This window comes from Strigops habroptila, chromosome 15, assembly GCF_004027225.2.
Source record: "Strigops habroptila isolate Jane chromosome 15, bStrHab1.2.pri, whole genome shotgun sequence".
Taxonomy (NCBI): Eukaryota; Metazoa; Chordata; class Aves; order Psittaciformes; family Psittacidae; genus Strigops; species Strigops habroptila.
This window is the reverse complement of record NC_044291.2, coordinates 6,346,727-6,783,844: the sequence shown is the minus strand read 5'-3', so window position 1 is coordinate 6,783,844 and position 437,118 is coordinate 6,346,727. Positions and strand designations below refer to the sequence as shown.

At 50.8% G+C, this 437,118-nt stretch overlaps 19 protein-coding genes, 1 long non-coding RNA gene and 1 other non-coding gene across 40 annotated transcripts in view; 13 read left to right on the top strand and 8 right to left on the bottom strand.

The window, feature by feature from the left end:
* The first annotated feature begins 61,205 nt into the window (after positions 1-61,205).
* LOC115617228 (collagen alpha-1(XXVII) chain-like) lies at positions 61,206-216,066 on the top strand. 2 transcript variants are annotated; one of them, XM_030507476.1, is made up of 61 exons: positions 61,206-61,786; positions 70,805-70,875; positions 76,117-77,549; positions 87,004-87,057; positions 95,064-95,117; positions 99,962-100,015; positions 102,021-102,074; positions 107,311-107,355; positions 108,248-108,301; positions 110,372-110,416; positions 112,804-112,857; positions 114,075-114,119; positions 126,976-127,029; positions 131,335-131,379; positions 134,712-134,765; positions 135,044-135,088; positions 141,313-141,366; positions 142,088-142,141; positions 142,290-142,343; positions 144,353-144,406; positions 144,701-144,754; positions 146,690-146,734; positions 147,688-147,741; positions 149,093-149,137; positions 156,350-156,403; positions 159,209-159,262; positions 160,034-160,087; positions 163,203-163,256; positions 171,642-171,695; positions 172,668-172,712; positions 172,867-172,911; positions 173,127-173,180; positions 173,883-173,936; positions 176,139-176,192; positions 178,043-178,096; positions 178,843-178,896; positions 180,346-180,453; positions 194,098-194,151; positions 194,286-194,393; positions 196,082-196,135; positions 196,432-196,485; positions 200,922-200,978; positions 201,121-201,174; positions 202,095-202,148; positions 203,465-203,518; positions 205,043-205,096; positions 205,172-205,279; positions 205,647-205,754; positions 207,182-207,289; positions 209,525-209,578; positions 210,413-210,475; positions 210,875-210,928; positions 211,385-211,420; positions 212,471-212,488; positions 212,850-212,885; positions 213,215-213,241; positions 213,469-213,534; positions 213,888-214,056; positions 214,223-214,332; positions 215,070-215,288; positions 215,878-216,066. In XM_030507476.1, exons 1-61 carry the CDS (start codon positions 61,731-61,733, stop codon positions 216,022-216,024), a joined length of 5,235 nt encoding a protein of 1,744 aa, XP_030363336.1. In that variant the 5' UTR covers positions 61,206-61,730; the 3' UTR covers positions 216,025-216,066. The 2 variants fall into 2 exon arrangements, 1 of the variants encoding a protein (XP_030363336.1); XR_003994535.1 differs by lacking the exons at positions 213,888-214,056; positions 214,223-214,332; positions 215,070-215,288; positions 215,878-216,066 and having other exon boundaries at positions 213,215-213,353; positions 213,469-213,520.
* LOC115617229 lies at positions 214,552-219,044 on the bottom strand. 3 transcript variants are annotated; one of them, XR_003994537.1, is made up of 3 exons: positions 218,946-219,044; positions 214,770-216,553; positions 214,552-214,676 (listed from the first exon to the last, which is right to left on the bottom strand). It is a non-coding gene; the product is annotated as an uncharacterized LOC115617229 (long non-coding RNA). The 3 variants fall into 3 exon arrangements; XR_003994538.1 differs by having other exon boundaries at positions 214,552-215,296; positions 216,412-216,553; XR_003994536.1 differs by having other exon boundaries at positions 214,552-216,553.
* Positions 219,045-220,526: 1,482 nt separating this feature from the next.
* On the top strand, positions 220,527-222,853 carry LOC115617227 (alpha-1-acid glycoprotein 1-like). The gene is made up of 6 exons (XM_030507475.1): positions 220,527-220,699; positions 221,305-221,447; positions 221,632-221,702; positions 221,986-222,087; positions 222,301-222,401; positions 222,618-222,853. Exons 1-6 carry the CDS (start codon positions 220,595-220,597, stop codon positions 222,678-222,680), a joined length of 585 nt encoding a protein of 194 aa, XP_030363335.1. The 5' UTR covers positions 220,527-220,594; the 3' UTR covers positions 222,681-222,853.
* Positions 222,854-223,684: 831 nt separating this feature from the next.
* On the top strand, positions 223,685-228,312 carry LOC115617226 (alpha-1-acid glycoprotein 1-like). Its single transcript, XM_030507474.1, has 6 exons — positions 223,685-223,837; positions 224,322-224,464; positions 224,697-224,770; positions 225,554-225,664; positions 226,401-226,504; positions 228,165-228,312. The coding sequence occupies exons 1-6, from the start codon at positions 223,733-223,735 to the stop codon at positions 228,273-228,275; spliced, it is 648 nt and encodes a 215-aa protein (XP_030363334.1). The 5' UTR covers positions 223,685-223,732; the 3' UTR covers positions 228,276-228,312.
* A 1,788-nt stretch (positions 228,313-230,100) lies between these two features.
* SLC25A25 (solute carrier family 25 member 25) lies at positions 230,101-257,059 on the bottom strand. 6 transcript variants are annotated; one of them, XM_030507468.1, is made up of 11 exons: positions 256,734-257,049; positions 237,032-237,158; positions 236,862-236,949; positions 236,398-236,433; positions 235,992-236,103; positions 235,102-235,260; positions 234,216-234,368; positions 233,994-234,101; positions 233,591-233,758; positions 233,057-233,207; positions 230,101-232,659 (listed from the first exon to the last, which is right to left on the bottom strand). In XM_030507468.1, the coding sequence occupies exons 1-11, from the start codon at positions 256,995-256,997 to the stop codon at positions 232,475-232,477; spliced, it is 1,551 nt and encodes a 516-aa protein (XP_030363328.1). In that variant the 5' UTR covers positions 256,998-257,049; the 3' UTR covers positions 230,101-232,474. The 6 variants fall into 6 exon arrangements, with proteins under 6 accessions (XP_030363328.1, XP_030363329.1, XP_030363332.1 ...); XM_030507469.1 differs by lacking the exon at positions 256,734-257,049 and adding an exon at positions 245,334-246,078 and having other exon boundaries at positions 231,014-232,659; XM_030507472.1 differs by lacking the exon at positions 256,734-257,049 and adding an exon at positions 239,542-240,310 and having other exon boundaries at positions 231,014-232,659.
* Positions 257,060-257,568: 509 nt separating this feature from the next.
* Positions 257,569-260,228, top strand: NAIF1 (nuclear apoptosis inducing factor 1). Its single transcript, XM_030507466.1, has 2 exons — positions 257,569-258,323; positions 259,305-260,228. Exons 1-2 carry the CDS (start codon positions 257,810-257,812, stop codon positions 259,766-259,768), a joined length of 978 nt encoding a protein of 325 aa, XP_030363326.1. The 5' UTR covers positions 257,569-257,809; the 3' UTR covers positions 259,769-260,228.
* Positions 260,229-267,705: 7,477 nt separating this feature from the next.
* Positions 267,706-305,482, top strand: FAM102A (family with sequence similarity 102 member A). 2 transcript variants are annotated; one of them, XM_030507461.1, is made up of 12 exons: positions 267,706-267,902; positions 269,174-269,811; positions 289,059-289,179; positions 289,489-289,518; positions 292,979-293,095; positions 293,600-293,646; positions 296,221-296,381; positions 297,487-297,594; positions 297,862-298,051; positions 298,238-298,359; positions 299,430-299,499; positions 300,348-305,482. In XM_030507461.1, exons 2-12 carry the CDS (start codon positions 269,666-269,668, stop codon positions 300,391-300,393), a joined length of 1,158 nt encoding a protein of 385 aa, XP_030363321.1. In that variant the 5' UTR covers positions 267,706-267,902; positions 269,174-269,665; the 3' UTR covers positions 300,394-305,482. The 2 variants fall into 2 exon arrangements, with proteins under 2 accessions (XP_030363321.1, XP_030363322.1); XM_030507462.1 differs by lacking the exon at positions 267,706-267,902 and having other exon boundaries at positions 268,829-269,811; positions 297,490-297,594.
* A 460-nt stretch (positions 305,483-305,942) lies between these two features.
* Positions 305,943-308,204, top strand: DPM2 (dolichyl-phosphate mannosyltransferase subunit 2, regulatory). Of its 2 annotated transcripts, XM_030507465.1 has the most exons (4): positions 305,943-305,982; positions 306,288-306,377; positions 307,412-307,514; positions 307,808-308,204. In XM_030507465.1, the coding sequence occupies exons 1-4, from the start codon at positions 305,980-305,982 to the stop codon at positions 307,864-307,866; spliced, it is 255 nt and encodes an 84-aa protein (XP_030363325.1). In that variant the 5' UTR covers positions 305,943-305,979; the 3' UTR covers positions 307,867-308,204. The 2 variants fall into 2 exon arrangements, with proteins under 2 accessions (XP_030363325.1, XP_030363324.1); XM_030507464.1 differs by lacking the exon at positions 305,943-305,982 and having other exon boundaries at positions 306,036-307,280.
* A 1,432-nt stretch (positions 308,205-309,636) lies between these two features.
* ST6GALNAC4 (ST6 N-acetylgalactosaminide alpha-2,6-sialyltransferase 4) lies at positions 309,637-312,133 on the top strand. The gene is made up of 6 exons (XM_030507463.1): positions 309,637-309,754; positions 309,905-309,978; positions 310,280-310,450; positions 310,570-310,982; positions 311,113-311,220; positions 311,297-312,133. The coding sequence occupies exons 2-6, from the start codon at positions 309,967-309,969 to the stop codon at positions 311,484-311,486; spliced, it is 894 nt and encodes a 297-aa protein (XP_030363323.1). The 5' UTR covers positions 309,637-309,754; positions 309,905-309,966; the 3' UTR covers positions 311,487-312,133.
* Positions 312,134-313,068: 935 nt separating this feature from the next.
* Positions 313,069-317,112, top strand: ST6GALNAC6 (ST6 N-acetylgalactosaminide alpha-2,6-sialyltransferase 6). 3 transcript variants are annotated; one of them, XM_030507456.2, is made up of 7 exons: positions 313,069-313,261; positions 313,672-313,815; positions 314,692-314,756; positions 314,875-315,054; positions 315,192-315,589; positions 315,770-315,877; positions 315,968-317,112. In XM_030507456.2, exons 3-7 carry the CDS (start codon positions 314,742-314,744, stop codon positions 316,155-316,157), a joined length of 891 nt encoding a protein of 296 aa, XP_030363316.1. In that variant the 5' UTR covers positions 313,069-313,261; positions 313,672-313,815; positions 314,692-314,741; the 3' UTR covers positions 316,158-317,112. The 3 variants fall into 3 exon arrangements, with proteins under 3 accessions (XP_030363316.1, XP_030363319.1, XP_030363317.1); XM_030507459.1 differs by having other exon boundaries at positions 313,123-313,302; XM_030507457.1 differs by having other exon boundaries at positions 313,123-313,324.
* Positions 317,113-317,779: 667 nt separating this feature from the next.
* AK1 (adenylate kinase 1) lies at positions 317,780-323,075 on the top strand. 2 transcript variants are annotated; one of them, XM_030507454.2, is made up of 7 exons: positions 317,780-318,002; positions 319,650-319,692; positions 320,819-320,854; positions 321,516-321,679; positions 321,870-321,986; positions 322,391-322,582; positions 322,854-323,075. In XM_030507454.2, the coding sequence occupies exons 2-7, from the start codon at positions 319,683-319,685 to the stop codon at positions 322,917-322,919; spliced, it is 585 nt and encodes a 194-aa protein (XP_030363314.1). In that variant the 5' UTR covers positions 317,780-318,002; positions 319,650-319,682; the 3' UTR covers positions 322,920-323,075. The 2 variants fall into 2 exon arrangements, with proteins under 2 accessions (XP_030363314.1, XP_030363315.1); XM_030507455.1 differs by lacking the exon at positions 317,780-318,002 and adding an exon at positions 319,224-319,423.
* Positions 323,076-325,707: 2,632 nt separating this feature from the next.
* ENG (endoglin) lies at positions 325,708-337,621 on the top strand. Its single transcript, XM_030507449.1, has 15 exons — positions 325,708-325,893; positions 329,821-329,978; positions 331,986-332,120; positions 332,652-332,802; positions 332,959-333,115; positions 333,264-333,396; positions 333,603-333,777; positions 333,866-334,008; positions 334,478-334,615; positions 334,896-334,940; positions 335,291-335,401; positions 335,496-335,741; positions 335,915-335,978; positions 336,077-336,178; positions 337,034-337,621. Exons 1-15 carry the CDS (start codon positions 325,836-325,838, stop codon positions 337,150-337,152), a joined length of 1,935 nt encoding a protein of 644 aa, XP_030363309.1. The 5' UTR covers positions 325,708-325,835; the 3' UTR covers positions 337,153-337,621.
* Positions 326,962-343,107, bottom strand: FPGS (folylpolyglutamate synthase). Of its 4 annotated transcripts, none has more exons than XR_003994534.1 (15): positions 341,000-341,287; positions 340,843-340,896; positions 340,673-340,737; positions 340,486-340,600; positions 340,307-340,384; positions 339,978-340,039; positions 339,786-339,888; positions 339,630-339,707; positions 339,413-339,557; positions 339,231-339,329; positions 338,901-339,051; positions 338,745-338,820; positions 338,425-338,491; positions 337,753-338,356; positions 326,962-326,972 (listed from the first exon to the last, which is right to left on the bottom strand). XR_003994534.1 is itself a non-coding variant. In XM_030507452.1 (15 exons), the coding sequence occupies exons 1-15, from the start codon at positions 343,041-343,043 to the stop codon at positions 337,935-337,937; spliced, it is 1,665 nt and encodes a 554-aa protein (XP_030363312.1). In that variant the 5' UTR covers positions 343,044-343,107; the 3' UTR covers positions 337,499-337,934. The 4 variants fall into 4 exon arrangements, 3 of the variants coding, with proteins under 3 accessions (XP_030363312.1, XP_030363311.1, XP_030363310.1); XM_030507452.1 differs by lacking the exon at positions 326,962-326,972 and adding an exon at positions 343,023-343,107 and having other exon boundaries at positions 337,499-338,356; positions 341,000-341,128; XM_030507451.1 differs by lacking the exon at positions 326,962-326,972 and adding an exon at positions 342,176-342,309 and having other exon boundaries at positions 337,499-338,356; positions 341,000-341,128.
* CDK9 (cyclin dependent kinase 9) lies at positions 342,854-349,571 on the bottom strand. The gene is made up of 7 exons (XM_030507453.1): positions 349,439-349,571; positions 348,884-348,965; positions 348,014-348,104; positions 346,062-346,228; positions 345,723-345,894; positions 345,500-345,648; positions 342,854-344,341 (listed from the first exon to the last, which is right to left on the bottom strand). Exons 1-7 carry the CDS (start codon positions 349,528-349,530, stop codon positions 343,976-343,978), a joined length of 1,119 nt encoding a protein of 372 aa, XP_030363313.1. The 5' UTR covers positions 349,531-349,571; the 3' UTR covers positions 342,854-343,975.
* A 1,415-nt stretch (positions 349,572-350,986) lies between these two features.
* Positions 350,987-373,243, top strand: SH2D3C (SH2 domain containing 3C). Of its 3 annotated transcripts, XM_030507144.1 has the most exons (12): positions 350,987-351,041; positions 353,201-353,822; positions 357,886-357,925; positions 366,756-366,884; positions 367,126-367,574; positions 369,253-369,377; positions 369,641-370,218; positions 370,418-370,533; positions 370,676-370,847; positions 371,564-371,675; positions 372,264-372,470; positions 372,581-373,243. In XM_030507144.1, exons 1-12 carry the CDS (start codon positions 351,002-351,004, stop codon positions 372,754-372,756), a joined length of 2,766 nt encoding a protein of 921 aa, XP_030363004.1. In that variant the 5' UTR covers positions 350,987-351,001; the 3' UTR covers positions 372,757-373,243. The 3 variants fall into 3 exon arrangements, with proteins under 3 accessions (XP_030363004.1, XP_030363005.1, XP_030363006.1); XM_030507145.1 differs by lacking the exons at positions 350,987-351,041; positions 353,201-353,822 and adding an exon at positions 354,840-354,936; XM_030507146.1 differs by lacking the exons at positions 350,987-351,041; positions 353,201-353,822; positions 357,886-357,925 and adding an exon at positions 361,070-361,262.
* Positions 373,244-373,591: 348 nt separating this feature from the next.
* TOR2A (torsin family 2 member A) lies at positions 373,592-377,834 on the top strand. Its single transcript, XM_030507147.1, has 5 exons — positions 373,592-373,653; positions 373,784-374,049; positions 375,133-375,308; positions 375,648-375,775; positions 376,319-377,834. The coding sequence occupies exons 2-5, from the start codon at positions 373,843-373,845 to the stop codon at positions 376,561-376,563; spliced, it is 756 nt and encodes a 251-aa protein (XP_030363007.1). The 5' UTR covers positions 373,592-373,653; positions 373,784-373,842; the 3' UTR covers positions 376,564-377,834.
* A 4,458-nt stretch (positions 377,835-382,292) lies between these two features.
* CERCAM (cerebral endothelial cell adhesion molecule) lies at positions 382,293-388,182 on the bottom strand. The gene is made up of 13 exons (XM_030506938.1): positions 387,954-388,182; positions 386,466-386,576; positions 386,213-386,330; positions 385,999-386,133; positions 385,710-385,914; positions 385,511-385,630; positions 385,306-385,382; positions 385,069-385,175; positions 384,830-384,962; positions 384,549-384,676; positions 384,268-384,471; positions 383,200-383,436; positions 382,293-382,660 (listed from the first exon to the last, which is right to left on the bottom strand). The coding sequence occupies exons 1-12, from the start codon at positions 388,157-388,159 to the stop codon at positions 383,202-383,204; spliced, it is 1,779 nt and encodes a 592-aa protein (XP_030362798.1). The 5' UTR covers positions 388,160-388,182; the 3' UTR covers positions 382,293-382,660; positions 383,200-383,201.
* Positions 388,183-399,985: 11,803 nt separating this feature from the next.
* On the bottom strand, positions 399,986-416,733 carry URM1 (ubiquitin related modifier 1). Its single transcript, XM_030507141.1, has 5 exons — positions 416,624-416,733; positions 413,932-414,002; positions 402,025-402,106; positions 400,967-401,015; positions 399,986-400,246 (listed from the first exon to the last, which is right to left on the bottom strand). Exons 1-5 carry the CDS (start codon positions 416,656-416,658, stop codon positions 400,178-400,180), a joined length of 306 nt encoding a protein of 101 aa, XP_030363001.1. The 5' UTR covers positions 416,659-416,733; the 3' UTR covers positions 399,986-400,177.
* Positions 416,734-423,633: 6,900 nt separating this feature from the next.
* Positions 423,634-433,580, bottom strand: SLC27A4 (solute carrier family 27 member 4). Of its 2 annotated transcripts, none has more exons than XR_003994494.1 (14): positions 433,413-433,580; positions 430,831-430,997; positions 429,787-430,181; positions 428,956-429,114; positions 428,556-428,625; positions 428,348-428,439; positions 427,717-427,826; positions 427,142-427,351; positions 426,764-426,890; positions 426,450-426,587; positions 426,121-426,285; positions 425,566-425,712; positions 425,102-425,356; positions 423,634-424,187 (listed from the first exon to the last, which is right to left on the bottom strand). XR_003994494.1 is itself a non-coding variant. In XM_030507209.1 (14 exons), exons 2-13 carry the CDS (start codon positions 430,989-430,991, stop codon positions 425,199-425,201), a joined length of 1,932 nt encoding a protein of 643 aa, XP_030363069.1. In that variant the 5' UTR covers positions 430,992-430,997; positions 433,413-433,580; the 3' UTR covers positions 423,634-424,187; positions 425,196-425,198. The 2 variants fall into 2 exon arrangements, 1 of the variants encoding a protein (XP_030363069.1); XM_030507209.1 differs by having other exon boundaries at positions 425,196-425,356.
* An 81-nt stretch (positions 433,581-433,661) lies between these two features.
* On the top strand, positions 433,662-433,754 carry TRNAR-UCU. Its single transcript has 2 exons — positions 433,662-433,698; positions 433,719-433,754. It is a non-coding gene; the product is annotated as a tRNA-Arg (tRNA).
* A 1,496-nt stretch (positions 433,755-435,250) lies between these two features.
* Positions 435,251-437,118, bottom strand: part of COQ4 (coenzyme Q4) — a 5,836-nt gene continuing 3,968 nt past the window's right edge. The window contains exons 6-7 of the mRNA XM_030506728.1: positions 436,992-437,085; positions 435,251-436,421 (exon numbers count right to left, since the gene is read on the bottom strand). Of these exons, the coding sequence (XP_030362588.1) occupies positions 436,259-436,421; positions 436,992-437,085 (257 nt within the window). The 3' untranslated portion in view covers positions 435,251-436,258. The remainder of the gene's footprint in view (positions 436,422-436,991; positions 437,086-437,118) is intronic.

Genomic DNA, 437,118 nt, shown 5'->3' with positions numbered 1-437,118 from the left:
TTCCCTCTCTCATGCATCCAGTCTCAATTCCAGAGGCAGCCCTACACACGCATTTTCCCACACCAGATACACACACTGTCCATGTTGACACCCCAACCAAATCTCTCTCCACCACAAACACCTTGTCTCACACTTGGAGGGTTTTTTTGGCCTCCAACGCAGCCTGAAACAAACCTTTGGGTATTTCCTGTCTGATACAGCCACCAGCATCACCCTGGACCCCTCTCCACAGTCCCTGACTCTGGGAATACTGCACTCAACTTAAAGGGGCATCACTCCATGGCAGGTGCTTTCTGCTTCCCTTTTATTTCTGTGAATGTGGGGCACAGACAACCCTGGCACTGGGTAGGAGCAGAGGAGCATCCCTTCAAATAAGACTTAGAAAAGCAGGGTGGGAAGGGTTCTGTACTGCACATCCACAGAACAGAGCAGCAAATCCTCCCGTTGTTCAACAGCAGATAGTGAAGGCAAGTCCTTGAGCATGAGACACTGAGCTATTAGGGATTATACAATTCCTTTGAAAAAGGGCTTTTCTTCCCGATCCCTTCAGCAAATCTCCTGCTATTACCCATCCTAAAGCACTAGTAACACTCTCAATCTCTCTTGCTTTCTGCCACAGACATACATTTGCCTTTCACTCCATGGCTTGGGGTTTTTCTCACTGAATATTGAAAGCATGTTATTGCGGGGACATGGGGTGGGTAGGAATAAGGGATTGGGGGGCCTGTCCAAATTAAACTGCTATTCCCACATTGCCTAATGCAAGGGACTGGCCACATGAGCCAGATGCTCTCCCCAGAGCCCAAGCTCTTTCCCAAAACACAAAAAAAGGCCAGTTTTGGTGTTTGCTTTAATAGTATTTGTTTTAATGAATCCCCAAGAGGCTCCAGCAAGGCTGGGGACCGATGCTGCAGCATTACACCAGGAGCGGGCATGGGGGATGCAGCTGGAGTTGGGATCAGGCTGGACCGAAGCCCAGCATTTGGGATGAGAGACGCTATCAGCATTTGACCATTTCAGCTGCCAAGCCCTGCATGCCCTGCATGACTTAGGAAAGTCTTGGTGTGAATGCAGGGCAGAAGGTCCTTGATATTCACAGAGGTGCAGGTGGGACGTTTAGTGGCCGTTTCAGCTCTAACCCTGGACAATCCATCAGTCGACAAAACAAGACCTCTTATTTCTGCTTCTCCATCCATGCTGGGGACTGAGCTTCATCACTATGAGGAGAAGCCACAACCAGGCATCACCGCAACCCAAATCCAACCATACCCAACTGCCCTCAGCCTCCAGGAGCAGGGACACAGGCGAGCGGGTGGATGGAAGGAGCCTGGGAGCAGGCAGCAGGATCGGCTGAGCCAGTGGGAACAGTGCCAGGCACAGCAGCGGGAGCGGGAGCAGAGGAAGGGGCCTTCCCATTGTCCAGAACAAAAGACCAGATGTGAGCCCAGGGTAGGGAAAATCCCACCCTCTGAAAGCCAGATCTGGTGTTTCCACTTGGAAGGGCCTCCGGGCTGTCATCATGAGTGCATTCTACCCCAGCGCAGCTAAACTCCTTCTGAACCTGACTTCATTCATTCAGGACAGCTACTCATCCACTCACAGCAGGTTATTCTGATCAGCCATACGTTAAGGTTATTCAGATGTTGGTGTCAAGGTTCCTGGTCTCTTATTTGTTATTTTTTATCTTAAAAGCCAATAGTCACAATAAAACCTCATGATGGATATTTTTCCTCTTTCTTTTCTTGACTACATACTTGCTCCCCAATCAACATTCTTCATTAGCCCTGCTCAGAAGCCTGGTGGATAAGCCCAAACAGATGTGCTAACATATCCTTTTGGATCCCATTGTAATGCTGAGTATGTCCATACAATCACTTTAACCCAGTGGTCTCTACATTAAGCCATAGCCATTACATGCTAGCTTGTGCCTTAGCTAACCCAGGTCTTTCAGAAAAGACCCCAGTTTTCATTTCGAGACACTGAGAATGAAAAACCCCACCATTTGCCTTTGGATTTGTTCCAAAATATTGGTCCTGCTGGGGCTTTTTAAACAATGATGATTAATTTCCAGTTTGACTTCATCTGGCTCTTGCTTCCAGCCATCCATTTGTGTTTCCCCCTCCCCTGCTAGATTACAGAACCTGCAATGCCCGCTCTTTTCTCCCTGTGAAGATATTTATACACTGTCATCAAGTCACCTCTCAACCTCTTTTCTTAATAATGCAAACAGATGGAGGTCTTTAAGTTCTCCCCCCATCAGGCTGTTTCTCCAGTTCTTCAATCATTTTTGTAGCTCTTTTCAACACTTCCCATCGCCCTCTCTTAAATGCAGACACCTGAACTGAATGCACAATTCCCAAATCAGTCTCCCCTGTCCCATAATAACGTAAAATCCTCTCCCAGCTCCTTCTCACTGATTCCCCTCTCACACAAGAATTTCATTCAGTCTTTTGGCTAAAACATCACACAACCCTCCTTGAATACTTATACAGAATCAAACCAGCTCAACGCAGCCTCTTTGCTAAGGCTCTTTGTTCCTTCTTCCTTCCTAGGTGTTCCTCACTGCACTGCTCAGATTCACATGTATTCAGGTCTTAATAGCATCTTTTGGTCTTTTACTGTAAGTGCATGGCTTGCTAAATGCTGGACCTATAACCTGTGAAAGGGAGTTTTCTTTTTGCATCAGATATTGCAATTTCCCTGTTGTCCCTTTTCTCCTATTCCCTGTCATCACTACTCCTGGCTTTTCACGCTCAAGGGTGGCAGACATCCATCCATCCATCCATCCATCCATCCATCCATCCATCCATCCATCCATCCCTCCATTCATCCATCCCTCCATCCATCCATCCACCCATCCATCCATGGCTGGGTTCAAGTCTGAAGACCCCAGAGCAGAGGACTGAGGCACCTGCCCACAGCCTGGCTCATATCCAGGTACCACATAAGCTGGCATTACCTTGAACAAGTGCTGGGCAGCACGGTGACAGCATAGCCCCAACTTCATGTCATTTCCTTACTTGGGTTTCAAAACAAATCAGCACTGATAAAAGGGAGAGGTTTTTGGCATGGCCTGGTGTGGCCAAGCTCTTGTAGCAATGTAGCTGACAGCATCACACCTATAGCTCCTGGGACCTGAAACATCTGCAACTCTTCTCCCTTTCATTTCCTTTCCCAGTTCAGCATTGCAGCTACAGCATATACACACACTTTTCCATCTGGGAACAACTGTCCATCAGCATCCTCTGGGCTACAAGTCACTTATAAGTGTTATTATGGAACAACTTCAAAGAAATATAAATAATATGCTGGAAAATAAATGCTTCTTGCTGGAGAGCCACTAACAAGTCCCTCTTCCTTAACCAGCAGGTGATTTCTCTGTGGCAAACACCACTTTTGTGGGAGGAAGATTACCAGGATGTTCTTTTCCACTGGGAAATAGCTAAATTCTTGAGAAGCAATGCGAGGCTTGGCCTGTGTCCATCCCCCTGATGTGGATGGCCCGCGGGTGGGCAGGGGGAGGCAGGCAGGGATGGTAGCAGCCGACCGCTGCATGTCAGTGTTGCTCCACGCAGCGCGCAGCTGTGCAACATCTGCCTCCCGCCTGCAGCCATGTGCTCTCACTGAAAGCACTGTGTTACTGGGGGAATGGGGCTCTGAGCAGGATGTGACAGCACTCCCCGGACAAAGGGACAGTCCTGTTTGTGTGGCACGACTGGGCAACGGTGCCCAGCTCCTGCTGAGGGCTCAAGGGGTGGGAACTGCATCCCCAGTTCAGGAGGTGGCTGGACAGCAGGCAGGTACCAAGGTGACCATGGCCAGCTGCAGGGACCCATCTCCCCCTCTCCTGAGCCCCATGCAAAACACAGGACCAGCAAAATCCCACCATAGAATCATAGAATCATAGAATAGTTCAGGTTGGAAAGGAGCTTAAGATCATCCAGTTCCAACCCCCCTGCCATGGGCAGGGATACCTCACACTAGACCATGTCGCACTAGGGTCTAGCTCGGCATGGCTGCAAGGATAAGGGATCACTTAACATTCCCACTGCTGTTTCCTACAGGGGCCGTGTTCAGAACTCAAAGGCAGTGGCACTCTGGGCAGGCGTGCTCCAGACATCACTCTTATTCCCAGTACTGTGCTGGTGTAACCCCACTGAACAGCGGTGCCAGGACCCATGGGTCTGCTGCTGGGCTCCCCAGTGCACAGCCTCAAGCTGATGCCCAGGGCAGAAGGGATGTCGTGCAGAGCATCCCACTGGGGCTGTGCCCTTGAAAACCATTCAGTGACACAGAAGAGACGCAAAATCCCCACATGGTGAATGATTATTGCCAAAGTTAGGCGGTGTGGGGTACACAAACCTCCACACCAGCCTCATGCAGCTCATGAATTCAATAGTAACTTCTGCTTTCGGTTCCCCCCCATCCCTTCTGAGTCCTGCTGGAGAAGAAATCTGTAATTTGGAGCCTGGTTTTTCCATTGCCTTGGTAACGTATTTCATTGTGTCCATCACCTCAAAGAAATATATACTGAAGGTATGAAAAGAAAGGTGAAAAGTGGTGTGGCCACCAGAGGAAACAAGCTGTCCTGGGAACACAACACGCTTCCCACCTGCAGGCTCAGGTCTGTGATTAACCACGCAGGTTTCATGAAAAGAGGAACAAAAGAGAACCATTTTGCTCTGATTTAGTGGAATAACAGCAGTGGTGGTGCCTCATGACAGGGTAGACAGTGGTTGGATTTGCATAGATGGAAATACAACTGTCCAGAAGCAAACAAAGCCCTTATTGATTTTGGGGGGTAAGGGGGATGTTGAATTCAAAGGCTGCAGATTTGCTGGTTGCATGCCCAAGCCCTACAGACAGCCAGGAGGGTTTGTTCAGGTGTTTCACCAGGCATGAAATGAGCTGGTTCAGGTCAGGAGATGTCCTCTCCCTTCATCCAGAACATCCAACATTGAGTTGTGAAGGAGAGGCTATCCTCTAGATCAGCAATGCTGCTCTGTGCTTTGTTTCCTCATCTCCAAAAGAGAAGGAGGTGCGAGATTTCCCAGCCTTATGAGGACATCCTGGAGGTTTATTTGCCAAATCTCTCAGTGGTAGCATTTCCCTAATGCCTGCCCCCATGAGATACCTGGTGCTTTCAGGTGGCATCAGCTCTGCTGCATCCCCAATGCAAGCTCATCAGCAGGGACACAGACATGGATTCATGGGAATGGCCAGGATCTGCCAGCTAAACAGCTTCCATGTGTAAATTCAGTTTTATTAGAGCTTGTGATACAGCATCATTTGTTGCAGAGAAAGTACAGCAGTTGGCATAGACACTGCCCTAGAAAGAAAGTGTCTTGATGCTCCGTGATGCCCCATCACGCTCTCAGGCACTCAGGCTGTGCTAGAAGAGGGTTAACCAGCTCCTTTTTTCTTCCAAACCCATTTGCTGGAGCGGTATTCACAAAATGCTGCTGTTCCCTAGGGAGATGACAGGCCAAATCCTGGCTCACTTCAGGCCTGAACCCAACAGGGAACAATTAAGCTGGAGCTGTGAAGGCAGCAGTAATTCCTGACCCTGTTCTTGTTGGCCCAAGAGGCTCCATGACCAGCTAGGGAGCATCAGCGCAGATTACTCACACTACAGCTATGAGCAAGCAGGGAAGGATGCTGTGCAGGGTTGCACGCTGAGCTAGAAGTTGAAGGCAGAGACATGGAAAGCCCATGGAGATGCTGGGAGAGCCCCTCAGCACATGCAGGGTCCTGCAAACCTTCTTCGCCTCGATCCTCAATGCGCTTGAACTGCATGAATCCCATAAGCATCAGATTTGCAGTTAGGAATAAACTTGCCTCATGGGCGATACAGAGCAACCAGGAGTCCCCAGCCTACAGGTAGTGGGGTACTGGAGTGGTTTTGAGGATCAGACCTATATTTTGGCTGCACTAAGCTGGATCTGAGCTTTCCGTCTCCAGCTTTGTGCTACATGGGTATCCCTGTGCAGCCCGATCTGCTCAGTGACTCTAACATCAACTTGGGAAATATTCCCACAGCCAGGAAGTTACATAAAGTGCATTCCCTATGATGCATGACTTCTGTGTTGGCACCATCGTGTCTATGCAAGGAATATCCATGGTGATGGTGCCCACAGTGTCTCGCCTGAACCGCCTGCAGCAGCAGAAATGAAACTGATTTAAATAGGTGCGAGAGCTCTGAAAAACCACTTCAACGGAGTCATCTTCCTGTTGGACAACGCTAATGTGTCAGAATGAGAACACCAAAACATCATGGTCATTTCACAGAAACGTCATGTCAGGGACAGAAAGAGAAACACAACATCCTTTTCGCAACCTTTTGTAATGAATTATCTTGAGTTTTTCCTTTTTGAAGCTGTTTTTAATATCTAATTTTAGAACAGAAAAGAAACCCTAATGAAAACAGAAAATGTTTTCATTTATTAAAATCTGTTTGACCAAGCACAAAGTATTTTTTCCAGCCTAACTCCTATAGAGAATGTTGAAACTTTCCAGTGTTCCTCCCAGCTGGAAGAAGAGTCCTCGCCAGCCCTCAGATACCCAACTGCTCTGTCCATAGCAGACGCAGGGAAGGTGTATGAATACAGCCAATAGAGCATTATGTTGAAATCCTCTGGCTCTGCTGCCAAGACTTCACCATGAGAAGGCTGAGATTTGATGAAATTCACCCTTGTTGTGAGAATCAGCACAGGCCACGTTATTTTGTTCTCCAGAGCTCATGGGGCACCCTCAGATGGGTGGCAGCACAAGGGTCACCATTACCTACTCACCTGAAGAGGAGATCCTGGCTCCGGAATGATTTTTATTGTCATAAAACATCTCCACTGCCTTGTGCTTGAAGCAAAACCTCCTAAAATGTGGATTCTTCCCAAATTTCCTCTGCGACTTCAGCAACTCATTTAATCTGGATGCCCAAGCACAGGAAGAGCCAGGCTGGAGCGAGAGAAGGAGATGCTATTTCCAAAGAGCAAGTGGGTGCTGTGAATGTGCATGGGGGGGTAGGATTAGCCCCCTTCTCCAGCCAAAGCTCATACCAAGATCACTAACTGCAAAACCTGCAGACATTTATGCAGTAAGATTTTTCCACTGCTATTATTAATTTTGCTATTATTATTATTGCCTTATGTCTAAGGCAAGAGCAACAGCCCTGGCTTCTACAGGGGACTTGTTATTGAACACCCTGAGTATAAGACTACTAATGATTACTACGTTCAAGTGGCTGAGGGACCCAAACCATTAAGTTCGTGATGGCTGAACCATCCCAAAGGGAAGATGTAAAGTGAGGCTTTCTCTTCTTAAAACCATGTCTTTGTCTTTCTGCCTAATGCAAACACAGGGCTCTGCCATTCCCATGCATCTGATGCTCCTCAGTGGGTCGCAAGTACACATGTTTACTGCCCAAAAACCAGCAACATCCTTCTCAAACATACTGAGCCAAAGAGAAATCCCCCCTTTCTGCAGCAACAGGCTCCTTTGAGCCCTTTGTAGTACATCTATTCATCAATTCACCCAGGGCCACTTTTTTGTGAGCAAATCCAACCTCCCCTGTTAGCAGTCAGTGTTTCCACCACTCCCTTGTCCACGTTCCTCTGCTATGGACAGGATCACATGTTGTCTCATGCTGTTTCCCAGCTCCTTTGGAGTGGTCTCCCTGTGGTCACCTTCTCCTCCTCTGCCTTCCCCATCTGCTCCCACCCCGCTGCTCCCATCCCCATTCCCTGCAGGACACAGGCACCAGCCAAACAGCTCCACAAGTTTTTCCTCAGCATCATCAGCAGAAACTTTTGTTGTTCAATCTTTTGAAAAAACAACCGAGTCTTTATAAACGCCATAGGAGGAAAAGCCCTGTTTTGAGATCTAAGCAAAGTCAGGATGAATAACACAGAGCCACAGGAGAGGGATACTGTGCCTAAAGGGCAAGTGAAGGGGGAAAGGCAGGGGAACACAAAGGGAAATGCTTCATTAACTCCTCTTGAGGTTATCTGCTCGGTTTAAAAGCTAATGCCTCCTCCAAAACAGTATAATGCATCAGCTTGCAGCCCAGTTCATTACAGAGCTATTACGTGCTACTGGGGCCTCTCTTAGGGCTGCCTTTGACCAGAGCCACTTGCCATCACGGAGCCAAGCTAATGATCTGTCCCTCTGTTATTCTTTTCGTGTTTTCTGAAATCACCCAGCTTTATGGTCCCATTCTCCATTATCAAGAAATAGATCTGAAACTAAGGGGCTGCAGTTTAGTTGAGGATACCCTTTCTCCTTGTGCTTCCATGAGTCCTTGAGCTAGGAAGCCGTATGGATGGGCATGGAGATAAGTCACAGCACTGGAGAGGAGCAGGTTTTATGGGAAGTGAGGTGCTCCAGGGAGTTATACCCCTGGATGGAGTCTCCTGGGGCTGCTGGTGGCCTCCCTCTTTGACGAGGATGCTGTGCAGCATCTCCCATTTGTCTGTATCCAGTGGGCACCAAATATCCCAGCACAGGCTTTTGTTATGGCTCCAGGCAGCTCACTCCTGCAGGGTCCTGTCTCAGCGCCCATTTCTTCCTTCTCACTCAGACGGCTGTTTACATTTCTGTTTGTGTGAATAATCTCAAATATGAAGGCTTTGCTTTGCCTTTCACCCCATTAGATAATATTAATTACTGTAGGGAGCCAAGTAGCTTGGAAAAAGAGAGGGAGAAAAAAAACCACTCTGGAGAAGTTGCAGGCCTTACTGCCTGCATCTTTTGAAGGGCCATCTGCAACTCCTCCAAAACTGTAAAGACAAGCAAGAGCAGAAGTAGCACATATTTATTCAGTAGACAGCATGGCAACAGTTCTGCTCCTGTCCCAGCCAAGAACTAGCACCAAAAATGTAAGGCTTGCTATTCCTCAAGCCCCCCTCTTCATCGGGAATGTAGCAGAGAGGTTGTTTGGATGCATGGCAGGACCCGACCTGTGGAAGGAGTCACCTGGATTTTGGGGTCAAATGCCAGCGCTGATCTCTGCCCCCTCCCTCCAGATCTGTCTCACCTTGTGGCTTCCCCTTTAGAGCTGCTGCGTGTCTTTTCCTTGTAGGTTTTCCAACAATATTATAGGTTGGCTGGTCATTGGAAAGATGCTTGACTGAAGGAAACAGGCAGTATCCTCTGGTGGGCAGGGATACATGCACAAATGAGGTTTGTAACCCTTACTGCTGCCCCGTATCCACAGATTCCCCTCTGTGCATCTCGCATGGGGGATTTAGGTACCGTCCCTTATAGAAACATCTCCTCACTTCACATCTGGACACAAATATTTGTTAGGCATAATAAGGAAAGCCTGAAATCCATTTTACCACGTGCAGGGAGACAGGCTGTTGAAGAACAATAATAAATAACAATAAGTTTATTAATAATTCATCTATTCCAAGCAAACATCTCCAGGCAGACATTCCTGCCTAGCGCCTCACTGATACTAAACAGGGCCACTAAGGCCTGGCCCTGATTTTTCGTTTGGATACCAGCCAGCAAAGCTTCCCGGTGGATGATGCTGATTTACAGCCCATCTACATTTACTGCTATATTTATATTCGGTTTTTGTTTGGGTTTTGGTTTTTTTAGTGAATTACCTTTCAGGGCACTCATCAGTTTTGAAATATAGGAAGGAAACAGCAGCAATTGGAGGAAACCTAAAGTGATATTCAGCCACAAATCTCGTATATTAATTCCTGTTCCATCCCTCTACTTCCCCAGCACTTGCCTTAGGAAGTTGCTCCTATTCCTGGCATGCTGTTCGCCAGAGAGATTGTATTGCTATAAATGTCAGACATCTGAAGAACAATACTATCTATTAGCATTTTAAAGAGTATTATTGTCTGCAAGTTACTAGGTTCAAAGGCAGCATTGTGCTTGGCAAATTACTGTCTGCAGCTCTTCTAGTACCTGGCTCTGGGAGCTGATGGCACATGGTACGGAAAGAGAGGTTCTCACCCAGCCACAAGCACAGTGCTCAACAAAAGGAGTAAATTAGGTAGGAAATGTCTTACATTACATGCTACAAATGTCTTCAATGCACTTTTGTTATTTTTTTACTTACTACTAACTGTCTCTTTGAACGTAACCTCAGTTTCTAGATCTTTCCTTCTACCCCTATACTGAAACGATACTAAAATGAGAGACCTTTCTAAATATAACCTAAACCATCTGCTATGCAGAGAGGGCTCTGCTCCTAGGAAGGGGTCAGTCTGACCCATCCAAACATCTGGCCATTGACTGAAGGGGAACGGTGCTCTCACACCCCAGATGTGCTCTGTCTGATTCCAGCTGCTTCTCCAGCAGTAACTTGTAGCTAGTTTCCATCCCCGTGTTGCTGTTATGCTACAGAGCATGGACAGGGGCTTTGCCTTTGAACTTGGGTTGAAATGGCATCTTGGCATGCTCTGCAGTGCCATGTATAAATAGTGCTCAACTCCTACAGCTCTGCTGTCACTTACTAAGCTCAAAGTATATATTACAGAAGTGTAAGTCATACTTTGTCTTGCAGAGTGGAGACTCCATTTCTCTAGCCCAGTAGCTCTCAGCTCTAGGGACATCTCTGCTTTTGGGCCACCCGACTCTCCCTGCCCCTTCCTTCACTTCCATTCCTCCCCAGCTCCCATCTACTTCTTCCCACTCAACCCATTTGACAAAGGGAGCTGTATCTGTGGGTGTTGTGCCCACACTTTACACTTGAAAATTAACTGTAGAATGTATGATTTGAAGGTAAAATCCTTGCAAAGTGTGACAGAAAGCACGCAGCATCCAGTGTTGGCAGCTGGCTGTCTTGGGTGGGAGAAATCATAGGGTTTGCTGCCAAATCAGGCCCTGCTCCTGCGGGAAACAAATAATTGTGGGAAAGGACATATAGCTAGGTACAAAACTATATATAATCACAGAATCCCAGACTGGTTTGGGTTGGAAGGGACCTTAAAGCTCATCTAGTTCCAAACCCCTGCCACAGGCAGGGACACCTTCCACTAGACCAGGTTGCTCCAACCCCATCCAACCTGGCCTTGATGCCGATACACAGTGATTTACCTCACAGAGCTGCACTGGCCCCTCTCTGCACCTCACAGCATAGCACATGAATTTGGGCAGAGCACAGTCTCAACATGGGTGATGAAGCCTATGCCCATGAACCTCTGGATTAGAGACGAACACTAACCCCAGCACCTTTGCAGCAATAGGTTCTGACACAGAAGAACTGATCCGGCTTTGAGTCAGGGACTTAAGGGAAGCCAACAGAGAGCAGGTGGTTAGAAACCACATTAACAACCCCATTAACAAGTGCTGCAGATTAGGCCAGACAACGGCTCATCAGCATGCAGTCCAAAGGCCACACGCTGCAAAGGGAAAAGAATAGAGGAACAACAAGAAGGAGGAGAGATGAAAAGAAAGCAGAGATGGGAATTGGGTTTAATAATATTGTTTCCTAATTACAGCATGGCACAGGCAGCAGATGCAGTCTGCTTTGACGTTTGCAGTTCAGCAAAGGATGTGCTGAAAACATGGGGAGCAAACTGCTAATAGGAGGGAGATGGAACACAGGGTGAGTGGGCATCTGAGCATCTGACCTGGGGCTCCTGACACCCCATGTGAGCTGTTGGTGCTGCCCAGCATCCTGGTGGTGTTTCTTTTGAGGCTATAAAATGCAATTTAAGGGCTTTCAGACCTTGGTCAGGAGGTGTGTTATTGAGGTTTGCAGGGAAGAGGTGACAGCTTCCTCAGATTAACTCACATACAGGGTTGGGGACAGCACTTGTCACCTGGAGTGGAGAGACACACTCCTCCAGCAGCTCCATGCCTTGGGAATTGAACATCTCATCATCTCAGATCCATCCTCCCAGCACAGCGGGATCCTATTGCTTTTCTCATTACATCCTGAAACACTTCTGAAGAGAATTCAGTATCGCTATCTCAATATGAGAAATCAAAACGACTTATTGCACAACCCAGCTGGGACTGTGAGGCAGATCCTTGAGCCTGCCCCTCATGCTAACCACTGCCCCACAGCAAACTGGGCAAGGATGGGCATGCATGGGGCCAGTGTGGACCCTCCCCAACATGCAGAAAGCCTGGGGCCCATGCCTCTGAGCAGTGTACGTATAGGAAGAAGACTTCAAACCCCTGAAAAGCTTCCCCCCCAGCTTGGCACGGTGTCTGGAAGCCCCCTGCACTCACTGGAGCTGTACACAGAACCCCACAGGATGAGGAACACTAATGTATGTCTTGGTCCCAGTCCAAACTAAACGCTGGCTATAATAACCCTCATGGGAAAGGCAAACAGAGGACCCCTTTGTTAGGGACAATTCGGCACGTTACACTTCATTTGGGCCAACAGCACTTCCAGCACAAGGCTCAGGCACCATCTGCTTGATGCAGGCAAGGTGGGCTGAGGCCAGAAACCAGAGAAAAAGGGGAATCTTGGGACAGGGAGCTTCAGATGATGCCTCTTGTGTCAGCCTCCAAAAAGCTTGGAAGAGGAGAGACTGGCAGGTAGGTTGGGCCCATTATGGTCCCTGCTAGAGGTAATGGTTTCTAATGGGGCAGGGAGCAGTGGTGGTGTCTCCTGTCCCACTCTTCTTTTGTGCACGTGTATGAAGAGGTCCTGCTTTGGGATCCCTGATCTCTGGGTAGTTCCTGTTTGGTTCCCTTCAAAAATAGAGATAGAGGAACACCAGCATTGGAGGAAGCCCGTGGTTTCTGCTAAACCCAGCACAAGCTCTGGCCATTTGTGGAAGCTTCTTTACTGGTATAAATGTGATGAAATGACTCTGGGGAGAGTCTACCCTGACCTGAAGGGGTTAGGACAAACTGGATCCCCTACCCATGCCCCGGTACAGACTGGTCCATGTTTCAGTATAAACTGGATCTCCTGGCCTCTTCCCAGTACAGACTGGAACCCATTTGACCCCCTCCCAGCACAGACTGGGCCCCATCCCAGTACAAAACACCAGCTATAGCCCAAAGCCCCTAAGCCTGAGAACAGCAGGCAGTGTGCTGATGTTTGGCTTAATGTTAAGTAGTCCTTCATGGAACAGGGAGTTGGACTTAGTGATCCTTACGGGTCACTTCCAACTTGAGATCTCTTATGAGCCTATGGTGCAAGCTCATGCAACAGCTCCAGCAAGAGTCAATGGATGCAAGGTGGCAACAGAGGCCTGTGCCCCATGTCCTGCACCCAGCAGACGTGCTAATGAGTGGAGTGGCTTCAGCTGGGACCTCATCAGTGTGATGGGAAAGGGCTGTGCTGGCTGGGAGGGGTTGCAGGGAGATTTCTCAGCTGCAAGTCCTGGTTGCTCTCCTTTCTGAGGTGTGTGCCAGGTAAAGGATGTCCTCCCTGTCCTGGGTCCAGGTAGGGTCTTGGAATTGGGGTGAAATGAGCTCTGTGTGCTGCAGGGAATGGTTGTGGTTGTGGTTGTGGGTGTGTGATGTAAGGGCTGCTGGGGTGGGGAAAGGCTGCTGTCTCCAGCCTAGGGGATGCAATAGTAGATTTGCTTTGCTTTGGTGGCATCATGGAGCATGGGCTGTTTAGGAGGTAACCACCAACATACAACAGATTGGCCCTGGGTGCTTTATCCCAGTGCTTAGGGGGCTTAGGCAGGGATAACCCTGGGTGCCCCAGGTACCTGCCTAGGTTAGCTGTATTTTGCTGTTTGAAACCAAACAGAGTATCGTGGGGGGGTGGGTTAATCTCCATGAAAAGGCAGAAACAGCCTTTCTGGAGCAGGATCACAAGTATTGCAGCTTACAGACTTCTGTGGAGTGATCCCTGAGCTTTGCACACCCTAAGTGTCCATAAAAAAGGGCAGAGGTCCTAGGGCCAGTTGGCCCAGGAGCAAATATTCATACCAGACACCCCATGTTGTATGCCATAACTGGCTATCTGTTGTGTGTTGGACTCAGATTTGCTGGGGAAAGCCTTGTTGACTCCAAAAGAAATAAAATGAGGGGGCACAAAGCACAGAGGGACTGGTTGTGATGGGCCTGCAGCTTGAGCTCCTGCAAAGTTAATGTTGTTCCTTCCTTCATGGGTGAGGTTTCTGGTGTTATCAAAGTGGAAACTCAGATTGAAATCCCACAGGAAAAAGCAGCAAGAGGTTTATTTTTCTGACAGCTCACTCGTGATGCACAGTCATCTGGCAAGGCAATATTTTCCCCCCTTTTTTATGAGGGCCAAGGGAGTGCAGTGCTGCAGAGGAACAGTTACTTGCAGCCAGGATGCCACTGTTGTTGCTGGCAATTGCTGCTGATGGGGGGGTCCTGCTTCTCCCCTCTGGTAGCGGAGAGAGACTTCTGCAGCAGGCAGGGAGTTCAGACTAGAGACATGCTGATGTCTCCATTGGTGTATGTGAAAACCGCATTGGCTTCTGAAGGTGTTTAGATTGCTATATCAATGTTGTTTAATGCTGAAGTTGTGGCTCAAAAAGAATGTAATGCTTACATTGGTTTGGGGGTAAGAACAAGCAGAGCAGGGAAGGGTTACTGCTATTTTCTGGTAGATATGGCTGCATGTGGGTCTGTATCAGATGAAGATGGCAGGGAAGCCATCAGGAGCCATAGGAAATCTGTCTGTAGTGCAGGGATGTGAATGGTGCATGTGAGGATCAGGGTTTAGCCTCAAAACTGCAGTGGTTTGAGCAGTGTTTCGTGTTGCACTCGGTGGCTCTGGGGAATGATGAGTTCTGCTTCCTTGATGCTTGTAAAATGCTCCGTTAGCCTGGAATGGGAGCATTAGAGATGTGCAACTAATTAATTACTAATTAGTTGGTGGATTGTTCACAGGATACAGCCAGAAGCAAAGCAGTTCCTGCAGAGAGCATGGGGAGTGCTGTAATGTGTGTGGGGTCTGCATGGTGGGTGCTGCCTGAAGCAGCAGAAGGTGCAGCAATAGGAAATACCTGTGTGTGGAGGGTGGGAAAAGAGGTGCCTTGGGAGCTGGAAGGGAGACCAGATGGTGCTGGGAATGAGGGGATGACACAGTGCCCTTGAGGAGGATGAGAGCAGTGAGAAATGGGATCAAAGCCTCTATCACGGGCATCCTGAATCCTTTGGTGAGGATCAGACTTCCCAAGGGGAGCATTAAACAGACCTGTAACAGAGGGAGGACTGAGGGCTCTTTAGGGGAGAGCCAAAGCTGTGTGTGATGATTAGAGGTGAATTGCCACCAGCTGAGTTAAGCTGGAGGTGGGGTTTAACATCTGTTTCTGAGTGAGATGGGGAGGTTGGCTCCTCTGCAGAGTAAAGCTTTCCTAGTTACCTTTATTCATAAAACCCCTGCTATTACATGGGCCATCAGATATCAGGTTAAATCGATACCCAATTGGTGGTGAAGATGCAAATTGAGGCATTCCCCAACTTCTTTCCCCTCTTCCCCACTGGCCCCTTGCCTCTGCTGGTCCTGATGGCTGCTGGGCTGCCCCATGGTGTGGGCTGAGCAATGCTTTTCCACTGGTTGTTTTTAACCCCCTGTGGCTCCTGGCCTGGTTGTTGGTAGAGGAGATGGCCATGGTCCCAGGCACCAGCTGACATGGCCCCTGTTAGAGAGCACCTTCCAGATGGGCTTTTGGCTCTGGTTTAACTACGTCAGTGCTGAAAGCATGTAGCAGTGATATGTGCCAGCTCCTGCTTTTCAAGCTGTTTGGTTGCCCTCTGGGGATAGCAGTTGTTTGGGTCTTCAGTGTTTGAAACAGCAATAAAAGGTGTTGCACCAATGCAAGAAGGGGTTAATGCTCTTGGGTTGAGGTTGAGTTGAGGCCGGGGCTGCTAATCTCAACCTAAACCAGGGGATCTTCCTGTCTGGAGCAGAGTGATGCAGCTTCTTCAGTGTCAATGTGGGAAAGCGATAAGGGGAGGCCTCTTCCCGCCCAGCTAATGATCTACAGTAATGAGAACTTGGCCTCAATCTGCTCTTTGGGCTGAGAGTGAAGGCAGGAATTAAAGCAGCCGGGCTGGGGCAGCTCTTGTGGCTGGGTGGTCCTGTCCCATGAGCAGTGTGTGCTGGTAGTGCTGAGCTTCAGGCATACCTGCTTGTGGGCTGGTTTTGCTGTGGTTTGTTTTGTAGCAGTTCAGTTTGCTGCTTTTCCAATGAGGATCTTACGCTGTGGTGTAAATCTCAGGAAGAGAGACCTGGGAGACAGGAGATATGTGTCCCTACAGTGGTGTAGGGATGTCCTGTGCATCCTGAGCATCAGCTCAGCCTGGGGGTGGTGGTGGCTGCCATGTCCCTGGTAGGGGATACAAGGAACCAGTTCATGTTGTTTGGGTTTGTATCTGCTCCTGGTCCTGGCTGATATCTTGGTGAATAATAGCTAAGGGTGTGCAGGGGTCCTGCCTGTTCCTCCTGCATATGTGGGTTAAAGTGCTGACCTGCGTGATGCCTGGGGCACGTTGAAGCCCTATTAATGTGATCAATGAGGTTTGGAGAATGAAGCTCCAGTCTAAACGTTTGTGATTGCTCACAATGTCTTGTTTGGTTGATTGATGAGTGAAGCTTGGAGAAGAGCCACCTGTGTTGTCTTGCTGAGATCTCAGTGCTGTGTGTGTAGGATTGGAGCTGCTGGGTGATCTCTATAGGTAGATCTAGATGGATGATCCTTATCTCTCTCCATAGGTAGCTGCCTGCTGCTATTCATTTTGTTATGGCATATCACATGCATTTCTTCAGGCATGTTGCCTCTCCTCCTGTATGATCTCCCCAAATCTGGGGAGAAATAAATGCCCTGAGGGGGTTGGATCAGAATCCCTGGCAATTACTGCAGGAGATGCTCTCTAGGGACATCACTTTAAGGAAATCACATCTTCTCCCTTAGCAAACTGCCGATGGGTTTCTCTAACATGCAAAATGCATGTAGCAGATGAGACACGCACAGGTTTTCTCGGTGTGCTTTTACTCTGTGCACTGGAGATGGCAGCAGAGCACTGCTCCCATGTCTCTCAGGTGTTTAAATGTGCTTTTTCTCCCTTTGTGTCTGAGCCTGTTAGAAAGTTGGAGAGTTGATGGCTTTTTAAAGTGCTTGGTGTGCTTGTGGTGTGCTGGTCAAAATATGGATTGGCTTTTATGTCTTAACCATTCATCAAACTTCATTTCTATCGATTTCCTGAGATTGTTGTTCTTCTGAAATTCCAAGTTTAAGAGCAGGTCTGAGAGCTGGAGGCATCTATTAAATCATTACCTACTGCACAACACAGGCCCTGCAGCTCCATCCTTTGGGCTCTATTCTGAGTTGGTGTTTGATTAAAGCAGGTTTCTCTTTGCCTTTGGCTGTGTTGCTTTGGGAATGGAAAGCTGTTGGGTGGCTTCCCGTGTTGGGTTTGCTTGTTTAAGTATGCCTCACTAAATGGAGGCTGTAACTGAAATGTGCAGCCTTTGTTTTTAATCCTGCGTTTCTTGGTTGGGTTGGTGGGAGCTCACAGCAGATGCTTGAGTGAAAATCTGGTCCCTAATGGTACCAGTGAAGGGCAGGAAGAAAGGGGTCAGCTATGGGATGTCCTTGGGGATGTGCAGGATCTCCCTGAAGGTTGTCCAGCTCAGTAGTGTGACTGTGCAAGTCCAAACATGTCCTGCTTCATCTGCTCGGGTCATTAGGTTTCCAGAGTGCTTATAGGTTTCCAGAGTTGGAGAGGTGCAGTGAACGACAGATAGGTGCACAGATTTACTTCAAGGCCTTGCAAACAAAGCTGTGCAGGATGTGAAGCTCTAAGGATGTGGTCTCTGTGTGATTTGCCCTACCCCAGTGAGAGTTCAGAAGTGTAAATACATGTGTTTAAGTAGCAAAATATCATGAGGAGTGCCAAGAGAGGGCTGCAAAAGTGCCTGTTCTCACAGGATTTCTCTAAACATCTGCTGGAGACAAGACACTGAATTAGAGACTTTTTTTGGTCCAGCTTTTGAGGTTATGCTGCAGTGAATGACCACTGCTTTCCCTGGAAGCACCTATACATTTGAGGTGACACATCTGATACAATGCACTGATTGCAGTGGGGTATCTTCTTTACCTAGGAAGTAAAGAACTTGGCTCAGGAGGCCCAAGACTTAATGAAGCAGTGTCTATCACCTCCTGTAGAGATGTATTTAACTTGCTTCTAGGTAATGCTGTGAATTAAACTCCTAAATGACAGATCTGAGGGAGCCTCTCTGCTAACATTATTGATCTCCCACCTTAGTGCACTCACGGGGTGAAGAGAACACTATTTCTATTTAAAAACAAACTTTAACTTAAACCAAGAGCCAGCCCAATAAAAGACGTGTCTTTGTAACTTGAAATGACAAAAGTAAATGATAAAACCAAGTAATCTTTGTGGTACAGCTTTCATTTTTGGTTTGAAAGGATCTAGTGCTTTATGGGACTTATTTGTGGAGGGACAAGAATAACTTTTTGGTTCAGCTCTTGGCTAAAGAAGAGCTTGTTTTGATTTGTGTGGTTTTAACAAATTTTTAAATAGCTTTTGGCTGGAGTTCTTATTTGGAATCCAATCCCCTTACATACAGGGGCTTTTTTAATTGTTCCTATGAAAAATAGCATTGACTAGAAGAATGTTGTTCTAAGCTGCAGAACGCGCATAGCTCAGCACAGCCATCAATCTGTGCACCGCTTCGAAGTGCTCCGACGAGGTAACTGAGGAAAATGAATTGATGCCGGTAGTTCTGAATGCTGATGTGGAGATCTGTGCTTCCAACGTGGGGGGAAAGTATTGGATGCTGCTGTAATATCTCCCTTGAGTTGCACCACAAGAGGGCAACCCGAGGCCACAAATCACTGCTCCTACCAGCTTCTCCAGGCATGAGCATCAGGAAAGGATGAGATGCTGGAAAACATAGCCATCACTTCCCTGGTGCAGAGTGAGGTGCTGTGGCAGTGTGTTTTGTGGGTGTCTGCATGACTGCATGCAGCAATGCTAATTGCAGGTGGCTTTCTCAATGGGGAGCAATTTGTTGACATCTATTAAATTCCCGCTGGGTGCTCCTCTGGTCCTGCGGGCTAAGGCAGAGGTTGCCACAATCAGTCCAGGTTAGTGCTATGGGCTTCCACCCTGTTAATTAAAGTCAGCCAACATCTAAGCAGGAAAGTGGCTGAAATTAAAGGTGTGAAATGCATTTCTGCACCATCAGAACTTACCCTGGTGCTGTTGCTGCTTGTGTTAGAGGAGGCTTGAGGTTTCTGTGCAACTGAGATGTTTTACTCTATCCCCTACAGAGTAGCTATGAAGTTTTCAGTCCATATGCAGACGGTAGAGATACAGGGCCTCTGGCTAGCCTGCAGCCCACCTTGCCCAAATAGCAATGGCAAATGCAATTAGATGTCTGGTAAAAGCCAATATTGGGGATATGATGGAGCATCCCAGGCTGTTTGATGCTGTGTGGAGCCAGATGCTGTACCCTGCTGTCCTAGTGACATCTGCTGCTTCATGGCATCATCCTCCTCTTGTGCTTGGAGGGTAGGGGATGCAATATGAGTGGAACAGGATATTGAGCTGAAATTAAGAATCAAGAAATAATTCTCAGCCCATCAATGGCAACGTGAGTGGAAATGACCCTGTGGAAACAGACAATGGTTTTAAACTCTTCTGACTTTACTTTGGAAATGGGTGGAGGAGGCTGAAAATGCCTTTAAAATGGTTGTGTTTTCAATGGGGGATTGGGTAAAAAGTCTGTGAAGGGATCAGCAATCCCTGTGCAACAGCATTAGTCCTGCTGGGAATGGGATTCTCTACTGGGAGGCTATTGCTGACTGGCAGCCCCTGGTCACACCAGGCTGAGCCATGCCAGGGCTGAGCTGTGTTCATGACCTGAGTCAGAACAAGGGCTTGTTTAAACAGTAGCAGGAGCTCAGTTAAAACAGAGACACTCTCAATTTAAAAGTACGTAACGGCAGGAAAAACAACCCGTGATGAGCTGGAGAACTGACTCAGGCCAGCAAAGGCCAGTCCTGAAATAGACTTCAAAACAGGGCTTGTTGAAAACGCTTCCATCAGAACAGTTTCCTGATGGAGAATTTGGCTTTTCTACTCAAAGAAATCTTTCAAGAAAAGCATCTGCTCCTGTGGAAAATTTCATCTTTTCAGGGTTGGAAAAAGGAGCATGTGAAAACTGAAATCTTACAGCCCAGCGATGCGGCGTGCCAGGTCTTGGGCAGACTCCACCTCTGTGTTGAGCTTCACTTCTCAGTCCTGTCATCCTCACTCATCTTCATAGGAGTAGAAGCCCCCCTTAATGATTAAATCTACCCCTCTATATCTCCATGCTTTTCTTAGTAACTGGCATGCACCCTGTTAAAGCCTCCCTTGGCTGTAAGAACTGTAAGGTCAGTTCTGGAGCAGTATGTGGCAGCTCCACTGGGACACCAAATGCTCTCCACACCCTGTCCCTTCGGACATGGGCTTCTGGGAAACCCACCTCCATCCCATGCTGATGTTTTGTGTGTCCTGGGAGGTGGCTGTGACTGGACAGCCAGGAAAGACAACTCATTCTACTGGGCTTACTTGTGACTTTACTGAATTATTTTGCAGCAAATGGTTTGTTTTCAAGGTGTTTCTGTATCTCCTCACTGCCTCCTTCCTCATTTCCCTCCCCGAACACCCAACTCCTGATGGAAATCTAACGTAACAGATGGAGAAATTGCCTGTCCAGGTCCATGCAGCAGGGTCAAAGTTAGTCCTGGGACCTGTGTTTTGAGTCCCCATCTCCCTTTCTCTTCAGAAAATACTCAGCATTGCTGAATAAGAGATCAGGGTGAGATGTGAGATCAGGTGTTGAAGTGGAGTCAGAAGAGACCTCTGTGTTATGAGTAATAACCCTTCCAGTTACAGTGTCTAGGATAAACAAGGTGAAAGGGAAGATCAGTTTGCGTTAGAAATGGAAGCAGTTTAAAGCACATAATGGTCTAAAACTTGTTAACAAAGCAACTGCCCTTCATAGCAGGCCTTGTTGCCCTGCTTTTGAAAGCTAAGGCTGCTTATAGCAGTGAGCTGTTCAGCTCCAGCAGTGCACCAGTGTTTGCCGTGTTCGGCAGTTCCTTTGTTTCCCAAGTTATCATCTACTGGTAGCTTGTGCTGCAAAACTGTAGTGTATGGTGTGTTCTTGTTTTTAAAGGCTGTTCTGCTCCTGCGTTCAACCAGACCCAAAAAGAAGAAGGAGTCTTAAAGGTATTAGAAGCCCAGAAGACAGGCTGGGTGTCACAGAAGCACTAGTTTAAGGTTTGCCCAGTGTTGCTTTGCTTTTCTGCTGTGATTCTCCACATCTATACAAAGGACCAAACTCTAAAATGGAGATGCACCTTGTCCTGGAGACCTTCAGAGGAGATAGTGGTGGTTTTGAATTCTCATTCCCATTCTCACTTGTCATTTCTGCCTGGTTTTCCCCTCCCAGTTATCAATGTGAGTAGATGATGCTCAGAGCCTTGGGTAACATGGTCTAGTGTGAGGCATCCCTGCCCATGGCAGGGGATTGGAACTGGATGATCTTAAGGTCCTTTCCAACCCAAACCGTTCTGTGATTCTACCTGATGGTGGTAGCAGGTGCCACGTGCCTAAGAAAATGCAATGTTTTGAGGTCTTTGGACTTGCAGAAACGTTGAAAGGAAATAATCCTATAGCAGGAAAGTTGTAATGCGGAACAACCCAGGTCTGAAACATTAATCTGATACAGAAGTGCTTCTACCCATTTTGTTAAACATTGCCTTCAACACTTTTTCCAAGGCTGGAAAAACCTACAGGGCACTTCCAAAAACAGACACTTCAATTCACACTTAAGTACTCACGCTTGAAAATAGTGGGGGAAAATACCTTAAATACCAGTTTTTCCTAAGACTGCATCACAGCGGCTGCAGTCAGCAGAGGGAGCGCCTCACGTTAGTGTCCCATCACCCAGAGGGCTGTGGTGAGAGAATTGCTTTAATTCCTAACAGCTCTATGCAAGCAAAACAAGCTTCATAGAAAGGGGGTTTGTGTGTGTTTGTGGTTCTATGAGGCCTGGGTATTGTCATGAGATGGGCTTGCAGCTCATGTGAACTAGAGGTTGAGCTGAAAACCTGCCTGGACCCTGGGATGGATGCGTTTTCCCCATGTGAACTTTATGAAAGGAGTTCTCAGTCCATTTAAGAAAACAAAAAAGTGTGAGGAGCAGAGGCTTGGCCAGAGCTTGGGGTCCTGCTGGAGACTGGAGGGAACAGAAAAGCCTCAGTGGAGAGCAGTTTCTACAAAAACAACCCAGGTACAGCCAGGTTTATGTTTCTGTACCAGCAAGGGTGCTATTGACCAGCCTTCCTCTTCCCACAGAGCGTTTTAAAGCGAAAATAGGAAAAAGCCCTCTGTCCTAAGAGCTGGTGGTATCCCCTTTTCTAGTGTCCTGAGCTATAAAAGCCTGTTAAAGCACAGGTACAGCGCTGCAGACTGACAGATGTATTGTTTTACATCAAGGCTTGTGAAGGAGAGCCCTGTGTCCGCCTCCCCTCTGTCCCAATGGGATGCTCCGTGCTTGTTTGTAGGAGACAAGGTCTCATGTAGGCCACTGAGGTTTTCCCTCTCTTCCCCCTGGTGTGGGTCTGGGTCTATATTATACCAAAGCCATTCAATCAGTTGTATTTGTGCTAAATTTCCCCATGGCTCTTGAAAATAGGTGTGCCATTGGTAAAAGCAGCCTGTTCTTTTCCGAGTGGCCAAAGCATCCTCTAACACCAGGGGACTATTGATTCTTCTTTCATTGCCAGGACTTCTGAGAAATGAAACTGAGACACAAGGTACCGGCTTAACAAACTGGTGATGTCCCAGTTGACTTTTATCTGCTTCCTATGGCCTTAGAGCACTGATTCCCACACTCCAAGCAAGGCAATCCTGAGGCCAGGCTCTGTCGTGCTGGGGGCCGTGCTCCCCTTGACAGCCTGCAGCATTCAAAGGGCTGATGAGAAAGGGATTCAGTCCAGTGTGTTGGCATTTGTGTGCGGTTGTTGTATTAAAAGTACTTGCTGTCAGCCTAGCCATCACTTATAATTGGCTTTTATTTTCCCTCCTGGCAACAGCAGCTCTTCCCAGGCTGCTGGTGGGGCGCTGGGTCTGGAAAGGCTGCTGTGTGCATGAGAGGTATGTGGAAATGGTCAGAATTGGCTCAGGAAGGGTAATGTGGCCCCTGTCTGTCTCTAGGTTTGCCTGAGCATCCAACCAGTAGCATTTCCCTCTGCAGACTCGCTGTCAAGCGCTGGCAAAGGTCATCTCTGTTATGGCTGGGTGGCTTTTGATGTGCTGGGGAAGCACATCAGGTTTGGGGTGGGCAAGTTTACAATCGCTTGGTTATGGTTCAATAATCAAGTCACTGTGCAATCACCTGGCTATTCTGAGGAAGGTGGAAGGAGACTGGGTTTGTTATGGTGCTGCATGGCCATGCTTACCAGAGATGAATGTTCACCATAATGTATTTAGGCCTGGAACTACCTTTTTAATTATGGTGTTTTCATGCATCACAGCTACGTAAAAAGCAGCAAAATATGTGGAGAATAGGTGAGGTCAGAGCATATTTATACCAATGATACTGTACAACGCAGATTTGTTGGAAGAACCTCTTGCAGTCGCAATCTCAAGTGCTATGAGTATAGATCCCTTTGGCTCAGGTGAGCAGCACATGGGGGTAAATTTACCTCTCAGAGGTAGCTTGGCTGGGTGAGTGCCACTGATGTGCACTGTGAGATTGACATCACTTAGGCCAGCTACACACATTCTGATTAGAGGAGATACTTCAGTTTTGGGATATCCCAAGATACAAATCTCAAGTTCTGAGTTGCTGTGGAGAACCTTTATGGTCTTTTAATCTTACCCCTAATACTGGAGCACCTAAACTTGCAAACACTTGAAAGTCAGACCAAGATTTCCTTGACGTAATCCCTATAAGTGTTTGAGATGTCGCTGTTGTCTAGTCCATGTATCCTAGACGTTACCAGTCTCATCTGATTGAGTTTCTATGTTTGCAAATAGAATAATACAATGACCTAATTTCTGAAGGAGGTCAGTTATTTATTAACTGTGATGTAAATTCTACCAGCATTAGAAGAAAGAACATTGGGCTTTCTGAATTTCTGCTATTTTTGAAGATCTGGATCTCTAGGGCAATTAATCATTTCTTCCTGACATATTGAATTCAGTCATGTGTTATAGCAACAAAACTTCAACTTCATATGGGCAGTTTATGATGCAAAATTAACTTGTCAGCAAGGAGGACAATTCATGACTGTCTGCAAGTAGCGAGTGGCAGGCATTTGGACAGCTGTCCTATAGTTTTGCAAGCACCAGCACATTTTGTTGGCAAAGCCTACGTAGGCAGAGCATAATATACGTTTTTGCTTATACATATATTAAAAAAACAACAAAGAATATAATCCCTTGCCAGGAATTTCCACTTATTTTCCATAACGAGAGCTGGAGGGTCTGTAAAAGCTGGCCTCATAAAAAGAAATTGCACTGGATGAATTTTTCCTTTACAAGGAAGGTGGAAGAAGTTGGAGTTTGTTTGGATGCACGAGTCTTCCTAAACCATAGTTTATCAGCTGTGTTACTGCAGCAAAAGAGCTCTTGCTGCCAGATAGGGTTTGCTTGAACAAAGCAATGGTGCCTGCAGTCAAAACGTACAATGATAAGGGCATGGGCAAACTGAGCACGGGAGCACCAGGAGCTATGGAACAAACTGCAATGGCCTTGGCACACCAGCAGCCTGGCTGTTTTCAGAGAGGGATTGAGATATCAGAGGAAAGAGGTGCAAAAGCTTTAAGAGATGAGAGGGATGCACTCTGCTGTTGTTTGGGGGATCTAAAGGGTCCTTGAGAGTGCAGGGAAGTAGCTTTGCTTTGGTGCTGTAGGGAAAACTAAAAGATAAATGCAAAAGGAGGAGTTACGGGGGAAAAGCAAACAGATTAAAAGGGATCTTTATGGTGCTGTTCCAGGCAGATACACACTGAAGCAAATCTGCCTGCCAAGGCCAGAGGAGAGGCGGTTGCAGTGATCTGACTATGAGCTAATGTGTGGACCTGGATGGGGATTTTTGGCAGGGTGGAGACCGGGATTTTGGCAGGGTGGGGGAATACAACGTGCCATGTTCTTGGAGTAGTAAACCCTGTGCAGTAATTGCACTAGGATCTAGTCCGGGAGTAGGGAGCAAGCAGAGTGAGTTGAAGCAGTGGCTGGGTTGTTGGTAGGAGGGCTGGGAATGTGGCAGTTCACTGCAGTCAAAGCCATTGTGGGGAGGGAGATGAAGACTTTTAACTGGAATAAAGCTGAGTTGAAGTCTATATATATATATATATATATATATATATATATATATACTGGAGGATGTAGGTGGTAAATCGGTGGCAGGTGAAGTAACCTAAAATTCCTTGATGTGCTCCACAAAGCAGGAAGATACTAAAGATTAAATGTTAATGGATGTGATTATGAACTGCTCTTCTGCTCATAAGTGGGTTTGAACTCAGCCTTATGCAGGAGTGAGATGATGAAGTAGGGAATTTGTGGGGGTAGTGCTGACCTTCACCCAGATACATAGACCAGGTTGAAGATGCCCAGCCTCATAGTGTGCTCTTGTGATTTGGTGCACAAAAAGCAGTGCTACAGAAGCCTGTTGTCAGTGGGTAGCAGAGGCTTCAAAACACAGCTGGGAAAGAGAGCATAAAAGCAGGGATGGGAGGCTGTATGATGCGGATGCACACAGTGTCATGTGCACAGCATGGCTCCAAGGTGCTTCTCCAGTGCTCCAAAGGTACCTTTGTGGCCCAGGAGGAGGCTGTGCTCTGCAGGACCACTTATGCATGACTGGCTGCGGTTTGAAGGGGATATGTGGGCTGCATGTATGGCATGTCCTGGCTGCTCCTCCCTGACCACAGATCACACCCTTTTTCCCGCTGAGGGATGCTGGCTTCATTCTTCTAGTTGGGAGCAGAGAGACTTAAACTGCTTAGGTTTAAGCTGGATAAAAGAGGCTTCAATAGCAGCTACTTATGATGGAAAGCATAAGTGACATACCATTTAGGGATGGGAACATATGGCCCCCAGTGTCTTTACATACCTCCCAGAACATAGTAATTTTTGTCTTGTTTGTCTCAGATCAGTTGATTGCTGTAATGTGTTAAAGACTGACTTATGAAAGACACAAATTATCCTGATCAAAGGAAACAGAGGGAGCGTAATAAGAGACCGGCTCAGTTGAGTTGAGAGCTGCTCAGTGCCCTGGGACTCAAAGAGGAAAGGCACAAAAAAGTAGAACTAGATCAAACAAATAGGCATGCCTCCAAAAAATATTAGAAGGAAGAATCATTGTGAATGAGACCAAAGAGGCAGCTATGCTCTGCCCACTGCAGAGGGAAGTTAATGTTAAAAGATGCCAGAATGCTTCATGACTTCAGCATGTCCATCCAAACTTGCATGATTGCAGTTTGCTATTTCAGTTAATGCTCTACAGGCATTGATGATGGTATGGGCTCATGCTGGAGGTACTTGAATAATTGGCAGTGATAAAATTGACCCCAAAGTACCCAGAATAGTGCCAAAGAGGTTTTTGAGCACGAGTTTGTTCTTGGCTCCCTTTGAGGACTCCTGGGGATGAGTGAGGTTATATAGAACTGAAAGGGCAAACCTAGCACTTGGCTTTAAGTAGTCTAGGGGGAAAAAAGAAACCAGGAACTACAGAGCAAAGCAGCTTACCTCTGCTCTCTGGAATAAAGGAATGGCTTATGATTGCCTAAGGGATAACAAGGCTTTGTCAAGAATTATATCCGTTAAATCAAGCAAGTTTCCTTCAGAGAAAAGCAAAGGGGAAATGTTAAGTGATGGGTTTTCAGGACAGTAATAATTCTTGAGTGTTTTTCTTTGTGCACTAGTAGTTTATTGCCTTGTGAAACCTGAAATGGATTAAACTGCATTTCTTTTCCTTTTCTGAGGTCTTACCTAAACAAGGCCTGATTCAAAACAGCCCATGCTGTATTCTTAAATACACTAAGTCAGATAAGACCACTTCCCACCCACAGGTTAGTATGGTGTGTCTGTTGTTGCTAGTTAGATAGGTTCTGAGTGGTTTTGTCGCAGAGCAAGATGAAAATTTGACCTCAGAAAGCTTTGATTCCGAGAGATAGCTCCATGGGTTTTCCAGGGAAATGGTATTTCTCAATTCTGCCAGAAAGAAAATACAGTCTTCCACTGAAAGAAGATTCACGTTATGGTCACCTCCAGAGGTAACTGTTCTGATAGAACCCAGGGCCACGCTGGTGTTGTACATATCTTCTCACAGGAGGAAATATTACTGTTTTATGTCTGTTAGCGTGAGTAGAGATGCCATCCTGGCACTGCATAGTGCCATCAAAGGTCTGCTTGCAGCCAGCCTTGCGGCGATGTAGGTTCTCATGATGCTCCTGCAAATGTTTAGTGATGCTGGAGCTCCAGGAGCCTTGTGCCTTTATCTGAGATTACAGTGTTAGCTTACCTGAGGTGTGGGCTGGCTCAGTAACTGACTGTTAAACGCAAATGCTGTGCCTTATGTAGTAAAACATTGTGTGGCTCCTGTCTCTGTCTTAGCAGATGACTGCTCCCTGTGAGTATTCAGTTGGCTGCTTTAGATGGGATCAGGGGGCTCTAGATTGTTTTAATTCTTTCCCTGCTTGCCAATCTTTTGACAGAAGCCTTGTAGGCTTGAGTAGGAGGATCTCTGTCTCACGGAGCTGGTCTTTAGTTATTGAAGCCCAATTCTTTCATGATGACCTATTACTTTTCCATGGCTGGCTAATGGTGAGCAGAAGTGTTAAATCCAAGGCAGAAGAAGAGAATGTGTTTTAAAGTGACAATTGCTTCAAGCTCAAACCACTCCATTGCGCATGAGTGCTTTCCTGGTGCATGCCTTTTCTTGAACCTGCCTTTTTAATGTTTTGTCTCTGGTGGATGGGGTTGGAGCATTCCTTGGCTGTAGCATGCGAATCCCACAAAATCCCTTGATCCCCCTGTCTGGTTTCAGACTTGTTTATGGAACAGAGTCTGTGTAGGTATTAGTGGCTGAATTAGCAACGGAGGAGCAGAAATATATCGTGGTGTCAGACTGGGTTTTCAGCAACACTTGGTGTAGGTCAGAACAATTGCATCCTCATGATTGCTCAGAGGATGCTCCAGCCTGGATTGCTCTGAAGGCAGAGAGGCACTGAGCTGGGTAGCCTTAAATATGATAAGTAAAGCTTTAGCTATGGTATCTTGGCCAGTTATCCATGTTGTCTTGGGTGTGGGACCCGACAGCACAACTGTTCATTTAGTAAGTTGGCTTCTGTTGACTGACAAGACAACGGTGGATGTTTCCTCTAGCGTTGTACCCTTTCCCCTCCGTGTATCTGAAGCCAGTGGGGAAATGCGGTGTTAACTGATACATTGATGGTTATCAAAGCTGTTTTCCTTTTATTTAATCCAGACTGTTCAGCCTCCCTCTGTCTAATGGAACAGCATGTGACCACACATAGCTAGTGCCTTGTAAGAGAGATGATGCGCTTGGGAACAAATGAGTTTCTGCATCGCCTGCCATGTGCTGTTGACACAGTATTGCTCATGTATCCTGCTGATGGATCCATGCTTTTCTAGCCAGGCTGTGGTACAGCTCCACATCGCATTCAGACCTGCCAACAAAAACACTGGGAGACATTTAATGCAAGGGGAAGGGAAACCTCTTGTGTCGACAGCATGTCCAAAAGTTGGACTGCTGCTTGTGTGCCATGAAATGGAGGTGGTCCCTGAAATGTCAGGGTCTATGGCCTGCTGCAGGTGGTGTGATGGCTTGGGAGAGCTGTTTAGCTAGTTTGGCTGAATGCTCTGATGCAGCAGAGAGGTCTGAAATGTTCTCCTGTGAGCAGAGATGCCAAGTCTATTCAGGTTCTGATCAGACTTTACCAGAACTCCCTGCTGTCTTGGTTCTACTTTAATTATCCTGAATCTTGATGCCATATGTTAATTTCTGAGTTTGTGGTGTTCAAGAAAAGAGCCCAGCATTCCCCTATAGGTTTTCACTTCATTAATGTATCATCAGCCTATAACAGAGCATTCTCTGGTATTAAAGCAGCTCCAAGACCAAGACAAAACCAGTGGATGTTACAGGCGTGAGCCAAGAGCTTCAAGAGCCCATCGCCACCTTCCTGTTGAGCAAGTCTCAGATCAGAGACCTCTAAAATAACCTTTCCTTTCTGATTAAAACAAAATGATGTGACTACATTGGATAACGAAAAGTTCCTGCACACCTCACTGCTTTGTGTGATACTTTCATGCAGTTCCCTTCAGCCTGGTGTGTTTTGGGTTTCTGGGTCAGAAGCAGTAGAATATCACCACCAAAAGCTCCTGTTAGCAAGGGCTTTGTTGGCTATAATAGAAGGATGCCTTAGGTGTCTTCTCCCCCAACCTTCTTGGGCACAAACCCTCTTTTCTTCCCCAACTGAAGGAGTTGTCTAATGAGTGCTGTGGGATTACCTGGTTGTGGGCATGAGCTTGGTGATATTTTAAGCAGGGGCATGCGAGGGCTGGATGCAGCCTTGTTTGCCTGGGAGTTGTATCATGCCCATGTAGCTGTGCAAGGACCTTGCCATGTTATACAGCAGCTTTGTGGCTGAGCAAAACTAAATGAGCGGCTTATCCCACTGCCAAGGACCGTCAGTGGGAGGTCAGTGTTTGATATTTCCACACCCAAAAAAGCAGCCCTAAGCTAGAATTACAAGACAAAATCTCCATTCAGACCTCTCCAGCCTTCTGTTTTCATTGACTTCCATCCCCTGCTTGTACACACAGAGTCCCTTCCTTTCCAAAAGAAAACAGTGCTGCTGATAAGGGACACTTATCTCGGCAAGTCATTTACAGAACAAGCGAGCTTTTGTGTTTGCATCTGATTCCTGTCACAATGTTAACAAACTCCTAGTATGGAAGCTTGATTTCCACTCTAAAGATGGCCCTTAGGGTACTATATGAGGTGCATTATATGTCTCATAAATACTTCCCACAGATGTTTCTTCCTTCCTTAGAAAAGAAATAAAAAGATTCCAAACTTCTAAAGATTTCAGCCTTTCATTTGTTCTGTAAAGGACTTCTAAACACTGATCCTTGGCTGCGCTGCACAGAGATATTTACCCTTCCCGTACTCTCTGCTGGGATGTTACTGGACTTTGTTCCTTTAGTCAGTGCTGGAGTTTTCTCTCCCATCACAGTGGGTTCCCATTAAAAACTGAGCACTTATCTACAGCTGCAGTAGTTCAAATGTAATGTGTTATTTCCATTGCAAATGTTGGGGTATGGCACGTGCTGCAGGTAGGTATTGTGGTACGGTGATGCAGGGGTTCCTGGTGATGGAATCTCTGCCTCAGAAAGACTTTCTGACTTAAGCGAGGTGCTGAGCACCTTCCAAGGTAGCCCTTAACACTGAGGGTGTTATGGAAGAAAGAGGTTTTTCAGGGCAACTTCCAGACTATATCACCCTTCTGTAATTCTGTGGCCTTTCTATTGCAGAAGGTCAGACTGCTTTCCATGTGCCAAGGGAATAACTTCCTTGCCCACCTGGGCAAGTGCATCATATAAGTGTTGCTAAGAACAAAGAAGTCTCAGGGGTGGATGTGGCTTTCCTATGGACTTCTGGTGAGATGACAGCCCTGTTCAGAGGGTGCAGCATCTGCTCTTGTGGCTTGCAGCATGTGTGTGATGTAACCAGAGCAGAGCTGTCCTGCAGCTCTCCCCAGTAACTCTTCTGCAGGCACATGGTGCAAAAGCAAAGTCTGTTCAAGCTGGTTGAGGCAGTGGAATAAGTGTGGGAGATGGCTCTCCCAGCATGGTGTTGAAACAGCTTTTCTGCGCCTCCCTCCTGCAGCCAATGTCTGATGCAATTCTAACTTTGCTTATTTACACCAAACAAACGAGTTGGGCTGTAACTTGCCATATAAGCTAAAAATGAGCTTCTTGGAAAATGTTCTCCTTCCAATAGGAATTTTTTTTTTTTTTGTAGGGAAAACTCAAACCCAGAATATTCCAATTCTTCTGTGTCAATGTGTTATGTTCTTACTGTTCTTCAACAGATCTCCTTACACTGAGTGCTCCATGATGCACTTCCATTTCTCTGTGTCATGGGAGCCCCAGGCAGTTGCATTGTGCAGGATGCTTTGTGCCTGGGAGTGCTGCCTGTTGAGGAGCAGAGGGATTTTGACTGTACGATTACAATTTCCCATGAGATTTCACCTTTTGGGGTGTTTTCAGTAATTTCTGATGTTCCTTTGGAAGGAAAGGTCACACAACTCTTAATCAGAAATGTAATTTTTCCACTGAAGCTCAAATGGCTTTTTGTTTTCTATGTTGTTTTCCTTTGCTACCTTTTAATTAAAACAGTCCAGTTTAAAACAAGCTACTCTAAAGAAGTCCTGTTGACACATCCAAAACATCCCCCATCTATAATCCTTTTCAAATAAAGATTAAGTCTGTGGCCCTTTGCAGACACCTTCCCAAATAGGAGCCTTGCTGTGTACTCAAGGGTTCAATCGTTTGGATGGTTTTGGTCAAAGGAAAGTTTCTAAGGCCATCAGTAAAGCATCCCTGGGCAAAGGAAATGAGAACACTAAGTCATTTAGAGGCATAGAAGACTTGGTGCCTACGTAGGGATCTCCTCTTAAAATTGTGCTGGCTCTAGCAAGATACAAAAGAACATCTTAAAACTGCTGTGTGTTGTATAAGTGAGCACATGTGGCTGGTTAGACCTATAGATGGCTTTATATTGAGCATGTATGTAAAGGTCTGAAAGGTTTAACTCACTGCTGCTTGTACTGATCGTTTTCCCTAAGATATATTTAAAAGCATGAATAATCTTTAATGTTTAAGTAGTCTTCAGAGGGATTACTTGCATGTCATGGCATGTAGGCTGTAGCTTGCAGAGCTCGTTAAGAAGAGTTACATACATTTTGGCCTTGCATTGGAAAAGGGAAATTGAAATGTAAATGACAGAGCTGGGGCTATGTCCCAAATGACTGTTTCACTCCCTGTATGTCCATCTGTATCTTATCCAGCCTGGATGTGCCCTTGTCTGTAGCTAATTGCTGCTGCTACTCAAGATTTGATAGTGAACCTGGAAGAAGTTGGCTTTCCTTAAGAAACTAAGAAATATGACAAGATACTGGTGTGTTTCTGTTGTCCTCTGTTTTACTCCTGCCTCTGTCTCCCAGTTGTGTTCCCATTCCTTTCATCAGCAAGCACAGCTCACCCTCTGACTGCAATGGGAGCAGGTCTGGGCAGTTTCAACCAGAGATGCTGGTTGGATCTCAGTAGATGGCTTGTGTTGAGAGCCAGGGGTGCACATCTGCAGCTTGAAGAATTCAGCAAATGGGTGTTTCTTCAAACAACAAACAAACCCAAAACAAAGATCTGCGGTGGTTTTTAAACAACTCCTTTACTAACTGTAATTATTTTGGCAGAAACAGCTTTAACACCCTTCAACACACAGTTCTGCATTAGCTATAATGACTTTATACTGCTGTATAATCTAAATGCAAAACTGGGCTGAGTTCTGCCAACAGCATGAAGCCAGAGCACAGAACTCCAGAGCCCTCATCTCCCCAGCTTCATATCCTCCCCTCTTGCATCTACTTTTTTTCATCCCCAATGAATAGAAGGCTTCATCTCTTTAAATCCCAGCAGGACAACACACATGTGGATTGACTCTACCACAAACTCCTCAGTAACACTCTCACTGTTTGGGGGAAGTAAATATGTGAATTTGAAAAGTCTTTCTGTGTGGAGAATCTGTTTGGATTTGCACAGGAAGTGGGGAGCAGGCATATAGGTAGCAATATTAATGAAGTTTGTTATAAAGACTTTATTCAAGGCTCTCAAAGAAAATATAACTCTTATGGGACCCACAGTTTATCTGCCAAGTCCAAGAATCTGGTTGGAATGTAAAATACATATTTAAAGGTCTCTGAGAAGTAGGAGATTAGGAGATGGAACAGCTTGGGAAGGACACATGGGATATTGCCTCTAGAAGAGGAGACTGGTGCTCAGGGAACTAAGCTCTGCATGAGGGTGCACAAGCCATCAGAGAATCAATCCTTCTCTTGACTATAGAGCAGTACAGAGGTGACTGGTACAAATCCAATCACCCACTTAAGCTGTTGTGCCATGTTAAGGTGGTGAAGTAGATATAAAAGTCCTCCTTTAGTTGATGGACACGTGTTTCTTCAAGACCTTGAGTTCAGATCCTTTCCTTCTTTCTCCCACATAGGTGGTGGCTGTGTTGGCTCATTTGCTGCTTTAAAAATCATATTAAATAGGTTTGGTTCATATCCTTCAATTCCTTGAGGGTCCCAAGCTTGCTTGTTGTGGGACTGGGAGAAAAGAGCATGCATCAGCCAGGTAAACTGGTCAGAAAGAGCGCACTAAAGGAGGAAGAGATGTCCAGGCAAGAAGCATCCAGAGGCAGCATCTTGGCTGCTGTAATGGGCCTTTTCATCCCTAAAGCCCCTACTGTGTCTAATTCCTTACTCTGGGGAGAGGAGGATCAATCTGAGAAGCCTTTTGCTTATTTGGGGAAACTAGGTCCCCTGATGGGAGCACAGAGGTGTCCAATCACCCTGCCCAGAATTAAGTGCCATATTTAATGATCTGTGATGCATTTATTCACTATTTTGGGACAGATTTTGTTAGCTCGGAACAAAAAGCAACCAAGTGCAAGCCTGTGCAAGATCACTTTTAAACTTTGTTGTTTGCAATAGAAGGAATGCACGTGTACTATAGCCGGACGTCCGGGCAGTGCATGTGAGATGTCAGACATGGCTGTGCCAGCAGGACGATGCCTGCCCAGAAAGCTTTAACAGATGATGTGCAAATGCACTGTTTATGATGATTCTCCTCTTACCTGGCAATGATCCCCTCTGTCTATTGCCCCTGTGCTTTGGGCTCCCAGTGCAGGCAGAGTAGCCTAGTTTTGAAGTCAAACGGCAAGAGCACAAAGCTGTGCATTGACCTTAATCTTGTTTAGAGAAATCAGCAATGCTAATTTGGAGTGAAGGCAATCTCTGTCCCTGGGTCAAAGACCCTGAGAACGTAGGAGGACTTGTAGTGTAGCTCTGTCCAGCCTCATGCTCCTGCCCATAGCTAGGGAAGAGGGTAATGGCCAGTATATAGTGATAATGATTCCCCTGTGGATGTTTTCCAGTGACTTCAGAGGTTTTCTCATCTGTTGGATTTAACACCCATTGATATGTTTTTCCCAATTGCTTTCCATGATGTCCTGTAACAACGGGTGGCTTTCCCAGTTTAATTGCGTGCTGTGCTTCACTGTGGGGCTGCTTCCTACTCTGAGTGCATTCATTTCACCAGAGCTAAGCCTGACTTGCAGACCTGTGTTGATGCATCAAACTGGTTAGTCTGTATACTGGATGCGACACTTTAATGCAGTTTAATGTACAGGAAGGACCCTGTAAATGTTGCCTACATTGAGCTCACAGCATTTCTTTCACGTAGTATATCTATTCTACCTATTCTGCCCTGTTTTCACCTTTGCTGGGGCCTGGCCAGGTGTCACTGTTCAATGCAGCGGCTTTGTTGACATGTTACTGATAATCCTCTTTATTTCTACCAGCATCGAGCCTTGCTGTTAGCAGAACAAATCTGTGTTTCCACTATAGAGGGATTTGTTTAAGCTGGTGACAAAACTCTTCGGGGTTTCAGAGCAATCTCTATGCCATATTTCCATATGATCACAAGACTATTTCAGTGGCAGCAGGAATAGCTACCTGGTGAACAGGATAACACTTAAGGAATCTGACAGGCTTTAAGTAGTAACAACAAAACAGGGCTCCTGTTCTGGGTTTGGTGAGGAGACTTGAAACACAATCTGAATCGTATCTGGAGTTCCCATCCTTACCAGAACCTCTTTTCACTGAAAAGCAGCTCCTTACCCTTCAGGTCAATGCAAGACCAAATGTCAGTCTTAACAGAACAAAAATAACCCCAGGCTTTTTGCTTCAGTGTTAAATGAACAGAAACATCCAAAAAGCCATGATTTGGAAATGGATAATAAAATCAATGAGGAGACTGCTCCCAGGAGCAGGGAGAAGTTAGGATTACTTTTTACAGGCTAAAGTAAACTTTGAAAACACCCACCCTGTTGAAGAAGGGATTTTTTTGGTGACTCCAGTGGCTGAAACACCCAGAAGAGGGTGGATATTTTGGCATGTGGGACAAACAGTGGCTACCAGGAGCAGCAAACTTGTGACTCTCTATAAACTGAAGGTGATTCATCCAGGTTTTTCAGTTTAATAGCAAGGCCACTAAGCCAGCTGAAACACAGCTGAGGTGAATGCCATGGAATAAAAGGATCAGCTCAGGACAGCAGAGCAGTGACCGGATGCCGACGCCCCGTGGTGGGTACCAAGACCAGAGGCTTGTCCTACCAGTGGTTGGGTTGCCAGGCACTAAGGAAAGAACGGGCAAGTGCTGCTGCTTTGGCAGGGAGGGAGCGAAAACAAGCACTAAACACTCAGGCCCTTTGGACTTTCATCACTTCTGTGCCTGCTCTGCTAAGTTTCCATAGACCTAAAAACTGGAAACAACCTGGGGCCCTTTTCTCCCCCGCATCCCCAAACCCCGCTACTTTTATTATTTGGCTGGGGAGAAGGGAAGCTGTTTTCAGTAGGAAATGGTTATTTTAAGACAACCTAGAAAAGGCAATGGCTTTTAGCCAAATTAATAACATAATGCAACTGAAATGTTGCTTTTTGTGTAATGCTTCCAGTGCTAACACAATAACAAAGCACAGTGATTTGATGGGGCTGCTGGTCCCTAGTCTGTGTGTAACTGGACTCCCTGCTCAGCTGCTTCCCCTCTTCCTCTCGCAGCTTGGGATGTCAGGCTGGAGCAGAGCTATCGTTTCTCCATTGGCTTCAATTCCAGCCAAAAGAAAGGGAAGGGGGTGCATATTTGAAGAGGTAACTTGAGGCTTTGGACCTGCTGTAAACCAGCAGCTTTCCTCTGGAAAACTGAGTGTAACAGAGAGACGCGTGCATAGAGAATAACTTCTGATTTCTTAAATATAATGTAAAAAACCATATTAACTTCAATGGACACATCTGTGCTTCTAACTGCTAATCAACAACAGCCAGGGTGTATGTATGGCATAAGGGAGAAGCAGTTGTACCAAGGGCTATGTGCCTGGCATACAGATGAGCTCTCACAGCTACACTGATCCAAACTTCACCCGTTTTTTGAGGGATCTCTTTTCCACACAAAAGCACACAAGAAGTTTGAGGTAAAATGAATATTAAAGCCTAGAGATTGAACCTGGCTCTGCCCAGCTGTTCTGCTTGGACACGAGCTGATTTTGCATATATCTAAATAAGATTTAAGCTCGTTTCCTGGCTCTTTGTGCATGTGTGTTTTTTCTTAAGCATATATAAATGAAGGAGGTGTTTATTGCTGAAGGAAATGCAGTGGGAAGAGCACAGTTTTTTTTGGCTTTCTCTCTGGTCTCCACAACAGGCAGAGCCTGTGAAAAACACAAACAAATCTTTATTTCTGAACTAATTGCTGAAAGCCAGGAGCTTGTAACAAGCTGAGAATAATCTGATGCAAACTACATTTCTGTCACCCTGTTTTCACACTCCTCATTGCTCCACACACCTCTGTTCCCTCTTTCCTGTTAGTTCTTCCCGTAGCCCTGTCCAACCTATTGAAACCTGTAAGCTCATCCAAAACCCACTAAAAGACACAAAGCTTTCTTTTGACTTAATGAACTTTAGGTACATAAGGCCTAAACTAACACAGCCTTGCTCCCAACCCATCTGTGGAAACAAACTCGGACACAAATTCAAATGCTGGTTTGGAAACACCTTTTTTTCTACGCTTTTATAGAATACTCTGAAATCATCAGGATTTTGTTTTCATCCTTAGTGCTACAGCAAAGTCCTCAGTAATAGAGGAAGATGGTGGTTGGTTTTATTTGCTTTGGGAATCTGCTTTTTGCCTGGATTGCTGCAGCTGATGCCCTATTCCCAGTGAGTGAGATGCCTTTGAGCTGGATGCCAACCACCCCCCAGCACCCCTGCTGCTTCATTTAACTAGTTGCTCTGGGGAGAATGAAATATAAAGAGTGTTTTTCCTCTCTGTCAAAACACTGTCTGATGTATTTGGCCTCTATATTCTGGCTTGCTCCAGTGTATTAAGCCGGTCCTGCTGTCTCTCACCAAATAGTTCTGTCAAAAATGCAGCCTTTTTCCTTTAGCTTTTGCAAATGCTTCCACAGTCTGACCTCTTCCATAAGAGAGGCAGTCAATGCCCCTGTTTAACCTAGTGAGAGGGAGTGGTGTGATTTAATAATCAGTTTTCTTTTAAATGCATCTCTTACCAGTCATTTCTGTACATTAAGGATAGCAACAGTTTAATAACAGAGGTGGAGGCCTGTGTATGGTTTCAGATCTGGAACGAGGGTGAGGACAGATGAGATTTTTCCAAACAGGCCCTCTAAGTCTTCATCTCAGGATCATGGCATGGAAGGAGGATAGTCTTAATACTGGGTAGTGTTATTGGGCAAGCTTAGTGTCATCAAGGTACTGTAGAAGGTAACAGAAACATCCCCGGGTGATCGTTCCATTGCCTCTTCCTCCAGCCTCCTCCCCAACCCATGTACAAAGTCACCTCTAAAAGAGCACTGGAAGCATCGAATGGCAGTTTGGGTTTGAAATCTAGATCTATTATTTTTCACCTCTTCCTGAAGCCTGATCTGCCACCAAATATAGATCTCTTGGCTTCAGAGCCTCAAGGCTGAGAATCACTTTGGTTTAGAATCGTTCTTCTAAATGATGCTGTAAGTGACTCTTTTTTGCTTCTGCTCTATTAATTTCACGCATTAATTTGGCACAGAGGAGGTGGAGCCCATAATATCCTGTTCCTGAGGAAGGAGTGCTGGGTAACACTGTGAGCCACTGTTCCACGCATGGGCTTATTTACTTGAATTAGAAAGTGCATTTGTTAAGCCCTCAATTAATTAGGTAGAGCAGCACCTACTGAGAGCAGATGAAAGAGCTACTGTGTGAGAGGAAGAAGGGAGGGGGAGATGTGAGGGATGAAAAGAGAAAGATAATACCAGTGCTGGAAAGTAAATGGTGTTAGAAGCCAGAAGATCACAGGTAGAGCTCTGTTGGACCCGAAATTGTAGTCACTGTTCATAAACTGGCTTCAGGTATGGTTTCTGGTGCGGATGTGGGGGGATTTTATGGAGTCAATCTGCAGTTTTAAAGCAGATCATTGAGTAGGACTTAGAGATGGGTTTGCTCTGAGGTCCTGCTCTATGCCCAGCACAACACCATGTTCTAGAGGCTGTAGGTCAGGCAGGAATATCTTGACTAACTTGTAATCTTTTGTAGGGCGAAAACCCACAGCAGAATAAGCTTGAAAGAGGAAATGGTTCATTCTGGTTTAAATGCCATTTGAATGTTTACACTGTGTCATTTCCCTTTCTCTCCTTTTGCATTTTTCTTTGAATTAATAGATCCAAAATTTCAATGCAAAGGAGTTAGTCCCAGTTTTGAAAAAGAACTTTCTTGTTGTGATTCTGGAAACACAGAAACTATTAATAGCAGATGGTTATAAAAGTCATAAATGCATTTCCCAAAACTAAAGAGACTTAAATGGTACATCATGTTCTTTGCTTCTGACTTCTGAAGGTCCATAGAACTCATGTCTCAGGTTTGCAGAATGCTTACATGGAATAGAGGGCTTGGGGTTTTTAAGCAGCAATCGGATTTCTTGCACTAGATTCCAAGAGTTGGGGTTTTGAGCAATGTGCCAAACATCATGAGACTCTTGATTAAATCAGGCAGAGTTGCCAATTCTAAACCCATCTCCCCATCTAGAGGTTCACTTGAACTTCAGCCCAGAACCAGTGGAAGAATTCCATGAAGCCAGGTTGAGCTTGGGGACTAACCCTTTGCCTGGCAGCCCAATGTTTGCTATGAAACTTTGTGGTTGGCTTAAACAACACAGCTAATCAAAAACCCATTTAGTGAGTGGCTGCGATGCTCTGTGTTGAGAGATCAATACTCTGGTGCTGCAGATGGGTAATAGGGTTTCTGTGATCCTCTGTCCACATGAGGCTTTTCTAAGCATCTCCTGGAATGTTCATACAGGAATGTTTCGGAGGCTTCTGATGCAATTTAATGCTCTAGTGATGGCTACATAGCAATTTCCAGGGAATTGTAATAACAGAATAAACCAGTCTTCTCAGAGGTTGAAGGAATCTTTCCTCAACATTTCTGAGGTTCACTGTAATTCCCTGCCTTTTTTCCATGGAGGAGTGCAAGTGTGGTTCCAGGATGGATAAAGGCAGTGTTCGTAGTGGGCAGCAGGAACACTGTGAGCTGTTGTAAGCCTTTTCCCAAAACCTTGGAATATTCCTCACAAAGCTGTGTAATGGTACAGGATTAGGTAATGGCAATCTTTGGGGCTTGACTCTGCCCAATAGTCAGTTCACTCATGTTCCACTCTGCAGTGCCTCTGAAGGCAGAAGCTTGGTGCAAAGCAGAAGCTTTTGGCAACTCAGTGAAAAGAGTGCTATGAAAATATAAGGGGGAGGAATGGGGTTTGTATGTGTTAAAATATAAGGTTAATGGAAATCTTTGGAAATGTGCTTTCTGTCCCTGAGTGCAAGAGGGACTTGCTGCACTAGTCCTGCTATTCTCTTATTTCTTTCTTGGCTTTGTGAATGTTAAACCAATCTGAGCACTCACATCTGCAGAGTCCCTGCTGTCTGTCTGCTTCTGTGCTTGGTCCAGCTGTTTTCTCTCTCTTTGCTTGTTATACCCATGTGCTACTGATGCTTCAGCCCCTAATACACTGCACTCCCTTTTACTGACTTTGTTCCATCAATCTCTCCCGAAGCTTTTTCTCTCTCTTTTTCCTACTATACAGTTTAACCTTAAAAGATAATTGTGACTTTAACTATAATAACTCATGTACAACTTTGTAAATCATCCTGGGAGGGTTTGTATGACAGAGACAACTTCTGAACCATAATGACTGAGGTTTCTGAGGCAGCAGAGGCGTCTGAATACAAACCTTTCATTAATTTTAATGAGGACCAGAAATCTGTGTGTACATCTCCAAAATTGCTTCAGAATACTTCACTGTTAAAGTGTGAACAATCCTGTCACCCCTTTGATATGGCAGTCTCCTGAGCTGATGATGAGAGTAACAGCAAATGTCAAAACAAGGTTTGCTTCCTTTATGGAAGAGGAACGTGTGATGTGGACTGATCTGAGTGGCTTTGATGTTCCCACCAAACAGGAGAGAGATGCAAACAAGCATGATTTCTAGCCTAAGAGAATTTCTTGGGCTTCAGGCACCAACTTTGCCTCAGGAATTGGCTCTAAGCTGAAGCCAAAGCAACAGGGAAATGATCCTGCTGGTGGTGCAGGTCTGGTCTTGTATGTAAGTAGTAAATGTCCCCAGCACAGCCACTTCTGCCTAGCTGCAGGCCCACCTGCACTGTGAAAACTAACTTGGAAATGTAACTTTGGAATAGGCAAAGAGCTGTAGATGGATCACTTACATGCTAAAAGTTGTTCACTTCAGGTCAACCAAAGGTATTTGTGAATCTGGCCCAACTCTAAGTACTTTTCTGCTGTAGAAGGAGAAGTTGAAGCATTCCCAGGAAGTTTTCTCCAGCATTTACACACTGAAAAGTTTCTTTTTCTTCATTTCAGGTTTTTTCTGAAACAGCCTTTGTAAAGTAATCAGAAATGTCTGACTCACCATTAAATACTTGGGGCTTTATGGTACCCACAGTATTGTTTGTTCTCAGCATCATTGTTGGCTACAGCAACTGACTGTGCTATAGAACTGCTGCAAACCACTAGAGATCTTTTCCTTTGGCATTTCCATGTTTCTGAAGGGGAAGCAGTTTATCTGCTTATGGAAGCAGACATCCTAGAGGATGGTGGTGCTGGCTGATATGTGCTTGAAACTAGTTTCCCAGGACTTCTCATTGTACCTTTGGCACCGAAGCATTGATGGTGATGGTTCTGCCAAGCCTTATAGCAGCTAAGACCGTGTATACATGTAACAACTTTGGTGATGAGACAGAGAGCTAAATACACTTGAAACTCAGTATTCAGTAGACTTAATCTTTGTAAGTTACTCTGAGAACAACCTTAATATTTCTAGCAATGACTTAAAGGAAGCCTGTTTGGTTAATACTGTGAATGAATTATAAAAGCAATCTAGAATTCCCTAATATTGTTTCTGATTTGTCTGTACCAAGGGATTCAAACAGCAGGGGAATAGTTTGGGGGGTTTAGAGTGGTTTTATGGTTCTGGCGCCATCCTGAAGAGTTGCCTTCTTTGAAGTACCAAAGCTAAACCACTTGAATTGTGTAATTTGTAACATCTCAATTCAGCTTGGACTTCCAATCTCAGATGTTGAATTTGCATGCTTTCAGAGACAAGATATCCATTCATATTTTCTAAGATGAAGGAGCTGCCATGCCTTCCCCAAATGATATAAGCAGATTGAGAGGTTGGGTTTACATTGTTAGGGAGGCACTTCACATTCAGCTTTGCTCAACTTTCATGTACCAGGCTGAGCTAAGCAGATGCTAAAATGGGGTTGCATAGATTTGGCTGTAGATTATAGGGAGCAAAGCATCACAAAGGTTATCTTGTTCTTTCTGCTTGTTTTCAAAGGCCAGCGGCAATATCTGCTCTAAGGACATTTTGATCAAAAGCTAGAAAATTAAGGCCATTAAAGCATGGATTGAGGCTCAGCACTGAAGTGACTGTTGTTGGGTTTGGAGGCACAGTGTGACTCTGCCCCTTTCTGCCACGCTATTCATAGTGGAACAAATTAGAAGTGCAAGTACTGGCCCTTCTGCAGCAGAAATATCAGAGCAGACACAAATAGCCCCAGGTCATGAGCTGCCAAGTAGTGGAAATGAAGAATCCATCTTTAGTTGTACCAAAATGCCAGAGATCTTGAATGATGCTGCTGTGAGAAAGGCAGGCATTCAGCACAGCCCTTGTGTAGTCCCAGGGCAGGCTGAGGCTGGATGTGGCTCATCTTCACCCTGATGTTGTGTTACAGATGGATGCTCAACTTTTGCACATTATTATAGAGCAATAATAGGTGAAAACCAAGTAAACACATGGGTTTAGGAAGTTGAAATTTGGGAAACATACCCACAAAGGGGCATTTTGCTTTATTCTGACAATGTTTGAGTCCTTTTTAGTGCCTGGCAGGCCGTTGTCTCAGTTGGAGAGATGTCTTATGGCATCAAGTCCTTTCTGCATTACCTCAGGAGTGAAGTTTTGTGCCTTCAAACATGTGGGTTGTTTCTTGGAGACATTAGTTGTCCATGGAGGGATGAAGTGGGAGGACCAGTAACCAGCTGGCAGGCTTGGGCAGAGGGAAGGAAGCGAGTGGACAGCAGGGAAATGTGGTGGTGTAGCTGTGGGAGCTGAGGTGCCCCATGGTGGAAGGTTGCATCTGCAGCCATTTACCGGCAGCCCTCTACAGTGCTCATCCCATGAGGCAAGACCTCAGCCCAGTATCTGCTTTGAACATGACTGATCTTCAGTGAAACAGCATCCTGTGCTGGCTGTGAATACCACCAGGCATTAGTGGCTTTAGGTGGGGATTGTGTTAGGCTGGATGCATGTGATAAAGCCTGGTTTGAAGAGCTCTGCCTGTGCTGCCACTGGGACCAGCCAGGTTCTCAGGTTGCCTAAGGCGGACTTGACCAAAGGTTGCTTCAATTCATCTGCTGGAGGCAAAATCAACATTTGAGGATGTTCATAGAATCCGGCTCCTCAGCTCCCTGGCCCCAACACGTACTAAGGAATATCACAGACAGCCCTTCCTCTAAATCTGGTAGCAAAGCAATGGGTACTCAGGTTCTGCTCACTGGGAAGCACCAGTGTATTGGCTGGGGGAGTCTCAAATAAGCCCCCATCCTTTTGGGATGTGTAATGTTAGACTCCACTGGTTGTGCTTAATTACTCACCAAGTCACAAGGGGGCACCCATGGCTAAAGCTTTAATAGAGCCGCTAACACCTGAGGGCCTTCATGTCCCCCAGGGCTGTGTTTGCCTCTTTTGTGGGTGGCTGCAGGTACGAGGAAAGTCAGGAGAGTCAGAAATTGAATCTTGGCACGGTGAGGAAATTCCCAGTCCCTTTTCATAGGGAATAGAGGAGGAACCCTGAAACATTTCCCTTTGTCTGGAGGCTTAACTAAAGTCTGCTACAGACATGAAATATTAAGGTAGGACCATTAAAACAATCCTTTTGGGCGTTTTGCTTCTGTCTCCTGACAATGTTTGAATCCTTTTTAGTGCATGGTAAATTCAGCACCAACTGTTACGCTGTCAAGAGACAGTCCTTTATAATTAAAGACAGGTTTATACTTTAAGGGTGGAATTGAATTTCTGGGATAAGAGTGAAACTTTCTGGTGATTTTCTTATGATGTTTATGGAGCAATCTGGAATCTTACAGAGATTTTTACAGTTGTACAACGACTTCAAAGTACCCCAATGTAAGCTGATACTTCCCTGTGGATTGAGTTATTGTCTTAATCCTTCTGTTTGTTTGCAGATTAGCTCTCAAAATTGCCAAACACCTTTATCTCCCTGTGTCCTTCAATAAGAGATGGTGTTCTGCACTGCTAAAATGGAAAGTTGGATGAAGATTCTGGCTGCCTTTTCCAGCCTTCTCCCCTTTCTCCTCTCTGTGTTGCTTCCACACCTGCATTAGCGTGTCCTTCCAGTGGTATTATGTACCCCTTATATGTCCTTATAACTGCAGTTTTAGAAGCTCCACACACAAAAGATAAATTGTTTTGGCTAGCAATGCCAACAGCACTGGTCTTCCTTCTCTCCCCTGCGCTAAGAACGGGAAGAGCTTTTCCCACTTTGGTTCAGGAAAACCTGAGCAAACGGATGGGTTCTGCTGCATACCCCAGCGAGCAGGAGACAGGGACAGGAGGGGACTTCCATGCAGAGATCCCCAGGCTGCCGAGGGGTGTCTGCACAAGGTAGATGAGCCCAGAGAAGGTGATATGTGGAGAAGAAACCCTAGTGCTTGCCATTTACTTGCTGTAGAAGTTGGATGCATGGAGACTCCTGTAAACCCTCAACCCTACCTCTGTTCTCTCACCATGGTTCTCACCTGGCACACAAGAAGCCCAGCAGAAGCAGAGGTTCCCAGATGCCCTTTTTGTAAAGCAAATCAGTCTAAATCCTGCTGAGTGAGCAGAAATCCTCATTCATTTGGAACAGGGGGAGAGGAATGTGTGATGGGCAAGGAAGCATGGATGAACTCCATGCCTGCCTCCACAAATGAACCTGTGGTGAAGCCAAAAGCCCCATCACAAGCTCTGGAGGAAGGTGCAGTTAATATCTGCAGCTTTATGGCATGTTTGCTGTCCGCAGCACCAGAGTTTCTCCCTCTCATGTCCACAGCAGCTTTGATTTTATGGTGATGGCATGAATTCTATGCTTATATTTTAAAGCCTCTTCTTTTGTTGATGGTGGTGTTCTTTAAATGTTCTGGCTGCTGTGAATAAGGTTTTCTCAGGGACAGTGGGTCAAAGATGGAACCATCAACTTCCATCAGACACTTGCCAAAAAGAAATTGGCAAATCTGTGCTAACTCATTATCTTCAGCACATGGATGATGTGTGTAAAGCCTTGCCAGCCTTGCATGTATACAGCCTAATGATGTTAAAACAGGGAATAGACACTGTGATATGACACTCTCGAGTAGCCTGAGAAAGTTGTGATGTGTGTTTCTTACAGCTCAGTGCACTAAAAAGGAAATGTGCTGGGCAGGGCTTGCTCAGCTTGTCCAAGTCTCAGGTTGTTTCTAAGTTGGCTTCATCCATAAGGGAATTGAGGTAGGATGTGGAATCTATGGCTTATGTGATTTGGGGTTAGTGTCCCCTTGGGGCTCTTTTTCCTTCTTTTCTTAAAAATTTCAAGTGTGGTGTCTTCAGTGCTGGGATATTTTCCTTGCACTTGTCCAGCTTGAGCACAATGAGGGCCCCAGTTGGGTGTCTGGAGTTTCTATTACGTGTCAAATAATAGGAGATGGTTGGACGTGACCAGGTTTCTTTTGGTACAATACAGAGGGGGATATATTTGCTGTGTATACACACATGTCCTAAGGAAACTAATAACTTCTGTTGTTGTGTATGGTATAAGAGGATGTTAAAAATAATCTATTGCAATTCAAAGGATGTGGGAAAACAATGTATATAATAGGGTTAACGCAAGGATGTAGGACTGAAATGCAGAAAGTGGGACCAGATGGTATCTGAAGTGAACCCTGGCTCTGGTTTGAGCTGATAGTAACTGCTTCAAGGAGTGCTCTGATGCCTCAGAACCAAGCATTGAGAAACACTGTTGGTTTTACCATCATGCTGTGTTTGGTGAGGAGCAGTGCATCCTGTGGTAGCACATGTTTACCAGCATGAGTACTGTGGTAGCTACCAAAGACTGGTGGTCAAAAGGACAGAATGGACAGTTGAGCTGGATTTGCTGCTTTGTGTGAAGTCTCTCTCATTCCAGAGCCTGTGTTTGGTGGCTAAAGGGAGGACAAGAAGCCAGGAAGGAGCAGGGATGATCTAAACCCAGCCGAGGCAGTTATCAGGGCAGCTGTTGTCTTCACACACCCCCTAGTCAAACCAGGGGAGCATCCAGTTTTCTTAGGGACGCTTAGGGATTTGTAAAGAGGGGAAAGAGCAGCATCTTGGCAACAATCTTGGAAATTACAGTCATCTTGTGGCTAAGCACTGAGATTTTGTGCTTGTTGCACGTAGTATTAAAATAAGGAATCACAAATCATAAGATTGGTAAAATGATGCTCAGTGTTTGTCAGTCAATATTTTACAGTCGGAAGAAAATGATACATGATGAATAGAAAGTGTTAGGTTATCAAATGAATGTTTTGGGGAGTTGTAGGAAACCCTTTCCTATGTATAGGAGAATTTCTGGGGGCAGGTATGGAGTGCTTTTGGAAAATCAAGCTGTTGAAACAATGAGGTTTGTTCTGGAGTTACAAAAGTGGAAGCACCTTGAACCAGTCATTTTCATGATCTTTGGCGTTAGCGTGTTAGCCTCCATCTGTGTTTACAAACTGAGATTAAGAGCTTTATTTTCATTATATTAATGAAAGCTGGCTTTAAAAAGCCTTACAAATAATAGAAGACCCAAAAGCGCTTTGTCAAATGCAGCTTTGAGTCCAACTTTAGAGGGGCTGACGCTCCGCTTTCCGCTCCTGGCTTTCAGCCCAATGCATCATGGTGGTCTAGTTATCCAATGTCCTGCACGCAAGTTTTCTTTCTCATTTTCCTTGATTTTTAAAGCAGGACATGGATGTTTCCACCTCTTTAGTTTATTCAAAGCCTAATTTGCTCACATTTCCATCAAACTTAGCAGAAACTCTCCCCTTTGGAACAGGATCATGACATACCAGCCTCGGGGGTTTCAGCTCAGATTTGCTTGTTTGACTTCTGGATTCAGTGACCTGATTCCTCTCTGCTCCCTCCCCGAGAGTGAAGGACACTTGAAGGTGGAATCTTTGAACCTGGCTTGATTTTCAAAACATCCCTCCCAAACTGTTTGCATTGGGTTCTTGTTCTCCCCTCCCCTTGTTTCTTGTGGGTCCACACTGAAGAAGGACTGTGTAAATAGAAAATAATAATATCAATAAAAAAAGAAGTCTTTTTATTATGGTTGAGCTGGAAGAATTAATGGCAAATTCTTGTAGAGTAGGCACTGTAATGGCTATGGTTCCTGAGCAGCAAGCCCTGAGCTAGTTTGGCACCCTTTTGCTTGGCTGTCCTGGTTACTGTAAAAGGCTCATCCAAATCCATTCTTCATTTAGGGCAGCCTCTTGTTCTCTAGAAACACAAAAGCATTTGGGAACCTGTCTTTAAGAATTATTCCTGAACTCCCAAACTTTGAAGCATTAAATCATTGTTATAATATCTCATTTGAGAGAGGTTTTCAACTCAATGGGCACAGCAAGGGTTGGGAAAGTGTACTGAAACAATCCAGGGTTGGTTTTATGTCCCAGAATGGGAGCAGGTGGTGTCAGGATATGAGTTACTGATTCCATGGCTCTGTGTGAGCTTCTGCCAGCAGGAATGGACAGGACACGCTCCACCAGGATGTCCTGGCTGCTCTCTGCAGGTACCACAGAGCTTCCCTGAGCCTCCAACTGCTCTTTCTGCTGGGAGCCAGGGAGCTTTGACCTGGTGTCCAGTGAGGAGGCACTTGGCAATGCCAATTTCCAGATGGCTTAAGGTCATGCTCACAGTGTCATCATAAAGAGAACAGATTTGGGGCTGCTTTTCTTTGCCTTCTGGCTTGCAACTTTCGTTAGTAGTTGTCTTTTTCAAATATGAGTCTTTCATTTTTCCCTCTAGAAACACGAATTACTATCAACTATGTTTGTGTTCTTTGAATGAGAAATGGATGCTGACAGTCCCAGGGCTTTAGGAAACCTTACTACTGCACACTTCTAAGAGTTAGTAGCAGGGTGCTTTTTGATCCTTGACCACTGCTCCCTATTTGAGAAGATGAAAGGACTAAACCAATCTGTTGACACTTTGAGCATCACCCTTAGGCTGCCTCCCAAAGCTCTGCACATAGTGGCTCTGCTGGCTTGGGCACTTTAGGACAGCTAACATTGTTAAGATTCACCTTTCTCTTTCGGGTGGCTGCTCAAATTCTTTCAATCTTGTAGTGCTGAGACATTTGCAATCTTTTCACAGACACGTGGAGATATCCATGCCTGGTTCTCACCAGATTACTTATCTGGTGATCTTGTTTTGCTAGAGTCTCTTTTAGGGACTTACAGTATAGGTGACCACAGTTCTTGGCACCTTTGTCACATCTCTGTTCAGCCAGGTTGGATTTGCCCTCCCAGACTCCCTCTTCCTTGCTTTGCTCCTCTGTTTGATGCCTGGAAATCCTGTTGCTTTGCTCAGGCTGCACTGGGAAGTCTTAGATGTGGGGAAGGCAACCAAAGCTGGCAAAACTGTTTGGTTGTGGTTTGTGTAGCCCATGTTCTGCTGCCTATTGCCAACAGCATGCTCAGTGTGGTGTTCTCTGGCAGAAAGAACAAAAGCACCTTGATATGGATGGGTGAGGATTCATAGCTTTGTTATTAAAATTGGGACTTTTCCTGCTTGGACTTTTGCATTGGAAATAGCACCCAGTGATTAATCTCCTCCTTGCTTTGTTCTTTTTATGACCAAGGGATTGGCTCTTAGAGAACTTCCTGCTTTTTTTGGAGGGGCTTTGCAAGATTGATTAATGGGTTGTAATAGTGGCTGAAGTCACCAGGGTTTCTGCAGTGACCCGATGGAGATAAGGACTCACCAGTGATAGTTGCTGAAGATGCTGGATTTCAAACAGACCAGCCGAGCAGGAGAGTTCTGCGGCTCCACAGTCAGTTTGGACCTGAACGTCCTCTTTGTTTGGCTGAACAAACCCCAGATAAACAAAATACTGCAGGCAATCAGCTTGCTTTGCCTTTGTCCTCTCTTCTTCCAAATCATTGTAAAATTGGGAGTAACACCAGTGAATTCTGTAGCTATTCAGTGGACTAGAGCTGATGCACAAGAGATAAGAAATCGATAGTACTGCTGGTTTCAATACCCATTTAGTTATAGGTTTTATTCTATTTATGTTCCAGATTTAAGGAGATGTCTTTGACCACTGTTGTAGATGAGGGTACCAAGCACTGCTGTAAGCACATATCTGGGTGTTGGTACCACACTTCTCCTGGGAAGGTCTCTGCCCAAAGCTCGCAGTCTCTGTAGGAGTTTCATTGCAGCTTCTTGGTTGTGTCTGTGGTTGTAAATGTCACCTGTGGATCCAACAGTGTATCACCGAGGGGATGCAGTGGGCACTAGGCCATGCTATTCAGCGATGAATGTCCTGGATGTACATGCCATGAAATTTGCTATAAAAAAGGGTTAATTCTGGCCTCCCCCTTCTTACAAAAGCCTTTTGTCTACCCTGTTCATTGGCTGGGGAACAGCTCCTGTCAAAGCTTGTCACCTGGATATGGTGTGGAAACCCGCAGGCTGCAGGGAAGGGACTGGTGCTGATGTGACATAGGCAGCATCCCTGCTGTAGGTGCACAAGGCAATGTCCCTTGATGGGGAGAATGCAAGTGTGGGGAGTTTCTGGTTGCTGGAAGCACCGAGGCTGATGCTAAACCTGCCTGAACTTGCTTTTCCTATAGGCATGACCCTGGAGCACCACACAGCCTGAGCCTGTGGAGTGCATCCAGCCCTTGGTCTTTCTGTATGTGGTCTTTAATGGTCCCATGAGAGATGTGCAAGGTGCTGGGTGTATGAAACATTCCCACAGTCAGCTGCTTACTCCTATAGGTCCTAGAGGCTTCGTTGTTGGGTTTTGCATGAATATGCTGGGACTCCAGTCCCAATGAGGGCTTTATGGTCCAGCCTGTTATTCATGTAGAGCTCTGGGATATGCTGCATGAACATGGCTGTGTGACTGTAGTGGAAAGTGGCCAGTGTGCAGGGCCTTGGGGCAAATGCAACCCAGGTTGAACAGCAGAAAACACCTTGTGATTTGTGGGGACAAAGATGGGGATTTCCCATGCTGATGAGATGAAAATGAATGCTTGGCTGGGTTGTTTCTGGTAACACTGTGCTTTGTCTCCCCAGCTCTGTATCAGTCTTTACCTGTGTCAATGACCAAGTCCTTGCTGTGCTGCCTCTGCCACATCTCCCTGGTTAGTTGGGCTCCTTCCTGCCTTTCCACGGCTGTCACAAGGTCATGCTCACCGTTTGAGGGCACCTGTGAGCCCTGCAGCAGGACAGGCCATAAATCCCCAGTGGAGCCGCTGGTCCCTGTTAGCTGGTAATGCTGTCAGTCTGGGATCTCTCCGGAGGGACTGATGCCCAGTATCCTCTTGTGCTCCCTGGGAACACCCCAGCCTATGCTTCACCTTCTCTAACCCTTTTAGCATCACTTTAGACACACAGGCTTTGATGTGACTGCAGCTGTTGGCGGCGTGGAGTCTGCCCAGAGGGCACCGCGCTGCCCACAAGCACCATTCCTTTAGGATCTGCCAGCACAGCCTGAGAGCCAACAGGGCAGGGTTGGGGCAGGCCAGTCCAGACACTTGCTGATTCTCAGGGGTGTCACATCTCTGCCTGAAAAGCTTTCCTGCAGCTGAATGATGCTTTGCTACAGCAACTCTTATCCTGGGTACCCAGGAGGATGGGGTACACGCACGGATGCACCCTGCATTAATGGTGCAGAACACAGGTATCAAGTCTCACAGCAGAGACAGGAGCTCTTTCAGGCCTGTTCTGGGAGAAAGATGTGGAAGGGGTCACTTGTGCAACCCTATCCATGGGGGATAAAATCCCCCTAAGTAAACCATATTAATATTGCTGATGGGATGACAGTAACAACAGTCCCCCCCCATGTCTCCCCAAGTGGCAGGAGGTGAACAAGTCATGTCTTCATGCCCCAGTGCATTGATGAGCTGTCCCTAGTTGAGGTGGTTTGATGTCACTTTGCTACCTTCACTTGGTGTGGTTATTTCTGGCCAAGCCTTCAGTGGGTGTTTGGTATGTCAATAACTATAATTAAGCTTTTGTGGTTCTCTTGCAAACTCTGGAATCTATAATTTCCAGCCTAGTCCCCTCCTAGTATTGCTGAGGGGGAAGGGAGAGGGTGGTCTTTGTTGGACTGGAAAAGAAAAACAGTTAAAAATCAAAGCTATAAAAGAAAATGCTGATTGGTATCGTTTACAAATACTTTAATCCAATGTTATTTCCCCTTTAAGGAAGGAGGAAAACAGAAAGTTTGGCATTTCTTGTTATCTTCCAACTACCTTAAGGAAAGTTTTACCCAGCAACTAATTTGTTCCTGTTATTTAATGATGGCAGGTCAGGAAAAAGAGAGAAATATCTCAGGGTGAAGAGATAAAGAGAACACAGAAACTCTTTCCTCCAAGGTCCCTTTGCTGACCATGTATGTAGGACAGGCATGTTCTGCAGTGCTTGACAAGTGTTGAGGCTCTGTGGAAGTGTGGTATCATGGGGACAGATTCCTGGGTTCTCCTTGCTTTGCTACTCACTGTGACCAGGATGGGACAAGTTCCTAATCGTCTGATTTCATTTTCTGAAGTGGGATGAATTAGGGATCTCATTTAATAGTTGCAAAGTGGTTTTAGGATGCTATGATGAAAGGCATGTTAGGGGCATCAAAGTGGGTTTGTACTGATGACCTGTTCATCATGTGTGTGATGGGGGTGGCTGGTTTGGGTGTTTTCTTTGTGTTTAGAGGAAGGAAAAGGTGAGATCCATGTTACCCACATCAATTCATGCCTGAGGCTGTGCCAGCCGTTGGACAGTGAGGCTGTCATGTGCACTACATCAGCGTTAGAGTAAATACCTGCTCACTGCCCAGGGCATACCCACTGACAAGAATATTAGTCAAATGTTGTTGCTTATTCAAGACTTTGAAGATGTAAAATATTAAATGGTCTCATTCATTCCGTTCTGATGATTAACGCAAGTCTCGCAGTGAGTTTTGGTCTGGTTTGTGTGCTGAATGCGGGATTTGATGGGGAAAAGAGCCAAGGTCGGAGTTATTTGGAGAAGAGCATCTCAAGATATGCTGAGCAACGGAATGAGATTTAAAAGTCACCCTTTTGAGCTAAACAAGGAATAGTTTAATGTTAGTTCATAATGTCAGAGAAAAACAATATAACAGAAGGCAAGTACTGAAGCTGGCTGTGAAGCAAGAGGACAGTGATGAAGCATAGATTTCATTTACTTATGAAGCAACTATTGAAGCATGGTGAGTTTGCTGATGGTAACGTTCGCTGATGACACACAAATGACACATTCCATATGATAAGGGATTTGAGTGAGAAATTGGGGAGTAAACAGTGTTTCGTCCTTGGTTTCTGGAGTGTAGAACTTGACCCTCGTTTCTGTTTGCAAGCCCATACAAACCTGCTCCCAGGTCTCTATGTGGTGCAAGGGGGATGCCCAGCTGCAGTCAGTGGCACTGTATCAGCTTATAGCAAGAACAAGATTAGCATCTTAAATCCTCCTAAACCACATTAGGAAGGCTGAAACGCTACCTGCTATAGAGTAGCTGCTCCAGGGAAGAGTTTACTGGCAGCTTAGTGAAATGCATCCCAGTGACTTGCTCTGCTGTAAAAACTTCAGGTATCTTGTGCAAAAGAATTCAAAATTCTCATTTTAAAAGGATAATAATAGGAATAGTGATTTTGTTATGTAGGATTGAACAATACTTTTGGTAAGAAAAGCCTTTATTTTAGTTAGGTTTTTCATATTAATGGTGCAAAGAAGCCAATCATGCTGCACACACAATATGCTCTGGTTGGCTGTCATGGGGCAGCTCACCCTGGGAATTCAGGCGTTGCAGAGCTGTGTGGGATTTGCTCCAGGTGTCTAGTTCAGGGGATTTACCTTTGGCAGAGAGAAACTACCTTCAACAGATGTGTTGATGGCATCGGAGTCCCTGGTGCTGATTATTGCTTTAGTAAAGTGATTTTTAAATCACATGGAACAGACAAGCCCAAGAGCCTTAATGTGGGTGGAGGTAGAAGACCAGCAAAGCAGCTTGTCACAAGGGCAAAGACCCAACCTATTACTGGTAGATCTTTGCTTTTCAAAGGAACCTTGCACCAGAAAGGCTGGAGTTAGCTGTGGGTCTGCACAAGCAAGAAGTCCCAGTGAAGCCGGAGCATGTTCTGGAGGCCTGTGAAGTCAATATGAGTCTTTCCATTGGCCCTGATAGGATTTAGGCTGGATTCCCATGCTGGGAGAGCTGGAACAATGCTGATTAAATTGTTTATACTGTATCTAACTTGCTGGAACATAAACTGCTTCTCACTCTGCGTGTTTGGCCCTATCAGAGCGTGTTTAGTGGGAACGCAGATGGTCCAGACCCCAACATACCTGAACCTTTTGTCCCCTACATCAGTGATGAGTCTAACAGCATACAAGGGCTCCTGAGCTTTTGGTCCTGAATGAAAGGTACCGCTGTGAAGCTGCTTTGATGCACTCTGTACAGTACAACTGCATTTAAATTACAATAACATAAACCAATACTTCCCAAACTCTGAAAACAAATAAGCCAAGTCCCCTTCCATGAAATCCCATTTCAATCACTTCATTTTATTTCCTCTTTCTTTGGGGAGGAGGGGATTTATTTCACCAGTGGGTGTATAAATATTGACTTGATTTTTTTTTTTTTTTTTAACTGGAGGAACAGAGACACAACCACGTCTCTTATTAGTTCTTACCCAAACATCAGTAAATACAGCCTTTCTGCAGTGGCTCCAGTTTGGAGAGCTTTACCAAATACTATTGCTATTGAAGTGGAAAGAGAGTGAGAGTGTGTAGATATGAAGAAGTGTGTTTGCTGGAAGAAAAAAGAAGCCTATTAGCTTTGAAGCAGATTTGTGTACTCTCAGTTCGCATACTGAGTATGTCAGAAGAGAACTTCTCTGTGAAAATGGGCTGTGTTTCTGCTTTATGTGTTAGCAATTCAAGCGAAGTATGAAGAAATCGAGCATTGTTCTGCTCTAAGTGGCACAGATTGCATTTCAGTCAGTGCAGATAAAGTGCTAGGAATTGTCTACTGTACTCCAGAAGATGTATTTGAATTGCATGTCTAATCAGCAGGGCTTTTTTCACATGGGACTTTGCAGCCAGATAAAACTGTGCACGATCTCTAATGAACCGTGCATCTGGATGATGGCAAGTTGGAGTGAATATAAAAGCTGGTTGGGAAATAGATTTACACTTTCTCCCGCAGCAGAGGCTGCTGCCAACTGCATAGTAAAGTAATAACAGTTCACTGGCAGCGCTTTATGTCTGAAGGTCTTAAACCTCTTTACACATAAGATGATCTATATCACAAGCCTCACTCTAGAGACAAGAAAATAGTGGCACAAAAGCAATGGTTTAAGTTGCTTCAGGTCACCTTGCAGGTCAGTGAAATAGTGTAAACCAAAACCGAGCTGTGCTGAGATCTAGGTTAGCGTGTGACCCTTTGGACACCACTGCCTCCAGGCAGAGAAGAGGTGAGTGGTTCATTGTGAGGCATCAGGGGCCAAACAGCTGGTAAGAAATGAGGCGACAAGGTGACATCTCTTTCCAGCTATGTGGCTTTTCATTACAATAGTGATGAGCAACCCATTGCAGAATAGCTGAATACAGTTGTTAAAGGAAATGGTGCTCAGTAGTCCAGTATATCTTAGATTATGTTAAGCAATTCCCTGCTGGTTTGAGTCTTAAAGTTACTCTCAAACTACACAAATCAAATTGCTATCATTTTGGCATTGATACCTCAGAACTGAGCAGAGTACAAGCTTTTGCTTAAGTATAAATGTATGTATATGAAGGGGTGTCTCATCATTGCCACTGCTCAAAAAGCTTCTTTGGTGTCATTAGTGAGCCTAGTGAGGGTGACTAGACCTCAGCTCTGTCTAGTGTCAACCTTCTTTCATTTTGCCCTGGGTTTAGCATTTCCACTTCAATTTCTTCCTGCCAAAGGCAGGTATGATTTCCCTTTAGCCAATAAAGTGCTCTCACAGGCTTGACCAGCACCAGGGCACAGGGTTATGTTTCCTGCAGCTGTAGGAAAGTATCTTTCCTACAGCAAAACAAATAAACCTTGTTTTACTTGTAAAAACAAACAATCAGCTTTTTGTTTGTTTTAAATAGTGTTACCTTCAATGTTGGGCAACAAAGAGTTGTTTTGATACTTTCTAAGCTCTTCTTCCTTTCCCCTCCCGACTGAAACTACGTAGAATCTGACCCGGCCTTACTTTGCCTTGCACTAAATCTTTGTACCAGGCATTTGCATTGTAACGTGCTGTCTCCTGAAGGCCACGGTCTTGCACTGATTTCTGTCTTCCCTTTTGACCTCAGCCTTGAGGCTTGCTGGGTGTGCAAATGAGCTCCAGCTGCCACAAGCACCATGTCCTTGTGTTTAGCATATGCATCCGCAGAGCAAACAGCATCTCTTCTCTGAAAGGACTCGGTAGCTGGCATTTCCAGTGTTTGTTGTCTGAAGCTCCCCAGTGTTGTCCAGTGTATTCAGTACAAGTCAGGCTCGCTGGGTGGTTCTGTTTCATGAAGAAAAGATGTGCTCTTTCTTTAGAGAAACATCACCTAACCTGCACTCACTCAGGATAACACACGTCCATCTTAACCAGCGGAACAGGGCCCTTTGGCATGCCGGTGGGAAAATCACTTGTGCTTGCTGATGTGTTACTGCATTTAACTAGCAAACCTCTGGAATGGAAGAATTGCTGCTTCACATGCAGCAGCCCAACAGAGATTTTGATCGTAGAATCACAGACTGGTTTAGGTTGAAGGGATCTTAAACCTCCTCCAGTTCCAACCCCCTGCCACAGGCAGGGACACCTTCCACTAGAGCAGGTTGCTCCAAGCCCCTGTGTCCAACCTGGCCTTGAACACTGCCAGGGATGGGGCAGCCACAGCTTCTCTGGGCACCCTGTGCCAGCACCTCAGCACCCTCACAGGGAAGAGCTTCTGCCTCAGAGCTCATCTCAGTCTCCCCTCTGGCAGGTTAAAGCCATTCCCCTTGGCCTGTCCCTACAGGCCCTTGTCCAAAGCCCCTCTCCAGGTTTCTTGTCACTATTGTTGACTCTCTTGTATTTTCCAGTAGCACCAGTGATTGAATAGGTCCTAAACCAAGCATAGACTGAATACAGCTTAGGAACACATGGACAAATAGGGAAAACAAAGGGATGTTAGCAAAACCAGGCAGCCTTTGCCTTATATCTTAAATGGCAGGATTTAGGAGCTCTAATATCTTCCTGTCAAAGCATTCCATTACAAAGCCTTACTCAATTGTAGCTTACCTATCAGTTCAACCTGCTTGCTTGTGGTATCACCTGAACAATTTGCTTTATAGCTACCCTGTAAAGCATGTAGTTCTCTAAATATCTAAATAGAAACGTATGACAGAGTTGTAATCAGCAGACATGATTTCCTTGGGAAGGGTGGGCTTGGACTTGTGTTGCTGCATTGTGTTTCCTTTCATTCCAATGGAAAAAGGCTCCGTTTAATGATTAACAGCCATTCCTGCCTCTCTGCTGCCTGGGCAGCCTGATATGATATGGTATAGCTGGAAAGATCAGTCTTTGCCAGACGTGGCATCCCCAGAGCACTGGTCAAGAGACAAAAGCCTTTAGTGTTCCTGAAAAGAATGTAAAACATTTTACATCAAACAGCTGCAGAAGTTCAAACATGTCCCCGCTGGCGCTGTGGCACAGGCTGGGATGGGCTGTGTCAGACACACTGCAGAGAGGGGGAAACAGCACTGGGCAGTAGCTTGGTTACATGGGTTTTGAGCTTTCTGAACATCTCTTGTATAATTACTCTCCATAGCACACTGGGAACAAGCGACATAACCCATAGCAGCTTTTGCATCACATAATAGCTGTAAGACAGCAGTCCCTGAAGTCACAAGTTGCTGCGTATTCTGCTCCTCAGCTGAAATAGCCTATTCTTGGAGTGATGGTTGAAGTCAGAGAGAGAAAAGGAATAGGAGCATCAGTGATCTGGACCCTATCCGGGCCAGCTTCTGCCTTCACGTAGATCCTGACTGTGCCATGGGTGGAGAGACTGATCGGCAACCCAGCGGAGCTCATCAGCAGGTTTTTGCTCATGAGCAGGTCCCTACACGGTAAGAAAGACTTTAGTTCAGGGCTTGACCTAGTGGTAGTCATTCAAATGGAGCTCATGAGTGTGAGAATTGCCAGCATGGTCATGTTAAATACAGAAACAGTTGTGTAGAGATTAGGGAATCCTGTGCAGGGAATTACATACCTGGGAGAGCATTACAGCAAAGCGTGGAGCATGTAAGGGCAGAGGGGCTGGGCTGCTCTCTAAGGGAGCAAGAAGGGATAGAAACAGTCACTTTGGCATTAATGTTTGTGCCGCCTCAACAGCCACGGATCAGTACCAGGCCCCCTTACTACAGATCTCCAGGGGCTTCTTGCTGCCAAGGCTGCTGCTATTTGCAGTATTGGTACCAGGTCAGCCCCTCAACAAGACATCCCCAGGAGCTGGAGGCCCAGGATGGCTGGTCCCTCCAATGCCACTACCTGGATTATAGTGACTATATGGGGATGAGTCCTGTTTCTGTGGATGGGTCATCATCTGTTCCTGCTGAGGTCACGGGTGTGGATCCAGCCCTTCTCCATGTGATAAATGTTCCTGGACCACACCGCACAGCCATATAGCTGTGTCCTCCCATGACTGCAGGGACCACCACCCTCCATGGCAATGTCCCTTCCCACAGGGTGGGTTCCCTTTCCCTACAGCTCCAGCAGCTCTCAGCCAGGCACCAAGTTTAGATATTCCCAATCTGGGCTGGGTGCAGATGCTCAGCCCAGAGGGCAGTGAAAGGCTCTTTATCCCACCTTATTTACATGTTTGTTTGATCCCTCCCACAGGATTTTTCCGGTGCCTTGGGTTTCCCACTGCCTCTGCCTTCTGCCTGGCCATGCCATGGGTTTCAACCTGAATAGGGTATTTATCCAAATATATCCCTATGATTCCTTGTGAATTCTGAAGGCAGCGGGTGATGCGGGATACTGACTTGAGCAAAGGTAAAGATGATTGAACAGTGTTGTTCTTCAGGCCAAACCAAACTGGGAGGGCAAACCCAGGTTAGTGTCTGGTCTTTCTCTGGTCCTTCAAGCTGGGCACTGTGAGTGATGTAGCCCAGCTGTAATGTGTGCTCACCATGGCTCCTAGATGCCTTCACGCTTGGCTTTCCAAAGGGAGCAAAGAGGCAAAATTACATTAATAAATAGCCTTGATGCTGAACCGAGCTACAGATCCTTGGCGAGGTGGGATCTGATTCTTCTGGAAACTGGCTAAATACGGCTGGATATTTTAAACGTTGTGTTTATCCAGGCAGTAATGACAGGCTGCTTTTTTGGAGAGGTGTGTTTTGTCAAAAGTAAGTATTCTGTTCCCTGTTCCCCACCTTGGGTGGTGTGTGGCAGCATTTCCTCCTCCCCTTTTCTTATTTTGGCTAATTAAACTAGAACAGTCAATTCCAAGTCTTTCCTTCCCCCCCCCCCCCGCCCAGTTTTCTATTTCACCGCTGTGCTGATTTCCTTCAGTTTGTTTAGAGTTTTAAAATGGCTTCTATTTAAACTTGGAAGGGAAGACAAATAAATCTGCTAAATATATTTCTATTCAGATCATATGTTGTGGCTTTTCTCTTCTTGAAGAATGAGGTCTAATTTTTGAACCTGAATTCACTTGGCACAAGCCTTGGCTTCAGCAATGTTGGGTTTCCTTTTGTTTTAAACTAATTCCGTTTTTCCTACCACTGGGCTACATTTATGTCTCCGTGTTAGCAAAGCTTATATGCATGTGTTTGGTTTGAAAGTTTGAAAGCGTTCGTCTAAGTAAAATATGTGCAGAGTATTGGAGGATGGGGCGCTAAGTGTGTGTTATGGTGGTCCTTGGGCCTGAAGCATTGCCAGTCCTTCCCCAATATGCATCCCACATACATCTCTGCACAATGATGGAGCACATCCTCTCTGTCCCTCACTCTGGGAAGCCAAGGCCTTGTTCTTGTCTTTGTAGAGCAGGGTTTTGTGAGGGGAAGGAAGGTTATTACATACCTCCGGGGTTTGGAGGAGAGAAAAGATAGAGCAGAAGGATATAAGGAGCACAGGAATTCCCACACACTTCTTTGCAAAGTACTTTTTAATAGATGAAAGCTTCATCTTAAACACTTTGGCTTGGCTGGAATATGAGGAATGCGTGACGGAGAAACATGGAAAAAACAGCTGGGAAACAAAAGAGCTCAGAAATTAAGATTTTATGTGATTTCTGACAAGTTTTTGTCACTGAAGTGCTAATCCTCAAAGCTGTTCTGGATGGGTGGTCGGAGCTCCTGGCCCTGCAGAGGCTCTTGAAGCAGGGTTGTTTGGACATAGGAGTTTCTTACAAGTACCTGGATGTGCACTCATTGAGGTTTCATTGAGGACAGTGGATTCTGAGACTGTTCGTTATCTACCCCAGTCATAAAACTGCTTGTTTCAAAGTTTGTTCTTGCTTTGAAATAGCAAGGGAGCAAAATGCAGATGCTTCAGAGCAAAAGTATGAATAAAACCTTATGCCTATAGAAATTGGGAGATGCAAAACCACAACTAAGTCAAATATATATATTAAAGGAGAAAAGCCCTTAGCACGGTAAACAGAAGACATCATGTATATGAGATCTGATTTATGGTGGAAACCTCAACTTTTGGCCACATTCTTAGGTCAGTTTTTTAAGTGAAACCTGCATTGCTGAGTCAGGTCAGTTCTATACTAACATCATTCCCCTTTTGCTTCAAGTTCAGGTACTTGATGGGTCGACGTTGATTCTACTTGTGGCTGTATTTGTGTAAGTTTAGTGCCTTTATCCAGGTCCGAGATGCTTTAGTTCTGCCGAGTCCTTCTCCATGTATTGGGGATAACGTGTCAAGGTACAAGTTACCTTTGTGGAGCAAGCCCGCGGGGTGGCTCAGTATTAATGCTCAGCCCTGTGCTGGACGCTCAGCACCTCGCAGTACCTGTCCTTTGCCCTGCAGCAGCAGTGACCCGCAGCCTTCCCCTCCTTCCTCCAGCATCACCCCGGCCCCATCGCCTCCCGATGCGGTACCCGGGGGTGCCCCTGCCCCGCAGAGCCGCGGAACCTGCCCCTCGGAGGCTGGATCTCTGCTCATTAGCTGCTGTTTGCTGAAACCGGATACCTGGGGCACCCCCGCCAGGGAGCCAAGTCCCTGCCTGCAGCTATTTAAAAGGACAAGGGCAGCCTTAGAATTCCCACCTCTTTCACATCCATGTCCCTCCCAGCGCCCGGCCGCAGCGTCTCTTCACTCCTGGATCCCTGCAGTATCCATGACCCACGAGTGGAGCGACGGCCCGAGGGGTACCTGCCCGAGCCAGCCCTGGGGAAGGATTATCTGTTGAATTTGGGGGGACCTCAGCCTTGCCAGAAAGCGGGGGGGCCGTGAACCCCAGCACAGGAGACACCCTGGGACAGGAGGGAGAAAGGGGTTTGAGTGGTCGTTTTGGCTTTTTGCCTCCTTTTTGTCCTTTTTAATTATTATTATTTTAAGAAATAGAAATTGTTGTAAGCTGCTGGGACAAATGAATGCCAATGAACATGGGGCTGCGAGGGGATGCTGCCCAGCCTCTCGCCTCGCTGCAAAGTAAGTGCCCAAGGCAGGGATGCTGTGCAAGGGGAAAGGGAACAGGGCCAAGGGGGCACCCAGAGGTGCAGGGAGGAGTTGGGAGGGCTCAGTGTGATGGGTTGCCCTGAGGGTACCCCACAGAGCTGAGGAGTTTGCTGTGTCCTGGTGTGGAAAAGAGGGACCTGTTGGTCACCTCAGGGTGCGCACAGTGGCAGGGTTCCTGCTTGGATGGACTTTGCCAGAGCTGGAAGAGGAGGGAGCACAGGGATGAAGGTTTAATTCATGTGCAAAAGTCCCCTCTGCTGGCAGAGCTGGCTAAAGTGGACTTGGGATCTGATTTATACTTATGGACCTTGTACAAGAAAACTCATTCCCCTCTCCCTGTACTCCCGGCTGCTGCTTCCATAATTTGGTGCTAGGAGGAGGGAGGGTGATGCCACCACTTAAACCCCTTCCCTGTGGGACCAGGGTGAGGATGGGAGCAGGGATATGGGGGGCTTTTCTCCTGCTAGCCTAAGCCCACATTCCATATGCTTCCAACCAGTCCAAGGGAAAAGCCAAGGCAGACACCTGGTAACAGGGTCCTCTGCCAGCCCATGGTGGTTTAGGTGGAAGGCAGCGGGCTCACAGCCCCAAGCAGTGAGAGGAGAGGAGCAGCCCCCTCCACCAGCATCCTCCTCAGAGCAGGGGCCTGTGCCTTCCTCCATGGAGCCTGGGAGGGTCTTCATCGCTTCTCAGCAGCTCTTCTGGCCAAAAAGAGTTTCTTCTTTATTAATTATTTATTTACTTTGTATTACTATTTTCTTTGTAAGTGCTTCAGTGTTACAGAGGAGGGCAGCAGAGAGAGGCTGCGGAGACATCCTTAAATCATTTTCATTTCTCCAAATCTGCCTTTTCCTCTTCTCTCTAAGTCCAGAGGAGAGATCCTTTGGGGGGGGGGGGGGGGGGAGGCACATCTGCACTGCAAAATAAACAATAATTACAACCACCAACCAAACAACAAAGTAACAGCTAAGAAAAAAAAAAACAACCAACCAAACACTTTAAATCAAGGACTTTTGGAAATCAGAGATCACAGAAATTGTACCATTAATAAGGAGGGGAAAGAAAAGAGGCAAGAAATCCAGCGACCATGGGCCAGCCTGGCTTCCTAGCGTGTACTTTCTGTTCTCTCTCCTTTTTCCCAAGGTAATTGCAGTCTGCCGAGAGGGAGTTAAATGGGATTAAAAGATCTGTGTAAGCAAAAGGACCCAGAAGAGAAGGAGGAAGGAGTGAGCCGTCCGGGCCAGGGGGTGTCTTTGACACAGCTGAGCCCCTTAGAGAGGCAGAGAGCTGAGCTCCTGGGAAGGATGTACCCACAAACCGGCCTGTCCCCCTTTTTCTGATGGATTGCCGCAAAAATTGCCCGAAAGAGACAATGCACTAAACGTGATGGAGCCGGAATCAGAGCCGGTCTCCAGACTCAGAGCTACAGCAGCAGGCAGGGGGTGAGTACAAAGTCCGGCTTCTCCCGGCGCTTGGGGAAAGGGAATCCCGGGCGGGACGGGGGTGCGGGGGAGCCGGGAAGGGAAGAGAGGGTCGGGAAGCGAGCTCGGCTCCCGGGAATGGGCTGGGGGGGAGACATTCCTCTGCCAGGGAATGATGTGAAAACTCCTGGGCTGGAGAGGAGAACGAGCTGGGAGAAGGGAGGCCACGCTGCTGGAGCAGGAGAAGGGGGGGAGCGCGGCTGCGGTGTGCGGAAGGGGTGAGAGCTGGGGGCTTGGAGCCGGGAAAGGCAGGAGAACCCCCAAACACCCTTTACCCCCATTCCCATGCAGCCGGGATCGGAGCCCCCAGCCCGGGAACCGCTCCGGGGGGATGTTCTCCCCATGCGGGATGCAGGAAGCGGCGATCCCAGCGCCTGGCTCCCCCTCGCACACCTCCACCGGGCAGGGGTGAGGGTGTGCACAGCCTCTCTTGGGATATCGCTCCCCGACCCCGTTCCCTCGGCATATGGGGGCAGGAATACCTGGGATCATCCTCCGGGAAGCGGGAGAGCCGCGGGTGAGGAAGAGGGTGCTGGTGGCACGTTCCCCGCGTGTCCGCTGCACCCACGGGCGCACAATTGCTTCTTCCCATCCATATAATACGTGTGTATGTACAAAACCACCGCTCACGCACCCCTTTCTCGCACAGCTGGGACCAGCTTTTACTATTTCCATTGTTAAATCTGTTGTTGTTGTTGTTTTTCCTCCCGGCGAGCAGCAAAGGGTTAACCGCTGTTGGTTGCGTTGTCGGATGTAATGATGATTTACCGACACTCCCTTGGAAAAGGCTGGGATTCTTCTGCCTGGCAGTTGGGGAAAGTTGTGAGCAGGATCCCTCTGCTCCTGCCAGGCGGGGCTGGGAGATGGGATGAAAGGAGGGGGCAACGGGGCGATGGGATTTGGGAATACCCCCCCTCTTTGCACCCCCGGGTCACCCCGCTGCCGGCAGCCGCAGCCTGGATGTGGATGAATGTGCAGTTTCCTTTGTAGGCTGAGGCAGGCTCTCCCTGCCTGTGTCTGTGTGTGTGGAGTTATGTGGAGAGAAGCAGAACTGCTCCCAGGGGCTGCAAAGAGCTCTCCTCGAGGTTTTGTGGGGGGTTATGTTCACAAGGACCGTATTTCAGTGCTTTAGGGTGGGTTTTTTGTGCAGACGTGGCTACGGCATGCTTAGGGATGCTGGTAACTGCAGTTGCATCTTTTTGATGCTGGGCATAGTCTGGAGCGAAATGCTAGTGTAGGACTGTGTGAGGGGGTCTGTGTGTCAAAGATGAAGTGGAAAGGGGAGCACACAGATAAAGGTTGCTTTAAAAGACCAAGAGCAGCTTCACACTGCAGGGCCCTGGTTCTGGGGAGATACTTGGCACAAGGCACTGCCACTGCACAGAGCCCCGAGTTGTGAGCACGATGGAGAAGGTAACCACAGCCATGGTACAGATGAGGACGGGGACATCCTGCTTGAGTCCCAGGAGAATCAGACCCTGCTGAGGATGGGTTTAGGAAATGATGGACCATGCTGCTTGCTCGCTGCAGGTCTGCATCTGGTTTTGCATCTGTGTCCCAGGCCAGAGCTGTGCACGGGTTTTGTGTTGCAGTGCCATGGGAAATGTGTGCTTTGGTCTCTTCTGGTGACTCTGAGTGCGTGTGCCTTTTGTTCCCAGGATCTCCTCTGGTTCCAATACCCCACCAGCGTGCTGCTGATCCGTTCCCTCCTCAGCAGACGTCGCTTGCTACCCTTTGCATTATTTCCCGATGGGCTTTTTGGTGCTGGGCTTTGATTTGCTTGGCAGAGTGCTGTGCATCTTACCCTTCCCACAGCCGGATGTTCCTGTTGAGGCCGTTAGTCTTGGAGAGGGTCCTCTGAGTCAAGAGCTGGCTCCTGAGGCCACCCTTGTACCATCAAGATATCCTCTGGGTGGATGAGGGTTGTGCTGCCTGAGGGCAGCTTGTAACGGGAATGTTCTGGTGCATTCCCACATGGCATTGGGGGTCTCACTTATCCCAGTGCTCCTGCAGCATCCTCTGGAGCCAGGCTGGTGGCTGAGGAGCTGCCAGACGTGCAGGAGACCCATGGATGGGAGTGGGAAGCCTGGCTCACCAGGGAAGGAGAAGTAGTTGCAGTGCGTGCTGAAGCTTTGTCCTGGCTCGAGCAGCCAAAGCTTGTAAAACCAGAAGAACGCAAAGTTTTACAGGCTCTGCGAGCTCAAAATGTCCCTCTTGATCATTTCTGTTGGTGCATTTTTAGAATGCACAGGCTTATTAAACCACAGGAGAAGGTTCTGCATTCAGCCATGCATTGAGCACATCTCCAGACAGCAGCACTCAGCTGTGGTTGTGCCACCTTGGCCCCTTCCAGCCCTGATGCTGCATGCTGGCCATGGAGGAGGTCTGGTTGATGCTCCTGGGTGCTTGCTTGCTGTCACAGCCCTGGGCTGTTGGTGTGATGCTGCTCTGGGCTGCCTGGCCCATGTGCTGGGTGAGGAAGCTGCATGCGTAGCAGTACAGCACCCAGTGGGTCAGCCCCAGAAAGGCCTGAGCGGGCTGGAGGAAGGCACAGCTCCTGTTTTAAGAGGAACGGACCATTGCATGCAAGCCAAGCAGGTGATCTGGGCATGAATTATAGCACTGCTGGACGAATTCAGCTATGGGAGCAATAGGCAAGCAAATGATGTGTGTGTGCTGGGTGCCTTGGGATAGCAGGGAGGCAATTGCAGAGGTTCTTGGAGCTGTGTCCCAGGAGGGAAAGGCAGTGTCATAGCCAGGGTTGCAAGCTGAGGTCCAGTGTCCAGGTCTCCCCCTCCAGCTGCATCAGTGTGCCCCTCTGAGCAGGTCCCTTTAATAAAGCTCCAGTTTCATTCCCCTTCTGCGATGGGTCAGGGGGATAAAATCTGTCCTGATTGAAACCAGTGTTTATGGAGGTTTCATTATTGACCAAGAGTTGCCCAGGTCTTGTGCATAGGGGGTTGTAGGAAGTCTCTGACCAGAGACAGACACTGAGCATGTGGGTCCTTTCCCCTCCCTCTTTCTTTGCCAATTTGTTGGGGGCATAAGTAGAAATGATGGACGCTTAGTGAAGTGCAAATGGAAACAATGGGGAATTCTATACGGCTCTGCCAAACCCCATTCACAAAATGAAGGAATGCAAAGGCGCTTGTTGGAAGGACAAAAAGAGGAGTTAGATGACAGATCACGCTTAGCACTTCTGTTTGTCGAGGGCTCCAGTTACTAACTGAGAACACAAAGGCAAGGGCCAGTAGTGAGTGTTGTCACTTCACACAGCAGCAAAGTCAATAACGCAGGCAGAGAGGGGTGGGGAGCAAAGAGGAGACCGAGTAATGGGTTGTCAGGGAAGATCCCCTGTTGGGAAGCTGCTGGGAAGTGTATGGAGGGTGTTTCAGTCGTCACAGCCGTGTCAGTCCTGCATGTAGGATGTGAGGGGCTGGTTAGCTCTGGGCCAGCTCTGTCCAATGAATACCCAAGCTCTAATTCCCAATTAGGAGGACAAGGACCAGCGGTTTGAAACCTGTCCATTCCTCTGCCTGCAGATATCAGCATAAACCCACTGAAAGAATAAGGTGTGAGGTGTCTGCAGGATGGAGGGTTGGCCACGCTGATGCTTTGTCTCCCTATTCTGCATATGCAGATCTGCATTTCCCTCCTGGAGAAGGGAAAATGAAGAGGAGGTGTAAGTTCTGGGGGAGGAATACCACGTCTTTATGCATCCAGACCCTCCTGTGCCTGGCTGATGTGCAGGCTTTAGGAGAGCGAAGCTGCTTTGCAGTAGTTGAGACCTATTGCTGTACCATTGCCAGGAGCAATGTCCCTCCCCTTTGTGAACGATTGCTGCCTTTTGTCAGCCCCCGATGGGTCCCTCCTCTGATACCGGGGGCCTCCGAAGGAAGCAGCAGCTTTTTCTGGGCTGCAGTTGCAGATAGATCCTACAGGCACAGCACTGAGGGCATTTTCATCCTGAATTAAGGTTAGATTGGGCGGAAATGGTGCCAGACAAACCCTGGGAATTCCTGGCTTTGCACACATGCTCCTAGCTCTGGGGCAGGGTGGAAGAATTCAGATGTTCCCATTTAGAATCACCCCAAGGATGGGTTGGAGTCTGGTCAAGAGAGTTTCCCATACTAGCTCCATTTGGGCTACTGGAGTCTCCAGTAATAATGGTGGGACAATCTTTGTAACCCTCTTCTTTGTACTCTGGTCAGAGCACTGTCAAACTCAGGCAGCCACACTGATGTCCCACATCATCTTCTTCCCTTATGGCTTCACATGCAATTAATTTCTACTTGACATCTATAAATCAGGTTTGGTAAACATGCTTCTAGGAGGAGCGGGATGGATTCTGGGTGCTTTATGTACTTGATGCTGGATGGTATTTTGGGGGAGCTTTTTGAACATTAAAATCTTATAGAGGGGTACTGAATTTCATTCTTCCCCACTTAAAATGAACAGTTTCTACATCACCCTTAGATTCCTCAGTATTTTTTTAAATGACCATGGAAATATATGTCTCTGGACATATCTGCTTGTGTGCTTTCTTCTTTGTCTTAAAGATGGAGATGCTGAATGGGGGTTCAAAATGAATGCCATTGCAGTCATCTCCCTTACCATGCTGGGCTTTGCAACAGCGCCTGTGTACACCAGACAAAATCTGTGACTGGAGGTGTAAATGGTTTATACTGCAGAAAGGGTCCAGCAAAGGGTTATGCAGGGTTGATACAGGGACATGTATGTAACTATATATTCCCATTGCTCCCTCCAGAAACTGAGGGTGAGAGGAGAAATAGAGTTTCCAGAAGCCCTGACAAGAAAGCAGAAATCTGCTCTGCAAAGGATGATACTAGTACAAAATAAGACTTCGACCCCAAAAGCTGGCAGTGGAATCGATACCATTGTGCAGTTTGAAGCCTCACTATGTAGGTTGTGATTTTTGTTTCTCACTGACTTATTGAAACTGCTTGGGGGTCTTATATCACCTCCAGTCTTGTGCAAAGGATCTTAAGTTTTCTCTTTGTATGATACACTGTCTGATCTATAGCTAGAAATGTAGATTTGCTTTTCTTGAAAACCCATTTTCCACATCCAGCTGGCTTTCTGGTCTTTTGGACAGAAAAGAATGCACCTGAGTGGAGGAGAATGGTGGGAGAATCATTTTTCCACCCTGCAAGAATGCAATTTCAAAGACATTTCCTCGCTATAAATGAGGGAGAAAACAAAATAAAGCCCATGAAACATTTTCCTCAGCTTCAACCTATCATCTAACCAAAAAATATGTCAAAATCATTTGGACTTCTTTTTTAAGAAAGGGGCAAGTCTTTTCATTTAAAGAAGCTGAAGTTGTTCCAACCAATTCCAGAAACTGCAGTATTGGCTGATCACAGCTATTTTACAGATTGCTTCAGCTTTGTCAAACTTGCACTTTTTTGGAGGATAATTCCTGACCAAGTCTTCCCTAGAGACTATTGTTTTACTACTGACCTTAGTTCAGTGCAGTACTTTATTCCAGTGGTTGTCAGCTAAGAACCGATATGTCCAAAAGGATTTTTCCTTTACTACTGCTCTTGAGGCTGCCACCTCGACTTTACTGGGGCTGTAGCAGCAAGACAAGCTGTGCACAAGCCAGCTGAAGAGGTGATAACTCTCCTTTAGCATCCAGGTCACCACTTGCTGCTCCCAGAAGTCTGATCATTGAGTGCTTGGTAAGAAGATGGCAAGCGAGCCTGGAAGCTGAAAACCCAGGGCATGCTTTTGCAGTTCATAGAATCATAGAATAGTTAGGGTTGGAAAGGGCCTTAAGATCATCTAGTTCCAACCACACACTAGACCATGCAACCCAAGACTCCATCCAACCTGGCCTTGAACACTGCCAGGGATTGAGCAGCTGTGTTCTAGTGAGCAGCTGTGATTTCATCAGGTCTCTGTATTGGTGCAGACCACCATGTGCAGAGACCTCCTATCCTGAAGCCCTGCCAGAAGTGGTACCTCAACCTTCTGGTTGCTTTCTGTGGGAACTCCTCAGGATGCTTATTCTTGGCTCCTACCTCCTCACTGGGAAGATGCTAAAAATCACCATTAAGGTTGAGAAGTGTTATTACCAGTCTTTGTGCTGCTTTGTCACTCTCTGTTGTCGTTTGCCATGCGCGTTTGGCACTGCTTAGTTCCCATGGACTGATCACAGAAGTTCGCAAACAGAAGTGAAGCAAAATTAAGCTGCATTCAGTAGCTTCAGTTTGCTATAAAGGGAGTTTGCACTGAGAAACTTTTAGGGTTCACACGAGCTTGCATAATATGTATTTAGGGGCACTTCTTCACCTAGTGACTAGCAATGGGATCCTCATTCTGATATTCAATAAAAGAAATGCCTTTAGTGGGTACCTCTTGATAGAATCTCTGTGGAAATCATTGCTTGTGGGATGATGCTGAGATAAAGGCAAGGCGAGTTTGATTGCTCTATATAAGGAGAAGAATCTTCCTTTATTATGGCTCCTCAAGCTGCTTATGCAATCCTGTCACTGCAGAGTCGTAACAGAAAAAGAGCCTGCATTATAAAAGCCTGCCATAATTACCAGCCCCATCAGTCACAGTTCTGCCATTTGGAACCTGTTTTTGCTTTTTCCATTAAGTTGGTAAACTTTGCCAAAGTGTCTTTCTTCAGCATTCTGGCACCCGGCCCCGCTCTCTGCTCTTACGGTATTGGCTGTGTTGAGGGGTCCAGGAGCAGGGCTGAGGCCAGCTGGATCCCACGCTGAGCATTCGTCTCCTTTATAGCCCCGTCAGTGTCACTGGAATGAAATTACGTGCTGGATTTTCCCCTACGGCTTGTTCCCTTCACTGTGCTGGTCAAGGAGGGCTTTGGAAGCCGATTTGGGTTGTGAAGGTATCCCTCAGAGAAAGATCTGGACTTTGTTAGGTGTGCTGTGTGTACCAGTGTTAGTACAAATCTGATCCACACCAGATGAAAGGTGTTATTACTGCTTTTGAGGATCCTGCTGCCCTTGGTGTTCATGTTGGTCACTCTCTTTCTCTCATCTTGCTGTGCCCCCATCAGGTAGTTGAACCCAGTTGATGATACCCAGCAAGGATCTTTGCTCCACACACATGTGGAATTGTGTCCACATCTTAACACTCCATTCTTGGAGGTGAGCATAGAAATGCAGGTTTTTCTATGAAGTTGATTTTAGCTTCTTTTAAGTCATATAAAGGCTGCTAGAGGCAGCCATGAAGAATCATCTGTTCTACTTCCCCTCCTGCATCCCTGCAATGAACTGGGACAACAGCTCCCTGTGGACCCAGCAATGTCTTCAGCCTGCCAGCCATGTTCAATGGGATGAAGCAGGCAGAAAACATCCAAGTCTCTCCATTTGGAGATCTCTTGAGCACAGTGAGGGTTTCCTGGTTAGCGTATGCCTGGCTATAGGACATGGCAGAAGAATACCATGATTTGGCTGTTCCAAGCTGGTTTTCCTTCATGCATAAACTAAAGCAGCCCCAGAGCTCCTGAACTGCGCAGCCCAGCATTAGGGTAATGGAAACAGCAAAGAACGATGTGGTCCATCTCATTTGGTTCCCAGCCCATGCAGAGCTGCTCCAGTATTTTGTCCCTTCAAGCCTTAAAATATAAGTTAGCGGCTGGATTCCTGCATGAGTTTTTACATTCAAGGCCAGGTTTCTTCGCTGATGTGTAAATCACCGTGGCTTCATTTTAGCTGTGGGAAAAGGGTCTCCAGCACTGAGTGAGGATCTGGCCTAGGGTAATATGTTGACTCAGAGGATGCTTTCTTGCGCTAAAGCTTGATGGCAGGAGAAGAGTGGCTTCTAATCCCATGTGATAAATGATTTCTCTTTGTCAGTTCCAAAGAGAGGAGCAAGCTGCGCTTTGGCATTGCTCTGCATATCTCGGTGTTAGCGCTGACTTGGCTGAAATGAAGAACAACCTGTGAATGTCCCACACTGCTTTCTTCTGGCTGAGGACTTTCTGTAGTTTACATTTTTGCCCCTCCAGCAGCCCTTGCTGATCAAGCTGTTAAATATCATCTCTAGAAGATGAGGGAATTCAATCTTCAAACTTTCCACTGTCAGCTTTAAGTGAGTTGGACCAAGGAGTTTCCTATGTTCGTTATTTGGCTGCAAATCAAAGTAGTTGGTGAGGGAAGGAGGGGGACTTCAGCTACCTTTCTGGTAAAAGCTTTCCTCTCTGCTGCTGCTTTTCAATGGCAGTTCAAGGCTTAAAGCTGAGCTAACAGGTTTGTCCAATTCCTTCTCAGGCATGAAGGGGTCTGCGAGAGCACTGTGCTTGGGAGTCTGCAGCTCTACCAAGCTAGTGAGAAAATCATTAGTGGCAACAGCAAAGTGCTGAGTGGTTAGAAACTGCTCCCATCTATGTATCTGGGTGTAAAAAGAGAAATAGATCCATGGAGGATTTTGTACATTTAGAGTATTTTTAAGCATGTAGTTAAAGCATTAGGACACGGAATTTGTTTGCTGAGATGAAGGCAACGTGTCACTGCATGTCAGCCCATTTTCTACCCATACCCTCAATAGACATCACATTCACTCCTGGCACGTCTTTTGACCTCTCAGTTTTTAATTATTTCTCCATCCTCTTGCATTTAGGATGTTCTGTCTTAGATGGGGCGAGTGCCAAAGAGTAGCAGTGGTGGCTGCTGGCCTGGCACTGATATCCCTGCATTTCAAAACGCTGGTCTGGTCCTAATTCAAGGCTTGATCAATGGCCCCTAATACCAGTATGAAAACATTCCACCGAATTCAGCAGGCTTTAGATGACTTTTAAGTAGTAAAATGAGATCTCAGTCAAAAGAAAGCGCTGTTCTGCTGAGCACTCATTCTCCATATCCCAAAGACATGCAGGCACTGACTCTGCTAAACTTGTGATCAAGGAGAAGACCCTTAACAGGGGGGCTAGTTTTTGTTACTAATATTGTATAAACTCATTATTTTCTCTTCCAATTTCAGGGGATTCTGCTTTCTCTGGACTGTATTATGTTTTACCTGGTTCCTGGGATTCACACAGGGAAATTCTGAAGGTAAATTGCACTTTTCTTTCTCTTTTCAACCAAAGTAAAAGCCAAATGCTTTAGTATAAATTTAGGACCATCATTTAGTAATCTCTGATCCTAGTGCACAGAATTAGATGCATTTATTGCTGATCTTTGCAGTACTGATGCTATAGATGATGCAGTTAACAGCTGGCAAAAGAACCAGGTTTTACAGGTGATTATGTGCCTCACAGGGTTTCCAGAAGTGCCTCTCGGTCTGGTGGAACTAGCGGGGTTGAAGCACTAAAATGTCATTGGCATCTACCTGCACTTGCTGGGATGTAACTGCTTTCTGAAAGTGCCCCTTGAGGCCAGAGCTTTAAGGAATTAAGCATCTCTGGCAGACAGGTTTTACCTTGACTTGAATGCAACCCAATCCTGCCTCTGCAGGCACACAGGATGTTGTGCATACAGAAATGATGTCAGTTCTAAAAGTAAAAGCAAATTTAAGGAAGAAATATGTTACAGTGGTGGTTAATAGTAGAATGACTGGTTCTGTCTCTGTGCTGCAGTGGGGGTATTCTATAAGGCAATGATTTCACACCTTCATCCTGTCTTTACGTCCCTTCTCCAGGCATCACTTTCCTAGTGCTGCTTGGGACAGGATAAAAAGTTGGGATATAATAATCAAAGAGATGGAAAGCTTCAGAGCCAAGAAAAACAATTATCTTTTACAGTTGATAGCAGGAGCTGAGCATCTCTGCAGCTTCTGTTTGTAAAGGAGCCATCTCCTCTCAAAATAGTAACACCTCTTCCACATGGATGCTTTACACAGGTACAGGCTGGAACTGAGCAGCTTCCTCTGCAACCAGTAGACAATAATAAGTGGACTAGCAGGCTCCAGGGCTCTCCTCTTAGTCTGTAAAACATGAAGGAAAAATAGCAAGTTGGTCAATGCTCAGCTGTAAGCCAGCCCATGGAGCACTTTTTTACAGGGGAAAAAGAAAATCCATCCCTGCCATCAGCAATTCTGAAAAATGTCATATTTTCCAACTTGTGCCTCAATGCAGAAGAGGTGAACATCTGGCTGAATCACTTAGTCAAGCAGTTTTCAGAGCAAGTTTTATGTCAGCTCATAAAGAGGCAGAACAAATACTGTGTCTTGGCATCTCTCTTTTCAAGGCAATTTTTAATATGCTGTTTAGACTCATCTCTATCCATCATTTTAATCCCATGATAATTATGGGTGGTGCTATGGCTTTTGATTTTTACCATGAACCTAAAAGAAACTCTCACTTTGCTCCTATTGTGTTATCTTAGTGTGGTGGATAACTCCTCTCTGAGATGCTTTCTCTGTGATGTTTGGTTTCTCCACAATCAGACAGGCTCTTCCTTGGGGTACCAGAAAGTCAACACTTCCAAGGAAGCACAGGCTGTAAGGAAACACTGGTGGCTTGAGGCTGTATTATCACTCAGAACTTCCAAACATGAGATTTACAAAAGCAACAAGGGCTTGTTTGTAGATCTCTGTGAGGATGAAATTAAGCCAATGCCGTGGGCTTTTGAAAACACTGTAGTTGTTACTATAAGGCTTAGGGGTCTTCCCGCACACTGGAAAATCAGGGAATGCAGAGGATGGTTTTCCCAGAAGTGTTACAAATCCAAAACATCATGAGGTTAGTGAGTTCATCTGATGTGCACTGACTAAGGGTCTGGGCAGTAACTTTTGGAAACGTAGTGTTTATTCAACCCAATTTTAGCTGTGGGCATCACATCTCAGCTGCTGGAATCTAGGAAGCTCTAAGTTATTCCTCTCCTGCCTTTTGGCTGTTTCTTGTAAAGCTTTTTGCGTGGGGAAACGGGGAGGGAAAGAGAGCGATGGAGCAGTAAAACATCCCCTCTTTCACAGATGATCATGTGGTTGTTCAGGAATCTCTGTGCATCTCACTTCATGCGCAGAGTCTGTTAGAAAAGCTTTTCCCAGTTGCCCAAGTGTTGCAACAGGAATGCTTGTAACTAGCTTGAAGGCACCTGGGACCAGGCAGCTCGAAGTGAATGTGTTTTTCAATACGTGTTTTGATGGAAAAATCTACAGAGGGAAAAATCTGAAGGGGAAAAAATGCTTTGCTAAAGTTGGAGCTATTTAAGGAGGCCAAAAATTACCTTGTGTTTTATGGTAGCTGATGACATCCCGTCATCCCAGGGGACGTGCCCCACCAGCAGTCAGCATGGGATGGAGAGGCAGATGGGCTGGGTGCACTGGAGACCTGAGCTGTGTGCCTGGACCTGGTGCTGGAAAGTCCACATTCATGTCCTGTATGAGGTCTCTTTTCATCAGGTTTTGCGTAGGCATCTAGAATTTGGCTCTACCTTAGTAGGTTTTGAGGCAAAGGAGTGGTTGTGTTTTTTTTCCTTTAAGCCTCGTTGGATGCAGTTGCATTGGTATTACAAACAGCAGCATCCTCTGAGCAGTGACACATTCTTATGTCTTTGCAGAGCAGCGACCAAATGAATATCTCCTGGAGTGTAAAACATCTCTGCCAGTAGAGACAACACTGTCTGTCTCTGGGAGAGAACCTAAAAGTACATGTACAAGTCGGAGGAGTCTTCCACCTGGTTTAAGTGGTAAATGTATTTCCTTAGGGCTAAATCCTGGTGCCTTTGATGTATGTGGCAAGGGTCCCACTTACAAAAGCAAGGCTTTGGCCTTTACTATTTCATGGGCTCTGGAAATAGTAAAGATTTGGAAATACGAAGATACTGCTGTGAATCCTCCATCTAGTGCAGAGAGGGGAATGCTTTACTTTTGTTATGCTGAGGGACAGCCCCGTTGGGCAATATGGCAATAAAACAGTGGAGGACCAAGGATGTCATAGTATGGGAGAAGCACCATTATTAACACTTGCACATGCTGTGCAGTAAGTTATTTGCTTTGCACAGAGTGGGAATATTTCCCTCCCCTTTCACATCTGACACATCTTCTCCATGGCAGTGTCTGCTAGAAATGAGTTAAGCTGCCTTAAAAAAGAAAGGTGAGACTAAAGCTGAGCCCAGACAAAGTAAATATTGATTGACTTGTTCTTGCAAAAATGGTCAAGGTTTTTGCCAAAGTCAAGGAACAGAGGTTTCCTCGTTATTCTTCTCCCTTCCTGGCCAGCAACATTACAGGGCTCAGACTGGTTGAGTCTACAACCCTTCTGGACGACGCTGAGGATATCTTTTAAGTGCCAGTTCTCCAAGTATTGGGTGTTATGCTGAATATTTAATAGTTAAGAGTAAAATAAGCCGAATTCCGAGACCCCTTTAGTAAAGGAGCTTGTTTTTTCTTTAGACAAACTTTGATTTACTTCTTTTAATCAAGGAAAGCTACAGTCCCATGGTGTTAGCTGATGTGCCTACATGATGGACACTGCTGCATTTGATTGTTAAATGCTTAACTTGCAAGATCAGCATTTGGATTATACAGCCCAAGCGAGCTTCCCCAAAGAGCACTTAAACGTGAGAGTCACAGAGTAATGGGGATTTGGACAGGGAAGAGGGAAGAAAATAGTTATCCTAGATCATTTTCAACAGTCGTAGTGTAATGGTAATCACTACAGCCTTTCTTTATCATAGAATCTTTAAGGTTGGAAAAGACCTTTAAGATGACCAAGTCCAACTGTTGATGTAACGCTGCCGGGTCCATCACTGAACCATGTCCTTAAGTGCCACATTTGCATGTCTTTTAAATACCTCCAGGGATGGTGGCTCCCACTTTCCTGGGCAGCTTATTTCAGTGCTTGACATACCTTTTGGTGAAGACACTTTTCCTAATATCCAGTCTAAACCTCCCCTGGTGCAGCTTGGGGCCATTATCTCTTGTCCTATCACTTGTTACTTGAGAGAAGAGACTGACCCCACCTCGCTCCATCCTCCTTTCAGGTAGTTGTAGAGAGCGATAAGGTCCCCCCGAGCCTTCTCTTCTCCAGACTAAACCCCCCCCAGGTCCCTCACCCGTTCCTCACCACACTTGTGCTCCAGGCCCCGCACCAGCTCTGGTGCCCTTCTCTGGACCTGCTCCAACACCTCAATATCTCTCTTGTAGTGAGGGGCCCAGAACTGCCCCTCTTGTAGTGAGGGGCACAGGATTCGAGGTGCAGCCTCACCAGTGCCAAGTACAGGGGACAATCACTGTCCTCCTGGCCACACTAGTGCCGATACGCGTAAGTAACATCTTATTAGACCAAATGATTGAGCTGGAGTAAGAGAACAACCTTTTGGGTGCATCAGCACCTTTTTCAGGTTTGGGCACATTTACCTCACAGGGACCTCAACATCTTCCCCAGTTCAGTAGTTTAGCTGAGACTGCCGCCAACTGGCTCCAGTCTGAGTTGCTGCTGCCTGTTAATCTGCCTTGAACTTGGAGCTATGTGTGACTCCTGTTAGACTTTGGGGCCAGAAACCAGAGGATTCTGCACGTCTGTCCATTGTGGACTTCTCCTGGGGTTGATGGAGAAAGGACATCAATCCCTCTCATCCTGTCTTGAACAAGGCACCTATCTCCCAGGTGGCAAATGCTGGAGGCAAGTCTTACCTCTTCTGCTCGGCAGCCTCTGTAAGTCATTTCTCAGCCCTCCACAAACCAAGTCTGGTTCCTCCAACCTCTTAAAATAAGACTGTAAGATGATCTGCTGGGAAAATCTACTGCTTTGAGAACCTGAAGTGGTTCAGTGCAATCTAGGTGCAATCATTTCATGCTGGGAGGCACCTTTGCTTCCCTAAACTCCTCAGAGTCTCAGAGATCAAAAGCTCCTTCCTACTAATTTGGAGACACACAGATACAAGGCTTTTGCTCCCTTCGAAAGTTCCGTTTCTTGCCTTCTGGGGATATAAAATTTTGCAATCCCAGCTCAGTCTGTTGTTCAAATTCCTTTCCAGCTGTGTGGTCAGCACTCGGCATTAAATCCCAGAGAAGTGGACTATTGGTGCTCAGTGGGACATTTCCTTGTAGTGAGGTCAGCTCCCTCCAGAACATCTGGAGCTGGTCCCTAGTGGGACAGGATGGCTAGGCCAGGCACACACCATGGAGCTGACGCATTTTAGCAATTGCTGGTAACCAAGTAGAGCATGCACTTGCTCCTAACATGATGTGCAGAAGAGCTATGTGCTCTTCATTCTGAGTGTTTGAATGTATATGTGTGAGAGGATGGTTGAGATTGCCTTTTTGCATGGACTGGTTTAATGTTTCCCACATCCACCCAGCCCTTGGGCTGCCCAACACCTCACATTGTCTTTATGCTTCCCTTTCAGATGTGGATGTTCTTCAAAGACTGGGCCTGTCAGGGAAAAGGCCATCGAGCGGATGGTCCTCATCACGTACAGTTCCTCAAGGAGTCATTCCTTTCAAATCAGGGGTCATCTTCACTCAGAGAGCACGCGTCGAAGCGCCACTCAGCACCATCCTCCCTGCAGGCTCCAGCACTGACCTGCTCCTGGTGCTGAGCCTCTGCTCCCACCGCATCAACAATGCTTTTCTCTTTGCTGTCAAGAGCAAAAAGAGGAAACTGCAGCTGGGCATCCAGTTTGTGCCTGGGAAGATCATAGTCTATGTGGGCCACAAGCGCTCTGTATATTTTGATTACAATGTCCATGATGGCCAATGGCACAATATGGCCATCAACATCCGTGGCCAGACAGTCACTTTATTTACTTCTTGTGGGAAGCGCAGAGTACATGCGGATTTGCATTACAAAAAGGACGAGGCATTGGATCCACATGGATCTTTCCTCTTTGGGAAGATAAACCAGCACTCGGTGCAGTTTGAAGGAGCCATCTGCCAGTTTGATATTTATCCTTCCGCCAAGGCAGCTCATCATTACTGTAAATACCTGAAGAAACAGTGCAGGCAAGCAGATACCTACCGGCCAAACCTGCCTCCCCTCATTCCCCTCCTGCCCAGGGATCCCAATGCCTCCCCCAGTACCCCACAGCATATGGAGCCTTCACTGCAGGGTCTGAGAAACCTGACCACTGCTGCCTCATTGTTGGAGATTGGCAGGGTCACTGCACCCCTCAAGGCTCGGGGTTCAGGTACGACAACCATTGCATGGGTATCATCCCCACCATCACTGCCAAGACTGACAACCAAAGCCACAAAGGTCACAGTGGCCCCATCTCCTGTTCCATTGAGTACTGAATCACAGCCACCCACCAGTTCGCTCCCTCGGGGCACGGTGACAACCCTCAGGGTGTCCCGTCCCACTCCCAGCACACGCATGGAGAAAACTCCCATTCCCACTGCCAAAAAGGCCCCACCAACAAGCCAGAGCCCTGCCATGGCCAGGGGGAAGGAGTCCAAGCAAGAGACCAAAAAGAAGATCAACCAAAACCCAACCATTGAGCCCTCTAAAGCACCCAGTACCGTAAAGCCAATGAGGAGGGTGACTGATAACACAACCAGCAACATCCACTTTGTGACCCTAAGACAGAACCCAACCAGTGTGCCTGTTCCAAAGAAGCACGTGCCGTCCCCCACCAGGAAAGTGGATCCTAGTAACACCCCTCTGGTGTACACCAAACTGCCCCTGGGGTCTGCCCGTCCCATCTTGAGAGCCAGGGCACAGGCCTCCAACCTCACAACCCCAGCTGGCACTGATGGCTATCAAATCTTTGACCCGCTCGGACCCACTCCGTTTCCATTTTTACTGGGATATCCAGGAGTGAAAGGAGAGAGAGGACCTCAGGTAAGTTCAAGCTCTTGACGCTGACTGTTCTCAGTCACAGCTCAGCTGAATGGTTGGCACACCATAACCTAGAAGGATTTCTATAAAGCACGAAGAATGTGACAGCTCAAAACATCAGCCAAGCACTATTATATTCCTGATTATCACGATTTTAGCACGTATCTTGCTGTAAACTCAAGTGCTCTGTGATGGTGGATGCTCCTAAAGTTTCTGATTAAAGTTATTGTTTAATATTAGATTTGAGAAAAGGAAAAAAAGGGAAAAAATTGATTCCCACCTTCCTTCCTGCAAGTTGCTGCTTAATTTTGATGGTTAAGTTGGGGCTCTGTTCCTCACCCCTGGTTTTTCTCGGGGCCAGGAGGGCAGAACTGCTGGTCACCTTCCAAAGAAAGCTCAAGTGGCTCAAAAACATGCCACAGAGTATTTATTACTTAACACTGGTTATTAATCTGTTATGTACCCAAAATTCCCATTTCCAAAAGTGTCCCATTCCAGTAAATGCAAGTACTGAGATTGCTCCAGGATTTGCTTTTTTTAAACAAACTCTCCTCTCTTTTTCTAGTGTGAGTTAGTTTCTTTTTATTATTACTCAGAGCCTGCATTTAAAACGTGCGAAGAGCTTCCTTTATAAATTTAACTACTGCATTCCACACACAATAACCACTCTCAGGGTGTATATCTTGGCCATCATAAAAGTATACACACATTTTGTAATGCTAAAAGCAGTCAGGCCACACTAATTATCTGCTAGCTGCTTTTTCTTTAAGTGCAAGAATGCAAACAGGATCTTTAAACTGGCCAACTTTTAGGAGGATTTGGTGTTCCAGCCCGAGCCTTTCATTATATTGTGTATATGAGGGGTTGTACATGTAAAAGAAGTTTCTCCCAGACGGAGTCTTGGGTTGCCAAGTTCCAGCCTAGAGCAAATTATTACAGCTGACTTCTTAAAATAGTGAGAGAAGGGTTTACAATGGAAATACTGAGGCTGGCTGAAGGAACACAATCAACAGCACTGGTGCCTGCAGATGTGCTGCTTGTCTTGCAAGTGACACCTAAAGTGAAAACGGTTGTTTTCCCTAAGGCCCTGGTGAGTGCTTACGTTTTAGGTTTGCATTTCCTGCCTGTCCTATTTCAGAGCAATGTGGTGATTTCTCCCCTTGTAATTTGGGTGGGGAGTCACCATCGGGTGTGTTTTGTTCGAAGGTTCTCACTTTGAGAGGTGAAGATGCTGCCCTGGGCAGAGGGATGCAGAACTGCACTCCTGCCTGACTTTACAGGCACATATCCCTGACGTGGGCTTTGTGTTTGGAGAAGCTTTGCTAAATCCCTGAGTAGACAGAATGAGCTTCAGTGGTTTTTCCTTCTGTGTTTCATGGAGAGTCATTTCAGGCATATTTCCAAGAGGAGAAATGAAGCAATTCTGAGCTGCTCTTAAAACACTGCTTACCTGTAAGGACTAAATCAGGGTGGACTGCTCCAAGCCCAATGAAATCCTGACCTTTCCCACCTTATTCCCCTGCAAGTGTCATGAGGGTGACCGAGCTCCAAGCCCCTACTTCTTCCTGCAATGTAAAGAGCTTGTTATTGAACCGGAGTGGAAAAGCCCTCTCAGCTTGTGAATCACAGCAAAGAAACAGATTCAAGCTGTGGAGGGCTGAGGGAAGAGATGGCAGGATTTTTTCCATCCCGTCTGAGAATAACTAGAGTCCCGAATTGAGGGAAAGGAGAACATTTTGAGGCTCTGTCTGGCCTTTTCCTCTTTGACTGCTGGAAACGCAGTCGGCACTTTGGGAGGGAAAGGTTATGGTTTGGCTGGAGCTGGCTGCGTGCGGTGCTCTACAGCTCCTGTGACTCACTCGGAGATCTCTGTACCACACTTCATTGGATGTCTCTGACGTGGGAAGAGAAAGAGGAGAAAAGACTGGAATGGGGATGACACGTTGAGAAACTAATAGAGCACTTCCATGGCCAGACGAGCATGTTTCAGAGCGAGTGCTGATAAATGTTCCGTGCTTGAGTAATTACCTGGCGCCGGCCTCGTGCTGTTGGGCAGGCGTTTCTGATGAGGTCAGTGCAGCCCTTCCTGCTCCACTGTGTGATATCACTGCCCGGCTCTTTCCCTGGATGGGGCTGGGAATGTCATTCATGGAGTCTGGCGCACGGGTGGAAGGATAGGATGATTAAATAGGTTTCCCGCTTGTGTTGCCTGGTACAAGGTGTCACCAAGAGAAGTGTCTCTCTGGGCAGATAAATGTGCGTGGGGAAACTGTCTTCTACTTGCTCAGCAGGGATTGGGGCCACCTTGGCAATGATTAGATATAAGGAAGAAGTTCTTTACTGTGAGGGTGCTGAGGCACTGGCACAGGTTGCCCAGAGAAGTGACAAATGCTCCATCCCTGGCAGTGTTCAAGGCCAGGCTGGACTGAGTGTTGGGTGATATGGTTTAGTGTGTGGTGTCTCTGCCCATGGCAGAGGAATTGGAACTAGATGATCTTAAGGTCCTTTCCAACCCAAACCATTCTATGATTCTATATGATTCTATGACTTATGGGCAGAAGCAGGCTGCCAGCCAGCAGCCAGCACCCTGCTTGTCCACATCCACTTAGAGAGAAGGGACCATCTTTCACCCTGATCATCCCAAAATCAGGATGTGAATGACAGTCACAGTGCGAGGCAGTGATGACTCAATGTGGTCTCTGCAATTCTGGCTTTGTGAATGCTACCAAAATAACTGTGGTATAATTTTAGCTGTGCAGAAGGGCGCCATCTCTATAATTGAGGTGTCCACATGGTTAGAGGAGTGCAAGCAAGGGGCTAAAAGGATCTATTCACCTAGCAATAAAAGGCAGCACCCTTTGTGGATTAATCCTGCAAGACCACTACAGTGCTGCGCAACAGGAAATGGAGCCGCTGCATCCCACATGCAACTAGTGGCAGCACATTAATTCCTCAGGAATGTTGGGTTTTCTGAGCGGCTGGAGGAGGGGAGGGGGTGTTCTTAAAAAGGAAGAATTTCTTGGGAACCATTAATAACCACAAACATTTGGGATCTCGGCTCTGCATTTCTTTTGGAGAGGGGGGAAATAGCACAAACCACCCAAACATCATGCTCAGTCAGGAAGGCAGCACTGACTCAGCAGCTGGCAAAGCTCCCTCTGGATTATCCCCATGGCTGCCCGCAGCACCTCAGCCGAGCCTTGCTTGAGATCTCCCATCCCTGCACAGGGTCCTTAGCTCAGCTTGCAGAGTGATGTGACCCCAGCACATGGCTCAGTTTGGAGACCCACAAAAGCAAAATAGCCTTTTAGCTATAGAAAACAGTATTTTGTTGCCAACATGTCAAGCCTTCAAGGCTGTGATGCGATGGGTGTTTGAATCCTCCGGTGGATGGGCTATCATTTGCTTATCTATACCAGCAGCAGGTTTAATGGGGAGATTTAGGGGTGCTGTCACCCCCTCCCCTGCCATCAGCACTGCCTGTGGGCTGTGTGCTGTGTCATATGGTAGAGCTGCAGCAAACCCCTTGCCCTGGTACAGCTGGGTTCTAGCTGGGTTGTCCACAACTGGGTTGTCCACAGTGCACCCCAAGCTGGACCTTTCTCCTCCTATGTAGTAAAGTTGTAATTCCACACCTTTTTGTCCCTTCCAAACAAAAGAACCCAAACATATTGACTATTTGAGAAGTGTCTGAGGGTTATTTTTGGAGGAAGAAAACCTCTGGCGCTGAGTAGGCTGGGTTCACTATGAGGCTGTGGAAGCACTGAGTAACACAAGAGGAGTGGCGATGGAGGGAGCATGTATCCTAGTTGGAAAAGTCCCTGGGTGGAAGCACCAGCAACCTCCAGCTCTCCTCCACATGCTGTGATGCATAGCCAGGAGCCCTAGGTTCAAGCCCAGATGGAGATGTGGTGGTACCCTGCAGGCAGCCTTCTTCCACCAGCATGTGTGTTTCTAAGCACATCCCCAGTCTAGACTGCTCCATATTCTGCATGAGCAGTTTGTCTTGGAGCCCGGCTCCTCTCATAGAGAAGCAATCCCTGCCAGATCAATCAGTGAATAGGGGAGAGAGAGAGGTGATTGGGAACGTTGATAAAATATGAAGTGCTTATTTCCAGTCCTCCTTGTACCAGAAAAGGCTACTCAAGCTGATAGTCTGTGATAAATGGAGGAACACACAATGTGTTTGAATGTCCCTTAATGAATGAGTCATATTAATAAAAAAGAATCACATGCTTTGTATAATTCATGGGAAAAGTTTTAGTCTCGCTCACACAGTTGAATCACTGTTTTTTGCTAATTTAACCAGAACTATCCCCAAAGGGAAATCATCTTGCAGGCAAAAGACTAAGAATCTGAGAGCTCTATTCGTGTAAAACAAAGATGATTTTGAAGAGCAGTAGTTGAAAGTGTGATTGAGATAAATGTGCTGCAAAAGGATGTAGGGATGTAGTGTGGAAATACATGCAGGTATTTTTATAAGTGATAGAGTACAAGATCCCTCTATTTTTTCACAACCCTTCAGACTTCCTTCCAAGGTCTGACATTGCTCAAGTCTCAAGTGCCTCCTGCAGAGATTGTTTCTGCAATGTCTCTGTAGAAAAGCTGTGTTCATCAAGCTGGAATACTAACATTTTGTTATATATTGTGCTGCTGCTCTGTTTGGAATCAAGCTGTGGATGAGGATTTGTCTCTGATAGGTGCTGTACAGGCCCAGAACAAACATCTGTGTCTATTGCGGAACTCGTATTACAAGACTGGCTTCCCCCCAACACCTCTGCTCCTGCCAGAATTATGAGAGTTTTTTCTTTCTAGGCTGGTTGAAACCCAGATGTGTCCAAATTTAACATGATAAGCCTGCCTTGGAGAAGAAATAACCAAAGTGTTGGATTTTTTTCCCCCAGAAAGCCCTCCAGGTTTGCTTTAGGCAGTACTTCAAGCGACGTTTTAGTTTACGTCCTGTCCCCCTCTCTGTGCAGGATGGTGAGGTGAGGAAGAGTTGGTGTGTCTTTTGAAGATGAGGTCTTCTCCTCCCCTTTTCTTCCCTTGAGCAGGGGATTTTCATTCCAGTGCTGCCCCTGTAGCTGCTCAGTCCCTCCGTGCTGGTGCTTTCCAGAGGTACAAGGCTAAACAGTAGACCTGTGGCAATGGCCTTGCATATGAAATGTGCCTCGTCTTCCTCTGGGAAGAAAACAAGACAGGTTCTCTTATCTGCAGGGCTAACGTCACTGCTCAGAACTCGGTGCCAATGTAGGGAGAAGCTTTTGATGTGTTTTCTGAACTCCCTTTTAAGTTGGCTTTTACCACATGCATTAGCATCTGAGAAAGAATGTTCTCCCTTCAGTCCTTGCAGGGGTTTGCACAGTGCAGGATGCCCACCCAGAAACACAGCCTTGCCTAGGATAAAGGAGAACTGTACTACTAATGGGGTACAGAACATGGAAGGCAGATGTACATCGAAGAGACCCCAAAGTATAAATGTGTCAGTCCATCAGTTGTGCACTGGAATATGAGCTGAACTGTGTCCTGAGTAATTTGCTCCTGGGGGAACGATAACAGGAATACTTTGCTATCTGAGCAAGTTGATTCAGTAGGCACTCAAAAGGAAGCGAGTCATTTCCCACATCACTAGCACCAGTTCCTGCACCGATTATGCTTCCCTCCAAGCTCTCTCCCAGCAGGTTCAGCCTTGCTCAGGTTGTGAGATCTAAAGGCACAAGCTCCCAGGGGCAGTGCTGCAGGCAGAGGGAAGTGTGAGGAGGGTCACGATGCAGGAGAAGCAGAGATATGAACTGGCTGATCTCAGCAGCAAGAGGAAACGGTGAGATTTCTCCTGTCCTCAGGGCCCAATGCATTTCCCTTTCAGACAACTTAGCTTAATTTTCCATTTGCAATTTGAAGCTCCAAAAGCTAAGAAAAAGAGAGGTCCCTTTTGCGCCAGGAAGTTTCCCAGCAGCAGCTTAGAATAAATCCTATAATCATTTGGTGGAATCAGTCATTGTTCCTAATGCTACCGTGGGAAACTGAGAAGGGTTAAACTTTTATGTGGCTGCTATTAGGTGCTTCACAGAGCTGTTCAGGCTGGTTAACAATTCAGCTGTTTGGCTTGAGAAGAGAGAGTGAGTATCTGCTTCTGCCGTGTTTCTCCTTGATCTCTGATTTTGCTTTGTGTGATAGCAGGGTGTGTGTGTTCTCTGCCATCAGCTTTCAGAGCAGAGCAGGCAAGAGGCCAGAGAGGCAAGAACCAAAGTGCTAGGAGCAGTAGCTCGCTGCAGGAGGCTGTCAGCTTTGCTGATCTTGCGAGGTGTTCATGCAATGGGAGGGCAGGAGCAGAGAAGTGCCAGGAAAAGGAAACCTTCCTGCCTTGTGGAGCACTTCCCACTGCTCCTTATGGAATTCCCTACGGATGGTCTTGAAGGGCGTAATGGAAAGATCCACACAGGCTCTGTGTGGTCAGTTTAACTCTTCCCTGCACCTCTGCACTAAGGGTGAAGGTGGAGGTGGTCTCTGGTGAGCATAGGGACTGCACAAGCATTATATCCAGGCGGACTCCTGGCAGCTCACTGCGTGGTGCCTCGTTGATAGACATCTCTTACTCTCCATGTTTCGGAGCCTTACGATGTAAGCAGGACCGCATCCATCATCTGTAAGTAGCTGGGCCCTGATCCAGTCTCATTCTTCTCTGGCTGCCTCTCTGGATGTGCATTTTTCCCCGTGTGTGTTTCAGTATTGCTCTCCCTAGGCAAAGCCAGTTGTCTGACATGGGCCTCTTGCTCGAGAGCTTGAGCTGGATGGTAGAGGTATGTGTACAGGGCAGGAGAAATGAGTCACTGGGAAGGCGCAGTACATGTCCCATCTAATCCAGCTACCCAGAAACCATGTGAGAATGGCTAGGGTTGGAAGGGACCTTAAAGACAGAAGCTGGTCTTGCAATTCTTGTGTTTCACAGTTATTTGTGTTCATCCAGCTACCCCAGTTCTCTTTCACCTCGACTTGCTTCTGATTTATGCATGTCACACTCTTGCCTTATGTAGTTACCATAGTGGCTGGCACCTTTTAGCCATTCATCCCACAGTCACCTTATTCCTTTTGCTCTTTAGGAGAGGAATAAAAAAGGCTGAAGAAAAGGCAAATTAAACCAAAGCAAAGTGATAGGGACTCCTGAATTATGTACTGCTGAATTATGTACTACTCTTTCTGTGCTGTTCAGCCAGATGCCTTAACTCCATATTCCCACTCCAGTGCAGGTATTAACTCTCTCCTTATTTTTGCTAGCTTCAGTTTATTGTGAACAGTCCACATTTTTTGGAGAAGTATTTTACTCAAGTAGCCAAGTACAATTGCAGCTGCTGTTAGCAGGAAGGTGGAAAAGGTCACCTCAACCCTGGTACACAGGGAATGCAGTTCAGACAGTTGTATCTTCTCTTTTACTTCTTCGTCTAGGGGTAAATGGGAATGGGTTTTGATGGAGAAGACATTAAGGACTTGAATTCATCTCTGGTAAGCTCTATTGGCTGTTGCTGCATCAGTTGCATTGGATTCATGCTTTGATAGTTATCTTCCTAACTAAAGGCTAAGGGGATTTTTTTAATAAAAGCTTGGATTCTGGAGCACAATTATACACAAGGCTTAAAAACCCCTAGAAACGTGTCTATTTGCACAGATGTATAATTGTGTTATGCACGGGGCCCTGAGCTGACACAATGGCAGGTTAACGTGTTGTCTCTATTGCTGAAGTGAGGGTCAGCTGTATCAATAAGGGTTGTTCCTACAAAGACCAGTAACACCGTGTTACCAGCAATAAGCACCTTGCAGAGAGGTCAGATGAAGTGTCCCAGGCTATAGAGACTGGAAATCTCAGGGCAGGCAGCAGTGTTGGGTGGTGGCAGAGAGTGATATGGTGTTAAAGTCCATCCCTGTGTTGTCTCAGTGTGGGGCTATTCTATGCTCTTACTCTTTTAAAATAATCTTTTTCTTGTCACCCTTACTACAGGTAGAACTTACTACAGAAAAAATATGTTCATTTGATGTCCTGACAAACCAGTATTACAGACAGACATACTTGGGGCTCTGTTTATTTCTCCCTGACTTTTTCCTGTGGTACCACATTTGGCTGAATGTCTTTGAAAGATCGCTTTTATACTAATTAATTTGCTGCTTATGAGAATCATAGAATCATATGGGGTAATATGGTAACGGGAGGGTTGGTAATATTAGGGGAGTGTTTGTTCATCAGTTACCTATCTGGTTCAGGCAAGTTTTCTCTGTTCAAAATCTTATCCTGGGCATGAGATTCAGGGTAGGGATATCTAGGGGTTTTGTTACTAAATCACACACTTGATGACTCCTGAAAACTGTGTTAGAGATCATGAACTTTCTATTCCTCTTCAGGGCCAGCAACGTGCTGCAGAGCCTGAGCAGCTCTGCCTCGCAATCCTTCAGCAGCAGGCTCTGCGTGGGGTGATGGTGCATGTGAGGTCCTACAGTGATGATCCCAGTGGGAAGGGAGTGGGACCAACCCCGTGCAATGCACCTATCTTCCCCACAGAGCACTGCTCCTGCCCACCACACAGTTGGAGAGCTCAGGCTGCCTTCCAAACATCCTTCAGCCTGCTGCTCTGGATCTGTCTCTCCCCTGGATGCAATGAAAACTCCTCTTTTATAATAAGCTACTAGGATATAAATCCTCTGGAAGATGCTTAATTAACAGTTATTCTTGTTAGACATGTTTGGCTTGGGGGAAAAGAAGCTTTGAGGAGTTATTAGGAGTTGCAAATGGCTTTCTAGAAAGCTGATTTCTCCAGTCCATTGAAAAAATGGATAAATAAATGAACAAATTCAAACTCGATACATTATTATTTTTTCCTAAACTGTTTCATATCAGTGCACAGATGGGTGCCTGATATCTCCGCTTTGTTCTCACCCTCTTCCAAGAACCCCCACTACTCTGACATGTATGAGTTGACCTCTCCTGTATTCCATAGTTAAGAATATCCAACACTGACACCAATTTTATTACATTTATCACATGCCGCTTCAAAATACAAAGTGATGGAGTGCAATTATGTTGTAACTCATCTAGAAGCCTACAATATCAAGAGCTATACATCCTCAGCTGATGTATATTACAACGCATGATGTTCTTCCCTTGCCAAGGTGCTAACATGTTACTTTTGTTGTGTGCTAGCACATAGCAGGAAACCCCAAAGCTGAGAGACAGTTGTGTTACCCCTGTGTTACCCACAGGGGTCCAGGAAGGTGGAAACACAGCTGTGATTATGGGAATGTGGTCCACAGCAGAAGGATGTGAAGGCTCTGTCTCTATGGAAATACATGCTTCTGCAGATGTTACTGTGCATGGTGTTTTATCCCTTTATAGTAATAGCATAAGTTGAAGGGAAATAGGAGCACCATCCTGTTATAGAACCATCTCTAACACTTCCTTTTCTTCTTCTAGGGCCCACCAGGACTGCCAGGCTTACCAGGACCACCTGGCAAGAGAGGGTCTCGAGTAAGTGATATAAAATTCCTATCCATTTGTACTTGCTTCTGCCTGTCATGCTGTTCCAAGGGCTGTTGTATGTTCCCATGGCTGAGTTATGATTGCTTCACGCCCCACTTTTGTGGTCTGGCCTTCCTCCTTTCTCTCATTCCCTGTTCAAGGTTTTCAGGAGGCCACACTGGTGATTTGCAGCCTCCCTGAGCTAAGCTTTGGCATTGCAAAGGCTGGGGATGAATGTTTCCAAATGGCTGTCAGAAGAATGAGCTCTGTCTGTCTCATTTTGTTTCCAGTATCTTCTCCTTCTTGTGGACCCAGTGCTGAATATGAGCTTTGGCTGCTTTTTGTTCTGTACTTCACGCTCCTCAGCTTTCCAAATTGCTTGCTTTGAGGTCCTTCACAATACTATGCCTTCACTAGTGGGACCATGGTCTAGGACCAAGGACTCAACACACAGGGATGAGCTTTCACGTTGCTCAGACTGAGACCTGCTATATGACTCCTTTTCAAGTTCTAGAGCAAAATGTCTTAGCTATTCTACAAGATCCATTGCGAATTCCTCAATTTCTTCCTCCCCACATTAACTTCTGATGCAGATCTTAGAGCAGTAAGTGTTATGCTGAGGACACATCTGGTGCTGAGTGCTGTAGCTAGCTGTGAGCAAAGCTTTCTGCATTGGTCTAACTGCAAAAGTAGTCTCCCAAAGCTGGGCGACATGCCTGACTTGGATGCAGCTAATGGTTGGCATCGTTTTCATGTTAGCATGGTGCTGTCCCACAAGGTACAGTCATGGAGCCCATGGGTCAGGAATCAAAAGATGTAAGTGTCTGAGGCTGGAAGAAGGGAATATTTGGATCCATGATCCAGGCAGCATCCTGGCCTGGCAGCAGCAGCAGATTTCCTCACACATACTTGACTAAAACTCAACCCCATGTGATGTCTTTAAAGAACAACCGAGATGCTAAGAGTGAGAAGGCTGTGCATTCCCTGCGGACACTTGTTACAGTCCTGTGAGATCTTGCAGTAACCAGTAAAGATAAATGCACCTTCTCTTTACAACAATGGAAACGAAAATCACTGCAGGAGCCCCTGCAGCCTGGGCATGGTTATCAACAGCCACGAGCACTGATTTGGGCTGTGAGTATAAGGCAAGCACTAAACTCATGTGTTTTATAGACAGGACAACAGAAGTGTTCAAAGCCAGGTTGGATGGGGCCTTGAGCAGCCTGATCACTGGAAGGTGTCCCTGCCCCGTGGCAGGGGGTTGGAGCTGGGTGAGCTTTAAGGTCTTTTCCAACTCAAACCATTCTATGGTTAGATATGTCCTACAGTGAAGCACCAGCAGGACTGGTCATGCAGCTCTGATGTCTTCTGAGTTGCAACTACATCAGCAAATTGCCCAGAGCTTGCAGTTCTTAGCAAGTCCCCATTAAGGCTGAAGGTTGTTCTTGCCCTATCCATAAGACATGTTTGGTGTTACTTCTTGCAGTCCCATGGTGTGCAAACTGAGACCCCTGCTGCATCACATGTGTGAATGACCAAATTGCATCTCTACATCCAAATTCCACTACCAAAACTTGTTCTGAAGAACCTTTCTATGTTATTGCCCAGCTATGGCACGCTCCATCCTATATTTAAGATGATCCTCTGAAAGACAATAAGCAACAGTGTATTTTGGAGCTCAGTCCCTGCCAGAGGCGCTGAGAATTATCCCAGGAAAGAGTTCCCAGTTAGGAAGCGCCCAGCACAGCTGAGCCTGGCTTGGCTTTAACCTCTGTGAAAGAAGCTGTGCGAATTTTGGGAAGGGGCAAAAGGGTCAATCTGTGAATGTCTGGCCTGGAGCACTGGAGACAGAACTGCTCTGTGCATCAGTTGTTTTGACTTTGCAACGTGTTTCTTCTAGTATTTTTCTTTCCTGTGGCTCTTTGGGGTTTAAGTATTTCATTGCAGAGGAGAAAAGCTGCCAGAAACTAAGACTGGCTTAGGGGAATTCTTGCATCTTTTGCTTTTGTTGTGCATGAACCATTGAAAAATAGATGTGCATCGCTGCAGGGATTATTCTGCCTCTGCCCAACCTGATCCTCAGACAAACCAGTTGCAGAGCTCTTACACCAGCCCATGGGTAACCCATGAGGTGTCCTATGAGGCTCCAACCCAAGACAGGAGCTCCTGAGGGGAGGTGGACATTACGTGCAACTTTGCAGTGTTGGATGGCAGTGGAAAGGAAGGATTGTTTCTTGTCACCAATGCCGTGTATGATCTAAAGCATGAGGTGTAATTGCTCTTGTAGCTTGCACAATTTCTACGTTATTAATGCTTATACAATTAGTTGGCTCATGAAAATCCAGTAGCAGCGTTTGACTCCTGACCTTTTGTAGCTGTGAAGCCCATAAAATTGCTCTGTTGCTGATGTAGCGCAATATTTCCAGTCCTTTGAATTCTGTACTATCTCTGGTTTGTTTCCCTTTCTCTCCTCATACTGGTCAGGGTAAAATGAAAGCCCTGATGAGCTTCTGCTTTGAGGTTGTGGTCAGTGGCAGTTGGTAAGAAAACTGGCTGATCCCATGGTTCTGTCTCTGTGTTTCCAGCAGATAAATAGATAAACTAGCAGATACACTAGGCTTGTCTGTGCTGCCTGGGTGTTGCTCTTCCATGTAAGCAATGCCTCCTGGTTTGCAGTAACAAATGCCAGTCTTCTTACTAGCATGAAAGAGGTTGTGTCCAGGGCACATCTCACATTCAGGTGCACCCCAAGGTAGTGGATAGTGCAGTTGTCTTGAAAATGATAATTTCTCAATTTTGAAAAGCCAGTCCCCAGTTTAGAAGAATTGAATTGATTTTACACCTTATCTCTCAGCATCAAAGATCCATCGACACAGGTTCAGACTATACCGATGCTCTGCTCTCTGCAAATAGGAAGGCAGAGGTATATAACAAATGAAAACTGGATGTTTCTTCTTATTGGGTAAGGGACTCCAAGGGGAAGGAGTAAAAATGTTGCAATTCTGATGATGGGAAATGATGGCTAATGAATTTCTCAGTAGCTCTGCAAACCTGTATAGATATTGTTGTATTGGCTGTATGCTTTACAGCAAGTTTCCTCTCTGTACCCAGCTAGAATTGTTTTCAGCTTTTCTATCTGTACTAAAGAATTTGAGGCATAAGCAAGAGATCTGCCCACACCTCTTCTCCTCAGGTAAATGTACCTTGGCAAGTGTCTGTGTAAGATCTGAGATGCCTCTTGAAAGAAAGGGCGGTTTTAGCAATGAAGGGTTTCCCCATCTTTACGAATGTGGCATGTAGTGGGACAGCTTTCCCACTGCTCTGTGCATGAGCGGTGAAGCTTGGGTACAAGCACAGCAGTTCCTTGTAAAAGATGTGTGTTGCACTCCAACCTTAACTATTCTATGATTCTATGACCTTTGTATTTCTTCAAACATGAAGGTTGAATGGGGAGACAGTGACAGAGGCTGAGTTTTGCTAGCAGACCTCTGCTAACAAGCTCAACAAGGAACTGTCAGCAAAGGGCTCCCAATGGAGCAATAACTTCTGCACCATTGTGGCTTATCTCTGCCTCACCCAGGACTCGGTTAGCTTCACTCCCATGCTGTCTGCATGAGGGGCTTTTGCCAGCACATCCGTGTTGATCATAAATTGTGGCTCATTCCAGTGTAGTTAGACCAGCAAACTAGCACAAAAGTGCTGTGAACCATGATACTTGGTCTTAAATGCTGCCTTCCAGATGAGTTCTATGGCAATCCTAGTTACATGTTCCCCTTCTATGTGGAGGAGACAGTGAGCTGATACATGATAGACAGGAGTCTGGTGGTTGTCTTCACTCCCAGGACAGTAATAGTGTGAAAGGCAGACTTTCCAAAACACTTTAATTTAGGAAGCCAGGTCCCACTGGAAGTTGATCTCCATCTGTAATAAGTGAGCAAACTCAGGTACAATGGGGGTGTTTTACCCATGTTCACACAACAGGCCAGAGGCAGAATTGGGAATGAAAAGCCTGGCATGCTGCCATTGCTCTTATTTAACCTCTCTGGTACAATACAAGAGAAATCCAAATGGATGGGTGAATAGAATACGGATGCGCTCCTTAATGCTTCGGGAATCTCTTGCCATTCTCCTGTGAATCGTAGCAGCCTGAAAGATTGCAGGGTCCCGGTGTAACATGTCCTTGTTACATTTGGTCTGTGGTTGCAAAAAATCTCCCTTTCCTTCAAAATGCAGGGCTTCCCTCCTAAAACAAGCAAGAACTTAACTCAGCTGCAGAGGTTCCCCAGTACCCTCATTCCATGAGGAAGATTTTCCAATTTCTGAATAGAAGTGTTTAAAGAAACAGTTTGTTTGGCTTTACTTCAAATATTTAGCTCATTTTTTTCAGCTAGCCAGAGGTCAGAGCGAGATCTGTAGGTCAGGAGTAGAAAAAGCTGCTTTTTCTGCTCAGTGAAACCCCAAGACATAGTGAGTTTTGAATGAGCTGTCATTGCTCCCACTGAAGCTTTCCAGCATTTAGCAGGAGTTTGGAGGATTTTTTCCCCCCTCTTTGTGAGGGATGGAGGAATGGGGGTGCTGTGCACAGTTACACTTTTGTTAATATTTGAGGGCTGGGAACCATTATGCATAAAAGAGCTTCTGTGAACAGAGTCCCATCTCCAAGCACGTCACCAAGATGAACTGGGTGGCAGTGTGGTTCTCAAGTAGCATCATTCACGTAGAAGACATTCCAGGGAGATGGGAACCCCCTCCCCTCCTTTGCAGAACACATTCAGGGATTGTTCTGGTCTCCATACACTGAGCTTTGGGCTACTGCTGTCCCATGGTAAAATTTTCCATGGAATTTCTGGTGCAAAGCTTGGAAGATTTCAGATGCAAGCTTGCATTTGCAATAGATTGGATTGTTTCAGCAGTTGTAAGGGACCCAAAGCAACTATAAGGGACTAGGTAGCTGAACAGGCATACATGCAAACAGTAATACATGTTGTGGGACTTTGTTATTCAGTGGTCTCAGCATTGTCCCATCCTGTGAGTGGAAAAGAGGAGCAAAACTAATGCCTTGATGATAAATATGTTTGGAAGAATCCCAATTTCTAGATATGAATGGGAAATTGAATTAAATTCGGGATAACATGGGTGAAATATAGCAATTAAATATAGTACTACAAAGCGATTAGCTCTTCAGTTGCTTTTCCATGACAAGAAGGCTGTTTCTGGGAGCACTGGTTGGAGATGTGTAATTCTGGGTGCAGTAGAAGAGGAATGAACATTGGACTGCGTTTAATAAACCAAAGGAGGATAGCTTGGGGGCATGATGACTGTTACTGGGGCTTCCAGCTCGGTGCATGGATTAATGTGTAAGGCCTGCCTGTTCAGATTTTGCATTGCTAACAGCTCCTGAGGCGGATGCTGTCCTGTACTTTTTGTTACTCAGCCCATCTAACTGTACCGCACCGCATCCTTCTCCTCTGCCAAGAATGTGGGTGTAATCATGGGTTCAGGACTAACCGTGTTGGAACACATCAAGATCAGTTCTTTTTTCCCTTCTTTAGGACTGCTGCCAGACTACACCCTTTTCTCTCCACGTTATGAGAGCAGTTTAAAACGTCTAGCACAAGCCCCACAGCGGGTTACAGCAGTTTCTTGTGTGCCAGACTGAACTCTTCCCACTGTCACTTCATCAGCAGGATGTGGCCACTTCTCACTAGGATAAGACCACATTGGTCTTTAGGAACAGGATGGATGTCTGACCTTCCTTTGCTGGGGTTACACGCTATGAGTCTCAATGTATTCAGTGGTAAAGGCTCCATCTCTTGTCAAGAGCCTGTGTTTCTCATAATCATGTTTTGTCACTGGATACTAGGATTAGGTTCTCCCTATTCCCTCCTTTTGGTTAAAGCTCTTTATGATTTTCTTGCTGTGCTTTGGTTTATCTCTGGAAGAACCTGCACCATATTTTGCTGGAGGTGTGATTAGTCTCTTATCCAGGAGAACTGGCAGCTGAGCTTCCTATATTCCAGGTTTTCCTCCTGGAAACTCTCATTTTCAGCTAGGAATCACACCAAACCATGTTGCTCTCTCCAGTCTGACACTGTTTTAAGCCTGCCCCAGGCTATGGCGGAGTGTGGATTTCAACTAACTGCACTGAAATGGGCTTAAAGCCAAACTGCCTGACTCCAAAGTCGAATAACAGCCCTCCTCAAATCCAGCAGCAATCTGGATTTATGAACCCTGTTCAGAGCCACCTAGATTATTGCTTACGTGTAAGAGCTTTTTAGGAACTCATCTTTTATAGAGACTTTACTGTTCTGATTTCTGCTACTTAATATTAATCTTCATACATATTTGAGACTTAGAAGACTTGCGTTGAAGCACTTTTGCTACCACAGACTCATTGCACTACCTTAAGCAGCACGTTAAATCTGCGTTTCAATGTCCCACCCAATGGGGTGAACAGATGATGCCATAGTTTGCTGGGAATATGGATTTACGGAATATGGCTACAGTAGGTCTATGGGTTTTCAAATGACAAGTTGATACTCAAACACCTTTACTTTAAAGTTGTCTCAGTTTCATTGGAAATTCACAGCCAGGCTAAAGTATCCGAGAATATCAGGCTGAAAATGTGGAAGGGAATTAAGAATGGGCCAATAAGTGTATTTGGTTTCAGGCTGAAAATTTGAAGGAATTTAAGAATGGGACATTATATTTATTTGGGTTAAAAAATGCTATTTGCAAAGTTCAGCCTTGTCCTTTTAATTGCTCTTACAGCAGAGCAGCATGTGTTGGGAAATAGCTCTGAGCACTCAACAACTGTCCATACCACAAGATACAATAGCTAAATAAGAAAAACCCATGCTTTTCTATTACAGTGCAGTAAAAATAAAACTGAATAGACATCAGCACCCTGATGTTCTCCCAAAACAGAGCAAGGGCACTGAACTTGGATGGCAGTCACATGCAGTGATTTTCCTTGGAAATTGGACCCTGAAGATTCTGGCCCCATATATGCTGAAATGCTCATAGGAAATATTACAGCTTAGAGTCAGAGTGGCTTTTTATTCCCCAGCCTGTACTCCTTGTAACTAGAGGGTACATTAAAGTGCTCCTCGTGGTGGTGTAAAGCTCACACACAGTCTTGGCAGCACAGTAGCCCTTGGAATTGAATATTAAGGTTGTTTCATCTCCCAGGAACGTGTTCAAGAGGACTTGAAATTGTTATTGCTTCTGCCTGAAAGGTTAACATATCTTCCATGTTGTATACAATCCTGGGATAAACTATCCTTAGCTGCTTATACCAGATAACTCCTTAAATAGTCTCTGGAAAATACACAGGGTGGTTTTAAAATATGATGTGAAAGGAGATACTGCTGTATGTGACCTGAGGTAGATACTCTGATAGTGTTATTAGCTTGTGAGACCTGTGCAAAAGTACTGATTTAAATGATTTAAACAGGGTCTGACTTCTGCTCTCCATGTTTTACTGTCCAGCAATCCATTCTCTTTCTAACCTCTAAAGGCAAAAGCCTGGTTAACTTGGAGTGGAAATGAGTTCATCCCAAATCGCTGAATAGTTTCCCTGTAGTAATTCCTTCTGTTCTCTTCCATCTTGGCCAAAAAATTAACGCCCCAGCACACTTCTGCTCCCTTCTGCCTCCCTCCATCTCCTTCTGCTGGGGCTCCTTGCAGAGCTTTGACTTCCCTCACCCCACGGTAATTTCTGTTCATGGTTGTGGAATATTTGGTTTACCCAAATCATGTCGTTTGTCATGACACATCTTGTGGTGATAGACACACATCCCCTTCCATAGAGGTAGCTGGGACCTGGCAGCCAAGTCTCACCACTCCAGAGACATCAGTGAGGGTCCCACTGTCTCTGGGCTGGGGCATGTACAGTGTGTGCTCTGCTCTCCGGTCTGGCCACGGCACAACCTGGGACTTCGACACTCCCAGGACTAACACAGATGCCTATCGACTCCTTCTGACTCTGTTTTTTTGTCTGTTGTGTTTTTTAGGGTCCCCCAGGTCCTCATGGAAACCCTGGCTCACCTGGTCCCCCTGGCCTGAAAGTAAGTATTGGTTGGCATGAGGAGCTTTTGCCTTCCTGTTTCAGTGGAGGAACTGCGGCTTTTCTTTATCACACTCGGTACAAAACAAGGAGCTGAAGCCGTTTTCCCCTTGCTCACACACAGGCCCCCCAGCAGCGCAGCCAAAGCCTTTTCCTGTGCTTTTGAGACCCTGCTGTGTGCCTCCGTTCTTGGTTCTCCCTAAATTCCACGTCTGCCTAATTAGGATCTTGCTTAAGCTATGTGCGAGGGAGCAAACTATGTTGAGATGAGGGCAGTGGAGTTCTCGCACTCCAAAGCCTCACCAGGTCTGGATTTCTTTGCTGTTTTATTCCTCTCCTCTGGATTTTGCACCCTACTCCTCCACCTTTGGGTCTGGACAGCAATGAGGTGACTGGCAGCACCCAGCTTCTTCCTCTGCCTTCCTTCTCCTGAAACTCCCTTATCTCTCCTTCCTTCTCCAGTTTCTGGGATCCCTGACCTCCACCAAACCGATCCCAGTGCTTCCTTCTAGATACTCTCTTTGGTCCTTTCCTCCTGTATACACACTCCCTCCAGGGTGCTAAGGCTTCCTCCTCCCTTTGCATGAGACTTTAGCACAGATGTGGCTCCAGAGGGGAGCTAAGCAAGTGTGCTGCAAAACTGTGCAGAGAAAGATGCTTTAATTCCCAGCTCATTCCTGTGCATGAGGCTTTGTGTTACCTAAAGACTGAGAAGCTCCTGGGACACTGGCTTGGATTGTTTTGGTGTTCTTGTTTGCTCAGAAACAGCTTTATAACATCTATCTGGGTCTAAAGAACAGTTGAGTTTTGAAAGGCGATGATTACTAGAGGTTTTCATTACCAAGGAAAGCTGTAGGATGTCTCAGCCAAACATAAAGGTACAAGCAAGAGTCCTGTGCATGAAAAGATGGTCTTTTCATGATCTCACCAGTAGGCAGAGATGTTATGAACACTATTGATGCTCTGGGAAAAAGATTCTGGAAACTTGGCAGGCTGCCTCTACGTGATTAAAAATTAGGCACTGGAGACACGCTGGTGAACAGCAGCTGGTTTAAATTCTACACTGTAGTTATATGGCCTGAAAAGTGAGGCTGTAAAAGCTCTACATTTTAGTGTTCTGCATTTATTCTGCATTTATTCTCCAGCAATGACTTCCAGATCACACTTGTTGAGTTTTATAACTCAAATCAAAGTTCTTCTGTCTAACTTCCAGTCCTGCAAATTCAGCCTGGTCCAATCTATAGAGTCAAATGATGTTTCTATGCCATAGGACTACTTTTAAAACACTTTGAGCCTAATGCCTGGTCAGAAATCATCTTTTGGCTGTAAAGCGGTTTTCAGTTGGTCTCCTACTAGAAATAAAAACTTCCCATAATCATTTTCCCTCCATCTCGATGCGTGCTCTGGCAGCAGGAAGCCCTCAGAGGATGGATGTATGTAACAGTCTGCAGCAGAGATCTGGTGTCATCAGTCTGTGTGATATGTTGTAGTTTGGCCAGACACCACTTGCAGGATCATGCTGTTCTATATGATGGTTTGTCAAAAGAAGTATTAAGTTTGCAATGGGAGATGAGAGCTGCAGCTCAACCCAGGCCTGGGCATAACTTCACCTCTAGAAGGAAGAGCCTGGTAAGCCATGGTCGCAAGATCTTTGCGTAAGAAGCACTTTTTGGAAGGTGTGCATCAGACCCCAGAGTTTTGGCTTCCCTCCTTCCCTTCATTTCTCTGACACCAGTCCCAGAATATGGATTTTGCACAAAAAACATTTTATTTCACCCTCTTACATTTTAAATGCCTCAACCCTTCACCAGGCTTGACAAGCCTGGACCTGGGACTTGCTACCTTCTCAACAGACCCAGCCCATGGCTGAAATGATGGACTTGTGAAAGCACAACCTGGACAACAAAACAGAGCAGCTCCAACTAGAGCTTCTCTTGCTGAGAGCCTTCAAGTGGCTTTTGGACTAGGTCTTCCCTAGATAGATAATACCACGGAAAAAACAAGTAATCCAAGAAAGGAAACCGAAGTTTTCCAGATAGATACAGCTTGGAAACAATGACTAACACCAAGGCATTGTCACTTAGGAAGTAACCCAGAAGCATAATTTTTATCAGATGAATTAACAGAGCACTCATAAGGTCAGGCAGTACAAGGGATGTGATGTGGCATGGCAGAGATGTGTGTGTTTGTGCACATCACTTGTCCAGTTGTGTTGGTGAGCATCAGTGTTGTGTTATTGGGCTGCTGTGTTTCTGAGTCTACCCTGTGCAGGGTCCACCTTATTATTGATCTCTTGCACAGATTGTAGCTGATGAGTCGAATTCCTGCTTGGAGCTTGAGCTCCAAGTTTCACTGACTTCAGTGGCATTACACCCACTTGTGCCACCTGAGAATTTAGCCCGTGGTGCTTTTCTCAGCCATTTATAATGTGCAACTGCTTAAAAAGGGGCTTCTTGCCACTATTTGCATTCTCTTTGTTGTCCTTGGCAGCTGCAAAATTGCTGTTACATCTAGTTAGCAAAGACTGATTACAGTAGATAACCTCTTAAATGGCTGTAGACATATGTGGGCTAGGGTTGTGGCTGGCTGTGTGACTCGTAAGCTACTGGAGGGGGGGACAGGAGGGGTGTTGTTAACAAGTAGGTGTAACACTGAGGATGCCCTAATAGAGTTTGGGATTGGGAGGAGGGTTAGCTGTCAAGCAGGGTGTGTTTTGAAAAGCCGTTACAAGAGTTGGGTTTGCATCTCTCATCTGGAGGCTTTTGGCATCAGACATGAATATGGTTTGCTTAGTTAGCTGCTCTGGATGAACCTCTCTTGTTATAGCACTAGGAAAATCTGAATTTTCTTTTTAGTGAATGGTTTGGCTCCAAGATAGCTCATCAGTTTGGCTCACTGCTGTTTGAAATACTATTAGTGGAATTGCAAAGCTGAGATGTTTAAGTTGTACAGCTCCAGACTTCTCCCACGTAGGGAAAAACCAGAAGAACACAATTTCTTCCTTTACAAGAAGAAGTAGTTTGCTCAGTCAGTTGGGATGGGAAAGAAAGAAGCTTGTGGGCAAGGTGCTGTGGCTTAGTGATGGACAAGGCTTGGGCTAATTCCCGTGCTGTGGCTGCTGCACAAGAAGAGTTGGGCAATTAACCCACAATTCCAGCCCTCACATCCAGGCACCCATTCCCTCTGGCCCTGATGCCATCTTGCTGCTGAATCCTAGGGACATGTGGTCCTGCTTGTGGCTACAGTTCTGTGTGATGGTCTCAGCAGCATTGAACACAGAACCGTGACGCAAAGCACAGCCTTTGCGCTAATGTGATCTGCAGCTGCCATGGTACAATGTAAGAGGCTTGTATTCCTTTACATGGCTCAATGTCATTGCACTGAGCTTATGTCAGGATTTAGGCAGGGTGGTGGCTGTCTACCTGCTGCAGTAAACGAATACTCTGTGATCCTGAGGGCTGTTCTAATCTGTTCCAAGTGGTTGTAGCACCCACTGAGTGCTCTGAAGCTCAAAGAGTGCAAGAATTGCCCTGATAACAGCTGCACGCAAAGCAGGATTATCTGCATGACTTCATTTAGTGTTTGGAAACCAGGCAGCCTTCATTCAGAACTTGTGCAGATGCATCTGCCTTGAATCAGCACTGCTCCCTACAGTCCGTAGCCGAGTAGTCTCACTCCCTGTGAGCCTTGCAGCTTGTGGTGGATAGTGGAGTAGGAGAAAGGGAGATTTACATTCTGTGCAAGGTGGGAACAACATGTTGAATGTAGTCTCAGTGAGGCTCAGCTGGCTATAACTAGACCTTTGTGCTGCTAATGAGACATGCAAGATAATAAATACGATTATTCCTTTGTAGGGTCTCACCTTCCCTCCAATCACTTCACTTGACAGCCTTTAATTAACCCTCCTAATTATCCTGTGCTGGGCAGTTAGTTTTAAATCCCATACTGCTGATGTGGCACAGAGAGGTTACAACTTGTTTATGATCCCAGAGGTGTTAAATAGCCAGTGGCTGATACCTGTGCCCTAGCTGTGCAAGAAGAGATGTTAGACAGACTTAAGCTGCTTTGTGTGGCAAGCCTTACCTCTCCTCTGCCAAAAGAATTTGGCAGACTTCAGATCTCTTCTAGTTTTTCTCTGCTTCTACCTCTCATCCCACTAGGTGCACACATTACCTCTCCTTTTAAGAGTTTGAACTGGGATTTTCAAAGGAATAGATGTTCAAACACTGCTGGAATTCCAGTCTCTGTTCATGGGAAGATCACAGCCTTAAGCTGTGATTTCTCTCATCACGGTTGTTAAAAAGGAAAATCAAGAATACTGCCACTTAGGACAAAGCGTGCCTCTTGCTTCTGCCAGCCTGGAAGCCTCACAATTGCTCTGGCTGTTCACAGTGTCTAATTAGTGTAACTTTCTCTGCAGTTTCATCTGTTCCCCACAGTTAAAAAAGCAACAGCATCTCGCAAGTTGTTAAGAAGGATGGTTTAGCCACTGTAATAGGCTTGATAATTATTTTTGTGATGGTAGTTGTAGACAAGGAAGAAATCACAGCTGTCTAGCCTAATGAGCACCAAAAGTCCTGACATTGCCTTCTTCCAGTTATCCTTTTTTTAGTCAATTTAATACTGTCAAATATTATTTAAAACTCAATGCTTTAGCAGCAGCAGTAACTCGCCAAAACCCCCTCGAGCAAAACAGATATACCCGGGGACTTAATATACTTGGGATGTCAGAGCAAGACCGAGATAAAACAAGATGTTTTTCTAATTTGGAGGCTTGGAGGAGCAGAAACACATCCATGGGCTGGGTCCTGGAATTATGTCATTAATGTAAGTTTATCATTTCAGGGTCAGAAAGGTGATCCTGGGCTGTCGCCTGGAAAAGCTCGCAATGGACAGAAGGTAAGATGTTGCCCAGGCACATGCAGTAAGAGCATGTTGTGCTTTAAGTCCTGTTGCATACACATGGAGGGGTCCATACTGCAGCCACAAGCATCACAGCTGCTCAGGTAGACTTAGGACTGAAAATGAAGGCTTAGACCCTGGATTCAGGACTAAAGAGAGTTAGCTGAGGTACTGACCACAGTGCACTGAAGTGCCCTCTTCCACAGCTTCTTGTTGTCCAAGTGTTTATCCATTTTATCCACAACCTGCAGCCCAAACCAAAGTCCCTGCTGTTGCAGGAAAGTGGCCACTGAAGTATTTAAACCAGCCCATATGAGACAGAGCCAGCTCTGGGCATGCGGCTGCAGGAAGAGGCAATCCCAGTGTAATAAATGCCTTGAAGGCAAAGGAAAGGATGCTCATGCCAAGGAGCTGAGAGAACCGTGGTTTGCCTCAGGTCATATACATGGCCCACAGCAGATCACCATTGGGAGAACAGCCTTGCTGTCCCGCTGGTAGAGAATGGGAGGCTTCCCAGACCATTGCATTGCCAACGAATGGTCCCTTCTTTATGATAACCAAGGGCCTTTCCACCAAGGTCTACTCAAATCAATGCAGAGCACACAACTGGAAGCGTAACTGGTTGCTGGATTTAGCAATTGCTAAGGATCAGAGTTCTGCTAATTCTTCTCAATAAGTTACAGCTCCCATCTTTGCTCTTTCAAGGCTGAGCAAGTTTTACTGAGGCAACAAGGCCTCAAAGATGCCTAGAAATGAAGAGTAGAGTGATCATGGCTCCACAGCATCTACCTCAATTAGTTCCTTCAGTGGTGTGCCTGCACAATATTTCATAACTCACGTCCAGGGCTAGAAGCCTGGTTCTCTTCCTTTCATCATAAGCCTTGCTATAAATGCACAGCTAATAGAAAGCATCAGCCATGAAGAACTTAAGCCCTTCATTTGAAACCAGATGCCTCTGTGAAGCACAGCAAGCCACAGAGATGCAAGACGGAGGGTGACGCTAGAAAACACTTGGAAGGCTCAGTCTGAAACGATGCTTTTAACTTAACAGCACGAGATGCCTTTTGAAATTCCCATTACAGTACATGGGAATGGCATCGCATGGAAATCATCCACCCGCAGTCTGGAACTGTTTTCTCGCAAGCATGCTCAGTGTAAGAAAGGGAGAGATCCAGACCACTTTTAGCTCATGTTAACAAGGCTTTTATTCCTGTTAGCAGTAATAGAAACAAGGAGTTTCCAGCAGGAGTTTGGAGTGATGCCTAATTTTCGAGCTAGATACTCCAAATGCTTATTTAGTAAGCAGGCACAGCAGAGTGTTAGACACTCTGAAGGGGGTTTTGATCCTAGTCAGAGGAGGTCAAAATGGGCTCGTGCAAATGGATTGGATGTTAGAGAGGTCTCACAGCAATGCACTTACCCGTTCCTATGATGATTTGGGTATACCAGCTGGGATGTGATGCAATCCCTTTCCAAAAGCACAGGCCACTGAAGAAACCTCCCCACCAGCACCCTGCGAAGGTTCAATCCATGTCATATAGGCAGGTTAAATAGTTACCCCATCACCTGTATTGGAGCCGTGCGCTGAGATAGTGCAGTAGCAGAGTGTGAGCAAATCACAGGGTTTGGCAGGAGGTACCTGTTGTTCTTATTGCATTTAAAATATAACATTTTCTTGCTTTGGTGATTTAAATGTCTACCAAAAGGCGAATGGAGCATGTGACTGAATGAGATCATTGGGGGGAAAAGCATCGTTCATTCTGCTGGCAAAAAGCTGGAGTCCAGCAGCAGCTGCCATTAGTTAACTGGGGTTATGATTTATATGAGCCAGTTAATAGAGTTGTTGTTTAAATCTGAGCTTCTTATCCAGTCAGGTTTTGAAGTATTGCAATTAGAATCAGAAATATCAATACTGGGTGCTACTGTGAGCAGATAATTTCAGTTACCATATGATAGGCATAGAGAATCATGCTGAAAAATTAATTCAACTTGCTTCTTACAGGGAGACGTGGGCTTACCTGGTTTGGCTGGGTTCCCTGGACCACCTGGTAGAAAGGTAAGAGTATTCTTTACTAGTGAATTAGAGCAGTATCTTTATGTTTAATTTTTCTTCTCTAACTCTGCCTAAAGGATGTAGTTAAGTCCTAGAACCCAGCAAAAAGGTCTCACACCTGTTCCACAGGTGTATAAACTGGAACATAGCCTAAAGGTTGTATCAGCAAGACTATGAAACGGAATTCTGGATCCAGATATCTGTTCCTTCTTTGTATTCCATGTTCCACTGCACCGCATCATCCCTCTGCACCCTGACACTGGGTCTTCATCAGCAAGCTGAATTTGGGTCTGGTTCAGCCAACATGATATCTAAATGGGTCTACAGATAAGACCAGTGCTCAGAGGTTGGATTCAGAACAGGTTTAGCCGTCCCTCAGAAACCTTGACTGTCTTTCCTGGTAAAGTTCATTTCAAACAAAAGACCTGTATTCCTTCCCTCTGTTTTGCTTGGAGACTGACAGCACTAGCCAGGTTTTACTTTATTTACTTCCATCGAACACCATTAACATCACCAACAACAACATGTTGCAGCAGTATGTGTGCTTGTATTCAAATGTTCAAGTCTGCACAGCAATACCTTTAGCAATCCATACCCTGAGCTCACGTCTTTTACATATCAAGGATATTTCAATTGTCCTTCCAGTTCCAGGCTGTGTTGGTAGGTTGGTTTTTGGAAGCTGGTTCTGTTGCAGGGAGCTGTTTGATAGTTGGGCTCAGTGGACGTGACTTTCCAATAAGCCAACATTGGCATAGCTAACCTGAACACTTGAAATTAGCATCTTGTTTCAATCACTTCATCAGTCAATGGGCCATTGAAGGTACACTGATCCTCAGGCCAATGAGCTGCACACAAACACCTACTCGGGTATGCTTTAAGCCTCTGGGAAGAGAAAGAAGGTGTGGAGGAGGCTGAAAGAAACCCTCCCTCTCCTTGATTGTTTGTTGTATGCTTTCTATTGAAATCACATTGCAAACAGTAGGGGCTGGGTTCGTTTTTCTGCTCCCAAGGCTGGTCATTCTTGGGGTGCTCGGTGGAACCAGGAGCAGCAGAGTGATTAATTACTGATCTTTTGCTGTCACAAAGAGTTCTAACAAATAGAGTGCAAAGAATGCCATTTTCCTGCTATGACAGCTCATAAACCAAAACCTTGCGGTTATGATCAGCAAAATGCAACATCAGGAGTGCAAGGACCCATATTGGAAAAAGCGGAGAAGGAACAGGAGATTGAACAAACATTCCCGAGTCCAGCACATGGCTTTTACATCTGATCTCAGCTCCCCCAAGACAGGGCAAAGGAAGGGGTATGCTTCTGTTTCCTCAAGTAATGAGCAAGTTGGATGCTGAATCTTTTCCTTTGGTGCAGCTTAAAGAAAACCCCACCTCCCAGTAGCACTGTTCTGGCAGCAGCTTTGGTGTAACCTGGCTTTTATTAGAATCCTGCATTAAGAAAAACTTTACAGCTGTTGGAGAAATGTTTGGAAAAATATCCTTTTTTTTTTTTTTTTTTTTTAAATCTGGATTCCCTTCTGGCATTGTCCCAGTGAAAATATGCTGGTGTTTGGCTGATGGTGGGCAACGCATCTTGGCTACCAGAAACCAGCAACGCCTTGGAAATGGACATCCCTCCTGCTCACACCATGTGAAAAGAGCTCGAAGGGCTTTGATCTGAAAACGCCATGTAGGAACTTTGAAACAGGCAAAATATTTCACAAGGGGGGATAAAATACTTTTCCCACTAAATGAAACAACTGGCTCAGCAGCATGAGTTGGAACCACAAACAAGCAGCAGATGGTTTTGGATAGCGCAGCTCACAGCACAGGGTGAACGCGGACCTTTGCTCTGTGTAGGATCGGAGACTCTGATCTTGGAGCACTCATTTTGCCTGCACCCATCTTATGATATATGGAACTGCATTCAAGCAGCAGATGTAATTCTCGTCCTCTCCACACAAAGAGTTGCTTTTGCATTTTGGGAATGATGATGGGACTTGGCTGTCCCCTTTGGTGCCTATGAGGTGTCTGTGAGCTTTGAGTTTTGATTGGGGGCTGCAGACCGCTATGCCTTGCACATACATCTCAGCAGAGCACTGTCATTGCTCCTAGCATCAAACGCTCTGGAGGAGAAAAATGGTTGTAGCAAAGCAGAGAATCATAGAAGACAGCAGCAGTAAGGAAGAAAAAGACTTGTTTAAGTCACTCAGAGAGTAAAGACAGCTGGGAATTGGTCAGTGCTCCAAAACGCATCCTGTCATGCAGATTTCAGTCGCTGGCCTCTTTACTCTTCACATTTCCTATCGAAGTGCAGGATAATCCTTTTTAGCTAGGAGAGAGTAGATTATAAATATCACCACAGATGAGTAAATCCTTCACTGGAGTGCAATTTCCTTTCTGAATCACAGCCTTTTGTGTTGAGCACCCTGTAATCATCAGGAAGTGTTTGGATAAAAGAGAAAATGCAGTTGTTTTCATACCCTTTGCCCTGTCATTTTAGTGCTATTTGAAGAGGATTTTAGCAGGTAAATACTTCCATGTTGCAGCCAGCTTTAGCATTCACAAGCTTTTTAGTTTTCTCCTTGCTATAATTAACCTGAGACAGAAATAATGGCAGGATACTACGAAGAAACACACATTCAAAGCTTCCCAGAGCTCATGATGCATAGTTCAGAGGATCATTGAATCCTAGAATGTTTTGGGTGGAAGGGACCTTAAAGATCATCCAGTTCCAACCCCCTGCCACAGGCAGGGACACCTTCCACTAGAGCAGGTTGCTCCAAACCACATCCAATCTGGCCTTGAACACTGCCAGGGATGGGGCATCTCTGGGCTGCTCTCAATCCATCTTCCACCCAGCCTGTATTTGTGCTTGGGATATTTAATAGGATGCAACACTAGTAGAGCGTCTCCATGTTTAACTTAAGTGCCATTTACTTACTATTATAAAGATAGCAATGCAGTATTTGGTGCAGACTTTAGCTCAGGACATGCTGTGAGCATCTCCAGAGGCTATCATCTAACGCCTTTGCTGCAGGATCCCAGTCAGAACAGAAGGATTTGGAGCAGCCAAGCTAGGCACCTCTTTCTTATCAGTGGAGGGAGCAGACATCTCTAAGTGTTTGTATCCATGGAAATAGGTGCTCCAGCTGCCCGGACACAAAGGCAGTTCTTGCTCCAGGCTGTGGCTGGAAGAGCTGGACAGAGGAAACCCCATGGGCTCTGTGTAAGTCCCAGGGCATGTCTGGAGATGCTGAACCTAGGGCTGTTTCTGTTGGCAGCTCTCTCTAGAAGAGGTGAGCAGAGGGCCAGAACAGATGCTCTCTGTCTGCACAACACCCTGCTGGTCCATGCTTCAGAGATGGCTAATACCAGTACCGGGTGGGTCTGGACCTTCACAACATGCCTTCACCTTCAGGCCAGACACCCAACCAGGGTGGAGCATCCTTCCTCCTTTCTGATGCTGAGCCCCTGTCAAGGAGCCAGGGAGAGAAAGGATCTCATGGAGCAGATTCCTGAAGAGGGGCAGGGAGTCCTGTCAGCTGGTCCTGCTCCAAGAACTGCTGAGGCGCTTCCAGTTAGGAGCCAGTGGCTGAAATAGGGAGAAAGGACCTTCAAGGTGGTTCACATAAGAGCCAGCCAGTAGCCAAATGGTCTTTCAGGTCAGCCACCACCTCCTTAAGAGGTGCAGCTCAGTCAAAAGAGCAGACCATGATACATTAGCGAAGTCAAGCAGGAGAGAACTGGTGAAAAGGGAATCAACATTTTTCCAGGCTAAAATGTCTGAATTATGAGCAAGGAGGTATGCAAAGGGGAGTGGGTAGCAGCCGGGATGGCTGAGAGCATCACATCCCTCTGCCAGCAGAGGCTTAGGCTGTGGGTCTACACTAGCTCATGGGAAGGATAAAAAAGCCATTAAGCAGAGGTGTGGACCTGGGAGCAGAAACAGGCCTGGGTTCATCTGGTGAGAGAAGCAAAAGGCCAAGCCCTCAGCCAAACCAGGGGTTGGTTATGGCTTCCAGAGCAGGGAGATGCTCCCCTGAGGGTCTCACAGACAGGCAACGTGGCTGGACGCCCTGGCTGAGTACAGTGAGTAGCAGAGACGGAGTTACGACAAGCAGTTGTAACTCACTCTGGAAGCACCCTGTTATTTCTGCAAGGATTGTTTCTTGTTTATTTTCTCTCACCATTTGTTTCAAGTTAAATTTTCTGCCCTTTTTTTTTTAATAAATCCTCCTAGTAACCCAGCGAAATTGTAACCAAATTTCATCTTCTCATCTGCTCTGACTCCACTTGATAGAAATGACTTTGTTTTAAACAGCTGAAGCAAGATAATAAAGGAGAGGGGGGCAAAAAAATGTACCCGAAGTGCCTGTCACCTGCAGGATTTACACAGTGTTTGAAAAGAGCTCTAGGTAAATCCTGGAGAAAACAAACTCTTCAAATACATAGTGATCAGTCTGCAGCTGAACAGGCTGCCTTTGTCCTGAAGCAGGTTTATGGAAGACTTGTGAGAATGATTTGAAGCCTGCAGTGCTTGCCAGCAAGCAAGCTGGACTAAGAAACTCCTTCTCATTAACTCAGCAGAGAGAGCAGGTCAAGAGACAGATGCTCACCATTTTAGGTAGCTTCGTAATGAAGGACTCTGGATTGTGTCGTACCTTGTAATAATTAGATTAGAAAAGCTGGAAGCTAGACAAATCTAAGCTGGAAAAACAACTTGAAGTTTTCCATGATAGTAAATGGTTATTTTGGTGCTTTCTATGGCATTTCAAGTCCTAAAGCAAAAGTGAGTGCTCAGCAATGGGAGCGACTCATTTTGTGTAGTCCCCCAACTTGCCCAAAGCCCAACCTACAAGCCTGTGGTTTCCTAATGGCTTTGCTGAAGGTGTAGATTACAAACAGACTGATCTGAGTGTAGATACTACTTTTAAGTCTGCTCATGGAGCAAGGCCTTGAGTGACCAGGCCAGACCCCAGTGAGTGCAGGTTGTTACTGTCACCACACTTTGTTGCAGCACAGTCTGGGAACGCTGGCAGGGTTTGGGTGATGCGAGCACAAAGCAGCGCTGTAAAAGTGTGTGTGATTGTGTAGCGTTATCCTATATCTAAAAGCCTGCTTCTCCTTAGAACTGCAAAAGAAACCTCAAACCAAACCCTGCAGAAATTCAAACCAAAACCAGATTATTTTATTATTATTCTGATTTTTTTTCTTTTTCTTCATTTCTTCCATCCTATTTCAACAGGGATATAAAGGCTACCCTGGACCGCCAGGTCACCCTGGAGACCAGGTGAGTCTTCCCACTTTCCAACACTAAACTTTTAGAGAGAGGGAGGGATTTGCTGACTCTGATGCTAGTTTGGATGCTGTACAGCCTGCTCGGTGTGGCCAGCCAGCTCCTTCCCAGGGCAGCCTAATACAGAGATATGCAGTGAACTCTAGCTGTGTGCATATACTGACCAAGCACCAGCAGGTTGGGAGGAGACTACCTTGGAGTTTCTATTTGATTTCTCATTTTCATTCCTCAACCAATGCTAAGCGCATGTGGTGGTGGAAGAAACACCAGCTCCCTACTCCCCCTTTATTTTTCCTTTTACATTAACTTCACCTGAAGTTTACTAACCACATCGTATGAAGTACTAACATGTAATTCCCCTCCCAAAGCCCATTCCTGTTCTCCCCTTTTCTCCCCCCTCTCTATTTGGTTAAGTCTGATGTTTGCAGTTCAGGAAGGAAAAAAAAGGCAATGAATAGCAGGCCCTGTTAGCAGTGATGTTAAAGGATATTATACATGAATTCATTTAGTTCTGAAGAATTTTGGCAGTGCTTCCCCACCAGTAAAACGGTTCCATATGCCAGATATAGATGCAGCCTTACACCTTCTCTTAGCCTCCTTGTTTCAAACTATCTGCTGCTTTCAGTGGAGATGGAGGGAGAAGGAGGAATAGCAACACTTGCTTAATGCCTGGACCCTATTGACTTGGCTTCTGTGTGCTTCCCCCTCCTCATTAATTTACCCCACTGTTTACCCTTACTATTTTCTTCCTCTCTACAAATTTGCACCGTTTAATCCATTCCATCCTCCTTTCCCCCCTTTCCTTCAGAGAACGAAGCAGCTAAAAAGGCTTCCCAAGTGTGACTCCCACCTTACCTGATGTGCCTTTTCTTTTCTCTTCCCAAAGGGCGAACGAGGACCAGATGGAAGTCCAGGAGCCAAAGGTTATCCTGGCAGGCAGGTGCAGTAAATCTCATCGTGCTGTGCACAGACTAGGGATTTGGGTGTGCAGGTAGCTAAATGTATGCCCTGTTAAATACATGCCACACTGTAGACAATGCAGACCTCTGGAATATGCCTGAGTATTAGGCACATTTTGCGTCTGATGTTGCACAGGTTAGAAATCTGAGACAGAAAAAGGTATATCATAGGAAGAAATTATTTAGATGAACTCTCACTAGTACAATTCACTGGCATAATCATATATACATATATAGATATATATAAGAAATGTAGGGACCATAAATAAATATAAAGATCATACCTCCAGCTGCAAAAAAAAAATAATGAAAGAAAACCAAACCTTTGTTTTCAAAGGAAAATGGATCAAGATTGGACACGTTATTTCTTACTGATGTAAGATGCTGAGTAGTAGGAAGAAAACTGAGAGGAAAGAATCATAAGACCCTAAATGGAATCTGTTGGAGGGCAGAAGACTTGGCCCTGTAACACTGTACAGTGAAAAGAGTTTGTCCTGGTTTTCTAAAATGGACATATTAATGTTGGATTTTGCCACATTAAGTCTATGTTAAGATGTTAGGCAGGTGTCAGAGACCACAGGCAGTCTGTCATGAGTCTATCAGGCTTGTCACGAGTTTGTATGTGTGCAGGTTATCTGACTAAACATGATGTAGATGCACAGAATGTGCCTGCATCCCCCTGTCTTAGACTATCAAGAACGAATGATCCATTTTAAATTGAAAATCAAATGGATACCTTGCTAAGCACACTGTAGAGTGCAGATGGTAAAACTGGATAAAGAGCTTTATGCACCTAAGTGCTCCATTCATACTCTGAAAGGCTCTTAGAGATTTGCATGCCAAAGAAGCTCCTAGGTGTGAAGGTGTGTTAGATGGCTAATAAGAAGAGGTCCAAGTTATTTTGGACACACAAGGTTAATGAATGCAATTCACAGCAGCCTTCTGCCCATCTGATAAGCAGGGTGAAATCTTTGCCATTGATATACGAAGAACAAAAGTGCTTTCTTAAGATGTGCTTTGGGTCAGGAAAGTGCCTTTTTCTTAAGGCAGCTTTTTAAGACTATCTGAAATGTGTACCCAGCATCTGAGCTGTTTACTTTACTGAGGTTTTACTACTTGTTACTCCTGTCAGCTCTGCTGGCTCTGTAGCAGTGTGGGAAACAGAGCTTGGCTCTGCTTTGATTTGCACATCGTAGGCCGGACTGTGAACCTCATCCCCATGGCTGAAATCTCTGGCAACCATACAAGAGCCAGCAAAGAGCACAACCTGACTTTCACATCCCAGGCTGTGTGTGCACTGCTGCCAGCTACAGAAAATATGGACTAAGCCTCTCCTTTTTCTATTTTCCCTTCCAAAAAAGCCCAATAACATTTGGAACTAGAAAAAAATTGACATGGAAACTTGTTAGAAGACAATAAACATGAAAATCCATTATGCATTTTTACAGGATTTATTTCCGTAGCACTTTAAATGAACAGCAATAGGCATAGAAGTAGAACGGGGAATGTATTTTCAACTCTTTCCACAGCTGTTGATGCTGCAAAAGGTTAGAGATATTGTGGTACCCGCACTGCTAAGTGACTTTCTAGGCTGTAGGAGTTAGAGATGCTTTCTCAGTGTACCAGGGCCTGCCTGTGTTCCCTAAACAGGTATTGAAATACATTTGTAATTCGCTATGCATGTGTTCATTTAGGCAGGAAAATGAATTGAGGGCTGTTGGGTACAGAGCATCACTGTCCATCGCATCTCAAGTGTAACACAAGCTCTGTGCACCCTGCTGCATTAGCCTTTTTGATCAGAAATCTCTACTTCAGCCCCGGGGAAGGCTCACTATGTGCAGCAGTCTCAGGTTCTGCAGAGTCCCAGCTCCTCAACAATGGGAGATCTGTTATTTGTATATTTTGTCCTTATTTTCTCCTTTGTTGCTATGCCTTGGACTCGGCACTGAAAGCAGAACCACGCAGGGACGGTGCTGGGGATTTGGCACTGCTCGACGGGTTAAGTTAAAGCCTGTCCACATTTGTCTTTGTTTTCTCCCCTTCTGTTCTAGGGTTTACCTGGCCCCATAGGGGAAGCTGGCCCAAAAGGCAGTCGGGTAAGCAGCCTTTCATTGTCTTTACTTGTTTTTACCAAAGGCTTCTCAAGAAACCTTATGCTTAATTTTGCAATCCTGAAACTATTTGTTTTTATTTGTTGGATTCTGAGGGTTTGAACCATGCGTGGCTTGTTTATTGAACCACTGCTCCATTTTTTATATTAAACATGGAATGCACCAAGATCAAAGTTCACTAATAATGCTGATGATACAAAGTCAGAGCTCACGTTGCAGGAGAGGAAAGAATGGCATACAAATTCCTACCAAAGACCAAAGTCTGGCCTTTCTGCAAGCCCCATCTCCCAAAGGCCTCTTTAGTTTCAATAAGTGTGGTTCAGTGGTCTTTGACCACGCTGAATATGGGCTCTTTTGGGTATAGTCCTGGATTTGGGAGTGATTTATATCATGCTGAATAGCAAGCCAGCATCTTGAAGCCATGTGCAAATATGAACAATATCCCTGTTCTGCCTGGTTTTGCTCATCAAATTGAATTGCTGAAGGTTCATTCTCACTGCAAAGGATTACTTTTATTTGTTTTTTTCCCACTGAAGGTTCACATTAATCACATTTGTTCTTTTTCTGCAATTATCAATTCATAATGAGATTCAGACCCAATAAAATCCCCCATTTCTCTAACGTAATGCTTTCTCTGTATGCAGTAAATTCAAGCAGCTGGCTTCCATCACTAGGAAAACTGCAAGGAATAAACAAGTGCTGACCCTGTAGCTATTTGTGAGCTGGGAAGGGAGGTGACATGTGCAGTGTCCTGCAGGAGAGAGGAAGATCTCAGATAGGGTTGGAACTAGGTAATCCTAAGGTCCTTTCCAACCTTAACTATTCTATTATTCTGTGATAGCACAGCTTGCTCACCTCACTTCTGTGATGAAGTTCTATATCACTAGCCTAACCAGCACCCTGTTGAATTATCACATGGTGGATGTGCAGAATGTGAGGCTTGAAAACTATTTTCCACTTTGCACCCCTGAGTGCTGAGAACTGAAATATTCATAGCTACTCAAGAAAGCTATTTCTCAGTTGAGTTGCAGTCAATCACAACTTGGTACTAAATGGGATATCAGCATTTGTGGATTCAGGGAACCAAGTGTGGGCTCCTCTCCATCCCCTACCTCCCTTTTTTATCTCCTGCAGAAAGTAGTTCAGGAGTTACGTGTTTTTCCCTGGCACTCAGGAGGCAAAGGCAGACAGCACAATGTTAATGTAGCCGTATTTCCCAGCTAGGTATTATCCCTGAAGGAAACACTACCTAGAGGGAGTGGTGAAAAGGTTTGGTGGGGTTGACGGTAAGAGAAGTAGTGATGATGGAGAAAGAAAGATGAGAGAAAATCAGTGTTAACACTTGGCTCCTGTAACAGAAAGGTGCCACTGAGAGGGCTCCCTGCTGACATTCGCTTCCTTTTGATTCTGCATGTTTGGCAGAAATTAGTCCTTTGCAAAGGACCAGCACACAAGGCAACTTTGTACTAACAGCTGAGCAAAGAGGATTAAACACAAGGCTTCAATTGTTGAAGGGAAGGGAAATGTGGCATTTGATGCAGCGTGTCTTGTCTGAGCAGGATCCCAAGGCCACATACTTCAAAACAATGAGTGTGAAAGGAGCAGATTTTGTGTGAAACACGCTGATGCAAAGGAGGCTTCATTACAGTTGGGTGTCAAAGGGTCCGTATGTACACGTTGAGCCTTGTATGCTGATCCAAAGAGCCTGAAGTGGCATGTTCAGCCTCTTTCTGCCTAGACCCAGCCTTGGTGCTTGGGTTGACAGAGTATTTGCAGCAGGTTTTGGTGGTGCAACAGAGCTTGCATGGAAAGGCTTTAGGCAGAGCTATTACTGATTTGCTCTCCTGTCAGCAACAGGGTGGTCAACAGCATTGAATGCCAGGAAGTGGTGGTGCTTGCATGAGAAAGGGCTGCAGTGTGTGACTACCATGTGGTAGAAGACAAGCAGAAAGGGCTTGGTACAACAGGACATTTCCACAACACAGTTGGGAATGAGTTCCCAAGGCAGGGAAAGAGCCCTTGGAGACACGCAAGGAGGTGTAGGCATGTGGATTACTTCTGCTATCGCCCATGCTAACCTTGATCCAAGCTCCATTTCCCCCAGGTACACTTAGTGCCAGCCCAGGTAAGGTTTCTTCTTGCTGGCCTCTCCCTGCCTGGAGTCCTCATGATCCCTGGTGTGAGGGTATGTGCCCTTGGACTACATCGTGGAAGCCAGCACCATGCAGTCCATGGGCATATACACTTGCCTCAAGGTTTATTTCATCACGGCTGCCATTGACCAACGCTGGAGGATGCTCTGCTGTTCAGGAAAGACAGACTGGTTGCTAAGGGAGAAATGTATTTGACTACTTGTTTCCTATTTTCTTTAGGGCTACATTGGTCTCCCAGGATTATTTGGGCTACCAGGGGCTGATGGAGAACGAGTGAGTATTTTGTGAAGAAAAACTTGCTTGAATACAGTTCTTCAGATCCTGTTGTGACCTTCTCTATCCCTTGTTCTGAAGGAAAAAGGCGAGCATCCCTAATGTTTTACCATGCCTTCTTTAGCCTGTGTCTACCCTTGCATGAATACCTGTGTCTCTGTATAATATTGACATTCAGCTCAGGAAAAAATATGCTTCAGACAGGGTCATCACATCTCACTGTTGAGTAGAGCAAAGAGTTTTTCCTTCACTTAAAAACCTGCCTTCCTCTTCCTCCTTACTGGTTCATCTTAGTGGGATGGGGCGGGGGTAAGAATGTACGTGCAAATTCCCTGCTTCCACAGGAGTAACATCCCAGCCACAGCATACCAGCATTTTGTCTGTCCAACTCGAGATGTCTGGAAGGAGCCTGGCTCTTGAAAGGGGCAGTGCTTGGGGCTTTTTGTCAATGCCTTTCCTTCAGTTGCATCAAGTTGGGCAGTCAAGACTGGGGCCTGGACAGCTGTGGCTGCTGTTCCCATGCGTCCTCCCTTCCCTCCATCCTTTTCATCATGTGTTCTCCAAACCCATTCAGAGCTTTGCAGGATCTCTCTTGCTTTTTTGCTCTTCTCTCCCACATCCCCCTACTTGCCTGACCTCAACCCATCCAAGGACCCCCTCTTCCCCCTGCAAGAGCTCCTAAGGAAGGTCACTGTACTATGAAGACTGTTTTATTCCAGCTCTTTCTCCCTCCAATGGAAGCTCCACAAACAAGCGAGGTCCCGGGAGCATGTAGGAGTGAGCATGTGTGTGTGTGCCTGCCTGGGAGGGGACTACCCTGTGCTCTAGAGTCACTGATTTAATGCTTGTATAACTAAATAAGAAACATAAACACAAGTTCTCTGGCAAGTGCCTTCGCGGTGGCCTTCAGTTGCTTCCAGACCAGTAGCTTAATGACTGCTCCTGCTAAGCACAGCTCCAGCCTCTTGCCCTGGGTGTGGATGCTGCCTGTGTGTGTCCTCAGGGAGGGCTATAGCTAATGGGTGAAGGTTAATTGTCTTCTGCTCTCGCAGCTGACTGCAAGTAGCTGACATTTTGATTCCTGAACAATGCCGCAGTCATTAGCCTGGTTTGCATTCCCCTTTCTCTTCTAGTTTTGGTTTGTATTGGTGGTTGCCTGTTTGCTTTCTCAACGAGACCTATTATTTTTCTTCTTTCTCTGTGTGTTTTCCTTGCAGGGGATCCCTGGAGTTCCTGGGAAGAGGGGCAAGATGGGTAGGCCGGTAAAGTTTTTCCTCGTCTATTATGCAGACCTTGGTGAATGAAACTGGAAACAAAACATCCGGCTTTTGGCTGGAGCCCTTTATATCTTCTGATGGGAACTGAATGGGGAGATCAAACAAACCTTTCCATATCTGTTTTCTCAAGCAGGAAGAAAACTGAAGATACAAATAGTGTTCTCTTCTTTTCTTCTATGCTCTGCTCATTTTTGTTCTTTCTTGCACTGTCTCCATGTCTCCATGCTGCCTTGGATCTTATATTTCCAAGATTCTCTTCTGCAACATTTTCCCCTCTGTCCTTTCTATGACCAGCCCCTACCCTGACTGCACTTTTTAATGCCTACCATGATTGTAGCATCTCAGGTGTCTGTGCTTGCTCTGTGCTCCATTGCTCCCATCACCTCTTTTTTGCTGTGACTCTCCCCAGCCCTTGTACCATCCTGGTTTGTATAATGCATATGCACTTCTGTATAGAAACCTTTTTGTCCTTGGTGGTGGTACAGAGGTAATGCAGCTACAGAACAGATGAAGATATGTTTTCACAGCAAGGAGACCAGGTAGATTTGAGAACTTGGCCAGGAGGAAGAGGTGTTTGCAGGTAGAGCTGAATACAAGGGGAAAACTGAAAGCTGCACAGAAGAAGAAGGGGGTTTGTGCTGATAGTAGCAAAAAGCAAATTGAAAGCAGGTGGGAAAAGTACTGAAATGAGTAAAGGCAACAGGGAAAGGACAGAAAAGAAAGGCTTTCCCACAACAGCCTTCCTCCAAGCAATCTGTGTGCTTCCTTGAGCAGAATGGTTTTGCTCCGAGTCAGTGACCAGGCGCGTCTCATTGCCTTTGCACCTTGTCCTTCATGTTAGCCTGAGTTTCTCTTGATCCCCTGACATTGCTGCACTCACCCACACAGGGAAAAACTCATGGCTTTCCCCTTGTCACCCTCGCATGCAAATGCCTGCTTTCCACAGTCTCACACTCACTGGTGTTCTCACAGTCAAAGCCATGCAAACATCCCGACAGTGCCACGTTCATCACTCCTGGCTGTTCCTCTTTCCTTGGCATGGGGAGGGAAGTTGAGCAGATTCTTTTGGGGGTGGCTAGTGGAAATCTGTACCAGATCTGACAGCTCTGTAAAGCCCCTGGTTGCACCAGAAATCTCTGTGATGAATAATTGCAGAAAGCCCATCGATGGGACGGTGACTCATTGACCAGTGTAAAACAAACAAAGCAACTGTCGTTAGGTACAGGGTTTCTGCTCTCTGCCTTGTTTCTGCACAGAACACACTGGAGGCTCAAAGCATTCCAGCTGTTGTTTGGCTAACGTTTGGAATCTTCCAGGCAAGAGGTTTTTGTTTGGAGGTCACTGTTACAAACAAGGGGCTCCCCTGAGATCAGCAGGGAATCTCTCAACCATGGAGGCATTTAGGCTGAGATCTAGAGAAGGGATTAAACGACTGCGCGTGAGCACCTTTGTTCTATTCGGTTCCTTCAGAGAGTTTTGGCTCCATCCCTGTTTCACGATATCAGGCTTAATAAGAAATCTTGAATGGGCTGATGCTGATGATTTGTACTCTGAGTGTGAACGAAAAGATTAAGTGACAATCCAGAGTTATTCAGGAAGTCACTGGGGAGAGTGGAGAGTAGGAACCGTTCCCTGGTTCCTTTCCCAACACTTATCTCCTGGCCTGTGCTGTCTCCCAGCTGGTTTGCAGCGTTAGTGAGCCTGCCGTGACTTGTTTCTGGTCTCTCTCATCCCCACGCCACTCGGTTTGCTGGGGTGGCTACTGTTCCTGTTCTATTTCAGTGTTGTCATTGCAAAGGAGGGCTCCTGGAAGCTGCCATCCAAAGCTGGTAAATGCTCTGGAGAGTAGGGAAGGAGTTGGTGTCAAAGATATGTCTGTACGTAGTTTTGTTTGGGATGAGAGATGGCAGTGGATTAAGTGCTCAGCAGAGGAGGAGCAAGGGGTTGGGGGAGTTTGCATGTGACACAGTGGGCCTCCGAGAATGATGTAAGAGGGAATGACTAAAATAGAAGAACTGGACATGAGTCAGATCTTGAAACCCTTCCAGGGAAGTTAAGTTTTGCAGAGCTAGGAGGGACATGGTGAATGTGTCGTGGAACCAGCTAACTCCACCTCCCGCTCTGCTCTCCCTGCAGTGCATCAGCAGTGCGGGAGGCGAGTGCATTTCTAACATATGGGCCCTGGTGAACTCTGGTAGGCTACGTGGAGAGCTGTGATTAAAGTACAATGCACTAGGGAGACTGAAATAACATGAGTGTGTATGTGCCTGGATCTGCTGCCTGGTTTAGAGGTAGGCTGGAGGTGTGGAGCTATAGCGGGCAGTCACTTAAGCCTTCAGCTTTGCCAGTGCAGTGGCTGAAAAGAACGGCTTTTTATGGTGGTTTTGTAGATTTTTACGGTGTTCAGTTGAGCAGATAGAGAAGATAAATAAGTAAAAGGAGAATAAAAAAGGCCCCATTGCTGTGAGGGCAGCAGGGTTGTGGTCTGCACGGTGCTGGAGGAAAAGGAATGAGAGAAGTTGCTGTTACGCGCTATACTGGCATGCAGAACCAATGTTCCGGTCCTAATTCACCTTCAGAAAGGAGATGGACTGCCACTGAAGGATGTAACCTGTAGGAAGAGGGGATATAGCTAGTGATCAGTCAAGAACTGCAAAACTGTTAGTGATAATGGTTTTCTTATGCTGTGGGAAATGGATATCTACAATCAAAAATATCTGCACTGCAGATTAGATTAAACTTCAAATAGAGTATAATATTTCCAGAAGTTCTCACGCCCTGTTAGAGAAAGAAGCTTAAATGAAAACTTTCAGGAAATACATCCAAAGAGCTTTGAGCTCTCTTTTTGTTCATCTTTGTAACTGATGTGTGCTTGTATCTCTTTTTTCACGTAGAGTATCAATACTGACACTGCTCTATCATGCCTGATATTTGCTTGAAATGTGTTTTATTAGTAGTATAATTTTAACAGAGATAGAAAGGAAGGACCAAAGTTTAGTTCCAACGCATACTTACTAATTCTTGGGTTTGCTGAGGTCTGCTCTCAATTTAGCCAAACACAGCTGAGGTTTCCTTATAGTTTCCTGAGAACCTGTTGGTGCTGCTGGTCCCATGCCTGGAGCTCAGTTGAACCCTTGGAGCATCACATCAGAGCAAAGACCTTGTGAAAGAAAAGCCCTGGACCAAAGGGTCCATCAGTCTGGGACTTTAAAGCTCATCCAGTTCCAACCCCCTGCCATTGGCAAGGACACCTTCCACTAGACCAGGTTGCTTACATCTGTGATGATACACAGCACACACCAGCTGCCGGGTGTGTGATGGAGGTTCCTGCTGCCTGTTACCCTCGAGCAAGGGAGGATAACACATGCTGACAGGCATCACGCTTTGCACAGCCTTTGGCAAGTGCCAACATGTTGCTGAAGTGCTGCTCTGAGGACACAGCTTGACAGGTAGAGTCAATTACTACTTCGTTAATAGCAGGCCCAGAGGGAGGGTTTGTGCTTGGACGTGTGACCAGAAAAGCTGACACAGCCTGTGAGAATGGCTGGAGCGTGCAAGGCAAGTTGGGGAGATGCACTGCTTGGTGGCTGCACTGGAGGAGGAAGAGGATACGGGACCTGGTTTATCCCTGTGGCATGCAACTTCAGACAAGCAGCTTCTTGGCTGCATGCAAAAAAAAGGATAACACAATTAGCTCTCACTTGAGCTCAGTAGCTGCAACTTGGCATGTAAACACCAAGGATTATACTGCTCAGGTGTCAGGGAAGAAATGCTATGAAGTGGCACGTGGATTTTAGGTATTAGGTATCAGTGCATTGGTGAGTCCAGAAGTCTCCCTTCCCTCTGCCTGTCAGCCACAGTGTGGAGGCTGTGAGAGCCAGCAGTGATCTGGCAGCCACTCCAGTGTAGCCTCAGTAGTTGTCATGAGCATCAACGCAGTGGCAAGCTGCCGGATCTGGCATCAGTTTCCCATGAGCTGACCGCAGGCAGGGTCCCCTTTGCCAGCACTCGGCTTGTAATGCTGTGGTGCTGTCTTGCTGGGCTGTTTTTCATGTCTGCTGTCTTCTTCCATGTTGACTTAGGAAGTTTTGTCTTAACTCCTGCCTCCAAGCCTCAACATGTTCTTTTTGATTCATCTGGTAAGTTCTTGGAAGTGCGAGTGATACCCCAGTGCTCCCCACTGATATGGGCATCACATGAAAAGGCATTGCCCTGTAGGAGACACTAGAGAGCAAAAAGCAGGGCTGCCTTTGGGTTAGGGAGCTTTTGTTTCACAGCTTCCCCAGACCTGTTGATATATGGCTGAGATAACTTAGTGGTGAACGTAAATGCACGGAACATTGCCAATTTACACAGTCTCAGCTTCTGCCCATGCAAACAATGGGGGCCATGGTTTGCCATGTGTCTGGAAAGGCTGGCATAACCACAGATTACTGGGAAAATAGATTTTGCTCCTCTCTGTAGGGAATAAGATGATAAACGGCTCCTCTCTTCTTGCTCCAATCTTTTCTCTGCTTTGGATGCAGCTGAGGTCCTCCCTTGCATTTGGAGTCAACCAAGCAAGAGTCTCCTGCACCACACAAGCTGAGATTTGGGAAACTGACAACAGCATTTCAAAGTACCTCTTCCAAACTCCAGTTGACTTGAGTGAGCTCCCTTGGGCTGCAGAGGGGCAGCCCATATGGCTTTTCTCATAAGAAACAGGACATAGGCATACACCCTAAGAGCTCTCACCTACGGAGTACCATGGCGCACATGGGCTGCTAAGGGTCCAACATGTCTCTTGTCACTGCAATGCTGTTACTTACCAAAGAAAAAGAAGGAAGAATGGAGCTGTTCTTCTCTTTAAACATTGAGAAACATTTTTAAGAGATGCTATAATTAAAATAGAAAAATTTCTATGTAAGGAGTAGGGATAAACTGTGGTTTCCCACTTAGTTGGGTGGTAGTTCAGTGTGTTGGTCCACAAACCATTTCTTAAGATCTGAAAGAAATGGGTATGATATTGTAACTGATCCTAAATGATGTTATCCATATATATCCTCAAAAAATTAATGTTTCTTTTCCACATAGCTTCACAGCTCGGGTTTGATTCACCATCCAGGTGGATGAGCAGGACTCATCCACCGAGCTGGATGGGTTCGACTTATCCAAACCATAAGACATTCCTTCCCAGCTGGTGTTCCAGTTCAGGTTCAGCCGTAGGCCCTGTGCACACAGAGATGTACTTTCAGATGAGGCCAGCTAAAGTTAGTGGAGAAACACACAGGCTGCTGACCTATTTGTACAGGTGAATCCACAAGATGAGCTGCAGGAAGGAGCACTGTAGTTGATAGACCGGATTGGGTAGCTTCTCTGCCTTGTGCCAATACCCCAGCAGAGTACCAGAAAGTTTGGTTCCTTCTTCAGGAACTGATTGATTTAAAAAGATTAATAAAATATGATTTTAATCATTCTGTTTGCATGAAAACTCAAGTGGAGGTCCTGAAAACTAGTAATAACAAAACTCCTTTGTTACTGAGACTGCTTTAGCCCATGAATTGGGTTTTTCCTGTTAGTTGTCTAAGTTAATTCTTTGTTATAATAATTCTTTATTAACCTAAATTTTTAAAATAGATTTGGTTTGAGCAATCAGTGACTTTTTTAATGCTGAAGTTGGACACTGAAGCTGGGCAATTGGTCTCTCCAACCTTCTGGGCCTGGTTAACCAGTCTGAAATGCAGGCGCGAGCCCAGAGCAAAAGTTACCATCTCTTTTTGGCCTCAGTTGTGTTTCACATGTCTGGAGTTCCCCAAATCTCTGTGGTGAGGTGCTTGCATAGTTACTTATCACTCTGATATCAGCATATGTTCCTGTTCATGATTACATCATTCACATAACCTGGCAAGGTGGACAATATTAGCACATATTTCATTTTGTTAAAGAATGGGCAAAAAACCAGTACTGAAAACATGGGGAAAATGGTTTGAAAGGTGCCAAAGCTCATAACTTCTGCTGAGAGAAAAGAAACAAACCCACAGATGGTTTATTTCCAAGAATGTCCCTAAGTGACTTGTTTTTCTCATTCAAAAACTCATGAGAATTGAACCAAGGTCTCCTAAGAACAAGAACATCTTTCTTCCTGAAGGGAAAGATTCATTGATAGATCAGATCAAAGCCCAAAAATTATTCTCTTTAGAAATTATAAGTGGAAAATAATGCAGCTATCACTTGTGAGTCTGAAAACATTTCCATCTCCAAAGCTGCTTGACTTTCTTAAATAGGAGGATGCTTGATATGGAAATCTTGGCCATAAATAATTAGGAGTGGTGGCAGATTCGATGCTCTTCAACGTTAGGTAGTGGTGTCTGTGTCATCTGCGCTCTGTTAGAGCCCCAGAAGTGGAAGTAGAGATCATATACAAGTGTGAAAGGAACAAAGCAGATGGACAGGAGTGCCAGGGGCTGTCAGTTAACTTCAGGGATGTTTGGCTGAAGAGGCTTCAAGGGACATTTGCTCGTGTTCAGGTGGAATGGGATACGCTGGAGGGCTGCGCTCCCATAGCCATATGGATAGCTATGTTTTAAGATGCTGTGAAATCATTATCCAAAGAGGATGTGACCCAGAGCTATGAAGCCTCCCAGGAAGAGAAAGCAAACCTCCCTTTTGGGTGACAAAGGAGCAGAACTGCAGCAGGACCATCACTTGAGGATGGCATCTCCCTTCTTCTCAGGAATTGAAGCTGTCTCCATCCCAGGTCTAGACTGAGTAGAAGGCAAAGGTTCCTGTATACCTGCGTGAACTGAAGCTGGTAAACAGGAACCATGTCTGCCCAGCTCCCTTTGGGGTGACTTTTGCCACTTTAGGAACCAGCCCTGGGTCCGAACCAGCTTGCTTTGCCTTCAGCCCACCTGCGGAGGGGCTCACGTCTGCTCTTTCCACCAAGAATGCTCTCAGAGGCATAGCTGCCAACATAAGCTACACTTGTTTATTTTACTCTCCTTCTTTTCCAGTGAATGCCTTCTCTCACCCTCAGCCCCGCTCCCCCCCCACCACCTCTATCTTTTGGTCTGAATTGTTTGACTTGCAACCTCCATCCCTGGGGAGAGTCCTGGGCAGGGATTCACCTGGCCGGAGCCAACTGGCAAATAGAGTCTTTTGCAGACAAGACAGGAGGGCTGGTTGGTTTGAGCAGCTTCACCTTCAGCCAACAGGAAAATAAAATCCTATTTTTGGAGAAGGACTCTGTTGGCCTGAAGACTTGCCAGGATTCCTCGGAGCAGCCGCTGCCAGACTTGCCTCCCTTACTCCATCAGGGAAAGTGCTTTAAACTGAATCAGATGTTGTATACATACAATACACCCACCCACATGTGCACACCTGAAAAGGCCTTTGGGAAGTGAAGGACACAGTGTGTCTCACCAGGTTCTGCTTCCCTGAGGATAGCAGTTTCCAGGGACAGGAGACAAGAGGTAATGGTGTCTGCTCAGACCAGAAGCAGCCCTTTGGCTGACAACAGCAAGAAGGGACAGGTCACTCCGTTTTAAGCAGAGGGAGAAAGGAAGGGGAGGTGCAGGGGGACGTAATCCCCTTATGCAGGAGGAGCCGGTTCCAGTGCCTGTCCAGGTCTGGTTTTTCTCAGTGTGTGTCTCCTGGTGCATGAAAGGATGCCCTTTGCAGGGACTGTGGATGAAAAGGAATAAAGGCAGTGCTGTAGGATCTCAGAGATTTAGTTACTGGTTCAGCTTTGGACTTCTCAGTGTTACCTGGGATAAATCAGTTTGCATCTCTCTATCTCAGCTCCTTCTCTAATAGTTGTTGCTCATCTTCAACTGAGGGCAGTGAGGTCAAACCATGCAACTCTGAGACAGGAGAGCACAGAAGCACCTCGATCTTGCTTAGTAGAAAGCATCAGCTTGTATGCTTTTTCTCTAACTCAAAGTTTCATCTTGCTTCTTTCATTGAACTCCTTCAGACAACATGAAATCCATTCAGCTGGACTTTTCCCCCTACCTCCTCTGTATTTCCCAGCTGTGAGATAGAGTCAAAAGTTTAGTCATACCTGACTTCAGCCACTACAGAGCAGCACCCCACTGGCTCTTGGCCAGCAGGACTTGTTAGTCAAGCACTTTCCTCTTATCTCTGCTGCCATTTGCCATCCCTTCGCTGTCCTGGTCCTTCTCTGCATGTCCCCTTCCTCTCATAGAGCCTGCAGGATGCATGGCTCACTAGTTTTTCACTAGGGTGCTCTTTGACATCCCAATCCTTAAACATAATTTCCAGGGACCAGTCTTCCTGGAAAAACAGCTGCACCCTGAAAACCAGTGGATTTTCTGTACCAAACCCCTCTCTGCACTCATTTTGGGAAGGTCGGGAGACTCTCTGCTGGACTCTTTAATCTCTTTCACAAGTCTCCTGTAATACGCTGCCAGTTGCGACCTGCCTGTCCGCCAGCACCATAAAATGAGCTTCCTGCCCCATGTGTTCTCCTTCAGTCTGGGCTTCTGAGGCTGCTGGAGCAGTGCGTAGAAAGGAGAGGTTGTGCCACTTACAGGAATGAAACAAATGGGATAACAAAGTCCACTTGTTTTGATTGAATAGTGCTAGTTGTTCCTGGGGAGCATCTCTGTCCTTTAGACTTTGGCAGGAGGGGATAAGCACTGAAAAAATAGCTTCTACAGACATGTGATGGCCAATAAATTAGGATGCTGTGGTCACTGGAACTGTTACTGTGGTTTAAACTGCTACTGCTTACCCCATGGAAAGAAAGTGCTTTCTTTTTCGTTAGGGGCTTAGGGGTTGATTGCTTCCTGCTGTGAGCTGGACTGTGTTGGGATAGTTTTCGCAACCTGGTTTGGGTCTTTGGAGGCTGTATGGATGCTGGAATATCCTCCTTCATGCCATAGCCACCAGCCTTTGGTCTAATTTAGTGTACACAAGATTGTTAATACTTGTGTTGCCAAGCTCAGATCTTGGGCTAGGATGCCTGGGGTTAGTTGAATCGAAGCTGCTCTTTCCATTCATCTTATCCTCTGGGTTTGTTTGATGCATTGGGCCACAAAGCACCAGGGGACCACCCACCACCCCAGAGATGGGGTGCCCATGCCAGCCGAGCACATGGTGTGTTATGGGCGATCAGATGTTGGCAGTGACAGGGCTTTACTGATGAGTGTTGTTTTGGGCCTGGCTGTTGGAGCAGTGAGGCCACTCCACACTGTTCTGGGTTTTCTTCTCTGTTTCCTCCCACTTTAACCCTTTCCCATCCATTTTCCGTCCCTTTTCCACCTCTTTTCCACCCCATCTCGAGGATGGGCAGAAACCCTAGCTGTGCGGAGAGAGTCACAGTGTGCTGTGAATGGGTTGTATTGATGAATTTCTTGCTTACTGGGTAGCATTGGCCAAGTGACCCCAGGTGCTCAGCTCTCTGCCTTCACTACACAGGAATAATCTGCTTTTTTAAATACTTGAACATCTACTGTTGGAAAGCCTGTGTAAAAGCTGTATTTTTATTAACTCTGTTTCCAAGGGCCTCAAATCTCCAAAGCAGTGAGGTTAGTACTAGAAATTGAGGCATAAAAATAGATTAGTGGGAAACATAAGAATTTAAATCGTTTCTTATCTGGACACTTTTATCTTGGCAGAGGAGTGTATTTTTTAATCACTTTGGAAGTGATTTAAACCAAATTTAGAAAATGCTTTTAATCTGGAGCAAGCTTTCCTCTAGATGATATTATGCTGCTGTAGTGATACTGATTTAATGGTATTATTCAAAGTAGTAAAATCTTTGCACATTGGCAAGACCTCAGCTTGGCAGAAGACAACCCAGCCACTCAATGGCATCCATGGGTCACTCTGTGTCCAGATCTGCCCTTTGAGAAAGGAAAGATGCAGCTGAAGGCTGTGATTGAAATCTGCAGCAGCGTAAGTACAGTATCAGTCTGTGCATGCTCATATTTTCCTTGGCAAGTTATCTGACTGTAAACAGCAAAATATTCCAACACAGTCTTCTTTTTCCTTTCCTTGCCCAAGCAATGAGTTTTCCCCACACATTTCTGTCCTGGTCTTATTGCTTCAGCATGTAGCAGAGTTATTTTTCCCCTTTTTCTCATTAAAGAAAACTGTAGCCCCCCCCCCCCCGCCTTGTTATATTTGACGTCTTTGTCTCTAGATGGCAGAAAGCTGTTTCCAGTGGTTGCTTACCACAGCTTCTTGGCATGTGCACAGGCTTGAGGGATGTAGTGCCCAGCTGGAAAAAGGCAGACAACTTTCCTTTTTGCAGTGATGCCCATAAAACAGAGGTATTGAATCCAGGCAAGTAAGTGATAGCTTGTGTCAGTTCAGGAGAGTGTACTGAATGCTATAGGAACTGGTACAGGAGAGGTGAAATGCAGTTTTGCTTGTCTTAAACAGGTCTCCCATTTGACCAAGTTTCTTTTTACCTAGTTGTGATGGCCAGGAATTATGAACCCTCAAAGGTGAAGAGAGGTCTGGGGTGCCATCTGACTGCAGAGCTTCCCAGTGTAGTTTTCCTGTTCTGTTTGCTGTGATTGTTTCAGTTTTCAGTGTTACTGATGGCTGTCAACACCAGAAAGCGTGTTGCTGTTGGCTGTCTCATTTTGCTTCCCTCGGGTTCACTTTTCCAAGGTAACCAGTGTTTGTAGTATCCAGAGGAGCAGGCAGGAAGCGAGAGCATCCTTCTATCTCAGCAAGGACCATCCTTCTCCTGTCTGCTCTGTCCCTGTCTCTTAAGCTCTCACCTAGTCCAGAACATGGTTGTGTTGTCCTATGTATCTCATGGTCTGGTGAAGCCAAAGAAGGTTGTAAGGCAGTATTACTGTGAGTTCTAGTTAGAGTCGGAAGTAACGTACCCGCTAGCAGTTGCAGCTTGTTGGTGTGTCTCTGGATCACATCTTCTGGTGTAGCCTCATCTAAGCAATACTGTTTACTCCCCAATAAGCAGAAGAGGAAGCAGGGTTGATCGGAGCTTTGCTTCACAAGTTCCCACTGTGAACTGAAGCACGATGGTAGATGCTTTGGCTGGGAAGCCTTTTATATGCAAATACATTCCTTAGTTTTCAGAACAGTGTGGAAAATAAAGCAAGATTTTAGCCTGGTTGAACTCACCAAGTGTAGGAGAGAGCCTGGGGTTAGGCTCTGCATGTGCTCTGTCCCTGGGGAGCTCCTCTAGCAGGAAACAATTCCCCTTTTGGCTCAGAGTTGAAAGAGGTGGATGCTGTGTCATGTTTTATCTCACTCCATCTTAAGGGCCATGCAAGAAAAAGCAGTGGAGAATCACAGCACTCTTACCTCAGTGTCACAGCCTCTCCAACGCAGCTCCCGCTGCAGCTGAAGTTCAGAGTAGCTCTGAAGCTGCTGATGTCTGAGTGGTCCTTGATAGCTCTTGGCAGCCTGCTCCCTGCCAGTCCTTTGCTGAATGAAGTTCAAACCCAGGGGAAAATAAAGTCCAACTCATCTTAAACTCAACTGCTTCCTCCTTGAAACTGTGGGTGTAGTAATTCAGAGGGTTTGCTAAGCACAGAGGTTGTGCACCCCTCTGCTGAGCTCCTCCTAAGGGAGACAGAGCACAACAGGACAGGGGAGGGCAAATTACTGTATGGTTTATAATAGGGAATTGGGGGGGCCTTAGGGGAGCACAGGATCTGTCCAAGGACACAAGAGAATATGTGTACACCACCATGTCCTGGTTCTGGATCAGTACCTCCACCCTTTTCTTTATAATTGTTTGAAGTCTTCCAAATGTGGATCGGATATAATGAGATGATGATGAAGTCTTTTGTGGTGACTTTTTCGTGTAGTAAACATAGTCTTTCACAGCTCTGGGGTGTGGACGTAATGAGCTTGGAACTGTTTGTTCCTCTGGCAAGCTGAAAGGTTGTGAATGCATTGGAGTGAATTCACTAGACATCTTTGATCAGCTCCATTAAGCATCTGCATAGGCTCCAACAAAATGATTATGTTAGGAGACAGGATGAAATAACTCAGATTGACAATCCATTTTTGAGGAGATTCATTGCAGTGAGGTTTATATTCTTCCAGAACATAAGAGATTTGGGAGTGACTTTTAAGGAAGTATTGATTTTTAAGGAAGGATCCTATTAGTAGTGTATTTCTCCCTGAAAGACGATAAAAAGCACTGTACCTTTAAACACAGCATTTTATCTTCCAAACGTGGGATTATCATTTCATATGTACATACACAATCTAATCTTGGTGTGTCATTTCATATGTATGTACACAACCTAATCTTCAGGGCTGCCTATTTGCTGTTGGACATACTGGAATAGTTGCATGAACCAAAAGGAGGACAGAAGCACTGATTTCCACCCCTTCTCTCTGCTATGCAAGCTTACATTGTCTTTCTATATGGCACTGCAAAAGCCTCGCCTATATACGACATCTCCAACAGGCTGTCTGAGTGCTGGACATAGCCTGCAAGACAAGGAACGAACAAGTCAGGTCCAGCAGCCTCAGCTTTGGGTGCTTTTCATAGCCTGGCCAAGCAAAAAGCCTTCCTGTCTCCTCGCTGTCTCTTCCTCTCAAGGCTCCTATTAGTTCATGTGCAGCCCATGGCTGAGCCTTGTAAACGGTATTCCTGGCTACCCTTCATTGGCCCCAAGAGGGAGCAGTGAATCAGAGCTTTTGGCCCTGTAGAGCTCCTTGCTGAGCGGATGTGCCGATGGAGCAAGAATGGTTTGGATGAGGCCAGGCAGGCCCACGCTTCTTTGCGACCTTCTGGCTATCAAAGTGCTGCACTGAGTGCAGGGGGAGCAGTGTTTAAGCTGACTGTCCTTACACCAAGGTGCATCAATAACTAATACTCATGTTTGCCTCCATTCCTCAGGGTTTTCCTGGTGATTTTGGGGAACGAGGACCTCCAGGCATCGATGGGAACCCAGTAAGTTAATGGCTTTTCCCTCATTTCTTTTGATTGCGCTATTCTGCATCATGGTACTTAGATTGAAAGAAGTCTATAAGTCTGCTGTCAGTTGCTTGCATTTTGGTTTTGACCCTCCTGAAAAACAACTGTATATCCCTGCCCTGCTCAAGCATGCTGTGAATTCCCATGTTCAACTCAACATCCTGTAACTGTCAGGTCATCGCGTTGCCATTTGATTTCCATCTCCATCTATTGCTTTTCTCATACCTTAGTCTTGATAGATGTTTCCTCATTCTGAGGATATCACTAGAAGAAAAATCAAGAGAGAAAAGGCAGGGATGTTGCTCCTGATGAGCAGGCAGAGTTTGGAGCACGTTGTCTGTATCACAGGGGCTGATTCAAAGCCTGTGGTAGCCACTGGAATCACCTTGTTGACTAGTGTGCTCTGCATGAAGCTTTGAATGAACATAGCAGGGAGATATGGGCCCACAGGCAGAAGGTCGTATCGTCATAGGCACCACAGATGGCTACTTGAGTGCATGTGAGCCCTCAGAGGAGCAGGTCATGTACTCAGTTGTGTAGAGGTCTGAGGTACATAAAGGGGCACATTTCTCTCTTTTTCATCACATCCTATTTCATGACAAAGGTTAGCAAACTGGTACCACTTGGTTTGCATCACTCTAACCTGTAGAAGTAAGCTTGTAAAGTAGCCCGAGCTCAACACCCTTCTTCGTCTGAGATGAATGTTAATACTGGTGCAAGAAGTGCCAGATTCCCCCTTCCAGTGTCTGCAAGCACTGAGAGACAAACACCACAGCCCAGGCTTCTGCTGTCCTGCTCCCAGGTCTGCAGCGGGAGAAGTCTCCAGGCTTCTGAGTTCTCGGCTTCTCTCTGGTCTCCCTCTGACCCCTGCTGGTTTTCTAAGAATGGGATGTGTCTCCTGGGAATTGGGTCGGGATGGTCACAGAGACCATTTAAACAGCAGGATGCTGATAAGGTTTATTTTGCTCTGCTTTTGTAGCACTTAATACCGAACAGTTGGGTGTGCGCTGCATTCTCCGCTACTCACAAAACATGCCCTTGTGGATTGCAAAAGTTCTCACTGTATTAATTATTCTAAGTTATTTTCTGAATGGCTTTATTGGTTCTCCCTCAATTAGCATGTGAGCAGAACTGATTCATCTTTCAGATTCCTGCTGGCTTGGTTATTCACACATAATCTTAGCGCTGCTCTTGGTGTTAGATGAAGTAATTTCTGTGAAGTAACAACACTCCGCATGTGTCTTCAAGTTGCCATTCATCATATATGCAGCCTAAAAGTTATTTTCACCAGCAGCTCTGATTGCCAGGCCAAGCCCAGCTACGGTCCAGCCTTTGTGGGAATTGAGCACAAGAATCATAAATGCAGTGAACTGAAAGAATTAGATTCCCAAGGAATATTTCTGCAGGACTTTTCCCATCCTTCAGTTGACTTAAGCCATGGGTCAGAGTAGAATCAGTGATCCCAAATAGAAGTCTTTTTGGATTGTATTGCTATTTCCAGCCAGGAAAAGCAGCAATCCTGGAGGTCAGAAAGAGGTTTTTTTCCCAAACAACTTGTTTTGTTTCCTTTCACATCTGCAAGTTGTCCAAGCCCCATTCAGAAGATGCACTCAAAGTCAGCTGAATGCCAGTTCCCAGAGCATTGGAGAAGAAGCAAACGTCCCTTCTGTTAATCCATCCAGAAAGATTGTTCCTTCTTTCATCTTATCAACGGCTTTTAAATATTAATGTGCCTTGGCGATTGTAGAATGAAAACAGACTGTTTCGGCTGCCTTGAAGGGAGGTTCACAGGGTCACAAGTGGAGTCACAGACGCAGAGAAATGCCAGAAAGTCTGTTTGTGGAGCATGGGTTTGCTAGGTGGGGTAATGCAGCTCAGTTGTGGGCAGACTGCCACAGGTCCTGGGCTGCCACATGCTCTGTTTGATCCACTGAGCCCTCGCTGCTGCTGCTGCTGTCGCATGGGGATGGCTGAAGCCGACTGTCTCTGATCTTCTTTCCATCCCCTCCAGACAGAGCAAAGGCTCTTCCAACCACAGGGGTGTTTTTCCCTCCTACCAACTTGCTGAGAACTGTTGAGCCATCGCATTCCACATCCCTGTTCCGGAGCGCTTTAGCCACTCCAATTAGTCTCTTAATCACAGGAATTAGACATGGGAAAGGGCTGTTGATTCATCTCCTTGTCTCTTGTCCCAGTGCCCAGTTCATGCACTGAGAAAAGGAGAATAGAGCCTGATTTCCCTGGCAGGTCAGGGACCAGACTGTCATTACTGATAGCCAGGAAAGAGCACCTGCAAATCCTTCATTTCCCAGGCCAGGGAATGGCTCAAATTAAGAGCTATTCCTGCCCACATCTCCCAGGGGAGTCCACCCCCTCCTTTTCCAAGAGGAAATCCTCTTGTGCTAGATGTGAGGCTGTGAGTTTCCACATTTCCTCTTTCTCTTGAGGAATACCCAGATAGCATAACTCAGAAATCCAGGCCATCCCTCTTGCAACTGCTGGGACCAAGAGCTGCCCATCCACCCAGTCTACATCCCAGCCACCCTTGGAGCCTTAATGGGAAAGCCAGGCCACCATGCAGCTCCTGTGCTCTGCATTCCAGGGGATATTCCCTATTCTTGCTGAGCATGGTAATGCCAGGCCTCGACTTAAAGCTTGGAGCCAACCTTATTACAGCAGTTCCGAGGACGCAGAAATCCCACCCATGAGGAACAATTGCTCCACAGATGTCCCAAGTATGCAGGAAAGGAACCGGCTGTAAAAAAAGCCATTTTAGGCTGGTTGAGATTATGAAATGCTGCTTGTGTGCACTTGCCCAATAGTCCTTTACTCCACTTCCCATAAAATAAACACACGGAACCCTTTCCCCAAGGAGGCTGAGCACATTTATTCACGTTACGTCCCCTGCTCTTTCATTCTTTCACTAGGCAAAGCCTTCCATAAAAGGGGAGCTTTATAGCACTGAAGGGGGGACTCCACCAGATGTGCAGCATAAACTGAGCTGGTCTGTCAAAGCAAGTAGCCAGCGTGATCCAGAGCAGGGGTAGGGCTGTCTGAGCCAGCGGGGAGTTTAGTGTTTCCAATGCACTTGTTTTGAGAGGCCCTGTTGGAGATGGGAGGATGTAAAAGCAGGTCCTTGCCCTGACAAGCACTGTCAGTGCGGCAAGGGAGACAAGGGGACACGCTGAGCATCACATCATTAAGTACTTAGGGACCTAGAGAGCTGACTTGAGTGGGTCTGACACAGCTTCCCTGCTGCACTTCACCTGGAAATGCCATCAGGCACCTGCATGTCTTTGGAAAGCTGGAGCAGAGGTAGTGTTTGGTGAAGCTGAGAATCCAAAGCAGCCCACAAACCCGGATAGCAATCTGTCCTCAGAGCAGTGAGCTCAGAGGTGCTCTGGAAAAGCCTCTAAGAGGAGTTGGTGCTTTCCAAAATGCCCTGCTTGGTACCAGTCTGTAAGAGATGGCAAATGCGCACGGAGCCCAAGATTAAATCTCTGCAGCCCCTCGCCTGCTGTCTGCAGCATGATTAAAAGTGACTCGTCCCCTGAGCAAGTGCAGAGAGCTCCCTGCTCCAGGGACAGAGCAGGACAAACAAGCTGCAGCCCAAAGGCTAAGGGCTTTTTCTGAAGGTTAAAGAAATGGCTGGTTGATCGTCTGGGACGGATGAGGCAGAGTGCAGAGAATGCTGCTGGTTCCCCACCTTAAACCAGCCCTTAGATACAGCCTCAGAGCACCCCATGTGCCAGACACACTTCCAGGGCCCATCAGCCAGCACCAGAAACTCTCCATACCCACCACACCCTCTTCTCAAACTATCCAGTTTCATTTTCATCGAAGTCCTCTTTTTCTTATGAGTTCTATTGCTCCTTAACCATTCCCCAAAACCTCTCACCTTTCCCAGTGCTAAGCAGCAGCTTTCCTTCTCTTCCCAACTTTTCTTTGCTGTCGCCTGCCCCAGTCCCTCTCCCTGCCCATGCCTTCACCTCACCTGGGGCAGGCTCCACCCTGCTCGGTGTAACGCTGCTTCTATCCATCCTGCTTCTGGGAGAAGCCAGCCCTGCACATAACTGCGGAGCAACAACCAGCCGTGTGTGTGGAGATGATGTGCTCGCTCAGAGGGAAGCTCTCCATCACTTTTGCTGGGGAAGGGGTTATGGGGGGCATGGAAAGGGGAGGGATGGTCTTTTCCCTTCCCTGCAGCTCTAAAAACACGGAGCTGCCATTCAGACTCTACACACTGTGTCCGTAACCATGTTGGTTTTTCTTTCCTTTTAGGGAGAATTGGGAGCCCCAGGTCCTCCTGGAGTCCTTGGACTCATTGTAAGTACAAAAACAAATGGAGATCTGGCTTCTCAGGGCTTTAACCCTTTCAGCCCGCATAAATATGCACAGATTGTCTTCTTCCTGTGGCAGGGCAGTGAACAGGATGAGTGTTTGTAGGGGGAGGTTGCCTGGTGGACTGGGAGGTGGAGGAGGGCAAATCCTTCCTAAGCAAAAGGAAATAGGTTAGAACTTTACTGTTAGTGCTGTTATTGATAGATAACTTGCCCTCTTGATAACCTTTATCAGGGTATTTTTTCAAAGATGCAATATTCATTCCACACCAAGATCTATCCTTTTAAAACACAAGTCCCTGTATGCAGTAACCTCAGGGAATCACAGTTCTTGCTCACTGGAGAGACCATGGGCAGGAACCATCTGTCCTCTAGGTATACAGGAATTTTACGTGCACTCTCACCACCCCGTCACTAATCCAGGTAATTATGTACACAGCCAAATTCCACCCTTCATTACAGCAGGAGATAAATGGCTGTAAGGATGGGTGGCAACCCCTCCCCTGGCAGCTGTGCTGGGGGTTAGTGAATGCCCAGCTGAACATATTATGGTTTATTTTTAGGTCTCTGTACTTGTTTCGAGTTATTTCCTCCCATGAGTAAGAAGTAGCAGGCTCTGTTAGTACTACAGCATTCTTTCAAGATGATTCCTCGTCAGCTAATCCATTGCAATGAATGGTTAAAAACCTTCCCCTTTTGCCTTTCCTTAGCTTAAATTATAGGCATGTGTATGTCAGGTGAGATCAAGGCCTCAATTGCCCTAACACTGCACGAATATAGAGCACCAAAGCCAGAAATCTGAGACTCTGTGAAGGAAAAGCTGAGAATATCATGACACGGGTATTCCCATCTTGTAGATGGGGGACTTGTGCACAGTGGATTAAGGCTTCAGGATGTTTTTTGTGGAGCCAGGAATTAGGTTTGTGTTTCTCTTTGTTAGTGGAGATGAAAGTAGCTGCTTTAGACATAGCAGCAGAAAGGATGTGATCCTGGCAAAGAGCGGTAAGAGGAAGATTGCTATTTAAAAGACTGTGATTGAAGGTATTGTCCAAGTTGGATCATATTTCTCCCAGCTTTAAGAAAGATTCATCTTAACCTGATTGCTATTATCTCGCAGGTATTTATTTGTTAGAAAGTGAAAGCTTAAGCACTATGAATGTGGTTAAGTTCCTCACAGAGGTGATGGAGTCCTCCCGCCTTAGCTGGCCCAGCCAGTGCCACACTGTTATGTGCTTGGGATAGATCACAGGGGCCAGGAAGAACAGGGTTTGCTGGAGCTGATCTGAAGTGAGGACAGGCAGTGCACGGTTTCTAAGCTGCCTGTGTGATCGGGATGTTTTTGTCCCACATTGGCAGCACCAAATTCTATGTGAGGTACAACTAAACTGTTTTGTTTTCCCTGACTGGCTCCAAGATCTAGCACTGCATGTCCCAGACCAGGATTCAACTTCAACACCAGTTGTCTGGAGTCTGCCACCTTCTCTGTCTTGATCAGTTATGTTGGTCTCTGCTGACACCCCAAGTTTTTTGCTGGAAAAGGGCAAAACCAGCAGTTCTTTTGCTGCTGAGCCCAGTCTGTCTTAATCTTTAAATGTTTCTTCTCCCTTCCCGTCCAGATGAAGAAATCATCATTCCTGTTGTGAGCTTCTTCCTGGCTTTGCTTTTAAGGCAAAAGATCAGGCTTTTACAATGCTGTTTTCCAGAAATCACTTGCTGCAGCAGTAGCTATCAGCTGCTGTCGTTCCCAGTTAGCCTGTTGGTACCACTTAGAGCAGCTAATAATTTCAGACAGAGATTCAGGTCAAACTGAGTCAGATCTTATGTCCCAGGGATATATGTAACTCTTAATTCAGGATGCTGAAGCATCTCTAGAGGGATTGATCTGGCAATGACCTCCTCCGTCCTCCTGGGAAGAAGAGGGCACATCCATCCTGCCTCCTCCTCTCTGTGGGACAGCATCAGCCTCCTTCCCTGGGGTCTGCAGCATGGAGCTCACTCTGAATGGCATTGATAACATGTTTGCTGCAGACCCCATTCAGTCTCTTCCTTCCTTCCCATCTACAATCACCCCAAGGGACTGGCTGGGCCCCCGGCAGCTCCAGCACCCTGCAAGTGTTTGGGTTTACTGTTTGAGAGGCTCAAGAGCAGAATTAGATGTAACTCAAAGCCTCTTGCTCTCGTAATTAACCATGTGGGCAAAGCTTTAAGTAAACTCCTTTCCACAAGAAGTCTTTATGCTGGGAGGTATGAAAAGAGCATCTGTTGAGGCGGCTGCAGCTCTCCTTCAGCAGAGCCTCCGCTGTTTATTTACACACTGCAGGCAAAGCTGGAGCACCGTATCACTGACTCTCTTCATGGGCAGAAAGCAGCCAAAGCCTGTTTAAAAGCCACTGAAGGCTTTCTTTTGTATGTGCACACGCAGGTACACCAGCATCCACAGCTCTAGGATCCTCCTGTGCTCCAGTTTCTCATATGAGTCCCAGGATATGATGCCAGGCTGCAGCAGAATGGTCATGCTGATGAGACATCTCTGTCCTTACCTCCTGTTTCTCCTCTCTCCTCCCATATCACTTTTAGATATCAGAGCTTGGTATTTCTTGAGTATTGCCTTTTTCCTGTTTGGGTCAGTGTGGTTTTTAACACACCCTCATCTGGAGAACTTGGGAATACTGTGGTAGATTCTTCCTGAGAACAGGAATAACTTCATCAAGGATAAATATGTTCCAGGATTGTCTTAAACCAGCTCAATGTTTTAATATTGCAAATAGTGAAAAAGGAAAATTAATCCATTCAAAAGTTAGGAAAAGCTTTAAAAATGTTCTCAGATCCTACCACAGTCGCACAATTCAAGGTGATTTCTTAATTTTCTATTATTTTGCTATTAATTTACTAGCCTGAATTCCATATCTACTTTTTAAGAGACTCCAGGACCTCAGACTCCTGGGTTTGGAGTCTGACCATGCTCCTCAACACCCATATCTCCTGTGGGGCAGGAGTGGGATGAGCGGACCATGGGGGACAGCTCACATCTCCGGTGGTTAATGCCAAGGGGATTTGGGGTCTCTTCTTTGTGGTGAGAGCAGGATGCGAATAGGAGCTGCTGCTCTCCCCTCACATGCCTGCGAGGCAAATACTCTGTGCTGCTTTTGCTTAGAGGCTGTCTACACGTTAAAAACCTCTGACTCGTGCCAGGATGCTGCTTCTGCTGAAATCAGTGGTGCAATTCCTTAGGGATGCTGAGAGATAGGATTGGAATTTCAGAATATACACTATTGGGTTTTCACCTAATGACTCTGGTGATTTTCCTTCTCTTACCAGGGCGACATGGGCTCTGTTGGACAGATAGGCTATCCAGGACCAAAAGGCTTAAAGGTGAGAGAATAACTGAGCTGTGTGAGCTCTTGTTCCTCCACAGCAGGGCTGAAGATTCGTCTGCTCCTCTCTTGGGTAATGGTGACTGTCCAGCCCATAAAGTGTGTTTAAAGGATGTGTGACGGAGCAGCTTTGGGACCAGTCTGGCACTTGGCCTTGGGGCTGTGCCAGGCCAATGCTGTGCCTGAGCCACCAGCCCCATCAGGGACATCAGTGTCATAGACGTGGGCAAGTCTTCACAGCACCTCAGTCTCACCTTGAATTTTCTTTTGTTTCAGGGGCTGATGGGAAACCCTGGAGAACATGGACTGAAAGGTGATAAGGTGATCTGAATACTCCCTTATTGCACTGTGTTTTAATTTTGCATGTGAAACCCCCTTTCTAGCTTCTCTGTCCTATTCAGCACCATGGTACTGGTTCCACTCTGGCTGTCTCTTTGCCCCTACCCTCCCTTCTTTCTTGACACTCCACTTTTGATGTTTCTTTTATGATATCTCCCCCATCCTCTTTTCCCTGGAGTTCTAGTATAGATCAGTTATGCCTTATCCTCATTGGCATAACTTCTATCTCCCACTGACGATGACAGTAACTCTAAGATTATCTGATATTTCACTGGGCTTTTATGGGTTTATATTGGTTACACGATAGGATGGGGAGGAGGGTGAAGACCTAACAGCGCTGACAGTGGGTTTGCATTAATGCACGTGATGTGACAAAGCAGCACAGCTCACTCGAGCAAGCAAACCAGCTGGATCTCCAGGAACACTGTTCTGTGTTAGGTACCTCTGCTCCCGTTCGGAGGCTCACCTCGGCTCAGCCTCCTGTCGAGAGGAAATTGCCTTATGCCAAACTGACATAAATCACTTTAAAAGAAGAAAAAGAGGAGAGGGGGCCTCAATTGCAATGATTTATTGCTGCTGGCACAGAAATACGCAGATTGAGCTAAACCAGCATAAAGCTGTGTGTGTAAATGTCTCACTGTCATGAGAACCATCCTCCTACAGGTATTTGACTGGAGGATTTATTTAGTCTGAAAGAGTGGGAGGTGCAATCATTTACTGTTGGTCCTGATTGCTCAGGAGGGCAATGGAAAATGACCATTAAGTGTATTCTCCTCCTACTGTCGGATGTTTTATTCTCTTGTTAGATGTTTGCTTTTAGAGAATGATTTAGCAGCCCAAAACTGCACATGGGGGAAGTCGTGTCAAGCCAGTTGGTTCCACTCTCCTTCTAATATAGCAGCTCTTTCCAGGGCTCCAGTGTCTGCAGTTTCCATTTCTCCCCTGCACCACCTTTTCATTTGTGTAGAGAGGAAGAACAGGGCAAAAGAAGGACTTTTTGTTTGAGGAGAAGCTTAAGACATTATAGCTAGTTTGTTGAATCAACACCAGTTCCTAGAAGCCACAGACTCTTCTGTCTGCTCCTTGGAGTAAAGGGTTGAATATCTTAAGAATCACCAATGTTTAAATCATTGTTTAGCAAAATTAACCTTCCTGGACATGAGTCTCCATCACTTTACACACATTGCTCTGTTTATTCCCAGTATTTCTGCAGCCACTGCTATCAAAGCAACCAAATGGTTTGCAGCTCTCCCTAGAGTTATCCCTGTAATACTCCCATGTGCAGAATTATCCATCCTCCCACAATAATCCCTTGCTCAGCCTTGCAGCCTCTCTCCTTAGGTGAAGGAAACCTTTCCTATTCCTCCCTAGCTACTTCTCCCACTACATTTTCCTTGGACAGGCCAGGCTTCCTTCCTGGCTTTCATTACAGCCTAATCCAGGACTGACAATCCATCCCTCCTACTCAGGCCTCCTCTGTCCCTAATGAGTTGACTTTAGTTTGAATATCCTGGGTGGTATCAAACCCTCATCAGACCAACAGTGATTTTGGAGTCAGAGAGAGCTTCCAAACAGCTTGTGCATATCCTTTTCAGCAGTTCAGCAGCCAAAGGGTGGGAAATACAGGGTAAGGGGAATCAAACCCACTGAGGCATCGATGACCACAAGCCTCATCTGCTCAGGGGAAGGAACAAGCTCTGGTGTTGAGATTTTTAGCCAAAGCATCTGAGTTTGCTGCACTTGTTTGCATGGATATAGACATGTTCATCAGCTCTCCTGACATCTAGGGGAGGATTTGGCCTCAAATAGCTTTGCGGCTTTTTCAGTTATTTGGTTTTCTGATTTGTTGGCCTTGCTGTTCAGCTGATTGGCCTAGTTTATAATACAGCCCTTCTCCAGCTGATCAAAAGGCTTTTGCATTCATTTACTCATTCCCACATTTCCGTAGTGAATGGCACCTTTAAGCCTTTTTATTTTCTCTCATTCCGATTGGGACATCATGAGCAAAACCACTCATCCCTTCTTACAGCTTGCTTACATTTATGTTTTAAGTGTTTATGTTCTGATACCACTAAGAAATTTTTATATATATATATAAATATAATATATATATAAAAAATATATACCTGGTCTTTTTAATTGAAGCTTGTTTTAGAAATATCTGACTTGAGGAAATCCTACGTATAGGAAAGCAGAGGCAGGATCTCTGTGTTCACTTAGTGCCTGGTTGGGCTTGGATCACAGGAAGGACCCTGCCCAGCACAGGGGGATCGACTTCTATTGGAGGCTTCCTTCTGTATTCTCTCACCAGTAATATCACTGTTAGTTTCTGCTGTTATTGTTATTTTTAGGCTGAGACATCTTATTTAAAGACTTTCTCTGGTCGCCTACTATTCTTTTTGTGTCCATTAGCTTTTGACTTCATTATAACCCTTCATCATCTACTTCAGACAGAACTGTCTTACTGCTATGACCAGAAACATAAGCAGCCTCCCTGAATCTTGTATTTATTCTCTGTCTGTCGGTCTGAAAGTTTGCCTCTTGCCATTCTTGAAACGTTTCCAGACCACAGTTGTATGCAGTCTGCCTCTGCAGAGAGCCCTATTCATATCTTGGTCGCCTCCCAAGTAAGCGAGTTCTCTCTGCTAGATGTTGAAGATGCAAATTACAAGAGTGAACTTAATTAACTAGTTGGTGATGATGGTCCAGTCACCATGTAGCAACCTTTTTAGTGCACATTGGTGTGGTTCAAGCACACCCATCCCACTGTATGACTGTATGAGCATATGAAGTCCCTGAGTTCCCGTTATTTCAGACTTCCAAGCTGCTTTCCTGCAGTGCATTCACCAGGAATCCTGCAGAAGGAAGGGCTGGCACCACGCTGTGCAGAGCTGATGTACAGTCCATATAGCAGAAAGCTGTGTTGGAGCCCAGGAGTCGTATTTACACCCCAGCTTGTGGACAGGGTTCTGAAATCAGTTGAAGACACATGGTTTTCCATAGCGGTTGAGCTGCCATCTGCCAACTGTCCAAGCATCTTTCCTGAGACATCTCTGAGAGACCTGAGCCATACACTGAGTGTGTTGAACATGAGAGATAAATGAATTCAGGTACTAGCAAACCAGAATTCCAGCAGCAAATCAACACCTTACACCAGTGTTTTTCACTGATATTTGGACTTTCTTGTCTTGTGTTGCCTTGTTCAGTATTCTACAGAATGCAGCTCAGTTAATCCAAGGCATGACATAGTGGAGGCCAGGCGTGAGGGGCAACATCCCACTCCTCCTGCAGAAATCACATCTTTGTATCTAGCAGCTAGAGAGGCAAGTACAGGGCACACCAATGCTAGCCAGCCCCTTCTGCATCCCCCATAAAAGCTCTTGGTACCACAGAATTTAATGATGCTTTTTAAAGCTTCAGTTTTCCCACAAAATGGGTCATCCTTCTGTTTTCTTGGAGGCCAGGAGTGGGGGCAGAGAAGGTTGCATCTCCTCCTACAAGGAGGAGTGGAATTACTGTATAACCCTGAACTGAAGAGTGGTCTTGAGAAGACTATGTGATGTGTACAGAGGAAAGGTGGAGGAAGCGGAGGAAATCCTAGCTGCTTGTTCACATGGAGGAGTTTTATGAATCAGGACATCTGTAACTTGTGAAGGACACAGCTCAGTGAAATACTTCTAGCAGTTCTGCAGTGTTCGCTCCTCTGAGCAGAAAGTCTTGGGAAAAGAGATGCCCAAAGTGAGGTTTTCTTGCTCAGTGACCTCCTCTGCGTCCTACACACAGCAAACACCCCTTGCACTTGCAAATCTACCACTTCCCTTGTAGCCCCTGTCTTATGTGGCGTGAAGAAGGGCCTCAGGGTTTCTGAAGCTGCATTTCTTTTTATAGGTGAAACATGAAACAGGCACCATCCCATGGGCAGAGCCTGTTTGTAATTTCAGATCATACATTCCTCCCCCTCCCCATGAGCAAAGTCCTCGCAGCCCCTTTTCAGCCTTTATTAATAACAAACATGCCTGACCTCTTTCCTCCTTGTTCTTCGCCTCACATTAAGGACACACCAAATCACAGTTTCAGATTTACTGTGCTCAAGGCAGGCAAGAGGGGATGCCTTAGTCCTCAATTTTGGTTTAAGATGTTAATAGCCGTCACAGATGGCTATGATGCAACAGCATATGAAGATAAGAGATGTGTTTTGTCTTCCTTGCTTCCTTCTCACCCTCTTTAATGCCCATTTCTTAGAGCTGTTTGAAAACTGTTTCCTTTGTCACAGCCACCATCCCACTTTACTTAAAGGTCAATGATAAAGGTTTGTTCCTGCCTTTTTGCTATGCTCAGGAAACTTTTTTCTTATAGTAGTCATTTCTCAATGTCCAAGCATTTATTCCAAAGCAGTATTTCAATTTCTATTGCTGGGGAGAAAACTGCTTAATAAAGAATAATAAATCCTTTTTCGACCCTTAGTGTAGGGGATCAAAACAAGTTTTCAGAGCAAGGAAAACTATTCTCCTGCTGTTCTTCTGGCAGGAGCCAGCATTAGAGTAGATTTCAGTGGTTTAAGCCCCAGACTAGATAAAAGAAAAGATGAGAGAAACCTTGTAATGGTTGGAAATGGGCTGGGTCATACAGTAGGTTTTTTGCCATCTCTATTGTAGCCAGTACTTGGGGTTCACCCGAACTGAAGCTGTGTAAATAGCTGATTGTTTCCATTCGCTTGCATTGCCAAAAAGGAGAAAAAAAAGATAGATGGAAAATAGTTCAGATGAAGCAAAATGTCGGTTGTTTGACTCAAATTAAAATATTTAGGTAAGAAACCAAATGAGTAAAATGAATTTAAGTTTGTTTTTGTTCAAGAGCAACATTTTTGCTATATAAAAGGTTTGTTTTGAAGATGGTTTAGTGAAATGTTCTGGGAACATTTACCAAAACACTTAAGCAAATTTAGCATGAATCCATGAAATGTTTCCATCACTCAATCTGCATAGTTCCCAATTAGTTTTCTTCTGCACAAGTTGTCTCCAAAGCGTCTTTCCCAACTCAAGCCTTAACCATCCACAATTTCATTATCCCCTGCATGTTTCTGAGGTTGTCACAATTATTTCAGCTCTCTGATAACAAGTGAGTGTGTTTTGCTTGAGTAGAAGTAGACTTCCTCTGCTGTCTCGTTGTAGACTTTGGCTCTGTTGCAGGAGTCCATATGTCTGCCATGTGGGTTATGGTTAAACATACAGCGCTCTGCTCTCACATGGCTTGTTCCCTTCCTGGGAAACCAAGTTTAGAGACATGTGCTATGCATGGGACAGAGTTCCTCCAAGTTATTTCTATTGGGTCTTATTGTACCAAGTCTTTTCAGTCATTCCTCCTTTGACTTCCAAGGAAGAATTTTCCTTTCTTTGCCCCATCATTGACCCATCCTTTAAGTAAATCACTAAGTAAATGATGTTGGTCAGGAGGTCGTCTGGTCCAACAGCCTGCTCACAGCAGGGCTAAGAGGTGATGCGAGGTAGACTACTGCTCCTAAGAAAACCTTTAGGGATACTTATATTCTACCCAGGGAGTCTAAATCAGTTACTATGGTCCAAAGAAGGAAAAGAATGATAGCTTGGTTAGGAAATATGGTCAGCGATGGTGTTCCTAAAGGTGGGATCCCCACCCCAATGAACACCAGCTGCCTGGGATATCTCAGCCTGGATATTGGCAGTGAGATGGAATTAAAGCATTACTAGAAGTTACTCATGTTTTCTTATGGAAGAGGATTGATTTTTGATGCCAGCACGAGGATACACTCACAGAAACCCTGAGTATTATTTTCTTTTCTATAGAGCCGTATGAGAGAAAAGGTCCATTCATTGAAAACTAAACTAGCTCTTCTGTTCAGCTGAATTTTAACACTTCAACACCTTCATGGTTGCTGTTAGCCAGATGAATTTAGTCTCTTTTTGCAGCTGCTATAGAAACACAATGCTTGGGAATTTGTATTTATCTCTCTCCTGCAGTTTCATTTCTCTCTTTAGAATCAGTGTTGGGAAATACATAGTTTGTTCAGGATTGTTGTTAGAGTTAATATGATCTACAGTCTGCCAGCAGTTCAGTTCTGAATGGAGCTATAATGAGACTTTTTGCTGTACAACGCACTGTCTAGCATCTACATGGGCACTTTGGCCACTGCTGTTGCCTATTTTAACCCTCTGGTGATGTGTATCCAGGGTGATCAGGGAGGAGCGGGTGTTCCAGGAGATATCGGCTTCCAAGGAGACAAGGTAATTGATTTTCTTTTCCCCATCATTTTCTTTCCCCCTTATATAGTAGTTTATGTGGCCACCCGCTTTCTCAGCTCACCTTAAGCCATGAGGAGCTGGAACTAGCTGCATCCTGCAGTCACGTCACCCTGCTTGGATAGTTCTCATTTGGGATATGCTGTGCCTTGCTAAAATTCATGTCAATATATGGATTTTGTCATTACTCATAATAGAAGTAGTTCTACTGGGGGCTTTCTGTAAAAGGGGCCATATCTTGCTGCTGGAATAGGAAGTGACGGGGTGGGACTGATGGGGATGGATGTGAACGTGTGTGGTCCAGCGGCTGCAGACTCGGAGGTTTTGTCTGCTCAGTGCAGCAACTTAAACCCTGACCCAGTGAAGCACTTTACACCAGGCATAACTTCTGAGCAGATGACTTCTCCCCTGTGACTACAACATGACACTGACTTCAGCTGATTAACGCTGTACTGAGCACTGCACTGGAGCCTACCTGGCTCTGAGCCACAACTAATTGCAACAGTTCATGTGTTCTTCAGAGCTAAATTCAGCCCCAGCTTTAGCAGAAACATGTCACTATCCCAGTAACTGCTCCAGCTCCTTGCAGGGCTGAGTTCAGCCCTTAGAAAGTGCTTCTCTTTCTGCTGCAGAGGAGCTGGAGCTGAAGGATATGTAGTTTTTGTGATGCTTCATTGCGTGTTCTGAAAACCTGTGTCTCTCTCAGGGCAGCCAGGGTTTGCCTGGGGTCCCTGGGGCACGAGGGAAAGCAGGCCCCCTGGTAAGTAACCGAGAGTCCTCTGCTTCCTCATCTCCCTGTCTAAAGGTTTGGTGCCCAGCTGGAAAGGCAGCTTGGCAGGGGTGTGCTGTTCTAAGCAGGAAAGCCAGGAACCAGCTCACTTTTCTCCATGTTTTCCTGATTTCTGCAGGGGAAAGTCGGTGACAAAGGTCCAGTTGGGTTTCCAGGTCCACCTGGCCCTGAGGTATGTCCCACCACCTCTTCTCACATCTTGTCTTACACAACTTCTGCAGCACCCTTTCTCCAGCAAGCCCACATGATAACACCTCTCTCCCACGTTTGTTTTGCCTCTGCAGCAGTAGTTACTCAATGTCTGCAGCTCGCCTCCCCACGGAGAATCAGCTCTCTGATAAACACCCATGTGGCATCTGAGAGGCTGTTGAGATGCCTATCTCCTCCCCACACAGAGGGATTTTAGCTCTCGAGCTGTGTGCAGACAGGCCCACAGAGGGTTTTGATTAGGAGGAATATGCATGGAGCTGTTGCTAATTCATACAGAAAGCAAGAGCCAAATGCTGCCTCCCACATGGGCACCCAGCCCAATGGAGAGGGGATGACTGCCACTGCTGCTACTCACCACACGTGAGCTCTGACACATTTACCAACCCCAAACTGGTGTTTTCGGGGGTGAGAGCCTTTACTATTGATGGGTAGATGGGTTGCTTTAGGACAGTGGCACACCGGGGCTCCAGAAACGCTGAGGCAGAAAGAGCTTTGCTCTGCTGTAGGATCTACTGTTCTTCAATGAATTGAGGTCCACTGTTGTTTAAACTGGGAGATGGGGCAAACCATCCATCTTGCACCCTCTGACCACCCTGCGCTCAGATTTCCTGGTCTCCAGCTACCATTCCAAACCTTTTTCTTCCTAGTCTTTGCATGCAAGTCCTATATCTAGGAGCTTGTTCCACTCTTGTTCAGAAAGATCAGTCCCCAAAGGTTGCCTCTAACCTGGCAAACAGCATGTCACAATCTCTGCCCAACTTTCTTTCGTCTTTTTTTCCCCCTTTAATAGCTTGGCAGACACTCACTGCAAAGCGGAGCATCCTATTGTTTTGTAGAGGGAAGATCTCAAGCCTAGAAAAGTCAAGGGAGCTTCCAAAAGGTGTGAGAACATCTAGTGATGCGCTGGAATAGAGCGCCAGACTCTCCCAGCCAGTCTCTGTGCATACTGGTCTTTCTACTCACCATATTGCTTTCTGGCCCTTTTTGTTCTTCAACTCCTTTTGCAGGGCGGAACACTCATATCTTCAGTCTTGCATCTTACTTTCCACCCATCTTTCTCTTTTCAGCCTAAGGCTTCACTTCTCTGTTAGGGTATGATGGTACATGAGTGGGGATGAGGTAGGGAGGATCAAGATGGGTTTGTGACCCATTCTACATCTGGTGTTTTCCTGGTTTTTCCTTCTGTTTTTGTCATAGATATTATTGCGGGGTTTTTGCAGTTTTCCACCCATAAAATACCAGCTCCAGTAGAAAAAGTCTCTTCCTGCCCTTACAGGAAACATGTTATAGTGATACCTTAAATGCAGGATCAGCTTCCCCCAGCTTCATAAGCAATCAGACAACATCTTTACAATGCTCGAGAGCCACTTCCAGCACAACTGATGGTCTATTTTCCCATCATCAGTGTTCTGGTATGTTGCTGGGTCTGGAAGGGCTCTCGGCTGAGTGCTGCCACTTAAGCAACCGTTCCTCTCTGTTGCTATTGGAAATAGCCACAGATTCCTTTGTTTCCTCAGCGAAGGGCTGGTGGGTGGGAAGGAGCCGCTGCCTGGCTGAAAGCAGCAGCTAATGAGCATGTCAACACCTTTCCTAATCCCTTGCCTGCTTGCCTTTGTCGCCGAGGCGTGCAGTTGGGTTCCTCGGAGCACTGAGATTATGCGCTGACTCGTAAAGATTAATTAAACCCCAAATTGCCAGTTCGAGCTGTGTGATGACAGCGAGGCCCTCGCAGCCATAAATCTGCTAAGAAGATGGACCTAAAGGGAACTGCTGGAAAAAGGCTGCTCTTGAATCAAACTGATAGCTCTGCTGCCATCGTCTTTTTCCGTTCCCTTAGGAAGCAGTGCAGTGGCCCACACATGGACACCGCATGTAATGAATGTTTCTGCCCTTAGCCTTGAGTTAAAACTCTCACTGAAGCTGGCTGCAAAAGTCCGTCCATGCACCCTGATTATACCTCCTTTTCTTCAGGGCTTCCCAGGTGACATTGGCCCACCAGGAGAAAATGGTCCTGAAGGCCTGAAGGTGAGTGGAGCAGAGATTGGAGCTCTGTGTGGGGTGGGAAGCAGCCAGGGAAAACAAAGTAGTGGGAAGGAGGGGGGAGAGAAAGCCCTGGAGGTTCCTGAAGATTGTCCCAGCCAGCGTTTCAGCTTGGTCTGTTTGGCTTGAGGCGCCTCCAAGTGCAGGGTTTTCTTTTTCTGTAACAAAATTGACATTGGATGATGTCCCGCGGCTGTGAAAGAGACTTTCTCATTTTAATTGCCCTTCTGAGCTTATGTTTCTATTTTCTGAGTATCTTTCTCTTTGACTTTTTCTTAGGGAAAGCCAGGAGCACGAGGTTTACCTGGGCAAAGAGGACTGCCTGGACAAGAGGTGAGTGTCCTCAGACCAAGCAGCAGGTTGGATTTAAGGAATAATGTTGAATTTTGAAGATTAATGAGTGCTGAAATGGTGCCTGCAACTTGAAATCCTCCGGTGCCTCCGAATCTGGAAGCAGATGCTTGTATTCAGTGATCAGAAACCTGTGGAAGAGGAGCATCCCCAAAGCCGTGAGCTTTGCTTCCAGTCACTGCTGGCATCTGCTGACCCTAAACTCTGCACTGGCTTTTCTTTCAAAGTCTATTTACCCCAAACCCACCCAGAATGGGTGTTAATGCCCTTTTCCCTGCACATCCCCTTGCCCAGCCATGCCCTTGACCTGGCTTTTGCTTTCTGCTCCTTTTAAGTGTGTTTTCTTCCAACTGAGACCTGCAGACTCCACGCTCTCACACAGAGCAATATCCTTTTGTAAAGGCAATTGCTGTTCTGCAAAGATTCATGTGCCCCAGCATCTCAGAGCTTGCAGCTTTCTCTTATCACATCATATGAAAACTTGAAGCTTCATTCCTGTTGTGGTCACTAAGGGACAAATGATATTGATTTAATTGTCCAGGAGCTGTAAATAGTTTATATATACTTTAAGGTCTGAGTCCCCTCTGTTTATCCTATTGTAACCTCAGTGACTTCAGTGTAGTTTCTTCTCCTTCAGGCCAGTGTAAGCTGTTTGTCCAGTCATGAGAGATTGTGCAAATAATACTGAGTGCACACATGGGCAGGGGCTCATTTTAATAGCACTAATAATTCTTAACTTTTTCTGGGAACTCTTTTGCTTGGTCCCTAAATGGGATTAATGCAAATTAGCTCATTTATTTGTACTGAAATAGGGGAAAAAAATATTCCAGGCAATTTACAAAGGGAATCGAAGCCCTGCATTCCAGGTTCAGGCAGGCATGACCAAGCTGCCTTCAATTTACTCTAGTTAGTGAGTGTAAAAGTAAGACTGAAGACATGGACATGGAGTTTGACAGAAGTTGCACTAAAGGACTTTTTATGTTTGTGCTTTTACCACTGTGGTTACCCAAGGTCAAGGTTGTGGGTTACAACTTCTTTAGAAATGGGGTGTGTTACGGGTGGTTTATCTGAGCCCACTGAGCTGGGCTCCTGACTTCCAGCCCCATCTTCAGCCTGCCAGCTCGTGCCACCAGAGCTGACCACCTAAATGAGAGCAGCCAGAGCTGTGGCTGCCAAGGGCGCTTTTAATTCCTCTCTTGGCAGTTGGATTTAGACACTTAAGATAATTTTTGTGAAGCTTAATTGAAGGTCTCCTAGAAACTGTAAATATGATCCTATCACATTAGAAACTGATGCAGAGCCAAGGGCGAGGACCGGGTCCAACTGCTGCATGAGATTTTGAGATAGCTCCATCCTGTGGCATGTGTAGTCCCATTTGAAAGCAAAAAGGAAAGCTTCCCGTAGCTGCCAAATGGTTCTGTGGGAAGTTTTGTAGCACCCTTTTTGCGGGGGAAAAAGAAAAGGAAAGAGAGAAAGAGAGAAAAGAAAAATAGATAGCTCTACAGCATTCGTATCCCTGCCAAATCAAACGAAGCAGAGTGATGTGAGCATGTCCAGGGTACCCTATGGGCCATATCCAGCCCTTGATAGGCCAAATCAGCTGGTGTTGATGTTGGTCAAATTTTGGATGGCCTTTGCTGGCAGCACTTGACTTTTATTATTATGAAATAATATTATAAAATAATATAATATATGACATGCTATTGTTTTTCCTGAATGGGGAAGGCAGATGAGAAGCCCTGGAGATGCTGAGCTGCCCGCTCTGAGATTCAGAAGGACTCAGTTGTTAAATGTGGCAGCTGAGTACACAGCCTGTGTTTAACTGCTGCTCATGCTGCAGACCTTTCATTCTCACTGCATGGTGAGTTCAGACTTTGTCCGTGCTTTGCCTTTGATTTTAATTTCTTTTCACCTCAGGGAGATGAAGGACCCTTAGGACCACCCGGAGTCCCTGGTCCAGAGGTAGGTTTCAATGGTTTACTCAGTTACTATCAACTAATTATGATGCAATTATAGTTAAATTAACATAAAGCTTCAAATCTCCTGGTTTGAGGAGTGATCTGCCCTTCTAAGAAATATTGTCTTGTCCAGAGCTTGGTCCAACTGCTTGATCCAGGATGGTTCCTAGTCGAGGAAGTGTCTTGCACAAGGTGTTGAGTGAGACTCTATAACTTGCTTAAAGTCTCAGACTGTGAAAATTCCTCTAATGTTTAAACAGCTCATCCTCAAAATCAAGCACGTTGACTGGGAACCATCTCTGTAACCATCCCTGATGTTTCTTCCTTGACTTATAGTATTTTTCATGGAGGGAAAAGCAAGAAAAAAGACCAGACAGAGATAGAAAGTCCTTTTAGACCTCTACATCATTCTGAACACAGTGATGTATCACAGAAACACAGTTAGAAGAAGCAAAATGAAGATTGTCATAACTGTCAGTTTGCCAGCTCAGGATTTTGTAGTAGTTTATGTACATAATTGTCATCACAGAATAGTAGAATATCTTGAAAAAGGGTAACTGCTGAGCTGCTGAGTGGATCAGAAAATGAATGTTTTATCTTGCATTTCCTCCACTTTTATTCCTTTCTGGAGCAACATAATAAATCCAGTTTCTCCAGTGCCTGTTCTTCTAACCAAGGGGAAGGCTCAACATGAACCTTTTGCATAAAGGAATCAAACTGGAGCGTCAGGAATGGGCTGAAGCTTGAAGTAGCTGTCTAGGCATGTTCCCCATAGATCCAGCCTGGTGTCACTCAAGACACAGTGCTTTTCTCTTGTGTCGCCTTGGGCTGGTGCATCTCCAGCACCCTGGATTCACAGGGTGCTTGTAAGCTGCACCACATACACTCACAGACACACTGCTGTGACCCAGGGCAGCTGCAAGCTTTTGGTGTTTATTGGTTTTCCATGTATTTCAGGGTCGATCTGGCCGGAAGGGATTTCCAGGAAGACCTGGTCCTGATGGTCCAAAGGTGAGGAAAGAATTTGTTCATGATCAGGGAAGCAGTGGATGGAAGGGGAGGAAATGAAAAGGGAAATACCTTTCTCACCTTTGCCATGTTCCAAGCCTAGGGTATTCATTCCAGAAAGGACAAGAGGAATTGAGGATTCCTCCCAGATTTTGGGGTCTCAGTTTCTGCTTGGTTTCCTCAGCAAAAGGAAAGATGGTGCATTTTAAGCCATGTGCTTTATTATAAACAAGCAGGTTCCTCCTTCAATATTAACCAACTCCATCATCTCATCTTATTTTCCATTGCTTCTCCATGTTTTTGTTCTCAAACAATGCACATCATCCCTATTATTCCCTGGGAGCCATCCCAGGGCAGTCCACTCCACAAACCCGCACTCAAAAGGGAAGAGAAAACCCAACAAAAACAACCTCTCCAAACAGTAAATAGCACAGATGTGGTCTGGCAGCACATCTGGAGTATCTTCCTACTGAGAAAATACAGCTGCCATCACCCAGAAACAATGCTGCTTACTAGTGAGTCTGGCCTCCGGATGGCCTGTCCAGGGGCACTCCGATGGTCTTCGAGTGCCCTTATGCCTGGTGGGTCTGGAATTCTCCTCCTCCTCCTGGTTTTCCCTTTTCCACCCTCATTTTTATCATTCTCTGAATATCTCTCATCCTGCACTGTGATTTGTCTTGTGTGTAGGGTCTTTCTGTGGCTTTCGTGTGGACGATCCGTGTAATGTGCCTATGGTCGAGATTTGTCATGAGCAGAATTGCTTGGGAATATTTGGGCTGTCTTTTATTCTTGTGATGCTTCCACTAGCAGGTGAATTTCCTCAGACCCCTTCTCCTCTGTCATTCAGGACCCCATGGCGTCTCTACTCTTGGTTTCCCTAGATGTTCCTCAGATCCTTTGGTTAATCAGAGTCCTTTCCCATTCTCTTCCTCCTGCTGATGTGTTTCTGTCTTCATCTGTTTTACTTAGTCGTTCAGATTCAAAATGTAATGAGTCAGAAACACTACAACTTCAGGAGCATCCCTGATGAGAACTCATCCCTTATCAAACACAGGGATAAAGCAATCAGTCTGTGCCACAGGGAAGTAGATAGCTTATGCCTTAATGTCTGAGCTTGGTTTTTGAGTGAAGGTTATTGCACCACGGCAGGACCAGCTGTTTTTAGGGCATTTCACTCCAGAAGAGCAAGTGCTTCTTGCTTTGGATTATCTTTACATCACAGTTGAGTTTATAAGATGTTGTTTCTTGCAGGTTTTCCACAATTCACTCAAAAATTCTAGGTGTACAAAGAACCATGTTGTGCTGAGGGTCTGCACCATGTAACCTGTGTGCCTTGTCTCTCCTTGTCCTGCAGGGTGAGCCAGGAAACCGCGGCCGACCAGGGAAAGTTGGTGAGCAGGTAAACTCTTTGTTTTCCTTGTCTGTTTGCCAGTCTCCAATGTACAATGTCTCCCAGGTGACCAGAGTGTAGGCAGAGGACTGTGAACAAGGGTTTCTTCTCACCTCAAACCTGTGTATAGTCCTGGTGCTCCAGTGGGGTGTTCTTAGTCAGTGTGAAGCTCTTGATGAACAGCACTGACAGTGACCATAGTGTCTGCTTTAAATTGGAGGGTTTCTCATAGGCAGAGTGATAAAGTCACAGCTCAGGTGGATGTGCTGTCAGTACTGGCAGCGATACAGCCCACACAGCCAGTTGTGCTTCTCCAGGGGGCAAAGCCATGGTCAGGAAAGAGATTGTGGATTTCTGTGTATTCCTTTTATGCCTAAAAGCGCAATTTCAAGGTTTTGCCTAGGCAGGTTTTAAGGGTAGGATCCTCTGCTTTGGGTGCTTTGACTTCCACTGGATTTTTCTGGGAGCAGAGGAGATAGCAGCTGAAGAAACCAGACCCTGTGGAAGAGAAGCACTGAGCAGCATTTCGTTGTATGGAATAGAGAGCATCCTGCTGGGGTAGCAGAGGTCATGCATCATCCCTTTAGGCTTCAGGGGAACCACAGGCACCAGGGAAAAAGAAGCAATTGTTCCCACGTGATTGAAACCAACCAACTTGTCCACCACCAACCCTGAAATTACAGCCACAGAGCCTCCAACATGTTCTGTGTATTCCTAAATGACCATACCAAGCTGGCTGCAGCAGCCGGCCCTGGCAAAGAGGGTTTTGCTTCTTAGCACAGCTGTGCTCCCAACACTTTCCCTGCTGATGGTCAATGAGTTTGGTGTGGTTTGGTTTGGTTTGCTTTAGCTTGCCCCAGCCTTTCTGTCTCTTCTTTCCCCTCTATGCAACAGCTAGGGGTTGCTTCACCCATGGCTTTCTGACCAAGCAAGTCCAAATAACCAAGGTGGATCCTTTTCAAGCACCAGCAATCTGATGAGTCCCAGTGTATATATATATATCTCAAGGATAGTTATTTCCATTTGAAAATTAGAGCAGTTCCTATATTATGGTTAATAATTTACTCCACGAACAACTGAAGAAGCAAAGTTGTTCCACACATCTGAGTTTATCAGGTTTATCAGATTCTGCACTATCTCCGGCAACACCTACCAGTGCTCTGTGCCTCAGTTTCCCCTTCTGTGGAAGGCACGAGACAGCTCTGAGCAGTGCTTTGCACAACTCCTCCTGTTCTTAGGTGGATGCTGCTGTATTATAGTTCCAAACAAACATTTAGAAGTGCTTGGAGAGCCTGAATAAGAAGTTGTGCTTCAAGGACAAAGCATCATTAGGAGTATTAGTCTTTAACGTCCCACAGGACTGACCTTGGATGAAAACTGTAGGCACTGTTCACCCAAAGGAAAACACAGCTGGCCTCCACCATGACTGAGACCAGCACATGGGTATGAAAGCTGCCTGTATTATTCTTACTCAATTAGTCTCTGTCTAGAAATATCACATAGAAAGAGTTTCCATTTCCACACCAGTCAAGTCATTAGAACAAAAATGTCACACCACATTAGTGAGAAATAACCTCCTTTCCCATCACACCTTCGCTGAACAGGGCTGGAGTGTTGGGGTTTCATTCCTGCCTCCCCACCCTAAGCTTCAGTGTTTGATGTTGGGGCTGGGTTGGTTTTCTGCAGGGCTCTAAGAGGTTTTCTGCAGTGCTCTAAGAGGTTGGGCTACCCAGGTCACTTGGCACTAAAAGGCACCTTCACCTCACCCCTGTTTTCTCTTATGGAGGCCTTGATGTTGCCTATTCCATGGGCACAATAGGAGTGGTCAAACTTCAAGTTTGCTCAGCCCTCCATACAGGTTCCATCTGAGTGGAAACCCTCTGCACTGACAGCATCCACCTCATTGGAGCTCTCTTCCCTTTCTTAAAGACATCTATTTAGGCAAATATGGGAGTTTCTGTAAGGTTTCCACTGACACTTGAGCTCTCATTGGAAAAATGAGGGTTTAAGCCACAGGGCAGTCCCTGATGTGTTGTTTTTTCATTGCAAGGACACTGACTTGGGAAGTTCATTCATAAGATGCTTGTCTTCATATGCTGGAAGGACTCCAGCTGCTGGGCTCCCCTGTACCCTGGAAATGTGTGATTTAACCCTTCCTTGCCAGTAGATGGAGGCAGAAGAATATGAAGAATACAGGGCTTCTGGTCCAGGCCACCAACCTTCCTGTTCCAAAGCTGGGAATGCAGGAGGATGGCACCAAAATGTCCATGTTGATGGTCAAACAGCTCTGCAGAAGCAACACCCTGAAGCAGACAGCATAGCAAAATGGGAAGGGTGCCACAAGCCCATGGACCCCCCTGCTCTGCACTAGGGACTGAAAATACTAATGAAGGGTTGTGACAGAGGCTATAGTGGAGCTACGTCCTTAATGAGAATGGGGACCATACCAGGAACAACTTTTTCAATCCCTCCTCCTGTACAAGAAGTTAGAGCCCTGCATGGCAATGTTAGGGTCAGCCATGTACCCATCACACCATGCTGGGAGGGGCACTTACTCCATGGGTATCTCTTCTTTGAAGGAGAAGCAGGTTGACCCAGTATCAGATATTAGTCTAAAACAGTATGTCAAAGGAAATCAGCCTCATCAGTTCTGTCCTTAATGTATTTTCCTTGCACTGCTCTTACAAAGGAGGCATGTGCTGCAATGTCAGTTTTACAGGTGAGGTCTGACACATGGAGGTACAGATTGACTTGACCAAGGCCAAATGGGTCACCAGGAACCGAGCAGGGGATTGCACTGATTTTTCCCATGTCTTAGAGCAGCACCTTTCCCAATGCATTTACCTTCCCCTCCAGAGCATCTTACTGGTGCCGACCTCTCATTCAGCGATTTATGGGCACTGTAGTGAATGCAGCCTCTTTGATGTGACAGGGTGTTTTGTCAGCATGTCTCGCTCCCAAGAGGGCAGTGGGAACCCAATATGGCCCCACGTTAGGGCTGAGCCCGGTGCAAAGAGGGTTAAACCACATGGCTTCTCTTTGCGGGTCAGAGCGTCCTCCCTTAAACTGTGATATTTACTGTTTTACTTTCCCTTTCTTTCATCTGAATGGGAGGATTGTACATTTACTCCCTCCCGTCCTTTGTCCCTGGTTTGTTTTGTTTTGAGTTCTAGCGAACCAGTAACACAGAAAGGGCCATGATCAGTTCCTGCTGGGAGCGACTGGCGGTCCCGTCCCTGGGAGACCCTGCTCACGCTGGGCTCGCCTTTCGGTTGTTGCTCTCAAATGGGCTATGATTTATGCAAGGCTTCATTGCTGACTTGCTCTCTGTTGATGCAGCCAAGACGGGGGGGCTTAATTATGACAGGGCTGGACAATAAATGGGGAAAGCCAGACAGGAGTTAGGAATTACAACCCACCAGTCCCCCCCTTTTGCTTCCCTCCAAGCCCCCAGCAACTACTTAACAATCTCCATCCCTTTTCCGCCATGCCCTTGGCTGGGGAATACAGCAGACTGAATCACGAGCGACATGCTGAACTCCTTGTCTAATATAAATGTTTTACATTCTTTCCTGTATACTGTGGGCCTTTATCCGGGCAGCCACTGCTGCTGGGACTTCACGTGCATCATTACACACACTGCCTGAAGTCGTGTTCGATGCAGGTCTTCTTTTCAGCCCTGGGAATCTGGGACAAATATGCCACAGCCATTTTAGTGTAATGGCCACAATTCATGTCTTCTTTCATGTGGTACTTGCCACTAGTGGCTTTTCTGGTTCTTAAAACCTAAATCTTTTGCTGCTTGTGTTCCCTTTAGTGTCTATCCCATATTGGCCAGTGAAGAATATCACTATCAAACTCCTCCAGTTGTTTCATATACTCCAAGTAATTTACTGAGATTTATTTTGCCTAGACGTATCTATCTCAATTTGTGTCTGCTTGCAGACACAGCAATGTTAGTTCATTTATCCCAGGGCAGACAGTATTGGCTGCAAACACTACAGAGCTACTGTGCTGGATGCTTGGCCACGTCACAGGGTTCCTGTTCTGTTGTATCACTTTGGTCCCTATTCTTCATGTCACACCATGCGATGCTCCTCTTGCTGGGTACATCAGTGACACCTTCCCTTGAGCTGAAACATGATGCATGGAAAATGCAGGCAGCATTTTCCCTGATTTGGGAGTGAAAACCAAGCCAGAAATTGTAGCTGTGCTCCCCTTCCATCCTGACGTTTATCCATGCCTCAGGTGCATGTTTGCCTCTACCCGGCTTGTGCTGGCACTGGTGGGTTTCTGCACAAGCTGTGATATCAAATGGCACTTGTGTGACGGAAGAGGGGTCTCAGGAGGGTGTTGGGTTTGTGGGCTGCTTGACATGCTGCAATCAGTGCTCTGCAAACCATCTGCAAACCCCAGAGTTGTCTGCAAAGCACAACCAGGACATCTCAGATTCCTTAGAGACTTCTTAGGGTGGGAGCTGGTGCTGCTGTGGATGGATTACTTGTCAAGCCTGAGTTTGGATATGCAACATCCCTCAGAAGTGTGTTTGAAACTGTCTTGTTCTGAATGGTGACATTTGCCACAACAGCAGGGATCTCTCTTCTGTAGGGACTGACCCAAGTAACCCAGAAATATCTTAGAGAACATCTTCCCAGGGAGAGAGTTCTGCAGGTTTTCTGATAAATTGGAAATGAAGGAACAGATTTATTCTTTATTATCTTCTCTTTGCCTAGCAATGTATTTCCTTGTTTCACCTCATTGCTTTGCCATTCTCTCCTCTGCCTTAACGTTTGCCTTCTCTGTGGCATTGAGCTACTGGAAAACATCAGTAACTGGATACTTATGTATCTGCACTTGTGTCTAATTGAAAGGATAATTGATCCAGCAGCCTTCAGCAATGCCACCCAGTGGCAACCTTGCATATGCAGATACTGTGAATTTGCCACTTCTCCATTTGGTTCCTGCATTGGGCAACCTGCTGCTGAGCCCAGGACCACCATGCTCCCACGAGTCAATTGTCCTTACAGCCTGGCTGCAATGGCACTCTGCGCACTGGGACTGCTTCAGCTTCAGACATAGTAGAGACCATTCCAGTGCTGATGTCAGAAGGGTTGGTGACATCAAGCCCTGATGGGATAGCAGAGCTTTCCCGGTGGTAGCTGTCTTCCTGTGGTTAAGCATTTCCATCATGGCACAGTGACACGCTGGTTTCCTGGGCCATCGTCTCTGGATGAATTTCTAACACGAGCATCTAACTCCAGGCTCTGACATTCCCGCTGAGCTCTCTGCCTTCTCTCATGAGTTTTTCCAAGCTCTTTTCACCTGGATGTTGCTCCCATGCCAAGTGCGACGAGGGTTGCTCCAAGCAGAGAGTGTGTGGCTGCTCCTGCAAGAGGCGAAGCCTGCTGAGCATCCAAGTGAGAGATGCTTTTGTTAAGCTCATCAACATGCCTCACTGAAGAGCTCCTGTCTCCAGCGATGTTCAAAGGATGACATTTAATTGCACCATGTGAGGAATGTTAATGCATGAAGTCTCTCAGTGTTTGGAGTCATCATCAGAAGCCATTCCCTCTAAAAGTCATTGGAGAGTGACCCACGTCGTATTTATGTCTCTGAACAGGTCCAATGAGCCTCACACCTACAGGAACAGTGATGAGGCTGGTTATTTTGTGCTACAGCTTTATGTTGTGAGCATAACTTCATGGACAGAGAGAGGTTTTGGTGGCAGGAGGAGTTGCACAGCCTGTGAGTAGGCTGCTCACGGTGCCAGATGCTCCTGTAGCTGGGTGGTATCACTTCACCCTGTCAGTGCGCAGATGGAAACACAGCCACAGTGATGCACAGGCTGCAGAGAGCTCCTGTGAACTTCTCACACATCAGGCCAGCTGGGAATGGAAAAGCAACGAACCAGGAGTGCAGAGAGGAAGCATTTTGCTTCTTTTCTTGCTGTTCCCCAAGACAGGAGATAGCAGGGTGAAAAGCACTCCCTTTTCTGACCCCAGAAGTTGCCTTGCTAGTGTTGCTTATTCCCCCATTGTGTTGGTTGATGGTGAATGTTTTCTTGAGTGTGTCATTTGAAAACCTCGTTGATGCTGAAGTGAAATGTGAGATACGTTTGCATAGAGCAACTTGACAATTTCTCATGAAGATTTCAAATTATTCTGAAAAAGAGGGAGAGTAGGATGATACCATTGGAGAATCCATCTCCTGCCTCTCACTTGCTCAGCAGCCACCTCCCAGTACCAGCCAGACTATTGCCTAAAATCAAACAAGCTGAATCACGGCTTCATTTGATACCACCTATGCCAAAGGTGGGCAGGTTATGAAGTGTTTCAACAGGCGATGAATCACGTTAGTTACAGACTCATAGGAGGAAGTAAGTATCTCCCAATGACCCTTGGTGGGACTATGGACAAGGCCATGAGAGTCATGCAGCGAGAGAGAGCATCTACTATGGCAGAGAGGAAGGTATCTTGCATCTCGAGCCAGAAACCCGCTAAAGCCAGTGGGGAGGCTGCTGCATTTTCATTCTCAGGAATCTTAGCTTGAGATTGCATCTGTTTCCATCTTCCTAATTAAAAGCAGTTCTGTTTGTTTCTTTGTTATCCCAAACATTGTTAAACCCTAAGCTTAGACTGTTGTGTTCTTTTCCCAAGGTAGTTTGAGCAGTGTGGTAGATCTGCTGCTCTGTTGGCGTCCTCACACCTTTATTCCCTACTGATATTCCAACAGCATGCCACTATCCAAAGCAAAATCAGTTTTCACGAGGGTTTGAGGCAGCCCAGATTAACCCAGAGTAAGTCTTACCCAGTACAGCAGTTAGAAGGACGGCAGCTCTCAGACTGTGCAACCCAGGAGCTCTCGCTATGGATGCTCTTGGAGAAGCTGCACTGACGTTTTGGGGAATGCTTGGAAAACAAAGCCACACGACGGACTCAGCCTTTCTACGAAACGTGCTTAACTCATCCCCTATCCTGTGTGTTGTGGTTCCTGCAGATCCTAGTGCTGCCGTTCCAGCTGGCGCCTAAAGCAGAACCAGCTGTGGAGTTAGACGTTCCCATGGCCGGGAGCAACTCTGTCCGCTCTGGTAGCCAGTAGGAATTACTGAGCATTATATGAGGGATGCTGTGCTATTTCAACCAGCGAAGGTGGAACCAAAGGAACTGTTTACTTTCTCAGCAAACACAACTGAAAGTTAATTGTGCTCTTCTCTTTCCTCAGGGTCTAATGGGGTTCATTGGTCCCGTAGGGGAGCCTGGAATAGTGGGAGAAAAGGTAAGGCTGGTTGCAATGTATTGGTGGTTGTAACTTTTGAAGGAGGCTGGGGTGGGAGGAATATTGTGGAGATTTAAGTAGTCGTGTCAGTGCAACACCCAGCTGGGAATGCAGCACATCCAGGGTGGCTGAGCTGGTCTTTGGCCAGGCAAAAAGCATCAGCTTTGCATCTCCTCCAAGGAGATGCTGTCAGAGGTTCTCTGAAAATTTGAGCTTTATTGATTCAGAACTGCCAGAAAACTTGTGTTTAACAGTCAGTTCTGGCTTTTCTGGGAATGAGAGACCCACCAGCCCTGTGTTCCTGATCACAGGAGGAGTCCAAGGAGGTTATGTTACGCAGTTTGTGCAGAGATGTGCTCACAAACCCATGCTGGGTTGCCAAAGGGTTAGCACAGGACAAGGCATGATCCTGCACTGAGGTCTCAGCAATTCCTCAGGTGAAGAGAAGGTACCAGAGTGCAGCCACTTATTTGAGCAAAGGCTGGTCCAAATATAAAGCAGATAAAGGGAAGCAGATAAAGGCTGCTTCCCTTTATCTTTGATGAGAACCATCCTGTCCGGCTGCATTGGGCACGCTCCTAAGGGCTGGTGCCCTCTTGTGTGCAGTACAGATGCATGCTCCTTTCAGGAAGAAAAATGGCTTTACTTCCCATAAAAATGTAAATGGGGCATTAATTTGTTTTCTACTAGAGTATAAAATTCTATTCAAGGGTAGCTTCCAAAGAGAAATCATCTTTGTCATTCCTCGTATCTCAGTTACCCACTGCTGGTTTTCATCGGTGGTTTAATTATCCACAGTCCAGCCGTAAAGATAGTAAAGAGCATAAAATGATGCATTCCGCACATCTATCCCCTCTCTCTCACTTCTATTACTTCAAGCCCTGTCCTCTGGGTAATGATGTAAAGGCTCTGTGACAGTTGTGCTGTGTTTTATTGCCTGTCTGCAGCAGCCTTTGGAAAGCCCATTACACGAGATGCTCTCTAAGCAGGCACAGTCCAAGGCACACAAGAACTAAATGGAATGGCATGATGTGGGCTGCATTTTACAGAAGGAAAACAGGAGAATAAGGAGGCTGTGGTGTGTCCAAGGTGGTTACACATGAAATTAGTGCCTGAATGAGTTGTCTCAGTGGCAACTACAGCCCTGAACTGAATGAGGAATAAGGGGTTTGCCACACAGGAGACCTGGGAAGATATTTTTCCCCACTCCAGTAAATTCACAACTGGCCCTATGACTCCCATGCCAATGCCTTGACCACATGAGCAATCCTCATCCTGCAGATTAACTCTGTGACACGACGATGTTATATTAGCGTCAAGGCAAACCCGGGCTGTCCTTTGAATATCTGCCCTAGGAAATCCTCAGCACGGCTGTGATTTCAATCAGGCTTCTCCACCAGGACAAACTTAAAGATGACAGAAATAACTATCACCAAAACCTCAACCAGGCCTCCAGTTGGCATAACATCCTACAGCTTACTGTGCTGTTGTGAGCTAAATGAAGTGGGAAATATGCTTTCATTAGACATAGCTGAGTCAGCAATCTCTGTCCCGAGAGCTGCAAAACTTCAGCCTGAAGCCAGTAGAATCCAAAGATTATCAAAGAGAACAATACAGTTAAGACGTACTTAATAAAATCCATGCATTCAGGGGGAGAAAATCCTTATATTGGCTTACAAGGGCCAACTGGTGACAACACAAACTCTGGGGTTTGTTTTTAATAAACTGCTTAGAGGCTAGGAAATATTCCCCCTTACCATTTAGCTGTTGGAAGGTAGGTCAGATTCTGGGCGTAAACTACTTGGCAGCGTTTGCTAACCTCTCCTTCCTCATCCCCCCAAGCACGCAAACATAACACACCTAATTCCCAGTGCATTACTGGGGCTGCAAAGGATGGTACAGGCAGTCGTCATGGGAATTACCACTGTCTCCAAAAAGGAGCAGTTAGTGTCCCATCACTAGAGCCTTCAACTCGCCCTTGTGCCAGCGGGGCACAGAGGTGCTCATTGACGTTTACACCTCTTGGCTGAGCTGTAGGACTAGGGGTGCATTCAAGGGGAGTGAGATGTTCTGCATGTGAGCATAAGCAAGGCTTTTGGAATGATGTTAAGTTTTTTAATGGCAAACAGTGGCTTCTTTTAAAAGGGGTAGTATTGTCAGGGTGGGCCGTGGAGCTCTGAACATAAATGCAGGTCTCCAGATTGTTGTTTGCACTGTGGTTCCAGGATGAGCCACAGGATAGGGAATCCCTCCAAAATGTCTACAGTCTCCTTCTGAAAGCACCAGCCCTCTGTTCCAGGTAGCATCTCCAGTGTTTCCCAACTTGATTCCCTGCTCTCAACAGGGGCCTCATAACCACAGCTTTCAAGTCCAAGCTTCTAAAAATGTCAGGACATGTAGGGATTATGATACAGCAGAACAGAGAAGGATGTCGTGCCTTATGTAGGAAGGGATGGAGATCTCCTGGGATCCAGTCCTAGAACTGCCCAGAGTGGAATGTGGTCTTGTGTGTATTGCTTGTTTCTTGTCCCTCAGGGGTTTGATGGCAATAGTGAAATCCCCCCTTTTGGGACATGGAGGATTAGCTAATTCTGGCTGTAGTCCTTTAATTACCCTGATGAGATGGATACTGAAAGAGGGTGATGATTATTCTGTACTGGAAGCCTTTCTGGTAGAAATCTGATGGCATAGACTGCAATTTGTGGGTGTTTTAGTTGTCTCGTTGCTCTAGATCCCTTTGCTGCCAGCTCAGTGTGCTTGTTAGCTAAAGTTCTCGCTCTTCCCCATGTACTTGTGTCTCTCCAGGGTGACCGTGGCTCGGTGGGACCCCCAGGCCCTCCAGGAGTCAAGGGGTCGATGGTAAGGAGTAAGTCTGCATTCTCTCGCTCTTGCTGCTGCCTCCCTCTCTCTGTCCTAGCGAAGGGTACAGCTTATCCTGGTCTCCTAGCTCCATGACAACAAACTATTCCTGTCTCTGGGGATGGGAATGTCCATTGGACAGGATATTGAGGTCTAACCTCTCCCCAGCAGTCGTGTTCAGCAATCTCCCCTTCAGAGAAACACTGGGTTTTGACACATGTTCTGCAGCTCCACCAGCTGAGGACCTGTTGTGTCAAGTAGAGATAACTGGGAACTGCAAGCGATGGCACCTGAAGGATTGCCTGTCTCCAAGCATCCTGGCTACTGAACAGACAGGGAGCAGGGATCTGTTGTTCACATCCCACCAGGTTGCCAGGGACAGCTGGAGGTGCAAGGCTTGGGTGGCACGCTCATGGTGTTGTGCAGTGCCATTTGGGGAGTTTAACAGAGGGGATCTTAGCAAGATCTTGTCTTGCTCTGACACCTCCTATCTACCATAGTGCAAGACCCAAAGACAGAAGCTCATGCTAATTCAGCCCATTCTCTCCTGGGCTGCTCAGAAAATCTATCTGCTCATATTGCTAGCAAGGTTGGAGCTGGGCTTTTGACAGTCTGGTTTTCTCCGTCTACCCCTGAGCAACATTACCCTGACAAATAACAGACCTGCCTGCCCTTGCAAGCAACCAGCAATGCCTTTTTTCCTGTCTTTCCACTTGGACGAAGAAGAACTGAGTGTTCACACGAGGCATGTTCTTCTTCCTTCCCTTTCAGGGGCACCCTGGGACACCAGGAGGAGTGGGTTTTCCCGGGATCCCTGGACCAACAGTAAGTAAAGGCTATCATACCTTGTAATACCACACAGCATCCCTTATCCTGGACATTCACAGGCTGGGTCAAGCAACTGTGTCCCAGTTGTCTGAGTTTGATATGAACAAGAGATACGGAGAAATGGATGAGGTATGGGTGGGAGAACATGGAAAGAGATGCTAAGAAAAAAAGGAGTGGTTTAATTAGAACTTTTCTAGCCCATTTCTCTGATGGGGCATCCAGAACTCACAATCCAGCCTCCTGAAAGAAGCTCACCAGCTCAAGGTGTTATTGCAAGGCTGGGAATTGTTGGCAGGATGGTGACCACATCTTGCGATAGAGCAACTGTGTCCCATGATAACTGCACTGTGCATCCTCAGAGACCCTCACTGGGTGAGACGAGCAGCTGCCCCCAGATGCACCCTCCATCTGGATGGGCTCATCTGGTCTATGTGCTGTGGCTGAAGCGTGCAATTGGTGTGGAGGTCAATGTTAGCATGGCTTCAGTTTCCCAGCTGTTGTTCAGATGGAGCTCCAGCTCTCCCAGCAGCACAGATGGAACTGGAACCAGCAGTTCTGGGTGGGCACAGGGAATGGATTTTGCTCACTGTGTAAATTCCCACAGTGTTGTTAACTGGGAGGAAGATCAAGTCATGAAATACCCAGGCAGTGCCAAAGGTTTGGCCTCCAGATAAGCAGCAGCTCTGCCCTGTATGGGGATGCTCTGGGACCAGCAGCTGCAGCCAGCTGCTGCCTGGGGAGAGATTTCACAGTTGCAAGTCAATGGAGTGAAGGAAACAAAAGGTCTGAGATCAAGCAGCACCTCAGGGTGACCCATCCCCAGCTGAAGAGCAGCAATGTGGCACTGCCAGGCCCTTACAATAAAAGGAGCATGATGTTGCCTGCAGCCCCCAGCAGTGAGCTGCTCTATAGCCCCTCATGGCAGCAGTTGCTGCTGACAGAAGTCTAGGGGGCAGCTGGATATCTCCAGATGTTCCTTTTGTGGCATCCTTCCCAACACGTTAGCTGCTTGCTCCATGCCTGTGAGCATAGGAGGGGATTGGAGTATGTCCTTGCAGAGGTGGGATCTGCACTGGCCCTGTGGCAAAGAGCTCCTGGTCCTGAAGCACTATCTAGTGCACCTCTAGTACCTTTAGCTGAGACTGAGCTTTGTCTTACTGGGGGATGACGACAGCAGAGTGAGTTGAGGCATCAGCTCTGGCTGGAGATGCCGAAACCTCTCTGCAGAGCTTTGGGAGCTGAGACTGTCCCTAGGTCCTTCCACTTCCTTCAGTTCCCTGTTCTCCTGCAGGCAAACAACAAGTTCATCCAAGCAAAACGCTTCCTCCAAGACTGTATTTTCAAAAGCCATAATTCACCGAGTCAAACTTCCCCACAAAGCCAGTAAATCAAATAATCCCCTAATATCAAATCCCCTCTCATTAATTCCAGCTGTTTCTGCCTGTTTCTCTACCATTCATTACTTGTTTTTCAAGCCAGACCCAAGCCATGCGGTTGTTGTTTGTCCTAAACTGTTAAAGTCTTTGAGATGAAGCTGTCCAGTGAGCCTTAGCAGCTTTGATGGCTGATTAATTCAATAGAAGGTGATTGGGAATGGGAAGCAAAGCTATACTCAATGTTAGGAAACTCTGCCCTTGATTTCATCTCACTGAGTCTTGTGGATTCTTTTTCCCCTCTTCTTGCTCACCATCATGATTTATTTTTTGTGTTATTATGCAGTTTTAATACATAGGTATATTAAAGGTCACTCATCTTCTCCTAAGCAGTTCCTTGCAATTCCCAGCATGCTATCTGGTCTTTCCCGCAAGACTTTGCCGTCACAGTGAATGTTTCTGTGCTTGTATTTTCCTAAGCTACTTGGGATAGGCTGAGACTTACAGGAGGATATTCCAAAAACCAACTGAAATTTCAGTACGCATTTATCATTAAAAATCTCTATCAAAACAGGCATCTGACACATCTACTGCTTGTCCATGCCAGTCACTACTGACCTCACTAGCAAAACCGAGATTTACTGTGATTACAAATGGAGTTAAAGTCAACTAACTTTTCCATCTTGAGAGAGAACAGCTAAGCATCTGTATTCTGAGCTTACATGCCATGAAGAAAGATACCTCCACTCCAAAAGCAAAACCTTTATTAGTGGCAATGGTACAAGCAGTAGGAAGACCACAGTCTAGTTTCGTTCTGATCCTTGGTGGAGTTTGCAGTGTTGACAGTTGGTTGAAGCTATTAATATATAAATAGCAAAACTTGATGTGGAACATTTGAGAGAGTAAGAATGGAATGTGTCATTTTGAGGGTTTCTTTTCTGACAGCAGAAAGGCACTAACTTTAAATATGGAGGGGTTATGTTATAATACAGAAATAAGTCCTGTTAATTGTTCATATCCTTTAATTTTTGAAACCAGTAAGTATTCTAACAGACAAAATAAGCTGTTCCATTTTCTTCTGCATTTTCTTGTATGCACATTAATGAATTGAGTGTGTATAAATCAAGGTTAGAAGAAAACCTGAAGCTTTTCTGTAAGCGTACGAACAACAGGATCATCTGCAAGACCAACACCCCAAATGAAATCAGCATCTGTCTGCCAGTATGAATATTTTATACGGCACTAAGAGGGCAACAGTTACTTGAAGATAAAATCAGTACTTGGCTGAAAAGGTCAAGCTTGGATACATAAGATGAGGTGTCTGATTTTGTATTTGGATAAGTGAAAACCAGATCCTGGTGGTTGTTATTTTTGTACAGATACTGAGCAACAGCTGCTTTTAATAGCTTCAGAGGGTTTTCTGGACGTTCGACTTCTAATCACCTCAAATCACTCACCATTTAAAGAGATAACAGGCTGCAGATACTTAAGTTAGACAAACTTCAGCCAGGATCCTTGGCCTATATGTTCAAGATCCAAAGACAACCAGTGAGTTAAAAAGAACCACTAATAGGCAAGTAAATATGGGAATGTCTGTAGTGAGAGTTTAATGAACCAACCTGCTGGTCAACGGCCTGCACCTGAGGCTCCTGCAGATCACATAAGGATGTGGGGTATTACAGCAGCTGCTGCCTTCCTCCTTCTTCATCTTCATTTTGTTTCCCTTTTCCCCTTTCCAGGGTCCGGCAGGAGTCCGTGGTGCATCAGGGATGAGAGGAATGAAAGGCCGCAGGGTAAGCACTTTCCACAAGCTTTTCTCCCTCACCTCTTTCAGCCATTGGAAAAGTAGTCTGGTGGATGAGTTTGGGGGTGTGAAGATGAGCAGCAGTTGGGGCTGCACCTCCACAGCCATGTTTCTGCTGTGCATAAAGACTGTAGTCATTGAAGCAAGTCTTACCAGGGATGTGAATGCAAGTGATGAGTACGGGCAGAAGGGCGTCCCAGTGTAGAGTTTATTGTGGAAGTGGTCCAGCTTGTCTTTTCCAATCACCTTCAATGCCAAAGCAGGGTTTATGGATGCTTCTGGTGAGGGTGGTGAAGATTTAGCCATCTGAGGGGGGAAAAGACCAGAAAAGGTGCCTTTGCTGCCAAGGGAGAGAGAGCAGCTGAGATGTGAAGTGTTGTGATTTAACTGGAGGCAGGTAAAGGAGGAAATGTTGTGCCATGACATAGAATTAAGAGACGAGGCAGGCAGAAATGGAGCTGACAAGGAGCCAAACAGGCTACTCTTCCCGTGTCTCCCCTTTCAGTCTCACAGGATTAACATCTTCTGGCAGAGTCCCACAGGGTTATGAGAAAGGTGTGTTTTGCATTGTCAATTCATCAAATTATAAGCACATCCTAAGTCTTTCTCTGTGTTTTTCCAGCCCATAACACAAGGCTCTGATTTTATCTGTACATATCTAAGCAGTACCACACTGTAACCATGTGTGAACCCTCATTGTATCTGTAAAGAGCAGCCCCCCAGCCTAGTGCTGGGAAGCAGTAGTAACTAGCACCCCTGACAGTGCTACAAGTACATGTTATGCTGGATCAGGATTCCACAAGCGCTCTGTGTCAGTTCATGTGTGGTTCTTCCTGCTCTTTTTGGGTGACAGCTGACAGCAGAATGACCTCTAGACCTGCCAAAGCTGCTTGTTTTCCTGCCTGTGACATCCAACCCATGTCCCACTGAGCTCTTCAATCTTTCTTCTTCTTCAACGGGACATTTATTGCAGGAGCATCCCTGCTCTGGGTTGTTTTTCCTTGTCCAGCTGCTTTACAAAGTATTAATAGCAGCACACATGGGTTCTGCCGAAGGCCCCAACAACAACATAGTTTGCATTTCTTCCTCCAAGGATCTTATGGTATCTGTTTCCATGTTTCATTTTCAAAGACATAGGCTGGAGTAAACTATACGTTTTTACCCACCCCCAGTCTCTGCTTCTACTGCAACTCCTGCTTGGGGAATTGAGAACAGCCAAGGATTGCATATGTTTCCCTACACAAGAGTTAATACTCCCTTCGAATAGCTGCAACCAGCAAAAGGAAATGGAATAACCAACTAGAAATCTTTATAACCACAGAGTTATGTACCCTGGAACTGCTTTAAGCTTTAAAAGCACAGCTAGAAGGACACCAGTAACATCCAAGCCCGGCAGATGCATATCAGTGTTTGGCTTTTAACTTGTGGCTGGGAAAAACAGCTTCCTTGCCTCTGTTCTCCTTGGTGGGAAGGCCCATGGATCTCATTCCCTTGCTTTGCTCTCAGGGAGTCCCCTGGGGAGCAAGGTTTCTCTGTGCTACACAGCAGTGATTAACAGAGCTGTCCGAGGCATCCATGATCATGATGGATGAGAAACCAGATTCATTCATGGGAGGCTTGGAATGGATGGTGGAAAGTATCTCAAGGTAAAGCTATGGTGCAGACCCGAAGGGGGAACACCTTCTCAATAAATCCAGGCTGCCAATTTCTGTTAAAGCTGGCAGATAAGGGTTTTATGCCAGTGCTTTTCACATAGAGAAAATGGGAAGAGAGAGAAGGAGCCCAAAGTGTGTGGTGTTTGGCTCTTTGATTGTGCAAGATTCACTCTCATAAACCTTCTTTGGCTTCTTACATCTGCAACAGCCTGAAGTCCTCAAACCACAAGGGAAGTACAGGTGGCCAGGCTGTTTTCAACTCCACTTGTACTGTCAGGAATAGAAAAGGGGATATTTATTATCACACAAGGTAAAGCGAAGAGCAAAGCTGGATTCAGCTCATAAGGAAGGAGGTTGGCAGGGACCTGCCGCCGCATGTAGCTAGATCCAGAGAGATGGTACCAAACTCTCAGGACACCAACTGCTGTCGGCACTGTCCATCCAAAATGACATACCACAAGGTAGAGATGCTCAGCTTCATGGCCTTGGGTTGCACTTCCTCTCCAGATGTGGAGGCTGGCAGACGCTGTGCCAGTCGCTCCCCCTGGAGATTCCTCTACTGAGGAAGCCCAGACTTCAAAGTGCATCCCAGCCCTGGGAACCAGAAATGCAGCATTGGGTCTACTCTGGCTGGCTGCAGAGCCCTGCAAAAGTTACCCCAGGAAGTGCAGAACATCAAGGTAGAACAGGAGGTAGTGCCTGGGAACAGGATGAGTTAAGGTCTTGATCTTGCCATAAGGACACCAGTATCAGAGACGGATAAGCCTCTGCAAACAGGCACTTGAGCACCTGGATCTGGTGCCCTGCTCTGCTCCTGCCCTCAACACGCACTGCTGGACTGCAGCATGGCAGAGTTTTGGTGCATTTGAGTGCTGCAATGATATAATCCATACAGAATTTCCCAAAGAGACATCCTTTCTAAGACCCTCAGCAGAGAGAAGGAACTTGGGCTTCACTCTGAAATCCTACAGATTTCAGTATGATGTGGGTAAGTTGGTATTGTAAGGACAAGCAGATCTCTTGCCTGGAGGATTTCTGGTTTGTATATCTCTCTATCACGTTTTCCTTCTCTTCATACTCTTAGATGATATTCCAGGCACATAATATTCTTTGTCTGCTCAGTTTGTCCTGCTATTCCAGCTCTTGCTTTACCCAGAATAGGGAAATGATCCCCCAGTTGTAACCTCAGCCATTACCATCTGTCTACCCTAGCTTACAAAAGGGACGTAATTCAATTCAGAGTGGAAACATGAATGCAGCCCCTGCCAGATGTTTGTGGATTCCATGAGCTCTGTTTGTGGATACTTCATTAAAGTAATTTTGCTTTTGAAGGAAACGTAAATAGCAAATATGGTTTCGATTGTAAGGAACAATGGAGGCTTTTGGGGGCCTGCATTTATGTTGTGATAGCTTTTGTGCTGTCAAGATACAAGTAGAAAATTCCTCACCTTCTTTTTAGTCATGACAGGGCTATTATTCCTTCCCAAGCCTTTGTTTAGCCCATCAAACTGATACTGAACAATCTTTCACAAACGTGGTTTCCATTCTCCTCTTCCCTAAGGACAAGAATCTTGGACATATGAGCCCAGGCTTCTTTCCCTTCATCTGTACTCAATGTAGCACTTAGACATGTGCTTAACATTCAGCTAGTGACAGCTCTGCACATATTTAAGGCTAATTATTTAACCAAATCAAGGTTTACATTTGGAGGCAGTTGGTTCAGCATGTCCCTCACTCTATCTCATGTAAATGTAAAAGCATGTTTCTGTTAATCAGCTCTTTCTAATGTGGTCTTCAGCATCTTCTGTCTAGGACAGAGATAGTAAGAAGCCCAGGTATTGACTGAGAATCTCTGCTAGAGGTGAAGTATCAATTGGAGCCATGACTTTGCAGCTCAGATCGTAAAGCTGTACCCTAAATCCTGCTGTGAAGTGGCTCTCCTTGCCCCGTTCTGGCTAAAGTGTGCCAATATCTCTGGTATTTCACCCTCTCACTGAGCACTGGCTCAGGCGACAAAAAGAAGCTTTTCAAATCCCAAAGCACATTTCTCTTTTCCACGATTCATTCATCAAGCTCCTGCACTAACTGTGGCCCAGGTGAAGCCTGCAAAGAGGAGATAAGGTGCTGCTCTATGTCTCTGCCACACAGGCACGATGCTTCCTAGCATCACTGACTGCAGGAATCCATCAATGCTAGGGGTTCACAAAGTGGTGTTGTCTAAGCAAACCTGAAAGTAGTTGCCTTTTCCAGGCCCAGCTGAGATGTTGTTCATGGAGGGAAAGCAGAGGTTTTGCTCTCAGGGATCTTTCTAGTTGGCTGGAAAAGCAGGAAAAGTGCAAAGTTAGCTACAGATCTACGGCCAGTGATGTCTCCCTTCAGCTTCAGTCAGGGCATCTGTTTGCTTTTCGTTTGGCCAGACTGTGATAGTGAAATATCAATATTTGGGTAAAGGGGTAAGGAAGAAGCTTTGGATTTCTGGAGAGGAGCTACTGGCTGCTTGTTAGTGCTGCTGCTTCTGCTATTCAGAGGCTGGTTACTCTTCCTCTTTGAGCTCTAAGCATCGGTTTAAACGGGGGGAAATGCAGCAGTGCTTTGTGGAAACAAATACTTGTTGAGTATTTAGCTCTGTTCTGCAGGACTGTTGTCTACTCCAGCAGCAGGGTCTATCTCTTGCCTCACATGGACTAGCAATAAAGCCAAGTTGCAAAGCCTGGAGCTGAATTCCCCTGCATTTATGAGCTGATGCTGTTCATATCTCGCCAACATCATAACACTGGCTTAGTCTGGGATTGCTGATAGTGTTGCCCAGCATTGCACATCTCTGAGGGAAATACTGCCTTGGCCTGTGTACCCACGGATTGTGTGGCACTGTGACCTGCTTTGCTACGATTGCTGGAGCCTGCATTACAAATAACTCATGATTACAGGGGGCAGAATGTGACTGGAGGTGAGACTTGCAAGGATTTAACACTAGCTTTCTACTACATGGCTGCGTAGGGACCTACATAGGGAGTACAGTAAGAAATGTGCCAACAGAAGGCATTGAAACTAGATGCCGGTCTCTGCCCAGCCCTGAGTATCTCACTACCTGCTGAGATCCATGTCCTCAGCACAAGCCTGACTTAGTGCAGCTGGAGCATCAGCATTCGGACATGGGGTCACAGAGCTGTGATTTCCTGTGCAGTACCAATTTGGCTCCTCTTGCCTGACAGCACAACCAAAAGGGGAAACTCATGTGTTTAGGTAGCAATGAGTGATGACACTTGGTCTTGCACTGCAGTGGGGCTGCCCGGGCACATATCTGTGCTGTGGCTCCCTATGTGACCTCGGGTGAGCTGCTTTGAGATGGACATGGCAAGGCCTTTGAGTTGCATACTCATGTCCAGCTGGCTTTGGTGAGCAGGTTCTCAAAGGCTCCATCAGCCTTGAACCTTTATCTCTCTGCCTTGGCTGCCCATGTGCAAAAGAGCAGGCAGATCTCTATCTAACCCTCCTTTTTTTCCTGTTTACATTACAAAGCTACTTGGAGCTTGCACTGTTTGTACAGCCCTGGCCCAGCAGGACCTCTCCTGAGCTGTGTACTACCATATAAATACTAACACAGGCTAAAGAAAAGCTTCCTTCTCTGTTTCATGGGCTTCTAGCTATACTGACACCAATGATAAAGCCATGCCTTTCACTGCACCCTTCTTACCCCATCCTTAGGTCCATGCTGCCTATGCCCCTAGGATGATGTTCCACAAGACACCTCTCTGGTCGCTCTGCCTGCTCAGGGTAGGCATGCCTGGCTGTTCAGTTAATTTTGAAGCACTGAGGGTCCAAGGGGAGCTGTGCTTAGCCCTACCTGCAATGTCAAACCACCAGGTCTGCAGGCGGAAGGCACCATACTGTGTCTTGCAGTGTTTGGCATGGGATGCTCCCTAGAGAGCTGCCAGGACCCCACTCACTCATCTCTAACCAGCGTTGTCAGTAAAAGAGAGTTTTAAAGATTTAACTAATTGACTAAATGTAGCCTTTCCTGTCAGGGCGAATTAGGGGAAGCCTTTATCCTGGGTTTCAGCCCAGGAGGCTGGAGAAGATGAAGCTTGCCTCATGCATTTGCAAATACAGGGTCACTTTCTCCTTCTTTAGGTCAGATGCCGATGAGGTGTGTTGTGATGGGATTAGGCAGGTGACTGCTGTGAAGGGAGATTGCCCTGGCAGATCCTGCCATGCTGGTGACAGGGCTCTGCTGGAAGAAATGAGGATACTGCAAACACTTAGCCAGCCCTGCTGGGTTAGACCACTGAGAACCATGGCCTTTGCTGCAGAGCTGAGTGAGGGCTGAGGGTACCCAACAGCCTGAGCCAGCCCAGAGCTGGCAAAGGGGCTGGATAGGGCAGGACAGGCTACAGAAGATGGGTCTGAGAAGGCCAGACTCATCGTATTTGCAGCAGCATCTGTCCTGGAATAGAAACCTCTAACCTGGGTCATCTCTGTCACTTCCACATCCCGTTTGCCTCTGATCCCTACGCCCTCCTTCTGTAATACCAGGGCAAAGCTATTGAATCCCTCCCATCTGCACATCATCACCTTCTTCACAATCAGGTCACCCTATCATCTCAGATAGTAAAGGTGTACTTGTACAGAATATCTGAATGGCTGTTCAAAGAGGAGGGGAACAATTTGTTTTCCGGGGAGGATGATAGATGGGGTAGCAGGGTGCTTTCCCAGGGTGCCAGTGCCATACACATGCTGACACCTTCCCTCTCTTTGGGCAGCCCAGGGCAGGTCTGTGCATTTTGCTGGGTGTCCCAGTCATAAACTCATAGAACGGTTTGGGTTGGAAAGGACCTTAAGATCATCCAGTTCCAACTCCCCCTGCCATCCCAAGCAGCTCCCCAGATGCCTCCAAGCCCTGCTCTCCTATTACTCCAACTTACAGTGCCAAATTGAGCTGTCAGTAGCCCTGCTTTTCAATGACTTTCTGCTTCATGTCATTGTGCTTTGAGGTTTACAGGGACAAGGATTAATAAACCTTTTGATCTTTGCTGCTCTCTGATGCAGTGGCCAGCATGAGCTGAGGCACTTGGGCTGGTGAAAGCTGCCATTGCATTAACGTAGCAAAGCCCCGACCTGTGAAACACCCCGTTTGGTTGTGGTGTTCCCATCTGGCGCACAGTCCTCCCCTGTCCGTCTGTCCTGGAGACCAGGCTGAGCATTCTTTAGAGCTGTGTCTTCCTGGCACGCCATACAGGCTTTTGGTTATTGAATCTCTGGTACACTCAGCGACACAGGGTTTTGCCAAGCCCAGTAGAAGTTTTTGCATTATTTTACATTGACAATGTTTGTCTGCTGTAATAATTTGGCTGGTTTCCTACTCCTCTTCTGCTGTTACACTGCCTTTCTTTGTGAGCCTCTCTCTCTCTCTTTGCCTGTCATCCTGGAGTTGCTTTTCTAACGCATTGGCTCCCCAGCCCTGTTATTACTTTTGGCACTCGCTTTGCATCCCGATTAAGCACATTGGCTCCTGTTTTCCCTATTTCCACGCTGGCCTGCTCTCAGGATTCCTCTTACCACTCCATTCTAGCACCACTCTGTGTTTGTATTTATTATTTATATTGCGGTAGCGCCTCAGAGTCCCAACTGAGCTCATAGCCTGATTATGAGCATGACGCGCCTTAATAGAGGCTTTTGATATGCCCTATTTTCTTTCACTGTTCTATTTTCCCCTCACTCTGGCTCTGTTTATTCTCTTTCAGTGGGACACGCGGCTTTCTGGGGTTCCAATGGCGCAGAGGGCTGTGTGTTCTCTTCTAGAAATAGCTTGAAAGCTAAATCACAGCTATCCCCTCTCCTCACTTAGAACCCTCCAGAAAAACAAGGACACCCATTCCTCAAGGATGCCTATCTGCTCCATGAACCGTTCCATTTTAGCTAATCCCATAGGGATCGCTCACTGTGCGGACTCTTGCATGTGCCATGAGTGTGCATGTCCCGTACACTTCCCAAGGTCCTCATGCCTGCTGCACACATCCCAGAGCTGATGCTGGGCATGGAATCAGACATGCCAAAGCAGGCACAGCATGCTCCTAGCATACATATGCATGAGCACCTGCCTGATCCTTAATAGCAGCCAGTTCTTTAAATAGCAGGTAACTGTAGCTGAAAGCTTGAGTTCTGCTGCCAGCAAATATGCCCTGATCTCTGGGAGCAGCTTGGGGCCCAGGACAAGTGTGAAGGTACTGTATGGTCAGGCTTCTGTACCTCTATATTTTGTAGCTCTATTGCCCTGATTGTGATCATGAGACAGGGTGGAATGCCAAAAGTTAAGGTCAGGGTGAGATGGAGAAGTTTAGTTTCTAAGATGAAAGAGGTTTACTATCAATAAGACTAGTCTGTGCATCGCAAAACTGTTGTCATGTAACTGTTGTCTCAAAGTAAGGCTGTTCCTGGCCTGCTTTCCTTCCCTGGCTTTGGTCTGCAGTTAGTAGTTGGTTTAGCAGGAATAAAAAGTATTTTGGTGCTGTAATGGTGAGAAATGAAGCAACAAAACACAGAATGGATCTTTTGAGTCCTGGGCTCCGAGCTGTTGTGCTCAACCCAAGCAGGTATAGGTTGGTTTAGCCAAGACTGACCTCATGGACTTTCCAGGTGGCCAAAGCTAGGGCAATGCTGTATTTTCCAGTGAGACACATAGTCTGTGTTCTTATTTTTGCCTCTTTCTTGCCTTTTCCCAGGGTGCCAGAGGGCCTGATGGACCAGTCGGCGAGCCGGGGTCACGAGGTGTCAAGGTGAGTGTCAACAGATGGCCAGGGTGGCCGAGGCTGCTCTTAGCTGTGTTGTGAAATGCTCTGGGCAGGATCAAGGTCACATCTTCCTCCAGGAGCAGGGGATGTTCAATTGCTCCATGAGAATCAACCTGCAGGGATGAGTCTTTTGTGCAACCAGAGTCAAATCTGTCCAATGTGGACATCAGGGCACTTGTTGCTGGGGTCTGAGACCACTGAATACAGAGGCAGTCCTCAAACATAAAAAGACCATTGCTGAAACAATAATTCCTCACAGGAACGGGAATAGCTTTAACTGGCAGCGAGTGTGCTTGACTGTTACATCTGAACATAGTGCTAAAATCAGAGCATTTTAACACAACTGGCAAAATATGACCTAAGGGAGTATGTGTTTGTACTGATGCACTCCATGTTACTTAGATCAGGACAGGGAAAAACACAGGACAAGAGATGCCTGATGTAGAGCCTGACAGATACCCTGCCCAGGCAGACCTTCATCCAGCGTGAGCTGCTCCACAATAGGCTCTGAGGTGGGTGCATGGGAGAGTTTCTCCCTTTGGCAGCAGCCTGATGGAAGAGTAGTGTGGCAGAGCTGAACTCTTGTCCTACCATTGAGCGTCACAGACTCCATCTCTGGCATTACGCACATGGTTCTATGAATACTATTTGGATGGAGAATCTTTTGGCAGGGCTATGCTGAGTGTCTTGAGAGTCCCAGCTTTCTCAAAAGCAGTGTTTGCTCAATAAATCTTAGGTCCTGCAGCCCATTACGCTCAGTCTGTGCTGGTTGGGGTGTTCCATGGCAGGATGCTGAGCATTTGGCCTCTCAAAAGCTGCAGGGAACTGGAGGCGGATATTTGAGCAGCTAAGATGCAAGAGCAGACAGGCTGGGGCAGAAGAGCATCAGTGGTGTTTTGAGTTGCTTTGAACCCAAACTCGTCACTAGAAGTTTGAGTCTTTGGTTTTGCTTTTCAGGGCCAAGCAGGGGAGCCAGGCAAGCAGGGGCCAGATGGGCTGCAGGTATGTCCTCTGTGAGAGCCAGTGCCTGGCACGGTGTCAGTCCCCGGTAGGGGTACCCACACATACAGTACCCAGGGAACTGCAGCTTCTCCTGGCCAAAGCACCACAGGTATCTCAGCACATCCCCTGCTAATTGCTGTAACTGTGTTCACAGGGGAAGATGGGTGAGACCGGGGAGACAGGAGCACGTGGCTTCCCAGTAAGTGTCCATCCCTTGCACTTCCTTTCATAACCTTAATTTCACTCAAGTCCCTAAGTGTTGAGTCCTGGTCCAGGAGGAAGCATTTGCATAGTGTCTCATACTTACAGGGCCACCTCTCCACCCCTTTTATTGGGGTATGTATGAGATGCATGTTACTGCACAAAGGATTTCTATGGGGTTGGAGCCAACCTTGATGTGTTTAAATTTTCTAGGGTATCCAAGGACCTTCTGGACCTCCAGGAGCAAAAGGGGCTCCAGGCGACCCGGCAAGTGCCTTATTACTGTCTCTTCATCTGTCTTTCCTTGCACACACACAGTCACTTCATTTCTTCCGCTGTCTGCCTCTTCCATACCACTTATTCCCATTTCCAGCTTCTCTGTCCTTGCCAACTTCAGCGTGATCAGAGATGTGAAAGGCTTGGCTAGAGTCCTAGGAGGCACGAGGAAGGACAAGGTCAGACCCCTGCAAATCAAAGAGGGGCTGAGGATCAGCCAGGGAGAGTGTAGGATACACCATAGGCTGGATTTTGGAAGGGAAAGGAGGAAAGCAGGGCAAGGCTGGGACTGGGACACTGTCAGAACTGAGCCCACAGCTTTGGGAGGTGACTGGTGAAGATACAGCCTTAAGGGAGGGCCAACAGGACACCAAAGCAGGAAGAGGGGTCATCTCTGCTCTCTGTGTCTATTGGGACTGACCTGGACTGTGAAGGGACAGGGTAAACCAGACATTTTCAGGTTGCAACTGCAGTTGTTTCGGGTGAGAGCCACAAAGATGAAGGGTCTTCTGAGCTGTTTGCCTGTCAAAGTGCCTCAGCACGCCCATCGCGGACCTCTCCATCTCACTGGTCATTTCTTGCGCTCTGTGATGTGGGAGGGAACTGGTGCTTTATCTTACAGACCATGGAAGTGATAGCCCTTCAGAAATGAGAACACTTGTATGAAAAGAGCCTTGTGTCTCTGTTTTTCAGGGGCCACAAGGACCACAGGGGCCACCCGGGCCTTTGGGAGAAATCGGGCATAAGGTAGGTCTGATCTTTGCTCCTATTTGTTTTCCCCTTGCCCCAGCAGTGGTAGGTCTGAGGGAGGAGTAAACGTGCACAGGTGCATCCTTCCACATTTGGGGACATGAGCAAGAAGGATTTCCTTCGAATCTGAAAGTCAACTTCCAAAGCAAACAGCAAAAGTCAGAAATTCAAGCTTCATTTTCATCACAGGCCATAGACACGCAGCTGAGAGATGTGCAGATCCATCTCCATAACAAGAGAAACATCTTAAAGCTGACCACACTGGCAAGCATGTCCCAGACCTGGCTTTACAACCACACCAGAGAGCATCTTTCTGCACCAGGGTGCGGACTGAGGGACCAAATACAATAACAAATCAAACTGAAAACTGTTTTTTCCCACTCACTGGTACCATTGCTGACAAGATGTGGTGGTGTCAGCCCATGCCAGTCTCACCACGAGCCTCTACAGCCAGTGGAGGAAGCTCAGAGAAATGCCTTTGCTGCTGACAGTGCTTTGGGGTTGCCGTTGCCATGAAGCAGTGGCACAAACACACCATAACCAAAGCAGCAGCAGCCAAACAGTGCCCTGATGGAGTGCAGGAGATGCCTCCATGCTTCCTCCCTAACTTGTCTGCAGCCCTGGCTTGATTTCACTCCCCTTGAAGTATTACAGTCTTAGCTGTTTGTTCCACATGTGCCAGTTCCCTTTGGGTAGCTCCTTTCCATAGGTCCCAAGCTGTAATTTAGACGCGATGTTTCACTCTTGTGCAAACAGCAGTGAAGGTGGCTTTTAATGCATTCTACTGCAAAGTGTGTGAGTCATGCAAGTTTCCATTCTCATGGCTGCTAGACTGGATGGAGCAAGCTCTCAGCGTGGTAAACCACACTGGGGAGCTGGAAAGCTGCTACTGAGCCACTCTGGATGCTGCCAACCAAGAAAGTACAAAGCTTTATTCAGATGTGTGACTCTTCCAGGAGCCTCTCTCTGCACTGGCACCTCTGGAGAAACCAAAGCAGGATTTTTACTTTCATTGGAGCCTCAATTTTCTCATTGTGTGACTTGACTGTTTGTTCACAAACCCAACACACACCCTTGCTCCCTCCTCTCCTCGAATCCATTTCAGCAAGCCAGGAACTGGCTTTATTCCCTGGGCAGCAGAGTTGCTCCCTTGACTCTGTGGTCTTTATTCCCATCTGTAAAGAGAATGGAGAGTGTTGTCCAGAAAGCAAATATCATAAGTAAATAAACCACTCAAATCCTTTAAAGACATTCTTTGCTGTCCCATCTTTGGGCTTCTTTTGCTGATTCTCATTCCCCGTGCTTCCCAGAGGTAGTAGAAACTGTACAAAGATTAAAGCTCCCAATTGATCTTGGTACTAAAGATATCTGATGAACATGACCCTGCTATCTAAAGCTGGACACTGAGTGAGAACAGTTTGCAAGGTCATTCTCTCATCTTTCTATCTTTCTATCTTACTTCCCATAATTTCCCAGGTCAGGCGCTCTGAGGGAAGCCAAACCTCTCCACCAGGGTCTATGCTCACAAAGGAGCCAGCCACTTTCTTTCAGCTAGTACAGCCTGGAGACAGCGCTGGGCCATGGATCTCTGATCTGAATCCAGTCGTTGGCATGAGGGTGTTTGCTGGCCCATTACACCTAGAGAAAACGAATAGAGAAAATGATTGAAGCTGTGTCATCTGAGGCAGCTCCTCCTCAATGTGCTGCAACCCCTGAGGCTGCGTTAAGGTTTTACCCTAAACCAAACCAGCCCAGTGGCCTGGAGAGTGTGCTCACGCCAGCAGTGATGGAGAAGTGGGGTTGCAGTGAGCAGGATGTATCAGCCACCCCGCTGGACCCTTGCGAAGGGCTTTTAAGTGTAATTCTGGACCTTTTCCCTTCTAATCCCAGTGCTGCTCCCTGGCGTGGTTACTACCCTTAGAAAGCAGAGGGTTGGAACGTGTTGGAAGTGCTTGGCAGAGCTGTTTGGGGACAGGGGAGGTGTGAGGGATGAGCAGAGCCCTCTCAGGAACCATGCACAAGGGGATACTGAGCCTCTTTGATGCTGTGTACCCTGATTCAGCTCCAGGGAGGTAATTACATTGCAACCAGGGCTCTGCTGTCCCAGGAGGGCTCTGCTAAAGGAATTATGTCTTTGATCTTGCTTTCTACTTAGTTACAATGGGTTTTTTCATTATCGTGGGGTGTTTTTTTTCCCAGGGACCGCCTGGCTCAATAGGACAACCTGGCCTTGCAGGTGAACCTGGCATGAAGGTAAGAAAAACCCTTAGTGCAAAAGCTGTGTTAGGCCAAGGAGAAAATAATAGCAACCTCTGTTCCTGCAGGATGGGGTAACATTGTAGGTTCACCCTCCAGCAGCCAAAGCGTATTCCACAAAAGATCATAGAATCATAGAATGGTTTGTGTTGGAAAGGACCTTAAGATCATCCAGTTCCAACCCCCTGCCACGGGCAGCGGCACCTTCCACTAGAGCAGGTTGCTCCAAGCCCCTGTGTCCAACCTGGCCTTGAACACTGCCAGGGATGGGGCAGCCACAGCTTCTCTGGGCACCCTGTGCCAGCGCCTCAACACCCTCACAGGGAAGAGCTTCTTCCTTACATCTAACCTGAACTTCCCCTGTTTCAGTTTAAACCCATTTCCCCTTGTCCTAAAGTTTAAAAAATAAAATGGGGTTAATTTCAAGCCCTTAATTACAAATGCCTGAGCCCCATGCCATACAGGGGAGGCTATAGGTGCTGGGGAGAAGCACCATCCCAGGGGTCTTGTGCTTTAAGAGCTATGAAGGACCTTGGAAATGAAGCTCATTTCTCCCTCAATCTGAGTGGAGAGGGGAGTCCTCAAGACCCAGAGGTCCAGGCAGCTTCTAATTTGAAACAAGAAGAGTCTTAGGAAGGTCCCAAGCTTAAAAATACTCCCAAACAAGGTCCTGCCACAGTTTCCAAGCCTCAGTTCTATGGGGACTGAACTTCTCTAAAGGTTATGGGGGAAGGGTGCCCTGCTCCAGAGCCATGAATGCACCTTCTTGTCCACAAGGAAAGGCCTCTAAAAAGCATCTCTTTGTTTGAATCAGATCCCTGTGCCGAGCAGCTCAGAGGGGTTTTTATTTGATCCTAACCCCCTTTCCGCTCGGTTTGAAGGTTCGCTCCTGTGTGCAAAGCTTTTGAACGGGCTCTATGTGGGGATTAAATGCAATTTCCTCTTTGCTGCTCTTCACCCCCCGCCCCCAGCCCCATCCTTTGCCATGTTTTCCTTGGCAAAACTTCTGACACTCCACTGGAGCTGCCATGTCTTTGGCGTCCTGATACCGCACGAGTGTTACAGCTCCAGTGCTCCCGGCTGCCCTCCTTGGGAACAGGACATGATGGGTTTGCACAAACACCCCTTCACTTGCTGTAACACGTCCTTGCTGGGAGCCAATCCCATGCTGCTCCTTCTCCTAAGCTGGGAGCTGCTTTGACAGGCTGGGATTGCTCTGGGAAGTCATCACTTGCAGACTGGTTTGGTGCGGGACAAGATGTATGGATAGGTCAAAGCTTTATCCCCTTTATCTCGGTGTTTCCTGAGCTCTCCTCCTTGCAAATCACTTATCTTGGATGGACACACACGGGATGTAGCTGCCCTATGGCTGTTGTACACCCAGTGCTGAATTGTAACCTCACAGCCTGTCGCCAAGATCCGTTTGTTTGCCACCTTCAATCCATTCATTTTGATGCCATCAAAGATTCAGGTTCTTCTTCCTCAGTGATGCTGGGGTTCAAAATGCTGTTGGCTTTCTTCTTCCTCGCTCTGGTTGTGTCTGCTACAGCGCTGCATGCACCCAGTATTGCTGCTTTTCTGCTAAAGGACCATGCCAAGGGAATATCTTCTTGGCACAATCACTAATTCTTGTCCTTGTGAGCATCATTACAACAGAGCTGGTGTGCACTGGCCCTGTGCGAGCAGAGGCATTGGTGATGACAACCTGTCCTTTGGACCCCCTCACAAACTGAAGTGAAGGTGTTTGTGTAGGAGAAGGAAAGAAAGGTCAAAATGAGGGGTGCAATGGGAAGTGCTTCATGCTCAGTAAACTGCTTGTCTCCATGTATGTGCTTCCTTCTTTTTAGGGTGATCCTGGCCAGTTGGGAATCCCTGGAGAGCAAGGTCTCGTTGGCCAAAGGGTGAGTATAGTTGCCTTCTGGATGAGCTTCTTTGCCTTAGTAGTTCCCCAGAGGATCTGTTCCCAGAGAATCTGTTCCCTGTTCACTCATAGCCTGGACAGACAGATCCTGCTCTGAGCATCCCATAACCCTTATGGTGCTTGTTTCTTCTGCGGGTGATGGCAACACCTTCCTCACAGAGCCTGTCAGCTCTAGCTCAGCATCCTACGTGAGCATCCCCAATGGTACAGTGCTGCTTTGCTGTGACCCCCTCACGTATGAAAGGGGCAGTGTGGGAACAGACCCGTCCTGTTCACCGGGAGTGTGCAGGGAATGCTGGAGCAGAAGGCAGGCATTAAGCAGGGAAACACTGGCTACACTATGCACACGTGGGAGGGAGCCAGGGATGGGATGAATGCGTGGATTGAGGCCGGCCGTGCCTCTTGTCCCTTCTCAGGACTAAGGTCAGTTGTTAGGGCAGGATGGGGAAGCCTCAGGTTAAATGAATGCAGACCGAGCCCCCTTTTCAATGCAGGGAAAAGGAGGTCTTCCCATCGGGTCTATGGAGGAGAAACTATGTCTCAGAATAAAGCAAGAGGCTGAATTCCTGCTCTTGCTCCAGGAAGAGCTTGTTCAGCATCAGGGTGTGAGATAGGACACGTCAAAGGGCTGGGATCCTGTCACTTGCTGCCAGGAATCATCTGCAGAAAGCTTAGTTTAAAAGCATGTTTATGCACAGCCTCATGGTGCTTGCTTCCGTCTTACAGGGAGAATCAGGGCTGGAAGGGGACAGTGGGGCGCCCGGGCCGGACGGTGTCAAGGTAAACCTCACTCTCATGGTATGCTTCAGCTCTCACATTTCTGTGCGCTTAGGACCCAGTGATTCCCAAGGCCAGGTTGAAGCCAAAGGGGTTATTGGGTCCTCTGGCCAATAAGCCTCTGCCCTGCTCGCTCTAAGGATTCTTTTCCTGCAAGCACACATAATGGACTCCTCCTGTTTCACTCCTCTGCCCGTGGTTTTGGCATCTGATCAGATCTCCAAAAAGGTCAAGTTCTTCAAACTCTGGTTTCCAACAATTTGTCCGTTTTATTTGAGTCTTTGCAGATTCAATTTCCAACTAATCAGGAATTCCAAGGCCTGGCAGGGGAAACCAAGAGCTGTCCATCACTCTCCCCTGCACCACTGGCCAGAACATTGCTAGAAAGTAAAGAAACCAGATGCCCTTCCTCTTGGCAAAGCCCCACAGGCTCACTTCAGGGCTTGAGCTGTGCTCTGTATCTAACTGCTGTGAGTTTGCTACCTGGCCTTTGGAACAGGCCTGATTCCTGTCCCTGAACAGCCGGTCTATCCAAACAGGCCAACAGTTTTGTTCCATGGAAAGAAAAAGCAGCCAGTCCCACAACAATGCAATTTATTGCTTCGTTCTAGTTAAGCTGTTTGCCATGTGTCTCTATTCTGCTTATCTCTTAACATTGGACCAAAAGACTCTTCTTTAAAGACAGTCAAGGCTTCTGTATTCTCTTGCCACCACTAACTGTCCCTAAGAGCTCCTGCACCAAACCAGTTCTATTCAACCTGAATGTGCCTTTGCACAGAAGAGCATTTGTTTAACCAGAAGAGATGTTGCTGTGCTCTCACTATCATAGGTGCAAGTGGGAAATGACTGTTAAGACCAGTTGGTTGCACAAGTGTCAGGTGCTGCTGTCAGTACAGAATTGGCCTTTTTGACTGTCTCCATAAAATTCAGTGCTATCAATTCTAAGAGCAGTGATTTGACATGATACCTGCTGCTCGGGCCGCAAATCCTTCACCAGGGCGAGATGACACTGCTGTGCAGAGTGTTTATTTGAGCCTTGGGCTGATTCCCATTTGGCAGCAGGAGCCAAGAGGCTGCTCCAGACAAACCTGTCCTATTATAAACCTTGCAGCATCCCAAGCTTAGGCAAGAGAGACTTGCAGCTCTCGTCTGCCTGTCTCATTCATGTGGGAGGTTCAGGCCGTATTGCAGGAGAAGCAAAGGGGTTCACATTACCCCATGTAATGGGGGAGTTCCTTCCCCTCCAGCCAAGACATTCAACAAAAACCAAGAAACCTGGTTTTGCTCATGTTTTAAATGTCAAGTGTATTATGACTCATCCTCATTCATCCTTTAGCTTGCAGGCTTCTTCCTCTCAGACTCCTGAAATATTAATTATGTGGTGGGTTTTTTGCCTTGTACAGTGACCCATGTGACCCATATGAAAAACTCCCACCCTCCTCTCTTCCACAGGGAGACAAAGGAGACCAAGGCCTGGAAGGAGAGAAAGGAGAAAAAGGCAATGAAGGACTGAAGGGAAAGGAAGGGCCTCCCGGATATCCCGGCATCACAGGTGTCCGAGTGAGTCTGGAAACCAGCCTGCTCTCCCCATGGGGTCCCTGGAGCAATCACTGCTCTCCCCTCCGAGCTGCACAGGCGGGTATCAGATCACTGGGGTACAGGTATTGGCCCAACACAGCCCCTGTGCTCTCCATAGGGTCACCTGCACCCTGGATTCAAAATTAGCAGTTGCATCTTGCCCCATAGGATTGGCTCTTGTCTAAATCCCTATGTGCAAGATGACTTTAACCTTCCTGATGGAGCCCAGAGATGTAGCACATGCTCCCCAGCTCAGGCTTTTGGCACAGAGGGCATACACTGAGCTGCAGAAGGCAAACCAGCTCGTCTGAAAAGACAAGATCCTTTTGCACTAAAAGGAAGTTTGCAGTCCTGTGTCTGGGAGGCCAGATTGCATTTAAACCCAAGTAAGAAATAAATGGGCTTTTTCTTTCATATTTTTTTCCCTTTTTTCCTTCTCTTTTTGTTTTAGACAAGGGCAGTGATTGCTGTAGGCATTAATATGACTCTACCAAGGCATGCCATGTTACAGCAAAACTCCTGGGGGCAGCCTGAGAGGGAGATGCAGGCAGTGAACCAGGACACTGCTTAAAGCAGGAGGTCATCTGAGATGTGGCTCATTGCAAATGTTGTCATAAAGTATGTTATTTTTGCAAAGAACTACATCCAGGAGGTGGTTTGATCTTTCCATCAGGATACGTACTTGAGATGTGGATCACTTCCCTGCTCTGCCATAGGTTTTGGGACACGGTGCCTCTGCTGCATCTGTAAAATGGACCATCTCGCAGGATATAGAGAGAGATGTGCAAAGGATGGCGAGGAACTGGTTTTCTCCTGGCTGCCACTCCAGCCTTGGCCTGGATACTAGAAATGGCCAGCTTTTGCTTTCTCTCACTTCTGTTTGATGATTACTTGCTTAGTTCTGGGTTTCCCCCTCAAATATAGAAAACAAATAGACCAAATTAGCAGCAAATTATCCCTGGATCCTCAATGAATATCCTCGGCATGTCTGGTTCGCTTAGAGGTCTGATCGTGGTGTCATAGAAAGTGTGATTTTGGCTCTGAGATAGTCAGCAGGGTCTGGCCTGGGGCTCATTCAGTGTTGCCAGATGAAGGATAGCTCTGCCCAGTGCCCCAGTGGGCTGCTCTGCAAGCCAAGTCAGGTCCTTCTGCTTGAAATGCAGCCTATGTGAGCTTGACAACATGATTTATTCATTGTAATTATTGCTGTGGATCAAAGCTGTCAGATGTGTGGACTCGTGAGGTTCTTTCTGTGCAGCAATAGCCTGGCTGGGTTGGATGCAACCAGCCTGAGCGGAGCGGCCGTGCTCGCGTGTAGCACAAGTCCTATTCCTAATGCAGCCAGGGAACACGCTGGCTCCCACCCCACACGTCTCTGGATGGAGCCCAAGTCTGACCAGGTTTATGGCAGCTCTGAAATCCCTGCCCAGGATGGTTGGGAAGCAGTAGGGCAGACAGCTACCTCTGAGAGCTGGGAGGATGCTCCCTGTTGAAGCATGTGGTTTTTCCCTTTGGTGACATTGTGGCTGTCTAAAAGAAGGACAGGGAGAAGGGTGTGAGGAGATGGAAGCAGCAAAAGGGCTGGATTTATGTTATTTTTGGGCTGAGGTTGGGATGTGAACACTGACTTGACTAGAAAGTGGAAACATTGGCTTAATACTGCCATGCGGCACCATAAATGTACAGAATAAGGTTGTAGTCCTGCCCCAAATAAGGCCATCCTTGGGCACAGCCCCCTGTATCCACAGGGAGCTCTTTGCAGGATTGGGACCATACCAAGGGGTGGTAGGGCATGGGGCGGTTCCCAATATCCCAGCTCCCTCCCAGCTCCATGGACAGCCACCCTCAGCACCCGCCCCTCCATGTGCTGTACTTCTGGCTGGTTCACGTGTTTATATAGTGCATGTTTTAAGAACCAATAAAAATACTAAACTCATGCAAAAGCCATATTAAGTTATAGAGTATGAAACACAGATTCTCTCAGACTCCATCCCTGTCGTTTGCCAGCATGTCCCTGGGAACATGATGCCATGAGGAGTCAATAGAGCCAAGATTCCTGCTCATAATCACTCCTTTTTGTGTTTTTTTTACTGCAGACTGCTATATTTCCATCTACTATTTTAATATGCTGCTTTGTGTATCCTTATGTCTAAACTCAGGGCAGACTGTCAGAGACCACATAGGCTCCAGATAGCATTGCCTCCCCTGCCAAATGCCTGGCCATTACCTCATATATAGGCTGGTGTTCCTGTCTTGCTGAGGTAATTTAAAAGATGGAAGTCCTCTGATAGAAGAACAAATAATTTTGTCTTCCCATTTTTGAGACTTTTATCCTACCTTCAGATAGGTACAAATATCCATGGGATCTTCCTTAAATTTCTGCCAAGATCAAGCTGACAGCTCAGAGATGCTAAAGATTAACTGCAACCCTCCTCCTCTTCAGCTGAGAATTGGAAGCTGGAATATCAAGTCAACCCATCCTCTGCAAGGCAATGCCACAAAAGCCACCACAGGCACAGCCCACCCCAAGCCTGTTCAGTGGACAGAGGTTTTTCAGGCTGCTGGACAAAGATAACAAATCTCTTGTCAGGGAAGAATCCTGAAGGTGTTCACCCAAAGGCAATGCCAAGTTTGCACGGTGGGAAACCCATCCAGGATTGGTAGGAAAATTCCCTTGGGAAGGTGTGGAGGCACTTGCAATGCAGGGAGGAGGCATGTTGGGTTTGGGTGTGCTGCAGATACTGTGCGCTTACACATTACACATGTTGCATATGGTTTTAATACATCTGACAGTGTTAACACTGTCCAATACTCAGTTTAGATGGTTTTACAGAGAACTTCAGCTATTACATCTTCATTTGGTCTTTTCTGTCATGACACTCAGAGTCCTTACCGCTGTGCTTCGCTGCATTCCTGCCTGGACCTGCTGACTTTTCCCTGGGTTAGAGATGTTTGCTTCTCCTCCAACTGTGCTGCTCAACTACAAAGGGGAGATGATGTTTCTGTGCTGTTAGTGGGAGAGACATACACAAGGATCTGTCTAGTTACCTGTGCCAACAAACTAACCTCCCTTTGGGAGTGTGTAGCTCATCTTCTGCATCTGGAGGAGATTCATATTAGCTTAAGGAAGCTGGTGCCCATCTGCAATCATGGACATAGAGAGAAGCCTTGGGTTGGCCTTGTGTTGCCCTCTGCCTCGGTACTAGAGGGGTTCCACAGAGATGTGCCCCCCCTGAACGGCAACAGCCTCTGGAAAAACCCTTTCCATCACATGTTCCTGCAGCTACACCCCTTCTGGAAGATTTTTCCTTAACACCAAGGACATGTTTAGTCTTAGTCTTTATTTTGCTTATGTCTAAAGGAATGTGACACTTGAGTACTGAGTGTCCTGACGAGTGTAGGAAATGAGGCATCTGATTGCTCTGTAACGCTTTATTGCTGGTACATTTTCAGCCCATTTTGTACATACTGGTCTGGGCCAAAGGCCTGGTGCTGGCAGCACCCTGTTGTGGCTGGGGAAACTTGGCAGGGCATGTACAAGCTTGCACACCATAGGGAGATGGCCAGTGCAAGGGATAGAAAGAGGCTAAGCAGTTCTTTGGTCTGCACAGTCATAGAGCAACCTGGGAGATGGCAGATGAAGAAGGGATGCACTAAAGCACCTTCACTGGTGGTAAAGCTGGAGGAAGCATAAAAGGTCTGTGGTGCTCTTCTGGGTCATAGATTCCACACTTCAAGCTGAGGAACTTGGCTGAAAGGAAAGCTGTAGTGACACTAGCTGTAATCTTTCCATCCAAGACCTCTTGATAGGATTTCCCCAACTCACTATGCATTCAGCCAGCCAGAAGAAAGACATTCACCCGGCAATCAATCCCTACAGCAGGGACATATCTGGCTTTACTGAGCAAGGCTTCATTTTCCAGGAAGCCATCCTGATGCTGATGGACACCAACAGCACAACCAAGCTTCCCTCAGCACTCAAGAAGCATTGTTGAAGACTGTTAGCTCTAACTTGGCTCAGCCATTTCCAGCACTAACGTATCTGAAAGCCGGTTTCCACTGCGGTTTTAAATCTCAAACAAAAGCAGCAGGGAGGCCCCAGCCACGTCCCTGGGGATAGTCTGTACGTGATTCAAAGCCAGTGGATTTCAGCTAGCAAACCTGGCAGCTGAGCTGGTCCATGAGTCTCCCAGCTGTGGCTGGCAGGTCTTGAGGCAGCTGGAGCTGAGATAAGTGAGTATCCTCTATCTTTTGGTCACTTTGTCCAAGTTCATAGTGCTCCCTTCAATTCCTGCTCAGCAAAGGCATGGGCTAGTTGTCCCCTGGTCAAAAGAGAGAAATCAGGGCATCTGAAACGCTAATACACAGCTGAGTGCAAGATCCACTTGCATCAGAGTTGTGCATCTTTCCTGAGCTGCTGTCTCACTTATTATCTCCTTCCAGTGCTTTCAATCTGCTAATACAAGCTTGTCGCCTTCACTATCTTGATTCTCTTCTGGACTTGGCCATCTGGCCTCTAGTTGGCTCCTTTGAGCCACAAAGAGCTGCAAATCTTTTCCCCTTGCAGAGCACCAGGGATTGCCTGGGAATCTTCATTGGGAGAGAATGGCTGCAGATGCAGATCCTGGGATCAACAGAGTGGGGAAGTCCACTGAGGATCCAGACTTTCTGTATGGGCAAGGATATGTCTCTGCAGCCTGTGGGGAGACTGGAAGATACAACAGGCTGTGGAACCCTGCAAGGCATCCATCAGTAATGCAAGTGTCATGGTGTAGTTTGCCAGAATAAGAAGATAATTTATCTACTGACCTCTAAGTGTCTGAGAGGATAGTGCCACAGAGCCTGAAATACCCAGAGAACTGTTGGAGGGTAAAGGAGCTGGCTGCCAGTCCATCCTGCCCTTTGCGACGGAGGATGATAAGAGCCAGAGGCTGAAGTCACTGGCATGCAACCAGCAACCTGGACTCAGGCCCCTGCAAGCAGCCACCCCAGAAGTGCTTCTCCCCACTGCTTCTCCTCTCCACCTACAGCAAATACAGCGTTTCATCCCTTCCCTTGGAGGACAACTGATCCACCAGTGGCTATGCAAACAGCCCAAGCCAGTTGGCAGGAGGGAGGTGGTGGGTTTCCAGCTGCGCTCCTTAGCTCTGCGCTGTGGTTTTCGTAATGTGCTGGTTGTCATACAAGGCAGACATCTGATAGCGAGGGGTTTACAGTTCCAGGAAAGCAATTGGAGAGCCCTGTAATACTGAAATACAACATGCTCCGAAACAAGAAAATCCCTCATTGTTCAGCAGATCTAGGAGCCGAGTTCTTCTCTTTTTCCACTTCCTTTTTAACCTGAAACCCTATCTGCGGTGTCATTCTTGCCATGTCAGGACTTGCAAAGCTTTGAGCCAGACCCTCCAATGGTATAAATCACCATAAACAATTACATCAGAGAAGATCTGGCTGCATATGCTGGCCCTGCTGCATAGATGGGTTCTGAGGTTTCATAGAAAGGGCTCTGAGGGTTGGTAAACCCCTTTGCTTTGATGCAACAAGGTCCAAAGTCCTTTCATTTCCTCTCCAAGAGGATAAAGTGATGGAGCTGGGCTGGGGTAGAGATCTAAGAAGGTTTACTGAGGGAACTCACAGTGCTTTGCACAGGATGAAGCCACTATCCAGCCCAGCACAGAGCACTGGGTGAGCTTGCGGCTCTTGGCTCCAGCACTGTGGTCTCAGCCACATCACTCCCCAGAGCGGCAGCAACTTCACACGCAGCGCTGGATGATGTCCTGAGTTCAGCATCCTTCCCATTGTGTTCTCATTTTTCCATCATCTACAGGCTTCAGTTCTGAAGTGGAAGGAGGACTTGCTGGCCAGGATGGACCTTATGCACTGAGCTAGCAGAGTTGCTCCGGACACTGTGGTCACAGCTGAGATGGGGCTGGTTCCTGGGCTCTGTAACACCGGAGGCCCATTCCCATCCATTTGCTCTCTCACAAAGTTGTCCAAACATCACTCACAGCAGAGTTTGTCCCAGAGTGGGGTTTTTTTGCTCTTTGTTCTTTTCTGTTTCCTGCCACTGAAAAACACGATTCCAAGATTTTCTGCAACAAAGCGCCTCTCTCTGCTGTCGCTGGGTCCAGCCATTCACTCCCAACGCATGAGCTCAGTGACAGCTGGCAGCACCACATCATTCCATGGCATCCAGCTCCCTGGAAACACTGGGGCTGCCGAAGGACAATCCTGGAGTTACTTCTGGTTTTAATCTCTGCTTTCCATGCAGGAATCTCTGGGTTTTTATAATGTGCTGAGCTGCTGTTTCCTGGGAAAGCTGTTTCTCATGCCTGGTCTATGGGCTGTCTGTGGAGCTCTCACTTGAAAGAGGTTTCTTAAACTCTCGTAACTGGAGGGCATGGGGTTACCCTCCAACTGAGCAATGGAAGGGATGCAGGATACTGGGCTTGGTGTGCAGGGAAGGGCTGTGAGAACCCTGGCAGTGTGTCAGTGGGAACAGAGAGCTCCTCGCACCCTTAAACTAGGAAATGAGTATTGTTATTCCTATCTTTCCCTTGAATAGTGTATTAGCAGTAGATAGACAACATAAAGTGACTCACCTGGGGTCATGCAGGTTGGTCAGTGGCAGAGGGGGACTGGGAGCTCCCCAGCCCTGCTCCTGTGCCATGGCTCAGCATGGGCTCTATTGTCTCATGGACATAACAGCAGATGCTTCCTGAGCCAGCTCTGCTTGCCAAAGGGCCCTTTGCTGCAGAGCTGAGCCTCCTGGACTTGTGCATGGCCCACATCCCACAGCTACACAGGAGGAGGGGACACAACACGACTTTTCCTGCCCTACAGCCTGTCCTTACCAGTAGCTGCTATATTAGCAGAACCAGTCTCTATACTGGACACCAGTTTCTATAGCTGAAGGTGCTTGCACTTGGCCATGATGTGTCATTGTATCACAGCCTTGGAGTAATATACCTGTGCAGACCAATATCCAACAAAGCCATAAGCAGGTATTTGCCTTGCCTCAAAAATCAAAGGCAAATGAAGTTGCTCAGGAATGTAGTCAAACGTGCTTAAACTCTGCTTTGAATAGGGTGAGAGCAAGGGTCAGGGTGAGTGCCTCTCTGCATAGCTGCAGTCCTCAGGTCTTTTTCCTTCCCTAACTGGAAGCAGTGTTGTCATCGCTGGGCAACTTAGCTGCAGTCAGCTTCTCCTCCTTTTGCTTTAATCAGTGCTGACGGCCCCAGGTTCAGTCTGTTGTGTGGAAATCTCAACATCCCATTTTATAGATTTTGTTGTTTGCGAGACTTTATTGTGGGGGGTTCCCCCTCTTGTTTGCTATTCCAGTGTCTGTAACTCAGCCCTCCAAAACCATCAATGTGGAGTGGACCAGGGCTGCCTATGAGCCCAGGGAATCACAGAGCTGCCCCTGCGGAACCACTGCTTGCAGTGACCAAGGTCCTCTCCTATAACCTAGGGGCCATTGGCCCTGCAGTGTTGGCCAGCTCTGCCGGGTCCCTGTGCCGCTCGGGCAGGCAGGCTGAGCCCAGCTGGTCTTCGTTTAGAGTTAATAGCAGTTAGAATGAGCCAGAATGTGAAATGAATCCCATTGTCTTGGCACGGATTCTTTCCTGACTCAGGCGAAGGAGACGCGCTCTTTGGGCAGTTACTTGAAGATTCCCCTCCTTTATTGCAAGAGAGGATTTCGTTCTCCTCCTCTTCCACAACCCCAGGGCATCTGTGTCCTTCAAAAGGAAGATATTAACCCTTAGTGGGTTTGGGGAGCTCATTAGTGTATATCAGGGTTATATTGCCCAAGTGCTGTGGCTATTTCTTTATTCCCAGTTGTCAGTTTGCAACACCGGCTGATTCTTTGGAGCATTTTGGTGTCATCATGTATGAAAGCTTCACAGCTCAGTGGGGATGAGGGCTTGCACTTTTCCTGCACTTCATACCCACCCATCAAGCCTTTTGGTGGCACTTTTGTCTGCTGTGCTTCCTTAGAGATGAGGAAATAAAGACAAGGAGGGATTTTCCTAGAAATAACAAATTAGTGGCAGTTCAGGGCTATCAGACCAAACCAGACCAGCTCAGACCACAGCACCATTCTGTACATGATTCTCTTTGCTGCCTCATACAGTGACTGCTCCAAGAAAACAAGTTAAATAGACTTCTTCATCTACAAAACCCACTTATGATATATTCAGAGCAACATCTGTATGCAGCTAAGAATTTGCATTAAAGCAGAGAGTTTGGGATACAACATTTTGGTTTGGATTCCACATTTTAAGCTAAGGAAGTTGGCTGAAAGGAAAGTCATAGTGATGCTAGCTATAGTCTTTCCATCCGAGATCTCTTTATAGGATTTCCCACCTCACTTTGCATTCAGCCAGCCAGCTGTACCTGCACTCACCACTCAGCTTCCACAAGCAGGCCAAGAGCCCATTACTTCCCAGTGATCCCAGTGAAGCCCTCTGAACCTCGTAGTACAATCAGGTCTTTCTTCTCAGGAACAGTTGAGTCTTTCTTCTCTCCCCATACTCATTCAGGAGCTGCTGCCCTGTCTCCTCCCCTTCCAAACTACTGCTAAGCAGAGTGACTATGAAATGTGTTTCTTATAAATCTGAAACATTTATGTCTTCAAATGCCCGGCCCCAATAATCCCACTAATTTCCTGAGTGCTTGTGAACTGTCTTCCATAGGGGGAGGCTTCTCTCCATCAAAGTTTATTAAGTAGAAGTTCTCATATGGAGACATTGCTGAGCGGTAGGAAATTATATGGGGCTTTTTCATTTCCCTTTAAATGAGCTTGCTGGCCAGGCCCTGAACAATATGGGCATGGTCATCCTATGTTTCCTCATCCTACCTTTATTGGTGCTTTAGCTTTTCTGCCCTTTCTATGTCCAGTGCCTCAAACTATCACCATTGCAGTTTTTCCTCATCACCATTGGCACTTTCTTTTCTTTACTCAGTAGCTACATTCTGGTTTTAGTATTTCTTCCTGCCTCATTGTTGGTAGGGAGGAGTGACCTCAGACCTTCACTCAATGACAATGGACATATGCTCCTGTTCCACAACAGTCCTGAGTCATCTTGAACCTGCCTGAGACAGGCTTTGGGAAGTGACCTTTTCAGGTCTGTGCCCTCATAGAGCTTCCTTCCTGTGCCGTGCTCTAAGTCTGCAAGCAAAACAGGAACATATCTATCCTCTGAAGTGCCAAGAGGCAGAGTTCCATTGAGTCAAACCAGGACGGTGAGTCACGTCTCGGTAACCACTTCCTCAGACCTAGAGCATCACTGACTGTGGGGGGAATTTGGGTCTGGATTTTAACACTGTTTGTTGTTTGGCTCCATCTGGGGCATATCTCTCTGCAGTTCGTTCAACTTCCTTACTTTGTTTTTTCTGGTGGTTGTTGTTATAACATAGATTTCAACTGTTGATGTTTTGAGAATTTAAAGCTGTGCCGCTCATCTCTTTGCTCCCAGTAAACATCGCTGTGCCGTGCAAGAGACCTGACTTTGCTGCCAAGGCCAAGAGCAGCTGAAAGCCTCTTTTTCCTTAAATATTAATCAATTTGCATTAGAAAATAAACCATTTAGCTTTTCCCTTAGGGAATATCTATGGTCTTCCTAAAAAAACTTATAAAACTGGGTCCTTAGAGAAGCTGGCAGTGGAATTTCAAACATGATGATTCTTTTGCTTTCCTTGCATATTTTGGCATACCTGAAGCCACATGACTTTGTAAAACCACTGCTTTCCACTGTCCCTAGTCACAAATACCATCATCTTCTGGAGGTACTGATATGCTTCACTAGTGAAGACTGCAGCATATAAAGAGAAATCATCATTTAAAAATAACCCTGCTCATGGAAGAAGCTTGGAAAGAAGATTTGTTTTCTCAGCAAACCAGTAACCCAAAGCATACAACAAAATGTGTGCAAACCCAGAGAATAAAAGCATCGAGTGTTTAGTGCCTTGGCACACGAACCCAACTGATTTGAATCCAGCAAAAAGAACTTGGAATTAATTACCCTTATGTATAGGCTTTTGTACAGTTTCTGCCTCTCGTTGCTGTCTCTGTTAAAGAGAGTAGGAACCCTAGGAACAGTGAAAGAGGTACCAGAAGGTGCTGGATTCCTGATGTACTTCAGAGACCGTGGATGAACCTACAATCACACTGAACTTTTTCTTTTCCTCCCCTGTTCTGACCCTGATTTTTCCATTCCTGGACAGATGAGTCAGAAGAATAGAGAGAAAAAGGATGTGACCTTTTTTGAAGGCTATCACCATTGTTGCTGGACTTGTTCTTGCCTGTGTAACATGTGGCGTGTGACAGTGCAGTGATTTCTGGGAACTGTGCAAACCACTGCCTATGTGCCCTGTCAACGTCTGGGATTGCAACAAACATCACATCTGGAACATCACAAGTAGAGATATCACATATCTGGGAACCCCAGACAAGTGTTGAACTGCCTCTAAATTCATCTGGGCAAAATTCCTGAGCAGTTGGAGAAAGCGCATCCAGGAAAATCAGGCATATGGTAGGCTTCCCACTCACCAGCAGAGCTCTGCTGGCCAAAGTCCTAGAAAGCATGCTGGTAGAGCACAGAAACATCCTTTGCTGATAGAGCTTACTCCACTCGAGGAGGTGACTCAGGCTCCGAGATCCAAGCCACGTCTCTGCTGATGGTGTCGCCAGCACAGTTTGACCCATTTATTTATGCCAGTAAAGCTTTTAACTGGCAGACAAGAGCTAGGAACAGTGAGAGGAGCTCAAAGGAAGATCTCTGTGGCTCACTGTGAGGACAGCTGGTCTCGCTATCACTGTCAAGAGATGGAGATGCTGCCAATTCTGCCTTCTCCAGCAATGAAGAAGGAGCCGCACCCCAGCTGGAGGACCCTTCTGGAGCAGATGAGCATCCCTGCTCAGTGAGGCCAATGCGTCCTAAGGGGAAAAGCCGGTACCGGGAGTTTGTTGGAGCCCGCATCTGTGTTCAGGCTCCACCAACAGGGGAAGACAAGCTGAAGAAATCCAGAGAAAGTTGAGATCCTGTTTGAACATGGCACAGACTTCTATGAATCACGTTTATTTCTGCGAGCAGGGCTTGGACTGTCAAAGTTGGGGTTATGTTTTAGTTTTCTCCCTCTACCAAATGACTCTAACCATGATTGCAGATACAAGGATGAACTTGAATGCTGGCAGGTCTTAGAAGCATTTTGTTTCTCAGGTGGGAAGGTTTAAGGCCTGAACATGCCTGATCAAAAATCAAAGACATTTCCAAGTGCAGAATAGAAGCTAGTTTCAGTCATTGCTTCCATGGGAGGTGTATCCAGGTGGATACTGTACTTCAAACTCTTCTGAGGTATCTGGGAGATCCTCATGACCTCCCCTGTAAACGGGGTCCATCTATCCTGTGCAATGATAAAAGTACATCTCATCCATGCACTGGTGTTTACATTTTCTACAGACAATGTAATGCATCCTCATCCTGGGGACGGAGCTGTAAGATGGAAGTATTTTGTTTGCATTTGTGTTACAGCACAGCAATTCAGGAGCACATCTGAGCACGCAAAATTACTCTGCTGAAGATCAAGGGCTTGGCCATCACTGGGAACAGATTTAGCTTAAAGCGGGCTTTCTCCTGTTTGCAAGAAATATCTATTGCTTGTGCTTCCAAAGGATCTTAGTGCACAGACTGATGGAAAAACACAAAGCAACTGATTAGAAATCCCAGTTGTGTCTTTATTTGTTCATGTCTTGTTTTGACAGTAAACTGTTGCGAATGATTCCACTATTCACTCTCCAGATTTTCAAGCCACTAAACATCACAGTATTGCTGCAGAACAGGGTCTGCAAGCGCTATTGCTGCTTCACTACACACATTGCAACCAATACGTGGGGAAGTTGAGGGATGTGGTAGCAGGTCCAGTGGTGAGCTAAGTGCAGAGAATGATGGTGATGGCCATTTCTCAGGCTGATGCTTTCGTTGGTGAGGGTTTCTCTGTATTGTCAAAAGTGTAAATCACTGGAGGCTTGGCACCCACAATCCATCATATATTGGAGTTGCTCGGCATCTGTGGGAAAAGAATTCCAAAAGTGATCTCTTAGAAAGTGGCAAAAATAGCAAACAAAACCCCAAGTAACATGGTAGAGACAACAGAACAGGACTTGTGTACTCCTTGGCAGGAATCTGTCACTTGTGAAGCTCTAATAGTGTTGGCAAGGTGTGCTCTTGAAATGCTTGACTAAGGAAAAACGGAGCTATTCCCTTTGGGGAAGTGAAGAACCGGTACAATTCTCTAGGGCTATAATAAGCTTGAATTGCTCCTTTGTGTTAAGAGCAGGCACTTCTGAGGCCTATGTTTCAGATCAGAGTGAAAACCCTTTGATATGACTTGCTTTATAAGTCACTTTTGTTCAGCTGAGACTGATGCACCAATAGTGCCGAACATTATACCTCAAGTGGGAGGCGGGAGAGCAGAGGGCGAGATGCTGCGCTCGTGTGTGGATGCTGTTGAAAAGGTTGCTGCAGTTGCCAAAAAACATGAGTTATTTTCTTCAGTGATGCTTTTGCTTCTCTCTGTCAAAACTAAAGTATGCTGCCTGCCTTGCAGCCAACAGGGTCAAACGATCGCCATGGGCTCCCTAAGGAGAGTGTGCTGTGCTCGGTTGCATAGCTGATTTCTGCTGTGTGCATGTAAGGAGGGGTGGCAGGTTCTGCACCCACATTGGGTGCACAAAGCATCCCAGGGTTTGTCTCTCGTTGCTGTGGTTCCCACCTGGAGTTTTGGATCCTGCTCTGTTTCTAGCTGCCTGATCAGTACGTTGTGATTTCTACATGCTTTGTGTGTTGCAGTAATAATAGTACAAACAGAGGGAAAGTTATTGCACTGTGAGCAGAAAGCTGTTCATGGCAGGGAAATAGCAAATGAAACCACTGCCTCTTGTTACAAGGTAAAAACAAAGAGAATTGCTGTTAAGACTAAGGTTCCACTGCCAATATCATAAAACCATGCAAAAATACTGATATCCTATTCAGTGCCATGGTTGGTGGTGAAAGATGCAGCCCTTAGAGCAGTGGTGCAGATGGAAGCTCTGCAGATCAGAGGGAACATTTTGTGGGGACCAGGGTAAATGTATTTTCCACACAGCCTTTCCATTTCAGCCCTTTTTGTAGCAGCAGTGGGGTAGGTACCATTTTTCAGTTCAGTGGATGATGTCTTCAAGCAGCACTGCTGAGATCCCTCTTTGGCATCCTGGAGGACAGATGGACACAACAGATGGCAGTTGTCCATCACCTGCCAGTCTTTGACCTGTGATCTGGAGATAAAAAAGCCAGGTTGTCCTATAGTCATCTGGGTACAAATATGTTTTCACCTTTGAGCAATGAGATTTCCTTCTCCATGTGTTGGAGCAGCTCAAGAACAAACTCAGCTATACTCTGGTAGTACCTGTGAATCATGGCCTTACCTTCATGACTTCCTAGTCTCCTTGTTGGTTCCCATGGGAATAGGACAGGATGGGTGAGGATGCTATGAAGGTTGAATGTGCCAGGGAAGTGGCCTGGGAGTGGCTGGTTGGGATGGGACTTCTTTGATTTCCCTTTCCAACAGCTTCTTTTTCTTTCCTAGGGACCAGAAGGGAAACCAGGAAAACAGGGGGAAAAGGGCAAGCCTGGCCAGAAGGTAAGAACATCTCTCATTGATAACGCCTCCTCCTCTGGATCTCCCATTCTTTGCTCATCTTTGATGTTTATCTGTAGAAGCAGCTTTGTCCTACATTAATGTCCTACATTAATATCAGTGCTTCCGTTCTGCAGGGCAGCAAGGGGTACCAGGGGCAGCTTGGCGAGACAGGATCTCCAGGGAAGGAGGGGCCGAAGGGGAACCAAGGCCCTAAAGGATCCCGAGGTACCCTGGGACCGATGGTGAGAATGATGCAGATGGTCAAACACAACATGCAGAAACGTGACTAGCAGTGGTGGGCACAGGCCTGAAGGAAGCAGAGAGCCCAACAGAGGCTTCAGAGCAATGTGGTAGATGGGTTTCATTGACCAAAACAGCTCAACATGTGCTCTGAGCAGCACAGAGAGAACCCATAGTGGTGGTTGTGCTGGTGTCATAGAATCATTGAATCATAGAATGGTTTGGGTTGGAAACGACCTTAAGATCCTCCAGTTCCAACCCCCTGCCGTGGGCAGGGACCATGTTGCCCAAGGCTCTGTCCGACCTGGCCTTGAACACTGCCAGGGTTGGAGCATTCACCACTTCTCTGGCAACTGTTCCACCACCCTCACAGGGAAGAACTTCTTTCTTATGTTTAACCTCAACTTCCCCTATCTAAGTTTGAACCCATCATCTCTTGTCCTATCACTACAATCCCTGTGAATCCATGTCCTATGAACCCAGCTCACGTTGCGTCGTGGAGGTTCTTCACAATTCCCCAGATGGGCTGAAAGAGTGGGGATTTTTCTGGAGAAGGGAATGAGCTGATAAGCTATATTTTGCTATGATCATTCCCTTTGAGACTGCATACTCATGGCAAGAGCTGCTTCCAAGTCAAACTGTGTTGTTATAAGGAACTCTGCCTTGGACTTCTGCCCTGTTTCTACACCCACTCTTGATCTACTCATCTAAAACACTTGCAGCAAGAAGAAATACAGCATGGGAAAGAGTTTGAGTTGGGGACTGAAGGTGAGGCTTTCAGAACAACAGTAGTGTGGTGGAGAGGGAAGAAAGTTAATCTGCTTTAGGCACATGAGACAAATGCTTTGGGACAGCAGCAGTAAGTAGTGAGTACAGGCTGGTAAGGAAGCTTCTTGCACTGAATTTGATAGAACTTAGTGAAAAAGCAGTTGTTTATGAACTCAGGATCACGGTGATGTTTCAGAACAGTAGCAAACGAGTGATGGAGCAATGGTTCTGCTCATAGTGTTTTCCTGCGCTAAAAATTATGGCCTCCCATATATCCTCTCTTCATATTCTTTGCCAAAGCCTCCATGGATTATTTCACAAGGAAGCAAAGCAATGTCTGAGTAGCTGTCTATTGGACTGAACACACCTCTATCTTGTGGAAGGGGCTTTTTCCAAGCTAAATGCGATGATCTGGAACGTTTGCAATTTGCTTTAATCTGATGATGTGATTTAAACCCTTTTGTTCAGCCTGCTGAAGATGCAATAAACAGCTCTTGCAATGCCCTCATCACAACCCAGAAAACTCCTTTCTTGGCCTCAGAACCCACAGCAAAGGTTTCCTCCCACCAGTTTAAGTCATGCCTGAGGATGGTCTCGCTGGTGGCCTTACTTCCTAGCACAAAGCTGATCGGGGTATAAAGACATCTAGAAGGGAAGAAGAGGAGCATACATTATGCAGCCTTTTCTGGTAGTAAACCTGAATGAGGTGGAAACCTATTGCTACAGGCTGGCAAAGACATAGAATGGTGGTCTCCTGGCATCACTTTCCATGTGTAAGAGATAAAAAGCCAAGCAAGTGCACTTCGGGTGGCTGCACTTCCATGTGCTGAGTTTTGCTTTGCAAAGCCCAGTGCGTCCTCCTCTTTTGGGATGATATCCACACTGGCTATTCTCATGTTGCTTTCTGTGCTTGTCTCTTCAGGGTGCTCCAGGAAGGATGGGTACTCAAGGGGAACCTGGCTTAAAGGGTTACCAGGTAACAACTTTATTTTCATTCTCCAGCTTCTGTCTGTTCTCAAATGCAACAAAACTGCCACTGGAGGATGTAAAATTGTTCTTAAAATATTGATTTCTGATCTTGAGTTCAGTTTAGTTCTTTCTCTAGTCTCTATTTATACCATTAAGACTTCTCCAGATGCATTTTGTTCATTTCTGCCATGAGTCGTGTCCCTCCGAAGACAGGATGCACAAGAGAGGGCTTAAGGAAACCAGAGAGAATCTTCAGTCAAACACCTCTTTCCTGTCTCTTCACGTGCTGTCTGCTCTCCACAGGGACATGCAGGACCACCAGGGCCAATTGGACCACCAGGGCCAAAAGGGGAAAAGGTAAGTTCATAGGGTTTAGCCATCTCATCTTCTACTGTCATGGAAGCTGTGCTGATGTAGAGGCGATTGACATACCCATGCTTCTGTGCTCCCCGGCTCCAGCTGCCCAGAAGCAGAGGTGCCTCCTCAACATCATGGCCACCTCCATACCTCCTGCTGCAGCTTGACTTCTGCAAATCAGCACCATGACACCCATGCCACTAGCATATTCTTTCCAGGCACCACATGCCCTCGTTGTGTTGGCTGATGCCTTCTGGGGGCATGTTTTTCCTGCATCCATAGAAACTTTGCTCAATCTCCATGTCGAAAGAAATCAAACTAGTAGCTTCCTGTGACCAACTCAGAATAACACCCTGCACAAACTAGCTGATACTCAGCAAGCTGGGCTTAAATCAGCCAACAGCATGTTGTTAGCGAGGCAGAATTGGTCTCTTCTTGCTATTGCTCTTGCTTCGTTCTCCTCATCCCCCCACCCCTCGACAACCCCCTTGCTGGAGCTGGCCTGAGTCAGAGCCCTCTTTCCCCTTGTGCTTTCCCCTTTTTGCTGAGTCAGCTCAGCCATAACCAGCTCAGGCTGGAGGAGTGACTCACACGTTAATGGTTTCCTGTTGGTGGTGTTGGCTGTACTCACAGAGCCCCGCACGTGCCTCCAGCAGCCGCAGCGATGCTCCGGCCCTGGCGTGGGAAGGGAAGGAATGGTCATTGGCACTGGTCGGTTGTGTGGGGTTTCCATAAAGAGGGAAGATGCATTGAGCTCTTTTCACTTGTTTTCCACTCCCCGTCATGGAGAGCTTCACTTTCACAGCCAAAGTGTGAATGCAGCTGGATGTGTGCAAGGAGCATCGTTGCTTGTAAAAGGAGGTTGTGGGATGGAGATCCCAAGGGCTTTGTCTTTGCATCCACATGTGTCCTTTCAATTCAGACTCCTGCGTGTCAGGACACCCTGTTCACGCTGCTCTCTGTGCTCTGCCTGGACACTCCTTGTGCTGCAGTGAGTCCCTGTGCTGGTCAATGGGGCAGCGTGAGCTGTTTGTGTTGCTGTGGGGATGGACAATGGTCATGCTGCTTTTTTAGTCATTTCCTGCTGCTGAAACACATCCATGGAGGAGCAGCTGCTGATGTTGCTGCTGTTCCACATCTCCATCTATGCCTTGCTGGATTTTCTCTCCACCCCAGCCTTTCTAATGCTGCCCCATCCATTTCCCAAGCTGCACATCTTGCTCTTCCAGACTTCAGCAGCATTCCTCCTCTGGTGTATTCTGCTGAGTGGCCATGTGGGAACTGGCAAGTGTTAACCAAGCACAACCAGCCTGGGATAGTAATGTGAGAGCTCATGACCAAGCACAATGTCAATTGAGATCCTGGCCAGAGGTTTCTCACAGTCCCACTGGCAAGACTTGAGCATCCTGGCAAAAAACTTGGGAGTTGTAGCTACCAAAAGCAAGATGAGTCATTGGCCTTACAGCAGAAGGAGTAAGACATGTGCAGATATATATCCCTGCTGTTTAAATTGCCTCTGTTACTTTAAACCATTGAAAGTTGCCATCTTCTTGAAAGCTTCCATCTCTTCAGTAGTAAATGGTCCCCAAATTATTGATCTGAAGCTCTCAGTGAAGCACTCTAGCTTCTGCACCAGCAAAATATTCTTCTGCAAATGGACACTGGAAGAGCTCTCTCTCAGAGATAACATGGATCTTGTGACATCAGACCACAGCAACGCTGATGATAAAATGAATTCTACATGCAAGTATCCAAGCTGAAGCATCACAAAGACACCAAAGCATCTAATGCATCCTGCTGAGAACAGTCAGGTCTGTTAATGACCAGTGACAGCCAGATCTCATTCATATCCTCCTGGAAGGTCAGCAAATCTGCAGGCACCTTGCTGGAGAGCAGATCTAGCTGAGCAAGGAGAACACAGGATCCCATGCAGAGTCTCCACCACCATTTCATGCAGCATCCAGGATCTTGCATCTAAGTTTTCTTATCCATCTTTCCTTCTTATCTCCTGAGAGTTGCCTGGAACCCAGCCTAAGGACAGATTCCTTCCCTCTGGACATCTGTAACCTCATACATGAGTGCAAACACGAATATGGAAGCCTGAATCTGAGAAATGAAGAGGAAACAAAAACAGGTCCATGACTGCTCTGTAAGCTTTAAACAACGCAGTAAGCTTAGCAGTGCTGAACAAGGAGGATGTATAATAGTAGGGAACGTCTTCCCTTTTCCAGGGAAACAAGCAGCTTGGTGAGAGGCATCCCTGTGCCACACCAGCCAGCTACTCCACCGCGTTTAATACATTTACAGCCCTCAAAGAGGCCTTGCTCAGAGCAGACGCCTGCACTTGGCAGCTGCTTAAAGCAGTCCAGATGGGATCCTTTTAGAAATTACAAACTGGTGTATCTCACTTTGGGACAGGAGCCAACAACAACAACAAGCCTTCCCTTCTTCCCCATGCGTTTTCCATTTGTATCCCAACATGTTTACTTTGCTGCCCTTTACTCTAACTTTTTTGCACTGCAAGTTTCTGAAGGATTAGCACAGACCTTTCATCTCCCCCTTAAGCAGCAGAGGAAGTCCTGGAGGAGCTCGGTCTATTGCTGACCAAGCTGCAGGTTTTTCTCAGTTAGAAGACAAAGGAAAAGATGGGAATTAGACTCGAGGGGACACAAAGCTACAACTCAGCTTTGGGGAGAAAGCGTCTGAGTCTTGATGCTCTTCAAGGGTCTCCAGAATTGAGCTTTCTTTGAGCTTGTCATGCACGTCCCAGCTCCCAAATGGCTAGGTGTTCACATCCTGTTTGAGAAGAAGCAATCAGTGCCAAGACTTCTGCATAGTAACATGTATAATTGGGACCTATTTGGGGTTTTTTCCCTGAGACTTGAGAAATGGTGACTTTGTTTCCCTTCTAGCCTAATGCCTTTGATAGTGGCTAGAGAGCAAACCAGTTGACAGGTTCTGCTGCTGACTACCAGCAAGTTCAGTAGCACTGGAAAGTGTTGGCAGAGCCTGTTAGGCATTACTTCCCTTTCTCTTTATTCCACCACCCAAATGTCTCCATCCATTTCCTCAATACTATATTCTGGAGCCATCCTGGCACAGTTTCTCCCTATATGTTTCTCCAACCATGATACCTCCCCAAAACCCTAGATAAAAATGCTTGAGTTCCCCACCCAGCGCACAGTCTTTTAAGGACAGTAAGTAACCTGTGAGTATATATGAAATCCTGGCAACATTCATCCAACACATTGCAGCAGCAGAGAAAGAAAATGCTGCTGTCAGCAAGCATGTGATGGAGAGAGATGCGCTGAGCTCTTTGCTACCTGTTAACTGCAAGAGACTTTGCCAAATCTTGAGCCTCATTCTACCAAGCAAATCAGCCCAAATGTCTTCTCTGAGAGGCAGGATCACTAAGATATTGCCCAAGCACCCTTACTATAGCAGCTACAATTCAAACAGAATGTGAGAATAGCCCAGAGAGAAAGTTTAAGTCATAAATACTCCAGAAAGGGCTGGTGGCACCACTGAGAATTACAGAAGCCTGTGGAAAACTTGGCTCTGCATAGCTGTGGATGGTTGGATTTCAAGGCTCTAGGAGCACCCCAGTCACTGCAAACACAGCAGCTCCAGGACCCCCCAGACCTCCTCTCTCCATTATCTGCAACATCAAATTGCTCTGAGACACGTTCATCCCAAGGAGCCAGAGTGCCAGAGACTTGGTGATATGAAGTAGTCAAACAGTGAAGGAGCTGGAATGTGGCTATCTTCTACGGGGAGCAATGAAACAGCCATCTCTGAGCCAGGCTCCAGAGCAAAGAGGGCACCATGACCCTGAGTGACTTATACAACAGCATTAAAAAGAGATAGTGTCTGTGTTCAGTCTCAAGGGTGGATGCTTTAGAGAGACATCAGCTATAAATAATCCGGGTGATGTTATCTACCAGCCAAACCACAAGCTCTTGCTGTGGAGCATCCATCAGCGACTGGAGCTGCTCGACCCTCTCACCTGACCAGTTGTAAGACAAGCCCACAATGATGGCACAAAACGAGGGAGGCCATCCAGACCACCCTTGTTCCCATGACAGCTCAGCCCTCAATGAGGGTGGGGAAAGGCTTGATTAAAGAGCTTAGTTTGACTGTCAGCAGTAAAAGTCAGAGGCAGACTGTTTCCCATATTGTTGTAATTACAAGCTCTATAACTCTTTGCACCTGGTTCTTTAGGGAGGACAGTTAGACTAGAGAGAAACAATCACCAGAAAAGCCAGAAAAGCAATGTGAAGAGTCAAGGTACTCCAGGTTGTGAAGCAAACAGCAGAAAAGATACAACAGAGGCTTTGACTTAGGAGCCCGTGATATGGAAGGAGTGGATTAGGTCTTACAGAAGCATCTGCCATATAATCTGCTGTCTATATTAACACTTGCATTTTTATTCACAGGGAGAACAAGGTGATGATGGGAAGGTAGAAGGCCCACAGGGACCACCTGGAGACAGAGTAAGATGTTAAATCCCTTCTCTACTCAATCCTGGCCTGATTTTTGCAGGGTTGCTTCGTGGTAGAACATGCACAAACCATTGAGGTATTGCAGATGACAGATTGTTTATGGCCATCTTAAGTCTTTGTTGTGTTGTTGCAGGGCCCTGTTGGTGACAGAGGTGATCGAGGGGAGCCTGGAGACCCTGGTTATCCTGTGAGTCTTACTCAAAATACATGATTCAGAAATGGTTGTCTCAGGGAAGTGCTTCCAAACTGCATCAGCCCACAGAAGGTCAACCCGTTGCCCCATAGTCATGATTCATAACCACAGTGCCTTGTCAACCACTGCACATGGTTATGGTTCAAACAAGGAGTAACTCAGATATCTTTACCTAAAGTGGTACAAATATTTCTGAAAGCAAATGTAGGTCGTACCGGTCAGCGTCTCACAATTACATGCACCTACCTGAGCACACACCTGACAGAATCAGCAGGACCATCTCACTAGAGGTATTTGTGATTACCAAAGAAATATCCTGAGGAAGATGTGTACAAGAGAGGTCATGTCAATGCTGGTATATTCAAGACCAATGTGCCCATGGCTGTATAGTCTTTCATGGGGAGATCTCTGTTAACTACTGGTATTTCTCTCAAAAGTAAGACCAGGGTTATGAATTATTCCTGTGCTCCTGATGCGTTCTTTGTGGGACATTTCCACTGATTGATCTGCAAAGTCTTACTAAGTCTCATCTCCATCCAAAAGCAGCAGGTCAGAGCCACCCACTACAGTAATCCACAGAAGAGTTTAAATTCACCAGGGTAGCAGTGCTGCTGCCTTACTTTATAGGACAGCAGTCTCCAACTGGTCACTTACATTAGTGCTATGTGTATTTAGGAATGCATTAGAAAGCCTTCTTTACTGCTTAGATGGTGATTGGAGTTCTCTTAGCTATTCCTTTCCAATACATATCCATGGGAGCATGTACACTACCTGCAAGCTTCAACACTTCTGTATTACCAGAATGCAGATATATAGATCTTCTTCCCATACAGCACGTTACATCCCTTCTTGCTTCCCATTGCCACAGAAGTACCCACAAATAAACGTTTTTCCCTCTCTGTTTTTTATTTAAGGGTCAAGAAGGGCTTGATGGAGAAAGAGGAAAACCTGGCCAGCAAGGCTTACCTGTAAGAGATGCTGCTTTCTTGTAAGCTACCCAATGTCCCTTGCATGTGAAAAGCAGATGCAGAAAGAAAGGAAGGTGGGAAGGGCTGCGGTAAGGAATGTGTGGTGAGCTGTGAAGTGCAATGTGTGCATTTCCATAAGCCAGGCCTTGACAATGGGCATTTTGGGTCCATGTTGAGACTCATAAATGGGTGACGGAACAGGGAACACTCTCAGAAGCCTGTATCCAAAACTATCTTTTCTGAGCAATCCAAGAGGGACTAGAAAGCTTGGACATGGGTAATGGGAGATGACAGTGACAGTGGAGGGGTCTGCTTGGAAATGATACATCTGGCATGCTGCTGGTGAGAGCTGGGCTAGTGTGAGGCGAGACGGTGTTATTCGTGGTGTTTCCTCTCGAACCAGTGCATTTATGAAAGACTAAATCCAAACTTAATGGAAGGACTTTTTATTCCCTTCTAGTATACAGCAGCATCTAATGTGTATATGTGACTATTGCAACTGTGAGTGCAGTACATTGCATGTAGTTCATATTGGGAAATAACATGGAGTCAATTCCCATTCTTTGTAGGGCTGCTGGGAAGAGCAACAGGTTCTGGTTTGGGGTAAAATCTTAGAGCTCTGTCATATGACCTTGAAATGGGTAGAGCTGCTGCATTCCCAGTAGATGTAGTTCATTCTGAGGCGTGGTAGCACCTGGGGTGCCAGTGTTTTAGGTGGAGCAGAAGCTCTTTAAGTAAAGACCCATTAGAAACATATGGCTTATTGGTGTCAGCCCAGATATTACCCCTGACACAAATACACGCATCCGGATGGTCAGAAGAAAAGATGCAGGCATGTGTGATGGGAAGAGATCAGTAAGAGAGCAGTGAAACATCCTCTCTGCTTCACTCCTCCATAGGTAGCTCCCTAATATCTGCCATCCAGGCGAAACCAAGGAGAGGGCTGCAGCGTGCAGAAGGGAATTAGCACCAACACTAAGGATGTGGTCACGGTGCAGTCACTGCAGTACCTTTCCTAGAACAGGCTCCTTCCTGCCCACTTCTCAGCACGGTTTTCCAGGCACCATCTGGAATTTAGTGAATGATTTCCACGAGTGCAAACACCATCCAAGGGAGGGGGTAGCATTGCTCCAACTGACACCCTATTAAATGCTCTCTGGAGACAGTTCCTTCCTTCTTTTGCCCCAGGAGGCCCGTCTGAGCCCAGGCTGTTCCCCCAGTACAGTCAGTGTTAGGGCTGTTCTTTGCTTTGTGGTTGGTGCAAGATACTGCCAGAAGAGAATTTCAAGCACCTTTTTCTTGCTTCTGTTTTACAGGGGAATCCCGGACCACCAGGCCAGCCTGGAGCAAAGGGATCCAAAGGTGATGTGGTAGGTTTCAGCAGGGTGGATTTATAGTGTCCCAAGATTAAAGAAAATGCCTAGTTAAGAGGACTCTCATGTTATTCCCAGCACGTGTGATTTGGCCTATGGTTTACACCTTGAAGGACTGTGGGAAACCTAGTAGGAGGGCTGTAAACATGCCCAATGTGTCCAAGCCCAATAGTTTGTTGGCTTGGTGGAGCTAAAGAAGATCAAGACAATTCCAGGGTGATGGGTGAAGCTTGGGCAGGTCTTTAGTCCCTGCCATGGGTTGTGCCTCTTTCCCATACCCCTGTTTGTGGTGCCTCCAGCTGGCTCCTCTGTCCCTAAGGAGGTCTGAGCCAGGCAAGTGTCTCTGTCTCTCATTTGAACCATGAATGTTTCTGGCTTGAAACCTTCATGGATTTGGAGTCCATTTATCCATGCAATTATGTTTCTTGGAAGAGTCCCTCTGTTGCCCTTATTGAGCAAGAAAACACAGCGCACATGGGTCCTTCAGGGTTCATCGTGGTACTTCATACCTATTCCTACCTCCACATCTGGCTCTAATGACAGCTTGCTAATTATTCTCACAGATCAGGGACTTTCTTTGCTAACACATAAGTATGTGACCTCAGTGCTCAGCAAATCCCTGCTCCCTTTTGCCAGATGTCAGGACTTTAAATGTGAGCCTGCTGGGGTGATGCCAGGAGATCGTTTAACCTCCTGTAGATGTTCTTGGTGACAAGCAGACCAGGTGATAAGGGAAATAAACTCTGCCCATCGATGGACAATCTGGAATTGCCTTTGGGACTATTGAATAGCAGAGAAAGCACCCCCAGGAGTGTTTCTTTTGTGGAGCTGGTCCTCTGCAGATAGAGAAACAATGCACAGAAAATGCAGTGCTTCCATTTAAAAGTGCTTTAGTACATGACCTCACTGAGGGCGCCTTGGTGAAGGTGATGAGGCTGAGTTTTCCATTCATTCTGCACAAATTAATCCTTTTTACAGCTAATAAACCTCAGGAGGATTTTCTTCTCATGTCTTTATTCACATTGCACACTTTAGACACAGGATACCCTTTTCATTCTCATCAACTTTCCAAACTGAAGGAGCTACCTCCCAGAGGAAAGCTCTTACTGAATGCCCTGCAGAAGACTTGCTGGGTCCTTGGTTTGGCACTGTGCTGCCCATGAACTGAGAGAGGATGCAGGTTTTAAGCATCTTGTTCTAATGTTTGCCAGCGCAGAGTCCTCCCTCGAGTTCATCCTACTTTCTTTGTCCTCATCTGCTCTGTATTAGGAAAAATGTAGGTCCTTGCCTTCTAGCTATTCATTCCTGCCCTAGAACTCTCAAGACATACGAAGATTCACTTGTAATAAAACCAAATAGCAGTTCATTGCCCAGGGTTGGAGCAACTGACTTTATAAATCTCCTTTTTCTATAAAACTCTTTCCAACCACTATCCAAAAGCACACCCTCAAGTCAGGCTCCCAAGTGGAGCTGTGTTAGAACTGCTGCAATTCTAGATGTCTGTCTGGCTTTACTTTGCAGGGTCAAAAAGGAAAGCAAGGAGCACGGGGCAACGCAGGGAGCAGAGGCTCACCGGTAGGTAAAAACTCCATGTTCTGCTCCAGAAGATGCTGTCCAGGAGTTCCATCACTAACTCCTTTGTGATTTTAGGGCATCCTTGGGCTACCAGGTCCTCGAGGAGTGGTGGGAAGGCAGGGTCAAGAGGGTGCCCCTGGAGTGGACGGAGTGCCTGGGAAGGATGGTGTGCCTGGGATGCCGGTGAGTTTGCAATTGTAACCTTACAGCATCAATAGCAAAGGCAACTTAGGAGCTGGAGAACTAAAAGGTAACACAGGAGAAATGGATGTTGTCCAGCAATAGATATTCCAGTTTACATGTACCCAGAGTGGATGATATGCTCCTCTTCATATCTCACATGCTTCCTGTGCATGGACAAGTTTGTACATAAAGAAACCAGTGTTTCTTGCATGCACAGACTTCTAGATACACCTCTGCAAATGCACCCATGCCCAGATGCATGGTGCTTGCTGAGGCAGGATCTCACCACTCCCTTCTCCCCCTCAGAAGCTGTGCAGAGGTGGAAAGAGCATCTTATTCCATAACCTTTTGTTGGTTTCTTTTCTAGGGAGAGCAGGGCGATGACGGGGAACAAGGCATGACAGGGACGTCAGGCAAAAGAGGGAACCCTGGCATACCAGGACTCCCTGGGGCACAGGGACCACCAGGATTCAAGGTGAGTTTGTGACTCCCTAAGTTACTGCTATGAGCAATCCAGTTTGTGAGCCTCATGTATCTAGAGCTTGGATTCCCCAAGGTCTAATAAAGCCTCAACTCCTGCTGCTTTACACTTACCTAGAGGCTCAGTAGATCTTCTTCCTCCTCCGTCTCTCTATTCTTTGATGTTCACAGCAGCTGAATGTCCCAAAGACCGTCCTTTGTCAAAGTTCATGGAGCTCAGGACCCTACACATACACGCACCCTCACTATGAACACTATATCCTTCTTTCATTAGAAACATGGCTAAAATAATATGGCCTTGGAGCTAAAATAATACGGCAAAGGAAGTGCTACAGCCTGCCTGTAAGGTGTCCAAGATGACTCCTTGGGGGATTTGGGTGTCCTCTAGCTGCTGCTTTGCTAGGCCTGACCTGCCAAAGGGAAATCTGTGCTGCTTGGGGTTTAGCACGTATTTATTGGATTGGAAGGGCTGGAGCCAGGATGGGTTTGGATCACTCTGGGTGGAAGCAGGGTCAAGCTGCTTTACTGACCTGGGGGTTTATTCCTGGTCCTTGCCCTAGTCCAGGCTGGCCACAGGATCTAAACTGGACCAGCAGCAATTCGGCTATCTGTAGTCAGACTCTGTGAATAGGAAGACTCCAGCTGTGTTTGAGAGGCTCCCAGGTCTGGGTTAAATCATGCCTCCCATAACACATCACTCTTAAACTGTCAATTGCTGCCCTCCAGCTGCCTTGGGTAGAATAACAGGATGCTACTAGAAATGCCTGCAAGACCCTGGTTTTATAACAGACCCAGACCCTGGCTCCAGGGAAATCTGTTGCCCCTTTTCCATCTGCTCAACCATCCTACACTCTTGCTGCCTTTGCTTCTCTCCCAAGTGGAGTCAATGGGGCTTGTGCAGCTCCTGGTGCTTGGCAAAGGGAATTGGCGGGGAGCAACGTGTGGTGCTGGGTCTCAGAAGCCCCTCTCATCGGTTGCTGGGGAATATGTTGGGTTTGCAGCCTCTGGATTGCTGTCCTCCAGCTGAAGTCTTGGCACATCTTCAACATTTTTGGTGGATTACTCATCATTTGCTAGCCTGCTGGGGGCATGAGATTACGGGAAGCTGCAGGGCAGGACGGGCAACATAGGGAAGAGCAAACAGAAGACATTTCACCCTCTTGCTGCCCTTAGCCCTGATGCAGGCCAGCTTTGCTGCAGCTCCTGCTCTGTGTGAAGCTCAAGAGGGTACCCAAGCTATGCTCATCACTGGTGCATCCTGTGACAATCTGCCTCAGCAGACCTGAGGCATCTCCTGATGAAACCACATTCTTTGTCCCGATGAGCCGCTCTTTTCCAGCTTTCCATCTAAGGCTATTTTGGCTGAGTGTTGTTATATTTAGCTCCTGCCCTTTGGAATTACTTGAATCCTGTTATTTTTAGGGTGAAAGAGGATTGCCTGGACAGACTGGCCAAACAGGGAAGCGAGGATCATCGGGAGGAACGGGCCTTCCAGGGAGCCCTGGCGATCCGGGACCCAAAGGACAACCGGTTAGTGATGGATGGAGCTGATCAGACCTGACACCAGAGTGTCTCCTTCAGGAAAGGGTGCAGATCCGCAGGCTGGGATGGCAGGGTGAACCCTGGGAGGGTCTTTTGCAGAGGAACCCATAACCAGCTTTGTGTAAGTGATGGAGCATCAGCACAGCTCTCTCCATCATGCACATTTCCCTGCTCACTTGTGCACAGAGAGGTCTAATCTATGTCTGTGCTCCCCAGGACAATGTGAGTGTTCATGTCATGCCTGCAGTTACAAGGCCATGGTGTGTGGTGGCAGCCAGGCTGCAGAACCATCTCAAACACCCTCAGCACTGTCTTTATCAGAGCTGTTATGAGAGCAGTGCGTGGAGCCCATGGGAGGTGTTGAGTGAAGGAGGTGAACCAGGCACTCCAAGCCATCCAAAGAGTGGGAAGAAGGGTCTGTAGCTCTGCTGGGACATGCAGGAGGTGCAGGAGTGGGTGTCATTGGTGGTGGAGCTGTGTGTTCAGAGCACACTTGGGAGAGATACCAAAAGCCCTTCAGCCAAAGCAGAATTCCCACTCCTGACTCCAAGGCAGACTCCTGACTCTTCCTGCTTTTCCTTATTGTGTTGGTGGGATTGTCCAGTTTAGCACAGAAGTGTCACACTTGATCAGCCTGAGGTTATATTGAGAATACTTAAGCTATTTAGATAGGGATGACCATCAGAGGGTCTAGTTAGGCCATAGGTGTAAAACTAACACAAGGAAAAGAGAGATTAGGACTAACACAAAACGAAGACAAGTTGAACCCCAACAACCTCAATTACAATATACTTGTTTGGATACTTTATATAAAACCCTGTGATGGCAGTATTCAAGCCAGCAACATAATAGCAATATCATTTTGCCTCTTGTGTCCACAAACAGCAGGTTCATTTGCCCAGTATTGCCTTTGCCTACCTTGCTGCATAAGTAGTGATGGTATCCCCTTAGCTGAGATGACTCCATGGTATTCAAACTCTTTTGGCCTCCCACTGTTGCCTGAAATTCCTCTATAAAGAGGACTTGCTTGGTTCTCCTATTGGAGGAAAGACCTTAGTCCTCCGTTAGTAGCAGTTTTCCTTTCCAGGATCCATAAAGTGGCAGTTAAATCGATTTGTATCCCTGGAAAGTTCCTTACACTCCACTGAGTCCAACCAAGCCCTTCCTTGCCAAGCAGTTTCTCACTGTCGTGGCAGGAAAAAAAACCTCCTAACGCTGAGTTCTCTTGACTGCCTCTGGAATAGCCTTGTAATAGAGGTGGTGGAAACCCCATCGCTTGAGTCATTTACAACTGGGCTGAACAAGACATTGTAAAACACCCCATAAAGTACAATCCAGCATGGATCACATAGTCCTGCCGAGAGTCCAAACAAGCCTTTTCCACCTCTGATGTTCCTGCAACTGCAGATGACTCATCTGATGCATGTTTCTGACCCTTTTTACTTAGCACTGAATCATTTCACATTATGACATCTGAGAAGCCCAGGAATATCAAAGGACATACATCTCAAACTCCGTGAAATGAGGGTGTTTATGCAAGCACATGCTACCCAGTGTGGGGTTTTCATTCTCAGAGTGTGTGCTATATGCTAATCCAAGCTTGATGGCCTTCCAAATATTGTATTTTTATTATTATTACAAAATAGAGCAAAAATCCGTGCAGGGTTGGATAAGAAAAAGAAAAGGGGATATGCACTGTTGTCCTGGGTTTGAGTACAAGGTTATATTGCAGGAACATGCACTTTTTTGACAGCTTGAATGAGCATAGTTTGAAATTATCTTTTAATAGGTCCAGTTGGTCTTAGAAATAAAAAGAGAATGTTTTAAAGGGCTTTGGGGATGATTTATTTTCAGCTTGAACTCCCAAGATCTATCTCAGAGTAGATGCTCCATCCTGCTTCTGCTGACAGTGGTCCAAGCTAGGCAAGCATTGGCTAGAAATAGCATAGGTACGCCTCCCATTTGGGGGCAAAAAGGCTAAGTTTGTGAAATCCAAGTAATCTACGAGTCTATGAGGTTTTCTGGAGTTGCTTTTAGCCTGATGTTTGTGTAATTCCCCCTTCAGATTTCTTTCATACTTCTTTCTCATCGGTCCTGCTTAGCCTGAAGAATACTAATGGATTTCTCTGTCTCTGAAGATGCCAAGCCTTCAAGTGCCCGGCAGTTCAATGTGAACTTACTGTTTTTCTTTGTCCTTGTATTTGTCTTGGCTGTTATTTGCAGGGGGACTTTGGCGAGGCAGGATTTCCAGGGATTGCAGGCATGTTTGGGCCAAAGGTAAGAGGCTGTCTTGTGACCAGTTGGCTTTCTAGTCCCTCTTTACTGGGGACAGACAATGCAATACTTGTCGCAAAGACTTTATGAGCAGCTCTGCAGAAACTATTGAAATTGAATTGTGATTCCAACTTCCTTTAGTTTATGCATCTTCATTTGTTAAGTGAGTGTGAGTTTACACGTGCTGCTTTGGTGCTTATTCCTGTTAAAATGAGTAGATGATAGAGGGGAAAGGGCTGCCCAATACATCCTGGAGCTGTTTTCCCCACTTGAGCATCTTTCAGATGCTTGTATTTCCAGCACCTTAGAATCACAGACTGGTTTGTGTTGGAAGGGACCTTAAAGCTCCTCCAGTTCCAACCCCCTGCCATGGGCAGGGACACCTTCCACTAGAGCAGGTTGCTCCAAGCCCCTGTGTCCAACCTGGCCTTGAACACTGCCAGGGATGGGGCAGCCACAGCTTCTCTGGGCACCCTGTGCCAGCGCCTCAGCACCCTCACAGGGAACAACTTCTTCCTCATATCTCAATCTCCCCTCTGGCAGGTTAAAACCACCAGTCATCAGTCTGTACCTGAGACACTGATGTGCATGCCTAATGTTGAGAGCCTTGATTTGAAATTTAGACTCATTTTATCAGCCTATAATTTTCCTGGTGAAGGGAAACCAGTTTGTGTTCTATAGAAAGTAGAGGGTTTGCAAAACAGGAGTGGGAAAAGAATTAAGTAATTGGACTTTCCCATTCCCATAGACAAGAGGCAGCACCTCTGTCTGTGCAGCAAGGACATAAACATGGGCTATGTTTATTAAGGGGACCTGACATCTCATCTTTGCTTGCAGGGCCCCCCAGGAGACCTCGGTTTCAAAGGCATTCAGGGGCCACGTGGGCCTCCTGGTTTCATGGTGAGTGGGTTTCAGTTTGTTTGGTTTGGGAGGATTTTCTCCCCTCTCTTTCTGTGCTGTTCCCGGGTGCTATAAGGAGCACAGTGCCCTCTTCACCACATGGGGAATCTTCTGCCTTGGAGACAGTCTCACTGCTATACCCACTGCTCAGACCACTCCAGCTACACTGAGATCTGTCTATTTCTGGGATTTCTGAGGTTTTCCATGGGTTGTGACACCAAACTGTGAGGGTTTGTGTCTATGGAGCTGCATTTGAAACAGCTTATTTCAGCTACAGCAAATACCACGATCATGCTGCTGAAAAGCAGCAAAGAGCTTCAGCGTCTTTACTGAGTCTGACGTGGTAAAAGCAACCATAAGTTCCCATGCGATGGTTCACACATATCCTATCTTTCCTAGGGAAAAGAAGGAATTATTGGTCCGCTTGGCATTCAGGGTCCCAAGGGAAGCCCAGTAAGTATCTGCAATTTTCCGCCTGTGTTTTTCTAGAAGAGCAGTGTTTGAGATCCAAGATGCTTGAGGTCAGCATGAGTAAATCGCTGCTGTAATGAGTGGAACGAAACAGTCTTTAAGATGAGCAGCTTGAAAGGCAGGTTTAGTCTCTGGATGCATATATAGTTGCAGGGAGATTATTAGCTTAAAAGTGCGGAGCAACTCTATCTCAGTGCACCAGTTCAGTACAGAGAGTGCAACTGGCAGAGGTGGAAACCAGCAAGATGAACACAGACAATGCCAAAACATCCACTAATGGGTAATTTTGTTGCCTTGGGATGGGTGGGCGAAGACGGGAGCCTGAGCTGATGTGTTTAGAGATGCACTTGGGTCCTTGCAAGGAGCTTCTGGGTGGCAATACATCCCAGCAGTGCAGCTCGATAACAGTCACTGACAGCCACCTCTGTGCTTCAACAGGGGCCAAAGGGAGACAAAGGCAGCCGTGGAGACATGGTAAGTGCTGGTCTGCCCCCCTGGCTGTGTCCTGTTGTCATGAGGGTCCCTCTCCTTGAGCAGCCAAGAGTCACACTGGGCTCCACTGCACCCACATGGGCTCTGGCTCAGTGTGGTGACATCAATCTCACGAGGGCAACACACACACACCCCCAATACATGTGTGCGCACATATATGTGCATGCACATCCACATGTGCACATATACACCCGCTCTGCTGCCAAAATTCCCATTTCATAACCCAATTACACAGCAAAACCTAACACTTTATTCATGTTAGCAATGACTGTGGCATCTCTAGGAACAAACCACAGTGAATGGCAGCTCAGAAAGCCACGGGCTGCCCAGGCCAGGGGTATGGGACATGCCTAAGTAGCATCATCACCTGGGTGCAGTCCCTGCATATGGGGGAGCAGTGCCAGGGCATGTTCTTGCCTTCTGCTCTTCCTCTGGTCCTCTTCTTGTGGTGGCTGTGATGGACTTCTACACCTTCCCGTAGCGTTCTGGTGTTCTCACCATATAGCAGATGTGTGGGGTATACTGGATACGTGTTGTTCATCCTCCTCGTTAACCATAACACAGGTCACTTAGCTCTCCAGGTTGCTTCTTTTAGCAACCAGTGGCTGTTCCTGTATGCAGGGGCTTAGTCCAGGCATCCCAGCCCAGCACACATGGCGTGAGGCTAGTGCAGAAGGCTGTTTTGTGCCTTCTTCAAATGAGACCTCTTATAAGCAAATGCCCCACAGATACCCAAATCCCAGCGCACATTTCTAACCAGCCAGGGTGCTGCCTCTCCTGCTCGCGCACCATTTTCCACCTCCATGGGCACAGCAGAGCATTTGCTGATGTTGAGGCCATGAGCATCCTGTTATAACTTCTCTGCTGTAGACACTGTTGGGCCTCTGTTTCCACTGTCCTTCAGTGCACCACCCAGCCCCTTATGCAGGCACCTTGGGAACAGCACACAGTTATACAGGGAGATTTTGGTTTATTAATGAGCATCTTCTGACAGTTTCTGCTTTTTTTTGTTTCTATCTTTCTTTCCTGCAGGGTCTGCAAGGTCCAAGGGTAAGTGTTTGAAATCACTTTTTCTGGCTAGTATCTTGTACTTACATTGAGTAGTTGCTTTTAGCAAATGGAAAGCTGCAGGGTGAGTAACTGTGCACACAGGGAATGCGATAAGTACCTGGGGATGTGACATTAGTGATAGTTAGGAGTAAAGGCTGGGAACAAGGGATGCAGTAGGAATGGACCAGATGAAGACAGATGCACCCAGCATCGGGAAGTGGATGAAATGAGGCTGCCTTCTGTCTCCTGAAGGGTTTGAAGGAGAAGATGCTGTAAGATGTCAGAAATCTGGAGGATTCCAGCAGGGAAATAGAACTATACACTGGAGATATTTCACTAACTGGTGCCGCTCTGTCTTTAGGGTCCTCCAGGCCCACGAGGACACCCTGGACCTCCGGTACGTATATGTGGAAAGGGTTCAAAGACATTATTGAAGCAAGGTTAAAATTCCTGCTGAGATACTCTCCAGAGGGACTGTTCACTCACTGGAAATTATAGCTTAGCCCCATTCCTCGTATGCAAAAATGTGTGTGTGAATGGAGTAGTGTTTCTTGTGCTTCAGTCCAAACCATCTCCAAGTATCTTATAGAGACACCATTGTTGCCTCCCTCACTCATCTGCATTGAGGGACTCCGAGGGGAAGAGGATTTCAGAAGGACATAATATCTTTGCAGCACTGACTGTCCATCCTTCTGGCTGATGCCCCTTTTCTGCTTTGATTTCTAGGGACCGCCAGGAATTCCAGCCTCATTTGTAAGTTGCTGTTTTCTCTATGTTTGTTAACGCTGATAATAAGTCATGCAGAGCCAAGGTGCTGATGGGACATCCAGAAAGAGCTGCTGGGAGCCTGAAGACACACGTTCAGGTCCAGCAAGAGATGCAGAGCAATGCTTGTATCACAGCCCTAGACTGAGAAGCATTTGCTTGCATTAGGGCAGCTTCTAACAATCTCAGTTACCATCTTTTTCACCCCACCCTAGCAACAAGACAGCTTTGGGGCAGCTTTCCAGACACTGATCGACTCGAACACCGCACTCAAGACAGAGGTATGAGAGTCCTTTTGAACTCACCGGACTTTGCTGGGAACAATCAGGGTGTTGCTTGTTCTTTGTGTGTGCTTAAAGTTTATGCACACACAAAGCTGTTGTTTGTGGCTGTTCTCATGGAACATCCAGGGTTTATGCATGTAAAGATCCCATTAAAGGATATGGTTGTGTAACTTATTTGTGAAGCTTCAGACCTCGTCCCTTCAGAGATGTCCCATTCAGGACAGTGTAAGGGCTGTAGCTCAGCCTGTCTTTGCCCCACTGATTTTGCCCCATATAAAGCACGAACCCTTGTGGTTACAGCATCCTGTGCCCCCCAGGGCACACCTGATTTTGCATCCTTCTCTCTCCAGGGTTACCAACATCCAGACTTTCTCATGCTGGACCACGGAGGGGAGATCTTTAAGACACTACACTACCTCAGCAACCTCATTCAGAGCATCAAAAGACCCCTGGGAACCAAGGAAAACCCTGCACGCATCTGTCGAGACCTCATGAACTGTGAACAGAAGATGAATGACGGTAGGGCCCTGAGCATGCAACGGCTGCATCCTCCATAGGGCCATTTCACATGGCCCGAACTTGTCTCCTTTCCTGGGAGCAATAATGCAGATATTAAAACTTACTTTTTCTCATCACAGGAAAGATTAAGTGTGCTTTTTAACCCCCAAATCCTGTATTTCTTCAGGTACCTACTGGATAGACCCAAACCTCGGCTGTTCCTCAGACACCATACAGGTCACCTGTAACTTCACCAATGGTGGGCAGACATGTCTCAGCCCCATCACCATCTCCAAGGTACACACAGCTCAACCCCAACATGGCATTTCCCACACAGTGTTATGAAATTATTTACCCAGTAGTGTGTTGTCTCAGAGCACCACCAGTGACCGCTATGACAGAGCACATTGGCTTCTCCTCGAGGCAGAATTGGTGTAGCTATAACATTCAGAATTGCTCTCATGCAGCTTAAAAATATACCTAAGGGTGTTATTGACTCTTCCAGACAAAGCAGGTCTTTTCCAGCAATGTTTAATTAACCCATAACCTAAACAGAGAGCAGGAATTTTGCAAACACGCTGCTCTCAAATGCTTTGTTGAATTATTTAATGTCCAGGTCACTCCTGAATATTTTCTGCCACCTGAAAAAGCGAGGTCAAGCTTAAACATACAGGTTTCTAACTCCAGGGTTTCTATTGAGGAAGATCCTGCAATAAAAATAGCAATAACAATACCTTGGTTCATCTGCAGATGAACTGAACTTGCCGCTTCGCTTCTTTGCAGGAGTGTGTCTGGAATTCCAAGTTTACATTCTTTTCCCTTAAGGACCTGTTTGTTCTGTAAAATAAAGGAGCTGCTGTGTCCACATGAAAGCTGTCCGCATTGGCTTGGCATCTGGCCCTAATGCCCATAGACCAGACCCAGTCCTGCACAGAGCAAACCAGAGCATAGGGACCACCTCTACTGTTAAACCATGCACTAACCCTCCAGCCCCGCTCTAGGGGTACCCCCTAACACCTCTGTCCCCTTCACAGCTGGATTTCGACATCGGCAGGGTGCAGATGAACTTCCTGCGGCTCCTGAGCTCGGAGGTGGTGCAGCACATCACCATCCACTGCCTCAACACCTCTGTCTGGCGGGACGGCTCCTCGGAGAAACCTTCGGATAACGCCGTGCGCTTCCGGGCCTGGAATGGGCAGATGTTTGAGGCAGGGGGGCAGCTCAGGCCAGAGGTGGCAGCGGATGATTGCAAGGTGCGTTGCTGCAAGAGAGGGGAGAGATGGAGATATCACATTGAACCCACTCTGCACACAACGAGGCTTGAGTTATGCCTGTGCTGCTTATTCTATCAAAAAGAAAGGGAGAAGAGTCTAGTTTAGCTGTTCACCACTGAGATTTTCCAGCCCAGGGTGCTCGAGCAGCTCCTGTTAAGTAAATAGGCTTCAAATAGAAAGCAAAACATTCGGTTCCAAGGTTATACATGTCATGTGTGTCAGCAGTTGAATGGCAGAAGGGGGAATTGCCACTCAAAGCATTTTGGGTTCACTGCATAAGGGGTTTGTGTTTGGGGGTACCATTTCAAGCTCAGTTTCTACCAACTTGACCTGGATAAAGGATCCCCCAAAATGCTCTCTGAACCTCACCCCAGACCTGCTCAGCCCAAAAGGCAGTCCCTTGTCTCCCACAGGGCTTTTCAAGCTTATACCTCAGAAACACATTCCTTTCCAGCAGCAGGGTTGGAAATGGATGATCTTAAGGTCCTTTCAAACCCAAACTATTCTGTGGTTCTATGATTTGTACCCCAATTAAACAGCTCTTTCTCTGTCCCTTCTCCCTGCACAGATCAAGGATGGACGCTGGCATCGGACTCTCTTTTCCTTTCGGACACAGGACCCTCAGCAGCTGCCTATTGTCAATATCTACAACCTCCCTCCATCCGAGCCAGGAAAGCAGTATCACCTCGAGGTCGGCCCCGTGTGCTTCCTTTGAACAAAGCCACAGAAACCGGGCTCCAAGGCTTTGACCCCACGTTTGGCCTATGCCTTTACACAGGCTCTCCCACCTCTCTGCAGCAAGGACAGCTGGGCTGTGTCTTTTGGGTCAACTCTTGCTCTTAAGCCTTTGGCTCAAGGTCTCAAAGAACCCGTGATCTACTGAACTCAGCAGGTTGTTGGAAGGAGGGATAACAAGGACATAGGGGAAGCGGGTATCAGTCGGGACGTGAAGAGTGAAAAGGGATCCAGATGTTGCAAGCGGTTCCACACACAAAGCTTTTTCCATGACCAAAGAAAACAGAGAGGAACCTCAAGCAACTTGCAGCATGGGTTGTTTTGGGGTTTTTTTTGCCTCCCCCTCCCCAAACCCCATTTGTTTTACCTGGTTCCTGAGTTACCAAATGTTCTTTCCATTGAAAAGTGATTAAAAAGATAGAGCTTCCCTCTCAGAGCTTGTCGCCTTCTGGATGGCCACGTGCTGCATCAGGTCTCCCAGGCGGAGCTGCAAGTTGAATCTGGCTGCTCTGTGTACAGGAAGCATTTTGATGTGCAATAATAGAAAGAAACAAAATATATATATTATATTATTTAAAGCTAAAAAGAAAAAAAAAAAAGGAAAAAAAATATAATAAACTAGGTTCCTCCTTTCCATGTTCAACCAACATCCCTCCTCATGCGTGGCGTTGGGATAAGGGAGAGTCCCGAAGCCAAGTAGGGGGGAACGGAAGGAGGAGAGGGGAAAGAGATTGGTGCTAAAATAGAGAGGATGGGCTCGTCTGATTTGTTTCTACCTCTCACTGTGAAATCTCTGGTGCTCTTAACAGTGTGTTATTTTATATATATGACTTTATTTAAAGTTGTGAAGGTGCTACAGTGTCTTGCCACAGACCCCCAGAATAAAAGCCCATGGGACCATCTCTCTAGGAAGAGAGGATGAGGTGACGATCTACAGCTAAATCAGGAAACAGCCACCTCTAAAGGGATCCTTTAATGCCCATGGATGCCAATCGTGCGCAACAGCGTCCAAAAATCTCTTGTTCAAAGGATGTTTTCAAAGCAAATACGATGATTTAACTTCTTCTGGTTCATCAGCACTTCACTGCTTTGGGAGGGGAGTGAGGGCTGCAGCTCGCCTGCAAGCCCTGAGCCTCAGAGAGAGCTATATTTGAGTCAGTTTTCATGTAACTCACTCTGCTCTAAGCTCGTATTCCCTGGTCTAAGGTCGTATTTAAACCCAGCTCTGCAACCCTTCTTCTGTCTGGTCCCTCTGTCAAGACTGACGTGATGGTACCTTGTTCCAGAACCCAGCTGGGCTTGGAGGGGTTTTGTTTTGTTAAGTTTTGTAGAAATTTTTAGTCTCTATATGTAAATTTGGAGGATTTTTGTTTTGTTTTTTAAAGAGGTTAATTATGGTAATCTTTAATTCTATATAAGGAATAATATTGATGTAATCGGAACTGTACTGTATCAGAAACGCTTCAGTGCCTGGTTGGAGTTGTCATGTCTCTTACGGACTATGGATTTTATTTTTTTGAGGAAAAAAAGAAGCTATATGTGAGTCTCTCTTTGTGTATTCTTCTTCTTCTTCAACTACTGCCTGGTGGTTGTTTCCCAACAACCATCAGAGAAGGTTAAACAAGATCTGCCCCATATACCTCACCCTCCACGCAGCCCTGCCTTGGCTCAGGAATACCTCACCCTCGGGGCCAGCTCGCCCCGGTACCCCCAGGCTGAAATCATCATCACTCACTGCCTGCTTGCTGCCTTCCCCTGCACACACACACACACACACCCCCCTGGGTTTGTCCCTCTCTCTTGCAATCAGTTCCGTGTGTTTTCTCGAGGCTGCAGTTACTGTTTGTTCTCATTAAAACTTTTTTTTTTTTTTAAGTTTTTTTCCCTTTTTTTCTTTTTTTTTTTTTTTTGATTTTAAATAAATATTTAAAACTGAGGCAATGAAATGGGACTGGCGTGGGTTTATTTGCTGCTTCATGGGAAGCTAAATGGGTGACAAGTGCAGAAAACCCCATTCTTAAGGATGGTAACGTTGGTGTGACAGCCCCAGGAAACCAACAACCCTTCCTCTGGTGCTGGTCACAGCCCAGCCCTCATCAGGATGCTCAGTGCACAAGGCTGGGATGCTGATGAAGAGAAGGCTCCTGAAGGGGAGACCTTAGAGCAGCTCCAGTGCCTAAAGGAGCTCCAGGAAACCTGGAGAGCAGCTTTAGACAAGGGCCTGTAGGGACAGGACAAGGGGAATGGCTTTAACCTGCCAGAGGGGAGACTGAGATGAGCTCTTAGGCAGAAGCTCTTCCCTGTGAGGGTGCTGAGGCACTGGCACAGGGTGCCCAGAGAAGCTGTGGCTGCCCCATCCCTGGCAGTGTTCAAGGCCAGGTTGGACACAAGGGCTTGGAGCAACTTGCTCTAGTGGAAGCTTTAAGGTCCCTTCCAACCCAAACCAGCCTATGATTCTACTAGCTCAGTATCTAACAAATTAAACATAATGGAACATGCATTCCTCTTCTGCAAAATTATTCAGTTATACATAAAAAGTATGTTACATCCTGACAGTGCTGGAGAGCAAGAGGAGAAGAAAAGAAAGAAAAGAGAAAAAGTGCTGAGCTGATACTTTTCACATCGCTGAAGCCCAAATCACATCTCTGCTCCAAGCTGATTTGAAACCCACCTTCTCCTTCCTTCAGAGCCCTAGACTAAAACTTTGTGGCTGTCTCTACAGCCACTGGCATCAAATCCAGTGGAGACAGCAGCAAAGCCTCCATGGGCTCCAGCCAGTAGAGGAGGACAGTGGGGTGACCCACCACTTCCCGTTACACCCCACACTATGCACAAAACTGCCTGGGCTGGTGCCAGGTTGCATCAGGGGCAGCGGGAAGCGGCCGCGCTGTGTTTGCTCACCCCACGCTGCTCCTGTTCCTGGAAGCGCTCCTGCGGCTGGTGGGGGGGAGCTGAGGGGCACCCCCGGGCACGGTGGGGTGATGGGTGCTGGGGCCAGGTCAGCTTTGGCAGCACTGGGCTGGGGCTGACCCACGTGAGCTGGTCACACATGGCTGCTGCAGGCAGGGAAACAGCAAACACGGCTCATACATAAATCACTGCACGTCATTATGAGGCTGGGGTTGGAGCAAACACAAACCACTGTTAAGCAGAGAGATTCTGCTTTTAAAGGCGTTGTAATGTCTTTATGCTCTTAAAAGCCTGAACCCACCACACTATTCCCTGCCTTGTACCCCATCCCCAGCCAGGATTTACTTAACTCCCTGTCTCTACCAGTTAATTTGGCTTACTTAATTACTTACTTTATTGTAAGTAATTTAAGCAATTATTTTATCAGCTGTGTGTTAGCAGCATCCACAGCCCAAAGGCCACTTGATCACTGCAGCACTAGGATGAGACAAACAACAAGCATCACAAGGCCACCAGCACACAACTAGGAGCTCAACTGGAAAGGGCAAAACCCCAAATTTCATGGCTTAAGGGGCCACACTGAGGTGCTGTGGGGCTGGCTCTGGAACTGAGGCAGGATACTGGCATGACTGGGGAGAAGAAGGAGATTGGGAGGGGGTGTTTTGATTTTAAACAGTGCAGCTTATCATCCAAAAGCTTAGAATGGTTTGTGTTGGAAGGGACCTTAAAGCTTATGCAGCACCAACCTCCTGCCACGGGCAGGGACACCTTCCACTAGAGCAGGTTGCTCCAAGCCCCTGTGGCCAACCTGGCCTTGAACACTGCCAGGGATGGGGCAGCCACAGCTTCTCTGGGCACCCTGTGCCAGTGCCTCAGCACCCTCACAGGGAAGAGCTTCTGCCTCAGAGCTCATCTCAATCTCCCCTCTGGCAGGTTAAAGCCATTCCCCTTGGCCTGTCCCTACAAGCCCTTGGCCAAAGCTCCTCTCCAGGTTTCCTGGAGCCCCTTTAGGCACTGGAGCTGCTCTAAGGTCTCCCCTTCAGGAGCCTTCTCTTCTCCAGGCTGACCCATCCCAGTTCTCTCAGCCTGGCTCCAGAGCAGAGCTGCTCCATCTCTTCGTGACCTTCCTCTGGCCTCGCCCCAACAGCTCCATGACATTCCTGCACTGAGAACTCCCACTTTCTACAGGGTATAACCCTGTTGTGCACACCGAAACACAGCGCCTGTTCATCACCCCATCCCCAGCAGCATCCATATGGATGCAGACCCAAACCCCTGACATGCCCACGGGTGAGCAGCCACCCCCCAACACCACCATGGGGGTTTATGTGCCCTGTGGAGGAAAGCCACAGCCAGGGGCCATTTGGATAAAGAGCCTCTCATCTCTATGAAGCACCTACAAAACTGGCTGTGGTTTCCATGCACCAAAGCCTGTATTGGTGAAACCCAGGGTTGGGTTTTTCCCTCTTTTACAGGTTCAATTTCCTCCACCTGCTATTGCTTCATACCTGAGCAAACAGCCCCACAGCTGAACAAGCACACTGGGGCTGGGGACAGCCAGGTTTGCAGGTGCTGTATATAAGAGATGGAGCTGAGCAGCAGCCAGTCAGTGCAGGAGCCTCCTCTCATCCAGCCAAACGATGCTGCCCATCCTCACCCTCCTCCTGGGGCTGCCGCTCTCCCTTGCATCCCCGACGTGTGCCCCCCTCATCCCGGTCACCTTCGACAATGGCACCATCCCTGGGGTAAGCATTGATCCTTTCCTACTTGTTATGGGTGCAGGAAGAGGCGAGGAACCCAATTGACAGCTCAACGCTTATCTCATGCTTATTTCCCTAATGACAAGTCAAGCTCCTGCTGCCCAGGAGCACGGGAAGGGGTGCAGCCTTGCTGCTCTGCACCCAGAACCTCATGAGCAGCCACTTTCGGGTGGCTCCTGCTTCCATCTCCCCATGCAAACCAGGCTGGGCAGCACCATCCCCAGGGCTTTGCTATTTTAAGTCCTTCAAGTGTCAGGGTCTTAGGTCACGATTCTCCATCCACGAAGCCCTTCACTGCATAAACAGAATTTAGTCCCTTGGGGATGTTTAATGGGAGGAAAGCAATGAGTGCCAGGCACAGAGAAGGGGGGACATCACTGCAGAAACATGTTGGCCATCCTGAGAGCTGGAGCATCACTTGAGCAAAGAGGGGACAAACCCAAGAGCCCCTTACCCAGCCTGGATCCTATCTGGGACAGTCACATATTGGCGCACAGCAGGGCAAAATTAATGCTTTTACTCATGTGGTGCCCATGGATGAACCCAGCACGGACCCCCCCAACCCTGCCTCATTCTCCTCCTCTCCGCAGCTCCTGGGACACTGGGTGTACATCGCCGGTGCCTCCAGGTACCCGCCTCACCTGGAGGAGATGAAAGCCCTGAAACACGCGGCTTTCTCCTTCTCTCCCGGCAGCCACGAGGACGAGATCGACGTCATTGAAATCATGCGGCTGTAAGGACAGGGATTCACCCCTCACCAGCTCCCCCATCCCCAGAGGCTGCTGGTGCCACCCTTCCCGCACAGATGTGGGGCTGGAGAGCAGCCATGCCCAATGTATTTGTGTTCTGAACCCCTCAGGTTTGGCTGGGGCAGTTTAGGGGGGGGATTTGTCCCATTTGACCCCTTTGCCCTGCAGGAATGAGACATGTGTGGTGAGGAACACCAGCAAGGTCCTGATCTTTCAGCACAACTCCACCATGGCGCACGGTAAAGCCCCAGTTGCAATGGATGGGATGGGACACGGGGACAATGATGCCACAGCCACATCTTGCACCCTCCTGCTTCTGCCCCACAGTATTTGGCATCAGGCCCCTTTACACCTAAAGCCATGTCTGGAGGGGATGGGGGGTTTCTTCCACCCCATGTGATGGGTACAGCAGCACTGCAGGACCAGATGGGCCCCCATTGGGATGAGGATAAAGAGGATGAGCAGCCCCAGCACGGGGTGATGCTCACCAGTGGGTGACCCCACTCTCTCTGTGCCTTCCAGTTGATGACCAGGTGTTTACCACAGCCGAACTGATCCAAAGCGACAAGGACCTGCTGATCCTCAAGCATCTCAACGACAACTTCCCAAGTCTGAGCCTCTCAGGTGAGCGGATGCTGCCCTGGGACACATCGCTGCCTGGGGATGCATCAATGGGCATGATGGGGGCAGGGCAAAAAGCCCCTTCTCCTCCAGTATGGAGAGGGGTGGGCATGCCGAGAGCTCCCCATCTGCACTACAGGGACCACCAAGGAGCAAAGCACCCCCTAAACCTCCCTATTTCCCCCCTTCTCCTTTTACCACCCCATTTCTCTGCAGCACGGACACACAACGTGAGCAAGGAGCAGCTGGAGGAGTTCAGATCCCACCTGCACTGCCTGGGCTTCACCGAGGAGGACATCATCTTCACCTCCGAGAAGGTACGAACCCATCCCCGGGTGGGTGAGCCCCAGCCCTGGACCTCCTGGACCAGCTCCTGCCAGTGTCTGGGATGGGGATACAGGGGGTTTTAAGATCAGATCCCCACTGCGGCACCAAGTCCCTTCTCCTCCCTGAGCATCCACCCTGGTCATTCCTGGCACTGTGAGCTGTTTTGGGGCAAGAGGCATGGATAGATGCTCTCTCCTATCCCATAGGATGCCTGTCCCCTGCCTGAGGAGAAGAAGGGTGAAGGAGATGTGGAGCCACAGCTGGAATAATCCCCATGGGCCAGGTTGGCCACTACACCCTTATCCTCCTCCGGTCCTTCCATGGGGACACCCCAGCTCAGCTCAGCCTCAGGACTTTCTATTGCGGTTTTGGTTTTCCTCCTGAATGAAACACCCGTTTCCCTGTTCTCTCCTGGACCTACAATAAACCTGTGTTACAATCACCTGCTGCTCCTGCTGCATCCTCACTGGGACCGCGAGCAGGACTCCTCCTGCTTGCCCTGCCCATGATGCTGCACCTCCAAACCCACCAAGAGGTGTGACAAGTCCAAAACAAAACCCTGATCATGGCAGTGGGCACAGAGATGCTCATCCCTCCACCAGCTCCGTGGTGCCACAGGACCCCCCTGGCCACCACATCCAGTGGGTCCCCTCTACCATGGGGCACCAGGACATGAGCACCCACAATCCAAACCTCCCAGGTCTCCTCCACAATGACTTGATCCAGCCAAGGTGCTTTTAGCACCTCAACATCCCACCATGAATTCTCAAGCTAAATCCTACGAGGCTCTGCCTGCACCAGGGGCTTGTGCAGGGGTTGGGGTGACATGGGGTGACATCGAGCCTTCGCTGGGTGTCTCTGAGCAGATAAAGGGGGAGAGGATGGGAAAAACCATCACCAAGGGCCAGACCGAGGGTCTTGGGGAGGCTCCACACTCAAGAGGGAAAGACAAATAGAAATAAAGCCAGGAAAGCAGGTTCTGCCCTGCATGGGGGCAGCAGTGGGATAGGGACAGGGACACCTTCCACTAGAGCAGGTTGCTCCAAGCCCCTGTGTCCAACCTGGCCTTGAACACTGCCAGGGATGGGGCAGCCACAGCTTCTCTGGGCACCCTGTGCCAGCGCCTCAGCACCCTCACAGGGAAGAACTTCTGCCTCAGAGCTCATCTCAATCTCCCCTCTGGCAGGTTAAAGCCATGTTCCCAGTAGGTGCTCATTGCATCACCCAGTACAGAGCCATCCCGTCCCCCCCCCACAAGCAAACAGACAAGCGAACGTGTCCGTGTGTCCCGGGCTCGGCTTCTCCCTGCTCTCGGGCAGCCATGGCCATGGCCGGCGTCGCTGCCATCCTCATCCTCACCACGCTGCTGCCTGCAGCCGCTGTCCCCTGCAGCGCCCTGCGCCCCGACAACACCACCGCACCCAAGGTAGGAGAGACCCGAGCCTGGGGGGATGCAGTGAGCGTGCGGGTGCTCTGTGAAGCCTCCCTGTCCCATGGGGAAGCAGGAAACCTTCCCTTTCCCCCCTGCACATCTGGCGAGGACCCTCAGCAACACATCTGCAGCCACAGGAAGCATTTGCTTTCCAAAACACCTCAAATTGCCCAGTTTTCTCATGGTCCCGCAGCAAATCCCAATGGGGACCTCAAAGCAAGGAGGGCTGGGGGGTTGTTTGTGGTGCGAGTCCCCCATGGCAGCACAGGGCTGCACTGCACAGGGGCGCCCGGAGCCAGCACCATTCCCAATCCAATCCAGCTATTCTCCCCCCTTCCATGTGTTTGCACAGGTTTCACTTTGCTGCCAAGGCAGTGCCAGAGGGGGAACAAGCAGAGGTCACAAATAGCAATGTAATACAGGAGGGTGTAAATCTCCCCCCTGCACACCCAAAGCTCTCACCACTCTGGCCCTGCAGCTACTGGGGACGTGGCTGTACATGGCCGGGGCTGCCCAGTTCCCCCGGCACCTCCTGGAGATGCTGCTCATCGACCATGGATACCTCTATGTGGAGCCTGGTGCCAGCGAGCAGGAGCTGCCCATCACCCAGAGCGTGGCCGTGTAAGATGCAGCCCCCGGGTCCCTGCCCCAGCCCATCTCCTCTCATGTGCTGCAGTGATTTCAGCACGAGATACGAGCACGGCTTCGTGGATGCTCTGTGCATGCTCTTCCATCCCCAGTCCTCCTCACCCTCTTTAGTTGGTTATTTAGATGTGAGGAAGGGTATTTAGATATAAGGCAGGGGTCTCTGCTCCCTGTTCCTGCATCACCCACCTCCCATTTCTCTCCCCAGGGGGGACCAATGTCTCACCAACAACTCCACCTACATGGAAATCATTGCCAGTAGCACCACGCTGGTGAAGGAGGGTGAGCAGCACCAGTGGGGTTACCACCCACTCTGGGTTTTGGATGGGCTGAAACACCCAAAGGGCCCATATTCATGTTTTATATCATCTGATGTACTTTATTCCTGGGTTGCTTTGTTTGTTTGAAGCCTTGGTGGATTCCAAGCAGCCCTCCAGGGCCAGGGGCACCCTGGGTCAGCCCTGCTCTGGGGTACCCTGTGGATTGGGTTCCTGCCATCAAGCCACGTTACACCCCATGAAGCAATGTCATACCAGGAGCAAGCAACAAACCTGCTCCCATCCCCTTAGGAGAAAACCACCTCATTTGTGAAGTTATCTCACAATCCCTCAGGGAAAGGAGAGGAACACTTACGGCAGGTTTAGTGAATCAGTGGAGACTCACTTTCTGAACTGTTTCCTCTTCACCAAAGAAATGGGATGAGCCATTTGGGGTGGGAATTGCAAGACCCCTGGGATACAGGTTGCACTGACCCAGCCACTACATACTCTAAGCACATACTGACCCACCCAGCCACATACCCTAAGCACCAGGGAGAGGTGGCATCAGCCCATTGCAATGGAGGGACAGGAGCTGGTGACTTTGGCTCCTTCACACCCCAGACCCACATTTAAGAAGTACAATTCAAACCAAGAACAACTCACCCTGTACAGGACATTTGCCCTCACCCATTGCTAAGGGCTTGATCCTGACATTGCCCACAATTGGGCTGGGTTTTATTACTGCTCCAGCACTAAGAATCTGGCTATTGTGGCTGTTTCCAACCCTGATGTTGTTCTCTCCAAGCCAAGAGCCAGCAAACCGTGGGGACACTGATGAACCTCAGCTCTGAAGATGTTTTACTCATCCAGTACCAACTGCAGAGGGAAAGGACGTACTTGGGACTGTATCTCTATGGTATGCAAACTCCAACCTAACTTAGAGCTATTGTGGGACACCAAAACACACCCATAGGATTATGAGCTAAAACCACACAGCAGCTTGGCTTTGCCAACAGTGATCTCCCTGAAGCCACCACTCCAGGGATCACAGGAACATTTACACATCCCTTTAAACCCCAAATCTCTTGGCAGAGCAGAAAGAGCAAGCTAAAGACAAAACCCACTTATGCCATAAATGTTCCAAGACCAAGAGGCAAATACAATTCAGCATTGATATCACTGTAAAATGTCAGTGTTTTCAAGCCAACCATGGTATTTCAGTACTTGCCTCCCAGGGCAGAGCACGTAGCTTTGCAGTGCAGGCAAAGCTGATCTGATCTACCCACAACCCCATAAAGCAGCATTTTAGAGCATGATAAGGCTTCCCATTGCCCTTCCAAGCTGCAAAGCTGTTGCTTAAGAGTCTGAAGACCTGTATAGGAAACTGCCTCCGTACTCAGTCCTTCCCAATGGGAGTATCAGACTGTTCTGCAACCCCTTTAAGCAGACAGGACCAGAGCTGACTGTGGAGAGGGTTAAAAAGTGATGCCCAAGGTTGGTTTTGTTCCCGTGTATTCACCATGAGAGACCCAAAAAGAGACCATGGGCACAGCAACCATTGGTGGGAGCACAAGGAAGGGATGCAGCACAAAGGGACACACTGAGGCCTCTGGTCTGTATTTAATGACTGGCAAATGCTTCTCCTTTTCCAGCCAGAAACCTGACCATGAGCAGAGCCCAACGGGAAGAGTTTGAGAGCCAGGCCAAGTGCCTGGGGCTGAGCAAAGAGGGGATCGTGTATGCACCATGGAAAAGGGTATGTGGCTGCTCATGGATGGGCAGAGCCAAGACCCCGGGTTATAGCTCCAGCCACCAAACCAGGGTCTTGGAGAGACGTTTTCAAGGTGGTGGAAATGATTTAGGGGACTAAATACACACAGGCTTGCTTCAACAGTGGTGGTGGGTTAAAATACACACACATGCACAGATTCCTGACTCCCCAAAGCAAATACCCACACCTGAGCATCTCCAGTGGGAAACCTTCCCCTGCAAGGGGAGAAATAGCTAAAGAATGGGATTTTGGGCCTGAAATTCCTGATTTTGCCCCCCACAGGAGCTGCAGCAAGGGCTGGAGGGGCTGGTGCCCTGCATGGCCCTGCTTCAAACCCACTATCACCTAAACTGCAGGTTGTTTTTGGATTAGGATATGCTTTTCTGGTACCCCAAGGTGTGATGAGCAGGTTCACAGCCTGGCTGGCTGAAAACGGGGTTCAGGAAGATTGCACAAGCCAGTTCTCCTCCCACCCCAGCACAGAGGCTCCTGTTGGGCTGGGGTCCAGCCCTGAGCTCCCAACCCCACAGGACATCCGAACAGAGGTAACACCATCCACTCCCACAGAAACAGACCTTTTCCTTTAGTTTCTCCACCAAAACATTGTTTAACATTAATGGACATTAAATTAACATTCAACATAAATGTTTAACATTAACTAGACCCAGCCCCAACCTCTGCCACCTGATTTAGGCCATTTTATCCTGCAACCAAGCAGTCCACAAGCCGGCTCCCTTTTGCAAAGCAAAGGTGGAAAACATCTTACCTTTTCCTGTTCTCCATCTGCTCATCCACACCAGGATACTCCAAGCTTCCAGAGGTGCCCTGAACCCCACTGCAAGCAGCCAGGCTGGACCCAATACCCTCACCAGCCTCAAGGAACTGCTTTTAGCACTGTCCCTAGGGGTTCAGGAACACAAGCAGAGGTTGAGATCCTCACGGTGGGGCAGGTCTCTCCATTATAAGCAATGGGCAGCACCTGGGAGCAGGACTCAGCTCGCCCAGATTAACAGGGGGCAGCTGCAGACCAAGGGGCTGCAGAAGCTTCTGGATCACATTTAAATTTAGATAAATAGATGAAGTTAAGGGAAAAGCAAAATAAGCTCAACCTGTTTGTCCTTGCAAGCTCTGGTGCAATTGCTGTCAGCAGAGAAGGGGTTTGTGCCTGGACAAGAGGCATCTGAGGAGTGAAATGAAAGCAGTTAAAGGCAGAAAAGATTTTGGGGACCTTTATCATCAGGCTGGAGGAGATGGATGTGAACAGAGCACCAGAGTAGAGATCACGTACCCCTGCATTGGCCTGAGGCAGTAGGAGAACTTCAACCACGCTAATTCCGAGTGCCTGTATAGCATGAGCTTTATACTGACTTCCCAAAAGGTTTGAATCCTCCTTTCCTTCAGAGCACACTGACCCCCCCAAAGCACATCTTTGTCCTAGAAATCCCCTTTCCTCTTTACAGCATGGTGTGGGAAATGGTACCAGCAGCAGCTCAGCACCCAGGCAAGTGTGTCCATGATTGGGGCAGCCCATAGATTCTCTGGGCACTATTAGATAAAAAGGAAAAGAAAAATATTTCTTTCTTCAGTAAATCCTCTCCTGCTGGTGCACGGGCCAACACTTATCCTGCTGTTGTTGTTTTGGAAGGAGCTGTGTCAAATGGAAGAAGTTGGAAACAGCCCATGGATGGAGCCCATGGCTGCAGTCACAGCATCACCTTCTCCGGGTACCCACCAACCAGGGAACGCCAATAACTGATCCCACGTTGGGCAATAAACGTTTTCTTCAAACTCAATTCATTTTGTTGCTGGATTTTGGATCAGAATCAGGGCTCGAAAAAAGAAATCAAACACCCAATTCACCTCGTGTGCCATTCAGTTATTGGGCAAAGTCAACCTTGAGCAACGGGGGCCGGGACACACGGAAGTGTTTTCAGCACTGATTCAGTCCCTCAGCTTCACATCCAGCTTGAAAGAGCTCTACAAAAAGCCATAGAGCAGTGAAGCAGTGATGGAGGCTAACCAGGAGAGGGCAATCATTAACTATTTTAAATGAGCATGCCAAGCATTTGGTTACTAACTGGAATATACAGAAGGCTAGAAACTCATGTTTAACTGTAGTCTGAGGGGAAGAGGGTGCTTAGCTAGAAGCAACCACCCAATTCTCGACAGCAGCTTGACTGCCAAAAGTAACCCAGTGGGGGCAATAAGATATTATAGAATCATAGAATGATTATTCCTGAATAATGATTATTCATTAATATTCCTGCCCAAACCCTTTGGATCAGGCAAGAGCTCCCCAATAATGTTCATCCATGGCAAGGTCTGCGACATAGCACGACAATACTGCCAAATGAGAGAAGGATGGGAAAGCAACCTAACCCAGGCTGGATTTTCATTTCCCCAGAGGGAAAGGTCCTGTTTCCCCGTTTCCCAATAACCTCAGCAACCTGGGGGTGAGAGGGTTCAAGTGCCAAGACCCACATTGCTCTCTGTGCCTCCAGTATACCCCACATTCGTTGGGCACCTCACTCGTCCCTTGTCACAGCCCCCCGGGAGGGAAGCACTGTCACTGTGTTTGTGATGGCAGGGGAGTTTATAAAGAGACTGTTGTTGTGCACCTCTGGGGAGTAATTCAGTCTCAGCTCTAACCTAGTAATTAAGCACTGGAAATATCTCTTCCTTAAAAAGGAAGGAGACGAGAAAAGCTGGGTGGGACAAGGTGAAGAAGAGCTCCGCTCCTCCCTCTGCAGCAGCAGGGTGCCTGGCCCTGTGCGGTGTTCCAGCCATGAGCCTTTGGCTTGATTCCTGTGGCACAAGTGAGTTTTACAAGGTCAAGCACAGCCGATTCCCTCCAGTCTCAGGGCACAGGTACCCGCCAGCCCTTGCTTCAGACACAGCTTTATCAGTGTGTGACATGAAACACAACTCCCCACCTCGAGGAGCGAGGCAGTGGAAGGGTAGGAGGGGATGCTGCCAGCCTTGAGCGCTGTCGAGCGCTCGATAAGCATCTGAGCTGACACCGATGGAAAGCAGTGGCTCACATTACAAAGCCCCGGACTTTATGAGTAGATTTATAGCTGAATAAAAGCCCTGAATTACAGTCAGAGGCAGAAGGAACCAAACAAAGGCAGCCCGGCCCCTGCAGCAAGTTTTGTTAAGCAGATCAGAGGCCACTTGTGCTACCAGTTATGGGTCCTGAATGAGCTGTAGGGATAGCTCCTGGTTGGGGTTTGATTTAAGGACTAACTGCACAAAGCCTTTCTTTTGAAAGCCCTATAAAGCCAGGTTCCTTCCAGGGCTCTTCTGGGAAACTCTCTTCTCTGAACAGACTTATGGACGCTGCACAGATGAGCAAAGTCCAGCAACACTCAGAGATGGGTTAACAGCATCTGCACATCCCCAGCTCATCACTGCCTTGATCTCAGTTTGCTGGGTTTGCCTTTAAGAATTCTGTTCTCCCAAATCCTCACAGGGAGAATCCTTCCCAGTGTTAGAATCCTTAGTGAGAATCATCCCAGGAAGTGTCTGGCCACAAACAGCACCAATAAACCGTGTTAATAAAGGGATGCAGACGCATGGTATCTCTTTGACAGACCTTTATTAGCAGACTGTTCCCTACATGAAGAATCCAAGTTAGATTTCTATTATAACAATTTGTGGTTACAGCTACAAAGATGGTTGTCATTTTGCATTGATTTTTGCATTCTGATATTCATATTCCCATTAGGCCACATCGGTAGGAAGGAGCCACTGCAGAATTTATGACAGGTCTCAAGAAGGCGGGGGGGGTGGAAAAAAATCATGTCACTAATCCAGATTGATTTAGATTTCCTCGTGGCTAACTACTGACAGCATTGGATAGACAAGGGAGAGTCTTACCTGGGAGACTCTCCATGAACCACCCAAGCTGTCAGCAAAAAAGCAGCTGCTGAGTGCTAGTGCATCCTTGTCTGGCTTCCCACATGTCTCTCCACTAGTGCCCACTTACAGGTGGGGAGCACTGCCCCAGCAGCAGGCTCTGCTGATTCAGCCTCAAAGCAGCTTGTGCCCAAGTGCAAGTTTCCTGCCATCTCTCTGGAAACTTGTGGGTTTAGTCCCTGAGATTTCTTCCCTCCCCCCTTTTCCCTAAGATTTCCCCAAGGTTGCTCTCAATTATCCGTTGTGACATCCAACATACACAGACCTTCTACTTCCCAACTTCAGCCATCCACCCGAAAGCCTCTCAGCCACACACGGAGGCGATTCCAACATAAGGCAAGCCTCACAGTGCACCCTCTTCCCTCCTCCCAAGGTTCTGCTTCCCAACTACTCCCTTCTCTCCTATGGCTTCTTGCTACAGAATTTCTCTGGGCTGAGGTCCTCCAGCAACAACCCCAGATGTGGGAAAGGCAGCTCAAGCCCCAAGAGGAAGGTACCTGAGTGGCTTTAGCGTCCCTGCCCACGACTCAGCTGTGTGATGTGAGAGAACAAAGAGAGAACTTTCTACAACAGAACTACGAGCACAGTAACAATATTTAAACAAGTCTATAAAAATAGTCTGACATAACTCTGTTCAAATAAATACAAAATAAATATGCTTTAAGCAGTAAAACAGTGGAATGCAACGCTGGTCCTTTTTTCTTTTTGCCCAAAATGAAAAGATGGATGAGGATCTCCCAGGCCTCAGAAGCCGGATCCTATCGATTAAAGTAGCCCATAATGCAGTCAGAGAAATTTTAAAGCCATGTCTTTCCCTTCACCTTATGAAAAGCACCCTTTGAAAGCAAAGCAAGCATGTCTTCAGGACTGAAAGCTCACCTCTCCCAGTGACAACCAGCCCCTGTCTCCCTCACACCCCTTCCCAACATCACACATACTCCTGGCTTGGGGACTCCATCCCGTTAACGCGACCCTGAACATCGATCTACAAAGAGGTCTAAAGAGATAGATAGCAGCGTAGGCACGGGGGTTGGAAAAGGTCCACCAGCTACCCTTGGCACCAGGCAGAATGGAATTCAGAGGTCCATGCAACGCCGCACAGGAGCTCTCCTGTTGTGCTGGGAGCAGGACTGCACAGGAGCTGTGATATAGTGGGTTTTGTTCACTAAAGCCATGCGTCAAGGTGCCAGTCCATCCAGGGCTCTCCTGCCTCCCCCTTTCCAAGCCCCTGCTGAGTATAAGACAAGCCAATCCCGGCATGCAAAGGATACAGGCATGCAGGCTCTAGTCTGCTGCTTCTGTTAGTTAAGTGCATCTTGTTAGTGGATTTATGCGACACACTTAAACCTATAAAAAATAAATAATTCTAAATTCTTCATCAGGCTGGTCTAAATAACCTTCAGCCTGACCAGATAAACCACTGCCCACCAGCCCTCAAAACCAGTATAGTCCAAAGTTACATTTCATGTCAAGTCTTGGAAGCAGAACATGAATGTCTCCTACCCAAAGGAATATATGTAAACATAACAACAAGCCTGGTGTGGCAGCAGCTCCTACACAAGGTTTGTACAAATTTGAACAACAGGTAGGAAGTTGAACAATTGAATGAAAAACAAAAAGAAGCTCTCTGAATGGAAAAAGAAGCTCTTTCAGCAAGTCAGAAGGTGCTCATCTGCAGGCAAACAGCTCTGCACACGCTGCACACTGAAAGCAGACCCGTTACCCAAACCTTTGCTACTCTGCCACACTGCTGGGAACTGACCTCAGCAACTCACGCCTTAAGATTCAACCAGGAGTTCACCCCCTGGTCTCCCAAAAGGCACACCACAAAGGACCACATGATGTAGAGCTCCAAGTAGCAAGATGGCAAAGGACACCAGATCCTCCCCCTCTCCTTACTGACTTACAAACTATCTGAGATTTCACAGCTTTGCTTAAGTCAGCTTAGTGTCAACACATTCACAGAATGAGAGATGGCTATACGTCTTGAGGTTGCACCCCAAGACTTCAGAGTTCAAAGTCCTCAGCACCTCCTGGTCACCGTGACTGCACGCCCAGAGACATCTTCAAGTTTTCATAAACCACGTAGCTGATGCTTACAGCTGGGATCACCTTCATAAAGTTCGGTGCCAGACCCCGGTAAAGACCAAAGGCTCCCTCTGTCTTCAGAATGTGTCTGAACAGTCCTCTCATTGTCACTTCAGGAGCACCCTCCACTGAAGCTGCAATAGAGAAAGGCACAAATCAGTAACGCAGCCTATGTGTTCTGATTCATGTGCTTCCTGTGGATGTTCACAGAGCAAAAGTGCTTCATGCGGAACAGCATCTAACTTCTCAGCAAGCCACAACCACACTGCACACCACAGCCATCTTCTGAACTTGCTCTGCAGATGCCCTTAGCCCAAAACTGTGCATCAAAACAGAAGCTCTGTCCTGGAGGTTCTTGGCCCCTGACACTAAGGGCAGCACAAAGTCCACTGTCCTCTTGCAGCATGGCAAACGGCCTTCTGCTCAGCTGCCCAGGCCAGCGAAGGCTGCTGTTGCAATATTTGCACTAAAGGACCTTTACCCAGCTCAGAGACCATGACACGAGTTCCCACCGTTCCCAGAAGTCCTCACCTTGGGCCTGCATGCGTGTCCTCACCAGAGCCAGCGGGTAACTCGCAAGCTGCCCACAGGTACTGGAGATGGTGCCACAGGCCAGCAGAACAAAGACTCCAGGGTCGGCGCTGTTGACAGCATAACGTTGCAACCAGGCATTTTTTAGTGTCTGGAAGGAACAAGCCACATGTTAGCAGTGAAGAGGCAATCAAAAGAATATCAAATAAAAGATCTAGTGTAAAGGCCCAGGAAATTATGTGTAAATTCAGCCAGAAGCATGAAGCTTCTCAAATCTTTTCGAGCTACTGCTACTGGGGAAAATGCCTTCTCATAAAGCAAGCAAACAAGGGACCATGCATGATGCTGACTAGGAAAGGAGAATTGTTGTGTTGGATTATCCTATAGGCCATTTGGGGTTAAAAATAAACCCAATTGTGCCCCATAAAGCTGATCAGGAAAGCTTTGATAAATTAAACACCTGTAGTAACTGGCAGGTCTGACAATGATAAAGCTACACAAGCAGCAGAGTCCTACAAGTTGAAGGCTTCATACCTCATAGACTGCCAGGTCAATGCCAGCATACGGAATGATTCCCAACATGTTAGGGATGTAGCCTTTGTAGAAGGCAGCCATTCCTTCCTTTCGAAGGATGGTTTTGGCACAATCCAGCACTCCTGAATATTGCCCTGTTTTCCTTAGAGCCATCCGTGTTTTCAGAACCTAGAAGGCAAAAATAAACACCATGAAGGCCTGCAGGAGAATCAACAGGAGAAAAACCACACAACGTCATACTTAAGAGCATGACTTGACTACAGCAAGTGTCACGCAAGCAGTACTGCCTGACACGACCTCCAAGAATTAAGCTATCACAGTGCTGGTGTTCTACCCACACTCTCCCATGTCAGCACCTTGCCATGACCCCCCCAAGGGCTGGGCTGTCAGCCACGGGCCTCACCTCCATGGGGTAGATGCTGCTCTGTGCAATGGCCCCAGCCAGAGAACCAGCTAAGAGCCGCTCATGGATCCTCAGCATTTCTTGGTCAGTGCCAATGAACCGCTTGATCTGTAGAAGCCAAAACAGACATCGAGCCTCAGTGACTTATCTCAACCAGCTTTTGTTCCAGCTTGTCCTGCTGCTAACCCTTCTGCAGCCTTCTGTCTGTGCCCTTTTACTCACCTGCTCATAGGCCATGAACTTAATGGCAGATTCGGGTGCAATCTTCAACACATTGATGCCATTCCCTCGCCACAGTGACCTTGGTCCACCCTCTCGGATCATCTGAGTAAAGCCACCAATGATGCACATGTTGTTACTGCGGGAGGCATGGACCTGGGAGAGAGGAGGCAAGCTTGGATTAGATCCAGTCCTGATTACAACAGCACTAAGTTTTTGTATAATCCAGGGACAAAAAGGCACTTTTTTATTTACCCGGAGATTTGCCAAGGCTTTAATCCCTCCCAGATAACTCCTACAATAGGAAAGCAAGCTTCTTTCCTTTTCTGCGAAGTCTAGTGTTAACTAATGGACCTAATCAGTATCTCTCTCTGGAATGGGAGGAAAGGTTAAATAAACAGCTCCCATACCTACTGTAGGATCAGTTACCCCGGGTAAGCTTCTCAGCTGGCTCAAGAGCAAGTACAGTGATCAAGCAGGTTAAAATCAAGGTTTACTAACTCCTTTCTAACACTGGTAATACTTAGAGTAAGGTCGAGCTCTGCCAGCTGACCACCACAACCACTTCAACTCTCATGGCTTAAACCTGTTTCACCAAAACCCAAGGTTTCCAGTGCTCTAAACCACAAAGTTCTCTAACTACCGACAGTTTTCACATGTCACCTCCCAAAAGATTCTCTATATTTCTTCCTACTCAACAAAGAATATTTTTACATGCCTTGGATCATTCAAATAATCCAAAAAGCCTTCATAAAAAGCAATATATGAGCAATGAGATTAATCCTGGACAGATGTAACATGCTGATGAACATTATCATCTCCTAAGCATCCAAGAATATTAAAGGAATGCGCCTGGGTATTCAAACAAACCGGAGCTGCTCCATCATACCTGCATGAGCACTTTCAAGCGGTCCAAAGGAGCTGTACAGGTTCTGGACACAGCACCTGCACCTCCACCTGCAACCAGATGTCTCCACCACATCCCTGTCTGCCTCTCTTCCACTGTGAACTCATCAGGGACAGTCAAATTCTCTCCCACATCAAAGATCTGCAAAAGGAGGTGGTGTTGAGAAACATTTCATTAGCTAGTGATCATGCCCAAGTTTCATTGCTCTTAATCAGTGCTAAGTGTTGAAGAACTGGATATGCTTATCCCAAGTCAGCAGCTTATCTATAGCCATCAAGTGCTGTGCCTGGCCCCAGGAACCACCACCAGGAACGCAGCACAGGTGGAACCTTCACATCTAGAGATTTCTGCCCACGAATCTGGCAACTGCTCAACATTTGTCTGCATTAAAATGCTGCGGATCATTGTAAGGAACAAAATGACCAACCACGGGCAGCTGCCTGGCAAAAAAAGCTGGACCTGTCTGGAACCTTCCAAGCTCACAGCCAGTTTAATCTCATTACATGCTATTTACACACACTGAAATATCTGCAGGAAGGACGGGTGCTTGTCAAATCCATTTCCAGTTTTAACAGGTCCTGAACCAGCAAGGACTGGCCACGGGAATGAGCTCTCAGAGGCACAGGCCAAGTGAACACCCTCGTCTTTGTGCAAACGTGCAGTTATCACCTGTGCCAGAGGCTTCAGAAGCTGTGCCAGTGATGGGTGGCAAGATAACAGGACAGGAAGCAATTGGGCTTCTAGGTCTACGAGGCAGCTATTGAACCATGGAGAGAAAGATAGAGCCTGCTGATAGCAGCTCCTGGGGATCAGCACTCTGGCTGAGAAGCTGGGCAAAGAGCAAGACCTGGTGCAGAGGAACCATTTCTTACCGTGGAGTGCTTCCAGTAGAGGATGATTTCAGGAATGTTCTCCACTGGGTGCAGCAGGTGATAGTCTCGCCACTCATTCCAATCAATTGTCATCGTCCCATTTTTATCCATGCTAAAAAGATGTAGCATTCAATGAGTACAGACTCCCACAGGATGACAAATTCCTCCTCCCCTGCCCTTTGATTATTCAGGCCTACACCAAGAAAAGCTTTGCAAAGCAGCTACTAAAAGACTTCTAATGAGACACAAGACAAAGGTAAGAAATCTATTCAAACACTGCAGAGGTAGAAGAGGGCACCCTGTTTCCTCCCCTGTCTCTCCCCTTTAACTGACCCACAGGAGTAGTTGCACCCCCTCCTACCAAAAGTAGGGACACAACTGACACTGAAGGCAAAATAATACTTACTAGGTGACAGGACCCCAGAAGTGTCCCGTCCTTATTCTGACACACAGGCAAACAGACAGAGGGAAGGTAGCAGAGGAAAGAAAGAGGAAAAAACAGCACAAATAAGTGGTTGTTAACATGTTAGTGCCACATGCATAAAGCACTCAGCATTTCCAAAGAGCAACTGCACAGTCCTTCTCCAAAGCAGCAAGCTCAGGGCAGCAGCACAATGAGACAGGGATGCAAATACCCACAACAGGTCAGGAAATAAAGAGATTCTGACAGTAACTCTCCATAGTGCATTATAAGTGTTAAGCCATGGAGAGGGTTAAAACAAGATCAAAATGAAGAGTAACAGGCAAAAAGGGAAGAGCTGAGGTCTCTGGAAAGAGCGTACAGGGTAGAAAGAGGAGACAGGTTCCTTGTCCCTGTGCTTCTTTCTAACCCCCTCAGCAGTAAAGCAGAAGAATCAGCTGAATCCTCACCTCTTCAGGATTTTCTCAGCCTGCTGTTCAGAGATCTTGACTCCCAGGTCCCGAAGAGACTGTACAATCTCCTGGGCATCAATACGGCCTGCAAAGATAAGCCAGTGAGCTCAGGTATACCTACTACAAGCTAACTCATAGAGTAGCCTACTCATGAGAAAGGTGCTTACCATCATTCTTCTTATCCAAGCTCTTGAAGACCAGTCTCAGCTTCTTCTCATGATCTTGGAGATAGTGAACAAATTCCTCAAAATCCAGTTGTCCATCCAGGTCTTTGTCTCCAGCCTTCACAATTTTCTGTTCAGGAACATCAAAACCTGTCAGTTCCTTTGTTCATTCAGACAGATTTGTCCCTTCTTCTACCAGATTTAAAGATCATTTTCTACACAGCTTTGACTTTTCCTCCAGAAAATAGCTGACAACCATAATTCCTCAAAGAAATGTGAGCAAAGCAGTAATGTAGAAAAGTCACCTGGTTCCAGGCAACTGTCTCTCCCAAAGTTAGTCACACAGATAAAATGCCTCATGCTTTGACAGGGATACTGTGCTAACATCATGTGTCTAATCTGAGTGCTGTATCTTGATTTAACACCTTACAAAGCCCTTGTGGAGGTTCTTGAACTAAGCATGAAGTAACAGATTTGCATAAGAAATGAATCACAAAGCTTCAGGTAATAAAACAACCTGAACAGGAGAAGGAATTTCATGCCTACTACGATCCTTAGAGAAGTTAGGTGCCTCTGGCAATAACTAACTCCAACCAGAAAAAGCCTGCCCAGCTCTAATGGACACAGCCAAAGATAAAAACCCCTATGAACTGGTTTAGGCACCCTGAAGCTATGTGCTCTAATTATACAAGTTTCCACGAGATGCATATAGAACAAGAAAAGGTTCTTAGTAGGACAAAGCTAAAATCAAGATCAGACTCTGTGCCAGACATCTGGGACAAGGTAAATGACTCATTAACTCACTCGAGCACAGGGCAATAGCAGATGCACTGTCCTGTCTAAGGGCACACACGGCTGCTTGTTGACAGGAGAGGTGATCTCCAGGCGGCAGGAATGTGGCTCAGGGAGTTCCTATTCCCCTTCTTGTTCAGTCACTTGCCTTTGACAGCCTCTAAGTCTTTTCTAACATGAATCAATGAGCAACACTAAATGATGTGTGATGCAATCTACTGCATCACCTACAGTTTTGGTTTAATTCTTGTAACATGTATGTGAGCAGCAGGTGGGTTAAGGAAGCTCTGAGCTGAAAGGCAACACTAGGCTAACCCTCTGTCCACCAATGCTTCAAAGGTAATAGGCAAAGCTAAGCTTATGATGCTATTCCCTCAGCCTATGAGCACCCCTTCACAAACCTCAAGTCTTTGTTTCAATGCCATTTTAAATGACACTAAATACTTCGCTATTAAAACCCACTGTCACTTTAGGCCTAATGCCATGAGGATTATTCCTAATCATTTTATGAACCTTACATAAGAAAGCACGGTCCCAGCTGCCCTGACCTTTGAGGTACACCCGGTATTCTTCACCTGCAATCCATCATATGACTGTTGTAAAGTTCAGCTATGACCTTACATTCAACTTGTCGGCTAAAGATAGACCAACACCCCTCACATGTCAGCAGGCTGGCCTTGAACAGCTGAATCAGGGCTTCCCTCTGGCTGGCAGCCCCCAGCCAGTTGGCAGGCACTAATGGTTGAGAGCCCTGTACCAGAGATGTGACTGTGCTAACAGGCAGAGATGTGTGAGAGGTGATCAGAGACCGCAGGTAATAAAAGCTGCTCTGATGTCCAACAGTAACCCACGGCACACGTGGGAAGGGCGAGAAAGCCAAGAGCATCTTCTCCAGAGATGAACAAGTGCCTGCCTGCAGCTCTTTAACAGCAAATACAAACTCTTCATAAACAGAACCGGCCGCTAACAGCTATGCTGGCTGCTCATGCTTGTGTGGTCACCTGCGTCACACACAGACCCTGTGGGACCCCACATGTCTTACAGCCTGCTACCATTATGCTTTGTGTCTGGACGCAGATATAAAAAGCCCATCCAGCTTTGCTGTTCAAACATCACTGTCTGTGCTCTTCAAGCCCGGTCATAAGAGCCACATCAGGAGGGGCAAGCTGAGAGCAAGGGTCTGACATGGTCAGACAGAGCACTCCATGGATTCAGCGCATCTCCATTCCAAAGCAAAAGGGAATGTTCTATAACCTCCTCCAGCTCAGCCCACTCAGGACCGCTGAGGCATGAGCATGGAGCTGCTCTCCTGCTCAGAGCACAAACCTGATTGCCCTCATGGAGGGGAGACCTGCTTGAGCTGACACTAGATGACACACCTCCTGTCCGAGGGAGGCAGGATGCAAGAAGGAAAAGGAAAAGGATGCGAAACATTCTGTTTGAGCAGACCAGTTAGAGAAGAACCATTCGGAAAACCCCTTTTCCTATTTAACATGCATCAAATCAACTGGTTTAAACAGTCAGAGAGGCACCGAGATCTCCCCCGAGCCAAACCAAAAAGAATGAGGAACACCTCCAGGCTGCTTCAGCAATCCCTGCCAGGAGGCAACAGAAGCATGTCCATGCTGTACCCTGCTATATGACAGAGCCATCCCCCTCAACTCTGGGTGTTGGAGACCACCCTTCCATCACTCACTCCCATTCCTCCCTCAGGGCCGTACCTGCTTCCACTGGCGATAGGTGGAGAACTCCTGGGATGGAATGAAGAGGCTGAGTCGGAAGATAGATTTGAGTCCAGCCGGCAGCCCCTTCGACTCAAAGTATTCAAACTCAGCCTGGGACTCCCCGAACACCGGCACGTACAGGCAGAGACAGAGCATCTTTGAGAGCCGGAGCCTCAGCTGCCCTGCTCGGACCCACCGGGAAGGGAAGTAAAACCGAGTGATTCCCCGAAGCTGATTTCAGCGCGTGGTGGAAAGGAAATGCCGGCAAGTCTCATGACACATGCCTATGAGCAAAGCTGGCTCCGGTGGGATTGGCTGCACAAGCCCTGCCCTTCTACTTAAAAGGGAAGCTGGGGCTGTTGGGTCCCACCCAGCAGCCGATGTAGGAGGCCTCCCATTGCTCAACACCAGGCTCCCACGGAGCACAGAGACCTTACATCAGCTCACCACAAGTTAACTCTTAACCCGGCATCTCTCCCTCGACCCAAGAGGCTTTGGCCAACATCCAAGTAGGATGTTCACTTGTTGCTCCTTACATCCGATCTGTCCTTTCTGATCCTGTTTTCATCCCTCCAAGAATTTACATACACAGCACAGAAAGGACCAGGCTTGACCATGACCTCTCCCACCATACAACACAAGAGGACCTTGTCTTCCTCTTCCCAAAAAATCTGCCTCTAGAACACAGGCAGAGCAGGATGCCACCCACTTACTGCTTTCATACATGTTTGGGATATGCAGCTTAAGCAAAAGTCTTGAAGTTTCACTTTTATAAGGCTATTTTGCTATGTCAGAGTTGATCTGCTTTGGTTGCAAGTTCTCCCAAAGCACTCATACCTGCACACCAGCACCTCTCTCCTCTGCAGCACTCCAGTCAATAACACCAGCAGCAATAAAGCCTGTGGAGGAGGTTTGCCATTGTGCTGAACACCCAAACACCAAAATCAAGGGCAGGCTTCAGAACAGCCCCAGCTGCTCCAAAGCCTCCTAGCTAAGCATCCACACAGCACTTACACCAGCTGAAGCTTTTCCTCCTCTTCCAACTCCCATTAAACACTGCAGTCAGATGGGTGCTATAAAGCAGCCCAGGTAGAACAACACTTTCCAGTTCCTACCCTTTAACCACTCTGTAAGTGACTTCCTGAGCTTTCATCAGGAGCAAGCCAGGGAGTGTGGCGCACACACATCATTTAATGTGGACCTAATTACAGGCTTTTAAGCATTTAGTGGAGTTTGATGCAGGGATAACACCTAGCTCTGCAGTGAGAGCACCAAAGCAGTGCAGTAGGTAATAGGGCTGCTCAGGCCACAATAAATAACTCACTGCTAACATGAGCTTGAAAATGAAGTTGTAGTCTTGATATTCACTAAGGATAACCTGTTAGAGAAGGCAGATGCAAAAAGCCACAGCCCAGACCCAGAACACCATATTCCTGCCTGCACTTGAAGTAGCACAGCATGTTTGCTTAGCTGGTTTAAGCCAACCCAGCGAACAGCTTTTCCCACCACTGCAGACACAGCAACATTTCCTTGTGTTTGCTCTGTCTGCACAGCCTGCCTGGGCAGTGCAAAGTCCAATAAGCACTCCCCTCCTCACATCCTAATGCCCAAGGGGGGCCTTTACGTCTTTACCATGGCATTTTGTTCTTTAAAAGACAAGCCAAGGTCTGCGATGAGCTGTTTGTGGAGCTACGTGTCAATCACATGAATGGGGAATATTTAATCTGGGGCTTTATTTCAAGGATATTTTTATGGGGTGTTTTTAAGCTTAATAGATCACGACTCACAGCAATTGGGTACCCTTGAGAATCGTGACCCAAACAGTTCCTACGTCCTCCCCCAGCACCATGCCACGTTACCTAACCAGGCTTAACCTCCTCCCTGCTGACGTCCCTCTGCATGGAAACAGGATCTGTCCAGGGACTCCAGATCCTCTTAAAGATCAGCTGCAGCAGCTCACTACAAGCACACCGACAGCACCCTAATGCTGCACACCACCAGCCAAAAGCAGTGTTCAAGGCCAGGTTGGACACAGGGGCTTGGAGCAACCTGCTCTAGTGGAAGGTGTCCCTGCCCGTGGCAGGGGTTGGAACTGGATGAGCTTTATGGTCCCTTCCAACCCAAACCATCCCATGATTCAGTAGCCAGACCAAGGCGAGCAGCCCACCCCCAGCTCCAGGTAGTATGTGAACAAATATAACTCAGATTTGCTCCACCAAGTCTTCAGATCCTCCGTCGTCCTTCCCACGAGTTGCCAAGCATCGCTGTGAGAGCTGCTTGGCAGCTCAGTTGCTATGCCAACGTGATGCAGATTCTCCCAATAAACTCTGTCTGGAGTTGGCAGCCAGGGACAAAAGGCAAAATCTGCACATTTTAGGGAAAAAAAAAGCCCTATTACTGACGTCAGAAGAAAGGGGGAAGGTAATAAAGTTGAGAAAGCTGATTTTAAGCAGGGTATTAATTACAGGGCTGCGAGCTAAGAAGGAGAGACAGATTAAGAATGAGGTTTGTATCAGCAATTCTGGTTGTAATGACAAAAGGAACTTAAGCACTAATGAGTTTTCAGAGTTCACCTAAGAAACCCCTCGTAAATCTGGAAGGACTCAGAAGCCAGACAAAGCTGCAGGGTCAGTGCTGCTGGAACACAGCAGCCCAAGCCTCGGTCCTGCTCCCCCAGCCCTGCCAGCACACACACAGGCAGGGCTTCGGACAGGAGCTGTGTGCGTTGTACATCCCTCAGCAGCACTGTCTAACCCTGGGCAAGCCCAGGACACGGCACAGAGCTCCAAATCAAGTCAGTCCTCCCTGATACTTCATCAATGAAGCTGGACCTACATGTTTTGGGTCGATGTGAAGGCAGCCTGGCTGATACCCTCTGCTGAAGGGAGCATGAGATGGGTCCATCTTCCTCCTCACTTTTGTTGCCATCAAAGCAGCTGCAAACTCATTTTCACTTTATTTATAGGATTTGTTTCTTATTTAAGTGCTGTTACAAATTATTGTAACAGCAGTAAATGCAGTACCCTGCATTTCCAACACTAACCTTTCTAAATCATTTGTACTCTTATAGGCATCTACTTCATCACTGCTTTACTACATGGGCTCCAGAAGGTACCTCCCAAAGGATGGGAGGATGCAGCCATACAAGGAGCAGGAAAGCACGCTGTTTAATTTTGAATTTACTTTGCTAAAAAAAAGGTCTCTAAAAATATCAAGTGCCAGCGAGCATCACAGCACACAACTAACATCCTCCTTCACAGGCAAAACAGCTTTCGGGGCAAGTACATCATGGGGCAGGGGGAGAACTGCTATTGCTTGAAGCTTTCCCTGGGTTCTGCTGACTTGTTTGTCTTTAGTTTCTGGAAACTAGCTTATAATTAATTGTACAGTACAGAAAGTCCTCACAAACAAAGAGAGTACAGTGTGGGAAGGAGGGGAGTTAATCATTGAAGAGCCCCCCCAGCAGAGTGCTGTGCAAGGGGAAGGATAGGGACGGGGGCAGGAAAACAACACCACAACACGGTATGTGACATAAAGGTAAGCAGGAAAGGTGACCTGTGCCACTGACAACACAGAGATCCAAAGTTACAAGTCCAGATGGTGACATCAGGGGCAGATGACACCTCTCTCCTGTGTACACACACTCGGAGGCCAACGCATCACATTTGCAATCAATATTTTCTCCCCCGTCTGCAGAAACAAGCTCATGGTGAAATCATTACCTTCGAGCAAGGAGCTGAGCAGAACCACCCCAATGACAAGGCGAAGACTGAAGAGCCAGGGCGAGGAAGCACCTCTGGTCAAGTTTATTGATAGATGTCAATTCCTTACAGCATCAGACATAGTATTTTGTGTGGCTTTAGCAGGTAGGTAGTTACAGGTGGTTTTACAAACCCAATGCCACACCAGCCAAGAGACTTCTCCCAAGGTCACAGACAACCAGTGGCAGAGAACAAAAGCTCAGTGTGTGTGTGTCCCCCATTTCCTTTAAACACCAACTAACACTCTTTGCCCGCGGTGGTTTATAATCCATCCCTAAGGCTTGTAGCAGACTTTCTGCAACACTTCTCCTTCAGCTGGGTCGTTAGAACACAGGTATCTGATCAAGCACAAACAAGTCATTGCAGCTTAGCAAGTTACTGTCTGTCAGCTGAGCCACGACGACGGCTGGATGCGGTATTAGCCGGCCTGAACTGCAAGGTAAAACCCATCTGCATAATCCCCGACACAAGAGCTTTACACTGTGTTTTACTTTACAATCAGGGCAGGCTAAAATTACACAGTCACAACCTCCTAGCAGATGGGCAGTTATTTCTTAAGCTCCAATAACTCCATTTTGCCACATCCTTATCCTCTAGGTATTTCTCCGTTAGCCAGTTTTAGGGTTTCTATGCGGCAGAACTTGCCAGGGTCACGCAGGAAAGAGGAGATTGGGATCAGCTTTCAGAGAAAGCTTCATTTGCGGGTGAGAACAGATGGACTTTCCATGACTGAGGGACCACTGTTCCCTGCGAGACACCATGGATTTCCAGCTCTGTGCTTTCAAGGTTTTCATCACAACCTCCCTCAGTTCCCAGCCTCTGCCCTTCTTCAACCCCCGTGCACAAAAGTCCTCCTCTAAATGCACACATTCCTCTTTCTGAAGAGGATGCACAGTGCTAACAGCGACAGGGATGAAGGCAAAAGTCCCTGGAGGTTTTCCAGCCTGATCCGAGCAGGGAGTGGCTTCTGCTCCCCAGCCTGTGAAACGCCACCCTGCCTCTTCCCACTCAAACCAGCGGCAGAACAGACATTAATCCCCTCGATAACTTCAACCTGTTTGTCCCCATTTTAAAGAGGAAGCTCACAGCAGGAACCATGCTCTGTCAAACACTGCATCCTGCAAGTCATGCACCCCTACCCCTGCTGCAGCCCTTCAGCATTACCCCAAACTCCCACCGCTCACGGGGGTTATGCCCGACTCCTTCTCATGTCACACCCCTGGTTTTAAACCACATGTAGGCAGAGCTGACTGCACCATCCTCGGGAGACACGGACAGCATTCCCTCACCATCAAACCTAAACCAGACCTGCCGTCAGCCAGCCGTGTGCTGGGAGCCCAGCACTAAACTAAGCAGCTTTTGTTCGCCTCCCCCCAGACAAAGCCTCACCATTTCTTCTCCACCAATTGTGTGCACCCACCACCTTCCTGCTCTCACACCCCCTGGGAAGTTCCCATCCTCACGCGGATTCATTCCAGTGTCTCCCTGATGCTCCCCGCTCCCCAGGGACAGGCTTTACTCTCCTCTGGGCTGTGCCATTCAGATAATACAGCCGGTTACTCATTTGCTCAGAACACGCTGGCTTTCCCCCAGGCTTGCCAAATGACCAGACTTGGAATATTTTGGGATCTATCTGGTCCTTTGCCGGTCCCCAGTGCAGGGGTGGGACTCGCCACTAACCTGCATCATCATTCCCTGCCCTCTCAGTCATGTTCCTTACAAGTTGTCCAGGAACCTTCGAGACTTCCATATTCCCCTTTGCCCCTAAACAGCATTTTTTTCCCCCCCACCTTTGAACATCAGGTCTGAAAGGTTAAATCCCCTCCTCTCTTTACAGCCATTCCCCTGGTGTCCCCCCCATTTCCTCTGTAGCAAGCACACGCGTGGCACCCTGCTCCCTTTTCCCCTCCCCAAATACACATCAACACACACCCTCAGCTACTCACACACTCCACCTTGCAACACCCCTACTCCCCGCAGACCACACACTCCTCTGTCATGTGCACCAGCCCCTGCATATCCCATTACCTTTGGAAAATGCTCTGCGGGTCCAACCACCAGTAGGATAGTTGGTCTCTTTTCAGTGGGATCAGTCCCTCTGTCCTGTGGCTTCCCCAACATCTTTGGCCCTTTCTCCCCGGGGCCTGGAAGTGGGGTGGTGTTTCTGGCCTCATCCTCTTTTTCATCTGCAGGACCTTGGCATACGGCCCCGGGAAAGAAGCTAGATAGAAACCGCCACAGGGTCTGCCGCATTGCTGCTCCAAAGAGCATCTTGGGCAGGGAAGCCCTGCGCGCTCAGGAGCTGCCAAGGATGATGTGACTGCACTACCAAGCACCCCCGAGATGGGAATCGGCACGGCAGCCAGCGGGAGGTTCAACCCAGCGACTCCACGGGCTCGGATTCTTTACAGCCCGCTCCTGCGGACGCTTCCTGCCTTTAGAAATTGCTGCTACTGCAGTCGTGCCTGGCCTGACAAGCAGCTCATTGTACCCGCGAGCCTCTCAGATCTGATGGCAACAAGACAAAGCACAAGACCCCTGGCACGGAGCGGCTTTGGCCGAGACGCCGCGCGCGTTAAGAGCCGAAAGCTCGGGATGAAGCTCTTGGAGAGAAGCTGCTCAGAGCTGCCAATTAACCCGCACGTCCCGGCTCATCCCAACGGCACATCGGGCGAGCGGTGAGGCTGAACAAGCCGAGGCTGCGTCCCCACTGCAGCAGTGCCCAGCCAATCCTGGCTCCCAACACTGCGCTGCTCCGGAGCACGGCAGCGCGCGCAGCCGGGCGGGAGCGCGCCCTCGGCGCAGGAGCAGCCCGCAGCAGAGCGCGCCCCGGCTCCAGGTACACGCAAGGAGGGCAGCAGGACAGCATCCCGAGCACAGGAGGAGAGCCTCAGGGCAGTTTGGCAGCGCAGGATTGTCCATGTTATGGTACCCGATGGTAGGACTCGGAATCTTCAGCTGCTTTGTTATGGCAGCAGCTCGTTCTGCAAAGAGAAAGAGGCTTTTCCCCGCCGTGGCTGAATTAACCTCTAGCTGCTCCCTCTCTCCCTGGTCTATTATAGTCTCATCCGTCATTACAGCAGCTCTTTGGTGCTGCATTGTGTTCCTGCTGTTGGGCTCGCAGCACGACACAGAGACACGCTTCCCCGGCGTGGATGGTTGTTCATCCAGACGAGATCTCATACATGGGGTAAAACTAGTGCCCATGAGTGAAACAGGCTGAGTTCTGCTGAAGGAGCCTTTAACCATGCCAGGGTAGGGTTAACCAGAGCAGGGCTACAAGTATGTATCACTATATAAGCACAGAACACAAGATATTCCCTGAATTTCTACAGGAAATGCCATGATTCCCTCTGCCGCCACAGCAGCAATCGCTGGGATCAGTTCCCATTTCAAAGTACCAACAACTTACTCCGTAGTCCCAGATTCCTGCCTGCCTTTGGCATCTGCAGACAGAGGGCACTGCATGCCTCACTTCCCAAAGTATTACTTTTCCCTAAGGGACCAGTCTGGTTTTTAACACACAGGATAAATGAGCACAGGCCACAGCTTCCATCACCTGAGGCTCCCAACCCACCGTAGCACAGCAAGATCCATGACAAGCGAGAAGCCTGTTACCAGCTTTTGAGAGGGACAGGCTGTAGGGAATTTTTGGTTTACAGATATTAGATAAGGAAAATCCAATCCAAAACCTGGAAGTGTTGTAAGCTTGAAGCAGGCGATTTGCAAATAGATTTGGGAGGATGAACACTAAACATCACACTTGGGAACTTGGGAATGTTGAATTCCTTTACCCAACCTGAGTAATGGAAAAAGAGACAAGTCCATAGAAGACAGCACATTAGAAAAGAATTCTTCTGCAAATATACTTTAGAATTATTTAAGAAGAGAAAAATGTTCTTTAATCATAAGGTCTACATATAGGACACGAAGTTTTTTACCTTAAACCTTGACACATATAAAAGAAACAGACAAAAATACACAAAATTCAGAGGTGGTAACACTGGGATAAGGGTGTGGGACAGCCCTGTCCCTCCCTGAGGAATGGCACAGCACAGCTCCAGTCAGGATGCACTCAGAAGCTCAGGCAGAAGAGAGTGAGGAATTCTTGTCATGCCTCCAATACCTTGAGCTGCTGCCAGTCCTCACAACTGCAACACAGAAATCCAGCTACTTTCTAAAACGCAGTGAATCAGATCCTTTAAGGCGACATTTGGAAGTTCCTAACACTCTCCAGCCCGAGGAGGAACAAAACACACCTACTGAACCGGGCAAACCAACTTCTGTTGGCCTAAGGCTGTCGTTTCACAAGCAGCAGTGAACTGATCTCAAGCTTACGCTGCTAAAAGAGGTCATCTCGCCCCCCACACATCAGCTCTGCCCTCATGCTCCTCCAACAACCTCATGAACCCAGCCAAAAACGACAGAGCTCTCTGCTGGGGTAACCAGCTGAGGCTACTCATGGATGGGGTCCAGAACAGCATGACCACATGTGGAAAGGGCTGGCCCCACCATAATTCACCATATAGAGGGCAAAGCACCCAAAGTGGGACTTTAGATGTGTCCTCAAGTGGTTTGGGCTGCCCCTCCAAGACCCATTAAACCAACTGATGTGACCTGAAGCTTATAGTTCCTCTATATAGTATTAGCTTCAGTGGTGCATCCATGGCAGGGATTGCTTCTTCCTTCATTCATGCAGAGATTCCACAGTAAAACAATAATTTGTGCAAGAAATGACATGCCTGGGGTGCAATTAAAGCTGAAACTCAGCAATGCTTCCTTGGCCTTTGTCCTCACTAAAGGAAGCCTCAGAGGAATCCTGCCACTGCACTCATCCGCACGGCTCCTGGAGAACAGGCTTCTCTAATCCTATTTAGGGGGGGGAAAAACAAAAGGCATTTCTTTTACCAAGTAGGGAATTTTATTAGGTCAGAATAATAAACCTGGTAACAGCAAGATGATTATAGCTAGAGGCAAGACAACTGCTCTCCTACAGGGAATTTATAGGCAAGAATTACCCTACCAACACCACCACGAAGCCAATTATTCACACATAAGAAAAGATGCAGTAAATACTGTGAGTCCTCTGCTTGAATGGTGACACAGAGGAACAGAATTCATGAACACCAAGGTCACAGTGAAACAGCTTTCCCAACTTAGGCTTTATTAGGAGACAAACAGCCCTCCAATTCCATGAAGTGAGCCCAGGATTTAAGGCAGCACAGCCCCAGGACTGAGCTGAAAGCTGCCTCTAAGCCAGCACACCAGTCACTGGTGACAAAAGGCGACTGGCCTCAGAGTCCTCCACCACCAAAATGGGTACTCATTAAGTTACTGTTGGCTTCTTCTCTAGCTAAGTCATGTAATCTACCCAAAAGGAGACAAAGGAGAAAGGAAAAAGCAAGAGAGTGATGTGTTTTGCTTAATTGAAACAGTATTTTCCTCAGTACTGCAAGCTGTCACAGCGAGGCTCTGGTTTAAGCTGTATCTTGTATCCTCTTCAGCCACATCATACAGGCCACATCTTAGTAGCTGCTAAGTCTAAAACTCCAGTTTTCAGGCAGCCGCTTGCCTTTTCCAGCCTGGTAGCACCAGGCAGAAGTTCAGACTGAAACCATTTGCTTCTGGAAGACTTGTGAGTAAAAGCACAGCGTTTTCCAGCAGGAATGTGAAGCTCCCACCAGTGGACTAGCTAACACGTAAAAAATGCGAGAGGGAGGGCGAAAAGAAACGGGGGAGAGAGAAGGAAGCTGTGCTCAGAGCAATGCAATGACCCTTCTCCTTTGGCACAGAAAAAGCCGTTTCCAGTCCCAGCTCCTTAGGTGACCCCAGAGGAATCAGAAGTGACTCATCTCCTTTGGGAGATGGCCTTGAAGCACCCTAAGGAAAGGAGGAGGAGCGCTGGCTACACATGTGCCAGCCAGAGATAGCACCCAGCCCGCCCCAGGCCACCACGACTCTTCCAGGTACCTCTTATCTTTTCAAACGCCATTTCTGGAAGACTAAAACATTAAGGAGTTCCCACTCTTTAGAAAGCTGAAGTTAACCCTGAAGTATTTCCTTGCCCCACACCATAAAGTCTAAACAACGTGGCCATTGCTGCTTCAATAATTAAATTGTCCAGTGACGTCCAACTCCGTTAATGTGTTAAGGTGACAGAGCACGGTTCAGTGAACACTGCACAGAAAGCCAGGTCACCTCGTCACAGGAACCCTGGCACAAGGGATGAGCTGTTCTAAGTGATCTATGAAGGCAAGCGGGGGCCGGTGTCAAATACAGATACAGAGAGAGCTGGTCAGGGAGGGGGAAACACGCAGCCATTGCCCCGAACAGCGAGTTCCACTGTGGTCATACTGCATCACATGGAGAACCAGGGGCTGACCAAGAGAAAGGACATCCTTAGAACTCAAACTCAGCTCTTTGCTGCACTAGAAAGTTAACCAAGAAAACAGTGAGTAAGAAAACAGGCAGCCCAGGCTTGTTCTCGCAGAGCCCCTGTCCTCCTTAGGCTGAAGGATGTAGGTTCACATACCAAACAGCTTTGCCTTTCCAAGCAACTCATGATGTAAAAATCTCAGCAATTTCTCTTACAGCACAATTCAGTGTAAGGCAGGAAGAGCCAGGAGCTCCCCCACAGCTCACCACATGCGACCTGGAACAGCTCTAACATCTCCACGTTGACATCAGTTATCACCACTACGCTCCTCCACCAGAGACAAAGTCTGGGGCAGCATGTCCCACATTCAGAGGGACAAATACAGTGACAGGACATGAACAAGAACAAGGATTCATTTACCATTTGCTGCTACAAGTAGGTCTGTCTCCCCTTCTCCTCCTCCCAATACCACATCACGTTAGAATATATGCAAGAGAGCACAGAACTGCAGCGTCACCGTTCTGCAGGGCTCTCCAACAGGAGACCAAGTCCTTATTATGCCTTTGATGTCATTTTAGTAACACTCAACAGCTACTTAAGGGTTCTGCTCTCTATTCGGGCAGATTAATTTGAAAAGAAAAATTGAAAAGCAGCAGTAATTACACTGAAGTCCTGGGGTTTTTTTTTACCTGCCCTTATCGCAGTAAGGATCCAATGTGAATGAGGATAAGGAGACATTTTCCACTACATACCAAGGGTCACTCCTGGTCGCTAAATACCACCCCGCAGAACAAAGAATCATAGAATCATGGAATGGTTTGGGTTGGAAAGGACCTTAAGATCACCCAGTTCCAACCCCCTGCCATGGGCAGGGATGTCTCACACTAGACCATGTTGCCCAAGGCTCTTGTCCAAACATGTTGAAAGATCAAACCCCTGCTGCATATTCCACGATCAGTTGCTTTGGGTCAGTTTTGTCATGTCATTTCAGTCAGGCTCCAGGGATCCTACAGGCATTCACTTCACGGGAGAGTCGGGAATTCGCACCATCCTGTAGGAAACATTACACCGCGAGGCCAGTGCCACAGAGGATTCCTTTCTGCACGAGAGGCTCTCACACAACTCGACATTTAAAATTGATATGTCAAGCCAAAGCTGCATGTGACGTCTCGCAAAGGTCAGCCAACATCCTCCATTCGTTATCACTCTGCAAACAGGACAAAGGTCTCTGCTAAATCAACCTGAGAACCACCAGGCTCCTCCAAGCTTGCTGCAAGGGAGGACAAAAACCATCCTGGAAGGATGTCCAGGATTGCATCTCTCAAGAGTTACATACCTGGTCCTGTATAAACATGAACCTAAAGCAACACTTGCCTAACCCCTCGTTGGTTGTTTATATGCAAGATAAGCTTATGCAAGAGCGAGTTCCTCTTGTGTGTGTTTGCATCTAAAAACTTGCTCCCAATCTTTGAACATCGAGTGGACACGCACTACTTTAACTGCCCGTTTAATACATTAACACATTAATCACACCAAGGCGGGTGTGATGATCAGATGATTGAGAGAAGACTTTCACCATTATGAGATGCCCTGGAATCCAGCATCCCCTCTCCTCCTGCCCTCCCTGTAAGGGCTCTGGGTGCAGGCAGAGGGTGCCAGCCAGGCTGCCCTGACATGCATTGTCCCAGGGCAGCCACCAGCACAGCCAGGCTCTCACTTCAGGAGCCTGCTGTCTATTAATTACCAGCTCCACGTAATTACTACCAAGTCTATTAATAACCAGCTCCACGTCGAGAAGTTTCCTTGTGCCAACGCCAGTCCCAGCCTTTGCAGTGGCTGTCAAGAACTCGTTTGATTGATTATAAAGAGTTCATTTGAGTCTTCAGCATGCCTAAAGCAGAGAAAGTATGAGAATGCCAGAGTTCACACCAACTCATGCACTTAGCATAGATTAAAAGGTTTTATCTACAACTAAATCATTGACCTGCACATCTGCTCTTGCACCAGATTGCCCAAGTGCATGAGAACGGGGCCCTCATCAAACCACATGTTTCATCATAGAATCCCAGACTGGTTTGGGTTGAAGGGACCTTAAAGCTCATCCAGTTCCAACCCCCTGCCACAGGCAGAGACACCTTCCACTAGAGCAGGTTGCTCCAAGCCCCTGTGTCCAACCTGGCCTTGAACACTGCCAGGGATGGGGCAGCCACAGCTTCTCTGGGCACCCTGTGCCAGCGCCTCAGCACCCTCACAGGGAAGAATCATTTACAAAGAGCAAGAACAGGCCTCTGCTCCCTACGGAGCCAGCAAATACAATCCTTTCTGCTTGCTCTTTTAATAAACATTATGCATAACAGCATGGAGTTATTTAACAGGTTGCTGAAAGCAGTTTCACCTTGTGTTAAACTCGGGGAGCTCCACGTTTGTCCTTTAGGATTAGTCAGGAAATGGTGGTTGAGAAGCTGATGGCAAATACCTGTCAGCAGAAAGAAGGGAATCAACTGGAATTTCATACTGTAACACTGCTTCATTTGTTTGATACGACCTTGTGTTGCTCAGCCCTTCATGGGGAATTACAAAGGCTTGGTTAAAAGCTCCACAACTGCCCCAGCAGGATTCAGGACACAGAAACCATGAAGATGGGAATAGGTTTGCAGGGACATTCCAGTCTGGATTACAGAACACTGTTGGAATTTGGCTCTTTTTATCACAAACAGGCTTCTGTAGCACTACAAAACCTCAGGTCCTCCTTTTCCAGACAACTGTGAATGAAAACCAAGTGAGGGCATCACACAGAAAAGATTCTCTGTTTCCTTTGTCCCTTATAGCTGCTGAGGGTTTTGGTACATTATGAACAGTACAAAGTGTTCAACAGTCTGGGAGAGTAAAACAGAAATAAGGAGTCTGAAAGGAAGGATTAAATAACATCAAACAGGAGATGAAGTACTGATCAGAAACAAGATTAAATATGATTCCAACTGCTACAGTAGAGTTTCTCAATCCATCCGTGGAGTCACTTGTGAAAGTGACTGCTCAGATAACTCACCAGCTATCCCAGAACACCACAGATACAACATTCCTGACGGCTGGAAGAGTCCAGAGATGTACTTTAAAAGCAAAGATGTTCAGAGGCGAGGCCTCCCACCCAGAACACTGCAGAGCCCAGCTGCAGCAGCGCAGTTCTGCTTCTTAAGTACACTGAAAAGTGAACAACAGACCTTGGATAGGAATTTGGACAGGCAGAACTTGAAGATCAAAGAGGAGACACCACGCTAAGAAAGAAGTGATGAAAGCAGACGTGAAGATGTCAGCAGAATGGGAGCTGATGGTAGTTTCCCATGGGGAAGTTGATACTGAGGGAGCAATATGAACCTGGGAAAAGAAAGCATCACAAGGCCAAGGAGGACATCGTGGTTACAGCACTTGTAACTGAAAAGAGACAAAGGTTGTTTGCTCTGTTCCTAAAGCTGAGAGCATTAGTCCAGCAGAAGATGCTCAGCACAGCACAGAAGAGGTAACTGAAGACAAAGTTCAGTCTGTCTCTAGCTGGGATTAATCCCACCAGCTCAAACTGTCTGGAACTTCAGCAGCAGAGATGAGGTTTTCGAACACTCCAGCCCTGCAGTTAATCGGGAGCAGCAGGAAAACAGTTGTATTAGCAAATACACAACCACTACCATTGCACAGCCTTTCAACACCACATCATCTCCAGACAGAAAATAGGAAACCCAGTTCCAGTTCAACCATCCCTATTTCCATTAAGAGCTTATTTCCACTTCCCTAAGTCTATATAAATATTGCCATGAGGGAGGTCAGAAGGTAGCAGTAAGAGGAGATGGACTGTTCCAGATGTAGGTGTAATTTAGCAGTAAAGGACTATCCCTTTACACAGGGGAACAAGAAAGCCTTTCAAAGCATTCTTCACATAGTTATCACTTTACTGCTCAAGCAAAGTGAAGTATGTGGATTGCTCCACACTACCCCGTGCAAACAAGCACTGCTTGAGCAGGCTCGCTGCTTTGGCACTCTGGATTTGTCAAATGGTTTAAAGATAACAGCCTGGCTTTACACAACCAGATCCCACCTCAAAGGCCATCCAAGTCCCCCCCTTCTCTCTCCCACCACACAAGGCCACCGCTAAAGCAGAAAAGCAACAATTTTCCAAGACAAAACAAAGGGGTTTATCTCAATAACGACTCTCAAGCATTGGAGAAGCCAAAAGCTGGCTCATTTGCTTTCCAAATTGCAGGCCAACACTATTATTGTTCCCACAAGGTCTTTTAGGCCAGTGACGCAGAGAGAGCAGCAGCTCGCAGCTCAGATCAGCGATAACCTCCCGTTTCCAGCCTAATATTTTCTCCATCTGTCTCCAAAACATGAGAAGGCAACTCCCAGCTCCAACGTGCTGCTGCATGGAAGGGAAAATGAAACGCACCACAGGCACCGAGTAATTGCCTAATCACAAGCAATCTGTGTGATTTATGCCTGAATTGGTCTCCAAACACCGTGTCTCATACATCAAAAAAGGTTCTAATCTTGATGCTTAAGCACCGTTCCCAAGTGTGACTTGACACGAGTTACCCCACGTGTCAAGGTGCCATTTTTAGCTAAGGATGGGGCTGAAAAAACAACTACTTTATTAATAGAACTGCCTGGAAAGCAGGAAGTTTGTTTGATTTGCCTAAAAACCACACAATATGACTGGTTTCTGTACAGCAATGCGAGGATTACTCCCACACATTGAACTGCAACTTGAAGAGTTCCGAACTCTGCATCCTCCTTCTTACCAGACCCATTTTACACTGCTGAAGGGCTTCTCTGCAACACAAACAATGCTGTGCAAACCCTATTCATCCAACCAGCCGCTTCCTGCACATCGGAAGGGCCCAGGCAGGGGAAGCAGAGGAACAATACTGATAGAGAAGGGCTTCAGCTGAAAGACAGGCTTGTTAAGCAGCATCCAGACAGCTCCAGTCCTTGGAGAACAGTTCCTCTCTGCCGGTCCCGCAGCGTGGTAAGGAGAGAAACTGTCTGCTGGGAAGTAAAAGGTGGTTTGGTTTCTGGTGCATCCTGCTGGAAGATGGGAGGTTGGATTGAATAACGTGCTGGGGGAGAAAGGGAATGCAAAGCAACACAGGCATGCAGGCAGAATGTCCTGGTGAGGGGCTTTGCCACAGGTAAAGGATTTGGGAGCTGCGGGTGGCAGTAGGTCAGTGGTGCACAGGGCATGCACAGGTGATTTACAGGGTACAAGCAGGTTCACTGCAGAAAATCACCATGGCACTAAGGTTATGTTTAGAAACAGCACAATTAAACCACTCACAAGATGCTCACGCTGCCAAAGAAGTCTCGTACTTTACAGCAGCAAGGAAGCTGCCAACCAAAAAGAAGTGTTAGAAGTGAAGACATTAGGATCAGAGAGAAGCAGAGCCAGAAAGGACCTAACACCTCTGGGAAGCATGGATACAGGCAGTTAACAGTCATATAAATCGGGGCACCGCTCCCAAAACAGGGAGAGAATAAGGACTGTCACTTGAGGATGAGATGGTTTTTCAGGGACTCGGAAGTTAGCCTTTAGCTCTTCTTCCTTCCTGCAGGATTCGGAGATGGCACATCCCTGACTGCACCCATGTGTAGCTGCTATCATAGAATGTAGAAGGGTTTGGGTTGAAGGGACCTTAAAGCTCATCCAGCTCCAACCCCTGCCACAGGCAGGGACACCTTCCACTAGAGCAGGTTGCTCCAAGCCCCTGTGTCCAACCTGGCCTTGAACACTGCCAGGGATGGGGCAGCCACAGCTTCTCTGGGCACCCTGTGCCAGCGCCTCAGCACCCTCACAGGGATCAACTTCTGCCTCAGAACTCATCCCGGTCTCCCCTCTGGCAGGTTAAAGCCATTCCCCTTGGCCTGTCCCTACAGGCCCTTGTCCAAAGCCCCTCTCCAGGTTTCCTGTAGCCCCTTTAGGCACTGGAGCTGCTCTAAGGTCTCCCCTTCAGGAGCCTTCTCTTCTCCAGGCTGCCCCAGCCCAGCTCTCTCAGCCTGGCTCCAGAGCAGAGCTGCTCCAGCCCTCGCAGCAGCTCCGGGGCCTCCTCTGGACTCGCTCCAGCAGCTCCACGTCCCTCTTGTGCTGTTGCCCCAGAGCTGGATCAGGACTGCAGGGGGGGTCTCATCAGAGCAGAGGAGCAGGATCCCCTCCTCGACCTGCAGCCCAGCACATGGTTGGCTTTCAGAGCTGTGAGCACACGCTGCCAGCTCACGCTGTGCTTCTCATCAACCAACACCCCAAGTCCTTCTCCTCAGCGCTGCTCTCAACCTCTTCTCTACCCAGCCTGTATTTGTGCTATACCCTCCCGAGGTACTCGGGCCTTTTTATGGTCCTGCGAATAAAATACCGCTACGGTGCTCACACGGACGTAAATTGCACGAGTTACAATAAACCAGAGCTACATCATGCTGAACCTTGAAGCCCAGACGAGCATCACACACAGAGCTGTGTGACAAAAGGGCAGCACTGGAGCAGGAAGTCAGCGCTCTGCATGTTTCATCCACCCCACGTGCAAAGGGCCCAAACTCAGCACTTCTGACGTTTTAAGGTCTTTTAAACCCCTTCAAACACTCGAATTCGGCTCGTTTCAGCCACTTGGGGCAAGAAACTCCACCAGCAACACGGTGCCAAACAGCCTAATGCGAGGAAACGCGATGAAATCCGCACAACCTCTCCCTCCCAAAAACCCTCTGCGAATGTAAGCGTGAAGCTTCCTCATCCCCGCACCTGCATAAGAGGAGCTTCCTTAGGGATCATCCCGTCCCAAGCACTAAGCTTCTGACTGTAAACGCCTGCATTAACACCGCGCGAGCCTAGAGGGAAGAGGGAGCCGGGTCCTCCGGGTTTAGCGTTCGCAGCACGTTGAGCCAAGCACCTACCACTGCTCTACCCAGGGCGGAGCAGCGGCGGCTCCACCGCAGCCCCCGCCATACTCCCGGCTACGCAGCACCGAGCCGCCCGCTCCCCGCCGGCTCCTCCGCCCTTCCCCTCCCCGGCCGCGGCTCACCAGCAGGTCGAGCTCGGTGCGGTGCAGCCCGAGGCGGCCCAGCCCCACGGCCAGGTCGTGGATGCAGAGCGCACCGTCGCGGTTCACGTCCAGCTTCTGGAAGAGGGCGCGGAGGCGCCGGTCTTGCTCGGAGGCCTCGCAGAGGGACCGACCGCAGGGGCTGGGGCTGGGAGTGCCGCCGCCGCCGGTGCTGTCGGTGCCCCGCGGGGAGCCGCAGGGGCACAACACGCCGCTCACCGCCAGCGAGCGCCGCGGGCCCGGCATCGCCCCGCCGCCCGCCCGCCCGCACCGGCAAATGGCGGCGCTTCCGCCGCCCTCAGCACCACCACCGCGGGCCGCTTCCGCCTTCCCGCCACATGCCGCGCCCGCCAATGGCAGCGGGCCCCCGCGCCGCTGACGTCAGAGGAAAGCTTTCGCTTTCCACCAATCGGAAAGGAAACACCGGCAGGGGGAGGTACAAGAGCGCTGAGCTAAACTCTCATTGGTTAAACACCCTCCTCGTTTAATCCAATCAGATGGAGAGCCCGGAGTCGGTTTGAGCTTGACGGACGCGGCATGTAGCCAGTAGCGTCGAAAGGAAGGGGCGCTCTGTGTTGATGGACGGGTGAAGCAGCCAATGGAATCACAGCGGGGAAAAGCAGGGGCGGGCCCAGCCCCTCATGGCCCTCACGCAGGCCCAGTGCCCTGAGCCAAGCGGCGAGGCAGGGCCACCCCTTGGCCCCGCCCCGACCTGCAGCGCGGCTGGCCAATGACAGCGCGGCATTACCGGCGGGAGGCGGGCTCTCCGCTTGACGGACAGGCCGTCTGTCCAATCAGGCGAGGCAGGAAAGGGGGCTGATTCTGGAAGCCATTACGCCAGTGTCGCAGGGTGGAGGCCGTTGAGCGGGGTTCGCTGGGTGGCTGCGGTACGCAATTTGCGTATCGCTGGCGGTGCCAAGGGACGGGGCGGGGGGGGGCGGACACCTCGGGGCCCCCCCCTGTTGCCCCCGGGGGTGAGCAGACGGGGGGGTGTGTCCCCCCCCCGTTATCCTGGGGGTATCCCCCCCCATAACCCCCTTATTCAGTGCCCCCCCCTTATGGCCATGGCGTCCCCCCCGGCGCCCCCAGCCAAGAAGCGGAAGATGAACTTCTCGGAGCGGGAGGTGGAGATCATCGTGGAGGAGCTGGAGCGGGGCAAGCACCTCCTCATCAACCACTTCAACGCGGGCGTCCCGCTGGCCGCCAAGGCTGCCGCCTGGCACGACATCCTGCGGCGCGTCAACGCCGTGGCCACGTGCCACCGCGAGCTGCCCGAAGTCAAGAAGAAATGGTCCGACCTCAAGACCGAAGTGAGGCGGAAAGTCGCCCAAGTCCGAGCTGCCATGGAAGGGGGAAGCGACGGTCAGAACGGCAGCAACGGCAACGGGACGGAAAGCGAGGATCCCACGGGCGCCGCGTCCGCCCCGGTTATCCTGACCCCCATGCAGCAGCGCATCTGTAACCTGTTGGGAGAAGCCACCATCATCAGTTTGCCGAGTGGGGACTGCAGCGCGGGTGACGGGAGCGAGATACCCATCACCGCCTCAGCCACCACCGTCACGCTGACCCAGAGTGAGTGCTGCGCCGCCTGAAGATGCTCTGGTCTCAGTTGGAAGGTCTCATAGGGGGCCTTGATACCCCGCCTGAGCCCCGTATGGGGAAAGCCGCAGCAAAAAGAAACCCCTCTGTGAGGGAAATGCCGTTCCCAGTGTGTCCTTGTGCTGTAGGGGATGGCTGCAGGATACACATAGTCAGCTTTGATAGCTGAGCTCGGCCATAAGGACAAGGGAAGCAAACGTAGCAGCCTTCCAGTGTGTGAAGGGGGCTACAAGGGTGCTGGGCAGGGATCTGCATTAGGGGCTGTAGCGATGGACAAGGGTGATGGGTTCAAACTGAAACAGAGGAAGTTCAGGTTAGATCTGAGGAAGAAGTTCTTCCCTGTGAGGGTGCTGAGGCACTGGCACAGGGTGCCCAGAGAAGCTGTGGCTGCCCCATCCCTGGCAGTGTTCAAGGCCAGGTTGGACACAGGGGCTTGGAGCAACCTGCTCTAGTGGAAGGGGTCCCTGCCCATGGCAGGGGGTTGGAACTGGATGATCTTAAGGTCCTTTCCAACCCAAACCATTCTATGGTTCTAAATACCCTTTGCACCTTGCAGATCTTTGGTCCCCCTTTCTGGGGACAAAACCAAGAGGAGAATCATCTCCAGGGCTGATTTCCCAGTATGCCCTGTTCTCACAAGTGTTGCTCGGGGTCTTGTCTTTGCCCTGACGTCAGTTGGTGAATGCTGCTGGGAAAGCTTGTTTGAACTGGAGGTTGAGAAATGATTTTGTCTAGACAGATAAGGCCTGGCCCGTTCCTTTGGACCGTGCAGTCTAGGAGGAAGCTTGAATGAGGGTGGAGCAGACTTAAATAGGTCATTTTGTGCATTGCTGCCCGTTGTATGTTATCTCACCGAGCAGGCAGTATTCCTGTGATAGCCATTGAATAGCCCCATAGATAAAAATCCCCGTCTCTGCAGCTCCCTCTCACCCCCTTTCTGTCCTTTGTTCTCAGTTCCTGCAGAGACAACCTACCACAGCCTGGAGGATGGCGTGGTGGAGTACTGCACGACAGAAGCCCCCACCACGGTCACCGCAGAGGCACCCTTGGAGATGATGGCGCATCAGCACGAGGTGACTGCAAAACCCCAGGAGCTGAAGAGCCGAATCGCTCTGAACTCAGCCAAGCTCTTGCAGGAGCAGCGAGTGACCAACTTGCACGTGAAGGAGATCGCCCAGCACTTGGAGCAGCAGAATGACTTGCTTCAGATGATTCGGCGCTCGCAGGAGGTGCAGGCGTGCGCCCAGGAGCGACAGGCACAAGCCATGGAGGGAACGCAGGCAGCGCTGAGCGCCCTCATCCAGGTCCTCCGCCCCATGATTAAGGACTTCCGTCGATTTTTGCAGAGCAATACACCCAGCCCAGCGGTCGCCACTGACCCCAGCCAGACGGGGCAGCAAGATGGCATGATCCAGTGAAGGAAACAGTGATGGGAGGGGAGGTTTGGATGGGTTATTGAGGGAAAAAAACATCTCTTCAAGGAAAGGTTTGTCCAGCATTGGAACAGGCCGCCCAGGGAAGTGGTGGAGACACCAAGACGTGGTGATGTGGCACTTAGGGAGGTGGTTTCATGAGGGACTTGGCAGCACCAGACTCAATGATTGTAACAGGTCTTTCCCAACCTAAACTGTTCTATGGGACATCTGCCTTGGGAAGAACCTGCTCGTGCTGCTGGAGGACCCAGGGGGTGTCAGTGTGACACAGCTTGCCTTGGAGTCTGAGCCTGAACAGCTTTCTCTGCTAATCTTATGCTAATCTGCCTTTTGAGACTCCTCAGAGAGCCATAGCAGGATGTGTAATAAACCAGGACCTTACCATTGGTTGCTTTAGTTCCTCAAACAATAGAGTTATTATTTAAAAAAACCAGTTATTTTTTAATTTCTGTTTGAAAAAACCCTCTCCTAAGTGTGACACCTTTGCTTTTCCCTCTCCCTCTCAAGATCTGTAGCCTTTAACTGATTTCTAACATGGAGAGTCTGGTGGTATCACAGCATTGCAGCTGCCAAGGCACAGTTGTCATCAGCAGCAGTGCATGGTGGTGAGTGAGTTTGTGTCTCGTGCTGAAAGCACTTGGTGGAAACGTGGTACCAGCTGTGGTGCAGCCTTCTCTCTGCACTGAGAGTTATGGCTACTGCTCTTGCAGTGACATCCAGCCCATGCAGAGCAGTGCCAAGCCTACACGTGGTTTAAATCCCACCTGCATCCCTTGAGGATACAAATGAGAGTCAAATAGTACATTCACCTCATGTTCTATCTGCACGTGGGCTTGAAATTTCATTACATACTTGGCAGATGGGATGAAAATGTCATGGCTTGGATACCAGATGCTGCCCTGGGATACGTGTTGGAGCAATTCCTACCTGTCTCAGCTTACTTAATGCACAAGGATGAGTTTCTCTCGGGTGGGTGTAACAGGTAAAGCTCCATCTCTGTCTCGTCTGCATAGTTTGTCACCTCCATAATGCCTTGATCCATCAAAGTGGCCCTGGATTGCAGAGCCTAAGCCTCGCAGGAATCCCCAGCCTTTGGGAGTTTGTCAGCCACTGATTGAATTGCGTGAATTTTGGAACATCACTTGGTTCTGCTGCTGGTGGTGAAGGTTGTTCTGTACTTTTTGGGAGCTGGAAGCAAGTGCAGCTCTTTGTTAGTTGCTGCAGTGGCATGGGCTGAGGCTCACTTCACTATTTCCTTACTGTGACACAGGGTAAAACATCTTAGCAGCCACTTTGAGAGGTCCTCAATGAGAAAGCTTCATTTCACAGGATGGTCAATGTGATTCTTGCAAACTTACAGTAACTTCATCAACTTCTGAGATTAAAAGCTCTGCTTGTCCAGGCATGGAAGCAAACTTCCAAGAAAAAGGAAAAAGAAGGAAGCATAACTCTTCTCACTTGAAAAGTGTGTCACATTTAATGAGCTTGTTGCTTGCCAGATATTCACTTTGAAACGGAACTTCTTCAGAGCTGGTATTTGCTTGCTGTTAAGTCTCTTTTAGGGCTGAGAGCTGAGCAAGGGAGTGAATTTGCACAATCAGATCAAACCTTTACACAGCCTTTTATGAGGGGATGCTGCTGGGGGGCCCCTGGTTAGAGCTGCTGCCTTTCCTCATCTCCTCTTGTCTGCAGTCTGGTGGGGCAGGACAGGACAGAGCAGTGGAAGCGTTTAGCCCCTGAAGACCCTTTGGCACTGACATCCCACTGAGCCAGCCCCGCAAGTAACACCAGGCTCTTCCTCTCAGACTTTGTGGAATCAAATCCATTGCTCAGTTGAAGTTTATTTTTCAAGTGAAACCTGCTGTTACCTGTGTTGATTTACCTCATTTGTGTCATGATTCCTCCTTTCCAGATAGGAATTTTCATTAAAAGAAATACATTTTTGGTAAAGGGGCTGCTTCACTTCATTGGCAAAAAGGAGTTTGTGAGGTTTGCAACCCAGAGAAAAGGCCAAAGCTGTGAACAGCCACGGGTCAGGGTAGGTTTTTCTCTCCTTTGTGAACTTTATGGCCTTGTATTTACCTAATTATGGCCTTTACAAACAGCAGCTTTTAAGCCTTACCTCGGAGCACTGGTTATTCAGTGGCGCAGGTTTCTGAACCAACTGCTCAGAAGATGCCACCATAGCCTAAAATGATGCACGAAGCACCAGCCTTTGGCTTTCAATTGCAGAGTGCATTTTTTCCAGTGACTAAGCACTTAAGCTGTGTTTCATGGGACTCAACATGTTGCTCTTGGAACCACCCGTTTTCCTTGTCTTTTCAGGTTAAAAATAGAGCTTAGTCAAGGCAGCAGCATTCGGGCACGAGTTCCTCATACACGTTTTTGTCTCATTAAAAAGATGTAGCAACGGTTTAAATACAGGGTGAGCAGTGTGATGAGGGGCTTGGTTGTTGCTCATTACCAGCTCATCAAATTTGGGGAAGGAGAAAAGTGTCTCTTAAAGTTACAACCAGGAGGAACAAGTACAGGGTGAACGCAGCATGTACAACTGGGAACTGGTGCCCAAGTGGAACAAAAGCTAAAGAACAACATCTAAAGATGTTCATTTGTGCTCCCCTACTGTTCTTTTGGTACCTAGAGGTTCGTGCTTGGCATCCAGAGCAGGGATGCTCTGTGACAGGGTACCCTGGAGGTGAGAGCAAGCAGCCAGGCAATGAGCAGCTTCCTTTGTACCTGCTGGAGGAAGAGAGGTTCGGTGAGGAAGAGGCTCTTGGTGGGTCAGGGAGAATCCCTGTGGCAATGAGAGGCAGCACCACTTGCTGCTGCAGGAGCAGGTCTGTCCGAGCTGTGTGCAGCTCAGGCACGGCTCTCCAGGAGATGGCACTGTGCAACGGGGCAAGGCCACCTCAGCGGCTCCGGAGCTGCAGCAGAGCTCTGCAGCACTTTAGTATATGATCTTGTTGCAATTAAGCCCTGCTCAGTTTGGAATGGTTTTAATTTTCTCTATTAAAGCACTGACCAGAGCTCCTGGAAAAAGAAATAACCGAGTGTTTAACAAAACCAGGAATGATGAGCAACTGCAGTTTGGGGGAAGACTGTAGGTCAGTCTATGAGTAAGAGAATTAAGGTGATTCCACCTCAGGGTAGGAGAGAAATGTGTCCTGGAGAGACTCACAAAGATTAAGAGCTTAAAAACCCGCAGAAACGTGTGTAAATCCTGACTGGGACAAGCTGACAGATGCAGAGTATGAGGTGAATTAACCTTACTCACTAAGGAGCACCCTGGGCCTACCCCTTGCCTGTGTGTTTTTAATACAGAGCCACTAAAATGTGAGGATGAAATGACCCTGGTCCTCCAGACCTTTTGTGGTCCTGCTTCTTCCTCTCACTGCTGAATCTCTTCAGGACTGAGAGCTTGGGGAGGAAGAAGTTCAACCCAGTGATGGGGAACACCAGTACCCCTGGAAACCTGCTCTAGTGGCAGGTGTCCCTGCCCGTGGCAGGGGGTTGGAACTGGATGAGCTTAAAGTCCCCTTCCAACACAAACCAGGCTGGGATTCTATGCCTGGGAACACAAACCAGGTCCTTCTGCTTCTGAAAACACAGGCAGAGGACACTGAGATGTGGAGAGCTCGTGTCTCTGAGATGAATTCATTGCAGAACTGAACGGGCAGGCACAAGATAAAAAACCACATTAATTCTTTAATTAGAAGCAAAGGGACAGGTTTTAACATTATTCTTTAAGAAAACCACACACAAACACATCAGTATCCCACAAATGCAGTGTGCTGCCATAGCTACATCGCAGTCCTGGTGCAGATCCCTGCCGAGGGACAGAATGAAATCACCTAATGCACACCCAAATTACCTCCACCTCCTCCAGCGTGTCTTTAAAGTTCATCAAGCCTGTTTTGGCAAAGCATTCTTCTGGGGTTTTCTGTCTTTTTCCTGTTGCCATCTAAGAGGTTCTTGCCAGCAGGTACTGTCAGCACGTGCGGTCTGTTAAGTAGGAAAATTGAAGTGTTTAATATTAGAGTCACAGAGTGGTTTGTGTTGGAAGGGACCTTAAAGCTCATCCAGTTCCAACCCCCTGCCATGGGCAGCGATCCTTCCACTAGAGCAGGTTGCTCCAAGCCCCTGTGTCCAACCTGGCCTTGAAAACTGCCAGGGATGGGGCAGCCACAGCTTCTCTGGGCACCCTGTGCCAGTGCCTCAGCACCCTCACAGGGAAGAGCTTCTGCCTCAGAGCTCATCTCAACCTCCCCTCTTTGAGTTTTCACAGGCCCTTGGGTCCCGGCCCTGCGAGGTGATTAACCCATGGCAGAGGCCCAGCCCCAGCAGGAAGTTTCTGTTATTCTATTGCTGGGATCCCAAATTAGAGGTTGCCTTGTCAAGTGGGAACCACAACTAACAGTTGTTCCTGCCGTGTTTGGGGTAACAGCGGCACTTGTGGGGCGCAGCCAGAAGCACAGAAGCAGTGGGAGAGCCCATGGCCAGCAGAGCACTGAAGGCAATACCCAGGATACAGACACGGGATGATGTTTGATAAACACAAGAAGCCTTGAGGCAGATTTTGGAAGGGGGAAACCAGCTCCAGTTCTACCCACAGGCTTCCCAGAAAGAAGCGGAGAGTCCTGCTGTGCATTCCCAGGGCATCCTGGAGCAGACATGGAAACCAGTAGACAGAAAAAGGCAGGCAGCTGGATTTACAGGTCTGGCCACATGTTTGGGGAAAGGAATCCACCAGCTCCAGATTCCTGTGCTCCCTTTGTGTCGGTGGATAACAGGATCCCCCATCCCAGCAGAAACCCACCGTGCAGGTGTGTCCTTTGCCAGTCCAACAGGAAACCCGGCCTGGCACTGAAAGGGAAACAGATCCTTTGTTTGTGTTTGTGATGTGTTTGTGATGATGAGTTCAGTGAAATATGGAACAAGTGAAAAACCCGAGCACATCAAAGCAGAGCTCGCAGCCTGTTATTAAGTTAAGCTGAGAAGACACACGGTTGGAGTAACTCCCCACTGTAGGATAATCCTGTGTAATGGGGACAGGTCCCTGTTCCCCTCACAGGGTTTCCAGCAGCCTGTGGGGCTCACCCCACTGCGGTGTCCTCCCCTATTTTGAGACCTCCCCAGCTTTGGGATAGGCACCCACTCACCGTGGGCACCCTGTGCAGTGGGTGACTGCAGGTACCCGGCCACCAGCAGCACAAAGGACACTTTATAGCACAAAGCAACGTGTGATAATCTTTCCTTTTTGGATGACGAGGCTGCAAGCTCATTAAAGCCATTACAGCCAGGTTACAGGTGTAATGGAGGAGAGCCATTATTGTGTTGATGCTGTTGCAGCAAACGTGTGTCATTTAGTTTTCAAACTTCCATCGTTTGGCTGCCAGGACAAATGGATTAACGTGATGATGTTTTCCAGAGGAAGATGCTGATGATGGAGTTTGCAGGGCTTGATGATTTGCTCGCGTTATCTGGGATTCCCCTGGGATAAGAGAGAGGATTTGATGGCTCACCAAACGCATTAGAGAATCCATCTCACTTCACTGTGTTTTGTCCCTTCTGAATTATCTTGCCTTATTTCTACCCCTGCTGCTTTATCTCAATCCTCCAAGAGAGGAGGCAAGAAAAACACCTCTGGTCCTGCTCACTCGCAGCCCCAAGGTGAGCAGAGCAGAGAGATCCCAGCCCCTGGCTGGTGTAACACACCTCTCCAGCGACAGCAGAGGTGAGGCTCAGGCTTAACTGCAGAGCCCAGACTGATAAAACTATCTCAGACTGATAAAACCATGCCCTGAGCCAGCAAAAATTGAGGAAGTGGTGGCGACACTGGGGAGCAGCATCGGGAAAAGGTCAGGGAGAGCATGGAGCTGAGGTTCATGGAGCAGAGGTGAGGTGGGAACAGCGAGGCTGAGGTTGTAGAGGAGAAATCAACAGCATTTGAGCCTGGGGTAAAGAGAATCAATGTGTCAGTGCCCTGTTCACATACACACACAGCTCCTTAGTGGATGGATTGGAAAGTAATATAAAGCCAGTGGGATGGTGGATGGATGGGGATACCCTGCGCCACGGGGCTCAGAGTAACTCACCTGCTCTGGGATGAGGAGCACTGTCCCTTTAAAACACTGTGGATTTTCCCAGGAACCATCCTGCAGCATAAACAGAGAAAAAAAAAAATCAACAGGGTGAATTTCAAACTCGTAAAGATTTAATCTCTAAGTCATGAGACTGCGTTTGTTAGGAAAATATCCATACCCCTGAGACTCCGGCTCCGGTTGCTATATTACACACTGCTCAGCAGCTCACTGGGCATCTCTCCAAATGCCTTTATTTTTACCATCAGTCCCATTAGTCAATTAATCATAAAAACACTGAGGTTTGCTTGAGATGTTTCTGATAAAACTGCCGAGTAAATATGCATGAGAACAGCACAGATTAAGATCTCTCTCAACTTTAGCATTTGGGGCTGTTGCTATAAACAAGAGCAGGCCTCCGAGGAGGTGATTTATCAGAGTGAATCATCCCAGATAACACACAGCCTCCTCCCACACCACAAACACAGGGATCATTTGTCCTTTTCCTAGTGATGGAAGTGAAAGATGGACACGTGTGTCAGAGTGTGCTCAGGATGTGTGAGGGACCAGGCTGGATTCTTCAGATGCTTCCAGCTTTCAGCATCCCAGCTTGGCAGATATTAAATATTTAGCAGGCTGCGCTCTTTCCCAATAAACTGAGAAACAGAAAGCAACAAAACCCCAGCTCCTCTCCAGCAATGTCTCCAGATATCAATGGATTTAATGATTCAGGCCCTCCCTTTAAAGCAGTTTCCACAAACCCTGTTGTATGGGAGGACTTTGATACCTTCACCAACATGAACTGTGTTCCTAGCCCAAAGCCTGTGTATCTGCTTAACCTGGTAAGCAAGAATCATACTAAAGCATTTGGCTGAATCCAGTTTTTAACCTTTATCCACGTTATCTAGCCCTGTACTTTTCCCAGCAGACTTTTACTGTTTTTAAAGGCTCACACTGTGGTAGAATTATTTGATAGCTCTGATTTTGCCTGCATAGATGCCAGAGATTAAAGGCAAAGAGTCTGGGCATCAAAGCCTGGCAAAGAGAGGGAGGATTCCCAGGCTTCCATCCAAGCTTTGCCAGACACCAGCAAACCAGCCCTGGGAAAAGTCCCTCCCATACGAGCCTCAACTTCTCCGCCACCGACACTCTCAGGCACATCCCTAACTTTCAAACCAGGCAAATCACGCCGATGATTACAAACTCCTCCGGGATGAGGAGAGACATTTTGTTCCGATGCCCTTAAACGCTGGAATCCTGCCTGAGCAGGGATCCCAGCAGCAGCAGCAGCACCACGTACCAACAGGGAGCCATGCTGAGGAGGAGATGTGTTTGGTTGCCACATCTCACACACCGAGGGGGACACCCTGCCCCTGCGGTGCCTCCCTCCCGCTCAGCCTGACCCACTGCCCGCTCTGTGGTACCTGCAGGCGCTGAGGGAGGACACGGGTCAGAGCCGCCTCTCCCATCCCCTCAGCCCAGGGGCCGATGCCTGCCCTCCCCTCAGCCAGCCCCGCACACCGCAGTGCCCGCCCGGGGGTACGGGACGTGGTGGGGCGGCGGGAAGCCCGAGAACGCCCCGCCCGCAGCCGCGCTCCCTCCGCCCGCCCGCTGAGGAGACCCCACGCCCGCCGCAGCGACCCCTTCTTCCCGCCCGCCCCCTCAGCCGGGAGGCGGGGCTTATCCCAACCGACAGCAGCCGTCTCCAATCACCGCGCTCTGTTCCTGAGCAGCCAATCAAAGCGTCGCTGCGCTCGTCCCGCCTCCTTGCTGCTGGTCCAATGGGACGGCGCCGCTCTCGTGTTCCCCTTCTCCCTCCTCGGGGATGGAGGGCGGGGTTACGTAGCGTCGGGTTGGTATTCTCGAAGCGTGCTGGTGGCGTTGCGTTGCTTTGGGGTGCTCTGCGGTGTTGGCGTAGCGGCCGCAGTTGGCGTAGCGCTAGCAGAGGCGGCTGTGGCGGGGAGCAGCGGCGGCGGCGGCCGGGAGAGGAGAGGGCAGGAGCGGGGCCGGGCAGGCACCGGGCCGGGATCGGGCCGCAGGTCGGTGGAAGGGGCCGGGAAGCGGGATAAGACCTCCGGTAGGGCAGCTCGTGATTGGGGAGCGGGAGAGGAGCTGAGACCTGGCAGCAGCTCGGTGCATGGGCTGGGAGCGGGGCTGAGACCTGGCAGCAGCTCAGTGCATGGTTCGTGGGCTCAGGGCTGGCCATGGCTCAGCGTATGGCTCCTGGGGCTGGGCTGGGGGCTGAGACCTGGGTGCAGCTCGCTCCGTGGTGCGCAGGGCTGGGAGGCAGGCTGAGACCTGGCCACCATTCAGTGCATGGCTCAGAAAGCCCACTGAGACCTGACCACAGCTCAGCGCATGGTCTGGGGGTGCCAGGGGGCGGGCTGCAGCCGCTCTGCAGTCTGGTGTGTGGTCTGTGGAGCCCAGAGGAGGGCTGAGACCTTTGCACAGCTCAGTGCACAGTCTGGGTGGCTGGAGGGCAGGCTGAGACCCAGCAGCAGCTCAGTGCAGGGGCACAGGGGGCCAGAACGGCTCATGGTGGTGCAGAGCAGTCACCAATCTGCTGCCCGAGCAGGAGAGGGGGTTTAACCCCCCACACACCCCTGCAGGCAGCAGGAGCTTTGCCTGCCTTGGTTTGCAGTCATTAATTCTTCATATTGGCAAGGACTGTTTACTGCCTGGTGTTCATAACCTCATCCCTTTGGATGCTGTTCAGCTCTTGCCTCCCTGGCTTTTAGGTGTTGTGTAAATGTGTGATGAAATGCCCATCTCCAACCCCAAAACTGACCTTTCAGGGCACAGCTTGGTGCTGAGGGAAGGCAGCAGGCTCGGTGGGCCTGTCTATTGGACAGCCAGATGACCTGATTTGGTTGTTATGCTGTGTAATCTGGAGCAGACTGCTGCTTTTTTCCCCTCTCTGTGCTGCTTTCTCCAGCTCTAAGATACAGGTCTGACACTGGGGGCTGGCTGGAAATACAGAAAAGAAACAGATTTTTGTGTTCCTTGAGATAGCTTTTGCTTAATCTTCTAAGACCGATCTCGCTGTGTAAACTGCTTCTCAAGATGATGGGTGAAAATAGAGCAGATTTTTATTAGCTGCTGTGCAAAACAGAAATTACAAGGGGATGACAACAGCGAAGCTTGCTCTAGGCAAAAAGGGGGAAGAGGATGTTGGGGCCAGGCTAATTGGGGCCATACCTCTTAAGGATGGTATGAGTCTGGACTGAATATTACCCATCCAAACAGGTTTTAGAGGAGGAGGAGGAGCCCGAGACTGGCTGGGACTAATTTACTCATTTCCCTCCCAAAGGCTGACCCGAAGACCTGTACCAAGGAGTTGCACAAGAGGAGGAGATAGAAACTGGAAGCTCTCTGAATGTGCTGCCCACAGACTTAAGGCTTCTTCGGAGACTCAAGATGACTTCTCACAAGAGATGCTCTCTGGAGGGGTTGTGCTGAAGACAGAGCACTGCAGCCTCTAACTGGGACAGCTCCTGCTGGTCTGGAGCTGAGAGCGACTTCTTTCCTTCCCTTTTCCCTTGGAGATGTTGCAGAGATTTAATCTGACCTCTTCCTCCTCACCTGAAGCCTGCCGTGGCGATGATCCCACAGCCAGATCCGACCACCAAAGAGAAGAGAATTGTGTGTTTGAAGCTGGGCCGTCGTTGTAACTGAACTGGAATTTACTCCCTGCTTGCGTTCCCGGCACGAGTGCCCTATTCTCTGCTTGTCTGTGTGTGTTTTGAGCCGCTCCTCCCTGGTCTTGTTTGGGATTCCTGGGCTTGCCACACTGAATTTGCCCATGGCTTTCCTGATGAAAAAGAAGAAATTCAAGTTTCAGACAAGTTTCACTCTAGAAGAGCTGACTGCTGTCCCCTTCGTCAATGGGGTTCTGTTCTGCAAAATCAGGCTGCTAGATGGAGGAGACTTTGCTAGCTTATCCACCAGGTAAGAAGCTGCTTGCACACTTGCTTCCTGGCTGTCCTCCTTCCCCTGGTTATTCTTCACTTGAGTGCTTTAGCATATGGCTACCACTTGCCTACCCCTTGATGGGATTTTAATACTTGTGTTGTAGGGCCCCGCATGCCACATCATTCTCACAGCGCAGAGCTGGAGAGCTCTGAACCTGGCTGGTGGTGGCTGGATTGCATTTTGCAGGCACATGGGGAGGGAGCAGGAGGTTTCACCCCTGAAAGGGACTGGGGCTTTTTTTGGATGAAATCCTATCTTCCGCCCCCCGTCCTTGCCTGAGTTCTCACACTCTATTTCAGACCCTGTGCTATATGGCTTTCACGCCTGACTTGAAACTCTGCTCTGTAGAAAACTGTATCTAAGCAAATCAACCCATCCCAACCCTGCTTTTTCCCCCTTTGATTCTGAATTTCTCTTCTTGGTAAAAGTAGCTTGCTTTGCATTGCAAATTGCTGTGCAAGGGAAAACTGCTGCCTGGAGTCAAAGTTGTCAGGGTTAAAGACACAGTTTATCTCCTTGAACTGCATCTCCCAAGTTTAGAGCTGTGCTGTTTTCTTCTTTATGTGCTCTGTCCCATTGGGTTCCTTCTGGTGCACATGTTACAGGGTTGTTCTTCCATCAGGTATTGGCATTTCTGTGGCTCCTTCAGGCAGGTCTGTCCCCCCTCCTGCTACTAATTGCTAATAAAAACTTGTTTTGTTTCCAGCTATGCACATAGATTATCACCAGCAGTATGCAAACACGAATTCCAGAACAGCCCAGACTTGCTTGCTTTCTGCCTCAAGATGTGAAGGAAGCCTTCAGTGGCTTTCAAAACTTGTTTTTTTGCTTTTTTGGAGTGACTGCTCAGTTTTAAAGGGACAGGATTAGTCTGTGCTAGCTGTTAACTGCTTTATCCCAGAGCTAAAGGCTGCTTTGGTCTGTTTTTCCTCTTTGTGGTGCTGCGAACAGAGCTTTCTCATTTCAGGAGATGTTTTTATTGTGCAAGCCTAAAACGTTTGTGTCTTGCAAATAGAAGTGGTGGGGCATTGCTCAAAGTTTGGGTTTTCTTCCAGAGGCACAGTGCGACCTCATCTGAAGCTGTGGGCGTGGAACACCTCCAAAAATGGACTTTGAATTAATTTCTCTTTTGAAGAAAAATCTGTCAAAAGAGCTTTTCCTTACAGTGTTCTCCCCTGAGGCTAGATCCTTGTGTTTGGTGGAAGCAGCTTATCTAAGGAATTCAAACAGTATGTGAACTTGGAAAGAAATTAACCCCTCTGCTTCCTGGAGCCATAATAAACCCAGTTGGACTGGAGGGTGTCTCAGGAAAAGCCTGTGCTGAGAAATACCCATCTCCTTCTCCTTGTTATCCCTAAAAGCAGCTTCTAGTAGCCAGCAGTGGGCTTTGCTGCCGCCGCCAGTGTTGGGTTGTTTGTGAGCTGGCTGGGGTTCAGCAGTTCACTCCGCACCGTGCGTTGCAGATGTGTTCCAGCAGTGAAACTGTCTGTAATTCAAACCAAACACATACATTGCTCTCAACCGCCTCCCTTGCTTATAAAGGAGCAAAGGGGAAGTAGGCTGGTGGGTTTGCTGCCTTTCCCCTAACCTGTCTGTGCTCTAACTGAAAGCACATGGAAACCTGTTCCTGCCTGAAGAGTTACAGGTCTCGATGGTATTGACTCATTTGACCTCTTCCAAATATTTTCCCCCTGTTGCAGTTAGAGAACCTTCAGGAGGGATGAATTTCCAGGAATGGTGAGGAGACGAGTTACCGTGTGGAGAGGCTCCCACATGATGTCTTGGCTCTGCTCTGTGCTCCTCTGGTCATCTCCACGACCTTTCTGATACTCTTTGGATCTGGGAAAGGATTAAAGAGGTGCTTTGTCCGTGTCGTGTTAGAAGTCTGTGCATTATTTAGGACCTGTGATTGTTTCTCTGAAATCAATCACTTCCAGAAACGATTGGGTTTGAGGTTGTGTAATGGCTTTCAGGTCATCTTATGTGAGCTGCTTATGTAAAAAAAGAGCCTGGTGTTTGCTCTGCAATCGATTTGGGCTGCTTCTGCACTCTGTGGCAACAGAGGTGTGCAGCTGTGGTCGAGCAGACCAGCAGCTATTTCTGCCCATGAGTTTGCAGAGAATTGATCTCACAAGGTGTCCCATGGCATTTGGAGCCTGTAAATGGGCAGGGGAGAGGCAGGTGTAGGAACCCTTCATAGGACACACTACATCAGTTTTCTTTTTTCTCACTTATGCTGTGGATAGAAGAGTCTGAGAATACAAGAGTCTCCAGAGACAGATTTTTTTTAGGTTATTTACAATTGTGCAGGTCTGTGGTGAAGAGGTGAGGATCTCATCTATTCAATATGTTGCTGGGTGGCACCAGGTTGGTTTGACCTGTGAACAGAGAAGTGGCAGGCTCTGTGGTGCCAGCTCCTGCGAGCCCATCCCGGTCCCAAGTCCACTGCAGCCTGGCTTGCACTTACCTGCTGCAGCCGGGTGCTGTGGGGCCAGGACTTTGAGCTGCTCACACTTCCTCTGCCCAGGCTGGGACAAAGCAGCCTGCCTACAGGGGAACCTGCCTGAAATACATTAGGACTTAGTGCTCTTAGGAATTTGAGGCACTCTGGAAAAGTCCAGGGCCTGTCAGCACATTCACTTTTGGGGTTTTCTGGGTTGGTTTCTTTTTTTCTTGCAGGCTGGGTACCCTTTTCCCCCCACTTGTTGTGCTCAGGTCTTGCATTAAACTATGGGTATTTTAGTGACTGAAGCTGCAGCTGTAAATAACCTTTTGCTTGTCCTTTTCCCTCCCTTTGTAGTCTCCTTACGCTCCAGTGGGGCTTCTGGGGATAAGACCCGATTCCGTTTACAGTGCTCTGTGTGAAAAGCACCTATTGTCTGTGAGTTTATCACCCTGCTGTTGGATTACAGAAGTTGGTCTCCTGGAAATGCATCTGAGGCAGGTATAGGCCGGGCAGGTGCCGTATTTTCCCAAAATATCCCTTGAATAACATTAATCTAGATACCAAAATAGCACAACTGCCAGTGAATTCAGTTGCCTCCCAAGTAGCTTTAAAAATAGCAGGCACGGAGCAGCAGGGATGTATTCATGGCAACCGTTTTTGTGAAGCAGATGGGCTGCTTCGTGTTGGACCAGTTTGAAGCTTTTTTTTTGGGGGGGGGGTCTTTTGTTCCTAGAGAGATGATACAAGAAGCTCACCGGGAGGCTTTGGATCCGTGGCTCAGCGCAGGCGGGAGCCTGGCTATCCAAATGAGAGCCTAAAGCTACAGGCTGATGTAGTACGTACATGTACATCTTTGGGTATAACAGGAGAGGAAGACTTTATTAAATTCCCTCCCCTTCTGCTCGTGGTGTCAGATAATGCTGAGTGACAGCCAGATGCTCTTTACCTCAGCACTGATTGATTTCTGGCTGTGTGCTGGCAGTGTGATGGGAAGGCAGTGGAAAGCCAGGTGTTATCCACAGACTCCTGACACTTCATCCTCCATTGTGCTGTTATTGTGCCAACAGCTTCACTCCAGTATTCCTGGATTTGAAGGAAGGGATTGTACTCTGAAAGCCCCTGGCTGACTGGAGAGGAAAGACTGTTTTGCATGAGTTGAGTGACTTTAAGGGCATTTCCCACCTTCCTCATTCTTCTAAAGGCATTTCAGACTGGATTTCCTTTGGGATCATGCTTTTCGCAGAGCATGTGGCATTTCATCTTGGTTTTCTGATCCTGGCACTCCTGTACCAGTTTGAACCAAAGAATTAGCTTGTCTCCTGCAGCCCAGCAGCTGTGTGCATGCAGGCTTGACCTGGCAAGGGCTTGACCCTCTTAGGGTGGTCTAGCCTTGAAGTATTTGGGTGCTGAAGCCTGAGCAGAGAATATTCTAAGCCTTCAAATTTTTAATGAAGTGTGAAAGGCCACTTCCTGCACTGCCTTTTTCCTTTTTATTGGTGTAAAGCTGCATCCAGAGCCAAAGGAAATGCTGATATTTGGGGTGGCACCTCACACTGATAGCTCCTTGTGGACTGAGGTCAGCTTTTGCGTAAGTGTGGCTTTGTCATCCTCATGTAGGTACGGACCTAAAGCTCCTTGCTTTCCTCTGCTGACAGGATGCAAAGCATCGTTATGTCTTAGTGGTACACACAACTTTTCCATTTCTGTAGGACATAAATAAAGGGGGAGAAGCATTGCCCTGCTAACACACAGCTGGTGATTCAGAAACCTTAGTGGAGAGAGGTGCAAGTTGTACCACCTCCAGACTGTGGCTCTCAATGGTGAGAGTTAGAAATCAACTCATTCACTGCCTTTACATAAAGAGTCACTGTGTCAGGTGTTACAGGATCCTTCAGGTTCACCATGGTTGTCTCTTTCAGGCTGGAAAATCATGAACTATTTGGTTAATCGGAGACTAAAGGACTGATTCAGCCCAGTTGCGATCTAAATCTTCACCACTGTCTGCCTTAAAACAAAGGTTAGGTAACTAAATAGTTTCTTCTAGAGTCAGCATCCCCATGAGGGAAGAAAACTGGCTGTAGTGAAAGGAGAGGATTGCTGGCTGAATTCTTGTCTTGATTTGAGTGGGATTGCCAGAGGAAGAAATGGATGTGGCTCCAACCATCCTCCCGGTTCTATATTTTAGGACAACATGTGCTTAGCTCTATCCTCTACTAGAGCACTTGGTGTGATAACGTGTTTTGAAAGTGCTTTTGTTGCAAATGTGTCTGAAAACATAGACTTTCCCTATGTATACATCTATTCTTAATATACAGATCAAGAGAGTGAGTTTTAATGCTCAGCTTCATGTGCCAACATCCTTCTTTCCTGACTGCAGCCACAGGAGTGGGCTGGGGGTGTTAATGGAGAAGGCGTTTGAATGCAGCTTCTGAAACAATGTGCAGTAAAACATTACCTATTTCCAGATAATATTAAGGCATAGTACCCGCACTGCCTGCGTTCAGAGCCAAATATAGAGAAACTAGAGAGCAAAAGTGAGAAAAGGGGTTTCATTCCAGCAGCATAGCTAAACATCGGTGAAAGGCAGGAGAGCAGAAGCAGTGGATGAGGTTTAACCTCCAGCAAGTTGGAAAAGGTGCAGAAGTGATACAGCACTGCAGGGTCCGCGGCACAGACAATCTTAAGCTGCACTTTGACTTTGCAGAGCATTTCTATTGCCTTTGCTGCTGCTACACCTGCAGGGTCCGACCGCAGCAGCTCTGGGCTGGGTTCATTTGCTTCGTGCCAGCCTTGCCTCTTCCTGTCACCGGTCACCGCGTCGGAGCCTGGCACGAGACAGGCTGAATTACATTAAAACTTTCCTGCCGTGGGGGCTGTATCCTGTTGAGTGAAACACAGTCTCTGTTCATGCTCTGATTCCTGTTCTGCCTGCTGCTCAGGCAGGGGCTGCTTTGTTGACCAGCAGCTGTAATGTAAAGCCCTGTAACCGATAGGCTGTGTGTACAGCATCAGTAAATATGTTTGGATACAGGCAGCTTTCAAACTTCGCCTCTCCTCCCTGATTCTGAACAGCTAACTCTGAGCAACAGCCTTATCTGTGTGACTTAAGTAGCTTTTGGCTCAAAAATGACTTGCTGGAAACTAATGTTCTACGTTGAGACTGGGGCTCTGTGGTCCACTTGGTTTGCAGGGTGGCGATACCATCAGCTCTAGCTAAGGACAAGGGGAGGTGGGAGAGGGTGCCCCCCCTCTTTTTAAGATGTGTTTATTTCTAAAGTACAGGAGAAAACCTAAATGGCTTCCAGTCTGTTTATTCTTTGTGCTCTCGAGCTGCCATCAGTGTTGACTCGAGCTTTGTAGCTGTATTTCTGAGGAATTCATGCATGCCTCTGGGAGCCTGTGGTCTCGCTGCACAGTGGTTGGTATTTTAATAGGCCATAAGTTGCCAATGGCAAGTTGTTCTCGTACCAGTTTCGAGATAAATGAGGTAGGTACAGATTTATTTCCTATTTTATTGCAGGAAGCTACATCTGGTAGTGTGGAAAGAACCCTCAGATCTGAAACCTCCCTCACATCAGGGCAAGCCTGATGGAGTAGGATTGTGAGCTCTTGCAGCATCCACCTGCGCTTGGCTCCATCGGGTTTCATCTGTGCAAGGACAGACGGATGTGGCTCTGTGTGAGGCCTCTCTTTTTCAAACAGGATATGTTCTGCATCCTCTGTGAGCTGCCAGCTCTGCTCTGAAATGGCTCGGGAATTATTTTATAACTGTGACTTGTATAATAAACCAGAAGCCTTTAGGAGCATCCTGGACCAACGTTTGGATCTGCTTGTTTCCTTTGTACCAGTAATCCGTGCTGCAAAGGTGATGATTTCAGGTGTTATTTCAGGTAGCTGATGTGTTACCCTACCCCAGAACCAGCTGCTGGCCCTGCAGGATGAGAGGCTTTGTCTTTTCTTGCAGTTTATTCATATGATGCCCAGTGCTCTTGCTGGGACACACGCTATACATTGCTATCGCCCTTCAGACTTGGCCTCAGGATCTCTCTGGTACCATACAGTGGGACTCAGCCTGGGTTTCAAAGGCACTTCCCACTAGACAAACAGTTGTGCCTGTGTTCACTGCATGAACAGCCTTCTTGTTTGGGGTCTTTTTAATCTGATGAGCAAGAAAGGGAATTGTTCTACACGATTCTAAATTGCCAGTCTTCATGGATGTCATTTTCACGTGCTTCTCCCATCGCTAAGGCTGAGATGAGGAAAAGAGTGAGGAAATGGGATGGGGTTATGGGAATGAGGAAGAACACGAAGAGGAAGCACATGGAGACTAGAGGATTGGGAGGAGGCAAGTGTGGAAGAGACAGGATGTTCTAGATAAGCAATAGCCTATACAGGCTGTATAACGGATGCTTTCCCTGCGGATAGAAAGTAGCTGAGCTGGCAAGAGAGCAGGATTATGCCTTTCCTTTGGCTGAATTTATCACAGTTCATTGGTGAGAGGAGGCCTTGAAGGAGGTCCCATGTTGTAGTAGGAGATGGGACTGAAGCTAAAAATACTTTTACTGCCATGTGCTATATTCTGAACAAGAAATGAGCCCTGTCTGTTCAGCCTGAGAGCACTGAGTGTGCTGACATGGGAGGAAGGAAGAGAGTCTATGGATTTACTGTCCTGGAAGGGCTAGAAAGCTGCAGCAGTAATTATCAGGGCAGCTTTAGAGACCTACAGAAACCATCACCCTGCATGTGCTTGGTGATTTCAGAGCCTGAAATGTGCTCTCTGAAATAAAAAGAGCTTTCTACCATTAGTTGCTTTGGGATTGCCACTTTTTAGAGCTCAGTGTTTGCCTCAGTGAGGCGAGTCCCTTCTCTTGCTGTTCCATGCACCCAATGTAGAAAATGAAATTAAAGGTCTTGTTTAGTGCCTTTGAGAAATTACCAAGCTCCAGGCTGGCTTTGCAATGGAAAAGCAGATCAAGGAACCCAATAAGAAACCCTGTGAAGGGGATGTGGCCTCAGGGTTTCAATTTGGGCTAGTCTCATACCTCCATTTTGCTTCCAGAATAAACCTTTGTATGAAATCACTGTGGCAAGATGCTTCCTTGATGGATATTGGGTTAATGATCAACAGAGGCTCCCTCAGCCGGCTGCACATGAAGGACTGGTCAGCACATGCCTGCCTGTGCTCCTGCCTGCTGCTGGAGTCTCCATTCCTCCTGCAGTGCAAGTCGTGAGTGTGAGGGGTATGAAATGGGGAGCGAACCCTGCTGAAGGTTTCCGACTGCCGCCTTCTCTGTCCAGTCACTTTAGTTTCCAGTCCTTAAGGGATAATATTGCTCATCCAAATAAAGATGCAAATGGCCAGGAGTGGGAGAAGGAAAAGCTTGACTGGAAAAAATGAGAATTATTTTTTCCTTGGCCTTGTATCAGGCTCTTTCAGGCTTTATCCATGCTTGAAACAGCAAAGGTGAGGTTGGGTTTCAGTGGGCTTTTGTTCACACGTCCATAGGTTGGGGAGAAGGTTGCCAGCTTGGTTGTATTTCCATCGTGCTTCTTCTGTTTCTCTTGCTAGCTCCTGCTCTTCCCAGCATCGCCCAGGCTGTGCCTGCGTGTCACAGAATGAGGGAGGAATGATGGATATTTATAATTCAGCAATCTTTCCACATCTCTTGATGCTCCATTGCCCTGGAACACACTTTGACGCAGACTTGCTGCACCAGCTCAGCTCCAACTAGTGCTGTGTCCTGCTTCCAGGTTAAGCAGTAAGGGCTGTTCAGAGGCAGTCTGCTTTCCTCCGTTACAGATTAATTATGCAGTAACCCCTCTGTAGGAAAGCTCTTTTCCTGGCTTCTGCCAGAGGCCTGTTATGATTTCTCTCATGCTTCGGGAACACCAGGCAATTGCATCTGCATAAATGTTGAATTCCTTTCCAGTGCAGCGCTGCACATCTTATACCTTCAGTAGCCTGCAGTGCTCCTTGCCACAGGGGAAACTGTGTTGTGGAGGAGTGTGTTTTCCTATAACTGTTTTTCACATTTGCTGCCTTTCTGCTTTGTTGAAAACCCCTTTTCTGCTGTACAGGGGCTGGCTGATCGTACTCTGTTTGGCCATGGCTCTCTTTAAAGTCCATTTCTGACGTGGGTTTATAGCAATGGCTTTTCCTGCTTTCCATTGAAGTTTGCCTGCTCTTTCAAAACAAATCTGCACGTTGTCTTCCCTCCAGAAGGGCTGCATACACATCTCCAGCATCATTTGCTCCCAGTAGGGGACAATCAAGGGAATGTGTCTGAATACAGCTCGCAGTGACAGCCACAGAGGAGGTAAAAAACTCTCCACTCTCCTCACAAACCCACTCCTGGCAGCAGAGCAGTGGGAGCCTAACATCTCTCAGTGGGTGCTAACATCTCTCAGCGGCTTAACCAGCACCGAGCGCTGCTGCAGAATGTGGAGCTCTCCCATACTGTGCTTTTAACCAAGATAAAATTTATGAAGTTACCTTTCTCTCATTAGGACAGAGGTATTGGTCTGTCTTGGAGAATTGCAGTTGTCTGAGGAGCAAAAGCAGCTTTAACTGCTCTGTCTCCGGCCCCTTTCTCTCTCCTCCTGCTGGCTCCTGCAGAACACCGGCTCTGACACACCACAGCATCGGGGCAGAAGGGGAGGGAGCTGTGGGACAGGCAGGGTTTAGGAACCCCAGCCCGTCACCACCAGCATGGTGATGAGTCAGGGGGCAGCAGCTTTACTCAGCAGCCTCTTCTAATTTGCAAACCTCTTCTGCTGAGTGGCCTTTTTGCTGATAAACCCCAACAGGGATAGATAGCGATGGAGGGCATGGAGGGTCAGGGAGAACGTGTCTGTAGCTCATCCTTAAAACCAGTGACCTGCTTTGCCCTGCTCAACAGTGCCTTTCTGAGGGAACCGTCATAAAGCACCTGTGTTCATTATGGAATGAAAAAGCTGTTGTTAACATATAAAGGGCTTTCTCCTGGGCTATTGTATTGGTTTGGACTCAATGTATACTGTATAGAAGTGACTCATAGCTGAACGCGTCTGAGCACGGCAGGGTGTTACCTCTTGGGTAACTAAACCTACTTTTAGCACCAGGGTTGACTTCAGGCAGCTTATTTACTGAAGGGCTCTTCAGCATACTCGAGCCAACTTGCAGTGATGTTACATCACATAGTATTAATGAAATTATTCCAGAAATGAACTTGGCCTCGTGTGCAGGTTAATTTGCACTATAAAGACTTCTCTGGTACAGCTATATTGGCAAACTCTCCTCGTTGAAACAGGGTTTATATTGGCAAAAGATGTCACTTAACTACCCTGGCTTCCATATGTCTTCATGTGCCATAAATCTGCCTTAGAGGCAAAAAGATTTGTCTCTGTGTACATCACGTGTGCTGGGGATGCTGTTCCTAGTCTTGTGTCAATTCCCTTCAGGATTCTCATTTCCCAGATACACCATCCCAGGTATTGAGTTGACCATGTCTTGATTCTTCTTATCCTGAGGGACACGTGTGGATTTCCTTGTTTTGAAACATAGGGTTTCTTAAGAGCATCTTGTTTACAAACACAGCTTGCTTGCCTCATGGAGCTGTAGCCATGGCTTGCACCCCGTGTGGTAGGGATATTATCAGGCTTCTCCTCGGCGGAGTTGCCGTTGCTGTCTTTCTTCACTAGGGGTTTAAATTTAGTTGGCAAAAGGCAAATCTGGAGTCTCTCAGATGCCAGCTAACACTTCGGGGATGAAGGAAGTTTATAAATATATCAGCAACGGCTGATCAGTGAATCTTCATTTCACATCTACAGTCTGCCAGAAGCGCCAAGGCTTTCTCAGCGCAATAGAGACACATATTGACTCTGAAATATGGTGGGTTAAGCTACTTTAATCTTGAAGCATCTGCACAGAACAAACCTTAGAGGCTTTCTGAAGCATTTGGGATCTTCTGAAGCTTTAGTTCCTCTGTTAGAACCACAGGGGAAGTTTGAACGGTGAGTTGTCCAATGGGTGAACAGGCCCTGGGAGTCGGGGGGGGAGTTTCCCTCTTAACTTGTGTTTTTTACTGCGCTGTTGACTTGTTAATGGGCCTGGACATCCCCTCCCTCTGTGTCCTCCATCCCTCAGTAATGTGAAGGTCTTTCAGCTTGGCTTGCTCATCCCCTGTAACTCCAGCTGGATCGGCTGGAGCCATAGGTAAGAGCCCTTCTTAGTTAAGTTGTCCCCATGCCTGTTTTATCCATACAGCACATCTGATTGTTCAGTGGCTATAGTTGTGGAAAATCAGATCTGAAAGGGATTTATATCCATAATTAGACAAGTTCTTCATTGTGGTAAGTGCTCCATCCCTGGCAGTGTTCAAGGCCAGGTTGGACAGAGTCTTGGGTGACATAGTCTAGTGTGAAGAATCCCTGCCCACGGCAGGGGGTTGGAACTAGATGATCTGAAGGTCCTTTCCAACCCAAACCATTCTATGAACTGCAAGATCTTCTGCAGCACAGAGCAATCATGGGAGCAAGAGGAACACCACGTCCGCAACCACGGGAGAAAGAGGAACAGCACATCTGAGACAGGCTGGAGAATACAGCACCAACGTACAGCGACCTGAGAGCAGGAGCTGGCGGCTGACCTGGTGAAACCTGCGGTGCAGAACAGGGCTTGTTCCTCCTGGAACTGAAATCCTTGTGAACTGCCTTGTAACAGGAAGGCCCCGGTGGTGGGCTCGGCAGCCTGGCACTTAGTTTGCTCTTGGCTAATCCAGCTCCAACGTAGTCTCTGGGAACAATAGAGGTAGGAGTTGGTGTGGTGACTCAGTGCATGATCAGAGTTCCAAAAAAGCAAATGCGTCTTTCGGTGTTCAATGTGCACATTATTACAGACTTGTATTGCAGCAACTGAGTCATCTACCCAGTTATTCCTTTCTTGACACTTAAGGAGTTTGGTAGTTCTTTGCTTGTGATGTTTTTGCTCCTGGCACACGTCCCTGGCCTCGGACCAAAAAGAGCTTGTGCTCTGTAGATGTGGCAAGAAGTCCTTGGATATGTGCTGCTTCGGGTTGGTCTGCCTGCAGCACAGTGTGTAACAGTAGATGGATCACACAGCACTTACTGTTACAGTCCCTTCTTGTCCTTGTTTTCCTCCTGTCCAGCTTTTGTTCTCTGCTTTGAGATGACAGAATGTGAGTTAGAAATCCCTCAAAGCAGCCTGGTTCTGCTGGCCAATGTCCTGTCTGTAAAGTGCTGTGTACACGTCCCTTGCTGCTCCACAGCCGAGCCTGTTAGAATTATTTCCCCTTGCCTTCTCCCTGTTCCACCCTTCCAAAACTCATCTGACTTGTTCTATAGCTTAAGTTTTAAAGGGTCGCTTTTCTGGGGCTTGCTTTCTCCATTTGGCACAGGTTTTATTTCATTATGCAACTTGTGCTGCAGCACTCGCTCGCCAGCTGCGTGCTTGTGTTTAATCACTTCCATTGTTTCTTATAGTATTTTTAACATAGTTCCTGTTAGGAGGAGCTGAAAGGCTTTAAGATTTAGATACAAGGAATGGTTATATATATATATTAAAATAACAGCCAGTGTTAGGTTTTAGAAGCACTGGATGTACTGGGGAGTGTGGATATGCTGGAGTACACGGGATGGACTGCTCTGGAAAGCTCTTTCCTATGGGACATTGTGCAGGAGGTGCAGGATCTCATGTCTGTCACTTGTCAAAGACACATGTCTGGATGCACGTGACTGGAGTCCAGACATAACTGCATTACTGCCTTTTGGAGAAGCTGTTAATACACAACTAGGAATGCTGATGCTGGAGGCTTTTCTGCTGGTGATTGACTGACTGCCATCCCCATTCTCCAGTAGGTATTGTACTGGTGGGCCTTGATCAAGATTGATCACTGCCTTGGAGGGAACTGTAACACACAGTTTAAAAGCTGTGCTTCTATAGAAACAGGCTTCTCCTGCAAATCAGGTTAAAGCCATCAAAAGTCAATTGCTTGCCTGCTAGATACCAGCTTATTCCTAAGGAGGATTTCTAAATCATTCTGTGTATCCTGGTTTTGTTTCACGCTCGCCTGGTTGGTTTTGCTCCAGTTCTTTTACCTTTCACATACTTGGTGCTGTGTCATTGCCCCTCGTCCCCCAGTGAAACACTCTCCACTGCTCCTTACCTTGGTTTCTCAGCTGTGCTTGAAGTTTCTTCCATTAGCTTTTCTTTCCTGTACAGTTGCTGTTAATCCTTTTTCCTGTATTTGTCCCTTCTCCAGTGAAGCAGGGATTGTGCAGGCAGTGCTCCTAACTGCCTAAGTGGAATCTACCTTCCTGAGCTGGCTTTTCCCCCACCTCTTCAGCTGCCAGCAAACAGCAGGAGTGGATGTATGTCCATCTCCTGGTGTAAAGCAGAACTGAACAAGCATGGTGAAGCCCTCCAGAAGTGTTGGAGTTTGCCTTTTACCCCCCCAAAAAATGCTGTGAATGCTTCATTCTAAAAACACTGGTGTTCAAATATGGCATTTAGGGAGCCCATATATATCTCCCCACTGGTGTGAATGAAGAACTAAATAGGTGTACACTGATGCCAAGAGGGAGATGTGGGTGTCTTTCTCCACCATGGGCCATTAGAATGGGTTTGCTGGGAATTGAGAACTTAAACTTTGCGAGTAGGTGGTAGATGTGATGACCTTACTGCTGAACCCTTGGTTAAAACACTTGCAGTGAAACATCGCCATGAGACTTGTTTCAGATGACAAAGGCTCGCTTAGTTCTCTTAGTAACACAGCCTGCATCATCTCTCGCTGAGCCATTTTTCCATCATAACTGCTAATGGCTACTTCACAACAACCAGCACTTGTCAGCTGGAGAATACGGGGTTGTTTGCAGTGGGGGAGACGTCCAGCTCTTCGGGTTGGCACTTGTTCTGGTCAGTGATGTAAGCCCAGTCAACACAGAGTGACTTTATTGTTGGGAGCTGCTTGCAGCCCTTTCTGGTCTTGTGCTCAGGGAAGGCAAAACCCCTTTGTGTAAAGCTTGATGTAAAGCATTTGTACATCTCCAGGTTAAACTGCCTTGGCTTTCCATGCATTCTGTATCTAGCTGGTTTTTTATGATCCTATATGGTGTTCCCAAGAACATCATAGAATCCCAGACTGGTTTGGGTTGGAAGGGACCTTAAAGTTCATCCAGTTCCAACCCCCTGCCACGGGCAGGGACACCTTCCACTAGAGCAGGTTGCTCCAAGCCCGTGTCCAACTTGGCCTTGAACACTGCCAGGAATGTGACATATGGAATATGGAGTGTCACCTCTCATTCCTGGGAGACGTGTCCACTGACCTTCCCAGCACCCAGTGCCTATTGCTCATCATGTTTTGCTGCTTCTTTCTACCTGTGTTTGGCCTATATGGGCTTGATGACAAGATAAAATAGATGGCAGCCCTAAGCTTCTACTAATGTGGTGTGTTCCCGAGCTGCTGCCTGGTTTACTGTCTGCTTATGGTGCAGCTTGTTCACTGCTCATTTCTCTCCTTTTCCTTGCCAGGCACCTGGGTGGCAAAGGCTCAGAGCTGCAATCATCTGTAATAATAGGTCTGCTGCAGTGAAGTGCCCTGTCCTAAGCCCGTTGGGGATACCTACAGGTTCTGGATCATATAGCTAAACCAGCTAATGGCTAAATGAAAGCTCACTTTCTGTTCTATGTATGTGTTCACTCCCCTTCGTATTTTCTGTGCTTTACAGGCAGTGATTAGACCCTCTGCCTGCAGCAGGACCTGCTGCGTTAGTAGCATGGTATCAGTTCTGGTGTGCTGTGAATACCAGTTACTGACCCAGCATCTTAGAAAGGCTGTTTTAAAAGAGGTTTCTCAGGGACTTGCCCTTGCCCTTGTCAAAGGTCTCTCCTACAGCTTTGCACTAGATAACCTGGTTAAAATAGTAACTATCTGCTCCAGAGCATAATGCAGGATTGTTCCAGATTTCGCCAAGCTGAGGGACTGTCAGCGATCCTGCTCTAATTCGGCCTTCAGAAGTGCTGGGGCTGTCTTAATGATGGGTCTGTGCAGCTGAAAGCAGAGCTGGGTAAAGAAATGCTGTTGAAGATGCCCTTCAGATGCAGCTGAAATAACTTTATTTTCTTCTCTCTCCTCCCTGCTGTGTGATTGAGGGGAGGTTGTGTTACCTCCCTCCCCAAAAGACCCACTCACTGCTGCTGTGCGTCAGGGTCCCTTTGAGGGCTGCATTTCAATCCCTCATGCTGAAATGAAGCTGAGCTGGGAGTTAGCTTGCTGGCCTCTTTCAAATGGTGTTATCTTTCTTCTGCCTTATCAGATGGAGATGCTGCTTCGGTGGTGTTTCACTTCTGATGTGAGGAGGGTGCAGAGAACCGGCTGCTGCGAGCAGGCAGGAGGATTAGTTCTGCTTGAAGGGGCAGACATAGATCCACATCTCCAAGCAGGAGGACAAGAGACCATGTGGATTGGGCATCAGGAATTGGGAAGCTTTGCCCTCTCCCTTTGCATAGAGATGAGGAGGAGGAGGAGATCTGAATAAGCAGCTCTTTGTGTGTGCTTATCTAGATACCGGCTCATTTAGCCTGAGGTTTTCCCACATCTGCTCCCGTGCATGAAGCATCACAGTGACACACATTGCTCTGCTGAAACGTTTGGCATTATAAAGCTATTTTTGCTGTCGTTGCCCTCGCAGTAAGCCTGTGGCCTTTTTAGAATGCTTCTTTAACTGTCTTATGTGTGACTCCTGCCATAAAGTGAGAAACATCTGCTTTCCTAAATGCTTCAGCAAGGCAAAACTGCGGGTTGTGTGTTTGAAGCATGATACCCACTTGGGCATAACTCAGCTTTGTGTCTGTAAATAGAAGTTTGAATCTCTGGTCTGGTGTTACATTAGATGGGTTTTCATGTGGGAGAGAGGCCTATGGTAGCCCAAGATAGCATGGGTCATAGACGTGGCCTTTTCCTAGGGGTGTTTGCTGTAGCTAACTTGCATTCACAGTGAGCTCGCTGGCTTTCCCTAACAGTGCTACTCTGTCCGTGGCACTAAAATCACAGTTGGTAAACAGATCTTCTCTCAAATCTGTTCGTTGCCTGTTCCTGTGCCTGCCTCCAGAGCTGCAGTAAGGCTGTGTGTGAGATCTGCACCCAAAGAGGCCTTGGTGGCTTCCCTGAGCACACTGCTGCTTGCTTTACTGGTAGCTAAACCAGTGGATCGGTGCTGTGCATCATTCCCGTTACTTGGATTCATACCATGCTGTGCTGAAACATCTAATTGCTCTTTTTCTAGCAAATCCTCTCTTGAGGGGTAGGATGGTGGCTGGGAATACAGTAAACTGCCCATTCCAACCACCCTGTCCCTATGGTCAAGGAGCTGGATGGAGGTAGATGCGCAGCTCTGGGGTTGGAAGACCCTGAGAAGCTCTTTGTGGACCTTACTGCTCACAAAAGCTGCTGCAGGGTTGCATCGGTTTATTCTGAGGAGGTATATTTAGGTCTGGAAGAGTAATTACCCAGCTTTGAGTAAGTCTGGAGTCAGAAGAGGGCAAAGCTTAGCTTGGCAGGGATTCAACCTTCTGGGAATCTCTGCAAAGTGGTGCAGACGGCTTCTTAAAAATACAACTGCTGAAGACCCGTTGAAGCGACACCTTGTAGCAGCCTTTGGGCTGCTCTATTTCTGGCTCTCCAAATACAGAGTCACATTTAAAATTAGCCACTTTGTGGCTGAAAGCTGTTAGTTTCTGCTTTGCTTTGAGGTGCCTTGTGATTAGGGTGGAAGGAAACGCCTCTGAGTGAAGCCCTCTCCATGCTGCTTGTGTGTTTTGGGTTTGTGTGTGATTGCTCCTAATTGTACATCAGAGGATATTCTAGGGCTAAGTACAAAACTGCTTCTCATCCGAGGCCACTTGTTTCCCTATTTTAGCGTTCTCTAATTACCAGCCTAACGATGGCTTGATGGGAGGTGGATACACAAAGCCCATTGCTTTCCCACAAGCCATCTTTTGGACAAGTGGAACTGATATTTTAGAGTTTGATTTGAAACAATAGCACTATTGGTTGCTTGTCTAACAATACAGACCCAGCCTTTGCCCTTTAAACTCTCTTTAAAGCCACTCTTTAAACTGAGAAGGAAAGTTGAAAGTCGTTGTTGGATGATTGTGGACCTTGTGGCTGGAAAGCAGCTCTGCATTTTAACTTGTGAACTCCTTTCTGCCCTATGCAGGCTATTCTGAAGCTCTAAGCCCCAGGCTACATGTGCACCTGCAGCTGGGATTCGTGTTTGCGGTGCTGTGGGTAACATAACTCCCCCCCAAATCCTTTTCCTAATCCCTTGTACCGTGTGGTATCTACAGCACTTTTGGAGAGCCAACATAGAGCCTTAATGAAAGCAGAATGTGTGTTAGCGGCGCTTGTGCTACCAGCAGATTACTCTGAAGGAGCTCTTATTGCTCATCAGTGCTTTTTGTCACGTTTTGAAGTAATTAGCCCTCATTGGACTTAGCAGCACTCAGCAGATGCTTCATCATAGCTGCATTGTAACAGGAGCAGAACTCCTGAGTAAGGAAACTCACACCATGGAGCAGTTCTTGCTCCTCCTGCCGAAGCAGCTGCAGGGAGCAGGGTGCGTGTGAGGGGTGTTTGGGACCTGGAGCTCTAGAAAATCATAGAATCCCAGCCTGGTTTGGGTTGGAAAGGACCTTAAGATCACCCAGTTCCAACCCCCTGCCATGGGCAGGGACACCTTCCATTAGAGCAGGTTGCTCCAAGCCCCTGTGTCCAACCTGGCCTTGAACACTGCCAGGGATGGGGCAGCCACAGCTTCTCTGGGCACCCTGTGCCAGCACCTCAGCACCTTCACAGGGAAGAACTGCTTCCTTACTTCTAACCTGAACTTCCCCTGTTTCAGTTTGAACCCATCACCCCTTGTCCATCGTTACAGTCCCTGATGAAGATCCCTCTCCAGCATCCTTATAGCCCACTTCACGTATTGGAAAGCTGCTCTGAGGTTGTTCTTGTTTAAAGACAACTAATGCTGCTAAAATCTTCTGTGTTTTCTGCATCCCATGTACCTTCCTTGTGCCTCTGAAGCACGTGTGTTCACGAAGTGTTTTTCTATTCTGCTGAATTCCTTGTTTCATCTGTATCCGAGTTTCCCTTCCTTTAGGTCATTTGAGATACCTGCTATTAAGTCAGGTTTAAGACACCTCACAACTGAAATTTAACTTGCCTAATTTGCCTGGCTGGGTGAGCACTTTATTAAAGGCAAAGCCTTTTTAATCCCTCTGGAAGTGTTTTTCCTCCCGTCTGAAGGAGCTGGAGTGAGTTGAGTGGAGCAATGAGAACCAGATCTCATCTTGAATTCATCCCAAATTCAGAGGTACTTTCGGCACTCTGATGCCTCACTTTTCAGTGACTTCCATAGCCAGCCTCAGTTCTGTCTGGAAGGAGTTGAAGTTCACTTCCTTGCAGGAATTGCTGGCCTGTTATCCCCCGTTTTAAACAGGGGTGATCTGCATTACGGACGATTACAGGCTTCAGTTATTTGTCAGCTTCTCCTTGTCTGCTCTCTGTGTTTGCCTTGGCCAGCACATTCAGGTCCCACAAAACAGCCCAGAGGACCTCCGAGGTCCCTGGTATGTGGCCTGTCGGGCTCACTCGAGGTTGCAGAAGGGCTGTGCAATGGCTTTTGTCCCTTCCTTCCCAGGAGGAGAGTTGAGGCAGTGCCAAGACTGAGCGTTCTCCCCTTTGCCACCAATGTCTGGCATGCCCCATGTCGGATGCTGGGAAGCCTCCCTTTCCCTGCTAAAGCAAAGAGTTTATCAGGTGCCCTTGCCCCTTTGTCCTGTGCCAAGAGGAGAGATAAGAGCGAGATGCAAACTTGCCAGCTCAGAGCTGTCAGAAGCACCTTCCCTTCCCTCCCCAGCCTCAATACTTTGTGAACTTAATAGGCTGAAGGTCAAGCTCTGAGCCATAAACAGGTCCTGCAGAGGAACCAGAGCCCCATGGAAGGACCCACACACCCCCTTTCCAGGCTCCTTGGAAGGGTGACATCCAGCTTCCCCTGTGGGCTCTGCAGAAGCCAATGCTATACCTGAAGAAGGCGGCTTTTCTCTTCCTCCTGTGGGCTCAGGTTAAGCTGGAGCCATGTGCTTCTCCACTCACCTTGGGGTCCGGGTATGCTGCTCAGAAGCTGTGCAAGCAAAACCACCTCCTCCTGGCTGAGACTGCTGAAGCCCCCGTGTGATTTGAAGCACAGTGTTTGCTTGACACAGTCCTGTCTATGTGCATTTCCATGTGTGTTTTCGTCCTCCTCCAAGCTGGCTGTCCTCACTGGCTGAGTCCCAGCATGAGAAGCAGGATGGCTGCCGGGAAGGACAAGCTGTCCAGGACACACAGCACATTTGCTGTACAAAACAGACACATCATGGGAAGATAAGCTTGCAAACCTTCAGCCCAGTTCAGTTACAGAGGCTGGACAATGACTGAGCTAAACCAGCTAAGCAGGAAATGTCAGTGAGCTTGTGGGAGTTTTAAAGGCAAATTCTGTTGATAAGGTGATGAGTCTTTCCTGTAACCTGGGTGGAATTTTACCTGCATTGTCTAGGGAGAAGCTTGATGTGATCATAAAACCTTTGTGTGGTGCTGTTTCAGGTGGTGTGGACCAAGCTCTGTTGTGGAGAATCTTCCCAAGCCAGGTTGCTGGTCATTAAAAACGATTCCTTAATAATCAGGCTTGATTTGGTTTGTACCTTTATTTGAAGACTATACTTTTTGCTTTCTCACAGAGAGGAAGTGCAGGAAAACTGTGTCCGCTGGAAGAAGAAATTCACCTTTGTGTGTAAAATGAGTGCCAACCCAGCCACAGGACTCCTGGACCCCTGCATCTGCCGAGTGTCTGTCCGGAAGGTGAGCATCTACCTTCTGCTTCTGGCAGGTAGTAGCACCAGTGTACTGGTGTTGCTCACCTGCTGCTTTTTGGTAGCAAGAAGAATTGCATGGACAGTGATGTGAAGGAAAGATTGGGCCAGGATGTGACTTGAACCCAAGCAAGGGTGCTTGGTGGAGGGTGGGAGTGACGAGGGTGGTGGTAACCTTTGTGAGGCAGAGGTTTGTGAAATCCTGAGAGCAAATTCCAGGATTGAGTAATGACTTTCCCCCTGTTTCCCCAGCACTTTTAATAGTTGCTTTTCCTGTTTGTTTTGTCTCTTGTTATAGGAGCTGAAGGGCGGAAAAACCTACTCAAAGGTAAGAGCACAGAAAGGGCAAACGTGGCAGAGTGGTGATGGTCTTGTCTTCTGTTAGTGCTTAACACCCATTAGAAACCAGTGGCTGCTGTGTGAAGCAATCTGGGGACATAGTTTAAGCCTGAGTTAAGTGGTTTCCCAAAAAATGGACTTGCTGGGATAGGATCCAGATTGCATTGGATGTGGATTTGAGAAGGGGGCTGGGAAGATGATCTGCATGTCCTCAGACTTTGGGGAAGTTCTGAGTCAGATGTGAACTCTCTGGCTTCTGGCAGCGCCTCGCTAATAAACACAGGCTCTAGTTCTGTTCTGCACAGTGCAGCAGGCAGCTGTGGCTGGGGTAGGCACCTCGCTGCCTTGTGTGCAGGCAGAAACCTCCAGCAGAAATCCCTGCCTTCCAAAGCACAGGAGACACCGAGGCAAAAAGCAAACACATCAGCAGGGATGTTAGTTCTGGTTTGTCCCCCACCGTTTCCTTGCCTGTGCACTGGGAGACAATGGGCCACCCCCTTCTCCTCTTTGTGCTGGATCAAGAGACAATGTTGGCTTAGAAATTGAGCTCACACAGAGCTCAAAACCATGTTTGTTTGAAAATGAGTCATTGCTGCTAGTTTCTAATAAACAGATGTTCAGGTCACGCACAACCTTGCAAGAGCTTCTTCTAATCAATACCCTTCCTGAGACCACGGAGGCAACTGGCTTTGAAGGGTGAACCACACTGCATGATAGAAGGCAATGGTGCTGCCCACACCGTTCCTGTTTTGTTGCTAATCAGGTCATGGTCTCTGGGGCCATCAGTTTCTCTTTCACTAAGCTCTCACTGAGGGGAAGGTTATTCCTCCATTCTGCAGAAGTGCCTCTGAGACAAAGTAAATGCATCAGCCTGTTCCTCCTGTAGTGTCCATCCTCGGGTGTCCCAAGGTATTTGGAAACACAGAATTAAAGGAAGCCTGAAGTCTCCATGATGGAGTTAACCTGAGCTCTTATTCAGGCCATGTTCTAACCTACTTCCTCTTTACTCAGTCTCCAGTTGTGTTTAGTGCCATTTTGAAAGAGACCTTGTTGCTCCAGCCCAGAATGGGAGACCAGATGTCAATTACTCATCTCTTGCTTGGTCTCCTGTGAAGAAGACAGTCGTGTTCTCCTAGAACTCAACAGAAGATGACCCAAGCATTTCAGCAGCTCAGACACAAGGAGTGTCACACCAGACAGGGGATTAAGCATTGCAGTCTTGACCAGGCTTATTCCAGGCAGGTCCTTGTGGCAGAACTGACTTGAGATTCCTAATGTTTCTAGCCCAAGTCTCTAGTATATGTCCCTGCATCTATTTTCCCATTCTAAACAAGTCCTCACCTTTTAAAACTACATTCATTCAGCTGAAAACTCCTCCAATCCTGGCAACAGATGCCGAGGAAGATGCACGTTGTGAATGTCTTTTTACCTGGTCCCCCTTCAGCAGGGACTGAGAGTGATGGAGCTGTTTGTGCTCAAGACAGTTTCCATCCACTCGTGCACCTTTTGCTTTGACGTTAATGTCACTTCAGTGTCAGGGGTCATAAAGAGGAAGCCAACAGGAAGGATTGATCAAGCGGAAACTCTTTCCCCAAGCTGGAAGAAACACCATCAGCTGGCTGGAAAACTGAGGAAACTATTCTGAAAGGTTACAGCTGAAAACATCCTTTTGTTAAGGGATCCTTCCTCTATATACTGGGAGTCTGCTTCCTGAGAAGAGCTCCTGACCTCAGCACACCGTATGGGTGGCCAGAGGCTTCTCCCACACTCTGTCCTCTGATGGTGATCTTCTCTGAGAAGTTAGTGCTCTGGTGAAGAGGGATCTGGGTGACTCCTGTGCCCTGTTGTTCACATGGTCGTGCCATGTCTCCTCTGTCCTCTGGTTTTGTCACGGTGATGGATTGCAGCTCCCTCTGTGGCTTTCTCCTGTCTTGTTTATCTCGGAGAGATAAAAATTCACTGTTTGCTTTGGGGTTTTCTTTTTCCTTATCAGGCAATATTCAGCAAGCAGCATAGCCCTGGGCTAGAGGAGACAGAGGAACCTCTGCAGCAAGGGCTGGAGAAACACTTGCGTTAAGGGAATTCTTGTGAAGGGGGAAAAGAGGGAGAAAAGTCAGGGCTTTGGGTGTTTCTCCCCTGTGGTTCCTGCTGTATCCCACACTCTTGTGTTCCTTTGCCATCAGCTCTTGTTCCCCTTTGACAATGGGATGGAGGAAGCAGCTATGCTCATCTTGCAACTGTCTCCCGTTGGATCACAGATCTTGTGCAGACTGTGGTTGAGACTTCTGATTTGGAGCAGTGGGAGCCAGGGTTCACACAGCAGTGACAGTGGTTTGTGCTGTGACTCCCTATCGGCTTCCACAGTTGACAGCACCACATTTCCTTAGGATGGTGCTACTTTTTGGGGCTCCCTGTTGTATCATCCAGCTGTCAACGCCAGGCCAGGAGAAATGTACTGCAATGCACAGAGTAACAACTAGGTCCAAGCTGCTTCTCCACCTCCCCTCTGTGTTGTCGTGGAAGCTGACCTGTATGTTGAAGTGACGCAGAGTTTCCATGCTTGGATGGCTTGGCCACGTACAGGGTACAGCATCTCTTCCTGATCAGATTAGATGAAACACGATTGACTAAAGCTCTGCTTAAAAGGTATAACTTTTTCTTTAAAGCACTGTATTAATACACCAGGAATTAGAGCAGAAACACAAACGTTTGTCTTTAGAGACATCAGTACCCTCTTTGAATTTGCCTGTCATATTCAACATTCCCTATTTACCTTCCCTATATGCTTCCCCTTTGTTAGAGAAGGTTTCGAGAGAGCACAACTAAATCTCTCCAAACACCTCTCTTCTCTTCTGCCTGTCAAACATACCACTTGCCAGTTAAATCTTAGTGGTGTTGAGGAACCTTTGCTCCGGGACAAGTGGGGCTCACACGCTGCTGCATGGCTCTGGATCTCCAGCTTGCTGTGCTCCAAGTCTCAGGTTTGTTTGTCAGGACGGTGTCACTTTCCTCTGTAACAATATCCTTTCATCTCCTGGTTCACATGCTCCACCGCATTCTGGGATGGCCCGATACAAAGAGTGCCTTATTATGTTTGTGTATGTGTGATTCTGTTTTTTCCACATCATTGACCTAGTGCCTTCCATGTCCTTGGTTATGCAATGGCTGCGGGCTGGTTAACACTGTCCTGGCCAGCACCACTGCTCTATGTCCTTCCTCCACATGGAGCTGGCTGCCTGAAGGCCTCCAACATGTCTTGGGATTAGGAATGTGACGCTGCCCATTAAAGAGTTGGGGTCTTCACAGCCACAACTCTGTGTGTACTGGCTCCTGCTTCTGCCCTTGCTCACAGATGCTCTCTCTTCCTTTGGTCTGTGTGACACCACATATCCCTTTATTGACTATTTTTTGTTCTCTCCCCTTCCCCTCCATTGTTTTCTTGGCTACAGCTGGGCTTTGCTGATCTAAATCTGGCAGAATTTGCAGGCTCTGGATCCACTGTCCGTTGTTGCTTGCTGGAAGGATATGATACTAAGAACACCCGACAGGACAACTCCATCCTAAAGGTACAACAGCTAGTACTGCCACAGTGGAAATCCTAATACTGAATTCAGAGAGATTACAGGCAGAGTGCAGTGCTAGGCCTGAGAGGAGGTTCTGCATTACATACAGAGACAGGATTTAGCTTTTTAGCTTCCCAAGTCCGACTTGGGAAGCTTCCCATATCAGAGTTGCCCTTTGATATCTTGGCATCCTTTTGGCCAAGCACTGACCCTCGATAGCATTCTTTGTCATCAAAGAAACCATGAGCAGGAGGGAGGAAAGAAGTTCTGAGTGCATTGTCAGGGTGGTCAGGCTGGTGTCCTGCTGACCCACTGCAAATTGGAGTTACTAATGCCAGTAAGTTGGGACAGGGAGGGAATTATCTTCCTAAATCCCTGAAGCTGATTTCCTTTGGAAAGGAACTAGGTCTTGCTAATCTTTACACCTAGCCCTTGACCTCCTGGCTGTTGTGAAGTGAGGAGCTCACTGCAGCATGGCTAATGATGTGCCTTGTCTCCTCTCTCCAGGTCACGATTGGAATGTCCCTGCTCTCGGGGGACCCCTGCTTCAAAACGTGAGTTTCTGGGTGCTCATCCCATTCTGGGCACACCAGGACATCTGGTTCTTTCACAGTTCCTTGCTGGAGACTAAAATTGATAGGGAAGGGGGGGAAAAGATGCCCTTGATTGATGTTGGGAAGTACAGGGGAAAGCTTGAAACTGGTGGTCTGGGTTGTTGAATAGCACAGCCAGCCTGTGCTGTTAATCTTCTCTCTGCTGTGGTTCTCCTAGCTCGGTTATTGGTTGTGCACAGTATTTTCTGTGCTAGTGTCAGTTAGGTTTTAGAAACCAGTGGTTGTTGATGACAAACTTCATGTTTTGCCTAAAGGATAGAATTTCTCATAGCTCTGGGGTTGGTTTCACTGACCTCCTAGAAGGGAAAGGTCAATGAAGAAAACAGGCTTGGAAAAGGACACGCTTCAGCACATAGCACGCAGGATAAGGAGCTCAAATTGAAACAGCAACAAAAATACTGCAAGGCTGGGACATTTTAATTCCCCCTTTTTTTTTTCCTATAGGAACCCAGGTTCATAGTTTGTATTAGCAGAGAAATTGCAGTTGTGTACTTTTAATACATCACGGTAGGAAAGAATAAGTACAGTTAAGCCATGAAGCAGTTTTGTTGCTTAAAGAATTGTTGCTGACACATATACCAGCAACATTTGACTTTATACTGCCCTATAGCATTGCAAGCCTCACAGCCCTGTGTAAGGTGTGTGACTGTACACAGCAGGACTGCCACATGCTGATAGACTGTGGTGGCTCCCAACAGTATGAGAGAAGAAAGCTTTACCTTGAGGCCACCACTTGTAGCTGTGGTATTCTGGGCTCAAAGGCCTAATTTGAGGAGCTAGCTTGAAGTGTCTAAATCAGCTTGCATTCTTGTTGTAAAATGCTGCATGATTTGGGGTAGGTTTGTTTTGTGAATGGCTTTTCATAGCGCTGCAGCATTCAAAGCCTAAGTGCAGTGTCATCTGATTCGGCAGAGTTTCTGCTTCAGAAGGAAGTGTAATAAAGAAGTTTTGGATCTCTTAAGCCATAACTTTATAACAGAAACAGATGTTTTAAATCTAGGGTACTAGGGTGGCTGGCAATAATATGTCTGACACAAATACTGTTGCTCCTTCGCTGTGGAAGCAAATCCCACTGGTAGAGTGCCTGAAAACGATACAGAATTGGATCTAAATATCCATTTAATATAAAGTAGGCTCAGTGTGAAAGTTAAACCTCCTAATTTTCTTAAAGGATTTTTACAATCGTTTCCATTTTTCCCTTACATGTTGATGATGTGCAACTGCCTGAAAATCAAAGCGGTGCGTGTAGAATAGCCCTTGATCAGTAGAGCTTTTGATAAATGGCACTCATTAGAGGATTAGGCAGGAATTAAACTGGGCTGGGAAATCACTTCCGAGCACTGACTTTCTGCAGTGCTCACATGAACCTTCTCCTCCTGGGTGTCGTGGAGGGCGCAGAGCAGCCTGAGCTGACAGACCCAGGGGCTGCTCCGACATCTGCTGCAGGAACAGTTGCTTCATTAACACTGTAAAAGCCTCATTAACCCGCAAAGCGAGTCCCCGAATACCTCGGTGCATGTAAATCACCAAGAACATGATTAGGGAGGGTTTTTTTCCTGGTGAAGGCATGCTGTGGGTTTCCTGAAACCTTTACAGCTATTTGGCTGCTTATATGAAATACTCTCAGTATTCTTTCTCCCAAAATACTGCAAAGATCCTCTCATGAAGCATCTTCTCAGAGCTCCAAGTGAGGCAAATAGAAGTTTTTCTTTCTCATTCCTCACTTAAAAAGCATAATATGATCCATTAGTTCCAGTTCAGACTTCAGGCTACAGGGAGGTTAGGGCTCCAGCAGGAATATTCGCTTTGCCACACTGCACATGCTGTGGCTTCCACCCAAAAACACTTCTGGAAGGAAGGGAGGGGGCTCCAGGCACTCACAGTCAGCATTTACAAAGGGATGTTGGGAACACACAGAATAACCAGGAAAAGTAATTCTGACAGCTGGAAAAACACTTTAGTTTCACTGAAAAAGAGTTTAATCGTCAGTTGGAAAGGTTATTTGATCATTGTAAAAGTACTCTCACAGGGGGATGGGGTTGCTGGGATAAAAGGTTGCTTTCTGACCCAAGTCAAAAAGGTATAATGAAGGGGTGCTGGAATTGAGAGCTGAACAACAGCAAACTGGTTCCTGTTTGGGAAGCCAACTGGCCACTGGGCACGTGTTGGGGGAAAAGGGCAGCTCTCGATGGGCTTCTGGAGGATAACTCAGGCTCTGAGCCTGTTCTCCTTATAAATGATTGAATGGCTTCTTTTTGCCTTAATTTAAGTCAGAAACTTGCTGCTTCTTGCAATGCACATGCAGTACGAGGTAGGGAAAACCCGAGTCTTGCATGTAGGAACATGAAATCCAGTGTCACGCTAGTCACAGAGGGCTGCCAGCTTCCCCCAGCACGAAGGGTAAGGGCAGGAAGGGGAATGCTCTTGATAGAGCAGAATGGGAATTGCTGGTGGGATGGGGTGATTCCTGGTCCCTGCCTGGCAGTTTGTAACCTGCTTCACTTGTGATTCCAGGCCTCCTTCCACTGCCAAATCCATCACCATCCCGGGACAGGACTCTACCCTGCAGCTGACCTGTAAGGGCGAGGGAACCACGAGCAGCAGCAGCAGCAGCAGTTCAGCCACGATCGGCTCCCTGCGGCAGACCAAGCCAAGAGCTGCCATTCTCAGCTCGGGTATGAATGCCTGTCCTGGAGCCATGCAATGCTTGGCTGTGTCTGGACACTCTGTTGTTTTCCCCACAGTTACAAGCACAGAAACTCTTTAATTTTGCATGTTTTCCCTGCACCCATCCTCACCCCTCTGCTCGTGAAGAAAAACAAAACCGTCTATGAAGCGTAGCTGAGGAAGGATGAGTCTTTGCCACATTTGTTAGTGGAGATCAAGCAATTTGTTCATTTTGCTGAGGACTTAATAATTAATGCAATGCACTCACCCCTGCTTTCCATTGTTTTCAAAGACACTTAACATTGTTCTCCACTCAGCTATTCTGTTGCTCAAACTTATCTTCTAGAAGAGTTCCTCTGAAGGTTTTAGAGGTTGGTTTGAGGTCTAATGGCCTTGTTCCAGCTGCTGATGCAGAGTTCTTCGGCTTCTCTATGAGCCTGTTTTCAAGGGCACTGCTTTTTCACGTAGCTTTTTTCCCTTCCCAGCACATTTGGAATGTGCAGGCAGATCCATTGCACCAAAATAGCACTCCAGTCTCATTACCTCAGTGACTTAGCACACTGTGCAAGTGCTCTTCTTAAAAAAAAAAACCTGCTTAACATGTTATATTTGTGCACTTCTTGATATGCTTCCTGCATGAGAGACAAGCAGAGGTGATGGCAAAGGAGCAGAGGTTATGCTGAGGTTTCTCTGTCAAATTCAGATGTGATTTAAATGGCACAGGCTCTCTTACAAGTAATAGAAGGGGAAAGGTAGTGACAGGAGAAGCACGCAAATGGAGGTTGTAATGCTTTACTACCAGCAATCATTTGATGTTTTCTTGGGTCTAGCTTAATGCTTTTAACTATGGGTAGCTTCAGACACTCCCTGTCCTTCTAGATCCTTTAAGCCCCCAGAGGTGCTTGTACATTGAGGCGCTGGATGCTGGAATTAGTGATAAACTTGACAGAGAAACTCACTGTTGTCTTCCCTTCTCCCCAGCTCTTTGTAAGCTCTGTGCTAGCCTGTACAGCAGGGCTCTGCCAACAGGCTTGCCCTTTCCTTGATCTAGCATCCCTGCAGTCCAACGTGCTGGCTTGGTTATGGTGTAAGTAGTGCCCTGTTGTTCCTTGCCAGGTGTCCCAGAAGAACCGGATCAGAACCTGTCCAGCCCAGAGGAAGTCTTCCACTCAGGGCACTCACGGAACTCCAGCTACGCCAGCCAGCAGTCCAAGATCTCTGGTAACTATTGATCTGCTCTGCTCTGCCAGCACTGGCCCCATCCACTTTCTTCCCTGCAATGAGCTCTTGTGAGAGTGATTTACAGCCAACTCTCTCGCCCTGCTCTGTAATACCAGTCTCCTGTTTAGTCTCTGCACATGAGCTCGTAGATGTATGTCTAAACCTCTGTATATGGGAGCAGAAACATTGGTCTTAAGCTGCCCTGCCTGTTAACTGTGCTGTCAGGACAGGGAGATGATCTGGTTTGTAATCCCTCTGTGTTTGCAGGTTACAGCACGGAGCACTCCCGCTCTTCAAGTATGTCTGACTTGACCCATCGCCGGAACACCTCCACCAGCAGCAGTGCATCCGGGGGGCTGAGCATGACAGTGGAGTGTCCTGAGGGAGAGCGGGACCACAAGCTGGAGAAGCCACCTCGCCCCCCTAGACCAGCCATTCTGCTGGATAGACCCTCCCGGTGAGTAACTGTGGAGCAAAGCCCCTTCCCTGGGAAGCTGAGGCAGAATCTACTCATTTGTCTTAGTGCAGCGATAGATTGGATTGTAGCCTCTGAGGAGGAGGCTATTGCAAGGATGCAGGACAGTAAATGGAAGTCTGTGTCTTGAAAATCTGAGTAAGTTTTCCCTTTATTTCCTCGCCCCAGGAGGAAAAAGGATTCAGTGGAGAGTCACCCAACACGAGTGGATGACACCAGGATCGATGCTGATGATATAGTGGAGAAAATAATGCAGAGTCAGGACTTCACAGATGTCAGCAATACTGAAGGTGAGAGGAGGTCTCAAAGGGGATGTTTTGGCTGTTCCTTTAGCAAGGCTGACAAGCTTTTAGAGTCAGATCTGGTCTGCTATGGCCTCCCTTCCCTTTTGGGTAGCAATTTGCTTTCAGTGCTTGCTGGTTGTTTCTATGGTAAACAAACAAACTATATGGAGAGCTGCACATCCATTAGCAAATAGCGCTTGCTGCTGTTCTACACACTACAGCAGAGGTTGAACACTAGCTAGGAGGAGAGGGGAAAAATACTGGTTCTTCAGTGCAGTGGAAATCAGTTACATCAGCTATCTGTAGTGCTCTAGTGGCCTTCGTCCAGGGTCAGCCCAAGGGTATTTATTAAAGTAGGAGAGCACAAGTGGAGGGGAAACAGCACGTCTCTGCGAAAGAATGGGTAGAAAGATGTGTTGCAGTGTGCTGGTGATCAGGTCTGAGAGCCTAAAAGGGGTTTTCTCTGCTGCAGTCACATCTGTAATAAGAAATATCACTGCATTTGTTGGAATTTTGCAGTGTAGTCTTTTTCATCTCATTGAGGTTTTTGGATAAGTTTTAAACTTGAGTCCAGCTTGTTATGCATGCTTCTATAGTTACCATTAATCACCTTAAATCATTGCACATGGCAACACTCTTATCATATGGGGATTTACACCTCATTCAGCAAGGGTTAAAACTACACTGACTGTAGCCACCTCTCACCAGCAGAACAGGCTGAGTTTCTCCTCCACTGAGCCTACACAAGCAGGATGAGGCCCCACATCTGTTCAGATGTGTTTAAGCTGACCAAGAACTTGGATCGATGGAATTGCCTCCAAAGAAGCAGCTGGAGGAGTCTCACTGAATTAATGTCTCTGCATTTACTCTTCCAGAGCTTAACACTCTAGTTGATTTGTACACGAGGCTCCCTTTCAGAGCAAGAAGAGGAATTCCCAGAGGCTCTGTTACTGTGGGAACACTATGCATTCACAAACACGCTTGTTCCCATGCTGTGTAATGTGTCTGGGAGGGGAGCACCTGGCAGCCGTTGGTACTTCTGGATTTTGATGTCTTACTTGGTTTTCTATCCACAGACAGTAACCTGAGGTTGTTTGTGAGCAGAGATGGAACAACTACATTGAGCGGTATTCAGCTGGGAAACAGGTAGGCTTCCTGCAAGTGTGGCAGACAGAGGCGCTCCAGAGGGATTGCTTGGCTCTTTGCACCCAGGAAACTTTCACCTTTTGCTACAGGAGAGATCTCTAAACATTATGTGCTGCGTGGTGGCTTTATTCCCACATTAACACCCCTGGGATCCCTTTGGTGACAGGCTACAGCTGCACTGGGTTGCGAATGCACTTCTCAGCTGGAGCTAGGAGGGATAATGTGATCTTAGTTGTTAGATCAAGAACAGAAGTAAGGACAAAATGGTAGAGGTTGGTTCCTGTTTGCTGCTGTGCCCGCAGGGAGCTTTGCCTCCTGCTGGCCCGCAGCAAAACTGCAGCAGCCTGCTTTTTTGTCCCCTTTCCTGCCTCCTCCGTCGTCGTTGAGGGCTTGTTCTCTCATGAAAGACTTCTGAACAAATACAGCTTTTTCTTGCTCTTAATGCAGTGTCTTGGCTAGTTGGGTTTGAATCTTTACAGCACCTTTTTGAGGTTAAAAAACCCACCCAGACAATAACTAACACAAAGATCTGTCAAGTTGGTGACAAATATGGGAGCACAGCAAAGCCAGGAACACTGGCTCTTCATGCAGGGTACTCCCCCTTTTCCTCTGTCCTTCAGGATTCATGTGTTACACCCAGCTCTTTCAATTGCTCTGGTGTCAGCTTGCCACGTAGCTGTCTGGTTTGTGTTATGAGCTTTGACTCCTGGCCAGACTGACTCGTTGTTTTCAGTCTTCCGTGTGGGGTTAGAGGGTGATGTTTGTGAGGGGAGAGCTCTGAATAAGAACTTGAAGTGACTGAGGAAAATAACCTGGCTTTCTCCTCTTCTTCCCCACTGCCTCCCCAGGGTCTCATCTGGAGTTTACGAGCCGGTGGTGATTGAAACCCACTAAATGTGAAGAACAGGGTAGAGCTGCTGGAAACAGGCCCCCTACCCAGTCCGCTGCCACATGGATGCCAACCTTTACCTCTCTTCATGCAGCATTCCAGAAGGGATTTCTCCACGCCCCTCCCCATACATTTGCACTGCAGAACTACTCCGAGACCACTCCAGATCATGCACTTTTCCCTGAGTTGGCATTACCCTTCTCCACTTCCCAGTTCTTCCAGTGCCTGCCTTCCCCCTGTTTCTGTTCAGACGCAAGGTGTCTGTTGGGTTTATCCTTAGTCCTAGAGGATGTTGCTCATGTGCATCCCTCACTCCACCCATTCACTTGCAGCAGGGGACTTCTCAGCTTCTGTCTCCCCAAAGCATTGGGTTTATACCACTGTGAACTCTTCAAACCACTGGGGGAGAGGGGGAAACCGTTCTAACCAAACCGAGAGCTGCTTGTGGGTGACACGGTGAAATGGCCACTTGCAGGATGCTTTATTCCATTGACTCTGCAAGGGAACATCACCTTCCAAGGCAACGGTTTTTTACTGAACAAGGTATGCTATGGTGTACACTTCACCTTCCTGCCCTCAAATCCCCAAACATCCTCTTTTCTCATAGGAAATAACTTCCCAAAAGTGCATTTCAGAAAACTACCACGATCCAGATGGGAGTTGATAACGGTTAAATGCTAATGCTGTTATACCACTAATTGCATTACACACTTCCACTGCTGGGCATGGAAGGGCAGTGTTCATCTGTTAGCATTAGCAGGAGCACTTTAGAGGTTCCAGATTTTACCTGGAAGAGGCTTCCACTTGCTGTTCCAGGAGCGTGATCCCTGTTTGCTGGCCTGATCCAGCAAATAGTCACTGTTGGAGCTTGGAATGCAAAGCCTCTTTTTTTTTTGTGTTCTTTTTTTTGTTTTTATTTTAGGCTCAGGAAGGGAAGTGCCCTTCTTGAACTGTGAAAAGAATCTGGTTGTCTGATAGCCCTCCCCTGGGCCAGAGCAGGGTGCAGTTGACTGCGGTGGTCTCTCTGTTGTGGTGGTGATTAACAATTGCCTCTCTTGGCCTGCGCCAGTGAGGGAATTGGTGCTGGTAAGGCCTTTCTTGCCCTGTCATTGGGGATCTGTGCCTGTGCTGGTTCTATGTGGGGCTGGGGAGAAGCCACTGTCTCTGCCTTCAAAGGTAGAATGGGTGTCTTCTGCTGCATTAGCCACAGCAGCCGTTCTTGCCTGGTTTGTGGCGAGCGAACTCTTCTGACAAGGCTTCAAACTGTTTTCTGCTTGATCTTTCAATCGTTCCTCTTCGGGTTTGGTTCCTGCAGTTGAGGTGCCTGTTTTCCTTGCGGTGTGTGGCAGAGGTGTCAGTCGGTCCCTTGCAGCTCGCACTTAGATTCTCCTGGCAGCTGAACTGCAGACGAGGATGTCGGCAGAGTCCAGCCAGGGGCTGTGCTTGCAGCCCTTCCTCTACAGAGACTCTCAGCTCGGAAGCTGTTTCTGTGTAGTGCCCTTTCCTCTTTTGCCAGCGTACTGTAGTGCACCCGGAGCCATGGCACCCTCCTGGGCATGGCTGGGAACGTGCCCTCCTCTGGCACACACGTGTGTGCACACACACAGCACACGCTTGTCCCGTTCAGCAAGGAAAAACCTGTAACTGATCACGTTGTTGTTCAGATTCTTAGTTATTGGAAAGCCTTTGTTTTAATGGGAAAACAAAAAGGAATAACTATGGTCTCTGTGGCCACAATGCATGCAGATGAGCTGCTGGAAAAGGGAATTTGGCAGAATGAGAAACAAGGAATGAAAGGACCTTGATTTATGTTTTCTGCCCTGCTAGCTAAGGGTGGCGGCATGGGGAGGGTGCTAGGCAGCGTGGCAAAGCTATACAGCTCCTTGCTCTGTTTTGACAGTTTCTCTCTTCGAGTCAAGAGCTTGCTTTCTGTATTTGGGCAGACCACAGAGAGGATATGGATCTTTTTCACCCTTCAAAGGGAGTTAAATTTGGATTAGGGCAAGAAAGGGGTACAGACAACACTTTGGTTCGGTTTAATGTAGGGAAGAAGTGTCGCATCTTTTCAGTCTGTCTAGAACAAAAGCTCTTTCACACTTGCTGGAGTGTTCTTAGTGGTGATCTCTTCATTCAGGCTGGGTAGGTCTGGCACTCGCTCGCAGGCTGCTGAGCATCCTGCCCTGCTCCTGGGGTGCTGTGTCTGCAGGAAGGGCAGAACCATTTGCTTTTCTCTCTCCCTGGGGCTTTGCCAGAAAGCCAGGCCTGGCCTGACCCTCTGCTCTGGTCAGGGTGAGGGCAGCAGCAGGCTCAGACAGCAGTGTGTGTTCCACCCTGCCTGCGGAGCTGCTCCATAGCACAGAGCCCCGGCTGCTCCCCAGGGGTCAGCAAAGCCCCTTGAGGGGAATCGGGTCCAACCAGGACTTGAAAGGAGCAAACATAAGGCAGGAAAGAGGCCAAAATCCAGCTCGCTTGTGCTGCTCTGCTTCTGTTCCCATGGGAAACAATGGCAGTGGCTGTCGGAGCAGTTGGAACCCAGAGCTTTCTTCTGGGCTCCCTTGGCAAGAGTCGGCTGCTCCGAGGTGCTGGCAGCTCGGCACGTCACGACATCACCAGTGGGACAGACACACAGGGGGAGGAATCTCTTCCCAGCAAAGCAAGAGGAGAAGCAGTTGAGCTTTTCAGATAGCTGGGCTCATCTTCCCAGGCTGGCAGAGGCATAACCTGCTCCATCCCATAGCTATGGCCAACCTGAGCACATCTCTGGCTTCTTCTCCAGTGGCTTGGCACATCACTGCTTGTGGGTTTTGATAACTGTGTCTCATGGAGTCTCTCTTCCTTGTCTCCACGTTATTGACTCCGCAGATCCTGGTCTTTATGTAGCTTTTTAGCTCTCCTACCCCTCGTTTTGAATAAGCAAGCAGCTCTAGCCATTCAGCCTGGTGCGGCAGAGCCAGAGCGAGGAAGGAGCAGTCTGATCCTCTTCCTAGATCCCACACAGAGCTCCCACTGCAGTGCCCGTTGGTGGGCACGGAGGCAGTGGTGATGGCAGTGGGGTCCCTTGTCCTGCGTTCACTGCCACCTTGGGAAGCTGCATCTCACGAGCACTTTTCTCCTTGTGGCATCGCTGCCCTCTGTTCCTCGGTGGACTTTTGAGCATTGAAGCAGTGAATCAGTTTCAGACCCAAACCTCTGGTTAGTTTCCTTTTGGGGTTTTCTTTTTTTGTTGTGAAGTTTATTGAGGTTTGTTTTTTTTATAAACCCAGCAGGCTGGTGGTTTTTTCTTTCGACTTACATTATTGTTTCATTGATATTTTATTCCTGGGGAGGGGTTGAAGGGGGAAGATGTTCTTCCCCACGTTGTTCCCCCCTTCGCAGGGGATTCAGAGGTGGCTTAAACAAGTATAAAAGGACCTTATTGGCAAGACTCTGCATCCCCGTGGTCTGTGATGCTGGTGAGCAGGGCTGCTCCTGCCTGGCTGATCCAGAGAGCAGAGCTGGCCTCTGCTCTGGTCTGGGGGCCAGGTGAGATGTGTGGGCTCTGCTCAACCAGTTTCTAAACCATTAGTTGATGGAAACCCATTGCAAAGAGTTGGGAAATTCAATATAACTTCTTTTTTTTTTTTTACTAACTTTCTTTTCTTTTTAAACCAATAGAAACTGAGTGAATGTCCGAAAGAATAGGCTTGGCTGTGACTTGGTGAAGGAGATGGCTTTCAATTGGAAATTGTGATGGGGCGGGGGGGGGGGGAAAAAGGGGGAGAAGGATGTTGTTCCTCCATCATCTTTTGTATGGCCAGCACTTTACATGGGGGCCCTCGTGCTGTCCTGCCCCTCGGTGCGACGGGCAGCAGCAGGCGTGTGATCTCTCCCCCCCCCCCCATCCTCCTTAAAAATAAGCCCTTTTGAATGGTTGCATCACTTTTTAGAGGGTCCCAAGACCTGCAGAACACCCGTTTCAGTCTCATCTGCCCATGGGGGGGGGGGGGGGGTGAATTCTTATTTATTGTTGTCGTCGCTGTTTCTTTTTAACCCGGTGGCACCTGCAGCTGGACTCTGCACGTGCAACGTGTTGGGAACCTCTGGGAAAACCTCACTCCAGGTACGCTTAGAGCACGTAGGTTAAAACACCCCTCCTGGAGAGGGGGACCCCCTTATTCCTTTGCTCCCCTCCTCGCTGCCTTACCCCCGGGAGCTGCAGATTCACCCTCCAACCCCTCCTTACCCCATCACCTCTTGCTCCGGTGGCAGCCCTGTGGACAAGGCTGGTCCCTAAGGAGCAAGGACCAACAAACGCTGCCTGGTCGCAGGCGTTTTGTCCTGGAAAAGCCACTTCCTCGCTGGGGTGCGAGCCCCAAATTCCCCCTCGCTTCCCTCCCGAGCCTGATGCCCTCTCCATGTTGCATCGCCCCTACCCCATCAGGAAGGGAGCGGACGTGGAAAGCTGGGAAGTAACAAGGAATTTGGATGCGGCTGAGCCTCAGAACTTGTCTCAAACATAAGGAATAATGGTAGAGCCCATATTTTTGTGGGGGGTGGGGGGGAAAAGGGGAGATGTTGGTTTATTTTCTTGGAAGCGAATCGAGCTCGGCGATGTTCAGCGGAGGCGCGCACTTGATTTCTATCAGATTCTATAGAGAGATGGCTGATATTTTTGGAAAGGGAATGAATGGGTCTATGCAAACTTCCAAAATGGCTTGAAAATAAAGAAAAAGATAGTTTAACACTTTTTTTTTTTTTTACTTTCAAATCTAAAGAGAAAAGAAAAAAAATCTAACTTTGTTTCTTAAAGTGCGTTTAGAAAGAGAAGCTACTTCCACTGCTCTATTTTGATGATGATGATGATGATTCTTGGAGAGTTTGGGCTGGAGGGAATGACTATTTTTCACCGTTTTTATCTTGCTCCTCTAGTTTTGGGTTTGTTTTTTTTTTTCTAACGGAATGCTGTGCCGTCTTTGATTCAACAGATCGTGTTTGTATTTTCTGTATCTGGTTCCTAACGTAGAGAAATAACAAATATATGAGGAAAATCAATATAATGTCAAATGTTGTTATGGTTTGGGGGGAAAAAAAATAAAGGTTTTTTTTGGTACTTCACACTGATTCTTCTCACTTTGTTCCTTGCTTTAACTGTATTCTGCTAAGTAGACATAAAGCTCTCTCCTAAGGAAGCAGAAGGGGGAGATAGGGCCGGCTGGGGTAGGATTTGGCTTTGCCTTCCAGCATCGGGATACAGGACATGAGCATCTCTAGTGTTGGGGTTGGTTTTGAGCCCTTTGGTCCCACAGATGACACCAACACACCCCGTCGGGGGAGGAGACCTTCCTCTCCCCTCGCTGAACCCGGGTGTCACGGTGAGACACCGCGGTACGGGCGCCCCTTCCCGGTCGGGTGCTGATGGAGCCCCGGTACCGCCTGGGTGCTGCGGGCCGAGCCCCGCCGGGGACTACAACTCCCGTCATGCACCGCGCCAGCCGCAAGCCCCCCCCTCACTGATTGGCCGATGAAGGGAGGGCGCGCCTGCCGTCGCGCACGCTGATTGGTGGCCGCTCCCGGAAGGGCGGGGCTGTCGGGGAGGGAGGCCGCCGGTCGCCATGGTGAGTGCGGACGGGTTCGCTCCTGGCCCCGGGGGGACCGGGCCCGGCCGGGGCGAGCCGGGAGCCGCCGGGCCCGGCCCCTGCGCACCGGGGCTGGGCCGGGCCAGCGCGGGGGCTCCGGGGTCGGAACCAGGCCCCGGTGGTTGGGAGGAGCAGGCGGCAGCGCTCCCGCGGCGGGTCCCGGCACTGCCGGGGGTCTCCCATCCCCTCCGGCCCCGCACCCGGTTCCTGTCGGTGCCCATGGATCGCCCCGGCGCTGAGCCCGCAGCGTGCGGGTCCCGCCCTGACGACTCCTCCCTTTGCAGGCCACGGCAACGGACCAGGTGGTTGGGTTCGGCTTGGTCACCTTCAGCCTCCTCCTCTTTGTGTACTACACCCTCTGGATCATCGTGCTGGTAATGGGGCTCCTGGCTGCTACGCCTCACTTCACCCCGCCCCGCTGTTTGCTCAGGCTCTCGTTAGGTGCTGATGTGTCCCTCCAGGGCGCTGCCTGGCAGCTGCCTGGTCAGAACATCCAGGATACAGCTTCCTCTATTGCTGGCACAGCCCTTGCTCCCCTCTGGGTGTGCCAGGCTTCAGTCATGCTGCTCTAAAGCCAGCCAGGGGAAGATGAAGGCTCGCTTAAGCTGTCGGAGCTGAAGCCTGGTCCCTCTGGAGGTGATGTCCTTGGTGTCTGCTTTTGTAGTCCCCCAGGTTGCTGGTTCTAAAGGGAGATGACGATGGGAGACATAGAGATGGCTCTTAACCAAATCCGGAGCTTGGTAGGGAGGTGGAGAGTTTAGGGAATGCAGAGCTATGGAAAAATGAGTGTGAGCCTGGTAGTTTTGTCCACTTCGGGGCCATTAGAATCGGGGAACACCAGGTTGGACCTCAAGGATCATCTGGTCCAACCTTATTAGTGGTTTTCTTGCTGGAAAGAGCCATCTCCTGGTGAGTTCGCCAGGTGGGAGAGGCCTGGTTCAGCGCCGGGCTGGTGTGTGAGCTCCCTCCAACCTCAGAGCGGTTCCAGCTCCCCTCCTGCCTCTGCCTGCTCCGCTGCCCCTGCCTGTGCTGCCGGTAGCTCCGTGGTGTGCTCCTGCCGTGTGGGGATCCTTACACTGCTCTCTAGTGTCCAAAGCCTTCCAATGGATCCTGGCGGGATCGCCATCAAACAGAGCCACGATCAGCTTCTCCCTTCTGTAGGGCAGAGATTCACCGTGTTCAGCACCGAGCAGGATGGTGCCCACCCCGCGGCTTTGAGACCTTTGTGTGGGCTTCATGCCCCTCGTCATCTGAACGCTGCAGCCTCCTCTGTGCGGGTCTGGAGCCCTTTTTTTAGCTCTCTCCTGCTTGATATTTCCATCCTGCTTTGGAAAGCACGAGGCTGGAGGTGCTGGGGGCCGGCCCTGGTGCTGTGCCACCTCCTGACCCCCTTCTCTGTGTCCTGCAGCCCTTCATCGACAGCGACCACAGCATCCACCAGTACTTCTTGCCTAGGGAGTACGCGGTTCTCATCCCCGTGGTGGCCGGGCTGCTGCTGCTGCTATTTATAGGTGAGTTTTGTTTCTCGTGTTCTAATTAGAAGCTTCTAAATTAAGAAGGGACAAGAGGGTTGCTTGGGGCCTCTGTGACACTCATGACACGCTCTCTGTGGCCGCCGCTGCAGCTCAGCCTGATACAGGCTGTCGGAGCCGGGGTTTGGGTGTCGCTTTGGCTGTTCGAGCCTCTGCACAGAGCAATGGTCTCACTTGCTGTGCCCAGGTTCTGTTTCTCACTCCAGGAGGGGTTCAAAGCGCCGGTAATGAGAAGCTTTCTGGCTCGATCTGTTCTCTCTCTCTCGTGGTAGGTGTTTTTATAACGGTCGTGATGTGGAAGAACAGGAAACCTGTCAAGAAATCAGACTGAAGGCCCAAGCTGAGGGAGGAGAAGGCTCCAGAGCCAAGAAAAGACTTTGCTTGCAGCACCGAGCAGCCAGTGCTCAGCACCAAACCCTCCTGCCCTCCTTCCTGCAGAGACAAACCTGCCTGTAGTTTACAACATACTGACCAAAGGAACCAAAACTGACCTCCAGGGCTCATCGAGAGAGGGACCAGAGCCCTGCTGTGAGGGACCTGCTCCAAACTGCTCCAAGTCGAGCCCTGACCCCCACCCTCTGCTTGGCCTCTGGGTGATCTTTCCCCTCAGCTCTTGTCGTGTCCAGTATGTTCCTCCTGTGTTTTTATTAAACGTTCACATATGGGTTTTGTGGGGCTTTCTTAATTGTATTCAAGTTTGAGAGGAAAGAAATGAGACTTTGGGCTTGGAAAAGGCAAGTTTGCCGTGCCCAGCACTGTGCCGGGACAGGGAGACATCAGAGAGAGCCTGCCCGGGGCTGGCCTGGCCATACCCAGCCTCGTGCCATGGGGTAGCTCCAGCAAGGAGAGGGCAGATTTGGGGTGCTCTGATCCTTCTCACATGGACTGAGAGCTTCCCCTGCTGTGTGCCACCACCTCCGGTCCTGCCGGGAGGTGATGCTGGTGGCTCAGGGTGCCTTGGCTGTGGTTTAACCCGCTGCATGGAGCTGGTGCGTGGTCCAGGGGCTCAGCTCAGGCTGGGGGTTTGTTTCCAGCTCTTGCAGAGGCTGCCAGGCCTCCATCCACCCCTCTTCCTTTGCCTGCGTGTTGCTGCTGTTCCTCCTCAGGGTGAGGAACCCTTCGCTCCCCGTCCCGGCCCCTCACCGCTTGGACGTGGCTCTGCCCAGCCCGTGAGGGTGGGTCTGAGCTGGGGCAGGAGGAAGTGAAAGGGTGGAAGATTCAATCACGTCTCACCACGTTCAGTTTGCCTCAGGCGTTGCCTCCTGCATCAGAGCCCCACAGTGCCCCCGTCACCTCGCGTCCGCTCCTGCTCCAACTGTGCCAAGGACAGGGCTGGGACCAGGTTTGAGTTTCCTTGTCATGTTCCGTGTCAACAGAAGGAGGATACGAAGTCCAACACCCCTCCCCGGACAGCAGGCGCCTGGCTTTGGGGATGCTTTGCAAACATCCCTTTGGCGAGAGGGGCTGAGGGTGACGGGTGGCCCTCTGCGGCCATCAGGTGGGGACTGGGAACCAGGAGGCGGCTGGTTTGAGCTGCTCTGGATCACTCTGGTCCCTGGGCTGTTCCCAGTGTCCGGCGTGGTCCCTGGGCTGTTCCCAGTGTCCAGCGTGGCTGGGAGCTGACAGTGCACGGAGGTGAGAAGGGGGCTTGGGGACACGGAGGTGGCAGCAGGGACCCCAGGCGAGGGGAGCTGCGAGGGCGGAGAAGGAGGTGCGGAGGGAAGCGGGTGCTGGGTTCCATAGCGGGATGGTTGGTGCCGGTAATGGGGGATGGTGCCCGGGTCCATAGCGGGATGGTTGGTGCCGGTAATGGGGGATGGTGCCCGGGTCCATAGCGGGATGGTTGGTGCCGGTAAGAGGGGATGGTGCCCGGGTCCGTCCCACGGTACGTGCGGTGCTGGGCTCGGTACCGAGACCCGCGGGGTCGGTGCGTGGACACACGCGGTGGGCGCCGGGGTCGGTCCCGGGACGGTCGGTCCCAGGACACCGCGGAGGGGTCCCGGTGCCGGTGCCGGTGCCGGTGCCGGGCGGCGTTGGGCTGCGGGGCGGGGGGGGGGGGGGGGCGGTCCCGGTCCCGGCAGTGCCCGCTCCGCCCCGCCCCGCCCCGCCCCGGCGCGGCCCCGCCAGCCCCAGCCCGGTGCTGCCCCGCGGGATGCGGGACCCGGCGGCCGCGGCCCTCGGGGCCGGGGAGCGGCGCCGCCGCGGGGGCTCCCGGCGCGGTGAGTGCGGCCGGGACCGGCACCGAGGGAGGCCGAGCCCGCGGCGGGACCGGGCACGGGGGGGGGACCGGGACAGGGCGGTGGATGGGGAGGCCCCGGGGGGGTGGATGGGGGTCCCCGGTGCTGCCGCTGAGCCCGCTCTGTGTGCAGGGTGCGAGCCGCGACCCTCCGGGTGACCCCGCACCCCCCGGGCCACACGCTGCCCCCCGAGGATGAAGACGCTGGTGAGTACCCGCAGAGACGGAGCGCGAAGGGCCGGTGGGACCCGACGGCACCGGGTGAGGGGAACCACTGACCCCGACCCAGCCGCCGGTGCCCGCAGGCAGCGCCGAGCCCCGAGAGCGCGGCCCTCGGCCGGTGCTGCCTGCAGGAAGTGAGCTCGGTGCAGGCACCCAGCGCTCCCCCTGTGCCCCGATACCCATCGCTATGGGGCTGCTCCTGCACATGGCCCCACGGAGCCCCCGGCACCCAACACATGCGCATGGCCAGGCCCGCAGGAACCTTCCTTCTCCTGCTCTGCTCCAGGTCTGGCTCTTCCTGGCGCTGGTGTGCATGGCACTGGGTGCTGTGCTGTACGTCCTGCTGTGCACCCAGGCCTGCCCATGGGCCTGCTGCTGGTCCCCGGTGCAGTGGGGCAGCCCTGCAGCATCCACCGCCCTCCGCTTCCAGGGGTATATCCGTGTCCCCGATGGGAAGGTGAGTGGGGATGGGGCAGCTCGGCCCCCCCGTGCCTCAGTTTCCCCTTCCTTAGTAAGGGCGGAAGGGGCTGCAGGAGGGAAGGGGGAGCTGATGGGTGATGGTCCATCTCCCCACAGCCACTGGAGCGGGCGCTGTGCCGCCGCTGCGCCATGGTCTCCAGCTCAGGGCAGATGCTGGGCTCGCGCCTGGGCCAGGCCATCGATGGGGAGGAGTGTGTCCTGCGCATGAACCACGCGCCCACTGCCGGCTACGAGGAGGACGTGGGGACCCGGAGCACCATCCGCGTGGTGTCGCACACCAGCGTCCCGCTGCTGCTGAGGAACCCGCGCTACTTCTTCCAGCAGTCCCAGGACACCCTCTACATCATCTGGGGGCCACCGAAGAAGATGAACCGGGAGAAGGTGGGTCCGACCTATCAGGTGCTATTAAAGGTGATGCAGATGTACCCCCACCTGCAGATCTACACCCTGACTGATGAGAAGATGACCTATTGCGACGACGTCTTCCAGAATGAGACGGGGAAGAACAGGTACCGCCACCTCCCAAGGAGTCCCCATTGAGTCCCCCCACCATAGGCACCCATCAGGCACCCATAGCCCAGCTGGGCCGGCAGCACCATCCCGCTCCAGAGGGACCCAGCGCATCGTGGTGCTTTGCAGGCTGAAGTCCGGCTCCTACCTGAGCACGGGGTGGTTCACCATGGTCCTGGCCATGGAGCTGTGCGAGCAGATCTACGTCTTTGGCATGGTCAGCGACAGCTACTGCAGGTGCGTGGGGAGCAGCAGGCATGGGGTGACCCAGTGTCCCCCGGAGTCCTACAGCCACCCCATCCCTTCCCACCAGGGAGAAGAACCAGTCAAGCGTGCCCTACCACTACTTCGAGAAGGGCCAGCTGGACGAGTGCAGGATGTACCTGATGCACGAGCGAGCCCGTCAGGCCGGGCACCGCTTCATCACCGAGAAAACCATCTTCTCCCGCTGGGCCAAGAGGAAGAACATCATCTTCACCCACCCGTCCTGGGCAGGCGGGTAGGGCGTCAGCCGCGGGGTGAGGCAGCAGGGCGGCTCTTATCCTGCAAGGACATGCCTTGGCTGCAGCGGTGCCATGGTGAAAGCCTTTTGCCAAGCCCCAGGGTGGGGAATCTCCACCTCTACAGCAGCAGGGCCGGTTCCTCCAGCTGGTGGGTGGGCTGGGCCCCCCCCCCATGTCTCTGCACAGGGGTATGAGCTGGACCCATGGAGCCCCATCGGCTCCAAGCACCTCTCTGACGGACCCGGTGTGACCACAAAGGTTTTCCACCTGCTCTACTGGGGTGAACATTTAATGCAGGATTAAGTATTCACGCTGCTGGGCTCCAGCGTGACAGCGGCACAGCTCGGCCTTGCCAGGGCCATGACCTGATGCCTCTCCCAGGGATCAAGCTCCACCATGGTCCTTGCCCCACTGATACTCCGAGACCTGGTGCTGGGTGTGGGGTGCAGGGAGCCGGCTCTGGGCTCCACCATCCTGCTGCCTTCTGCTGCTCTGTGCTGGGGCAGGTCCCTGGGGTCCCCTGCATCCCCCCAGCTGGGATGCCCTGGGGGCACATATAGCTCAGGGGGGCTTCAAGTTGCCTTGTCACAAGTGCCCTTGAATTCAGACCAAAGCAAACGTGGCCATTAAAGAGCATTTTTAACTCAGTGGTGTCTCATGCTGTGCCCCTTAGGGCTGTGGGATGTGGGGATGGGGGACAGCAGCTGGTCTCTGGCTTGCCAGTGTCCTGCTCCCCTGCCAGGCTATAAATAAGGTGACGAGGGGGGTAGAGCTGAGGCTGAGCGTGGAGGAAGGGGCCAAAAGCTGCTGGTGGAGATCATTTGGGAACCAGCAGCTGCATCTCAAGCAAGTCACTGTAAGGTGGGCACTGACCTGGCGTGGATTTTGTGCTGGGTCTGGGCTGATCTTTGGCCTGCAGGCAGGGCAGCTGCTGCCAGCTCTGGCGCCTGTGGAGACATGGGGCACGGCATGGACACGTGTGCATGGCCTTGAACCTGGCTGCAGCGCTTGGAACCCGTAACAGATGCCACGTATTTGGGTGGGCCTGGAGGTGTCCGGGTGGCCAGGGATGAGCAGAAGGGGCAGAGGGAGACGCATTCACTCCCGTTTCACCAGAGGCCAAATGCTGGGGTTCAAGCGAGGAGCAAGTCACCTGGAGATGCTGCCAGGACAGTGAGCCACAGGCGAGTGTGAACCAAGAGCCGGTGGGGCTCTGCCTGGTTGCCACAACCCCACGCAGGGAAGGGCTGTGCTGACACAGCCGAGTCGAAATCCCCTTGGACAGAGCCTGCAGGTCCCGGTCAGCGCCCTCCCTGCCCAAAGAGATCCCCGGAGAGGGGCCCGGCCGGCGGGGAGGAGGCGGCGGCGGCGGCATCCCAACAATGTGGCCCTGCGCCCGGCAGCGGCTCAGACGCCTCGTGCTGTTCCTGGTACTCGCGGGCAGCGCTTCCCCCTCCTCTCCCTCCTCCCCATTGCACGCCCCGGTGCCCTCGGGGGTGGGACGGGTCAGAACGCAGGGGCGGGAGCAAGACCCGGCCTGCCCCGTCGGGGCCTGGAGCGGGGAGGGCGGCGCTAGGACCCCGCGGCGCTCCTCATCTCGGCGGGCGGCGCTAGGACCCCCGCGGCTGTCCACAGACCGGGCGGGCGGCGCTAGGACCCTGCGTTGGTCCCCGGTTCCGGGCCAGGCGGCAGCAGCGGCGGCATCACCGGTATCGGCATCACCGGTATCGGCACCGGTAGAGCAGCAGCATCGCGGCGCACTGCGGAGCGGAGCGGTCGGTGGATACGGCGCGTCCCCTCCGGGCCCGTTTAGCCGGTGCAGCGGCGGAACGGCTCCGGTGCGCGGTGGATGAAGGGGTCGTGGAAGGCGGCCCCCGCCCCGCGGCTCCCGTGCACGGTGGATGCGGGGGTTATGGAGGGCGGACGGGCCCCGGCCTGCGCGGTCCCTGCAAAGCGGGGCTGCCGGGGGAGGGCTGTACCCTTGGGTGCGGGGGGGTGTGGGGGGAGCACCGGGGAGCGGGGCGGCCGCGTACCGGAGCGGGGGAGGACTCGCATTCCGGGGCGGGTTTTCCCTTCCCGGCCATCAGCAGGGTTCGCATCCGGGGCTGGGGGATCCCGGCACGTTGTGGGTGCAGCGGGGTTTGCAGCGGGGCGGAGCGGGTCTGGATCAGCCCTTCCCCGGCAGAGCCGCGATGTGACCCCGGGGCCGCTGTGGAACCGGACCCCCCCCCCCCCCCGCAACATCCCGCATCCCCTGCGGGGCCCGAGGAGGAGATGACGCCCCCCCCGCGCCGTGCGCTGCCCGCCGCAGATGAGACCCCCCGACCAGGTAAGGCCCGATGTGGGGTCCCCCCGAGCACTGCGGAGGGAGCAAAGCGGGATGCAGGAGTGTGGGGGGCCCAATGCTGACCCCCCCAAGCCTGTGCACGTTGAGGCCCCTCTGCACCCACACGCTAAGGCTGTCGCTGGGCTCCCTGCGCAGGTTGGAACCTTCCCGACCATCCACAGCGGCCCCGATGGGGCCCCCTGCGGTTGGAGCCAAGCTGCTGCATCATTTTCCATCCCTGGTGTCCGTCCCCCCCCGGGCAATTAGTAAAGAGGCTTCAATTTGTTTCTGATTTCTAATTGCTCCGAGCAGCTGTGACTCAGTAACCAGGACTTGGCAGAATAAACTGGGTCAGTCCATTGCTGTGAGCCCGGGCGAGGGGAGGTTAGAGCAGGACCCCGCAGGGGTGAGCACCCCGGGTGCACCCTAGGGCTGGAGAGGTCCCTGCTGGCTCCGTCTGGGTTGAGCCCATGCATGAGCTGAGCTGGGCAGGTCTCAGTCCCCCCACCCCGCGGTTCTGAGCCTCTGTGGTGGTTGGTTTAATGGGATTTACCACACAAGCAGCAGGTTTACCCACGCTGACCCACAGGTTTGAGTGGCTTCGGGCCCGCCGGAGGCGGATAATCCATCCCTGGATCCCAGCCTGCTGCAGGGATCTCCCTGGCATGAGCTGTGTCCATGTTCAGCTCCTCTACACCACAGAGCCCATTGGCATCCCCTTCCCCACACCAGTGCTGGGGGTCCCGGGTGTCCCACTGGGTACCCATCCCACGCTGCTTGGTGGCTCATCCCATATCCTTTCCATCCCGGCAGTGTGGGAATGCGACCCCAAGCGTGGTGGTAAGTGGCCAGTGCAGGGGGTGACCATGTGCCTTGCAGGTGCTCGCGGGACACCGGCGATCGCAGTGCACTGAAGCGGGCACAAAGACATGAGTGGCAGCACGGTGAGTGCCCGAGCATCTCCCTGTGGACACCGGGAGTCTCCCTGTGGACACCGGGCACTGGAGATGCCGCAGGGAGCAGGGCCGGGGGCAGCGGCTGATGCTCTCCCCCTGCCCGCAGAGCCAGCGCGCCGCCGCCCTGGGGGTCCTCTTTGCCCTGATCATGTTGCTGATCATCTACAGCTCCGGCAATGGGAGCGAGGTGTTCCCCTACAGCCGCCTGCGGGGCAGAGCCCGCCGGCCCCCCGACCTCAAGAAGTGGGGGGTGAAAAGCGGGTACCTGCCCGTCTGCGGGAACAAGGTACGAGCTGGGTGACAACCACCCAAATCGGCTCTGTAAGGGACAGCGATGCCTTGTCCCTTGTCCCAGCTCCATCGCTCCCTGCTGGGTTGTGGTGGCACTCAAAGTCACCCACTCATGGTGCTTGTCATCACCAGACCCTCACTGCCCGCTGCCACCAGTGCGTCATCGTCACCAGCTCCAGCCACCTCCTGGGTACCCGCCTGGGCACAGCCATCGATGGAGCCGAATGCACCATCCGCATGAACGATGCTCCCACCACCGGCTACGAGGTTGACGTAGGCAACAAGACCAGCTTCCGCGTGGTGGCCCACTCCAGCCTCTACCGCGTCCTCAAGCGGCCCCAGGAGTTCGTCAACAAGACCCCAGAGACCATCTTCATCTTTTGGGGGCCTCCTGCCAAGATGCAGAAGAGCCTCCTGAAAATCATCCAGCGTGTCAGCGCCTCCTTCCCCAACATGACAGCCTACGTGGTCTCCCCCAGCCGCATGAAGCAGTTTGATGACCTGTTTCGGGGGGAGACGGGGAAGGACAGGTACCTTGGAGCCACCTCCTCCGCTGTGTCCCCCCTTTTTTCCACGTCCCCAGGGCAGAGCTGGCTTTTGGGGCTGCTCCATGGGATTGGGGTCCCTGGGGCAGGTTGGGGACTGTGGTTGGGGGTCCATCATCCACATCACCTCACCCCTGTTGTCCCCATGATGCTTCTCATCCCCAGGGAGAAGTCGCGGTCGTGGCTGAGCACGGGCTGGTTCACCATGGTGATCGCGGTGGAGCTCTGCGATGCTGTCCATGTCTATGGCATGGTGCCACCCAACTACTGCGGGTGAGGAGACCCCCAAGCCCCCACCCCAGCCCCTTGGTCTCACCATGGGGCTCACCCCCATGCTTTCCCCCCCTCCCCTCCAACCTGCAGCCGCCGGCCCCCGCCACGCCGCCTGCCCTACCACTACTATGAGCCGAAGGGCCCCGATGAGTGCACGACCTACATCCACAACGAGCGGAGCCGCAAGGGCAACCACCACCGCTTCATCACTGAGAAAAGGGTCTTCTCCAGCTGGGCCGGCCTCTACAACATCACCTTCTCCCACCCCACGTGGCCCTAGGGGATGCCCCTGGAGCTGGGATGGATGGGGGTTCGCCTGCATTCCGCTGGGAGCAGTTGGAGCCAGGCATCGGGTGCCTCGTATGGGACCATTGCCATTGTGCACGGTGGCTCCTCGCACTGGGATGTGTTGGGTTTTGAGCTGGTTTTTGGGGTGAGTGCGGGGTTTGGGGTGTTGCTCCCCCCTCTGTGGATATGGGGGTGAGATCCTGCCCAGTCCTGGTCCCATTGCAGCCCCTGTGAGTGCACCGGGGGGGCCAGATCCCTTTGGCTCAGTTTGGGTTTGCGTCACTTTTGGGGCCACCACGAAGACTGTTTCAAGGGGGATGGGACCCTCTTGAGGCTCAGTCCCCCTCTGCCATCCCCGTCACCCCAATCCTGTTCCACCACCATCCTTCCCTCAGCAGCACCCCGCAGTTTTCAGTGGGACCCTGTGGGACACTGCCACCATGGGTGCCCCAGCACCCCAAAGCCACCCCTCAGCACTGCTGCACCCCACACTGCCAAAACCTTTTCTAACAGAGCAATGGGATTTTGGGGGGGACTTTTGGGGGACTTTTGTTTTGTTCCTCCCCACTTCTGGTCCCAAGGTTTGTATTTGGGGTTCCTGGCCAAAGGAACAAGCAGGAGCTCGGGGTCCTCATTGTTTAATAACTACTTGTGAACTCTTTGGAAGCAGGCACATAGTGGGGCCTCCGGTGCCCTCAGCACCCTGCGGCCAGAGGAGGGGTTTGTTATTCATTTCCCAGCAATGGAGAATTGGATTTGGGGAAAACAGCTCAATACAGCGTGTCTGGGTGCTGGGCCCTGCTGTGGCTCCGTGCCTCAGTTTCCCCCTGGCTTTGCCCCATCCCCGCTGGGGCTTTGGAGGACTCAGTGCCAGGGGAAGCCGTGGGGCACCCGTGTTTTGTAATGGTTTGTACAGGAATAAATATTGCTGCAGTCTGTTGCCTTGGGCCCTGGCTCCGGGCTGGGTTTTTGGGGCTGGGCAGGGGGTGATGGTGGTGCCATCACAGGGGGTCTCAGGACCCACAGCCCATAGCAGTGCTGGCCCTGGGCGCTCAGGAGGATGCAGGAAGGAGACCAGTGAGACCCATTGGGACCCATGTCCAGCGTCCAGCTGATCCCTGCTATGAGCCATCCCCTCCAGTGCCCACCCTGGAACAGGGGGCAGCTGAGACCTCCCCAACTCACGTCACCCCCAGCCAGCTACCCATAGGGTCTGAGGACGGGGTCTCTGCAGCCATGGAGAAGGAAGAGGATGAAGAAGGGCAGGTAAGACCACTGCACCCCTGGGGCTTCCCTTCTCCCTTTGGGGATGGCGGGATATGGGTTGTAACCGGAGTGCTGTGGAGGGACGGGGATATGGCGATAGGGATGGGGGCATGGGGACAGGGACGGGGACATAGGGATGAGGATGAGGATGGGCACAGCTGTCCCCTCCCAAGGGGCTGGCGGAGGAGCACAGGATGGAGCCCGGGCGATGTCTCAATGTCCCCAAACCCACCAGGGCCGACGCTCCTTCTGCAGATGGGGAAACTGAGGCACGGGCGGGGGGTGGGCGCGGTACCTCTGAGCCCCCCGATGCTGGGTATCCGCACCCCTTCCCATAGCCCCGCTATAGCCCCTATAGCCCTTTATCTCCCCGGTTGGCCGCGGCCGGACCCGCACGGCACGGACCGATGCTGCGGGGGGGGGGCGGCTCTGCCCGTCGCTGCCCGTCGCTGCCCGCGGCGGCCCGGGCCCGCTCCCGGCGTGCAGCGCGGCGCCGCGGTCTATATATAGCGGTACGGAGCCGGCAGGACCGCAGCCGCTGCCCGCGCTGCCCGCCCCGGCCCCGGCAGAGGTCAGTGCCTGTGTGTGTGTGTCCCCCACATCGGTCCCGGCTCTGCCACTTGGGGGGCGGGGGGGCGGTCATTGCGGTACCGGCGCTGGAGGGGGCTCATGGGGGGGCCTGAGCCCGTGGATGCTGTGCCCGGGCGGATCCTGCCCCCGGGGGGTGTTGGCAGCACCGGCGGGAACGGTGTAGGGGATGCTGGGGGGCTTCCATGGGTGCTAGGGGCTTGCATGGCTACTGGGAGGCTTATAGGGGTGCTGGAGCCGTTGCATGGGTGCTAGGGGGGCTTGCATGGGTGCTGGGGGCTTGCGTGGGTGCTGGGGGTATTGTTGGGGTGTTGAGGGGCTTGCAGGGGTGCTGGAGCTATTGCATGGGTGCTGGGGGGGCTTTCAGGGGTGCTGGAGCTGTTGCATGGGTGCTGGGGATAGCGCATGGGTATTGGGGGTCTTACAGGGGTGCTGGAGCCATTGCGTGGCTGCTGGGGGCTTGTATGAGCACTGGGGGCTTGCAGGAGCGCTGGAGCAGCGCAGTCCCGGGCCTGGGCTCCCAGGGAGGTGGGAGCTGGGTGCCGATGGGATGGGGTGGGTGCTGGGTGTGAGGGAGGGGGGTGTTGGAGCTGCTATTGGGCTGAGATTGATGGGAGCACCCTGGGGTGCATCCTGCAATGGGCTGTGTTGGGGTGTCCCAGGCCATGCTTCACACACCCCCTCCCAGACCTCCCCCCAACCCTGACCCACTGCGCTCCCCTCCCAGCACCCCCTTGGGACCACATCACCCTCACCCTGCACCCATGGGCCCAGCGCTGCGCTGGATCAGGCCCTGAACCCCACTGATGGCCAGGGCTGCCCCCAGCCCCTGTGGCCCCACCAAGGTCGGTGCCAGCGGTCCTGGCACTCAGCACCCCCCCCAACAGGGGACCCCGGGGGTCCTGCAGCCCCCATGGGGGCCATGCCAGGGCTTTAGCCCCGCAGCGCAGGCGGGACGTGACCCGGTGCCGGTTTCATCCCGGCCATACTTAACCTCTGCCCTTTCCCGCTGTAAGATGACCTTGTTGGGATGCCCCATCCCAGCTCCTCATCCAGCCGGTTTGGGGTGACGCTGTGGCCAAGCAGGTCGGGTGCCGCAGGGCTGGGTGCGGGCAGGCAGGGTGGCCAACCCCCCTCTCCGAGGTGATGGGGTGCTATGGGGCGCTGCAAGACACCCCCCCTTAGGGCACCCCCCATAGAAACCATCCCGCTGGAGGGGTGCTGTGTCCATCACTCGGTGTCCTGGTGATACCGGTGAGCCCAGGCGGGTTCCTGGCTGCCAGACAGGCACCCCGGGCATGGGGATGTGGTCAGGGCAGGGGAGGAAGCCGGTAACGTCACCGCGCATCACCCGGCACAGGGAAGCCCTCACCGCAGCCGGATGCGGCAGGTGCCAGGAGCCAGGTAGGTCATGGATGTGGGAACAGAGGTCCTGAGCTCCCTGTCTTAGGGCTAAGACGGAGGTTGGGTCTTCCACCCTGCTGTTGGTGGGGCAGAAAACCTGACCCCCAGCTTGGCCGTGGAGCTGGGCACCGGCATGGCAGGGAAAGGAGACCCCTGGTCTCCCTAGATGGGGACCTGAGTGTCCCCGATGTGCTGACTTGTTCAGCCTGCTCTTCTTCCCTTCCAGCCTGAAGTGCTCCTGTGCCTGGACCACAACAGCATGTCGACAGGTGAGTGTTCTGTTCCCCTTGCATCCACCTGCTTTGCATCCGTCTTCTCCAACCCCTGTTGCATCCATCCCTTTGTCCCCCACAGTCCCCTTTACTGCCATCCCCCTGCATCCATTCCTTTAGCCCCTCCTGCACCCACCCTCCCTGCATCCATCCTCTTGGTCCCCCCCTGCATCCACCCCACTGCATCCATCCGCTTGGTCCCTTCTGCATCCACCCCCCCTGCATCCATCCGCTCGGTCCCTCCTGCATCCATCCCCTCTGCATGCCCACATCCCCCTGTATCCATACCCTCCACCTCCCCTGTATCCACCCCCTTTACCTGCATCCCTTCAGTCCCTTTTGAATCCATCCCATTTGTCCCTTTCATCCCTCCCTTCTACCCTCCCCTGTGTCCCCTCCTCGCCTCCTTCCCCTCTGTCCACCCCACATCCATCCAGCCCTCTACGTGCCCCACATCTCCTCAGCATGTCCCTGCGGCCACTTGGCTCCATCCCCAGCCTCGGGGACCGCCGGGTGCCGGAGGAGCTGTAATTCCATCCGGCTGTAATCAGGAGATGGGAAAGTGTCCCCAGAGCGTCTCGCCTTTATTTTTAGCCCTGCCTCCCCCTGGCATCACCCTGCACCGTGGCCGGGCCAGTTCCACAGGAGGTGGAGCCCTGCTCCTGGGTGCTGGCAGGGGACAGGGTGGTTTGTACCACCCGCATGAGGGCCACCAGGTCCAGGGACCGCTGCTAGGGGTCAGGGGCTGTTGGGAGGTGGCAGTGCCAAGTCCCTCTTTGGCCCACTGGGGTGACAAGCTGGCCGCAGGGATGGATGTGGCTGGTCCCCACCCATGGAGCTGTGCCTGTGCTGGAGCTGTGCCTAGTGACCGTCTCCAGGATACCATGTGGCAGTGGGATTCCAGCCCCGTGGGTCTCTGTGCTCAGCCATGGCCTGCTCAGGTGATGAGGACAAGGGGGACATGCAGCAGTTGCCTTCCACCTTCCCTGCACCAGGGCTCTGGAATTGGTGCCTTCCATCCCTGGGGATGCCTGCCCTGGATCTGGCACCCCCCAGGGACACTGTGGCTCCCAGTGGCCTTTCTGGCTTTTGATAGTTCTTTTTATCCCTTTCTCTCCTCCAGAAAAACTCAAGAACCACAAAATCATCTTTGTGGTGGGTAAGTCTGTCTCCGGGTCCTGTCGCTGGGGGGGTCAAGGGCATGGCCCAGCCCTTTTCTCCTGCATCTGTGGGGTGGGAGCTGTGGGGAGCAGCCGGTTCCCAGGGCTAAGGCTGTGGGACCTCAGCTGTCCCCAGTGGGGTGGCCGTGGCTCCAGCCCGGCTCCTCGAGGCCGTGGTAGGATGTGCTGGGAGTTAGAGGGCACCTCTGGCTGGGCATGTGGGGTGGTAGCGTCTGGGGTGATGTGACAGTAAACATCTGGGGGATGATGTCCTGGGTGCCATCAGGCAGCGGTGATGTCCTCGATGCCAATGGGGTGGTGATGGCCATTACCAGTGGGACAGTGATGTCCTGGGTCCCGCATGAGGTGGTGATATCCTACATGCTGATGGGGTCGTGATACCCTGGGTGCTATTGTGACAGTGATGCCCTGGGTGCCATCAGGGTGGTGGTACCCACATTGTCACCACCCAAGCACTTGGCATCCCCCAGTGCACCCCAGGAGCAGCTCTCTTCATCTATTTGGTGCTGGGCTTGGGGATGCTGACCCCCATCTCACCAGGCTCTGAGGCCTCCTGTGGGTCTGTGCTGCTGCCTCCATGTACCACTGCAGCTCCTTACCCATGGCTTGGGGCACATGTGGCCCTCGTGTCACTTGCAGGTGGCCCCGGCTCAGGGAAGGGGACCCAGTGTGAGAAGATAGTGCAGAAGTATGGCTATACCCACCTCTCCACGGGGGACCTGCTGCGGGCAGAGGTCAGCTCAGGCTCGGAGCGGGGCAAGATGCTGAAGGCCATCATGGAGAAGGGCGAGCTGGTGCCCCTGGTGAGTCTATGTGGGGTGCCCCATGGTGGGACACACACAGGGGTGGCTGCAGTGACACCAGATATCATGTCATGGTCAGCTCGTGGCCTTGGGTCGCCTCTGTCCCTGCCACCCTAGGGGTGGGGTTTGCAGGAGGGATTGGGGATGTTGTCCCATGTCATCCCTGGCAGCTCTGTCCTCGCCTCCCCAGGACACGGTGCTGGACATGCTGAGGGATGCCATGGTGGCCAAAGCAGACGTGTCCAAAGGCTTCCTCATCGACGGATACCCCCGCGAGGTGAAGCAGGGAGAGGAGTTTGAGAAGAAGGTGAGGGCTGGTGCCATGTCCAGGCAGAGGGGCTCCATCCAGCAGCAGCCTGCCCTCCCCATCCCAGTGAAGATCCCATCCCAACAGGGTCTAAACTGGGCACCCTGCCTTGGGGACACTACACGAGGGTGCAGGGGGAGGGACATCTCTCCAGGGTGTCCTTGGGCTGACAGAGGGTGATGATGGTGATAGCAAAGAGCCAGTGCTTGGCCATGACGTTCCTTTTCCTCCCTCTTCATGGAACTGGGGGCCACCAGGACACCAGAACAGTGTCCCCATAGACCCGTGTGAAGATGCAGAGGATGGTGGGGGGACATTTGTGGCCCCATGCTCACCACCACCATCTCCCAAACGAGACCCGTGCTGTCTTGACATGGTGACAAGCGTGTCCTCTGTGCTCCCAGATCGCCCCCCCCACGCTGCTGCTCTACGTGGATGCAGGGAAGGAGACGATGGTGAAGCGCTTGCTGAAGCGAGGCGAGACCAGCGGGCGGGTGGACGACAACGAGGAGACCATAAAGAAGCGTTTAGAGACCTACTACAAGGCCACCGAGCCCGTCATCACCTTCTACAAGAGCAGAGGCATCGTCCGCCAGGTAAGCAGGGATGAGGCTGATGCCGGCACCCTCCAGCCCTATGGGCGCGTGTGGTCCCAGGGGAAGGGAAGCGATAGATGGGGATGATGAGGGAAGGGAGGAAAGCTCAATCCTGGTTCGTTTGGGGTGGGCTTGACCGCTGTGGTCCCACACCCCTTTACCCTAAATCAGCCCAGATCTCCCTGCCCATGGCCAAAATCCATCCCTGGAAGAGCTCCGCTCGCTTTGTCCCCTGGGGCGAGCCCCCAGCTGTAACCCCCTCCATACCCAGCTCAACGCCGAGGGCTCCGTGGACGAGGTCTTCCAGCAGGTCTGCTCCCACCTCGACACCCTGTAGCCAAGCCCCCGGCCCCGCTCCCCCCCAGCACACTCCGGCAGAGACAGCGGAAGCGGCTTTATCCTGTTTTCGTGGACGGAGCCGCGCGGAGGAAATTTCAAGGACATTGTGTTTGGCTCTTTCCCGTCTCTCCCCAGTAAAGTTCACTGTAATGAGCCCAGACTTTATCTTTTTCTTCTGTCGCAGGAAATGAGTTTTTCTTTCCAGAGATTTTTTTTTCTTCTCCCCCCCCTTTATTCTCCCCCCTTCTCAGCCCCTCTGGAGCTGATTAAGGGCAGGAAGCGGGTGTTTATCCCACCGGGGCAGTGGGATGCTGCGCTTGGAGGAAGGGAGGGAGCATCCCGGCCGCTTGCCCCAGCTTCCCAATCCATGGCCTGCGGGGAGCACGGGGCCACATCCCACAGCTGGTCCTGCTCACCCCGATCCCATCCCGCTTGTTGAACCTCCCTGTGCTCTGTGTGTGTGTCCCTGGAGCTGCAGGCACCGTCTGAGGCATATCCTGCACACTCATCCCTTCCCCCCCTGGCTCTGCCGACACTGGGGTGACAGATTCAGGCCCAACCATGGGGAATTCCACCACTTTCATGCCTTGGCATTTCCTTGCTTCTTTAGGCTGCCAGGGGTTTTTGGGATACGTGGTGGCTGCAGTGATGTGTTTTGGGGTGGCATAAAGCCATGGAGTGGGGTGCTCCCTGCCCCTGGGTACCTGCTGCCATCAGTGCCACCTCTGAGCCAAGGATGCAGCCTTGTCCCCGTGTACCCAGGGGCACACTGGGGACACGCAGTTGAGCCCAGCCACCAGGCTAGGTGTGGGGTAGGGTGAGGATACTCAAGGGGGTGAGTTGCAGCGTCCTAGCAGACAGGCAGTTGGAGGTGCTGGTTTGGGGAACAGGGATCTGGGGGCTCCCCAGCACCCCCAGAACTGCCCAGGCACGATGCCACAGCAGAGGGGCTGCGGTGGGGACAGGGTTTACCCATCCGTGGTGAGTGCAGGAGGCAGCAGCACCACAAGCCCATCAGGGCCCCCCCACCTCTCACTTTCAGGCTGCCCCGGGGCCGGGGGGCGGGCGGCAGCGCTGGGGGCAGCCGAGGCCACGGGGCTGGGGCGGAGGAAGGAAGCGAGCAGGGAAAAACATCAATTCCCCGAGCAGCAAACCCAAACTCGCCAGACTCCGACGTCAGCCCCGCGCCTGGGGGGGCTGCAGGAGCCACCAGCAGAGCTCGGGGGCACTGCGGGAGGCAGGAAGGATGCGGCCATCCGGCCAGGGCTGGGGCACTGCCAGCACAGCTGAGCCACGACTGGGGCTGCCTCGTGCCGGTGGGGACAAGGGGACAGTGGGGACAGGCAGTCTGGGATGCTACAGCCCTGAGCCATGCAGTGTGGAACAGGGCAACCCATCACCCTTGTGCCTCCATCCCTCTTCGGGTGTGCTGTGAGTGTGCCTCAGTTTCCCCAGGTGGGGAGCAGGGCAGTGGGGATGGTAGGGAGGACACTGTGGTGCTCAGCACCCCGCTCTCCTCCCCAGCACGGGTGCTGCATGCTTGGTGATGGGGTTTAGATACTTTTCCTCTCTTTGGAAAGCCCAAGGCTGCTCCATAAGCTGTGAGGGGGGAAGCACAGGGCACACGGGTCTGCATGCACGGGCACAGCCGCAGCCTGTCACCCTGCAGCTATCACTGTCCCAGGGTCCATCGTCGAGGGCTTCTTGCTCATTGCCCTGTGCGGAGAGGGGTGCAGGAGGGCCTGGGCTGCGGGTGCCTGGTCCTGGTCCCCATCCCTATCCCCATCCTCATCCCCGGGTGAGCACCCGTCCCCGCGGTCCCCAGGAGATGGCAGTGCTCTGTCATGGGAGATGTCCACTGCTCACCTCAGGGTCATGGACATCTCCGGGGACATCCTGGCCGGTGGGGACAGGCCTCGCTGGCTTCCCTGGCAGGTCCTCATGCTCACTGCTGTGTCTTGGGATGGGGACCACCCCCGGGGGTCTGTGGCCACCCCCGGTACAGAACTCCTGGCTCCCAGCCCCACTGTTAGCCATCTGAGGGCTCTCACCTTGGGCAGCACCCCCTGGGACATGTGGGAGGAATGGGGCAGGGGTGCAGAAGCGGTTCCCTGGGTGCCCCCAGCCACCCTGTGGGTCCCACCTCGGTGGTGCTTCGCTGTGACCCCCTAACCCAGGCAGCCCTGTCCCAGGGGACCTCCCGACCCCAAAACTGCTCCCCAGGCAGGGATGTGCAGGCAGGGGTATGCAGGCTGCGGCCTCGCCAAGGGTACAGGCAGGGCAGGCAGCAGTGCTCTGTGTGGGACCCTCCACCTCCAGCATAGCCCCAGGGTGGGCATCCAGGGCCATGGGGCAGCCACCAGCCTGGGACACTGAGAGAGACCCCACTGTGGTTCTGGCTGGAGCAGTGTGGGCTGGATGTCAGGGTTCTGGCATGGAGCAGCCCCTGTCCCCATCACCTGGGGCAGCCCCTTCCTCACTGTGCAGGTCGGGCTGTGCTGCAGCAGCATCTAGGGTGTCTTTTGGGGGGTCGCAGCCCACCCGAACCCCTGTGTCCCACCCACCGCCAGCCCAGGGGGTCCCTGGGGACACCCACCCCATGTGCCAGTGCCATCCCCGCTGCTCGGGGCGCTTCCAGCGCATCCTCCGAGGTGATGCCCCGCACCGCGCTGTGGGGAAACTGAGGCACGGGGAGGGGGAGAGGCTTTAAGGTCTGTCCCTCCTCTTCCCCTCCCCGTTTCGGGCAGGCTCCGCCGCCCCCCCGCCGCCGGCACGGCCCCAGCGCCGCCAGCGGCATTTCCTCCCGGCGCGGAGCCGCGCCGCCCGCGGACCCTCCTCCGAAGGGAGTCGGTTTCCTGCCGCCGCCGCCGCCCGGCACTCGGCGCTGCTTCCCCGGGAGCGGCCGCAGGCGGACATGGGCCCCCGCGCCGCCCCGCTCCTGCCGCTGCTGCTGGCCCTGCTCGGCCGCTCGGGTGAGTGGGGCTGCGGGGGACCGGGAGCGGGGGCACCGGGATGGGACCCCTGGACGGGACCTCCGGGACGGCAGCGGGACCCACCAGTGACTCCGTCCCGAGTGGCCCGGGATGGGGAAGTCCCGGTCCTCGGGGAGCAGCGGGTCCGTGGCCAAAGGGGTCCCGGCTGTGCCGTCGGGGGCAGTGTCACCCCTGGGAACCTCACGGGAGGGAAGGTTTTGGGGGGCAGCCCTAGAAGTGGAAAGGAACAAACCCCCTCAGCCCCAGTTAGGGACACACACAGCGGTCCCCGGGACCCCCGAAATCCGGGCTGCGTCACCACGCTCGGAAGGTGTCGAAGGTGCTGTCGCTGTGTCCCGGCCGAGGCAATGGCACACGGGGGGTCTCTGTGGCTTCTGTGGCTTCCCGGCACCGCGGGTGCGTGTGGATCGGCCGGGAGCTGGGGGTAAGGAGCGGGGGAAAGCCCGTAAAGCCCCGTGTGGGCCACGGGGATGGAGCTCAGGGCTCATCCGCCTCCGGAGCAGTCGGGCAGGGAAGCACTAAAGCCACCCCGAGGTCCCTGTCAACCACAGTGGGGATTCCAAAGGGTGACATGCCCGGGGACACCCGCACTGGATGGAGGGCAGGGAGCTGGGGAACCAGGGACATGACCTGACGGTGGAGGGAAGGGGAACTGGGAAGGCCGGCGCCAGCGGCTCTGTGTCCTGGCTGGGTCGATCCATCCCAGCCACCGCGGCAGCCAGTGCCGATGGGTGCTGCTGGGGTGTCCCTATTGCCAGGCTCAGTGCTTGCTCCTGTCACCCTGGTCGCTGTGCCAGGGGTCCCTGTGCTGTATAGGTCATGTCTCCTATAGCTGTGCTGTATGGTCCCCATACTATGTAGTGTACAGTAAGTTCTGTGTCCTCTGTAGCTGTCCCATACGGTCCCTGTCCTATGCCTGTGACATGCAGTCCCCATCTTATGTGTATGTCTGGTAAAGTCTGTGTCCTGTGTAGCTGTGAGGTACAGTCCCATCCTATAGCTGTGCCATATGGTCCACATCCTATGTAGTTGTGACATAGAGGCCCTGTCCTCCCTATCTGTGATGTGCAGTCGCTATACCATGGAGCTGTGCCATCTGGTCCCCATCCCACACAGCTGTGCAATGTCATCTCTGTCCTATGTAGCTGTGCTGTACTGCCCGTGTGCTTTGTGCTTGTCCCATACAGTCTCTATCCTATACGTCTGTGCCATACAGCCCTTGCATTAACATGGCTGTGTTATATGGACTAAGTCCTGTGTAGCTGTGCTACTCGGTCCCCATCCTGACTAGCTGTGCCATAGCGTCCTTGTCCTATTTAGCTGTGCTCTATAGTCCCTGTTCTACGTAGTTTTGCTTTACAGTCCCCATCCAACACAGCTATTGCCTACTGTCCCTGTCCTATGGAGCTGTGTAATGCAGTCCTTGTCCTAGTGGTGCTACATGGTCCCTCACCTATGTAGCTATGCCATACAGTCCTTGTCCTATGTAACTAAGCCATACAGTGCCTGTCTCATGTGACTGTGGCTGTATGGTCCCTATCTTGTGTAACTAACTCTGACATAGAGACCATGTCCTACTCAGGTCTGCCGTACCATCCCACACCTATGCAGCTGTGCTATATGGTCCCCATCCTATGTGCCATATTGTCCCCGTCCCGTGTAGCTGTTCTATACAGTCCCTGTCCTATGTAGCTGTGCCATACGGTCCCCATCCTATGTAGCTAACTGTGTATATCACAGTGTGTTATATGGTCCCTGCCCTGCATTGCTGTGCCATATGGTCCCTGTCCTCCCTACCTGTGCCACACACACCACATCCTATCCTCTCCTGTCATGCTGCTGCCTCTTCCCCGCAGGGACCCATGGGGCTGGGGGTGCCCATGGCAGGCATAGTGCTGGGGGGGTCTCATGGACACAGTGGGCTTCCAGAAACCAGGAACTTTGTGCTTCTCCTCTGGCAGGGACTGTCACTGCTTCCTGTGGGGTGAGCATGGTGCTGGGTCATCCCGTTCTGCCCCTGGGGAGATGCTAACTTAGAGAGGGGCAGGAAAGATGTGGTCTGCATCAGCCCCAAATCCTGGTCCCATCCACCCCATTATCCGAGCCCCGATGCCACCTCCACATGGTCCAACAGCCAGCGGTGTCTCAGAGTGTGACAAACCCCCCCATCAAGTTTGCAGCGCAGGATCCATCCCCATCCCTGACCCAGGCTGAGACCGGGCAGCTCGTTACACAAGTGCCAAGGCAGCACAGCCGGATGCCGGGATGCCGGAGTGGCGCTGCCCGTCCCATGGGGCATCCTGCGCCGCCGGAGCCACCCCAGCTCCGCACCCCCCATCCCGGCAGCCCTGGGTGTTGTTCCTTGCCCAAAACCTTTGATCCGCTCCCAAAAACCCTGGAATGCCCCCGAGGGCCCCCGACCCGCAATGGGACCATCCCTGCTGCATGGTCTACGCCGCGCCAGAGCGAGGGAGAGGGCGGGCGGCTGGAAAAACATAAAATGGATTTTCTTTTCTTTATTTATTTTTTTTTTTTCCTTTTCCTGGAGTACAAAAATAACAGTGCCCTTATCTGATCGCCCCGGGCGGCCCCGCTGCGCCCCCTTATCTGATCCGGACATAATGCTGGAGCCCACTGCTTTCCCTAGGGACTGATGGTGGTGGTGCCCGCTGGCACCGCTGCCCCGCATCCCCTCCGTTGCCATCCCTGGTCCAGCCCTGGCCCTAGCCCCCCACCTTGGCCCTGCCTGACCTTCCCGCAGGATGCTGCCGGAGGTGTGACGAGCTGCCCGTCCTCTGCCCGGCAGTGCCGCGTGGCCGTGCCCGGTGCCGTCGGGGCAGGAGCGGAGGGGAAGAGGGACGCAGCCTGCAGCGCCCAGATAAGCGGCTGTTTATCTTCCTACCGATGCTGCTGTGGCGCTGGGGGGGGGAGGAAGCGATGGACAATAGGTGGGTCTGAGGCAGCGTCACCAAGGGGGGGTCTGCACCGTGACCCTGCGGCCACGCCGCCCCCATGGGATGGGGACACTGTGATGGTGCAACATGGCATGAGTGGCCCTTTGCTGGCTGCTGCATCCCCTAAGCCTTGACAACCCGGAGCATCACACCCTCTGTCTCCAGTCCCTTCTGGGTGGCCCTGGTGTGGGGACCAGTCATCTCCTGGATGGGAAAGGATGGGATAGGATAGAGCTTGGTGGCCACCTCCGAGTGAGCACAACACCCTGTGCACCATCTCCCTGTGCGGATGGGAAGCCCCCAGCTGTGGCCATGGGGCTCCATCCTTCCATAGGCGCAAGCGGGTCCCCAGGACACCTCTCGGCACAGGGGCCAGCTCGAGGACAGCCCCGCCGCAGCGAGACTGCCTGGAGCAGAGGAAATGGCTGAGGCAAATGTGGATTTACACAGGATCAGGCCTTCAAACGGCTGTTTGCACTCAGGATTTCCCTTGGCAGCCGCCCGCCGGCCCCGCTCGCTCGCGCGCCGCGCAGGGGGTTCGGGATGGGGCAAAGCTCACGCCTCGGCGCCTGCGGAGGATGAGCTTTACAGCCATTTCCATACCTGAGCTTCCCACTTTCCTGCAGCACGGAGGCACATGGAGGGGGGCTTCCGCCACCGCCCCATGGCTGGGGCAGCCAGGCGTGAGTTTTGGCACGCGGCAGTGCCGAGCAGGGACAGCAGTTTTCCATCCCGGATCCAAGGGTCATTAGCGTGATTGCGGCGGGGTCCTGGCAGCGCTGGACGAGCCCCGAGCAAACACGTAGCAGATGGTCCCGCGGGCGCTGTGCCGGCATTGGGGCCATGCTGACGCCGTGCTGGGGCCGCGGGGGCAGCGCCGGTGCAATGCGGCCCCCTCCCGTGTCACCCCACGTCCGCAGCGGGGACTGACGGGCTCCTGTTTCCCGCACAGACCCCGGGAGAGCCGAGGGCTGTGACCTGCAGCCGGTGACGGTGGAGCCACCCATCGCCCTGTCCTACGCCACCAGCACCGTGCCGCGGGGCTGCGTCAGCAGCAGCTCCCTGCGCACCGGCCATGAAGTCCATGTGCTCAGCGTTGAGTGGTCCAAGGTGAGTAAATGGGGGGCTGGCAGGTCACCCCGGCACTGTCACCCTCTTGTTGTCACCCTGGCACTGTCATCCTGGTGTTGTCACCCCAGCACCGTCACCCATCACTGTTCCCATCAGGCAGAGCATCCCAGCTCCCAAAACTATTTCCTTTAACTAAGCAGCAGTGAGAAGACCCAGATTAACCCCTTCCATGGTGTCCAAGCTTCCCTTCCCCATGCAGCCATGGGTGTCTCTGGCCCTGCTGGAGGTTTGAAGTCTTTAGAGGCAACTTTTTTACTAGCCCATGATTCTGGAGCTGTCCCTGTGCTGGACATCCAGGGAAATCCCTATTTCCCAGGAGAGGTGGCCCAGGAGCAGGGCAGAGCCATGGACACCCAGTGGGGACCACACTGAGGGAGGGATGGAAGGAAGGGTGAAGGGATGGAAGGAGTGATGGAGGGATGGAAGGAGGGGTTGAAGGAGTGATAGGAGGCGGCACATCACTTGAAAGCAGCCAAGTGAGCAGAAACCTGGTGGCCAGTGTTATCATGTCCTGCCAAAGGGGCACTAACCAACCTGTCAATGCCACAAGCATCTTTCAGATGAGGATGGGCACAGCGCAGCAGCAGGGCTGGGGCTGCATCCCCGCCTGCCACTGGTGCTGTTGGGTGGGTTTACACCAGCACATGGGTTTGCTCTGCAACATAACCCCGCTCCCTTCCCTTTAGCACCCAGTTCTGGCGCAGCCCTGGCCTGCCTGGCGCCACGTTCCCCCTTCCGCCACCTCCCAGCTCTTCCAGTTCTGCTTTTCACAGGGAGCCGGGTTGGGAGCCGCTGGTCAGGGTGGGTTTTACAAGGGCCCTTTTTGCCCCATCCCAATGTATGCTGTGCCCCGGTGGCAGGGGACACACACTGATGTCACGGCTGCGGCACCGAGCCCTGCGGCGCGCGGGGGGAGCCAGGCAGGGACGCGGCTCCACTTACAGAAGAATTACTGGAAGCTGTTTTCTATAAGCAGATCCCCATGATGCAAAAGAAAAGAAATAGAAAAAAATAACCTAAAAGGTGGCGGCGGGGCAGGAAAAACAGCCGCCGGCTCCTCCGCGACGCCCGGGGGCACCCGGGCACCCCGGCCACCCACATGGGGACACAGGCATCCCAGCCTGGCTGTGGCTCCATCCCGTCGGCCCCATGCCTGGCACTGGCGGCTGGTTTTCCCAGCTGGTTTTCCCGGCTGGTTTTCCCAGCTGGTTTTCCCTGCCCGCCGCCTGGCTCAGCACTTTGTGAGCCATGATTCAGGCGGCAGTTGCCAAATTTAGCGCGTGGTGTTTTGGGTTCCCCATCCGGATTTGCAGAGGAGGCTGCAGGGCAGTGCTGGCTACGGAGAGCGGTGTGTCCCGGTGCTGGGGTGGGGATGGGAAACCCGCGGGATGTGGGTGAGCAGGATGGAGATGCTCTAGTGTTTGGGGGGGGGACGCACAGCTGGGATGTGCCGGTGCCCAGGGTGGGGATGTTCTGGCTCCCATTTGGAGATGCTCAAGTCCTTTGGTGTGGAGACACCCGAGTCCCACAGGATGCTCTGGTTGTTGGTATAGGGCTGGTTGTTGGTATAGGACTGTCCCAGTCCTTGACGTGGGGACATGTCAGTCTGTAGTGTGGGGACACCCCAGTCTGCAGCAGGGTGACATACTGGTGCCCAGTGCAGAGATTACCCAGTCCCTAACACAAGGATGCCTCAGTACCCAGGAGGGGGTGCCTAGACCCCAGTATGGGGGTGCCCTGGACCCCAGTGTGGGGATGCCACCATCCCCAAGGTGGAGATGCTCTGGTCCCTTGCTCAGGGGAGCCAGGGGGTGTTTGTTCCCCCTATGTGGGTTCACAGCCATGTGGCATCTCCACACCCCTCATCCTGTCTCCTGCTCAGAGCCAGCCCGAGGGGAGATGGGGTGTCCATGGGGGCAGCCAGGGAGGTGACAGGGGTTAGTGCTTTGTGTCCATGGTGGTGACACTCTCCCCTTCACCCCGCAGGCTCCTTCCCTCCCGCTGAAGGTGTCGGTCACGCCACGAGCCGGTGGTTGCACCCGGTCAGTGGTGCTCATCCTCGTGTGCTCCCGCTGCTCCGCCACCATCACCTCCCCATGCCCGGACCTGCTCGTCCGCACCGTGAGTGCTGCATCCCCATGGCAGGGATGGAGAATGCATTACAGGGGGGTTCCTGGATGGGACTCCTTATCTCCAGAGACAATGCTCGTGGTACCCCAGGGAGGAGGGATGTGCCTGGCCGCTGCCAGCAGCGCGGAGCACGGGGCTGGCCAGGCAGGGAATGACGCACAGGGCTGGAAAAAGCTCCCGTTTCCTCCAGCCGGGGGGAGGAAGGTCAGGGATGGGGTTTGGCTCCAGCGAGCTGAGCCGGGGCCCAGCGCTTTGTTAGCAAAATAAACCTCCTGCTTTGTTTGTGGCTAATAATAAAGTGGGCCGAGCTCTCCGCATGCTGCCGGCTGCTCCCTGAACCCCCCATCCATCCGGGTGACCCCAACCCCAGCCACAATGGAGGCAGGGCTCCAGGGATGCCCAACCGGCTTAGCTTTACGCTCCATGCTGAGTGAAAGGCTTTCCATGCTTTCCCCATGCAGCCGGTGTCAGGGAGGGATGTGCTTCCCCCCTACCCCGGCTCAGGCTGTGCTCGCCCTGCAGGACGCCCGCCTGGACACGGGCACCACCGCAGCACTGGCTGTGGCCGCCGGCGAGGGACCGCTGCTGGCCTGGGCTCGGGATGCCTACGGGGGCATCACATCCTACAGTGAGCTGCGGGACCCCCGCTGGATCCAGCTTCGCTTGGGAGAAGGTGTGTGGGGCCGGGGGCTGGTCTGGGGTCTTCCTGCTTCCGAGGGTGACAACCTGACCAGGTCCTGAAGGAGATGCTCTGGAGAACAATGCCCCAATCCCCAGCATCTCCCCACCCTATAGCCCTCTTTGGTGACTCCCCCCTTTGCCCCCACAGACCCCGGCAGCCCCCCGGACTGCATCCCCCAGGAGCGCTTTGATGCCACGCTGCACCTCGAGACCGAGGTGTTCTTCCATGGGACGAAGGGCTGCTCACGTGGGGACACCCAGAGCACCAGGGCTGCCCACATCATCCGTCTGCAGCCCGAGCCCAGGTACCACACAGGGGGATGCCCGGGGTGGCAGGGAGGATGGGAGATGCTTGGAGGTGCTTGGGAAGGGGTGAGGGTGGCCCCTAAGCAAAGCCTCTTCATCCCGGTGTGGAATGCTGATGCTGGAGGGGGGAATCTTGTGGTTTCGCAGCTTCCCCATCATGGAGGTGAACTTGTCCCTGAGCTGTCCTGAAAGAGCCGTGAGCAACCAGATCCTCATCCTGCAGAGCCGGGCCAACGTCACCTGGTCCCTCTCCGTCAACAACTGCCACATCCAGTTCCTGGTAGGGCCGAGTGGGATGTGTGTGTGTGTGTGTCCCCAGCAAGAGATGCCAATGGCACGGGGAGGGTGGCACTGGGGACACTGGGTACAGGGAGGTGGCAGCCCCCTTGCAAGGCCTCCTAATGGGGATGAACACAGAAGCTGTCCCTGCTTTGAGCATCCCCAACTGCCTCCATCCCTGCTCAGCATCCTGCATGATGTCCTTAGGTCTCTGGGAGCTACAAGATCGCTCCCATCTCCTCGCTGCTGCTCCCTGGGGAGCTCCTGCCTGACTCGGAGCGGGGCCTCATTGCCAAAGCCTTTGAGAAGAACTACAGCATCATCGCCTCCTACTCCACAATCCCCGCCAGCACCCGCGTCAGCCTGGAGATCCAGGACCACGGTGAGGCCCCCATGGGGATACCCCCTAGCAGGGCAGGATGGGGGTGTCCCCCTGCCCCCACTTAGCCCCACATCTCCCCATGGCACAGAGGCGGTCAGGAGGGTGCCCGTGACACCCACAGCCCCGTTCCCCACCGTGTACTCCCTGCCCCACCTGCTGCTGCTGATGCTCCAGCCATGGAAGTGCACGGATGAAACCATGGAGATCGTCATCGCCAGGTCCCACCTGGAGGTGAGGGGTGATGGGGGGGTCCCAGTGACCACCAGTATTGCCCGGGGGGGTGTCACAGACTGCTCTGAGTGCTGGCACCATTGACAAGGGCTGGCACCTTCATCCATAGGGTTGGCACCATCGTCTCCCACACTCACATTCACTCTCACACTCATACTCACACTGAAACTCACTCTCACATGTGTGAGTGAATAGGAGTGTGAGAATGAGCATGTGAATGTGAGAGTGAATGTGAGTGTGAGTGTGAGCTCACACGCTCCCTGTGTCACCCCAAGCTGGGGACATCAGGAGCTGACACAGGCTCTGCTCTCATTAGGAAGCTCATTGGGGTGAGGGTCTATGGGGGTCTCCATCCCCAGCGCTGGGGCTGAGCTCGGGTGCTGTTGGCTCAGGCACTTGGTGCTGGTGCTGGGCCTGCTCCAGGTGCACTCTCCTGGGATGGGGGTGACCACTGGGTGCTTCTCTCCAGCCCATCAAGGACGTGGTGAACATCACCCTGCGGGACATCAGCTGCCAGGCAGAGAAGAACGCCACTCACTTCATGCTGAGAACCCCCCTGAGCCACTGCGGCACGTCACTGGAGGGCTGGGAGCACGCCAAGAACGAGGTGAAGGGGGACTTGGCATCTCCACTGGGTCCTCCTTGCTTTTGATGGCTGGAAACATCCCACTGCAGCTCAGGGCTGAGCCCTGCTGCTGCAACTGCATGCTGGTGGAGATGGGAAAGAGTGGGTGGGATCCCATCCCATTCCATACCACACCACACCATGGTGGGATCCATCCCATACCATAACATCCCATCCTATGGTGGGACCCATCCCACTGGGTACAACAGACCCTGGCAATGAGGACCACTTGGCTGACCCGACCTTCCTCTCCTTCTCACAGCTCATCCTCAACCTGGCCGAGGGCACGGTGCTCCGGAGTGTGCGGGTAAGAGCTGGGTTTCCCAGCGGGTGGATGGGGCTGGATCCCATGTCCCCTCATCAGGCATTGGAACAGGATAACAGGGGCAGTGGTGGAATCACCCACCATGCCTGGAAGTGTTCAAAAACCAAGTAGATGAGGCCCTTAGTGACATGGGTTAGTGGTGGCCTTGGTAGTCCTGGGGTAAAGGTTGGACTTGATCTTAAAGGTCTTTTCCAACCTGGTTGATTCCATGATATCTATGGGGATATCATATGATAATCTATGCTATTCTATGATATCTCATCATGACATAAAAGTGCCAGTGACACTGGCTGGGTGCTGTGGGGTGACCCCACTGCCATATCCCCATGCAGGTAGCCTTCCAGTGCAAGATTCCACGGGAGCTCTTCCTGCGCCTCTTCCCCACGGCCGCCTTCGAGGCACCACAGACAGAGCTGGAGGTCAACAAGGAGGCTTTTGTGCAGGTACCCCCAGGCTCGGTGCCAGGCTGGGGCGGGGGGGGGGGATGTCCATCCCTCCCCATTCCAGCGCCGCTGACCGTGCGCATCCCTGCGGCAGGCATCCATGCGGTGGGAGGACCACCCGTCCGACCTGCAGCTGAAGGAGTGCTGGCTGGCGGTGCCGGGCCGGGAGCCGGTGCTGCTGGTGCAGGGGGGGGAGGCTCGCAGCGCAGGGGTTGCCGTGCTGCAGGGCCCCCCCAGCGCCCGCGGCAGGAAGGTCTGGCGCTTCCGATTCACATACGTTGTCCCCGAGGGCGGCCGCGTCCCCTTCTCTGCCACGCTCAAGTGCAAAGCGGGCTTGCAGGTAACCCCCATCCCTGTGATGCCACCGTGTTTGCCCCCACCGTGGCTGGTGGCAACACGGTGGGTTTAGCCCAGCCCGTTGTGTGGTGGAGCCTGGCTGGGAGCAGCATCCCTGCTTCCCAAAGATGATGGGGTGTGGGTCTCCCCCTTCTCATCCCAACCTCCACCTCGCAGAACAACACCATCTTTGAGAAGGTCCTGGAGGTGACGGTGAAGGATGGCTGGAGGCTGCCCAACAGTGAGTTTGGGGCTGGGAAAGAGGGATGGGGTGGGAATGGGGATGGAAAAGGGACCCCCCTGCAGTGTGAGGGTGCTGATGGGCTTTACCTCCCACAGACCGCGGGCTGGGGCTGGCTGCTGTCCTGGGCATCACCTTCGGTGCCTTCCTCATCGGGGCACTCCTCACTGCTGGGCTCTGGTACATCTATTCGCATACCCGTGAGTATCCATCACCCCTGGGGACCCCCATGGTGGGATGGGGGGGGCCATACACATGTCCCTTGCTGGGTTGCCTGTGTCCCCCATGGCCACAGTGCCCAGGGAACAGGCTGCTGCATTGCCATCATCTGCATGACCCTCCTTGCAATGCCACAAGGGAATAACCCCTCTCAGGGGTTATTTTTTTAAAATATATATATATAAAATATATATATATTTATAAAATATATATAAATATATATTTGTCATATTTATTTATATTTATCATATATATTTTATATATTTATATATTATATATTATCATATATATTATCATATCATCATATATATTATCATATCATATATGTCATATGTATTATATATATTTATCATATATATTTTATATATAATTATATATTATATATTATTATATATTTCTATATTCTATTTATATATAAATATATACTTATATATAGTATATTATATATAATATATATTGTATTACATATCTTAATATATATTATATATATTATTCTCTATATATATTATATATATTATTCTCTATATATATTCTATATATATTATTATCTCTCTATATATATATTGTTATTCTCCCTATATATATATAGCCACCCTGAGAGGGGTTATATATATATATGTGGACCCTATTGCCCTGGGGTCCCCCCTGCCGTCCCTCCTGCTCCTGGTGTCACCATACCCCATACCCACCTCCATCCCAGGGAGCGACCCAGGATGGTCCATGCATGGGGGGCTGGAGGGTGCCATGGGGACCAGCCGTGGCCACCAGCAGCCCCCCTGAGCCTGGTCTCCCCTTGGCGTTTCTCCCCCGGCCCTGCGGCGGGCGGCGTGAGCCAGGTCCCATCTCCAAACTGCAGCCGGTCTCCAGCACAGCCCCGGCCTCGGAGAGCAGCAGCACCAACCACAGCATCGGCAGCACCCAGAGCACCCCCTGCTCCACCAGCAGCATGGCCTGACCCCCTTGGGCCCCCCCGAGCCCGCCAGGCCCAGGGACACGGACTTGGGGGACCCACCCCGGACCCATTAAGCTGTTTTTATACCCCAAATCTCAGGCCGAGCCCGGCGGGGGCCTCCGTTACTCATTCAGTGAATGCTTTGGCCCCCCCAAGGGCAGCCCATGCTGGGAGGGGGGGGGCACCCTGCTGCTGGGTGCACCGGGGGGGCAGAAAGAGCAGCTATTGCCAAAGCACCCCCCCTCAAGGCTCCCCATCAAATGGGGACACAGGGGAGAGGCAAAAGTGGGTGCCCCCAGGCCATGCCCCACGGCCCTCCTGCATCCCCCCAAGAAGGCAGCAGGCACTATTGGGAGTAGCAAGAGGTTTATTGGGAGCGTGGGGGGGGCGATGGGCAGAAACACCCCCCCCCAGCTCCACGTCCAAGTTACAAACTGTTATTAATAATAATAAAAATCTCTCCTACATTAAATTAGTTGCTCTGACGTGGAGCCTCATCAGACCCTGAGGCTCCCTCCTACCACCCCCGAAAACCACACACACCCCCTGGTACAGCAAGGGGCAGCCCCTCCAAGAACGAGGGGCCCTCCGACTCAGTCTCACCAAGGTGGGCTGGGGGCCATAAGCATCCCTCCCATAGCCAATATCCCCATGGGGGGCATAGGCAAAAGGCACTGGGGTGAAAATGGCAAAGGCAGGATGGGGTTGGGGGGTCCCATGTACCCCCCCCCGGGCACCTCTGAGCATCATCAGGGCAGGGATGTTGCTCCAATGGGTGCCCCCCGTTACTGGGACAGCGCGGGGTCCAGCAGCCGCAGGGCCCCCCCCACCAAGTGCAGGCTCCCGGTGACCAGGACACGGACAGCAGCCGCCTCCTGCAGCAGCACGGCCCCGCTGCTGGCGGCAGGGTGCGGGTGAGCACCCATGGGTGCTGCCAGGTGGGGGTCCCGGCCCTGCGCCACCCACCGCAGCGCCTGCGCCAGGCAGGGGAACACGAGGGATGGGGAATTGAGGGGTCGCGGGGATGGGGGGACAAGGAGCAGGGTCCCTCGGGTAGAGGCCGGCTGCAGCAGCCCCCCAACCCGCAGCGGGGCTGGGAGCCAGGGGTCCTGCCCCGCCTTCTCCTCCAGCAGCCGTGTCCATGTCTGCTGGTTCTCCAGGCAGCGGGTCAGGGCGCTCTCCACAGTCACGTTGAAGTTTTGCTGGTCTGGGAGGGATGGGGTCAGGGATTAGGGGGGTCGGGGATGGTGGAGACCCCGACTCCCCAACACCCACCTGCATTGCTGGATGCTGACACCTCTGTGAAGTTGGGGCAGAAGACGGCGTAGTCGAAGTGGCAGGGCTATGGGGAGACAGGGGGACAGCACTGTGGGAGCCTGCAGGACCCACACACAGGACCAGTCCCACATCAGTGGGAATATGGGGATTGGGTCCATGGAGGGGGGAATCTAATTCTCCTCTCTGCACCCAGGGATGGAGGTGGGATACAACAGACAGCACAAAGCATCAGCTCCACCTCACTGCTCCCTACACTGACACTAAAGCAGGTCCCAGCACAGAACCCAGTGACCCCCCCGTGCACCCCAAAACCTCACCAGCAGCAGCTTGAGCAGCGCTGCCGTGTCCCGGTCCCCCGTGACATTGAAGACCAGCACCCGCACCTCGGAGCCGCTGTGGAGAGAAAGGATGGGTGGCTCGTGCCCCATGGATACCCCCACGTGTGTGTGTGTCCCCTCGTGTCCCCTCCTTACTCGTGGGGCTTGTCCTGGTTAAGGGCAGCCTGGCGGAACCATCGCACACAAGCCTGGATGCTGCTGGTGGTGTGAGCCCCATCTAGGTACCACGTCACGGCGCCGTGGGGCAGCACTTGGGTCCGGCCAAGCCATTCTGTGTCCCGCAGGCCTGGGGGGGGCACAGGGCATGGCTGGGACCCACACACCCCCCTCCAGCACTGGCATCCCCATAGGGACCACATGTGGGGTGGACAGCCAGGCTGTGCCCTCCAGCACAGGCTGGGGGGTTCAGTATGGCCCCCCCAAGCCCTGTGAGCTGTTGGGGGTGTCAGCATGTCCATACTGCACCTTGGATCATGGCCTCGGTGGGTCGGAACGCAGGCGCCAGCGGCACCGGTCTCCCCGCCAGCTTGGTGCTTGGTGGCATCTCCTTGAGCTCCCCAAGACCTGGTGGGACAGGCGCTGTGCTGAGGTCCTGGGGGCCACAACAAGGTCTGATCCCCCCATCCCTATCCCCTCCCCATCCTTACCCTGGCAGCCGCGGCGCCGCAGCCACATCCGTGCTAGCTGCAAGGCCAGGGCAGCGTTGCAGCGCTGGTGGGAGCCCGCCAGCCCCAGCTCCAGCGCATCGTGGTCCTCAAAGTCATCCAGCTCCGGGCACAGGTAGAGGGGGCACTATGGGAAGAGGAGGCTGAGCCCCCCCTGCTATAGGGTGCCCCATATCCAGCCCGCTGCCGCCCAACTCACCTCCCGCTCCTGCGCTCGGTCCCTCAGCACCTCCAGCGGCCGCTCCGGTTGTGCCACGGTGAACGCCGGCACGCCGGGCTGCGGGGACAGGGCTGCTCAGCGCCATGGGGGGCACACCCCAAAACACACGGAGCAGGGAGGAGCGGGTCTCCATACCTTAAAAATGCCCCCCTTCTGCCAGGCGATCTTCTCCATGGTGTCCCCCAGGATGCTGGTGTGGTCGATGCCCAAGGAGGAGACCCCACACACCACCGGTGCCCTGGGGAGGCAGTGTGGTGGTGTCCATGCTGTCCCCTCCACCATGGGGACAGCAGCCCCAGGGGACAGGCTCAGCCCCACAGCTCCTACCTGATGATGTTAGTGCAGTCGTAGGCGCCGCCAATGCCAACCTCCACCACTGCCAGGTCCACCTGGGGACATAGGGATAGCGGAGCCATCAGAGCCACCAGCAGTGGGTGTCCCCATGGATTCAGGGATGGAGATGCTACCGCCCTCCAAACCTATGCCTGAACACGCGCCCTACTCATGGGAACCATCCACTCGGCACAGAATCCCCTGTTACAGCATGACTGATGCAAGTTCTGCCCCACGTTGGCGCGGGACCCCATGTCCCACCATCCCTAAGGTCCCCACCAACCCAATGTCCCCATCGTAAGCTGGATGCCACCACCACCTACCTTCTCCTGCAGAAAGACGTGGAAGGCCATGATGGTGAGGAAGCGGAAGTACGCCGGCATGCTGCCCCGCGCAGGGTCCTGCTGGGCACAGCGGGTGTAAGGGGACAGCATGGGACACATGGCCCCTGGGGGGGTCCCTCCCAAGGGAGGGAGCACCCCCCTCATCCCCACATCCCCACCTTGGTCTCCTCCAGGCGGTTGTAGACGAGCCAGAAGTACTTGCTGAAGAGCTCCTTGCTGATGGGCTGCCCATTGATGCGGATGCGCTCTCGGACCTGCACCAGGTGAGGGGAGCTGGGGGGGGGGAAACAGTCAGCCACGGCACTACCAGCCCCCCCAAACCCCTCCTGACCCCCCCTTACCCACCTGTAAAAGCCCGTCTTCAGCCCATAGCTGCGGAGGATGCACTCGGTGAAGGCACACACTGAGCCCTGGGGAGAGCAGAGTTAAATCCCCCCGTCCCGCCGGGGCAGGAGCAAAGGGAGCCAGCGATGGTGACCCCCCCAAACCCCTCCAGCACCGCCCCCCTGCCTCACCTTGCCCTTCGTCCCCGTGACGTGGATGATGTTCAATTGATCCAGGTCCTCGACCTGCCGGAGGTCAACCACCCGGTGAGACCCCCGCGGCAGCCAGCACCACACATGGGGCTGCCAGGATAGGGGGGGGACAGGGATGGGGACACCCCAACTTCACCTTGAGCCCGCTCCTCTCCAAGAAGCCCTTCATGGCTTCCAGCTGGACCTGGGGGTCTCCACGCTCCCGCTTCACCTGCTCCAGGAAGCTGGCGTTGGTCTGTAGGGTGTTGAGGGTCCGGATGGCATCCTGGAACGATCCCCCCGCCATAGGGGTGGTTAAAGTGGTGCCCATCACCGCGGCATCATGCCCGCACCCACTGCCATGGGCCCACTGCACTGCCCCATCGGGTTCAGCCTCCTCTGCCCGCCACCCCGGCAGCATCTCCGCCATGGTGTCCCCCCCCACCAACTCCGGCAGCACCGGAGCCTGGCGCCGCGATGCCACGGGGATGGGGTTACTTATCACCGGGAAGGGATCGCCCCTCCCTGGGTGGCCGTTGGCTCCGCACCAGCACCCAGCACCCAAAGCCGCCGCGGGCGGTGCTCGGTGCCGCCCCGCTGGTGGTTAAGTAGAGGCGCCAATGAAGCAAGAGCGAGCACGTGGGACACCGGCGCTGCCAGAGGTTACAGGTGCCACCGAGCACCTGAACCCCAAACGGGGGGGTTCAGGCCTGGCCCCGGCACTGGACGTGCTACAGCGGGGTCCTGGCGTAGGACAAGCTCTTGTCCCTGGTGCAGGGACGCAGGGCCCCACACCAGCGGACAGCAGTGGGGCACCGGGGATGCTCCCGCCTCCAATAGGCTCCATCTCCGTTGGTCTCCGCACCCACTATCCCGCAGCCTGGGGTCCGCACTGTCTCCCCCCGACGCCAGGCAGGGGCCCTGCGCGCACCGCGGCGGCCAGCGCAGCCCCCGCTGCAGGCCGGGGTCCCGCGGTGCTGCTGCGGGCGCCGCAGGTTTGCCGGGTGACAGCGGCGCACCGGCTGCCCGCAGCCCAAAGCGGGGCGACATGGTGCGCGGCGGCGGCGGGAGCGGGGCAGCCCCGCAGGCCGGTACCGGAGCCACCTCTGCGTGCCGGCCCTATGACCCCCCCGCGCAGGCCTGCGGCTTGGCCAGGGTGCTGGGGAGCCGGGGTGCCGCTGCCTTGCGGTGCCCTCCCGGTGCCCCCCCTTCTCCCGCAACTCCCGGTGCCCCCCCACCTCTCCCGCAGCTCCCAGTGCCCGCTCTCTCTCCCACAGCTCCCGCACCGCAGCTCCCGCTCCCCACCATGTCCCGGTCCCGTCCCCGCCGGTACCTGGTAGTCCATGGCGGGGGCCCGCGCGGGCCGCGTGCTGAACCGGCGACCCGCAGCCGCGCCCCGCAGCGCCCCGCGCAGCGCGCGCACCCCCCTCGCCACCATCCCGCGGCGCCAAGGCACGCGCGCACTCCCGCGCCGCCGCGCCGGGGCCGCACAGCCACGCCCCCCCCCCCTCAGCCCCCCCCTTCCCCGCCCGCATCCCGCCACCGCCGCCATCTTGGAAGCGGGCACCGCGCCGCCACGTTGCGGGGAGGTGGTGGTGGGGGGTGACACCATCTTTGTGAGGGGCAATGGGGAGACGCGGGGATAATAACGGTGTTATTGAGGCGTTCCTCAACGTGGGGACACATCCGGGGAGGGTCCTGCTGCCCCCCAGGTGGTGCGGAGCAGCCGAGAGGATGCAACCCCCCAACCACACACTGGGGGTCAAGGGGATGCTGAGGGGCACAGGGACCCCCCACTCTGGCAGCATCACTCTCACCCGGTGCCCCCAACAGCCTCCTCTGCTCGTGCAACCAGTGCTAATGCACCGCAGCACTGACCCTCCGGGGGGGCAGGCAGGGCACAGCACCCCGGGGAGCGAGGCAGCAGCATGGGAATGACAACATCCAGACCCCCAATGGGGTGCCCGTCCCCAACCAGCACTGCGCCCCGCTTAGCAAGAGCGACACCAGGTTAAAACCAGCCCTTTGGGACAGCATCGTGTTTATTCACAACCAGCTGAAGCCATCTGGCTTATTGCTTGCAACCAACTCTGGTTTAGCCAAAAAAACAACCAAATCCCAACACACGCACCACCCTCCCCCCCGCCGCCGCCATCAGACCCCCACACCAAGAGATTTACCTTGTAGATGTCCTTTATCATCCTCACTTTGTGTCCTGAGAACGGCCCCCGCTCACCACCGCGTCCTCCCCTGAGACCTTAAGCTACCGACGTGGCTTTTGCCATCCGCCTGGTTAACGGACAACCCCATCGGCTGCCAAAGGTTATCACCTGCCGCACGTCACACGCGTTACCTGATGGAATCCAGGGGGCTCGGCGAGAAGGTGGCCATGTGCAGCTGATGGCCACGGAAGACAAAAGTGCTCAGCGAGCTGTGAAGGACCGAGTCGGTCCCGGCAGGGTCCAGCAGAAGGTGATCACGCACCATCCCGGTGCCCCGGCTGGCTCCGCGCTGGTGCCAAGAGCTCCAGGACAGAGGCCATGAGGAGAGCTTGCAGGGAAGAAAGCGTAGATGCTGCGTGCTAGTTCCCACTGCAAATCCTGGCTGTATGGAATAAGCTCTGCCAGTCACCCCCCAGTTTGCCCAGTAAGCCCAAACTACATCCCAAACTCCAGGGAGTTAGTCATGCTGCCTAGAGCAACGCTGCCTTCTCCAAGACACCTCTGCATTACTCAGAAGCACCTGCCTCAACCTACATCAAAGCTTCAGGGTTCCAAAGATACACCATATAGGAGCTACTATCAACCAAGAGAGACATCTCCCAGCAGCTACTCCCAGTCCTGCTGGTCACAGCACCATTTGCCAAGAGCCCCAGCACCAACAGAGTCACTTTCTCCATCACCGGGTCCGTAATGACAACCCCGCAAGATGAACATCACCACCACAGGCTGCAGGGACACAAGTCTCTCCAGTCACACAGCTCCACGGTGGCTGAGCTGCTGCACGAGGAGAGGTCAGAGCTCGGTTCAAGGCACTTCACCTTGAAGAAAGTCCTTTCCCAGCCAGAGACCTCGCTGGGACATCCCTGCTCAATGCAACCTGCGGATTCCCCCCAGCCAGGGGAAGCCCCTGCTCAAAACACCCTGTCAAACTCGGTCTGGTTGGTGGCAGCCGGGTTCCTGCCTTGGTTAGGTGGCTGCTGGGGCATGTGCCCACCCCTCCTGCGTGGTGGAGCCAGGTACTCGAACATGGACTGGTTGTGGGTGGACAGCATGTTTTTGAGGTCCGAGGGCATGGGGTCTGACCAGAAGAAGTCGTGGTTGAGCGCGTCGTCGCTGTCGATCCGCTGGGCAGGATCCAGCACCAGCAGCTTGTCGATGAGGTCAAGGGCATAGGGGTCCTTCACGTAGGCTTTGAGGCGGTCCTTCACCTTGCGCTTCTGGCCCTTGGGGAGCTCCAGCTTCTCGTACAGCTCGTACTTATCCACGTTAGGCCAAACCTGGCAAGGGGAAGGAAAAGGGGAGTTGGGAGAACATAGTTATGGAGAGGACAAGCCATTCTTGATGTGAACCCCTTCAGGCGAAGCAGGGCGAGGTCTGTTGAGACAACAATGCTATTTTACAACTTCCAAGCCAGCAGACCTTGTTCCCACAGGATGAAGGAGGCACTAAAAGGCGCGCTAAAGCCCGGAGATGTGTGGACAAGTCAGGACGGCGTCTTCCTCGTGTGGGAATGGCACGCAGGATGCTCCAGGAGCTCTGGTTCTCCCACAGAATTGCTACTAGAGAGCACAGCTCAGAGCAGCTACAACATCCAGCAAGGTTGAGCAACAAAACTCGCTGCTAAATAACAACCTGGATGTATGTGGCACCTTTTATCCTTAGAAAGTAAAGCCTGATGCAATCACCAGCACTTATCTCAACCACTTATCTCAACCATGTGTGTAGCAGGTATCTACACACAAAAGAAAGTGCCTTCAATGTACGTAGATAATGCATGCACATAATGTAGGTACCAGGAGGCCTCTGCAGCTGCCTGCACAACAGCCCCCACCCGGTCACAGGCCTGGCCGAGAGCCCTCAGCTCAGTCCCCACAAGAGGGCAGGACAAGCTGCCGTTAAAGAAGGAGCTGAGAAAGGGCTGAGCGCTCACAGCAGGCTAAGCTGATGCCACAAATCCCAAGTCAGAATTCAAGAGGCTTTTCAAGCTGACCAGAAAACCCTACTCTTCTTTCAGCAGAAATTCAGAGGGTGTTTATCTGAGAGACAACCCCAAACACAGGCTAGATTCCTACATGTAACGTTCTGCTCTTTCACACTCAAAGCAGCCAGCATCCCCTCTGTGCCCAAAGACACGACTCGCCCTTCTCAAAGGAGGTCTGGAAGGCCAGGTTCATCCTCTTTTCCTTAGGAGGTTGAACACAAGTAACGTGTCAGTTGTAGCCTGCCCAAGGAAAGCACAGTGCACCCAGCTCCCAGGAGCCAAACAGCACTTGCAGGAGCTTCCCCAGCCTCCCTGCCACACTCCAGCACTGGGAGCATGCAGCAGCCAGCACACAGGGTGGGAAGAGGCCCAGGGGTGCCTGGTCCCAGCCATTGCCCATGTCACTCCTTCCCTCCTCCTGCTGCCCACAGCTTGCCCACGCTCCCACCCTCACCTCCGGCGTGATGGACCCGCAGAGCTGGCTGATGAGGGTGAGCTGGTGCTGCTCCGTGTTCCCCTGCATGATGGGGCTGCGCGTCCACATCTCTGCCATGATGCAGCCTCCGCCCCAGAGGTCAATGGGGGGGCCATAGTCCCGCTCCCCTAAACAGAGACGCTGAGTTAGTCACCCTGGGCAAGGAGAAGGGCAGGGAAGAGCAGAGCCCAGCACCTCGTACCTAGGAGCAGCTCTGGCGGCCGGTACCACAGGGTCACCACGCGGTTGGTGTAGCGGTTGGGTTGGCTGTTCTTAGCCAGGCTGAAGGCTCGAGCCAGCCCGAAATCTGCCAGCTTCAGGACTCCATCCCGTGTGATCAGGACATTCGCAGCTTTCATGTCTCGATGCAAGATCTGTACAAGGAGAGACACCAAAAGGTTAAGCCATGAAGGTCCCTGCCTTGGGCACTTGGTGCTAGAGGGCACTTGGACTCTGGAGGACAAGGAAGGACTCCCCTCCAGCCTGTGCTAAGGCACATGCTCCTTGGAAAGCCATGGAGAGCATGGATCTGGCCCCTTACCTTGTTCCTGTGGATGTAGTAAAGTCCATTCAATAGCATCTGCATCACTTTCTTGATCTCTGAGAGCGTGAACTTGACGTGGGCATTGCTGAGGAGACCAGCAAGGTCATGCTCGCAGAAGTCAAACACAAGGTAGATGCTGCCCTTGCAGCGGTTGTATGGAGAAGCTATGGGACAGGTAAGAAGGGAGTGTCAACAAGGGACCCTTAACCCCATCACAGCTCCTCCTGACCCCCCAAACACCCTGCTGCTCACACAACGCTCACCAGACAAAACCTCAGGGCACAGGAACACAGAGAACCAGAGAGAGCCTCACGATCCTTCATAAAGAGGCACTGAGACAGCACAGCCAGCAACGGAAGAGCAGTGAATGTCATCAGGCAGGCAAGGAAAGGAAATGACATTCTTTGAAAGCTTCACTTTGTGCTGTTCTGTGCCCGTCACGGCCGTGGGGTTTCCTCCCTGCAAGCTGTGGCTGGTAGGTGCACACACAGCTCGCTGCCAGCCAAGCACTATCACTGATGGCATCAGCGATAGAGGAGGCACCAGTAAAAACAGCCCCGGGGGAAATGCAGAAAGGGAGAAACTCTCTCTAATATAACATTAGAGAGCGAGGGTTTTCTGCAACCTCAAACTGCATCCGTGAAAACAGACTAATCTGGATCAAAGGGACTGAAAAATTCCAACTGCAACTGTAATTTCCAGTAACAGGAAACCTCACACGAAGCGATCGATTTCGACCTTGTTCCTAGAGCACACGTGCAAAACACTATAAAAAGAAAGGCTGATTTTCATCAGCTGTAATCAGCAAACCCTGCTGATGAGCAACTCCAACCAGGAAACGAGGCCTAAGCTCAGCCCCCATGGAAACACATCACTGCCTGCTACACTGGGTTTGCAATTCCTTGCATGGATACAGCCTCTACTGCTCCTTTCCAATGTAAAAAGGGAGAATCTTCAAGCCTGAGAACAGCAAACGCAATGTTTCTACTTCACTGGAAACTAAGGTCAAGGTAGATTTGGATGAAAAGTGGAATTCCAACAGAACACAAACAACCAACGTGTTTCCAAACATATTCACCTTGGGTTTGCCAGGCACAGTCATCACAACTTAACCACACAATGAATTACAGATTAACTTGTCACTGGTTTCCACTCATTCCTGTTCAGACAATAACCTACACGCAGTGGAGTACTGGAGTAAGTGCAATAGCTGGTCCTAAGCCAGAGATTTTTACCAGGTCAGTGACTGGGCTCTTTAAAAACAACCACATGCCACGTCTGTGTTCATTTAACTGCAGTGACGACTGACTAGATGTTGTGGTTTAAGCATCAGCTGCCACTTTCAAAAGCATTTTTCCAGTACACATCCATGTAAAAGAATGAGATCTAAAAACTAGCAAGTGTTTTAAAGCCATGTCACTGACACAGATTCAGGGCAGGGGCACTGAGCATGCCAGTCACGCAGCACAGGAACACTGTGTGAGGTCAAGAACAGCTCAGGACAGCCCTGTGTGGAGCCCCAGCCCTCACAGCATGTTACTGTCACCTACAGACAGATGCTGAGCGAGCCTCAGCTCAGAGCTACCACGAATCCAACCATCATAAGCCAGCTGGGAGGGATGGCTCCAGCTCCTGTGCACAGCCATGAGATCAGCTCTGGTTGAGAACCCTCTGCTTCAAAGTCTCTCTGGTGGTGGCTTATTTAAACCCTCTCACACAGGAGTTTTCCAACACTGGCAGCATTCACTGCCATGGCACAGGTATATCCTAGCAGGACTGACAACAGCTTTTCCAGCCAAGCTGCAGCAACATCCCACATCACAGACAGGCACAGAAGCCCGTGCTCAGCTGGAGGACCCCGCTCCCACCATAACACACCAGCCTGCTCAGCAGTAAAGCAGGGATGAGAGAAAACCAGCAGGCAGCACAAGGGAGACCCTGCACACTACCTTTGGTCCTGCAGATTTCGATGAGGTTCACCACATTCTCATGTTTGAGCAGCTGGAGGATTTTAATCTCTCGCAAGGCTGTGATGGGGAACTGGAAAGGAGAAAGAACAGGGGTTAGAGATGCAGGAGACCAGGCCACCCCTGCCTAGAGAACAGGAGAGATGCGACCACAGCAGCTTGGCAAGGGACCTGCTTGAGCAGCACGGTGACAAGTCACTGAAGGGCAATGAGAGCTTTAAAACATACCACCACCACCAGGATTGTCACAAGTCAGTCAGTATCAGGCCACTGTTGGTCAGGGAGATTCTGCCATGAGACAGAGGTGTTTCCATGGTGCCTGTTCATAACAGGACATGGCACAGCCTGGCTCAAGCTGCAGAGCAGCTTCCCCGGCTGTTAACTCCCCAGCTTGCCCCATCTCTGCACACCCCTGGGCACGTGCCCTTCACACACTACCCAGTTCCTCCCACAAGCAACAGCCCTGTGCTGGGGTGACAGGGTTGCAGGGGAGGAAGAATGGGTGAGCAGCATCATTGCAACAGCTCCTTGCAGCTGAGTCACCACAGAGATACCACACTGCACTGCTGCCACATGGCTCTGCAGCCAAAAAGGTGGTAATGGGCCGTACACCTTGGCTGTGCAACCACAAAGACCAACATTATCACAGTATAAGGGAAGGCAAAAGGCGACAGGGCTGGGATCCTGCCCACACCCTTACAAGTTCAGAATCTGGCACATTATAGTAGTAAATATGATTAAAGAACAGAGGGAAAACACAACTCTGCCACCTCAAAGATTAACTCCCACCTATGAACCCCCCCCCCCGTCCCGACCTTCCCAATCCCAGCCCAGCCGTGCTCACACACTTACCCCCTCCTTCTCATTTTCCATCAACACCTTCTTCAGCGCTACCTTCTTGCCCGTCTGACGATGCTTGGCTTTAAAAACCTCCCTGTAACAACACAAACCAACCCGTGAGCAGCACAAGGAAGGAACCAAGTGCTTCAGATCAGGAACTACACCAACCGAGACACACCACAGCACCATACACACAGCTCTGTGCCCGACCCAGCCACATCCCCTCTGCACCAAAGACCCTCAGGGCACCATACACACAGCTCTATGCTCATCCACTGCCCGACCCACTGCACCAAAGACCCTTAGGGCTGGCTGAGCCAACCCACAGCCCCACAGGGATGTGGGGCGATGCCGTAGATCCCTGCCCCGACTGCCCCCGACAGAGCAGGGCCTCAGGGTGGCAATGGGAGGGCTGGGGGGGCAGGCTGCTCGCTGCGGACAGCGGGAGGGCTGCGGGAAGGACCCGAACACGGGCGGGAGCGCTGAGGGCGCCGCGGCCTGAAGGCGGAGAAGGCCGGGGCGGGCCGGGCCCGGCCGCGGGTGCTCGGGACCCGGCGGAGCACTCACCCGAAGGTGCCCTGGCCGATCTTGGCGAGCTTCTCGTACTTGGACACCTCGTCGCAGAAGGGGCACTCCACCATGTCGTACTGCTTGGCCATGCCGCCCACCGCCGGCACCGCCACCGCGCCCGCCCGCCCCTTCCGCCGCCGCCACCGCCACCGCCACCGCGGCACCCCCGCGGCGCGCACCGCCGCCATGCGCGGGGGCTCCTGGGACTTGTAGTTCTGAGGCGGCGGCCGCCATGTTGTCACCTCCATGGGGACCTGCCCGTGTCTGTGCCTCAGCGTCCTCATGGAGCAGCCCCGTGTCCCCCCTCCCTGTCACCCTGTCCCTGGTGTACCCGAAGCGTGTCCTCTGTGCGCTTAAAGCCGTCAGGGATATACAGGAACTCTGCTCCCTTCTGCTGCGCTGCACCCAGGGATGTGGAATGGGGACCAGGGCAAGGGGACACCAGGGTTTGGTCCCCCAGTTCCTGCCTTGCTGGTAGAAACGTGCCTGGCTGGGGACAACCCTCCCATAACAATGTCTACTTTTGGGTGCAGAACAGCTCGTTTTGGGGCTGTTTGAAACCGGTCCCAAGGCTGGGAGCACAGGGAGAGAAGTTCGGAGCAGTAGCTGGCATCCTGGCCATTGGAACCACCAGTGGGAATGGGGGGACAACATAGACACCAGATCCCTGCCGAGCGCAGACCACCTTGTCCCGCATGGAGACATTCCTATGGGGCACCCAAAGGTCTCTTCTCTCCAAGGACAGAAGAGCTGGTGACAGGGGCTGCTGGTGGCAGTGATGGCATCTGGATGTCACCCCATGGGGCATGGTGAGGGCAGGAGCTGAGCCCCAGATGTGCACGGCAGACCCCTGTCTGCAGGGCAGGACTCTCCTCCATAGGGCTGGCACCCTTGATAGGGGCTGGCACCTTCATCCATGGAGCTGGCACCCTCATCCATGGGGCTGGCACTTTCATCCATAGGGCTAAAACCCTTGACAGGGGCTGGCACCTTCATCCATAGGGCTGGCACTTTCATCCATAGGGCTGACACCCTCATCCATAGGGCTGAAACCGTTGACAAGGGCTGGCACCTTCATCCATGGAGCTGGCACCCTCATCCATGGGGCTGGCACTTTCATCCATAGGGCTGGCACCCTTGATAGGGGCTGGCACTTTCATCCATAGGGCTGGCACCCTCATCCATAGGGCTGGCACTTTCATCCATAGGGCTGGCACCCTTGACAAGGGCTGGCACCTTCACCCATAGGGCTGGCAGCCTCATCCATAGGGCCATCACCCTTGTCCAGGCTGACACCCAGGGGGTTCGGGTGCCCACATCTGCCGGGCATCCCCAGACCAGGATCCCAGAGGTGTCCCCTGAGCTGCAAGGGCTGTGGGGACAGGCGGAGGGTGGGCAGGGACAAGGGCAGGGACAGGAGCAGATGATGAGAGCAGTGGGGAGGAAACGCCACCGAGCGATGAGTGACTGCGGGGGGGCAGGAAGGGAGGGGCGGGCAGGGAAGGGCTTCACAGTTATAAACTTGTCCCTCTGGTCCCTGCGCCTCCGAGCGGCGCGGCCATGGCCGAGGGGCACAAACGAGGGGGCTTCAGGAAGTTCAGTAAGTGGCTGTGGGACGGGATGGGTGGTCAATGGGTGCCCACCTGGGCAGGATGGAGGGGACAGGGATGTGTGAGTGTGAGAGTGAGACAGTGAGTGTGAGACAGGGATTGTGTGAATGTGAGTGTGAGTGTGAGAGAGTGATTGTGACAGTTAGACAGTGATTGTGATTGTGAGAGAGTGACTGTGAGTGTGTGTGAGTGTGAGAGTGAATATGAGTGTGAGAATGAGTGTGTGAATGTGAGAGTGAATGTGAATGTGAACGTGAACATGAATGTGAATGTGAATGTGAATGTGAATGTGAATGTGAATGTGAGTGTGTCACCCCAACCCAGGGCCATCAGGAGCTGACACAGGCTCTGCTCTCATTAGGAAGCTCATTGGGGTGAGGGTCTTTGGGGGTCTCCATCCCCAGCGCTGGGGCTGAGCTCGGGTGCTGTTGGCTCAGGCGCTGGGTGCTGGGACTGGGACCAGCGTGCTGCACCCAGCCTGCACTGGGTGCTGGGATGCATGCAGAGGGATGCACAGTGGGGTTTGAGGGGGTCTCACCGCCCAAATTACATCCTTCAGGGTGCACAGAGAGGGGTGCAAGCCGGGGGTGTCCAGGACCCATATAAAGGAGCTGGGTGGGAGCCTGGGAGCGCATTCCAGGCGGCTGCTCCCGGAGGAAGCGCTGGTACCCACCGGGAGCGAGCTCTGCTCTTTCTCACAGCCCCGGGAGGTGGCTGCCGTGGCCTTCACCCCGCTTCCCAGCGCCGGGCTGCGCGGGAGCGGCCTCTGCTGCTCCCTGCATTCCTGCCGCGGCGCTGGCGCCGGGGGGAGGCCGGTCCATGCGCTCCCCGGGGACCCTTCCACTGGCAAAACCCACGTCCCCATCACAGCTGGGATCGTCCTTTATGGTGGGAGGTGGGAAGCATCCCCAGCGCTGCCTTTCCCACCCCACAGCAGCCCTGGGAGCAGCCCATGCAGAGGATGCTCGAAGGGGATGCTTAACCCAAAGCAGTTTTGCCTTTCACTTCGCTCAGACCACGAGGTTTCTGCCGTGTAGAAGGGCTTTTAGGCTGATGCAGCCCCTTTGCGGCTGTGGGGATGCTCTGTAGAGCCCACGGATGGCGGCAGGAGGTGTGGGTCCATGAGCTGTCGCCCTGCTCCTCACACAGCACAGCCGCAGCGTGTTTCCTGCCACAGCAAACTCACACTGCCTGGAGGGGAAGAGGGTTTGCAGAGCCCCAGGGTGGCTCCATCATTGCAAAACACCCCCCCCGAGGCACCCAGCAATGACACCCTGCCCTGCAGAGCCTCAACCTGCATCACCCCATGTGCCACCATCCTCATGCGGTGTCGGGCTGCACGGCAGCGGCACACGGAGCGGAGCCAGGGCCGAGGTGTGACATGCAAACCCGCCTGCCGGGGATATAAATACTCCTCTGGTGAGAGCTCTGTGCTCGGCGCTTGCAGGTGGCTGCTGGTTGCTGCAGGGAGGCTGCGAGGAAGTGGGGAAGTCACCTCCTGCCCGCAGCCATGGTGATGGTCGGTTCCTGCTCCACTGCGCGCAGCATCATAGAATGGTTTGGGTTGGAAGGGACTTTAAAGCTCATCCAGCTCCAACCCCCTGCCACGGGCAGGGACACCTTCCACTAGAGCAGGTTGCTCCAAGCCCCGTCCACTGGGCACATCACACATGGACTCCCATCCCTTGGGAGATGCGGTGTGTCCCATGCTTTCACCCTAGAGAGGGCAGGGGTATGGCCTGGGGGCTGCCCTGAGCCTACGGGGATGGGCACAGCCCTGCCCGGAGTCCCCTGTGCGAAGCAGAGAGGCAGAGAGCAGGAGGAAGAGGTCTGGAATCCTTCCTGGCACTCCCTGGTGTGCTCACCAGGGCTGGGTGGTTCTTCCTCTGCCTTTACAACAGGGATACGCTGCTGCTGGGTTTGCCAGAGTGCAGGGGATGTTTGCTCCAAAGGGACACCCCAAGCACGATCACATCCACCCCAGGCCACAGGGATGTCATGCTGGGCTGGGACTGGAGATGCAGGGTGTAACAGGGCTGACACCAGGCTGCACCATGGCACAGCACCCCATGCCCACCCCAGCCCAGGACCCCACCATCACACTGTGCCAGCACTAACCCCACATTCATCTCTCCTCTCTCCTTGCCAGAGTTCTTCAAGTTCAAAGGCTTCGGGAGCCTGAGCAGCATCCCCCGGTCCTTCACCCTCCGACGTGTGTCCGTGGCCCCTAGCGCTCCCGAGAGCCTGGGGCCGTGTCTGCCTTCTCCCCATGGCTTCCTGGAGGAGCCCTTTGACAGCACCCAGGATGATCTCAACACCATGCCCAAGAGCCCCGGCCCCTACGTGCGGTCGTCGGACATGTACAGCCACATGGGCACCATGCCCAGGCTCAACCTGGGCAAGGCAGGGAAGAGCCAGGGCAAAGCCAAGAGTAGCCAGAGCTGCCGGGATAAAGGGACCCCCAGTAACAAACCCCTGCTCCCCAGCTCCATCACCCCCGAGGTGTCCATCACCCCTGATCTGGGCACGGGGTCACCCTCAGCCGCTGGGCAAACAGAGCAGGAGAAGGAAGAGACTCAGCCCGTGGACACCCCAGTGGTGACCAGGATGGACCAGGAGCCTGCAGGGAGCATCTCCTGCCCCGGGATGGAGGCACCGAGCCTGGACCCGAAACCCAGCCAAACCCCGAGCCCTGATGCAGCAGCAGGAGTGGAGACCACTGATGGGGATCAAAAGGGGCAAGAGCATCCCAGCGAGATCTCCCCAGACAGGTACAGCCCCATTGTGTTTGCTCAGCCTGCCCATGGGACCCTCTTTCTGCCCCCCCTGCCCCAGGGCAAGGGGACGGGGCTGGGACACAGCAGGGTCACCCTCAGCGCCAGCGGGATGCAGCTGGCACCGCCGGAGCGCTCTGCACCATGGCCAGGTCAGCGGCTCCATGGGAGCGGGGTTTCCTGTGGGATTTGAGCTCCCTCCCGTTTCCGGATGGGATGGAAACATCTCAGAGTCCCGCTCAGCCCCAGCGTCCCTTTGTCCTGCCGGCAGCTCCGTTCCAGCGCTGGGACGTGCTGCAGAGAGCTCAGACCTGCACTGTACCGGCCCCATCCACGCCTCACACTCTTCTTTTCCATCTTTCTCCCCCTCCCCAAGTGGCATTTCCTCTGTCAAGGCACAGGGGCAGCCCCAAAACCAGCCGCCCCGTCCCCATTTCTGTCGCTTGCCATTAAACACCCAACTCCGGGCACAAATCCTCCCCTCCAAGCACAAAACCCACCCTCAGGGGAATTTGGAGGCTCAGCCCTTTGAGATGAGGGTTGGATATTTTGCAAGGTTTTCGCCTCAGAATCAACAAGAGGGATTTTAACCTCCTGCCCATCACTTGGGTGTTGGGGCACAAGGAGCCACGAGTGTCCCCAGCAGCGGGCGTAGCACTGGGGGCATGGGTGAAGATGCCACCTCCAAATCTCTCCCCAAAACAAGCTGCCATTGGATCACCCCTTCCCAAACCCAACTCTCTTTCCACACCCCAGCGGTCCCTATTGCCCCTGTTCCCCCCATCCCGCCCTGGGACCGGGCTCTCCTCACCCCGATACTGAGTGTTTGTGAGGTGCGGGTGGCCCCGGGAGCGGGATGAGGACCAGGAATTGGTGCCGGCGGTGGGAGCCGGGCTGTGCCGGCCACACATTCCTGCCGGCCGCGAAGGGAGGGCCGGAGGAGGGCTGGGACGGGAAGGAGGAGGGTCCGCACCGCCTTGCGCGCCCCGAAGTCCCAACGCTCAGTGCGAGGCGGGAGCACGCCCGGGAGAGCTTCTCCCCATCCCGGAGCAGAGGCGCTGGCGGTGATGACCGCGGTGGGCAGGAGGTTCCCGGCTCTGGGACAGGGCAGGTAAAGGGGGTCTATTGCACCCCGGAGGGGCCGGGCAGGGAGAGGCGGGGAAGGGGCTTTGCTCGGGGCGAGCACAAAGCTTCGACGTGGTGGGTTTGCTCATGGCAAGAGCGAGCGCATCGGCTGCCGAAACCGCAGGCGCCAGGGGCACGGCGGCTCCTCTTTAGGGGGATGGAGGTGTGGGGGTTTGGGGGGGCTGCCACGTCCTCTGTGAGTACAGAGTCCCAGCAGTGGCACAGGGTCCCCATGGAGGGTGCGTGGGGCTCCCCCAGAAGTGACTTTGGCCACTGGGGTGGGAGCTGGGAGCAGGGGAACGTGTGTGTGGGTCACCAGGGTGTCTTGGCTTTGGGAATGTGGACTTGAGTCCCCAAAAATCAACAGCCAAATGCTCCTCTGCATCATCTGGTGATGGGTGTAGCCATGCTGTTTGCCAGGGAAACTGAGGCACTAGAGCAGGACTTGGCATCAGGGGCATTTCTGCCCCTCCACGCTCTGCTTGGAGCCCCTCAAAGCCCCTGGCTTGGGGAGCAGCCGCCTGCCGGAGCCATCCCCATGGCCGGGCCCTGCTGTGGGGCGGGCGGAAGCAGGACCGGGATAGCGCCGCGCCCCAGCCCTTCCTCCTGCGCAGGCACATCCCTGGGGATGGGGACGTTCTGTCCCCGCCAGCCCATGGCGGGGACCAGGGCCAGCTTCCCAGCACGGGGCACGCCTGTGCAGAGGGACCAAAGCAGCTTGGGGGGGGACAAGGGTGCCCCTGGGGGGGATATTGGCTTGCCTGGTGGGGATAGAGGCAGCATGGCCTCAGGATGCCCAAGGGAGGGCTTTCCCAGGGATGCTCCCTGCAGGATCAGGCCCTCAATAGGAAGAATTGCACTGCCGTGGGACAGGGAGCAGCACCCAGGCCATGGAGCTGCTCGGGACAAGGCGGTGGCCGTGACGGCATCATGGACACGGTGACTAACGGGAGATGACCCGCAGGCAGGTCACGGAGCGGACGTGACTTGACTTCCCTCCGTGCACAGGGCACGGGAAGTGCTGCTTCCCGCAGGGCGCTGCCAGCCAAAACCTGGGATGAGGCAGCTCTGCAGAGGGGGAAACTGAGGCACGAGGTGCCCAAACTTGGTTCTCCACCACTGGTGTCCAGGGATGAGCAGACCAGGGCTGGACCCACACCATTAACCTGGATTGCTCCCAGCATCCAGCCCGGAGCTTGGCACGTGTGTAACTCACTGCGATGCCTTCCCGAGCCCCAAAAGGAGCACCCTAAGCCGCACTTCCCAGCGCCACTGCCGCAGTGCCATGTCCCAGCCACGGCCGCGCTCCAAAGGCAGCCCTGGAATTTCTCCCAGGCGCTCGCTGCCCCCAAAAATGCCGTTTCCTTCAGGAATGCGCAGCACCGGGGGGGGGCTGCAGCCCCAGCTGCTGCCCTTCCCCGGCACAGGGGCCTCCGCAGTGTCTCCCAGCTGCTCCCATGCTCCCGATTTCCTGCCCGGAGGCCCCCCGTCCTCCTGCCGGCTTTTCTCACGGCTCTCGCAGCTCCGGGCGGCTCCGTGGCTGTGTGGGGCTGCAGAGCAGTGCCGGCGGCCCATGGCCAGGCCCTTTTCCCCTTCCGAGCTGGGCAACGGGGATGGGGGTTCACCAGTATGGGATTGGAGGAGTGGGTCCTGCTGGGCACCCCAAGGGGCTCACACCAACCCCAGCAGGACCCACTGCAATGCCCTGGGGTATGTCCAGTGTGGCAGCAGTCACTCTGCGGTCCCCACTTCCCTTTGGGTGACTGATTTCTGAGCCACCAACCTGGAGGGATCCACAGAAGAGGTTTTGGACCCCGAGGGTGGCACCGGTGCGGTTCCCAGGAGGCCCCCAGCAGATCCCAGTACAAGACAAGGGTCTGGCTGTGGCTGTAGGCATTAGGTGGAGGGAGGCTGCTCTTGGCAGGGAAGGGGCACCCCATGCCTTGGGATTTGGTTATTTCTTAGCCTTGTGCTGGCATCCCAGGGCCTCTGCTGCCACCCTGTGCTCCTGACCTCAGCAAGCAGTGGGATGCCCATGGTGAAGGAAGGTAACAGGTACAGGGTTCTGCTTAAAGAAGTCTGGAGTTCTGTATTTTATTCCGAAAGGCAAGACCTCAGAGTAGCGCATCCCAGCTCAGGCTGTTACAGCCTCTCTCGTTTTGAACTCTGTGTTGTTCCCCCTGAATTCGTCCAGGAATCTGGACACATCTCAACCTACAAGAGCACAAAAAGCAGTGGCAGCATCGCTACCTGCTCAGGAAAGAGCAGGGGCCATCTGTCCCCATGAAATGATGGTAAAGAAGCTGCTGGATCAGCTGCACCTCAGGGTTGTCGCGTTGGTTGTCAGTAGGGCTAAGAGTGAACATATTACCAAGGAGAACGGGAGTTTCTATTGCCTGTGTGGTGGAAGGGCAGATCTTGCAGTCTCAGCCGGGACATCACAGTTCACCCTGGTTTCAGTGGGGTTTGATTTCCATGGGGTTGCACGAGAAATGGTCAGAAACTCCTGTCTGGGTGCTGTGTCCCAACAGCAGCCTATTGGGAACACAGTGCTGCACTGGGAACAGGGCACAGGGCCCCCCACCTTGGCGTGCACCCCCCTGCACCGTGACCCGCAGGGACCCCAGCCTGGCCACCGGCTCTCAGCTCACACGGTCCCAAGCAGATTTGGGGCAAGATCCTCTAAAAAGGCCTCATTCTTCCCTGATCGCATTAGGCAGGCTAAGCCCTGTGCTGAGAGCGGGCACGGAGCGGGCAGGAACAGTGCTGGGACCTGGGAACCTCTCCTAAATCCATGGCCATGCCCTCGGCTCCATGGCAAGGCAAAAGGGGTGTAAACCTCCACTCTCCACAGCTCTGCCACCACCACTTTGTCTTAACTATCACGATTTACTGCCCTTTACTTATGTATTTTCATTTTCCCCCTTCTTTCTAGCCACCACGATGGCCTGGAGTCCGGCAGCGAATACGTGAAGGTAAGACACTGAGTGCAATCACATGGGTGCCAGCGGTAGAGGGGCTGGCTGGGTGCTACACCAGCGTGGTGCTCAGCTCTACATCCCCATCCCACCACTCCGGGCTCTCTCTTTGACTCTGGCAGACATCCCCTGCCAGGAACAGCGAGGCTGAGGCAGGCAGAGGATCCACAAACCCTGTGTGGTGCCCTGCTGCTGCTCCCACAGAAGCTGCCTGTGCGTCATGCTCCTCATCACTTGTGAACGCTGCAGACGCAGGGGCAGCCTCCTCCCTCTGCCTCCACGTAACGAAACGGAAGGGTTTGAGCCACTTTCGTGGCTGTCACATGGAAGTCGGTGTAAATCTCTCCAAATCTCTCGCTTATCCTCCAGCAAACTATTAACATTCCTGAGGACTCTTCATGTCTGGCCAGAAATTCATTAGCGAGGCGCCTGGCTCGGGAGGAGAGCGGCCCTTTCGCAGGAGGCTGCTGGCACGCTGGGAGCCAGGCGGGATCAGAGGAAGGGTGGCAGGGATGCTGTGTGGTTTGGGGATGGAGCACTGAAAACCTGCTCTGGTGGTCGCTGCTATACAATGGCCTTTAGGGAGTTGGTTTGAGGAGGGCTGGAGCCTCCTGAGTCCGGTTACCCGATGGGGATGCAATGCGCTGGGCAGATGTGGTTGTTGAGAGGTGACTCGAGGTGGCCCTGTCAGTGTGTGCACCCAGAGGTGGGTGCATTTTATGGCCTGTGAGTTGATAGACTGAATGGGCACAGATATGGAGCAATGGGTATGGCTTTGCTTTTGGGATCCGAGTTCTTTTTGGTGAGCCAGGAGCATTCCCTGCTTGCCAGGCAGATCCCAGACCTGAGCTTGGCCACCTTTATTTCCCACCCATGGTGTTGACACAGCCCGTGGGCTGTGATTTATACACCACTTCCCTTTGGTCACGGAAGCAAGCGATGGCTGCAGTGACAGCAGCTATTTTAGTCAAATAAGTAATTAGCGGGAGTGTGAGTGACCGGGATGATGGGGGCACTTGGGCTGATTGCAGGCGCCGTGCCTGGCTGGGAGCCCATGCAGCTGCAGCGTGCTCAGCACCCTGCAGCATTGCACCCCAGGGCTGGATGGGAAGGTGGCTGCTGGGCCTGGGATCCTGTGGGGCTGGGACCCACCACTGGAATAGGTCCTTGCTTTGTGTTTGGGATGGAAACAAGCAAAGGGGCAAAAGACAGGGAGATAAGAGACAGTGAAGGAGAGAGTCAGGAGGGAGGAGAGGATGCACTGCGAAGCCTTTGTGAGCAAAGGCTCACAGGCAGGTCTGTGTCCAGATGAGCACCAAGGCGCTGCCAAACATCAGCCTTCAAGCTTCAGCCACAACCGAGCCAGGGCCAGCTCTCCCATCACCGAGCCTGCCGTGATTAGAGGTGCAACCAGGAGCTAGGCAGGGTCGAAAGCCGGGATCAATAAGCACTTGGTAATTAACGTGTTTTAATAATAGCCTAAGGGTTGGTGTTTCCAAGCTGCCTGGGGGATCCATGTGCCTGGCTCCATTTGCTCACATCCCACCCAGCCTGGCCTTGGCCCTCACGTTACCCTTCAGGAGAGCAGCAGTGGGTAAAGCTGTCCCATGTCCCCACAGCCAGAGGTTTTCAGCTTCCCCTGCGGAGCGGCAGCACCAGCACAGCCAGAGGCATCACCCCATAAGGCTCCTGCTTGCTCCCTCACTGAGAGCCTTGGAAGGAAACCACAGAGCCCATCGCGGGGGAGAAGCCTTGGCAGGGGGATGATTCACCATCAGATCCTTTTGGAGCAGCATCTCCCTGTGCGCTGCCATCTGGTCTGTCCCTGAGCCCCATGTAAGAGGAGAGCCCGTGCTCCCAACCCTGTCCCAGTGGGTCCCTGAGCACCCACTGCCCCATGTTCCATGCCCACAGGCTGTGTGCTGTGTCCCTTCCAGCCCTGTCCTGCTGCAAACCCATATTGGTCCCTGTCTCTTTCTCTCTCCTGCTAAAGCAGGGGCAGCGCAGGGCCTGGCGAGCGCTTCCGAGCTTCCTTTGTTCTGCGCGGAGGAGCTGCTCCGGGGACCTGTCTCTCATCAGCCCCGGCTGCTGTCTCCCTGCCTGGGGATGCGAGGGGCTCGTCTGAATTGATTAGAGGGAAGGCTGCAGGGTTCTGCTCTTTGTGGCAGCAGGAATGCCTCTCCCAGCTCACAGCATCCCCTTAGGTGAGGGCGCACCAGGAGACACCGGGGTGATCGGACCAGGACATGCTTTGTGGATGGGAGAGTAAAGCTCCCTGTTAGCACGGCCAGATCCATGTGCTGGTGCAGGGCAGTCCTGGAGGGAGACGGGACAAGGGGGTGCAGAGCTCAGTGCGGGTGCTGGGGGACCCCTGCCCATGCCTGTATGCAGGGCAGGGTGCAGGTGGTGGGTTCAGGCAGGGATTTTGAGAGCCAGGGCTGGAGCGATGCTTTGAGTCATCAGCGCTGCCTCGCACATCCCATACATGAAACCGTGGCCTTAATTAAACCAAAGCGGAGCTTTAATTAAACACAACTCAGAGATAGCCTATGTGGGAAGCAGGCAGCGAGCTCCCTGCCGTGTGAGGCACACACCGGGGTGCCCCTCAGAAGGACATCACCAGGAAGGGGTGCGAGAGGGGGTGAGGCTGTCCCTGACCCGTGTGTGTCACCGCGGAGAGCAAGTGGATTGGGATGGGGAGATAAGGGGTGACAAAACCCCTCACGGGGGATGAATCCCCTCTGAGGAGCTGGGTCCCCCCAGAGGAACCAGTTCCTCTCAGCGGTGCCTGATCACCTCAGGGGAGCCGGTTCCCCTCATAGGACCCGGTTCTCTTCAGGGGTGTTGGATCCCTGCAGAGAAGCTGGTTCTCCTTAGGGATGCTGGTTCCCTTCAGGGTGCAGGGAGCCGGGATGCCAGTTCACCTCAAAGGACCCGGTTCCCTTCAAGGGTACCAGTTCCCCTCAGAGGACCCGGTTCTCCTCAGGGGTATCGGATCCCTTTAGGGATGCCGGTTCCCCTCCAGAGGGGTATCGGGTGCCCGCAGAGGTACCGGTTCCCCCCGGACGCGGTGCGGGCGGCCCCGCGGGGCGTTGCGGGGCGGAGCTGCGGTGCGGTCCCCGCCTCCCGCTGCCGACAAGGGATGAGGTAATCGGGGAAGCGGCTGAAATTGAAGCCCGGCGGCGGCGGCGGCAGCGGAGGTGCAGCCCGGGCCGGGCCGGGCCGGGGCAGCCCGGGCCGGGCGCGCCGCGCCATGACGGAGCGGTGCAGCCTGTGGAGCGCCCTGTCGGCGGCCGCATGTTGCTTCTACCGCGGCTCCTTCATGCAGGTGCAGGTGAGCGGGGGGACCCCGCGGGGGCTCCGGGCAGCGCGGGCAGGGTCGGCGGGAGGGGGACGCGGGTCCCTGCGAGGCAGCGCCGGGGGAGAGCGGGTTCCAACCCGCAGCCCCGCTGTCCCCAGGCCCTGGTCCAGGAGGCAGCGAGTGCGAGGGGAGCCGAGCGCCGGGCCGCGGGGCAGAGCTCAGCCCCCTCCGAGCCGCTGCCGCGGAGCAGAGCCGCCGGTTCCCCCTGCACAGCACTTCCGAAGGGAGCCCCTCACCCGCGGCGGGGCTCGTTTAGCATCCCCCAAGAGGTGCCATGTGCTGGGAGCATCACTGAGCACACACAGAGCGCAGGTGAGCGCACAGCTCCCTGGCCTGGGTGTCTGTGTCTGTGCTGCACTGCATGGGTTTGACTGGTGGGATGCATCCATCACTTGTCCTGGGGTGCTTCCAGCACTGCCACTGTCTGGGCATGAGTGGAGGTGTCCTATTTTTGGACTCTGGCATTTGCACAGCGCTAGGAATTGCTTCTCTCATTTACTCAATTAAAGAGCAAAGGTGTTTAAGGCTGCAAGAGCCGAGCAGGCTCTGGTCTGAAGCAAGAGCTGTAGCATACTGTAAGTTAGAAAGGAGCTGGCAGCCAAGAGAGCTGGCAGTCTTATTCAGTACCCCTGCTGAGTGAGGTAGGTGCTGAGCTTTAGAGATTATGCTGGGTAAGACGGAGCCCAAGAGCAGCATTTCAAGTCTTGTCATGATTGCGGCTGATGTCAATGTAAAGCCAGGGATTTTGATCGCTATTGGGGGCAAAGAGGGAAAAGCAGAAGAGCTGCTCCTGGTTGTCCAAAGGCCACTGAGCAGCACAGGGGGATGTGCCCCAGTGCTGCAGCCCTTTCGCTGCACATGGCAGGGGGTGATGGGGTGCTTTCAGCACACTGCTACCAGCACAAGGCAGAGGCCAGCGGGTGTCTGGCTCTCCTCAAGGATGCGAGAGGGGATGGAGGGCGCTCCATCTCAACCCCAGAAAGAGTTAAAAGTGAAGCCCTAAGTGCTCACCTGGCTCCTCCAGCTCTTTCACCATCTATTTGTGCCCAAGTGTGCCCAGCAAACACACACTGAAGTCCCCATGAATGACTGGAGCGCTTCCAGCTGACAGCCGCATCCCTGCTCACCGCCAATGGCAGTGCACCCAGCCTGGGAAGCACTGACATCATTTCTGGCCAATAGCAGCTCCGAAAAGGGATGCAGCAGCAGCCACTGCTGCCGTCTTGGAGTGAGATAAGTAATATATAGATGGATGGAAATGTGTGTGTACCCATACCCCGTCACTGTGCTGGAGACCCGCTCCCCCAGGGCAGCGGTAGCAGTGCTCTCCACCACCCCATCACACAACCTGGGGCACTTATCCCACCTTAGAGCACCCAGATGTTCCCAGCCACCAACCCCAGCTGCACCCCACCCCTGCCAGCCAGACATAATTGCTCCAGAGCTGCCACAAAGGAGCACAGACAAGGGGAGATAAGACCCTGGGGGGCACCAGGACCAGTCCTAGGAAGGGTTTTGAATAGCAGGACAACGATTTTGAGTCAAGGTCTGCCTTCAATGAGGATAATGGAGATGTCGCATACCCAAGAGAGGCTTCCAGCCACCCATGGGGTGGACAGATGGGCTGGTGCTTTCTCAGAGGCCATTTAGATGCCCAGAGTCATCGCAAGACAGGACAGAGGAACAGGTTCTTTCTTTTCCATATGGATACCAAGACGAGGGGGACGGACAGGGTCACAGCTCTGAAATAGCTCACTGCAGTAGCCCTTTGCCAAGTGCAAATGAAGCAGAGAAGTCCCCTTACATGATTCTGGGGCTTTCCTCCTATCCCTGCTCCCAACAGCTTGTTACTCCCATTTCCTCCCAGTTCTGCTTCCCAGGCAGCCAGAGCAGGGGTTGGGAATTCCCTAGCGAGGGTCCCAGCACGGGGTGGGCAGGAGCAGAGCAGATGCGCTCCGTGCCCTGGGGTTAGTGAGATGTTATCGCGGAGGAGTGGGGTGGGGTGTGAGTACACCTTGCTCTCCAAGCTGACTTCATCCTCAGCTGCAACTCCTCCAGATCTGGGAGGAGAGAGCAGGAAAGCTGCAAATCACTCCTGTTTCATAAGGAGTTACCTTTGCAAGGAGAGAAAGCCAAACACCAGCTTTGGAAGCTCTTCTTTGCACCAGGCAGAGTGACAAGCCACCGTTTTACACATACCACAGCACCCTCCATCCTCCCAGCTCTTGCTTTTCCACTGCTGGTTCCAGTCCTTGCCCCTCAGCTATGGCTGGAGGCACTTCTTCCCCCAAGCAAGCAGCAGGGACAGCCAGGGAAGTGTGCAGGGATGGAGAGCCCTGGGAATTGCCTCCTCATGGCACAGCAGCACCAGGGGATTCCCCAGCCCCAAGGACTGGGAATCAGGGCACTGAACATCATGGAGATCTCCTTTCTCCAGCCAAGCCAGCTTGGCTGCTGGTTGGGATTCCTCAAGCAGAGCTTGGCATCATCTCTGGCAGCTCCTGAGCTGGTTTATCTGGTGCGGCTGGTCCGGAGAACCACTCTAATCCCTATTTCTTCCTACTTAGATGGAAGAAGCCTTGTGGGGAGCCAGCACCACACGCTCCAGCTGGGCACTAGTGGAAGTCAAAGCTTTTCCCCGCACCCAACCCACTAGTATGCAGGACCTCACGTCAGGCCGTACATCTTTTGATGTCCTCTTGGCACAGCAGAGCACGCCAAGCGGTGCCCTTTTCAGCGCGGCGCGCAGACATCCGCTGACACGCTGCTGACAGCGCCGGGCTGGGCTGTGCTGCCTCACCATGCCGTGCCATGCCAGCACCCACGGCTCAGCACCGCGCCAGCACCCACAGCTCGGCACCCGGCCAGTGGGCAGCACAGGAGCTGCATCCTCCGGGACATGCAGGGGTTGGAAGTGGATGATGTTAAGGTCCTTTCCAACCCAAATTGTTCTATGCTGTCAAGAAGAGCAGAGTCAGTCGCTGCTGAAGGGCTCAGGAGCTGGAGGAAGCACATCCCTCCACAGCTTCTGCACAGAGAGGGGAGCAGTAAGGTGATTTAGGCAGCAATTAGTATGTGTTGGAAGAGTGAGAGAGACTCACAATGAGGAGCTGTCCCCAGAGCCACATCACACCAAGGAAAAGGGCTCCCCATGGTCAGTCTCCTGCTGCCTCAGTGGCTCCATCCCTGGCAGTGTTCAAGGCCAGGTTGGACAGAGCCTTGGGCAACATGGTCTAGTGTGAGGCATCCCCCATGGCAGGGGGTTGGAACTGGATGATCTTAAGGTCCTTTCCAACCCAAACCATTCTATGGTTCTACCCTGTCCCCAAACCTCCTGCTCTCCCCTGCTAGCTTAGCACCTGGCTCAGATGCCAAATCCAGGCTTGGAGACGCCGGGCACTGCTCAGCTGGGTTTGTGTTTGTTATCCCGCACATTTGCATGGGAAGGATTTGGGGGAAAACCCAGATGTACAATAACAGGCGCTAATCCCTGCTCCAGGCTCAGCTCTGGCAGCTTTACCCTGCTGAGGCAGGGCAGGCTCCCGGGGGTCTGTGTCTGTCCTGGAGTTTGGGGTGAGCTGAGGGTCCCCATCGCTGCCCGGGAGCCAGTGGCAGCGGATGGGTTGTCATGGAAACAGCATCTGCTCGGCCTGGCCCCCCAGGAGGCACCGGACCTCGCAGCATCCACCCGCTGCCCTTCATTCCTTATGGGGTTCAGTGCCTTTGTCTCCATGGTGCCCCCAGAGCAGCAGCAAGCACTCGGCTCCCCACAGCCCTTGGTCAGGCAGGGACAAGCCACACGTCTCCTGGTCCATATCTCCGTGCTCCAGCATGCAGGACCCTCTCACAGGGACTGTAAATACAATTGGATGAACAAGTCTAAGTTCAGTCCACACTGTTTCCATAGGCTGCTTCCTCTGTCCCAGCACCTTTCGACTCAAGAGGAGTTGGGATGGGAGGAGCAGGGACAGGTCCAGGCTGGGTGAGGGCAAGCCCTGGAGGGCATGGTCCAGCACACAGACCCTTGGCAGCCTCCTTCCCCCTGCTCAAGCTGGAGCAGGGTCCCCGGGACAGCCTCGCTGCCTGATGAATCCAGCAGCTACAGGGAATGGAGCATCTTCCCCAGGGATGGGGGGACCTGGGGTCAGGGTCCTGCTGAGGGACTCGGTGAGGTCCCAGGAGCACCCAGAGCAGTGGGTACAAGGCAGGAGAGCAGCGCAGTGCTCTCTGCTTTCCTCTACTCACAACTGCCAGAGGGCAGAGGGAATGGATATGGGACGCAGAGGATGAGGTGCTGGATCAAGCGGTCAGGTCTGAGGCACTGCCATGGGTCTGCAGCCCCCAGTGCTCTGGGGAACCAGCCACAAGTGCCAGCCTGCTCCTCCAGCAGTGCCAGCACGGTGCCAACAGGGTTCCAAGCCTGTCTCTGTCCTCCAAGATGCCAGCAGCATCCTGCCCTACCAAGTGCCAAGGAGCTTGGCGCCAGCCTACGGTGTGTCCTCACACTGGTGCTGCCACCAGAGGTGGCACAAGCCACCCTCATTCATGGGAGCAGTGGAACAGGACATCCCAGTAGCCACATCCAAGCTCCCTGGTCCGTGGCGCACACATCCTGCTCACATCTGGGATGTGGCAGGAGCACAGGACTCCACCAAGTTCCTAGTGTTGGCGCCACAGCAGGACTCAAAACTGCTGTGCTGAGCAAGGGAACCAGCTCCACATGCACCCCAAACCCACACTCGCCTCCAAACAAGCACCAGCTCCACCGTGCACAGCTGGGAATCCTCAGCTGCCCTCTGGGAATGCTGGCCAAGCAGCAGGCAGGCAGGGAGCGTGGCAGGCTCCAGCCAATGGAGACATGACGCCATCCCTTATCTCTCCAGGGGGGAAAGGAGGGAGCAAACTGCATCCTCCAGGCTCAGGTGCACCAGCACTGGTAAAAGCTAATTTCAATGCAGAAGGTTCCCTTTACATTTGTCATTACTATTCATGCCACCATCAGGCTAAACACAGCGAGTTAACCCTTTGGATGAGGGATAACAGTGGATGTTTCAAGGAGGGGGAATAACACAGCTTTCCTCCTGGAAAAGCGCTTCTCACAGCGGTTCTGCCCTGGAGGTGTTTGAGAGGGAGCTGGGGTAGGTTTTCTCCTGCCTAATCTCACTCAGCTCTGAGCTGGGGCAGCACGATGGGGACAGGGTGGTCAGGCATGATGGGGACATGCCACCAGCAGACCCTCCAAGTGCTCCTGGTGGCAGGATCTGACCATCAACAGGCACATCACCCCATCAACACCCTCTGCCACAAGCAGCAATCACACCCAGCTCCGAGTTACCTGTTCCCAGGGCCAGGTCTGCTCCTGGGAGATGGCATCACCAGTGCCCATGCCATGGAGAGACCCAGAGTCCTTGCAAAGGGACCCTCCGCAGCCCTGCACTGCCTGACTCTGTGCTCTCCCCTCTACAGTTCTCCAAGGAGAAATACATCCTCGACTCATCGCCGGAGAAGCTTCACAAGGAGCTGGAAGAGGAGCTGAAGCTGAGCAGCACCGACCTGCGCAGCCACGCTTGGTACCACGGCCGCATCCCGCGGGAGGTGAGCAGGGGAAGGTGGGTGCCTCCGGGCACCCTTTGCTTGGGCTGCTCATGGAGAGCACCCCCAGGCCACACAGAACCAGCGTGTCCTGCTGGGAAGCCTCCGAGCTGCCTGGGTTTGCCGTGGGAAATGTCCTCCTATGGCTTAGGGACAAGGGGAACAAACCAGCGCTCCAAGGAACACGCTAACGGAGCATCCACCAGCACGGCTGTGCCTGAGCCGCTGCCCTGTTCCCTTCCAGGTATCGGAGAGCCTCGTGCAGAGGAATGGTGACTTCCTCATCCGGGACTCCCTCACCAGCCTGGGTGACTACGTGCTGACGTGCCGCTGGCGCAACGAGCCGCTCCACTTCAAGATCAACAAGGCGACGGTCAAACCCAGCGACGGCCATAGCCGCGTCCAGTACCTCTTTGAGCAGGAGAGCTTTGACAACGTGCCCGCCCTCGTCCGCTTCTACGTGGGCAACCGCAAGGCCATCTCGGAGCAGAGTGGGGCCATCATCTACTGCCCCATCAACCGCACCTTCCCCCTGCGCTACCTGGAAGCCAGCTATGGGCTGGCCAACGGGAAGCATGGGGGAGCCCACAGCCCCACCACCCAGAAAGGGGGGCACATCAAGAGGAGGAGCATCACCATGACCGATGGTCTAACAGCAGACAAGGTCACCAGAGCTGAGGGGTGCCCGACCAGGTGAGCATCATCCCGGCTCGTCCCAGCTTAGCTGGGCAGAGGAACAGCCCTTGGGAAAAAGGAAAAGCCATGCTTAGTGCCTGATCGCAGTGTGCAGGGTTTTGGGATCAGGGGTGGAAAAGAGAGACCAGCAAAGGTATGGGGGGAAGAACCCAGCTAGAAGTGGTGTTTTCTCCCAGGCTGGCTGCCAACCACACTGAGCTACCACAGCAGACGTGACATTAGCATGCCAGGCCGGAAGCCAGAGAGCGGTTTACAACCACCCAGGCCAGGATTACCAGCGTGTCAGGGCTTGTCAAGGCCGGGGAGCTGAGCTTTCCCAGGCAGATGCAAGAGGAGAGCCAGTCGCAGCCACCAAGAGGGCATTAGCTGGTTTGTTTTTGCAGGGCCCTTTTGGTTTTAGAGCCCTTCCCATTCAGCCGGAGCATTTGCATCAGCAAGCAGAGCTGAAAGCCTGATGGGCAGGAGGAGACGAATGGAGCTGTGCTGATGGGGGTCTGCGCAGCCACCAGATCACAGCCTCCCCATGGCCGAGCTGCTCACATTAACCTTGGAGCATCTCCAGAGGTGGAGAAGGAGATTTCCTTTGCATGGCTTGCTTTTGGCAGCCCCGAGCTGCCCAGAGCCCCGCAGGGAGGGCAGAGCCACACATACACCCTCACACAGAGCAGCCAAAGGGGTCCCATCTGCGCCTGCCTCCCCAGTGGGACACAGCCCACCCCATTGCCTGTCAGCCCAAGGGCAGGGTGAGAACACCCCGGCAGGAAACAGGCAAACGACTGTTATGGCAGGGAAAAGGAAAACACTCAGACTTCCAGGAGAGCATATGTGCTTCCAGAAGAAGAGCCCAGATCCATCAGTCTTTCCTCATCACTCAACATTTTCCCTAAACCCCTTATCAGTGCACTGCTCTCCCATCCTGCTTCCACCACAGAGGCTCAGCACTCAAGACTGAACCTGTCACAGCAGCCCAGCCCTCACCCACTGCAGTGAATTACCTGCCAGGCCTCCTCGCAACCCTCCCTGCGCTCAGGTACCCCCTGACACAGCATCTTGTGCAATGCCAGTGACACACAGCGTTTGCGTCAGGCCACAACTACTACTACAAGACCTTCTTGCTTGTTACACAGCTCCTTACGCATGTGTGTGCAGGTCTCCAACCCAGGCACCTCACCACCTCAACCAGAGGCTTGCTGGGCTCCAGGTCCAGCTTCCAGGCACTTTCCACTTCTCCTAAGCTTTGGGTCAGAGCAACAGCTCATCAAAGCACCCCAGCACAGCTCTCAGGTGGAAATAAAGCAATGCATCCATCAGCTACCACCCCGCAGCACAACCATAGGAAACCACCCCCAGACTTCTTTGCTAGAGCCACGTCCCCACAGCACCCTGGAGCCATGCCTTCCCATGTACATTAGCATCAGGACATCCATTCCCAGTGATCCACACAACCAAACTCCCCAGAGGAAGGGCTTTCTCTGCTTTATATAGGTACTGACCCCTTCTGCTCCCAGCTGCCTGCAGGGACTTGCTCCAGCTGAGCTCGTTATGGGTTCAGCTCGTTATGGGTAGTTGTGGAAGGAGGTAATGGCCCAAGGGGAGGTGATGGGGCAGCAAACCCTCATTCCTTGCCTGGCTCCTGTTTGCAGGAACTAACCTGCCCCACTTATCCCCTCCCCAGCGTGTCCCTGCCCCACCACAGAGACATCATTCGCAACTGTGCCGTCAGCGTGGACCAGATCCAAGACCTGCACTCCCCGATGTCCCCCATCTCCGAGAACCCAGCATCACCTGCCTACAGCACGGGTAGGCATCACCCCTGCATCCCACTGGGGACAGTGGGGACGTGGGTCAGGCTGGGTTTGGCATGGGTGTGATGCAGGACCTGGGGAGGGGACGGTGCTGGCTGTAAAGACAAGCCCTGATGCAAGTGAAACCCTGTCTGGTTCTTTGCATGGCAAAGAATGGTCCTGACAGAGGGCTTGAGCTGGGGATGGGGCTGGCTGCTGCAGTCCCTACACGTGTGTGTCTCCAGGTTCTGATAACAGCATCTCCTCTTCTCCCTACAGTTACACGGCTAAAGCCACACGCCTGCCAAGCGGCTGGAATCACCCCAACCTCTCCAGTCATAAGAAGGTCCAGCGAGCCCCAGCTGTGCCAGGGGAACAGCAGCAAACCCCTGCCAGACCCTGCCCACAGCACCCACTCCACTCCCTGCCACGGGTACGCCCGTGCCTCCCCTTCTCCCTCCGTGAACAGCTACAGCGACCCGGACACGGGGCACTACTGCCAGCTCCACCCCACCTCACCCATCGGCAGGGACCGCCCGGCCCATGACACCAAGCAGCTCCCAACAAAGAGCTACGTGGAGAGGCTAAAGGTGGAGGAAGGACAGAGAGGGACTATAGAGAACGGCTCCAGGGAAGCAGAGGCAGCGCAGAGGCTGAAAGGAGAGCTGGACTATGTGGGCTTTGTGCCCCCCACCATGGAGACAACCTCCTCCTTCAACCCCGCAGCCTTCCAGTCCCTGCTTATCCCCCTGGAGAACAAACCTCTGGAGATGGCTGTGCTCAAGAAGGTCAAAGAGCTGCTGGCAGAGGTGGATGTGAAGACATTGGCCAAACACATCACCAAAGTGGACTGCCTGGTATGGCTCGGGCCAGAGGGGAAGGATGGGCACCGCTGCCCTCCCATTGCTCCGGGCTGGGGGGGATCGGAGCATCCCTGAGCATGGAGCATCCCTGCTGGGCTCTGCACTGTATCAGCCGGGTCAGGCAGGGGCAAGAGGCTGCTTCAGCCTCTCCTCAATTAACGCAGGTCTAATGAGCTCTCACCATTCTTGCCAGGTCGCGCGGATACTGGGTGTGACGGCGGAGATGCAGCGGATGATGGGGGTGAGCTCCGGCATGGAGCTGCTCACCCTGCCCCACGGCCACCAGCTCCGCCTCGACCTGCTGGAACGGTACAGCACGGCATGGCACAGCCCCCCGGGGTGTCCCCAGCTTGCCACGGGGGGGGTCCTCTGCACCTCATGGGGTGGAGGAGCCCTGGAGCATCCCCGTTCCCCCCACACTGACCCCGCTCTGCGTCTCGCCCCCCGGCAGGTTTCACACCATGTCCATCATGATCGCTGTGGACATCCTGGGCTGCACGGGCAGCACGGAGGAGCGGGCAGCCCTGCTCCACAAAACCATCCAGCTGGCTGCCGAGCTGAAGAGCACCATGGGGAACATGTTCAGCTTCGCGGCTGTGATGAACGCCCTGGAAATGACACAGGTAGGGGGATGCTCCCTTCATCCTCGTGGCTCAGCCCAAAACACATCCCTCTCCCTGTGTCCTGCGGGCTCTGACACCCATTGGGATGGGAGAAGAAGGAAAAAGCCCAAGGCAGGAGGTGTGGGGTAAAGGTTGGGCTTGATCTTAAAGGTCTTTTCCATAGAATCATAGTTGATTCTATGATTCCATGTAAGCAGGGAAGGGGAAGAGCTGTCCCCTCCGCAGAGCAGACAGCCCAATCCCGCTGGGATCCGATTGTTTTTCAGTGGTTGGGCTTTTTGTTTTGTGCTGGGCTGTGTTCCTGGGAGGAAATGAATCTGCCCTGCAGTACAATACAAATCAGTCTCAAGGCTGTGGCAGCAGCATCTCCGGGCCACGCTGCTCCCTTTGCAAGATGAAAGGAGATTAAAATTCAATTTTAAATGGAGCCCAGCTGGGAACTCTTTGCTTCCTGCCTGCACAAAGGAGGTGGAGCGGCTGCCCCCTCCCTGCGTCTCATCTTCAAGGCCGCTGCGACGCGGGGAAGCTGCTGTCCTGGGGCACGGGGAGGGGGGACACATCCTGATCCCAGCCTCGCTGCTGGGGATGGCCCGGTTTGGGGGGCAGCAGGCACTGGGGGTCACAGCTCCGGGGCCAGGCTGTGCCCCCCTGGGAGCACCCTGTGATCCTGGAGCTCCATGCTCCCAGCACCCTCCATCTGCCCCATGTGCTTCCAGATCTCCCGGCTGGAGCAGACCTGGATGGTGCTGCGGCAGCGGCACACGGAGGGCGCGATCCTCTACGAGAAGAAGCTGAAGCCATTCCTGAAGAGCCTGAATGAAGGGAAAGGTAATGGGAGGAACTCCCCTTCTCTTGCCTTACTGCTCCTTCAGCCTTTACCCATGGCTTTGGTGGAGGGGGACGTGTTTGAGAGCTCTGACCCTCTCGCAGACAGTGCCAGACGCTTCCCCGTGGCTGCTGAACCACCCAGCAGGGCCCGTTTGGCCTCAGCTGCTCTTTCCTTCCCAAGGAAGCATTTCATAACTAAACCAACGCAGCGGCTGAGCCAAACCCTTGCACTCACATGGCGGTGTGCGCCGAGCCAAGGGGACAGCAGCGAGTCGGGGAGGATGCAAAGCCACATCTCTCCAACACCAGCTCTCTGGGCTCTGCTCCCCATCGCAGCCCTGGGAACCACAGACACAGCCAGAGCAGGGACAGCAGCGATCCCCCCCAGGCACAACCAGAAAGCCCAGCTGGGAGGTGCTGGTGTTGAACCAGCGATGGCCCCAGGCACAGCAATAAAGAGCCAAAGCTGCTGCTGCGCTACAGCTGAGCCTTAAATGCTCTCCTGGGAGCAGCCCGGCTCCGTGGGGCTGGAGCAGATGGGGAGGGGGATGCAGGGGCACAGGGTCCTCACCATGGCTCTCCCCACAGAAGGGCCGCCACTGACCAACACCACCTTTCCCCACATCATACCCCTTGTGACGCTCCTGGAGCGGGACGAGGCTCTCACGGATAACCCCGAGCCCTGGGAGACCAGCGACAACGGCGTGGAGGTGGTCATGGCCCACCTGGAGGCAGCGCGGATGGTGGCCCACCACGGCGGGCTCTACCACACCAACGCGGAGGTGAAGCTGCAGGGTAAGCAATGGGGACACAGAGCCCCTTTCCCTCTGCTGCATTCCCACTGTGCAGCTCCAGCCCAGGAGCATCATCCCTCATCCCAGGGACCTGACTCTCCCTCTCTGCAGGTTTCCAGGGCAGAGCGGAGCTGCTGGAGATTTTCAGCACCGAGTTCCAGCTGCGGCTGCTGTGGGGCAGCCGTGGGGCAGAGAGCAGCCAGGCCGAGCGCTATGAGAAGTTCGACAAGGTCCTCACTGCCCTGTCCCACAAGCTGGAGCCAGCGGTGCGCTTCAGTGAGCTGTGACCCCCAGCTCCCAGCCTGCTCTGTGGGGCAAGGGAACGTGGCACCAGAGGAGGAGAGGTGGCCCGGCAAGGCGCTGGGGCACTGCTCAGCAACTGAGACAAAGAGGAGGAAAAGGAGCCACATCCCATCTCCCATCCACCTCCTCAGGATGCAACAGGTTGGGGGAGTCTGCACCGCTGCCCCAGTGAGGGGGACAGTGTCTGGGCAGGCCACCATCAGCCCCAACGAGGTCTTTGACTACACGGTGCTCCCCACCTCTCCCTTTGGTTTCATTTCTTTCCCATCTCCGCCTTGCCCACAGCCGCTGGATCCCGCTTGTAAATACATTCTCGTGGTCCCTCCTTGATGTACAGACTCGTGAAGGACGGTTCTTGTTGTAAATAATTAGGCTCATTCGTTCTGTCTTGTAAATACCTGTACATAGCTCATGGGCTCGGTTCTTACATACAATAAACTTTTATGCTGTTCCCCACGGGGACCCCCCTGTCCTGCGGGTATCATTTAAACGAACCCCTGGACCCCCGGTGGGGGGGTCTGAACCCAGCCTTGCGTGGCCGCGGACCCCGCGGGGTCCCGGTGCCCCGCTGCAACGGGGGGCCGGGGTCCCCAAAACACCGGCCCCGCTGCAAGGGGCGGGGCAATAGCGCCAGGCCACGCCCCCTGGTGCACTGGCCACGCCCCCCTCGCGGGGCACGCTGGGAGCTGTAGTCCGGGCGGGGCCGCAGCGGCCGCCATGGCCCCGGGAGCGGCGGCGCTGGCCCCGCTGCTGCTGGTGCTGGGGAGCTGCGGGTCCCGCCCCGCCGCCGCCGCCTGGGACCTGCGGGCGCTGCGCTGCGGCTTCTCGGACGATTGCGAGTGCGGCTTCGGGCCCGACCTGCGCGGTCAGCGGGGGATGAAGTGGGTGGCGGTTGGGGGGAAAGGGAGGCGAGGGCTGGGTGATGGGGAGGAAGCGGCGCTCGGTGTCGGGGCAGCCGCGGTGCGGGACATAGCGGGAGCTTAACCCAAGGCTTGCTTTGACTCGGCGCAGGTCTGGAGTGCGAGCTGGCCGTGAGCGTGGTGGGGCAGCCGCTGGCGAGGCAGCAGGTGATGAGGGCGGTGAGGGGGTTCCTGGCGGAGCAGAACCCGCTGAAGCCGCTGGTGATGTCCTTCCACGGCTCCACCGGCACAGGCAAAACCTACGTGAGCTCCCTGCTCATCCGATACCTCTTCCAGGGAGGGCTCCGCAGCCCCTTTGTGCACCAGTTCTCGCCAATCGTGCACTTCCCCCATGCTGAGCACATAGAGCAGTACAAGGTAAGGGATGCCTCCTGCTTGATTGGGTTTTCTTTGGTTATGTCCATCTTGATCCTCACTACATCCACATTTGGGCTGTTTCCTGGAGTATAGTAGGAATAAGAGCTCTTTGTTTTACCCTCTCAAACCCTGAGTGAGTGGCTCCACACTCTGGCTGAAGGCTCCTTTAGTAACCGTGATGCATTCCAGCACCAAGTTATCACTTTCATCTTCCTCACAGCAGTCCTTGCCCTGACCACGTTCTCATTCCTTAAATATTTACACAGCCCTTTGAACACGCAAACAAAAGTGCTCTGCTTAGATGAAAGGCACTAAAATTCTCCCACTGCTTTCCAAACAGCTTGATGGCTGTCAAAACCGGCGTGTCACTAAGGCTTGTAATCCCCTCCTCACACAGCGAGCAGCTCCTGAACAGCACCTCTAGGCTCTTGACTGTGCCACTCTGTCTCTTAAAGCTGAGAAGGGGAGGAAATCAAAGTCTGAAGGTTACCTGGCAAACCCTCAGCAGAGCAGGGAATTGGTGCACTTGGACATTTGGAGTTCCTTGTTGCATTGTGTCCTTGATGAAACGCTCTCAGGAAGGCAAGCCCCGTACTGGGTTAAGTGCTCCTGTTAAGGGTAACACATGCCCACAGATGACATGAGTGGTTTTGTGTGGGCTGGAGTCTACGCTGAAGTAACTTCAGCACGGTAAAGAGCCAGAGCTCCTCTGGGTCATGGTGTTCCACCAGGACAGGAGCCGACTAAAAGCACTCAGCAGCTGGGAGCTGTAGATGCACAGTGAAAGAGAAGAACACGGGGAGCTGTAGGAGTAAATCCCCAGCTTTAGTTTGCTGCCTTCTTCTTTAAATCTGGAATAAAAAACATCTACAATGGGCTAATAAAGCCAGTAACAGCCACTGTGTGAAACACACAATACAGGAGGTGTTGTACTGGCTGTTCCTGCTCTGAGTAGGTGGTGCTGTGCAGGGACACGCTGCTTTCAGCACCTTCAGCTCTGCTGGTGCTCACGTCTTGGCTCTGGGGTTGCTCAAGCCTCCCTCGGCATCTCCCTGCCTTACGGCTTGGTGGTGCGTTTCCCAGGAAAGCCTGAAGCACTGGATCCAAGGGAACCTGACGCGCTGTGGACGATCAGCCTTCCTCTTTGACGAGATGGACAAGATGCACCCGGGCTTGATCGACGTGATCCTGCCCTTCCTGGGCCCCTCGTGGGTTGTGTACGGGACCAACTACCGCAAAGCCATCTTCATCTTCATAAGGTAAGAGAAGCTCCTCTGTGGCATCACGGGGCCCCCCAGCATGGTGCTTCTTTGGGCAGAGATCACACCTCCTTCAGAGCACACACTTGTTCTGCTTTTCCTTCTCTGAGCCTCTACAAACACCAAGAGACAATGTTTCATTGTGAATGCAGACCTGGAGAGCCTGGAAACGCTCCTCCGTCCCCGTTACTTGGCTGCCTTTACAGGAGTCATTTTAGGGCAGGCAGCAGGAGATCCTGGCTTGCCCTTGTGCAGGCTGGAGGGTGTGAGGTGCCACCTCTGTCCTGCAGCACTGTTTTCCCTGGATACACACTGAACAAGCATCTCCTCCTCACGCAGCAACGCAGGAGGGGAGCAGATCAACGCAATGACGCTGGATCTGTGGCGAGCCCGCAGGGACCGGGAGGAGATCAGCCTGCAGGACCTGGAGCCGGCCATCGCCAGAGCCGTGTTTGACAATCCTCACAGTGAGTCCATGGCACGGAGCCCTTCCCGCGGGATCAGAGCCCGGCAGAGGGAGCCCGGCCCATTGCAGGCAGCCACCGACACCATCTGCCAGCTCCCAGGCAGCCAGAAAGGGACGAGGGGGTTTTGAGGGAAGGGAACTGCGATTCCCTGGAGGTTTCCTGGCAAAGGGAAGGAATATCCCGGCCTTCCGAGCCAGCAGACCTGTTGCCACAAGGTGGCTGTGGGATGGCAAACAGCACAGCACACTCACTGAACAGAGATGTACCAATCCCCACTGCCCTGGCTCTCCTTGCTTTTCCCTTGTCACAGGGAGCAGAGCTTAAAGTCAGACCAGTCAAGCTAAATCCCCAATTCCTGGAGAACAAGTGTGTTGGGGGATGAAGGCAGGGGGACAACTGATGGGTTCAACTCTCTCCTTGTACAAGCCTAAAGCAGATCTGCCTTCAGCAGAGTATTTGGCTTCACTCAAAGCAGCTCTTTGAATCCCAGGGAGTGCAGAGACTCTCCGAAGGTAAACCCCATCTCTTCCTTTCCTTTTGCAGGTGGATTCTGGAAATCTGGGATCATTAATGAAAGTCTCATTGATTTTGTTGTGCCCTTCCTGCCGCTGAAGCACCACCACGTGAAGCAGTGCGTGGTCAGTGAACTGGTCCAGCAAGGCCTCGAAGTGCATCCGGCTGTTGTCCAGGAGGTGGCTGACAGCATTCCCTACTTCCCAGAAGAGGAGAAAATATTCTCCTCAACAGGCTGCAAAACAGTGGCCTCTCGGATCAGCTTTTTCTTGTAGTCACTGGTGATCTTGCTCAGATCCGTAGGGAATGGCTGTGGAGCAGCAGAGCCCGGTGCTGGTGGGATGAGCAGTGGGAACTGAGTGTTCCCTGCTGGCACTCTCCTCCTGAACTCATCCCTCCAGCCCCCAGGATGCAGCTGTGGGACCAAGTGAAACTGATGGGATTTAAAGCACTTTACTGATTTGCCCTTGCCCAAGTGAGGGTGGATACAAACCCAGGACATCTGTGACAACAAGGGGACGATGCTAAGAGGACCTGCAGTGCCAGGGAGGTTTGTCCCCCTGCCAGCATCTCCCCCCTCTCCTGGCAGCTATTGGTGCCCAACACATCGAGATTCTGAGCCCATGGAGGAATATTTCTTTCCTGCAGCATTTTAGCAGGTTTTAAAACCTCTTTAAGCGTGGCTGTGCCTCAGCTCCTTGGTACAACGTGACAGAGCTGACTGCTGCAGCACTGCCTGTGAACACCTTCAGCACCGCAGCACCGGTTTCTTTTCAAGGAAGCTTTAGAGTCAACTTCTTTCCAGCTTCCTTTCACTGTGAATGATGCTGGTAGGGACCAGCTTCACCATCAACAAGAGCGAGGGCGTATGTGGGAGATGGCAACACCTCCTTATCCATCTTTCCCCTAAGGTGCAACGGTTTTCCCTGCAGCAAAGCAGGAAAACAACAACAACAAAGACTTCTCCCTTGCTTTACCAGCTATGGAGACTTCAGTCCTACCTCCAGGAGAGCCCATGGTGCCAGTAAAGGTTTGAAAATGCCTTTTATTCAGTGGTGATTCCTACAGCAGGCTGAGAGCTGGTGCTATGAGCTGTTGAGCTTCTTGCACATCCTTCTGCTGGTCAGAGCTTGCAGGCTTTGGCTGGGCCAGCATCTGGCTTCTGGGGAGTGTCACTTCCAACAGGGACCTGGGGACAACGTAGAGAAGATCAGGGCAGTGCACAGCACCACTGGCCTTTCCCCAGCTTTTAATCTGCTCTGTGCAGTCGGTTATGGGAGAACAGGTCAGAGGAACCAGAATCATTCACTCTTTAGGAACAAACTACCGGAGGGATGGGGACAGGGACACTTCCAATGCTCCGCTCAGGCCCTGCACTGAAACGAGCTGCCAGCGCAGCTTGGGACCATTCCAGCTCCAGGGACAGTGAGTTTAGGCACCACCCAAATGCCTGGGAGCTGGCGTTTTAGATACCACCCAAAATTCTGCCTTTTCCAAAACCGTTATCGATTTCTAATTTTCAAATAAATCCTTTATGAAATAAACAGTTGGGAGCAGTCCTTTACCTTGATTCCTGACTGCAGCTGGTGCAGAATGACTCGGAAGATTCCAGTTGCATGGGAATAGCTGCTGGATGCGATGGGACTTTGGGGATTTAGCAGCAGGGAGCTGATGCTCTCCAGTTTGGTAACTGGGAACAAGAGAGTGGCCTGTTCCCGGGGAGGAGGTGAGGCAGCAGCAGCTGGGCCAAATGTCCTCTGCAGAGAAGCCAGCGTTGGTGCAGGAGGACCACTGGGTCTCTGAGCCCCAGCAGCACTTCTCTCCCACTGCAGAGCACATCTCTGGGCCCCACGGGCACAGCAGGAGGGGGGACCCATGTCACTGGCGTGTCCCTATCCAGCGCACCCTTTACCCTCTGTGGATCCAGGCTCTCAAATAGCGAGGTGATGGCTTCCTCCCACCGGCCACAGGAGGAGAAGCCCAGCTGCAGAGAGGAAAAGAGCCGTGAGCGAAGCCCAGCGACATGCTGCTGTGCTGGGGGGGCTGCACCGAGCCTCGGCAGCGGCTCTGCTCCGCGGGCAGGGCCAGCGCTCCCCGGGGCCGGAGGGTGCCGAGGGGACAAGGGACCACGTACCCCAGCGTGGGGACAGCGCAGGCACAAGCACCCAGCACGGCCCCGGCACTTACTGCTCCTGCCTCGCACAACCGCGGGCAGGGACCGCGCCGCCCTCGGGATGCTCCGCACGCACCACCCGGGCCCGGGGACCATCCGCCTCTCGCCGCCTTCCCCCGGCGCTCGGCCAGTACCGCCGCGACCAGCCGCGTCCATCCCGCCCGAGCCACCGGGAGCGGGGCTTTAACCGAGGGCGGGCGGAGCTCGGCCCGCCCCGAGCCCCGGGCCCGCCCCGCTGCCCGCAGCCGGGATGGCGGCGCTGCCCGTAAGCGAGATGGCGGCGGCGCGGCGGGAGAAGGGGCGGTGCGGGGCGAGGGGGCGGTGCGGGGCCAGCGGCGGCGCGGCCGAGTGAGCTCACGGAGGGACGGAACACGCGGAGGGATGGCGGCGGCACCGCGTCATCGGGGAGCGGGGGAGCGGGGAGAGGGAGCGGGATGAGGGATGGGGGTGAGGGATTGGGATGAGGGGAGCGGGATGAGGGGAGCGGGATGAGGGATTGGGATGAGGGGATCGGGATGAGGGAGCGGGATGAGGGGAGCGGGGAGAGGGATCGGGATGAGGGAGTGGGATGAGGGGATCGGGATAAGGGAGCGGGATGAGGGGAGCGGGGAGAGGGATCGGGATGAGGGAGTGGGATGAAGGATGGGGGTGAGGGGAGCACGATGAGGGAGCAGGATGAGGGGATCAGAGTGAGGGATGGGGATGAGGGATGGTGGATCAGGATGACGGGAGCAGGATGAAGGATGGGTTGAGGGGACCGGGATGAGGAATTGGGATAAAGGGATTGGGATGAGGGAGGGGGATGAGGGATCGGGATGAGGGGAGCACCAGGCGACTGGAATGAGGGACCAGGATGAGGGGATTGGGATGAGGGAAGCACCGGGGTACCAGAAGCGGGGCCCCAACCAGCCGAGGGCGAGCTCGGGGCGGGGGCGATGGAAGCCGAGGGGGGTCGGGGCTGCGGGGAGCAGGGTGAGGGGCGTGGGTGGGATCGTGCCCGGCCACAGCCCCGGCCAGGGCAGCCCCAGCCCGCGCGGGGCGCGGCACAGCACGGCTGTGGCGGGGCGGTGGGTGCCCCCCCATTGCCGCGGCTTCGGACGCCGGGGGCTTTGGAGGCAAAAGCCCTTCCCAGGGACGTGCCGGGCTCCCACTGACCCGGGAGGGCTCCGGGGGGGGGGTGCTGCACCACCGGCCCTGGTGCGAGAGCCCAGTGGGGGAGGGAGGGTCAGGTGGGAGGTCCCCAAAACCACTGACCTTTGGCCTCTGACCCCATGACATCTCTGACCCTGTGACCTTTGACCCTCTGAGAGTTTGACCTTTGCCCTCGTGACCTTTTATCCCAGTGACCTTTTGACCCTGTGACCTTTAAGCCATGACCTCTTTGCCTTTGACCCCAGTGACCTTGTGACCTTTGATCTGTGACCTTTTCCTCCTGTGACCTTTCTCCCTTTGTGACCCTTTTCACCTCTGACCTTTTAATGACCTTAACCAATGACCTTTTAATCCTTGACCTCACAACCACTGACTCCCATCACCTCTCGACCTTTGAGCCCTGTGGCCTTATGAGCTTTGTCACCTTTGACCTTGTGACCTATTGACACTGTAATTTTTGACCTTTTACCCATTACCTTTTAACCTTTACCCTCATTACCTTCTGACCTTTGACCCCATGACCTCTGGTTTTGGCCATGCCATACCCCTGCAGTCCCAGGGGCCATTCCCGGTCCCATCCCTCCATCCCGCCTGTTCCCATCCCTCCATCCCAGCTGTTCCCATCCCTCCATCCCGCCTGTTCCCATCCCTCCATCCCAACTATTCCCATCCCTCCATCCCAGCTATTCCCATCCCTCCATCCCGGCCGTTCCCATCCCTCCATCCCAGCTGCCCCACCTCACTGCATGGCTTGTCGTGCCCCCACTCCTCTTCCCCCAGCCAAGCCCCTGCTCCCTTTCCTCTCTCCCCTTTTCCCTCCTTCCCTGTGCTCCCGGGAGCACTGATGTCAGTTTGGCTGCCGGGAAGGACATGGAAACAATTAGCCGGAGCGGCTCCGCCAGGCCTGGCAGGAGCCTGGGATCTGGGCAGAGCCCGCCAAAACCTCTTCCAAAATCATGTTTCTTGGAGCAAACACTCCAAACCACCTGGAAAACATGAGGAGCTGTTCCCTGTCTGCCAGCCCCATTCACAGCACCGTCCCCCTGCCTCCGAGCCCCTCCATCTCCTTCCTTCTCCTCCTCAGGACATGACCCGGCAGCCGGAGGGTGCAGGGACGGTGTCCAGCTCCCTTCTGGCTCCGCTCAGCACCACGGAGCAGAGCCTGGCCAAGGCAGTGACCTGTCTGCTGGAGCACATCCTGTGGGGCACAGCACCTGCGGGGCACAGGGGCTGATGTGAGCCCCTGGACAGGGCACCGTGGGCTGGGGCAGAGCTGGTCACACACATCTCAAACCCCTGCGGAGGCTTCGTACAGCAAATAAATCCCTGCTCCTGCCTCTCTCTGCGCTGCCTGTGGGACTCGGGCAGTTCCTGGCTCCGTGGCTCCATTCCATGTTCCCAGCCCTGTTCCACCAGCACAGGCTGGAGGGAAGCTTCCAGTGGAAAGCGATGGGAGCGACTCTCCCACATAGTCCAAACCACTTCAGCGTTGTTGAGAAACCATAGCAAACACAAGTCGCTGGGAATTCCGTCATTGCTGCAGCAAATCTCGGGGCTGGTCTCCATAGTTTTTGAGTTAGATGGTTTTAAACCAAACCCTTGGAGCTTCCAGCAGCTGGAGAAGCTCCTGCTCCTCATTGACCTGATACAGGTCTCATGGAGAGAGCAATCCATTGCCACCACGGTGTCCCTGGGCTCTGCCTGCCCATCCTGTGCCTGCACAGAGAGTCCCAACACAGGCAGCTCCTCACCCGCATCCCAATGGATACTGGAATGCTTTCTGGGACACACATACCACAGGCAGCTGTGGTTCCTTACTCCAGCTCCATCCCCAGCTCTTCCCATAGCTTTGAGGCTCCCTGTGACCAGGGGACAAGCAGGGCACAGCCACGGCCCTGTCAGTGCTGGCTGGGTCCCTGTGGTTTGCAGACCATGCACTTGGCCACCTCCTTCTCCCTGTTTCCCACTAGATCCACTCAGATCTTCAGGTCCCATGTAATCCGGAGCTGGTTTTCCTTCAGGAGGTCCCTGCTGTAGCTTTTTGACCTGCCCCAATTGGTGTTCCCCTGGATCATGTTTGGTGGTCTCCGACATCCCACTGTGGGTCTCAGCTACTGAGGCTTCCCCCCACTGCTCCATCACCTTCATATCAAGCTGTGGGGAGAAGAGGGGTGCAAACCCATCCAGGGTGAACCCAGCAGCACCACAGGCCTGGTGGGGAGCTCACACCTCCCCGGCTCCCCCAGACCATGGCTTTAAGGAAGCTGCTCCTCCAGCCCAGAAAACCCTGTTTTCAGCCGCACGTCTCCCTGCTGAGGAGCTGAGGTTTCGCACCAAACAAACCCGGGCTCTTGGAAAGCAAACACCCTCCTCCAGAGCTGGCCACAAAGGTGACAGATGCCAGAGCCCAGCAGGACTCGGCTGCACATCCCGGTGTTCAGGCTGATGTCAGGTTTCCAGTCCCAAGGCCAAACCTAGCGCCAAGGAGGGAGATCGTTTCCATCAGCATTCCCATGGGAGAGCAGAGCTCTGCGGAGCTGCCACCCTCATTTTCACCCCCAGATCCCAAGGGAGAACTCCAGCCTCCCTCTCCCTGTTACAGATTTCATTCCCAAAGCAATTCCCAGCCAGGGGAACACCAAGGTGACCGCAATGGACACTACATGGGGCCGCGGCGCATCAGCTCACACACAGTCTGCTTTAATCCCTGGGCACAGCACAGGCGAGGGACAAGCCCGCTCAGCAGCAGGAGGCCACATGTGCCGCCATGGGAGCCAGCCCCCAGCCCCAAAAACACTCTCCAATGTCCAAGCTGGCAGACAGCACCATTGGCATCATCTGGAGTCGTGTCCTCAGCAGAGATGGAGCACACCGCTCTCGGGTCCCTCCATTGGGCAGGGAAGGGGCTCTCCAGGGAGCAAATCCTGCCCTGGGTGGATTCAGCACCTCCAGATGTGCAGAGCCCTGAGGATGTGTCCAGCAGCAGCTCCCGAGCAGGAGCGGGCAGGATGAGGCCACCGGTGCTCCCGGCTGGTCACGGTCCATCCCTAGGAGGAGAGGGCGCAGACCAAGTGGTCAGGGCAGCTCAACGCGCTCTCGCCTGCAGCACAGGCAGCGCGAGGGTTGTTTTCCAGCCTCCCCCGGTCTGGCTGCTCCCAGGGCAGGAGCTGCTGCCAGCACAAGCAGCCTCAGACAGGGAATGTCTGACCCGGCGTTAACCGTGGCGGTGCTGAGGGCTCACACAGGCACAGCCCCAGCGAGACCCGCTCTGGGGGGGGGAAAAGGCAGTGATGGGGTGAAGCTCCCCCTGCAAATGCCCCAAATGAAGGTGATGAAGGGAGCGTTGTCCCTTCATCACTTGAGGGGACGGATGTGGGGAGCAGGACCTGCTCCCCTCCAGCCCAGCATCCCCATCCTTTTCCCCACCTGGAAGAGGAGGTCTCACCGCTGTTTCCCAGTGCTTTGTGATGGGCAGAGCTGCTGCCACATGGCAAAAGGAAGCTAAACATCTGGGACACATCTGAACGCAGCGCTCGCAGGGAGATGCTTCCCAACCACTCCATCCCCATCCCAGAGCCTCACTCACCATCAGAGCTCATCACGGGCATTGGAGCGGAGGTAACCGGCACCACCCCGCGGGTCCCTCAGGGTCTTGTGTGAGCCAGCCCATTCGGTCTTCTTGGCATCATCATCCCAGATGGTGGAGGTCTCGGTGTCGCTCAGCCAGTTGCTTTCCCCAGCGTAGTGGGTGGGATAAACCAAGAGGGGGTGAGCCGAAAACACCAGCAGGTCGCGGGGGGCGAAGTGCCGCTTGTAATCCTCACTGGGGAAAGCAGAGCCGAGAGGAGGAATTGGCTTAAAGAGCATGGTCAAGGGAGAAAAAGGGCTGGGAAAAGCACACCGAGCACCCAGGGAAGGCGCCGTGCGGGGCTGGTGATCGGGAGGGACATGGGGATCTGGGGATGGAGTCTGGGAGCTGAGCTGGGGGGATGCCCTATGCTGCTGCTGCCTGTGGAGCTTGGCTCTGCATGGAGGGGATGGGACCAGCCCCAGTGGCGTGGGGCCAGCCTGGGCGTGAAGGGGTTCTCTGGCACAGCATCCCACCGGCGAGCATGGGGCGCCCAGCTGCTCCTGGTTCACATCCAGAGCACTAATCCGCCCCTCTGCGCACCTCCAGCCTCCCCTTACACACCTAATCCCTCTGTTCTGCCGTCCTGCTCTGTTTTCCCACCCCACTCTGCCCCAGGACACCATCCACCAGCACTCAGCCACTCCCCAAACTGACCCCCCCATCCCAGACACAGCCTTGCCCCTGGGAAGAGGGACATGGACATACCCCAAGGTGGGGCTGAGACCCACAACCAGGGATGGGGAACCATATAACCCCCCAGCACCGGGGTGCAGGGGCTGCTCCCCCCTTGCCACGGGGCCAAGCACCCTGTGCAGCACCAGCACCGAGCCCCAGCTCCATCCCTATCCCCAGCGCTGGCTGGGGGCCATTTTCCAGCAGCGGCCAGGGGGGAATGAGCTCATGCTGCAGATGTTTCCCTCCAGCATGAGTAACGCTGGAGCAGGGGGGGGACCGGGTGATGGTTGAGAAGAAACACATGGCCAGCACTTCCACGGCTCTCCATTAGCACCCCTCGCTCCTTACTTGGGGTGCTTGTCGTACATGATGGGCAGGAACTCATCCACCGGCAGCATTTTGGAGAGGGGCTCAGCATCCAGCAGCTTCTGCGCCCCACGGCGGGAGATGGCGTAGGCCAGTGTCCAGTACGAGTACCCGGCCACCACCAGGTTCCGCACGCCCTGCACAGGCTCCTCATCCTCTGCGTTCACCTGCTTCCTCCCCAGGTATCTGTAGGGGGGTCATTGAGCTGTGAGACCCGGCCTTGAGGACCCCCCATCCTGCCTCCGCCTGTCCCCGGCACCCACATGAGGTCCCAGTCCTGCTGTGCCCCCTCCAGCTCCTCCATGAGGCACCGCAGCCGTGCCGGGAAGGCGGCCTCGAAGCGCACGTCGTCCTCGAACACCACCGACCGCTCCAGCCCCCGGGATGCGATCTGTGGGGAGTGGGGGGCAGAGGTGCAAACCCATCCCAGCACCACGCTGTGCCCGCTCGCCCTGCATCTCCCTAGGTCCTGCAGGGACCTGGTGATGCTCGCGGGGTCCCTGCCCCATACTGGTGGCCCTTAGGGACCCCCACAGCCCCGTACCTCCTTCCAGATGTTGTAGTGGCTGAGGAAGCAGCCGACCTCACCCTTGGTGAGCGTGCGGCCGGAGAAGGGGTCGTAGTACCCAGGGAGCAAGTCTACCCCCAGCACCTTGATGTCGCTGCTGTTGAGGGCGCTGCAAGGCGAGGGGCTGCGTCGGCAAGGTGTCATCCCCCCACCCCAGTCACCCCATGGTGACAGCGGGGGGGTGGCAATGCAGGGACATGTCCCCTCATGGTCACCTCCCATCCACAGCATCCATCACGCGTGGGGCGATCTCCAGCTCCCGCAGGGATGCCAGCATCCGCCGGCGCCGGTCCGGCCGCCGCACCAGGTTGATGAGGAAGATCTGGGGAGGAAGAGGAGATCCCCAACAAGGAGCCATGTTGTCACCATGTTGTCACCAACAACAAAGCCTGTAGTGGGCTTTGACAGAGAGGGACAAAGAGGGGGACATGGGGGGTCCATTGGGCACTTACTTCATCAAAGCCCATTTTCGTGAGCGGCTTGGGGAGGAGGGAGATGTGCCTGGAGCGCTGCATGGGGGGACCATCCACTGCGGAGAGAGCGGACATCCCTTTGGTCCAGCCCAGAAACCAGGGCCAACAGGCACCACCGGCACCAGGTCCCTGTCACCCCTGGGATGGGGACACCTCCAGGACCCCGCCATCCATGGATGCTCACCCATAGCCTCCAGTGTGAGATGCACGAAGTTGGCACGTTCGTCCTCCTGCGTCTGATGAGCCTTCACAGGGACGTTGATGTATCCGAAACGCTGCTGGTTGCACACATGGACCTCGGCGCCTGCCACATGCGATGGATGAGCACCGCAGCCCCCCCAAGCCCCCTGCCCTGCCCCGCCCCAGCACCCCCTGGTCCCCACCGGCCTCTTGGCAGGAGTAGGCGAAGACGATGATATCGTCGAAGGCCCAGGTGTAATTGGGATGGGGCGGATAGAAAGCCAACCGCAACGTGTCCTCCTTCCGCAGGTCGATCAGGAAGGTGGCGTAGACCATGGGGACGGAGAAGCAGCCCACCCGCTGCCGGTTCTTGGTGGGGAAGTAGTCAGCCGTCCGGCGGTAGTACCCCTGTGGCACATGGAGTGATGCGTCCATGGTGGGGAGCACGTCCACCATTGGGGACCCCTTCCCCAGGGCTTTCTAGGGATGTACCTGGGGTGTGATGCCGCACCAGAAGTTGGAGTAGAAGGTCTGCGAGTCCAGCATTGGGGCCACCACCGACTTGTTCTGCGCCATGAGAAACTTGAGGGTCTGGTTGTTGGTCAGGATGCTGTCGGTGTCCACAAACTGGGGGAATAACACAGGTCTTGGAGGCGTGGGGATGCCCACCTCAGCCCCCAGCCCCATGGCACCCCATGTCCCTTACCAGGATGTAGTCTGCTCGCTGCTCCCGGGCGTAGGTGAGAGCCTCCTGCTTCAGCCTCATCAGGTTTTCATAGCGTTGATCACTCCAGTGCTTGGGCCCGAGCTCATCAGGGTAGGAGCTGGAAGGGGAAAGCAGGGGTTAACCCCACTGGGAACACACAGTGCATGCTCCAGCAGCTCAGCTCTGCCTTGTGCCGGCTCCTCCTGGCAGCATCCCAAGGCAGGGAATGGGGTTAGGTCTCCCCCAGCCTCACCTGGGCTCCTCCTGCACCTTCCACGCCACTGAGTGATAGTCCTCGCCCACAGCGCTCAGCCACTCCTGCAGCATCGCCGTCGTGTTGTCCGAGTTGTGATCTGTCGCGCACCTGAGGGACAGGACATCAGCCCCTGGGCACCCCCCCCAAGGGACAACTGTGGCTCCCCTTCCTGCACTCGGAGCTTCCCTGGGGAGAAGAAGCTGAGACGGTGACGGAATCGCTTGGGAACGTAACATGTAATTTGGAGGGAGTGAGGCTGCGCTGGCAGGAGGAGGAACAACGACGGGTCATTTCTGTCCTGGTGCTGGAGCTCTCACTGCAGCCCAAAGCAGCCCCTGCGGCTGCCCACCACAAACAGCATCAGAGCAGCTTCATCTCCCCAGTCCTGTACCCCACAGCACCCCTGTGCACCCCACAGCTCCATCAGCCAGAGAAAAGACCCAGACAAGCAGCAAACCCCCCCTTCCCAAACCTTCCCTTGCCACGTACAGCCGCCATCCCCAACCCTCCCAACCCAACCTCACAGCGATGTTCACAGAGACCCCAGCATAGATGGGGCTGAGCCCCACATTGCACTAGGGCAGCCCCCAAGTCCCCACTTTCCCCTGCACCTTCAACCTGTCAAAGAGCCCCAGAGCTGCCCCCCCGGTGGGTGTCATGGGGACACACTGGGACACAGGGGACAAGGCAGGACCTGGGCCCCCCCCAGCTCCGCAGGCAGCTGCTCTCAACCCGCCCCCCAAAGGGCCCTGTGGCCGGGGGCTCCCGGGGGCTCTGCTGCTCTGCCCCAGCCCAAACCCACCGGCCAGGACCCCCTCGACAGCCCCTGCCTCGGCCCCCTGCAAAACTGCTGCAGAAAGTTTCTAACGAGCTCAGACGGCGGCAGCGGAGGACGGACAAAGAGAAGGGACAGGGGCTCCTTCCAGCCACCTCCCGCACGGTAAAACGGGGTTTAGAGGGTGCCATTGGGGAAAAATCCCCTCCCCAGCCCCACAGCTTCAGGAGGGAAAGGTGGGGGTCCTGCTCCCTCGCCGTGGGGCAGCGCCCAGCCCCTCCCGGGTCCCTGCTGGGTCCCACACCCGGGGCAGAGCCACCCCTCGCTCCTTGGGGCTGGGGAAATGTCACCACCAGGGTCCCTGCTCCTCCTGGGGGTCCCCATTCCCCCAAGGTCCCTATTCCCCCCCAGGACTCTGTTGTCCCCGTTCTCTATTCCCCCCCACCCAGGCCCCCGTTACTCCGAGACCACCCCGAGCCCCCAGCCCTCCCACTCTCCCCAGCTCTCCATTCCCTCCCCTACATTGTCCTTTGGGTCCCCACCACCCCCGGCTCCCCATTCCCCCCCTGTTCCCCAGCACCTCCATCCCCCCCTCTCATCCCCATCCCCTGGGCTCCCCGTTACCCCCGTTCCCATGACCCCAGCTCAATTTGGGGCTCCCCCTATTCCCCCCCCAGCTCCCTCCTCCCCGGGACCCCCCGGTCCCTCACCACAGGGCGATGCTCCCTGCGGGATAGTCCAAGCGCTCCAGGGCTCCCAGGCAGTGCGGCAGCGAGTGCTGCGCGTTGCGGGCCAGGAGGGCGAGCACCACAAGCGGCGGGTCCGGCCCGGAGCCGGTACCGATACCCGTATCGGTACCGGTGCCGGTGCCCAGCACTAGCAGCAGCAGCAGCAGTAGGGCGCAGAGCGGCCCCATGGCGGCGGCGGGCGGGGAAGGGGCGGGCTGAGACCCGCCGCTCTCAGCGCACCCCCCGCCCCTTGGCCCGGCCCCGCCGCGAGCCCCGGGGGCGGGTTTGGGTTGGGTTTGTTTAAATAGAGCCGATATCGGTAAAAGACCCCTCAGAGCCCATGGGAGGGGGGCGGGAACACGGGGGGTATTCCTGGTATCCCCCCACTGCGAGGATGCTCCTGGGCATCCCCGTGTGCCCCCTGACAGCTCGGGGTCGGGGCGCTGCTGTGCCCAGTGTGGCGAGGGCAGTGGATGGGTGGGCAAGAGGATGGGGAGCTCATGGCTATAGGGGGATCATGGCCATGGGACCTCATAGCCAGGGGGTCTCATAGCCTGGAAGGCTTGTGGCCAGGGGGGCTGATGGCCGAATGGGGCTTGTGGCCAGGGTGAGCCGTGGCGGGCTGGGCTCACAGCTCTCCCTCATCACAAGCCCACCCCACCAAGCCGTATCCCACGCAGGCTGCCCATGTGCAGCCCCCCCAGGCGTGTCTGCAGCGTGTCCAAAGCCCTGGGGCCTGTGGGACGTTTGGCCACAACCGCTGGTTAACCACCCGATCCCTAAATACAGCTCCAGGAGCAAGCGCAGCCTGGGAGGAGGCCTCGTCCTGTGGCACACCACCACCCGGGGGTGCCGGGCACCCCTCGCTGCGGTGGCACCGGGGTGCTGGTGAGGGGCCTGTGCCATGCATGGCCAGACCTGCACCCACCGGCAGCGGGATGAGGGTCTGGCCGGGCGGCTGCTCCCGATGGATCCCCACATCCCCCCGCTCCCGGAGGACCTCCGGGAAGACCCCAGCTGGGTGCAACAAGCGGGTGATGAACAATGCAGCAGCACCTGAAAGAAGCAACAGAGAGAGTGGGGGGGACACGGGGAGCCCTGCGGCGGCTGTCGGGAGGGAAGAACGCTGTTTACAGCGCAGCTCGGAGAAGTATTCCCGGGAAGGGCTCCGTGCCAGGGCCGCTGCGCGCTCCCCGTGGTGCGGAGGAGCTGCGGGAGGGAGCAGGAGCCGGAGCCCACCCGCGCCCGGCCCGGCCGGGGGCAGCCCCGCTCCGCTCCGCAGGGAAGGGATTAAACCGGGGGATGCCGCGGACCCTTCGGCCGGCCCCGTCCCGCGGGGACACCCCCCCCCGCACCGCCCCACCCCGCAGCCCGGCCCCGCGCCGGCCGCTGCTGCCACCTCCCGGCACGGCCCGGCCCGGCACGGTGCGGGGAGACAGGGCCTCGGGGGGCGGGTCTGAGCCCCGTGTGCCTGCATCCCTCTGTCCCTGCCCCAATTCATCCCTGCATCCCTTTACCCTTACACCCGTGTATCCTTTCCCTTCTTCATCCCTGCATCCCTTTGCCCCCACATCTCTGCATCCCTATGTCCCCACATCCTCACATCCTTCCATCCCTGGATCCTCTCCTGCGGGTCACAGCCCTGCCCTCAGCCCCTTGGAAAAGCACAGAGGGATTTCAGTGCTGGACATAGCAGTGTTTTGCAAGGCCTGGATCCCAGAGAGGCCAAGAGGGGCAGTTCCCAGCCTGCAGACAGGGATGAAACCCTGCGGAGCCCTTGACACCTGGCACCACACTGGGACCAGGGGGACCTGAGCTCGGATGTGCCCTGGTCTGGGCTGGGGCCAACCCTGGGATGCTGCTCTGTGAGCAAGAGCAAACCTGACCACAGCCAGCAATTCCCCCTCCTTATGTGCTCAGCCCCTCTGTCCCCATCCCTGGGATGCAGCATCCCTGGCCTGGCACAGTTCAGCCACCCTTTCATGGACACACCAACACTCCCTGGCCATGGGCTCGGGAACTGGAGCGGGACAGACTGCCGTATCCACAGCTCCACCACCCTGACAGGCAGAGGAAGGAGGTGCCATCGCTGAGCACTAACATGGGGAAACTGAGGCACAGGCCAGCACAACATGCATCACAGACATGGGCTGGGACTGGCAGAGGGACTGGCTCATGATGGAGCCTCAGAGCCCACTGTGGGTCAGGCAGCACTGTACAAGCAGTTTTGGCTGTGCAATGGAAAACACCTCACAAGCAAGCTCGGGGAGAAGGGCGATACAGAGGTTACCTGCCAGGGCACCCGCTGCGAGGTCCTTGGGGTGACAACCCACCTGGCTCAGCACCTCCATCCCATCACTCTGCCAGCACAGGGCTGTGGCAGCCCCTGTGTGCCTGGAGCAGGGCTGGCAGGCGGGGGGCAGGTCCCCACAGGGCCCACGGTGTCCCCACGGGGCTCAGGTCATCCCCACGGCTCCACACACCCGTGGTGATACCTGTAACACAGAGCCAATGTCAAGCCCAAAAGCATCCCGCCTGGAAAACCACCTTCCCATCCCCCTGGTGCCCGCACAGCATTTACAGCAGAATATTTCCCTTTTTTTATGGGAAAAGAGTTGCTTTTGGACCCAGGGCTGAGGTTTTGGCCACCTCCTGCCTCTCTCCACCACTTCCTTGAAATTTTCTTTTCAACCTTTGGAAAGCTCCAGGTTCCCAAAACGTCTCATTTTTCTGCTTTAAAAGGCCCGGTTGTAAAAAGCAAATGTATAAAGATATATATCTATATTTCTACGTATATGTAACTGCAGAGACTCTGTGTGTGTGTGCATAGCCAGGGGCTGGGGCAACTCTCCCGGCCACCAACCACCTTTATTAACCTTATTTCACAAGAAAAAGCAATGCGGGGGGCTCAGGTGGCTGCCCAGGTCCGTGGTGTCCCCAGGGGTCCCCATTCCCATGCCATGACACTGCCTGAGTGACACCGTCCCCTCCAGACACTGCCCCAACTCATCCAACCCCACAGTCCCAGCCCGGTCCCCAGATGGGTAAATTGAGGCACAGAGCCTGCACAGTCACCCTGGACCCAAGGCAGTGCCCATGATCCCACCATGCTCCCTGCCTTGTGAGCCCCTCATCCCGAGCCATTCCAGCTATTCCAGCTGGTTTTGCCTCCTTCCAGCTGTTGGGTAACTCAGCGCTCCCCTCCCAGCTGGGTTTTCCTTCCAGGTCTCTGCTAAACCCATCGCATCGCAGGCGCCGCGCTGCTTTCCTCCTCATCAGGCTGCTTCCGCAGGCAAGAACTATGGATCTTCCCATCTGGAAAAATCCAGGGGGATTTGGGCCATCTTGGGGGGATTTCGGCCATCCTCGGTGGGATTATGGCCACCGGGGGAGATCTTGGCCCACCCAAGAGATGCTCTGGCAGAGGAGCTGGAGGCCAGCGGGAGCAGCATCCCCATCCCGGCTGGTGGAGATGGGGACATCCGTGCCACTGTAAATGGGGCAGGGACATGTCGCCAGCTCTGGGACCCACTGGGCTGCATCTCCCCTGCTCCTCAGCTCATTGGGGTGTTCCTGGTGGGCTGTGAACATCCCAGAGGTAGAAGCCTCCCTCTTTGTGCCCTACTGGGAGCAGGGAGCTGGGGGATGCAGGATGCTCTGTTCTACCCGCAAGGCACCACTGAGTTTGGAGCCACCTTCAAGCCAAATCCTGACCCTCCCGGGTGGCACAAGCAGCTCAGCCCCAGAATGGTCCCTTTTCTCCCCAGCCTGGACCACATCTGTTGGCATCAGAGCCAGCGGTGCCCAGCACCAGCGTACCCCAGCTCTGGGTGTCAAAGGGACCTCAGGTACCCGTCAACCCTGAGAGTGGGCAGAGAGATGCCTCAGCAAGGGGAAACTGAGGCAGGAAACCAACCCCACGCTGGGCATGGAGACAACGGGGACAAATGGGACAGAGGGCAACAGGGATAACTTCCCATCCTCCCTACTGCACCCTCAGAGGGACAGTACCCTAATGGGATGGGTCCCCCCACAACACACTGACCCATGCGTTCCCATCCCCTCCGTGCCCCCCTCCTCTCCCCTCAGCGGTGCTGACCGTCGGTCCCGGTCCCAACCCGGGGCAGCTGTGACCAAAGACAAAGCTGTCCCCTTCGGCACAATACCCTTCTGTGTCCCCCCCCCCCAGATGCTGACCGCTGGGGTGGGCAGCGGCCGGGCTGGAGGGGCTGTGCCAGGCCCCCGCTGGCAGGGGACAATGTTGGCAGTGATGGAGAGTAGGTATTTCAAAAGGTTTTGTTTTCGGGTTGACCCGCCGAGCCGATGTGACCCCGCAGCCCCCCACCCAGCCCTGCTCCTCCATCCCAATAGCAACCGGCCACATTCCTGACCTCGGGAGAGGGGGGGGGGGAGAGTTTCAAACCTCCCTGGGAAGGAGACAATGGGGGTGTCAGGGCCGTGATTTAGGAGGGGGGGCTCTTTCCATCACAAAGGCGAGACAAAGGCGCTCGGCGCTGGGAAAGGGGCTTCGGCGGCGGCTCAGGAGTGGGGCCGTGGTATTGTGCATGGCCAGCCGGCCTCAGCGCAGGGCAGCCGGGGCCCACCGGGTCCCATTGGGTCTCACCAGGTCCTACTGGGTCCCTCCAGCTCCCACTGGGTCACATCGGGTACCACTGGGTCACATCGGGTACCACTGGGTCCCACCACACTCTTCATCCCACCCCCTACCGCAGGCCTCTCCCTGAGGACCAGGGTCTGGTGGCTTCATGGGTGTCACCATCACCCATAGTGGGAAGGAGCAAGTCCCCCATCCCCATGTGGGATGGATGGGGCACCCCCAGCTCCCCACAGCACCCCATGCCAGTGGGGCTGGCTATGGACTAGCCCATCCCAGGGGGTTGTGGGCAGGGTTGGGGCTCACACCAAGTCCAACCAAAGGGACACACAGCCCCTGAGCCCCCCATGTCATCCCTTCCGGGGTGCTCATGGCCAGGGTCCCCCTCTCCTCTCCCAGGTCCGATCCCGGGGCCAAAGACCGGGTGAGGGATGAGCAGCTCCTCTGTGATCCATCAAAGGGGCTTTGTGCACCCCGGGGCCGCCGGCGCCCAGCACCACCCGCCACCACCAGCATGGGCACCGCGCCGTGCCCACCCTGCCCTGTACCCCAAAACCCCTCCTCTTTCCAACTGCCCCCTGCCCCAACCCTCCTCCTTCATCCCTGGGGGAGCTCCAGCCCCAAACTGTGGCAATATCCCCCCAAAAAAGCCAGGAAACTGCTTAAACAAACACTCAACTTACAGTGTCCTCCACCGCTGAGCTGAGTGTCCCGGTGCCGAAGGGATCGGAGCCTGCATGGAGAAGGGATTATATTTACAGGAGGAATATTTTTCTCCCAGTGCTGGACGGTTGATCCGGAGCTGGAAACGAGATCATTGGTTTTTCCCTCGCTCCCTCTCCTTGCCCTAATTCTTGTGTTTTTTTCCTGGCAGCTGCCGGGAGGAAGGAGCTGGCAAAGGTGATGCTTTTTTGGGAAGAGGGGAACTGCTGGTTGAAAGAGGCATTCACCGCTATGGGAGCCTGGGAAAGGGGAGAGCCGGGGGGCCGGTGGGAGGGCGGGAGCCTGGTCATGGACCGGCGTGTGAGGATGACCAGCATGAGAGGATGGTCACTGTGTGAGGATGACCACGATATGAGGATGGTCACTATATGAGGATGACCACTGTGTGAGGATGGTCACTATATGAGGATGACCACTGTGTGAGGATGGTCACTATATGAGGATGACCACTGTGTGAGGATGACCACCGTGCCGAAGATCCCGGCCCAGCTCTGCTCCAGCAGCAGGTGGAGGGGCGCCATCGGGATGCTCCAGGAAGCCAATGACATCATGTCGTGGCTTTTTTCTGTGTTTTTTCTCCTTTTTTTTTAAACAGGATGAAATGTAATTCGCAGGATGGGTGCCCCCGGCACACGCGGGGCTGGGCCACGGCTTGATTTCCCCCCTCTTTTGGGTCATAAAACTCCATTTCAGTTCCTAACCCACCGATGCTGCTCAAGGGGCATCCCCAGCACACAGAGCACGGCGCCAGCGCCCCGGCGGGGACCTCCCCATCCCTATGGCGGGGCAGGATCCATCCGCCCAACCCGGGATGGCTCCTTTCGCCTCTTCCCTCTTAATTTTGTTTAGAAACTTGTCAGGTTGGTGGATAAAGGAGGTGGAAAGATCAATCCCGGCTTTTCATCAGTGTGGGAAAAAGTATTTCACTAATCCATATTTATTGGTGTAAGGAGCTGGGGAGGGGGGGGACGAGAGACCCTAATGGTCAGGAGCAAAGGACAGAAGGGACAGTTTAAGGCTGCCCTTTTCCGAGGGGTCACATGTCACCAAAATCTTTCGGTTGTCTCGGGATTGGTTACATTCTGTTCTCTTTTTTTCTATTGAGGTTGCCAAGCAACTGGCTAAGACCAGCCAAGATATTTTCTTTATTACAAGTGGAGCAGAAAGCAGCAAGGAGGAGAGAGATAGAAAAGAGAAGAAGAAGAAGGGGGGAGAGGAAAAAAAAAAAAAAGAGGCAGGAGAGGAGAAGTTTAGACAATTAACATTTATAGGATCACATAACTTCATTAACTCGTCCGAGATTTGGGAAAGAGACTTCCAAAATAAAAGGGAAGGGGGGGGAGCTTTAGGAATTAAAGGCAGTTAAAAGGCAGGTCCAGGATTAAAACAATGCCAAACGGGGTGGTGATGGGGTCTTCCCTCTGGTGGTTCCTGCTCCCCAAAAAGATCTGAAGGCCCCAGCCATGCTGTGGCCCCACACAGGGGCCTTCGCTGCTGCTGCTGCTGCTCTTCTCTCTGTATTTAATGCCGCCTTTCTGCTGATTTCCACACTTAGGAAGCGGGTTTATCGCCGCCGGCTCTGGCGGGGAGGTGCGGGAGCCCTGCGGAGGGAGGTGCGTGGCGTGGGGCTGCGGGGACGTGGCTGTCCCCAAGCCCTGGGACACCTTCGAGCCTCTGCGGCGTGGGCAAAACCTCGCAGGGCCGGGAATGAGCCGCTGCGGGGGAGCAGCCCCAGGTCGCAGCCCCCTGCCCCGCTGGTCCCTGCTCATCGGGGGCTGACACCAACCCTGAGTCCCCTGCCCAGGCCGGGGGCACTGCTGAGGGCAGGGACAGGGCTGGGGTCACCCCGCAGCATCCCTGGGGCTGCGGGAGTTTATCCCCCAGCACCAACTGATCCCGCTCCCCCCCTTGTCCAGACCCTGTGTGAGGAGGGACATGGACACCCCCTCCTGCAGCCCCTGTAACCCTCCAGGCTCCCGGTTGTGCCCAGGGACGCCAGTGACAGCGGTGGGTGAAGGCAGGGACCAGCGGCAGGCCGCGGCTGGGGGGTCTCCTGGCGGGGAGCACCAGGCGATGCCCCCGCTCCCCCGGCCGGAGCCCGCAGCTGCCGGCCCGGCGGGTCGGTAATATTCATTAGGGGAAAACAATGAGCGTTATTTATCCCCGGCTCTTTCCCTGCCGGGGGGGGTATGTGCAGGTGACCCCCTACCCCACGGGGGACACCCCACGGGGGACACCCCACGGCCACCCCCGCCGCAGCGGCACCGGCATCCCCACAAGGAAACCGGGGGTGTGTGAGGGGACCCCATCCCCATCCCTGCCCGAAGGCTGGGGGGGGACCCCCAGGACCCCGAGTGGAGCCAACCCCGACCCCCCCCGCGGCCTGTCCCCCCCCGCGCCCCCGAGCAGCGGCCCCGGGCGGGTGCGGGGGCTCCGGGCCGGGCCGGGCCGAGCCGGGCCGGGGTCTGGGGTTTGGGAGCTGTGTCTTTAAGAGATGGCTGGCTCCAGGTTGCAGCTGCTGTTTCTGTGCTATAGAGACAGTGGAGATTCATTACTCCTAAAACACAATGGGCATTTATCACCCCGTGGTGTTATTCAAATCCAGTACCAATTGAAGGTCATCCCCATTCTTTTCTCGCCGGCTCTGCAACACATTTATTGTTGTGCCGTTCAACTAAAAGCCCTGCCCGGCCCCGGCGCAGCCCGCAGAGCCCCGGTGTGCGCATCCCTCCCGGGCGGATTCGGGACCCTCCCGGGTGGATACGGCGTGGAGGAAGAGGGGCAGCGCCGGGGCGGCTCTTGGGGCCCGAGGAGCCGGCGGCAGGTGCAGCCGCGGCCCCGCCGCCGGTGCCCGCCGAGCCGCGGGGACCGCCCGCTCCGCCCCGCGGGACGCACCTTCCGCGCCCCGTGGAAACTCGGAGCCCGGCGGGGCGGTTCGGGCAGCCGCGGGGCCGCCGCTCGCCCGGCCCCGGCCCCCACACCTCCCCCGGGGGGCACCGGCCACGGCCCGGCCCCGCGGCGCAGCGGAGCGGCCGCCGGCGCCGGCACCGGCGGGGGGGAGCGCCGGCAGCGGGCCGGGATTTTCCCTGGCTGGAGAGGGGGGATCTGCTCCCAACTTCGTGGGAGCCGGTCGGTGAGAAGGGGCTGGGGGAGAAGCCTGGATTTTTCTTCTTTTTTCTTTGATTTTTTATTATTATTATTATTAATAATTCTCCCTCCCCCCCCCCCCCCAGTCGGGCATTTACAAATTCCGGCGATTTTCCAAAGTGCCCGAATTTTGAGGACGATCCGCTTGGAATCGGTTAATTCTCCGCGGCGAGAGCGGCGGCGGCCGCAGCGCAGGGCCGGGGGCTGTGCCCGCATCGCCCCCTCCGAGCCCCGGGCACCGAGCGGCGGCCAACGCGGCCCCGAGCCCCGCGCCCCGGGGCTGCCCGGCGGCTCTGCCCGCTGCTTTCGTTCTCTGCCTTTCTTCCTTTTCCTTTTCCTCTTTCTTTTCCTTTTTATTATTATCTTTTTCTTTTTTTCCCCTTGAGGTTGGTTTTTTTTTCTTTTATTTTCTTTTATTATTATTATTTTTTAATAAGGCCGCTTTTTTTTTTTTTTTTTCCCCTTCACTGTTTATTTTTCGGAGGGGTAACAAACGAGTTGGTAAATTAAACCCCTCGCGGTGCCATCAAATCGAAACCGGGATGCGAAGCGCCGAGGCTGCGCTACAAACTTGTTGAGGCCGGAGCAGCGGCTCCGCGGGGCCGGGAGGGACCAGAGAACCGGGGTGATGATGCGGGCGGCGGCGGGCAGCCGGCTCGGTGCCCGTGTGTCCTTGTTTTCCAGGCTCCAGCCGGAATTCCCTCTGGAAGATCCCGCGAGCCCGGGATGGGAATCTCCGCTCCTGATTGTCCAAACGCAATTCTTGTGCGATGGAGCCGTACGAACCAAGAATTGTGTCTGGACATCTGTAGCAGAGGTTCCGACTCCACCGGCCGGGCTCCGGGAGGGTGCGTTGGGGCGGCAGAGGAAGGACGGAGCCCCCGGGCTCGGGCACGGCAAGGTAACCGGTATCTGCAGCCCGGGGTAGCCTTAGAGAGGGTTTCAAGGAAATCAAACACCGGCGGCGGGGGGGATCTGAATGCGTCAAATACCGGCCGGGTCCTCACCGGGACCGGGCAGGGACCGAGGGGCCGACGGGGCCGAAGCCGAGCGCGGCGGGCGGGCGCCCCGGCCCTGCGGCTCCGGCCCCGGGTTTCCTCCTGCTATTTATTTATCGATGGTTTTTGAAATTGCGGTTTCATTTTATTCAACGTATTTCGGCCCTGGGGCGCGGCGGGGACCCCTCTGCACCGGGACACCCTCATCATCATCATCCTCCTCCTCCTGCTGCTGCCGCAGCCCCGGCTCACCCCGGGCACACGGAGGCCGCTCCGGTCTCCGCCGAGCAGGGAACCGTCCCCGCAGCCCGGGCACCGGCGGAGAGCGGCCCGGGCCCGGCTCCCCCGGCCGAGGGCTGCGGGGACGGGGCCGCACTCGGTGGCCGGGCTCGGAGGGGACCGGGCCGGAGCGGAGCCAAAAGGCTGCGGCGGCCCCGGCGATCGAGAAGAGGCTTTCAACGAGGAGAAGGCTTTCCAGAGAGGAAGGCTTTCCATAGAGAGGCTTTCTGGCTCTGCAAGCCAAGCGCCTCGGCCGGGGCTGCCAAGGAAACCCGGGAGGAGGAGGGAAGCATTACAAGATCTGAGCGAAATTTCACCAAGAGCCTATCTAGGACAAAGCTGGAGGCACAGAATGGTTTAAAAGGCTTTTATTTATTTTATTTCAGAAACTTTTTGGTTTTTCTGTCACAGGGTTATGCTGTGCCCCTCTCCTCCCCTCCCCGGCATCCCTCATCTTCCCATTTCTAGCTATTTTTTTTATAGCAGTGATTGGCAGCTTTTACTACAGCAGGAGCTAAACCATCTGGGTCTACCTGCACCGGCAAGAGGAATAACACCCCCCAAGGATGGAACTGATCCTGTCGTGAGCAAACAGCTCGGGGGGATAAGGATGGAGAAGCCCAGCCTAAGGCAAAACACAGCGTAGATCCAGGGCCGGCAGCAGCACTGGAGACGAACCCGCCTTTTCCCACTTGGGTTTCAGTCGTTTCGAGCCATGCACCACGCAGGTTCGTTGTTTTTCAGCCAGCTCCTTCCATCACCTGGAATCTCCCCTCCACTGCCCCGGCCCAGCAAAGCTGAAGGCCGAGAACTCAGGACAGAGAAGAGCCTTTGGCCTGCGCGTGCCATTTACAAGCGGCACAAGCTGGACTCAAGTCGCTGTGGCTGGATTTGGAAAAGGCTGAATATCGGTTTGTTACCAGCAGCGGGTTTGAAGTTAGGGCTCCTCAGATGCAGCAGCATCCTGGGTGCTTTTAGTGGGTTGTGGTGGGGTAAACGTGAGAGAGGAGTCACCGGAGGAGTCTGATGGGGATTCACTCCATGGCATTCCCTCGGCAGAGTAACTCCTGTGGCAGGCAGGGCGGGAAGGGCTCCTTGCACAGAGCACTTGGGGTGTCAGGCCAGGCTGCCCGAGCACTGCGCTGCTCGCTGTCACTCTCCTCCTCCTCAGCAGCTCCTGGGGATGGAGGCCAGGGCGAGCAGTGCGTGGTACCCATCAGCTCCGGGATGCGCTGGCTGAGCTTAGGGCAGCCCCGGGATTGCCGCTGCTGGAACCACCGAGAGGCTGGTGAGCAGGGCAGGGGGAGCACGGGAAGGACAACCCTGCCTGGACACTGCTAGAAGCTCGCACAGCACGTTTCAGACCTGTTGGTGCCCCTTCCCTCTGCTCTCACCGTGGCCTCCCGGCTGTCTGAGGAAACTTCTGGAAGCAAACAGCATCCGTGCCCAGGCAGAGCCATGCACACCAGCTTCCGCTGCGCTCACAGGACTTCCTCAGGGCATGCAGTAAGAAGCCTTCTCCTCCACTGATGGAAAGGGTTAAAAGCCACTGACTTTCTTTCAGGGTCTGGCATCTTCAGCCCCAGCCCTTCCCCAGGCCAGGCTGCAGCAACCTGCACAGAACGCAGCACAGGCTGATCAATTCTGTCCATCACGGTGACAGAAAGATAATTTGCTGCCCTTATCACTCTGTGCTGTCTCAGGCCGGGGATGGGTTTGTTTCCCCTCTAACCAAATGGTTATAGATTGATATTGTTCCTGGGTTAGGACTTTACTCTGCCTCAGCTCAGGTATGGAAGAGGCATAAGGCATTAGAAAAGCACCCCAAAAAAAACCCTGTTTCCCTCCAACTTCCCATAAATAAATACTACAAGTGGAAAGTCACTACAGAGGGCTCTGGAGCTGTAATGTCTGCTACCTCACAGAAAGACTAGTAAAGCAACCTTTTGTTTCCTTGTATTTTACATCTCACCCTTCCTCTGGCTGATGCACAGACTGCACCAAGTGTTGTGTTAAAAGAACCCCAGCTCCCAGCACCAAGGCAGAGGCACCCCAGCCTTGCCCCAAAGCAGGCACAGCTCCCCCAGCACGCCTCACTGCCTGCAAAGACACGTTATCCTACTCGAGGTTCAGCACCCTTCTTCCTCCCACCATGGAAAACCAAAGTCCCACATGCTGCAGGTGCTCTCTGCTCTTTAGGGTACCTGGAAGTGCAGTCAGGAGAGGTGAAATGAGGACCAAAAGATGGATGCTGTTGTGAAGGACAGCAGGCCGCGTGCTGGCGGGGCTTTATTTGATGTCTAGTAATGAACGAAGGCAGTGGGAAGATGCAGAGATCAGGCACAAGCAGTTCAAGACAGGTTTGGGTGGGTTTAGGTTTTTGTTTGGGGTTTTTTTTTTTTGCCCAGGGATTTGGATTTACATCCTCTTGTTTTTCCAGGAGTTCACCCGCCGTGCAGTGTCGAGATGAAAAGCACGTTATCCTGGTCCTGGAGTTTATAATCCAGCTCACCCTGCAGGCCAAGGGAAAAACATGAGAAATGGTTGAAATGGCATTTCCAAATGCTGGCTGCAAAGAGAAAACAGCTCGTAAACCGATGGTGAGCGTTAGGGAGAGCAGAAGGGGATAGACTGATGTTTTCATCCTAAGGGAAGCAAAGGTGAGAGAGATCAGAGGAACTGATGTTCATTATCCCGCACTGCTTCCTGGACCAGGGTTTTGACAGAACTGGTGCTTGCCTGAGGCAGGACAACAGTTCAGGGCTGTTTGTTGTCTGAGCACAACAGTGGGCTGAAAAGGGAAGATATTTACCAGTTGCCTGTTTGGGTAGAGCTCTCCCCAGGGCTGCCTTCCCTGCTCCAGCACCACCTTACCCTGGTGAAGGTGGTTTGCTTGGGGCTGTGGAGCTGCCTGATCCCCACTGTGCTGTTACCTCGTGTAGGGGAGACCCGCCTGCAGCCAGAGGCCAGGGAAAACGGGGGGGAATCTCTCTTCAGGAAACACTGCCTGGCTGATGAGTCTCAGCAGGTTAGAAAAAGGCTCCAGGCTTCTAAATAGCCCCAGCACAACACAGAGAGAGATAGACAGAGAGAGATCCCAGCCTGCCCCTTCCCCTTCAAATAGGAGATGCTTTGCTTGGGGCAAGAAATCAGAAAGAGCTTCTCTGAGAGCAACCACAGAACAGACAGAGCAATATTTTCAACAAAGAAAGTCAAACTGAAGGAGTACAGACCATTAGTTCCCAGTCTGCGTCGTTGATGAGCACCAAAATTCCTGGCCTCCTGCAGAACAGAGAGAAATAATTAGGATACAGGGCTGCTAAAAAGCGACACAAATTGTTAAGAACAAGGGATGTTAGAGCACAGATCACAAGCTGACTGCCTGTAAAGCCAAAGAGAAAAAGGAATCCTAGCACGGAGGTGGAAACAGGTACAGTCTGTGCCCTTTCTAGATCAAATAAAGGGGAGGCAGGAGCAATCCCAAAGCTCATTTGAATCAAAATGCACCATTCCTGAGGATGCTCCGAGATGACTACATTGCCCTTCGATGTAGGAAAGCCAGGTAATTAAAACCCACGCGCTCCAGTCGAGCGCAGAGAGCTCGATGTGAAGGTAGGGAAAGCTACCCCCGTGCCCCTACCAAAGGCACTGAACACGCAGGGATCCACTCCGAGCCCCTGATTCCGAGCAAAGGGATTCCCCCTCTTTGATCTTCAGTGTCCTGCAATTGTCTCTCCTGTTACCAGGGGACCTGGCACACGCTTCAGCTCACAAAGATCCGTGACGAATGCTCAACACCCCCAGCGCCACCCCGCAGCACAGCTCACTCTGCTCCATTTCTCTTGGCTCTTTTTTTTCCCTTCCCCCCCCGCCCCCTTCCACGAGGTTGGCCCCGTTTTGACAATAAAAATACATTTCCCAGAAGAAATATTTGTTGGCGTTTCTCCGAGCGACTGCTTCAGTCCCAGTGATGGCAGCAGGGAACGGACAGACCTGTTAGAACTCCTGGAATTGAGGATACATGCGCTACGCTGCTCCAGGTGACAACAGAGAGGATGTGTATGTGGCCCTGCTTCACATTTAAGGCTTAAAGAGCTGGGGTGAGGGCTGCAGAAGGGGGTCTCTGTGCAACAGTGCGAGGTGCAGTGTGGGACACCTCCCACTGCCACTTTAGTAAATCCCTTATTTTCATTGTCATTAACTTGCTGCTTCAAACCAACAGGGAAAACGAAGCCCAAACAGTGGAGATGAACAGCAAAACACAAGGAGGATTCAGAAGAGCTGTACTTACACAGATTCCCCTTGCATAAATAATTCTGGCCGTTCTTTCAGCAGATTCTGTTTGATCCACTGTAGCAGGTTTCTGATATCCCCTGAAAGGAGAAAGGACAGCAGTTTACAAACTGGCTGACAGCTCCGAGCTGATGCCAGAACAAAGTGATTGTTTATCCACAAAAGAGGAGATGAGGAACATGCAGGATGGAAGGGGATAGCTGCAAACCTCCAGTCAAAGAACCCACCCAACAGGATTACCCCTTTATCACTATCTAACAGGCAGCTCTGCCTCGAAGGAGCTCAGGGCTCTGCCCCAAACCCCATGGTTTGGCAGCAGAAAATGCATCTCAAAGAATGAATGCAGAAGCACTGATCCAGCAGGAGACTGACACATCCCATATCCTCTGCATTGCATTATCACCTAACAAATTGATGTTTAACTCTCTGTGTGTTTAAAGCCCATACAAGCGAGCCTAAGAACCTGAAAGGAGTAAAGGTAGATACTGTTGGTGCCAAAACCAGCACGAACCCTTGGTGATGTGAGCTCTGGGGCACAGACATGTCCACAACCATGCATTAAACACACACACAAGCCCTGGCCACAGTAGTTGCATTTTGGACACTGGCAACATTCCTCAGCATCCCACCTGCTGCCGTGGTGCTCCCTCCCTCTATACTTTGTGCTTATAGGTTCTTCATTAAAGCTCAGCCTTTATCTTTCCATTTCAGTAGGTGACAGGAAGGATTTGTCTTCATGTAAAAGGAGGAGGAGACATTGCTGGCGGGTTTTTATAGTATCAATTTTACTTTGTGAGGCAAAAACAATTTCTTTAGTGATAGCATCAGTTAATTTCCTATTGGAGAGGTGAGAAGTGATTGGGGGGGGCAATAATCCGTTACAGGGTTTAGAGATGCTGACAAATTGCGATGTGGAGTTCGCCTGCATTTGCCTCTATATTTCACTGTTCCACAAACCACTTCATCATTCTGAATCCACAATCAGTTATTCTCCCGGGGCTCCTTTAAACAGCCCTTTGAAAGCCCCCAAAGAGTTTTGTTTGTTTTCGAGGTGTGAGGAAGCTTTTTGAAGGCACAAATCCACCAGTGAGGGCTGCAGCCCTGCTCACGGGACGAGCAGGGATGTCTGGATGGGTTTCCAGGTCTGTCTCACGTGTGGCAAGCTTGATGTAGTCACAGGGAACCTTTCCACACACGCCTCTCTAAGCTAAAATCAAGCTCTGTGTACTATTCCTCATGTGTTTGCTTCAGAACCAGCAAAATGAAATGTGTGTGTAGTGGCTCGACTCAGCCCTTGCCTTACCCCAGGATTCTATGGGATTGTGGATGCTACAGAGCAGAGCTGGGGTTCTTCTGAATAACGTTACCCCATCATTTCTGCCACGCCAGGGATCAACAGCCCTGGCATAGGCAGATGCACATCAACCAGGCAATGGGGACATGTCCATCTGCAGCAGATGGGGTCCTCTTTTCCCAGGGAAAGGGGGAGGAGGATGCTCTGAGATTCCCTTTGTATCCCCTCCCTGCTTCCCAAGGCATGGGTGTCTCCGGATGGCAGCTTTCCCCCTGGCACAACACCGCAGGGCTGCTGAGAGCACAACAGGTATTGCTGCCTCTGAGCACTGCATTGAGCACTTGATCGCTCTGATCAGGGCAAAAAGACCTGCTTTGTGCCTTAAAACTGCCCGTCAAGCTGGATCACCTGCCTGAGGCCAAGCCACAGCTCCCTTGTAATGAGTTAAGAGCATAAAATAGACCATTTTCTGCTGCTTTCCTAGCAACGTGCACTGGGGATGGCGACTGCTGCTCAGAAGGTGTATATACACCACGGCGGTCAGTCAGCCACCAGAAGAGGAGTTAACTATATCCACCTTCCCCTGAAATATACTGCTGCAATGTAAAGCCCTCAGGATCTCACACCCAAACGGCTCCTGCTCTCCATCACCAAGCAATGAAAGGCAGAGAGGAAGAAAGATGGAGAGGAGCCTTCAGGAGAAGGAGGGGGGCACAAAGGGGACACCAGCCCCAGCGCAGCAGCGCCCGCGAGCTGTTTCATATTTATGCACTTGCAGCAGGGCACACAACAATGAGCTGTGCCAGATACCATTCTCCTCGCGTGGAATAAGCAGCCCTTTCCTCTGGGACCTTTCAGGAGAGATCATTTAAACAGAACCACGCTGCACCAGCTGGATAAAAGACAGCCACCTAGAAGCAGCCTGGACAGAGAGAGGACTGATTTATTCGAGGCTGAGCTGGAAGACTCCCTCACCCCTACTCCTTCCATAATAAACGTTCATCTCAGCCCCACCTGAGCCTACATTCATTTATTCCCCCCCCCCAGAAGTCACGTCCACACATACTGCAGAATTTAGACCCGCTACCCCTGTGCATGCCTGGAGCTTCCCCACTCCAAACAGCCACAAAAATGAAGACCCCCCTTCTCCACAGCCAACCTTTAGATAGAATACTTTCATCAGCTGCTTTCTCAGCATTGAATTCCCCCCCCCACCTTCACGTCTCTATGTTCTGTACACCAACATAACTAGAACAAATCAATTATAAAGGATGAAAAATGACCAGAGCCACACCAAAATCATCTCCCACAAGGAAGATATTGAAAAGGAACAAGATTACTTCCAGCGCAAAGGGTCTGGGGAGAAGCCATCTTGCAGCTCAGTGCCTCGAATAGCACTCTTGATCAACAGCTCAGGACTCTCTCCGATATCATGATGGAAATAATAAGAGGTAAATTATAGCACAACTGCTTATCTCTCGCAGTTGACATACGTAGCATTCCTGAGACATTTTCTTTCTGACACTACGCTATGGGTCTAACAGGTTTCCAGCTCCCCGGGTTGAGGATTTGCTGTGCAAACCAGCAGGTCCTCCACAAATGACAGATAAGGAAGGAAGAAAATCTCAACCTGGTCAGGCACCACATCCGCTGACAGGTTAAACCATGGCAATTTCACACTCGTGTTGGCTCTGAAGCTGGTCCCCATCACAGCACAGAGGCGCTGGCTGTTTGCAGGAGCACAGTTGTACTATACGTGCTGCCATTCGGCTGCAAAAGCAAACAGCACTTTGGGTCAGGAGTGAGGTTCAGGTGAGCTCTGAGACGACACAGCATTTCGCTCCCACATCTCCAACTCAAGTGCAGCAAATCTCAGTAACAACATATTTCCATCACTGCTGCATGGTCTCAATGAAATCCTTTTGGTAGCCTGCTCCGTTTCATCCACAGCAAACAAACATCCACACCAAAAAATCAACTCTATTTACCACTGACCACTGGCAGCATCAGCAGAGAGGCAAGAACTAGCCAAGAAAGCTGAAATATTCTCAAACTGCAAAGGAGGGACTGAAGCACATGGTAGGAAATCCCTGTCTTATGTGTGTACAGAGGCAGCTCCTGCTGCCTATGCTCACAGCACATCAAACCTCTGCAGCTTCGCAGGAAAAATCATCTAAAGTTAATTAGGAAAGAAAAAAAAAAAAAAAGAAACCCCAGCAAACGTTTGAGAAAACTGCTTTAGTTCAAGTGCACAGATGGGAGCTCGAATCCACAATACATACATAAAGCAAACCAGCCAGCGAAACACAGCGCTCAGGAAAACCAAGTGTGTGCTTGCAGTGACACAGAGTCATTGGCTTGTCACGCAAGCGGGCAGGATGCAGAAACTGCAGCGAGCGTGCACACAAAACCCAACAGCCTCGGCTCATTTGCAGCCCAGCTGCATCACAAGCACTCCTGGTTGTGGCAGACAGCACGGCACAGTCTGCTCCATCCTCTTGCCTAGCCCTCCAAGGCCTGATCTTCTGCATTACCCCAACTGCTCCTCGATGAAGAATCTGCTGAGCATCCTCTGCAAGAGAAATACAGCTAAGACTCCATTTTAGCACTGCCTGGAATAAGAGCCTGGGTTCATTTGCACCCTCAAAACCAGGGCTGGAATTCATAGATCTTCCCTAGCTCAATAAAACCTCCTCGGCCTGACAGATTCATCAGCAAAGAGGACACTCGGTGTGTGCAGAGGGAAACTAGGTGCCTTGAATAAGAAACACCAAGCTGGGTGTTGCACTAGAAGGATCTCACGCTGAACAGATAAATGTATAGAAACGCAAGAGGATTTTGTGCAACCATTACACCAGTTGACAGGGACGGGCTTTTGGCTCCCAGGGAGACAGGTCACTGACAGATTCATACACACACGCAGTGACCAGACACCTCCGTGTCCCCCCCGTCTTGAAATCCACATACAAACCTGCACAAAGCACACAGTGCCTCGAAGAGCACCCAGAGGGTGTAATCACACCCATCTTCTTGCCTTGGCTGCAGAAGTGTGAAATAGGGGGAGCCCTATAAAGGCTGAACCATGGAAAATTCCCTTCTGGTCCGTAATAAACAAGATATATGCAGCACTGGTCACTAAGGGGTCAGTGCTGCAAGAGCACAGTGCTTTCCCTTGCGGATACCTCCCTGTGGGGTACCATTTCTTTGACCCAGAATAAGATCATTTATCATACTGACCATGGCTGAGCTCCAATTTGCTGAGGTCACTAACTCTGGACGAGCGCCGCTCCACCCACATTCTCAGCCACCGGCCTGTAACCATGACAAAGCCCCTTCCCTGCAGCTCCTCTGCCATTATTCCCCCTGCCTGCATGGAAATGTATGGAAAGACAATTTGTATGCCCCTTTTCCCGGCCTTAAGCGGCTTGTTTTTAAAACAGATGAACCAGCTCGCAATACCTGCTGCCTCTCCAGGTGCGTGTCTCCTCTCTGCTATTGAATCCTCCAGGAATCTGCTCTCTAAAAGAGCTCCTTACAAAACCTGACCTAAGGGATCCTTCAGGCTCCTCCAGCCTCCCATCTGATATGCAAATCAGTCGCTGAAGCAGACGATGGTGTGCCATAAACTGCAGAAGAAGACCTGGAATAGCTGATATAAATGGAGTCACAGGCAAATGGGTTCGGTACTACACAGAGCGAGCAGCGAGGCAAAATTCTGCAGCGAGTGCAACATCCATTTTCCCTGACAAGTGCACAAGCCAACCCTGCCATGCACTGGAGTGGGCAGTGATTTAAGTGCTAGGGAAAAAAATTAGGGGATAACTACAGCCAGACACAAGAGAATCCCAAACATTGCTCTTATCTGTTCTTGTCTGCTCCAAACAAACACCAAGGTCTTGGCTTCTCTAATTTTTAATTGCGTTGTGACATCTTTCTCTCACTTCTCAGCTGTAAGAGCAACGCTGCTCTTCGTTTTCTTGTGCCCACAATATGAGGAGGGATCACAGAGGTCTTTCACAGCCCTCCTGTTAGCAGTGAAGTCTCAGATCCCAGCCATCACCCAGCAATTCTCAGCCCTGAGGTTTTAATCACAATGCTCATGAACTAGAGAGGAGCTGCTTGGGATCTTCCACTCCCCACAGGTTGCTGGTAGGAGAACACAAGTTCAAGGGACCTCCAATCCCACTCGCAAGCCTCCAGATCCATCAGCTCCTGTGACAAAAAAAGCAGCTCTGAGCTGATTCTCAGGGTAAACCTAATCCCTACTCGTTTCCAAAGTCAGAGCATCTAATCCCGTAACACCCAACGCTATTGTCACTTCAGGCTCCCAAATAAATGCCAGTGCACCAAACTGTCTCTTTTAATTAGGATCACAGATCACTACTGCTGGCCCAGGGTCTTGCCTCTCGTTCCAAATTGTCAAAGGAAGGATTCCAGATTGGGAATTGCAAACATTACAAATCATATCTCATTAACAGGTCCTGTGATTTTCTCCCTCTGCCACTGCAGAATTATTCCCAACAAAAGACCATCCCAAGCCTTTCCCACTCTGATTTTAGGATGCCTGAGGAATGGAGACCTGCCACCAAACCCCAAGGAGACTGTGCCACGGTCAAATAGTTTTTGCAGTCAGGAATCTTCCGCTAATGCACCAAACTCCCATTTCTTCATTCCTCCCTATCAATCTACGCTCGATGATATTGCGTCACCCTGGCTATAATCTGTCCTTCCCAATGATAAAGGAGATATCCCACCTCATCACTTTTCCATTCATTTATCCTGTTTAACCTTGAATAGTGCTGGTTAGTTTTTTTCTCCAGCTGCTCAGGAAGACAATTCAGAGAATGCATTACTAACCACAGGCACGGAGCTTTGCCAAAACACATCAAAACTTACATTTCCCTTCTCTCCTATTTCCCCAGCTCCTGGGTTTTGTGTGTGTGTGTGTACACACAGCGAAGGCTGAAAAGGAAAACCTCCTCCCTATTACAACACACTACACAAGAGCTGATGTGAGACCCCAGAGGAAGGTGGTTGCTGCTGCCAGCGTGCAGAGGGATTCCCTGGCAGCCTGGCACTGCCCCACACGCAGCCTGGCCGAGGGAATCCCTTGGGCTGGGCTCTCCCTGGCACTGCCAGCTGGATCAGAAAGCGCCTTCAAGTCAATCCTTTGCCCCCCTCCCAGCCTGGCTGGTGGCTGGTGTCCCCTCCGGCTGCTGGATGAGTCAATGTCTCTGCTCACGAACTGCTGTGATTTTATTGCTCTAAATAGAGAAATCGTGCAGCGTCCAGTCCTCACCTCTCACTTTCAGGCTCGGATCTGCTTTGCTATTATTAGACTTTCATATAGGGTAAGCACCATTAAACCGATTCCTGTCCACCCAACCCAGCCACCCCCACAGATACTCCAAGCCCCCTCAGTCTTACTTGAAAGGGGAAAAGAAAGGGCCAGTGAGATGATCAGGGTGGAGGAGAAGGGGGGTAAGATTTACAAGTGAATGGAGGTAAGAATGGAGCAGTTTGTGGGATAAAGGGGCTGCAGAGGGAGCTTTACAGATGTGCAGAGGGACGGCGGCTCATTGTTTAATTAAGCAGAAAGTGGCTCTTTTGAAAAGCAATTTTGCACAGGAGCTCTGAGCTCAGCAAACAACTCCTGCGAGTGAGGGCAGGAGGAGAAAGGAACAGCTGGCCCGGAGCCGTGTGAACCGCATGCTAAGCGGTTTAAAGGGCCCGGATCCTCCTCCCCAGCCCTGCTCCGCTGCCACCCTCTGAACAGTGCTGTCAGCACAGCAAATCCCACCGAGAGAAAAGACAGAGCAGGGCAGGGGGGCAGTGCTGGCACAGAAAGGTTACCCTGCTAGGTGTCCGCACTGCAATACAGCGGCTGGGAAGGAGGGTGCAACAGCCAGGCTTTGTTATCCCAGGGATTTGGTCACACACAAGAGCTGGTTTCTGGGTGTCTGGGAAGCTCCCTCCACAATGAGTTGGGATGAGCTGAGCTGGTAACATGGCTCCATGGCTTCCCGGGTGAGTGCTGGCACTGCTCCGCTGAGGGCACATGGTTGTCTCTCCGTTCTCTCTGAAGGACTTGTTCCTTGTGCAGAAGCTGGGACAGTGACCCACTGCCAAAGTCCCACACCATGGCTGCAAACACAGCAGGGACCACTTGATCACGGTGGTGGTGGCAGCCCTGCAGCATCGCACGGGCCTCCTGGTGCTGCAAACACGGCTGCTCACAGGAAAGAGCAGATGGGATCCAGAGCTGAGCTTGTCCAGCCTCAGGTCCCACCCTGAGCAACCCACTGAGCCCCCTTTCCTTGCCAACAATATATATTACCTGCCTGAGAGAGATGCACAAGCAGGGAATAACCCCAGAGTCCTTTGAGACCTGCGAGTACCATGCACTGTGGTTAAAGATGTGACTGCGTGAAGTTCCATACAGCTATGGCTTTTTGTTATCATTCTAATGAACTGCATCACCAAATACGTTTTTATTCTCTCTTTGGAGCACATTCTAAAATGTTAGGAATAATAAACAGAGCAATAAAAGCATTGCAGAATATTAATAACTTAACTACAGCATGCTACCTACCAATAGCACTGGGCATTTACAGACAACTGATGCCAACTACTGCTCTTGATCTTACACCTTGTTTTGGCACAGCACCCCAGTCAACTCTGACTACATGCCATGCTGTATTTTTTAAGCCACTCTGCCTGTAACACAGGTCTGATCTCTTGAGATCCACAGGCTCTTTCCTGAGAAGGTGAATGCTCCCAACTGCCTCCATGCTGGGCAGAACAAGGCCCCTAGAAAGCAAAGCTCTTGAGGAGCAAACCATGCTCTCCTCTACAGGGATTTCATAGAAGCAGCACTTGGCAGATAATTTTTCCTCTTTAAAAAAAGAGGAAACGTTAGCAACAGGCTTTTTCCCTGGGGTTTTGGTAAAGGGAAACCACAAACAATTACCAAAAGACACTGATTAAAAATTTATCCTTCCAGACTTGTAAATGCCAAAACACACAGAGAATTCTGGATTACCCCAGGTCCAAGTGATCGCTGCTGCAGCTGGTCACTGCCACTCCAAAAACACAAGTCCCATCACTGAAACCACATGAGAAGTTGGAATTTGAAGGCCTGTGACTGGCAGCTGAGCAGCACAACTGCCAGAGACTCTACAACCAGCCCCAACCTCCAGATGCAGCATCCAGCAGACAGCACAGCAGAGAGGTTTTGTAAACCCTCTTCGTCAGCACGCTGCTGCTGAGCTAAACCAGAAATGGCTACAAGGGTTAAACAATGCCAGGGACTTCCTACCCTTCCAACAGCCTCCATGCAACTCACTTGGCCATAGACAAACCCACCACTGTATGTCCCAGCGAGATGGAGGAAGGAGCTCCGGCATCGCTTGCAGAGCAGTCATACAATGACCTGTTTGATTACTGGAGCACTTGGTTAAATTACTGTGGCTTATTTCAGGATGAGGCTGCCAAATACATTTTCAGTTTTTAATTTAGGGTTTCTCTCTTTTATGCTCCATTGTCTCTAATAGCTTCTTAGATGCTTGAAAATAAAGTTGATTTCCCTGCCAATTTAATCCTCTCTCCATGTGACAAATATCATTATTCCCTCAACTTTCTCCCACACACACAGTTTTTATGCAGAATAAGCCAACAGGGCATAAAGCCTTTAGATCCTCTAACAAATTTATCAATGAGATCATCAAAATAGCCAGCAATTCGGGACAAGATTCTTGTTTAACTTGAGGTCTTCTTTCTGCATCTGCTCTAAAAGATGACACGGTCCTGCACGAAGTGTGGCTCACGTAAATCTGTCTCCCTGTGCCATGTATCACACCTTTTTCAGTTCCTACTTCAAAACTTCACCATGTAGGCTAAGATAGCTCTGCTTTGGAAATAAAGAACTGCTCTTTTACTGGTGTTAGGATACAAAAAGACCCCTTGGATAATAGAACTAGGTCCCACTCCACAGCTGTACCCCTTGTGGCTTGCTCTTGTCCCATTTGCAGCTTCCTTCCTCCTGCCTTTCCGAATCCCTCCAGGAGCCCATCTCCAGGCATCAGAAAAGGACAGAGAATCAAATCTTCTTGAAAAAGTTAAGTGGATCTGGAACCCACCTACTTTCCACCTAGTGCCTGTGACCAGGAAAAAGGAAACAACCACATAAGAATTTGTTCAACATCATTATCACTCAGAGAACATCGCCCTTGTCAACTATGGAGGTTGATGGCTTGGTTTATCCACGTCAATATTTGTAGGTATTTCTTCATATCATTTTCCACCTCCCCTCACCTCTGGGATAGATATAAAAATGCCCAAACAATTAAAATATAGCTGGGCCCAATGTCCCAGAGAGAAGTAGCTGATCTGCAAAAAGGAGGACAAAGACAAAAATAACCTAGAAAGAGAAGAAGAGTAGGTAAGAGAGGCCAAAATGGCCCAAAATAAGCTTGATGGCTAATGAAATCAGTTAAAATGGGGTTAGAAGTGCAGGTCTTCAAGCACTGCTTATACTACAGATCCTTCCCCAGAGTATTAAGTGATGGATGTACAGGGTAAGGTAAGCAACAGGATGCACCGAGTAGAACTGAGCTGGTTTATTTCTCTAATCATTGTCATTCTGGCTGCACGAGGGCAGCAGGGAACATACTGCATATATCTTTATTTACCCAGAGATAGGTGAATTAATCTTTCTTAGTGTGAATGAGGAAAATACACGGCATTAGGAACAGTGTAAAACTGCAATAATTGACCAAATTCCTTATTCACATGTTTCTGACATGATTCTACTAACTCCTCACCACTGTAACATAATTCTCACCTGGAAATATTACAAGGAGGGTCTCCAGGGATCCCTTACTATCAGATATCAACCCCACATCTCCCTGCCCCACCCCTGTGCTGGGTGTAAATGTCACGATAGCAGAAGCCTCACAATTCAACCCAAAAGCTGAAACCTCCCTGTCACTCAATGAACATAAAAACAGGAGGCTGCAAATGGGGGGAGCTGGCAAGGGGGCACGCTGTCCATTCTGCCACTCCTGATACGGGGATAGCAGCATCTGAAAAACAAGGCAGCCTGAAAAGCTGGGAGCAATAATGTGTTAGATGAACCTGGAATGAGCCACTGGAGATCACGAGTTTGAACCCTGAGCCAACTGAGCCAGATTTTCAGGGAAAGATTTATCCTTCAGGATAAATCCAGCTCCTAGTGAAGTCTGCAGAAGTCTTCCAACTTCAAGTGGGAATGGATTAGGCCACGTACAACTGCACCACTGGCAACCATCGGGCTGGAAGAATCATGCTTTGATACTAATCCCCCTATTCCCCTGGCAGAAATAAACATCTCATGCAATAACCCCATCTTTCTGAGCATCTGGTCGTGGTCAGAACTCCGCCGATGCCTTGGTGCATGTCAGTGGGTATTTTAAATTTACAGAACACTGAAGAAAAATTCTGCTCTAGCCCTGAAGTTTCTAAACCAACTAAATGAGCGTTTTGGCATTTCTTTACCACTTTCCAATTAGGGATCTGAAGTGCTTCAACAGTGCTGGAATTTAATGCTGAACTCTCTTGTGATACATGAAAGCAACACTACTACTTCACTAGCAACAGGGGAAAGTTAAGCAACACGACTAAACTCAAACTCACAAAGCAAATCGGCATCAGGTCATGTTTCTGGATCCCTAGTCCTTGTCTTAACCACAAGATAATGCACTATTCCAGTGCTCCTATTACCTCTGAATTACACACACTTATGTCCAAGCATCAAAAGCGCTTCTGCCAATCTCTTAATTACTTCCAGGCATGGCAAGAAGATTCAGGCCTTGAAATGCATAAAGCATTGCTCTCTAGCTGGGAGAATTCAAAACATACCTAAGGCAAAACAACATTGCAACTGAAGTATGTACGCACATAAGGAGAAACAAGAGAGTTAGTATAGCACTTCTCAGTACTGATATTCTAAATCACAAACTTGAAATGATGACTGTTTATCACTGAGACACTCAAGTCCTATTTTTCACTGTTGGGAAGGCTATAGGCAGGATGTCCAGCATCACATTCAAGTGTTAGCTTTGCCATTTTCAACTGCGTAGTTAATACAGAATGATTACATACACTTGGAAGTCCAATTAGTAGATAAAATGCATGTATGTTACAGTGCTATACACACCCCCACGTACCTCTACACTACATGTATATGCACACACACTTTTGTCTCTCTTGGAAACCTCAGGAGAGGCAAGAAAAAACCAGAGAGAAGAGGTTATTGGTGCTTTCAAGCAAGACAAACGTAGACTTGATGGAAGCAATCAGACACTGTTGTCTATCCAGGAGGGAGGAGGCAAAAGTCTTAAGGAAGGACTCAAAACACAAGTGCTTAGTGGAGAGGAAAGACGCTCAGACTATTTCTGCTTGGTATTTACTTTGAGGACTGTCATCTCCCAAGCTATGTGATCCACAGCATGTCTGAAAGTGCTTTTAAAACACACCGATTCTTGTTGCCAACTCAAGAAACGGCCGTACAAGCCAGTTTTGTTTCATTTGTTGTCATTCTTTCAAGTTATCCAACAGGTTTCTGATACTCACAAGGCTCTGGTTGACAGGGCAAAGTCACCTGATGCTTTTTGACACCATCGAACAAGAGTTCTGCACCACCTCTGAAATAAAAACAATGAACCACTGAGATTTTGCTTTATTGTCAAAAGGCAGACAGCACAAAAGAGGCAATTTACATAGATGCCAAAAGAGAGAAAACAAATGACACAGCCTATATTTAGCACAGGATTCTCTTTGTCTTTCTCCTCCTCTTGCAAACCACACGTTCCTAGGGGAAGTTGCCATCTCCCATCGCCAGCTCACACAGGAGGCTCCGTTGAGGGCCAGAACCCCACGGTGCCAGGCATCATCCCAGCAGAACAGGAAGATGGTTCCCAGTTCAATGTGCTTACAAACGGCCGTGCAGCATCCAGCCTAACGCCTCCAGCTGCCGGCACTGCTGCAACCCAAACAGCATTACAGCCACCACATGACATCCCACAGCTCTCGTCCCCCGGCACCTTTTATAGCCACAAGCCTCGAGGCGTTTAACAGAACATGAAAAACTGTAGCATCCTTCTAAATAATCCCCTATTTCCACTTGTGAACAGAGAGAGGAAATGACTCACAGGAGGTTACGCAGCAACCAGAGCCAGCATCCCTGAGCCCTGGCAACCCCTTCTCGATCTGCTTGCTACAAAACATTCCCTCTCGGGAGGGACGTGAGGGGGAGAAGCAAGTGACAGCGACAATAAGTAATAATGAATAAACAAACACACAATCCTCCTCCACTGAACAACCTGACGAACATCCCTCTTCTGATATTCGGAACGTACTGAGGGATCAGCCTCAGATAACTCAGTGATGGCCTCTGGGGTGAGCAAAGAATGCAGAGGCTGGAAGTGCAGGAGCACCTGGGAAGAAGGGGATTTAAATTGGGTCCAGGTACCTCATCTCCTTGAGGCTGTTCAAAAAATCCTTCTTTTTTTGGAAGTGCAACTCACAAGCTTCGGAAGCTCCTCAAAATGTCCCTTTTCTGCCCAAAGAACAACTGTGGAAATTTGGAGCTTTACAAATAAAAATCAGTTTCCCTGATGTTGTGAGGCCACAGGCCAAAGTCAGTCTTAGATTGTAAAACTTTATAATGGATAATAAACATGGATGTTACTTTTAAGATATGGGACATAGAAGCAGACAGCACGAGCTCTTGACTCTAGACTGAACAGGACGGCCAAGGCGTTAATGCTTAGGAAGCTCTCAAAAAACCCTCAACTCATTTGATACTCAACTGAGGTAGAAAAATGACCAACCCAGTTACAAAGGGCTTCTAATTGTGGCAAAATGTTCTTCCAACTTCAAACCCTGCTTAATTTAGAAAGATAACCTTATGAAGTTACTTTCCGGGAACTTATTGGTGCCTCCTATCCCTTGGAAAGCAGCACAAGAAAGAGAAGTATTTAAACTGAATAATCCCCACCTAAATTATCAACCAAAGATACATCCAGACGTTCCTAAGCTCCTTTAAATCCAATATCTCAAAACGCCCCACTAGGTTTTCTTGGCTCTGCAATGGAAGAGCACAACAGAAGCCTTGTTATGCCCTCGGCAGCATTACTTATATGCAGCAAGTCTCCTAAAGAGCACTCTGTTGGTGCTCTTCCCCCAGCTCACAAAAAATAGTTATGTGGCAATTGAAGCAGCGATTATGAGCATGAGGCGAGATTCATGTGAGGGGACAAGTGACAACGATTATATGAAAAACATTTTTTGATGTCATGAAAACAAGGTCACGCTTTGTTACAGCGGGAAATGTAGATTGCAAGATAAGGTCCTTCTGTAATGCGCGAGCCGTGGGGACCTCAGCTGCGATTCCTACATAGAGAGCTCATTTATGCATTTCCAAGGGAAGCAAAAATGCATCTCACTCTGCTGGGAAAATTAGGAGAGTTACTGCAGCTGGAAGTGGGAAAGACTGAGGAAAGGATTCTTCAGGAGAAGAGCATTTGAGGGGTTATGGCATTTCTGTGTTGTGAAAGGGTGGGAAAAAGCGAATAAAGAGCAGCCTTTTAGCTTCTGGTAAAAGGAGGCTTTAACAAAAACAACACGAGGATTTTCACAAATATGCACAGAGTTGCACTGCAGACACTTTAACTTCCCAGCGCCAGAGCTGGTTAGCAATGCGGGTCCTGCGGCAGCCGAGACCTGACACCCAAAATGCTAGAAAGGCCGTTTTACCCTGAAAACAACCGAGACAGAGAGTGAGCACACACACACATAAACACACACACACACACAGAGGAAAAAAAGCCGAAAAACGAGTGGAAGGTTTTAATAAATCATTTTAATGATTAAAGAAAGCAAAGGTTGGAAGGGGAGAAAGGAAAGCGCGGGTGCAAAACGCTCACACAGCCGCGGGCGAGGCCGCGCCTCCCCGCAGCACCACAGGGCAGCGCGGCAGCGGCCTCCCCGCGCTACCGGGGCAGCACCGAGCGGCTCAGGGGACGCTCCCCGCCGCTGCCCACCCCCCGGCCCGGCTCCCCGGCCTCCGGGGGCCGCAGCCCCGGAGCTCCGCGGGCCCAGACGGGGTCGCAGCGGCGGCACAAGGCCGCACTCCGCAGCCGCTCCGCCTCACCGAGGGGCTCCCCCCACACACACCCCCCCTACCCCGTTCCGTGCGGGCCCCCGGCCCCGGGCCCCCGGTCCCGGCCCCGCCGCCCCGGCCCCCGCCGCCGCCCGCGCTCACCCGAACTCCACCTGCAGCGACACGGGCGCCGCCATCTTGGCAGCGGCGGGCGGGGAGGGCGCCCACGGGCAGCACCGGAAGTACCGCGCCGGCTTCCGGCAGCGCCGCGTTGCTCTGGCAACGGCGGTTCAGCGGGGAGCGCCCCTGGGTCCTAAAGGGCTCCGCCGGGGCCTATGGCCTCGGGGGAGCCCCCGGCGGGGCTTTAGTGGGGACGGGGCCGGGCGCAGGCTGCCCTCAGGGCTGCTGGAAGGGCGGCGTGTGCCTCCTGAGGTGTGCGCTAAGCCCTCATGGCCGGCTGTTTGGGTTTGGGTTGAAGGGAGCTTAAAGCTCATCCAGTTCCAACCCCCTGCCATGGGCAGGGACACCTTCCACTAGAGCAGGTTGCTCCAAGCCCCTGTGTCCAACCTGGCCTTGAACACTGCCAGGGATGGGGCAGAGCTGCACAAAGCAGACGTGTCCCAGCAGCAAACCCTCACGGTTCATTTCAATGTGGCAACAGCCGCTCCCGTCACCACCATGGGGATGCGCTTGGGCAGGCGGCAGTTCAGCATCCCCGTCTGCTCGGGCAGCCTCCCGCATCCCTGTCCAGCGCCGCGTTAAACAGCGCGGCTCACATCTGTCGCCTGTTTGTTTTACCCTCCCGTCCCCAGAGGGAGAAGCGTGGACCCAGGCGGGATGAAGCCATGGCGGTGACAGCTGGGGCTGCGATGGCGCCGGCTCTTATCCCCCTCAGCATGGAGCTGCATTGGGCTGCAGCCCCCGAACCATCCCTCTGTGTATTAAAATACACACTTATATTTGCACACAGGCACATAGAAATGTAATATATACAACCTACACGCGGTGCATTATGTGTAAGGGGCATAAATTTACGCAGACAGATTGCTCTTCGTTTATGCTAACAGGGGTCAGAGTATGCCTAACCCCGAGAGCAGAAGGTGGTGGTGTTTGTAATGGCCTTTTGTTCTCAGAGGAGATCATTCTCCGGGCTGGGCCCCAGGAAAGGCCAGTCCCCAGCACAGATGAATGCTGCCATCGCTGCCGGGGTTACGTGATGGCAGAGACGTGAAGCTGTTGACCGTGGTCTTCATCCAAAAAAATCCAGCTGGATTTTAAATATCTCTAAATCCCAAAGGGATTTGAGTATCTCGGAGGATATTGAACTGATTGTGCAGGAAACTGGCTGAGGAAAGAAGCCTTAGACCAAAATCTTACTCCTATACACTTCAGAAATGAGTGAAGCACTTTGCATACAGAGGATCTGGTAAACTGGACTCCAGATCAGTGCTTGCAGTTATGGTTTTACATGAGCTATTCTTCTTGCCTCCAGAAATCATTTATGAGGCCAAATAATAGGGGATCTGGCTCATGAAAAGAATCTTGATTCCTGAGTTGCAGAAATACAACAAAATATTACAGATTTAGTGTTAGTGCTTCCCTGGAAAAACAAAAGAAATTAAAAAGAAAGAGAACAATAACCATAAATACCAATTTGGCTCATTCAAGCATTCACAGCTGGTTACTGTTAGCAATTGCCCTGGCAATACAGTCAGTGAGCACATGAGGTGTAGGGGACGTTTTTACGGACATCCTGTGCTTGGGAGAGGAGTAAGTCCCATCTCCGTGCTGGAAATCAGAGCATCGCAAATTCTATGGCATATGCTTGGGGATGGGGAAAGCAAGCATGTAATCTCCTTGAGTAATGCTGACGTTGTTATTTCTGAGGTGCTGTAAACATCGATGGTGTTTGATAAACAGGTACATAAAGCAAAAGCAGGTGAAGACAAGGCTCCTGCTGTGAATGTGTGTCCCGGGTACAGTTTGCTGTAATATGCCATCTTCTCATTCAAACCCAAGGATGTGTCACTGCTTTACTTAAGCTAAACTTCTCTTTTTATACCAAACTGTCCATCGAGGTTCCCTCATTCTGTCCCAAGCATGGAATGGGACTGGGAAGGACCAGGCATCCCAAGGTCACTCTGGTGCTCACCCTGGTTATACAGCAACCGTCCAGGATGCTCTGGCAAAGTCAACTGTGCCAAACAAAAGAACAGGTTGGAAACTGAACCTGGCAATAAAGAGGGTTTAATTTCTTTTGTCTCAGCCCTGGCTTTATTTTTCCCTTGCTGTTTGCACACTTTTTCTCTCCCTTTGAGTGCAGGAGGGGAACATGCCTCCATCTCCCCTCTGAGGGTTTATCCTGGAGGAGATGCTTTACGTCTCCATCGTGTTTTACAGGATAACATGGTTTATAAACACAACAAGGCCCGTCGCTACGAGGAAACACTTTATCAGAAAGCCCCGAACTGATGATTCAATTATTTTTCAATAAAACATCAGGGGAATGCACCAACAGCTGCTCGCATCCTTCCACACAGCAAGTCAAACTGCATGGGGAACAATGGCTGGCGAAAGGGGAGCCATGGCAGAGGCGGTGACAATGGGTTTCCTCACTCGGGGCTTTGTTTGATTTCCCCCGTCTCAGTTTTGAACTCCCTCCGCCGAGAAAGGCGAGGGGGTAGGATGGGGAGAGGGGGGAAGCAGGCAGAGGGGAAGGAGGGTCAGTGGGAGTTAAAGCCTTTTGCAGCCTTTCTCTCCCATTCATGTGGTAATTGGGTGTCAAGCAGAGATCAGTAAGATGGAGCCCGGCCTCTGTGCCCGGGTTAAACTGCAGCAGAAAGAAAGCGGGAGCTGAACCGATGGAGGCCTGAATGTCATTAGGGCGGGAGGAAGCGGCTCTCCCCCAGGAGCCGGCCCTTCTGCCGGGGTGCTGGGCCGGGGGGGCCGCTTCCCATTCAGGGCATCCCTGAAAGCGGGCAGACAAAGCAGGAGGGCGCCTGCACAATGCTGCACCCCCGGCTCTACCTTCAATAGGGAGCTCTAAACAGGCGTTTAACCTTCAGAATAGCTGAAAGTGATACTCAAAGCTGAGAAGGTGGCTCGCCCGACCGCTGTTAGCCTCTTCCTGCGGCCAGGCTGGAGGCCACTTGGATGGCCGGGGACCAGGAGGAAGGCTCTCGCCACCTTTGCTCCCTTTGGCGCAGCGCTGGGGTGCGCAGGGTGCTGGAAGTGTCCCCTCCAAGGCAGGACCAAGCCCTGACTCCTGCTCTGGCTGGGAAGATGCTGGCACCCCTGGGGACCGCTGCTCTGCACCCTTGAGGTTGGGGCTAGAGGATGGCAGGGACATAGAGAGGAGGAGGATGCGGTATAGTAGAGGTCACATCCCACTTCACAAGCCTGGGATCGTTTGTGGAGGGGATGTGGGGACATCTGCGGCAGATTCCTTTCCTGAGCAAGGGGATGTCGCAGCCTTGGACAGAGTTGCCTTCACTGTAATTCCTGGGATTGCCAGCCTGTACTGCATGATCTCTCCCAGAGCCTGGCCTGGCACCATTTGTGCCTATGGGTGGCAGTTTTAATTAACCAGGAGAAAGGAGGGTCAAAGCCTGGGTTATTTTGGAAGGTGGGATCTGCCACCAAGATGGGCTAGGCTCAAAAAGAGCAGAGCAGGTCACATCCCCTGCTCCCCAACCTCACACTGCTGCATGGCCCAACCATCCTGTGCTGATCAGGAGCTGAGCAGTGAACAGCCCTAGACACTTGCTTCCCTAGTGAAGCCTTTCTGCTTTAAAGAGGAAAGCTGCCATCCTTTCCCAAGGTGACGAGGCACTCCCTGCACACCGTCATTTTGATGGAATCCCCTGCACCACAACCCCTTCAAACTGGAGGGGGAGAAGCCATCCCTGGCCCTGCTCCTGGTTACACTGGAACCAGTCAGGGGAACCACGTATTTCTAAAGGATAGTCCCTTCTTTAGTCTAGAATATTTCCCTGTCGCTGCTTAAAAGCAAAGCTAGCTCACCAGTGTGCAGAGGAGAAGGCGGCTGTCACTGTCTGCGAAGCCTCCAGCACACCAAGAGCGGCAGGAGGAGGCTGGAGGGATGTGGTGTTAAAGACTGTCATGGACTGGCTCAGCAGCACAGATTAATTTCACCCAGAAAGGTCCTGAGCAGCTCGCACCCCCCCCCGCCTACATTTAAACTAAAATAATCCCCCGTTCTTCACACCAAACAGGGCCTGCCTGAACTGGACGTAGAGCTGAACAGAGCTGCTGATCAGAAAGGAAGTTTCAGCATTGTTTTTCTTGGTATTATTGTCACTGTTCAGGATGCAGAGTCTGGGAGAAGCAGACATCTCCATGGTGAAAAGTACATTTGGTTTGTAAAGCTCTTAGGCTTTGCGTAAATTAATAGGCTAATAATAACCCAGGAAAGGATTCTGATGTTTTCTTAACCTCATGCAAACAGCTTTTAAAGTATTTTAATTAAAAAAGAACAATACCCCATACTTTATATATAACGCTTTTATCTACATGCAGCCGTTGAGCCAGACTAGCACACTGATCAAAGGAGAGACATAAGTCTCTCAAGGTGTCTCTAATCATAGGAAGAAGATTCAATTAGCTTCTTCCTTAAAACCTCACAAATAAAAAGAAATTACAAAGAAACAGAGTATGATTAAACACTGGCTGCTTCTGTCCAAATGCTTCTCTGCTGGAAGGGGTTTGTCCCAGCATTGATCCCAGGCTCAGTACTGCACTTGCTTTGCTGGCCTGAGAGCTGCAGGGATGCTTGCACCCAGGCTTCATTTATCCAGAGGAGCTCGGACATTCAAAAGGCCCCAGGATTTCAACCCGAAGCTGACAGCAGAAAAGCTCTAATTGCTGTAGCTGGGTTTTGCAGAGAGTCTCAAAGCATTGCCAAGTGTGACACAACCCTCCTCAGTACAGACCAACACAGGGAAAACAGTGAATTGTCCCCAGCCACATCTCCAGCAGGGACCAGAGATGCTACTTTTAACCCCCCCAATGCCACAGTGCTGTCAGTATCACCTCACAGCTATGAACACACCTTCATGGGGCTCCCCTCTCCTTGGGAAACCAGTGCAGAGGTGTGCCTATGTGCACATGTGGGTACATGCACACCCCAAGCCCTCCGGCACAGCACCGTGCTGCACTGGTACAGCTGAGCTCTGCGGGTCTCCTCTGTCAAAGCTGCATATCGGAGCCCCCCATGCAGTTTGCTGAGCTGTTTCCCAGTCATTCACAGAACCTCCCATCTCCCCAGAATGGGACATCTCACCTCAGGGGGCCTCATCCTGCTCCTCTTGCCTGCACCTTGCAACCAGAACTGGTAACATGGGGCTTGGGCTGAGCTCCCGGCTATGCTCCAGCCAGGTCCCAGCCCCTCAGTTGTGTCAGTATCAGCAAGGGCTAAATCCTGCTCTTTTCACAGGCCTCAGGTGTGCCTGTAATCCCCACCCATCTCCAAAACCCAACACCACAAGCTGATCTCTTCTTGCAAGTAAATAACAACCATACTTCCATAAGCTTCCAAAGCTATTTGCATCTGTGTTAACGGGCAGGGCCCTGAATGCAGGATTTGCTTGGCTTTTTTAACCTAACCAGCTGAGAGACAGATAAAACACAGCAGTGAGCCGTGCCCCACAGCCCATCACCCCTCAGAGCAGCTTTGCATGCAGGATATCACCACCACCTCTTCCAGGAACGGAGCACAGCACTCCTGTACCCTCCTGTACCACTTCCATCCATGTCCAGACAACAACCCCAAGGCCAATTTGGGGAAGGCCAAGCTCTCACCCCTTCTCTTTAGCAGAGGGCTGGGTGATGCCAGGCAGTTGGGGTTGGTGACCACGAGATGCCCAGCACAATGAGGTGACCTCGGTGCTGATAAATGTTCACCAGAAGGGGAACACCAGTGCATGGGATTGCTGCTGGCCTCACACCCAGCACGATATCTGCACCCAAAACTTCCTCTCCCCCTCCGACAGCGTCTGACCTGTCCCCTGGTGGATAACCCTCCCTTTCCCAGGGCTCTGACCCCCTTCAGGGGGCTGTGAAACCCCAAGGGAGCCCCTAAAGAGGTTCCCTGCTGAGGTGAGATGTTTGCCAAGCCCAGCCTGCCCTCCACTGGTGGCAGCGAGATGAACAGCATCCAAAAGTGGGACTGGAGCATCTGCAGCCACCACTGCACACCCTGCAGCAGCCCCCCCTGTACGGCCCCCAGTGGCAAAGCCACCTTGTTTGAAGGCTGAGCCCTCGGGCACTGCATGGCCGTGGGGGCAAGGCCTGTTTTCCACCGAGGCTGGGGGCTGCTTTGGGACAGAGGCTGTCCCAGGAGCTGCATCATTCCAGGAGCAGTGTTGGACCATGCTGCCCTGCCACCCCACGCTCCTCCCTGTCCTCACCTGGCCTGAGCTAGAGCTGGCTGTAAAGGAGGGCAGATGCAGCTCTGAGATGGGCCTTGCCCACAATCACTGCATCCAGTGGCTAAAATTAAAGCTTTTAGCTTAGAGATGCTGGAGAAGGCATCAATTTGAACATGCCTGGAAGTGCATCTGGTATAAAATGGATGTGAATTTCCAGCACTTTTCCCATGGTGTCTCTCACCAGGCAACACGCCTCATCCAGGCTCATGCAAGACATTTCTCCCTGGTACCCACATGCTATGAAGGAGCTGGTTTCTCCCATCCCAGGGGCGGATGCTGAGGGTCTAAAAGACGGTTCTGGTAGTAAGGGAAGGAGAATGGGTACCAAAAAACTTGTCTGCAAGGGCAGAAATGAGCTGGGAGGTTAAGCGTGGCCAAAACATAGAGAGAAGCAGCAGGAAAAGGAAAGAGAACAGGGGAGGTATGAAGGAGCCAGTCATGCCATGGTAAACAGGGAGAACTGGGCCAGGGCAAACAGGACCAGGATAAAGGGGGAGTGGGAAGTCAGTGGAAGGATCTGGGGAGGGTCTCATCAACAGCTTGTTTTCACACAGTCATCAAATGCAGCAGCAAGGGGCTTGCTTCACCCGTGCTCCGAGATGAGCTAACGTCCACACAGGGAGGTCATGCTCTGGAGTGGCAGTTCCCAGTTCCCAAACCAGCACAGTCCCTCATCCCCCCCCACACAGCAGGACTGCGCAAGGAAGAGGTAGGAAACTCCAGCATAGCCCATACTCGCATTTAATTGTGAGGACAGGACAGACTGGGGCAGGCAGGTACGTTGGTGTGGAAACACAGCTAGAAGAGCAGGCACACCCTGCCCTCACAAAAGACAGACGTCATTTTAAGGAGTAACCCTGCTAAAAGCATAAAACCAAATCGTTAAAGGAGAAAAATAAAAAGGGGGGAGGGGAAGAAGAATAAACCCCAATCCAGAGTTTTCTCTGGAACAGACGTTTCTGCATGGTCCTCGAGGACTGGAACCGGACACCACTGCCAAGGCCGTTTCACGTCAGACAGACACAACACGGGGAGCTCACGTAGCGCAAAGTCAGATGTTTAACATGGACATTTCAGTTTGGGGACCATCTCCTGCGGCGGAGACAGGGAGGGCTCTTTCGGGAAGGGATGCAGAGCAAGTGAAGTCAGGCTCTCACAGAGACCACCCTCCTCCGGAGGACTTTCTCTCCCCATGGCAAGTTGCTTCCCACATTCAGGGCACAGACATCGACCAGCAGAAAAATCCTCACGAGCAGCTCCACAGTGCTGAGTTACATCTAAGCAAAGACAAAACCAGACCCTTCATTCCCACTTTCCCACCTGCTTTCTGCAAGGAAAAAGGTGCACAAAACAAAGCTGCATCCACAAAAGGTGGAAGTAAAAGACCCAGAGAAGTGTCCACAGGAGAGTGGGGTTCGCTCATGTCCTTCACCATGGAGCAAGGCCACAAGGACACACACAGCTGCACCCACGCTGGGAGAGGAGAATCAGTCCCAGACGAGCGGCCCGTCTCCCTGCGGGAGAAAAGGGCTCTCCAAGAGAGGACAGGTCTGGGCTATTCCTCCACCTACTGCACAAACCCAGGACACATTCAAAAGTACAGACAATAAATTAAGAATGGAAAAAAAAAAAAAAAAAAAGTCAGCGTATATAATATATATATAATAGAATAGAATGTGCGTGTGATTGTGAAATATAGAAATGTCACCCCCAAGAGAGAGCAAGGCATGGCAGAAACACATCCCTGTCCCTCTCCCGAGCCCAGCACTACCCTGCTCCCCTGATTCACAGCAGAAACACGACAAGGGGGCAGGGGTTGTGCCTGGCACCCAGCTTCCCTCTGCCAGTGGGGGCCCTGTGCCAACGAGGAGCTGGCTGCTTGGTGGAGGAGTGGGGAAAACAGCCCAGCAATGGTCCCTTTATGGCCTTCACAAGGAAGGGTTGCTGCAGGCAGGAAAAGGGAGGGAAAGACAGGAAAAGCAAAGTGGAATGGCAGGGGCACCCCACTCCTCCTTAACTGGCCAGGGTCCTGCCCCTCCCATGGCACGGGACCACCACCGCTGTACCAAGTAGAAAATAAAGCCATAATGAGTGTATGCTTTGGTATGTAACCATCCCCCTCCCCTTGGTCCCCCTGTGTTCCCCCCAAACCATTATCTGTAAAACACGTCAAATAAAATCTCTAGCATGCCTTTATAGCACTCCTTGAACCTTTTCTTCCCCTGTGCCTGCCTTGCCCCCCTCTCCCCAGCAGGATTCGGGGAGGTGCCTTGCTTGAGCCCCACCGGTTACAGCTTCTGCTGTCCCGACTGGATCCTGTCGAACGCTGCCTGGTCCAGCGGCAGGTAGCGACCTTGCCTGGAGTCCAGGAAGTACAACCTGTCCTTCACCACCGTAGGGTCAAAGCCCTGCTTCCGCAGCTCCACCTTCTGGAACTTATAAGTGCCTGGAACGAGGAGAGAAGAAGGAATGAGGAGTCACTGGCTGGACGCACTCATCAAACCCAGCCTTGCACTTCCATGCCTCCAAACCACCAGAGGAACTGGACAGGGGCTCTCCCTCCTGATCCTAGCACAGACTGGTCTCCATAACCAGTTTCCCCTCCCAGGCTCCCCCAGCTCCATGCCCAGTGTGAGTGCACACGCCGTGGCTCACTTGTCTTGGAGACTTTGTCCAGGAACCGCAGGAAGACGGGACGTGCATACAGCGGCAGCGCCTTTTTCAGCTTGCTGGCAAAGCCTTCGAGGTCACAGGAGTTCTCCGGGTCGGCGATGGCTGCCATTCCTGCCTTCCCTTCAATCCCTAAGAGGCACAGAAGAAGGGAGAACACTCAGACACTCTGTTCTTAGAGCATCATCTCCATCTGCCCCGTACCAACAAGGCCTCTGGCACAGACCCTGCTTTGTCCCGAAGCACTGGCACATCCAGTTGTGTCACCACCCTGCGGCTAAGGCTATCAGCGACACCCCGCGGTCACCTCCTCCCAGAGGAGGCACTTGCAGCCTGTCCAGAAAGGCCACAGGGTCCTTCCAAACTAAAAGCTTAAGAGAGGGAAAGAACCCTCTGGTTCCTGATAGGCACATCCGCAGTAGCCTTCCCCCACAGGAGCCTTGTTCCAGCCTCTCGCAAGGCTGGACGTGCAGGACACACTCACATCAAGTGCCAGAGGCCTGCCTGCCTCCCCGGATTGTGCTCTTCCCTCTCAGCTACCTGGGATCTCCACCCCATAAACCACCACGTCTGTCAGGTTGAGGATGTGGCTCAGCGTCCCCTCCACCTCTGTGGTGGAGACGTTCTCCCCCTTCCAGCGGAATGTGTCCCCAGTGCGGTCCCGGAAGTACATGTAGCCGTATTTGTCCATCACCAGGACATCCCCTATAGGAAAGTAAGGAATAAGCAAGATATTAGGTGTCAGAGGGGTTAGAAGCAACCCTTGTGCACCTCAGAGCAGTGCCATTAGCCTGGGACAACCCTCACACCCATCCAGGTACCCTTCTTCTCCTTGCTCTCAGTGGCCAGAAGGGCCCTGCTTGCCTCACCTGTGAGATAGGCAGTGTCCCCTTTTGCAAACACATCCCTGGCAATTTTCTTGTTGGTGGCTGACTTATTCAGGTAGCCATCAAAGTGCTGGAAGGGGTTGCTCTTGACAATGCGGCCCACCAGCTGCCCCGGCTCCCCTGCAGGGAGAAAAGGGCATGAAGGGAGGAACAACCACCTGCACCCAAGCAAGAAGTGTGTCTAATGGGGTTGGCGGGCTTTAACTGAGCAGAGACTCAAACCTAGGTAAACTATCTTGAAGTATCAGGAAAGACTCGCACAGGGCTGAGGAGACTTGATCCTTTAGTTGCCTCACCTGGCTTGCAGTGGATACAGACACCATCTGGTCCCCGGATCAGCTCCATGGTGTCTTCATCCACCTTCACCAAGCCGATGGGGTGCACACCTGGTAGGATCCTGCTGTTGAAGCCGCACGACCCAACCTAGAACAGAAAGAGCTCAGAGCCGGGGGCAGCAAGGACACGTCTCCCACCCCGAGACTGCTGCCCACACACATCCAGGATACCAGAGAGCTGACAACACACGACAACATCCAAAACCCCTCTGGGTGGATAGCAACCCACACCAAGCGTCTTGGAGCAAGAAACCAGGAGCAAACAACCCATCTGGGTTTCCAAACCAGGCCAGGCCAGCGGGCACCCTCTGGGTCATGGGGAGGGTGATGGGGGCTTACGTTGTTATCAAAGTTTCCCAGGCTGCAGTTGCACTCGGTGGCCCCGTAGAACTCTGCTACCTGGGCAATGCCGAAGCGGGCCATGAACTCCCTCCAGATGGAAGCCCGCAGCCCGTTGCCCAGCGCCATGCGCACCCGGTGCTGCCGCTCCGCCTCCTGGTACGGCTGGTTCAGCAGGTAGCGGCAGATCTCCCCGATGTACTGCACAATCTGCGAGGGATGGAGAAGGAACACTCACTAGGAGCCCTCTGCCGGGCCCAGGGGTTTCTTCAGGGCAGGTAGGAACAGCATCACACACCCAAAGCCCCCTAAAGAGGTAAAATCCAGGGGTCCAGATCGTCCAGTGCCTGGTTAACCCACCCTTTCAGGCCATGAAACATACCCAAGACCTCCTGGCTAATGCTGGAGCATGGGAAGGGCTTCAAGATGTGGAGCTACCGCCCCAGGTGGGAGAAACAACCAAGGAAGGTGGTTTGGGATGGACAGGCAGAGCTGGTCCAGGCCTCCCCCCTCCCCAGCATGGTCTAGATGCTCCACTCCCCACTCCTGGCTGGCCCCTCGCCTCACAGCCTCACCGTGCAGTTGTATCTGACACAGTCCTCCCAAAAGTGCGAGGCCGAGAACTTCTTGCGGATGACAATGGTCATGCCCTGCAGCAGGCACTGCCCGATCCCCACGATGTTCCCTGCGGAGAGGCAGCCAGAGGAGCCCTCAGTCTCCAAACACATCCAGCCCAGCCTGCTCAGGGAGCAGCCTGGCAGGGTAAGGTGGATGCCACACTCTGGTTTGCAATAGATGGGTGTTAACCTAGCCAAAGCCCCCAGGACCACAGGTACTGGGGAGGAGATGCATGGCAGTGAGATGTGGGGCAGCACTTTGCACACAGACAACCCAGCACGTCTCAGGCAGTGAGGCAGGCACTGCTTCTCCTTCCCCTTCCCCTTGACCTTCCATGGGGAGCAGCAATAAGGAGCAGCTAAAACGCCAGGCTAGGAGCTGGGATAACACCCCTGCTCTGCCTTCACTCCCCACTCCAAAGGTCAGCCAGATCGATTCTTGGCACCCAGGGAGAAAGCAGAAAGCCTTGATCAGACACTGCCAGCAGCAACCAGCTCCTCAACTGGAGGTTGCAGCCTCCAGCCTGAGCCCTCGGCTTGGCTGAGGGGAACAGCCAGCCATGGAGTCACGGAATCACGGCACAGGCACCTGCAGCGTGGTAGAGCGGGAGGCAGTCGTACATCACATCGTCGGACCTCATGCGGAAACCGTAGAAAACCAAGCTGGCCATGCGGAAGTACCTGGGGTGGGAGAGTGAAGAAAGAGGCACATGAGCAGCAGGGCCAGAGGTGCTCTGCTACAACAGGGCAGAGCTCAGCCCCGTCCTCCAGCGAGCCCCTCAAGTCCATGGTCTTACCGGCAGTTCACCACAATTGCAGCCTTGGGCAGCCCCGTTGTGCCAGAGGTGTAGATGTAGAAGAGTTTGTCTGGAGAGCAATGAGGAGACAAGGTCACAAACCCAATCTAGGAGCTGGCTGAACTTGGAGAGGGGGACAAGCCAAATGTATACACTCTGCTTGTGCCTGCGGAGCCAGAACTTTACGTGACAGCACCAAGACCTGGACAGATCAGGTCTGCTGGACGCATGGAGGCAACGACAGGATAGAGACACCAACGCAAGACCCATCCCAAACACCCCATGCCCTGCTGCAGACATCTGCCATCAGCATCCCAAGCAGACATTCCTGCCAGCGTTGTAACCAGCTGATCCACAAAAACACCACCATGAGTTTGGCCCCCAAGAGCTGACCACATACCAAGAAAGCCCTTATCCGGGGGGGTGGGTGGGTGCTTCTGGGCCATCTGCAGGAGGGGGTCCAAGTGTTTCGCACCAGGAAGCGCAGACTCGCAACTTCCTTCCCCTGACCAGTAAAGATGGACAGATTTCTCCAGGGAGGGCTGCACTTCCTGCATTGCTGAGGAAGCAAAGAGGAGAGATGGAGAAGGACCACAGGGTGGTTACAGCACAGAGACCCCCCCCGTCCTCCAAGGCAGCCTCAGGGAGACACTGCCCCAGGTAGCAGCACCCTTGTTGTGCTCAGCAGGGTCCCCAAAGGGCTGACAACCATCTCAGGTGGGTGTCGTTCCCATGATTAACAGATGCTGAGGCCACAGCCCAGGCCTCTTCAGGGACCAGAAGATCCTGTTCCCCACCTCTCCCCAGCCAAAACCTCTTTGGTGCCAAGAGGTCTGTTGACATTATCAACCTGAGAGGCGTGGGCTGAAACACACGAGGAGCTGGAGCCAAGCAGCAGGGATGTGGCTAACAGCTATGGAGAGCAAGGGGAGGCATATCCCGAGCCCAGCCCAGGGCTCCATGCAGGGCATGGACCTGAGAAGCACAAGGAAGGACCCTCACACCCAGATTGTCTACTTGGGAGCCAGGCAGCACTGAACTCCAGATCCTGCCCATTATCCAAAGGGACCAACAAGAAAAAAAAACCCCAACAGATCCAACTCCTGGATAATTCAACTGCCCACCCTCTTCCAAATCCCTGCTCTGTGGTGGGCAGAAAAGAAACACTAAATCCATAGACACAACCACCCTCCAGTCCAAAGCACCCCTGATACACGTGCCTGCCCCTCACCTTCCATCATCTCCACACCGAACACCACAGCTTTGGAGTTGGAGATGGTGATGCAGTGCAGCAAGGCCTCCATGCGCAGGTGGGAATTCACAAGGGCCGTTTCCACCCCAATCTTGGCCAAGCCGAGCCACAGCCCCACGTACTGATTGCGGGACTCCATGAAGAGAGCCACCACGTCACCCGAGCGGAAGCCTTGCCCATAGAAGAAGTTGGCCACTCTGTTGGAGTACTCATCCAGCTGCCGGAAGGTCCAGCTCTCGCCCGTGCCTTGGAAGATCAGCGCTGTCTTCTCTGGATACTTCCTTGCGGTCTTCTGGAAGATCTTGGCAATTGTGTTCTTCTCCCTCATGTGTTTCCATACCTGACACTTCACACGCAACAGGACCAGTCCCGTGCTGCCAAAGGAAGAGGAGCAAGAGGGCAGCTGCTCAGTGAGCCCTGCAAAACCATTTCCTCCAGCAAAGCCAGCACGGCACGAGGAGCTTCACATGAGCTGTAACAGCCCAGCACTGCTCCAGGCCCTACTCTGGGTGCTGCCCTGAGCAGCATGGACACAGGCAGAGCTCATCTGCAAAGATGCTTATAGCCAGGAACTGATGGAGAGGGAGAGATGTGTTTTGGAAGGCTGCAGACACGGATGTCCCCAATCAAAAGGGCATCTTTGAGCCTCAAGTGCTCTCCAAGAGGTGCTGCCGCTCCCTCCCCACACACCCTTGCCAGGAGCTGGCACAGCCTGCTACCAACTCAGAACCAACCCTGCACAGGCACTTGGTGCCACACCAGCAGCTTTAGGGACAGGGTGAAGTACAAGGACAGCCACTAGACTTCAGAGCTCAGCTGAAATCTATCTTTCCTGCAAAGTTTGCCTGAGACTTTGGAGCCATCTGGGCATGGCAGAGGCAGATCTCCTTCCAGACAGGCCAAGCGCCAGCAGAAACCCAGGGCTGTGCAAGGATCTGGAGGCTGTGCTCACACATATACCAGGGCAGAGCAGAGAGCCAGGGGCAGGGTGGATGGTTGGGCCATCCCAGCCAAGACACCTACTGGACATCCCTTCGTACTGTCTTGATGAATATGAGGAAGAAGTCCCATCCGCCGGATCCCAGGTAGAAGATGAAGAGAGCAGGGATGGCCTGGACCCAGGACAGCTCCAGACTGACCCTGAAGAACAGCAGCAGCGCTGCAAAGGCAGCCAGACGCAGCATCGTGGCCTGTGGGGAGAGAGAAACCACGGCCATCAACCCACATGCACTGGACGTGGTGATAACAAACCCATGGGCGGGGGATTCGTTTGCAGCCCCAGCTTCCTGGACGAGGTCCCTGAGTCATCGCTCCTGCTGGCAGTGAGGACACATCCCAGCACCCAGAACTCCCACAGATGTCTACTGGATCCGGGCGATGGCCTCCAGTGAAGCTGCCAGCATGGCACTGCTTGGTGCCAGCCGAGAGCCTGGCCATTCCCACCGGGAGAGCCACATCCTGCACACCAGCCAGGGGCACGGCTGCGCCCCAGCAGTGTGAGCTGCAGGATGAAGTCACTTCATGGATGCGGGAGCAGAGCCATGGAAGGAGACCTTGTACAGATGTTTGGCAGGCAGCAGCGTGATACCATCACTCCCAGCTTGGCTCCATATTCTTCCCTACTCCAAGGATCCCTCTGTCCCTATAACCCAGGTCTCTCCAGCACCAGCTCTCCTGCACGGGTGGTGGGAAAGCACAGCTTCACATGCTCCCCAACACAGGAACAGGGACAGGAAACTTCACCCTTTGAGCTCCGCTCGTGTTTGCAAACCCTTGTGTCGGCAAGCAGCTCTGCTGGAGACACTGCCAGAGCAGGCTGGGGACAAGGCCAGGCACCGACATGCTCTGGCCAGGCTGGAGCAGGCAGAACGAGGGCTGTCACTGCTGTCAGGAGCACCCAGACCTCCACCCCATGCCCTGTGTGCAGCAACTCAAATCTCTGACACTTGTCCCCCAAAACAGCACCTCTGTCCCCACCCCAAACACCCCCCAGATGTGGCTCTGACACTCGCAGGAGACCATGACCTAGCAAAGGGTCTTTTCAGGTGACAGCATCAGGCAGGGAAAAGTGACAGCGATGTGACCGTCACAGCTCAAGGGCTCCTGAATAAAATTGGTCCTTCCTGGCATGGATGCCGGCCGAAGAGGAAGGAAACACTCAACGTCATTTCCCTTTCCCTCTGAAGGTGGATTCACTGCTCTGAAGCTGTCAGCCCCCGGTGGGCTCTGCCACAGCCGGTGGCGCTCGGAGCCACACTTGTGGCTTTTCCCTCTGCTCCGTGCAGGTCCCCCTGGTCCAGGGGAGCCTCCGTGGCTTTGGTAGGAGATGCTGGCGGGTGGGAGCCGAGGCAGCGCCACGTGGTCACCGTGCCCTGGCATGTCACGCTGTGTCTCAGCACCCAGCCCAGCCGTGCCACCAGCACCACAGCACAGAATGCCGCTGCCACGTGGGAGCCATCCATAGTCCCTGCGCAGAGATCCCCCCACCATCAAACACCTCCCAGGCCTGATGACCCCCAACACAGCCCCTCAGCAGCGCAGGACCCACTGCCCAAGAGCCTCTCCCTGCGATTAAACAGGGCATCTCTTAGATCACCATCAAAGCGCTGCGCCTCGGCCCTTCCTTACACACTTCCATCCAGCAGCCAGCCGTGGAGAGCCAGCAGCGGGGGAAGCCACGCTCCGTGTGGGCAGCAAGGTGCTTAATCTCCCACTGGAAGGCAAGACGGGCCGAGACAGGCTCTTGTTATCCTGCTCTCACATCTGTGCCTCACACCGGCATGCCCGGTGCCTCCAGCCAAGAGATAACCGGCGCAATACCGAGAGATCAGTGGCGAGACGTTACCGAGAGATAACCGATGGCAGATTACCGGCAGATAACACCGGTGTGTTACCGCAGAGCCGCCCAGCCCTGCCGTTAGGGATTCAGCTCTTGTCTGGCTGCATCAGCACAGAGAAAATTAAGACCTGCCTGTAGCTCCACAGCCAGCGGGCACAACGCAAACCGCAGGGATCCATCGCCCGGGGGCACAGAGAGGAGACTCCGGGGTGCAGGTCGCAAAGATGGTGGTGGTGGGGTGACAAGCAGAAGACCCAAAGAAACCCCAGCGCTAACGGGGACATCCCGGAGGCATCTCTCCAGCCCCAGCAGATGGGCGGCAACTGTCCCCGCTGCCTGTCCCGGGGCAGAGTGATGGGGATGAGCCCTCCGTCCCCGGGGAAGGACAAACGCGAGGGACACCCCGTCCTGCCTCACCCCGCGCAGCCCCATCCGACGGGGGCTGAAGGACCGGGAGGCCAACGCGGGCCCCACATCGGGTCCTTGCTCCCCCAACCCCGGCCAGGCCCCGGAAAAGCCCGGGGCGGGGGGGAGCCCCGCAGCGCGCTGCGGAGAAGGGCCGCGGCACCTCCCGAGGAGACCGGGGCTCTGAAGGGCTCCGGTACCGCCCGTAGGGCCGCGGCGCCTCACGGGGAGACCGTGGGCCGCGGCGGCCCCGCCCGAGCGCCCGTGGGGAAGGCAGCGTGGCCACCGCATCGGAGCGGGGCAGCGCCGGGAAGTGTCGGGGAGGAAGGAGGGGGGGAAAAGACCGGTGCCGCGCTCTTACCGGGCTCCGGGGCGGTCCACTGCGGCCCGGCAACCTGCACCGGGAGCGGGGCCGGGAGCGGGAGCGGGGCCCGCCCGCCGCTGCGGCACGGGGCGGGGCGGGGCGCGCAGCGCGGCCCGCCGGGAGTTGTAGTCCCGGGCGGTGCTGCCGGTGCGGCCCGGCGGCGGCGGGCGCGGTGCCGGGCAGCGGCGGGGCGGGGCGCGGGGCGGCGCGGCAGGAAGAGGCGGCGAGGGTACGCGGTACGCGGACGGCTCTGTGGCGCAATGGATAGCGCATTGGACTTCTAGCGTGCATGGTAGGGGAGTCATTCAAAGGTTGTGGGTTCGAGTCCCACCAGAGTCGTGTTTTGCCGCCGGGGCGTGGGGATCATTCCCGGGGTTCCGTGACTGCAACAGAACGGGGGGAGACGGAACCCCCCGCCGCTGCCGCCGCGAGGAGCCCGATACCGGTGACAGGGGGAGAGGAGCAGTGGGCACGGTTCTGCCAGTGATCCATAAACGCGCATCAATCCCCGTGGGTCCGTGTGTGGTTCAGCATCACCAGCATCACCTCTTTCAGTTATTATTGTTATTGCATCCCCAAAACGGGCCCAGCAGCGCCGGCATGGACCACTGCCGGTGTCAGTGATGGAGCTGCCGCATGTCCACAGCAAATACATCCCCCCCAAAACCAGCATTTTCACACGGCTTGTGTCCAACCTGCCAAAACTCCCCTTTTCCCCCCTTTGCCTTCTTCCTTCAGCAGGCTCGACAAACGATGGCTGCAGCAAACAGGAGCCGCGGTGGCCGTGAAGCGATGAGGCTGAGCAGACGCAGTTAAATTTACATGCTGTGCCATTGCTGACGCGCTGGCACCCGTCACCCAGCCACCTGCGGCTGCGCGAGGGCGGCACAACCGCGCCACGGCTGCGCCGAGTAACCCCCAGTGCAGCAAAACCCTCTCTCGCAACCATCGTTTCCTCTGTTCCCTTGACTGCTGCTCACGGCTCCTGGAGCAGTGAATCTTTGCTGCCCTTTGGTTTAATTGCCCCAAAGCTCCGACACGTGTCCGATGCAGAAAAGCACGTTTCCGGGTTGGTTTAGGGCTAAACGGTTCTTTCATCTCGGGTAGTGCAACAGGACAACCCCCACGCTGTGTGTTTTACCAGCAGCTGAAGGATGTGTTTATATGACATCCTTTATTATCTGCTTGAAATAACTCCAGAGGCCAAGAAAGGCACGAGCCTGGTTCTGCAGGAAAACACAAAGTCTGGCTGATGGGGACAGGGATGGCAGAAGTTGAAATCAGGGAGCTGGGGGTGCAGGAAGGAAGCCAGTCCCTGTATCCCAGTGTCTGCACTTAAATGGAGCCCAAAACCCAAGAGTTTTGCCCTGCTCAGCCTCCTGGGAGGGAGCAATCCCTGGTTGCACCATCAGCCCCTGCTCCTGCCCCTCTGCTCCAACATCCCGCAGGACACTGGGCTGGGGCCAGTGCAGCTCACAGCAGGGCAATGCCATGTCCCTCAGCTGCCACCAAAGGACCCCAGTCAGAGCATCCTCCCCTCCCCTGGGTACCAGGCTCCCTTTAGGAAGCCCCAGCCTTGCCCCTTTCTGCTCTGCACCCCAATGTTCCCCTATCTGGACCTTTCTGCAATGACCACCAGCCCAGCATCCCCAAATCCCAGATGGACAGATGCGTCCCCACAGCCCATTTTGTGCCCCATCCCCATGGGTGCAGCCATGCACCCATGCCATCAACCACCACCGCAAACAGCAGACTCTGCTGAAGCCAAAGAGGAGTGAGGTTCCACATCAGATCTCCCCCTCAGAAGGGGAGGTGGGGTGGAAGGAGACAAGTAATGAACCGCAAGCTCCACATTGGATTTTATTAAGCAAGACGGAGTTTCAACAGCAAACCCACACGGACAAAGAGCCTTTGGCTGTGGAGCTCCCTGCCCTCGCATCCCACAGCTCTGCTCCCTGGCTACTGGCTGTCTGGAGCCCTGTTTAATTAACCCAGACAGCAATCAGCTCCCAGACGCTGCACAAGCAGCCGCTGTTTCTGCACTCTGAGGATTCAGCTCCTTATTCCCAATCACATCATTTTGTTACCCAAGAAAGGGATGATTCCTACTGGAAACCCAGCACAAGCACGTGGATTTCAGCATTTTTGATGGGGGATGACTATAGGGAGACATGGCAGATCAGGATCAGCTCTTGAACAGCCAGTCCAGCAGGGATAACATCCAAAGGTATTTCCCTGCCTGTTCCTGTGGGCATGCAATCATGCACAGCTTAGTCTCCAAGGCATGAGGCACATCCGGATACCAGTTAGGCACCAGCAGAAGATGGGATGTCCCTATTGCACACACCAAACCTGCCCCCGGATTGCTCTGTAAATCACTGCTTTAGCTCCAGTCCAGGGCAGCCCCAAGACTTTAAGCCTTGATCTTCCCAGGGAGGGTTAAAGGAAGGATTCACCTACACAGCCCTAGAGCTGCAGAAGGCCAAGGCAGACATTTGCTGCAGTGTGTTGTAAACCAGCTCTGCTCCATCCCCATGCCAACATTGTGGAGCATCAGTACCTGAGCACGGCTGCCATGGGAACCGACCCAGCCTTGCCATCCATCCCTCCACCAAGTCCCCAACAGCAAAAAGGAGCAAGTTTTGTCACAGCACAGGGAGGTGCCACTTGGCCTCTACCAACAGGAAGGTGCCAGCTCTTGGCAGGAGAGAACTCAGCTCTCGGGTCCATGTGGCTGGAAGCAGAGCCACGCTGCGCTCCGGGACAGGAGGAGATGGAGCGCTCAGGGATGGTGCTGTTTGCCAATGGGGATCCCCTGTCCCCCCCCCTCCATAGTTGAGCTCTCACACACAAACAGCCGGGGGAGGGAAGATGCCGATCTCCTCCCGCAGGGATTCCACAGGCTGCTCCCAGCGCTGCTCATAGTACACGTTCAGGATGCAGCTGGCATTGCGCCCGCTCCGGATCGCCCAGGGAACCAGCTCGGTGGCCAGGACCTGCAGCTTTCTGGAGCAAACGATACAGGAGGTGACAGTTCTGATTTCCATGTTTTGTTGTTGATTTCCTCCTCCAAGTCCCCAATGCAGGCTGATGCCAAACCCATGTGTCCCATGTACCCTCCTGCTGAACTCACCGGGGAAACTAAGGCACTGAAGCAGACATTGTGCCAGGAAGGTTAATGTCAGCAGCAAACCCAAGACCAGAACTCAGGTTCTGCAATCCCCAAACTGTGCTGGGCCACCAGAACAGATGTGCTATGGCAGGGAATGGCCACCAGTGTCATGAGGGTCCTGCTGGCCCTCAATACATGCCCAGCCAAGGGCAGCCAGGCCTGGGCATTGCTGTTCCTGCCCAGCACAGGAGATTGGGTGCTGGAAGCAGACAAAGCACCAGGTTCTGCTTCAGTGACTAGTCAAAGCCTCCTGCTGTCACTGAGCCTTGGGGACAGAGCAGCAGGTTCACACAAGGAATCCCTGACTGGCTCCCCCCTGCCAACCAGCAGTGTCCCCTCTTTATCCCCAGAGGACACTGGAAAGCATCACCCAGGCTGGCGCATCCCCCCTGGTGGGTGCCTACCGTGCACTGAGGCGGACGGGGCCGAACGCTGCTCCCAGGACACACATGGGCAGCCCCGTCTGGACGGCTTCGAACCACTTCACCACCACCTCGCCTGGGGGGGAGCAGAGAGGCTGTGAGCGGGCAG

Excerpts from the sequence above, each read along its gene's own strand:
- LOC115617228 (XM_030507476.1), top strand. The coding sequence starts at position 61,731 with ATGGAGCCGGAATCAGAGCCGGTCTCCAGACTCAGAGCTACAGCAGCA. Across the intron at positions 194,394-196,081 it reads GAGGTACCCTGGGACCGATG|GGTGCTCCAGGAAGGATGGG; the intron begins GTGAGAATGATG and ends TTGTCTCTTCAG. Across the intron at positions 214,333-215,069 it reads GCCCCATCACCATCTCCAAG|CTGGATTTCGACATCGGCAG; the intron begins GTACACACAGCT and ends TCCCCTTCACAG.
- LOC115617227 (XM_030507475.1), top strand. The coding sequence starts at position 220,595 with ATGCTGCCCATCCTCACCCTCCTCCTGGGGCTGCCGCTCTCCCTTGCA. Across the intron at positions 221,448-221,631 it reads GTCATTGAAATCATGCGGCT|GAATGAGACATGTGTGGTGA; the intron begins GTAAGGACAGGG and ends TTTGCCCTGCAG. Across the intron at positions 222,402-222,617 it reads TCATCTTCACCTCCGAGAAG|GATGCCTGTCCCCTGCCTGA; the intron begins GTACGAACCCAT and ends CCTATCCCATAG.
- LOC115617226 (XM_030507474.1), top strand. The coding sequence starts at position 223,733 with ATGGCCATGGCCGGCGTCGCTGCCATCCTCATCCTCACCACGCTGCTG. Across the intron at positions 223,838-224,321 it reads ACAACACCACCGCACCCAAG|CTACTGGGGACGTGGCTGTA; the intron begins GTAGGAGAGACC and ends CTGGCCCTGCAG. Across the intron at positions 225,665-226,400 it reads CTTGGGACTGTATCTCTATG|CCAGAAACCTGACCATGAGC; the intron begins GTATGCAAACTC and ends CTCCTTTTCCAG.
- SLC25A25 (XM_030507468.1), bottom strand. The coding sequence starts at position 256,997 with ATGCCGGGCCCGCGGCGCTCGCTGGCGGTGAGCGGCGTGTTGTGCCCC. Across the intron at positions 236,950-237,031 it reads CTTGGATAAGAAGAATGATG|GCCGTATTGATGCCCAGGAG; the intron begins GTAAGCACCTTT and ends TTATCTTTGCAG. Across the intron at positions 233,208-233,590 it reads TTGACCTGGCAGTCTATGAG|ACACTAAAAAATGCCTGGTT; the intron begins GTATGAAGCCTT and ends TGTTCCTTCCAG.
- NAIF1 (XM_030507466.1), top strand. The coding sequence starts at position 257,810 with ATGGCCATGGCGTCCCCCCCGGCGCCCCCAGCCAAGAAGCGGAAGATG. Across the intron at positions 258,324-259,304 it reads CACCGTCACGCTGACCCAGA|TTCCTGCAGAGACAACCTAC; the intron begins GTGAGTGCTGCG and ends CTTTGTTCTCAG.
- FAM102A (XM_030507461.1), top strand. The coding sequence starts at position 269,666 with ATGGCTTTCCTGATGAAAAAGAAGAAATTCAAGTTTCAGACAAGTTTC. Across the intron at positions 269,812-289,058 it reads TTTGCTAGCTTATCCACCAG|AGAGGAAGTGCAGGAAAACT; the intron begins GTAAGAAGCTGC and ends GCTTTCTCACAG. Across the intron at positions 289,180-289,488 it reads GCCGAGTGTCTGTCCGGAAG|GAGCTGAAGGGCGGAAAAAC; the intron begins GTGAGCATCTAC and ends CTCTTGTTATAG.
- DPM2 (XM_030507464.1), top strand. The coding sequence starts at position 307,107 with ATGGATCCTGGCGGGATCGCCATCAAACAGAGCCACGATCAGCTTCTC. Across the intron at positions 307,281-307,411 it reads CTGCAGCCTCCTCTGTGCGG|CCCTTCATCGACAGCGACCA; the intron begins GTCTGGAGCCCT and ends TGTGTCCTGCAG. Across the intron at positions 307,515-307,807 it reads GCTGCTGCTGCTATTTATAG|GTGTTTTTATAACGGTCGTG; the intron begins GTGAGTTTTGTT and ends CTCTCGTGGTAG.
- ST6GALNAC4 (XM_030507463.1), top strand. Across the intron at positions 310,451-310,569 it reads TCCGTGTCCCCGATGGGAAG|CCACTGGAGCGGGCGCTGTG; the intron begins GTGAGTGGGGAT and ends ATCTCCCCACAG. Across the intron at positions 310,983-311,112 it reads AATGAGACGGGGAAGAACAG|GCTGAAGTCCGGCTCCTACC; the intron begins GTACCGCCACCT and ends GGTGCTTTGCAG.
- ST6GALNAC6 (XM_030507456.2), top strand. Across the intron at positions 315,055-315,191 it reads TGCCCGTCTGCGGGAACAAG|ACCCTCACTGCCCGCTGCCA; the intron begins GTACGAGCTGGG and ends TGTCATCACCAG. Across the intron at positions 315,590-315,769 it reads GGGGAGACGGGGAAGGACAG|GGAGAAGTCGCGGTCGTGGC; the intron begins GTACCTTGGAGC and ends TCTCATCCCCAG.
- AK1 (XM_030507454.2), top strand. Across the intron at positions 320,855-321,515 it reads CAAAATCATCTTTGTGGTGG|GTGGCCCCGGCTCAGGGAAG; the intron begins GTAAGTCTGTCT and ends TGTCACTTGCAG. Across the intron at positions 322,583-322,853 it reads GCAGAGGCATCGTCCGCCAG|CTCAACGCCGAGGGCTCCGT; the intron begins GTAAGCAGGGAT and ends CTCCATACCCAG.
- ENG (XM_030507449.1), top strand. The coding sequence starts at position 325,836 with ATGGGCCCCCGCGCCGCCCCGCTCCTGCCGCTGCTGCTGGCCCTGCTC. Across the intron at positions 333,397-333,602 it reads ACTGCCACATCCAGTTCCTG|GTCTCTGGGAGCTACAAGAT; the intron begins GTAGGGCCGAGT and ends TGATGTCCTTAG. Across the intron at positions 335,402-335,495 it reads ACAAGGAGGCTTTTGTGCAG|GCATCCATGCGGTGGGAGGA; the intron begins GTACCCCCAGGC and ends TCCCTGCGGCAG.
- FPGS (XM_030507450.1), bottom strand. The coding sequence starts at position 341,272 with ATGGCGGAGATGCTGCCGGGGTGGCGGGCAGAGGAGGCTGAACCCGAT. Across the intron at positions 340,040-340,306 it reads ACGTCTTTCTGCAGGAGAAG|GTGGACCTGGCAGTGGTGGA; the intron begins GTAGGTGGTGGT and ends CTATGTCCCCAG. Across the intron at positions 339,052-339,230 it reads CACCGAGGCCATGATCCAAG|GCCTGCGGGACACAGAATGG; the intron begins GTGCAGTATGGA and ends TGCCCCCCCCAG.
- CDK9 (XM_030507453.1), bottom strand. The coding sequence starts at position 349,530 with ATGGCCAAGCAGTACGACATGGTGGAGTGCCCCTTCTGCGACGAGGTG. Across the intron at positions 348,105-348,883 it reads TGGAAAATGAGAAGGAGGGG|TTCCCCATCACAGCCTTGCG; the intron begins GTAAGTGTGTGA and ends TCTCCTTTCCAG. Across the intron at positions 345,649-345,722 it reads GCCGCCAGAGCTGCTCCTAG|GGGAGCGGGACTATGGCCCC; the intron begins GTACGAGGTGCT and ends GTCTCTGTTTAG.
- SH2D3C (XM_030507144.1), top strand. The coding sequence starts at position 351,002 with ATGGCCGAGGGGCACAAACGAGGGGGCTTCAGGAAGTTCA. Across the intron at positions 367,575-369,252 it reads GCTGAGGGGTGCCCGACCAG|CGTGTCCCTGCCCCACCACA; the intron begins GTGAGCATCATC and ends TCCCCTCCCCAG. Across the intron at positions 372,471-372,580 it reads CGCGGAGGTGAAGCTGCAGG|GTTTCCAGGGCAGAGCGGAG; the intron begins GTAAGCAATGGG and ends CCCTCTCTGCAG.
- TOR2A (XM_030507147.1), top strand. The coding sequence starts at position 373,843 with ATGAGGGCGGTGAGGGGGTTCCTGGCGGAGCAGAACCCGCTGAAGCCG. Across the intron at positions 375,309-375,647 it reads GCCATCTTCATCTTCATAAG|CAACGCAGGAGGGGAGCAGA; the intron begins GTAAGAGAAGCT and ends CTCCTCACGCAG. Across the intron at positions 375,776-376,318 it reads CGTGTTTGACAATCCTCACA|GTGGATTCTGGAAATCTGGG; the intron begins GTGAGTCCATGG and ends TTCCTTTTGCAG.
- CERCAM (XM_030506938.1), bottom strand. The coding sequence starts at position 388,159 with ATGGGGCCGCTCTGCGCCCTACTGCTGCTGCTGCTGCTAGTGCTGGGC. Across the intron at positions 386,577-387,953 it reads GCAGGGAGCATCGCCCTGTG|GTGCGCGACAGATCACAACT; the intron begins GTGAGGGACCGG and ends CCTGTCCCTCAG. Across the intron at positions 384,472-384,548 it reads CAGCAGGACTGGGACCTCAT|ATACCTGGGGAGGAAGCAGG; the intron begins GTGGGTGCCGGG and ends ACCCCCCTACAG.
- URM1 (XM_030507141.1), bottom strand. The coding sequence starts at position 416,658 with ATGGCGGCGCCCGTGTCGCTGCAGGTGGAGTTCGG. Across the intron at positions 414,003-416,623 it reads TCGCTGCAGGTGGAGTTCGG|AGGTGGTGCAGAACTCTTGT; the intron begins GTGAGCGCGGGC and ends TTTTTATTTCAG. Across the intron at positions 400,247-400,966 it reads ACGCAGACTGGGAACTAATG|GGTGAGCTGGATTATAAACT; the intron begins GTCTGTACTCCT and ends CTTGGCCTGCAG.
- SLC27A4 (XM_030507209.1), bottom strand. The coding sequence starts at position 430,991 with ATGCTGCGTCTGGCTGCCTTTGCAGCGCTGCTGCTGTTCTTCAGGGTC. Across the intron at positions 430,182-430,830 it reads ACAGTACGAAGGGATGTCCA|CACGGGACTGGTCCTGTTGC; the intron begins GTAGGTGTCTTG and ends TTCCTTTGGCAG. Across the intron at positions 428,626-428,955 it reads CCCGGATAAGGGCTTTCTTG|ACAAACTCTTCTACATCTAC; the intron begins GTATGTGGTCAG and ends ATTGCTCTCCAG.